This window comes from Chiroxiphia lanceolata, chromosome Z, assembly GCF_009829145.1.
Source record: "Chiroxiphia lanceolata isolate bChiLan1 chromosome Z, bChiLan1.pri, whole genome shotgun sequence".
NCBI classification, from domain to species: domain Eukaryota; kingdom Metazoa; phylum Chordata; class Aves; order Passeriformes; family Pipridae; genus Chiroxiphia; species Chiroxiphia lanceolata.
In genome coordinates this window covers 1,151,378-1,693,460 of record NC_045671.1, presented here as the reverse complement: position 1 = coordinate 1,693,460, position 542,083 = coordinate 1,151,378, and the positions used below count along the sequence as shown (strand labels likewise).

Genomic DNA, 542,083 nt, shown 5'->3' with positions numbered 1-542,083 from the left:
TCTTTTTGGTGGCAGAATATGTATTTTTCTCTAGCACTGCTCTTGGCATATCAAAGTCCTGGGATCACGTTCCTCCCGCAGCCTACTCTGCTACCAATTTCCACACAAATTCAGCTGTTTCTTTTCTTCCAGCAACTGGATTAACCCAAAGTTTCTTCATCAGCCTCTGAAACACTGCCCCACAACCTAACCCTGCATAAGTGCCCATCCCCAACTCACAGCCCTTGCTCTCCACGTTCTGTCTACTCCTCACCAAGACTCTCCTCACCTCCAAAGTCCCCAGTTGACCCTCAACCACACTCCTCATGATCCCAGTGTTAACTTGTCCAGAACTTTACCAGCACTACAATATAAAGTAGACAATTGGGTCAATTCCAGATGGAATTGCATGCTGATGGGCATTCGTTTCATCCCAAGAAGAGAGGAAGTTGCCACCACTTCACTTAGCTCTGTTGGGTGGAAAATGTCAGGGTAGACAGTGTTAAAATATCATTATGAATGGAGGAGCAGCAGTAAAAAGGGTTAGATTACACAAAGTAATTGGAATTCCATTTAGGAAAGGAAGGTGTGTAAAACTTAAATGTATGATCCCCACCCTTCAGTCACCTCTTCAGATCCTGTATATTAACCAAGCTATTTGGAGGTCTGCTGACAGTCACCAATCTGGATAGATCCAAGCCCTCAGGACCCTTCTGAGTGTTCAACAGTGGTTTTGCTTGCTTCTGCTTTTTTTATTTTTTGACTGGGCTGGAGAGTACCTCAATCAAAACACACACGGTGCCCTTTAGTGCACATTAAAACCGAAAGCTATGGGAGACAAATGTCAAGATTTTAAGAATTAGACCTCGTCTGGTCAAAACCGGCACGCTGCCACCCTCCCTGTGTCCCCTCTGCCCAGACAGGGATCATGGCTGCCAGCAGGCTGCCAGACCCTGTGCCAGCTGTCCCAGCAGCGGGAATTTGGGGGATGCTGCCAGGTGGAACGGCGGCGGTAAATCAAAATACAGCGAGACAGTGTGTCATCCCAAGAGGCCGTTTCAGCCTCAGACACCCGCCAGCACTAGATACCAGGAGGCTCTTTATCTTGTCACCGGTGACTAAGAGCATCCACAGCATGATGGTACCACGAAAACACAGGTGACGGGAAATGGCCCTTTTCCAAGGAGGACGGATCTTTTATTACGTTCTGTTTATCTCCCGTGTTGCCAAAGAGAAAGCCATGAAGCATGCGATCCTTTCAGGTTCTCTGAATCCACTTAGATTTTATCTCTGGAGCTGGAGCTTTCCAGGAATGAAATAGCTGCAAGACACAGCGTGGATGAAACGAAATCAAATAGAGAGCCTCCAACATGAAAGGCAAACTAAAAGGATGACAGCACTAGTTATACGGAAGGAGAAATGAGGAGGAAAGGAAATTAAAAGCAATTAAAGGGAATTAATTAGAAGGTATGATGGAACTATGAAAGAGGAAAAACAGCTATGCAGAGTTCACTAAATACCCCCAAACTTTTAATTGTTGCACTTGGAACTGCAAGCCCTGGAGGTTCAAAACCCCTCTGGCAGTTTCCAAATAAAAAAAAAAAAAATATTCCCATGGCTTAAACAAATCACTTCTTTGCCTCTAAGTCTGAATGGCGGACAAGATTCTGAGCTTCTCCTCCAAACCATGAAGGTAGAAGTGCATCCTGCTCTCCCCTTCAGTCCACCAACCAAAGTGGACAACCCACACCAGCACGTGATACCAGGAGCTTCAAGCAGAGTTGATGCTGTTGTCCCAAGCATTGGGCTGCATTATTTCCATCAAACCAATGTTCCTGGTAGTTTTCACAGGGCCCTGGGTGTCTGTGCTTGAAGTCACCAGGATGAGACAAAGCTGCTGGGTTAGTCCTGGGGAGGGATGGCTGTCAGCTGGAGCATCTCACCTTTATTGAAATGCACTGCCTGCATTTCCCACTAAAATCTAACAGTCCTTTTTATAGCATCCCAGAATGCTTTGAATTGGAAGGGATCTTAAAGCTCATCTCGTTCCACACCCCTGCCATGGGCAGGGACACCTTCCACTAGACCAGGCTGCTCCAAGCCCCGTCCAACCTGGCCTTGGACACTTCTAGGGATGGGGCAGCCACAGCATCTCTAAGCAACCTGTGCCAGGGCCTCCCCACCCTCACAGACAAGAATTTCTTCCCAATCTCTAATCTGAATTTCCCACCCATCAGTTTAAAACCCACTCCACTCATCTTCCCCAGTTCTGAACCCAAATGAGGCTCTAAATCAAAACATTGCCATGAAAAGGGCTGCAGAAAGCAGGAGCCTCTGGTCTTTCCAGACCTGCCCTTTGCCAACTGCCTTTGTTTTAACCCTGACAAGTAAAAAAGTTTCCCCTGGAGATCAAAAAGTCCTTTATTAAGGGAATAGTGTTGATAGCTGGGAGGAACGACAAGAGGTCATAAAAAAAGCAGGCAGACACTGTTTGTCTTGGCCTCCTGGATATGTATTATTTTCCTGGGATGCAAGCTCCAGCTCCACGCTGAAAGCAAGGATGCATGAAACAGAGACAGGGCTGCCTTGCCAACGTGGAGTTTGTTTCGGAAGAAACTCACCCGGCATTTCCGTGCAGGAAGGAGACAGCGGGGCTGCAAAACCAGAGCTGCTGGATGGTGCTTGGAAAGCACCAGCCAAACCCTTCAAGCTTGGGGTGCGTGCACAGGGTCCATGCAGCACCCCAAAAAATCCAGATGGGGAGATGGGCAAAGTCTAAAGCTCCCTATGGTCTTCCCGTGTTCTCCATCCATCCATCCATGCTCAACTCCATCAGCTGCAAGGTAGGTCGTGTATAGGGATACAGGGACTGTGCAAAAGGCTCTGCCTTCATCCCCTGCACCAGCTGTGCCGCCCCCTCTCCACTCTGCTGTCTTCAGAAACCCACAAAGTCCTGATTGTGCTTATTTAAGTGACCTCACGCTGATTTACACAACAATAACTGTGTTTCCAAACATGCCAGCTTCAGGCAGCTTGCTCCAGTGACAAAACCACACTGCTCCTATGAAAGGGAGAACTTCATTATCAGTTACCCAAAATAACTCAGAATTAAAAAGATATCTTCTCTATATTAAAGGTACAGTTAATGTGATGCAACAATCCATCCATTTTCAACCCCAGTCCAGGGACGAATTTTTTTTTTTTTTGCTTGCAAGACGGACTGTTTCATGCTTTGAAGTTAATTGTAACTATTTTGCTTTATACATCACTTACCCAGGAAGTTACGGGCCTCCCAGATCTCCCCGGTTTATTTGGGACCGAGGTTTGAAAGTCACAGCTGTCTCAGGCCCAGCTTCCATTAGGGAGATTAATCTTCCCCGAGATGTGTCTGTGGGAAGGTCTGAATCACAGGGCTGGATCCTGCTGTCGGTTACGCGGCGTTAAAGGAATTGCGAGAAGGGGAGGAAAAGCAAAGCTGGGCAGGACTGATGAGCATCGAACCTCCTGCTGCAGGACCAGACAGGGACATTTGGGACATTTGAGCAGAGTATTTATGCCCCATGCCCTGCTCCAGTGCTGGATCCGCCAGGCACCAGGGTAAGTCAATAAAATTAATAGCAGTAATCAAACTGTGTTTGGAAAAGTCAAAAGGGGCATCAACCAGCGGCCATGCCTATGTGATGGGATGGGAAGGCTTCAGCTGCTGGTCCCTGGTGATGCTCACGGAGACCCACTGCTGCTCTGGGGTGTGACGTGGCATCTGTGCCAGCCTCCACCCCTAAATTAGAGGAACCTCTCATTCCTCAGTGCTAAAACAACTCAAATAACAAAGCAATGAGGGAACAGCCCATCCCATGGCAAACACCAGGCACTGCTGGGACAAGCAGCTTGTGAACAAACCTCTGCAAATAGCCAGCACCTCCTTTCCCCACCAGCCCTCCCAACTTGCCATCCACCCACAGGAGCAAAATAATTTAGCTTTGGGCTTTTAGTTAAAAGAGAAGAGCACTGAATCAGGTCTTGCCATCCTTCCCAAGCAGCACATTGAGAACACAGGTGGCACCTACACGGGATCACAGGCCAATTCAAAGCAAACCTTGAAGAGTCACCAGGTAGTTCTTAGATACTCCTACACACACAGACACCAAAGGGACAGAAGGAACTGCCTGGCAGGGGAGGAACTGGAACAGCTCCAAGGCTGTACTTGTGAAGGGGAGGTGGTACTAAGTGAAGGGCTGCACTTGTGGGGGAGTTGGTACTAAGAGGTACCAGAATAAAAAAGCCTTCTGCCTGGCTCTGCTACCTGCAACATACAGATAAATACAAACCAACAGCAGGTTTTGTGCTGCTGCAGAATCTGATGAACAGCTTTTTTAGGTGCACCTCCAAAGGTAGAGGACTTTTCAGCAATGGCCAACCTGAAAATTGAGGGGAGAATCATGTGTGGTGAGGTTCTGCTGCAGGTAAGTGCAAGGAGAGCATCACCACTGCAACACCTTGTCAGGAACCAGGTGTGGAATGGGCTGGTGCTCTTCAATCAGCTGCAAGCCACAGCAACAAGGCTCTGGGGGCTGTAACACTCATTTTGGTTTGGGCTTTCTGCCTGCCAAGTCAGGGTGCTTTGTGAATTAGCCCATCTCCCACAGGGGCCCAGGCCAGGAATTCAAGGGATACAACTCAACTGCACCTGCAGCAAACACTGTTGCAGTCAGAATTTCAGGGAACCTGCAATGGACCAACATTACCTTTTCCTTATAAAAGCAGCAGAAATCAGCTTACAAATTAAAAGGCTGCAGCCAATAAGTGATTAGCATACACTTCCCACTGCATGAGACTATCATGGCCAAAATAACTATAAACCTCGTTTTTAAAAGCACAGTCTCCACAGAATTACTCTGCCTCAGGCTCCATTGAGTTTGCAGCACCTTGTATTTGTTCCCCAGCTGAGACAGTTGCAAGTTAAGCGTTCGATGGTGTTGTTGCTGCTACAGGGGTTGTGCAGTTAAATAATTCAGTAACCAATTACTGTTTAACAATATCCCTCCCCACCATTCCAGCGTTGATCCATCATCCCAGGCCAAGAGACTCCAGCAGAAAGGAGTCATCAAGAAGCCTCCACGTGATCTAAAGACATTGACTTGTGCACTTTTGTGTAATATACAACTTATTGATCAAAAGACAAGGCCTACGACGCATTTTATTGCATGCTAAATGAGGGCTGTAATGAATTGCTGCTTGCCTCTAGGTCATTTGTTTGATTGCCACCTAAGCAAACTGGGGAGGGCAAAAGGTCCTGCCTATGGGATGGGTCCTCGGTGAAATGAGCTGCTGATCAGCTCACGAAAAACAGAAAGCAGGACAGTCTGATGCTCATTCTGTGCCCAGACCAGGAAATGTGGATTTCTTCCCCATCCCCAAAATGCACAAGATGTAACTGTAGTTGATGCTTTCACCAACAGCATCAGGGCCACCACCCTCCAGCAAGCGCAACCAATGCTCTCTAGCTCAGATTCTCCTCTCCACTCAGGACCTCATCTTCCCAGTCTGTCACTGTGCCTGGATTGAGATTTAAAAATACAGCTGATTTCTCTTTTAAAGGCTCACAGACACACAGCACACATGACCAGCTGCCCTTTTGGCTACAAGGCAAGGGCTGAACCTGTTCTTCATGCAGGGCATCCCCAGAGCCCACTCAGTCCTCCATCGCAGTGGCTCTGCAGAAAAACACCCCTGGTTTTCAAAGATATCCCTCCTGCCTACTTGGTTCCTCCTTCGCACAGCTTTCTTCTGCACAGCTATAAAAGGGTGTGAGAAAACTTGGAAAGGAAACCCTGGGTGGTACAGACAACTGGAACAAGGAGCAATCTGTGCCCGGGGCAGGGGAGGGGGTGGCAGAGCCCACACGGTGCCAGGCTGAATGGCTGCTGGGGAGGAAATGACACACCACACTATCCTGCTTTTGTCCAGGGGTGAGACCAAAACGCTCCAGAGGGAAAAAAAAAAAGAAAAAGAAAAAGAAAAAGAAAAAAGGGATTATTCTGGCTCGTGCTTCTCCCTCCTCTGCCCTCCCCACCACCCCCATGCAGGCTACAGGTGACTGCCTCCGCGTCCTTGCTCCGTTGGACCGTGGGGCATCGTGATCCGAGCAGCATCTGGTTTGGTTTAGCATCAGGCTTAGACTTTTATGCTTCTCGGGTTTCTCCCTGCTTTTTAATCAGGAATCATGGCCACGAACCCGCCTGGCCCTGGGTTTGGCTGGCTGGCAGTGCCCAGGTGCAGGAACACCCCGCTCCGCTGCTCCCGCGGCGCGCTGCCAGGGAAAGGCTGTGGGCAGGGAGAGCAGGCAGTGTCCTCCAGCTCTGCCTGCACCCTAGCACACCAGCCCACGCTGGTGGCTCTCCCCAGACCCCATCTCCCAAAGGGCTGTGGCTCCAGCAGCATTCTGGCTGCGCTGCCCCAAAAAATACAGCCTTAAAAGCTTTTCACCCTCGTCGTTCCAAAGAAAAAGCTCGAAAACGTGGTGGTTTTCCAACCCCCCCACTCTTACCTCTGCTGTGCCCAACGTGCAGATGTGTTCCCTCCTGCTCCTCCATCACTGGTCTTTCCTTCACAACAGCCACATGCTGTACTGTTTCTCTAGAGTCCATCACTGGGATGATCCCTTTCTCAAGGGCTTGTCTCCTTCCTCCCTAGAGCTGAGACTCATTCTCAGGTCAGGTTTTTCACTTGCAGCTCATGAACCATCTCCCAAATGCCCCACCCCATAGTATCACACTTTTGTTTTCAGCCTCTCTCTGCTTCCTGTTGTTTTGGTGTCTCATCCATCGTAAAAGGATCAGAACTGACACTTGACTCCTCAGCCAAAACTCCCTCTGTATCTGGGCCACTCTTCACTTCAGGCATAATGAAAACAAGCAAGGCACAAATGGTATTCTCTTATAAATCAAAAAGCCCGGCCTGGAAGGAACCCAAAATCTCTATCATGTATACATATAGCAATGGTGTATCTCATTAAAAACAAAAACCTCAGAGGAATCCCAACTAAACAACTATCCACAGACACAAGTTCTCCTCCTACATCACACAGGCACTTCAAAAGATCAATACTAGGAGCAAATTCTTCCCTGTGAGGGTGGTGCCCAGGTTGCCCAGAGAAGCTGTGGCTGTCCCTGGATCCCTGGAATTGTTCAAGGCCAGGGTGGAGGGGACTTGGAGAAACCTGGGATACTGGAAGGTGTCTCTGCCCAGGGCAGGGGGTGGAAATGGATGAGCTTTAAGGTCCCTTCCAACCCAAACCATTCTGTGATTCTGTGACTCTATGAAAACATCTGTGGCAAGATTTAGAAAAGAAATGGATTGGACAGTGTGGGAGTCAGGGAAGGTAGACAGGAGAGCAACTCCAAATGATGTTCCACAGTACCAGTGGAGGAGTTAGAGGGACAGTGTGGTTAGCCTGAACAGGGTGAAAGGTTTTGTCTGAGAAAAGGGGGCTCCCTGGCTCTCTGACATCACACTGGAATCCAAAAGTCTCCTACTTTAGTTGCCAGCACATCCGAGGTTTGGTCGACCCTTAGTCCAGGGACTCATACCCTGTGGTGGAGAAGAGACTCCAGAGCACAGAAAGAGCTGCCCATAGACGTATGATTTTGCCTGGAAACAAAGGACATCCTCATCCAGAGTAATCTCCCCATGCATAGGACCTCCTGTGGCAGGGCAGGGCTCAGTCTGGATTGAGGAGATTTCCATTTTCCTTTTGCCCTCCCTGAAAGATTCATCTCGAGCATCTCCAGCTCCAACAAAGAGCAAAACCTGGCTGTTGTCACTCCAGAAAACAACAGCATGTGCCCTTCCCAAATCCAGCCATGTAGCAAAGGCAAATACCACAATCCACTTATCAGCACTCATCCCTCATCCAAGGAGAAAAGCTGCTCCATGCAGGTATATCACATCTTTACATTTTTAATTAATTACTGTAGATAACCTATAGGTGTAGCTGGCCAGCTGACCTGCCTGCCTGCAGCAGAGCCTCCTCTTGCTCAGCTGATGAAGGACCTGGCCTGGAGGGGGCTAGACAATGAGCTTGGGCTGTGGGAAGGGAGGAGAAAAGCCCACAGGAAGGTGGGAAAGGGATTACCTTGGCAATGGACTCTGAGGAAGACCCACAACACAAGGTCAAAGTGATGGAGACACCTGAGATGGGGGAGCAGGAGAGGACATCCCTGAGCATGGAGCGTAGCAAAGGGAAGGAAGATTTAGCCCTCTGGGTCATCTCAGTCACCTGGGTGTCCCCCGGGACATGAGTCACCAGAAACTCATCAGCCACCTCAGCCACCCAAGGCACCATGAGCCCCGGGGCCGGTGTGATGTGGGGAGCCCTGGGGAAGCACTGAAAGGCTGCACAGAGCCACCAGCCTCGGGGTGCACTGTCTGAACGTTTGCATATTTGAAACCACATAAAACCACTCCCTAATACCAACAAAAATAGCTTAAGAGCAAAAGAGAAGCGCAACTGCAAATATACTGGGGGTGCACAGCCCACACCGAACCCACCGCGGTGGCCAAAACCCACAGAGATGTTCCCATCCCCAGGAGCTCTGGGTGGAGCATGAGAAGAGGCAGAGGATGCAAGGGAAAAGGTGATCAGCAGCACCCGATGCAGCAGAAAAATGGTTTGTGGGTTGTTTTGGGTTTTTTATAAACCTGCACATCGTCCATCCATTCATCCCCCTCCAGACTCATCCACACACCAGTTGCAAGCTGCTTCCCAACAAGGACCAACTTTGTTAAGAAAAAGAACAGAGCCCAAGGCAAAATTAGCTTTTTGTCTCCCATACAGGCAATTATCTCTTGCAAAACTGTGCAAGTCTAAAATGCAGGAGAAGCAGTATTAAGCTTTACTAAAATGGTGTCTTTAAAGTACAAATCATTGCATCATGTGCAAATAATGTGGGGGTGTTGCAGTTGTGGAAAACTGGGAGTACTTTTTATTTTATAGTTTTCAGGCATACCAGACTCCAACCAAGATGACCCAAAAAAAATCACAACTACAGCTGTTACACACAGCACCATGTTTTTAGATTATTTTAGAGGAAGTAAAATGATCTGCTTCTCCGTTCCTCCTGAAGACCCACAGATACATTCCTTTCAGTATTTAGAGGGAGCCTATAAAAAAGATGGGAAGTGACTTTTTACATGGGCATGTAGTGATAGGACAAGCAAGAAGTGTTTTAAGCTAAGTGGGGAAACTCAGACTAGACGTTACAAAGAAATTCTTGGCTGTGAGGGTGGTGAGACCCTGGCACAGGTTGCTCAGAGAAGCTGTGGCTGCCCCTGGATCCCTGGAAGTGTCCAAGGCCAGGTTGGATGTGGCTTGGAGCAACCTGGGATACTGGAAGGTGTCCCTGCCCATGGCAAGGGGGTAGGATGAGATGATCTGTAAGGTCCTTTCCAACCCAAACCATTCTATAAAAGACATGAAAAATGGCCTCAAAAAAATAACACAAACTGTGCTGCAGGAGCCCACACGTACGTGTACAGATGAATGTGCTGAAATGGGATACCCAAGTTGCAACAAGATCACAAAAAATGAGGTTAACATTAACACCCTCTTTTTCAAATTTTGAGGAGGGACCCTGGAATTAGTTATTTCTAACCCGACAATTAATTTACTTGTTGATGTTTGTTTAGTGAAGTTATTATTCTGGGTCACTTTAAATTTAAAACCTGAGCCCAGTAAATTCATGTATCATCCTATTAATTACACGTTATCAAAGGATTAATTTGTAGCCTTGTCGTTTGAAACAGTGATTGGTAGAAGAAACCATGCTCCTTTTCTCCTGCCTCCAATTTAACATGGCAACTCTACACCTCTCAACAGGCTGACCAAGAAGTGTTTATCTTCTTGTACGGAAAACAAACAACTCTGAAATAGAATATCAGGGATCAATTTAATCAATTCAGGGCATCATCCGACACCTGCTCCACACCAATCATAGAATCAGAGAATCACAGAATATCCTTGGTTGGAAGGGACCCGGAAGGGTCACTGCAGTCCAGCTCCTGGTTCTGTCTGGTGCTATTGGATTGGAGAGAAGACCAAGGGCCCCAATATCAAAATCCAGCACCCAGAAGAAACTCCAAGGTGCAAACAGCAAAAAAAAAAAAGGGCAGTTTGTAAAGGCAAGGCTGACAAGTGAAGCACTTCCAGCAGACAGCGATGCAGCAACAGCACTGCCCGCAAATCTCCACTGAGCAACTTCAGTGACTATGAACAGTCATGCTTCTCTTCTCCCCTGTTCAACTGGCAATCAAGATGCTTTAGAGTGACAATGAATACCCCAAATATTTTATCTCACATCTTCCAGACTCTAACCTCAAGCTCATTGCCGAGCTAGCGGAGGTCACCATGCTCCTGCCCACCCTCCTCTTGGTTTTGCTTTGATCGTGTGTTCCACCACAGAGCAAGGCAACCTAAAAATAAATGCCCCAGAGGGATTTATATTTCAAAGTTGCCAATGGCTTCTTGCTCGTGTCCCTGTGCCAAGGTACAACATGCTCCACACAAGGGCTCATCTTCGTTGCAGTCATGGAGTTCAACGCCTGCCAATTAGCTCGAGGTCCATACATTTGCTAATGCTGATTTGGTTACTTCCATCAGATTTGATCAGCCATGCAAATCTCCAGGTCTTACGCTAGACAAAGCCTGGGGAAAGGAGAAGGCTGGAGCCAACAAATGCATAAAAATGAGATTTCTTTATTAAAATAAAAAAAAAAAAAAGAAGGCAAGAAGTAAACTTTTCTGCTCCCTCTCCAACTCCTCCTCTACTGTGTGTTCTCAAACGTGATGCTCTGAGAACACTGATGGTGTTTGAAAGGCTCCTGCCACAAGGAACAGAGACCAAGAGGTCCCACAGGGCAAAGGCCACTTTGCAGACTGGTAGATCTTGTGTGCACTAGACAGAAGATCTGCAAGGAGTAGCAACAACAGGTTGGGAGGCACCACTTTTCTCAGTCTGTAACCCATAAGGCTGCTTAGGACTTAAGAGTGACCAGCAGATCAAGAGAGGTGGTTTTCCCCCTCTTCTCTGCTCTGGTGAGACCCCCCTGCAGAGCTGCCTCCAGCCCTGGGGAACAACAGCACAGGGACGAGGAGCTGCTGGAGAGAGTCCAGAGGAGGCCATGGAGATGCTCTAAGGGCTGGAGCCCCTCTGCTCTGGAGCCAGGCTGGGAGAGCTGGGGGGGTTCAGCTGGAGAAGAGAAGGATCCAGGGAAACCTGAGAGCCCCTTGCAGGGCCTAAAGGGGCTCCAGGAGAGCTGGAGAGGGACGTGGGACAAAGGCCTGGAGGGACAACAGCCTGGAGGACAAGGGGGAATGGCTTAAAACTGACAGAGAGCTGGATTAGATGGGAAGGAATTGCTGTCTGTGAGGGTGGGGAGGCCCTGGCACAGGTTGCTCAGAGAAGCTGTGGCTGCCCCATCCCTAGAAGTGTCCAAGGCCAGGTTGGATAGAGCTTAGAGCAATCTGGTCTAGTGGAAGGTGTCCCTGTCCATGGCAGGGGGCTTGGAATGAGATGAGCTTTAAGGTCCCTTCCAACCCAAACCCTCCTTTGAGTTTCTAGAGCATCGTGCACCCCCACAACCCAAAAGGACCCATGACTCTCTTGAGGCTGCTTGGCTGGCAGAGGCAAAAACTTTCAGATAAGCCACAGAACTGATGGTTTTACCCACTGGAAGACATAAAATGTCCACATCGTGTTCATATGGGTGTCCTGTCAAGTTTCCAATAGAGTTCATCCTATTTGTGGACCCAAATTTTCCCTGCAGCTCCAAGTGGAAGTAGTAATTCTGCGTTTCAGATCCTGAACCATGGTGTAGCTCTGTTATTAAACAGCTGACAACTGCCTTGAAGCCTGGGAGCAGCATTTTATGTGCATGTGAGAGTTTACAGAACATTTGGGTGTCATTTCTGATGAATGGCCCTGCATAAATGTTAGAGCTCCAACCCGCCGCTCTTGCAAATACTATTTCTCTTTTTCTTATTTATTTGTATTGCAGTAATTCATTCAGGTGCCAGCCATGACTGAGGCCATGCCATCAATATGCAGCCTGACAGGAGCAGCAAGAGACAGCACCAGGTCTACAGACCACACAGGAGGACAGGAAGCATGATGGCTGGTGTTGGTGGGGAAGGGACGTAGAGCCAGATATGTCCCCAGATCCCATGGAAAACCCCAGCAAAACACATAGAAAGAGAGCTCTGATCGACAGAGCGCCCAACTAAGTGACAAACCAGAAGAGAGCCACAGAAGCCCCACCTTAGGCAGAATAAGGGGTCTCAGAGAGACCTTTCATATTGAGATGACCTGGACCATGACAAGAGCAGCTAAAGGTCAGCAGGTCAGGCCTCTGCAAAGCGAGTCCCAGATCACAGACCTACAGAAGAGTTTAGGCTGGAAAAGCCCTCCAAGATCATTGCAACCAGCACTTCCAAGGCCACCACTAACCCATCTCCCCAAGTGTCACATCCACACGGCTTTTAAATCACTCCAGGCACTGGTACTCCACCACTGCCCTGGGCAGCCTGTGCTAATATTAGACAACCTTTTCTGTGAAGAAATTTTCACTAATATCCAACCTAAACCTCTCCTCATGCAACTTGAGGCTGTTTCCTCTTGTCCTGGCTGTGACAGCCTCTCTACCTGCCCTGGAGACCTGCTTCCCTGCAGGAGCAAGAAGCACATGCTCCAGTGCTAGGCCAGCAGGATGAGATGTCATCCCATATCTCTCCTTTGCTCCATAAGTTCCCCAAGGCAGCATGCCAGCCCTGCTGCTGCTGTGCAGTGCAGAAGCAGTGGCTAGATTGCAACATCCTAGCTCTGTTTCTGGCAAGGTGTGGACCTGCACCTTCCTTGGTGAAGACAGCACCACGTCCAGAGGCAGGTGGACGTGGTCCACCGGCCCCTCTGGGGATGTGGAATAACTCCACAGCTGTGGCTAGGCACTGTGTCACCTCCTCTACCTGTGCCAGATGTTCATCCCACTGCACGAAGGACAACCACCATGGCCATGGGTGACAGCTGATGAAGTGTCACCAGGATGGGCTGGACCTCCAAGCCACGAAGGTCTGTCAATATCCTCGTCCTGCTCCCTGGGAATTGCACCCCAACCTGCAGCAGCAGCAGGTTGTCCTTGCCTCGTCCGTGCCACCCGGACAGACAGTGTCATCCCACCCTTTGAAGTCTTTCCTCTGAGCCCTGCTCTTGGAGCAACTCCTTCTGCTACTGGAGAACCCCTGGAGAGGGAAACCAGCAGCCTGACAAGCCCCACTGCTCCCCACCCGCCTGCTCCTTCCTCCTTCCAAAAAAAAACCCCATGAAAACCCTTTCAGACCAACCAGCTTAGCTAAATAAGGTAAATAAGCCAAGGCATCTCCTCCCAGTGACGAGAATGGAGAACTGAGATCTCATTAAATAAGTGAAATGGATTCATGAGAAGAGGGAGTGTCTTTTTCTTTGAGCTGGTCATGGTGAGATTAAAGGCAAAGCACGACCCGGATCCCTTTTCACAGGGTTGCTGTAAAACGAGTGGCACAGACCCAGCAGAGCTTAAAATACGTGGCAGGGCACACCCTTCCCTCCAAACACACCTGAGACTTCTTTTTCTCCCCCTCTTTTTCTCTCCCACATCCTCTCTAGAAAAGCCAAACTTCATTCATTACGGAACCAAACTATTTCCTTTTTTATTCTAATATTTCCTTTTTTTTTTTTTTTTACAGGCGACCATCTGGGAGTGGGGAGTGGAAAGGAAGCCCTGAAGCTTTTCAGACACAATAAATAAATTAAAAAAAAAAAAAAAGTATGATTAAAACCAAAAAGCATAAACAAACAAACCATGTAACCCAGAATAATGACTTCGGGGAAAAGCGCCAAAAAAATTGTATAAGCTTCTGGAGCGTGGCAAGAGAAGAGAACAGAGAGTCCTCACTGCTGAGGAGAGTGTGCAGCTGCAGTGGGACAGGGCATGGGATTGCAGGGATGCCCTGGGCAAGCCAGGAAGGAGGAGGGTTTCACTTGGATTTAGCTGCCTAAACATGTCTTCAGGTACCTCATTCTGGTACCTGCAAAGCCCTGGCCCAGGTGCACTCAGACCTTTTCAATAAGGCATAATTGCCCCTCTGCTCCACCCTGGTGAGACCCCTCCTGGAGTCCTGTGTCAAGTTCTTGGGTCTCCAACACAAGAAGGACGTGGAGCAAGTCCAGAGGAGGCCATGGAGATGCTCCAAGGGTTGGAGGCCCTCTGCTCTGGAGCCAGGCTGGGAGAGTTGGGGGTGTTCACTTGGAGAAGAGAAGGCTCCAGGGAGACCTGAGAGCCCCTTCCAGGGCCTAAAGGGGCTCCAGGAGAGCTGGAGGGGGACTGAGGATATGGGCCTGGAGGGAGAGGACCAGGGGAATGACTTCCCACTGCCACAGGGCAGGGTTCGATGGGATACTGGGAAGGAATTGCTGTCTGTGAGGGTGGGGAGGCCCTGGCACAGGCTGCCCAGAGAAGCTGTGGCTGCCCCTGGATCTCTGGAAGTGTCCAAGGCCAGGTTGGAAGAGACTTGGAGTAACATGGTATAGTGGAAGTTGTCCCTGCCCATGGCAGTGGGGTTGGACAGGATCCACCAGGATTGGTCCCAGGGGCTGCCCCAACCCATGTGCAGGACCTTGCACTTGGCCTTGCTGAAATTGGGCCCACTTTCAAGCTTGTCCAGGTCCCTCTGGATGGCATCCAACCCCTCAGGCACGTCAACTGTACTCAGCTCAGTGTCATCTGCAAACACAAACCCCTCTGAGCCATTCTTGTTCTACAGCTTCATCATTTTCGGCAGCAGCATGAAATATTCTGCAGGGGTGACAAACTGGGGGCACACGGGGTGGACAGCTATACCCAGAACCAAGCTGATGCTCCTCTGAAAAACAGGGAGCACAGAGGGATGCACCTCTTGCTCCCGTCCTGGGCGGGAAGCATTTTGGGGAGGCGTGTTTTGCACTTAAGGGTGTCCACCCTGAAGCAGCACCTTAAAAGTAAGAGTGCCACGTGAAAACTGTGGTGAGGAGGACAGGGAGAGTGTGCAGCGCTGAGACAGGGTAGCAGAAAATGGGGCAGCACAGGCAGCCACGCTCCTAAGACACTGACACTGCAGCAGAGAAGATAAATGACTGGCCCAAGGCCACACAGTGAGGCAGTGTCCCCTCTACGTGACTTTCAATCCCTGCTCCAGCACAGGATTGCTAAGGGATCCTTCAATAAAATGTTATACTGGCTTCTAAATCATGTGATTTATTTTTTTACACCCATACACACTCACATGCATAAATGTACTTTTTTTTGCCAGCTTCTTTCTTTCTCCTCCGCCCAGATACACTCAGAATCTCTCTTAAAAACCATAAGAAGTGAAAACTTCCTATTTTCCCCACTAAAGAAGAACTCATAGGGGTTAACTTGACTCCAGGAGCTGGGGCTTCCCATGGAGAAGGATGCTGCCAACAGTCCCACCTGGCGAATCATGCCTATATTTACAATTGCATGCTCTGAGACACTGCAGATATTTCCTAGAAGCTATAAACCCCATCCCAACAATTGCAAGGGGAGCGGGGATAAATTAGCTGAAGCCTGTCACTCAGTGAAGTCACGCTGGAGGAGATCCATCCAGGTAATCCATCTTTCTGCTGTGTTATACAATGACACAGTAATGGTCAGCCCAGAGGGATTTCTTTAGGAAAACTCAACTGTTACTAAAATGGTAAGTTAATACCGAGCAAGAACTCAGCCATCATTAGACCGAAGGGTAGGCACGACAGGGAATAAAATATTACAGTCCCCATTCAAATATTTTTATTTATCAGAGCAGGAATAAATAGACCTATCTGCAGGCTGCAAAGAGAGGGGGCTGGGATTAAAAGAAAAGAAAAAAAAAAAAAAAAAACCTGCACACATCGATTCCATCTTTGCCATTTCTCCTAATAAACAGCCCGGCGTGGCTGTGCTGTTGGGCAGCTGGGGTGGAGGAGGGCATGCTGCCCAGCTCTCACAGGGACACGGGACACAAATCCGAGCTCAGGCTCTGCCCTTTTGTGTTGATTTAAAAAAAAAAAAAAAAAAAAACCTCTAAGAAGAAAGGAAGAAAGCAAGAAAAGTTATGTGGCTAATAAAGGGCTCTATTGTGCCATCAATTTTTTAAGCTTTAATGATTTCGGGAGGAAGTTCAGCTCAGCAATCAATAGCGCAATATGGGCAGGAGGGCTCGGAGGAAATTCAGCGCCGGAGCTGCGGGAAGGGCTGGTGGAAGGAGGGGGGTTCAGAGGAGGGGGGTTCCCCTTGCTCAGGGCAGAGGGACCCCTGTCCTGCACAGATCCCCGTCCTATTCAGCCGGCACGGTGTGAGCTCCCCCTCCTGCTACACAGAGCGTGTGGCCAGGGGACAGCGGGGAAATTTGGGGATGCCAAGGCTGCTGCCACGGGGAGGGAGGTGGCAAAGCGCCCACGCCAGCTGGGCTGCTCGCCCCACGCTCCCCATAGCCGGGGTGAGCACATCCAGGGATGCTCACCCCACACCGGGTACATCCCAGGGATGTTTGCTGGCACGTCCCAGGATTGATCACCCCACGCTCCCCACACCCGGGGTGAGCACATCTCGGGGATGCTCTCCCCTGGCTGAGCACATCCCAGGGTTGTTTGCCTCATGCTCCCCACACTCCGGGGCTGAGTATATCCCAGGGATGCAGGCACCACACTAGGCACATCCCAGGGATGGTCACCCCACACTCCCCACACCCAGGATGAGCACATCCTGGGGATGCTCTCCCCTGACTAAGCACATCCCAGACATCCTCTCCCCCCCACGCTGTGCCCATCCCAAGGATGCTTGCCCCACAACCCCTACACCCGGGATGAGCACATCGCAGGGATGCTCCCCTCAACACTCCCCACGTTGGAGTTAATACCGTTCCAGGGATGCTCCCCCCACACTCCCCACACCCGGGCTGAGCCCATCCCAGGGATGCTTCCACCAAGCCCACAAGTCCCTGAGCACCGTACCCCCCACACCCCCCTCGCCCGGGAAGCCCCGCTCCCCCCGCAGCAGGACACGTACCGCATCGCCCAGGCTCGCAGCTGCCGCCGGGATGAGGGGTTATCCGCGGGATGATCCTGCGCCAGACGAACCTAAGGGACACGGTGACACAGCGTGCAGCTCCTTCAGCACCAGCGGGGACAACGCCTCGCCCGAGGTGCCACCCTAACCCTGGGCAGGAGCCACAACCGCCTCCGAGTTCGCAAGGGCTCGGGCAGCGGCCAGATAAAAATCGGGATAAAAACCCGCCACAGAGGGCTCTCCAGCACTGGGAGGACCCCGAGCCGTCGGGTCGCTGCCCCGCTGAGCGGTGCAGAGGAGGAGGGATGGGATGGGATGGGATGGGACGGGACGGGACGGGACGGGACGGGACGGGACGGGACGGGACGGGACGGGACGGGATGGGATGGGACGGGACGGGACGGGATCACCCCGCGCATCCCATCCCTTACTAAAAATAAAAGCCGATCCCGTAAGTGGATCCCGCACGGCAGTGAGCGCTCCGCGGGGTCGTATCGGCGGCACCGCGAGCGACCGCGGGCAGCGGGAACTCGGGCAAAAGTTTTGCCACAATCCAAGGGAATACGATAAAAATTACTAATAGCAACGAATCACCACAAAATAACAAAAACTAATAATAATTAATCAATTTAAAATAGTAATTATTATGGTTAATCGGCACGCAGAAAGAGGGGAATATCCGACCTGGAAGCCGGGAGCGGCGGTGACAGCGGTGCTGCCTCTGCGCGATGCTGCCGCAGCTCGGGGACCACCGGGAGAACCGGGCACAGCCCGCGGGCACCGGGAGGGACGGAGGGAGGGACGGGAGGGGACGGAGCGGGGGGGACACCCCCTTGGTCCACCCCCGTCGACGAAGGCAGCAGGCGGGGGACCCCGCGCCCCTCTCCCACCCGGGAATCCCGGCAGGGCCGAGCGGGAGGAAAACTGAGCATTTCTTAAAATACTAAATAAAGAGAGAAAAAAAAAAAAAAAAAAAACACAGAACTCACCGTCTAAAGCGAATCAGCAGCGAGGGAGCCGCGGGCGGCTCAGCGAGGGTAGCATCGCCCCTGCCGTGGGACGGGACGGGACGGGACGGGACAGGACGGGGCGGGGCAACTCCGCGCACCTCGGGGGGGCTGGCGGCGGACACGGCACGGCGAGGGGCACGGCGGCACCGCCCGCCCCGTCCGGCCGCGCTGACCCGCGGCTGCCGTGCCGGCGGCTCGGCGGCGGTGCCAGCCAAGGGCCCGGATGTCGCTGGCCCCGCTCCCTCCCCCGCCGGGGGTGACACGGACCGGGGGGCGTCCGGGGGGGTCCCGCCCGCCCCGTCGGGGCGCCGGGCGCTGCCACGTGGGACCGTGGGGGGGGGGGGGGGCGCTCTCTCTCCGCCTTTCCCCCTCCGCCGTCCCCCCCACCCCCCCCCGCCGGGTTTGACAGGTCCACGAGACCAAACAAACTGCGGCGGACGGGCGGGCGGCGCGACCAATGGGAGCGCGCGGGAAGGGGGGATCGGCCAATGGGAGCGCGGCGGGGGCGGGATCGCCTGAGGGGAGCGCGGCGGCGGCGCCGCCCCGGGGTCTCAGTGCCCCCCGTTGCACTCAGGGGTGCGGGCGTCGGGAGGGCGGGCGGGTGTTGTGTTGTGTCAGAGAACCACAGAATGGTTTGGGTTGGAAGGGACCTTAAAGATCATCTCGTTCCCACCCCTGCCATGGGCAGGGACACCTTCCACTATACCCCAGGTTGCTCCAAGCCCCGTCCAACCTGGCCTTCAACACTTCCACGGGTGGGGCAGCCACAGCTTCTCTGGGACAACCTGTACCAGGGCCTCAATACCTTCACAAACAGCAATGTCTTTCCAATTCCCATCTAACCCTGCCCTCTGTCAGTGGGAAGCCATTACCCCTTGTCCTCTCCATCCCTTGTCCCCAGTCCCTCTCCAGCTCTCCTGGAGCCCCTTTAGGCACTGGAAGGGGCTCTCAGGTCTCCCTGGAGCCTTCTCTTCTCCAGCTGAACCCCCCCAGCTCTCCCAGCCTGGCTCCAGAGCAGAGGGGCTCCAACCCTCGGAGCATCTCCGTGGCCTCCTCTGGACTGGCTCCAGCAGCTCCACGTCCCTGTGCTGTTGTTCCCCAGGGCTGGAGGCAGCTCTGCAGGGGGGTCTCACCTGAGGGGGCAGAGGGGCAGAATCCCCCCCTCCCCTGCTGCCCACGCTGTGGGATCAGCCCAGGGCATGGGGGTTTCTGGGCTGGTTCATGTCCAGCCTCTCCCTCACCAGCCCCCAGGACCTTCTCCCCAGGGCTGCTCCATCTGTTCATCCCTGGCCTGGATTGATCCAGGGGCTGCCCCGACCCAGGAGCAGCACCAGAACTTGGTTTTGTTAAACCTCAGAGGTTCCCATGGGCCCACTTCTCGTGTCCTGGCCTATTTGATAATTCCAGACAAATAAACCCTTAGGTGGGGACAAAAAACCCCAAAATATAGAGCGCAGTGCTACTCCACTGCGAGACCCCCAGATCCCCCTCACAGGCAAGGGCATGGTGGGGTGGGGCATGGCTGATGGGACTGCCATGGTCCTACAGGGATCCAACAGCTCTGAATCCTCTCTGCACCCCCTTCCTAATTTTGTCTCTCTGCCTGCGTTCTGCGGTGAGAAAAACAGCTTCCTGATAGGATTGGTTTCTGTGTTCATGTGGATTGCAGGCTTCGGATGCCACCTGCCCTGTGTATTGTTACACCGATATCATCCCTGAAGCCAGTGTGACAAAACCTGCAGATGATCCCATATCCCTACTCAGCCTCTTAAGGGTTGGGCTCTGAGGGAAAAAAATATGATTTGCAGAGAAAATAGGCAAAGAACACACTTAAATTCAGCTCACTCCATGAAATTTGGATAGCAAGAAGTCTCCTTTATAGGTTTAATCGTTCAAAGGACATCAGGGTTTTTTGTTGTTTTTGTTTTGTTTTGTTTTGTTTCTGTCAGGATGTTTGGGGCATTTGAGATTTCTTTTTTTTTTTTTTTTTTTTAAACTCAGACCAAGCCAACAATCACAATTTGTTTTTATTTCATCTGGTTTCCTACCCTGTCATCAGGCTTCCGTGCTTTCCCAGTGGGTCCCCGAGTGCAGTCAGCACGATGCTGAGTCATGGAAGAACATTGTCAGCTTCAATTCTGAGCAGTTGAGGCTTCACCCTCAATATCAGCTATTCAGGGAGAGCCTTCCTGTGTGCATTTAGAACTTCCCCAGCACATTTGCACTCTGTTTCCTAGGATTTTCATCAAATGTTTTCAATGAAACACCATTTCAAGATGTTCCTTTAGGGTTTGTTGTTTAGCAATCTGTTTCAGGTGGAAGGGCCTGGCACAGCGATCCTGCCTGGGATCTCTCATCTAATACCCAGGAAACCATTGCTAGCAGCTGACCCAGCCTGAGATCTGACTCTGAGTGCCTTAATTGGTCAAAAATCTCCAATTTTCATTAAAATCCTTCACTAGCAGCATATTTTTAGATTTAAGGGGAAGGTTTAAATTAGGAAGGGTAGGAGCAGCTACTGTGAGTTTGCTGATGGAGGAATGTGTGTTCCTAACAAAAAATCAGAGGCAGGATTTGGGATCTTTTTCATCCAGAGGAAGGATGCCATCCAGCTATGAAAGTTCTCCATAGGAGACAGAGGGGATTTTCTGCCCCCTCTCTGCCCACTATGAAACACCTCTAAGCTTTATCTTGTTCTCTAGATCCAGAGTCAGCACCTGATTATTTTTAAAACAACAAGCTTGTGTAAAACACACTGACAGGAACAACGTGATGCAACCTCCTGATCTTCCCTCTACAACTCCTGCCTTCAAAAACCCATCGACACGGATACAAGCACCCAAACCCACTGCAACCAGAAGCACCTTGTAGAGAGTGAGTGACACAAGACTGAAGGGTGTTAAGGATTCTCTGGTGCCTTCATCTGGTAAACACTCACCAGCACAGCAGGCAAGAGGCTGTGAGGGATGGGAGCTTTGGACAAGGGTGTCACGAGGCACAAAGTGATGCTTTGGATCTGCTTATGGTCGTTTTCTCACAGGCAAACTTGAGACAGGACAAAGCCAAGGAAGACCTTGGCTTGAGACTGGAAATTGGTAAAACAGGAATATAACTTTTCCTGCTCCACTTTGCATTTAGTTGTCTCAGGGTCCTGAGTACACTGATAGGTTTTAATTTCCCTGACCAGCCTCACCTCCACCCATGCGCTCTCCACTTGTAAGTCAAGAGGCTCCAATTAAGCTCTGGATGCCTCGCCTGAGCTGTGTTTTAGGACAGTTGTAGTCCTGCCTCGAGTCCTGTGTCTTGGATCAGCACCATACCTACATTGTAGCCTTGTTTCCAGTCCTGCTCTTGCTGCTTCCGAGTGGATCCTGGAACCACTTCATCCCCCCACCTTGGTGGGGATGCTTGGTAGTTCCTTTTTACCAGCAACTGGCCCTGCCAATCCTCTTCAGACCCAGTGGGACTACATCCCTGCCTGTGCTGTGGTCATCCTGGGATCCTGGCTCACTTTTCTGTGGCAGGAAGGATCACTGACCCTGAATGCACCACGACACCTGGGAACCATGTTGCAAGAGCACCCTGCTCCTAGACCACATTCCCTACTTAGCTCTCCAAGGCTACACCTGGTAGCTCTGGTGGCAGTTGGACTTGGTTTATAGGTTCAGGAAGATGTGAGCACCCTTGTTTTATTGCCATGTTTGTTCCACTGGTACATATGGAGGTCTTTAGTCAACTCAAGTACTCTCAGGCGTTTCCCAACAGGTTTCTAGTGTGCCAAGTTTGTTCGCTCCTGAGAGCAGGAACTAGGCTCTGTTAGAGATGGCTCTAGTTTGGCACCTACTTTGTAATGGGATTGAGTGTGGAAATTGGCAGGAGGGGTAGGGAGCTGCCTCATCTTCATGCGCATAATCAATAGCAAAGCATTACTTAAAAAGTAAAGTGGTTTGATGGTGTTTCTGTAGGGCAAGACATGCCCTGCATTTTCAGTCTTTGATTCATACTGCTTAACATGCCATGAGATGGAGCTCGGCGAGTGACTCACATTGTGAAAGCTCTCCAGTTAGCTCCTGGTGCTCCCTCTCAGCAAGTGTGTCATGGTTGTTTCAGCATGTCTACGTCTGTTCTCCATCTCAGATCCATAAACCTTCAAGGCTCTGTTAGGGAAATCCCTAAGCCCAGACATTGGAGGGGTGACACCAAAGCATGTGTGAGGCTCTTGCCAGGATCAAGGAGCTCTCACTCTGGATTAGGTCCAGCCTGCATGAGGCAGAGTGTGATACAGCTCAGTCCACCTGCAGACACCAGGCAGAAGCTTGGAGGGCTGAAGGAGCTGGGGGAGCTCAGCCTGGAGAAAAGGAGGCTCAGGGGGGACCTTCTCACTCTCGGAAATTCCCTGACAGAAGGGGAGAGCCAGGTGAGGGTTGGGCTTTGCTCCCAGGGAACAAGTGACAGGAAAAGAGGAGATGGCCTCAAGCTGTGCCAGGGGAGGTTTAGATTGGGTATTAGAGAAAATTTCATAATGGAAAGGTTTGTCAAGCCCTGGCACAGCTGCTCAGGTCTGCAGTGGATCCCCATCCCTGGAAGGATTTAAAAGCTGTGTGGCACTTGGGGACATGGGTTAGTGGTGGGCTTGGAAGTGCTGGAGAACGGTTGAACCTGATAATCTTGGAGGTCATTTCCAACCAAAATGACTTTATGATTGATTCTCTGACAGGAAACTCATGGCTTAGGGAGTACAAGCGGTGGCAAACCACTCCATCTTGCAGGAGAAAGGAACCTTGCTCTCAACTTCCACCATGACTATGTGAGGGTAAGGCCATTCCCATACAAAGGAGATGTCATACCAAAAGGTGCATTGTCTGAATTAACATCATCACATCCATTGCAGATGTATACACATCAGTGCTTCTCAAGCGTCAGCCTTTCTACACACGAGCTGCCCATCCATGTGCTCCTGTTCCAGTGTGGGATTCAGCCAAGGGCTCCAGTGGTCCTTCTTTTAGCCTTGCAAGGTTGTTTGCTGTTCTCCAATAACCTGGTCATTGATTTTGATCTGGAGCTGCCTCTTCAAAAAGTGACAAATCTTGATAGGATTCTTTGTTTATACACTGAGGATGTGGAGAATGTTCCCTTTCTGTTGCCTCCTGTTCTCGCCTTGCACTGTTAGAAATCTGACTCTACTCTTCTTCCCTGGAGATACACTGGGGTTTCTATCAGTTTGGGTGGGATGGGAGCAGTCCTTGGAGAAGAGGTAGGAGTTGGGAGGCCCTGGAATGAGGCTGCTTTAGCTGAGAGGAGGACAGCACAGAGGAAGAGGAGCAAGGGACTTGGAGCTCGGAAGATCTCCAGTCAGCAGTGGCCTAAACTAACAACTGAACTAACAACCTGTCTGGGTTAGAAGTGAGACAGAAGTGCTCACATGTTGGTGGTATCATAGAATCACAGAATGGTTTTGGCTGGAAGGGACCTTAAAGCTCATCTTGTTCCACCCCCTGCCACGGGCAAGGACACCTTTCACAATCCCAGGTTGCTCCAAGCCCCGTCCATCCTGGCCTTGAACACGTCCAGGGATGGAGCAGCCACAGCTTCTCTGGGCAACCTGTGCCGGTGCCTCCCCACCCTCACAGTCAGGAAATTCTTCCTAATATCTAATCTAAATCTCCCCTCTTTAAGGCCGTTAATACTCCTGAGGATGCTGCTCCTTTTCTCTGGACTCCTAAACCAAAAGCAGCGACAGAATTCCAGCTGAGCTCCAGAGGAGTATGAAGGGTTACGGACACTTGTGTGGTGACAGGCGGTCCTGGGCAAGGCTGAGCACGTCCTGTGGAGCCCAGCCAGCAGGGCTGACCTGATATAACTGGGAGCTGGCACTGGATGCTTAACTTCAAATGGCCCAGGGACTGAACAGATGGCTCCTCTTTATTTGCATGCTACTTGGATTTGTGAGTCAAGCAGAAGAATAACTTAATTTTTGACATTTGCTTCTCCTCAGAGCCCAGCACAATTTATGTTATACTGGCATTTGCGTGAAGGATGTTGCTTTAGGCATAAAACCCATCCCGGCTTTAACCCTAAAAGGAGACAAATAGGCAGGAACCATGTTCCTCCTCAGCTCTTTTGTAGGCTCTGCCAAGGGATATCACACTTACACAGTGACCAAAGAATCAGGAGAAAACAGTCATTTGGGGCTTGTGGAAGGAAGGGGCAGGGTTGGAGTTAAACTGGACTGGAAAAATATCTCATTTGTAGGCCTGAAATGAGAGACTGTTTGTGGATGAGGTTTACCTCCTATTAAAAATACCCTTCAAGGCCTGTGCAGTTACTCTTGAGCACGGGGGATAAATTTAGTAGAGTCTTGTTCCTGCTGACATAGACTTAAGTGAAAATAATATATATGGCCAGGGCACAACATCTGCAAGCCAATTAAAAACCTGGCTGATCACACTCCAGATGACAGTTGCCGTGACTAGTGTGTCTGCATGCCACCCCTTTGAGAGGGAACAAAACAGATCCTGCTTGGCTGTGTGGCATCTCTGTGCATCTTCCAGTGCCTGTAACAGCTAGTGGTGATTATTTGATAACTCGAGTCCCAGCAGTGAGTCCTCCTTGCCCTCACGGCTGTGCCTGCTGCCCCCAGTAGACTTGCGTGGTCACATATGTGATATTCAGGGGTTTGACTGCAGGTCAATAGTAAAAGTCACAGGATATGAGAATAAAGCTAATTTTCTGGCCTGATTGGAAGGTGTGAGAATTAGCCTGGGTAAGGCTGTGTGTGCTTTGACCAGTGAAAACACACATTTTTTTCAAAGGCTGTGTTCTAAATACTTAGTGCAAATACTTAGTCTTTGTTTTCCAGAGGGCAAAGTGCAGTTCTCCTTCACCTGTAGTTTTAAGCGAAATATCAGGTGCTGTTAGCAAAACTGTGAATGGGAGATAAAGCAGCCAGAGCAGGTAGATCCATGCCCCTGAATTCTGGGGCTACGATCTGTTTTCTAGACAGTTTTCAGCATCTCTTGCGTTCACTGTGATCCCCCTCTTGTGGTTGGTCCAGCACCTGCAAAATTTCCCTACCTGTGCCTGTCCAGCTCAATGACATCGTGTTCCCCAAACAATGCAACTAGAATATGGTGGCTCCATGGTTAGCTGCCCCTCAGCTGAGCTGCTGTGACCATCCTGGTGTGTACTAGAAGACAACCCGAACTGTGAGGTGAACTGCACCATCTCAAACCTCTCCTGTTGACTGTCGTCCCAGCAGCCTCAGTTACCAACCTGTCATGGAGCTGCTGGCCTTATGTGAGCTCTTCAGATGCTCTGGTTGGGAAGTAAAACATAGTTTAAACCATATACATGGCAAGTTCAGCTGATACAGTTTCCTTCGTCACATGGACAGGCCATGAGCATACACAGGAACGATTTAACAGCCCAGGTCAAGGGCCATAACTTGTTATATTACAATAACTTGGTCACATCTGATGGAGTGTTTCACATTTGGCCCGAGCCCTCAGTGAATGAAACATGCCCGGAGCACCCAGAGATTGAAGTGCTGCTTGAAGGCAAATAAGTCTTTTGTATAATCTCCTCTACATCCCATGTGAAGCATGAATATTGGGAAAAATTTCTTCATGGAAAAGGTGGTCAGGCATTGGCACAGGCTGCCCAGGGGCAGTGGTGGAGTCCCCATCTCTGCAGGGATTGGAAAGCCATGTGGATGTGGCACTTGACAGTGCTGGGGGAGTGGCTGGAGCAGACGAAAGGTCTTTTCCAACCTAAACGATTCTGTGATTTTGTGAAGAACTCCTTTTCAGTTCTGACCTCGTTGAATCGGTCACTTTGAAAACAAGACTGCGTCCAGTGTTCGTGTAGAGGTACTTGGGTTGGGAGCCATGGCATGGGGTTCCCATTCCCCTCAGCTGGCCCATCATCTCTCTTGTGTCTTAAGGGTGGCCAGGACCTTTGTGGATTGAATTCCTGTCTGTGAAGGCTTTTTAAGGTCATGGCCCACAATTCCCTATTCCTTCAGTGCTACAAGGAGCTGGGAGAGACACACTGAGCTCTGTGTCCTCTTTAGGACCCATCCACGTGTTCAGATCCAGTCACTGGAGATTGGAGAGAGATCCAGAAGTGAGACCTGTTTGACTCTCCTCTCAACTTTCCATCAACTGTTTTTTCATTCCAGAAGGAAAACGCCCCACATTGAAATAGGCTGGCAATTTGTGTGAGCCCTTTTTTGAGACGTGACACAAGTGCATGGTGAAGCTTCATCGTTTTCTCCATCCCTCTCCCTGCATGACTCTCCACAGCCCCGGGCCTGCACCAGACCCAGCTGAGGCACAGCTCGTAGCCAGAGGGCTTCTCTGATTAGGAGCAGCGGGGCTGTGCTGCGTGGAGAGAGTAAGGAATTGCACTCCCTCTCGTGGCTGTGCTATCCCCTACCTTTTCCTGGAGCAGAAGACCCTAAAACTTCACTTACACAGCACACCCATGGCCAGTGCAAGTCCCCAGCATATCCAGAGTCAGCAGTGCAGCACAGACCAGCACTTAAGGGACTGGTAATTAGGCTTAAAGTTTTGCCAAACTACTAATTGTTTGGGGAAAAAAAAAATTCCATACCAGATGTCTGCCTTAGGCTGAAGTTCTCCAGAAAGTTTCGGCCAAACTATTTTGTCCATTTCCAAGAATGAGGGGAAAGCACAGTATTTTGTCCAGATTTTGAAAAGGAATAATTCCATGAAATTGAAATAACAGAGAAAAGCCTCCATCTATTGAAGTAAGAGCATGCAATTTAGTCCCACTGTCAAAAAGTGCCCTTTGCTACTTCCAAGAAAGTTTGTTTAATTTTGAATTAGTTATAAGCTCTGCAAATCATGGTTTGCATGTGCTCAACAGACCCAGTCACAGATTAACAGCTCTGTTCTCCGAGGACTATCCAAAGCAGGCACGCTCTAGCTCAGGGCTGCAAAGGCTGGAGTATGGAATGGCTGCTTCCAGCACTCTAGAAATAAGAGCTGTGTGAGTGAGGAGAGCTGGGGAGAGCTGGAGGGTTCAGAGGTGGGTGCTGTGATGGGGTCAGAAGTGGGTAGATGCTGCTGGACATCTGTTTATGAGAGGGATAACACAAGCTGGCCTAGTAAAAAATAAGGATGAAGAAGATCCCATGAGAGGTAGAACAGGCACCCTCTCTCTGCTCCTCCAGAAGTGTTTTTCCTTGGGAAAGGAAGGACAGACTCCAAAATGACAAAGAAGGTGATTCTGCCACTCTGCCCCCTCAAGTGAGACTCCCCTGCAGAGCTGCCTCCAGCCCTGGGGAACAACAGCACAGGGACGTGGAGCTGCTGGAGCCAGTCCAGAGGAGGCCACGGAGATGCTCTGAGGGCTGGAGCCCCTCTGCTCTGGAGCCAGGCTGGGACAGCTGGGGGGGTTCAGCTGGAGAAGAGAAGGCTCCAGGGAGACCTGAGAGCCCCTTCCAGAGCCTAAAGGGGCTCCAGGAGAGCTGGAGAGGGACTGGGGACAAGGGATGGAGTGACAAGGGGCAGTGGCTTCCCAGTGTCAGAGAGCAGGGTTAGATGGGATATTGGACAGGAATTGTTGTCTGTGAGGGTGGTGAGGCCCTGGCCCAGGTTGTCCCAGAGAAGCTGTGGCTGCCCCATTCCTGGAAGTGTCGAAGGCCAGGTTGGATGGGGCTTATAGCAACCTGGGATAGTGGAAGGTGTCCCTGTCCATGGCAGGGGGTTTGGAATGAGATGGTCTTTAAGGTCCCTTGCAACGCAAATCATTGGATGATTCTATGATCCTATACCCCCGGTGCTGGGGGTAACCTCCTGCTCTGAGCAACCTTCCCATGCAGGGAGAGTTTCTTCTCAGAACTGCTACAGGGGTGGCACTAAGAGATTCAGATTTGGGCTGCCGCGCCGTCATCCCAGAGGCAATTTCTGAGGGAAAGCAGGAATGCCTCAGGAGCATGTCTAGGGGACTTTCAGCTGATATGGGATGGAGATGCAATGACTGATCCATGGTGTCCACGGGAGCATTTTCCACCCGGCAGCACAACGTTGCAGGGACTCGGGGCAGGCTGACTGGAGCTCTGGGCTGCTCCTCCCGGCACCTCTGACATCTAAAGCTTGCACTGGGTGTCTGGACACAGCCCCACAGCGTGCCCCGCAGACTCGAGTGCAGATAGCATCTGACTCTCTTGTCCTGGCAAGAAGATTGTCTTCCCTTATAATGCTGCCATCCACAAGCCAAAAATGCACTTTTGCCATCCAGTGGAGGGAAGGTTGTTAAGAATGGAGGCGTTGACACAACCTGCCTTTGGGGGAAATGGCACAGAGCAGCAGCATCCCTAGTTCAAGAGGCTGTCTGAGTTTAGCAATAGTCTCTTGTTCCCAGGCTCTGGGCCAGGGTAAATTGGCTGCAGTGTACTTTGGGAAGGAGGATTTTACCTCCAGGAGAAAAAGAGCTTAGCACAGCTCTGTCAGGAGTCCCTCTTAAGCTCATCCACACAAAGGGATGGGTGCCAGTTCCTCGGATGGGCTTGTTACTGGCCTTCCTTGGGTGTAGCAAAAGCTACCCGTTAGCAGGTACAGTGAAGAAATCCTGGTGTGGGGGCAGAAGGGAGGTAAGGAGGCAGGAGGGGCCCATGGATTTAATTTACTTTTCTGAATTAGCATGGGTGGATGGAATGGCCTCTCCCCGAAGGGAAGGAGAGGAAGGCAGAGACTAGGATGGCTGCTGTCTCCGTGCTCTGAGCTTTGCGAACGCGAGTGCGTGTTCCCCACCGTGCCAAGTATTTTAATGCATCACGCGGTATCTGGGAACAATCAGAGCACAAAGAGCCCCAGCCCTCCTCCCTGGCCAGCCCCTGCTGCCCTGGATGCATCCCTGCCCCTGGGTCTGGGTGGTGGATGAGGCAGGAGCCGGGTGAGGTCCTGCTCTGAGAGGTCCTGGAGGCTTCTCCGTTGTCTCCATCCAACTGCTTTGCCCAGAAGTCCTTCAGGTTTCAGGACTGTTTGCACTGCGAAGGAAAGGGTGAATTGGAACAGACACAACAACTGGAGTCTCATGGCTCCCATCCTTCGTGGAGAGGAGCGTGGCTGTGGCTCAGGTTTCTGTGTTGCCTAAACAAGGGTCTCTCTTATTAGCTGAGGTGTTTGAGGCTGTCTCTGGGCTTTCCTTCAGCCACCACTCCATGACATGTCTCCTGTGAGCCCACCAGGCTCCATCTCAGTACCTGGAGCATCCCAGTGGCATTGGAGGCCTACTTTTAGGTAGGTAACTGAAGCAAGCCCTTGACATTCATGCACCACAAAGGTTGTCCTGGGATGTGCCATTTCTGCTGCTCAGCTCAGCAGTAGCTTTCTCAGGTGCTCTGTTCAGCCAGGTCGTCTGGATGAATGGGAAGGTGGTGGGGTTGTTTAACCTCCCTCTGCAGGAGAGATGATGGTCCCAAAATTCATGTCAGGGAGCAGAACAAGCATCACTTCCCCCACCTGGGGGCTTCAACCTTCCCCACACATGGATCAGACATCCCCATTTCCTACTTGAGATGCAGTAAGGCAGCAGGATAGAGAACAAAGATGATCTCTTTTAATGGTTTTTACCTAGAGCAAGTTTTTGTTTCTAAATTATATACACCTTTAAAAATAAAGGATAACAGCTTCTTGAAAGTCCCACGCTTATTACACTCTATTAAATTTCCTTAATTACCGAATTTGCAAATGTTACCAGAGCAGTGGAGCAGTCAGAATCAAGGTAAAGCATATGAAGCCCTGGTTTCTTGAGGAACTAATACACCTTTTGACAGAAGCTGAGTTTTCCGCAGATTCAGGGAGACTATTTATTTCATTTCCATTTGCTTGCCTTGCTCAACTCAATGGCTTCTTCATCCAGGGCTCAGAAGAGAATTGGCAACTGAAATAAGCAACAAAGCGTGCTTTAAACAAGCAACAAAGTATGTATTAGTCCTCCAGGGATAAAAAAAATGGGGTGTGAAAATCCACTAGTTCTAAAAACCTTATTTATGGTCGCTACATAAATCTGTCAAGTTGGGTCATGGACAACGGGACTTTCTTCATATAAGTCAAACTGGTGTTTCCCTTTCTATTTATCCAACACATTTAGGCTTCATCCCTAAGAGCTCTGGTCGGGAGCTGTCTGTGCTGTTTGACTCCCTCATCCTTCAAAGAGGGTGGCTCTCTACAAGCTGCTCATGGGGTTTCAAGGGTCCATGAGAATAAATTTGAATAAACTCATTAATAACTCATTTGTCCACTGCATTACATTCCATTAAATTCTGTGATTTGGTACAAATGAGTAAATACATGTGGAACTTCCATTGTTCTATAATGCAAAACATCTACGTTTTAAAATCCTGAAAAATGGGTATTCATTTATATGGTGACCTAAATATGTGTTTCTGTCACAAAGCAGAGCTGGGAGGGACCTCAGCTGTTCAGCTCGTCCATTCCCTACACCCTAGACAAGGTTTGCTGTGACTTTTTGCCCAGTTCCATCTCATTTGTCATTACTGATCTTCAGTGATGGTTATTCCATGATCCCCGCTATGATCACGTATCCATCTACTAAACAAAATGTACCAACAATTTATAATTAGGTGGAAATCAGCATATTTTAATAGTTATTAGCAAATGTCCTATGGAAAAAAATTAATTCTCACAACAAAACAAGATTATAAATAATGTTTTCAAATATGACCACTTTTGAAAATCTTCATCATTTTCACCCCAGACCTGCCCCCTCCCCCCAAACCCCTTAACTCTGTATTTTTTGCCTGGATCAGCTCACTAATCTGCTTCAGGACAACTGAAAAGCATAGGGTGATGTAGTGAGCAGTCAGAGTGGGGAGAGCAGGAATTCTTTAAGCTGGTCTTGCTACAAGGGAGACAGTCCTTGCTTTGAACCGTCCTGCTGCCAGTTCAACGCGGCTGCTTTGCTCACCTTTCCCTTAACCCAGCAGGTTACCTGCCTTCACCAGCAAGTTAAAGCAGAGAAGAGCTGCCAGGAACGAGCTCAGGGTCTCCTGTTGTTGTAAAATCATAGCAAAGCATTTTGCTTTTCAAACGCCTGTCTAACCCAACGGGAATAATTTGTGAAGGAATCCTGACTCTACTTGTCGTTCAGTTCATTATCTTTATGATCCCGTCCCTAAAAACACTTAATGGTTAATAAACCTTGAGGAAATGCAATCTTACAGGCAAATCTTTTGGCTGAGCATCTGCTTCAATACTGGGAAGGGCTGGTCTTTTGTCTCTTTAATTACCTTTTTGACCTTTTCAGAATACAGACTTTTGCATTAGCCATAGGACAGATGTGCAGAATCGGTCACACTGAACCCCTGGCTACATGTCCCCCACAGATGCTCTTGCTCCACAGCTATTTTGATGCTAACCTTTCTGCAGGTTCTATTATTCATGCCAGAAAGGCTCTTTAAAAACCCCAAGGAAGAGTCCTGGCATTTCCAAAATGTCCATAGGGAGGCCCAGTGGCGGTTTGGAAGAAATCTCAGCTTTGTGATGCCAACTCTCCAGCCTGTGTCAAGATATGAGTGCTGGGCCTCATTTGCATAGATGCAAATGCTTTAGAGGAGAGATCAGCATTGCTGCTCCACGTCTGCAGGAGAACCCCAGTCCCGAGTGAGGTGGTCTGTGTGGTCAAGGCTGGACTATCCCACACAAGGAAGAGCTTCTGAGATCAGCCTAACACCGTCTTTGGCTGAGCTTGAGCACTGGCAGCAAAGACAGCGGGTAAATCTAATCCTGAGCACAGGTCTGGGTATGTGCTTGGCTGGTCACATCATCCTGGCCTGAGTGGCTGTGGTGTCTGGGAGGAGATGATGAGACCATGGGGATAATGAGTGCGTGGGGATGATGAGACCACGGGGAGCAAGGAAGAGCACTCACAGAATCACTGTTCTGCATCATCTCCTGCAGATTAATGCACAAGTTCATCCTTTCTTGCAAAGCAGTTCCATGGGGAAGCTGTGTCCCTTTTTTTACTCAATAACCCATGGGTTAGCACACCCATCTGGAAGTGCTTGAGGAGACCCCTTCCCAGCTTCCAGGAGATGAGCCACCTGGCAAGTTATTCTGCAGTGGGGCTTGTTCAGCTTCTTTTTCTGTTTTGTATAAAATAATTAACTGGCAGGGAGAGAGAGACAGGGAGAACATGTGAGTTTGCAGCTCATTGCATAGGCATTAATCTAGAAGGGGAAGACCCAGTCCCTGCTCCTAACTAAGACTGTTTAGGTGAAACAGAAAACTGCCACAACTTCACAGACTCTGCCCAAGGACTTTCTTTGTACACAAAGGAAGTCAGAAAGTTAAACCAAGACTAATGAGGAGAGATGACTGTGGAATTTCTGGATCAACAGTGGCCTCTTTCATGTTACTGCCCAGGGATCAGTGAAGCCTGAAGAACATCTCTCTCAGTTGTGGACCTCAGGCCCTTAAGTCTTTCCTGGACTGAATGTCATCAACATGGCCAAGCATTTCAGATGTACCTGCCACATCAACATTTAAACACAAATGATGAAGCTAAAAGGAAAATACTCGTTTCCCTTAGTAAATTCCCAGAATATTACCCCCACAAGACAGAGAAGCGAGGAAGCAGGGAGTTTCCTAGGGGAATACCTCCCCAACCACATGGATTCTGGCAGAAGGAGTCATCCCTGGTGGTGGCTGCCTTGCACTGTCTCTTGCAGTAAGTGGCTTAATATTGTCTCTGCCCCCTTGAACATCAGCCTCAGGTCCAGAGGTCCAGCTGGTGGTGATGAGGTGAAATGTAGGTGCAGCTCTGTCCTACAGGAGTTCAGGGGTTCCTGCTCTGTTTCTGAAAGGCAAAGGTGCTGTTCAGGAAGTAGAAGGTATGGCTGGAACACTTTTTTCTACCTAGTCACATCTGTTGATGGCAGATTGCTTCCTTGAGAATGGAGAGGAGATACTCTCATTCTTGCCCAGTTCCTGTGTTTTTTAGAGTGAAAGGCCCTGGAGGAAAGGTTTGCCCTTACTATAGACATGATATAGCTGGAGCTGCCTCCTGGCCTTCCATCAATGATATGTCACTGCAATGCGAGCCCTTAGATAGTGGTGTGTTTAGAGAGCCTTTGTTCTCGTGTTCAGTGAATTGATCTCCATCTGAGAAAGTATCACTCACTGTCAGAATTAAAAAACAGCCCGTGAAAAAGAAAAGGAGCAGCCTGACTTCAAAGGGCCGAGGTTCTTTTCTTGTGGCCTCTCCTAACCTGCGCGCAGCTGAAAAACTTGTTTGACTGAATTCATTTCAGGCCTGCTTCTTCCCCTCCAACAGACAAAGACGCACAAACAATAAGCTCATTCAGGTGCAGAAGAGGGAGGGAAGCCCAGAGACCCAGGCGAGGCTCCCGCTGCACACACCCTGTTCCCACAGATAAGCACAAAGCCGGAGGAGTGACAGGTTATCTCGGGCAGATCCAGCTACATGCGAGGTCTCCTTGAAGTCGCCCGTGTGTGTGTGTGTGTGTGTGTGTGTGTGTGTGTCGAGAGATGGTATCTTTTATTAGGCCAACTGGTAGAGTCAGAAAAACTAGATGAGCTCTCAGGGGCTCAAAGCCTTCTACAGGCCAGGGGAATATCTGGGCCACCCGAAGCCGGGAGGTGCGTGGAATGTCCTGGGGTGGAAGGTGGGTAAAGGTATGTACCAGGCTGCTAATGCCTGAGCTTAGTGTCTGGTGGGTTGGGTGGCACAAAGGGAGACCTTATAGTAACCTTCCAGTGTCTAAAGGGGCTCCAGGAGAGCTGGAGAGGGACTTGGGACAAGGGATGGAGGGACAAGGGGAATGGCCTCACTGAGAGACAGCAGGGATAGATCAGAGATTGGAGAGTAATTCTTCCCTGTGAGGGTGGTGAGGCCCTGGGCCAGGTTGCCCAGAGAAGCTGTGGCTGCACCTGGATCCCTGACATGTTGAAAGCCAGGTTAGACATGACTTGTAGCAACCTGGTCTGTGGAAGGTGTCCCTGTTTGTGGCAGGGGGCTGGAACTGGATAGAAGGTCTTTAAGGCACTTCCAACCCAAAACATTCAGTGATTCTGTGATGTTTAAGTGATTTTTCCTTTTTAGGACCAATTTTTCTTCTGACTCACTGCATGACATCTCATCTCTAACTGACTTATGGCCAAGGGTGGGAATGCAGCAGCAAACCCTCCCATCAGTTTAACTTCTATGAAAAGGTCTTTCAAGGTCACCACGAGGCATAAACAGGGTGCCTGGGCTGGCAGCTGTGACCTTGGAGGTCTCCAACACCTGATAACATGCTCAGGAGAGTTATCTCTGCAGCAGAGGTACCAAACCACTCCAAAGCAGGGCTGACTGCAGCAAGTAGCCCTTTCTTCCAGCAGGAACACAACCTCATACAGAGAAAATCCCTGGATATTTTTTTCTCCCTTTCTATTTTTAAGCACGCTCCAAGCTAAAATCCTCATTTTTCTCTTCAGTGATGCATGTGCCTGCATTTCCTCCAACTGATATTCATTCCTTCCTCCCTTGTCTTTTCCAAGAGGAATGTCTTAACATTTGCAAAAAGTAACAATTGTTTTTGCACTTCAGAAATGTGAACATGTCACTATAGCAATTATCTCTCAAACCTAACTAAAGAGGCCTAATTCTGCCTAATAGGAACTTTGTTACCTCTGAGCACTTTTCTCTTTATTAATGAGTCACTGTAAAGCAATTATGGCTGGTGTCACTGTCTCAGTCCTTCAGCTGGAGGTAGCTTATCCATAAGTAATCACGCCACCAGTGCCTACAGGTACAGTTCCTTACAGGGATCAGTGAAGCTCTGCAAGGAGACAGCACCCTGAGTGGTTTTGAGCTTGTGCATCAAGGCCAGGTTGGATGAGGCTTGGAGCAAGCTGGCCTAGTTGAAGATGTCACTGCTCATTGCAGGGGGTTGGACTAGATGGCCTTTAAAGGTCCCTTCCAACCCAAAACACTTAATAATTCAGTGATCTCTGATAATCATAAGGTTTGAACACTGAGATACATAAGTCACCATTCACCAGAAGAGCTGTGGTTTCCATGTCTGTGCTCCACACCTATCTCCCTCTGGTTAGTGACCACTAGTTAGTTGAAATACCTGGAGTTTCTTGTGGGCTTAGATCACACGTAAGGACTGCTACAGCTAATCAGCTGTGGTAGGGTCTCATTAAGCTTCCCTAGTTAGCTATGCTGGTGCTCTCAGCTGCCTTATTTTCATAGAGTCACACAACAGTTTGGGTTGGAAGGGACCTTTAAAGATCATCCAATCCAGTCCACCTGACATGAGCAGGGACACCTTCCACTAGACCAGGTTGCTCAGGGCATATCGGTCTATCCTTCCTATGTGTCCCTGTTGACGTGGTGATTGCACCAGAAAGGGCTGGAGAACTAGGTGACAGGAGCTATTCTCTGTCCTGATGGCATTTCCCTGGACAAGGGTTAGGAAGGTGATACACAGATTTATCTGTCCTGCCTAGGAGGTGCTGACAGTCCTTGTGTCTGTCACCTGAAGGTTTCCCTTGAGCCCCGATAATCTGAAGTGTTATAACTCATAACTATTATCAGGCACTTCCAGAATAGCTGGAGTGGGAGGACCTCCCCCAGCAAGCTCCCTGCTTGCTGCTCCCAGCTCTCACACTCCTGGGGGAGAAATAATCTCCTGCCAAGATATTTCACTCTCGTAGAAAAAAGATTTGGGAAGTGCACACGAGAGGCTAATCCTGGCATTCATCTCCAAGGGGCTTCAAAACCCTGAGCATCATGTACAGCTCTGAAAGGTGTCTTTGAGCCGTTCCCACCAGTGGAGTGCATTAGACTCCCTCAAACCCAGCACACACATCCCTGGGACAGGCAGTTTATTATTTGTTCCTTAGTGAGGCTTTACCCAAGGTCCAGATGATGACTCTTGGAATCCTCACACCCAGACCAATCCCACGCCTGCTGCTCTACTGTAGCCCCGCGATTCCTAACCTATCTATCACGGCACATTTATTCTGACACCCTGCGAGTGTGCAGGTTAGTGCTGCTCTACGAGGCTCAGCACAGGCTTCTAAATATATTAGTGGAGGGGAAAGATCTGGGATGGCTTCCAATTTTAACCAAGGTCACATTGGTGAGTGCTGGTGTGCAGCACGAGGATATTATCCACAGCATCCTTCGCCCAGCTGTATTCCAGCTGCATGCAGCATTCCTGTGCTGCAACAGAATGGGAAAGGGTGGCAGTAACAAGAAGCCTGGGAGATATCTAAAATTATTCTGTGGGTGTGTTGTGCACCTCAGGATCTTCGTACCTCTGGTTATTTTTCTACCAAAAAACCCCAAACGCAAACCGTGTTGCTTTACCTGCCTTGAATGGTAGACTCAGGCATAATGCTTTTCAAAGAGCTCGGAGCTTTAGGCCGTTGGATTCATCCTAGCAGACTATTTTCCCATTAGAAGACAGCCAAATGCTCCAGGGAAACATGCATTGCTGGAAACGGCACCTGCATTCCAGATTTGCCCAAGTCTCTTGATGATGCATCCTAAGAAGAGCTCTCCTCCTAGCCACAAGAAAGGGCTGGGAAAGTTTAGGCAAGGCCAAGGACTGGAGGTGAGACACATCACAGAAGAAGGTTTGAAATCCCCCCTCTGGCAGCAGTGACTCTGCGACTCTCTCCATGGGAAACGGAACAGACCTGGACTTTTAATTGCAGCCCAGGACTGGAGGAGGAGACCCAGGAGGAGCAGAAAGAGTGAGGAATAAAGAAGAGGTGCATAATTTGAGAGAGTGAGGAAAGAGACAGGAGGTTCTGGCTGAGGATACGGCTCAGCAGAGGCCGGTTTATGAGCCTGGCAAAAAAGCAGGAGGGGGGTTTACTCTTTTTGGCATTCAGTGGGGTTCAGGAGCCCCTTAAGGCTGGGACAGCTTCCCTGTTTCTGCAGCAGGGCAGTGCTCCAGGGAGCAAAGTCTACGGGAAGAAGGAGCAATTTGCCTTAAATTACCTCTCCATCTTTCTGGGCTCAGTGAACAAGAGCTGTGCTGGGGTCTCACTTAACCCTGATAAATGTGGCACTGGGAAGGGTGCTGGGAGTGTTCTGGTGTTTTCCTGTGGTTATTCATTCATGGTGAGGTGGAAAGTGGGGTGGGGGTTAAATTTGTCTTCTTAAGGAAACTCCATCTTCTGCCTGACTCTCCCTCTAAAGCTATTAGATACATTTCAAGCTGGCAAAGGTTTAGGAGTTCCAGAGATACCTTTATGCCTTGGGTGCAAATAAGGCACTAAGTAGAAAAGAAAGACCTTTTCATTGCCCTAGAGAGGGGAAGGCTGTCAGGGGATGTTCCTGAATCATGGATAAGGCAGAGTAGCGTTATGGAATCCCTCGTCCGCAGGACGAGCATTGGGCAGGCTGTGGAGAATCCAGCTGTGCCACGCTGATCTGGTTCTCTGAGGCCACCCTGAGTTACTAATGTGGTTTGTCAGTAGAGTGGGCGGTGATTTGTCTCCTTGCCTTTATTTTTAGCTGCCTTGGGTCAGCAAGACAACTCAGACAGCAGCCCTGGGGGACCTGTGTCTCCAGATCTAATCAACTGGCTCTGAGCCAAGCCCTGTGATCAGTAATTCCTCCCTTCTTCCCAGCTCATCCTGCTGCCACTGACCAGTGCCTCCACCTCCTCCTGATGGCCCCAGCTTGTGGCTGTGGTACACTGCCCCAGCCTGACAGTGTGGAGGTCTCCAGACCTGGTGCTCAAGGTCTGCTCTTGGCTTAACCCTAGCCTTGTTACGAGGTTTTGCACATGAGTTTAGTGCCTGAGCGTTGGGATAGAGTGCACACCCCTGATGGGGCATCTGCATTCTGCTCCTGCCCTCCTGCACTGCCTGCACAAGGAGAACCAGGAACAGGAGTACACCTGCTCTGCGAAACCCATGGACTTCTCTCCATCAGTTGAAGAAGTGAATTGTTATTAACATGTCACAAGTACTGGGAGAGAACAGAAGATCTCTGTGGATTTGTCCCTAAGTAGGACTGTACCTGAAATGACCACATGGCCTTTGGAGCACCTGGCAGTTCAAGATCAGTGCCAAAATTGTGCTCCAGTCCTGCTCTGGGCTTCCAGTGCTGCCTGGAGGACAAGGGATGTTGACCTGCAATTATCTTTCCACTCCGTCCCTGAAAGGAGATTGAAAAATCAATGTCACAAGGCACAGTTGGATCAGGGCTCCTTGGACTCTCTGAACTGAAGCATAGTTTTGGTCTAGAAATCATCTAACAGTGTCTTACAAAACTTCCAGGATTTCTCGAGCTGGACTGGAACAGAAATGCCACAGGCAGCGCTGCCAACCCCAAGCATTCAAATACCATGAGTCAGCCCTTGTCCTCCTTGACTCTTCCAAGTCTCCTTTCCTTTTTTTTTTTTTTTTGAACTATGAGGTTAAACTTGGTTCCTATTTTCCAGGTTTATCTGCTCCTCTTCTCCCCCACCTTTTGTGGAGGCCAGAAACTTAACTGTTTTAGGGGCAAGGGGGGGGGGGTGTTCTAAAAGGAAGAGGAGATGTGATGCTCTAAAACCCCTGGAGCAGGGCCCTAAGTAACATTGTTATGTGGCTTCATGATAAATTTGGGAGATTTGGCAGCGCTTCAGTCTGGCTCCTTGTTTAATTGCCTGCAGATCCTGCCTTGTCATTAACACAAGAGGTCAAGGTACTGGCAGGAGTTCTGTGATTTGTGAAGGCATACTTAGCTTATAAAAACACCTCTGTCTTTGCCTCCCAGCGAGCCCTCCTTGTTCATCCAGCTGTTACTGCTGTTCTCCTTATCCTGAGCTCCTTCAGCAGGCTCTTCCTTGCCTTTGTGAGGTGCCTTACGCAATGCCTCTGCTCAAACATGCTTTTGGCCAGCTACACACTCACTGCAGCAGCACCTGAGTGTCCAAAATGCTCATTAAAATTAGTATATTTTAATAATTGTTGTCCACAAAATGTTTTCTTTCTCCAGGGAAAGGAAGCAGAAAGGAAGACAAACGAGCAGAGTCCGAGAAGCATCCAGCAACATCATTGAATAAATAAAGATCATCTGCCAGGATGCAGCACACATGCAACAAGCAGAACACATGAGTCTACCGAATCATAGAAACAATTTAGGTTGGAAAAGACCCCTAAAAGCCTTGAGTCCAACCATTCCCGCAGCACTGCCAAGGCCACCACTAACCTATGTCCCCAAGGGCCACATCTACACATGCCTGGTCTTTCTCAGGTCTCCCTGAAGATCAGGGTTTGGGGCTGAGGATTTCCTCAAAACCTAGAGTTGCTCGTGACTTGCTCCAAGCCCTGTATCACACCTTTTACCTGCAAATACTTACTACCTTCTGACAAGAAGATGATGCTCCAAAGAGGCAGAACTTGGGTAGACAGCATCCAGGGTTATTCTTTTCTTATTCCTAGATTATTGAAGGGCTGACTTGTGTGAGCTGTTGTAGGGAATCCTAGTACTTAAAGGGATGTTATAAAAAATATGGAGAGAGATTTTTACGTGGGCAGACAGCGATAGGACAAGGGAGAAAGTTTTTAAACTGAAATATGGATTATGTAGATTAGATATTAGGAAGAAATTCCTCCCAGTGAGGGTGGTGAGGCCCTGGCTCAGGTTGCCCAGAGAAGATGTGGCTGCCCCATCCATAGAAGAGTCCAAGGACAGGTTGGACGGGGTTTGGAGCAACCTGGTCTAGTGGAAGGTGTCCCTACCCATGGCAGAGGGTGGAACTGGGAGAGCTTTATGGTTTCTTCCCACCCAAACCATTCTGGGATTCTATGATAACACCTGTCCTGCTCTGCACTGAAGGCAGTTGCTGAGCCTCACAGCAGCCCATCACTCTCATGTTTCAAGAAGCATTGCATTCCTGGCTCTCACAGCTTGCTGGATCTGAAGGGTGTGCAGAGTCCAGGGTGCTGGACCACATTCCCAAAAGGACAGTTTTTTGGGCTGCAGCAGCAGGAGAGCACGGGCTGTGAGGGGTTTGGTGCCTGGCAGAGGGAGGGATGGATGCTGTAAACAGTCTCTGGCACCCCTGTGTGGCGACCTGCACAACCACAGCCCGGGCAAGGACCTCAGCTTTCCCCGGGCAGCAGCTCCCTGGCAAGGAGTAGCCCGGGAAGCATTTCTGAAAGGCCTGGAAGAGGTGCTAAATCCTTATCTGTTGAGGCAGCAAGTCCCTGCGCAGGATGGGAGCCCTCTCGTCCTCTATGAAGGGCCAGGAGGTCCTTACAGATCTGGGCACCTGGAGCCAAGAGAATCCTGTAATTACAGAATCTCAGAATTATAGAATCACAGAATGGTTTGGGTTAAAAGGGACCTTTAATGCCCATCCAGTTCCACCCCCTGTCATGGGCAGGGACACCTTTCACTATCCCAGGTTGCTTCAAGCCCCGTCCAGCCTGGCCTTGGACACTTCCAGGGATCCAGAGGCAGCCACAGCTTCTCTGGGCAACCTGTGCCAGGGCCTCCCCACCCTCACAGCCAACAATTTCTCCCTAAAGAAGAAGAGCTAAGGAAGAGACTGGGCTTTATAGTTTCAGCTCAGCCCTGGCTGCTGTGTCTCTACTGCTGGGGCAGGGAGCAAGAAAATTATGGTTATTTTACTTTGATTGACCGCCATCAGTGGAGATATAAACTCCATCTACCCAGAGAGTTTAAAGTGATGGCTGTAGCCAGACTCAAATAGCAGAAATCTGGTGCACTAAGGCTGTGGATGGTGCAGCGCTGATGCTGTTACCTGGGTTTAACCCTCTTGTCCATCCTCCCAAATTACTTCTTTGGTGAAACAGCTGAGAAATCAAAAATAACCAAAAATACAACTTCCACAGCCAGGCCAGCACCGGTGAGCACATCCAGGGCTAAGACCCCCACTCCTGTCCAAGATCAGGGGATCCCTGAGGCCTTCCAGTCCATTTCCAGTCCTCCCCATCACTGGATACCAGCTCCCGTGGTGCCTGGTTGGGAGGAAGTACATTCCAGCCCAGTGCTCCAGGAAGGTGCCCTGAGAAATGGGAAGCTCTTTCTCACCTCATTCACCTGGCCTCCAGCTTATCCTGCTGTTTAACAGAGTCCTCTTGCTATGTGTGCTCCACAAGCCACTCCCTAACAAAATTTCCATTCCTAGGGAACTCAGGAAAGGTGGATTTTCCCCGATCTGATTTCCTACCCCTCTTTTGTGCCTCCTGGGAGAGGCAGGGAAACCCTCAGGAGGGCTGCAAAGGTGTCAGAGTTGGAAGCAGGACACAGATTTCTTGCCTCTGCACTTTTCCCAGTGCAAATGGTGTTCAGGGAAGTGGAACAGGTCCTGAGCTATGCATACAGAAGATACAGCCACATATGATACATAATCAGAGAAGACAGAACCACATATGGGTGCAAGATGAACTCTGGAGAACAAAATACTCACAGCTTCCAGGGGAAGAACAAGACAGCATCCACAGGAGGTTAAGGAGCAAGTTAAACGAACTTTAAACTACTTTCTTGCAAAGATGCAGCCAAGGGACTCACTGCTACAGGCTGTCTCTGCCTTCTCACCTCCAGCCCTGGCTTTGGGGAGGCCCTGAGCTGTTTTCCTGGAGGAGGGGGTGGTTAGAAGGTACTGAGATGGGAGCTGCATTGAATGCACACCCTTAACTCATGGCAGCCAGAAGCTCAGTCACTTCTTACCATGATTTTACTGGAAGCATTTTCCCAAGCAGTCCCCATCCCTAGAAGATTAAGAGAGGATACCTGTCCCCATGGCAGGAGCAGAGCTTGTTGCACCACCCTGAGCTCTGCAGCCTGGCTGACACCTGGTCTGGAATGGGAATGACCACAATTACCCTTGGAGTGACCTCATAAGGATGTCTTCAGCCTCAGGATGCCTTGGGCAGGGGAAACCATCCCTAAACTGCTCTAGGTGGGATGGATCAGCTCAAGACTCAGCCCAGGCACTGAAATCTCAGTGATGAACATCTCTGCAGTGACGGGAGCACCCTCAGCACCTGGTATGTCCAGATAAATCCAACCTACCATGTCTGACAGCTGGGAGGGGAGCAGGTACCGTGGGCTCTTCTGGTGATCTCCATCACCAGCCAGTGCATTTTCCAGGTTGACCATTTCATTTCCCAAATTTTCCCCAAAGTAGCACTAGGTGTTAAAGCTCCACTCAAGAAATCTTCCCATGCAAGAAATCTTCAAACCTTTCTCTGATAGTGTATGAACCCTGCCAGGATGGTCTGGCACCAAGGAGGCAAAGGAACCTCCACTTGCCACAGTCCTGGGTCACTGGGGGAAAAGAACATCCTCAGGGATGTGTGGGAACACACTATCCCTCCTCCCTGTCTCCAAGGCCCAAGGGAAAAACTTCATCTTGTGCAAGACTGTGGGCAGGGAGGGATGGGTGACCTGAAGAAAGCGCTGCAAGAGCAGAGGACTTCATGCATCTGGTCTGAGCCCAAGGGGCTGAAGGCAGCCAGGGAACGTGGTGGATAACAAGAGGCAGTGACACAGCCTGTCCAAGAAGGTCCCTCATGGCAGCTCTCAGGGCAGTCACTGGCCTTCCCGTGGCCAGCACAGCTGGGGTTGGAAGCACAGCGTGATCCTCCCATTCCCCTCCTGGGATCCGGCTGTTTGGGCTCCCTCGGTGCCCAGCTCCCAGTTGGGTGGGAGTGTGGATGTGCTGGAGGGCAGGAAGGCTCTGCAGAGGGAGCTGGGCAGGCTGGATCCATGGGCCAAGGCTGACAGGGTGAAGGACAACAAGGCCTCGTGCTGGGTCCTGCCCTTGGGTCACAGCAACCCCCTGCAGCTCCAGGCTGGGACAGAGGCATTGGAAAACTGGGAAAGGCCCTGTGGGTGCTGGTGGCAGCGGCTGGACACGAGCCCAGGTGTGCCCAGGGGGGCAAGAGGCCAATGGCCCCGGGACTGTCCCAGCCGTGGTGTGGCAGCAGGGCCAGGGCAGTGCCCTGCCTGTGCTGGCACTGCTGAGGCCCCTCCAGTGCTGGGGCAGTTCTGGGCCCTCAGACAAGAGAGACACTGAGGGGCTGGAGCGTGTGCAGGGAAGGGAACAGAGCTGGGGAAGGGTCTGGAGCAGCAGGAGCGTCTGAGGGAGCTGGGGGGGCTCATCCTGGAGAAAAGGAGGCTCAGGGGGGACCTTCTGGCTCTGCAACTCCCTGACAGGAGGGGGGAGCCAGAGGGGGATCGGGCTCTGCCGCCAGGGAACAAGGGACAGGAAAAGAGGAAACGGCCTCAAACTACATCAGGGGAGGTTCAGATTGGAAATTGGGAAAATTTCTTGACTGAAAGGTTTGTCCATCCCTGGCACAGCTGCCCAGGGCAGTGTTGGAGTCCCCATCCCTGGAGGGATTTAGAAGCTGTGTGGAGGTGGCACTTGGGTACTTGGGTGGCCTTGGCAGTGCTGGGGAATGGTTGGACTCGATGGTCTTGGAGGGCTTTTCCAGTGTAAATGATTCTGTGAATCATGATTCATTCCACGGGATGCTCTGTAAGACTGGCAGGCCACCCCCGTCGTGCTGAAAGGAAGGTCTGGGAGATGCCCTCCGTGGGCTGAGGTGGGAGGACTCCCCCTGTATCATCTGTCTGGAATCGGTGTGCAGGAGGGGTGGTGGGAAAACGCCCCCTGGACCCCACAAGTCCTGAGCAAGGACTGGCAGGGAGGGGATGCTCATGGTGGGGGCCGGGGCGGGATTTCAGCAGGGCTGCATCCTTGATGGGAGGACAGGGGATCAGGGGGTGCAGGCAGGGGATTGGGTGAGGGAAGGCAGGAGTTCAGAGAGTGGAGGCAGAGGTTCAGATGAGGGCAAGGGCTCAGGATGGGGCAGGCAGGGCTTCACGGGGCAGGCAGGGGATTCAGGGGCTGTAGGAAGGGGTTTGGGGGGTGCAGGCGGAGGGATTCAAGGGGGTGAAGGCAAGGATTTATGATGGGTGCAGGCAGGGGTTTGGGGGTGCAGGCAGGGATTCAGGAGGTGTAGGCAGGGGTTCACGGGGTGTAGGCAGGGGGCTTTGGTGAGTGCAGGCAGGGGCTCGGGGGTGCAGGGGAGCAGGCAGGGGTTCATGGGGGGTGCAGGCAGAGGGATTCGGTGAGTGCAGGCAGGGGTTCGGGGGTGCAGGCAGGGGTTCGAGGGTGTGGGCAGGGGTTCAGTGGTGCAGGCAGGGGTTCGGGGGTGCAGGCAGGGGTTCGGGGGTGCGGGCAGAGGCGCTGCCCGCAGTGTGCGCCCGCCGCCACCAGAGGACGGCAGAACGCCACCTCCCGCCACTGCCGGGAAAGAGGGAACCGGGATGGGCGCACAGGAATGGGAATACTGGAATGGGGACACCGGGATGGGAATATTGGAATGGGGGTACTGGGATGGAGGTACCGAAACGGAGAGACTGGTATGGGAGCACGGGGGTGGGTGTGCCGAGGTGGAATCACTGGGATGGGGAACAGTGGTGGGGTAACAGGGATGAGGGCACTGGGATGAGAGTATTGGGATGGCGGTACTGGAATTGGGGCATGGGTATGGGGGTATTGGAGCAGGGGTACTGGGATGGGAGTACCTGGGTAGGTTCGCTGGGAATGGGGTCTAGGCTGGATTTGCCCAGGAGAGCCTGGAGCATGAAGGTCATCCTGGATGGGGTATTTCTAAAGGGGATTAATCTTACCGAGATTAAAGATAAATTGCATTTTTAGGGAGCAATAGTCTGGTTTGGCCCCGTGCAAGGGGTTACTGTGCAGCAGGCCCACGGGGAGCAAGTTGTTTCCTTCCAGCTATGTTGTTTAATACATAATATCCTCCATCAGAGGCTGAGCCACTGTTAGAGTAGGAATTCACAGAATCACAGAATGGTTTGGGTTGGAAGGGACCTTAAAGATCATCTCATTCCCACCCCCTGCCATGGGCAGGGACACCTTCCACTAGACCAGGTTGCTCCAAGCCCCATCCAACCTGGCCTTGGACACTTCAGGGATCCAGAGGCAGACACAGCTTCTCTGGGAAACCTGTGCCAGGGCCTCACCGCCCTGCCAGCCAACAATTCCTGCCAATATCCCATCTAAACCTGCTCTCTGGCAGTGGCAGGCCATTCCTCCTAGTCCTGACCCTCCATCCCTTGTCCCAAGTCCCTCTCCAGCTCTCCTGGAGCCCCCTTAGGCCCTGGAAGGGGCTCTCAGGTCTCCCTGGAGCCTTCTCTTCTCCAGCTCTCCCAGCCTGGCTCCAGAGCAGAGGGGCTCCAGTCTCAAAACAGAGCAAGAGATCTGTCTGTTCCAAATTCCTGAAGGACATACTCATTCCAGATCATCCAAATATCATTCAGTTCAGTGTTGTAGTTAGTGGTAACCTCTCCTGATGGCATTGGTTTGATTGTGGGTCTTTTGTTCTTATTCCTAGTGTGTGCATTAAATATGATCCCATCTGTAGATATACCAATATTTCATTTTTCATCCCATCTTCTGGTCAAGGACAGACTCATGGAGAAGTAGGACTTTTGCTTAAAATAAAACACACTTTTTTCCCGCTCTTTTCACTAATCAGCGTGAAGAACCTAGGTATTGAAGCTTGGCTTGGTGTCTTTTTTTTTTTTTTTTAATTTCCCCCTTTCCCAATTTTCTATCTCCATAACTCACAGGTAGGGCAAAATTTGAAGCTTGGTCTTTGGGCTTGATGTGACTGTAAAGCCTTTGGAACAAACCATGCAACAGTGTTGTTGATAACACAGCCAGGAGGTCCAGGCATTTGGGGGGTGAAAGGATGCAGCTGACTTACTGTGTCTCAAATCCTAAAGCTTGACGAGGTCAGAGGGGCAGGGAGCTTCCTACCAGGCAAAAACAGAGGAGGTTCGTGGGCGTCTAATCACCTCTTGGGTCTCCACAGGGAGGGGCTCCTTCCTGCCCAAGGAGGAGCCTGCTCCTCCCCACTGACCCCGGCAGGGACACAGGATACTCAAATTAGAGGTTTGGCAGCTCCTGAGGAGGGTTTCTTGCCCTGCCCAAGGCTGTGTTGTGCAAGTTGGAGTTGGGACCCACAGGAGAGATCTCTTTTCTCTTTCTTGCCTCCTTTCTGCCACACACAGGAAGGCCAAGTGGTGGAGGTGGGAGGAAGACCAGGGGGGTGAGAGACAGGTGAGGGTGGAGAGGGAAAACTCACACCTCGGTGTGGATTGAATGTGAACTTTACAATGTTTTCTCAGTTTATGGTGTGCCCAGACACCTGTTTTGGTCTTGTAGAGTAAGATTTTGAGATATTTTAGAACAGGTTCAGCTGCAAGGACACAGGGATCCAGCTCCTGGGATGCTCTGAGATCTGCCCACTGGTGTGTAGTGGAGGTGCTGTGTCGCCCCTGCAGATGCTTTAGGGTGTCTCAGATGGCACAAAACACCAATGTTTGGGCAATTAAACAGAACCATTTCTATTTTTGAAGCTGGTGCCATTTGGGATGCAAAAGAGCATCCCCGGGACTCACACTGGAACAGCAAATGCCATTCTGCAGCACAGGAATATTTGGGTTTGTGCTAAACCAAAGAGCCATTCAATAAAGGGGGATTCTGCCAGACTTACTCTGAGTAGAACGAAAAGGTTTAAATAAAAAACACACACCCCACCTTTTTTTTTTTTTCCAAATGAGATTTCTTTCTCTGCTCAACCAGATCCACAAGAAAAATATCCTGATGTCACTGTTGCCAGAGGGTGGTTATGGGAGCAGTGGGAACCTGTATGGGAAAAGGGGTCCAGGCAAGGATGTGGTACCACAGTTACTGCACAACTGGAGATGCTGAGGGTGATGGTCTCTAAGAATCACAGAATCCCAGACTGGTTTGGGCTAGAAAGCCCATGTCATTCCAACCCCCTGCCATAGGCAGGGACACCTTCCACTAAACCAGGTTGGTCCAGGCCCCGTCCAACCCGGCCTTGGAGAGATGTGGTCAAATACATTGTGTGTTTCAGTAGCATTCCTGGAGAAATGTGGCTCCAGGTTAGTTTTCTGAGCACCCAGGTGAACACATCAGCAGCTGTGTTTCTGCTGAGTGTCCTCGGGCCAGAGGGTGAACGGGAATAACCCGTGTCAGCAAACACCTCTAGCTCACAAGCTGCAAACATCCAAGGCTGGAACAAGCTGTGTGCTAAAACTGCAGAGGAACAAGACCAGCTCCTCTCAGTGCTTGTTCAGGGCCTGACTCAGGTGGCTCTGGGGCTTGGCTGCTGCCAGCAAAGGCTCAGATGTGGGGAAAAGGGCTGGGAAGAGGAGGCTACAGGTGTATCAGGGTCACAGTAGTGAGAACCTTTTCTCACCGTGGCCACAAGCATTGCTGTTAAATTGTTCTCCGTGTGACAAACTACAGCATGAAACCTACAGAAAGCCAAGAAAACAGCAGCTGCTGCAGCTGAGGGCTCAGAGGCAGGAACCCAGCTCTGTTTGACTATGCTTTGTGTAAACTTGGCTGGCACGTTTCACCTGCCGTGAACTGCAGCAGGAGCCCAGGGCGGCGGTTCCAAAGGCTGATCCCTGCTTTGTTCAGAGCTGGAGCTGCCCTTGGATGTGGTGTGGGATGTGGGGTTGCTGGGGCAGGAGAGGCAGCTGGTTCCCTGCTCTTCTCTCAGACAGGTTGGGATGTTATGAGGAGGAAGGGGATAGGGAAGGATGGGGCTGTGGGTCTGCAGGGCATGTGCTTGACATGGAGTTAGTGAGTCCAGTGGAAGCAGGGAGGAGCTCCTCACTCTTGCCCTTGTTTTTGTGCCCCCAGTGACAAAAAGGGCCTCTGCTGCTCTGAGGAATTATATATTCTCATTATTATGGGGAGTAATATAATAGTATCAGGACTTAGAGAATCCCAGAATGGTTTGGGTTGGAAAGGACATTAAACCTCAAGTTGTTCCACCCCCCTGCCATGGGCAGGGACATCTTCCACTATCCCAAGTTGCTCCAAGCCCCATCCAACCTGGCCTTGGACACTTCCAGGGATCCAGGGGCAGCCACAGCTTCTCTGGGCAACCTGTGCCAGGGACTCACCACCCTCACAGCCAAGAATTTCTACCTGTACATATTCCCATATATTATGTGGATCCTTCCAATATTTCTTCCTGATATTTTATCTTATAAATACACCACATTATTTGTGTGGACGTGGTGTATTAACTCCTCTGCCAAACCGTTTGACCCCACAGGAGTCAGGTAGCAGGAGGCAAAGACACTGACAAGCTACAATTTAATGCTGAAAACGGGAATCAGAAACCTGCTTGTATATGTTGGAAGTATCTTGGCTACTTGGGGCCATTGTACATGTTATCTGGTCTTTGGGCTTGCAGCACTGTCAGGGACCATAGAATCACGGAATCACAGTTGGGAAGGGACTCAAGGATCATCTGGCCCAACCTTTCTTGGCGAAAGAGCCCATTTTGTTCATACACACTCAAATCTCTTTGCAACCAAAGCTCTTTCTTTCCAGACAGTGTTCCATGGAAGTGTTCGAGGCAAGGTTGGTCTGGGCTTGGAGCAACCTGCTCTAGTGAAAGGTGTCCCTGCCCATGGCAGGGGGATTGGACTGGATGATCCTTAAGGTCCTTTCTAATCCAAACCATCCTGTGACTCTGTGATTTTAACTCATCTGTTTTCCCCTCAGTACCCTCTCAGGGTGGCCACAGCCCTGTCACAGCCAGGGATGCCACGAGCTTTGACGTTTCCCTTTGCATCCCAGCACACCCAAATATAATTTATCCGGGATTTCCAAGGTGATGTTTGCATGTGGATCTTTCCGGAGGTGAGCAGGAACAGACTTGCTGAGCCAGGGCCAGGAGGGACGGTCTCCTCTGATTCCTCCTCTTATGCAGCCCAAAGGGCCCCACCCCGTGATCCCCACACAATACCCACTGTTTCATTTAAGCCCCAGCACACTGTTTTAGAAGCCTCTATTAAATGCACCCAAAAAAAGAAACAACATGATTAAAGACTCCATATGATGAGGAATCCACCACAGCCCCTGGTCCCACACCCTTAATTCTCTTTGCTCTTAAATGCTTGCAGCTAAATTTGTCCATCTTTCATGTCCTGCCATGCATCCCTGTATTTCTTGATAATTTCTTGTTCAATTGCAAATGCTGTGTCTTGGAGAGAACAAATAGAAGAAGAATTTTTCAGGGCTATTTTTGTAGCAAAGTTCATCCCTTTCTGAAGTCAAATCCCCTTCAGGAGAATGCCTTGCTTGGGAAAAGAGACCAGGCTTCTTTGTTTTTTAAGACTGTAGAAAATTATTTCCCATCACCGTGCTCTGGCAGTGACGCTGGCGTGACTCTGACAATATTTGCTGCCCTTCCTTACAGCTTAACAGAATCCAAAACTGAATCAAATTTAGCATTAAGAAAGGATTTTCCCCGATGGGATTGCTAAGTGCTCCATAAATGCTCAGAACCTGGACAGATGGCTGTTGGAGGTCCCTTCCAACTTCACTAATCTATTCTAGAATCACAGAACCCCAGAATGGTTTGGGTGGGAAGGACCTTAAATCACATCTCATTCCACCCCCTGCCATGGGCAGGGACACCTTCCACTAGCCCAAGTTGCTCCAAGCCCCGTCCAACCTGGCCTTGGACATTTCCAGGGATCCAGGGGCAGCCACAGCTTCTGTGGGCAACCTGTGCCAGGGCCTCACCACCCTCACAGCCAGGAATTCCTTCCCAATATCCCATCTAACCCTGCCCTCCAGCAATGGGAAGCCATTCCCCCTTGTCCTGTCACTACAATCCCTTGTAGAATCCAAAATCTCATGGTTTTCTGCAAGATGCTGAGGATTTTGAGGTGCCTGGCTTAGCAATACCCTGCTTCTCCAAATGGTTGGAAGGGCCTTGCAAATATCATCAGTTTCTAATCAATAGGGATTTTCTCAGATCCAGGACCCAAATGATAGAATGATGGTTTGAGTCTACTGTTCCCCTAACAGCCTGCACTTCAGCCCCTCTGAACAAAGCCCAGCCAGAAAACATGGGGTTGTTATGTATAGAAATTAAACATTATCTGCTGGAAGCTGTGTTATCTGGAATCCAAAAGCAGGTCTTTCATGATTATTTTCCCTTGAAGAAAGCAGTTTCTCTCTGCAGAGTGCACTTAATTGTGTTGCTAGTTCTTTTTAATTAGGATAATTTAGAAATTAAGTTAAATTAGACATTTTATTTCGGAAGTAGAAGAAGGGACACTGGAATATCTGCTGACTGAAGCAGGCTGTGCCTGTTCATCCTTGGTCTAGCTACAAAGACCTGCTAATAATTATTCATAGGAGCAAAGCTAAGCAAAGATGAACTCAGCATCTTCCCAGATTTTGCTGTCACTTCTGAAACAAAGGAAATTTCCTCACTCAATAGAGGAAGGAAACCTAGGAAAACATCTCCCTCTGTCCTATCCCTGGGGAAAACAGTCAAGTCCTGGTACCTAGGAAAGCCAGGGTGGTGTGGAACCATCCCTGCCTGGGGGTCTCCAGCTGGGGTACAGCACCGTCATACTCCAGGGATGTATTAGAAAAGCAAGTTTATTTTACAGAGAAAGCTCTGAAAAAGCTTACTGCTTTTTTTATGGCATTTGGAGGATTTTTATAGGAAAAATCATGAGAAATCTGAGAGCCATTAGCAAACCAGGATGCAGTGTTGGGGACAAACTTTTCACCAGAGCCTGTTGCAATAGGACGAGGGGTGATCATTTTAAACTAAAAGCGGGTGGATTTAGATTAGATATAAGGCAGAAGTTTTTTACAACGAGGGTGATGAGGCACTGGCACAGGTTGCCCAGAGAGGTGGCGGATGCCCCATCCCTGGAAACATTCAAGGTCAGGCTCCCCCAGCCCCTCTGGTCCTTCCCTGAGCCACAGGGACAGGCTCCAGCTTGGAGGGGTGAAAAGTGTCAGCCCGAGCAAGGTGAAAAGATCTTTTGCTATTCCTGTCATTTCTGACTTCATGCACTGTGGAACTGGGGGCAGATAAATAGAAGTTTTGCTCTCAAACAGTCAAATCTTTAAGCAGTGTCTATCCTAGGGAGGACAGTATGACAGGAAGCTTCAAATCTCCGTCTCATGTGTCTGCTGTCCTGTGTGGAGGTATGAGGATATCTACAGCGTGTCTATATTCTGTCCCAGCGTGGTTAATATAAACCTACCCTGCTCTGATTCCCAAAGGCCAGAGCATGATAAAATACCTGCCATATGCCTGGCTTGCCTGTGGTTTGATATTGTTATCTCTTTTTTCTCCTATCAAAAGCAAGAACGTGTCAAACCCTTTTTTTTTTTTTTCTAACTACTTTTGCAGCAAGCAGGGAATGAAAATGTTTCCCTTTCCTTCCCAGTCACCTTACTGGGAAGGCAGTGGGGCTGAAACTGGGGTAGCTGGCAGTTCCTGAGGAAGGGAGGTGAGTACCTCAGCAGGGTGTATTTTTACCAAAACCATGTGATAAGAAGCTTCTGAAGATAAGCTTGTTTGTTTTACTAACAGACAAAGGACAAATCCTGGGCTCTTGCCGTTGCTCAGCCTGACCTGCTGGCATGTGGAAACCACAAGTTTGTGTGGTTAAGGACTATCATTTCACAGTGTGGAGATGCCCAGTGGGAAAAAGAGGATGAAAGACTCAGGTGCTCTGAGGCATTTCCCTGGTGGAAGGAGGGGTGTAAGTTCTTCTCCTTGGGGGAACAGGGTCTGAGAGACCCTGATGGTTTCTCCTTTGCACATAATATATAAACAGTACTTACTTGACAAAAACACACCTTTTCCAGGCTCTCCCATGTTTGATGGGTGCTGGAGAGCTGTTTGCTGCCAATCCTCCTTCTTTTTTGGGGTGGCTCTGCTGGTAGGTAGAATAGAGAGAGGATTTGGGGGGAGAGGGAGTATCTCCATATCAGAAGGTGAGTCAGGGCCAGGAAAGGCATCATTAGAAGATGAGTGAGAGATAACACAGGGTGAAGGAAGGTGAGTGCAGAGGATGTGGGCTCCCAGGAGCAGGAGAAGCAAGAACCTGGACTGCTGGCGTCAGTAAGTGTTTGGTGAAAGCCTCCTGGACAGGCTCTTCCCCACCAGATCCTGGATTAACCCAAGACCAGGCAAGGAAGCTGCCACCAGCCTGAAGGAGATGAGCCACAGGACTGCAGCACCCTTAAACTTCTCATTTTTCCAAAGATGGAGATTTTCTCCTAGGACTTGTCCTAAGGACCAGAGACAGATGTTCAAAGAGTCTCTCTCAGTCCTGGCTCACCCGGGGCTGCTGGCATCCCTACAAACACAGGGGTGATTTACACCTGGTGAAAGCTGACTCACAAAGTGCTTTACCAACAGAGTTGGCAGACTGTGCCTGTTTCACAGGTGTAAAGCTGAAGCTGAGAACTGAAGGCTTTCATCTATCCTCACCAGCAACCCAGCTCACCCAAAACCAAGCCCACTGAGTCATACTGCCTTCTACCCCTCTGCAGCCAAGGGTTGGGCTACCAGCCCCACATCTGTCCTAGCCCTGGCTCTGGCAGAGCCAGCTCATATGGTGCAGCTATCACAGCTCAGTGTGGTGCCCAGCCTCCTCTACACAGTTTTGTTTCAGATTAAAAGTGTACCCAGGACCAGAGCACTGGTGCTCAACCTTGCCTAAAGCTTGGCTTTCCTCCAAAGCCTCTCAGTTTTAGTCTCCTTGCTACTACATCATTCCAGGCAGACTTTTGGGGCTGCAGATTGCTTAAAAATTAATGTTGTCACTAAGATTGCCTGCACAGAATATACCAAGTGATGAAATGGCAGTCATACACTCACAGAATGGTTTGGGTGGGAAGGGACCTTAAATCACATCTCATTCCACCCCCTGCCATGGGCAGGGACACCTTCCACTAGCCCAGGTTGCTCCAAGCCCCATCCAACCTGGCCTTGGACAGGGATCCAGGGGCAGCCACAGCTTCTCTGGGCAACCTGTGCCAGGGACTCACCACCCTCACTGTAAAAATCTTCTTATATCTAATCTAAATCCACTCTCTTTCAGTTTAAAAACATTCCCCCATATCCCATCACTTCAGCACCTACTAAAAAGTCTGCTGTCACCTTTCTTCTAAGCCCCCTTTTAAGTATTGAAAGGCCACAATAAGGTGTCCCTGGAGATGAAAATTAGAAGAGCCTTTTGCTCTTGTTCTCCATCCAGTGCCCTAGATTTCCCACATCCCTCACCCAGTGAAATTCCCCTACTTCTTCTCCCACCCCAACAATTAGCAGTTCCTTCTCTCTGCACCCGTGTAAGCAGCATTGCAATCCTCTGATGGAATTAATATCCACAATAAGGGATTATGGAAAAAAATCCTATTTGCAGCCAGAGGAAGAGAGACGTATTTCTGGGTTACTGGAATATTCCCTGGCCAGCCATGCCTCTGCAAAACACACTTGTCAATTAATTTGAACTCCCTTCTCCGGCAAACCTGGAGTTGTTGATGTCCCTGTGAGAGATGTTTTCTGTCACCCTATGGAGGCATCTGACAGGATCCTATCCTTGCCCAGCATGGAAGGACATCCTTCATCACCCATCCCAAATCCTTGCACTTCCTCTTCCAGCTCTTGGCTCAGCTTCCTCAGCAGCCTGACCTTTGCAAATCCTTGTGGTTGGAATCATGGTGATCCTTTAAATTGGTAATTTGTTCTTACCTGGATAATCATGCTTTGTATTTCTAAGGCCTCTTTAATCCAAAGATGTGAATTAAATCGGGGGAGGAAGGTAATGAGCTATGTCCAGGTAGTCTCATTATTCAACTGAATTATGTGAAATACAGGAAATTAAGGTTATTATTTTAAGCTATGTGGGAGGTCAAGGAGAATATCCAAATGTTCTGAGCTGCATCTTCTCACCTGTAGTATGGAAACCAGCATCAGAGCAGGATTTCAACCCATCTGCAGCAAAGCAGACCCCACAAACCCAGCTCTCCAGGAGCCTGGGCCATCCCTGTTTCAGGCCTTCCCCAAATAGCAGTGAATTTAGCCTTGACTTGCAAACAGCCTTGGCACACTGATTACTGTGCTGGATACAAATGCCTTTCTAAAAATAACTGAGAAGTGGGGGAAGGAGCTTGTCCCCACACTCAGCATTTCAAAACCACCTTCTCCTCGCATTGCTTCACCCATGGGTACCATGCTCTGATATTTGATTTTTATTTTATATATATATATATATGTATATATATGCATATGTATATGCATATATATATATATGCATACATATATATATATATGTATGTATATGAGAGAATATTGACAGTTTGGTGCTGTCTCTTCTGCCACGAACATCCTGGCTGGCCACATTCACACCCCATCACCTCAATTCCTCTCTAGGTTTTCTTCCAGGCTGTCCCACTCCATAAGATTTGGATGGAGGAGGGACTTCTGGAACCCCACATCCACCACCACTGTACTCCCAGGCACAGACAGAGATCTCCACACTCAGGAAGGAGGACAGAGCCACTCACTCAGACTCTGTCAGGATGGGAATAAAGACCTTGTCTGTCTCCAGTCCTTCTCTCCTACAGTAGGTCTATTATTTGTGTTTTTAAAGGAGGTCTATTTGCTTTCAATTCAACTGCAGCCCGACCAAAATAATGATCACTCTGATTCTGGCAGGAAGATTGTTGATCCAACTATTTTAAGAGCTTATTTTCCTGTAGAAATCTCTGAGGGAGCATCTAAGCACTTAATGGCCACGGTCACTTCTTAGAAACCCACTGAGGGCACCGCTGTGTCTCCATCCTGGCAGACATCCCCGTCATCCCACCTATGCCAGAAGGACTTGGGGAAGAAGAAAAGAATTCTCACCTTCTTGAGTTTATTTTTACAGCACCTACCTGTATGTATAGCTGAGCTTTCCATGCAGGGGATGTATAATTTGAGCAGAACACAGTACGCTGGATTTTGCCTTCAGCTACACTCTCGGAAGCCAAGATTTGCTCCAAGCTAGAGAGGGAGTGCCAAGCTACCAGCACACCACAGCTATGAGCAAGGTACTTTGTAAATACTCTCTGTAAATATTCTGTATTTCCCCTCCGAATCAGCAGATTCCCATCATTGCTAAGGCATTTTGAAGGGTATTGCCATGGCAAGGCCAGACTTTGGCACAGCATGTTTTGGGTTGCAGTTTGTGCTCTCAAATAACTTTGTGTCCCTGGCTGCTCTTTCCGCCTCTTGCTATTTTCCTGGGACAGAAATCTTGAGGTTGGAGCATTTCCCACTGGCAGAGATCCACCAGTTTCCACTGAATTACGTAGGGGAGAGCTTAGGAAAAGCTCCTAAGATCTTCCCAAAGATGCTCAGTGCTTCCCCGGGAGCAGCTCTGGGAGGATGCTGAGGCAGGATACGTGTCCCAGCACCCTGTGGACTCCATGCTTAGCAGCATAAGGAGCCAGACAGCCTGCCTGAATTCCCTCTGCTAAGGCGATGCAGGAACTCCCCTGGCACCTCACTACCTCCCTAAATACAGGCTTTTAATAAAGAGCCAATTTAATTTCCCAAACACTGAGTCATCTTGTGTTATTACCTGGCATATGGTACCCAGAACAGCAGCCACAGCATCTTTTCCTTGAAAGAAGGATGTTTCTGTTCCCTCCTCCATCCCTGGCTCTTACGACTCATCTCTTTTTTTTCCTCTCTTTTTTTTTTTTCTATTTTAAGCAGAAATCCTCTCCTATCCCAACTTCCCTCCTTTCTGAGCTGTGACGGGATTAAGCCAGAAGCAGGGATGACAGGAAGAGGCTGGGATGTGCAGGTTGGAGGGGCTGAGGGACCAAGCAGAGGGGAGCAGGGTTGCACCTGCCTGGGAATGGGACCAGCAGCTCTGCTTTGCTCTTTGGACCTGGAGCTGTGCCAGCTCCTGGAGAAAAATCCCCAGGTACCGGAAAGCTGCCCTTTCTTCCTGTTGGGACACGTTAATGATGAACACCAAGAGCAGCATGGCCGTGGAGCTTCAAACCCACACGGAGGGTGGGAGCACTGGGTGAGGTGACAGAGATGGCACCTTTTCCTTGGAATGATGCTGCCCAGCACCCATCTCTGGGCTTACCTTTAGTCACCCTAGTGTTATCCCTGTCCAAATTCCCCACACACACACTAGAGGAATGAATCCGACTCCCTCCCACACTCCCACAGACGCCGTGCTCTGAGGGACGGGTCGTTTCCCAAAAATCTCAGGCTGGAAGCTGTGTGCCTGGATCCATCTGGGTGAACCACACCCCCCATCCTGCCACCCTCCTGCTTCCAGCAAGGATGCAGGTGAGCGCCTGGTGGAATCCTGTGATGTCTCCAGGCCAAGGATGCCTTGAGCAGGTTGGGGCAGGAGGGAAATGCACAGAGAGGTCCCACCATGCGGGGCCAGGATTTGCTGTGCCCACCCAGGAGCTGGATGCACACGTGTCATCCTGTTCACACGATTAATATTAGGAGCTGGTGTTCTCCAAAGAGGGTGAGTTGCTCTAAATAACCATCTGAGATGAATTTTTATCAGGTTAAAGTTGATGATTCCAGACGCACTGGAATTCCAAAAAAATTATCATTAACATGAGAGCAGATCTAACCCTTTTTTTCCCCCCCAGTCCCACCTCCATGCACCAGGAGCATCCCTGTGAAAGCCTGGGCCTGGGGGCTCTCGGATTGGGGGCTTGGGGGCTGGAGGAGATGTGGGGAAGCTGTGTGAGGAGATGAGCGGAGAAAAAGGGATGTGGGCAGAGCTGTTGTCTGCCCCCATGAGCTCTGCACAGCAGCTCAACCGTCACTGGAGTGGTGCTATTGGCACTCAGATTAATAATTAAACCATAGCATGTTCATAGATAAAAATATGAAAAGCCAGGCAGTTCCCCTTTGCTTAAAATACAACAAAAATAATAATAAAAAAAAAAAATTCTGGAGCTAAATTAACAATGTGCTCTCCCAATTACAGCCACCCTCCAGTGAATATCAGGTTGCCATGACAACCTGCCCAGCAAAACGATACGGCCCAAAATAAAGCACAGCAGGGAGAGAGATCTTTGGAATCCGATTTTGCTGTCAAAGTAGAATTAAGGTTTCTTCAGAGGCCAACGATTCTGGTGAATTTATGGCTGCGGTCCTTCCGTTGATGTTCATTAACGTGATCCATTTATCTGGACGAGTGTGACGGCACAGCTAGGCAGGGAGCAACAAAGAATCCACGGCTCGAAATTGAGTTAACCTCTTGAATACAACCCATGCAACAAGAAAAGGGGCATGATTGCCGGGTGGGTGTTTTTGGGAACCTGATGTGGGAAGGAGAATGTGGTTTCAGTTGCCTGTATGAACATCTCTTGGTGGTTTTGGGCAGGTCTGAAGGGGCTGAAGGGATCTGGCTGGCTAGAGGGGTGTTTAAAATGTGTTTAAATTCTGGGGTTTACATGTCTTGTCTCAGAATTTTCTGTGTTTATATAGAAAAACTTGGTTTATCTGCCATCCACAGGGACCCTGAGAAACCTGAGAGGTGGACCCGTGCAAACCTCATGAAATTGAACAAGGCCAAAAGCGATGTCCTGCACGTTGGTCATAGTAACTCCAAGCACAAATACAGACTGAGTGGAGAATGGATTGAGAGCAGCCCTGGGGAGAAGGACTTGGGGATGTTGGTGGGTGAGAAGCTCCACATGCCCCAGACGTGTGTGCTGGTATCCAGAACCCCCCATGCCCTGGGCTGATCCCACAGCGTGGGCAGCAGGGGAGGGGAGGATTCTGCCCCTCTGCCCCCTCAGGTGAGACCCCCACCTGCAGAGCTGCCTCCAGCCCTGGGGAACAACAGCACAGGGACTTGGAGCTGCTGGAGCCAGTCCAGAGGAGGCCACGGAGATGCTCTGAGGGCTGGAGCCCCTCTGCTCTGGAGCCAGGCTGGGAGAGCTGGGGGGGTTCACCTGGAAAAAAGAAGGCTCCAGGGAGACCTGAGAGCCCCTTCCAGTGCCTAAAGGGGCTCCAGGAGAGCTGGACGGACAAGTGCCTGGAGGACAATGGGGAATGGCTTAAAACTGGCAGAGAGCAGGATTAGAGGGAGGTGGATCAGACTGATCTTTAAGGTCCCTTCCAACCCAACCATTCAGTGATTCAATGAAACACTTGCAGTTTCTTTCCTTTAAGCCCAGTTTAGAGCCCCCTCCTTAAAGCCCAGCTGGATGCTGCTTGGCTGTGAGGAGGTAGGATGGGAGAGGGTGCGGCTCTGAGCTGAATCCCAAACGATATGGGCAGAGACATGAGAATCCCAGTGTTGTCCCTGGGTGCTGTGTATCGGATGGGTTAGTCCCACCCCAAACGCTGCTCTGAGCTCTGGCTGGTCTCTCACCCGCACTGACGGGTTGGGGGCTCGGTGACTGGGGGTGCCGGGGTGTGGGGACCTGGGGTGTCTCTGTCAGATCCTCAGGGTGTGGGATCCGGGGGGTCCTTCTCAGAGCCCCGGGGTGCAGGATGTGGGGGGGTTCCCCTCTCTGATCCCCAGAGCGCGGCATCTGGAGGGGGTCCGTCAGACCTGCATGGGTGCGGGATCTGGGGGGCGTCCCTCTCTGATGCCCAGGGTGCGGGACGCGGGGGGCTCCCTGCCGGAGCCGTGGGATGCGGGGATGTGGGGAGTCCCTCTCAGACCCCCGCGCGTGCAGGGACGCGGTGTCTCCCTCTCAGCGCCCGGAGGTGCGGGACGCGGGGCGCCCCTCTCAGATCCCCGGGGGGTGTGGGATCCGGGAGGGGGGGGTGTCCTTGTCAGAGCCCGGAGGGTGGGATGCGGGGGTGCAGGATGTGGGGGGGGGGTCCCCTCAGACCCCCGTGCGTGCAGAGATGCGGCGTACCCCGGCCGGAGCCCCGCGGGGCGGCCAGGCCGGGCCGGTCCCGCACTACATCTCCCGGCAGGGCCGGCGGCGGGCGGGGCTCGGCGCGTCACTCCCCGCCGCCCCGGCCCGTCCCTCCGCCGAGCCCGGAGCCGGAGCTGGTGCGTCCTGCCGGGCGGTGCCCCCGCCGTCCCCCCGCCGTCCCCCCGCACCCGGCGCGGCGCCCATGACCGCCCCGTCGGGGCACTGACCGCGCCCGGCCCCGCACGGTAAGCCCGGCCCGGGGGGGACGTGACACAGCAGCGCCGAGGGGGGGAGTAAGGTTCGGGAGGAGGGGGGGGGGGGGGCGCATCCCGGCTTTTGTCTCCCGTGGAAACACCCGAACCCCGCGGGGAGGAGGGTCGCGCTGCGGATGGAGCCGGTTTCGGGGCAGGTCTCGGTGGTGGCGGTGCCCGGGCGGCCTCGTCCCCGGGGGGGTCCCCCCCTGCTCGGTGACAGCCCGTGCGCGGACGTGGAGCCCCCCCCCGACATGTGCCCCTTCCAGCGGGAGCGGTCGCGGAGAGCTCCGGGGCTGCGCTCGGCTGTGCTCCCGGCCTCTGGAAGCTTCCCGGCCGCTCCGTTAGGCTGGCGAAGGGCAGGACTGGCCTCCCCCCTCCCGCCGCGGCGAGCCCCCCGTGGACAAAAACAGAGGGACCCCATCGCGTCCCCATCGCAGTGAAGCGTCGCCCATCGCGGTCCCCGCCGCGGCAGAGCCGGCGGCGGATCCCGCACAGCAGCATCCGCAGGCACAAAGGTGCCAACTGAGCACCTTGGAGGGGGGGGGGACATTCCCGGTAGGATGCCCGCTGCGGGGGGGTCCGGGGCTGGGAGCAGTCTCCCACCTCCCAGGAGGTGCTTTGCCCATCCTTGGCGTCGGGCTGAGTTTGGGTGCAGTGAGCGAGGGCTCCCTGGGGACCCTGTTTTGTTGTTATTTTATGGTTATCGTTTTCCTGCAGAGTCACTCTGGCTGCACGTGGTCTCGGGGGCCGTGGGTGACAGTAGGGGACAACAGATGCTGTGGCAGCGGGGCAGCCGGCAGTCCTGGGATGCTTTTTGCTGCAGCTGCCCCCAGCAATGCTGAAGGGCTGGAGGCACAGTTGCTGTGTGTCACAGGAGTCCCAGTGCCTCAAATCTCAGTCCTTGGAGTTGTTTTTCTGTAGAATGAGGCTGAGGTTCTCATCTCCTGGGGCTGTTCCTTGTGTCAGGCTCCTCTGGAAGGGGTGAGACCCCCACCAGTGAGACCCCCACGTGGTATGAGGCAGTAATGCCATCAGTTTGGAAAGTGGCAGGTGCTGTTTCCCAGCATGATGAGGAGGGCTGCAGTGCCACGGGACCTGGTTGCTCCTTTCAAATAGGCCATTTCCACATGTCCATATGTGCCACCTTCATTCCTGCTCCAGTAGTCCACGCTGCTCTCTCTCCACCACTCAGGCGGGTTATGGGATGAAGCTTGAAATCACGGCCTTGTTAACAAAAATGAAAGAGGTGGAAGGAAGCAGAGGATATACTGAGCTTGCAGGTTGTTTCTTTCAATGCAAAGATGCCAAAATAAGACCAGGTGATTTAACACTCCCTCCTCTCCAAAATCTAGGAAGGCTTTTTGATGATGGAGCATCCTCTGAGCATCCAGATGCTGACAGGAGGGTGCTGCATGGGATGGAGAGGGAAACATTCTGCTCTGCTTATGGCTTATGTGACACTGGCAAGCAAATATTCACACTTTGTCTGCAGTGAGTGGGAAAATCCATTTTATTTTGTCCATCCACATTATTTTTCCCCATGAGGACCATAAAGGCTTTGCTCTGCCATTGCTGAACCCGAGATCCAAAAGCAAAACCTTGTGCTGCATCTTATTCCCCGAAGCCTTGGGTAAGATTTGCAGGCTGTGGTTTCCCTGTGTTAAGTGTGTTAACTTTGGCAGAGAGACAAGCAGTGTCTGTTTTGGGAAGCTCAGGCTGTGCATTTCTTTTTATCATTTATAAGATCTCATGTTGCTTTCAAGGCAGAGGAGCAGCAGTTGGATGCTGCAGGTGAAGGTGATGTGAGGAAGAGACTTGTCTCAGGTGAGCTGGAGGGTAAAACCCAACACCCAGGAGCTCTCCAGCTGATGGGAGACTGTAGAAACTGCTTGTGGAGATGAACTGCCCTTGCCATGGGATTTGGGAGAGGAGTGAGCTACCTGAGTGGCTTGGCTGGGTTTGGCACATTCATTGCCATAGCTGAGTCGACCTCATCCACAAATGGGATGGGAGTGGTCTATGAAGGGTTCCTGAGAGCCATGAAAAATAGTATGCAAAGTGTGAAAACATACTTGATAGCTGTTAGTCCTCGATCCAAAATGTGGAAGGGAGGATGACGAGGTGCTGAGCTTTATCTCCAGAAGTCTCTCCTTCATCACTTGATCTTTCATGAGAATAATACCATTTTTTCTCTCTCGGAGTGCCCTCACTGTGGGGTGAACTGCTGCGTTGAGTTCGCTCTATTGTGGTCTCCTGGTGAGGACAAATTTTGCTGTGCTGACTCTCCTTTCCTTTATCATTTTGTGTGTCTCTCTCCTGTTTCTCCTTGCAGCCATCCTTGCTGCTGCTTGGAAGCAACGGAGTGAAATTGTGGTAGTTATCACTGGTTGAATTTTTTGCCTGCAGGTCTGTACAAAGCAGCAAGAAAACCCTCCTGGACTGTATTTAATTTCATGTTCTTGCTGCTCAAGTGAGTCTTTGGGGTCCTGTGTATTTGTGAGAAGCTATAGCTAAAAGTATAGCAAGACCCTGTGGTTTCTATGGAAGCTGGGGCAGCAGATGAGCTTTTTCGGGAGCTGTTTGGGACACATTTAACTTTCTACCTGTCTATTTTGATAGAGCCATTAAATATTGTTAGTGATATCATTGTTCTTCAGTTTGGCAGAAGCGTTAAGACATTTATGTTACACTGTTGTTAAGTTTCAGAGTTAACAGTTTGATGCCCTGTTTGGGGTAGCTCTTGGTCTCCATCATGCTGGGGAAAGAACAACTAAAATCTTGGAAGTGTTGAGGCTTCTGGACAAATAATCTCCATAAATGCCTTGGGATGTTGTTGTGAAACTCCTGAGAGAAGGGGCAGTTCTGCTACCTGAGTATAATTACCAGATTACTGAGTCATATGAAATGAAGAGCTACTGTAGCTAGCCAATCATTTTATGTTTGTTTGAGACCCTGGCTATTTTATTTCATTTATTTATATACATATGTGTGCATGTATTTATATACATATTCATTTACAACACAGATTTCTTGCTGGTGATCCTAAGAGAAATAAGTCTCCTGCTCAGTTCAGACTGAAATGGAAACAACAATGCATGTTCTTAAAACTTTTGTGCATTAAAACATCAACTTTGGTGCTGAAAAGAGAGGATTTGTTTCTTTCACATCTTCCTTGGGGTATGCCAAGGTTGCTCTGCTTGCTGGATTCTGCATTGTCATTGTCTTCTGCAATGTAGAGGTACCTCAACAGTGGCCAGAAATTGGAATGGTGTCTCTAGCATGGATGGATTAAGGAAAATTTATTATGGAAAATAGTGGATTTGAGATCTTTGCTGTTTTGGGTTAGCTTTTGGAGACTCCTTTGAGGCAGTCCATGGACCTCTGAGGCTTTAGGCACCACAGGTTGGCTGTGAGTAGTCTTGTGCTTACTTCAGGTAGGCGACTGCTCCCACCTCCTCTCCTACAGAGACAACCCTTGGCCTCCCCGTCCCCTGGGCAGGTAGCAGTTGTGGTCCAGGAGGAGAAGAACCTGGTTTCTTAGGTGGTAGGAGGACCTACCCTGGTGGCACAACTAAACTTCTGCCTCAGCTATCTCTGCAGGACCAAATCCTGCCACACCTGTCAGCCAGGAAGCTACTATGGGTGTATTTCATAACGTGCAGACGCTTATTGAGGGCGTCTCCTCCGTGGCAGACCAGCACTGGCTCAGCTTCATCTTCTTCCCTGGAATGGCTGCGTCCATTTGGGGTGGTGGAAGCCATCTGCATTTCCAGCAGGATGGAAAGGGTTAGGGGTGGGGTAATATGACCATGGTGGGATGGGGATCAGGGGTGAGTGGCTGTGTGTGGTGTGCCCCATCTCCTGGTGTCACATCGTGCCTCGGTGACACGAGGATGCACGGAGGTGCCCACAAGCTTCTTATTTCTCACCAGTGCTTTTAATTGATGGGTTGGGTTTGCGTGGCCAGGTTTTGGTAGCAGTGGGGCTACAGGGGTGGCTTCTGTGAGAAGCTATCAGAAACTTCCCCTATGTCCAACAGAATCAATTCCAGTGGGCTCCAGGACGGACCAGCCGCTGGCCAAAGCTGAGCCCATCAGAGGTGGCAGTGATGCCTTGGGGATAATGTGTTGAAGGAGGAAAAAAATTGTAGTGCAGGTGTAAGTCTGGCCAGAGAAGAGCAGAGTGAGAATATGGGAGAGACACAGCTCTGCAGATGCCCAGGGCAGTGCAGAAGGAGAGGCAGGGGGTGCTCCAGGCGCTGGAGCTGAGGTTCCCCTGCAGCCCGTGGTGCAGCCCGTGGTGAGGCAGCTGTGCCCCTGCAGCACATGGAGGGCCACTGGAGTGCAGAGTTCCACCTGGAGGAGTCCACACTGGAGCAGGGGGCTGCCTGAGAAGAGGCTGTGACTGTGGGAAACCCGTGCTGGCAGGGTCCTGGCAGGACGTGTGATGGAGAGAGGAGCCGGTTTCCTGGAAGGACCTGTGACCCAGTGGGGGACTCAGGCTGGAGCTGTGCTTGAAGGATTGACCCCATGGAAGAGTTGCCCACATTGTAACAGTTCATGGATAACTGTTGCCTGTGGGAAGGACTCACGTCAGAGAAGTTCATAGTGAACCTCTCCCGTGGGAAGGACCCCGGGCTGGAGCGGGGGAAGGAGTCCAACTCCTCTCCCTGAGCAGTGTCAGGAACAACGTGTGATGAACTGACTGTATCCCCCAGTCCCATCTCCCTGTGCCGCTATGGGGGAGGAGACAGAGCTTGGGAAGGAGGGAGGGGTGTGGGGAAAGTGTTTTTAAGATTTATTTTACTCCTCATTATCCTGCTCTGATTTTGTTGTTGATAAACTCAGTTGATATCCCCAAATTCAGCCTATTTAGCCCGTGGCAGTGATTGATGAGTGATCTCTCCCTCTCCTTATATCAACCCATGAACCTTTTGCTATGTTTTCTCTCTGCTGTCCAGTTGCAGGGGGCAGTGACAAGAGCAGCTGTGGTGGGCACCTGGCATCCAACAAGGATGAACCCACTACAATTGGCCCTAATGCAAAAAAAACCCTAAAAAAATCCCCAACCTTCTCCTGCCTCTGGAGCAAGCTTGGCTCGCTGGGACTGGTTTGTACAGCCTATGCCACCCTGGGAAGGCTTCTCCACCACTGGAGCCTGCCCTGCACCAGAGCAGAAGCTACCGGGAGACACGCGGCTGCCACCGGCTTCCCCAGGCACCAGCGATGGGGAACCATTAGCAGGGTTCGTAATTAATTCTGAGAAATGCTTTTGAACTCTCATGAAATCCTGGAGGAGCTGTATTGATTGGCTGTCATTCCCAGGGACCATGGGAGAAGCCTGGGAGGAGCTGGTGTTCACAACTGAGGTGCCGCCGATTGTGTTGGGTGGGATCTGGCCCAGGACACGAGTGGCTGGGCTGGCGTGGGAAGGGTGGCTTGGGAGGCTGTGGCACGGGAGCGTGGCACAGTGCAGCAGGACAGTGTGTCCCTGTGATCAGCTGTGTCAGGGATGGCAGCCAGTCCACCCCAAACCAGCGCTGGGAGGGTCTGCTGCAAGGGCGAGCAGGGATGGGACAAGGGGTAATGGATTTAAGCTGAAAGATGGTAGATTTAGGTTGGATATGAGGAAGAAGTTCTTGGCTGCAAGGGTGGTGAGGCCCTGGCATGGGTTGCTCAAAGTAGCTGTGGCTGCCCCTGGATCCCTGGAAGTGTTGAAGGCCAGGTTAGATGGGGCTTGGAACGACCTGGGATAGTGGAAGGTGTCCCTGCCCATGGGGGGGGGATTGGAATTGGACAATCTTAAGGTCCCTTCCAATCCAAACGATTCTGTGTTTCTGTGAAATAATCAGGTGTGATCCCAAGTGTTTTGTTCATTTGATTAAATCTCACAGGTCTGTCTTTGCTGGCACAGCGCTTTCAAGCTAGAACAGAAGAGTCTGACACCCACCTTCCTACAACCTCCTGTCACAGGGAGTTGTAGAGACCGAGAAGGTCCCCCTTGAGCCTCCTTTTCTCCAGGTTAAAGTGCTGGTTTGGTTTTGGGTGTTGCACCTCTCTACATCACCCATCCAGAAACAAAACCCCCTAGACTGGAGGACTCCTGGGCGCCCTGTCCAACTGCAGTGAAGCCAGAGGGGATTTTAATAACCTGTCATCAAAAAACACCGTGTTGGATGTCTGGGCAAGAGAAGAAAAGAAAGCAGGAAAGGTTGTGGTTGTGCTGTGATTGTCAGCTGGAGGTTAATAACAGCGTTGTGTGTTTGAGGTGGTGTTTGCTTTGCATGGTGAGAGGAGAGAGGGGTGTATTCCCTTAAATCAGGGCATATTGTTGATCCAAGGAATGTCTTTTCCCAGACAGACGATGGTCTTGGAGGCATCTTTGATTACATTTTTCTCTGGCTTGGGAAGCCAGGCTGGTGACACTAAAACTTGCAGCAATAATTTTTGCAGCTGGAGGTTTTGCAGTAGGACGTGGATGCTCAGGGGGTGCTTTGGGAAGTTATTTCCTTTATTTTTCTTGCTGTGTGCACATTTCATCGTTGCAAGCGAGTAGATGAATTAGGTGGGGCTTTCAGGGTCCTTGGGGGTCTCAGCACGGTGGCTGCAGAGACCTCTAAAGGAGGAGGAGGACACAGATGTGGATGAAGAGCTGCAGGGGACCAGCTATGATGGGGTGATGGATGGCTTTCTCTGGCAGCTTTTCCCCCTTCTTTTGAGATCAGCAGTTTCTCTCATCCTGACGGCAGCTCTGCAATGAAACACACACACTTCTGGAAAGCTCTTCTGGTGAATGCTGAGTTTTCCATCCCTCCCTGCATCCCGGCTCTGTCCATCCCCATGTTGGCCTGGCGCAGGGAGAGGAGCGTTTTTTCCTGTCTTTGCAGATGCTTGGAGCAGCATCAGTGGTGAGCAGGACATCACAGCCCTCTGGAGTGCTTGGTTCTCAGCAGAGCTGCAGCATCCCTCCCTGCCAGGATGCTTTCAGTGCCAAGATTCGCCCCAGGGTGCTGGTCCCTCCTCCCTCCCTCCTGGATTTCGGAGCATCCGCAGAGCACACATTGTTTTTTCTCGGAATTGATTCCGAGAAAGAACATTTGCCTGGCTTTTTTTTTTTTTTTTAATATATATTTTCATTACATGGGGTGAGAGATTTATTTATCGACTGCAAACAGCCTCTTTGAAGCTTCTCCCCTGTTCCTGTCCTTGCTCCTTTTTTTTTTTTAATTAACAGCAATGAGGCTTATGCACTCAGACTGGCTGTCACTCGCTATTCCTCCAGAAGCTTTCTTAACCCAGGGACTAATTTCAGCCAAGTTTGACAGAGGAGGGCACATCTTAGAGAAAAGAACTTGCAGGCTGTAAGAAAAAGGGTGGAAAAGGGAAATGCAAATTTCTTCTTGTCTCGAAGGAGAGGCTGCATCAATCGTGAGCTTAAATATTATCTGTCTGGGTGCAAGTGGGTCGGTTAACTCATAGCTACCTTTAGCAATTCACTACATTTTCTTTAAGGAAATGAGCCAAATCATCTTGAGCATAGGGAAGGAGCAGCTGGCTGTAGGGATGCTGCCAGGGAGGGCACGTTGGGATGATGCTAGATGACTTTTAAAGGCCCCTTCCTACCCAAACTGTTCTATTCTATGCTGCCATTCTGCTGTCCCCAGGTTTTGTGCTTGTGCGTGACCACTGAGCTTGCAGTGAAAAGCTGGTGGCTGATTTCTCTCCAGAGGCTCCTGCCTGTACAGGTATCCTGCAGTTCAAAAGGTTTTTTTCAGCCTTTTTCTTATTCTCGCCCTGTACCTGCTGAGATGGATAATCAGCTTTACACTGTTACTGCTCCTGATGCAGATGTTTCACGTGTAACCACCGAGAAGCTCACGCAGGGCGTTTTCACACTGAGGAGTGGGTAAAATCTGCCCCCGGAAGCTTGCCCAAGCTCTTCCCAGTCTTGCTGCAGTTTCCCATTAAGACTGAGGTCATGGCTGGCACCATCACCTGGAGAAGATGAGGCAGCAGTGGTGGCTTTTCGGCATCATTCATGGTCCATGAACTTGCCTTGGAGCTGCAGCTGCTGTTAAAAGTGATTAGTGAGCCTCCAGTTCCCAAAGGAGCTCTGCCTCTCTCTGCTCCTGTCCCAGTTGCAATTGCAGCTGCAGCACGAGGCTGCCTTTTCTGTCCCTTCCCCTGCTGTTGTCACTACATGCACTTTGATTTTGATTTTTTTTTTTAAACCGGGGATTCTCTTCCTTTTTTGTCAGCTCAGAGAATGATTTTCCTTACGCTCTTCGCTATTTGGAGCTGTGGGGGAGGGAGTGACTCAGCCTTTCCCTTGCTCTGATTTGCACAGTCATCCCTTGCTGGCTTTGCCGAGGTTTTCCTTGAGCACCTCCAGTTACGCTCGCTCCATTCAGCAGGAGCTGTCTCCCTCCCTGCCGCATGTTTTGGGAGGGAAGGGCACGGTGGGGAAGGATGAGCCGCCAGCAGGAGCTTTCCCCGTGCCAGGAGGAGAGTAAAGCAGCGAGGAGAACATGCTGCCAGACCCGTGGCAGCTCCAGGTCTCCTGTCTGCCCCTCCTCCGTGTGGACATCTGTGGGGGAAGGTCCAGCCAAGTGAAAATTTGAGGGCTAGCCCGGTCATAATATGAAGAAATGATGGCATTTGATGTCATGGGCTCTCCCTGGGGAGGGGGTGACCCTGGCCATGCTACTGGCACTGCTGAAGGATGCCCAGGCACTGCTGGGAGAGGTGGGTGTGGGTGATGGATGGAGGGTGACGCCGGCTCTGTGCAGGACTGCTGCCAGCTCGCCTTTCACGGCAGAGCTGAACCGGCTGCTAAATACCAGGGAGGACACATTGCTTGCTCTCCACAGGGCTTTCAGACACTGCTGCTCAGCCAGGGAGTCACTAAATCATCTGCCACTCTTGATACCAGGCATTTGGTGTGCTGTGTTCTGTAGAAAAAAACAAGTGCATTAGTTTTCGGGTTAATTATTCTCCTACCCTGGAAGCCAGCACAGCTGCCTGCAAGCTCTGCTTCTCCCTAAAGGGGAGAAGGGAAAATAAAAAGAAGATGAAACCGTCAAGCACCCCAGAGTCTTCCATCTCCCCTCCAAAATCCAGATACCCAAGCCCTGAAAGCAATTTTGATCTGCTTGGGGAATTCCAGCATGTGCCACTTACCCCTTCGTTTTGCAAAGTTGTTGGAGTAGGAATTATCTTTACCTCAAATTATTCTTGTCTCAAATTTTACTTTCTCTCAATTATCACTTTCAAGAGTAGAAATTTGTATGTGTTGAGATCCCTGGTGGAAATGGATAGGATCCAATAGCACTGAGGATTGGTGCTATGGATATGAACCTTCATCATGACCCTGTTGTGCCACAGAAGAAGAGCTGGAAAATAGGGCCTTTTGGCATTTTGGGTGGTGGTCTCATGTCACGGAATCAGTGCCAGCACAGGCTGGGTTAGGTTGCTAGGGCTAGACCAAACTTGTGCTTGGCTGAAGCATCTCTAAGGTACCTTTCAAATGCGTAAGGGCTACCTGGGAGTCCTCATATTGAGCAGCCTGATGCTGGTAGCAAAGGTACCATGTTGAGTGCTCCAAAACAGGGCCTTGACTAGCCCAAAATCTTGGGGCAAGGAGCACAGAGCCCAGGACCCAGTTCTGTCTGATCTTTTTTAGGATCCCTGTTGAATCAGCCCTGTCTGCTTCAGCCAGATGCTTCTGAGAAGGTTTAGTAGTCTTACAGGAGGCAGGTTTCACCTGCCTCTCTCATTAGGTACTGTCTCAAGGAGCTGTTTGCCATGGAAAGTGCACGGAGGAGGCTTTTTCCTGGTAGTGAGAGCTATAAATACACAACAAAAAAGGCTAGTTGGAAGGATGAGGGAGGCACTTTGGAAGGAAGCCATTTCTTTGGTCTGGTATCCAGCAGATACTGTGGTGCACTTATGGGTATGCTGGGGTTTGAACTGTCTCTGGTGAGTAAATATAAACTGAGAATTTCCAGGTATTTTTACAAGAAAACCCAGAAAACTTAGACAATTGTTTCTTGTAATGCCCATGTCACATCACACTTCTCCTTTCTTGAGTCCCTTGGTCCTTGCCCTGGGCCAGCCCATTGCAGCAGGTGGAGTGTAGGTGCCTGGGAACATCACTTTGTTTTTTCTGTCCAGTTCTGGCTGTTATGAGATGATACAGGCATTAAAATCAAATTTTATGCTTTAAGCTTCGGTAGTGACTGATGTGAAAAAAACCTTGTAATTGAGGAGTTGTGGAAGTTGAGCAGCCAAGATGAATATTTGCGTGGAGGTGTAGGATCAAGCTGGGAAAAATGAAGTTGGTCATCACCTGGAAATACTTCAGTAACCCAACTTGGGTTTGATTTGCTTGTATTCATCTTTTTTTTCCCTCTTTTAAGAAATCTAACCACGTCACGAACCCTTTGAGGCCTTTAGTTAAGCATTGTGGTGGTTGTAAAGCATCCAGTGGTGTGACTCTTGTAGCTGTCTTAACTGGATGTCAAGAGGTGGGTCTGTTGGCAAGTTCTTCCCTCCATTCCTTAGTGCTTTTGACGTTTTCCATGTGCCTGCAAGTGTTACACTGAGACTGGCTGGGAGTGTCAGCCAGCAAAGCCTTCCTCTGCTTCTCTCCATAGGCTAACAAGCCTCAGGCTGTATTTTGCCACTTATTTCCCTAATTCTGTCTGTTTATCCAGCAGACACATCCGCTGTGTGCTTCCAGGTTCTCTCTCCTCAGGTTTCTTCCACGTCATCCAGTGATATGACTGAAAACCCATAGCCTTGTCCCTACAGCACCTACGCTCAGCTCAGGCTGTATTAGCTCTCCTCTGAGCACCACTGTCTATTGATTAAAGCATTAGGAGGAACGTCAGCTTGGAAGCAATGGGTTTGATTAGCCAATTATTTTAACAAAAAAGCAGTGAACTTTGATTAAAAGTACATGGGGAGCTGTAGCCTCTGTTTTTTGATGTGCTGGAGGCGGGTCAGAGTGCATCACCAAATGAGGGCATCGGTCGGGAAGCTAATGAGGGGATTTTGGAGGCTGAGTGTGCACATCGTGCATGAGATGTTCTGTGTGACCTAGGAGGCTGGAAAAATATCTGTATATTTAAGTGAGGCTCATGGTTTTTGGCTAGTGAACTGTACTGAGTGCGGGAACTTCACGGCTGCATGAAGGATGTAGAAGACAGTTGAGTTTGTAGGATGCTCTTCTTGAGTCTGTAGGATGCTCTTCTTGAGTGAAAATTGGGTTTAACTTGGATCAATCAGTCAGTAAAGTTCTTATGTCCTGAAAGACTTCAGGTATTCGTAGAATCCTGGAACGGTTTGAATTGGAAGGGACCTTGAAGACTACCTAGTTCCAATGCCCCTACCATGGGCAGGGACACCTTCCACTATCCCAGGTTGCTCCAACCCCATCCAGCCTGGCCTTTAACACTTCCAGAGATGGGGCAGCCATGGTTTCTCTGGGCAGCTAGGGAATCACCACCCCCAGAGCCAAGAATTCCTTCTCAATATCCCATCTAACTCTCTGGCAGTGGGAAGCCATTGCCCCTTGTCTTGTCCCTCCATTCCTTGTCCCAAGTCCCTCTCCAGCTCTCCTGGGGCCCCTTTAGGCACTGGAAGGGGCTCTCAGGTCTCCCTGGATCCTTCTCTTCTCCAGGTGAACACCCCCAGGTCTCCCATTCTGGCTCCAGAGCACAGGGGCTCCAGCCCTCAGAGCATCTCCTCTGGACTCACTCCAGCAGCTCCATGTCTCTCTTATACTGGAGACTCCAGAGCTGGAGGCAGCTCTGCAGGTGGGGTCTCACCAGAGCAGGGCAGAGGCTGGAATACTCAGCAGCTGACTGGTGGGAAAAGCTTACTGCTATCAACACAGCTGTGTGGGCTGGAAGCACTGAGGCTTCAACACGAGCATCTCATGCTGTTTGTTGTTGTTTGGATTGCTCTGAGGATCTGTTGTGGGTTGCAGGGCAGGTGGGAGTGTTGGTGTGGTGTTCAGAAAGAAGCAGCTTAAAAAAAAAATGTGGAGACTCCAGAGAAGGAGTGTCTGCCTCCTCTGTTAGGAAAAGCAAGTGTCTTTTGGAAGGTGGGGGTTTGATTCAAGTCAGTGCCTGCAGAGAGACCCTAAAACCCAAGCAATAGGTGACTGCTTTCTATGTTTTGGGATGGAGGTTGGGCCCCAGTATTTGATGGCCAAATCAGACAGGCAGATGATGGTACAGAGGTGGGGAGGAAGAGCGAGGAGGGGGTCAGGGCAGTGAGTGCATCCTCCTCTTTGGTCTGCCTTTCCTGTTTGCTAATTTTGATGTCAAACATCTGGATGTGAGCTCAGTTTGACCCCTCCTCTGGGGCTGTAGTTGAGGCTCTTTCATGTCCTTCAGCCCTGAGGCTGCCAGGAGGGGCAGAACTGATGGCAAACCATCCAGAAAGGAAGTGATGTGTAATAAAAAAGCTTCTGGCTCCCCTTACATGGGGAAAAGTGCATCCATACCCTGTCAGCACTCCCTGTATTGGGACCATCCTCTTTGCCTCCTAGAGCAGAAGGCTTTGCCCACTGTGATTGTTGTGTACTTGGGCTCACAGCAACCTATTTCCTCTCCTAAAGGTCAGGCTGGACTTCCAGGCCACTTGCTGCTGTGAAGTTTCTTTTGCTTTTGATTAAGCTGGACATAAGACTTTGTAGCTTTGTCCTGTAAGTCTGGGCCAAAGAAAGGTCTCCCTAGGTGAGACCTTGGAATTACTCCAGATTGAAGCTCCCTAGAGGTCCTCTCATCCAGCCCTCTGCTCAACATAGAGCCGTCTTCTACACAGACTCTTGGGAATGGTCCTGTGCAGGGCCGGGAATGTGAGTCTGTGATCTTTGTTGGTCCCTTCCAACTCAACATATTCTGTGACTCTCTGAAACCTGCCTGCTCGGGGCCTCATCCAGCTGAGTCTTGATGCTGTTTCCAAGGATGGAGACCGCACAACCCTTTGGGTCACTTGCTGGGTGCTGAACCATGGCTCAAAGTGCAGGAATTTTCACGTGTTCCATCGAAGTTGCCCAAGGTCCACCCTCAGAGCCGGAGCTGAGCGGGTGCCGCGGTTTGGGGCAGGGAGAGGTCTTTTCCTGCTCCCGCTCTTTTCCATGCCCCTGCCGTTTTCCTATGGGGTTCCTCAGCTCCTCGGGGCCATCACCACTTTCTAGCAAGGCAGCAGAGTGTGTGTGTGCCTGTGTGTGCTGAGAAGGCTTATCGCCAGCTGACCTAATTATTGTAATCTCGCGCTTCCCTAGATAGTGCAGGTTTCCCTGGCTCTCCGGAGGCTTCCCGGGTTTTTCCAAGCTGCTGTTTGATTTATTGTCTGTCTCTTAATAATATAATTCATTCACTCAAGGGTGGGTAAAGCCTGGGAATGAGTTTTGTAGCCAGGCAGGGTGTAATACTTGTGAACTGCCCATCCTGCTCCGATGGCCATCCCGCCGGGTTTGGTGGTCCCAGCCTGCCAGACTTCCCAGGCAGGCTCCCCTGCACAGCTTTCCTTCATCACAACTCCCTGCTCTTCCCTCTGCCCTGACCATACACATGCATCCTCTTTACTGCAGAAATCCTCTGGCTGCCAAAGTTAATGGATGAAAGTTGTGCAGTGACACTTTATGCCCCTGCTCACGGATGCGGAGTTGTTGCCTAGCCTGGTGGTTTTTTATTGTCTATCCCATTTCTTTCATTGCCATTGTTGTTGTTGCCATTTTATTGTTGTTGTTCCTCATCCTATTTTTGATGTTGTTCCCTATCCCATTTTTTGTCTCCCTATCCTATCTTTTTTTTTGGTTCCCTATCATGGTTTTTTATTCCCTATCCCATTTTTTTTTCCTTCTGCCCTCCCTGCTGTAGATTCCCCCTTCCCTACCTGCCCCCTCTTCCTGTTCAAAATGGGTTTATTTTGCTACAGATATAGGGCAGGTGCCTTTCAGAGGTACCACATTCTCTTTTTTCAGCAAGACAGGGATTTGCAGAATGTTAACAAGATTTAACAGGTCCTTCAACATGAAAAAAATAAAGCCTAGGAGAGTGAAAAAGCCTGAAATCCAACACAACAACAAAACATTGCAACTTGGGGTGAGTTCCCTCCATTCATACACTTAATTTTCTTCCTGAAAATTGTAGTTGGGATTTATCCCTGTGCTGTCTGAAAGCCTCCGTGGTCCCTGTTGGGCAGAGAATAACCTGATGTAACGTGGTGTTTCCTTGCAGGAACAGGGCTTACTGCTAAGCTTCCCAGTTAAACCACCTGATGGGATCAGCAGAGGTTATCAGCACCACGGGGGCTCGGTGGCAGAGGGTTTGGAAAACAACCAGTCAGCAGCATTACCCTGAAAACCTGTTTTGTTACGGGGTTTTTTTATCCCCTTGTCCTGTGCAAGTTCCAGTTTGACCTGAAAGGGGGTGGGAAGCATCACTGGAGGAGCAGCTTTGTCCGAGTTGGGGCTTCTGCAGCCCTGGGTGTTACCTTGTGCAGGGCCTGATAGTCTCTGGAATGTAAATATTTTCTCCTGGGGCAGAGCAGCCCATGGAGGAGTTGGGAACAAGCCAAAGCAGAGGCATTGCTGGGAGGATAAGGCCTGAAAGGGCTGGCACTGGGGTTATACCTCATGCAGAACTGAGGCTGCAGCAGTACCCCTTCTGTCTGGGGGAATGTGGATCCCATTTTCCTTATTCCCCTCTTTTTTTTTTGTTTTTTAAATTACATATATATACTTTCCTGAGGTTCCTATGACTTTCCAACGTGTAAGTGAATTACAGTAAGACTTTAAATTAAATTTTTTTCCTGAAGCACTGCTACATCCTTTGAGTGGGTACCCCAAGTTATCCTTAGATATTCTGAATACTCCTCAACATCCTGCTGTAAACCATGAACCAAATAATTAATGCTAAGTAGTTTTGTTTTGGTTTGGGGTTTTTTTTTTGCTTAATTAGCCCCTAGAAAAATCATGGTATTATGGATAGTTGTGGAGGATAAGAGGGCTTTTAAATGAGTTCAATGAGAACAGATATTTTATTCTATTAAAACAGGACACAAAATAATGTAAAGTCCCATTTGAATCCAAAATGAAATCTGTCTTTAATTATTTTACACCATAATGAAGAGCTGTGGAAATGTAGTGTACGTCACCATGACATAAAAGTAAAAATCCTTTGTTTAAAAATACCAAACCCCCCAGAAAAAGAAGAAAGATTTTTTTCAGTGTTTTCTTCCCAGTGTTTTGGCTGCAGTGACTTGACCAAAACAATTTAAAATTCAGCGAGCCAAAGCTGGGCTGCTGGCAAACAAGTGATTTTAAAACATATTATTGTTATTATGTGAATGGGTTCAGCCTTTTGCTTCTTCAGGGCTGAATTCTATTCCTCTGGTGACTGTGACAGAGGAGAAATATGTCCCTCACCCCACACTGGAGGAGGGGACATGTGGGGCTTGAGTGCCAGGTGTCACCTCTGGTTCCGGGTGCTGGAAGACCTTGAGCTGCCTCTGTATGTCATGGTCATGTGGGAATGCTCAGCAGCAGCAGAGTGTCCCCATGGACTGGGAATCCTGAGCAAACACAAAAGTAAGACACTAGCACAGGTTGCCCAGAGAAGCTGTGGCTGCCCCTGGATCCCTGGAAGTGTCCAAGGCCAGGTTGGACGTGACTTGGAGCAACCTGGGCTAGTGGAAGGTGTCCCTGCCCATGGCAGGGGGTGGAACTGGATGATCTTTAAAGGTCCCATCCAACCGAAACCATTCCATTGTTCTATGAAAGCTCCATCAGGAGTGGAGAAAACCTGCTGAAGCCCCAGAATTCTGTGTTTATCTTGCCATTCTTTGCGTTTTCCTCTGAAGTCTCCAAGTCCTGCACTAACTCAGCACTAGACACGAGATTTTGTTTTCTTTATCCTTCATATTGTGTAATATATTGCAAAACTGCCTTTTCCAGCCCCTTTTTAATCTCTACTCCTGAACTGATGGATCATAAATACCCCTCAGATGGGCACCCCTGCACTGTGCAGATATCCAAGAGCTGGGAATGATGGGCTTCCACCTGCAAGGCCCTTGATGTGAGATACCAGCTGAGTATGTAGCGTTATACAGACTTTTGATTAATCAAATCCTCCCCAACCTCTTTTCTTTCCTCTTTTTTTTTTTTTTTAACAAAACTGTGTAGTTTGTGCTCTCTACTGGCATCTCTGAGTTCAAAGGTACATGAGTAGCAGGCATCTTGCTATGATGTTTCTGCTGAAGCTGCTGATGCTGCAATTACAGCCCTCCCCCCATACCCTCGTTATGATTAACTTGGGGGCTCTTAACCCCTTGGGTGTGAGCAGAGGTTGGCCAGTGCAGGGAGGGGGCTTTCTGAGATGCTGATGTGGCCTTTGGTCCCTGCAGCCACGTTTGGTGGGGTTGCAGCATGGTGGAGGTCACCATGGGAAGACCTTCATGGTGAACATGAAGGACCCTTTAACAAAAGAACAAAAAGTGGTGTAAAACTCATTTGTGACTGTGTTTCTGTGTTGCCCCCTGTTGCCTACAGGTCACCCAGTCGCTGCAGGGGGATCAGTCCTAGGTGTCCCTGCCTATGCCAGGGGGTTGGAACAAAATGATCTTTAAGGTCCCTTCCCACCCAAACCATTCTGTGATTCTGTGATCCAAGACCTGAGGTTGACAGAAGGGGCTGGTGTCAAGGACATGGACAGCAGGATGTGTTAGGACATAGGGTTGATGAGTCCCAAGGCTTTCTTGATCAAGGCCAGTTGTCTCTACTGTCATTGCTTCTGGTGGAGGTAAATAGACACTCCCAAACCTCATGTTCATCTCCAAAACATACTACTTGTCATGTCCTGGAAGTACCTGCCTTTCTGTTTGCTTTGTGTTAAGGAACACCTCCCTGTCCTGCTCCTGCCTGCTGGGGCTCAGCTGAGTCAGGCTACTTCATTTACCTCTTTTTGAACAGACCCAGAGATCCCCTGGGTGATAAACGGAGCTGTGCAAGTGCCTGCAGCCTCTTTACACCCTGGGGTTTGTCAGGCTGCGCTTGCCATCCCCACTGCTGGCTCCTTGTCACCCCTGCCTCACTGTGATTTAGTGGGGAATAACCCAAGGGGGAATGGGGCTGGCAGGGAATGGCTTTCTGGGAGATGTGTGGCAACACTGCTGGTGCAGAGCACCCAACAGAGTGATAGTCTGGATGTGATTGCGAAAAAATGCACTTCAAGCCTCAAAAAGGAGGCTGGTGGCTGGCCAGTAACTCTGAAAATTCCTGTCTGGGGAGGTGCTTTCCCTGCTGTTTTTGGGCTGGTTCCCTAAGACAGGCGTTTTCCTGGTGAGTTGGTTCAAGCTGTCCCATCAGCTGCTGGAAGGAGCTAAAAGCTGGAGTTGGATTTGAGAGGAGGGTTAAGCTTGTGGCCTTAGTTCATGATGGTTGGGCAAATCAAAGCTTGGGGAGGGTCTGATCCCCACTTGTGCAGGGCTGGGCATTCCTGCTGCTGGGACTTTGGTCAGTGTGGTGGGTTCACAGGGAGCTGGAGCCCACCCCTGACACACAGAAACATCCTGGGGCTCGTGGGACCCCGATGGGTGCTGTGGTGCCTGTGCTGTGTCATGTCCCTTCCTGGGACAGCTGTTGGGAGCCCAGTGCAGAACCTGGGTCCATCTGGGTATCACGTTTGCTTTCCTAATTGCAGTGGGAAGCTATGTGGGAGACTGTGGCAGGAGATCCCTGTAGACGGGAAAATGGATTTAGGTTCTGCGAGGGCATCCAAGAAGAAATTCTTTTATGAGGAAATCCTTCCCTGTGAGGGTGGTGAGGCCCTGGCACAGGCTGCCCAGAGAAGCTGTGGTTGCCCCATCCCTGGGAGTGTTCAAGGCCAGGTTGGATGGGGCTTGGAGCAACCTGGGCTAGTGGAAGGTGTCCTTGCCCATGGCAAGGGGGTAGAATGAGATGATCTACAAGGTTCCCTTCCAACCCAAACCATTCTATGATTCTGTGATCTTCCTGAGCTGTGAGAGCTGTCTTTGCTGTGGGCAAAGAGCATCATCTGTCTCAGGGAACTGGCTTCAGTTTGGGTGGTCACTCTGGTTGAAGTTACAGTGATTTTTCCATAATACAGTCACTTTGCTGAATCAAAATTGACTGTCTGGACCACATCCAGTCCATGTCACCAGGAGAAGGAGCTAAGGAGGACACTGTCCAGCCCCAGGTGAGGGGAAAACTTTGATGACTGGCACAGTCTAGGGTCAAAAGTATGAGGGAGTCAGATGTCCTGTTGGGTGTATGTTGGGCTCTGTCCTTTCCCAGCCAGAAGGTTTAAACAAGTAGGTAGGACATGGGGGATGCTGCTTGTGGCTTTTTTCCCTGCCTTTGCAAGCAGCTGTAGCTCTTATATTAAAATGTGGAGGAAGCCAGAAGCAGGGACAGCAGTCCTGGAAAGTTCAGCTCTCGTGACACTGATGTCCCTTTCCTTTGCCACCTCTGTCACAGGGGACCTGCTCATGTGGTGTTGGACACTGACCCCCCACAGAATTCCCTGTCCCCCAGGTGCTTCCCCAGGCCTTTGTTTGGTTCTCTGCCTCTTAATTTATTATTATTAGACTAGGAATTTTATGAGGAAACATCTGCTTTTCCTTCTGCATGTACAGAATTAGCGATTTCCCCAATTCTTGTTCTTTTTCACTAGAATATTCAGAGGATCTCGTCTCATGGCTGCTGTGAGTATGGGAACTGATAAAGTCTGGGACTGATGGTCCCAGGGTGACCAGGATGTAAAAGCCAATGTGCAGCTTCTTTTATAACTTAAACATTTGGATGCAGTGGAGTAGTGGGGGTCTGGGATCCAGAGGCAGGTTCGGGAAATCTTATTTGTGGGTGTTGTTGAGTGGGACTTTTTAGGGTGGTTTGTTGGGGTTTTTTTTAGAACTGAAGATAATTAAAGATTCAGAAAATCTCTGAATATACTCATCTGTGCATGGAATCTTTCAGATGAGTTTAACTATCTCAGAGAGGGCATGGTAAGTTGTTTTCCACTTCCCTTTGCAACATGGCAGAGGTTTACTGGATGATTTTTCTTTGCAGTTCTAGTTGAGCAGCTCATGTTGGGCAGAGGTACCTCGTGAGTGAGCCAGCCTTTGGGCATAGGGGATTGTATCTCCTTCAAATCTCCTCCTTGCTTTGCTCATGTAACCCCATCCCAAACATCTCCAGACCGGAGGCCAGGAAGGACTTTTTTCTTTGGTTGGAGCAGCAGGAACCCAGGGAACATTTGCTTTTATCCATTGCCGATGGTGCAGAAGGTGGCTGATGCTGCAAAAACCAACTTGCTGCCACATTTCCATTTCCTCTTTCAAAAATCTTGAATTTGGGACTCACCTGAGGCTTTCCTACCCATGGTTGTGTTGCACAGAAAAGTTTATTCTCCTAAAAGAGGAAAGCCATGATGAATGGGAGCAATTAACGGGTAGGGAGGCAAGATTCCATGAGGATATGAACCTCATGAGGGTCAACAAAGCCAAGTGCAAGGTGCTGCTCCTGGGTCAGGGCAGCCCCTGGATCAATCCAGGCCAGGGATGAACAGATGGAGCAGCCCTGGGGAGAAGGTCCTGGGGGCTGGTGAGGGAGAGGCTGGACATGAACCAGCCCAGAAACCCCCATGCCCTGGGCTGATCCCACAGCGTGGGCAGCAGGGGAGGGGGGGATTCTGCCCCTCTGCCCCCTCAGGTGAGACCCCCCTGCAGAGCTGCCTCCAGCCCTGGGGAACAACAGCACAGGGACGTGGAGCTGCTGGAACAATTCCAGAGGAGGCCATGGAGATGCTGCAAGGGCTGGAGCCCCTCTGCTCTGGAGCCAGGCTGGGAGAGCTGGGGGGGTTCAGCTGGAGAAGCGAAGGATCCAGGGAGACCTTATTGTGGCCTTTGAATATTTCAATGGAGCTTTTGAGAAAGATGGGAATAGACTTTTGAATAGGCCCTGCACCAGTAGGTGAAGGGGTGCTGGTTTCAAACTAAAAGAGTGGAGATTCAGTCTAGATACAATGAGAACGTTTTTTTGCAATGAGGGTGGTGAGGCCCTGGTACAGGTTGCCCAGAGAAGCTGCGGCTGCCATATCCCTAGAATTGTCCAAGGCCAGGTTGGACGAGACTTGGAACAACCTGGTCTAGTGGAAGGTGTCCCTGCCCTTGGCAGGGGGTTGGACTAGATGGCCTTTAAAGGTTTGTTCCAACCCAAACTATTTTGTGATCGTATGAGTCCCAGGAGGAGAGGACCAGCTGGCTCCTCCTAGCATAAAATCCCACCACCCCCCTCCAATCCATCCCGAGTGGCAGCTCCAGCATTTTGGCTGGTGGCCAAGATATGTCCTCTGAATTGCTGCTGCACGCTAGTGTATGGGCACAAAAATGCTTTTTGCCAGTGAACTGCGGGCATGATTAAATAGGGATTAAGCAGCCTCCACGCCTGCCCTGCTGCTGACCAGGCTGTGCTGCTCCTGCCCTGTTCCCTCCCTGCCGGCAGCCACCAGCAGGATGGATTACTTCAGCAGGTTGACATCTCAACTTGGGAGTTGGATGTGTCTTTTAGGATTACGGAGCTTTTCACAGCCCAAGTGCCCATTATATTGCCTGGGTGCCTGGGAAGAAAAGATCTCCTTCCTGGTAATGTTTTCCCTTCAGTTATTTACAAAGGACGGTGCGCGGCGCCTGGAGGAACGAGCGCTCCCAAAGCGTGTGGATCAGCCCATTATGGTGATGCTTTTATTTAGGATGTGGGCTGTGCTCTCTGCCTGCACAGTGCTGCCTGCACGGGGAGTTCTGCGCCGTTGCTGCTGCTCCCATGGGATCAGGGCTCATCCCCTGGGATTCTGGAGTAGCTGAGCATAAGTGAGGTGTTGGTTGCCCGAGGATTGCTGCCTGCCATGCGCATTGTAGGGGTGCACTCACACCTGCATGGTGTACGTGTGCAAGCTCATCTGGCAGGAGAACATCCTTGTTTCACGTCTCCCAGCGCAGTCCCTGCAGCCATCACATCCTACCCAGCCTGCACTCTGGCTCTCCGAGGAGAGACAGTGCAGCTCCGAAGAGCAGACCATGGAGCGTGTGTGAAATCCACATTTTTATTCTCTTTTTTGCTCTTTCTTGAAATATTAATAATAATTGTTCGGTACTTTTGTCTGGCAACATTTTCTTTGTAAAGGTGAAGGATGGCAAGGATGAGATGTCGTGTGGGCTCTTATTCCATTAGCTTTTAGTAGAAGCAGGGGAATGTGGAAATGGATTATGTCTGACTTAAGTCACAGTTTGTAGCATCAGCCAGTGTCAACTAGGTTATAAAACTCAGGCTGTTAAAACCCCTGTGTTTCAGGGGTTGGTGGTTGGAGGCTTTTTATGACCTGCTTCAGATTTTATATCTAGAAAGGCTGATGTATTTGCATGTATTGAATTTGTATAAAGATCTGAGAACAAGACCATGCCTTGCCGTTGTGCTGCAGTCAGAGTGATGCTCCAGCAGTCTCCTTGCCCTGATATCCCGTGCGGTGGAGCATCCCACCACAGGGTGAGCCCACAAACCCACCTCCACTCACCTCCTGCAGTTCAGACAGTGGTTTTCATAGTTTTATGCTGTGTTTTCTTTCCTTTTTCTTATTAATATCCATCACAAGCCAAAGGTAACGTCTTCCCCCCCAGGCAAGAAAGTCCATCTGATGGAAAACCACTCCAAACTCACGCACAGTTTTGACACACTAAAAGACTTTATGTTTCTAAAGGTGATGTGGCTTTGGTTTTGTTTAAAAAGAAGAAAGAAAAAGATCCACTTCCCAACCACAAAGAATTGCTTATTGCAGGGAAGCAAGCTACATAAAAAATTGTTGTCTGGGTGAGAATGAGGGATTTCTGGCTTTCTGGTTATTCCTCTCCCTTCCTTGCTGGATCACTGTGTCACAGGGGCTGTTTTGGGTTGGATTCTGCAGCACTTGTGTTGTCTCCTGGCTCTCTCTGTTTTGTCTTTCCCCCATTTATTTCTGTGTTTGTTTTGATGGCTCTGTTTCAATGCACTGTGGCGTTTGCCTGCTGTGTTCCATGCCAGGCTCATGAGTGGCACTGCAACGTGGCAGCTGTTGGGCTCTTGTCCTGTCACTTGGGCTTTTCTGCATCACCAGGTAGCTGAAATCAGACCTGAGACTGGAGGGATGATGAAATATATCAAATGCTCAGCCAGCCATGGATGAATGAGTATCTGAAAAGCCCCAGCAGCAGACGCTGGATGTGGATTTCAAAGGTGTTTACATTTTAATTAGAAAAAGGTCAGATCCAGGATATAATAATTTACATTTCAGCGCTTTATGTTTTATCTGCGTCTGGAAAGGTACCGGTTTTGCAGCAGCAAATCCAAACCAGGCACGTGATGCTTCGTGGAGATGCAGCAATACCTGGACGCAGGGAGTCATGGTTCATCTCCATTGCTTTTATTTTCCATAGTAACTGTTCCTGCGGGTTGCTGGATACGAGAGCTGGCTGCCAGCAGCGAAGATGAAACGGCTCGCCTCGTTCTCCGAGATGCTCTTGCCGCTTCAGAAAGACACATTGCTAATTACTTGTTGTTGGAAATGGGCTGGATTAGGAGGGAGAAAATATTGCTGCGGGAGGAGCTCATTAAAAGGAGATACTGGGACGGGAGCAGGCTGTGGCTGTGCTGGTAGCCAGGAGTTCAACCCCCCAACACAAATGGTCAAAGGTCCTCCTGCCTGTACTGCTGCCAGAGTGTGAGCTGGTGGATATTTCAGGATTTCACCTGACCTGAAGGTGCTGATAAGAGGCAGATAAGAAGTAGGAAGGGTTGTCCTGCCCCAGCTGCTCACCCCTGGTCCGTGTGGTCAAAGCATCCTTCACCTTCCAGATCTGAAGGGGCTGAAGGGACCTCCTTTCCCCTGCATAGTGTGCACTTCAGCAGTGGCTTTGGGAAGCCTGGCTTGGAGTCTTAGTGGGCAGGCAGTGTGAGGGAGGTGGTGATGGAGGGTTTGACCATGTGCTGTTCCTGTCAGAGAGGCACCGAGCAGAAGAGGGTGTCATCTCACCCTGGATGTCCATCACTACCTGGACAAGGTGATGTCCAACATCACTGTAGGGAGCAGAGAACAATGGGGTGGGTTTTGGAGCCTGGACAAGAGATGTGGCAGTTGGTGTTGGTTGCTCACGAGGCAGGATGTGGTGTCTGGTACTGGGCTGGAGCCTTTCTGTGTCTCACTGCCTCACTGTGTCTCTTCAGTTTGGTTTTACCATTACCCCATGCAGACGAGTAAATCTGGGCTGCTGAGGTACTTCTTGGTTCATGTCCCACGTGTCTCAGAGCAGAAGTCACAGCAATATTTAAAATTTATTTGTTATAAACTCCCGAGGGGGAACAAACACAAGAGAGATGATGGAAGTCCTGTCGCAAAACACTTTGGAAGGTGGCTGCGTTGGTACGTGAAGAATTTGCACCACAGCCGCCTTTTTTAGGAAGCATCTCTTGTTCCTAGAAAAACCTGGGATGGTAAATCGCATGTGGCAAGACAAAGGCTTTCAGGGATCTGTCAGGACAGCTCTGTAGCTCCTCACAGCCTGTCTTTCCAGCAGCTGGCCTGTGATGGCATATCTGAGGGATAAATCTTCTACAGAGAAAAGCTGCTCTGCATTCCTCCTGCCTTGCTTTGGAGTCATGGAGGAATAGAGGATTGGCCTGGGATCTTTTCAGTGTTTAACTGGAGGATAAGTAAGGAAGAGACATGGGTTTTCCAATTAAATGCCTTAAGGGAGTAATTTAAGCTCATATCTAAACAGCTGAGCCCAGGTTGTTGGAAAGATGAGCCATCACTTACCCTGCACTGGAATTTGGTGGTGGTTAGAACTTTTGAAAATTGAAATAATAGTGTAGTATTAATTGTGAAAAACCCTGATGCATGAGGTAGTTCTGTCTGAACCATTATTTTAGTATTCTTTCCCAGTCACCTTGTGTGTTAGCATGAAGTGTTAGCTCCTGGCAGTATAGCTGTGAGGTAAACCTGTTTCCAGCATTCACTGTTTGGGGGTGTGTGTGAGTGTGGAGTTCCTTTTTTTCATCTTTGAAGGCCACAACCTTCAAAGAAAATTGTCATAGGTGCAAAAGCATTTTAGGCTTTCAGCATCCATCCAAGGGAAGAAAAGAACTGGCAAAAGCAATCCCTTTCTTTAGTTTCCTTTGCTGATGATCAACCATGTTGGACCCTGGGCAGGAGCAAGGTTTGCAGTTGTTGTCCAGGTAGCAGGTCCTAATGTTGGTTTGTCTTGCTGAATTGGAGCAAGAGCTGTCTTGTACTTGGGTCACACTAACTCCCTGCAGCTCCAGGCTGGGACAGAGGGGTTGGAAAAATGAGAAAGGCCCTGTGGGTGCTGGTGGCAGCGGCTGGACACGAGCCCAGCTGTGCCCATGGGGGCAAGAGGCCAATGGCCCTGGGGCTGTCCCAGCCGTGGTGTGGCAGCAGGGCCAGGGCAGTGCCCTCCCTGTGCTGGCACTGCTGAGGCCCCTCCAGTGCTGGGGCAGTTCTGGGCCCTCAGACAAGAGAGACATTGAGGGGCTGGAGCGTGTGCAGGGAAGGGAACGGAGCTGGGGAAGGGTCTGGAGCAGCAGGAGCGGCTGAGGGAGCTGGGGGGGCTCATCCTGGAGAAAAGGAGGCTCAAGGGGGACCTTCTGGCTCTGCAACTCCCTGACAGGAGTGGGGAGCCGGGGGTCAGTCGGGCTCTGCTGCCATGGAACAAGGGACAGGACGAGAGGAAACAGCCTCAAGCTGTGCCAGGGCAGGTTTAGATGGGATATTAGGGAAAGTTTCTTGACCAACGGTGTGGTCAGGCATTGGAAGGGGCTGCCCAGGGCAGTGTTGGAGTCCCCTTCCCTGGAGGGATTTAAAAGCCATGTGGATGTGGCACTTGGAAACACGGGTCGGTGGTGGCCTTGGCAGTGCTGGGAAATGTTTGGACTCGATGGTCTTGGAGGGCTTTTCCAGACTAAACGTTTCTGTGATTCTATGAGAATGCCCCAAATGGGTTACTTCTCCATTGCTGCTCTTCACGTATCAGACTCACCACTTGGTTCCTCAAGTCCACAAGCCCAGAGCAACCTTTGGGAGAAAGGGGATGGACCTAAAATATCATAAAAAAATGCTTGTTCTTATTATTTGCTGATTAAGGGTAAAGCTGTATAGTTGCCATAAAAGCTGTACAATCCTGCTAGAGCAAGAACCCCATTTAGATCACTCTTAATAACAGCTATTAATAATAATTATGCATTACAGTAATGCTGATAATTACTAAGTTATAATAAGCAGTTTGCACATCTATTGACTTTTTCTGCTGATGATTCCTCCTTTAATGGTCACAATAATGAGCACAGCATGGGCCCCGTAGAATCATGGGATCCTAGAATGGTCTGAGTTGGAAAGGACCTTCAAGGTCATCTAGTTCTAACCCTCTGCCATGGGCAGGGACACCACTCCATGAAGAGCTCTCAAGAACGTTTCTTTGCTCGATGTGGGAAGATACCAACTGCCTTGGTGCTCAAATGTGGGTTTGGGTTTTTCTTTCAAAAGCTCTTTTTTTTGTACATGTTCTGAGGGTGAGGCAAGATGGGAAAGCTGCTTTTGGGCACAGAGGTTTGTTTCCTGGCTCATGGTACCAGAAGAACAGGAGACCATACAGCTCTCATGTCAGGAAACTGGGGTGGAGAGGGTTGATCTTTTAAATGGGAGAGAAGGTTTAGTGTTAATGGGGAGAGTAAACCTTTACAGGTGGACTTGAATTGGTCTGGATCTTGGTGGATGCTTCCCTTCCCAAGGTACCTCCTGCCAAAGAGGAAGGGCTTCCAAAGGTGTTCCTTTGAAAGGGCCAGGCGACTTCAAAGAGGAATCATCCTGTAGGACCCAGAAAATGGGCCTCTGTAAATCTTTGATCGCCTTGGTTGGGTTCTCTCAAATGGGTTTTACAGACACGCATCTCACACTTGGTAGATTTAGGCAGAGCCCAGAATTCAGTGGGTAACACCTGAAAAAGCTTCCAGAGGATGGTGGCCAAAACAGGGCTCGTCTGAGCTCTGGGACATCCCTGGGCAGGCTGGTGGCATTGGAGAGGGCAGCTACAGGCAAACTGGTGAAAATCTAAATGTCTGAAATGGGTGAGAAATGGGTTGGGTGACAGTGCATATTGGCAGCGGCACCAGCACATCGGGATGTCGATCTCTGCGTCATTACAGGATTCACAACAACTTGGTGCAGACTAAACACGTAAAAATGATTACAGACTGTGGCTGTGTTTTTTCTTATTATAAAGGTTAGATGACAACCACCTCACTGTCCATGCCTGGACACCTGCACCAAGGGATCTTTGTGTACAGTGATGATCCTGTCTCAGGTGTAGGTGATAACTCATGACCCTTAGACATAGGGGAGTTTTCTTCCTGATAAGTGATGGTTTTCTTTAGAGAGATGTGATGGTATTGCAAGATTACTTGGTCTCAGAGTTTCCTACTAGAGATCCATAAATATCTCAAATATGTGGTTTGTGCTGTTTTGTTGTACCTGGTGACTTCTGACAAACCCACTCCCTTTCAGTTCACCATCTCTGCTGTTGCTAATCACAAAATGTTGGTTGGACACAGCAGTGAGCACCCCAAAGGTGGAGGCATGCGTTAGCCCTTGCTCTACTTTGTGCTTTATCATGGGTGTTCAAGGGGAAGCATCCCCAGGGCTGGATTTCCTTCAGTGCCACCTTCAAAAAAAAATTAAAATAGGCAAAACAACTTCAGGCTTTGTAATGTGTGGCCCCAGGGGATGCAGGGATAACCTTTGACCCTGCTTGCATCATCCCAAGTGATGCCATGATGCCACCTGTCCTCTACCTCATATGGTCATTTCTCATGCCATCACTCATGGGAGCCTCCTATTCTCCCAACTCTTTCTTTAGCACTTTCTATTTCATAATTTGTTCCTTCCATTTGGTAATTGGCACTAATTAGCAAAAAGGGTAGAAGCATGACCTTCTCCAGGGCTCCACACTCTCTGGGGCTCCTCCTTTTTTATTTCTTGACTTATTTCTTTTTTCTGTCTCCTTCTTAATGCGCCACATGATTTTTGTTCAGGAGCTGATGTGTGATATTGATCTACATAATGAACCTTTTTGACAGTCTGGGCACATTTGGGAATAATTCCTTGAGAAGAAGAAATCCTTAGGCCAGAACTGCTCGTTCTTGGCAGTTTCCAAATGAAGCCACAATTGTTCAGAAGTGACAGATTAGAAAATAGTTCAGGAGCTGGAAATTACATGAGCTGGGAGCAGATTTACTTTTTTTCCCCCTTCCCTTCCGGATGGCACGTGGCTCACCCTGAATTTGCTTAGTAATATTATACTTGTCTCAAAGCAGACTGTAAATACCAGCTCCTGGTGAAGAAGAGGGTGAGGGATGAAGTCACTGTGTCCTGGGGAGCTCTATGTCTTCTCCCTCCCCACTGCAGGGAAGGAGGTATATGAGTCTTACCACAAGACATTCATCCAAAGCTTAGTTCTTTCCAGACGTAGAATCACAGAACATCCTGAGTTGGAAAGGACCCACAGGGATCATCCAGTCCAACTCTTGGCCCTGCACAGGACACCCCACCAATCCCACCCTGTGTCTGAGAGCATTGTCCAAACACTCCTTGGGGTCTGGCAGCCTTGGTGCTGTGCCCACTGCCCTGGGGAGCCTGTTCAGTGCCCAACCACCCTCTGGGGGAAGAACCTTCTCCTGAGATCCAACCTAACCCTGCTCTGACACAACTGCAGGTCATTCCCTTGAGTCCTGTCACTGGTTGCAGAGAGCAGAGATAAGCAACATGCCCGGCACAGGTCCAGGAGCTGGTGGTTTCTTTTCTTTCCTACGTGATTGGCACTGAGCCCTGGAGAAATAGGGAGAGGACAAGAGCATCATAAAGGCCCTATGTCTTCTGTAGAGCCACTCTCCTGCAGTGAGAGGTTTTAAAAATAAATTCTGTTGTGCTCTCTGTTTCACCTCCCTGCTGGACCATTTACAGTCACACCACCGAGTCAGCATAATTTACTGCCACAGTCCTAGAGAAGCTTTTCGGTTATCATCTTCTTCCTACCCCTCGTCCATCATTCCGGGCTTCTCGCCCTTATCCAGGATATTAAATGTGGACTTATTAAATTAAGCATTTTAGCTTTGGTTTTCTTTCGTGCACGTGTCTGGAGGTTTTCAGCAGTGTGTTTTTTTAAGGAGAAGGGCAGGAAATACATTAGCTGTCCTCAAATGTAGGAATATTACGGAAACGGAACTTTTTTTTTTTCACACGCCTGGAAACTCTAAATGCGACCACCTAGGATTATGATAAATGCAGATGTACAGCAAAAAGAAAAATATCCTTTCCTGTGGTAACCGACGGGCTTTGGCTGCTGGTTTTGTTTTTTGTGGGTTTTTTTTTAACTTTTCTTGTAATTACTGGGAAATATTCTCCTTACCCTCATTTTTATTTCGCTTTTTCCAGGCCCGCTCCGTTCTTGGCGTGTCCCCTGAAGGGATGGAGAACTCGTCGGTGGCGTCGGCCTCCTCGGAGGCAGGGAGCAGCCGCTCCCAGGAGATCGAGGAGCTGGAGCGCTTCATCGACAGCTACGTCCTGGAGTACCAGGTCCAGGGGCTGCTGACGGACAAAACGGAGGGGGATGGCGAGAGCGAGAAGACACAGTCCCACGTCTCACAGGTGGGAGCGGGGCTGTGGGGCTTGTGGCTTGGCGTGGGGATGTGTGTCGAGGCTGAAGGAGCTTTTCCGGGTTTTGTACGTGAAGGAGAATGGGATGGAACGCCGGATTCGGGGCAGCTTGCTTGTCTGGTGGTATTTATGGAGATATATAGATACAGATGCAAATATAGATATAGATATAGATGTGTATATAGATAGATACATACATATAGATATATGTATATATATACACATTTATATACACACATATGTGTGTGTATATATATAAAAATACACGTATGTGTGTGTGTGTCTGTATGTCTGTATATGTATAGTTACTTACATATATGTATGTATGTATATATACACATTTATATACACATTTATATACACATATATATACACATTTATATACACATTTATATACACATATATATACACATTTATATACACACATATGTGCGTGTTTATATATAAAAATACACATATGTGTGTGTGTGTGTCTGTATGTCTGTATATGTATAGTTACTTACATATATGTATATATGGGGTCTCCATCCAGTTGGTAGCGGTCTCCTGATGCTGGGTTTTGGGTTTTCAAGATCTTAGTGGTCTCCTGATACTGGGTTTTGGGTTTTCTGGATCTCAAGGATGTGTCCCTGGAAGTGTCCAAGGCGGGCTTGGAGCAACCTGGTCTAGTGGAAGGTGTCCCTGCCCAAGGCAGAGGGGGTGGAATGATGGCCTTTAGTGTCCCTTCCAACCCAAACCATTCCATGATTCCGTATGAAGGATCCCATCTTTGTCTGATATCAACAGCATTTCTCTGATTTATCTGGGCTGTGCTCAGCTGGAGCTGAGGCTCTGACCCACAGCTCTGGACCTGGTTTGTATTATCTCAGTGTAAAGAGACTGCCAATCAAAGGAACCTTTTCAAGAATAGATTTTGCTGAAGAGGTCTTTTACAACTTGAGGATTGAAGCTGCTGAAAGTGTGAGAAAATAAATTTAAGAATCTAGTGATCCGAAGTACTTCATAGTGCATTTTTTTTAACCGAAGGCTGGAAAATGTCTGTGTTTGAAGTGACACTTTGGAGGGGCTTCATGTCCAACAGGCAAGTGCTGCTTATTAGCATGTCAAGATTGGAAAAAGTTGTAAATTAGAACTAATTTAACAGACAAAGTTTTACAACCTCTTCCAGCCTGTCCACAGCTCTGCCAATAAGCCTGGGCTCCCTCTGCGTCTTGAGGACAAGAATTGCTAATTCTTGTGGCAGCCTGTGTACAATTTTTGCATTAAGATCCTTGATTGCAACAATCAAATCCATCTTCCATTTGTGGAAATGGGATTTTAGCTTTCCTTCCTGGCCTGCACTGAAGAAAAAAGGAGGTGCTGGGCTTCTGATGTCATTTCTGAGAGTGTTCCCTTTCAAGATGGCTACGTTTTACTTTAAAAGAAAAATTCATAATAATGAAAGATCTGAACATGAAACCTCTTAATTAAAGCACTTTTAGAGGCACCTCAAATGAAGCAGCTAAATGTGGTTGTACCCCAGACCATTGCTGTAGAAGTTTAATTAAGATTTATATGTGAAGCATCATCAAAATGTGATATTTCGTATTTTTGGGGCTGTATATCAGACAGAAAGTGAGGATGGGCTTTTACATAAGTGACCTTCATTTATCAAACCATATCTCAATGGATGCATTAAGGAATTATCTCTTGTCTCTCAAAGATTTTTATTTTTACCACCTTGTATCTCAAATTTGTATAGGAAATAATCAGGAATTTTTGTTCCCGATTTTCTCTTCCTGATCACTACTTAGCAAAGCAAGGAATAAACACACACATATCCTGCAGCTGGCTGGAGTAATCCTAGTGGAAGCTATCCTGATAGAAGGTGGCATGTTCCCTCTTAATGAGAGCTAGAGGAAGAAGGATGGGTTTAGGGGAAAGGCACTGGACTGAGACCAAGAAATTTGGTTTTAACTGCAAGGATCTGCCAGCAACTAAATCTTTAATGTTGGGCAAGTTACTTAATCTCTCTGTCGTTTGTTTCCTTATGGCTGCAATAATGTTTTCCTGCCTGAGAGAGGATAAATCCACTCACCCGTGTGTGTGAGCTGCTCGGATGGTGCCACATCCGTGGGCAACTGCTCTCTGTGCTGGGGGAGGGAAGGGGAGGCACACTGTGCAGTGCTTCATCCTTCACACCACTCCCAGGGGAGCTGAACCCATCACCAGTTTAGAGAATCACAAAGTGTGGATGTCTTCAATCTCGCTCCCACTAGGGAAAAGAGGAGAGTCAGAGAGAAAATGCAGTTTTATTTTGGTTGTGGACATAATAATGAGTGAGGTGTACCTCGAGAGAGGCGTGTGGTGGCACTCAAAATTATTAAAGGAGATAGGCACAGGTCTAGCAGGACGCTCTCAAGAGTGATGGCATCATGAGCCTCTCCAGTTGGGTCATCAGAGGTGTCAGGAGACTGATGGGCATCTCTTTAACGAGGGGAGACTGAGGTCCCTCCATCTGTGATCTAGAACAGGCTCTCTGATAAGGGCAGGAATCATGGGCAGTTCTAGTGGTGACTTTTTTTGTGGCCTCATCCATACCTGTCAAGGAGCTCTCAGGTAGTTGCTGTTCCTGTGGAATTGACTTCCATTTTCTTGGAACATTGCCCTTGGTGATGGTGCCAAGTGCTGAGTGTCTTATGGAGCAGGCACGTGGTTCCAAGAAGGACCTCAGAAATGGGTCTGGTCAGTCTCAGTTTTGTTGGGGTAGTGACAAAATATCTTTAGGATTAAGCAGCATCTCTCATGTTTGTCCAGTGAAAGTTTCTCTCTTTTTTAATTTTTTTCCCCCACTATTATGCTGCCCTTCATTTCTTTTGAGGGGAAAAAAGAAACCAAAACCTAACAAATGATCCCAAATTCAATTATTCTGTTGGATGCACCTTACTGTCAAACCTTGGGGGAAGCTTGGCCTAAGCAGCTTGTGATCCTCTATGGCCACATATGGCAATGGCCAAACCTACAGCTTCGAGCCTCATCTTCTGTTTTGTTTAAAATAAAAACACAGGGTTTTGACAGCTCAGGGCTCATGTCTGTCCCTGAAACAAACAGAGTTAGGAAAAGCAGAAATTTCCTAACTTCCCATGGAAAAGAGCGATTAAGTCAAGCCTCCCTGGTGTGTACCACCTGAGATTCCAAACACTGTCAGAGTCTGCAAGGAAGCGTCTGGGATGGGTTTTATTGCAAAGCATCATTTCAGGTGCTTCCCTACGATTTTTCCTGTATCTTCCCTCTATTTGCTGGTGCCGGGTGGAGCGTTTCCAAGCCAAAGCCTTTGGGATCATCCTCAAAAAGGAGGGGGTGCCACGGGCGTGCAGCGATGCCTGCGGCTGCACGATGTTTTCTGTGCACTCTGGACTGACACAGCAGTTTTCCCCAGCCTGGCTATTATTTTACACAATCCCCTTTTTTATCCCTTTTGCAGTGGACGGCGGATTGTAGCGAGCAGCTCGATGGCAGCTGTTCCCCATCCCGAGGGAAGGGCTCGTCGTCTCACGAACACAACCAGGTAGGGCTTGTGTTTAGTTCTTTCCTCCCCAGACCTTTGCTTTTATCCCTGCACTGCCTCGTCGTGCAGCACAGAGCCTGCCTGTGCTGCCAGCTTTCCCTTTCCCATGGAAGGGGAGACGTGTCCCTCTGCTTGGCATCCGAAAGCTCATTCCTGCCAAAACCATGGGAGGTGGGCGACGTCCTGATGTGTGGATGGATGCTTTGACCAGGAGCTTATTGCTCTGCAGTAAAGAGGAAAAAATAGAGAGTCTCCCATTTACTCCTGAAGAGCTTCTTGTTGCCACCTGTGTGAGGGATGGATTTGGAGCATCGGAGCTGACTTGGAATTATGAGATGTAGCTGGAAGGAGGGTTCTCTGTGTAGCTGGGTGTCTTGGTTATGTGCTGCAGCACAAGGATGGTGTTACAGGGAAGAGGATTAAATAGCTGAGAGGATGAACTGGGAGAAGCAGAACTGCATGTGCTGAGAGGCTGTGTTGGGTGTGCAGTAACAGAAGCCAGGCATGAGTCGGTTTTTGGTGGTTGTATGTGGTGTAAACACCAGTGAAGAGTATTTACCAGGCACTGCTGGAGGTGACTGTCCCTCCTCTATGTGAAGCACCCACGTGGGAAAGGGTTGGGAGGGGTAGAGACGTGGGTTTGACCACTGTCACCTGGCTGAGGAGCTGCAGTGTCACCATGAGACCATCAGCTCTGTGAGAGCAGCGTTTGCCTGAGGAGATATGAGACCCAGGTATCTCAGGAAGGGCAGAACAGCATTTCCAGTTGCCCTGGTTGATGGATGTCCCACCTGGAGAAGGGGCTTCAAGCTGGTGGGTTTTGTGTTCTTGCTCTACTTGGTGTCCTCCAGGTTCATCCCCATAGGTGGGATCCATGAGAAGGAACCTGGGAGCCCCTTGCAGGGTGTACAGGAGGCTGTGCCTGTCTGAGCAGTGTGTGTCACAACTCTCATTTTGGGCACAGTTTCTTCACACATTGAGCCATGCTGGAACTCCTTGGATTTGGGATGGGGGCTCATGCATTCCCTCCATGCCACAGGCCTGGATGCAGGGATGCTGGGAGCATCTATACCAACACCTGCACCCAACAAAGACAGGATCTTGTGTAGGAAGGTTGTACTGAATGGAGACACTGCTTCAGGTGAGCTTCTGAAGGTGCTAGATGGAACTGTAGATTTAATTTGCTATAGCTTTGATCTGCTCCGAAATATTCAGCAGCAAAACCTCATCCAGGCTCCCTCCCAGCGTTGCAGGCAGATGCTTGATACTCAGCTGGGAGGTTGGCCTTGTCCATCGAGCCTCCTTGGGTGGCTTGGGGTGTTGGCAGGACCACGTGCTTTCCCTGGGGAAGTATCCAATCCTGGTTCTTCACCCATGGGTTCTGTTGGTGTGGGTACCACAGGAGGATGCAGGAGTTGTGCACGAGTGATACTTCTCTGGCATCTTCCATCTACCTGGTGCTATGGGCTCTTTTATTTCAACTTACGTGGTTTTGGGGGAGTTTTCTTGCTGGATTTTTTTTTTTTTTCCCTGGGAATTAAACCTATTTGATCTGCGCCAACATGGAGCTTCTTTTCCACACACAAATACCATTTGCTGATGCCGAAGCTGTTTACCCAGTGTTTGGGCTGTCTCCCAACCTGCAGCAGAGCTAGTAATTATCTCTCTCCATGTTTGGCTTCCTTTAACTGTGAGTAACAAATTTTCCTTGGCACCAAAGAGGAGCTGGAAGCTATTGTTCTTCTGTCCAGCATTTCTCTTGCTGCTACTGATATACGAGTGAAATGCTGCTGGTGAGGACCAGGTGCAGTTTATTACCATTTCTGGCTGTTGAGTTTTTGCTAGTAGCTTTCAACATTAAAAAAAAAAATCAATCATTAATAAGGTATTTGTCTTGAATGAAAATTATCAGTCACTCTTCAAACCTCCTAAGGAAGAAGCTGACTAATTATTTCCCAATGGATGTAGGGGGTGGGGTTTTTTTGTTACAGTTTTTTATGGATTTCGAGGGGTTTGGACAGAAAATTGAATTCCTAATTTTCCTATTGTGTTTCCCGCTGATATTTCTGCATTGCTGGTCTTAGTTGAAAAATACTTGGATGTGAGATTTCTGCTGGCTTCAGCTACTGTGGAAATGTGGGTTATGTGTCGGTGACCGTGATATGCCTCACGTGGTTCTAACCTGGCCATCAGAAAGGGCATTTGTATGGAAATCTAGGTTAGTCCTGGAAATATATTCAGCATCTGGTTCATTTTCTGTGAAGGCAGAGTAGTCCAGGGCTGCATTTTTAAAAGTAATTGGCTTCCTAAAGGTTATAGGGGAGCCTAGAGAGAAGCAGAGCCTGAAAATCCCCCTATACATCCCTGAGTACCCGATACTTTTGAAATTCTCATCTGTACAATCCAGCAAGGTTAAGACAAATAAAAGGAAGATTTTTTTTTTTTTTTTTAGTGTCTATAGTTATGTTCTGCATTTGTATAGATATTTATATTTAGAATGTCTGTATATAAACATCTACTGGTTGTTGTATAAATGTGGGGCTGAGAGTGATTTCTGAATAATAGGGATTAAAATTAGGTATCTTGGTGCAGCTTGAGGTCCAGGATATTCCTAAATTGCTGGTTTTCTGATGTCGTTGGGTATCTCTGGGAAAGAGCATCCCAGATTTGTCCTGCTCTTGCACTACTTGGTGAGACATCTGTTAGCAGCTGTGGGAGACTATATGGATGCCAGTTCCAGTAGTCTGGCAACTAAACAGTGGCTTAAAAATGGAGAAAATCCCCCCTGGAAAACCTTTTACTCTGGTCTTTCCAGTCCTCTGGGCGGGTGGCTGTGAGAAGATGGTCTGCTCATGGGGGAATGTCCTGAGATTTATTTTGTGGACTCCTGGTGTGCTGAGAACATCCTGGTCTCACAATTACGTTCAGCTCATCTGTAACCCCCGCTGTGTTTGAGTGATACTCCCCACCAGCTCTGCTGGGTCTCACTCTGTGTGAGCCTCTAGGGTGGAGACCACTCCCATCAAGCTACTTCAGATGTTATCTGAGCACCTTATTCCCTCTACAAATGAGGAAAGTTTAGGTAATGGAACCATTTTAAATCCTTTTATGTTTGGATTTTTTTTTTTCCCCCCAGAAAGACCCAGTGGGAAGATTTTATATAATACTTTATTTGCATTCCCCTTGTGAGGCTGTGGCAAGTAGGAAGCTCTTTGATATATTTCTGAGAGCAATTCATTAAGTAAAAGACTTCTGGTATGGTACATATTTCAGGAGCCAGCAGAGCTCTTGGTACATGAAAGGTCTGGCAGCAGCTCCATCCCAGGCTCCCCCTGTGTAAAGGTCATTAAGAAAAAACAGGGCAACTCTGCAGGTTTGTCCCATTTCTCCAGGCGGTGGGAGAGGGAGAGCTGCAAATCCTCCTTCCTGGCCAAGTCCATCCCTTCCATGTCCCACCAAGGGCAGTGGGGACTCAGTGCATGATTTGGGACCTCAGAGGCTTCTCCAGTTGGTGGTCATGTTACCAGTCCACTGTGGAGCAGAGGAGCAGGCAGGGTGTGGATCACATCTGGATTATCCTACACCTTGCTCGTAACACACTTCTTCTGTCCTCTCTGAGGAACTGGTGGTGGAGGAGATGACTTGGTTTGCCATTTAATAGGAATATTGAACCAGTAGAAACAGAAGCACTCTGGTGGCAGGATGAGGTTGTGGGTTTCCAATCTTGGGCCTTGATTGAAGGTGATTAGCTGGCTGGAATCATGAGCATCCCAAGGGCTGCTCTATCATAAGATTTCTGACAAGAGCCTGGTGTAACAGGATGAGGGGGTTTGGCTTCACACTGAGAGAGGGAGGAGTTAGGCTGGATATTAGGAAGAAATTCTTGGCTGTGAGGGTGGTGAGGCCCTGGCACAGGTTGCCCAGAGAAGCTGTGGTTGCTCCATCCCTGGAAGTGTCCAAGGCCAGGTTGGACGAGGCTTGGAGCAACCTGGGACAGTGGGAGGTGTCCCTGCCCGTGGAAGGGATTGCAATGAGATATCTTGAAGGTCCTGTCTCTCCATGCCCTAGGCATGTAGTCATGGCTACATGAAAAAGCTGCTATGTTGCCAAAGCAAAGGCAATAGTAGGTGTGGGGGGGATGTGTGAAGATTGTCTCTTGGGAAACAGCAGTTTTCAAGGCACAGTGGAACTTAGTTTTATGGAGAGTGGAAAAACCAAATTATCCGTGCAGATTTCTCTTGCAATTCCAGAGAATTTTTATTTTTTTTTTAGCAGGCATTAGTGCTGCTTGACTTCCTGGATTCAAACACCAGGAAATCCTCCCTGATGGATGCTGCAGAGGCAGGTGGCAAGGAATCGTGGTCTTGGATAGGCGCCACCTCACTAGGTCCAGAGTTGGACTGAGGCTCCTGTGACGAGATCTGCTGTCACATGAACTTCTGAAGTCAGCAGGGAAGTTGTCTTGCTGGCTTAAATCCACTGACATCAGCAGGCAGCGTGTAATGCCCCAAATCCTTAGCTAACCAGACCAGCTCTGGAAAGTGAGTGGGCTGGCAGGACCTCTGTGAACAAAGATGTATTTCATTTCCCCCTGCTGGTAGACAGCCTGTGTCTGACTTGAGTTACCCATCCTTGGGTCTAGATCTCAAACGAAAATCAAGAGGGATGATCCCGGGGGCAGTTTGGGGTTTTCCATCTCGTTGACATGCTCGTATCATAGCCCAGAGCCAGTCTGTACAATGAATTTGCTTGAGGTTGGCTGCCACACTGAAGGCCTGTTGGGACAGGTGGGTGTTGGCAGATGCCAGCTCAACAGCAACGTTGAGTTGTTTCCAAAAAGAAAAAGGGAAAGCAAAAGACATACACTGGCTTTGTCAGACAATACATGTTGGTGTACACCTGCCTGATGGAGGAAGAAATTAAAGCCCTGAGTGGGGTGACCTGCTCATGATCAAAGAGCAGCTCTGAGAAAAAACCAGTTGCTTAATGGTTTTCTACCTGTAATTGCCGGGTGATGTTCCCTCCCTGTACTGAACAGAGCCCTGCTCAATTACAGTTGAAGAGGACTCCTGAGAAAGAAATCAAGTCCTTTAGCTAATGTGTAGGTTTGACTTTCTCTGGGACTTTTGTTTGGGATGCACCTCATGAAGCAGCACCACCCCACAGGCAACTGACACATGGTTGGGTGTATGAAGGTCTGGGAAAGAAAAGCATCACTGCTTTGCTGCCTGATTTAGCAGAAGTGTTGCTGCTTTCCAGGGATGGAGGAATGTGTCTTCTAGGCCTGGTGTCACTAGTAACTCACTTGGGAGGACATGTCATTTTCCACTTGTGTAGGATGGACAGGGTGATACCTGTCTGCCTGCTGAAGGGAGAGCTTCCCACACACTGCTTTTGTGAAACTTACAGTAGCTGATTTGCCTTTGAGACCTCCACCCTTCCAGATCTGGATGAATAGGTCAGTACGTGCTGAAGCTCTTGGCAGGGAAGGGGTGACGTGAGCCATTTCCATTCACCCATCCTGGGGCAGATGGGTTTCCATAGCACATCTGGAGTTCTCAGTGCCATTCTAAGTGCCTCAGTGTTCCTCATCTTTGCCCTGGTGTGTAAATGAGCTATCTAGCCCATCCTTGGCTAGCACATCTCTGATGTTGTCTGAAAGAGCACAACCACACTTGGCTTGGCACTTCCCTGGGTAGCCCAGAAAGACCTTGTAGGCTTAACCTCCAACTTCCAAACCCATCCGGTCCTTTGGTCCTGTATTGTGGCACAGTTATAGATAAAACCTTATTTCAGTAAAAAGAAGAGCTCCAAGTGATGTTTGCTGTCCCTTCTGATGTGTCTTTGACAAAGCAGTGATCAGAAACTGTACCAGACTGGAGAGAGCTGGAGAAGGTGGACATGGGCCTGGGGAGGGAAGGAGCAGAACCAAAAAGGTTGTGTTTTCTGCATGATATTTTTGTAAGAGTAAGCTTTCTAATGTTCTTATAGCTTTGTGCAATGCACTGAGAAGAAAGAAGATGGAAACTTTTGCCTGCTAAAATGTTTAAAGTAACCTTAGTGGGGTTTTTCCTAAAAGATGCATTTTAAGTTATTAAAATAATTAAATCATTGATTTCCTGTAGAAAAGTTAAAGTGGTTGTTCTTGAGTAAGTCCAGAAGAGCAGGGGGGTGCTTGAAGTCTGGTGTAAAAATTTTGCATAACTGGAAGATTTGGCAGGAGCACAAAGTGGGTGTATGAAAACCTCTGCTGCAGAAAAGCCCCAGAAAGAACCTTTTACATGATAGCTGTCTTCTATTCTGACCAGGATTCAGACCAAAGTTTTAAGAGTCATTTGAAGGACACCGCACAGCTTGTTCTGGGGAGATCCTTGTAGGTGCAGTGATGGGACTGTTGTTAGGCTGGGGAATATCTCAGAGGCTTTTGGGTCCTGCAAAGTCCGTTAGCTTTCTGTTGTTTTTTTCTCTTTCCCACCTTAAGCTGTGAATGCTGTACATTGAATATTGAATTTTTTACGTGTGATTGAACATGAATCCCATCCAGAATCCACTGATATCTTTGGGACACTTAAAGCTTGTGATATTGCCAGGATTGGTCTACATCTCTACCAGCACAGCCCACTTCACCCAAGCTTATCATCACTGAGAGCAACCACGTAGGTGATCACTGTGTTTCCATTTATTTCTTGAGCATTGGGGAAAGTTATCTTTTTTCTGCAAATAGGATTTTCAGACTTTCACTGAAGCAGTAGCAAGTATTAACTCTTGAGCTGGCAAAGGCAGCGGGATTAATTAGTTCATGCCTCAAAGAGCTCGGTGCGAAGGTGAAAATTGCAGTGTAAGTGAAACATATGATTATTGCTAATTAAAATGCAAATGTGAGGTTTGACAGCTAGTTTCCAAAGGAGGGTGGCTGGCAGTGTTTATGTGCACGAGCCTCGCTGTTCCCAAGAAGGTGCAGAGCTTGGCCAGAAGGATTGGCATGGATGAGAGTAGCTGCTGGGAATCCATCTCTGGAGAGGGTGATGTTTTCCCTCCAAGGGTGGCTCAGAGGTCCCATCTCCTGATAGTGAGGGTAGAACACAAATGGCAGGTGGAGGAGCACGAATAAAAGCTGAGAGCACAGAGTTCAAGGGTTGTTTGGGGTCTTGGAAGAGACTGGGAGAGTCTTGGTCTTCTGAGGGCAGGGAAGAGAGTAAAAGGGCCAGGGGATGGGGGATTGGGTTGGCAAAAGGCAAGGGATGGAGAGCTTCGTGGTATCACAGCTGTATCTTCAGCTTCTGTCAGCTCTGGCCAGCAATCCTGTTCCTGCAACATGCTGAATTTATTTAGCAAGAGCACTGTGTGGGAGACACATCCCGCGCTTTGGGATGGAGGAAGAGCAGTGCCACGTCTCACCATTGCCGAGCCCCGGCTTTCTGCTGAAGTCCAGCTGCCTGTATGGGTTTGGGAATGGGTTTTTATGGTGAAGGGGTTTTTGCTGCTTGGTTGTTTTTTGAGTACTCTCACCCAGTCCTTGAGCATCACCCGTGAGGCTGGTGCGAGCTTCCCTGATCCTGCAGAAAGGAGGTCTCCAGAGAGGGCCCATTTTAGTGTGAAATGGCTTTATTAAAGGACACAAAGCCACCAGAAATGTCTGGCAGAGTTTCTGGTGGACTTTTTTTTTTTTTTTTTCTGGAGTTTTGAATCCCTGTCAGCAAGGTACCAGTGAAAAGTTGTTCACCTATAGCAGTTACTCAGAAATTTAGGGGAAATATTGAGTGCAGCTGTGCTGGTGAGTTCGAACGTGAGTATGTCTAGGCCATACTCATGTGGACTGTTTCAGATTGAACAGAAATTTCAACAATTTTTAGTTTAAAAATTTTTATTTTACAAATCATTTTTCAACATAGATATTACTAGTGCATGATATAGATAAGGAGCATGAACAGGAAAAAAGCCCCAGGCCATGAGTTAGAGCCAGGAGACAAACTGATTTAGTAAAAGAGTACCTGTGATTGTGATCTAACTGGTTTGTGCTGTATCCACTGGCTTTCTTGGTGGATGTTGATACATGGTGGTACCAATCTCCCTGTTTCTCACACGGGTTTTATCACAATAATATGCCAGCTGCATTTCTGGAATTTGCAAAACCTCAGGCTGTCTGCAGAAAGCCACAGCTGAAAGTCGGATCAACTGAACATAACCTGTGTGTTTATTTTCAGTGTGACCTGGTCCCACCATAGCGTTTGGCACCGAAATTTTGTATGTGTGGATGAGCAAGGTGTTCAGAGTGTAGGATACACACTGGTGGTAACTAGTCCTTCAAACATCTAGGCAGTGAAGGTGCCTTTCTCCCAACCACCTTTTCAGTTGGTGCACCTCTTTCCCTCATCAGATGAGATATTTCTCACTTCTCAGGATATCTGCAGGCTTGGCTCTTCCCCAGGGCTTCCCAAAGTGGCCACCTGCCCGTGTCCCACAAGTGACATGGGTCCAGTGTTTTTTCCCTCCGTGCCAATTTAACAACTCTCTCAACTTTGTGCCATTTGGTATTTCTCAGCCATTGGGAGGTTCGGGTCAGGGTGTGCTCAGAAGGGAAGAAGGTGCTTTAGCTGTTGTAACATCTGGTGGGAATAACCACAACCTTTCAGATTTCATTTATACTCAACCTGAAAACCAGTTGGTCTCCTCTTTTGAAGTCAGTACTGAATTTAGGCTGTAGCAACCACAATGTATTTGAGTGTGCTTGAAACTTATTAGGTTTGAGTATGGAGAATGAGCAGCTGGAACAAAGCAGAAACCAGCACTGGTGTGTTTTGCTCCCAGTCCCTCATGTTGGGTAAATACTTACATGTTTCCTGTGCATTAAGGTCCATGCTGGACCATCGGGTAGCATCACCTTGGGTAGTTTAGGGTCTGTTATGCAGCTGTCTCCTTATCCATGCAACCCAAGTGGCACTGCTGGAGCTGGGACCTGATCTGTGCCTTTAAATTAGTGGCCTGGACTTGGCTGTTGTGTTCAACAGGAGTTTGAGTGGTGAGTCCTTTTGGCTTTTGAAGGCCAAGGTGGCCCTGCCCCTGCCTTAGCCCATGGCAGTGTCTGCAGGACCTCATGTAGCCCCACGAGGATGTCCGAGACATGAGAAACCCTCTTTTAAGTGTCAGCTCTCACACCAGTCCTAAAACATAGGCTTCCCTTTGTGCTTCCCAGATTTTCAGAGAACTTGAAAGAGTTTGATATTCTGCACTCTGTGATTTCATGGGTTTCTGATCATTTTAGGTCACTTCAAAAGTCTTTCCCAAGCCTCTTGCTTTTGGAGCAATTAGCCTGACAATATCCACCTTTCTCCCCAAGCGCCTTGTGGGATGTTTGTATAGGACTGATCAGGTGAGTTGTTCTGGTTTTCAGATGAGTCATTATGCCCACAGGGCTGAACAAGAAACCTGCAGGTTGCTTGACAGCCCAGCAAGTAAGAGAATAAAGGAGAACACTAGGCACAGCTCCTTAATGGGCAAAAATAGTTGTTTTTGTAATGTGTCTTCTGGTGAACTACAAGTGTTTTCAGGTGTGTGAGTAACTAGATTCCAATACTGGGCTAAGCAGTGGGAAAAACTTACTGAATTGTTGATTTAGGCCTGGGAGGGGAATTAAGGAAGTAGAATAGAATAGAATTAATAGAATAGAATAGAATAGAATAGAATAGAATAGAATAGAATAGAATAGAATAGAATAGAATAGAATAGAATAGAATAATTTTAGTTGGGAAGGACCTACAACAATCCACTTCAACTGCCTGTTCAATTTAGGGCTGACCCAAAGTTAAGGCCTGTTGTTAGGGAATTGTCCAAATGCCCTTAAGCAGTTTCAGAGGATGTGAGGTTGCTGAATAAGTATAATTAATTCTCATGAAGATAGAGAAGGTAAGTATTATTTTTCTCCAGGCGTGCACTAGAGCCAAGTCTTATCTTCATGGAAGCCTCCCACAATGTCATCCCTTTGCAATGTGTAAATAGAACATGCTAAAGGATTCATGAGAAAGCCCCAAAATGAGGGTGTTGGGCATGGGGCAAAGTTTTGTAGGTGCTGGCAGGTGTGGTCTGGGAGCTGGAGCTCTCCTGTCTGGCCAGGTCAGTGGTTTTTGAGTGTGCAGGACAGAGCTACCCCTGACTAAAGCAACCTGTTTGTTGTTTCCAGGAAGAGTGGGATCACAGCAGCAGTGGGAGCACAGGATCCCAGCCGGGGTCGGGCTCCAGGCAGGGGTCTGGATCCAGGTCTGGCAGCCACAGGAGAAGCAGCCAGTTCAGGCAATCGACCAAGGTATATCTGGTAGTGCTGTGCTGAAGTTGTGTCCCTTGCTTGCTGCTTATTGGAGGCATCCTCCCCACGGCATGTTTGTTGTGTGTGTCACACATAGGTGTGGGTGCGTGTCAGTTTTGAAGAGCACTTCAAAGACCTAATTAATTCAGTCATAATGTGCGACCTGTTGAGGTGTGCTGAGTGCCTTAGTATTCGGAAAGAAGTTCCTTAGTCAACTGGTTTAGTGCAAAGCAAGTCAGGGGTTTTTTAATTTATTTGAAGTCTTGGAGTATTTAAATTTTGGGATATTAAGAGATGTCTGTAATTATTTGCTGACAAGTCTTCATTAGAAGTTGATAGATGAGTGGATACCAATAGATGGTGTTGAATGGTAACCTTGAGTGCAACTGCTTTCTGTGTGAGCTGTCTATAGGGCTAGATGGGGAGTCACCTTCCTACTTACCTTGCAAAAGACTGTAAGAATTCACTTTCATCATTTTAGGCTCATCCTTGAACTCAGACCCTGACCATCCCTGTTTGTTTCAATCAACCTCTGTCCTTTTTTCTCTCGGAGTTTCTCTACTTATGTGCACGGGAGCACTGGTTGTGCCAGAAGTGAAGGGCAGACTCTGAGAGGTTTAAAACCAGTGGTCAAAGTCCTGGTCTGTTCATCCATTTCATCCTTCTGGAGAGCTTAAGGAAACCAGCCTGTCCTCCTGATGCTGTGGTGGGAGAGGACCCACAGGACCAGACTGCTGCTGGGAAGTGGTGGTCCTTTCTGGTGGGAAGGAGTGAGACTCAGCATATCCTTCCTTCTTTGAGCAGGAATAATACTGTCTTCCTCAAAATGTCTATATTTTTATCTGTATTTTTCTTACGAGAGCTTGAAGTTTTCAACAAAGAAACCTTTCATTGGAGCCTTTTCAAGACAGTTCAGTATCTATCCATCCTTTTTGTTCCCTACCAAAGTGCATCCAAGGGGTTGTGGGCAGCAGAAGAGCAGGAAGGGTGGGGGAAGCTCCTCAAACTTAGAACTGAAAAACGCTTAAGAAGTAACACCTGGCACAGGATAATCCCTGGTTTATACCACGGACTCAGGCAACCACCTGGTGTTGTTCTGCAGCAATGAGCTAACACAGCCATGCAGCAAAGGGCATGACTTTGTGTTTGCTTTCTGGAGGACGGTGATGAGGAGCGGCGAGAGGTGGGACGCTGAGCTGGACTTTGGGAAGCTGCTGCGTGCATGCAAATGCTGACTTTGTGGGGAATTTGCTGAAGCTGCATGCATGGTAAACAGGCCAGAGTCCACGTGGGGCCGTCCCTGTTTGTGCTGGCAGCTGGGCAGCGGTGGACGGAGGTGACGTGAGCTCGCAGGGGCTGGAGGACAGAGGTTGTGGACGTGTGTTTAAACCTCACTGCCTGTAGGGTCTGCTTCACCGGATCTCTCATCTCTCTGAGTAGCATTGGTGTTATTCTTGTCAGCATGTCTCTCGTTCATCGTTCCTGGTTAATTAATTTTCAGTGGCACTGACTCTTTCGCGGTGAAAATGATTATCTAAAGCTGAGGGTTGGGTCGTGGGGAGCTTCATGTTAAAACAGCTGAGGGTTGTAATTGCAGTCCTGGGGGTACTGACAGCAAATCAGTTCTTTTCATAAATACATGCAGGTTTTTTTCTCTTTTTTGTACCTGGGCTTGAGAATCAGCTTTTTGAAGTCTTATTATTAAGTCTTGGCACTGCTGTGAGCATTTTAGTAAACGACCTGCAGCACAGGGCAGCAAGGATGCTGCCTGTCCTGTGAGTCGAGACAGAAACTGGTTCTAGAGACAGGTAGTCGAAGACCTAAGGGGTGTCTCAAAATGGCCATAGTGACTCAGGACTTAATGACAAGGTGTGTTATTGGGGCCCTGGCGCCATCTGTATGGAGTCTGGCTAATGCTTAGAGTGCCTCTGAGAGGTTATGGGGACATCTTCTCAGAGGAAGTTTTGGGTGAGAGCACCAACTGCTGCCTAGAAGCTTGGACCTGTCTGACCTCCTTATCACTTGAGATGGATTTGTCTGCAAGAAGAGGTATCTCTTCTTTGTGTGACAGCTAGGAAGGCCTGCACATGTGTGTTCTCATTATACTGCGTTTGGATGCTTGTAAGGATTTAGGAAACTAATTTCTCTCTATGGTGGGAGAAAATCATGCTTACATTTGCCTAAAATAAAAAGCTCAGCTTCCGTAACTGATCACGAGAGTTTGATGTATTTCTGGCGGTTTGTTTCTGAGCAGAGACATGTCAACTTGCAGATCCACAGAGGTTAAAATCGTAATCCATAAACCCCTTGGAGGAGACTGAAAAGGGAGCAATTTGGCTGTGTTTGGAGTATGTGATGTCTAAATTGGCTGTTGTGCTGGGAATGGCTGCAAAGTGTGACCATCTGTAGTGTTCCCCGGGGATGTGTGTCCTGACACTGGTTGGGGAAATGTTGCTCATTTTGTGGGTAGATTGAGGTCTGGGACTTTATTAAGAAATTATCAAATTTTTATGAGTGTTTAGTGTCTTGGTTATTACTAATAATGTTTGAAAATGACAGAAATTATACAATGGGGAATATATGGAATCCATCTTCTCTAGCATGTGGGGTTTTTTACCAGAGCGGGACCATTTGGGCTGAAATGCTTAAATAATCTAAAAATGTACCTGTTCTTAGAGCAAAGAGAACCATGTCGCCACAACTCCTTGAAGAAGAAGGGTACCTTTCCCCATCCTTATTGGTGACAGCAAGCTCTGGTAGAGCTGCTGATGACGAGCATCTCCATCCTTGGAGATATTCAGAAGCCATCTGGATGTGATCTTGGGCACCTGATTGAACCAGAAGACCTTTAAAGGTCCCTTCCAACCTGAACTATTCTGAGATATTAGGTGGGCCTGCTTGAGCAAGAGGGTTGGACCAGATGAGCTTCAGAGGTCCCTTCCCACCTCAGAAGGTCTGTGACTGTGAAGCTGAGAGACTTCATGGCTGAGATTTTACGAGGATTTATGATTTGTGATTTTTTTATGAAGTTCAACAAGGCAAAGTGCCAGGTCCTACCCTTGGGTCACACTAACTCCCTGCAGCTCCAGGCTGGGACAGAGGGGTTGGGAAACTGGGAAAGGCCCTGTGGGTGCTGGTGGCAGCGGCTGGACACGAGCCCAGGTGTGCCCAGGGTGGCAAGAGGCCAATGGCCCTGGGGCTGTCCCAGCCGTGGTGTGGCAGCAGGGCCAGGGCAGTGCCCTCCCTGTACTGGCACTGCTGAGGCCCCTCCAGTGCTGGGGCAGTTCTGGGCCCTCAGACAAGAGAGACATTGAGGGGCTGGAGCGTGTGCAGGGAAGGGAACGGAGCTGGGGAAGGGTCTGGAGCAGCAGGAGCGTCTGAGGGAGCTGGGGGGGCTCATCCTGGAGAAAAGGAGGCTCAGGGGGGACCTTCTGGCTCTGCAACTCCCTGACAGGAGGGGGGAGCTGGGAGGGAGCAAGGGACAGGACAAGGGGAAACAGCCTCAAGCTGTGCCAGAGGAGGGTCAGGTTGGACATAAGGAAGAATTTCTTCTTGGAAAGGGTGGTCAGACATTGGAATGGGCTGCCCAGGGAGGTGGTGGAGTCCCCACCCCTGGAGGTATCCAAGGAACTCCTGGACATGTCACTCAGTGCTCTGGGCTGGGGACAAGGTGGGGGTCGGGCACTGGTTGGACTCAGTGATTTTGGAGGTCTTTTACAACCTAATTGATTCTGTGATTCTGTGGATCTCAACCTGCCCAGGGGAGCTTGGTGAGTCATGGTGGTCGTGGACAGTGGGGCAGGAGGACAGGACTGGAGTCAGAGCTGAGCCTACGTGTTGTCTGCTCTGTCTTGTCCACAGCTTTGTGTTCCCAAGGCTGAAACTGTTTCACTCCTTGCCTTCAGGGTGCACTTTCGCAGCGTGTGAGGGATCTCTGTGTTGAAGTGAGTGTGGATTCACCCAGAAGCATAGGAGCCCCTGTGCAGAGCCAGGACACCTCTGTGGCTGGTGTTGGGAGAGGCTGTGCTGGGCTATGCCATGGTCCAGATAGCTCCACATACCTTCCAGTGAGTAACCACCTTTCCCTCTCTCCTAGAATGGCAACAAGGAGAGCAACCTTGACATGCTGGGCACAGACATCTGGGCTGCCAACACCTTTGACTCCTTCAGGTAAGCTGATGTTAAAATGCTTTAAGAGAGAGAGGGACTCTTAGATGGACTGTGCCTTCTCTTAGCCTTTGCCCACAGGCCCCTCCTGCTGGTACCCGGGCAGCACTGTTAGTACTCACATCGCTGCTCCTCCTCCCCATCCCCAATTTAGCCCGTGGCACTAAGCACAGCTGATCTACATAAATCATCCTCTGTGCTTTGGAGAGGCCACTGGATGGGTTTGCAGTCCAAACACCTGAAACCGGTACCGATGCAATTACTTGTAATCATCTGAGAGCTGCACAGGCAAGACTTGAGTCAGCTCTGAGCTACTGCTCCAGGAGTTTACTTTTCCATTAGTTGGAGGTGTTGGCTTCTTAGCTGCTGGGAAGAGCTCTTTACCTTGTGCTTGAGCATGGGGAAAGCGGTGAAAGATGAAGAATCTACAAGGGTTGAGTTATCACCTGCTTGGTCTGGGCCATTGGAACAGATAGGCTGTGCAGGGCCAGAGAGAACATCGCCATTGCATGGACCAGACCACTACCTGTTGTGATATCCACTTGACAGTAGAGCAAGTATAGCTTTCAAGGTGTGTGCTGTATCAAAATTAGGGGTTCAGATCAAGCAACAGGAGCCCAGCATATCCAAAAAACGAGAAAAAATGAAAAGAAAGGAGGTGCAGCAGTGTGGAGGTTGCAGGCCCACATCCATGTGCTCTGCAGCAGGGAGTGGTGCTTCCAGAAGTACCAGCTTTCCTCGTCTGCAGGCTCCAGTGTGCCTTCTGCTCTTCAGCTCGGTGGTGTTTAATCAGTACTGGACTTTCTTTCTTTGTTTTTTCCTGTTTTTCTCACCTAGTGGTGCGACGTGGGACTTGCAGCCTGAAAAACTAGATTTCACCCAATTTCACAGGAAGCTGAGAAACACCTCCAAACACCCGTTGCCTCACATAGACAGAGAAGGGTGAGTGCCCTGTGTGCAATACTGTGCTCTCCAGGAAGATCTCTTAACTTCTCCCTTACTGTAGGAACGCTGGCTTGGTGGCAGACCTCATGTGGAGGACATGGGAAAAAGGTGCTGGAAAGACATACGGGGTTTGAGGATGACACAATCAGTCTGGCTGGCTCCTCTGTCATCCAGTGCTGGGCTGGAGCAGAGTTGTTCTCTATATTTTTGCACTGTTTGGTAGATTCCAGTCTTTAAATAACTAGGGGTCTGAGTTTTCTAGATGCAGGTCTCCTAGATTTAAACATCTCTGGGTACTGGGAGAAAGATCCTGTTTTAGCACTGATCCTGGTTACAGTTACTGTTCTCTCCAACAAGATTTCAGTGAAGAAATGAGCATCGATGTGATTCATGTAGATCCAAGTGCTCATCCCCCATCTGCTAGGCATGAAACTGTGAGAACATTCAACAGCTCCTTTTGCTGGTGGCAACCTCCATGGACTTCCGTGGTATTGCTGGATTCCTCGTCAGCTGTTGGTTGGTCAAGCCAAATAAATGTGTACTGGCACCAGGTGGATCACCAGTGTTGCTTAAATGGGTATCACTTTTTCTCTGGGGATTCTCTGCAGGTGGAGAAACAATCACTACCTGAAAGGAGGCTGTAGCCAGCTGGGGGTCAGTCTCTTCTCCCATGTAACAAGTGACAGGACAAGAGGAAAAGGCCTCAAGTTGTACCAGGGGAGGTTTAGATTGGAAATTAGGAACAATTTCTTCACAGAAAGGTTTGTCCAGCCCTGGAACAGCTGCCTGGGGCAGTGGTGGAGTCCCCATCCCCAGAGGGATTTAAAAGCTTTGCCATGTCATATGTAGGGATGGAAATCCTCTCTTGGACAAGTTTTTCTGTTGATAAGTTGGTTTTGCCAAAGTACTGGCCAATGCTATGTGCCTGATCTGCACATCTTGTTTATAAGACGCAATTAGAATTATTATTAGAATAGTTGGTTAGAAACAATTAGAAACATCTTGGTGTTTCTAACCAGGCCAGCAATCCCCCCCCAGCACAGGCTCAGCATCTGCAGGAGGCCCTTGTACTGCAGAGCCACAGGAAGAGTCACACAACTCAATTGTTTTCTGCAGTGTAAGTAAGGTATAATGCAGGTATATAAAGAGCAATTTTCAGAACATTTGGAACAATGAAACGCTAAATTTCTAAGTCACCAAGTGCCTTAGTCATGTTTACTCCCATTTCTTCTGACGGGTTTGAAAAACGAGATGAAGGGGCCCTCGGTAAAATAAGATCTAATATGCCCAATGGATGATGGCACTTGCCAGATGATGATGTCAGTGACATCTGCTACATACAGGGAGGATGCAGCAGGGTCTGTGTTGTGATTTTCCTCCATTCCTGGTGTAATGCAAATGCCCAGGATACAAATGGGTAGAGAAGGCAGTGTGGAGGTGAGATATTTAATCACTCCTAAGTATTACAGCCATAAAACTTGGACAAGAATTAGTGTATCTGCAGAAAAGTTAAACAGATGCTGTCAGCACAAGCAGTGCATCTCCCAGAAATGCGGGTCTTCTAAGTAACTTGGCTAAAATAGAGTAAGCACAGACAAAATTGGTTTTATTTTTTAGCTCTTAGTTGGCCATGTTGTGCATTCATCAGCGCTCTGTGCCAAATCTGTGCTGAGTGTGATTCAGCTTGCTGAACCTCCAAGAATCTCCACCTGCTAGCTAGGCATTTTCTCTCTGGCTTGAATGGGAAGCTTTTTTAACAATGTATCTGTGCAATGAAAAAAATAATAGGGGAAATAAAAAAAGGCTTATGCTGTTCAGCTGTGTTTTGAACACTTTAAGTACAATTTTATTGTAAGGAAAATTTTATTCCTTAGTCTGATCTCTTCCCCAAGGCTGGCCATATAGTTGCATCCAGTTATTTGACCTCAAGGGACTTTTGCTTGGATGAAGTGTTTTCCTCCAGAAAGACATGGATTTTATTGGAAGATGCAGTTTGGTAGTCTGCTGAATAATCAAAGTGGAGTGGTTAAGCAAAGCTGAGGAACTGTACTGACCTGACTCGTTTCTGACCTGAAATTGTCTGGCTTTAATTTCCAGTGTTATCTCTTGCTCTGCTTTTACTCTTCCAGATCAAACAACCTTTTGTAGCTGATATTTCCTCTTCATTCCAGGTATCTCTCAAGCCTTTAGTTTTTCTGGTAGTCTGAGAAATTCCTCTACCACCTCTGTGAAACGTGACTGCCAGCGCTTCCTGTGGTCCTGTAGATCAGGGTCAGCCGTTCTGTCTCTAGAGGAAAGCTGCCTTCAACCCCCTAAGCCCTGCCTCCTCCTCATCCCCTGCCTTTATGCCACAGTTTAGCATCAGAAATTCAGCCTGGAACAGTCACTATCCTTTTCAGATAACCTTTTCCTACGATACACTTGCCCATTCTATACCAGCAACTGGTATTATTTGTCCCCAAATGTTTGACATTTTTCTCTTATGTATAAATGTATATATATCTCAATGCTTATATGTATGTATTTGTATTTGTGTATGTAGACACACTATATTTTTCCCTTTGTAATTCAAAGTCAGGATTTCATCTATGGTGGAAAGTCAATTGTTGAACACCTCTGATTTGCTATAACTATAGAATCATGGAATGGTTTGGGTTGGAAGGGACCTTCAAGATCACCTGGTCCAACCCCTCTGCCATAGGTAGGAACACCTTTGATTAGACCAAGTTGCTCCAATCAGCCAAGGTTAATTAAATTGTTTGCCTTCACCTTTCTTGAGCCTGGCACTTCAGCACATGCTTATTTTTTTAAATTTTTTTCTCCATTTGCTCCAAGTCCACCAAAATCTGTTTTTCTCTGACTTCTAAGCACTGATTACCTGCATGTGCTGTACCAAAGTTCCTAATGTATCTTATTCAACGATGCCTCATCACTAATTGACAAAAAAATACATTATCATTCTTGCATAATAAAAAAGATCATCTCAGTTGTTTATAAATGTAGAAGGATAATATTTACTGACCATTTTTTCTTCTTCTATGTCATCACAAACTCTCTACATCCAACTAGTAGTTACCTTTGGATTGTTTTTTTTCCTTTCTTGATACAAGAAAGTCCTTCAACTGCCAGCTCTGTGTTTGGTGTGTGAGTGCTTGGCTTCTCACCCCAATTTTTTTGTCTCCCAAATTGTCTGTTTATGTTTATATCGCTTGCTGTTTGCTGTCTGAGATGTATGTTTGTGCTTGCTCGCTGACACCTTTCTCAGCAGGGGAACTGGAGCTCCTGTGGAGACCAACAAATGAGCAGTGCTTCATTACTTTTTTGTGTCCTCACTTTTCTTCTGTCCAGGTGGGCTGCGCTTTCAGTTTTACTTGGTCTGGGAATCGAGTAACCCAACGCCACTGCTCAGGACTGCCTTTGGTTTTCTCACTGCTGCCACTACCAAGAGTGTTTGAGCGCTGTGGCAGATGGTGCAGGTGGAGAGGACTGGGAAAAGCATTTAATTTTGTATTAACAGCTTTGCGCCCGCGTGGGAGTGTTTCGGAGGCACAGCATACTCGCCTCAGAGAGCCTCTTTGTTTTCACAAGGGTCCCTTGCAGTAAGAACTGATCTTCCCCATGTGCCGTTATAGACAATTAGCTGTGTCTCCAGCGAGTTTTCACGTGGTTTTGTTTGTTTTCCTCTTGCCACAGGCTTGGAAAAGGGAAATACGAGGATGGTGACAGCATCAACTTGAACGACATAGAGAAAGTCCTCCCAGTGTGGCAGGTAGGTGACAAGGACATCTGCCCATGCTACGGTGGAGACCAGCACTGCCTTTCCTGCCTTGTGTTTCCTTAGGAAACCCCCCTCAGGAGTGGGAAAGCTGCTGAGCACTGGTCCTTTGGGGGCTGGGATGGAGATTGGTGCCTGTGATTTCGGGTGTTAGTGCTGGGCAAAGGCAGTTGCCACTTAGACTTTGCTGGGAGGTGATATATTGAGGCCAGGATATGTATATATACATATACATATGTACATGTACACAGGACTCGTGTGCTTTAGAAAGGGAGATTCTGAAAAGCATCAATCCTCCCGACAGCTCCAAAATAAATTGCTGCCAGGAAGCCAGCAGTGCTGGTGTGCTGACCCAGGTGTTTCCCTTTTGGAGTGTGCCTGTGTTTACATGCCGTGATAATCCATGTGTGTGCTTTCTCCAGCCTATTCCTTCTCCAGATCTCTCTTTACGGCCCAGTCTGACGCTTGGATGTTGGGGAATGGCAGGGTGAGACCCTCAGTTAAAAAGTCAGATTGAATAAGTCCATTTGTCAGCATCGTATAATTTTTCGTTTTACAGAGCCCTAGTCCTCCAAGAGTGTCCTGGGCTGGGCAAGTTCTGAGGATATTTGGTGTGCTTTTGCTGAAATCTCTGCCTCCAGAGGGAAAGACAGAGACATCTCACGTGCTGTGGTAGCATTACCCTTTTCAGTGCTGAGCCAAGAGCTCGCCAGGCTTCTTGCTCATGCATCATGTGAGGAATAGCTTTGCTCATCCTGCAAACCATGTGATGATCTGCCTTACTGTTTCTTTTGGGTGAGTTATTTGGCACTAAATACACAAAGTAGTGGAAGGAGTGGAGAAGTGCTGCTGACTTTGGCAGGGAGGAGCATTCCCTGCAGCTGCTTCCTGCTCCGTCTCTTCCATGTTTGGTGTGTCTGGACTTTAGGTCACAGGGAGAAAACATCAGGTTCAGCTGGTACAAACCCCAGTAATTCTGCAACATAAGGTTAGTTTTCCCTAGGGAATAATTGGGAAATGAGGAATCGAACCATCTTTGGTGCGAGGAGCTGATTTTCTTCAAGAGGGTTTTAATGAACAGCTATGAAATAAGCCGAATCCTCCTGGTGTGCTTATCATCTCATCGTGCCCTAACACCAGGTTGAGTCCATCGACTCCAATGAATTAATTGCAATATATACCTTAATATTTAGCTTAACTGTTAGTGTGACATTTCTAAGCTGGAAGACCTAGTGGGAATGCTGGATCTGGTGTTTTGTTTGTGCCCCTGGGCAGACCCGTGCAATGCCGCGTTATTTTGGAGACGTGCTTACCTTGGCATGTGTGTCTGTGGGAATTAGGAGCCAGGTAGTTCTGGGTGAGGATTTGTCTTTTTTAATGCCGACAAGTGAAATACTTGCAGACAGCTGGTCTAATCCTCACATGTCATTGTTAACTGGATTTGAATGCAACCGTGCAACGCTGACGGAGATTTTTCTGGTCTTTATCCCTTGTTTGAAATGGCTCTGTGGAGCAGTGTGTGGGTGCATAAGGGAAAGTATTTGTGTGAGACTATGGAAGGAAAATCATTAACCTTCCATGGGGTTGTCCCATGATGTGGCTTTGTTTGTTAGGTGTCATGAAGAAGAGGCTTTTTCAGGTTGGAGATACATAAGCTCTTATTGTGTCTGTGTTTAAGAGCTCCTGGCTTGCTTACAGCAGCCATGCACAGGCAGGGGGGTCAGTCTGAGCATCCTCCAGTGCCACTGGGGTGGTCTGAGAACCCTCCAGTGCGACTGAACCAGTCCAAGCATCCTCCATCACAACTGGGGTGGTCCAAGCATCCCCTAGCACAACTCAGATGCAAATGTTTTGCTGCTGAGTGTACTTCAGCAGCTGTAGAAGGGTTAAAAGCAGCATATTTGAGAGAGGTAGCAGGTCTTACTTGCAGGCTCCTTGGAGATTTCGGTGCCTTTGATATTAAGGTATGATAGACAAAGAACATGAATCTTGAACTAATCTCAGGTATACATCCAGACGTGTATGTGTATCTCTACAGAGAGATGCAGTGACATCCCTAACAGGTTAAACAGAATATTCTGGGTATCTGGGGGCTAAGCAGGCTGTTCTGGATATCTGGATGTTAATACGGTCTATACATGAGTTTTGGTGCTCTAATCTATCAATAGTATTTTAGAAAATATTGCAAGGAAAGCCTCTGACTGTTTGGCAGTTAAAGGGTGAAAAAATAAACAAAAAACCCCCCGAAACAGCGTCTCCGAAATCCTCTTCTTTTGTTTGGAAATCAGAGAATGCTCCCCGGGGTTGCTCTCACAGGACAGCCCACTCTGCCATCTCGTGGACATGCACAGGCAGGTGAATCCGGCTCCGCAATTCCTTCACCACAGCTGATATTTTGAAGCTTTCTTCTGCTTTTCTTCCATCTTTTCAAAACTCATCTGACATGCTGATTTTTACTGGTAAGTAGGTTTTATTTTTGAAAGCTTCATCACTAGGAGCTCATGAGGTCATTGCTTTGGCTCAGCTCATGAGCCGTAACCTCTTCAGCTCTCCTTACTCATAAAAGTCTATAGTTGGATTTGGGCACTAATTCACCAAAGTGCTGCCAAAAGGCTACTCTTTTGAAGATAAATATTCCCCATTCATAAGAACTGCTCTTTATTACACACCAGAGAGGATCAATTTGCTGCATTACAGAGGCGCAGCTCAGGTGCAGAGCTGCTCGTCATCATCTTCTCCATTTGCACCTCAGCTGGTTTGTTGAAGGAGACCACATAACCACCTTGACGTCATGAAGACGTCACAGGGAGGGCTGAGTCAGTGCCTTTTGCTCTTGCTCCCTTTGGCAAATGCTTGGGAAGGCTTTCAGTCTTGGATGTGTCATAGCCGAGTGCTCCAGTCTTTACGCACAGGCTTCAGACTGAAAGCCCTGGGCACACTCTATACTTACCAGAAAAAACAGCATAAGGGGTCATGTCCTGCAAGATCACAGAATCATGGAGTGGCTTGGGTTGAAAGGGACCTTAAAGCTCATTTCATTCCACCTGCTACCATGGGCAGGGACACCTTTCACTAGACCAGGTTGCTCCAAGCCCCATCCAACCCGGCCTTGGACACTTCCAGGGATGGGGCAGCCACAGCTTCTCTGGGCAAGATCCAACTCCCTCCTTCCTGTAAAACTCATGAAGGATACGGGAGGCTGCATGTCACAGGGATGTGCTGTGAATGCTGCTAGACACGAGCAGAGAGTTTTAGGACATATCCCAAGTGGTTTCTGGACTGGCAGTGTTTGGCTTTCAGTTTGCTGGACTCCTGCCTTCAGGATGGGCTTGCCCTCCTCAGAACTCTGGGGATGTGCCTTCGCTGCCCGGCTGTGTGGCACTTTTGAAAGGCATGTTGGGCTTTGCTGTTGTAATGGGATAAACTTGGAAGGCAGCATTGATATCATTTGGTTTGGCACCTTACTGCCTTGCAGCTCATCTCCTTCCATTTCCTTACTGATGTTTGACCCTTTTTGTCATATGCTTGCAGTTACAATAAACTGCTTGTTTCTCTTCTGGCTGCAGTCGTCATCCAGCTTCCTTGCTGGATGAGAACCAAGGGAGCAGCTCCTTAGGAGAAAGGCAGACTCTGTAAGTTGTTCGTGTTCCTCTTAGCACCACTGTATTCCTGATTTTGTCCAAACAGGCTTAGAAACACCACGATTCCCAATCATGCTGGGATCCCACCTGAATTTAGGCACCTACAGGCATCTCTACTTACTTTCCTTGGGACCCCTCCTCACTGACAAGTATTTTCAAGTCAGACCCTAAAATTCTGGGAGGGCTGAGATCCTGTGAGTAAAGGTGGGACCTGTGCATGGATTGCTTGCTTGAGGTTCCTGCCCTAGTTGAGGCATGGACACATTGGGATGTGATTTGTGGCACCTCAGTGCAGAGATCCAGGAAAGTCTGGATGATTCCCATCTGAGGGTATCCATGTCCTTTCCCTGTCAGCTCTGCAGGGTGCCTAGATGGACCAGCTCACACATGGACAGATATGGATATCTCTCCCTGAGAGAGATGAAGCCAAGCCAGGTGTCCAGGGAGAGAAGGGTTGGATCCCCTCTGCTGTCACTCTGCATGCGAGAAGGTGGGATCAGTGTCCAGCACTGATGTGAAGGGCTTCCTCCTGGAGCCTGCAGATCACTGGCCCTCCCAGGGTGGTGGTGGCAGGGCACCAGGTCTCTCTGGAGCTCAGGGATATCTCTTTGGTGGGGTGGTGTTATTTACTGTCACCATATGGAGTCATCCTCTCCATATTGTCCCTTGTCTGCTCTTTCTGCGCTACAAGGTCGGGCAGTTCTCATTTTACCCAGCATGTTGGGCAGCTCAGATCCTTCCTCTCCCAGTAGGCTGTTCCACACTGGTGGAGCCGGGTTGGGCTCATCCCTCTGGCATCCCCTCCCACTGGGAATGACCTGGTCGATGTGGTGTGGGCCCCTTGTGCTCTATGTCTCTGCTGTCACTCATCAGGTCTAACCCTGATGTCCTTTATGTGTACATCAAACCTTATGAAGAAGTTGGGGTTCCTCCCCGGGAGCCCCGAAACAGGGATTTCTTCTCCCCACCCCTGGTTCTTGCTGGACTCTGTCCAGAACATGTAGACATGGCATTGCTTTCAGAGAAGGTTTCTTGTCTGAAAAGCCCATATCCCAAGGGTCTTTCCAATACTGTAACGGCTAAAACCACTGTGGAAAGTCCCTGTCAAAGAGCCAGGGTTTACTTGAGTATAGGTCACAACATATTGGGAGTCAGAGTTCTACTGCTGAGTAAAAAACTTTTGGTTTGCCATGGCTTCCAGTAAGTCACAGTCTTTCTGTGGGCTGTTTTTTGTTGTTTTTAACCCAACTGACAGTGACCATCGCCTTGGCTTTCAGTTTGGAGAGGGAAAACTGCCGTGGTCACCTGTAACCCCTTCAACATCACTCCCAAGTCAGAGTTAAGGACACCACTATCCAAGCAAGGCAGGTGAGGCCATTGGCATCCCCAAAGCACTGGAGAGGAGAGGTCTGGACCAAGGCTGGCTTATCTCCCACGCAGTTCATCACCTCACAGGTTCTAGCAACATCCAAGCCTGGGCTGTGGCAGAACAGCACAGTCACTGTGAGCCCTGAACCAGGTTATAAACCCCGTGGTTTTTATTGGACGTGCAGGAAAGGGAAGATCTTCCAGTGGCTCTATCACATTATGATCATCTTCCATATCACAGATTCGTTGAAAGATTTAGGTTCAAAAAGACCCTTAAGACCATCCAGTCCAGCCATTCCCCAGCACTGCCAAGGCCACCACTAACCCAGGTCCCCACGTGCCACATCCACATGGCTTTTAAATCCCTCCAGGAATGGGGACGCTACCACTGCCCTGGGCAGCCTGTGCTGGGGATGAAGACATTCTTCCTAATATCCAATTTCCTGATATCATACAATAGCCTTATTCAGTGCACAAAGGAAACACGAGAAAAATGGCCAAGAGCTTTGATGTTTCCATCACCATTATAATTATTATAACTACTACTACTACTATTATGGTTCAGAGGTGGTTCATGATTTTAAGAAATGAAATGGGTTCTCCCTTCTCAGGACTGGTGTTATTTTTCTGGCTGTCATTTAAGTCAGGCAGACTTAGCAATACTGACTCATAATTCCTGGGATTGTCATCCCAGCCTGGTGGGCACAGAGATGCCTGTTTTATAGGTTCCTGGAGCTGGTACTGGTCAGCTAGGCAGGGTTAGGGCCAGGCTGCCATGCCTGCAGGACAGGAGGCATTGGGATGCTATCTCCACCTGGTTGGATCAGCTGGTGAGGGACATGGGTTTGGAATAAGCAAGGGGGGGACGGTGGAAGGGGCAAGGGTGGCTTATGCTGCAGCTCTGATGGTTGGCTGGGTGTTTGGTGGCCGAGGGGACAGGACTGGTGGCAGAGGGGAGCCCTTGCAGCACTAGAGGGCACTGCGGCCTCGCTGCATAGCCCCGAAACACGGCTCTGTGCAGAGGAAACCAGGCTTTTTCCAAAGGCTTTTTCCAAGCAGAAACCTCACTTTGCAGTGACTGTGCCTCTCACCCTCCGGTACCAGGTCGTGCTGCTCTCCATCCTGTGCTGTGCCCACCTGGGGCCCAAGGTGCATGTCCAGCCTGGGGGAACCTGGGGCTTACGGAGGGGAAGGGTGTTTCTCTGTACCTGGGGCTGAATTTGGATAGTACTGTGCATTCTCCTGAGCCTCATGGCATCCCTGAGCAGAGCAGGGTTAAAACTGAAGGCTTCCATGAACCTCCCGGAGTATCACAGCCCTGAGGGGAGCTGATATCTGGGCATCAGATGTACCCCACAGCCCAGGTTGCCCTTGCTGGCATCGTGACACCTCCCCAGTTTCTCTTGGAAATCCCACTTTTGCAAGCATAATCCTGAACTCTGTGTATTTCCTATGGGATGCTCCAGCAGGGCTCAGTCTGAAGCCATGCCTCTCACACCAAGGCGTGCTGAGGGGTCCTCCCTTCCTCTGGAAGTGCTGCTGCCCCATCAAGTGTAGGATGTTCCCCTGAACACCCACATTCCCATTTGTCCACCTGTCCCTGTCCCCCATCTACTCTGGATTGTACCTAACCCCACTTGGAAGGACATGCCAGCCTCAGGAGGAGGGAGCCATCTCTGCTGGGCCGTCTCTGTTCCTTGGATCCCAGTTTGCCAGGCACTGGTTTCTGCTACAAACTAAGATTAATAATGGGATTTTGGCTGCCTTGCAGCTTTTCCTTGGGCCAGGCTGATGGAAGGGTAGACACGAAGAGATGGCAGGATTAGGCTGGGCTTACCAATAGGGGCTGGTAGGTTTTGGGTTCATGACCAGGCACCACAAGGAGGCAGGAAGATGGGAGAGCTGGGTGGGTAAGTCTGTTCTTGGGAGGATGATGAAGAAAGATCCTCTGTTTTGCTTTTAGGGAGTTCACAAGCAGTTTTAGACCCGTGAACCGCAGTTTTCTGGGGAATTAGCTGGTTTGGGTAAGATAAATTTTGCAGAGGTATAAATAGCAACTCGATAGGCATTTAAGGCTCAGAAGTGGCACCACATTATGCTCTGTCTTAAACGCAGCAGAGAGCAACACGGATTTTTCCCAGCCCTACAGATGACTTCCCTTTCAGAAAGGTTTGCTTTTATGCAGCTATATAATATCGAAAGCAAGCCTGAAAGGTTTTGTTTTGGTTTTTCCCAGTCCTTTTTATAGACTCCAAAACACACCCCTCAGCAAATCCTGCCTGAATTTTAACTTCTCAGTAATGTTACATCTTTTTCTCCCTTGTTTTCCCAGAGGATTCATTAGAAATCTGAGAGGTTTTTGCTGCGCTCCCTTGAATTTGCTGAATATTTTCCTGAAATGTGGAAGTAATATGGAGTAATGATTAAGTTAAAGAAAAAGGTTATTAAAAGTAGCAGAAAAAAAAAAATCCAGATTTCTAAGGATCTCAAATGAAAACTCAATGTCTCTTTGGTCAAGCAGCTATTTCTGCTGGCTTGGCTATTTCCACATCCTAATCCCCTTCCCTGCTCTCCGTGAAAGACCTGAATTTTTAATAAAATAAAGGAAAGGAAGGAATTTTCTCTCTAAAAAAAAAGCAGGCATACCACAGGACCAGAGAAGAGAGACGTGCACACATCCCCGTTGCTGGAGGGACCTGCAGAGCCTAGAAACACATCGCTCTCTAAAAATCCTGCTAATGGGGGTTGTCCTTGTCCCTTGTCCGACAAAATAGGAGGTTAATGTTTCCTGTCGCATTTATAAATTTCTTCTTAACCAGAAGATGCTCTCCCACCCTTTTCTGCTGCCTTTCCTCTGATGTTGTGGGAATAGAAACCAATACAATAAATGAGACCAGAAGTTCTTAAAATGTGAACTTCCTGCCCGGAGGCAGCAGGTAAGTGAATCCCATCCAGCCTGGGGAGATGTATATATAGCTATGGGTGTAAATATATGTATTTAGTGGCTGGATAAGTGTTTATTGCAATCCAAGGTGGTTTGGTCAAAGATTGTCATTTAAGTGGGAAATTTATTGCTGCACATGACGCCTGGATGTCTCTTCCATGGGGAAAATAAAGACTGTTTGTGAAGGGATTAAATGATGTCCTAGATGTTGTAGCAGACCAAACTCTGTAACTCAGAGGTCCTTTCTAGTCTTATGTTCATATTGTCCCTCATTTTATGCTTTTAAAAATACTTTTGGGGGTTGGGTTTTTTGCAGATCACAGAATCATGAAGTGTTTTGGGCTGGAAGGGACCTTAAAGATTATCTTGTTCCAAATCCTCTGCCATGGGCAGGGACACCTCCCACTAGACTAGATTGCTCAGAGCCCCATCCAGCCTGGCCTTGAACACTTCCAGGGATACTCCATGAACTTCTCTGCTGGCTCCAGACATGGCTCCAATGTGTACTGGCATGGTCAGTGAAAGAAAACTCTATGGCATCTCCCCAAAATGCCTTTGCTGGATGGTGGGTTTGAGGGATTTCATTGGGGCTAATAGGAATAGTGAGTGGAGTGTGGTCTGCACACCTTTGATCAAACAGTGCTGCTCCAGTGCCCATGTCTCCAAGGGTTATTCCTCTTTGCCCTTCACCTGCTTGTACTACTGTGGAGAAACTCCTCATTGTTGGCTTACTTTCTTTTTAATTCTTTTTCTTTTATAATTCCTGTAATGTATGAGCAGAGAAACCACTGGAGGATGATAAAGCTTCATTTCTTCCTGCTTTTGTGACCCGCTTCATTATTTTGTTTCTCATTGTATATTCTTTTGGGGCATCCAAACGGAAAGAAAATATGTGTGCTTGTAGGAGCTGTTTGTTTCCCTTTGGCTGGGAAAAATAGGACCCCTTGGCTGGGCAAAATAAGCAGGTATCACAGAAGATATGGATTGCTTTTGCTTGTTAGTTCTAGGGAGGGAACTGCTGACATTTGCTCCACCACGCATCTGTGAGCAGCATTATTCCTTCAAGTTGGTGGGCTGTGTACACCTTCATTTGGCCAGGCTTCCTCTAAGGGCTATGCACAAATACAATGGAAAAATATATATTCCTTACGTTTAGGTTGCTGCATGTTTTCTGGATAAGAATGAGAAGATTTGGGGTTGGTAGTTGCCTGGACATGCTCTGAAGGAGCAGCAGAAATTTTTCATTGCTGTTCCACAACAATAATCCAGACCAAAGCCAGTTTTTAACACTGAAACGTGAAGCACAGATTTGCCTTTGTTGTAATTTAAAAGAAAACCACGAGTTCAGGATGGTGTCCAGGTACCATCCCACCGCTGCTGCTGGACTCTCTCAGCACACACAGAATGATGGCCGTGGCTGGTCTGCTGCAACCACTGGGCCTGTGGTCAGTGAAAGCTTGGATTTCCAAAAGCAGATGGCTAGGGTGGGCTTTTTTAAAGTTTTCTTCTTGTTGAAGGTTTATTCCTATCCCTGTTGTCCATGGAGTTTGTTCAGCCCTGGAGCTGGGATCTTACACCTGCCTGACAGGAGGGTGTAGCCATAATGAGTTGGTCTGTTCTGCCAGCTAACAGACAACAAGACAAGAGGAAATGGCCTCAAGTTCCACCAAGGGAAGTTTAGATTGGATATTAGGGAACAATTTCTTCATGGAAAGTGTTGTCAAATGTGGGAATGGTGGAGTCCCCATCCCTGGAGAGATTTAAAAACCATGTGGATGTGGCACTTTGAGACATGGGTTAGTGATGGGCTTGGCAGTGCTGGGGAATAGTTGGACTCAATGATCCTAGAGGGCTTTTCAACCTAAATGATTCTGTGATTGTATGATTCTGTCTTTGGTTTAGACAGCACTGGGAGACACAAAGGATGAAGGAGCTTCAAAATAGCCTGTGACTGTACAAACAACTCAACCTAAAGGCTATGGATAACCTGGGGACTAGGCAGGTGACTGTGGATCATGGCTGGACTTGTAGGTGCGACCAGCGTGCTGAAAAATCATCTCCTTGTGTGCAAATTTTGATCTGGAAACACAGCAATGGGTTTTGATACCTGGGTTGTTGCAGTAGAGTTTCCACTCGTGGTTGGTTTTGCTGTGAGTGCAAAGCCAGCCCTGTGTGTCCTAAGGCTTCAGGAGCTGGTGCAGTCCCCGTGTTCCCTGTGGCATCGCTGCCCAGCACCAGCAGTGTCCCCTCAAAACAGGTCACCACCCCTACAAGCAGAGAGGCAAGGAGTCGGACTCACACTGAAATGGTATTTCAGCCAGAAGGAGCAAAAGCAGTAAAAAAAATACCCTGACCATTAATATATGAGCGTCCACCTTGTCGTGCAATCACAATATCGGTTTTCTGTTGTATTTTTTTTTTTATGGTTGGCTTAACAATTCAAAGGCTACACTGCGCTTTGGTTTTTCCAGTCTGCTGCATCGTGTGACCCCGGTGACTCCGAGCTAAGCCTCATTATATAATGGCGGGGTGTTTTTTTGGAAAACCTCCATTTAATCCTTTCGGAGCAGAATTTGCTGGTTTTTGTTTTCTTTCATATCGTCGTCTTGTTTCCCCCCTCCGCCTACCCCTTCCCCGGCGGGCGCGCGCTGGAGGCGTCAGTCTGGGAGCAGGGTCCTTTCTTCCCTTCTTTTTTTTTTTTTTTTTTCAAATCTGCAGAGAAAGGAAAAAAAAAATGGTTTATTTTCGTTTGCTTGGGTTACAGCGCCTTTCCCCACCGTCGGGGGGGAAGGACTACGTGATGTGCAGCAGGTATTTTGTGAATGGAGCACAACCCTGTGACTCCCTGTCGCTTGACCGAAGGGGGAGGCAGGGGAAGGAGAAAGAAAAAAAAAAATAATAAAAACCACCACCCAGTGACTCCATCTGACTCGTTTTGGCTGGAAAACTTTTTCAGCGCCGTGGTTCTTAAGCCAGGAGGAAGCTTTCTTCTGGCCCAAGAACAATAAAGGGGTCAGCAGCCTGATCCTCCCTCCTACACCCTCTTCCTTCCATTGTGAGGGGTCTGTGCAAATATCCCAGGCTGCTTCTGCTGGGGCCTGAGGGACCTGAGCCACACATGTGACATTAAAGAGAGAGTCCGTGAACTTAGGAATCCTGCAAAAAGAAAAAAAAAAAAAAAAAGAAGAAAGAGAGAACAAAATGAAGTCTCTGAGGGGCTCTATTTCTGGTGTACTGTTACACTTGGAGAAGGTACCAATGGGTGTTTCTCATGGTGGGGGGAAATCCGTCCCCTTGCCATGTCTAGGTGCTCCTTCATGATGCCACGTCAGCATCTTCCCCTCCGTCTGCTCAACAAGTGGCCAGATCCCTGCCGAGGGAGGTGAACCTTTGTCTGTCACCAGCCCTTGAGCTCCTCCATTTCTCTGCTTGTCCAAGGTGGGGAGTTTCTGCTGCTCCCATAGTGCTAGTAGAAAGCCTGTGTGCTGCAGGTGTAAGGTCTCCAGCAAGGCAGGAGAAGGAGGCACAGCTGCCTGACATGCTGTGCTCATTCCAGAGATTCACCACCACCTGGGGGCACCCGGTTTTTCAAACCAGCACCTTTAATGACATGCCTGCTACTCCTCAGATTCATATCACAGACCAGGAAGGTCTCAGCCAGCAATCCCTGGAGTAGAAGGTCTTTGAGGAGTGCTGTGGGGCCACAGCAATGTGCCCGCCAGTCCTGTCTGTCGTTAAGGTAAACTACATCTCTCTGGGGAGGAGATGTGCACGGGTCAGAGGGCTGCTGTGCATTCTGTGGTATTTCTGGTGAATCCAGAGCAGTCCCAGTGGTGATACTCTTTCCAGGCAGCATCTACCAGGCTAGATGCCACCTGCCCTCCCAGAGGAGAAGGTGGGGCCTGTGGCCTTCTAAGAGAAGCCGAGTTCAGCACAATAATCCGTATATCACGCGCTGGAGACCTGATGCATTTCCCAGAGGGAGAGCGTATGATGCTCATCAAGTTGCAGGAACCCACCTTTTTCTTTTCCCGGCGCAATAACCCGCTAATAGCATGTGTGACCTCCTGTCGCCGTGTCCCAGCTCGCTGGACTTTGGCACCAGGCAGTCGCATGAATCATGGTGGTGATTTTGCCGCAAGGCGGTTCCTGTCGTTATTATCTCCTTGCTGTGTCGATAACGCTCTGGTGGTGATGGTCAGGATTTCCTCGCACTACAGAGCTTTCCTGAAGATCAGCCCTGAGAGCAGTGGAGGAAGTAGCCGTTACAAGATTGCTCCAGGCTGCTGAGAACTGGGTGGCCAACTTCAAACGTACGTGCGACCCGACATGATCCAAAGAGCGCGGCGGCAGCTCCTCTTTCCCCTCGTCTGCATCGTCAGTGTGGGTGGGTGGAAACTCCTCTTCTCCTGCAAGTGCTCCAAAAGTTGAAGCGAGACTGGACACAGTTATGACAAACTGTCAGACAGAGCAGAAGCCCTGGAAATGGAGATGAGGGAGAGCTGTCCCATGTCCTGCCTGAAATCCTAAGGGAACGGTGTGGTTATGTCAGGGGAAGTTTAGGCTGGATATTAGAAACAGGTTCTTCCCCCAGAGGGTGGTTGGGCACTGAACAGGCTCCCCAGGGCAGTGGGCACAGCACCAAGGCTGCCAGAGCTCAAGGAGCATTTGGATGATCCTGTGGGGCACAGGAGTAGTGAATCCTACTCTTGGGAGTAGGCCTGTGCAGGGCTGAGGGTTGGACTCGATGGTTCCTGTGGGTCCCTTCCAGCTCAACATATCCTGTGATTCTGTCATGGCCAGGGAGGAATTCAGGGTCTCATCCCCACCCCTCTTGCAGTGCCACAGTTTTGGGACTACACACACTACGATGTCTTTTAGTTGAAAGGAAGGCTACTTGTAGTTCGATTTATAAATGCTTAGGCAAACAGATTTTTTACTGAAACTCTTTTTTTCCTTTACAAGTACCCATGTTTGAAGGTAAAAGCTAGTGAGCTGCAGGTTCTTCTTTCAGCCTTGGTATTATGCTACTTTTCTCCTGGCGCTCTCTGATCCCTGCACACAATGTCTTGCTTCAGGGTTTTGATGGTGCTTCCAAGTAGAGTAATAAATGATTATTACATGGGCTATGTTGACCTTGGTGGAGGGCAGGTGAAGTATGACAGATTTCCAATATACAGCTCCTTTGCTGCCGCTCCAAAGAACTAGAGCCCAGCTGCCAGTGGCCAGTAAGGCCATGAAAACAGAGTGCAAGTAGCTCCAAGTGTTGCAAGTGCACCTGGGGCTGGGAACCTGCTGCATCAGAGTGGAGCTCTGTGACTGCTTGACCATCCTGACATTCCTGTCTGAAGGAGAAGAAAACTGCTTTGTTTGGCTTCTGCTTGCTGTGTCTTTTCATGGTGCAGTTAGCATACAAGGCAGGACTTGAATTTATTCTGCCAGTCCTCAACTTCTGAGAGTTGTTGAATTGGGAAGGGCAAGGCTGCAGAGCAGCAGCTGGTGGCTGTGCTCTTCTGGGAGGTCTAAGGTAGCTTCCCTGAGATGAGGCTGGGTCAAAAGGAAGGTGTTGTGGCAATGCAGAAGTCTTTCTGCACGTGTTGCAGTGAAAATTGATCATTTAGTGGTCACCTAGAGTGGTTTGCAGTTTGGATGGAGTGATCCAGACATCTTTCACAGGTGCTTTGCCAAAGGTGCTTGGTTATTTGCTATTTATCACAGGTGAGTCAGTCATTAATGCCCTGGTGGAAAGGACTGAGTGTTCAGGAGCAGAGGGTAAATGGAGCAGAGGATGGTTAGAATTGAATTGGATGGGGACAGGTAAGGAATGGGAGTGGGACTTTGTGATGTTTCATTAGCTCACTGTCAAGTCTAGGCAAGTTGCTGCTCCTTGATGAGAGGAGTCCTGTATCTGAAGAAATCAACAAAAGATCTCCATCTTTATGTCCAGGTTTCTAACCTTCTGCTTGTTTGTTTTGTCCATGTCTTCCAAGACTTGCCTGTTGATGCCTGCTTGGAGGGGTTGCCTCTATGCCAAGAGGGCTTTCACTCTGCCAGACCTGCCCACATACCCACAGCCACCAAGGAACTAGCATGGGTAGATGCGATTGAAATAAAGTTTAAAAGTCCATGTGAAAGGGCATGGAAGGGGAAAAAACAAACAAACAAAAACCAACCAACGAAACAAAACAAAACCCAACCAACCAACAAACAAAAAAAAAAACCAAACAAAAAAACCCACTAGTCCTGCAGGTTTCCTTCTTCTTCCACCAGAAGTGTCCACCAAATGGCTTTTCAGATCTTAACACGTGCAGAGAGACACATCCAGGGGACAGGTCCTAGGGGGCTCCTGCTCTGGGAGGTGAGGGCTGGGGGAGCTGTGAGTTTCTGCTGGAGCTGTAAGGAGTGTCTCCGGGCTGGGGGAGCTGTGAGTTTCTGCTGGAGCTGTAAGGAGTGTCTCCGGGCTGGGAGTTGTGTACAGTAGGAGCAGTCATCAGCCTCGTCTTACGTGCGCCTTGTCTCACTGGTTCGGATCGCTTCCCCCGTGGAAACCATCAAGAATTTCCGTTATTTCCTTTCCTGAGGCTTTGTTTGGGTGGGGATTTCTGGAAGGTATTTCACAGGCAGGTATAATTAAAGAAAGACATGCTCTGCCTGGAGGCTTGACAAGGCTTCTTTAAAGTCAGGCCTTCAGCGTGGTGGCAAAACAGAAACCGTTTGTTGCCCGGCCCGATGAAGGGGAGGTCGGGGAAAAGGGGGAGCTAATCAGCTGGGAATCATCCCAGTTAAACGCTGCTCACCAGGGTTAAGGCCCTTATGCAGCAAATCCTTGAAATATGTGCTTAATTTTAAGTCCCCCTGACTTCAATCTGTTTACTCTTGTGCTTAACTTTAAGCATGTGCCTAAGTGCTTGGCTGGCTGTGGGCCAAGGCAAATAGTAGACTTAGGAGCAGATTCCCATAAAGTAAATGCTTTACTGGACTGAAGTTCCATGGGACAGCGTGGTGTCATAGCAGGTCTGGGGTGGAGGACGGGGACAGTGCTGCGTATTCCAGCTTGGTCAAGTTATTCAGCATTGGGTACCACAGACCTGGGGCTGTGCATCCAAACAGTGTAGTCTCTAAACAGGCACCTGAATTTCAGTATCTGTATTGCTCCACTCTGAAGACATCAGCCTCACCTGTAGCCTTCTGTACACCACAAACAGACTCTTGGAAAAATACATTTATTTTTTTTCCTCCTAATTGAGAGAAAGGAACATGTTAGTGGAGGAAAATAATCTTGATTTTATCATCAGAAAAGGAAGGAGAACAGATTTTATGACCTGACTAATAAATCTTCATAGGAATTTGTGTGGCTGCATTAACACAACAAAAAGGACTCCTGTATTAGCCCAAGCTTTTATAATGGCTTTATCTTCTTCTTTCCTGTTCCAAGCTAATTCCTGAAAGCCTTCTTTTAATCCCCCGTTTTGCTCATCCAGCCTGGACTTCTTAGAATGGCAGTGGGCTTTTTTTCTTTATATTTAATCTACAAATGACAGCGCTTAGAGCTAATAACTGCAGACGTGGCACGCACGAAAATGAAAAGCCATCATCAGAAAAGAAGATCTGTGTTTTTTGAAAACACCAGTACCAGGGGTTAAGGGAAATCTGCAGCTGGAACAAATACAGCACTCGTCTAACTTCCTCAATAACTCTGCCGGGGGAGCGGGCAGTTGCCAGACGAAGGAAGCGTGGTTAGCCATCGAGTCTTTGAATGCAGCTCCATTTCCCCCTCAAACCCATGGAATTTATATTAACCTCCAGCTTTTCTTAGCTGGTGGGAATTTTTTTTTTCTTCTCTTTTTTTTTTTTTTTTTTTTTTGCTTGAGGAAGAGCCTTGCTTTTGTTGCTTTGGTTTGCAGGAGGAGCGGAGGAGACGGTTCTGCTCCTCGTGCCGTGCTCCTGCTGGCAGAAGGCCATGGATGTTAAGTGAATAATTTCTGGCAGTGATAAGGAGAGAAAGGCTGAGGCTGCCAAGCACAGAGTCACAGACATCTGATGACTTGTTTTTGGGAAAGGCAGGCTTGAGAGATCCCGGCCTGCTGGATTGTCTCTGATACCAGCAGAGATGCACAGAGGAGGAAGGACCCCGTGTGCCTTTAGCATCTCGTGCATGGGTGTATATGAAGTGGGCAAAGAGCAATATAGGATTGAAGAATGGTTTGGATTGGAAGGGACCTTAAAGTTCATCTTTTTTCACCCCCCTGCCATGGACAGGGGTACCTTCCACTAGCCCAAGTTGCTCCAAGCCCCATCCAACCTGGCCTTGGACATTTCCAGGGATCCAGGGGCAGCCACAGCTTCTCTGGGAAACCTGTGCCAGGGCCTCACCACCCTCACAGGGAAAAATTTCTTTCTAATCTAATCTAATGTTAATCTACCCTCCTTCATCTATATGAGAATGCCAGTGAGGTTGTCTAAAACCACTTCCAGTGAGATACTTGTCTACCTAATTTAAGGCCACAGGAGAGCTTTCCAGGTGAGTGTGGAGTATCTTTTGCATCCTGGGTCTGCTGTAGGGTTCCTGTGTGACTTCAGAGCCACTGTGAAGGCATAGCACCTGTGGGATGCTTATGGATGTGGTGCTGATGGTGATGGGCTGGAGTCCTGGGCAGAGAAGGAAGCCAGCTGAATGGACACAGGAGATGTGCTGGTTGCCAAAATTACCATCTCTCTGCTAACAAGCAGTTTGATGTCCACTTCCAAGTTACTCATCACACAGGGCATCTCCAGTTTTCCTGTTGTGCCCCATTCTGCTCATTACCCATACTGGTCTTGGTGGCCACTATCTCAGACCCTCTCCAGCTTCTGTAGCTAAGCCTGTCATACAAGCCCAATCCTGCCATCTAGGAGGGCATCAAGGAGATTAGAAAGCAGTTGAAAAAGCTGTGATGAGGAGAGGCAACATGACACAAGACATCCCAGTAAGCAAGGTCTTTAGTATTGGTCACTTAACACATGAAAATATATCCAGGAGCTGTGTTGGTTTGTTGAGTTTTGATGCTGATTCTTATGGAACTGTAGAATTGTTTGGGTTGGAAAAGACTTCTAAGATCATCTCAGATCTTACTGTGAACCCATGTTTGCCAAGCCCACCACTTAACTGTGTCCCCAGGTGCCACATCTACAGGTCTTTTAAATCTCTCCAGGGATGGTGACTCCACCACTGCCCTGGGAGCCCGTGCCAGGGCTTGAAAACCTTTCCTGTGAAGAACTTTTTCCTAATATCCAATCTCGATCTAATCTTTTTTGTCCATGCTTGGTTCTGATGAAAGACCTGAAGGTGTGTCCTTGTGACCAACATGAAAGTAATGGAAGAGGCTTCACCCAACACCTGGCAGTCAGTACAAAAGTAGCTGTAACTTATGCTTTCTCTGGCAGGAAGGCTGATGTTTGAGTGATACTGTCTTTGGAATTGTCATGGTTGAGGTTCAACCTTTGCAAGATACAGGAGAACGGTCACGACCATCTTGCTGCTTGTCCCGTAGCAACTTTGGATAGGAAAGAGTTTTTCAGGACTTTTTTTTTTTTTTTTTTTTTTGGTAGTGATGCCAGATCCATTCCCAGGTGCCACGTTTGGACACTGCTGTAAAGCAGCTACAAACATGCTTTTCTTACTCGTCCTCGTTTTACCATTTCAGAGTAGCCTGTGGCTCTCAGAAGTCTGCAAAACATCAGTGAAAAATCACCAGCGTAATTAATATATGATGTGATATGATTGATAGTCTGTGGCAAGTGCATCATGTTTCCTGTGCTTTTGCCTGCGTTAAAACCCATTGCAGCAGGAGGGATCTTAGATCCTGGAAGCATAAAAGGAAAATACAGGGAGGGATCAGGTGGATGCTCAAGAAGCAGTTTCTTCTACCCGGGTACAGACTGGCAAGGAGAAAGTCAAACCCTTGTATTGCACAGCCCACAGTCCCATGAAGGAATGGGACTTTTCAGAGGGAAGAAGAAGGCTTTTATAGGATTTGCACATTGGGGTATTTTCCAAGCTGGGGTGGCTGAGACATGGGATCCTTGCTTGCTCTCTCCGGGCTGAACTAGACTAAGCAGCAACTTCAGAGAGGGGAAAAGACATCTCTTTGTGGTGTAATTCTGGGAAAAGTGCATTGGCTCTGTCTTCAGCCAACTGTGAGCAGGAATATCTGTTCTGGGAAAATGTTTCCAGCACAATACAAGGGACTTGGAGAAGGAAAGGACCATGCTTCAGCCACGGAGGTCTATGAGAATGGTCCAATAGTGGACCAAGACAGGCTGCCACCCTCATGACCCTATTCAAGTTGATGCCAAAATTCCCCTTTGCTTTGGTAGCACAGTGTATGGATCACAGTGTTATGGATATGGCAAAAAATGCTCATTTAGTTATTAACTATTGCCTGCGATCTTAGGGTGTTGAAAAAAGTTCACGCACTTGGAAGGCGTCCAACGGGGAGTGCCAAGGGCTGAGCAGTGAGACAGTTCTCCTTGTGCCTCTGGATCTACCAGATGTTGAAAGAAAAGGCAAGCCGCCTCTTGTGTGTAAAGCTGTGAAGTTGTCACTCTGTAAATAAAGGGTTTTTGTTGCCGTTGCACTGTCCCAAATCCTGGGAGCTTGCATGATCTGAAGTTCCTTCAGGCTGAAACCCCAGTCCACCCAAGAGCAGATTTTTGAAGGCCTGGTTCTGGGGCGTTGCACAGATGGACATGGAAAACACAGTATTTTGTTAACAAATAAGGGTGAAATGAAAATATATTCGGATACAGCCCTTACCACCTGCCAGGAGCGATGCTGAGGTTGGAGCACAGCTGGCCAGAGGAGGCTGTGCCAACCCTGGGGTTTACACAGAGATTCAGCAGCTTAGAGGTGACATGGGCTCTGGTCCCAAACTCCCTGAGGTCCTGTGGGGTCTGTTTGTAAGATCACCTTAAAAATTATTCGAGGAGGCCCCTGTTCTGCCTGCAGGTCTCTTCCTTGTGACACCATCCACCACGATGGAACAGTGGGGAGGTGCTGAGGGCGGATGGGGATTGAAGGAACCTCCTGCCATCTCAGCTGCCTGCTTCATCTCTACTGGAGAGCCATGGTCAAACAGCACAGCAAGCTGCACAAATGAGGGCTTGAAGGGGACAAGGTACCAGGAAAAACCAGACTGGGGAGCATGAAAAATATAGAGGAAAAGCGTATTTTAGAGAAATGTGAGGTCCCAGAGGGACCAAAATAGCTCTAGTTACAAATATTCCCATAGCAACCTCATAACACTTTTAATTCCCCGGTACAGCAGTTCCTCCCTCACCCCCAAACTAGTGCAAGCCAAGGAAAATGTAGGAAATGCTTTTCAGAGCAGAGCAGCCCTTTTTCAGGATGAACTTGGGCTACCTGGACAGACTGCAAACCAAACAGCCTGTCTTGGTCTCAAGTGATGGAGGCAGTATTTATTCCCAATAGTAGCTGAAAAAGGCTCCCTTTTCCAGGGAAAAGCAAGCCCAGGTCATCAACGCAATTTATTTTAGTGATTCTTTAAATATTCTGCATTTAAGGACTCCAAGCAATGGTGTGATTATATCTATACTTACTGGATAAATGTATTTATTTATGGATGGGATGCTTTACTGCTGACAGTACAGTTTGTTTTTAGGCCTGACCAGGGTAGAGGAAATACATACAAATAAACAATAAACCTAAACAACACTAAAATAACATCAGTTAAAACAATTAGAGTTACTTCCACTCGCAAAGTATTGTTCCCATTTTGCTATAACATGGGAAAAACTCCATTTCCTAAGTCAGCTCGTAACTGATTTGGGATTTGCGGATTCTGGTAACAAAAGGGGATTTCTTTTGTCTGTTATTTATACTCTTCCTATGGCACCATGTGTCTGCGTTGGAGTGTCTGGAGCACCCTGTCTCAATGCAGCAGTGTCTCCAGCCTGTCCCCATCTCCGTGGCTTAGCTGGGCCTTGGTGGCACTGGCTGGGCTTTTCTTTCTGCCCATCCCGGTTGTGCTGATGTGTGTACCTGTGTGCTTGCAGAGGTCGTTCCTCCTAGGAGACTTTGTCCTGGTTTTTAAAGTTTTATTATCTCTGAGTTATGTATAATTCAGGAGCTTAGGGGCCGAGAGTTAAAAATAGACCCCGGAAAACTCGCTGTGAGTAATCAGCAGAAGGCATTGAGGAAGGTTCAGGTTATGTTTCACTTGGGATGCTTTGCCTAATTATTCTAATGCTTTAATTGCATTTGCATCCTTCACCCCGCACAGGGAGTTTCATGCTGGGTTGTTCTGCCATTCTCTGAGTCTTTTGTGTCATCCCAGAGCTGGATGCAGAGGGATGAGGTGGGACAGCTTAGCTGCTACCAAGTGTTTAGTGGCATTTTCAATGCTGTCTTCCCTCTAACTGTGTGTCTGTTCTCTGCCAGGAGCCAGTAACAAACACCAAGGAGAGGTGATAGGAAAACAAGGATCTAAATTATACTTTTTTGGGTCTGGGACTGCTTGTGTAGAGTCTGTATTCATGAAAACACCATTCTGTGAGAGGGACTGTGTACACCAGCATTAACACTCAGCATTAACACTCAGCAAGTGGGAATCCAGGAGGTTGTGTCCTTGGGGTTCGGTGGGAGGGGAGAACCCTCTAGGAAATAGTGCTTGTGTTTTTAATGATAACTAAAGACTGATATTTAGCTGTGACAGTCCTGATCGCAGCCACAGCTGTCTCCTCTCTGTGCTCCCACTGCTTTTTCTGGGGTGGGGGAGAGTCTCTTTCAATGTGCTCATCACTGAGGCAGGTGTGCTGCAGCTACATGCTCAGCTTTTGCTGGCAGTCTGTGATTTATGGTGTACCCCCCAAAGATGCAGTTAATCAGGAAATCCTCCAAACCAGGACATCTCCCATGGAATGACTTAGAATCATGGAATGTCCTGAGTTGGAAGGGACCCAGAATGATCATTGAGTCCAACTCCTGGCCCTGCACAGGACGCCCCAGCAATCCCACCCTGTCCCTGAAAGCATTATCCAAATGCTCCCTTGAACTCCTCCTTGAGGAATGTTGCATGATTCGTCAGGCAAGCACATCCTACTGTCGAGGTCCCTTCTCTACCACAGGACTTGTTGGATCAGTGGTGGCAAAGCTGGGAGAGTTTTACTCATTTTCCCACTCCTGGGTGGCTGGAAGCTAATTCCTCTTTGTAACCCCTATAGTTTAATTTAACCCTGGCTCCAATGACTGAGAAGAAGGTGTCCTCAAAGGTTGAGGGACCCATGTGTGCTGTGTTGTGGGTGAGGAAGGATGGGAGAGCCACAACCATCAAGTGTTGTAAGGATTTACCTGCCCTTTATCTTGTGTGAGAAGTATTTTGTAAAATTATTTTTTCTATTCCATGGATGTTGAGCACCAACTGCTTCCTTATTCAAAAGCAACTCTTATTGTAAGCACCTTCCAGGAAAAAATGAATAGCTTGCAATTTGAAGGAACAGATTTATCACTTACATTTTAGCAGAGAGGAAATAATTTCCATGTGGCTTCCTGACACTGTTTGGTGTCCTTCCATGGCCTTCAGACCAGGTCAAGGCTTTGGTTTGTGCCTCAGCTCTCTCCTTTCAAGAGGTAAAAAATTCCCCTTGTGTGAGAGAGGAGAGTCCCCTCATGTGACAGACTAGAGCCGTGGGAATTCCTGGAAGGGGAAGAGGCAGGTGGCCTCTGAGGAGATAGCTCTGCTGGAATTGTCCACAGGACTTACAGATGTTGATATATCATTGAATCACAGAATTACAGAAAGGTTTGGTTTGGAAGGGACCTTAAAGCTCATCACTTTCCAATGCCCCTGCCACGGGCAGGGACATCTTCCACTAGAATCACCTCCACTAGAAATGCTGTTCTTGGATGGGTAGAGGTGATGGGGATGCTGCTGGTGTGGAGGTGTTATTCATGTGCAAGGGCATACCTGGGATGGTTGTACTGAATATGGGCACATTCAACCCCATAGGCACCAGGATTGTGGGACTGGCACACATATTTAACTTTGATGAAAGCTAAATGTGTCTGGAGCTCTGTGCTATCTCAGACTTTCCTGCTGTGGATAATCCATCCTATAAGCAGATGAAAGCCTTATCATGGGGTGTTGCATTTCACTGGGTTGGTTTCTGCTGATCATGTCTGGAATTACAATATATTTATCTTTTTATGCTCCCTCCAACCTTGGTATTTCTGTTGTTGCCTTTGCACAGGCAGATGGGGTGTCTTCGGGGCTGCCGTGATCCCGGCCCCACCTCACCCTTCCCACTCCCCCGGAAAATAAATCCCACCCTGAACTTTGTGTGCCATAAAACCCAGCGAAACTCCCAGCTCCTACCTCAGGCCTAATAACCTGTTTGTTCAGTTCAGGCCTTCTGCAACCATTTGTTTAAGATAAGCAAGGGCGGATGTTTCTTGAGGGCACAAAAGGCTCTTCAGATAAACCTCCTGCGGACTGATCCTGAGGAGTGGTCAGATCATTTCTCTTCCTTCTCTCATCAGCAGAATTTTTTCCCATCAGTCCAGATGTTTTTCTCAGCATTTCGTTCACACTCAGAGTTTCAGTGTTGCTCTTTCCAATTCAGGCATCTTCACCTGCTTGACCATCACAGGCTAGGAGTGTTTATGGAAGGGACTGAATAAGTTGGTGTGAGATGATGAAGACAGTTGTTTTCTGGGGTGTTTCACATCTGAAAGTCAGGATGTGTTAGACATGAAGACCATGGGGATGAAGCAATGAACCTGAACATCTGGTGGCCTCTCGAGTCTTTGTGAAACACCCACAGGTTCAGCTACCTCAGGCAACTGTTGCACTTCAGAAGTGGAGAAGGAGGGAGGGTGCAGACTGGTCCCAGATAGGACCTTCCCTTTTGTAAGGCAGTTGTTGTCAGACCCCAAAGGAGTTACTGTCATTCGCTGCCTCAGGGTGGTCACAGAAGAACCAGGGACAGAAAACCCCACACACCTCATTCCTGATTATCTCCCTGTGGCTTGGGAGCGTTCATGGATGAGAGGCTGGATGTGCCCCAGCCATGTGTGCTGGCACTGAGACCCCTGTGCCCTGGGCTGATCCCACAGCGTGGGCAGCAGAGGAGGGGGGGATTCTACTCCTCTGCCCCATAGGTGAGACCTCACCTGCAGACCTCACCTGCTGTCCAACAGCAGAAGGACGTGGAGCTGCTGGAGCAGGTCCAGAGGAGGCCACGGAGGTGCTCCAAGGGCTGGAGCCCCTCTGCTCTGGAAACAGGCTGGGAGAGCTGGGGGTGTTCAGCTGGAGAAGAGAAGGATCCAGGGAGACCTGAGAGCCCCTTCCAGTGCCTAAAGGGGCTCCAGGAGAGCTGGAGAGGGACCTGGGACAAGGGATGGAGGGACAGGGCAAGAGGAATGGCTTCCCACTGCCAGAGGGCAGGGTTAGATGGGATATTGGGAAGAAATTCCTGGCTGTGAGGGTGGTGAGGCCCTGACACATGCCGTCCAGAGAAGCTGTCGCTGCCTCATCCCTGGCAGGGATGGTGGAACTAAGTGGTCTTTAAGGTCTCTTCCAACCCAAATCATTCTAAGATTCTACCAATTTGCCATCACCAGTAAAAGAGGCAAAGCTGGTGCCTTCCTCCAACTTCTCCAGATGATGCTGCTGCAAAGGAGGCATGAGAAAAATGATAGCAATGCTCTTTCTTTTAGCAGGGTAGCACTAAAGCCAGCCATTTCCCTCCTTTGTTCCTGCCCCTCTTCCTCCTGCCACTCCCAAGCCAGTATCCTGCAGGTTGCTGGGCTGAGATATGGGGTGGGATCAGGAGAGAGATGTTGCTGGGGAGGGGCAGGTATCCATGGGGGAAGAGGTGAAGGTTCTTGGGTTGCTGCAGATTGCCAACAACATTTTGAAAGCTTTATATTTGTTCTTTCATTAAAATTTGATGTAAGTGGGGTCTGGGGCAGCAGAGAGGCAGCTGCCAGCTGCCAGCTTTCTGGATTCCCACAGGCAGGTAGATGGGGATGGAGGAAGGTAAAGCACAAAAACAGTGCACATGGGCTTCAGACCTGCTCCCTCTGTCCTCTGTTTGCAGCAATTCCAGTAGGTGACAGAGTTCCCTTGGTGTGTGCTAGCTGGCCATGTGACAGTCACCTAAGCTTGCCAAGTATCACCTTATCCAAGAGTTACTTTCCCCAGAAAATCTAACAATGTGTATGCACGTCACAACATAGCTATCTCTTGAGAACAGGCCCAGGGAGCAGAGCATTCCTGAACAACCCTTCTTTTCCAGAGCTTTTGGCCTTTCTTGCTAGAGCATGTATGTTTATGATTTAAATTGGAACGTACGTGCATTGGAAGTCTCATGGGCATCTCAGGTTCTGCTCCAAGCTTCCCACCATGTAAACCACAGAGTGTTTAGCTCCAAAGTTGAAAATTACCCATTAACAATCCTTCCTGTGACCATGGGCTGCTTGTGCTTTGCTTTTCCCACACCCCTCACTTCCAGAACAAGCAGCTCTGAAATATTGGTTTGTTACCTTCTCCAGCCACCTGCAAATAAATACCAAAACAAAACCCTTGTGGGAAAGAGACCAAGTGCGATTTTGCTGCCCACTGAGGAGTTGCAAACCTGCCTCTGAAAACCATGAGCACCTGAGTTTGATGGTGCCTGTTGCCCAGACAGGAGCAAAAACCATCCCTCTTGTGTGGGTCTTCTCATAGACCCATTGCAGAGCAGAGGGTGGTTTTCTCCCTTGTGAGACGTTTTGGAAATGTTCAGAGATTTTGGCTTCATAAGGAGTATGTCTGCTGACATATGCATTTCATGTGCATTTCAGATCCACATTGTCCTCAGTGAGCTGATTCTACTGAAGGCACTTCCACTGCTGTCCTGCACAACCCATGGTGGGGAACAGCCTCGAAACAAGAGCCAAAGCTCTCACTGTTCCTTTGAGATTCAGGCCTGTCCCCACCCACCCATCACCTTTGGTCTTCTCTGGCCACTCTGCCCTCCTTACAAGTTGCTGATATTTCCTTTTACATCAGCTCGCTGCACAAAAAAAGTCAACTTTTCTGCCTTCCAAATTTAGCTCTGTTTAGGCACCAAAATAGACAAGAGTAGGGATCGGTGACTGTTTTTTTCCAAAACATTGTCTCATGACTAGGACTGAGGAAGGGAACTGCTCAGCAGGAGAAGGGAGACGTTTGGTTTTCCTAACGGGGACACGAAGTTCTCCCGTGTTCAGGCACGGGCAGTGTCCAGGAGCACTCCTTGGATTAGGAGCTTATTCCCGTGTAATTAATTTGTCTTTCATCCCATTGGCGTCAGCTGCTGATGGGTTGAGGTCTGAGGAAGCACAAGGATTCTCTGCAAAGAGGACATGTGGGAACGTACCACTGTACATACGGTTTCTAGTTGGAAAGAGCAGAGACTTTAATGAGGGCTTCGGAAATTGGTCCTTGTGTTATGCGGAGATAGTTTCATTTTTTCAAGGTAATTGTATTTGCACGTGTGTCTGCAATGAAGCTTAAATTCTTAAAAACGCCCCAAGCTTTAGCCTCCTGTGGTAATACAGCATTAGAAACAGCCTCACTGATTATTGCACTATTTTTAGCCTCATTTCCTAAGCTATGTGACTGATGTGTTTGGGCTGTGTGTGTCTCCTCCTTCCCTTCCTTTTCTTGTTGAGTTTGGTATCCATTGGCCAATGCCAAGTAATTTTTCACAGGAACAGAGGTCTCGGTGATATTAAGCCCCTCCTGTGCATTCAGTGAAAATGAATGATTGGGAAAATAAGTGGTGAGGAAGACTCAAACCACAGCCCTCAGTAATAAAGGTTCAATATGAGCAGCCTGGTCTTGTGGAAGTTCTCCTTGCCCCTGGCAGGGGGGTTGGGACTGCATGATCTTTAACGTTCCTTCCAACCCAAACCATTCTAGGGTTCTGCGATTCTAAGCTATTATAGAATCCTAGAATATCCTGACTTGGAAGGGACCCACAAGCATCATCAGGTCCAGCTCCTGGCCCTGTACAGGGCAGTCCCAACCATCCCACCATGTGCTTCACTGCTAGACCCTTCACCATTGTCATAGCCCTCCTTTGGACGTTTTCTAATAGCTTTGTATTTTGGCTTGGTGAGTTCTGTATTGGCTTGAAGTCTTGAGGAGCAAAGGCATCCAAAGGGGAAGGCTCCAGCTGCCATGGGAGCTGTAGGGTTGCTGCAATGGCAGTTTCTCTTGGCTTTTTGCAGATGGTCAGGATGGATGGTCACAGTAAACCCTGATGGTCTTTGGCTCAGTGGTGCCTCTCAGGCCTGCATGCCTGAATTCATTGTCATCCCCAGCAACCTTTCTCCTCCAGTTACGTCTTCCACCAGAGAAACTCAAAATATTATTATCTCAGTAACCACTACAAAAATGAAACTGTAATTTTTAAAGGCTCTTCGTGCGAAGAGAGAGGGACTTTTTTTTGAAGTCGGTGTGTTATGTTGTCATGCCAATGTCACAAAGCCGCTGCTCAATGAGACACATCCCCACCCAGCCCTTGCCCTTGCCCAGGCTGCTCCCTCATGGCCCCTCATGTGTGGTGATTCACCAGCAGCGGCTGGAGGTCCAGGCCAAGATAGATTGCGATGGAAATAAAAGGAGCGACTTTTACAGGGCTTTTATTGCCAGCTGGGGAAGTACAATACTGCATAAATAAAATTCATTATGGTTATGACAGCTCTGTGGTCCCTGGAAAATAAATAACACTTTGCACTTATGCAGGGCCTTTCATCCAGGAACCTGGGAGCTCTTTGCGAGCATTAACAAAGCCTTGTCATGCCCATAGTAGGTTGGCAAATACAGCATCCCACTTATCAGATGAACATACCACGTCAGAGTCGGCACCTTCAGTGGAAAGAGGACACTGGAAAGACAGCAGCTGGAGTTACACACAGCTCTTCCACTGCCTTGTCTTAGAATCAGAATCCTAGAATGGCTTGTATTGGAAGGGACCTTAAAGATCATCTCGTTTCAACCCCCCTACCATGGGCAGGGACACCTTCCACTAGACCAGATTATTCAGAGGCCCCTCTAGTCTTACCTTGAACACTTCCAGGGACAGGGAGTCCACAGCCTCTCTGGGCAACCTGTGCCAGTGCCTCACCACCCTTATAGTAAAGAATTTCTTCCTATTATCTAATCTAAATCTATCTTCCTTCAGCTTGGTCTTGGGCACATCATTTAACACATCCTTGTCATCTCAGTTTTTTCCAGTAAGATGTATGCCACCTGTCCTTTCCACGGAGTTAACTTGTTCACGGTGGGCAGGCTCAGCAAGGTGCTCGTGTTGTGGTTGTTCCCTTCCTAACAGCACGAGAGCGCAGACCTGCCAGCTGTGTCCTCAAAAGGGTACTGAGACACACATTTTTACAGCTGGGTTTTGGATAAATATACAAAGGAAACAGCCTGGGGAAAGTGGGTGGCTTGGGTGGACCAGAGTTGTGTGTAAAGTAGGTGAATTCCCTGTCGATGGTGTATACTTGGATTTGTACAGACATGATCCAGTTATTTGCCCCGTGTGGTTTCTCCCACGCAGAAACTGCAGGTAACTTCATTCCCTGCTCTTTGAGGGCCCTGAGAGGGTACAACAAGTCTGGGTTTTCCAGACCCGCTTTTGTATGGGCTGGGATGTTGTAAGGGTGTTTGGATGGGAACCGTTCCTTTTACCACGCTCACATGTGGGTGCACAGCTCTGCCCCACTCTGACCCCTTCCGTGCCGATGCCTCCTGTCTCTTGGGGCTGATTGCTGCTTTTCCCTCTGTTTTGCAGGGTTACCATCCGTTGCCTCATGAAGCTGAAATCGCACACACCAAAAAGCTGTTCAGAAGGAGGAGAAACGACCGGAGGTAGGTGAAACCTCTTTCATGTTTTTTTTAATCTTTTCTTCCTCGCGCACCTTCCTCCACTGTCTCATGGACTGTCTTGAGACAGGGCTGCTGTTGAGCGCTGGATTAATGTATAAACCCTTATTTGAGCACTGATATCCTGAAAATACAGTCTGTCCATCCCTCTGGTTTGTGTTTTAAATCTGGAATATGTCCTATATTGCTCCAGGAGTATCTTGAGGGCCTTCTCTTCCCCTTGTAATTACTCCAACATAGGCAGATTTCCTCACTTGTAAGAGGCATCTGGCAAGTTATTATCTGTTAAAGCTTGAGTCCTGGGGCTTTGCTTTCTCTTTTTTCTATTGAAAAGCAAAATTTGTTGACTTTCAGGGTCACCTGAAAAGTGGGGGTATGGTTTGGTTAAGAGGGGATTGCAGTGAGCCTCACGTGTCTGTCTGTGGGAAGGAGGGGATGTACTAAACAGGCAGCTGAATTCCTTTGGCACTGGTGATTTCAATCCATTGAGTTAACTTAATAGGGTCCATTGGATATTTAATTGTGTAAAATGCATATTTAATTATTTGAGGGCATCTAGAGTCCTTGATATGCATCGTGACTATGGTTAAATGTGAAAATAAGCAAGGAATGAGGGAGGTAGTTACTACATGTAGCTTTATTTCTGCTGACTTTTTCTGCCATGGCTGAGACAACACATCCAGGGTAATAAAGCATTTCTAAAACCAGGAGTTTGTTTGCAAGGTGATTCAACAGGAGGAAAAGTGGCCAACGTTTTCTCTGAGGATGAAATCTGTACCTGAGCTGTCACAAGGGAGGATTTTCGGTGATGTCCTACAGATACCTAATAGCAGTTGGAGTGTGTCCTCAGATCACCCCATGGCTTCTCGGAGCAGCCATGGTGCAGTTAACCCTATGCATGGTTTGTTTTTTCCAAATTTTACCAAGTGACCAATAAAAACAGCTGAATAGAGTTTTCTTAGGCATACTAGAAACATTCCTCTGTGGGGCAGGGAGGTTCACAAGCAGCAAACTGTTTTTCCTCTTCTCTTTGGGGCCCCTTCCTTTCTTCTTGTACGCAATTTAAAAGACAGTTTAGTCTTGTGATTTAGGGGGGGAGTGGGAAAGGTCTCATTTCATCTGGGTGGCAGCCCTGTGATCACCAAAACGTGGTTAAAATCAAGCTGAAGTCTGCTGTGTTGCGAGAGTGGGTTTACTTGAAGCACTAGGCTGAGCTCCCTGAAAATCACAGTGGAGGTTGGAGCATCCTGATCCCATCTCACCTCACTAGGTGGGTCTTCCTCTGCCATCCAAAGAGTGCATGATGCTTTGGGAGAGGAGACCTTCAGAGCCACGTGGTCTGCTGCCTGAAGTCCCATGACCAAAGCTGCAAGGAACATGGAACTGCGTGTTGGTTCTTCCCTCCCATCTAAAAAAACCAGCCACTTGGAGGGATCACTCCAGGTGTGCACTTTTTCTTTCTGGTCCCTTCAGATAAACCATCAGCAGACAAAAGCATTCAGCCCCTCAGGGCCTCCCTGCCTCTTACACAGATGGCAATGAGGGATAGCAAAAGAAACTGCCTTTGGCTGGGGTTGGAAGATCATGGGGTGAGATACAACCCAGACCGGGTAGCACTGGGATAATATCCCGGGATGAGAGGAAAAAAGCCTTAAAACCCGACTAATCCAGCATCATTCTGGAGGAGACCTGGGGTCATTTCAGCCCTAAGCAGTCACAAATGAAATGAAATGGAAAGAACATGCAGTCCTGCAGGAGTAGTCAGTGCTTAGACAGAAAAACATATTTATTTTAATTCCAAAATGGTAAGAAGCCTGTGTAGAGGAAGCCATAGTGAAAAAGCAGTCTTTTAAATAATTATTTGAAAGGATAAGGTATGATCCCTTCCCCTAGACTTCAGCTTGGAACCTCAGCAGTCTCATTCTCACCATGACACGTGGTTTGATGCTGGGGGTTTTCAGGGTCCCCTTGTCTCTGAGGTGCATTTGGGACTAGGAGTCCTTCTAGTGTCACTTGAGTTGCCTCAGAGAGGACTTGCTCCTTAAAATTGATTTCTAGAAGTAGGTTAGGTCTCAGAATGGTCATTTTATGTGAAAAACAGAATAGAAATAGGGGATGGTAAAGACTAGGAATAGAGGGACAGAAAAAAAGGGAATAGGAAAAAAACCAGACTGTATTGGAGCACAAACAGACTACAAAGCTGTTCACACTTCATTGCAATGCTATTATCTTAATGTCTGAGGTGTCATTCTCAGTAGGGGGCAAGGAGCAGGAGGAAAAGCTTAATTTCTGATCTGCTGGAGCCATACAGGTGGCATAAAAATCCCTCAGGGTGAGATGTTATGGCAGGAAAAACAGCCAGGAGACACAGGCTTTCTGTTTTAAATCTTACCTGGATATGGAGGCACTCAAAATTGCAAGATTGTGGGTTGGGCGTCAGAGGCAGTGAGGCTTGGGAGAGGCTGAGCAGGGCCATTTGGTGGTGGATGGGTTGGGAGGGGGTTTAGGAAGCAGCTTGGGATGCCTGGACCTAAGGGAAGAAAATCTGGTTTCTTAGGAAGGAGGAGAAGGTACCTTAGAAGGCACCTTCTTAGAAATGAGAGCAGCCAAGGGCAGGAGTGGGGTTGACTTGCAATGGATTTGCAAGAAGAGGTTGTCCTGCTAAATTGATGAAAAGCAAGTGTGGCCTCACTCAAAGTCCTGGCCACACCTGGGGCTGGTTTTCATCAGGCAGCTTTTCCCCTTCTCCTGAATGTGGTGAGCACCCCAGACCCCACCAGCAATGCCTTTATGTGATGCAAGGGCTCTCCCTGCCCAGGACTTGTGTCATCCAAGGCTGACAAATCCCAAGTGATGGATGCCATGGTTGGGCTCCTTCTATGAGCAGGAGTCACACTTACAAGTGTCCATCCAGCTTCGGGTTGAGGTGTCAACCCCCAGTTTGACCTCTGCTCAGCACACAGGTCCAGCTGGCCTTGCCTGGTTGTAGCTGACTTTCGAGTTGCCTGGATCTTTACATAAAACAGCTATTATAAAAAAAGCTGATAAAGCACATTAGTACCCAGAAATCTGTCTGGTTTTTTCCAACTGGTCTTATAAATGACACCAATTCCCTCCCAGAGCATGTGTGGGCTTCTCACTCCTCTGGCAGTGACATTCAGAAGGGGACATGTCTTGGACCAGTGAAACACCTTTTGTTCCTCATGCTGATGTCCGGCCCTGCTATAAATAACCCCTGTCCCTGCTTCCTTCACGTCACCTTTCCTCGGGAAATGCTGTCACTGCGTTGTGGAGGAGCACAGCTCACTTACCCTGAGGTCTCTATCATGCACCTTTCCCTCCCCTAGGGAGAAGCAACCCTATGGACATGCAGCCATAGCTCACTCCTTGCATATGTGCTGTTTTTACCTTCCACAAGTCATTTTTTCCCAGAGAAGCTGTGGATGCTGCATCCCTGGAAGTGTTCCAGGCCAGGTTGGATAGAGCCCTTGAGTAACCTGGTCTGGTCAAGGTGTCCCTGCTTATGGCAGGGGATGGAACTGGATGGTCTTAAAGGTCCCTTCCAACCCAAACCAAACCAATCTGGGATTCTGTGATTTTTCCCTGGATGCATACCTCATTTGTTGCATAAGACAGGGATGAAGAGGGAATTAGGTGTTATTTAAAAAACCTGGATGCATTTTCCATGACAGCAATCGACATCAGAGCCCCATCTGACAGAGGGTTTGGTTGCACAGGGCGTTGTAAAAGCTTACAGGAGGTGGTGAGGTCCTTGCTGCAAAGAGCTTATAATCAGGGCAGGAAACGAGGGAGAGGTGCTGCCCTCCCCACCTCTCCTGGCAGAAATCCCACACCTGGTGTGTTCTCTGTTGGCTTAGAGTCACGAGGTGTGACTGCCATCTCCTGATGAGGGTGATGGAGGGCATCACCACTTGCTGGGATCATGGAAGGAGAGCAGCAGGGGGAAGTTTTTTCATACATGTCCAAAGGCAGCAAAGGCCACTTGGTTTGACCTCCCATAGTGACCACCTCTAGGGAAGGAGGGAGTTTTCCTGAGTGGTGGTAGGATGTCTCCTGCAAGAAAAAAGTAAGCTGGGATATGGGGCACAACAGACCCATTTCTCAGGTCCTCTCCTCTGACCTTTCCCAGCCCAACGCCTCCCTGCTATCAGAGCACACAAGATGTGCTGGGATGTGGTCTCCTTGGGCCACTTAGGGCTTAGTTTGGCTCCTTATTGTTCAAAAAGTTCCCAAAGCCACCATTTCTTAAGCATCCGTTGAAGCATTGCAAGTCAACTTTGTGTTGTACAGGGCTCCTTCAGTTCCCATGACGTCCTGGTATGATGTGTTTTGGGATGGAGGGTCCAACTGGGTGAATCCTTTGGCCTGGAAATGCGCAAACAGAGGCTTGCACCAGCCTTATAGGAATGATAAAAAACATTGCTCAACTTAGATAGGATTTGCAGGGAATACATGGAGTTGCAACAGGTTAAGACAGGTGAGTTTGTACCTACATCTTGGTCTTCTGATTGAAGGTAGTGAAATGGTTCTGTGTCACCTGTGAAAGGGAGACAGTTTTTCTGAGGACCAGGAAAAGGTTGCTAGGGAAGTCCTAAAGAGTTTGTGCCGTCATAATCACATCTTGTGGGACTCAAAAGTCAAATCAGGCTGAATACCTTACAAAGAGGAGATCCTTGGGTGTGCCTACATACTGGCTGCTACCTCACAGGGCTCTTGGTGGTTGATGTCTATGGACAAGGACAGGAAAGGTTGGCAGAGGGAAGCACAGGATCTGTGAAAGGATGGAGTAAAAGCCTAAGAGTTAATCAATTCCCTCTCTGCAAAAGGCATCTGAATTCCTCTTTTCAGTAAAAAAAGTGGGAGTCCCTTGTGCTTCTTCTGTGTAGCTGGTGTGTCTGCAGGCTTTGGGGTGATTAGAGCCAATGAGGGGCTGCTCTGCCTATCCCAGCCAGACAGGTCATGCTGGGGACTGTGACCACCTCAGGTAAAGGACTGTGACTTCGTCACCCTTAACTGTGACTGAGTTTCGTGTCATCTCCTCCTTCTCCTGTTGGATGGGATTTTAAGAGGAGTGTTTCTTCACCTGGGAAATCCATCCTTCATAAAGCGCTTGCCTGGGGAGCTGGAGCAGAAGTCTGTGTGGGTTCTCCTGGCTGATGTATGGGGAGAGGGGTTGGGAGCAAAGAGGCTTATGAGCTCTCCCCATCTCCCTTCAGTGTGTGCCAAATACTTATAGCTTTCGACCACAGGATTACAGAAATGTCCCCAGGTTTCCTCTTGCATTGACTGAATTTATTTACTTCCTACCGTCAACTTGGCTTTACACTTAAACGATCAGGAAAAAACAGTCTGTATTACTGTTTTTTGTGTGTGTGTTACTTTCTGGACTTAATTAGATTCAGAGCTGGGGGAGGCAGAAATATCCTCCTTCCCCGGAGAGCCCCGGGTGGCAGCCAGGGACGGTTTCCTCTTCCTGAAGCAGGAGGGTTGTGTAAGCACCGCTGACCCTCCTGCTCACGCCCACGCCGAAAACTGGGTTATCTGGGGTGAGCACATGGGGTGGGCATCCCTGTCCTGACTGCCCAGTCAGAGTCTGAGCTGCTGAGAAACCTCCTGGGGCTCATCCCAGCCAAGCCATGTGGCCCTGGCCTGGGTCTTACACGGAGGTGAGTGTGGTCCTGCACAGGGACAGCCCAAAGGACGGTCGTGGCAGGCTCGGGGCCAGGCAGGGAACGTCCCATATCCGTTGGCGGCTCCACTGAGGAGTGTAGGCAAGCTGTGATATATTTCTTTTCCCATTATATTTAATTTTACAGACCCTCAGGGACACTCAACCACCTACAGTGATTAGTTCGACTGATTAAGCTGCTTTTCCTCTTGTGGCAAACTCCTTTTGTGAAGGGTTTTCAATAGCCATGCTGCTCGGGACATTGTTCCTGTACAATTTCCTTTCAAAACACCATAAAGGGCATTCTACCACTTCACCCTGTTGTAAAACATCACAGGAATCAGCTTGGCCCAGCTTGCTCCTTCGAGGGCAAGATCCCTCATTCAGGGAGAAGATACAGGGTCAGGTGGGAGCTGCAGCACCACATAACGCTGGAGGGAGGTGGAGCCATGAGCAAGGGGGATTTAAGATGAAATGAGATAGAAAGCAAAAGTTCGCTGCATTTTTTCTTTTTTTTACTTTATGTTTGTTAGTATGAGGATCCAGAGTCACCCAGGGAAGTGAAGGATAAATAAACTTGAAGGCTCAGAGAAGGAAATGCTGCTGAGGCTGAGGATACTCTCAAGGTACCCAAGGGGTGAAAGGTGCAGGGGGAGAAGGGCTGTTTCTGTTGAAGAAACATGCTGCTGTGAGCATCAAGCAGATAAAACAGGCCATTTAATTGAGACTGGAAGTCAGAGGAAGATCTACCTTGATTGCCACCAAGGGAGAAACAGAGGTAGGGAATTGAAGGGAGTTGCAGTGACACGAAGTCCTTCCTCCCTGTGTTTGTAGTTACTCACATACCCTCTCATGAGGCTATTGCGTAGGTCTGTATGAAGACCTGGTGTCATTTGGATCTGATTAGTCCATCAGCTGCTCTTTGGTTAAGGTGATGATGGAGCAGGGCAGAGATGGCATCAGGAGGGGTCAAGCAGGAGCCTTTCCGACCCGCAGAGCCGCGCTGGCCAGACGTGCTGGCATCGCCCTGCCCTGCTGCCCTTCCTTCCAGGCGTCGAGGAGAAGGCTCTGCCAGGGGTCACAGCACTGGGACTGCACTCCTGGGAGGCGGTTGTTCAGAACAAAGCCTGCACCAGGCTCCCCATTGAAGGAGCAGTCCTCAAATAATAAAAAGCCACCTCCTGACACCCCGTGGGCATGTGGCTGGAGTGACTCAGCCACAGGTGGAGCTGCTGGGTAGCACTGCAGCTTCTCGACAAGAGGGACCTCTTGGAGGTGAGGTCTGGAGGTTCTTTGGCTCCGTCAGCACCTTCTGCTGCCTTTGCACTGTGGCTCAGTAAACAGGACACAGCATGGCAAGGGATAATGACTTTAAACTGACAGAGGGCAGGTTTAAATTAGGCATTATGAAGAAATTCCTGGCTGTGAGGGTGATGAGGCCCTTGCACAGGTTGCCCAGAGAAGCTGTGGCCGCCCCATCCCTGGAAGTGTTGAAGGCTAGGTTGGACGGGGCTTGGAGCAACCTGGTCTAGTGGAAGGTGTTCCTTCCCATGGCAGGAGGGTTGGAACAGGCAGTCCAAGGGAAGCACCAGTAGCAGTGAGGTGGAGCAGTTGGTATTTATCATTCATTGGGGAGCTTGTTTTGCCTGTCACCCGTGTCTCAAGCTGTGGTGGGGTGAATAGAGGTTTTCCACCCAGCTGCTCTTGTTTCTGCCAGTGTGCAGAAAGCACTAAGCCCTTACAGACTTGAGGGTGTCAGTGAAAATATGCCCAGCCATGAGTCACCCCCAAAGGCAGATGGTTGCAGCTCCAATCCCGCTGGCAAAACACACCATGGAAGGCGATGACGTGTTTACAGCTCCTTTCTTGATGCTAGCAACAGCTAAAAGGATTTTACATTTCATGTCATGCAGGGAAAAGGTACTTCTGTAAACATCAGAGACCTCTGTGGCTCAACGCTAATGTAAAGAGAGAGAGATAAACTTTTGTGAGTTCAACAGGACATGCTCCACATGAGCAGGACTTGAGGACATGCATGTCTATTACCATTCTCCATATATGCTCGGTCTTCCTTGTGTGCCCAGCTAAAGACATGGTGCAGAAGGGTTAAAACATACTCATCTAAGCAAATTTAATCCTTTCCTTTCATTGTTCCTTTCTTTTTAATGCCAGGAGGCAGTGGCAGGAGCAAGCTGGGTGCGTTTCCCAGCTGCAGGGTTGCCACCTCTCTATTGAGAGTGGCTTTGTCATTACATAAAAACTCTGCAACACAAGACTTTTTATTCCCTATTTTTTCACAATCTTGGTGACCTCAGTGACCCCTGTCCTGCAGACTAAATTTAACCTGAATTGCCAAGCTGCCAGTAGACTTTATGGCATCAGGAGGCTTTTGCAGGTTGTTTTTCTCCATCTCTGCAGCTGATTGAAAGACTTTATGTACCACCGGCAAAACATGTTACTGTTATGAAACCTCAATAGAAACGTAATGGCCTGCTGGATAATCCCAGGGTCTTATGATGTTGCTTCACAAAAAGCAAAATAATTGGTCCAGCAAAAAAATCCAGGAGAACTTCAGTGTTCCCTTGTGGAGGGATACCTGATTTTGTCAGAACTCTGTATTTTTAGGTAACTTGTTCCTGTGTGGCACCGGGGGCTGATCTGGAGGTCAGTGAGTTGTTGTCATCAACGTCTCCTCACAAGTGTCCAAGGCCAGGTTGGACGGGTCTCGGAGCAACCAGGCCTAGTGGAAGGTGTCCCTGCCCGTGGCAGGGGGTTTGCAACAAGATGATCTTGAAGGTCCCTTCCAACCCAAAACATCATAGAATTCTGTGATTTTTGTGAGCATTAGGGAATGGGGAACAGGAGCTCATATTGCCTGACAACTAGAGGAGGTTAGGAGAGCAACCTACTCTTAAGTCACAGGCTTTGGGGGGGAACATGGGAGACCTCATTTCAGCTCTCACCTTTATCAAGGACTGCTGGGCTTCACCTCCATGATCACAGTTGCTATATCAGGTGCCCTAGCACATCTTGAAATCCATGTAAGGAGCTGGCAAACACCAGACCTCTTGAAACCAGCACCAGAATGGGCCAGAAGCCAAACGAGATGCTATAAAGTATCTTCAGTGTCACTACCATCTCGATCCTACCACGTGTCCATAGCTATGTTGACCATATATGGACTGGAGGCCAAAGTTCCTGTTATGCTCAGAGGGGATGTGTTCAGTGAAGTTTGGAGGATGCTTCACCCCCACATTAGTCTGACCATCTTATAGAGAACAGATTTCCTTGCTTTATTTTGCCTTCCCATGTTGACCAGAACCAAGGAAGTCTGAAAAACAAAGAGCTGTGGGAGGAGTTGAGCCAAACCACCTCACACTGGAGGAAACGCCGGGACAGGGATTTCTTTCTGGGCTCTCTTCAGCAGGAGCAAAAACTTCAGACTGGGGATTCTGATCTCAACTGATATTGAGACCTTCATTACAAGGGCATGTAGTGACAGGACAAGGGGGAATGGCTTCACACTGACAGAGGGCAGGGTTAGATTAGATATTAGAAATTCTTGGCTGTGAGGGTGGGAGGCCCTGGCACAGGTTGCCCAGAGAGGTTGTGGACTCCCCAACTCTGGAATTGTTCAAGGCCTGGTTGAACGGGGCTTGGAGCAACCTGGTCTAGTGGAAGGTGTTCCTGCCTGTGGTAGGAGATAGAAACAAGTGATATTTAAAGATGCCTTCCAACACAAACCGTTCAATCATTCTACAATTCCATGATCCCATTCTCTCCTGTCTCTTGAAGGGGAAAACCCTTCTCAGCCAAGGAAAGCAAGGGTATCTACCTAGACATTTTCATGCTCACAGAGAGTACTGTCTTGGTACTTCTTGAGAAGCTTTAGGGCAGCAGTCTCCACTTCAGACATTGCCATGCCATTCTGGTGCCTGTAGAAAATGTGCTTGTGTTTGTACCTGGGAGACACCCGTGGCTGATGAGATCCCTCACCCCTGCTTAGCTGAACCCCTTTCTGAGGCTGCCAGAACAAGCCCCTCTTACCTATCCCCTGGGGAGGCTGACCCCAACAAGGTCTAACAGCCAAGCTGGCTGGGTGCTGCTGATGAACAGGAGTTAGCACCAGTCACTGGTGTTTCAGCAGCCTGGTTGAGGTGTGTAGTAGCCTCTTTTTGCCCTTGTTTTTTCATAAACAGCTGTCAACAGAAGTGTTGTCATCACAAGTGGAAGGGTTTAGCCCTGAGCCCCTTAAAGTCTACTAATATTTTCATTCCAGTTAACAATTTGCACCTTCTAGAAGGTTTCTTCCAGAAGAGAGCTGGTGGGTGGATGTCCAGTTGATGCATCTGATACATCCTAAGGCAGGAACTGGCTGAACTGGAGGGGTCTGAGGAGATGATGGTATCAGGAGGTGCGTGATTGCAATGCTTTTGGCCCTTCCATTCAGAGAGAACATGAACTGACCCAAACCCTTGGGATTTAGTGGGATTTTGGCAATGTGGTTGATGAGCTGTACTCAGCCGTGCCTAAGCTGTATTGTGGATGTATATGTGCATAAATATTTATGCCTTGATGTGTTGTTGGCACATGGAGGATCATGGGAGGATCAAGACTGGACCCTAAAGTACTGTGGCTTGTAGTCCTATGAATTTTATTCTAGCTTATTCTAGTGTATTTAAAGGACACTATTACTTTAGTTTATCTGAAAATCTTCTCATCTGCATTCACTATTATCTAATTCTGAGTTCTCAGGCATAATCTTCTTGTCCACTGTTTCATGTCTTATCAAAAAAAAATGGTTTTACCTCTTGTTTACCTTCCTTAATCTTTGACTGTATGCTTAAAGATGCAGATATACACACATGTGATACCAGGATATACACACATATAACCAATCTGTCCTGACATCTTGTCTCAAAAAACGTTTTCTCAAGGGGACTTCACGAAAGGAAATCTCCACACGTCTTCCCACAAACATCCCATTGGCAAGTCAAGAGGCTGGGGTCACCTTCACGTGCATCCTCTTCAAGCCAGGTAGTTTTTGTGCTGGAAAGATTGTTAAGGGAATCCCAGCTCCATCACTCAGGAGCACACCATGCAAGGCATTTATTTGAAAGGTCTCTACAAGAAGCTGACAGCCCTCATTCACGCAATTTTCATGCTGTCTTGGAGGGGTTGCACTGTTTCCAGAGCCACTCCCTTGCCAATCTATTCATGGTCAGCACTAGGGCTACTTTCACAAATAAAAATAGTCACAGGGACGGCCCTCACCCTGGACTCAAGGATTGCAAGTTATTTTGGGTGAAGGCAAAGGTGAACGTGTTTTACGGCTGGCATGAGCGTGTCGGTTTTAAGGCTGTGAAATTTTGGAAGAGCCTTAGAAACCCATTCTCAGAGGTCAACAGGACAAAGCTCTCCTGCTGAGAGAGTGAATAGCAATGAGTTCATAATTACAGAGTATAGTAGCAACACGTTTGCTTTTTCACCGTTTTAATTGAGGTTTTTCAGAAAGGAAGAGAACTTAAAACAATACAGAAATGTCTTTTGTTCTTTCAGGGCCATTTACTGAGGGCTTTGCAGTGAGAGGAGAGGATGTTTATTAAAGAAAGCAACAATATTAAGACATTATTTTAGGGCCAAAGGGCCATTTCTAACTGGAACAAAACGAAATGTTTGACATAGACTGGATACTACTGACAATTAGCATTTAGCTAAATGGTTTGCAGTGTATTTACTGAACTTCTGTTGGAACAGAGGAAAGAGAGAGGAAGAGAAGGAGTTGAAGAAGTTGAAACACCCCTTTCCTTCTCAGTAGGATTTCCAAATCAAATTAATTAGATTTAACAGCACATGGTTCTGAACCCTTGAAACAGCATCTGGAAGTCAGGGGTTTATCCTCTTCCTTATGCTCCTGTCTTGTCCATGCCCTCCTGGGAGCTGATGGGGTTTACTGGAGCCACCACAGGGACTGTCTTTATGGGTGCAGAGGGAACATCCCAAACTCAGTGGGGATGTCACAACCACCCATGCTGAGCAGGTTGCAGAGGAGTTGAGCCAGCTTAGTGGTTGCTATGAAAATCTGCCTCTTCTCTTGAGCAGACTCAGGACCAGTAATTTTTTTCTTTTTAAGGACAGAAGTAAGTCTGGTGGTGTACTTGCCTGCAATGCTGAACAGCGATACTAGCATCTGGATAAATCGTAGTGTTTAGAGTGTAATGATCCAAAAAACTCTTCTAGGCAGCTGAAAGCACCTAAGCAAAGATGGTAAAATAATAGTTGCAGTTCTGCTTAAGATTCTGAAACTTTGCACTGGTAATGAAGGACAGGTCATGTTTTCAGGAACAACTGCACTAAAGGTGCATCTCAGAAAGAAATCATAGAATAGTTTGGGTTGGAAGGGACCTTGACAATCATCTCATTCCAAATCCCTGCCGTGAGAAGGGACACCTCCCACTAGACCAGGTTGCTCCAAGCCCCATCCAACCTGGCCTTGGATACTTCCAGGGATGGAGCAACCACAGCTTCTCTAGGCAACCCATGCCAGGGCCTCACCATCCTCACAGCCAAGAATTTCTCCCTAATATCTAATCTAAACCTGTGCTCCCGTAGTTTAGAACCATTCCCCTTTGTCCCAATCATAGAACACCTCCAAGTAGAAGGATCCCATAAGGATCAAGTCCAGCTCCCTGCTCCTCACAGGACTGCCTAAAACTAAACCATATGGCTAAGAAAGCTGTCCCAGCTGGAGCTGAGCATCCTCAAGAGCGAGGTGAAGATCTCCTTATTGGAATGCTGGTCCTTTACGATGAGTCTCCTCATGGGTTAAGCTTTCATAGCCATGACAGTCCCAGCAGCTGGTACTTGCTGCGCCTGCCTGAGCAGAGCCGGCGGCCTCAGGGCCCAGCCGAGGGGTTTGTTACCGGCAGACAGTTGAGAGACAGATCATCGTTTCGGTTTGATTGTCTCCAACATCACTGGGAGTTATTACACTAAATTAATTCTCCGGGCTGCAGGTCCCCAGGGGAAAATATCGTCTTGGCGGTTTGCTCCTAGAAGGGCTCAGCTGGGTGATTGTGTTACTGCGGCCTAATGAATTACGGCACGCGGGTAATTGCCCACGTGTGTGCGCTGCCGGCCGTGCACACAGCCCCTCCGCCCAGCCAGGAGATAACCCGCCTTACCTGGTGGTTGCCATGCTACCCTCCATCAGCAGAGGGGCAGGAGTTTTTAATTTGCACGCTAGGCGTGCTGGGGCTGGCTCGGGAGGTCCGTGAGAGAAAGAGGAGAGATGTGACGCCTTACGCGAGACCAGGTGACCCCAGGAGAAGTGTGAGAAGAAGAGGGTAGGCACGCAGTGCTGCTTCCCAGAAGTGCTCTCCTCTTCTTAATGGTTTAACTCAATGATCCTAACGTTTCTTTCCCCTTTAAGTGCTGAAACGCTGCAATAAGGTCTCTGCAGAGCCTTCCCCAGGCTGAAGAACCCCAGGTCTCTCAGCCTTTCCTCACAGGAGAGGTGCTTCAGCTCTCTGAGCAATTTTTTTTTTTGGCCCTCCACCCAGGTTTGCCATCTTTATAAAATCTGACCTTCATAAAATTTGACCTTTGTAATCTTTATAAAATCACAGAATTACAGAATGGTTTGTGTTGATAGGGACCCTAATGCTCATCTCATTTCAACCCTGTGCCACGGGGAGGGACACCTTCCACTAGACCAGGTTGCTCCGAGACCTTTCCAACCAGGCTTTGGACACTCCCAGGGATGGGGCAGCCACAGCTTCTCTGGGCAACCTGTACCAGGGCCTCACCACCCCCACAGGATGAATTTCTTGCTGACATTTAATCTAAATCTCTCCTCTTTAAATTTAGAACCATTTCCCCTTGTCCTATGACTATCTGCCTGTGTAAAAAGTCACTTTCTCTTTTTTTAGTAAGCCCTCTCTGGAAGGGAAAACTGAAAGGCTGCAGTAGGGTATCTCTGGGTCAGTTAGGTGTAGGGTGGGCCACAGGGAAGCAGTGCAAGAGCTGTCCCCAGGGCAGACAGCCAGAGATGAACAGTAGAACACCAGAGCAGTGTTTTATCCACCTCGAAACGTTTTTTGGCAGAGGACTGCTCTCAGCATCTCCCCTTTGCCTGCGAGGAAACCGAGGCGGAAGGGAGGAAAGGGGCTGTGTTTGGATCTTCCCCCGCTGCGGACCTTGTGTTGAACCTTGTGGCCACCAGATATGTGTGAACCCCAGCACCCATGAGACTGCCCCTCAGGGCTGCTCTCTCAGCGTCACACGGTGCAAAACACAAGTGACTACGTGATGCTATTTCAGCCGGCCAGAATTGAGGGAAGGAAATATAGCGGCAGGTTCCTCTGCACTAGGAAACCGATCTGTTATTGAAATGGCTTTCTCTTTGGTGGAGTGTTTCCGGCACGGCTCCTCGGCGCTGGAAATGGGTTTATCCATCTACACCTTGTTTTCCAGCACGGGTCCGTGGAGCTGTTGTCAGAAGTTGATTGCTGGAGTGAATATGAAGTGAAATAATCTTTTTCTTTCTCGCGCTTTCGGTCCTCAGATGTAAATGTGTTGTTGCTGGTGATGCCTTGGAATGAGCACTCAGGGCTTCCCACTGCCAAATTGCTCCCCGAAGTACATGGCAACTGAACTCAGAGATAAGGGCAAGCACATGTTGATGCTTTAGATGGATATAAGAAAAAGGCTTTATGGTATCCCCTGTGTCACATGATGTCTTTCCATGAGACCCGGCCCAGCTGAAGAAACCCAGTAGCACTTCAGTGGTGTGGTTGCACCGTTTGGGTGGTGATTTCCAGTTTTTGGCCATGACAAGTAGCCAGCCTCTCAGCAAAAGACCAGTTACCACCCACTCCTTCTCTCTCCAAGTCCAACTGGGGGACGTTGGCCCCGGAGACCTGGGAGGGAACAACGTGCTGAAGCTCTGCAGGGCCTCCTGGCATGGTCAGTGTGTGAAGAAGTTGCCAGCTCAAGTTGTTTGGGCTCTTGTTGCAGAAACAATTTTTCTGTCTGACCCCAGTTAGCAACTGATGTTTGCAAAATAAAGAAGTCAAGGCACTGGAAATACTTTCCATTCCGGCTCTTGTCTCAGCCCAAAATATTAGTATTAAAAATATTGCATCTATTATATGCAGCTAATGTCTTTGCTGGCACATAAATCACCCAGGGATTTTTCATCTCCATATTAAAAAAAAAAAAAAAAAAGCTAACTATGCTCTATTTTTGGATATTTGTTAACTGTTTTGTTTCCATTTATCCTGCTAAAGCCACAGCAGTCTGTCTCCAAGGGACCATCTGTGGGAAAGAGAGTCCCTAGATTGATTTGGAAGGTGTCAGGGTCATTGACAGGCATGAAGGCGCTGAGTCTCTGCTCTTTCTCTGATAATGTCTTTATTTAGCGTGACAGCCTCCGGGGCACGAGTGGACAACAGGCTTCTTTCTTTCGTTTAAACTAACATTGCTCCAGCCATTCCCAGCATTGTGCAGATGCTATGGATCATCCTAATTTCCTGATTAAAGCTGGGGGTGCTGGTCCCCAGGCAGCAAGGACCAACAGCTACGTGACACTGGAGCTGCAGAAGGTGACCCAGCTCTGTGCCTCGCCCCCAAGCAGTGTGTTCCCATGAAAACTGATGAGTGGAAGCTTATCCAAGAGAAAGTAAATTCTGTGAGTGAATCAGACCCTGACAGAGCTCAGCAAACCCATGAGAGCGTTAGGGATAGCATAAGGAAGGAGGCAGGATTTGGGTCAAGAGTAGACAACTCCTCCTGTTGAATATGACTCTGCTCATTGCCAGGAGCTAAAAGACCTGTAAAAGTCCCTTCCAACTCAAATCATCTAGGATTCTATGAACTCTTCTTCTGACAGTGGGACAGAGCATTTGGGAAACAGCTTAGGATTGTCACTGGGTTGCAGTAAATCGATTTCCAGATTAATCCTGGCTCCCAAAACTCCACACTAGATGTTATAGCCTGCCACATCATTTTTAAAGAATTTTATTCAATGTGTTTGACAAAGGCTTCTGACACACCTAAGTCCAAAGCATCTCTGCAGCTTGGGTTGGTGTTTTACTGGACCCCTGCGTCGGAAGTAATTGCTTGCCATTGACTTTGGGTCATCTCTGGACAGCTGTCAGGAGATCCTGTCAAATCTTGCCCTAGCTCCTACGGGAAAGACATTTATTTCTTCACTAGAAAGCACTGGTATAAATAGGATATGGAAAAAAAAAAAAAACAACTAGGATGTCTCCTTGCTGCAGGTCAAAGAGTCACAGAGGTCTGAAGGAGGACAGCTGAACACAAAAGGCAGCAGGTGGGGTCTCATGGTACTATTTAGGATGTGTCTTGAGGGTTAGGACCGTGGAGGGATGGTGGTGGGCTTTGTCTGTGCCTGGGTTTAAAGTTTATGTGCATCTTGTCTGTGCATCTTGGCATGGGTTTAAAGTTTATATCTCTTGGAGGATTATCAGATCTCAGGATAACTGATCAGCCTGGGTGTATTTTTAAAGGAGGCAGCCTGGAGTCTGAAGTATAAGCTCTTTTATTGCAAAGTAGTAAAAGATTAATCTATATTCATTCAAGTCACATTCTTACCAGTAGTCCAGGGTCCATTCGTGTTTGGGAAATGTTATATGCTGTGGTTGTGTCTTAATTTAAACTATTTCATCTAAACTGGATTCAGGTCTTTGTCACCGTCTTTTCCAATGGTTTTCATGTAGTTTTTGCAATCATGTTTACAGTACACTAAGAATGCAACAACATAATTCCAAGTAATGTAGTTTATGAAGAGAACCATTTCCAAACAACTTCTATGTGAAATCATTGCAGTGATTTCTACACCAGTCTGGGCATTCAGCCTTGAAGTCCAGGGGGTGCCTTCCTAGCTGGTTGCCCGCTCTATGCAACAAGGGCTTCCATCTGGACATCCCTAATGATTTGTGGGAGATCCAGCAAAGCATTAAAGAGCTGGTTTGGAGCTATCTCACATGCCATCTGTACTTGGGATGTCTTTCCCAAGCTGGTGTTGCGAAACAGCACTTAAATTCCTCCTGAAGATTCATTTCCATGAAGCTTAGAAGAAAATAGCTGACTCAGGCAGCCTGTGCAGCCAAGCATTTCAGCGTGTGAGGGCTTTCCATTGGACTTCAGCAGTAGACACAAGTTTGCTCTTCAACGCTTTTGAGTCTGTTCTGAGGGATGTTGTGCCATGTCCTTCAGCCCAGCAGTGCTGTCTCTGCTCCTGCAGCACAGCCTGGACTGGGTGTTCGTGTGCTGGTCCTGTGAATGTCTCACCCATCGCTGTGGTGGGAGAAGTTCTTCATTTATCCATTTGCTTGAGAGTCAATGGGGATTTTGGATGTACAAGACATAGAATAGTTTGGATTTGGAAAGACCTTTAAAGGTCATCTAATCCAATCCCCTTCCATGGGCAGGGTCACCTTCCACTAGACCAGGGTTGCTCAGAGCCCTGTCTAACCTGACGTTGAATGTTTCCAGGGATGGGGCACCCACCACCTCTCTGAGCTACTTGTGCCAGTGTTTTACAACCCTCATTGTAAAAATCAGTGCTCTTGGTTTATAGTGAGTCTAATTATGATGTAAAGGCCAAACAAAATCATCTTTAACAAACAAAGGTAGATGTGATGTCCAGGCACAAGGGAGAGCTGTCACCACCAAGAGACAAGAGAAGTTGTGCCCATGTAGGCAGCTCACATGAAGGTTTTGTAATGCTTTTCCCAGCAGCCAGAGGCTGTGAGCCTCATCAAAAACATCTCTACCCCCATAACGTTGTTTTTGTTGGCTGTGCTTGTCTTCTGGAGTTCACTGTATGTTTTCAAAGATGCACACATGTAAGACTTAAAGCATGCTCTTCATCTCAGCTGTTCAAAGGTGGTTCTAAATCTTGATCACCACCATTTTGGCAGGTGGATTTTCTACACTTCCAAAATGCTGTGTCTGTCCAGACAGCGTGGGCTTAGTCTAGCATTTGGGGTGGCCTTTAACCCTAGTGACAGAAAGGCATGAAAGAAGTGTGAATAATTTCATTTTTGTTCTCAGGAGTGGACATGACATCTTGTTCCCTTCTCATCTGGGAAAAATGCAAACAAAAATGAAAACTGGAGCCAAGTGAAACCAGTTTGAGAGAGAAAGCCGAAGGGAGAACACACACAAATCCTGTGTTCTTCATCCTTGGAGCTGTTGGTTGTTGCTTTCTGTGGGGTTTTGAGGTTTTTGATTAAATTGTGTGGAACTGTCAAGCTTATTTGAGTGTTTCCCACTCTCAGACACAGCAAGGATAGAAAATGGCCAGAGCTGGGCTGTGATGCACTAAAGCAACTAATAACAACTGAGTTATTATTATACATGCACGTGAAACATCAGAGCACCTTTGATGGAGGTAGGTTTGGTGAAGAATACCTTTGGGGGAAGTCAGGCCTTTTTCCTTGTTATATTAACAACAATATTCCCCAGACCTCCAGGACCAGTTTTAGATGTTATGAAATTTCACCAGCTCCTCACTGAGATCCTTTAGGCCATCCAGTTTGGACCACAACATCCCTTAGGTGCCCAAAGCCAGTGATGATGAGTGTTTTTGACCACAGCAGTACTGCCATGCCCAAACCTCTCCAGCAGCACCTGCCTGGGGGTGCCAGTGCAGTTATTTATGGAACTGCATCACACAGAGTGAAGCAGCTGGTCTGGCTGGAATATACTTAGTTCAGAAAGGCTGGGCCTGGACAAATTGGTTTATTCAGGGAATGTTTCAGAGGACTTTGCTTCTTCCTGCCCTTTCCCTGCTGAGGATGAGTATCCTGGGCAGCTAGCTATTACAGCTGGGAAGAAACCACTTGCTAAATTGTGAATTTGACTCAGTGGTGACTCTAAGGGGTTTCGTTTCTTTAATTTCCCTCCCTGAATGGAAAGTTGTGGTGGGATTTTCAGAAGGGAGGTAGAGAGCGGTGGCCTGTCATCCCACAGATCCAACCCCATCAGTTCTCCATTTTCAGATACAGCTGCTGAGTTCCTTGGGGATGCTCTGAAACCCCAGCTTTGAGGGGTATCATGAATAAGTGGGATCTGGTGCCCTCATGAGAGTGGAAGATCCCACACTGTCCATTTCTGCAGCAGATCCTGGAAGTGTTCAAGGCTGGGTTGGATGGGGTTTGAAGCAACCTGGTCTAGGGGAATGGAACTGAATGATCTTTAAGGTCCCTTCCAAATCTAACTAATCTATGATTCTGTGATCTTAATCTGTCCCTTATAACAGCAATTGCTGCTTAGTGTTAGGCAAGTGAATAGCAAAGCTGATCATGAGATACTTCCAACACTTAGCATTATATTCCTGTGCATCCTGGCACAGAGATGAGACCCTGTCTGGGCAGAGGAAAGGGTGGAGAGAAACTTATGATCTGCCAAATGCAGTGAGGAATGTTTTCTTTCAAGCTTCAGAGGGATGAAGGGGATAGAGAAGGTTTGACCTTGACCACATCACTGCTCTTCATTCTCAGCCTCTTGCCTAAGTGGCTGCAAGTCCACATTAGTTCGTAATTGTTGGATGGCCCTGGCCATGCCCAGCAAGTATCAAGCTTTGCACAAAAGCAGGACTAAATTAGAATTTCTCCTCTGCAAGGAGCTTATAGTGTCCTTGAAAGTTTGTCCCATGGGAGAGTTGCCTGGGATTGGGGGCAAGCATGGTGTTCAGACAGGTTCTTCAAAGGCAGGAACCAGCATGTCGAGAGCACCCAGTCCATAAGTCAAGGAACAGGATCTCAGTCTGTCTGGCCATACAAGGTGCTCTACATCATGGGGGAAGTGTCTCGAGCGCCACTGGAAATGTACAGAATCACAGAATTGTTGAGGTGGGAAAAGACCTCCAAGACCATGGAGTCCAACCATTCCCCCAGCACTGCCAAGGCCACCACTAACCCATGTCCCCAGGTGCTACATCTCCAAGGCTTTTGCATCCCTCCAGGGATGGGGACTCCACCATTGCCCTGGGCACCCTATGCCAGGGCTGCAGAACCTTTTCAGTGGAGAAATTTTCCCAGTATCCAAGATGAACCTTCCCTGGTGCAACTTGATGCCATTTCCCTTCATTGTGCCACTTGTTCTCTGGGAGCAGAGCCCAACTCCCCCCCCCCCCCCAGCTCCCCCCTCTTGTCAGGGAGTTGCAGAGCCAGAAGGTCCCCCCTGAGCCTCCTTTTCTCCAGGATGAGCCCCCCCAGCTCCCTCAGGCACTCCTCATCAGACCAGTGCTCTAATGTAACTCCTTACCTAGTGTTTGTAAGAATTGCCAAACCAAATGTCCATGCAACCACCAGGAGAATGTAACCCCGTGTTGTCCTCCAGCTCTCCACATGCCAGACAAATGGCTGGGGCTCTTGGAGGACTTGACTTGCTTGGAGGGGGGATACAGGCAGGGCTGACAGGACAGAGCAACTGTGTTTTAGACCACAGCTGTCCACGTGTCTGGAGTTATTTTCCCCAGCCTTGTGCCTTCCAGCTCCTTTCCTTGGGAGCAAACGATGTAGTAAAAACTTGCAGGAATCCTGTATTTCTGAGCATGTAGGCTGGTAATCACTGAGACAGCTGAAGCCTTAGATTTGTTCACATAGGCTTCTCCAACAGAGCAGACATTTGTCAGATCTAAATTCTGTTGAAAGGTATCTTGTTTAGTTAATTAAATAAAAAAATGGGTGGAGAAACAATAGCAGAAGCAATACCATCCTATTTCCAGCTTGGCAAACCTGTCTCCCCTTGGTTTTGACTACTTTTCCAATTTCTTTGTGTGTCTCAGTTTCTATGATGACTGATGGCCAAATCCTCAGTCCCACTGAAGTCGGGGGAGTTTTGAAATGAATTGGAATTTGGCCTTTGAAGTGAAAATAGCTATTTAGTGTTAAATGGAGTCAAGAGATAAGAGGCCTAGATTGTGCTGTGTAGATATTCTTTCTCATAGCTGAAGTAGGGCCCCCTGCAAGGCATGCACAGCTAAGGAGCAGAGAAGGGCAGGGGAAGGATTTCCCAGTAACTGCGGCATTTTTCTGGGGTGAATTCTTGCTTTTCTTGGAGATGTTGCTGTGTGATTCAGTCTTCAGCAGTTCCTCCCTTCAGCATCTCAGACCTAAAAGCCTGGGTTGGGAAGTGCCTTTGTGTTCCTACCTGGTCTGGTTCCCTTGACATATCACTCCAAGGCACCATCTTGGGACAACACCTCAAGCTGCCATCTGTGCACCTACATTCCTGCCCTTGGACAAGCACAAGGTTGTTTCCATCAACAACCCACAGTGGGTGCATGGTGGAGTGCCCAGGTCCCCCTCTTGCCCCTTCCTGGAGCCCTGTGTGTCCACAGCTCCTTGGTCACACCTGAGAGCAAGGACAGGTCATCCCAACCTCCCAGGCTTTGAGGTGCTGTGCAGTCAAAAAAACTTTTAAGGTCTGGGCCCCGTTCTCCCTGCTTTGGCTCTTCTTCCCCACAGATCCTATTTCTTCTTGGCTTTTCTTCTTCACTGGGGTGTTGGGAAGATAAAAGCACAGAACTAGTCTTTGCCTGAATGCTGGATGATCATCTACAGCCCTGCCTGCTGCCAAGTCACGGACATTGCTCCTTGTTTGCCATTCTCCTTCCTTTTATTTCTTGCATTTTTTTTTCCCCAGGCTTGTTTAACTCTGATATTTTCCATCCTGTGGTCAGTGACTGCAGAGCTTTGGTCTGTTTGCTCTGCCCCTTGCCATGGGGGTATCACCTCTTATCTGTCCTGTACAGGGATGGAGCTATCTGTCCTCCCCTGTCCTATTGCAGCAGCCCCAAACTGAACAATCTTGCACATTCCACATTGACTTAACTGGTTTGGGGTTTTTTTTTTTAATCTTAAACCTTTTTTTTCGTTCACGGCCCTTAAACACAAAGGGTTTGGCTTATAATATCGCTATGTCTTTAGGAAAAAAACTGTCCCTGCATGCATTTCTTGCAGGAATTTGCAGCAGCATTTTAGTTCCCAGCTCATTTTCCATGCATTTTACCTTACTTCTGCTGAAATTGAAGCCATGTCTGAGTGCAACTTTTATAATTTCTGTGCAATATTTACAAATTAAATACAGTAGCAGACTGTCTGGCTTATAACCCAAGACTTGAAGTGCAACCAAACAGTTAAACCTCAGATGTTTTGAGAGAAGAGCAAAACCGCAGAAAACAAAACTCTTGCACACTTAAGCTTGTGAGGGCTTAGTAACAGATAAGGGTTTTAACTAACTTTTATTTTGACATTCCCTTTTAATAAGCGTTGCTCTTTACAGAGTGGTTTATGTGATTGCATTACTGAGAGGAAACAAAGAAATGCCAGGAAAACTTGATGTGGAGGATCTGTACTCATAAAATGCTTGTAAGCTCCAGAAAACAGGAAAGCTTTTCCCATCTAATTTTCTTTTTTTGTTGGGGTTTTTATTTATTTATTTATTTGTTTGTTTGGGTTTTTTAATGCTCTGACATTCAGCTTGGAAAAAAAAAAAATCCAAAAAACCCACACACTGAATATCTCAGAAAACCGGATCTGGTGGTCTGAGACTAAACACAAATTCCTTCCACTGCCACGAACAAGCCTCCTCGTCCCATGTTTGCCAAACATGAGCCCTCATTCTTTATGGTTAAAAGCCAGTTGGCCTCAGAAAATAGGTTTTAACTCCTGGGGATGCCAAGGAATACAGATTCCTTGGGAGATGGCTTTGGCAGGCAGGGTTGGAGGCTGTTGAACCGCTGACCATTGAAATGTATTTGTGAATGGCTGCTTCCTTCATCCAAGCGCCCTGAGCCGAGCTGTGCCAGTGATGAAAATAAAGTTAATTGCTGTGGGATGGGTTTAAAATAAAAGCTGCTATTTATCTGAATGGAGGTGAGGGTTTGGGGTAAGGGATGAAGCTGAGCAGGGGTTTTATGGCTACAAAACCAGTACAGATGCAGACTGCTGTGGTCACCGCAGCACTCACAGTTGTTTCCCTGTTCCTGGGGATGATCCTGGGGACATGTCCTGTGCCACCCTCAAGCACTGCTACCAGCAGCCTTGTGAAGAGCCAGGCATTAAAACATCCCACGTGCTCCGAGAGCCAAGACTGAGTGTTAAAAAGGCCGCAAGCAGTCAGGGAGCTGCAGGTGTGCATAGGGTAACCCTGCATCGTCTCGGGGGAAGGCAGCCACTGCCAGGACCATCTCCATCTTAGCTGCATCCTTGATGATGGCATTTCAGCTCTGCCTTCTTCACTGGGGACAGCCACGCTGCAGCCTGTTTGGAAATCTGAGATGTCTGAGGCTGCCAAAGCATTTCTTCCATTTGACTGTTGTTTTTTTGGAGACCTGCCATCTCGGCTACTGGTTACAGCCAGCACATAGGGGCTTGCTCACTCCTTCTGAAACATTGCAGTCTCTCGAGTAAACCATTTTTTGGGCAGTTCCTCCTCTTTGTGGTTGTTGAATTTCCATGTTATCCATTTGGAGCTCTGTGCATGCAGCCCTCCATCTGGAGGTTGTGGTCCTGCCTCCCCGTGCTGCCAGAGCCAAACATGGCCCTCATCTTCTTCAGCCACGCATGTGTCCTGTCCCATTGTAGCAATGATGAAGGACAGGCATAAAGTAAGGCCAAACAAAACCATTTGGTGTGGGCAAATTACCAGTTTACTTTATAATTTGCTTTTTAGTTTATTTTTTCCCACCCAGAAATTTCAGATACACTTAAAATGTTTCCCTGCAAACCCATGCAGCAGTGTGCCGTGTTGGCAGGCAAGAGGAGCAGGTGACACTGGTGTATCCAGGTGTATCAGGAGCTCCTTAAGAATTCAGAAAAAAATAACTCCTGGTATTTCTAGCCTACCTGACTTCCTGCTGCTCAGCTGGGCTAACCAGTTTTTCCCTGGTTAGTGTGGAAGGAACACAGAAACCTGGGGAAGTTTTTCCTGGGAACCAAAGTCGTGTTATCTAACTCAAGAAAAACTTCCAGCTGAAATACGACTGTTGACTGAAAGAGGTTTAGAAGCATGAGTTGGTGGTAGATTGTCAGATGCCAAGAAATTGGCTCCCTCTTTGTGGTCCCCTGCCAAGGGCCGGGCTGTCTGGTGGGACAGATGTGATGACCAAGCAGAACCATGGAGGAATAGATGAACTAAAGACTTTCTTTGACTTTCCAGGCGACAGCAGAGACTTCCCAGCGGGAACAAGTCTCAGCAGCACGCGGATCATCAGCAAGGTGGCACCAAACATAACAGGGACCACCAGAAAGTCTACCAAGGAGGCCAGGCCCCCCACTCCTCAGGTAGGACGGGCCACCACGGCTACAGCCAGAACCGGAGATGGCACCACAACCAGAAGCACTCGCCCAACGACAAAGAAACGCACAGAAACGCCAAAGAGACTGAGAATCTGAAAATCGAGGACACCTCCGCCTGCACGGTGCACATCCCCACGGAGGCACCCCGAGGCCCAGAGGCTGTGGAGAAGCAGCCTCAGCAGTACACCCCGGAGTCGGAGACCAAGCGGAAGGACAGTATTCACGAGCGCATCGGGGAAAGACCCAAGATCAATCTGCTCCAGTCTTCCAAAGACAGGCTGCGGAGGAGACTAAAAGAAAAGGTATTATTTCTTAGGGGAACCTCGAGTTTCTGGTTTTTTTTGAGAGTCTGGCTGTTGGCCATTCTCCACACAAAGGGTGGGGTGGGCTCGAGGGACCGTCCCATCAATGCACCTGACTTGCCTTGATCTCCGGGTGTCAGCGCTTCTCATGAGGTGTCTTTGTGCTTCTTCAGGAGGCTTTTTATTGACACAATTAAGGCTCTGTGCTTGACTTCTTGGTTGAGGTTGCTGCCAGCTTGAGTTCTCCAAGGACTGGGAACTCTGCTCCTATCCATGAGGGAAGGCTTCCCCCTACCCTTGGGGAAGGGTGCACACACAAGTTCCCTCTTGGTCTGCAGAGCTCATCCACTTTGCAAAAAAACATCTAAAAAAGGCAATTTGTCTGTCTGCAAGTACAGAGCTAAATCCCAAGCTTTGCCTTTTGAGTGCTGAATAGTTAGTTGGGCTCCGGTACTTTAAAGTTGATATCCATTTATCTCTGCAATGAATTGAAATGCCCTTATCTTTTCCCCCTTCCTTCCAACAACCCAACAATAACAAAACTATTGCATGCAAGTGACGGAGGAGAAATCCTTTTTGGAAACAATATTCAACCACAGATTTCTGAGGAATTTGGAGATGATATCTCCATTTGCCCCCTGTGAAACTCAAATTCTTGAGATTCTTTTGCAAGGCTGGAAAATGCATCTGAGAGGGTATCTCTAATGAGATTTCCAAAATGCAGAGCAGAAATAACATGAACACATAGGATTCCATGGGAGTGCATGCTGGAAATTTATACCTTTGATGCATGAGGATTTACTATTTTTGTATGTGGCATGGGGAGGAGGAAGAGATTTTGTTAGTTATTTTTATGTTCTTTAAAGCAATGGGAGTATGGCAGAGACCTTCAGTGTATTCATATTAATGCTTTTCTTGGGAATTTAGAGTCTCATAAGAAACACACACATAAGCACCCACTCTTGGGTGGGTGTCATCAACACAACCAGCCTCCTGATGGGAGGTTTGGACAACTCCAACTGGTTGGTGTTGGTGTTGGTGTTGGTGTTGTCCAGAAAACTGCTACAAGTTTGTATTGCATAGCACATTGTAAGACTGAGGCGGAGGTGCAGAAGGGAGCAGGCCAGAACAAGTGGGATGCAATGCCTTACACTGGGGAGAAGGAGCAATGCATGATAAAATGTTGAAAAGAAGCAGTAATTTCTATGGTAATGATGTGAAGTGAAACGTGTAACAGCCAAGAGATGGAAAAGCTGAGAGTCTTTCGAATGCTGATGTGACATCTTTGATCTCAATTTACATTCTTAAATATATATTAAAAAGCAGGTATTTTTGCAGGATTGTTGTCTGAGAATTTTGCAAACATCAGTGCACTTTCTAAGTAGAGACACAAAAAATGTCCATTATCATGATGTCGTAGACACCAGAAGCTGGTCCAAGATGCCAAAGCCACTCAGGGCATGCTGGCTCAGGACCTTCAAGGACATCTTCTCCCTGAGGCAAGGGGGAGGACTTTGGGATGGAGTGCTGTGGGAAATGAAGAAAGAGAACATTTCTGGGGCAGGATTCATGCGCTTGTAGCTTTCAATGCTGAGATTATACCATCGTGCTGCTATAAGATGCTTTGTCTTTTCTCTTTTCTCTGTCTGTTTATATGTCTCCCCTATCCCCTTCCCCCTTTGCTGCTTGTGCAAGGACAAGGGCTGATATGTCTGTTTTTTCCTTGTGTAACAGACGCCTTGTCTTTCCCTTTTCACGGACCAGGACGAAGTTACGGTGGAAACCACCGACCCTGAAAAGAATAAAATGGACAAACTAATTGAAATTCTCAACAGCATGAGGAACAACAGCAGTGATGTTGACTCCAAGCTCACCACATTCATGGAGGAGGCCCAGAACTCCACCAACTCTGAGGAGATGCTGGGCGAGATAGTCAAGACCATCTACCAGAAAGCGGTGACGGACCGCAGCTTTGCTTCCACAGCAGCCAAGCTCTGTGACAAAATGGCCCTTTTCATGGTGGAAGGAACCAAGTTCCGGAGTCTGCTCCTCAATATGTTGCAGGTAATGAGAAAAAATTAGTTGGTTAGATGCCTGCAGCATCACCTCACCTGGTCTTAACCATCTGTTTGGAGCTGAGCTGTTTCCAAATTCCCTTTGAACCCAACTGATGAGAGGATGGAAGCGTACCTGCCATTTTGTCTGTGGTTACCATAGAAAATGTGGCACTGAGGGCATTGTGGAGTTGCTCTTTGTTCCTATTTCGTGAACTCTACGTGGAATTACAGAATCTCACGACAGGGCCCATCTGTGAAATGAGTCAGTTGCTTGAGGCAGCATCCCCATGGCATGAAGAGAAGTGAACTGGGAGGGTCTTACAATGTGGGCTGTTAGAGTGGAGGGTCCATCTCAGCACCAGCAATACCAAGTTAAGTCATGGTCCCTGAGTGGGCCATTGGTTGCATCACCTGGCTGAAGGGCTCGCTCTTGGTTTCTGGTTGCAAACAAAACTGGAGTAATTTGTGTCTTCACTCATTATTCTGTGTGGCTTGTTTACTGATGTCTGCAGAGCTGGTTGGTTGTTCTGCTCCTAAACCATCAGTGACAGCAAAGTTGCAAGGGGGCAGAAAAAAAGCAGTGGCTCTGATAGCTGGTCCATGAGGTTAATGGTTGGACCTGATGTTCTTGGAGGTCTTTTTCCAACCTAGATGATTCTCTGATAGTGGTGGATGATGGGGGAAAAAGGCTGTCTTCAACTGCCCCATGGTCTGCTGAGAAGAGCATTTTTTACTGTAGTACCACCATCAAAGTGGGGGTTGTTTTCTGGGAACCTCCAACTTTCTGCCTCTGGAGATAGAGTTGAAACCATGAATTTCCATCCTTAATTTAATGTGCATTTCCATTGGCCATTCCCCCATACACACACATCTCATCTGGGGGACATACAGAGCTCCAGTTTTTTGACTCATATTTCTTGCTGCTGTTGTTGGAGATCCTGTCTTGGATGCTGTACCTGGCTTTCTGTACACTGAGTTGGCCTTTGGGCATCACAGCAAGCAGGAAAATAAGGAACAAATTAAAATTATGAAAATCAATATTTAATGAAACCTAAGATAATTCTACAAAGTTTCTGCTCCAGTTTTGCTTCTGTCATTGCTCTGGGTGTGTATCACTCCCTATGCCCACTCCTTCTCTTCTCTGCCTTGCAAAGCCCTTGGGCAGCACACAAACCTGCCCATTGCCTGTACCAGGTGGTGATTTTCTCTAGATCACTTTATTTCCAAAGCTATTATAAATCAGAATGAGACAAATTGCAGTCAGAATCAGTCCCAGATTTAGCAGCAAAGAGGCTGGAGGGAGCTCTAAACCCTCTGTACATCCCACTCTTCCCATATCAGGTCGTTCCTGTGTCTCTTCCTGTTTGGTTGAGCGACCTAAGAAATCCAAAATAAAGTCCGAGAATGACGGCCAGGGGCAGCAGGGTGTTGGCAAAATATTGAGGCTGATGAGAGTCCTGGGTTAGGGAGGACTCTTCCAATTTGCTTTATTCTCTTGTCCCAGCATTTCCACCCATGCCAAAAGACTCAGTAAACTGATTTGTACTGCAGCATCATGGGCAAGAATGAGTGCATTCACATTCAACTCTTCACAGGATGAATGCAGGAGAATAAATAATATATCTCCTATCTCCAGAGAGTCCCAAAGTGCTTCTCGGGAACATGTAGCCAGTCACAGTGTGATTTGGAGCATGGTGTCTACTGGGGAGAGATGGGGAGAAATGGAGTGCAAAGAGTGAGCAGGGTGTGCGGGTGATCAAGTTCATGTGCTAAAGTAAGGAGAGAGATGCAAAAGGGATTTGTTCAGCCCCAAACTGCACATCTTTTATAAATGTCTTCATGGGGCAAAAGGTGACAGATCACTACAGGTCAAAAACAAAGTGCTATGTGAAATTAAATAATTTAACATTTCCTTTCTGATAGTAAAGGATTTTGACTTTCTCCAAGCACAGTTTCTCTTTCCAACCAAAACAATTGGATGCACTGACACAGATTCATTAAATACTTTGGTTAAGCCCTAAACCAGGAATTGTTTTATGTATTCAAGCTTGATAGCTCTGGCTGGAGACAGACTCAGGTATGAGGCACAAAAGTAGTTCCAAAGTTCCTACCTTGGTATAAAATAAGGGGGTTGATTATCAATATCAATATGGTATATTGGAATTGATATATTATGTATTATCAATATCAGTAAAGTATGAGGCACAAAAGTAGTTCCAAGTTCCTGCCTTGGTATAAAATAAGGGGGTTGATTATCAATATCAATATGGTATATTGGAATTGATATATTATGTATTATCAATATCAGTAAGGCATATTGGATATTATACCATATTATGGAGTAATGTGGATATCCTATTGATATAATAATACATTGATATCAATTATTATATACCCATATTTTATTTATTAATATATAAAAATAAATATTGATTTTTATATGTATTTATATAGATATAGATATAGATATATTATGATAGGTAGATAGATAGATAGATGAATGATGATTTAACATTACCCAGCTTCAGTCCTGACCCCACCAGCACATCAGATATTTTCCATCAGCCATTTCTAGATAATTTACCATTAATTGGAAAAAAAACCCAAAAACAAAAACACCAAAATAAAAACCCAACCCCAAAAAAACACTCCTTTAATAAAACGCCTGCTCCAGAGCAGGATTTGTGTCTCTCTAGCACCTTTCAGACTAATCTGATCCCCGGACGTAAGGAGCTCGGCTCGCTGGGCACTGGCGAGCTGGGGAATTACTCTGCTGGGGTGTGATAAATCGGGATCAACGTGATCCCCTCCCCGTGCTGCTGGCGCCTGGGGCTGGAGCGCTCACCCCCCCATCTGCTCCTGGCAGATGCTCCTGTTTTGTAGGGGCTTGTTTGTCCCTTTCTCTCAGGACTGTGAAGGCAACAGCTCTGCCCCACCAGAGGATCTCAGAAATTAATGCGTTAACCTGCTGAGATGCCCTACAGAATCCTGGTACCTATAGAGAGCGTCCTTGTACCTATGGACACTGTCCCTGTGCCCCACTGGACCTTAACACAAGCAACAAGGCCTTCTGCTGCAGAACAGGCAGGAAACTCTCCTTTTAACCTGGATCCTCTTATATTTTCACCTGTTGACAAGGCACTCATGCTCAAGGGTTGCACATGTTCACAGCTTATCTCAGGGGACTTGTTTTGATCCCAAAAGAGATGCCAGTGCTGCAGCACTGGAATGTTGTCACATCATCCCCCTTCCTGCCAGCAGCTCCTCTAAAAGCTTCCTCCCAGCCAGTGTTGGTACATTTCGTGCTCTAAGGGGATCTGTCAGGAAAACTCTGGGTTGAATTTATCCCTCAGTTTGTGTTTTGGTCCAAAATCTTGACTGAGTCTTGAGTTTGGGTGCTGTGAACCTTTCAGGAAAAGTGATGTGGAAAGGGGAGTTGTGGAGTAGAGAGGTGGTAAGCTTGGGGAGATGCTGCCGTGAGGGAGCTGGGCACTGCAGGGGTCATTTGGCATCTGGGTTGTCCAGCCTTGGCACTCCACAGTGGTGGAGGCACCATTCCTAGAAGGATTTAAAAAGCATGTGGATGTGACATCTGGGGATGTGGGTCAGTGGTGGACTTGGCAGTGCTGGAGGAATGGTTGGATTTGATGATCTTGGAGGGCTTTTCCAGCCTAAACAATTCAGTGATTCTGTGATTTGGGTTTGATTTTCTCCTCGTTGAGTTTGGTTTAGGGTTTTGGTAGCAGGAGTGATTTTGAGCTGTGTGAGCCCCTGGGACAGGCCTGAGTGACTTGGGCCTGGGGAGCTTGAATGGCTGGGGACATGCAAGAACATCTTAGTGGACACATATACAGTTTCTTCACGCCTCTAGAAATACCTTCTTAATTAATACATTAAAAGTAAGTCTCCTGTGAGAGGTTTTTGGTTGTCAGTTTCACTCACTGGCATGTCCAGGCTCTTTTTTTTTTTTTTTTCCGGTTGGGGGGTGTTAAGCAATGTGCCACAAACCCTTCACATGTAACATAAGTTGGAGTACTCCTCTGCTGGAACAACCGTGCTCTTTATAGCAGAGCTGTGTCTGCATCTGAGCTATGCAGAGCCAAGTGTATTATTAGAGTGGACATCACTGGGGCTGTAATTGTACACTGCTCCCCTTAGCAACCACGGCCAACAGCACATCAAACAGAAGGCTGATACCTTCTTTTAATAATAATAAAAAAAAAAAAAAGACAACCACCCATCATGAAATGAACATCCCAACACAGAGCAGCAGCAGAGCCCACTGCAGAGAGCCAGTGCCTGGTGGAAGTGCCTTGGTGCCAGTGGAGAGGGGCTGGTTCCGTTGCATACCCTGTGGCACATCCTGCTGCATGCCCTGTTGGGTAGGTACCCTGTGGCATACCCTAGGGCACACCCAAAATTCACACCCTAATGCATACTCAGTGGTGCACCCTAGTGCATATCCTGTTGGATACCCTATGGCATATCCTAATGCACTCCCTATGATATATCCCAATGCGTTCCCTATGAAGTACCCTGTGGTATACCCTAATACATACCCTAATGCATACCCTATTACATACCCTAATACACGTCCTATTGCACACCCTAATGCCTAGCCTATTGCACACCCAAATGCACACCCTATGGCTCACCTTATTGCCTACCCTACTGCATATCCTGTTGGATACCCTATGGCACACCCTAATGCTTTCCCTATGGTATATCCTAATTCTTTCCTATTGCATACTCTATTACATACCCTAATGCCTACCCTATGGTATATCCTAATGCATACCCTATTATATACCCTAATACACATCCTATTGCACATCCTAATGCCTCCCCTGTTGCACATCCAAGTGCAAACCCTATGGCTTGCCTTACTGCCTACCCTACTGCACCCCTGTCGCACACACTGCTGCACATCCTGCTACATTACCTGTGGCATACCCTGTTGCACACCCACACAGGGCTTCTTCACTGTCTTACTTTAACCTCTTGGTGACCCAGGAATGGCCCTTCCTTGGTCACTGCTGTGCTTGGTTCTGGTTGTAGAAACTTCATAGAAACATCGAATATCCCGAGTTGGAAGGGACCTTCAAGGATTATCAAGTCCAACTCCTGGCCCTGTACAGACACCCCAGCAATCCCACCCTGTCCCTGAGAGTGTTGTCCAAATTCTCCTTCAGCTCTGTCAGCTTTGGGGCCGTGACCACTGCCCTGGGGAGCCTGGTCAGTGCCCAACCACCATCTGGAGGAAGAACCTTTCCCTGATATCCAGACTGTACATTCCCTGACACAGCTCCATGCTCTCCTGTCAGGTCTTGTTGCTGGTCACCAGAGAGAAGAGATCAGTGTCTCACCCTCCACCCCTCATGAGGAAGCTGCAGACCCTGATAAGATCTGACCTCAGTCTCCTCTTCTCCATGCTGAACAGGCCAAGTGACCTCAGCTGCTTCTTGTGTGGCTTCCCCTCTAGACCCATGAGATGAACTTAAGACAAATCCTGTGGGGTTTGGCAGAGGTTGCACTTGGGTTTCAGTGAACTCACCTGGATTTGAGATGGTCAATGTGAGCATTTCTGGAGAGGCTCCACCAGGAAGGTGGTCAAAAGTCCATTGCTGTCATCCCAGGTGGAGGACGGAAGAGGAGCATTTAGGATGAATCATTTCTTGGGATGTAGACATTGTGGCACGAGGTACTGGAGAATTTATGGATTCCCTTTAGTAAATGAGTGTGCAAAGTGAAGTGTTTACCATGCTAAGCATGAGGATTTGGGAGGAATGAGCTGAAATACTTCCTGTCCTGTAGGGTTCCTCTTCTTCTTTGAGCAAACAACCTCAAGTGATAGCATCTCTTTCTGCATCAAAGGGGTTCTAAGTTGTAACAATAGGCACTGGGGGAATTGGGACATGGAAGTCCCATTGGTTGGACTCAATGATCTTAGAAATCTTTTCCAACCTTAATGATTCTACGATATTCTATGTTATTTTAAGTAATACGCTAAGGGTTAATGCTGAAAGGCAGATTTTTTTTTCCCCCCCTTCAACATAATTAAGGTTTTGGTGAGGAACGGTTTGTGGTTTGGCAGAGCTGGAGGCAGAAGGATCCAAGCGCAGCTGGCGACCATCTGACCTGTACACCATGTCCAGCACTGACTGCAAAAACCCATCAGCCCTCTTTCCCGGGGTGTTTTTAATGCAATTTAATTACAGATGGTCCAGTTTATGCACACAAAACAGAGCGGTACTCCTTGTCTCTGGAAAGATATTGCCGAGCAGATGCCAGAGAGTTTATTTTGTTGAAAGACAGGGAGGAAAAAAGGTCCCAAGGTCCGTTTAGGGGACCCTTTAGGAGCAAATCCTGAAGATATAAAGGTGTGTTTCTCATGTGCCACAGGGTCCACTCACCCAGCTCCATGGAGCAGCACCACATCCATCTCTTCAAATAGTGTGTAAGCCCAATGTTGCAGCCTTTGGTTACTCTTCCAGAAGAGTTTGATGGGCTTTTCCCATGGTGAAGTGACGATTCAATGGGGAAAGCCTCCACAGCTCGATCTGCTCCCCACAGCTCTTCAAGGGCAGTGAGGAACATCTCGGTGGTGAACCTCAGGGTTGATGTGTGGGGGGGCTCTGCCAGCCCCCCAGGAGCCCAGCACAAGCAGAGAAATAGCAAATGATGCTGCCCTTGTGTAAACACCTTCATTTGAGGGTTTGCAGAAGCTTGTAGAGCTTGGAAACCTTTTTGCCTCACATGTCTGATACAGACAGCACTGTCCTGCTTGTGTAAGCCACTGTGAGACTCTGCCTGCTAAGTGCAGCTTTGCAGAGATTTATTTTCTATATGCTCAGGGAATTCAAAGGCAATTCTACATTCATGCACACACATATTTACGTAGTGCTTGGAGGGGGACTGGGGTTGATGGGAAGCCCCTGTGGGTGGCTCTGAGGAGCATCCCAGGCTGCTGCATCCTCCTACTCTCAAGCACAGAGAAAAAGAGTGGGAAGGAGAGAACATCCCCTGTTGTTTGCCCACACTTGTGTCTCTGCAGGTGTTCTGTAATTCTGTAATGGGGTATTTATTATTTTACTTATAGAATTGTAGAATAGAAACCTGAGCTGGAAAAGACCCACAGGGGATCATCCAGTCCAACTCCTCACCCTGCACAGGACACCCCAGCAATCCACCCTGTCCCTGAGAGCGTTGTCCAAACATTCCTTGAGCTCTGGAGGCTTTGGTCCATGACCACTGCCCTGGGGAGCCTGTTTGGTGCCCGACCACCCTCTGGGGGAAGAACCTTTTCTTCAACCTAAACCTGCCCTGACATACCTTAATAAAGAGCCCCTTATTGAACTTCCAAATAATTTAAGAGTAAACTCGTAAAAATGCCAGAGTACTTCTGAGTTCTTTTGAAGCCAATCTGGACCTCTCACTTTGTGGCATGACCTCCATGCATGAAATTCTACCAGCTTTATGAAAATACACCTTGCTTGCATCAAGCTTAGACAGTTACATTTTGATATCAGCAATCTCTCCCCTTCACTGATTACCTTCCTCTCTAAAAACTATTCTTGGTACTTCATTTTAAATATTATTTATTATTTTTATATTCGATCATTCCTTATTTCCCTTATGTGTTAGTATATATTCACTTATTACATATATTAACATCTATAACTTATAAGGTTAATTTTTTTTTTTTAATTCTTTTCTTTTTTCCTTTTTTTTTTTTTTTTTCCTTTTTGGTCTTCTTTTGCGTCGTCATCCGGGACTGAACCCGTGCAAGTGTCGGCATCAGGCAGGAGAGGGAGCCAGGGGAGCGGGCTTGGCTGCCTGCCCGCGCCGGCAGGTGAAGGGCAGAGCTGGGCATCACTCAGAGCTGTCCCTGCCGTCACCCCTGGGTCCGGCCAAGCTTCTGCTGTGTCTGCCCGTAGTAACAACGCCGGGCTTTGCCGTGGAGGTTACGGGAGCCGCTGGCAGACGGGTCCCGTGCGGGTCCGGGAGTTACTGGAGAGCCCTGGATTAAATATCGAGCTGCCTGCTTTAAACTCGCCGCTTTTCCCGGGCGGAACGGCGGCTGCAGGAGCCATTTGTAGCCTTTCCATGACGCAGGAAAGTGGTGGTGCCGGGCAGCACCTCCTCGGAGGCTGCTGGTGAGATGAGGGGGGTTAGCGGAGCACAGAAAGGGATATAGCCTGAGATCTAGGGGTTTAATGAAGGGGGGGGAAGGCAATTTCCCACTGGTAGGACAGAGGGAATGCAGACAGGAGCTGTGCCCACAAGCATTAGGAGGTCTCTGAGCTGGGAGTAGTTGAGCCAGACCCCAAATTAAACGAGCAGTGGGATTGCACTGCGTGTCAGCCCGAGCCCAGGGATGACTTTTGGGGATCACAGCCCTTTTGAGAAGAAGAGTTGCAGCTGGAGGTGACCACAGAGCCAGTGATGTAGCAGCGAGTGTGACAGGGGATGCCAAGGGGCTTGTCCCCACAGCCCTGCAGGTCACTGGGGTCAGGAGTCCATCTGATGCAGCTACAGTCATGGCTCTGCACGGAAAAGGTGTTTAGTTCGGGGTAGCAGTGCATCATGAAGTTGAGAGATTGATGGGAAGCAGGTCTAAGATTATAAAAAAAAATCTTTAGAATGTAAAGATTGGCATATTTGACTTTAATTCAGTGTCCTGGTAAGGTTTTTTATTGCAGTGCTCAGGTGTGTTGTGTGAAATAGCCATTAGCTGTACTCTGTAAATAAGCAATGTGTGGTTTCTCATGGATCCTTTACACCTTGGAGGGGCCAAGATTTCAAGGCCATTGTGGGGTCCAGCCCCTGCTCCAGCACGTAGTGTGACCTCAGGGATGGTACCTGGTGTCTGTCATCTCTGCTGGGCAGTGGATGCCCTATATGAGCATCTTCCAGTGGTGGTGGGACTCAGCAGAGGCTTCTTTTGGTCCTCTAGGCTGCTGGTGAGGAATGTCAGGAGCATCCCTGGCTGAGCTGCTGCTGCCTGCTAAAAGCACAGCCAAGTTCAGATCTGGGGGCTTAAGGTGGTGGGGCCTGTGCACACTTGTGTGTGGGGCTGCAGTGCAGAGCAGAGGCTCTGCTGGGCTCTAGGTGGAGACTGTAGACTGCTCAGCCTGCCTGCATCCTGCCTGAGTCCTGCCTGCAGTGCTGGGACAAAGCCAGGCAGCAGTCTGCCAGTGGGATGGGCTCCTAGCTGCCCCCAGCCATTGATGGTAGGTGAGGATGCTGGGGGTCCTGCTAGGAGAGGCAGGGATAAAAAAAAAAATGAACCTCAAAATTCATTTATGTATTGACTGAGAGGTGAGGAAAGGGAGGGGGACACTTCAGTGTTGGGACTCCTCCAGCTCAGGCTGAACTGGCATCAGCTCCTACTCTCTGTTTGGTCCTGAAAGGCTCAAATCCAAGCCCGGGCTGTGGGAGTATGTTCCTGCCAGCCCAGGGACTCAGCTGGCCTAAGGCACCCTCCTGACAGACCATCTGCTCCTGCCTGCACCGACATAAATCCGGCTCAGGCTGCTGCAGGCACCCCAAGGTGGGGATTTCAGGATGCTGCAGGGTTGGAAGACCCCTGCTGCCCATACCCACGGCCCCCTTGGGATTCCCAGCCCTAGTCTCAGGTGGTTCCCTTCTTCACCTCACCTGGGGAGAGGATTTTTGGAGGCTCACTGGGGACCCTGTGATGCATCACCCTGATTGGGACCCCTCCTGAAAACCCCCACATCCCCCAGTCACTTTGACAGTAAATGAAGCATCATCCTTCTGACACAGAAGGACACTGGAAAAGCACATGCCAGGGACATCACCTCCTGAGCCAAGGCCAGAGCAGACACACATGCCAGCATCAGCCCAGAGATGGAGTTTGGGTAGGAGGATACTGGAGAGGGCAGTGCTCTCTTTTTTTCCTGGGAAAGAGGGAAAATGAGATAACTTGTGCTTTGCCCATTCCCTGGCATCACTTGGACACAGGCCCATGACGTGCAGGGGATGCTCTTGTGCTCACCAGGAGGAAATCTCTTGGTTTAAGGTTTTCTAGCTGAATCACAGGAATTTGTACAAGATTCAGTTTCCAACCAGATGGACTTTATTACTGTGGTGGCAGCCAAAGGGATGGTCCTGTGCGACCTGCAGCATGAACACCCTCATCATCCCCCAGCCAGGCTTAGGCTCAGGGGGTTTTTCGCTGGTGGATATTTTTGTGTGTTGCTCTCTGTCAAAATCTGAGTTTGGAGGATCAATGCTTCCATGAAGTCCACATCCCTTTTACCTCCCCTGAGGGGGATCATTTTGCACAGCCTCATCTTTTCCTGCTGCTGACGTTTGAACAAGCAAATTGCAAAATGATGGTGGAAAGGGGCTTCAGCAGGATAAGTCCCAGGAGCAGAGGAGCCAGAAGATACTTGGGGTGTGAGGAATGAGACATCAGAATTATTTCAAGTCCCTGTCTTCCAGCTTGCCAGGCCTGATACTGATGCAAAACACAGCATCTAATTCTTGGGGACAGGAGCAAAGAATGTGAGGCTGGATGATGCTGCCCCATCTTGATACATTCTCTGGTCTCATCAGCTGTGCTGCCACCCATGGGGTCCCCCCATGCTCTCTGCCCTCACTGAGTATCCAAAAACAGAGCTTTCTTTTCCCCTCCCAGTGATGAATTCCTTCACTTTTCTTTCCTCTTTTTCTTTTTTAATAGCTATTGCTCTACGTATTAATTTTTTATTAAAGAGGGCCTAAGAGGCAGGGCTGGGAGTCCAAACCCAGCGATAAGGTTGGACTGGTCTTTGAGCAACCTGATCTAGTGGAAGGTGTCCTTCCTATCCAGGGGGGTTGGAACAGGATGATCTTTAAGGTCCCTTCCAACCCAAACTATTCTGTGATTCTGTGATAACACTTCCAGTCCAGGAGCAGCAGGAACTGAAAGTGAAGACGATGGGAGTGAAGTGCCCACCAGCTAAGGAAATAGTGTCAGGCTGGAAAAACAAAACCTTTCAATTTCTGCCCGGTTAATAAGAGTAAGGTGGGTTTCTTTGCATCTCTTTAATATTCCATCCCGTACCATACATTGATGCTCGAAGTCTGCTGATATGCTGCAAAATGAGTCATGGTAATCATGAGCATCCCTTTGGAGATACAAGGCATGGAGGGATCAAAGAGATGCAAAGTATGGAGGGATCGAAGGCTTTTGCTGGTTGATGTTGTTTTCTACAAGTCTTTTCTGTAATCTCAGCTTTCCCAGCATGGACAGGCAACTTCAGGGGCATCGTAGGGTGTTCCATACCTGCATGCTTCAAGGGATGAACAGAAAAGATTAATGCATCTTTTACCTCCCTTAAAAAAAAAAAAAAAAAGAAAGAAAGAAAACAACAACATTTCTTAAAGCAAAAGCTCCCTTGCTGCGTAGAATTTGTAAATATTAGCCCCCGAGGAAGATTTTTCTGAACTCCTTTGCGTAAATAACATTTTTTAGCAGACTGGTGCTTCACCTTCAGGTCTTGATTTTCAGTGGTCTCTTGCCCCCCATCCCAGACCTGTGTTTTCCAGCAAGGGGATCCAGCACTGGTACCCGATGGCCATCGGATGCCTGGCCATGGTGGTGGGAGGGACACGATGAAAAGCAGACGGAGGAGATAAGAGGGTTTTCAGCCTTTTTACTTTCCAGCGTGTTTGCTCAGCGACGTTGAGTGCTGGGCCAGAGCCACCACCTCCCTGCAGACTAAACAGTTGCAGTGTTTTCTCCCATGACCGAAAGAATTTAGTAAAGGGTCCCGGTATGAAACTTTACACGAACTCTGGGTGCCACAAATATCTCTGGCTGGGAGTCTGTTAACTCCTCCAGTTCCTTGATCATCCATGTGGTTCATTCTCTGGGCAGATGAAAGGAAAGCCCATCCCACAACAAATCTGGACAGCTGCCTGCCGGACCCCCGTGCTCTCCCACCCACTGAGTTTTTGTGCATCCATCTTTCTGGGTTTTTTGCTTTTTTGTAAAGGAGGGAGCCAAGAATTCTGGCCGTAATGGGGCACTGGAGTCCTCAGTTCAGGAAAGACCTGTTAGAATGGGTCCAGAGGAGGATACTCCAAGGACTGGAGCACTTCTGCTCTGGAAACGGGTTGGGAGAGCTGGAGGTGTTCAGCATGGAGAAGAGAAGGCTTCAGAGAGACCTGAGAGCCCCTTGCAGTGCCTAAAGGGGCTCCAGGAGAGCTGGAGAGGGACCTGGGACAAGGGATGGAGGGACAGGACACAGGGAATGGCTTCCCACTGTCAGAGGGCAGGGTTAGATGGGATATTGGGAAGGAATTGCTGCCTGTGAGAGTGGTGAGGCCCTGGCACAGGTTGCCCAGAGAAGCTGTGGCTGCCTCATCCCTGGAAGTGTCCAAGGCTGGGTTAGACAGGGCTTGGAGCAACCTGTTCTAGTGGAAGGTGTCCCTGCCCATGGCAGGGAGTTGGAATGAGATGGTCTTTAAAAGTCTTTTCCAACCCTGATTCTATAATGCCTCATACCTCTTGGACCTGTTTGTAGCCACCTCTGTGCACTGACATACATCCAAAAGTTGTCAGCTTTCCTGCATCGCAGAGTTTGAGGGCTTCCACTTCAGGGGCAGGATTTGGGGATGGGGAAAACCTGGGGGGTTTCATTCATCCATTGGTCCTGGCTTGAGGAGAAGCAGAGGCCAAGCCTCAGTGCCTTGCACTCCACAGCCAGCTCAGCAGATTGATGGTTCCAGTACCATCTCATGGTGAACACCACCAAGCATGTACTTCCTGGGAAGGTGTCAGCATCCCGCAGGAGAACATTCTGCTGCCAGCTGCCAGGCACCCAGGAAAATCCCTCCTCGGACTGAGCCAGTGTAAGCCAGGAGCGCCTGTGCGGAAAAGCTCCTGATGGCAAACAGGATTAGCTGCCTGCTTTTCCCCAGCTGGTTTCATTCATCCACAGACAGGCTGGCCTTTCAATGGACACAGCTTCAGTTCGAGTGCAGGAGGAATTCCTCCAGCCCTGGTGCCTGGACCAAGCAGCACCTGCTTCCACAGCCACTTTTCCTCCTCTTACATCCCTCTTTCCTGTCTTGGCCTGTCCCCATAGATCCCTTGTCACCTCCACCTTATAAAGAGGATGCATTGCTTGTGCAGAGCTTAGAATAAGAATGCATCCTGCTGGCAAAATCCAGCTGGTCCCTCCTGCATCCTCCCAGGCTGCAAGGCTGGGCACACATCTCAAGATGTGGCGTTTGCAAGCAGGATCCATCTGTCAGCCACAGCTGGTGTTCCCAGTCATCACCCCAAGTTGGTGTTGGGAGTGGGAAGGGCATTTTTTAGGCACAAAAGTGACCTCTGAACAGATGTGGGGATGGTGTTGAGACTCAGACCCTGCCCTAATGTGGGGAAGGGTTTGCTAACTGCCCACCAAACCATCCCCACCCATATAAAGTAGCCTCCAAATATTTTTTTCTGGGCTTTCTTCATACCATTATGGTTTTACACTTAGCTCCTGCCCGTGGGCTGAGAGATTTATATTAATATGTTTTTCCATGGAGCTGGGGTGTCAGTGCTGCTGCAGATTGATGGGATGAGTAGGGATCCACTGGGCTTGATCCCCTCTCTTCCTACCACCTCCATGGTAGTGGGGGAGGGAATTACTGGCTTAGGGTTGGGATGCTCTAAGGGACATGGATGCTTTGTCCCCATCGCAGGGGGGAGGACTCTTGTTGCCTCCCAACATCTGAAGGTAGCCCAGGGTTTCCCACACACACTCGTAAAGGCAAAGGGCACATCACTGCCTCGAGGTTCCCACAGTAGCAAGACTTACATGAGTAAAATGAATATAACAAGGATCTTCTGAAATGCTGCAGAGGAGCAAGGCTACTGAGTGACAGCTGCCTCCTCTGGGCATTACAGCCATGGGGTGTCTGCCGGCTGGGTCAAACGGTTGCCCCAGCTGCTCTGGTGACAACCCAACAAGGAAATTAATTTGCATTTCTTTGTGGTCTCTTGTCTCCTCTCCAGTCCCTCTTCACAGGACTGAGAGATTGGCTTCTGGTTCCCAAACACATCATTAGTTCCCTATCTGTGTGTCCTGCAGATTGCAGATCTGTCTGTGTCCCTCTGCTCACTGTAAGATCCAGCTGAGGCTGGTAATGATGTTTTGCTGTGTCTGGGTTCGTGGGATAACATGCCTTTAAAGTGGTGATAAACTGCTGTTATCCAGCTGAGCTGACACCCTGGCACGTGTTTGGGAATCCAGAAAGGTGTGAGATAGGAAGGGTGGCAATAAAAATTAAGTGACGAGGAAGACAACTCCGTCACCTGGGTAACGCTGGAGGAGGCGCTGGCAAACACCCAGGGCAAAGTGGTGTTTGCTGTTGGTAGTGCACAGACCATGCTGCTGAATTCACCCTCCTGGTCCGCTCAGAGCTTCCACCCAGACAGTCCTCCAGGATCTCTAGCAACTGCGAGGTTAACAGCAACATTTTTATTTGCACATCCGTCATTATGTCCCCACCAGGGTGATTTAAACCTGAGATAAATCAATAATTAACTGTTTGCACCCCCAAAGCCCCCAAGGACCTCACAGACATCACTAGCTCAAGCCATGAGACGCCCACGTTTGGTGGGTAATTGCTGCTGATCTCAGATTGGGAGCCAAATATAGAGAGGTCACGGTGAGACCAGGGGGCAGGAGGTTCAAGTGACCACTCGCTTGGTCACCTCAGGGTGTTTGTAGACACAGGAAGTGCCCACAGCTCCTGTTGGCTCTGATCATCAGCTGCCTCAGTTACCCAGACCTGGGAATTTAAAAATCATTGTGTTCCTAATCCTGGGAGTTTGCCTATCCTTTAGAAGAACCAGGAGTTTTCTGACCTTACTTTCCCCTTCCTGCCCGGATTCTTCTGAGAGAAATAAGCAGTTTGTGTCTGCCTGGTGGCTGAAGGATCTTTGGTGAGTTGTTCTTGTAGAATTGGAAGAATTCCACATCAATGGAAGTGTTGAAGGCCAGGTTGGACAGGGCTCGGAGCAACCTGGTCTAGTGGAAGGTGTCCCTGCCCATGGCAGGAGACTGGGACAAGATGAACCTTAAGGTCCCTTCCAACCCAAACGTTCTATGATTCTGTGATTCTATGAATTGGTCAGTGACATCTAATGGAAGTTACAAGTCATCTGGTGGTTAGCTGATGTGTGGTAGGTGTCCATGGGGTGGTGGTCACAGCCCTGGTAACCTGGACCTTCACTGTGCAAGGCATTTTGGAGACCTCTCAGATTAAAATCATTCACAGACCTGTGGCCGTTATGAAATCAGGTCCACGCCAAAGGCCACCAATGGGATTTCCTGCTCTTCCTAAAAGGGCCAAAACACCCCGAGAAGGAGCTGGTGCACGTTCATGGGGTGCAGATCCAGCCTGGAGGAAACGACGTGATGAAAGTCTGTGGGAGTGAAATGCCTCATAGCTGGGTGAAGCCAGGGCCTTTGCAAGGCTGGGCACAGGGTGTCATCTGTAATTTAAAAGCTTTATCTGCTTTAAATGTCAATAGCTCCTTTCTTGGAGTCATAATAATTGCCATGATTTGCATGTCTCAGTCACACGCCCCAGAGCGCTTTGCAGAGGGAGATGAGTAAATCATTCCCCTTTGCCGGATGGGAAATCAGAGTACAGAGGTGATGGGAGCCCACACAGGGCTGGAAATGAACCTCAGTCTCCTGTGCTGCTCTTTTCCAGGTCCTGCATGGAAGCTGTTGGCTCAAAGCAGGTTTTCTGTCATCATCTTCCTCTGCTTTGTCTTGTTGTCCCTGTACTGGCAGTGTGGTCAGAAATGGTGTGGTGGGATCTCGGTGTGGTTCTGTCCTTGAGTCAGACAGAGAGTCCTGGAGTGTTGCTGTGGGAGGCTGAAGGGAGAGCAGAGCCCATGGAAGAGCTGATGGTCCTGCCATGTCCCACCATCTCCAGCAAAGGAGTTTGTGTAGTGGTGTCCATGGAGTGAAATATTCCCAGTGAAGCTGTGAGTGGCACAGAGGAGCTCATTGATACCCTGACCATCCGTGGGCAGAGCTGTTTGATCACTCCCTGTACTGTCACAGGTTCTTCCAGCACCTCCTGAGCTTCTTCTGAATGCCAGTGCTACAAACTACTCATCTCACTGGGTTATACTCGTCAGAAAGCAAAGCTAAACTCCAGAACCTCCTCCTAACCAGGACCTAAATACAAGTAGAATTTAAATTGTAAGCAAGGAGCAATGCAGTGATGTTAACTGTGCAAAATATCATTTATGGAGTCTAGGAAGGTCTGGGGAGGGAGCGGGTGGAGGGTGTGCTTCTCCAGGACAGCAGCAAAGGACGGAGGCTGTCTCAACCTCTACCCACCAGCTCCCTCCTCCAACCCACTTGATTTATCTCAGGCCCCTTCCAAAGAGCCATTTAGGGCTCCAACCTTTTGCAGCACATTGCCAGGAAGATCAACTATTTAGCACAGCCTCTCTCAACTTTTTATATAGCTCCTAGCACGGATATCTAAGCATTATATATTTCTTTTTGTGCAGTATTTCTGACTCAGTATTTCCTGCCTCCTTGACAATGACTGAGTAAACAGCAGAGCTGCCAGAGGAAGAGCCCTGTGTTTACAGAGCAACAAGCCCAAATGTGTCTTTTTTTTTTTCCATCAGAAGGTGGCGATGCTTAAATTAACCCTCATTTTTATCCCACACTAAACTTTTGCCCTCGGTTGCTGCTGACAGAGTCAGCCATGAGTCGGTGGGCCGAGATCTGGGGAAAAGTTATTTGGAACTCGTCTTAAAAAAAGTGTGGCAAACTCCCAAGGGATGAATTTTCAGCTGCAGCTGTCTAGGCTGGCTTAGATCCGATGGCAAAATGCTGCTTCTCATCCCACTTGACTCTGCTGCCCACCAAAAATGTTAGAGGATGGGTCTGCGTCCTCTCCCATGGAGTGGCCATTCCTCTTGGCTCTTCTAGCTTGGTCCTAGGCTTGGAGAGGTCTCAGGATAGTGTTGCATGCCCTGCACCTACACTGGGATGAGCAGTGGGCTTTCACTTGGGTGCAGGAGTGGAGATGTCCAAGATAAAGGTGTTTTGAATTTCCATTGCTGGCAGGAACTTCAGCCAAGCTTACAAAGAGTCCAGCAGGGGATGTCAGAAGATGGGCTGAGCCATGGGCCATCTCTATAATGTGTGAATACAGGCCACCCTGACCTACTGATCACATATGTTGAGGCCCAACATGATGAACATGCTCAGCCTTCAGGTTTATGCCCCAAACTTGTCCTGTATGAGACCTCTTTAGAGGTCCCCTTGGCATCCTCCCACTTGCCACGTGGTTTCCCGATGAATTCTTCTCCCAAACCAGGCAGAGAAGGGTGGTCAACCCTGCTACCTGGTATAAATACATTTTATTTTAAACTATAGGCACTGAATGAAGGTCATCCCGTAAACACACCCAGATTATCTACAGGCCAGAGCACCCCCAAATTAGTAATACAATTCGTGTTTAAAAATACAGCCAAACTGATGAAAGATAATTTGCTTGCTGCCCTGACATCACCACCTAGGCACGGGGCAAGCCAATCCACAGGTTATTTTTATATAACTCCATGAGGCATTTCCAGAGCAAATAAAGTTCACTGGGCAGGGCAGTGACCCGGCAGTCTGGTTTCAGAGCTTTTCAGCCCCCTCAAGGCTTGTCACTGGTGTATGGAGGTCTGCAGGTCAGGGCATGGCTTCATCAGAAGTGCCCCGGGCATGCAGGACATGGGGGTTGTTCCCTGCTGAGCCGCTCTTCCCTGCTGGCCAACTCCTCAACTTTCCCCTGTGGTTGCTCTGCCTCATCCCTTTTGGTTGCACACCTTTTGATCGCCATGATCTCCAAGGGTCTCAGGTCCTGCTGGGAGCATGGCTGACCTGCAGCCTGGTGAATTGCCTGTGTAAATCCACAGATCAAACAACCTGGATGGTCTCCTCAGACATGGACACCCCAGGGGAGGTGAGACACCTCTGCATGGGTGGCATGCAGGTCGGCTTGCCCATCTGTACACTCTGTGGTACTGGTCAAACCTGCTGTCTGGAACCCAAATTTAAGGACAGAGCTCCCTGGACCACCTTCCTTGTGCACCCCTCATGCCAGATCTGAAGCAGATGGGTCTGTCAGGATGCTTCAGGATAGCCCTGACACTGCAAGTCCAGCTGCCATGGAGGTTCATGCCAGGGCCAGCTCTGGCCTGTAGGCGGGTGTGGCCTAGAAAGCCTCTAAGAAGGTTCTTTTCCTACTTTGTCAGAGGAATCCATATCACACCCTCCTTTTGCAGAGTGCATGCAAATCATCTCCTTTTTCAAAATTTGGCCCAAACTGAGTCTGCACATGGAGCAAAATTATTTCCACTGTGGCATCACATTCTGGGTGAAAGTGATCACACTGACTTGTGCATCCATCCCACATTCCATGCCCCTCTCCCATCCTTCATGGTGGTCCATCAAAGTCTGCACAAGCTTTTTTGTGACCCAAGTCCCTTTTCTTTTACAAGGGTCTTCTTCAGCTGCAAAGTTGGGGTCAGTGTTCATTCATGTCTCTGCTGAGTGGCATCACCCACAGGCTGCCACAGGATAATAAAAAGGGAGTGATGAGTGGTGACTTCCCTTCTTGCCCAGCTCCCATCCCAGGCCTGATGAGTTTGGTTTGTTTTGCTGGTTGTTTTATGGAATTTTTAGGGGGTTGTTTGGTTTGATTGTTTGGGGTTTTTTACAGAAAATATTTTTTTAAGAGAAAATGTTGAAGTCTCAGTTTTCTCTGTTGCAAGGTTGCAGAGCAGGGCACTGTGTTTGAAGCAGAAACAGGAGGGGGGAGAGTTTCCTGCAGTGGTTTTTATTCTTTCCCAGTAATCCAGGACCACAGAGCCCATGCAGTTATCCCAAGCTGCTAGGAATTTCCCAACGTGCCCCAAGGATCCCAAAATACAGTGCAGCTCCCCAGGTACATCAGTGTGGACTTTCCCAGGCAGGACAGGGAGTGTTGGGGGCAGGATGGGTTGGGGGCTGGAGCTGGGTGGAATGCTGCATGAGATGCAGGAAACAGTGCCAGGAGATGGAGAGGTCTCAGAGTATCAAGGACATGCTCCGGGGTTCAAAGGGAGCTTTTATCCTCCACTTTATTGGTGGACAAGGCAGATGAGGGGCATGGAATGCTCTCGCTTGGTTTTTTAATTTCGCAGTAATTCAGGGCATCATTTCTCTTTGACTTCTTTTTTGCATTAAAATTCAAGTGAAAACTCCAAAACGAGTAATTTGGTAGCTCTGGGATGATAACTTGAGCTGGCAAATAACTCCTCCGTCACTGCCCAGGGACTGGCTGGATAATGAAAGGATGAACTCTGCAAACTCCCCCAGAGAGTCTGGGAAGACCCAACAGGATTTGGCTGCAGGTTGACGCTGGAGTCGCAGACACAGTTGGGCAACTCACTTATGGAAATGGGTGTAGAGAGGAATTAGTCATCACTGTTTGGTTAATAAGTGCCTTCGTTATTTTACAAGTCTTTTTCCCTGCATATGCAAATACATATTTTATTTTTCCTTTTGTAATGAAATATATAAATAGCTCCTGCCTTGGATTTTCTGTTCATGAGGTTGTGTCATGAAAATAATCATTGTGCTTTTGCCTGGCTTTCTTTAGTAACTGCTTCACTTACCTTTGTTCTAAATGAAAGATCTCCTGTGTCTTGTCCAGGGCACGAGGGTGAACTTTGGTGTGGCGGCTTTTATATCTCCCCTGGCTTTGCAGAGAGCAGCAGCAAGGCCCTCTGTCTCAGGCAGGAGGAACAAACTCAGATGAAAAAGACAGAGGATGACTTATTTAGTTGCTGGATTTCAAATGTTGTGAAACCCACCCTGGGAACACACGGTGTGGAGAACAAACTTGTCCTCCGCTTTAATATTCCCCTGCTTAGTGTCTACTAATTTTTAGTACCAGGGAAAGGTCACTATGGAGACAGGCAAGCAAAGTCACGTGGGATGTCATGCAAGAAGCTCTGCGGCATCACTTAGAGCCAGGGAAACCTTCTTGACTCTGAGCACGATGCACTCCCTTGTGCCATCCTCAAGAAAGGTTTTTATTTGCTTTTCTGTGTTGTCCCGTGCTCTTTGCCACACATTCCCAACACAAACATCCCTTTTCACATCCTGCCTTTGGACAAACCCCTGTTTTCTCCCCAGCTGGAGGACTGATGGGTAGGCATCTATCTCCCTGCATGCTTCCTCCTGATGTTGATCCATAAATCACGTCACTGGGATAATCCTTAGTCATAGCAACCATCAGCTCAGGAGCAGGGTGACCTTTTAATGCCAAGCCCAGGCTGCCCTGATCTTCTGGTTGGGCAGGGAGCCAGTCTCTGCCATTATTTTGTGAGACACCAGCGAGCAGCCAGACCATTAGGATGTTCCTGGCCAGACACTGAGACTGCTGAAGATATTGGAATGAATGGGCTGGGTAGGTCCACCTGGATCACCAAGCCCAGCATGGCCACCAGTTTTTCCCCTGCATTTTATTTAAGGTCTTGGTTGTGCATATGGAAAAAAGTCCATGTATCTGTCCTAGAGGGACAGCAGGGCACAGGGGACACCGTCTCTAGTGCAAACCATGGCAGCTATTGCAGGAGCTGGTGGTATTTCTACAGTACCTGCCTTCTGGAGGCTTTACTGTGTTGAAACCCCGGCCACTCCACGTGCATTGAGTAATCTCCCCACTGTTACCAAAGAGTCAGTCTGTCTGTCTTCCTCCCCCCACCCTGAGTTTCAATTTCCTCCTGATTCTCTTTAGACAGCCGTTGCCTCTCCGTGGCGATGTGGTTTTGCTGATGCAGCCTCCTGTCTCTGTCCCTCTTGCAGAAGGATTTCACCATGCGGGAGGAGCTGCAGCAGCGGGACGTGGAGCGCTGGCTGGGCTTCATCACCTTCCTCTGTGAAGTCTTCGGGACCATGAGGAGCAGCACTGGAGAGCCCTTTCGAGTCCTGGTCTGCCCCATCTATACCTGCCTCAGGGAGGTAAATGCCTTCAGAGTTTGTCCTACTCCACCAAGCTGTTGCACTGCAGTTTGGAGATGCCCACAGTTCGTAGATGACAGTGGAAAGATTGTGGCTGCCCCATCCCTGGAAGTGTTCAAGGCCAGGTTGGACTGAGCAACCTGGTCTAGTGGGAGAAGTCCCCGCCCATGGCAGGGGGTTGGATCAAGATGATCCTTAAAATCACTTTCAACCCAAGCCATTCTAGGATCCCGTGTTTGCTTTATGATTCCTAGAGATTTGCCTCGCCAGCATCAACGCTTCTCACCTCAAAGGTACCTACATCTGCAGGGATGCTTGGCTCTTCCTGCATGTTGTGTTTCTGATCATTAAAGCACAATAATTAAAGCACGTGCTCCTTTTGTCCGAGGGTTTGCAAAGACCAACAGTTGGGATGGCAAACCCAGTGTTTGAGTTTGCAAATTTGTTTGCAAATCCCGAAGTTGTGAAAATCCCCACCTCCCCACCTAAGTGGCTTAAAAAGCTTCTTAAGGCAGGTGAAGCCACCTGAATGGATGAGGCAGACTGAGAGGTGAAAAGAGGGAGAGAAATTTCTTCTTCGCATGGCGAAGAAGAAACCCAGCCCTGTCAGCAGCATTGAGGGCATTTCAGACCCTGAGCTCCTGATGAGCTCAAGTCAGACCCTGAGCTTCCCCACAGCTCAGGGTGGTGGCAGAAACCTCAGTGAGTATGTTCAGAAGAGACAGCTTAAGTGTTAATGTTCAGTAGAGGAGGAGAGGGCTTCCCCCCATCCTGTTTTAAAGATGGTTTTGCCTCCTGCTGCTGCCTGTAGAAGGCTTTCTCAGAAAAACCCATCTCGTTCCCCAGGATTGGAGCTGTGAATCTCAAATTGTCAGTGGTGCTTCTGTCAGGCCATAAATAACTTGCTGTAAAATAAGTTCTCCGCTAGACCTCGGGCAAGGGGGTGATAAAGAAAGTGCTGGTGATGACTTTTTTACGTGCATGGGAAGTTTTCTCTGAATGCAAACACACCATAAACGTTTTGTCTTGTTGGTAATATTGTGGGTAGGGTTCACAGATGGTGACTGTAGCTGTGAGAAGGAACGCAGGCATCATGATGAGGCACACATATCCAGAGGAGGAGGTGGGACAGGAACACTAAGAATAGCCAAACTTCCCCAAAATCTCTGCCCACAGAGGTATGTGTCACCTTACAGGGAATATCTTGACGTCTAGCAAAGTCCCCGTTTCCCTCTGCTTCCCATCATAAAGGTGACACAACCCAGCCCTGATTCTGCCAGGATTTTTCCCTGCCCGCTCCTGTCTGCCCTTGCTATGCCGTCACAGTCCCTTTTGTCACCTTTCTGGCATGTGGGGACATGGTGGTGATCTAGAGGTGAGCAGAGGGATATGAATTTCATGTATCAGGGATATTTTTTGCTACAGGGCAGCTCCATAATAAGACTTTACTAATTATATCAAGATGTCATGCATAAATTTGCACTTAAAAATACATCTCTGTTCCTTAGCAGGACAGATCTGTCCCTGTGGTGTTGTTTTGTCATAGAAGATGACTTTCCTAGATGACCTTTAATAATAAGATCTTTAAGGTCCTTTCCAACCCAAGCCATTCTGTGATTCTAAGAAGACTCTCAGCTTAGCTGACATGGGTGAGCCTGACTCTCCCAGCACTCCTGCCCCAAAATGGTTGATCTGTGACTGCTCACTCTGCAGTGCTTTGACCTTGACTCATGCTATTCCTCTTCCATGGCTCTTGCCACTGTTTTTTGATGCTGTCAGCTAATCCTGGTGCACAAGGCCAGCCCAGGGGAACAGGATCACCTATTTATCAGCAGTGATAGGTGCCAGGCTCCAAGATGGTTGCCAGAACCAAAGCCAGGCTGTAGGCCCAGCTGAGGAGGTGGTGGGCTCTTCCAGCTGCACCCAGGAGAGGACAGGGGCATCTGCACAGGCTGGCCCTGCTGGGTGCTCCTTGAGGATGTGGAAAGTCCCTAATTGTGCAGAGTGGTCATCTCTTGGTGAGCTCCATGAACCACATGGCCGTTGTGCCAAGGGAGGAGAGGGTGTCACCATGGCCTGTAAGATATGGACCTCCACATACCTTGAGACAGATTCACAAGGTGCAGTAGCATGCACCATGGGTATTTTCTCCTTCTGCTGATCAACATATATGTCCCCATGTACAGTCTCAGCCCCTCATCCCTGACTCCTTCACTCTTGGGCATCCCCCAGCAAACCCCTTCTCTGTGCTGCCCACAATCCTGCACAGCTCCCTCTGCCTTCATCCACCCATCCTTTGACCAGAAATCATTAGCAGAGGCAAGATAACATCACTCCCTCTGCCTGTCCTTTCAGCTCCTCTTGCTTTTTAGTTTCTCTTTTTTTTTTTTTTTCCTTTTTCCCTTTTCCTTTATAGCTCTGGCAGACTCAGCCAAAGGTCAGTGAGGGAGTGAGCAAGAGGAAGGGGAAAGTTGCCTGATGACTGAGGCAGGAATGTCTCTTTCCTTCTCCCTGCAAAGCTTCCTCTCTCCAGCTCCTTTCCTCTCCCCCCGAATAAAAGTTCATTAACAGCATCATTAACTGAGAGGGAGGGAGTGAGGATGGCAGTGAGGACATCCTTGCTGGGTGAGGAGGAGCTGGGGACATGGCTGGGGCGTTGGGTGACAACACCAGTGCTATTTATTGAGTGATGTGGATCGGTTGGTTTTGTGAGTTGAAAAAGACCCCAAAAAATCAAAAGAGAAGTTCATTTGGAGTGAGGCTGGAGTGGTAAATGCTGGGGTTTGCTGGTTAATGGAACCAATGCTCGTCGCTGTACTCAGGGAAACAGGCAGACAACTGTGTTGGATGTCAGACACAGGAATGGGTCTCTGATGACAGCAAAAGAAATTTGACTAGAACTGCCACCTCACCCAGGCTGTGTTTCTCGAGCCAAGGGAGTGGCTGTGTCCCTTGATACCAGTATGGTCCACACCAAGCCCCCGTCCTGGAGGGCTCTGCCACATCCTCCTCTGGGCCCGAGAATCACTGGAGCCAACTGCTGGAAAACAGGGTAGGAGGAGAAGGAAGAGTCTGCCACGTCCAACACAGTGACTGCATCTCCTGAGAGCTCAATCCCCAAAGAAACAATAAGTTTAATTTTCAGAACTATTCTGAGGGTTGAGGGTGAGGTCTGTACAGGTGGAGAGTGTCTTCACAACAACGCCTGATGAGGTCAGCATTGGGATTTTAGGCAAAGAGATGGTTTACCAAGGGAAGTAAAAGGTGGGTCCATCCAAATGGTTTGATGGAGCACAGTGAATTTGAATGATGGTTTGGATCAAAACACGATTTTATTCTTGGAACAGTGTGTATTTTAGGTTGGAGAAGGGAAATGAATCCCCAAGGTGAACCCAAAGATCAGAACTGGAGACAATTGGGGAAAGCAGGAGGGCCCTTTGCAGATGAGAACAGGAGGACTATTGCAGCCATCAAATCTGGGAAGCCTGTGAAAAGAATAACAAAGCAGAGATGTTAAAAAGAAATAAAAGAGCTTTCCTCCTATTCTTCCCTCAGAGCTTCGGGGAATCGAGGGTGAGCTGGAAAAGGGCATTGTTCCTGGGATAAAGGCTTTCCCTGGGAATGGTGGTGCTGCAGTCAGGGCACTGTGGGCCTGGCCCTTGCCTGCCTCCCAACCTGGCTCTTCTTATTTGGGAGCAGTGGTGGCATCTTCCAGGATGATATTCCTTCATGGATCTTTTATCTGTCTGAAGGAAAACAGATTTAGCAGTTCTAGGAACTTGTCCTGGCTCCTGTGCATGATGGTCTCAGCAAGAGGGAGTTCTACTGTCTCCTCCCAGCTCTCCTATAGCCCTCTTTACTCAGGCCTCACTTTACTTCACAAAACCACTCTCAGTTTGTCCCTGTACATCTCATTCTGCCCTTCCAGGATGGGGAGGAGTGAACATGCTGACATCCTTGCCGCCCCAAAGCCTCTGCCCCATGTCCAAACCCTGAGGACCACATTCAGCCCTGCTCCAACACTGCTTCACATTGCATGTCCCCCAAAACCAACTAAAACCAGGAGAACAACCAAGGGACTTTGGTTCTTGCAGCCTGGTCATATTTCTTCTTTACCACGGCCTTTGGCAGTGTCAGCAAAATGTAGAAAAGGGGTTAACACAAGGGAGCAGCAAATGTCAGCTGAACCATCAGAGCCCTGTGCGTGGTGCAAGAAGTGCCCTGTGGCTACTGAAGATGTAGAGATAATAAATAATATTACTTGCCATCTATTGTTCACTGATTGTCACCACTTTTGCCTTCCCTAGCTCTTTACTAAGCAGAGTTGGAGCTGGCTGTTCTTCATCCAACTCTGTGCTGCTGTGGCTGCGTGTGTGTCAGTGGGGAGGGCATGGGCCACCCCAGCTCAGTGACCTCCCTGATTCATCCCTCACTGCTGCTGGGGAGGAGGAGAGTTAGCACTGGATCCTGAGAGACCCAGCCCAGTTCTTGGTGATTGCTGAAGTCTGCAGGGAAGGAGGGCTGGCAGCCAGCATGGAGCCACGGCCGCGCTCTGTAGGAGCCGGGACAAATGAGTGGTGTTGGGAGGTTTGGCTCCTCTTGTGTCTCAGTCTCATCCTCAGTGGATGCTGATGGGACTGACTCAGGAGGTGCCTCTGGGGCTGGGAGCTGCCACCTTCCTGCCAGCCCCCTGCCAGGGGCAGCCACTTCCAGCCAAGGTGGTTGGTGCTGAGTGCTGCTTTGGATGTATTTGTTTATTTTTATGACGCCATGTAGCAGCCACACCTGCCTTTACAACCAGGTAACCTGAGCAGTTGCCTATGGCAACAGAGCGAGGAGGTGGAAAAACTGGCTTGGGGGACTTAAGCTCAAGAAGATGCCAGGTGGCAATGCCACTATTGTCCCCTCAAGGCACCTCTCTGGCTGGTGTCCCACGGGCCGGCAACACAGGGTGGGCTCTGCCTGCTCTCACCTCCCATAATAATCCTATCCCACCCCTTTCCCATGTCCCTGTGCTCTTGTCCTGCACTGGCCTAATTTATTGTTGAATGTTTAAGTTTTGTCTTGACACTTTCCTCCACCCCACTGAGGTCCCTCTGGATGGCAGCTCCTTGAGCGCATTCAGGACATCCCCAAATCTCGAAATTCCCAACCCCTAAATCTCCAAACTTCACAAGATTGTACTCTTCTCCTCCTCCCTCCCACGGATAAGGATGCTAAATAGGGCAGGTCCCGGAATCACGCCTCAGTACTGCTCATCCCTGGCCCTCAGACAGAGTTGGGTTATAATCCAGTAGCTACAACCCTCTGAGCCCAACCATCCGGCCCAAATTTTTTCCCATCCTGTTGTCCACCCGTGCTGTCCTTGCTTGGATATAAGGGGATTGGATATCAGGGGTGACAGGAAGCAGCCCTGCTGTGGCACCATCCCACTCTCAGCCCCCCCAGGTGCATTGGACAGGGCTGTTGGGGCAGGTTCAGAGCAAACCCCAGGAAGCAGCTCATCAGAGAAAGACTAAGGAAGCTGCAGAACTCCTTCTTGCGGGAGGCTGTGGCGGCAGGATCAATTCACAGAGATCCCTCCAGCTTGAAGGGGTTATTGCTGCTGGGGCTACGTGGGTATGCAGGGGATATCCCCAAAAGATATCTTGGGTCAGTGACCTGACCCAAGACAGGCGCTTTTAAGGTCTTACTACCAACCCTGGGGACTGAGGGCAGCTCCCAGGAGCCGTGAAGCAGCAGGGATCAGAGCCGGCAGGCTGGCAGCAGGCAGGACAGTTGCTTCTCTGCAGGAGTTGTCTCCTACCTCCAGTCTGGTTGGCAGAGACAGTCCCATTTCAGCATCGTTTAAAATCTTGGCACACTCCCATCGCTTCCCTGGCTGGGTACATGCTGCTAACTGAAAGCCTCGGGGTGGTGGTGCAGGGAGGATAAATACTCCCAGTCTAATTGCCTTCCCCCCACGTCTGAGTCTGCGGTGCAGCATGTAGACGGGTATCCACTCCCCTCCCTTCTCTTAGTGCCTGTTATCTCCCGAGGCCATGCTGTGTAATTTAGCAAAGTATTCTAACACAGTAATTAACGTCTGAACTTCAAGAGGGCACTGCCTTTTCACTGTCTCCTTCAGAGGAAGAGAAAGGAAAACCTTCCTGGCTGCAGTCATGAGCGAGGAGGGTGGTGCTGTTTGGAAAAGAAAATTGTATCTTTTAACGTGGGTTGTGTTGGATTTTTTTAATCACTCTCACTTTTTAAAAAGTATCAGCCCTTTGAGTCGAAAAAAGGGTCTTTGATAGTATAATGAGATGCTAGGATTTTTAACATTGATTTCCTAGTCAGAGAATGAAGCAGAATTTTTGCTTTATCAAATGAGCAAAGACACCAAGGGGGCTGGATCTTGACCCCAGACTGTCATCCACCCAGGTAGCTCCATGAGGCCAGATCTGAAGAGAAAATAAGTCATTTATGGAGAAGGGGACTTATTTTCTCATAGAAGTGCCCTTCTGGTACCCCCTCAGTCTGGTTCTGCAAAAATCAGCTGTTCAGTCTCCAGTCCAGTGGGACTGGGACAAACTGGGAAGTGGTTTGTATGGGGAAAGAATGGAGGAGAGGGGATGTGGGGATGGGAGGGAAGGGATTTCATGGAGGAACAGAAAAAAAAGGAGACTAGGGGTCAGGGACACATGAAGGAAGAGGAGAGGAGAGCAGAGGAGAGCAACAAGTGGGGAAATATCTTGGGAATCCAGAAGATGAGGGTTGAAGACGTGGAAGAGCTTGGAGAAAAGTCTGGGATTTGGAGCAAGTGTAGCATGCTAATCTGTGGGTTAATGTGGACCTTCACAGCCATGACAGGAGGTAGAGTGCAGGAGCAGGGGTCTGCAAAGAGCAGAGATGGGTGACTCTCTGTAGGGCCATGCTCCAGGGTGGGCTGGATGTCCCTGAACCTCTGCACCTGCCTTGCCATAAGTACATAAGTAAATAACCATGCTAAAAGCTCCCACAGCCATAGACCCCCCATAGCTGTGCTGGCAAAAACACTCCTGTGAATGCAGCTTATTTGGGGAAGCACCAAATTTCCTTTAATCCTGGTCATTATGGTCAAAGGGCAGGGTTAAGGAGATTGGGTGTTATTTGGGAGCAGATGAGGGCAGGCCAAACCAAGGAGGGCTGCCCAAGGCCTTCGAGCCCAGCTGCCCTGTTGAGTATTTTATGTGCAGGAACATATTCTTGGAAGGCCACAGGACTTCTCTAGTCCCAGCATTAAAACCATGGTGGCGTATTTCAAATAGGGGAGGGGAAATGCCACCCTTTTCTCTCTGGGACCCACGGAGAAGGCAGCGGAAGCAATTTGGGCAGATAAAGAAACGAAGCTAGATACCATCTCACAGGATGGTCCCTCCTCCTCGCGTGGCTTTGTTTTTCTCCCTCACCCTCCATACCAGGCATTGTTAGTTCCCAAAAACCCTTTCAATGGGATGTAAACACAACTATTTGCGTCTGCCGCCATGCGCTCTCTCCCTCTGCAGAGCCAGGAAAGCGGAGAGCCTCCGGCCAGCCAGGGTGGAGCCCGCTGCAATCAAGCATGATGGTCTCGCCACTGTTTCTTTCCATGTTTTGTGTTTCCCCGGGACCCTTGGGATGAGATCACATCCTCCTCTCCCAGGGTTATTATGTCTTCGGCCAGGCAGGATGAAGCCGGTCGTCTGGGTGGCTCGAACTCCCCGTGCACCCAGACTGGGTGGCTCTGCTCGTCTGCCTCACTCACCTTCAGGTCCTGAAGGTCCACCTCCAGCCAGGGGATGTGTAACCACCAGGCTACTGTTGGATTGCAGTGTCTGGGTTGATGAGTGACCAGATTTTCTTCATCATTGTCTCCACTAATTGCCTCTTAATGGTTTCCATCTTCGCTGGAATCCCTTCTGCTGTTCCAGATCCCCAGATCCGGGGAGAGGGAGTCGTGTTTCATGGTTTCCCTTGTCTACAGTGGAAAGGAGTAGGAGGAGTTTCCCACGACTGGGTACAGGATTTTGTTCCTCTGGCCTTAATTCAATTTGCTGTTAAGTATCTCTGAGTTCCTCAGGAGCCTGACAAGGAGGATAACCAACATTTTGGTTTACTCGATGCGATAAACAAACTAATCTCTTCTTACCCTCCACCCAGGGAGTCCTGGTTGTGTAACAGGAGAACAGAAGTCTCCTCCTCAGCTGAGAGGAGCACATCACTGTAAAAGGAGTTGGTGCCACCAAAACTGCTTTAAGTTGTCCAAAATTTGTTAGGGAAAGTGCCTGTTATGGACACAGCTCTGAGGCAGCCATGCAGGCACAAGCAGCTCCAGTCCTTCCCCCCTGTGCCACCTCATTTGGGCAGCTGCTTAGGGGATCAGCAGTGACCTCTTCCTAACGGAGCAGCAAGAGTTGCTATCAGTGTGTTCTCACCCAGGCTGAGACCACAACACCTCAATCAGGCAGCTGGGAAGAAGGATCCCACCATGAGATGCATAGGCTGGTGGCACCTTGTGCATCATCCATAGGCTTGAAGACTTCTCAGATCCCCAGAGAGGCATGAGCAGAAGGGTGCATGGAGAGAAACACCATTGCTGGTGGAAGCAGCTGGACACAGACTGCCTCTCCCAGCTCAGCTGTGTTTTCAAATCCCAGCAAGTCACGTTTTGGAGCACAGCAGAGCCTGTACCTCATACAGGGACCAGCACAGACAGCTTCATAATGGAAAGATTTTATCCAAAACGTTGTATTAGGGCAACCTTAGCATCAAATGGATGAGCAGAGAAGATGTGACTTATGCCTGTGGACTTCCAAAGGTGCTCACTTGTTTCTTCTCTAGAAAAAGGTTCCATCTGGCTTCTCTTTCTCCTGGAGAGGGACTCGGTACCCCTTTCAAGAGGGTGGCACTGGCACAGCTTTTTGATGGGCACAGGATCAGCTCAGCTGACCTTCTGATGTCGTGGGTCAAGGAGCTGATATTCTGATGGGAGCAAATTGTAGAAATCCTGAAACTGACCTGTTGGTGGAGTGTTTTGTAACTGCTCATCCCCCACACCCATGTTTGCACTCTGTGTTTTCCTCAGTCTCCTGGCTGTTTTCACCACCCCCTGCCTTGTGACAGTAAGAAAAGCGGAGTTGTAGCATTGCCTGTAGCTCGGAGAAGTGCGTGACTCTCCCCATGCAGAGCCATTTAGTCCCGTGGATCTTATCTCAGGCATCTTCCTTAAAGACTTGCGACAGTAGGTCGATAAGGGGCCACTGGAAAAGCAGTAAATTGCTATTGATGTCTGTCTGCAGAGAACCCGTCAAGCACAGCAGAACTGGCTTGTGCTCCCAGGAGGACCCACCCAGCAGACTGTGGGGATTCCAGGAGGTTTTGGGGGCAGGAGTTCCCCAGCTGTGGTCCATTAGAGCACTAAGAGCGCCTGCAGAGCCGTGTTAGCAGCACAGCACACCCTACACCTTAACCACGCTGCTGGGGATAATCATAGAACCGTAGAACTGTTTGGGCTGGAAGGAACTTTTAAAGCCCATTTCATTCCAAACCCCTGCAACGGGCAGGGACACTTTCTACTAGACCAGGTTGCTCCAAGCCCCATCCAGCCTGGACTCACACACTTCCAGGGATGGGGCAGCCACAGCTTCTTTGGGCAGCCTGTGCCAGGCTCACCCTCATTGTAATTTCTTCTGTCTATCTAGTCCGAATCTCCCCTCTTTTGGTTTAAAACCATCACCCCTTGTCCTTTCATTATAGGCTGCACTAAAAGCTCTCTCCCCATCTTTCTTATAAGCCCTCTTAAAAGGGGGTCTCCACGATGATCCCAAACACAGAGCTGGAACAAATTCATCCTATTGAGGACAAAGTCCATCACTGCCCTTAACCAAGGGCACTTCTGTTTAAAAGCAGGACTGGGAAGCACCGTCTCTCCTGCACTTCCAATACAGTATGTCCGCTCTGCCTAACCTCCAAGTGGCACAAATAGCTGAATTTTTTTTTTCCTTCCCAGCCAAAACGTGTCTCCATTTTCACCCGTTTCCTCGTTTCGCATCTGTGAGCTGGTTACTACCCCCGAGTGATGCCTTCACAGCGCGCTGGTTGGTTCCCCTGTGGCCGTGGTCCACACTCCCAGGGGGAATACTGGCGGGCACCTCCTTGTGACCTGGGTGCAGATGAAAAGCATTCCTGTGGGCAGGGACCGTGGAGCGGTTGGGAGGCCGGAGCTCCTTGCCTGGGGCTGTCTGGGTGTCCGTGCGTGTTGCCACCTGGACGGATGAACCCGGGATGCCCGTCGGGGAGCCGGGGTGAGCAGCACATGGGCTGTGGTCAGTCCGGCGTTCCCCGAGTCTCTCCCCGGCCTCTCCATGGCTCTCAGTGGGTATTTCCAAGGTTTCCATGCTCTCACACTGTAGTCATCGCCGAAGCATCAGAAAACACGGCATTCTGAGGGGTAGTTAGTGGCAGGCATCACTTATGTGTCATTTTGCAAGCGATATCATACGCAGTAATTAGTGCTGTGCTGTGCGGGAGAAGTATCATTGCAGCTGGAAAGGGTAATGTATGCGTTGGGCTGCTCCCACCCCATCTCCTGGGGGGGAATTGCTGAAGAACACAGTTGAACCTGCGTGGTTTGCTGATAAGGGGCGGTGGGGCAGGTTCTCCTGTCCTCCTTGTGGTGTGGGCACCCCTGAGAACACCAGGTAAGCACTTCAGCTTCTCTGCAGCCCAGGTGATCTCAGAAAGCAGATAATAAACCCAAATATTTGGGGTGAGTCCCATCAGCTCAGCTCTCTGGTTTGCTCCTGGTAGTCTGCACCTCTTGCATATGCATCCATTGCTGTTCAGGAGGACCAAGCTGGTTCTGTCTGTGATGAGGCACAGCTGCAGTTTTGGGATTTCTTTGGTCCTTCAACTACCACTGCGCGCCCACCCCATGTGGCTTATGGTGCTTACCTCTGCAAAGATGTAAAGAGCAGGTTTTGAGTCCATGGAGGCCAGGGAAGGGGGGTCCCAGTAGCACGTCATGGAAACCAGTTACACTCAAGAGCCACCCTGCAAGGCACTGCAACTCCCCACCACACATAGCACTTCTAGGAGAAATTTATTTATGGGTTGCTTATGCAAATATTTAGTATCTTAAGCCCACTGCACTAACCCTGCAGAAGACCTTGCCCGATGCTCATCTCTCAGCATGACCCAGAAATTCAGAAGGGAAGGCACCCGATATCTTCCACCAGTCTGCAGAGCAGCCAGTCCAGCACCAGAAACAAAAGTGAGAAGCCTTTCGCAATCAAGGCTGGGTATTATATGACTGGCCAGGCAGATTCTGGCATGCAGCCTCTTCTCTTAGGAAATCAAGCAGACTCTTTGTCTGCTTTCCAGCAGGAACTGCTGCTTTCATTGCCCGGCTTTGCCCCGTAAGGGGGAAACCGGCTGGAGAGCAAAGGGAAGTTTTTCTCTCAGACAGCCCCAGCCCCCAGGGGATGATTACAGGTTAAACCGAGAAGCATGAGAGTCTCAGCTCACCTGTCCTGTTGTCTGCCTCATGCTCCTTTTTCAAATCCCTCATCCACGTTCAGTGACCGGTTTGAACCACGTGGGAGTCTGGTGGAGAGGGAAGGGATGGTGCCCATGGTGGGAGTTGGGCTGTGGCATGCAGCAGGGAGGAGCAGCTATAAATGGTTAAATAAATAATAATTCCAATGTGGGAGTGCTAATTTAATGGGTATAGCGTGTTTACCTTAAAATATTGTAAGTAAATATGAATTAGGTTGCGAACGATGGATGCAGTTGGCTGGGTGGTCACACAAGTGCCGGTACTTCAGGGCTGTGATTTCCCTGGACCTCTCAAACCATTTGCACCATTTTTTTCTTGCAGCCCCCATCAGGGCTGACTCAGGGGTCAGAGAGCTTTGGGAAATGCTGTGCTCCTGCTGAAGCAAGCTCCCAGGTGCTTTGGGGTGGCCTGATGCTCACATGGGGCACCGTGGGTGGGGATGGAACACCCTTTGAGAAATACATGCAAGTCATCATAGATGAGTGAAGAGGTTGATGGTGGCAACCCCAGGCAGCATGGTCCTTCCAGTCAGCAAGCTTCATTGCCTGTGCCAGGCTTCCTCCTGCCCCATCATGCAGGGGTCAGCAGCAGATAGTTAATGCCTGCACCCCAGCATGCTAGAAACATGATCAGGAACATGCAGAGAAACAGGGACACCTTTCTGATCCCCCACTCTTCGGTCCGTTGCACTGACAACTGTCAGCAGGTGGCTGACAACCATCTGTGGCCATGGATTTGGACTCTTGTTCCCCAGAGCACTACTAGATCTGAGTGGTGGGCCCTGCTCTGCTGCACTGGGCTTGGTGGGCAGGTTGTGGGCTGCCCCAGCCTACATGTCACAGGCAGGCTCACCTGTGGCGCTTGGGACTGGTATCTCTTGGTACCTGGGTGGAGCAGTGAAGCACATGGTGCCTTGGATGAATGAGGTGGGGCACATAATGCCTGAATGGAGCAATGGAGCACGTGGTACCTGGATGGGGCAGTGGAGGACATCCTGGATGGACAAGGTGGTGTACATGGTGTCTCCATGGACAAGGTAGAGTAAGTGGTGCCCTGACGGACGAGATGGAGCACGTGCATTCTCCCTGTTCAGCCGAGTCACATCAGGTGAGGTCCAGGAGGGCAAGGACGAAGTTAGAGGGTGCCTGCCCAGGGCTGGGGTTAGGATATATTCTGTTTCATCATAGGTAGGTAAGACTGTTATTCCCTAGCCAAATATCTGAATGCTTGACAGTGACATGTTCATCCTCACAAACACCTTTTGAGGTAGGGAAGTGTGTCTCAATCCTGCAGGTGGGAAGGTGGGGCAAGGAAAGCCCAAGTGAAGTTGCAGCTTTTCCACTGAGAGCAGGATCATTGCGGAGACCACAGCAGAGGATGGGCTGGAGCTGGACCTTCTTAATCAACCCTAACTCCATTTTCATGCTTGAATTTTCATGTTATGTTCTTTACTAAAGAACAGCAAAAATAAGAAAGGTGAATATGTATTTTATTTGTGGCCCTACTTCATCCCACGCTCATGAGCTAAATACCCCAGGAGGGAATTTATGGACTATTCCTGTTTATATTTTTCCCTAATTTGTTTTTCTTTTTTTTTTTTAACTTGATAGTGTTAGGTTTAAAATAATCTCATGGGTGGTTTTTTGTGAAGAATCTGTGAACTGTTTTTGAGAACTTATCTCAGAGCATGTGTCTTGGGCTTAACTAACAGTTTCCAACCAACTCAGCAGAAAGATAAACTGGGGTGGGGGGGAAGGAGGGGAGAAAACACTGTTGCACGACTCGAAAACCCTGGCTGAACCTTTGGCTAATGTGAGATAAAACCAGTGGACAACGTGCTCATGGAGATGCTGTAAACATCATCTTCAAAGTGAATGAACTGCTGTCTGCCAAGTACAGAAGAGGCTGAAGACAAAACTCTTGAGAGCAATGATAATTCCTTGCATTACCTCTTTTTTCCCGAGCTATTTTCCAACCGTTGTGGAACTGGTAAACAAACAGGCGTTTATTTGTAAAGGAAAGGAAACAAGGAAAAACAAGAGTGGGAAGGAGAGATGATAAGGCTGAGAATCACAATTCTGATTTTAGCTAAAGGATGTGACTTTGGAGGACATTCTGTTACGCTGAGCAACTTTTATAAGGGCAGTTTTAATCAGTTCAACTCCTTTTCCAAAGTTTGCCTTGCCCTAATGAATTTCATAAACTAATAAAGCCAGTTTTCCCATTTTTTTCTCCTTTTTTCTCAGTGGTTAGTGCATGCACTCAGCTCCCCACTGCATGCAGGGATTAGCTTGGGGCCATCAGGCGTTGTTCATCCCAAAGTGATGGGATGGAAGTGGCCATGGCCTTGAGCGTTGCCAGTACTTGTCATAAAGATGAAAACAAAGAAAAATGTGTATTTTTGGTCCCATTTCAAGAGTCCTTGCTCATGGTTTCAAGGTTTGTGGGGTGAGACATACTGAGGTCCCACACTTTGCTGCTGTCAGGTAGAGACATTGACCCTCACTGCATGACCTGAGTCAGAACCAAGTAGGATGAACATCTTCCTGCACCATCCCATACCATGCCCAGCAACATTTTGGGTCTTTCTTGAAAGTTGCTCCTGCTTGCAAGCTCATGTTTGTGACACAGAATTCACGGAGAGCAGGGTTGGAGTTGGTGCACCTGAGACTCCCTAGTTTCATTGGCACCCATTGCACCTGCACCACTGTATAATCAGCCTAGAAGGAACCGTATTAATTAGGGTTTATTGGATGTAAAACTTTCCCATCAGGTAATTTTTAGGCTCTCCAAAGTGTCCCTGTGGGGATGGGGAGGTTTGGTGGTGGGTGGCTGCCTCTTGGGCAGAGCCCTTCCCTCCCAAAGAGCTGCTCCCAGGTCTGTGCTGCTCCAGTGTTGTTGACTGATGGTTGCATTTAGTCACTGTGCGTGTGAAATGAGTGTGCTTTCTCGTTGCCTGCCGTGGGGTAAAACAAAGCATTGTTACCTGAACAAAATTTATTATGAAAGTTGTTAATCTAAATTTTACCTTGTATTTTGTTGCTATTTAGTTGAAAATTTTGCATGGACAATCTCTTTTCTTCCCTCTTTTTGATTTCCTATCCTTTCCTCCTGGAAGTGTCAAAAGCCAAGCTGCATGAAGAGAGATACAAGGAAGGTCATAAGGGAGGAGGAGGAAGAGGATGATGAGGTCATGGATTTCTCACTGCTTCTCTCTTCTCTCTTTTGCAGTTGTTGCAATCTCAGGATGTGAAGGAAGACGCCGTGCTCTGCTGCTCCATGGAGGTAGGGAGGCACCTGCACATCTGCCCTAATCCTCATTGCTTTGCCCCTTCTGTCCTTGGCCATGCATGTGTGACGTTTACAGACCCAAACAGCTGTGTTGCTTCTTTGAATTATGGAATGACAGAGTGGTTTGGAAGATATCTTTAAAGGTCATTTGGTCCAACACCCCTCTGCAAAGAGCAGGGACAACTTACTCTAGCAGGTCCATGTCCGTCCTGTGCTGAGGACTCCAGAGCTGGATTCAGGACTCTAACTGGGGTGTCACAAAAACAGAGTAGGTAGAAGACATCATGGTGAGATAAGAGGTGGCCCTTGAGACTCTGTCACTGGACTCCTGGTACTTGTAAATGGACTCAAGAAGTTTGGTAGCTGGGGTCCCACCACAAAATTATATCATCCTCCTTCCTTCAAATCTCTCCCTCCATTAATTTTTTAAGCACAGAAACACCTGTATTGGAGCAAAAGTTGTCCTGTGGCTCATATGAGAGGTTTGCACTGCTCAGCAGCAATTTCTCAGAGAAATGCTGGTACAAATATAGCTGAGTTTCATTAGTTACTTTTTTGGGAAGTGATTGGCCCATGGGGATAAATGCTTTCCTTGTAGAGAGCAGTTGAAATTGCAGCCTGAATGGTTAAAATTCAGCTAAGCAACAGGCAGCCTAGGAGAAGGGTTTGACTTTTTAAGGTGAAGACCTTGGGGAGCTCTGCTTTGGGGAACCTTCCATGCGGGGGGATTCACCACTGTCCACCCCAAGGTTGGACCTTCTCTGTGGAACCACCTAGGGCTTATGCTGCTCCATGGAGGCTCTTCAAGTAGTAATTGTTTCAGAAAAAGCCCTTGGCTGTGCTCAGCAAAGCTGCACAACAGGTATAAATGCAGATCTTGGCAGAGCAGGATTTGTTATGCACACAGGAGTGTTCTGCTTATTCCAGCTAATGACTGGGAGTCACTGGGAGCTGTGAATCAGCGAGTAAATGAAGGGCCAGGTAGAAGGCAGGAATACCACATCACAGCCTGCACTTTGTTTTAACAATAGCGTGATTTTTAGGTGGGATTTTTTTTCTTCTTCTTTTTTTTTTTTTTTTTCAAAAGAGATCCAGCGTTGCCGCCTTTGAAGTCAGTGGGAGCTGAACCATACGCTCCTCCAGCAGCCCAGCGCTGATGCTTTTGAAAACCTCGCCCTTCATGCTCAGCTCTTGGAGCCTGCTGCTGCTGCTGGGTGGTTTTGGTTTTCAGAAGCCACGACGCCTTTAACCTTGCCGGCACCACGCAGGGGAGAACTGGAGGGACGGGAGGTGTCTGTAAAAGGCAGTGGGGTGTTTTAATATTGATAGAGGGATAGAATCACAGACTGTCTCAAGTTGGAAGGGACTCGCAGGGATCAATAATCCACGACTGACCCCTTCTTCTCCCAACAGCTGCAGAGCACTGGCCGGCTGCTGGAGGAGCAGCTGCCCGAGATGATGACGGAGCTGTTGGCGATTGCACGCGACAAGATGCTGTGCCCCTCCGAGTCCATGCTGACGAGGTCCCTGCTGCTGGAGGTCATCGAGCTGCATGCCAACAACTGGAACCCCCTGACACCCACCATCACACAGTACTACAACAAGACCATCCAAAAACTGACGGCTTGAGGGGCAGGGCGAGGTGGGGTGGGAAGGGACGAGGAGAAGACACGCGCCTCGATGGGATCCGGCAAGAGCTTTTCTGATTTAAACCCCCCCAGCAGACCAAACCCCAGCATGCTCGAGAATACGTTCATGGGGTGGGGAGGGAGAAGCATGTTTCTTTTTCAGCCGCGCCGCCAAGTGCCACCCCTCCTCCCCGCCGTGGTTTTGTTTTAGGGGTTTCTTTTCTGAACTCATTGCTCAAGCGGCAGCAGCGCATCCCGCCGGGTTATTGTTTGGCTTTCGAAAGAAGACACAGAATTTGGAAAAGAAAAAAAAAAAAATATAATCCAAGTGGGGGCTAGCATTGTTTTCACGCCGTCCTCCTGCCTTGCCCTGGCCAACTGGCAGGAGACAGCAAGCAGCAGATGTCTCGGGAGGACAAAGCCAGACACACACTACACCAGACGCTCATAATTGATGGCTTTTGTCGAGCGGGGCTTGCGTTAGGTTCCCCCCCTCCTTCTCTTGTTTTCGACTTTCTGTGTGTCACCCCACCTACCCACCACCCCTTTGAGAGCAGATCGGAGAGCGGGACGACTTTCTTATTTGCACTGGCTTTTCTTTTTCTCGAGCATTTGTAATTTCTTCTTATTTTATTGTATCGTCGAACGGACAATTGCGAGCAGCTCGGAGGCGCGTCGAGCAATGCCTTCCCACAAGCTGGCTAATGGTTTATGTGAAGATGCTGAAGCAGAAGGAGTGTTTTAAATGAGTCCAAAAGCCACTGCAGAAGTTACATAGCCACTGTCATCTTGCCAGTAACCTCTTCGGTGGATTGAGAAACGTGTTCTCTGAGCTGGGGGCTCTAAAAAAAGGGGATTCTGCGGCTCTTGCTGTTCAAGTTGCCGTTATTCCTCAGCCACTATAACCCTTTTTTTTTTTTGTAATACTTTTTTTTTTCCATTGAAGGAGTGCTTTATTGTAATTACTGTCACGGTTGTAATTATGCATTTAAATCCAGGCCTGTTATAGTTGGGCCTAATGATGTACAGGATGAGGGAGAAATGAAGGTTTGATGTTCTTCTTTGGAGACTGGTCAAAGAGAAGACAAACAATGTATGGCAAAACAAAAGAGTGAAAAAAGAAGACGAAAAAAATAGATAAAGCCAAAAATAGAAGGTTTGAACCTGGCTTCTAACTAGCTGAATATGCTATCCAGTGTTTCTAGGTGTGCAGTGTGCAGGAGAAGCTGTGTCCCGTGGTCGGTGTAAGTGGCACCATGTCATTGAGGGATGGGTGACTGATTTTCAGAGAGGCAGAGTTTTCTCGGGGATCCCCAGGTTGCTCCAGGATCCTCTCGTTGCTCCGTGCTGGAGCATCCCAAGGGAGAGGGTGGCTGCAGGGGACGATGTTGAGATGCCACCTGGGTGAGGAAATGCCCAGAGGATGAGGAGGCTGGTCCGGAGGAACACCACGCCGTTGCATCGCTCCCCAAATTGTGAAGAAGATTTGATCATCTCCTTATTTATTCATCTGTCAACACTTTGACTTACTAAATCCCTCCAGGTGCTTATTTTAGTGAAGCCTAATGAGGGTGCAAGCTGCCCCGTCCCATCTGCACAGCAGATGAGGAGCCAAGGAAGGCACGATGCCGGGCAGCCCATCCTGTTTTTTCCCATTATTCAATTTACTTTCCTTTACTGTGATAAGAGAATTCATGCTGCGATGACGGCGCACTTGGACCCCGGACCAGGCAGGCTGGGTCTGAACACAGCAGCTTAAACCCATTTTTCCGAGGAAGATGTTGAATTTCTGGTGGCTTGTAGAGAAGAGAGATTTCACCCCGACCTCTTTGGATGTGCAGTATGTTCTTGGGTGCCTTATGAATGTGTTGGTCTGTACGTGATGGGGAGGAAGCTTTTGCTGCAAAATTTAAAGGGCAGAAGTTTTCAGCAGAAAATGCATTGCAAGAGGCAGGAGTCATGATGCTGGAGTTCAAAATTATTTGGATTCTCATCTGATTGTCTGCTGATCCAGTTTTTATTCCGCACACGGAGCAAGAGGAGCAAGCTGAAAACGGGAGCTTCAGTTTTCCTGTCTGCTCAGAAAGCAGCAAAATGATTTCTGAGTGCACCGGAAGTGTCTGGAAAAATGAATTTTTACTTCATGGATTTGAGCCCAGGAACTTTGCGTGGTGACAACGCCTTGCGTTGGGTCAGCTTCATTAGTAGCAATGGGGTTTGAGAGTATTAATGAGCAGATGAACTTCATTAAGGCAGCAAAGCCCATCAGTATTACAAGGCTCAGGGTTGTGCCCATTGCTCTTTGTTTTTTCCTGCTCCCTGAGTTCTCAGGGAGTGGAGTAGAAGGGGATATAACACCCATCGCAGTGCGCTCAGGCACAGCATCAGTCTTCTGGGAGAAGACCTGAAAACCAGTTTTGTCTTCATTTTTCTTTTTATTTTTTACGGAGCAGAAAAGTCCTATAACAGGGACGCAGCCTGATGGGTCGGGGTGCCAGGGATCCTGCCAGCAGCGATCCAGGCCACCACTCCGGCCCCTGCAGCTTCTCACATCCCCCAGAATTTTTTCTTGGGATGTAGCGAAAGAAAAAAAAAAAAAAAAAAATCCAGAAACTTGGGGATTTTGTTTCTAAAAACTTGAATTTTCATCAGTGCATCAGGAGGCATTCAGAGTCAAAGTGTAAGCCACAAGGCAGTCTTTCTGCTAAAGCGTTTCCCTAACCCTGCCTGCTGTGAGGGTTTATTCAATTTTCCCATTGCAGGGCAATCCTGCAACCCCCACTGGCCAGGCTTGGCCCATGACTTTCCCTTCCAACACTGGGATTTTTCCCAACGAAGAACTTTTATGTGGAGTCTGTTTGGTTTTGGTGTCTTGCCATTTATCTCTGCTATTAACATGGGTTCGTCCAGCCATTAACTGCTTTGGTACATCAGTCACTCTGTTGGATATCCGAGAATAAAAGTGTTGACCAAAAATGTTTTTTTTTTCCCCAAAATTACATGCTGCCAATAGTATCTTTCTGAAGGCCATCTGTAGGAAGCCGGCAGGCACGTGGCATCATGCACCAGGGTACCGTGTTGGGAGAAGAGGCACCACAAGGACATTTGATGAGGAGCAACGCTGGGGAATTTTTTTGGGATGCCTGGTGAGCACCTGGGGATCCTAGAGTGTTTTCTTCTCTTTTTTTTTTCCTTCTTTGTCTTTGTGTAGAAACGGTCGCCAAAGAGCGTAATTCTCTCCAATGTGTATTTTTAGGTGCAAAGCCACCAGCTACGTCTCCCCAGATTAGCCAGATTCCATCTTTGCTGCTCAGTAAAAATCATCTGTGTGGGGTTTTGCTACGTTGTCCCCATGTGGCTACATCAGCAAAGGGGGAAAATAACCTCCTCAGGCCAAATATGTGTGGGGCCAAACCTCGGGCTGGTGCAAGAGCGAGGGGCTGAAGCCTCTGCGAGGAGTGATGCTCCATACCATGGCCATGCCCCTTTCCCTCAGATGCAGGGCAGGTTTTCTGACTCCCTGCCAGATTCCCCAGCATCTAATTCACCTCATTCCTGGTGAAATTCTTTCCCAAACTGATGGTTTTTGCTACCCACAAAGTGACTTGCTTGGTTTCCCCATGAGGGATTTCACCCTTGTCTGGAGAAGTCTCATGTATAGGAAGGTGAAACAGAAGTGGGGGAAAAGAAAGGAAAAGTAAGTGATTTGCTTGGTTCCCCCCTTCCCTTGAAGGAGATTAATTAGTATCTATTCTTAGCATGATTGATGGCTTTGAAAGAAAACTTGTCAGAATAACTTATGATTTATTTTCATGCTTATTTTTATAACATCCCTCACTTGGAAATCACTCAAAATCTTAAATATGATTTTTTTTTTTTTTTTTTTTATTTCCCTGCTGGGTATTTTATGGCTTTACACTAATTTTACTCTTCTTGGCGTTAGCTATTAGACAGTCACGGTGATATTTTCAGTATTCTTTCAGGAGAAATTATACTAAGGGTTGCAAAGTCCACTGTCAATAGCCAGGGGAGCTGTGGTGTCCTGCAGAACACAGAGTTAACGCTAGCAATTTTTTTTTTTTAATGTATTTATTTGCATTTGAAAAAGCAACATTTTTAATTTAATCATATTTGTTAAACTAAGCGCTTTAAGGAAAAAAATTTTAAAAAAAAATTTAAAAAAAAGCAAAAAGGTTTTGGGGAGAATAAAGACTAGATATTCATACTAGAGAAATCACAAACTCATCGTTGTCAGCATTTCAGAGACTGTTAAAACAAGGGAGCTAATAACTCTTTGTGGCAATTCAGTCTTTGTTTATAGAACATCCAGACCCACTGTATGCTATAAAATGCATCATCTGAGTAATAAATGTTTTAAGCTTGACATTTCCCCATCTCTTTGTGGGTACACGCTATCGCTTCTGCTGGTCTGGGAGGGAACGTCCTTTTGTTCAGGATGGAGGAAAAGGAATATGGAGGGGGGAGGGGAGAGAAGATTATCCCTCATGGTGTCTGCTTGGAAATACAGCTTGGAAGTACTCTGTGGGGATGGCTCATCCTGTGCTCCTGATGCTGGGTCACATCCTGCTGCACATCTGGGTGGAGCTGGTCCCTCTTGCTCCCCATCACTTCTCACGGGGTTGAGGATGAAGCCCATGGGAGCAGTGCAAAGGGCTCAGAGGTCCATGGGTGATGGATTGGGCCACTCTCCTGTCTCTGCCTCCACAGCTGCCTGCTCCCATCTGTTTGTGCCCTACCTCAGCTGAGCCTGCAGGTCTGTTAGAGGACCCCCTCAATTTATGACATCGGTTTTACCCAACACTGGCAGTGAGGGCTTGCAAGCCACTGCTGCCTGTTAGAAAACAATCTTTTAAAAAGTTTTTATTCAGAGGTCTCCCCTGGAAAACCCTTCTCTAGCCCATGCCAGTTAATTATTGGCTAACTGAAGTATATGTATTGGCCTGAAACTTGTCCTGACCTGAGGATGGGAGAAAGAGGGGGAAAAGTGGTGGAAGGTGAAACAAGGAGTAACAACAACACCAGGATCCTGCAGGGAAATTCATGTTCCTCCCCAGCACTCTAATCCCCATGTTCTCTCTTCATTTCCCTAATGCCAGAGCATCTTCTCATTCAAATAATGGGCTCACAGGACACAACTAAGCATCTCAGATGTCCAAACTCCCCTGGGGGCCAGCCCCTCCTAGATCCAATATGTTTGCTCCAGAGAGCAGGGCTTTGGGGGAAATTCCTATCATTAGCCAACGTGTCTTGACTTCAGCATGGTACCCATTCACTGGAAACCTCACCTACTCCCACCTCTTTAAGGAATAGTGGGCTTGAAACTGAGCCTCAGAAAGTTGAATTTGGGACCATTCAGGATTTAAATGGGACATTGGGAAGAACCTCTTGGCTGTGAGTGTGGTGAGGCCCTGGCACAGGTTGCTCAGAGAAGCTGTGGTTGCCCCATCCCTGGAAGTGTTGAAGGCCAGGTTGGACGGGGCTTGGAGCAACCTGGGCTGGTGGAAGGTGTCCCTGCCCATGGCAGGGGGTGGAACTGGGTGAGTTTTGAGGTCCCTTCCAACCCCAACCATTCTATGACTCTATGACCTACCATAAATGACCATGTGCCACCCTTTCCAAGGAGCCATCCCTAAACATCCCTATCATGAGCCCCCACCTACAGCTCCAGGTTTTGCTGGAGCTGGAGTTTGACCTGTTCCACAAAATCAGGGTTTCAAGCATCTGGACCAGGTTTGGGAAGACTTTATCAGCAATGGAGTTGGGCTAAGAGCAGTGAAGCCAAGAGCAGAGATGATCCCTGGGCCCCTGGGACCACCAAGACACATTAAATGAGAAAATAACCTGCAGTAACAGAAAATTTGGAGCAGATGGATGGGCATCGGTACAGAGCTGAAGCTTTCAAGATGCAGGAATATTTCTGTGAATTCCTCATGACTGCCAAAATCCCAGACAGCAGCAAATAAAGAAACCCTATGGATCACAGTAAGTTTCTTTGGCTTTCCTAAAACATGGCAAACCTGCAAATAGCTGGGATGCAGGATGTTCTCTTCTTCCAGCAGCTCCTGTCCTGTACTGGATATTAAGGGGAGCTTTTAAATGCTTGTGCTGGTGGCAAAATGGGTAACAAAGATAAGTAAGCTTAGTGTAACAGCACTGCTGCTGTGCTTGCCAGCTGAACTGTAGCTTCAATGGTTATTGCTTGGGATCCAAGAAAAACACTGATAGTAAAACAATAAAGCACACTACAAGAATATATGGCCTCTTCCTTTTGGGTCCAGTGTTGTGATCCTTAGCTATGAAACTGGAGACTTGTGTGGCTGCATAAATATGACTACTGAGCTTAGCTTGATGTCTGTTCTACTCCTCAGGACTTCTCTGAATTCCTAGGGACAGATTTCTGCAAAAAATATCTCGTACTTAGATATTTGGGCTATATTTTATTGATTTTAACACTTACAGGATGCCTACACTGCCTATACCTCTTGGAGAGTCCTGTGGTTATCCTTTCTGTCACAGATTAGCATGAGGTCTTGAGGACAGAGGGTCCCAGAAATGGAGCCTTTATAGGGAGGTGGTTTGGCTTTCCCCCCTGTGCCAAGGCACTGCTCCCTTTGGAACTGCAGCCTCTGAGGGGAGTAAAGTGGTATTGCAAAGGACAAAGCCTTGGTGGATGGGATGCTCAGCTGATGCCTCATTCCATGCCAGATCAAAGCCATTTCCCACCAGTCATGGCCGTGCCACAGAGTTAATGGGAAAAAATACTAACTCCCTCTCAAGAGAAATACTGAGATTTCAGAATTCCATTCTGTCCTAAATCATCCCAGTTTTTTCACCAAACAAAGCGCTTTGTTTCGATGTATGTTATGTTGCTGTAGCAATAACATTTAAACAAATTGTTTGGATTTTATTAGCTCAGACCTTCTCAATAACTTCCCGTAGAGCTTTCCCGTCAGAAGTTTCCACTTTGGGGAAAGTGATGCCAGGAGATGGCAAAGGTCTGATGGGAGAAATCACCTCTACCATGTGCTGCATGGTCCTGGCCTGGCTTCAGCCTCTGCTCCTCTTCCTCCAGCCCTGCCAGAGGGAAAAGCATCAGCATTTCTGGCCCCACACATGTCATTCTTGATGTCCAAATACATGACATGTGGCCTCCTGTGAAGCCAAGACTTCAAGTTGAACATCAGGAGGAATTTCTCCCTGGGAAGGGTGGTCAGGCATTGGAAGGAGCTGCCCAGGGAGGTGATGGATCCCCATCCCTGGAAGTGTCCAAGGAACGACTGGACATGGCACTCAGCGCTCTGGGCTGGGGAACAAGGTGGGGATCGGACACAGGTTGGACTTCATGGTCTTGGGGGGCTTTTCCAACTTAAATGATTCTGTGATTCTGTGAAGCTGTGGGATGGGGCAGACAGACCCTGCTGACGGTACTGGTGACCCCACATCAGTCATCGGTGACAGAGCTGTGAGAAGAAACCAGGTCTTGGGGCACATCCCTGCCTTTGCAACTGGTGGAGGTGTGGTGGATACAGTTGCCCAAGGAACTGGGCTGCCATGAGGGTCTGCATGAGTGTGAGAGGTTATAGAATCATGGAATCCCAGAATGGGATTTGGGTTGGAGGGGACCTTAAAGATCATCTACTTCCATCTGCCTGCCATGGGCAGGTCAAGAAAATGGTCCATGAGGTTCCGTGGCATCAAGGGCCAGTGCAAAGTCCAAATGGGTGGTTATGGAGACCATTTCCACACTTCTACCAGCAGCACCAAGCCTGGGTTTTAATTGGGGGGTGCCTGAAGATATAGGTGGATGCCCCAGGTTCACCAATCCAAGGGACAAATCCTGTCTGCTCTTGCTTCATGCACGCACCAAGGAGAATTTCCTTCTGGCTGTTGTCCTGAGGGTGGAGGTGGGGAACAAGCTGTGCCCTCTTACCTTTAAAAATAATAATCATGAGCTCTGGAGGAGCCTTGGCTTTTTTGGCACAGTCCTATGCTCTGGCATCAGATGTGCAGGAGCTGGAGCCAAGCTGCCATGCACAGGTGAGTTGAGAGCAGCATCAACCTGGTGTGCCATGGTCAGGTATCAGCTGAGCTGGGGGTTCCCCAGGTCCCTTCTGTCAACCGCAGCCAAATTATCTGTCACTGGCACTTTCTTTTTCCATGTGGTAAAACCCAAAATAAATCCTGAGGAGCATTTACTACCCCCTGCCTTGATCATAAAATCATAGAATACTGGAATGGTTTAAGTTTGAAGGGACCTTAAAGTTCATCATATTCCACGCCCCTGCCATGGGCAGGGACACCTCCACTAGACCAGGTTGCTCCAAGCCCTGTCCAACCTGACCTTGAACAATTCCAAGGATTAGCACACTTCGAGCTCAGAAAACAATTTTAAACTGGCATTTTTTTCGATAATTTAAAATGTTGAGGTCCAGAAGAGGTCAAATTCAGCTTTCAAAGCAAGTCTGGAAGAGGCCAGATTGGGTAGGTTAGCAGCTGTGCAACATGAGGGTGGGAGGAAAAACTGCACATGGGGATGGGTTATCCAAAACCCGTCTGGTGGTAATTACACATGTCGGCTGATGAAAAACTGGTTTGAGGGCAAACACTGTAAAAATATTGCTGTGGGGAGAGAAAGACGACAGAGATTGTGAAATCCAGTCGGTGGATTGTTTTACGGCGAAGGTAACTTCTATCCCCGGGGCTGGATTTTACAACTCGTGGAAGAAACCAACCCCCTGTTAGCAGGACTGCTCTGCTCTTCTTTTCAAGCAGAAAAAAAATGCAGTGTCTTTGTTAGAAAACATGCTTTTGTGCTGATTTCCTGAAGATAAATGCAGTCCTGTTTTTTGGGGGGGCGATGAAGCGTTTGGGGGAGGAATAGAGTTGTATGTAGTGACTACAATTGGTTTTACAATTATATCCTCCTATATGTATTTTTATAAAAATCACATTTCTGCTGCTGCTTTTCTGAGCACTTAAAGGTGGTGCTGTGGGGGATCACTGCTCTCACAGGGGTTCTAAACCCAAATAACACAGTGCTGCTGCTTGGGTTCTGTTTTTCAGCCCATTTCACTCATTTTTTTTCCCCCATTTGCTCTCTGTCCTGTAATTTATATTTCCCTTTGCTCCTTCGTGTTTGCAGGGAGGGCTCCTTCCCCTCTCCAGCCCTATGCTGTCACGTTTGGGCACCTCAACTCCCTTTCCACAGCTGAGGATGTTGGGGATGAGTTGTCCTTGTGTCAGTCCTCACCTGCACTCGCCTTTTTAGGGACAGAGTCCTTGGTCCCTGCAGTTCACATGTAGGTTCCCAGAACCTTGCACAAGGGTGTTCTCCCTTTGTTAACACCTTCTGCAACACTTTAGATTTGTAAAATCATAGAATCAGAGAATGGTTTGGGATGGAAGGGACCTTAAAGCTCATCCAGTTCCACACCTCTGCCATGGGCAGGGACACCTTCCACTAGACCAGGTTGCTCCAAGCCCTGTCCAATCCAGCCTTGGACAGTTTCAGGAATGGGGAGTCCACAACCTCCACTTTTCCAGAGCTGTGTTGTACTTGCATCCCAAAATCTCCCCAGGAATCACCACCACCCACGTACCAATGTAAATGCTGCAAGGATGTTGCAGGGAGCCTCATCTCCCCTGTTCATCTCACCCCTCTGTCCACAACCCTTTGCCTCCCAGTTCCTCCCCTCGTTACCCTCTCCCCCACTTCTAATTGCTCCCGTGGTGCTGGATCAAAGTGGCACTGGATAAAAGTGACACTCCTAAGGGAAGCAATGGGGAAAAAAAACCAAAACAGGTCCAACAGGCAGTTGTCCCTTGGAGACCTGTCTCAGCTGGGGGTGGTCCTGGCTGGACACAGCCTGGGGACAGGCTGGACACAGCCTGGTCCTGGGGACAACCAGCCCCATGGGATGGTGATGCACCCTCAGCAAAAGGTCCCATGGGGTGTCTGGGAGATGTGGCCTTGTGCTCATTGTCCCGTGGGATGTGGGCAGGAGGTTTTGGGGACACCCAGGGGGGCTGGAGGAGGGGTAGGAGTCAGGGCTGGATTACCCCCAGGGCGCCGTGCCGGAGCCTATTTTCTGGTGGGAACTGTCAGGATAAAATTAGAAGTAGGTTGAACTTTATCTACAACTTGAACTGAGGCTGAACTCAGCCCTGTTTTGTTTTGGTTTTTCCAAGTTCAGTGGAGTTCGTAGGGAGGGAGGCAAGTGGGGGGGGCACTGGATTATTTTATTTTAACTTGCTCTTTCTGTGATTCCACTGGCGTTTGAGTGCCTCATCAGCTTGGAAAACCTCTTCTTGTGGTAGTATTCCCAGTTCAAGATGGTGATGTGGTGGTTCAAATACTGCCACGGGCATTTTTAACATGTCAGATATTCGGGTAGTGCAGGGCTGACCAAGCCTTCCCCTAGCTCAGCCCTGGGTCTGCCCCAGCCCAGCCCAGGGTGGGAAGACAAAGGGGAAAACTGGGAGTGAGTTTGGAAGGTGGCACTGTGCAGAAGGAACGCAGTAGTCTGAAATGGAAATTCTTCAAGGGATTTTTGGCACAGTTCTGTCCCATGTCAACCTTCCAGCATTGCCAGAACTACTCCTGATCCTCAGTTTTGTTGTGGCCACCCCATAGTGATGAATTTGCTTGCCTGGACACGCACCAAGGGACCTGGGAGCCAGAGCCATGCTCCACGTCCCTGACCCCCTGGGTTTTGCAAGCTTCTGGCATCCGTGCAGAGGTGTGTGGGTGGTGCAGAGAGCACGTATGGCACCGTGCACCTCTCTCTGGGGATGTGACAGTCCCCTCTGGGCCACAGGAGCTGGTGCAAGTAGCAGCACAAGGAGACGGTTGTGGGGATTTCACACAGAACTCATAGCAGAGCTGCAAAGGGACAAGTGGCACTGCATCACTCCAGGGCCAGTTGTGCTTCCCAGTGAGCCAACCATCTCTTCCCAGAATAGATAGGAGGCTTTTACCACATGATTATTTCACCTCCTAGATTACTCAAGAATGTGTAGAAAATTTACCGAAATTTTAATAGAGATGCCTCCTAGATCACTGACAAATTTAGGGAATGCACAGGGCAGACTCATTTCCTGGAATAAGACCTACTGGAGGAAAAGTCCCTCCAGGCTGGCTCCTAACTATGACACATTTGATAGCCATTCAAGGACTACTGGGAAACATGTGTCATTTGTCTCCACAAGGCTTCAGACAGTTTCATCATCACTTCTGACTGCTCTGTGAAATAAAACCAGCTAACATCTACTAGCAGCCATACAACCTCTGGGGCTTATGTAGTATGTGTCACAAGAATGTTTGGGGTTTTTTTTTTATCCCTCACGGTTTTACACCCGGTTGCAAAGTGGCTTTGTCCCTATTGCACCTTGTTTTCCTTCCTGCTGTCTGGGTGACCGGCGCTGTCCCATGGAGGGTGGCACAGGCTGTGGGTGTGCCCGAGCTGCCACCACTGTCAATGAACTTTGGCACCTTAAACCATGGAAAACCCGACGTGCAGGAGGGAGGGATAGGTGCCCGGCGTCCCGGAGATCGGATTGCCCCGGGGGATTTGCTGGGAGTCCCATGACGGGCCTGGAAGGGAGCCCAGACCGCCGGGCACCGCCGTGCTTTCCACCCAGGGCGCTCAGCCGGGGTCTCCAGAGGACAGCTGGTGGCCTTTGTCCCTTACTGTCACCCCAGTGCGTGCAAACCCCGATCTGGCACCAGCCCAAAGTCTTGCCAGGGGGTGAGTTGAACCCACCACATGGGGCCACCTCTGCATGGGATGGTGGCACACAGCAGAGGGGCAGCCCTGATGTGATTCCCTCCCGTGCCTGCATCGCTGGTCCCAAGGGGCCACACCCCTGCCTGCCTATGAGAGATATTTACCAGGGCTCACCCCATGGGCAGCTGCCTGAATTTGCACCTCAGGGTGTTTTTTAGGACAAGTCTGTATCTCCAGCCATGACCCACTTCCCTGTGCTGCTTCAGGTGCACGGGATGCTCCATTCAATCCCAGTTCATGGGAGCTGTAGCTTGGCTACCAGCATCGTCCATCCTCATCAGCCTTGTGGGGTCATCCCACGTCGTCAGGGGCTCTCACCACTCTGTTTCACCTCCAAGGTGTCCCATAGGATTTCAGCACCAGCTGTTTTGCAGGCAGATGAGGAACTCAGCACTGCAGAGGGGTTTTTTAATGTCACCCACCTCAGCCTCACCGTCCCTGGGAGCTGTTCCTAGGAGTTCTTGTCCAAGAGCTCAGCCTCCAGGAAATGCTGTTGTCAGCTGCCTCCATCGGCTGCTCCACTTGGAGCTCCCAGGGCGCCCGATCCCAATCCAATTTCTACTGGAAGGAGATAAGACAGAGAGAGGAGATAAGGGCCAGCCAGCAGCCTGGTCACCCTGACTCATAAGGGACAGATGTCAGCACAGGGGAGACATTGTCCCTTTAGGGCAGCTTGGTGGCACTGGGACTGAACCTCTTGGGGTAGATTTGTGGGATGAATTAACCCTCCTTCTGGGGTGTGCACAACCAAAACTGGGCATTCCCGATCATATATGGGGAGAGTGTTCAGGTTCAGGCAGAACTAAGGGGTCAGGACTAATGCTCAGTTCTCATCCCTGTGCACACTGCAGGGTGAGAGTTTTCCACCCTTTCCTCCCCAAAAGCTCCAGCACAGTCTCACACCTCTTTTCCTAAGCACTTCCTTTGCACCCATCTCATCCCCTTCCCTGCAATACCGAAAATGGCCAGATTAGTGGTAAACATAGGTCAACATGATGGTTAGGGACCACCTGTTTATCCTCCCAGCTGGTCAGTGACAGCTCACAGCAGTGAATGCCTTTAATTAAAACTAAATGGTTAATAGGAAGCTGAGCAAAGGTCTCCCTCCTGGCTCCTGGCACAGGTGCCAATGGAAATCGTGCCGGGGGCTGAAGTGCTCAGTGTTGTAACAACCAGCCTCCACCTTGTCTCTTTGCCAGGGCACTAACGTCACCACAAAATCCTACTCCCAAATGTTGCTGCCCTGGTGCAGATTAATCTGTGCCTCTCATGGGGGACAACCCCACAGGCATCCCTCTATCCACGGGCTCCTTCCCAAAAGGGTCTCTTGTCTCTGACTGGCAGTATGGTAGGAAATTTTTTTTTTTAAGCCCGGGGCAAGTTGTATTTTGACTGTTGCCCGTTTGAGGGGAGGGTATTAAAAAAAAAAAAGAGGAATTACCCAATACAGAGCAGTTTCCCAAGGTTGAGAAGCAGGAGGATGGAAGTAATAATTAATCGGCAGCGGCTGGTGGGGGCTTTGCTCACCTCAAACAACCCGGTTTAAGGGTCACTTCACACAGGTACCTGCAATACATAAAAGAAAAGATCTTGTCCTGGCCTGAGGATGGGAGAAAGAGGCGGAAAAAAGAGGTAGAAAGTGAAACAGTAAGTGACAACAACAGCAGGATCCTGCAGGGAAATTCATGTTCATCCCCAGCACTCTGCTCCCCATGTTCCCTCTCCATTTCCCCATCTTCTCCCTCTCAAGTAATGACCTAAAGGACTAAGCATCTCAGATGTCCAAACTCCCCTGGGGGCCAGCCCCTCCCAGATCCAATATGTTTGCTCCAGAGAGCAGGGCTTTGAAAGAATTCACTACCCTGCCCATCATTAGCCAACATGTCTTGACTCCAGCATGGTGCCCATTCCCTGGGCACCTCACCTTCTCCCACCTCTTTAAGGAATAGTGGGCTTGAAATTGAGCCTCAGAAAGTTGGTTTCAGGATCATTTAGAACTTAGATTAGATATTAAGAAGAACTTCTTGGCTGTGAGTGTGGTGAGGCCCTGGCACAGGTTGTCCAGAGAAGCTGTGGTTGCTCCATCCCTGGAAGTGCTGAAGGTCAGGTTGGATGGAGCTTAGAGCAACCTGGTCTAGTGGTCTAGTATCCCTACCCATGGCAAGGGGTGAAACTGGATGGTCTTTAAGGTCCCTTCCAACCCAAACCACTCTGTGTTTCTATGACCATCATCCTTGATAGAGCAGACATCATTAAACAGTCATAAAGACGAAGTTAGGCGTATTTTAATGTACATTTTATTCTCTAGTGGCTTGAATCAAAATATGCAGAAGAGTAAATGGAGCTCTCTGACCCAAACCTCTGCAACATGTGCAGACTTTTCAAGCAGAAAATAAGTGCACTGAGTCGTTCTTGCATTTAAAATACCCTTAGCAGACATGCAGTTCATGCACAGCAGTTCACTGCTTTGCTGTACGGATCCCAGTCTTCAACTGGAAAAAATATTCCTGTGTGTACTTGTGTAGGACTGTTGGGTTTTACTCTAGCTGGGGGTCTGATGTCCTCTGTCTGAAATGGAAACCCACTATGCACTGGCGATCCTGTTCCTGCAATTCCAAGGTCCTCCTTATCCTTCAGCAGAGTCAGCTGTATCCCCAGCGCTAATTGCAATAAATAACACAAAATACTTTTCCTTATCAAAATGTTTTCGTGCAGGAAAATATAATTTCAGAATGGATAGAAATGTGGTGATCTTGACCCATTTTCATTTAACACCGGGCTGGGCTGCTCCCTGCCCAGCAGAAATCCAGAGTCTTCACCCTGAATTTCCTTGGGATCCTGCGAGCTGCAGCAGTCCAGGGGTTCCCAAAATTATGTAGACCTCAGAGGACCCCCAAATTTCTGATGGGTGTTTCACACCTCTGTGAGAACAGGATCCCCGAACACATCTGAGTGATGGTTGGGAAGTTTGCAACCACTGAGCTGGTCCTTATTAAATCCCTCCAAGCTCTCCTATGGTCCTGTTGCAGTTTGGTGCTGAAAATAACTGCTCTTACACACCCATCCCTCACCTCTGCAAAGCTATAAAGAGCTGGCAGATGGCTGGATGACAGCTATTACAGTCCATAATAACGAGAACAAGGATATTGTAATAAATAACATTTACCCAAATAAGTGATGTCTACTGAATCCTGGGTAATTATTTAGTAATAAAGGTGGTAAACTAGTAACAGAGGGAGTCTGGAGGATGGTGTGTAAAGTTCTTAGAAAATTAAAAGATATCCCAAAAAAGGAAGGACCTGGAAGGACCTGGGGCTGTTTAGTCTAGAGAAGAAAAAAAAAGATAAGAGTGTATTGTAAATCACAAAATATGGCTGTTGAGAGAAAGGAAATAAACTCTTCATTATCACAAAAGGAGGGCTGAGAAGTCATGGGCTTAACCTGCAGGAAGGAAGATGCAGTCTGGGTGACAGAGGCCTGGAAAAAGTTGCCTGGAAAAAGTTGCCTGAAAAAACATTGTAGGGCCACACTAGAGATTTTTAAGAACATGTTGGAAAGTGGCTTAAGGATGTCGGGATTGTCCTTGGGATTAGCAGGAGGTTAGCTGATTTTCAGTGCTCTCTTCCAGCACCATTTTCTGTTATTCAGTTTATTTTCCTTCCTTGCATGGGTTGTGCTTTAAGGTTTAAAGAAATATCTCACTTTAGCATTTCTGCCACTATCTGCCGACCAGTCTTCCAGAGGGAAGATATCTTCTCCTCCAACAAGGACAACAAATCTCTAAAGGGGGCCAAAAAAACTGCAGCAGGGATTACTAATAGCAAACTCCAGGGATACAGTAAACATTACTCCAGATATTAAAGGTCCAATGCTGAACAGATGGGAGCTCAGTTTCTAAAATATCATCTTCCAGAGAGATATACCAACCTGGAGAAGATCTGTTTCCATGAGATGTTGTGTATCTGTTGATAGCATTCCTGGCAAAAACACCAGCATTAACATGATAAATCCTTTTGATGTTCCTCAAGCTTAAAGTCCAAGGACAGACAAAATGATAGGAAGATGGAGATGAAGAAAAAGCAGACAGGGCTTTACATCTCAGAGCTTATTTGCAGAGGAGGGATGTGGCATGGAGAAACACTCCAAATAAAGCTGGGTCTGGAGAGCCTCTGTTTGGGAAGGTCCCAAAAATGAATGAGGTTTTAAGGAGGGGTTACAAGAGGAGGCCGAACAGGGAGCGGTTAGGAGGAATTTTAATTAACATCAGCAATTGCGATGTTATTTAATAGGGTCCAAAAAAACATCTGAGAGCAATGAAAGCTGAAACCAGCATTTTCGGAGCAAACAGAGGCAAGTGTGGGGCTGAGGGAGCTGGAGGGCTGGCTTCCTGGGGGATGAGGGGCACCTGAGGAGGTGGAAGCTTCTGGGGTGAGAAAAGTTGGGTGATGGGTGTTCGGGGGAGTTGCTGGGTCAAACACCCCTGGTGGAGGAAGGACTGAGCATCCCTGGGATAGGAGATGCCCTGGCTCCTAGGGCTGTGCATGGTACAAGGGAAGCACCAGCCATCTGAGATGGTATTTAGGGAGGTAGGGAACCAGCAGCATCAGAAGCTGGGGCCCTTTTGGCACCCAGAGGCCCTCCAGGGTGCATTGAGGGGCTGCTGTCCGGGTTAAGCACCCTGAAGAGGCAGCTGAGTCCTGCATTCCCAAAGGGATGCCCATTCAGGCAAGAAATGAAAGAATCTGGCCTTGGTGAAGGCAGGGTGAAGGCACTGAAGATGGGCACCCAGATTCGTGCCACGAGGGTGGGGGCAACCACAGAACTGCAGCAGCAGGGACAGCGGCCACAGTGACCACACAGATCCATCACAGGCGGCTTTGCTCTCCTGGGAGCCTGGCACACATTTTGTCCCTGCTGGAGAGGGCACCACGGCCCACAGTGGGGTTTGCCAGCCCGGATAACCCCACGGTGAGTGCGGGAGAGGCGGCCAGGCTGGGCTGAGCACGGCACACCAGCCTCGGCAGCTCAGGCTCGTCCCGTGCCCGAACTTGTCGATGGGGCTGTTCAGAGCGATGACATAATTACAGTTTCAATCGCAGATTAATAAGAAGTGGGGTTTTTTTAGCAAACTGTGAGGCATGCCTGAACTGGAAGGGCATTTCAGCTCCCCGCTGCCTGGGAGCTGAGGGTGCCATGCCCTCTTTGATGTCTCCTGGCTCTTACAAACACCGGCAGCAGCACTCATGTCCCAGCTGCAAACACCCTTTCCGTGGTGTGTTCTCTGTCGGGAAGGATCACAGCTTTCATCTCCAGCACTCTGTTGGGCAACAGGTCTATAAATAGACTGGGGAGAAGCCATCTCCAGCCTCTAAAATAAACAAATTCTGCCGGTGGAGGAAAGTCATCCTAGATGCCACCCAATGCACAGGGTCTGATAACTGAGAGGGAGGGGAAAGTAAGGCAGAAGTACTTTGCCCGAGGTCACTCAGAGTGTTTCTGTGATGTGACAAGCTCAGGGATGCATCTGGAAGGCTGCAGCAGCAGGAGAAACTGGCAGAGTGAGGCCAGCATGGACTATGAACCACTGTGTAACTGTGAGATGCAGAAGAGAGATCACACCCATGGGCCAGATACCAAAAGCCAAGCTTAAAGTCCAGGTTTTAGGGTTCTGGGTCAGACTCTGAGACACAACCACTCAAAACAAAGCCACAGAGGAGCAGAAATTTGCTTCAGGGAATGATAGATATGGAAGGATATATCCATTTCCATCATGACTTCTTTTCTCTGTGCAAGGTCTGCCTTTTCCCTCTTCCCCCATCCTTCAATCCAGCACAGCTTTCTTGGAGCAGGTTTGGAGGTTTCAGTGCCTGATGGAGGAGCATTTGCACACCCCTGGGCATGACAAGCCTGAGACTGTCCTCAGCTGTTCCCAGTGAGAGTCCCAGAGCCCAGCCAAGCCCTGCCAATCCAACTATTAAAAAAAAATAAAAATAATTGCTCCCATCCTCAGGCTGATTTAAAACTCAGGATAGCCATTTTTTCCCTCCTCCCCCTCTGAATCTTCATCCTGCACTTCTAAAATTTCTTCTACATTTGGAGGACTGGAGAGTTGTGCTTTCCACTTTTTCGTGCCTACGTGGCTCCTGGAGCTCACAGATGCTTGTCAGCCTTTTGCAGCCACTCAGAAGACACCAAGCAGAGTCCACAAGTGGGAACCTTGCATGGAGCTTCAAAAAGCAGTTAAGACTTTGGCACAAAAATGTATAACCAAGATCTGCTGCACCTTATGCTTTCCTGCTCTTCATGTCGACCATCTCCACTTTCAGGTCCAGAATATTCATCATATTCTGCTTTATTATTATCTTGTGCACTTTATTGCTTCAGCTGAGGTAGTTCACTGGACCATGCATCTCTACTGGAAGGAGATGGGTGTATTAGAAGCTGCTGAGCTCTGAACATCAAAATCACCCTGGCTCCATCTTCCTGGAGCTTCCCAAGTTACAAGCAGGTCTGTATCTGGAGATCGGTTTCCTCTAGCAAAGCAGGTCCCTATCTAGGGATCTGTTTTCCTGCAACAAAAATATGCCCCAGGTGAGAAATTTGCCTCCTGAACTCAGCGTGACCTCCAAGAGCTGAAAGGCTTTGGATTAGGAACATCGGGGTTGACTGTGCTGAAAATCAATCCAACCCTGGAGCCACGCTGCTGCCAAGTGTGGTGATGCATCCCTGCAAAAAAAAAGTCCCAAGAAATGTTGTTTTGATAGTATGCACACTAAAACATCAGTGTTGGCCTGGTCCAGCAGTCCCTCTCAGGGGATAATCCCAGTTGTGGGTTCAGGTGCCACTGTCCTTCTCTCCAAGGGCAGCAGACGGAGCTGGCAGCACCTCCAACTCGGAAAGCTGCTGCATGGGCTTAATGCTTCAACTGCAGCCTTTTGTCCCAAAACAAAATCCCTTAAAAAAAGAAAAAAAAGGACCCTGAAGGGTTAAAGTAACAATGAAAGTTTTTACGAGTCCAGTCTGCAGATGTTGTAGGCGGGGAGATGAAAGCAAACCTCTCCGCCTGGTTGTGGAGGCTCTAAAGCCCTGAACAGTCCATCCGATGGAGGCGATTCCCTCCATTCCTGCTCCACTCTGTCTCCTGGCTGGAAGTGGTTCTGCCGGTGAGCCCATAAGCAGCACATCCCTGCACGAGGCCTTTCCATCCCCACTGCTCGCCCTTGATCAATTATTAAAAACAGAAAATTCTCCAACCATGAAATTCATCCCAGCTTCTCCACAGCATGCTGGGCTGGAAGAACCAAACCACAGGGCCAGAGCTCCCAGGGAAGGAGTAAATACCACTTCCAGCAGGGCCTTTTGGGGTGCTGGGGCATCTCCAGGGGTTTGGTTTTGTTTGCACCAGTGTTGCCCCTTGACTCCTGCAGCCAACTCAGGTGAGCACACTGCCCACCCACTGCTCTGCGGGATCCCACCACCCAGCTCCCATCAAGATCAGGAAGGTCGCTTTCCCTCCTGTCACCTCCATCAGGTCTGTTCCCGTTATCTTTCACTGGACCCCTTTTACATTCTCTTTATTTTCTAGTTTCTGCCTTTTGCAAGCTCTCAGCCTTGGCTTACCTTGCTGATGAGAGGCAAAACTAGTTTCCTGACCCGTTTTCCATTGGAGATTGGCTCTAAATTGAGCTGACAAGCTTTGGTAGGTGTGATACTGGTGCTGAAGGTTGGGACCCCAAGCTGTCCTACTCCTTCCTTTGCAGGGTGCTTTGTGCAAAACAGATACTTTTGGGGTTAGAATGTGATTTTTCCTATTTTAAGCATATTCAGATTGACATTCTCATCTGGGCAGCTGTAGGGAATAACAGGAGACCCCCTTAACTCTCACACAGCAACTCCCTGGAGGTCTCTGGTGGTCCAGCTCCAGACTTGGGTATGCACATGCTTGAGAATAACTTGCATATTTTCTACAGGGCAGGGGATATAAATACATCCATGGTAATGCCAGCCCTCTGTATCGCCACAACAGCAAAATTAGTAGTTAGTGCTTTGCAATATGTGGGATTTTTTTTCCCTTTTTCCCATGCGTGTTGTAACCCTGGTAACCGACAGCACCCGCACCGCCGTCTGACTCGCGCTGCTTTGTTCCCGTCTGGTACAAAAAAAGCCTGAAAACACTTCACCACACTGAAAGCTAATGAAACCACCCAGATTTGTCTCTCAGAGCTGATCCAACAACCCAGTGGGTCTTAGCCTCCCTCCCTTTAGCCCTAACCTTGCTCAAATGCAAGGGATGGAGCCACCATCTCTGAGCACCTGCCCACAGCATCAGGATCAGCTTTGCTCAGAGGGGCTCAATACCTCTTGGCTGAAGGAATTTAGAACACCCCCAAACTCTCCATGGTGCCTACAGACTGAGCTGTGTGTGGAGGGTACACAGCCTCCCTTAATCTCTTGTTTCAGCCCAAATGGGCTGAAGTAAATATGTCAGATGGTGTGAGGCACACGCCAGGGCTGGGGACAGGGACACCAACATTCCTTTGCACAGGGTGTCTTAGCCACTGAAGTAGAGTTGTGCTCCTGATCAGCACTTCTTTTCCTTGCTCCAATGAGCATCCCAAAAGCCCAGACCATCACTCCAGCCCAGACGGTGAAGCAGACCCTTGTTCCCACCACAGGGTCCCTCCAGGAGGATGAGTCACAGCATAGCTCAAGCTGCTTTGAGCACAGCTGCTGATTCAGGTCTTCTCCCTCCACACAACCTTTGTCATTCCTGGAAGCAGGAGATGAATTCACCCTCAGATTTCCATCGCTTTCAGACTTCATGAAGCTTGTCACAAGGTTCAGGAGTTATTCAGAATCACAGAATCATAAAATCATCAAGGTTGGAAAAGACCTCCAAGATCATCAAGTCCAACCATGTGTGCAGCTGACAGCCAGATGGATGTGTGAACATCAGAGCCTCTTGGCTTTCAGAAATCAGTGTGTCTAAAAAAACCCAAGAGGATGGTCAGATTCATCAGCAGGAGCAATTTGGCAGTTTATAAGGGTGATCCAGTAGCATGACGAAGAGGAAACATCCTGGGCTTTTCCACCAGAGTTGATGACAGGGACCTTGGCTGGTAAACATTACACAGCAGTAACTTCCCCGTTAACCACAAGAACCACCCAAGCCTCTCAAGTGTTTCGTTTTTTGTTTCATTTCATCTTTAAGCCACACAAAAATTTGTACAGTGACTTGCTGGAGAGTCTGGGGATGTTCCTCTGGCTCATCTGTACAAGGCTGAGAAGGCACTCCTCCTGCCAAAGTCTGGTCACACAGTGGGATCACAGGGGATGGACCTCTCCAACCAGTGTTGGGTGTTCAACCATGGGTGTTCAGGTCCAATCCTGGCCTTGCTGTCACCCCCACCACCTCACTTCTCACTGCTGCTTGTGCATAGATTGCTTTGGGCAAGGTCTTTGTAATGCCTGGCCCAAAAAAGCCCAGAACTCACCATGTGAGTCCATGATACCGTATGGTATGGGAGAAGCTCCATCCGTCACTTCTTGCTGTGAATATTTTTCCCAATTAGCTGTCCCAGCCCATTTTCATCTCCTCCCTTAAACCACCAGAAATTTGTCCCCACCTTGATATGTCTCCACTGTGTGCCCAGCAAACCAGGACGAATTTTAAAATGCACGTAGACAGCGCAAAGAAAATGCTGTTTCCATGTGTGGGGGGGTTTTACTAATTCCTCCTAAGCCAATTTTTCACCATTTTGCCTCCAGAAGGCCTTTCAGACCAGGGACATGGGCAGAAGGACCCATTCACCTCATGGGCTGGAAGACAACCTGCAAGACAAGAGCCCACAGATACCTTGGAGAGTCGGGGGAGTGAGTCAGATGCTGAGCATTACCTGAGATTGGGATCATGGCTCTGCACCACTTGCAAATGGTTTTCCTATGTGAAAAACCATGATCTCAAGAGGGTGGAATTTTACCACCTTCCCTTGCAGTACATCAGCAGCTGACATTTTGACAATATTTTATGTGTGATTTAGCACAATAACTGCATCGTTTGACCCCTCTTTATTGCACTCCTCAGTTACTGCTTGGCAACATTGGGGGGAAAAAAGCCCAGTCGTGCTGTAATTTACTTTGTTGCAGTATGTCATTAGAAGATTTAGCGCTGATGATCCTGGAGCCGTGGTCCAAAGCAAGAGCACAGTTAACAGGGACAGACTGATGTCAGACATCCCAAATTTCCGGAGAAATCCCTTTCTGAGGAAGAGAGGAGGGAGACATGTCCTGCCGTCTGCTGGAAAATCTGGACTTCAGACTGTCTCAACCACCTGATGTCTGAGCCTCTTAAGTGGATGAGATTTCCCTAAGGTGATTTCCAAGGAGGGAAGAGTGGAATCCACAGCTAAGCTGTACAGAGTACAAGGATAGGTGAGGTCCCAGGGCCTCCATTGTTCTGCTAGAAGATGTTCATGGAGTTGGAGAGTACCTGAATTTAGGTGCTGAGGGCATGAAGCAAGAAGGACATCATGTTGCTGTCCAGGGGCAACCCGTCAGCTGATGCATTTTCATTTGGGAAGGACCTGGCTCTGCTCTTGCCCGCAGATCCTCCACCCAAGGGCAGGTCGGGGCTGTGGTTCTGTTCACACCAGGTTTACTCCAGGTCAGCACTTTGCTTCCTGTAGCTGCAGTTTTTCTGAGGCCTAAAGATGGATTTACAGCATTGGCAAACCCCAGGCAAGGGGAAATTCTTCCTTGCTTAACCTCCAATCTCTATTTTAACCTTCAGACTACCTCCCACTCACCCCAAATCTACCAGTTCTAGGGCTGAGTGAGCTCTGGGTGAATTGGGACACATATGAACTGGTGTTCAGCATCCTTTTGTCACGTTCTTTTTTTTTTTTCGCTTTTTTTTTTGTTGCATTGAATGAGGGTTAAAATTAGCTCAGCAGGAGGTGAAGGCTGGAACATTTCAGCTAAAGCTGTCATAGCACTGGAAAGCCATAGTTTTGCTGATTATTTCTCAGCTTTCTTACTGCGAACAGCATCGCCGGGCTGTTTATTTTGACAGATGAATGCAAGCAAAGATCCCATAAAATAAAGTGATCCATGAGGCTTTTCAGGTCATTCTCCAGATGATTTAACATTTGACCTGGAAAGGCATGTCCAGCTGAAGGTCTGGACAGTCCAACGTGTCATAGCCATGGCCAGGAGTAGTCAGGTAAGGGGTGTGGAGGATGTCCCAGACCCTTCACTGCACCCTGCAAAAACAGACCCCTGGCACTGCACCCATCGTGGGAGCACCTCCATGGCCAAACTCTGGGCTTAGCTGGATCGTTTTTCCTCTTTGCACTGTCACAGAACAATAGAACAGTTTAAAGATCATCTCGTTCCACCCCCCCGCCATGTGCAGGAACACCTTCTACTATGCCAGGTTGCTCCAAGCCTCATCCAACCTGCCCTTGGACACTTCCAGGGACCCAGGGGCAACCACAGCTTCTCTGGGCAACCTGTGCCAGGGCCTCACCACCCTCACAGCCAGGAATTTCTTTCTAATAGTTTGAAGCCATTCCCCCTTGTCCTGTCCCTCCAGGCTCTTTTCCAAAGTCCCTCTTCGGCTCTCTTGCAGCCCCTTTAGGCACTGGAAGGAGTTCTAAGGTCTCCCTGGAATCTTCTCCAGGCTGACCACTCCCAGCTCTCCCAGCCATGTCACCTCTGTCTCCATGACAGAGCAGCTTCAGCCTCTGAGCATTATTGTGACCCTATATATTTGGGAAAGCTGTTGTGAAGAGTTCATTTAGGGGTACAGTATTTTTATCCTCTGCTTTCAGGATGAGCAATTTCGTGTAGTCTCTGTACCTCACAAGAGGAAATCCTGAAAGATAGGAAGGTTAAATTATTTGGTCACATCTCATGGGCTGATGAGTGAGAACAAGAACCAGATCTCAGTTCATGGGACCAACCTAGCTACGCTACAATTTGACTTCAGGGCTTTTACCACCAGGATACAGTACATACCTCATGGAACCAGGTGAAAACATCTGCAAAACATCTCTGCAATGCAGAGTTCTCTGGTGTGTCCATGTGGCTCAATGCTACTTCGGTGCCACACATCAGAGACAAAACTATCATCTCATCTCTTCTGACTTAAGGCCCACAGGCAGCTTTCAGAAGCACAGTTTGGAGGTGGGAGAAGTACAAGTTAACAAATATTCCCCATCTTTTGGTTAATCTAAGGCAAAAGCCATCCAGCTGTGGCAGCTCCATCCCTGGAAGTGTCCAAGGCAAGGTTGGATGGGGCTTGGAGCAACCTGGTCTAGCGGAAGGTGTCCCTGCCCATGGTAGAGAAGTGGTAGAGATGACCTCTAAAGCTCCTTCCAACCCAAACCATTCTGGGATTTTTCAGATTTCTGTGCTTCTCAGACAGCTGACTGTAACCCCAGAGTGGTCACTGATGTGGTGGCTCCCAGGTTTGGAATGATCTAACCCCAGGTCACTACTGCCCACACAGACCTGCTCACACAGATCAATGCTGCAAAAACTCACACGTAAGGAGTCAGCAACTGGCTTTGCAATGAAGTTGTCTGTTTCATCCTTCACCTGCAGAACCTTTGATAGTGTTCCTTGAGCTCCTGACACGTCATCACTGCCAGCTTGGCTGCTGGAGCACACAGGTGTCATGTGATTATTGGATATTTCAAGTTTGCTGGCCAAAGCCAAATTGTAGTGCAGATGGCATTGTTTCAAGATTTGTTCTTACAGCTGCATCTCAGTACACATCATGCAAGACAGAATGGCTGCATTCATCGTGCCCTCAGCTTTCCATGCTGATTCCCACCTGAAGGACAAGGTGAGAGCCTGGAAACTCCCACACAGACCTTGCACACAATGAAAAGCCATTTTGAAGCTGGTTCATGGGTTCAGTAACATGAATCCAGCTGAAGGCACAGTCCATTCAGAGACAACCAAATGCTGTATCTCAGTAAATCCCTGTGGGATGGGCACCTTTCCATTGAACAGAAGGCACAACACAGAGTCTGATCTGCTGCTACGTCCATCCACCACCCGAAGGACAGCAGAGGCTGAAGTCACACTCCACACTCCTGAGGTCCAGTCATTTTGGTGGGGTGGAATACAAACCTTTTACTTCTCCACATCCTCCAGTCTCCAGGACTCTGGCAGTTCCACTCAAGGTCCCTCTCCCCAAAAGGCAAGAACCAGCTATAGGGACCTTCTCCCTGGCAGAGCACGTGTGCAAGGGGGATGTGGGGCAGTGAATGCCCAAAGGAAGGGTGAAGAGGGGCAAAAGGAATAAAAACTTTTACTTCCAGAGGGGTGGGAGATAAAAGGGGTGGGAAATAATTGGGGAAACCCACGGAGGCTTCCTCCTCTTCTCAAATTTTCCTCCTCACTTGGTGGCACAGACACCTGTGTCCCAGCACAGAGCAGAAGTTTGACCTTCCCAGGTATTTCAGGGACAGGGACAGCATCTAATGTGAGCTTTGTCCTTAGCACTGGGGTTCTTCCAAGCTGAAATTATGAAAAACAGGAACAATAACCCAGCAGATTTTGGGCAGCCAGTCCCTCCACTCTTGGGGCTGACGGGGTGCACTCAAGCTGGGGAGCCCAAAGTCACGTGTACCAAATTGGCCCAACAGAGCCCAGATCTCAGGGTGATCCCACCCCGGTGCCACCCACGCCAGAGAAGCCCCACACAGGGCTGGAGTGGGTGCTTCCACCGCTGACCCCATGCAGAACCCACTTAGAGCAGCATCTCTCCTGCCTGCCTCCCCCCCACCACTAAAAAAGCCACTTGGTACAGCCTGGGATCAAGTGTACATTTTTATTTTTTAACAGAACATAAACTCCTTTAGAAAAAAAAAAACAACATTCAGCTGGATGATAACACCCATAGAAAAAACACCAATCTCGTGTTCTTTTTTTTTTTTTTTTTAATTTGGCATTTGTTATTTGCATTTATATTAAAGCAAAGTGCATCTTTCTTATTTTTTCTCGTTTATACACATTGCACAATACATAAATAATGATGCTTATAAAAGTCTTTATATTTACAAGTAATAATATATTTATATATAACATAAAATACATTTTTTTTCTTTAATAAATCTCAGGGTTTTTTAAGGAGTCTTTTTTTTTGTGTGTGTGTGTGTATTTCGAAAGCACTACAATGCTAAAGATCCAATGAGAATGCTCTCTTGTTCAATTAAACCTTTATATTTAGAAAAATAGCTTATGTTAAGGTCTAAACATGCTCATTGAGCTAAGAACAGTGTAAAAGTATCATACTCGTGTATGAATTCAAGAAGAAATGAAAGCACAACTGCATTTCCAGATAAGGTGGTACCTGGATAACCTGATCTAAGCAGGTTACAACAGACCAACTATGGTGAACACTTCGTCTTTTTGTTTTCCCCATTTGTTTTTTTCTTTTGTTTAGTTTTATGGTTGTTGTTTTTTTTTTTAGGCTTAGGCTTCTGTCGCTTCACATCTCAGCTGAAATTACCAAGCACGGGCCATGGGCGAAGCTCCTCCGCTGTTGTTTTCTCCCCTTGCATCAAATCCATGGCCGTAAAACACACGGAAAAAGCAGTGGAAGGATGAACACAGTGACAAGACACGAACCCAGCAACAAGAAAAATACAATAAAAATTCAAAAGGGTCGGTAAAAGACCCGGTTGGGAAAGTTTTGCACCATCCTCCGGCGGCAACGCAGGGTTAGCACCGCTGGGGAAGGGATCTCGGTGTCACCGTCACCAGGGTTGGGAAGGTGGTGCGTAAAAAATACAGGTATCTTGTTGATTTGTCCAAGAGAAGGAGCTGTAACATAGAGCAAGTGGCTTTCAAATCCGTCGATCCCCTTCAAAGGTGTGAAATAATTATCTTATGTGATTCTAGATATCCCCCTTGCACCCTTCTCTCACCCTTCTGAGTCATTGGTCATTCACACTTCTAAAAAATAGATATATTTATCAAAATACCCCCAAGGCAAGAAAAAAAAAAATATCTTTCCATAAGCTATTTCTCAAAACGAAGAGAGGGGTAACAAACAAAAACAAAACAAAACCAAAAAGTTTGCATGAAAAGCAAGCACTCAGAAGGAAATAGTAGCAGCAAAGTAGTATAAATGTCATGAGTCCACACTGTCTCGAGTCATCGGTTATTAAAAATAACCTCCAACCAGCACGGGCAACTGCTGATGAACTGTCTCGTGTAGCACTGGCCCCAGCCTTTCACAAAGCTGATCTGAACGGTAAATCCGGTCCACGGCTGCTGCATGAACTCGTGGTCGTTGGGTCTCTGCAGGCTGTACGCCTTCTCGTAGTCAAAAGCCTTGATGGAAAAACCCGGAAACACTTTGTGAACCAGCAACGTCCTGGAGTCGGGGTTGTCCAGTGTGGCCGACTTGATGAAGATGGGGTAACTGCTGCGGTTGTACACCCACACGCCGTCCACTTCCTTGGTGAGCTGGATGCCGTAGCCGATCTTGCTGCGGACCTTCTGCACCAGTTGGCTTTTGTTGTCTGAGTTGAGCTGTCCGAGGCAGAAACCATTCCCCTGAGGTAGATCATAGAAGATATCCAGGGAGGGCTCTTGGACAGAGTACAGCCGACCCACGCGCGTCTTCTCTTCCCAGTATGCCACCACACACCAGTGTGACCTATCCCCTGGCTCCTGAAGAACTTGAGAATCTACAGAACAACAGAAAATAAGAAAATAAAAAAAAAAAAAAAAGGAGAAATTTAGCACCAGTGGAGTTTATACGAACCAAAAGCGACGCAGAAACGGCAGGACATTGCCTTGCCCATGTCTTCATGATGTTCTCCATGCACAAACCAACATCCACAGCACACCCTCTGTTTCTGAAAGTCATGTTATCAAGAACATTTCCAGGTTTGGGGGACTCCTGTGCTGTTCCAGTGCCTAGTTCTAGCTGGATTTATGGGTCCTAAATCACCAGGTCCATCTCTAAAGGTGGCTTCAGACACACCAGCAGCCCCTGAGGCACAGTCACTCTCACCCACACCAACACCAGGACCATCTTCAGTGCCAAAAGGAGGGGAGATGCTCCAGCTAGCAGCATCCATCAAGAACAAACACACTATGGCTCCTTAATTTTACCCAACAAATGGTGGATTAATTTCCATAAATAATGATCCACCGTGCACAGGCACAGAAAAAACATGAGATGCTGCTAAGAAAACCACATTGATGTTCACTCCATGGGACCAGAGGGGATGGGAACTTGCCCCCAGTTCATGGGGCTTTTTCCTACCCATATATAGAGCCTGGGTGATGGAGAGGATGGACATGTCAGACAAAACCCTAACTCATAGGAAGCACCAAGAGATAGATGGAACCAAAAATCTCACATTTATTAACAAAAATGGCTTAAAAAACCTCAAAAAACCCCCCAGAACTAAATTCCCTTAGCCCTTCTTTCAACTTCCTTCCCGATAGCTACCCTGTGTGTGCAGCAAGGGGGGATGTAGGAAGAAAAAGCAAGGGAGGAGGAGGGAAAAAATGTGAGAAAGCAAGCCCCTTTTCCTTATGGAGGATCCCTAGCAGGCTGGCACTGCTCAGTGGGTAATTCCTTCCAGCCTCAGTAGGCATGTTAAGACCTGGGAACTATTCATCTCTATAATTGTATTTAAAAAAAAAAAAAAAAAACAACTAGCTGGGAATGCAAGTTAGTGAGCACTACCAAAATAACCCCCTGCACCATGGGAGATGGGATGGTGGGTGACCCAGCAACCCAAAGCCCTCCCTGCGGCTCCTCAATTCTCCCCCTCCCCATGGTAACATGCTGTTTTCTCAATTTTTTGCTATTAATAACCCATTTCCTCAGCGCAGGCGTTTTTCTCCCGTCTCAGAGTTGTGTTTGAAGCCCTGCACTGTGCTTTTAAGAAAGAAAGAAAGAAAAAAAAAAAACAAACAACCACACACTTTTAATTTCCTCATTTCTATGCCAGCAAGGAAAACATTTCTCCAGTCGCTAGAGGCAGCTACTAAAAATGGGCCTGGCCATGTATTGCCTCAAAATAGGGACCCTCACTCCCAGGTTAAACCAGGGTGAGGGTTCCAGTCATGGTGGGGCAGCCCCTGGGATAGCATCTGTCAAGGTGCATCTTGGTTTGTCCTCCCACCTCCCTTTTTTGGTGCCTCACAAGACTTTGTTGTAGATAACTTTATATCCTGCTGGAACCAGGGACAGAGGAGGAGGAGGGACAGGGTGGGCAGTTTGGGTTTCCTCCCCACTAACCCAAACAGGGTGCCCCCCACCCAAAGCTGCACTCAGAGGGGCAGGAAATACCCCCAAAGGTGGAGTTTCCACTACCTGCCTGGGAGATGGAGAAACTGGGGTGCGGGATGCCTGGGAGACAGAGGAATTTGGGGAGGACAATGCTGGATCCAGGGGAAGGATGCTTCTAGATCCATGAGGAGGATGGTCCTGCATCCAGGGGGATCTCCACTGACCACTCACCACCCTTCTCCCCACTGACTGCCTGCCAGTGATGTTCAGAGCCTCCTGGGTTTTGTTTTACAGCAGCTGAGGGAATTCTGGAGCAACAGCCATTGAATCCCTGCTGAAATTCCTACAGGTTTTTATCTATTTGAATATAAAAGCATCCCTTTCAGGAGGGAGCAGGGGGTGAAAAAAGGACTTTTTCACCTGTTGTTTGTGCTTGCATTGGTGAAGACCACTTAACAACCAGCCCGTTGCCACTTACAAAGAGTTAGTTAATTGCCAGAGCATTTAAGAAAAGAAAAAAAAAAAAGGAAAAAAAAAAAAAAAAAGAGGCAAACTGCCTTGGCGATGAATGAACAGGTCTTTATGGAGGGCTGGAAGTTCATGAATGAATCCCACTAGGTTTTTCAATGACATGGGGTAACCAGACCTCAAGGACGAATCTTAGGTAGTCTGGGATATTTTTTTTTTTTTTAAGGAGCTGATGCCAGCACACAGTATAAATATGCCAGAGCCTCTTCCATTTGCAGGCTTCGGCTGTTGACTGGATGTCTAGTCAAAAAGCCATGAGAATATAAGGGCTGAGCTCGGATAAACAGGCTCAGGCCTCCTTGCCAGCCGCCACCAAAGCTGCTTTTCACAGTTGTTGGGACCCCATCAGAGCCTCCTCACTCCCACCCACCTCCCCAGCTCTGGCATCCGCCAGGAAAAGGGGTGGGAAAAGCCAGTGGCATCACTCAGGCAGGAGAGAAGGAAAAAATGACTCAGAGATGCTTCCTACAGTGACAGACTTTTCTTTTTTTTCCCCCTAAAAGGCTTTTTTTGGTGGCAATGATGTGTGTAAATGAAGCAAATAGAAGGATTTTGCCCCAAAATGCAGTTCATCCCGTGGAACCTGGGGTCATGGCAGGGACCCACCATCCAACTCCCATCTCTGCTTTCTGCCAACTCACACAAAAACCCAGATCCCAGGAAATTCACAGCCGCATCATCCTCAAGACACCCTCGTGTGCGACAGCCCACAAACGGCTGCAAACGCTTTGGGATCCCTGTTTTGAGTTAAAAGCATGGTTTTTACAAGCAACTCGGAGCAAACACGTCCCTTTCTAAATGCCTGGAAAACTCCCAGCAAACTGGGAGCGTTCCCATATCCCAGCAAACAATGATAATGTTTAATGCTATAAACATCCGCGCTATTATTTCGTTATTAAGCACCCCTCCATTTGCTGCTATCAACCGGGTTTATTAGGATTTTCCATGGTTCCCACTGCAGCCTGTCTCGGGGCTCCGCCAGGCTCCCCCCACCCCACCCCGGCGCGTTGTGCAAGCTTATTGTGCAAAAATAATAGTATAGAAATAAATGAAAATGAAGTGAGTCCACCCTTGGGAATTTAGGGAATTAGTTTTATTGATCAACTCATAGTCAGGTCGACGGAGAACAACCACCCGCAACAGTACCTCGCAGGGGGGGGGACGTCAAGGCAGTAACTTGATACCCCAAAGTCCTTAGGGTGACACTTTTTGTAATTTTGACGCAGACAGTTCATCACCAGTGATGCGCCAGCACAGCCACATTATGCAGTATTTCAATCCCACTGGAAAACTCTTTTTTTTCCCGTATTTTTCACACCTCCCTGAATTTTCCTGAGGGGCTGCCCTGACTTTGCCAACGCAACCCTTGTCCTCCATAAAAGCATCATCCCAGCTACTTCCCAACAGGCCAATCAGCACAAGAGGCTGTGAGGTTCCCCACCGCTTGCCTTGACCCTCAGGGACACCAAATCCTACCCAAAATTGCTCAATAAAAGACCACAGTCAGGATGTCTCTACACTGGGGGTGTGCACATGCCACCTGTGGGCTCAGGGTATCATCCTACTCCAGGCAGGGATGCTGCTGAAAACGCTTCATCCGTACAGAAATCCTGGAGGACTGGATACCAAAGCAATAACTCCAAAAAATTAACAGCTGCTGAAACCAATGGGGTCCAAAGGACGGTGAGTATGGGAGATTCACACCATGGAAACACCTGAGTTTAAGAGAAAGGCCCCACACTTGATTCTTCCAAGCCGTGGCAGGAGGACTCACATCTCCCATCACTTGGAAGTGGTAGGAAATTTCTGGTGTGGCTTTTCTCCCCATCACATGAACACTTTTAAGATGATGAAACCATGTCATCCGCAGTTTTTCTTTCCAAGCTCCAGCAGTTTTATTAGGCATTTGGGAAGAAAAAGTGTTTTGTTGTTTTGGGTTTTTTTTAATTCACAAAGAACCAAAGCATTTTAGCAAAACTGAATTTAAAAAATAATAGTAATAAACTAAAACAATATAGCTCCTGTCCACCTTTTGGATCTCAGCCTTGTGCCAGGGCCAAGTTCATGGACACAGAGGGGAGGTGGGCTGGGGATTTTTTGTTTGTGTTTTGTTTTGTTTTGTTTTGTTTTTACATAGGTAAAAGTTTTCCTGTAATCAACTGACTTTGGAAGAAAACAGCAAGTTTAGCACACACTAAGCTATCTCACCCACCAAGACTGCCCCCAGCAGATCACGTCAAGAGCTGTCAAAATCATCACCAGTATCTGCAATAATAACAACTCACTGCTGAAAATGGGAATAAAATGGTGTTCCTGATGAGGTTTTTAAATGCCTGTAACTGGAACTTTCATCAATGATATTAGGATTAGAGGCCAATAAAATTATCCAACTGTAGAGTTGTTTCAAACTACGTATGAATGCTTTTTATAATACATATATATACTTACATATTTATTTTTTGAAAGGGCAGTTTTGATCCTGAGCATCTTCTCATGCTCTTCCTAAGCTACTCATCATCTCACCCCCTCCTCTCCCTCATTCCTCTGTGATCCCTGGGTCTGGCTTCCCCATCAAACATCAACCCTAACACAACACTCACCATGGTAGCATCTACCCTGAACTGCTAACAAAAGCCTTCTCATTTCCACAGAATCACAGAATGGTTTGGGTTGAAAAGGACTTTTAAAGACCATCTCATTCCAGCTCCCTGACATGGGCAGGGACACCTTCCACTAGACATGGTTGCTCCAAACCACGTCCAGCCTGGCCTTGGACACTTCCAGGGATGGGGCAGCCACAGCTTCTCTGGGACAACCTGTGCCAGGGCCTCACCACCCTCACAGACAACAATTCCTTCCCAATATCCCATCTAACCCTGCCCTCCGCCAGCGGGTCCCCCTTGTCCTGTCCCTCCATCCCTTGTCCCCAGTCCCTCTCCAGCTCTCCTGGAGCCCCTTTAGGCCCTGCAAGGGGCTCTCAGGTTTCCCTGGAGCCTTCTCTTCTGCAGGTGAACACCCCCAGTTCTCCCAGCCTGGCTCCAGAGGGGCTCCAGCCCTCGGAGCTTCTCCATGGCCTCCTCTGGACTCATTCCAGTAGCTCCATGTCCTTATCATGTTGAGGACCCCAGAGATCCAGAGAGATCCCTGTCAGGCTTTCCAAGAGACAGCTTTCTGCTGGAAAACAAGTGCTGTGGGTACCTGCTGAGGAGCAGATGAACACATTACAGTCCTTCCCCCTTTATCCACCTGCACATACGGAGGGCGATCTGTGCTTAAAAAAAAAAAACGGGCTGGACTGGTGTCAGCACAACGTGTCGTCTGGCTGGGCCAGGGCTGAGACCAAGCTCAGCACGTCTCGCACCCGGTAATCTCTCTTGGCTGACCTTAAGTGGCATCTGTGTGCCCGGGGCAGAGACGTGATCACTGTCTTCTCCTACTCTTTGAGATGGAGACACAAAACCTGGAATTTTTTATGGGTTTTGTTTTTGTCATGCTCTTCCAGAGGGTCTTCAGGACAGCTCGGGCACTCTGGTTGCCGCTTTGCCCCTCCTGTTACTGGAAAGTGCTGATTTTGTAGGATCTCAGGAAAAACACCCCCCCCCCCAGCCCTAACTCAAGAAGCGAAGTGGCACAACATCAAGGTGAGGAGAACGCAGAGCATGACATGCTCATCAAAAAACAAAATAATGGTCACCCAAAAGTTAAATCTCAGGTTATTTACAGGGTGAACGGACAACACAAAACAAAACAAAAAAAAAATGAAACCTCAAGAAAAATACTTAAAGCCAGATTTCCAAGTATGTTTCGCAAAAGCAAAGGGAAAAAAAAAATAAATACAAATTAAAGGATATAGCCTGCTGCAGAAAAGGGTCTTTGTGCCTTTAACGGAGTTTGTGGGCACTCTGGAGACACCACCCATGGCAATGTTTGCCCCAAACCTTTTATATCTCCCAGCACACAAGGGCTAGACAGCTTCACCTTCCTCACCACCCCCTGATTTTGATGGCTGGGATGGTTTCTGAAAGCCTAATTTAGGGGATGGTTATGTGTTAAGCTCCTGTTGTTTGCAGAGAAAATAAACCCTTACCTACTGCAGGGATGCCACCGCCCAAGGTGGTCTGTGGGGTCCATCCACCTCACTAGCACAAGAGCCCCCAAAGAGCTGAGACAGTCAGTCACGTACACACGTACTTAGGGAGCCTTTAATCTGTGGATTATTGACACGATAGACCATAACATCTCTTTAGGAGCCATTACAGCCCATCGTGTCAGTAGGTACTTATGCAGTCCTTAATCCACGGATTGACAGGTTAGACCATAAATTTGTGTCTATGCCTAATTAGGCAGCTCTTATTACTCAGCATATACAGTAGTCAGGCAGGCTAAAGAGCCTTAAGATTATTTCTTTAATTTATTAACAAGTTGTCCACCCAATCACTCAAATGTCTCCTTGCTCCTCGCAAAATCAGTCAACCTTGCATGAAAATAAACATCCACCTGAGTTTCCCCACAAGACTTCAGTTTGCTGATGTTGTCTAAGGGCGAGTTCAATGAGGACAAAGAGGATAAAACATGGCAGAAGCCACCAGGGGAAGGAGTCTCTTATTTCCCAATATTTCTGGGGCTTTGGCTCAGATTTGACTCAGTGGCCACCTACAAGTTTGGGAGTGCTCCACTCAGTCCCCAGGTGACCCAACCAAGAACTTCCATGACCTTCACTACAGCTGGGAAACCCCCTTGTGAAATCAGGACGAAAATGAGGTCAGGTGAGATGGTGGGTAGAGATGACTCACCCCTGAGGACATCCCCTCAGGCTCCCACCCCAGCTTGGTGGCATCTTGAGCCAACTTTCTCCCAGTCTGGAACCCAGCCCTGACCTTTTGAGGGTTAATTCAGGGATGGGACAATAAAATCAAGAAAGTAAAGTGAGAAAGGAGCCCTCTAAGAATGTTGCTGCAGGCCTACAGACTCCAGAGCACACACCAGTAAGGCAGACACCAAGGCTGAATCAAGAGAGGTGTTCAAGTTTGAAAAATATGGGGTGAACAATGTCTCCTGCATTGCAGAACAGCAAAGAAAGAACCCAAGTGAAACTGCTGAGTTCATGGAGTCCACCAAACCAGAAATTTGATTCATAAACATCCCATTAGTCACTGCTCCTGTCTAATTACGGTGATTAATTAATTACCACGGCTAAAAATGACTCCAGAAGAGAAGAACCCTTTTTTTGTGACCATTCTCTTTAAAAGCCAAGCAAGACTGGAGCTACAAGGAGGTGGGGCGGGGGGGTGGAAACACACAGGCACACACCAAAAATGCCTGTCTGCCTGTCTCCAGTGGTTAGAGGAGCCAGCTGATTCCAGTTTCCTCCGTACCAGGCTTCAGGCCTCATCAGCCATGCAAATTATAGAGTATCGTGCTGTCTGAAGGCCGAATTTCGACTCAGCTCAGAGAAAAGCCTTAGAGGAAGGGTGGGGATGAAGAAGCCAGCCAAATCCATTCATAATATTTACAGTAAATGGGCCTCTTTGCTGTTGTTTAGTATACAGTCAGCCTAATTATTTTTGAAGTTTTAATTTAAAGAACCGTCTTTATCTGCCTCTCCTTCTGCACCCCTCAAAGGTGTGGGAAAACTTTTCCCTTGTTTCAAAAAAGCAGTAGGACGGGAATCCCTTCCCCAAGCTCCAGCCCAACAGTTGGGTAGGACACAGGGATTCTTCAAGAGGGGAGACCCTTCCAGAGTGGTCCTGCCAACATCCATGGGGTTTTTAAGAAACCTAGACCATCCAAATAGCCACAAGGGCATGGAGATCCTTGTGGAAAACCCCCAGAAATGCTGCTTTTGCTGCATGTGTCCCTGTTGCTGTTCTCCCGTGCTGGTGGGAGGGCTTGCTGGCTCGGGAGGTGCTGCACGGTGCTTCACTGCCCTGTGCACCCTCCAACCTCCTCCCCTTCCTTGAGAGCAACCTGGAATAATCACACTTTCATAACAAATCAGACAAGAGGCTCCCCTGGAAAATACAGGAAGCCTGAGCCAGTGCTCATGAGATGATGCCATGGGAGCCCCAAGTGACTCAAGGATGGCACCAGCCCCAGCTCACAGAAAGGAGCAGCCACCTCCATGCTTCAGCCTCAGTAGCTACCAAAGACACACCTCTTCTCCACCCATACCCAACCCAGATCTCAACCAGAAAACTTCTGAGAAAGAGAAACCAGCACACAAAGGGATCCTGACTTACAGCGATGCAAAGCAGACGCGAGGTGAGCTTGCCAGAATCTCTTTCCCGGCTTGGGTTGTGCTGGAGGCTCCTGTGGCAGCATCCTGCCCATCACCTTTCCTGGATAAATCACTCCACAGACACTGAAGCCATCAGAGGCCACCAGTCCACGCCAGCCATGGCATCACTGACCCCCTCAAAGCAGCCACCAAGCTCGAGTTTAGAGGATGGCCTTAAAAAGCTTTGGCAATTTAAAAATAAAGCTCCACTGTTGCAAATAGGGTCACTTAGTATCTGGTGATGCCCTGGGGAGGGTAGGGATACAGTCACACCAAAGCCACAACCCTCCACTGACAACATGTAGCTATGTGGGTTACACGTTAAAAACCTTGTAAAGCCCTTAATAAAAACTGAAGTAGGGCAGTCTAGGATTTCCAAATGGGATACCTAATACACAGATGTGTGTTAGGATTCTTTTCTTTCCCCCCCCCAACTGCATTCCATACAGACACAGACACAGCATCGCTGCCATTCTCATTTCAGTATTGAAAAAAAAGCCCCTCCCTGCAGCACACCAACCCAGAATTCTCACCAAAGACTGAAAACAGACGTAAATATATGTTTCTCAGCCCGGCAGAAAAAAAAAAAAAAAGCCCACCTCCCCCAGCTCCTTTTCCCAGAGTAGCATCTCCCTCAGAGGGATGTAAACGCATGGAAAAAGCAGGGTAGGAACAAAAGTCCTTTTCACGCTTGTCGTGCCCTGCTCCATAACAATTATGAAAACTGTTTAGCTGGGCTGGCATTTGGAGCATTTACTGCATTCCTGCCAATAAATTCCAGTCCCGGATCCGATGGAAAAGGCTCCCTCCCTCCCCTTTCCCCTCCCTCACTTGCCTTCATTCCTCCTGGCTTTCTTTACAACCTAATACCCTGTCGACGCGGGGCCAGGGCCTACTTAGGGGGAAAAAAAAACACCCAGCGCCAGACTGGAGACAGCAGGCAGACTGAAAAAGTTAATCATTACTTCTGTCTGCCTTCATAATCTAATCACGCCTATTCCTAAGAGCAGGGGAAAAGCACGCTGGAGTACAGGCAGGGTCACCACCCAGGGACGGACAGACGGACAGCACCAGCCCCGACCCGCACAGGGGGCAAGCGCGGGATGGACGTGTGGGATGGACAGACGGGACGGACGGCGTTGGGACGGAGTTCACAAGCCTGGCCACGCACACACCCCTCCCCTCGCCTCTCACTTTGCTCTGGATTAATAACGCGTAGCAATTATAGAGAATATTATATTCATTAAGTAATTAACCCTCCCGGTGCTCTGGCAGAGCTGGCACCCCCTTCTTGCAGACGGAGGCCGGCAGAGGTTTGCTCCAGGCCATAAAATGGGGCAGGTTGGCAGCACCCAGATTAAAAAAAAAAAAAAATAAAAAACACCAAAAAGCTCCTTGTGGCTCATCTCACCCCAGTTTTGGTGGCAATAGCAGAGTAGGGTCCTAGGAGGGGACCATGTCGTCATCGGGGTGCCACCACCCAGAACCATCCTCCCATGGGGACAAAGCTCAGAGGATTTGGGCTGTCACCAGCACCCAGCAGCATCCACCCATGGGGACAAAGCCCAGGGAAGTTGGGCATCACCAACAACCAGCAGCATCCACCCATGGGGACAAAGCTCAGGGGATTTGGTGTGTCACCAGCATTCTCCCATGGGGACAAAACCCAAGGGATTTAGACATCACAGAGACCCAGGAAGCATCCTCCCATGGGGACAAAACCCAAGGGATTCAGGCATCACTGAGACCCAGCAGCACCTTCCCACAGGGATAAAGCTCAGGGGATCTGGGGCTTGGCAGACCCAGCACCACACCAGCTTCCCCAGAAAGCAACTGCAGTGCAACATCTCAGGTGAGCCAAGGCTTCTTGCTCTTGACACCCAGGATACATTTTTGATGCTTGGCTGTGACAAAGAACAGGAAAACTACAGGCCTCTGCCTATGATTTATGGGTTTGTTCCTTATCGTGAGCTAAGAAGTCTCAGCCTGGCTTCCAAAGCAAATGAATTCATCACTTCAAACGCAGTGATGTAACTTCAGGCTCCCAGCTCCTTTTCCAAATAAAACTCCTGTTATTTGATTCCTGCTCGAAGAATGACTTTATGGAGTTATTTACTCCGTCCGCTCTGCCTGGGAAGGTGCTGTCGGAACCCAGCCACAGGGTCACTGACAGCCATCCCACGTGGGCGAGCAGGACCTCATCTCTGGATTTAGTTTCTCGACTATTTTGCCATTTTCCCTGCTTTTCCACTCAAAACCCCACCTTGCACACCAGCGTGTGAACAGACACATAACACCTCTGGTATTATTTTGCATCACCCGCCATGGAGGGACCTACTCCTCACCAGTGATGCCTGGTAATTTTTATCATCCCTAAATTCAACCCATAGGTTTCCATCAGCAAAGATTATTGGATCCAGAGCCAACTTCACCACTTTCAAAAGCCACAGATGTTTGAGCTTCCACCACCTTCCCAACCGCCCCGTTTCTCCAACACAAAATCAGCACTTATTGATGCAGGTCTGGTTCTAACAAACAAAATCTATTTAACCTATATATGTATAATATAGAATTCTACACAAATATGGAATCTGTCCAACATACAATGAATATATTGAATATATTCATTATATACTGAATATATCCTGTATAATTATACATATAGTATATTGACTATATTATCTCCATATATGTTAACCTATACAAACAGGCTGAATAGATTTTGCTGAATATTTAACCATCTACAGTCTCTCTTACGATGTATATCTATAGCTACATATTTGCAAAAAGGGTTAAAAGCCCCTAGCTGTTCTGAATTATTCGTGATGGCAAAATTTGCCTTTCCACCTGCCCAGGTATTCAAGGAAAAGCCAGGAAAGCCCACGGGAGCCAGGACTTCACCCCAAAGGTGGCTTGCCAAACCTCAGCACCCCACCAGGGATCTCACTTCATCCCTGAGGGAGGATGAGGAAGGACCACAGAGCCAGGTAGCAGCCATCACACACAGAGAAGCATCACAAGAGCATCACCAGGACCTCCTGCAACCATCCCACGGTGCTTCAGCACTGCCAGTACAATCCAGCCAGGGAGGCTGAAGCCAGTATGGTTTTTTTATTCAGTGAGGTTAAAAGGGTAGAGAAGGGCTGAGCCAGCTCTTACAGGGTGGTTTTTTTATTTTTTTCTTTTCCCCTTGCAAGTTAAAACCAAGATAATGACACTGGGTGGGGACCAATTTGAAGGGCTGAGCAGCCAAACCAAAATTAGTCTCCCAGCCAAGAGCTTCCTAGGCCTCACAGTTTGGGGAAGGAAGCTGAGAAAAAGTATGAAAATAAAAAAAAAAAGATTCCTCGGGAAGCCAGAGTGTCGCACTCAAGCAAAGGTGACCCTTCTAGTCAAATATTTTTCAATATAATAAAAATAAAATCAAGTGCTGGAGCAGCTTCCCTTGGAAAAGCAGAGCCCATGGGATGGTGTTTTTTCCTCACTTTTTTTCTCCTTCTTTCTCCTCCTCCCCTGGCACTTTCTTTCCTTTCACTAATAACTATGTTTTCTTGCTTTTTTTTTTTTCTTGGCTCTTTCCTCATAAAAGACTGATGTAATTTCCTGTCTTGTCCCAATGTTTCCTGTTAATTAACAGGGTGAAAGTTATCATCACGCATTTGAATGGTAACCCAAAAGAGGGGAGAGGAAAAAAACCAAGAGAAAAATTAATAAAAAAGAAAAGCAAAAAGAAAGAAGAGAGTAGGGCCGTCTGCTAGCAAACACCACATCACATCCCCAACAGCACAAAACCCCCTGGAAAAAGCTTTTTGGAACCGATGACTTGAGACCATGGGCAAAGATCCCCCCCAAGGGTGGCTCTCACAGCAGGTTTGTGCACAGGGGATCCAAGCCCTCATCCTTCCCTGGATGGGGATGGAAAATCCCTGCAATGCCTGCCCAGAAAAGTTTTTTTTTCCTGCATTACAAAGGAATAAAAAGAAGGAAAACGAGAATAAGAGGAAAAACAGGAAGAAGGAGGAAAACAAGTATAAGAAGAAAAAGAAGAAGGAAGAAGGAGGAAAGAAAAAAAGTAGGAGAAAATGAAGGAGAAAAAGAAGGAGAAAAAGAAGAAGAAAAAGAAGGAAAACAGAAGGAAAAAGAAGAAAAAAGAAATAGAAGTAGAAACAAAAAGCAACAAAATAATAAAAGAGAACAGACGTAGAATAAAATAACTTTCAGAGGAAGAAGCAGATGGCAACACCCAAGACGTTGCCTTTATTAAAAGAAGAAGTTGATAAATAAAAAAAAAAAAAAAAAAAGAGAGAGAGGGAGAGAGAGAGAGAAAACCCAGGGGCTAATCCAAAGACAGCAGGCGGAAATCCTGCGAGCCGCCGAGAGCTCCTTCCCTCGCCCGACCTCAGCCCCGAGCAGGATCAGGCCTCCCGCTCCTCCGTGCCCTCTGTTCCTCAACAGCAGCCGTGACGCAGCCGGTACCCCGGCGGCACCGGGGCCGCGCCGGCACCCCGAGGCGGGGGGTGAAAACAAAGCGATTCAGGCAAAAAGCAAGGGCGGCTAGAGCAGAGACCATGCCTCGGCGGTTAATAATATCTCGGCGCTGAAAATAAACTGGAAAGGAAGCTCCTTTGTGACAGTAGGCAGGCGGCCAGGCTGCGGCGTGGGTCATTCACGCCGGCGGGGGACGGCGGTGGGGCTGGCACCCACCCACCTGCCCAGCCTGTGGCCCTGCCGGAGCACAGCTAGGGCTGGGGAGCGGGTCCTTGCACACAGTGTTCTTCCTGTGCGCCCTAAAATGGGGTGTACCCCCTTTTCAGCCAGCATGGAGGTTTACGGTCTTGGCCGCCGCGGTTCGAAACAGGCATCCCCCCATGCCGGTGGCGGGGAAATGCATGTGGATAATGTTACTGGTTCCTCTAGTGTAAGTGATACCCACTGGCAGACAGCAGGGATGGAAACGATGCAGCCCGAATCCCTGCCAGCCCGGGGCTGCTCCTCTACGAGTGTTTTTGTCCCATCGAGTTTTAAATGTCCCCAATGATCAAGTTGCCGGCGCTCATCAGGGCGGCCACTGCGAGCAGGGCACGGTTTGGATTGACACCTAACTTCCAAAATTCTCCTTTGCACCCTCGTTACTCCCTAAAAAGTGCCACGTACAGGGATTAAAATGCGACTGTTCCCCTCACAGTCCCCATCATTGGTCCACACCACCATCCCCCACCATGGTGGATTCTGGTTGCGGGGTCTTCTTCTGCATTTTATCATCAGCTGTTCCAAAGGTTGGGAAAATCAATCGGCATCTGGAAAAATGGATTTAATGGAGCTGTACAGGTATGGACTGAAATAACCAGTACCTAATGGGGGGAGCACCTCTGCCACCATGTTTTTATAAAACACATCATAGAAGAGTATCTAGGAAAGGCTCAAGAGGCTCTGGAGCACTTAAAAGTAATTATTAAATGGATTCTATTTGCTTCGGAAGGATTTTGTCCAGCGAAACGCCCGGAGCTGCGAGGAGGGTGCCCCCTGCATCCCCATGGCAGCACAGGGACTATCCTGGCCGTGTCCCAGGGGGGTCCCCACAGGGTGAGAACCCCCTTTAAAAAAAAAAAAAAAAAAAAAAGAGCCCTCACGGGGCTCAAGGAACCAGAGCGGGTGGCCAAGCCAAGAGCCCGGGGCCGATGCCAAGCGCCGGCTCCCTCCTCCCAGTCGGCCACGGTCAGATGATGTGCGAGGCGAGCCGGGAGGCTCCTAGTCTGGCAGGCAGCCTGCTCTGCTCCAGAGGCTCCAGTGCTGTCATCCTGGCGTTAACCCCTGATAACCTTGTCCTTTCCAGGACAGGACGGTGGTTTTTAGGTAGGCAAGGGGGTGTGGGGGAGGGGGGAGCCGTGTCTCCAACGAGGCTGGGAAGGAAAGGGTGCAACGCCCCAAGAAGCTCAAAGCAAATAAAAAAAAAAAATATATTAAAAGGACACAAGCTCAAAAATAAACCAAAAATAAGTGACTTAAAGAAAAAAAAATTCCCAAGCAATTGTTTATCCCTGGGACAAATATACAATCCTAGTTCCACAGGAAGAAGTCTCAATTTCAGATTATAATAGGATGCCAATTTGTAAATAAAGGCATTTCACAGGAGGTTATAAACTCTGTAGGAGAGGGAGGTGGAAGTAGGGGGAACGGGAAAACACAGGCAGGACTCTGGCAGAGGAACAGCTCAGGATCCTGTTTACATGGGCGGGGGGAAAGCAGTGGGGAGCCGCTTCGGGGGGCAAATAGCTCCGGATTTGGACAAGGTGCTTCTTCCCTGGTGAGCAGATACCAGCAGGGATCAGAGGCATAGTGAAACATTCCCGGCCTGTCCGCAATTTTGGAATGAAATGTCAATCAGCCAAGAGGTCCCTTAAACCAGACAAGGTCCCACAGCAGGGAGCGATGCTGATGCTTTTCCAACCTATGGAGGTCTTTTCCCCATCTTTTTGGTGTGGAGTTGGGAGGGAGAAACTGAGTCTGTGCCTGCTGCAGAAGCACCCTGCAGGTCTCCCAGCCCCAAGCCTTGCAGAGCCTTGATCCAGCGTTCACCAAGCATCATCACTCACATATACTGGCTCTTGGAAACCCTGGGGCAGTTCCAGAGTCTGGGCAAGTGAACAGGATTGGGCCAAAATCTGGGTAAACTCTCGGGTTTGGTATTTTAGGAACAACCTCTATAAATAAAAGAGCAGTGGAGGCGGTGAGGACACAAGCCAGCTCATCTTGCTTTCCCTCTCTGATGACAAGCTCTGAGCTTCTTGGAGAGCTTTGCTTTGCCAGCAGATCCAGCACTATTCACCTGTCCTGCTGGAGAGTCACCCTCTCGCCCACCATGGACACCACAACCTCCCATCACCCAAGAGCCACTAGTCCCACACCACACAGGGGTCAAGACAGACATGTCCAGGGCTGGGGGATCACACTTCACGGAGACCCAGCACCAACACCATCAAACACTATCTGCTCACTTCTACCCTTAGAGCAGAGCTTCTCCATGGGTCCCACAGGAATTTTGCTCCCACAAATCCAATGCCACTGGACCACAGGCCAGCCACCTCCAGGCTCTCCAAGCATGGCTTTGCTTGTTTGAAAGAAGTCATAACCAAACACATCTGCTGAGAACAAGTCAGCTCAAAATACAGGAAAACCACCCTCTGTCTCACATTTACAGGAATTATTTTTATCTCAAATAGGATATTTTCGCTCTTTAACCACACTGAGGACAGAAAGGATCTGGCTGGTAATACCTGAGCACAGCCATGTCAGTGGGAGATAACGTGAGCGAGGAGTCCTGCCCTACCCACAGACTGACCACCGACAAAAATAAAGATGATATAAGAAAATAAATAAAGGCAAGAACAGATAAGTGAGATTCAGTGCCTCAGGGAAAGCGCGGGGTCCATCAGCTGGAGAAGGGGATGGCTGGGGAAGAGAGAGCAGAGGTGGGATGAGAAGAAGACACCAAGCACGGTGTGAAGGACTGCCCAATATTGAATTCCTGGGTCAGGAAGGAGAACAGAGAGAAGAAGGAGGGAGGAAAGGAGCAGCTCAGATCAGTTATCACAAAGGGGAAACACTCCCCGTACATCTCCCCGGCCACGCCGCTCCCCTTCCCCCCCCACATCCTCCAGCGCCTCTGGTATCCATCAACAAAACTGCCTTCAGCCTCCAGAAAGAGACAGACCCTGGTGGGGGCTGGATCTGAGGCTCCTCATCATCAAAGGATCCTCATAGAGAGCTGCAAGGGGCACTTGCTTTTAGCCCCTTTAATGCTCCCCTTGCCACCACTCCCTCAACCACCTCCTGTGGTTTCCCTGCCAGAGGGGCTGCAAACCCCTGGCTGTCCCCATTTCTAAATTCTCAGGGCTGAGAGCAGTCTTCCTTGCTATATCCTGCTCTTCCAACTTCAAGACATCAGAGCAGGTCTACTGACCTTGATCTCCACTGCTACAGCAGCATCCACAGCCCACCACTGATGGCCAAGGCCTGCAGTGCTACAGGAACCCACCACCACCCACCATGATGTCTTTCTCCTCAGCCACCCAGTCCAGCTTCCAAACTACCAACATGTTTGGGGTTTTTTTTTTCTTTTCTTAAGCCATCCTTTCATCAAAGAGCTGCAAATCCAACCTGTGCAGGTCTGGAGGGGATGAGGGATGCTGAACTCTCCACCCAGCGTCACCCATCCCCATCTGCCCAAACATAGGTAAGACCAAGTCGAAGAGCGGGCCGTGTACCCTGCCAATAACTCATTAAAGCCCCCTTCAAACACGCTCTCCTGCTAACTAAAATATGCAGGAGGGGGTAGGAAAAAAAAAGGAGGAGAAAGTGAGCTTTGGAGGATTGTTGCAAAGTGCGTTTATTTTCCTTTCTTGACTCGGTCCCTCCAGTTGGGAATTTTCAGCGCTGCACTTCTGCACGCGGAAGGGAGATGCCAGTAAATCAGAGCAAATTCAAAACAAATGCTCTTTCATGTGGAGGCATTCGGCTTTGTTTCAGGGCTTGGGTAGCTAACCGAATCCCTTCATGAGCCAACTCTCCTATCAGCTCCTCATTAAACTAAATGGCTACAATTACATTTGGGGAGGAAAAAAGAGCGGTTAATGATCGTAAAAGGTTCTGTTTCCAGGCTTGGGGAGAGGGGGGAACGTTTGATAAGAGAGACAAAAAAAAAAAAAAAAAGAAAATCCAGTGAAATAATAACAATATAATAAAGTAAGTAAAAAATGTATTTTCAGGTGGAAATGTGCTTTCACTGGGGGAAGAAGCTCAATTAAGGAGCTAGAGGTCCCCTTCCATGGCCCTTTAGGAGGCACCAGGAACGAGCCATGTTATTTCCTGCAGTCCAAGCCCCCACCTCCCGCCTTCCCTTCGGGAGCAGAGCAGCCAGACGAGATGTTATCAAAAGGCTGAACCTTACAGAAAGCCCCCTTTTAAAAGCGAGTACTTCCTCTGCTTATTTCATGTGGTATCCTGTGGAACTGAACTCTCTCCTCCCCTCTGCAATGGGTGTATTTCAGGAGGAAAAAGGAAAAAAAAAAGATCTAACAACATCCTTATTTATTGTGTTGTTTTGCTTCTTGTCTTTTCTTTCCATGGTCTCTTTTTTTTTTAATTCCCTGAAGCTATAGGGTCCAATAGCAAAAAAATAAAAACCCCAAAGTCTTCTGAATTTAAAAAAAAAACCAAAACAAAACAGCAACAAGCTTCTCTGTTCCCTCTCCCCCTTCGTTTGATTAATTCTCATTAGGGCCTTTGAACAAACAATATGCTCCCCTCTCAAATAACAGACAGGGTATATATTACACCCAAAGAAAAACAAACAAGGCTCACTTAAAGACATCCACACCAAACGCAATTCCTGGAGAGAGGCAGGGGCAGATGCACGCGCGCGTGCGGCCGCCGCCGACCTACTTCTGAATTCCAGTTTCAGGGCGATGAATAAATCATAAATCAAGGAGACATCACCACAAAAGGAAGCACCTTCAAACATCAGCAAGTACTTGCAGGTACAGGGTTTCAGACACTTTAATGCTGGTAGAGACAGAGCCCAGCCACGAAGCTGTCCAGTCCGGAATGGGACATGCAGCACTGGAGATATCACACCTTGGAAAAGCGGTTGGGAGTTGGACTAGATGACCTTTATAAGGTCCTTTCCAACCCAAACCATTCTGTATTTCTATGAAAAGCCCAAGAAGAGCGAGGAAAGAGGGGTGCCTTCCAGCCCTGCACTGTGTAACAGCACCTGCAGGCTGAAGGAGATGGCAAATGGGTGATCATAGAATATATCAAGTTGGAAGGGATCCATAAGGATCACCGACTCCCTCTGCAATAATCTCTGCATGAAACAGGACCACCTTTTCTCCCCGGGCACTATGACTCTTGTGCATCAGATGCAAGGTGCTAGTGGCCTTACCTGGAGCAAAGTCCAAGCATGGCTCTCATCCCAGAGACAAGAGATGTCACCACCACCAAGTCAAGGAGCCCCTGACATTGAATCCTTCCTAAAAGTACAAGTACATCTACTCCCATAATCCACATATCCAAATGAACATTCAGTCAACATCACTTAGCCTTCCCCAGCACACCTCCTCCTGCCTCAGTCCGAAAATGAATGGAGCCATAAGGCTGGAATTCAAAGGAGAACCTCACCTGGAATTTCAACACATCCTCTGCACAAGATGTACACAGCTGCCACCAAAGCGAAACCCAGCTTCCCCTTCGAGCACACGTTTCTCAGTGACACGCATTCCCAAACCCCCCCAGCATCATTTCGCCTTCCCTCGGGACCCCCGGTCAACGCAACCCACAGCCAAGATCAAGGACAAGAGATGTCTTACCTGAAAGCCCCCCAGGGGCTAGACAATTAGTTCCCCCTGTTTCAGTGGAGGAAGGCACAGAGTCTGGACAATCTGCTGGAGCAAAGGAAAAGGAAAAAAAAAAAGAAAAGAATAATCAGTATATAGGTGGTTCTTTGAAGGCTCCCAGCATCGCCGCAAGCAGAACACACATTCCAAAGGGCTTAGCAGGAAGCGATTACTAATTGTCCGCGCAGAGACAGTAGTTCACCAAGAAGCATCCACCCTAACTCGTTGTCTCAGTTAAGGCTGCGCTTCATCGCCAGCCAACGCTGATTATAGACCGGCAGAAATTACAGGCTGGCTGCCACCTCTCCAGCCCCGTCACCGGGTAAGGAGATCAGGGTTGTCACCGTCCTGATGTAAGCGAGCTTCCAAAAATGCTTAAATCATGGCTTTATGCACCCGATTTAGTCGACACCTGTAACTCACCAAAACGGGAACCGAAAGGGAAACGTCTCATCGCCGCCTTTTTGCGGCAAACGGGCTAAGTTTGCGTTCCCATGCTCACTTTGTCACCACCAGCTCTGACAGATCTTGCTGTCAACTCCTGGGACAGGTGGGCAACTGGACCTACTCCACTCACAGTCAGAGGGCAGGGTAAGATTGGCTGCTCCTTTAGAGGTTTCTCTTGATGTGTGGAGCTGTTGGAGCTCAAGGTCTGGACCTTTCCATCCCAAGCCTGCTCCGCCAGGTGACAAGTCAGAAGACAACACTGATCTCCTGGTCTTACATGCAAATTCCAGCTTCTTGGTCACTACCATGCAGAACTACAAGTTCAAGCCTGAGAAGACATGTAAAGTTCATGCAACTTTCTGGTCCTCAGGGGCTTTAGGTTTCATCAAATTTGGGCTCCCTAATGACATCATTTCGCTCACATCTGTATCTCAAAGCGAGGGCCACCACCAGGAGAGCAGAGATGATTTTCTCCCTACTGATAAAGCAATTCTTCCAGATCCCATCCCTGAAATCCCAATGAATAAGAAATTCCTGTCTGCATAACCTCATTTTATCAGAGTGAAGTAGAAGCCCTAACAGGAATATACAGTTTAACAGGATATACTTAATCAAACCGAAAACAATAGGGGAGACAGGAAATAGACTTACTTGTGAAACACTGTATACCATACGCTCTCTAAATGCCTTGGCTCCCTAAATGCCTTGTCCTGCTTTCTATGCTTTAAAGAAACAAGTTTTCCACTTCTTTTAACCCTTTCTAGTCTAGATAGAAGATTCCCCCCACCATTACTTTGGGATAGCTTCAACCTGCTTGGACTAAAGATGCTTTCTTAAATGCAGGCTGGACCACCCTGCCTTGCCCTGGGCTCCCTCTGCTCCCAGCTACAGCTCCCCGAGGAGTTCCTGCAGATAAGGAACATAATTGGCCCTTTGCACATTCTCTTGCTGTAGGGATCAGACACGACCAGGTCCTCTGTTAGCACATCAGACAGGACTTGCAGGACAGAATCCTATCCCAGCTTAAAACGCACAACACTAGCAATAGGGGCATGTGCTTTCATGACTTCATCAGCTCCCTTCCTGTGTCCCACCATCCAACAGGCAGTTTCCCTCATCCATGAACCACCCTCTGAAGTCTCTTTACAAAACACAGAGCTAGTGCACCTTAACTCTAGACCAACCATGACAGTCAGGTATGGGATAAGTCCAAAGGCAGGACTCTCATGGCTGAATTCATCCTGGCACTCTTCCCATCACCTTCAGAGCTGCCCAGAGCTCTTGTTAGTAAGGGGTACTAGGGCTCATTTTATCCCATACAGGTCATAGGATCAGAGGTTTATCCAAGCCTGCTGCACATCAATCTCCTCCCAATGCTGCCTTCCCAGAGTATGAAACCATTGCAGAGACGTACAATTATTCCTGGTGGCCACCAGCCCAACCTTGTAAGGTCTCAAATAGCTCCTGGAAGCTGCCAAACCTCCAGCTCCCCTGAAAGTTGATGCCACAGGAGGGCATTTGGCTCTGCAAAGACGTCTCAGCGAGTCTCCTGCACTCTCATACTCCAGCACCACCATGACCAGTCACGCAGGGGCACAATGGAACCACTTGCAGCCCCTTGTCTCACTTAATGATGAATCAAAAATCTGCCTGAATTATTTGAGGGCACTACTGTCCATCTTGCTTTCAACACAGCTGCAAGTGGCAGCTCCTGTAGGGACATCAGGAATGCTGAGCAGCCCCACACCTCCAGAGCAAGCCATCATCATCCATCCCTGCAAACATCCTCTCAAGGAAGAGGAAAAGTCCTCTCCTTGATGAAAGCCCTCCCCGATCCCCAGCAAGTTCAAGGCCAGGCTGGACGGGGCTTGGAGCAACCTGGTGTAGTGGAAGTTGTCCACATGTGGAAGAAGGTGAGCTTTAAGGTCCCTTCCAACCCAAACCATTCTGGGACTCTATGGCCAAGCCTGACCTTCAGCCTTCTCACAGGTAACCCAACCATCAAGGGCAGATCTTTCCAGTCTACAAGGACACAAACACTAAGTCTATCCTACCAGCACACAATCTGACGTGGCATTTCATTGCCTGCAACAGACTCCAAGCTCCCTGTCCATCCCTGCTTTCCTCCAGCCTGTGACACAGCCTGTCTCAGCCCCCAGCACCCAAAAAACCCCCAATTTAATCCCCATCATAAGGATTTTTAACTAAAAGAGGAGATATTTAGAGGAGACAGAAGGAAGAAACTGTTTATCACGAGGGTGGTGAGGCACTGGCACAGGTTGCCCACAAAGGTGGGAGACCCCCTATCCCTGGTAACCTTCAAGGTCAGGCTGGATAGGACTGTGAGCAACCTGTTCTAGTCGAAGATGTCCCTGATCACTGCAGGAGGGCTGGACCAGATGGCTTTTAGGGTCTCTCCCAACACAAACTACTATTTGATTCTATGATCACTAGTTCAGGTGTTACATGCCTGTCTGCCCATATGAATCACTTACAAGGCTTAGCACTAAACATTTAAAAACTTTTATCACCACTACCACGCTTGATGGAAAAGCAGAAGTTTCCTCCTGGATGAACATCCCCAGCCCCGCTGCCAGAGTCTAAATGTAGGGCTGTTCCCACACAAGATCTCCGTGGAGAAGACAGCTGATGTGCATCGGCCAGGCAAAAATCCTCACACCTTCCCACGGTCACCTACTGTTCCCCATCCCATCCAACCAGCCCATGACGAGCAATCCTCAACAGCAGCTGGGGAACCGTCGCAGGAGACGGCACCAATGCTGGGACGGGAAACCCTCCGCAGAGGAAACACTGAGAAACCCTGAGCTTGCAAAACCCACCTGCCACAACAGACTTCCAGGCTCCGCTTGCGCCTGTCGCAGCCCCGTTAGTCAGACCTCAGCTGCCAAAGGGATTTTTCTTTCAAAAAGGGGGAAAAAAAGGACTTTTTGGTGAGTAACCCAGTTGTTTCTGTGCTTCCGATGGGCAGCGTTAATCACTTCCTATTGGCCGATAGGAATAACTTTTCCTTTCGAAATGGCACATTCATGTTCTGCGGCTTTTCTGTTTACACACATTTTGCTACCTTATGTCAACACTTGCTAATGAATAAATATATCATTCGGCTAACTGAAAATAAGATCCTGGCAGAGGCAGATTGGATGTTTAAATGCTGCTAATAGATTTATCCTAACATCTTCACCGGGAAACCAAAACCAAGCTTTAACCCTTCACTCCTGCAGCTCCAAACCCCTTTGCACCCCATGCCAGGATCATCAATGGGTGAAAAGAAAGGCCATGAAGGCAGAAATAAGGAAATTTTGGGGGAGCACTGCAGGGATGCAGTCAAAATGATGCCAACTCCCACAAAACTTTGTGACCCAGCAGACCCTCAGAGTCTCTTACAGAACAACCCTTCTGCACCCCGGCACATGCTCGGCACATGCTCGGAGTGCTGAACCTACTCCCAGTATCCCTCTTCCATTCATAAGCTTTTATCTCCTGTTTTTTCCCTCTTCCATTCATAAGCTTTTATCTCCTGTTTTTTACACCAAGGCAAAATATCTCATGCCTTGTAACCCGATTGTTTGTTAAACAGCTCTGCTTATTTCCAGGAGGCACAGCAACACTTATCTAACACTTAACTTACAACTAACACAGTAACTTACTTAAGTAACACTTAAGAACACTTATCTGTGTTCTTAAGGAGTTTGCAGAGGGGGAAAAAGAACAGTACAGCCTCCAAGGGAGCAGTGGGCAGGACGGGACCCCACAAAGGTAGCAAAGCAGCTTCAAGGTTGGGGTTTCTTTTAGTCGCAAGAAACTGAAGAGAGGTAATTTTATAAAAGCCGTTTCTTTGGCCCAAAAAACCCCAAAACAAATAACCTGATATTGGTCTTCACAAATACCTCTACCTTTGCCTCCCTGCACCGCCGTGCCTCTCCTGTCTGCCATGACCACAGAGACCACCGTGCTCCAGCCAGCACTCCAGATCCACTAATCCTCAGGGAGCCAGGAGCTGCTCCTCCCGAGCTCCCCCCCCTCCCCCCCTCCCCCCGTTTCCGATTCTCCCCACCTCTCCTCCTTCCAGCCTGATTTATCTCACACTCGGTGAGCTCCCTGCCAACCAAGAGTTTATGCAGACAACCGCAAAAGAGCTGGTGCCAGCCTCAAATGGGCTTCTCCCCTGGCACCCTGACATTCAATTACAAGCAACAGGCATGCAGAGTGGTGCTAAAAATTAAAAAAAAAAAAAAAAAAACAAAAAAAAACCCAAAACTTTTCAACCTCTTTTCCTGGGTTTCTTTTTTTTTAACCTGATGAGGCAGGATTAAGCTTCTATAAAACTCAAGAAAGATTTCTAACAAGTCTGTCAAGGTTCATTGAGATTCCCAGGCATCAGGGAGATGCTGTGCTGGATCCCAACCTAAATCCCTAAAAATTCGCCCAGGGGTGCGGGAGCATTGCCATTTTCAACTGGAGCCCACGGTTTTCCTGGCTGACTCAAGCAGCACAGGCCTGTGCTGCATTGCAATCCCTCTTGGAGTTTCCTGCCAGAGTTTTAAAATCCTACTTTGTGCACAGGGTGGCTTAGATAAATTATATGTTAATTCTTCCAGGGGTAGCAAGAGGCACAGAAGCACTAAAGCGGCCAAAAACGAAATGCATGACAAAGTCAGGACACTGTTTTCCCTGAGAAAGGGTCTGTTTTCCCTTTTTTTATCTCTTTTTTATCTGTATTGAAAAAAAGTCCACTTACCAGTTGGTTTGAGAAAATCCATTGGATATCTGGAGTAGGGTGGAGGGGGAGACTCTGGAATTAGAAAAGTACAGAGAAAATAAAGGCAGAGCCATGAGAAAGAAAAAAAAAAAGGAAAAAAGATAGGAACTTATGATAACAGTGGCATTCTTTTAGCAAAACTGTTTGTCTTAGCTCTGGGGGTTGGAGGCAGGGCAGCGAGGCGGTGATTGCCTTGATATTTAGCTGTCAGATAAACAAAAGGGTCCGTCTGGCGCCAGTCTCCCTGCTATCTGCCGCTCGGGCTGTCTGATCGGGGCCTCCTTGGCTCGGCGGAGCCGCGGCAGCGCCGGGGCCGCCCGGCCCCTAATCCCCCGGCACCGCGCGGGGACGGCGGGGAGGCAGCGCCGGGGCCCCCGGGAGGGGAGGGGGGCGCCGATGGGGAAGGGGGGGGGGTCACCCCCTCCCCTAAATACAGAAGAAACACATAAGCCACGGCAGTGGAAAGGTTTTGTGCTTGTGCGATGGGCTTTGTCGTTTGTTGTGGGTTGTTTTGGGGTTTTTGATTGGTTTTTGTTTGTTTGTTCGTTTGTTTTTCCAGAAGGAAAAAAAAAATGTTTAGTGGGCTGGGAGGTGAGTGGGGCTGCACCCATGCGTTCCTGTATCCCCTTCACACATGCATCCCCTGCAACCCCTCCATCTCCTGCACAGCTCTAGTCCCTGCACCCCTGTATGCCCTCCATCCCCTGTATCCCTGCATCCCGTCCCTCCCCTGAAACCCTGTACCCCTAAATCCCTGAATCCCCTCCATCCCCTGCACCCCTATAGCTCTGCATCACCTCCATCCCCTGCAACCCTGTATTCCCTATATCCCTGCATTCCATGCATCCCTGTATCCCCTGTATTCCCGCAATCCCTCCATCACCTGCACACCTCTAGCCCCCGCACCCCTGCATTCTCTCCATCCCCTGCACCTTTATGCTCTCCATCCCTTGCACCCCCCTATATTCCTGCATACCCTTACACCCCTAGCACCTCTGCAGCCCCTCCATCCCCCCCCTGCATCCCTCCCCGCCTCCCGTACCTAGCTCGCAGAGCCGGCTGAGGTGGTGCGGGTTGCAGCAGACGAGCTCGGGGTGAGCCTTGCCGTAGGATTCACAGCAACATAACCGCTTCACTTCTGAGCAGTGGCGGAGGTCGGGCCAGCGGAACACCTTGCAGAGCAGCACCGGCAGCGGGTACCAGTGCTGCCCCAGCCGCGAGTCGGCCTTGGCGGGCAGCAGCAGGCAGGGGGTCCGCGCCCCGCCGCGGGACTCCACGGCGTGCAGCAGCCCCTCCAGCTGCCGCTCCTTCAGCCGCTTCAGCACGGCGTGGGTCAGCGCCTTCAGTTCCGCCTCCGCGCCCGCCGCCGCCCGCCCGCCGCGGGCCGCCTTGCCCGGGCAGCACCCGCGACCCCCGCCCAGGTGCGCCCGGGGCTCGGCCCCCGCCGCCGCCGCGCCGGGCTCGCCCGCCGCCGCCTCCTCCTCCTCCTCGCCGCCGGGCGCGCGGCTCCGCCAGAGCCGCCGGACGAGCACCGAGCGTTTGGTCCTGAACATGCGGGACGAGAGGAGGGGCCCCCGGCTACAAAACGGGCATGTCGTCCGCCGAGCATGAAGGGGCCGGCAGCCGGGGTGCGGCGGCGGCGGGGGGCAGCGGCGAGGGGCAGCGGGGCCGAGGCGGGTCGTGGCATGCGCCAGTCTCCGCGCTGGGGCCGCGGGTCCCGCCGCCTCCCGCGGGGGGATGCGCCGGCCGCGCCTCCGCCCGCTGCGAGAAAATTAAAATTAAAAAAATTGCACCCCCCAAAAAAAAATTAAAAATTAAAGGACGGGGAGGGGGGGAAGAAAAAAATAAAGGGAGGAGGTGCCGGGGGGGGGAAGGAGGGAGGGAGGGTAAGAGCCGCCGCTCGCTCCGGCTTTGCCCAAAAAAGCGAAGAAAAAATAAAATTTAAAAAAAAAAAAAAAAAATCCCCGTCTAGAGCCCGCGGCGCCCGGCGCGGGGGGAGGCGGGCGGGGGCTGCCGGCGCCGCGCCGCCCTGCGCGGGTGCGGAGCGCGGCCCGAGACGCGGGGGAGCCTCGGGCGCCCGGGGGCCGCGGCGCCCATCAACCCGCCACGCCGGGAAAGGGGCGCGGGGGCAGGGATGCGGCGCACGGCAGAATCGGGAGGCGAAACTGAAAAACGCGAGCCAAACCGGCGTCTTATTTATTAAAAAAAAAAAAAAAAATTATTAAAAAAATTAATAAAATTTAAAAACCAACCCTAAGGTCTGGACGTCGGTTTAAGCATCTGTCACAAAAGAGGCGGACGAGCGCAACCAGAGTGTTGTATCCCTTTTTTAAAGCCCAGGTCGTCCTGATGCGGGGTTTCGGGGCGGGTTTTTTTTGGTTTTTGGTTGGTTTTGGTTTGGTTTTTTTTTTCCTCCTTCTTCCCAATGGTTTTAATCCACACGGAGTCTTGATCCGGCTGCTACGAAGAGAAAGAAAGGAAATAAAAAAAAAAAAAAAAAAAAAAGAGAAGAAGAAGAAGAAGGCGAAAAGTGGGGCTGCGTCCCTCTTCTTCCTGCCTGCCTTGCCCAGCAGCCGCGCCGGGCCGAGCCGGGCCCGCCGCTCCCGGCGGTGCTTACATGGGTGCGGGGGTGCCCGCCGGCCGCCGACCCTTCTCCGCGCTGCCGGCGCCTCTGCCGCGGTGCCTTTTTTTCCCCTCCTCTCTCCTCCTTCCTGCCTTCCCCTCCTCCTCCTCCTCCTCCTTTCTCCTCCTCCTCCACCTCCTCCTCCTTTCTCGGCTTGGCCGCTTTTTTTTTTTTTTTTCCCCTCCTCCTCCCCCCTTTTTCTTTTTCTTTTTTTTTTTTTGTTCCCCCTTTCCCCCCTCCCCTCTCTCCTCAGCCTCCCTCCCTCCCTCCCTCGCTCGCTCGCTCGCTGCCCGCACCTCGGTGTGTGCCGTGCTGCGGGCGCGGGGCGCGGCGGGAGCGGAGCCGGCGCGGTGCCTGCGCCCTCCCCCGGTCCCCCCCGCCCCGGCGGCGGCTTCGCAGTGCGCAGCGGCCCGGCCCGGCCCGGCCCCGGCCCCGTCACGTGGGCGTCTAGACACCGTGTCGCTCCGGGGAGAAAAAAAAAAAAATAAATATATCTATATATTATATTTATCTCCAACCGCCCTTTTGCGCAAGAGGCGGCTTCGGGTTGCGGGGAGGTTGTGGGTCCGTGACACCCCCCCCCCACCCCCACCCCTGTCCACCTTCATCCCTGCTCCTGGATGGGGGTGCGGAGATGTTGGAGGGGGTGTATGTGTGTTCCCCCCACCACACCCCAACCCCGCACCCAGTGGGGAGCCCCCGGGGCTGAAGGGGTGCCCGTGCTCAGTCTTTAGGTATTGCAATATTAAAGCAAATCAACCTTAAAAAAAAAAAAATTAAAAATATTTATATGGTTCTGCGTGTCGAACAAGGGCACGGCACAAAAAGTAGTAGTAATAATAATAATAACAGTAATAGTAATTTGTATTTTCGCAGCACCTGTCACCAAAGGACGGGAAAATATCCCGTGGGGGCTCGTTACACCCCGGTTCTCACCGAACGCAAAGCAAAACTGATGAGCACGCGGCGCTCTGATATTCTACTACTAGTGGTAACAATCCCTGGCACCCTGAGCGCTCCACAGATCCCCCATTCCAATTCTGGACCTGCAGAGGGCTGGGAAACTGAGCCACCAAGAGGCTGCGCTCTTGGGCCAGCCCCGCGGCGCTCTGTGGCCGAGCTGGGAAGTCCGGCCAGACTTCCTAGCGCCAGGCTTGGCAGGGCAGGAGAACTCCCCAGGGGTCCCCATCCCGCACGCACTCCCACGGAGGAGTAGCTCCTTTTTCACAGAATAACTGCAGGCGGATAAGTTGCTTTAAGGTCACTAAGTCAGTTATCGTGTCGGAAGGAAGAGCCAAGGCTCTTAAATCACTGCTGCTACAAGCAAATACAGTTCAAATCCAAACCTGAAACGAATGGACCCAACTAAGCACCACACCAGCCATAAACCACATAAAACCTGTGCCGTGCAGGCAGGGCATCCCCGGGGGTGCCTGTCCTGGACCCCTGCCTTTGGTGTAGGCAGGAGGGCAGGGATAATTTTAGTGCTCAGTTGTGCAAATATTCACGTGAGTTGGTTAGGGATGCTCCAAACAGGCCTGGTATTTGCAGAATCTGGATCTAAATTAGCTAGAAAGGGGCTAGTTTCGGAAGCAGCCCGGTTAAATCTTAATGAGACTAAACCCACCCGGGCACAAATCTGCTCAATATCTTGATAAATAGTAGGGGAAAAATTGACGAGGGGAAGAACATTATTTCCTTGCATCAGAAAGGACAATTTAGGAAGGCTTGCTATACAGTTGGAGTCTGAGGAAGGGGATGGACTCCTCACTGCACCTCCAAATAATTAAAGGCAAAAGTAAAAAATGCTCATTAAGCAGCTCCTTGAATTCTGCAGTGGCTGATGCTGTAGCCAAGGTGGAGTAAGAGCAGGAGTGAGCTGTGGGGAGTCCAGGGCACAGCCCTCAGGCCTCAGGGTGACAGCAGGGACCAAATCAGAACAGCATCAGTGTCTGGGTCTGCTGCATGTGCAAAAAAAAAAAAATCCCATTGCATGTAAAATGGTCACTTCTGCAGCCTGAAAAGTGGAATTTGGGTAATGTTTTCAGTTCAATGTCTTGTTCAGCAGCCTCTGAAGTGACCTCGTGTACACCAAGGCTGATTTCCTCACTTCCTCAGAGAACCTCAATCCCTTTTTTCTGTGATGCATATGGTGAATTGAGAGGACGAAAAAAAAAGACCTCATTCTCATGTTTGCTGGTGAAAGACCATTAATGGACACGTCCATTAATCCATGCATTATGCTTCTTAATTTTTTAAAACTTCCCAGACTGTCATAAAAGAGATCAAAATTTTCTTTCTTTTTTCCCCCCTTGTGGTTCCTCTTGCTTCACCACTGAGGACTACAATTACTTTCTTGTCATCAAGGAAGTGAAAAAAGTATAACATGGCATATACTGCAAAGAGATAGAGAACAAGAATGGAGTCCAGAAGTTAATATAATTTTTTGGCCCTGCTATAGGTTCTCCAGGTGACCTTGGGTACATCCCTTTCCCTGTGAGTAGGGACCTGGGTTTTGGCACCTCTGGTTGCCCATTGATGCACCTGGGCCATCAGCGCTTGCCTAGTTTTGTGATCTCTGCAAGTGAAAATTACCCCAGAAGTGCTAAATATTAAATAAGTGATAAAGAACTGCTTTCTAATTAACCCTGCAAGCTTGTTTAAATAGACCATATGTATGTGCCCATATGGAAAATACAGAAATAAGCATAATGAAGCTGATAAGTATGGGCATGGCTTGGGGGGATGCTCAGAAAGGAGGTTATACCCACAGCCTGAACTGCTCTGGATGTGTTGCTCAAATGTCAACCTGTGCCAGAAACCTGTTCCAAAATGTACAAGGGACACTATTAATCCCTGAGAAGGAAAAAAATCTGAGTCATAGAATCCCAGAATCCTTTGGACTGGAAGGGATCTATCTTACAAGCTCATCTCGTTCCAACCCCCTTACCAGAGCAGGAACACCTTCCACTAGACCAGTTTGCTCTGGTCCCATACAACCTGGCCTTGGACACTTCCAAGGATGAGGCAGCCACAGCTTCTCTGGGCAACGTGTGCCAGGGCCCCACAGATGAGAATTTCTCCTTTCTGTGTAGCCTGAATGTTCCCTCTTTTAGTTTAGAACCATCACCCCTAGTCCTGTCACTCCAAACCCGACTAAAAAGTCTGTCCCCATCTGTCTTCTAAGCCCCTCTCAAGTACTGAAAGGATTTATATGAGTTACTGCATTTTTGGGATATGTTTTTACAACGTACTGCATCCCTCTTGCCAAACACATTAGGTCCTGGATGTAAAATCCCACGGAGCCCACCCTCCCCAGCCCTAAACCTTCATTCTCACGGGGGTTTCTGGGGACCTTTCTTGAACCCAGCTGGCTTTGAAGAGCTAAAGCCGAGTTAATTTGCATTGCAATTCAGCCTTTGACAGACAGTTGGAGCCAAGGCACTGTTAACCTAATTGTTTTGCTAACAGCACCAGGGTGTGAGACTCACCAAAGGCACTTCCAACAAAGGGGATAAAACCAGACTTGGGGAAAAAAAAAAACCCTTTTCCTGACATCATTACCGGGTACAAACAAACAGAGCTGATCCCTGTTCATACACTTTCCAGGCGAGGGTCAATAACAAACACACTTTGCTCTTTTGGGGGTATGTCTCTCCTTTTCACAGCAGTGAAAAGCCATTCAGGGGAGGTAGGAGAGAACAAGCCAGGCTGAAGGCAGGGCAGAGGCAGGGCAGGCTGGCTCCTGGCACTCTCCCATCCTTTTGTGCACATTACGAATAGCTAAGCCTGTGGCCCTGCTTCTATTTTTATGAATTATTTTGAGAGCAGAGCTCTCAAGCAATGTTCAAAGTCTAGGTTATGATGCCATTTTGACTGTAGCCAAAGTCTCCTTCCACTTCAGCAGCTCGTGTCGAGACAGCAAATTCAAGCTACAAGAGTTCAGGTCTGCAAAGAAAAGTATTCTCCAGGCAACCTTCCTCTGTGCTGAGTGGCAGATCACAGGGAGACAGGGACCTCATGCTCTTGTCACGCAGCACTGCAGGCTGAAATCATTTCAGTGTGGGTGCTCCTGGGTGTAAGCAGCCATTCCAACACTGGCATTTTGGAAATAGATTCAGTGCAAGTGTGAGCAAGGGGAGATTCACTGCTTCCAACTCTGGGGTCTCCAGCGTAAGAAGGACATGGAGCTGTTGGATCAAGTCCAGAGGAGGTCACAGAGATGCTCCAAGGGCTGAAGCCCCTCTGCTCTGGAGCCAGGCTGGGAGAGCTGGAGGGGTTCACCTGCAGAAGAGAAGGATCCAGGGAGACCTGAGAGCCCCTTCCAGTACCTAAAGGGGCTCCAGGAGAGCTGGAGAGGGACCTGGGACAAGGGACAGGACAAGGGGGAATGGCTTCCCACTGCCAGAGGGCAGGGTTAGATGGGATATTGAGAAGGAATTCCTGTCTGTGAGGGTGGTGAGGCCCTCGCACAAGTTTCCCAGAGAAGCTGTGTCTGCCCTCGGATCCCTGGAAGTGTTGAAGTCCACGTTGGACATGGCTTGGAGCAACTTGATCTAGTGGAAGGTGTCCCTGCCCATGGCTGGAACGTGGAGGAAGGTGAGCTTTAATGTCCCTTCCAAGCCAAACCATTCCGTGAGTCTAAAAATAAGAAGAAAAGGCCTGGTGAGACAGAACCTTGCCTGTGCTTAACAGGCATGTGGAAAACCACTCCTTTCTCAAGCCTTGGTCCTTGATCCATCCAAATCCAGCACCCAGCAGTAGCTATGGCAGGCACCAGTGCTGGCTCTGGGGGGCTCATGTGGACGTGGTAATACTTTGACTCATCAGAGCACTCACACATGCCTGACCTTGGGTATGTGCTTTGTTAGCTGAAATTTTGTTAGCTTTACAGTTCAGCTGCACGAATGTTGTATTGCTTAGAGGAGTTAAACACAAGGCACTCTCCTTACCAGAACTCCCTTATGGCAACGTAAAGGAAATTATAAATATAAATATGTATTAAATCTATAGAATGTCTCCCTAATGCTAGTGGAAGAACTTGCTGTTTGGAATGTAAGGTGCCAGTATAACGATGCCCATCAAAGTGGAACGTTCATGGTTTAGGGATCAGGCTGGAGGGAAAGAAAGAACTGACTTGGTCTGGTGTCGGAGGGTGAGTGCTGCTGCTGCCAGGGAGGATCTGGTGTCCCACAGCCACGACACAAACCAAGCTGGACAGCAGGAGCAGTGCCTGCCCTTCGTGGCCTCTCTGGTGGCCACTCACAGCCACACAGTGTCCACTGAGCTGTGTCACACCCCTGTCCCTCAAATGACTCGTGGCAGCAGTGCTGTGTCTCCAGTGGGGCCGAGGTTCAGCCCAGCTCCTGGCGAGTGTCACCAGTGGGATTTATGACCAGGAGGTGAGAGGGATTTAGGTCAGACAGTCTGGGAGGGGATGATGCTGGAGCTGGGCACTGCAGCACACGAGAACACGATGTCATTTGGGAGCCAGCAGCCAGGCAGAGGAGACACAGGGCTGTTGAAGGGGAGGTATAAAGGGAAGGATTGGAGACAGGTGGAATATTTTACTTTAGGGATACGGGAAAACCTTCAAAAACCTTTGGCAGGGACATATTATGCTGAGAAAGAGGGTGGCTTCTTCCTCCAGCAGTCCAACCTGGAGATCCTAATGCCTTGGAGCTCCTTAGGATCTAGCAAGGTGGGAATCCCAATATTAGTATAAAAATACAGCCTTAATGCACCACCTTATGTGTTACTCTTCATCTGTACTTCTGTGTTTCAGACACCTGAAATAGTAAACACATTTGTTCAGGTTTGTTTTGGTGTCTAAGCTCTCAAAAAGGGATTTTTTTTTTTTAATAAGGAAATAGCAAAGTGGCTCTGCTGGAGCATTTTGAAGGTAAGCACATGTGGAGAGTATAGCTGACACGCTCCTTTCAACATTTCAATTTCAGTGATGGAAATCAAAATCCTCTTTATTTCAATTAAGTACATTTTCCAGGTGCATGAACTGCCTGTATGTTTTATTTGTAGTTACCTATAGTTACCCATGGCAAGCTCTGGACCAGATAGGGGGATGTATGGAAAGAGCTGGGACTGACATGAGAACTAGGAGTGTTTGTAACCCTATAATTCCTTTTCCTGACACCTCCAGGGCTCAGAGGAGATGGAGACTTTATGGTTTCAATTAGGTTTGCCAGTAGACCTACCCATGGCAGGGGGGTTGAAACTAGATGATCTCTAGGGTCCTTTCCAACCCAAACCACACTGTGTTTCCATGATTCTAGGACACCAGGGTACATCCCATGTGAGGATGCACTACCACCTAGACTCTGAATACATGGCACACAACATTGCAACACCCATGCCCAGGAGCACTGGGAAAGGGTGGGGTGTCCATCACTTAAAAGCAGCATTTTAGTCTTAACCTTATCAAGCCAATCCCTTAATTCTGGCTTTAGGGAGATTTATCAGATTGTGAAAGATGGGCTTCTTGGATGCAGCCACAAGGCAGGGCTGTGCCCTCCTTCTTACCCAGAACAGAGGACTGAGGTGCCACTGCTCAGTAGATCAGTTTACCAGCGGGAGGAGCCCACAATCCCCTTCTTAAATATAAACAAAAACATGCCAAACCCTTTTTGTCAGAAGGCAATAGCTGTAAAAGGGATGGCAGAGTAGCAGGCAAAGCAAGAGGAAAAACTCCAGCTTCTGTATTTCCTATTGCTGGCAGGTAGGGGTGTAATTTTGGAGTTCCTTCCTTTTTAATGAGATAGGTCATAACCTTACCATCATTTGTGTGTCTTTCTGTGTTTATTGCAGTGGCCTGGCCAGATGCACTGTGGAGCTGATTCCTCTCCCTCAGACATTAGTCATGTCCTCACGGATGGCAATATACCAGCCTATGCTTTCTACTGACATTTCCAAGGAAAATTCCCACTGATGCTAGCAGGACTTTTGTCCAGTCAGAGCTGGACAATCAGCCTGGTTGCAAAAAGAGAATTCTCATGTTTATGGAGGGTTGTTTGGGATCAGTGTGCCTCACCCTGACCTACAGCTTGACAAAAAAAAAAATAATCCAGTGTTCAGACATCCGCGATCAAGGACTTTATAAAGCGCTGACCTTTTCCCTGTGGAGTATTGCAGTTACACTGTGCAAATCTGCTTCAAGGAACAGGGTTTGGATTTCTCATCCTCAAATCCAACACAAATTCTTGCTTAAAATAACAAGTTGTTGGATGCTCCTCTATCTTCTGGCTCTCTGGGAGCATTTTAGCTCTAGATGACAATATTTTAGACTTAAGTATGGTACACGTCTGTGATGCACATGAGAGAGAGTGGAGAAGTGCATGCAAATAGTTATGAGATGCCCCAAAATCCTAACAACTGAGACAAATTGTGTCTTTTAACTACGATGACTTAGTCGAGAAATACCTGCATCGGTGGAAAAAACAAAACAAAACAAAACAAAACAAATGTTTTGATAACAGTGCATTGAGTCTCTCAAAGACTGAGGACAACCAAAACCAAGATGCTCTGCTAGGAGGATACAAGTGAGAAGTGAAGCATCGTTTTTCAATGGTAATGATCCAGGTGGAGCAAACCACTGTTTGTGGTGGATGCTTCGTCAATAGTAATTGTGAAGTGAGGTTTTGGTGGTATTCAGGCGATGAGCTCCAGCTGGTTCAAACCTGCACGGGTGCAGGGAGCCTTTCTGCCCCGAGTTACTCAGGTGGGTCGTCTAGACAGCAGGCATAACCCTTCGTACCGGATAATTTATGAATTAGTAGAGACAGTGTATTAAAACAGATAATTGAAAAGTCCTCATTTGTCTAAATGTAGGGCTGGGATTCTTTAATAGCTTTTTACAGATATTAAACCCAACTGAAATGCTTTCATGACAGTCTTGCACATGGCTCGGTTCCAGGAAAAGCAACCTGCTGGGAATTGATTTTTTTTTTTTTCCTCTAAAATATCCAAGCGATGGAAATTGCTTGAGAACTGGAGAGTGGCACTGAAATAAAACTGGAACTCTACCTGATAGTCACTACCACCAGGATGAGAAAATTCCTTTCAACCTGAAATAAGGGAGTTTCAGGTAAACAAGAAATATAGGATTGGACGGGACCTGACTATCCTGATTTCACAATCCAAATTGCATAAACTGAAGAAAAAAGAAGTATTAGTAGTGAAGTGTAATTTAAAGATTGGATTTTCAAAAGCACATTACCCAAACCTGCACATTCATTTCATCTGGAGGGAGGAAGGCACGCCATCTGATACCAATGATTAATCCAAAGGAGGCCCAGACATGTTCTCCTCATTTAAGAGGAAAAATTACATATTCTGTGAGAAGGTAAAAGCAGCTGTACTGGCTGAGATACCTGTGGGTCCTCTAGAGACTGCAGAACACAGCCCACCTTTTCCCACATGTATTAATACTTGGGTTTTTTTCAAAGACATAAAAGTACGTTTGGGTCTGAAACATCCAAAGTATATTAGAGGCACTCTTTTTTTTTTTTTGACCCTCCATTTTATGTTTTTGTGAGCATTTGCTGCCATAATTTAATGGCACAAAGTTGAACCACCCAACACCATATATGGAACAGAGTAGAAAACTGAATTAAAGCAAAGAGAGAAAGTGCACTCTAATGGATCCTATGCTAACTGTACCTTCAAGTTCTGAGAAAGACCATAGATGTTAAAGTGTATCACTACAATCAGCAAAATTAAAAAGGTGGGGTTTTTTGTTTGCTAGCCCTAGTGATGATATTTAGCTGTAACCTCCCCCCACTGCCTTCTAGTATTCACCCCCTCAAATCACAGAGATGGTGAAGAGCACTTCACAAAGAATTAAAGCATGAGTTTATAACCATTGTTTAAAAACATAATTAAGACGGTGTTTCAAGCAAAAGTGAGACAATTACCACCTCCTAAAGCCCTTAAGAAATCTGAGCAGCAGACCTCCTGCCAGACTGCTGATATCACCGGCACCATAAACAGAGCTGTGCAAGAACCATCCCATTCACAGCCCCAACAGATACTGTCCTTACGTGCTAAGTATTATTGTTATTACTATTACTCTCTCTGTTTATGGTGATGTGCTAGGACGTCTGCAACTCAGGTTTCTCAAGATCACACTGACTCCTACTGGGAGCAGCCTCACCTCCAAAGGGTGTCAATTGGAGTTCAGGGCTCTCAGGACTTTTCCAGCACCACTTGGTCCCTTGGGAAGGTCACAGAACCCGGGAGTGGTTTGGGTTGGAAGTGACCTTAAAGACCACCTCATTCTAACCCCCTGCCATGGGGATGGTTGCTCCAAGCCCTGTCTGACCTGGCCTTAAATGCTTCCTACGGTAGAAAGAAGGGAGAGCAAAGTTTCATCTTCTCAGGTCAGAGCTAGAAACACTATGACACACTGTCCTGATACCTCTGGTGAGTCCTAAGGTGAGTCTAAGTGCATCATCTTCCTCCATCTCACCTCTGTTTGCAGAACATCAGGTAACCTAAACTGGCACTGCTCTGAAGGTTCATTTCCTTTGGACTAGCAACATATTCATTACTTTGCAACATATTCATTACAGAAAAATGTGATAAATTAGATTAAGTAAAGCCAGAAAGCCCTCTTAATTTGCTCTGAACAGAGAACTACACAATCTCAGAAGCAAGGATGCGTTTCCATACACCTGAGCTGTTTTAAGCACTACCTCCCTGACTGCAGAGTCCTGTCCCCACCAAGGCTCTCACATAGCACCAGCTGGGATGCAGCCCTGGGATAAAGGATGTAAGACAGCTTCTGAGTACCTTTCAGTTGAATGAATGGGAGATATTTGGTGACAGTAAAATATTAAAATTATTTTTAGAAACACAGAATTGTTTAGATTGGAAAAGCCCCCCAATTGTTCCTCCAGCACTGCCAAGGCCACCACTAACCCATGTCCCCAAGTGCCACATCCACACAGCTCTTAAATCCCTCCAGGGATGAGGAGCTGTGCCAGGGCTGGACAACCCCTTCTGTGATGAAATTTTCCCTAATATCCAACCTAAACCTCTCATGGTGCCACTTGAGGCCATTTCTTCTCATCCTGTCCCTTGTTCCCTGGCAGTAGAGCCCTATCTTCCCTCGGCTCCCCCCTCCTGTCAGGGAGTTGCAGAGCCAGAAGGTCCCCCCTGAGCCTCCTTTTCTCCAGGATGAGCCCCCCCAGCTCCCTCAGCCCCTCCTGCTGCTCCAGACCCTTCCCCAGCTCCATTCCCTTCCCTGCACACGCTCCAGCCCCTCAATGTCTCTCTTGTCTGAGGGCCCAGAACTGCCCCAGCACTGGAGGGGCCTCAGCAGTGACAGCTCAGGAACATTACACAACACACAATTACACCTCAGCCCATGGAGCTGCCCTGCTCAGCCCCCACCAGTCTCCCTGGGGCTGGGGATTCCCTGCCACCTTCTCCTCTTTCTTATTCTCTTCTTCTTCTTCCTCCTCCTCCCACCGCCCTTCACCCTCAGCAGCCCCACCCGATGCCACCACTCCACTTTGCCAGATCCTGTGCCCACCCTGTTCCATGACACCCTTTTTCACCAGGGCCACCCCCCTGCCTCAGTCTACCCAGCATGACTGTTACTAACAGGTTACTCACTGAGTAATTACTCCAAGGCAAATCAACTACTCACAGTCAGAAGGCACACAGTTACTCCCCTCCCAGACTCCAAAGGGTGAAGTTCTGCTTTGCAGAACTTATTTTACTATTTTTTTTTAATTCACAGTGAACACGTATTCCATGGTCTGTCTGGAAACTAAACCAAGAAGTAGCAGAGGGAAAAAAAGCCATAAAACAAACCTAATTCTCTATCCCTTCCCCCCCCAAAAAAAGAGAAGAAAGTCTGTCATTAGATGACATGGTGTTAAAGGAATGCTGTAACGTACAGAAATCCCATGCCATTATATGCACCCCTGAGGGCAGTGTGGATTTCTTTTCCAGCATCTGCCAAGGCACTTCATCTCTGTTCACTAGACTGGATAGGAAAAACTCAATTAGCTCATACATCATTTGACATTGATTGAAATAATTAATGTCACTATTGGTACTTACCTGGCTGGGCCATTTATAAGACAGTGTTCATCTTGCGTAAATTCAGAGAGAAGAAAGTTAAATTTCTGGTGTAATGTTGTTTAGGATCTCCTCAGGATCTTTGAGAGAGACAAATCCCTACAGATTGCAATTCCTCTCCCTTCTCCTCAACACCCATCACAGTGTGGCTGTGACACCCTTGGTGTTTGCTCCCAGAAGATGCCCAGGGAGCTGTGTGGTCCCAGTGACACACAGGGTAAGGCACAGGTGAGTGATGTGCTGCAGCCCAGGCAGGTTTGATCTGGGGGCTGCTGCCTTGTGTCTCAACAAATGATTGCTTCCCAAGAAGTCTGCATCAGTTCTGGGGGGAGATGGTGCCACTGCCCAGCTGGGAGCAGCTGGTCTCATAGAATCATAGAATGGTTTGGGTTGGAAGGGACATTAAAGTTCACCTCATTTCAATGCCTCTTCCATGGGCAGGGACACCTTCCACTAGAACAGATTGCTCCAAGCCACGTCCAACCTGGACTTCAACACTTCCAGGGATCCAGGGGCAGACACAGCTTCTCTGGGAAACTTGTGCCAGGACCTCACCACCCTCACAGACAACAATTCCTTCCCAATATCCCATCTAACCCTGCCCTCTGACAGTGGGAAGCCATTGCCCCTTGTCCTGTCCCTCCGTCCCTTATCCCAGGTCCCTCTCCAGCTCTCCTGGAGCCCCTTTAGGCACTGGAAGGGGCTCTCAGGTCTCCCTGGATCCTTCTCTTCTGCAGGTGAACCCCTCCAGCTCTCCCAGCCTGGCTCCAGAGCAGAGGAGCTCCTCCTCTGGACTTGATCCAATATGTCCATGTCCTTCTGATGTTGGTGTCCCAGCAGTGTGAAGGCAGCATTGCAGGTGGGGTCTCACCTCAGTGAAGCAGAGGGGCAGAATCCCCTCCTCACCTGCTGCCCACAGTCTGGGCTGTACCCAGCCCACACTCCTGGCCACAGCTGCCACTGAGTGTCTGCAGGCAGTCAGAAAACAGCAATTTCCTTAAAATAGTGAGGGCATGACCTTGTCTGATAGAAAGCAAGCAATGATGTGGCATTTCACCATGTAATCCTGCTGAACTCAGGGCCCCTGAGTGCTGGAGAAGTAGGGTTGCCCCCTTGCAAAAGCATGTGTGTCCTGTTGCCGTCTCCCTCTGTGTGGGTGCAAGCCCCAGGAATCCTGACTCCTGGCCTCGCTGCCAACTTATTTTCATGCAATGGCAGAGGTATTGCAAAAAGTCTGTGTTTTTCCTGCTTTCTGGTTCAAGAGTTTTATCAATAGGAATAAGGGAGGCAGTGAGTGGGGGAGGCTGAAAGGACTGATCCGCTGAGGGGAGGCAAAGAAGAAGGGTAGAAACAAAATGACAGGTAATACTCAAACACCAAAAGCTCCGAGAGAACTGTTCCCTTCTTTCTCCAGATTTGGATGCCCAAGTTTCCTGCCTGTGAGCGATTCCCCGTGCTCCACTCTCTTTCACATCTGTCTGCTCCCTCGATACCACCATCTCCATTACTTGTCTGGAGATAAATCTTTCAGTCGCACTCAGGTGTCTGGGTGAGCCATGGTGGTGTCATGCTGGCAGGTGTCAGAGGGAGTCACCAGCCTCGTGTCTGATCTGCAGACAATTACAAAGGCATTTGAAACCATTTTTGCTTCCCCGTTGCTTCCTCTTCCCTATTTCTACTTCCCTCTTCCTGCAGTTAATTGAGTTTTGCTCACCGAGAGCTGAACTTTGCGAACCAACCCATCCTTAATATTTAAGTGACTGCGTTGCAGGTAGCAGGCAGCTCCAGATGGCACCAAGAGGCATCCACCTCTCGACCCACGGCACAGCCTGACACTGCAGGTGGAGAGGTGAGGCTGAAGAGACACAGTGTCCCAGAGACACGGAGGGAGGATTGTCCTTGAGAGCAAAACAACTTGTGTCAGCCAGGACGCCCGGTGCTTTGGGCTCAGTGATACGGGGTCATTAAAAAACAGGAGGGAGAGATAGGGTATAGAAGGATCATGCAGCTACGTTATAACCCTCCGTTGTATTGCACAAACTTTTATGTGAAATAGTCCCCCGACAGCCTCCTTGAGAAATAGTGTTGCCTGCTAATATGAAAACACTAAAGAAAAAGGTCATTTTTGTGAATGAAGTCTTTGGAAATAGAAAAGTACTCTTCCCTCTTGAGTATGGTACATCGAAGAACGCACGCATGTGACTATAAAAGCCAAAATAAATTCCTTTGGTGCATACTTGATAACAGTGTAGGGTCACGTTTGCACTTCTGTATGTACATACTTAAGTGAGGTGTCCCTTCTTTGTAATTCCCCAACATCTCTTCTTGAGCCAACGTTTGTAAAATGATATTTCTATATTTACTTAAGCATCTATTTAAAGAGGAACCCCTTACAATTACTCACCACACAGATAGATGACACTGTTTGGCTGTGTTTATTTAGTTTCTATTAGTGATTGGCAAAAAGTCTATTGTGGCTTCAAAGCAGATATAGATGAGTGACCCACTGATCATAAAATAAAGTATGATGATGCCTTCAAGGCGTTGTGGGAAATGGCATGTAGAGAGACACGTATCACTATCTCATCCTGCCACTTTGTGATATAATATTAAACCCAGTCATTCTGGTAGGGTTGGCTCAAGATAAGATGTCCGTAAAGTAATGGCAGTCTGTGGTATGGAATAACGAGAGGAATTCAAGGGAAGCTGTTAACTTCAAAACATGAGTTCGTTTGTCACTGCAGGCGAGACATCTGTCTCCAAGTCCTCTGTCAGCGATGATGGACAAAATATGAGCCACCAGAATGTTAATCCCACATTGCTGGCTTACTGTTACCTGCTGGTACATGGTTCATCCTCAGGAACCCAAGCACAGGCCGTCCTTCACTGTTTCACTCATCCAGAGCTTGGTCATGGAGTGATGTGGATGACACAGGCAGAACAGCATCTGGACCGGGATCAAAGGACTTACAAAAATTTACTGCTTGTCATCATGTATTTCACTGCTCTGGGTAGCTCTGCTCATGGAGAACTTGCAGAGTGCCTAGTCTGCCCTTTATTTGGCTTGGTCATTGGTGCAAACACTTACCAACTCTGGCTCCAGGTGAATAGTTCTTAATTAATACCTTTTCAGCAGACTTAGCCTTCCAGGTGAGGTTGGTTAGGACAGGAACTGGTCTTGTCTGTGCTCAGAGGAGTTAGCAGCAGAATTGTACCATTGCACCCAGATACTTCTCGCTCAGGAAATACATCTCATACCAACTTCTAAACCCTTCCTGTAAGGTGTTGCTTAAAGTCCTCCCCCAAATAGCATGAGCTGGAAGAGCAGAAGGACCTGTCTGTGTTGATCATCAAAGTCTACACTTCTGGGAGGATATTTTTGCTGATACTCATTGGTCCTGCCAGTCAAACCTCAAGTCTGGCCATTTTCTTTCTTTTCATTTTCAGGGTGTAGGTTCGTGTCCCTCTGTTAACCTGTCCACTCGCTTGGATGCTGAGCCATTTATGGAGCAGGAACTGCTCCCTCTCAAGAAAAAAGAAATCCTCCAGGATTGTGAGGGTGCTGGCACTGAGAGATAATAAATAACACAAATTATGGTTTTCTTGTAAATTTTCAAATATTACAGGTGAGATGAAGATAGAAGCAAAGGACTGAGTTATTCAGTCCTCATGCTGTAGTCCCATGTCTTGTGGAATGCTGGGCAAACATAGTCAATGCAAACAAGTCAATGCAAGAGTCCAGTGGGGTTTATTTCGAATGAGACACCAAAATAACCTAAAGAAATTTTAGTATGCCTGGAAACAAAATTTGCTCCCATGGAAGGTAGAGCATCCTCAATTATTACTGATACCAGGGAGAGCTTGAAAGTGTTTACAACTTTTGCTGGGGGTAAAATACTTTTAAAGGTAGAGGTGTCTGTGTCTGGGAAGCTGGGTTTGGTCAACACAGAAGCACCTTATTTTCCTGATGTTGACCTTACTGGCAGATGGGTAATGAGTGAAATGAGCAACAGAGGTGAGAGATCCAATGAAGAAGGTCCTAGGAAAAAAGAGAGATGTGTCTACAGCCCAGTGTCTGTCCCAGTGCATACCTCATGCATAGCACTTGGAGTTATGGACTTTAATAAAAGACTAACTTATCAAAAATCTTTTCAGGTGGTTGCATGTGATTGTAGGATGTGCACAACAAACAAACCCTTTCTGAGGGGTGAGCTTGTCTCTCCTGGACAAAGTGAACCCGGAGTTTTTTGGCCTGAGAGTCCCAGTTTAGACTGTAGGATATTTTTATTTTAAATTTGGGAATAGGCTTCTGTATCATCCTGACACCTTTTGTTAATTTTACCCCAGGTCTGTGATTTCATTCTCCTGAAGTGTTGTATGTTATTTCAGATTTATATATATATATACATACATATATATATATATGTATATACACATAAATATATTTTTATATATACTAATACTGTCAATCTAATATCTACCAATCTTTCCTTATACTCACTAAGACAGCACCTTGTAGACCTGGCTTTGCTGAAGGCAATTCATCTCCAGCTGGAACTTATTGACTTTAAACAGTTAGATATTGGATGAATTTCATCGTTTATCCTTGCCTTTTGATGATGCTGCTGTCTGAAGGTTATCTACTACGGTGGTTTCATAATCCTTTTGGGTCTCTTTCATATCTTCAAAAGGCAGGAAATATTTTTTTTAGCTGTTCAAGAGCCACTTGTCTGCAGGTAAAGAATTTAACAGCTTGTGGGAGTGCTACTTACTGCCAGCAATAATGTGATTGATCTTTCCTGGAACTGAAAAAATGTTTCTTAGAAGTGACATTGTGAGAGGCAAAAATTGAGATATTTTCTTTCACTTGTCTACTAGGAACACTTAATACAAGAAAGTAAATACCTAGTATTAAAAGGGGACATATCTGCTTGGACTTCCGTGGCAAAATTCAGTTGTTAACTTTTTTTTGGGAGGGGGGAGATTGTCGCTTTTATTTGTTTTAAGATTTGGAATAAAAAACGAACAGTTTGCTCAAGGATTTTCCAATTAAGATATTTGTGGTAGAACAACTGTGTCCCCCCCCCCAACAATGTGTTCATAGTTAACTTCATTTTCTTTTTTTGGTACAGGAGGATTAAGAAGAAAAAACCTAAATTGCATAAGCTATTGTATGACATATGTATCCAGCTGGTTACGCTGTGTTATCTTTATTCTGGGATTTGTATGTACTGAGCCCCAGTAGATCATTTTGGCGTGTATCTCACTGTTTCTTCGTTCAGATTTACCTGACGAACTCTTCCTTGTGTAAGCAGTGACAGTTGTTTCTCTCGTGCTTCAGGAGCTGTACTGTTTTATCTCAAGGCCACGGTGCTGCCTTCCCATCCCAGGCACAAAAAAGTAGGCAGAAACACGGGGCCAAAATGTTCCAAAATATTCAGATGAAAGAACAGACACAGTCTTCACTGAGCAGAATCATGGCTTTGAGCAACCTGGTCTAGTGAAAAGTGTCCCTGCCCATGGCAGTGTGTCAGAACTAGGTGATATTTAAGGTCCCTTTCAACCCAAACCATTCTGGAATTCTAATTATCACATAAGAACACTTGAATAAGTTGCTTAACTGGCTTTCGGTCTCCCACTGTAGAAGGTTTTGCATTCTGGAGTTGATTTTGTCTGGCAAATGACTACTTACTTAATGTCCCATCTTCCCACACCACAGAAAAATAAATAAATGCCTTCTGTAAGTCAGGAGCCTTTTTATGGCTAAACATGTCTACTTACCATACATGGAATACGGACTTTCCCTCAAGAGGAAATACAAAGGGGTGGGAGCACACTGGGATGGGGTTTTTATGCCAGGGCTAGCTTATGAAGAGTTTTCTACCACACTCTCCCTGATGGAAAAGGTTCCTTCAGGATTCATGTGCGCTGTGGGTAACCCTCTCGTGGAGCTGGGTGACAGATTAGCCGACTTCATGAGCTTCTTTCCAAGCCTCATGTCTCAGTTAGTTTCCTAAGAGGAAATGACACTCCCGTTATCTTGGTCTGATGCTCTCATCGGCATGAAAATTATGATGTGAAAATATTTACTAAAGTTTTTCTTTTACTTAAAACAAACAACAGAAGAAATTACATAGAGTCACAGAGTGGTTTGGTTTGGACCTTAAAGCTCATCAGGTTCCAAGCCCCCCACTGCCATGGGCAGGGACACCTTCCACTAGACCAGGTTGCTCCAAGCCTCATCCAACACAGCCTTCAACACTTCCAGGGATCTGGAGGCAGACACAGCTTCTTTGGGCAACCTGGGCCAGGGCCTCACCACCCTCACAGACAAAAATTTCTTCCCAATATTTAACCTAACCCTGCTCTCTGTGATTTTGAAGTTATTCCCCTTGTCTTGTGCCTCCATTCCTTGTCCCAAGTCCCTCTCCAGCTCTCCTGGAGCCCCTTTAGGCACTGGAAGGGACTCTGAGGTGTCCCTGGATCCTTCTCTTCTCCAGTTGAACACCCCCAGTTCTCCCAGCCTGGCTCCAGAGCAGAGGGGCTCCAGCCCATGGAGCATCTTCATGGCTCTTTTTTTCTGTTGTTGTTGTTGTATTTTGTTTGTTCTGGGACATGTGGCCTGGATTTCCTTCCACTTGCCGATGTGTCCCAACTCCTGTCGGTAATTTGGACAGGATTCCAGAAAAGAGCCTTTGACAGGCCAGTTGCAGGTACCCACTTACTGGCACGGCTTTTCCTAACAGTTATCCACTACCCATTGGTTTATACATCAAAGCTTGGGGTTATCTGTGCATATAAACATTTATTTTAGCAAGTATATCTGGGTGGTATTTTGAGTAGACATAATAGTAAGTAGTATTTTCATACTAAAGCCTGCGGTTCATCAGACTTTTCTGCCACGTATCTTATCTCTGCAATATAACCGTCTGCGAGGGATATTGTGTACAATGTAGCCTTCCTTGTGCACCACTTAATCTACACATGATTTATTTGCTTTAGAAAATAGAGGAAGCAAATAACCCCCTGGTGTCTCGCTTCAAAGAACTCCACTTAATGCAGTGTGACAGTATCACTCTGTTTAGGATGCTTTTTATCCTTCAAAAAAACCTCCAAAGCATACAAAACCCCCGAACAGAAGTAAAAACGCATAGCCCCAGGCAGTGTATTAAATGAGGCTCTCTGGCCTGACCTATCCAGGTAGCTGGCATGGTAGAGGGCAGTTAGAAAGCTCTTCAGCAACCAAAGAGAAAATGCCAAAGTCCTTACTAAAACATCCTCTTCCAAACCACTAGCACCACTTGCTTTACACAGTGAAGCTGGAGAGATGTCCCCCACTTCAGTGTTTATTTTTGCTGGCGTAATTAGCTGATTTTTTAACTAGTAATAGTGCTTGGAAGTGGCTTCCTTTTAAAAATTGTTTTAAGCTGTGCAGATCTTCTTGGCTCTGTGTGCGTACAATGCCTCGAACTGGTAGGACCTCAGTGTACTAAGGCAGTGCTGCTAATTAATTCTTGGCTGCAGAAGTCCTGATAAGAGTAAACAAAGAGTGAAATTAGCTCAGGAGAAGACACAGGAATTTGCAGGCAAACCCACATCCTTCCATGATATCATTGGGAATCCACCCATACTCCACCCATACATTCAGCTGAGCCCTGGCTGAAGGCAAAAGAGCTGATTTTTGGGAGGGTGAGTCTGTAGATCCTAGAGAGACTCAGTGTAATTTACAGCCTGTAAGGATTTTATTCCCATTAGCTTGGAGAGCAAGATAATTTACATTTACTTTCAAAGGGTGAAGCCAAAAGCCTGAGCCCCCACACCCACACTGGTCATCACTGCACCACCCAGCAAAGCCCCTTGAAGCCCTTGGTCGTGTGAGATGGCTGCAAAGGTACACAAAAGGTTGGTCCTGTGCTCTTGCAGAGGCTGCTCTACTGAAAAGCCCCGTGCATGCCTGGGGGAGGATTCTAACAGCAGACAGGGAGGTGCTGTTGAACGCCTGCCGATGGTAATCCTGGGCTGGGCAGAGGCAGCTGCCTGAAGGATGCTCAAAATGGGGCTGGTGGAGATGCTCCCCCAAATCCAGCAGACATGGTAGCACGGGTGATGCATCCCCAGGAAACCTCAGTGCTAAACTGCTGCCAAAAAGATGTTTTCCCCCGCCCCCCCCCCCCCCCCCAAGGGAGGACTGCAATGAGGAGACGCGTGGAGCCTCACAGTGCTGCCATGTGTTGCCATGACATTGAAGTAATTGCTGTTACTTTCTCTCAGTCTTTCAGAATCAAGTGACCAATTTTGCCCACACTCATCTGCGGGAGGAAAGGAATTTTCTGTAATTCAGTAAATAGATACATTATACCTACGCTTTCACAACAGCAGTGAAGTGTTTTTACTGTTTCTACTGTTTGCTAACACGTTGCAGGTTGTGTGAGCACAGTTCTGAGCTGATGGTAGAACACAACGAAATGCAACCTCAGGATTTTCCCCAAGGGGCAATAAGAGAAGAGAGGAATAAGGGGAGAATATGAAGGTGGAAGGTGGTAAAATTATGTCTAGACCAGCTACCTTGAAAAACAAATCCAGTTCCCTCCGGATGGCTGCCTCTGTGTTTTGAGTTGCAGCTCCTTTACGTGGTGGACGCTGTGGATGCTCAGATTTACCATTTTTTTACAACTTTCTTGACCACACTCTTGGCAGGGCCACCTAAGTACCAAACTACTTGACCCCAGGCTCCATCTCTCGTGCTTTTCTTCTCAGCAAGAGCTGTTACATAAAAACTTTGTTGTAGGTAATCCAAGGTGAAAAACAATTAACTAAAAACCAGACTGGATCAGGAAAGGCTATACTCTAATAAAGAGATGGAGTGAGCCCTGGCTTAGTGAGCACTGGGAAACTTGATCAGGTCTAATAAGCATCCTGAAGTCTGGCTGCCCCTTGCAGGTCATGGTGTTCCTGTTGTAAAGCCTGGGTATCCAAGGTGGGATGAGATGTTTTCAGATAGTTCCTGACAGTCCCCTTTCTATAGGCAGCAGATTATCAGTCTGCTGATGGAAGGAAAGCTTCTGCCCCACTTCTCCAGTTTGGAAGGAATCCCATTCAGGGTCTGGCAATTTTTGTCCGTCTCCTCTCATGGATCCCCACTATCTTAGAAAAATCTCTGTGATAAGTAAGGCTAAAAGGACTCCTCACCCAAGAAGCTTTGGCCTTTGCCATGTAACAAATAGCAGCAACAACTCAGACTTCTCCAGCACTTGTTAATTGTTTTACATTTATTTTGGATTTTGACATTTATTAAAGGGGGTAAGGGAACATATGATTTTCCTTCCCATCTTGCAGATAGAGAAACTGAGGTTAAAGAGATTTAACCCACAGCAAGACCACCCAGCCAGCCCTCGAGGGAACTGGCAGATGAACAAAGACCTCTTGATTTATTAGGAAGCATTCATCCTAGAATATATTTCTCTTTCCTCCCAATGGACTCAGCACTGTCCTTGCAGTGTTCCTCTGCCTCCAGCACTTCCCAGTGCCGACGCACTCGGAGCCTTCCCGTGTGAAACAGGGAGTCATTTTGCTGAGGCATGTTTTAAAACCAGGTCTGGATGTGACCAAATGAGCACCTCGAATGTTTCCTTGAAACCCCTTCACATCCGAGTCATCAGGATGACTTTGGAAAGCAACCAGAGCAAACAATTCCCATTCTCTCAGAGAAATGGCAGTCCTGGCTCCCTGCTGGGTGGCATCAGCTTGTCGTGCCTCCACCCTGTTTCCGGACAGAAGCCCTTGTCCATTTGCCAAATCCAGAAGTGGGTTGTTATTTCCGCTGCTGCGTCTCCAGGTTTCACTCATTTTCCTTGAAGCCTGTCCTATATGTGCAAGACTCTTGAGCGTCTTTGGATGATGGCAGGATCTCTGTGAAGCACAGCTGGAAGTTGCACCCGTTGTACTTCAGTGAGAAAATCCCCCGAAAAAAAGATCTTTGCATTAGGGCTGGAGCCCCTCTGCTCTGGAGCCAGGCTGGGACAGCTGGGGGTGTTCACCTGGAGAAGAGAAGGATCCAGGGAGACCTGAGAGCCCCTTCCAGTGCCTAAAGGGGCTCCAGGAGAGCTGGAGAGGGGCCTGAGACAAGGGATGGAGGGACGGGACTCAGGGAATGGCTTCCCACTGTCAGAGGGCAGGGTTGGATGGGATACTGGGAAGGAATTGTTGTCTGTGAGGCTGGTGAGGCCCTGTCAAGGTTGGCCAGAGCAGCTGTGTTTGCCCCTGGATCCCTGGAAGTGTTGAAGTTCAGGTTGGACGTGGCTTGGAGCAACCTGGTCTAGTAGAAGGTGTCCCTGCCCGTGGCAGGGGGTGAAAGTGGATGAGCTCTAAAATCCCTTCTGACCCACAGCAGTCTGATTCCATGATTCTGTGATATACCCAGGTGCTTATATTCCCCCTTCCTGAGAGAAAAGCTGTGTGGCTTCTCATCCTCTCACAAAACCCCAAAATAAGTGTGGTGGCTGCTCAGTGAACCACAGATAAGGAGAAAATGGGGACTGGTGCCCTGAGGATAAGGTCATCTCTGCTGCTCAGAGTGGCCTGACCAGTACATGTGTCTGCTTTACTGAATGGTGAATTGTAAAGGCTCTTTCCAGCTTTTATTAAAATACAAACATCAATGCGTGAGAACAGCAGACTGAGTACTAAAATGGATCTCACAATTAGACAGTAAAATATTATATACAGCTTCTCCTTTTCTGAGAATGGCTGACAAATAAGATCAGGCCAATAATCAGTGTGTGTTACCGAAACAGGCACAACCTTTTCAAAGTGTAACAACTGTGACTTAAGAGCAAGAGGAGGATCTTGATATTTGGTCCATACTAGGTAACCCATAAAATAATGGGTTAGAATTGCAATTGAATTACAATTCTAACTATTGTCAGAAATTATTTGCACTAAATACCCTTTGAATTATCTTCTCAGTCAAGTCACCAGGCAAAGAAGCAAAAAGAATCTATGTGTGACTATATGCAACTGGAGAAACCACCCTGTGTTAAAAACACTGGGACCATTCCTTTGGGGTTACATTTTGAGTACCCATGGCTGTTTGTGAAGTGAAATTATTTTGCTTTGCACAGTGAAAAATCCCTGACCTTCCCTAACATCACAGAATTTGCTATTCTCATTCAAAAACGAAATAGGAAATAGGTCTTAAATTAAACGTCAGGGAACAAGGCACATGCTAGGGCTTGTTTTTAAGGGGAAATTGACTGGCACAGCCTGTACAGTCATTTTTATTATTATGGCATAACTCCTCCATCTTCCAGCATGTGAGTGATTTTATTGTGCCTCCAAAGAATACAAAAATGTCGCTGTTGTCTGCGTGTGGCTGGTTGAGGTTAAGCAATGAAGACATAGACACTTTGACCCACAAAAATTCAAACCACTGGCCCCAGTCCATGCACCATGTACTTCACTTGGCTTTTGGAAACATCAATACCCATCTCTGCCATTGGCTTGTATCATTTCAAAGTATAGCAAAATCAATTTTTAAAGAGCTTGTCAGTGTGTTGAAGGTGTCCTTACTCATTGCAGGAGGGTTGGAGTGGATGCCCTTTAAAAGACCCTTCCAACCCAAACCATTCCATGATTCTGTGATTCTAATGTGTCCATGTGTTCTTGCTTTCTCCTTAACTAGTTGGATTTGCAAAGGTAAGTAAAACCAGCACATGAAGAATAAAGTTATCTGTGGTAACTCATAAGTAGAACAGCAAAATCCTCCTCTTTGTTGTCTGCAGAACCCACTTTTCACCTTCTCCTCCCTCTATCAGTATCCACCAAATGCTGTCCAAAGTCTGACACAGCCATCAAGTGACCAGAGGTGGTGGTTTTCCATGGGACTTGGCATGGGAGGGATGACGAAGGCAGGCTGAGCCTGAGCCCCTGGACATCACAGTGGCATGTGTGTGCTTCTCCCCTGCCTCCAGGCACCGTCTCCTGGCACGAACTTTGCGTGAGACACATTGTTAATTCCACCTGGTGGTGCATACTGGGAGTGGCCCTCATGTTGTAGGCCAGCCCTGGGTGTCCTGCTGAGCCGCAGACCAGAGTATGAATTATGCTTAATTAGCATTTACTCATCAGTGCCTCAGCTACTCCTTTGGCCTCAAACCCTGCTGTGGCCAGCAAGAGCTGCAGCACCCCTTGAAGAGCCCAGTTGCCCTTAGATCTGTATACAGAGGGGGAACTCGTACAAGGGGACACGAGCCGTGGCAGGCAGCACCATCCCAGTACTGCTGAGGACCTGGCATGGAAATGCAGGCTCTGACTGGAGACGAGCTGATCCATTCTATGAGAGGAGCAGTGATGGAAGGATGATGAGGATGCTGCCTGCTCCATTCCCCAACAAAACATGAACACCCCGTCATCTGATGATGATGATTTTAATGTTCTTCTCACAGAAGAACAACCCCTCTGATGTCGGAGCACACTTGGATACCTTCCAAATACAGGATCACTCGACCCCACCAATTATTATGTATCATAGAATCAGAGACAGTTTCAGTTGCAAGGGACTTTCAAGGTCATCTCATTCTGCCCCCTGCCATGTGCAGGGACACCTTCCACTAGACCAGGTTGCTCCAAGTCCCATCCAACCTGGTCTTCAACACTTCCAAGTATTCAGGGGCAGCCATAGCTTCCCTGGACAGCCTGTGCCCGGGGCTCATCACCCTCACAGCCAGGAATTTCTTCCCATCTAACCCTGCCCTGTGGCAGTTTCAAGCCATTCCCACTTATCCTGTTGCTCCAGACCCTTGTAAACAGTCTTCATCTTTTTTGTCAACTCCCCTCAAGTACTGAAAGGTTGCAGTTAGCCTTCTTCTTCTCCAGGCTGAACAATCCCAAGTCTCTCAGCCTTTCCTCTTACCAGAGTTGCTCCATTCCTCTGATCATCTTGGTGCCTCTTCTGGACTTGCTTCAGCAGCTCCATGTCCTTCCTGTGCTGGGCCCCCAGGGCTGGAGGCAGCTCTGCAGGTGGGGTCTCACCTGAGCAGGGCAGAGGGGCAGAATCACTCAGAGAACCTGGACAGGTGAATGGGGCCAGACAAGTCCCTTCCCTGGGAGGTTTCAAGTTTAAAGGCAACACAGGTTCAACAGCCCCGGTGCCCTGACCAACTGGTTTGAATAAGTTATGGGCTGAAAACCTGGAACATTTGTTCTTGTGAATATGAACGGTGATCCCTGGGTGCTGATGTTTATCTGACGAGGCCATCTGAATCATTGGAAAGTACATGCATGAGTTCAAAGCCGTCAGCTAAGCTGCCTTGCCTCCGTCTGTCCTTAGTGTCAAGCGAGGCAATCTCCGTCAGCCTGATGTTTTGTGTTTGGGTGGCTTCAAAGACCCCTGTGAATGGATGCAAGGTGCTGTGCTCAGAAACGTCCCTGCCCACAGAAACGAGAGGGAAATAATTGTATAAAGCTGTTTTCTTTTGTTTGTTTTGTTGGTTGGTTTTTTTAAAAAAAAAAAAAAGAAAAGAATTGCCATTTCCTTAACGAGCGCTGGTGGGCCCCAGGCAAATCCTTCCTTCATTCCCTGCAGCCATGTGGCTGCTGCAACGGTACTGATAATTTAAACACTTCACACTTCAGACAGGCCCCTGATGGCAAAAAAAAAAATAATATTTTAATTAAAGTGCTTCAGACAGTCTCTCTCACTTGCTCCTTAGATGCCGGTTTTACAAAGGACATTTGTTTATAAGGCTCAGCTGGATTTTCCTTAAGAAGTTCCCTAAGCATTCCAGCTGCCATCTGTGCACCTTTGTTGTTCGAGTGCATTAGCAGAACTTCCCCAGTTCCATCTAAATTGATAAATTCATCCAGTCTCCATTTGATATCACCACAGAGCAGCTGCTTGTGGAGTTGCTTAATCTCCACTAGGACACTGGCTAAAATCCGAGCTCGCATCCATATGAACGTGTGACACAAGCAGGACACTCTGCCTCTGCAGGGCTTTCCAGGCCAGAGGTGTCTGAGGCCGTTCAGAGCTGAATATTTAACAGTTCCCTGAAAACCAGGCTGGCTGCAGGTCTCCCTGGAGACCTTTTGCTGCCTAAGCAGAAGATCCTCTTACCTTGGTGCGTTTTGCACCCCACAGTTTGGGTTTTTTCCCCACCCAAAATTCATTTCGGGAGATGCTGGGATCACTGTGGTGGGGTATCTGGGGCCAAAGCTGGGAAGAAGACTGCTGTTTATTCAAGGAAATATGTTCTGTGAAAGCCTTTCTCTTAATCACCTCTTAATCATCTGAAGGGATCAATGTTACACTGTGTTTTGTCTGCAGGCAATGAGATGTGGATGGTTAGGCTCTCTTTAAATTACATCTGATAGAGAAACAGAATCTACATTATTTTTAAGTCTCCTTATTTTCCTTCTACATCTCCTCATGCATCTTTCTCAGCTGACAGCTGGGGTGAAATGTCTGCCACAGAAGTTTCTCCCCAAGGTTTATTACAGGGAAGAGAAATTATTTTCTCTAACATTTACATAGTAGAGAAAATAAGAACCACTTTTCCCGTTTGTGCCCTGATAATTTTTCATCAAACAAATAAACTAGACATGAAGTATCAAGCTTCCTCGGTATTAGTGTCTCAGTTCTCTCTCTGAGTGCACTACTGTTGGGATCACAGCCAGAAATCACTCTTCTAAGTGACCTGCTGCTTTAGTAGAACTATTTCTCCCTGCAGCACAGCTGGGTTTGTCTTTCTGCTCTGGTCCCACTGAAGACAACTGCAGTTTTATCATCGATCTTGAAGGATTCAAGCCTCAAGCTCCTGTATTTCCATCATGCCAGGGTTTGTTCCCAACAGCTCTTAAATTTAAAGAACTCAGTTTTAACCACCAACTAGAATTGTCCCACCTTGAGAAAGTCCGTCCTTATCGAGCAATGTGCCTCATGCAGAAAGGGCAAGGAAGCAGCTCATGGCTTCAGGATGTTGTCATGCAGCCAAGGACAAAGCCAGCACAACCTTGGGCATCCACATCCAGGACCATACCCTCAGCCAACATCACATTCCTCTCCACATCCCTGCCACGGGTGCAGGGAGCCCCCGCACAGCCCAGCACGCACCACTGGGGCAGAGGTGGCTGTGCTCTCCTGCCTCCTCCACCTCCTCTGCAGTGACCAGTCAACATTAAAACCCTTTGATGAGCAAAGGGGATCAACTCAGAATAGTTTGGACCATGCTGCAAAACATCAGCATCCCTCCTGCCACCCTGCCTAGGAGCAGGTTCTGTGCCTGGGCATCACCATCAGCACCAGCATATTTGTCCTCATTTCACTGAGCAGCTCCTCTGTGTGCCCAGAACCTCCTATCCTGATTGAGGCACTTGATGTTTGAAGGACAGAATGGTTTGGGCTTAAAGGTCATCTCATTCTGCCCCCCTGGCATGGGCAGGGACACCTTCCACTAGACAAAGTTGCTCCAAGCCCCCTCCAATCTGGCCTTCCACACTTCCAGGGATCCAGGGGCAGACACAGCTGCTCTGGGCAATCTGGGCCAGGGCCTCACCAGCCTCACAGACAGCAATTCCTTCCCAATATCCCATCTAACTCTGCCCTCTGGCAGTGGGAAGCCATTTCTCTTGTCCTGTCCCTCCATCCCTTGTCCCAAGTCCCTCTCCAGCTCTCCTGGAGCCCCTTTAGGCACTGGAAGGGGCTCTTAGGTCTCCCTGGATCCTTCTCTTCTGCAGCTGAACACCCTCAGCTGTCCCAGCCTGGCTCCAGAGAGAGGGGCTCCAGCTCTTGGAGCATCTCTGTGGCCTCCTCTGGACCTGCTCCAGCACGTCCATGTCTTTCCCATGCTGAGTTATTTCTCATGTAAACTCTCCATAATTATTTGGTACCCAGCGCTGTTATGGCCCATCCTTGCTCAAACCCCACAGCACCCCAGCAGCTGCACTGAGGGACGACGGGAAGGACCTTCCTCTGCTGCCTCCTTTAAGGTTTTGTTGATTTCTCTTCCCCCACAGCTGACTTCCTGAGTGCATTACCCACATTAAGAGGCTCCCCCCCTCAAACCGCACACTGCAGCGCCCGGCCCTGCGTCACAGTGCGCCCTGAGAAAGAGCAGGAGCCTGGAGCAAGTGGGAAGCCATCCATATGATCCCACAGGCTGGCCTCCAAGCATTAATGTTATCAAATTACAGCCAACGGGAGCAGATTAATGCACAGCGTGCCCCACGCTGCTGGAGGAATTACCGCGCTGATCAATGCGGTGCTGAGAGGGCAGCCCCGGCTCCCCCAGACAGTGCAGGCTGGGGCTGTTAGAGGAGAAAAGCATGGACACAGCTATGGGATCAGCTGTTATGATCTCAGGGATGTAACAAAAAAGTTGTGGAGCGTGGTGTCTTCCACCCCCCTCCCCGCCCCCCACAAATGGGCAAAATGAAATGGAAACACAACCCCAAAAAATATTTGTTGTCCCAGCGGTGGGTTTTCAGCAAAAATTCAGCATCACACTTGCCGACACACTTCATGAAGGGTGAAACACAGGAAAATGGAGCAGCTCAGACCAGCTTTCCCTGTCCAAGATGTTGATGGGGGAGTCCCATCTGCTGGTTTTCTACAGGGCCATTGAAGACTGATCCTCGCACGGCAGCAGCTGTGTGGTGTCCCACCCCTGAGGGGAAGGGAGCACCCGGGGTTTGTAGATGCTCATGATCAAAAGGAACAATCTGAGGGTCTGCAAAAACTCACAAAGCTTTTTTAGTAAGTTAGACACCTGGCCTGTAAACTGGTGTGTTAGTGCCTGACCTCCCAATGTAAGTACACATCAGTGGGGTTTGGATATAGGGGTGGGGTGAAAGGGAAAAGAGAGAGGGATGAATTAAAGAGGGGGAAAGAGGAAGAAAGGAAGGAAGGGAGAAGGAGAGATCACCAGTCCTGGTGCTAGAGTTGGTCCAGCTGATGGGATGTCCAGGATCCTTGAAGTGGCACGTGGGCTTCGTGGGGGTACCTTTATAGGTAAGTTTTCACCACCCTGGAGAGAAGTTTCTCACTTTCTATGGAAATTAGTTTTCATGCATAGTCCTTTCTTCCAGACCTTTCTGGAGGCTTCAGAAGTCTCAGGTGGTCTCAATCCCCCTCTACAGCCACAGAATCACAGAATCCTTTAATCCGAGTCCAACCTGTGCCCAGCCCCCACCTTGTCCCCCAGCCCAGAGCACTGGGGGATGGGCTGTGTGCGATGTCCAGTCCTTCCTTGGACACCTCCAGGGATGGGGATCCACCACCTCCCTGAGCAGCCTGTTCCAACCTTTTCCATGAAGAAATTCCTCCTGATGTCCAACCTGAACATCTCCTGCTGCCATTGAGGCCGTTTCCTCTCCTGTTGTCCCTTGTTCCCCGGCAGTAAAACCCGATCCCCCTCTGGCTCCCCCATCCTGTCAGGGAGTTGCAGAGCCAGAAGGTCCCCCCTGAGCCTCCTTTTCTCCAGGATGAGCCCCCCCAGCTCCCTCAGACGCTCCTGCTGCTCCAGCCCCTTCCCCAGCTCCGTTCCCTTCCCTGCACACGCTCCAGCCCCTCAATGTCTCTCTTGTCTGAGGGCCCAGAACTGCCCCAGCACTGGAGGGGCCTCAGCAGGGCCAGCACAGGGAACTTTCCAGTTCCGCTGTCCCAGCCTGGAGCTGCAGGAGGTTGGTGTGACCCAAGGGCAGGACACGGTACTTGCCCTTGCTGACTCTCACACCTTTGGCCTCAGCCCATGAATCCAGCCTGTCCAGATCCCTCTGCAGAGCCTTCTGTCCTCCAGCACACCAACACTCCCACCCAACTGGATGTTATCCACAAACTTACTGAGGGTGCCCTTGATCTGCTCATCCAGATCATTGATAAGGACATTAAACAGGACTGGCCCCCATCCTGAGCCCTGGGCAAAACCAGCCGGGATTGAACTGGGTGTAGTACCATTTCCCACCACTCTCTGGGCCCAGCCATCAGCCAGTTCTTAACCCAGCAAAGAGAGCACCTGTCCGAGCCGTGGGCTGCAGCTTCTCCAAGAGAATGCCATGAGAGAGAGTATCAAAGGGTTTCCTGGCCCCCATGCGTGCTTCCTGACCTCCTGTGCTGGTTTGTCCCCAGAAAAGTGCTGCTTTACCCCTGCATGGCCCCTTCTCCAGCCACATCCTGGTCTTTCTCATGCGTGATATCACCAACAAGGTTTGTCTGTTATTCACAAAAATCCTTGGTTGGCCCCACAGCCACCCAGCTATTGGTGTTGGAGACACACACACCAGCCCCTTATCTTCTGGGACTCCACGAGCTACTGCAGGCAGGGGGTCAGCAACGGGCAGAAATCCAAGCTTTGCAATGAGAAATTATGGGGAGACTCAAAAACTGGGGCTGTGCCCAGCTAGCCAGGCACCATCGTGGGCGCTCTGTACGTCAGGGCAGGAGACGGGATTGTTCAAATGTAATGAGAGGATGTTTGCTTCGCTTGCAGTGAGCATTTGTCAGGCTTAAGGGCATTGCTCAAGGGGAGTGTTGACAACAAAAATATGACTATTCAGCATTTCTGTGTCATTTTACATTTTCAAGATGCCTTTCACTAAAGACATTAAACATGAGCTAATCTTTTGTTATAGATCCTCCGCAGCCGTTGAGATGGGATTAGGGTTCAAATTGGGTGGGTATTGAAAAAAAAAAAAAAGGAAATAAATTAAAAATATTTGTGTTTGTTTAATGAATTTAAAAGGGTTCATACCATGGTCCATTTGTTATGGACAATAATGAGCACCCACACATCTCATATCAGGCCTGTAAAGAACATCTTGGGCAATGCTGAGCCAGTGCAGTTCCAAACTAGACAAAACGGTGACAAAAATCACAGAATCCCAGAATGGTTTGGGTTGAAAGGGAAATCAAAGCTCATCTCATTCCAAACTCCTGAGATCTTGGTTCACCATCTGCAGTGTGTGGATGAAAGGACTTCCACAGCACCCAGAGATGCTGGAAAACATCCAGATTCGACAACGAGGATTATATACAAGGCCCTAGCTAAGGAGTGATGAGGTTAATTGCCACTGCCTTGGTTGAAGATTGGGTTTTTGTGGTGCCCTTAGTGGGTTCCTGTGTAAATGGCACTGGGCAGCTGGGTGGCCTCGCCCGTGGGTGATCCTGGAGGGGACAGCTGCAGGGTGGCCACTCTACAGGGTAGCTTTCCCATGAGATAATTCCCACTGTTCCAGGGTATCAGCCAGTTTCAGTGTCTCTCTGGAGCACGTGCCAGCCTGGATGCTCCCCAAGCATCTCTAACAGGAAGGGGAAGGTTGCCCCCAACTCGAGCAGCCCTGGGAAGGTTCTCAGCAGCTTTGGGAAGCTGTTGTTTCTTCGATGACTAATGGTTCAAGGAACTTCACTTTTAGGTTCAGTGTTTTCAAACCAGGAGAAGTCAAAGGCCTTGAGTAACTTCCCCCAAACCAGAGTACAACCCTGTGCTGCCACACAGTTGACCACAGAAGGGCTTTAAAAGGTTGGAGCCAGAGACACTGAGGGTGAGGCAACTTGCCCGAGGTGACATGGACATTGGTGACACACTGGGAGCTGACTCAGGAGATCTGGGCACAGAGTCCAATCCCTGAACCACAACCCTCTCTGTCCTCTGACTCCTTCCACAGTGCAGCTGCAAGGGAAGCTCTGGGCAGATGCTCTGGGAAGCAGAGTAGCTCTGGGGTGCTCTTGGTGACCGTAACCACAGAAATGATGGTCACCACTGACTCCAAGAACAGCATGGGACGGGGTTCCTCAGCACCACGGGGCTGCTCAGTGTCCTCAGACCCACAGCAGACCTCATCAGGGGTTGGGGCATCACTTCCACGGGGGTTCCACTGACCAGCATGGTCCTTCACACACATTACAGGCACCCCAGCACACACATCTCTCCATGGCCCTGCTTGGCTGGAAGATGCTGGTCCCCCCGGTGCTGGTGATGAAGTGGATGGAGGGGAGAGCTGCACACTCAATAATTCCCAGCCAGAAGACTGCCAAGAGGAAATGCATTTCCCGTAAAGCAGGCGCTGTTACCGACTTGTTTGCTGGAACTGCTTGAGTGGTAATTACGCTCCCTTAATATTGACATATTTAAATAGTTTCCAAGCACAATAAAAGTCCTACCCCGGTCCTGCCGCCTCTTTTTCCAAATTTCTGTGGCGAGCTCTCACTTTGAACAACGGATTATCTGGAGGGGCGTGACTTGCCCACGTCTTGTTTATCGAGCAGCAGTCCAGATGTTCTGCTCTCATTTGGATGCGCCGAGTGCCTGGTGGTGCCCTGCCCCGTGAAGGAGTCACGGACGTCCCCCACGGTGAAAAATGTGTCTCTGTCCCCAGCGTGCTGCCCTGTGTGTGTGAGTGTGCTGGTCACGACCCCCGGCGCACGCCGGGGTCCCGGCAGGGTAACACACGGCGGCGTCAGCAGGGAAACACCCTGCATTGGTGTTTCATTCATTACTTGTCACCAGTTCAGAGACATTCTGTCCTGAGCACAACAACAAAAAAAAAAGACCATCCCCTCTTACGTCGTTGTTCCGTGCGTGGGCCACTCTCATGAATGCTGCGAAAGAAGGTTCAATTTTCCCAGAAAGAAAAAAAAACCAACCCATCTCACGCTAAAAACGTGGTGGGAATCTGGGTTACTCAATGCCCCGAGTGGTCCCTTGGGTTCCTCTGTCTGCAGGACACCCCATGCACAAATCTGTCTTGGGCAGACCCCCAAATTTGGTACCTTTCCCCTGAAAAAATAAGTTCCCTTTTCTCCTCGACTGCATTGCTGCGGTTGTTGGTCCCTCTGAGCATCCACACAGAAAAACGTCCAGGCACGGCTTAGACAGACTCCTGCTCCTCCCAGTCCTAGGCAGCCTCTGGGTGGTCTGGTCTTGGCAAACACCTCCTTGTGTTTTCCTCTCCACCCCAATATGGGATTTTTCACAGAATCAGAAAAATCCCAGAATGGTTTGGGTGGGAAGAGACCTTAAAGATCATCTTGTTCCATCCCCCTGCCACGGGCAGGGACACCCTCCACTAGACCAAGTTGCTCCAAGCCCTATCCAACCTGTTCTTGGGCTCTTCCAAGAATGAGGAGTCCTCAATCTCTCTGGGAAACAATTTTTTTATTGTCACTGAGTTGGTCAATTTACTACATTGCCTTGAGGCTAAAGGAAGGAAGACATTCTCACCCTTGTGTGGTGAAAGTCAAACCAGGAAAAACTCTCATGGAGGCCACGAACCACCATGGAAATTGCTCAGAATCACTCAAAAGTGAGAAATTTCCCTGGGAATCTCTGTAAAGGATGGAGGGGAGACTGCTCGTCCTTCCAGGGCACTGGTTGGGTGTCAGCTGCTTGCACAGAAGGCAGTGTGTGTGTATTTTAAGTACGCCAGAGGGATGAGAAAGAAAAGGAAAAGCCAGTAAAGAGCCAGGGAGGTTCCAAAGAGGGAGCTGGGGAAGTGCAACGCGAGGAGGGGGAGCAGGGAGGCACACGGGGTGTGCAGGAGTGGCTCCAGGCAGGCTCGGGCTTGGGCCCAGGGCTGTTGCAGCCTCCTCGGTCCCGTGGTGTTCGGGGAAATGGGACTCCACGTACTTTCCTGATTAATACACAGAGTTGCAGCAAAGAAATACCTGGCTGTCATCATCAGTGTATCCTCCCAGAGAAAACGATGTTGGCAGGACCTCGAGCAGGCCCAGCGTCGCAGGCCTGGAGCCAACAGTGTGTTCAGTACAAGTTTCTGCATCTCCCTGTCTTTCATCATCTCCCACACGCACCCCTACCAACCCACCATCCCAAGGGTTACTGTCGAGGTAGGAGAAAGCTGCTAAGTGAAGACACTCTTAAAACTTGAAGGGGTAGTACTGCAAAGGCATCAATACAAATCTCAGCTCCTATCCATCTGCCCTGAGCCTAGTCCCTCTCCCTCTGCCCTTAAACTGGGAGTGCAGGGTGCCAAATCCTCTTCTACATCTCTTAAATCAAGAGGATTCAATGGACAGCTTCTGGTCCATCACAGGGCTGGGGGCACTGCCTGGGAAGAAGGTGTAACAGGCCACTATTCCCAACCTCACGAGCCCCAGATCTGAGCTCCAGACTTAAAGAAAAAGCCCTGGGTCCATCAGCCAGGTCTGAGGAAAAAGCCCTGGGTCCATCAGCCAGGTCTGAGGAAAAAGCCCTGGGTCCATCAGCCAGGTCTCTGCAGGCTGTGATTTGAAATGTTTCAGAGATGCTCTTCATACTACTCTATCTTTTTTGAGGGATAAGGGAGGATAAGGGTCTGCCATGGCAGGAACAGCTGCTGCCCTTGCCAATATCTCCTGGGGGTGCACATCAGAGATGTGAATCAAAGGCTTTCCAGGACCAGGTCCTAAATTGTTTTGACCTGAAGATGGCTGTCAGTCCTTGAAGCTTATCAGAGACAGATGTGATGCTGAAACTCATCGGCACAAACAGGGGTTTGGCTTTCTGTTGACTACAGATCAGCCCAAGGCCATGAGCTAGACATGAGATTTCAGGTGTAGGCTGGAGGGAAGGCCTTGGGACTTGATACTGACGGTTAGGGGATAAGCTGCCCTGCCAGCCTGGGCATGAGATACCGGGGAAGGAGGGGATTTCTTCCCCGCTCTTGATTTCATCAGGAGCAGAGGGTTATACAACAGCGAGGCAGATGGAAATGTCACAACAGCGAGCTTGGCAGCTGCACAAACACAACTAATCTGCCCTCGCTTAATGCTCGTAGCCACAACATAAACACACGTGGGGATGAGGTGAATCCATCAACGGCAGCCTTGGTGCACGGGGCGCGCTGCCCTGCGCCCTCCCAGAGCCCTCCCAGAGCCCCAGCTCCCCAGGGAGGGCTGGAACCAGCCTGGGAAAAGCCTGGTGTCTCCTGAAGTCCTGCCCCAAGTGCAGCTGAGATGTCACCTGTAGTCACTGCACTCATCCATCGCCTCTTGGGGGACGAGGAGTTCTGCAGGGCACCCTCCTAAACCCGACCAGTGCTGTGCTTCCTCTCGTGGCCCTTCGCCAGACAGGGTGGTGCTGAGAAAAGGAGTCACTTTATGGGTAATGACAATATTATAATTAATAATGATGTGCCTTTTTGACACACATATACATATGTGAATGCCATATATATATACACATACCATAGATACACACATGCACACTATACACATACATCCAAGCTACCTATCTGGGCTCAGTAACTTCCCAATCAGTTTACTTTCTTGCTAATTACTCACTCTTTGGGTCAGCACAATGGCTTCTGGCTTGTTCTCTAGCACTGCTCATCTGGATACTCGATGGACTTTCATTTGGCTCCACAGTCACTAACAACAAGCATGAAGGTATCGACTGAAAATGGCTGTTTCTTCCCCAAAATAATCGAGAATGGCCTCTGCCATCTGCCTCCAGTACACACCAGTGGGGAAGCTGGAAGGAGGGAAGGAAGGGAGGGGAGAAAGGAAGGAAGGAGGGAAAGAAGGAGAGAAGGAGGGAAGGAAGGAAGGAGAGAAGGAAGGAGGGAAGGAAGGAAGACAGAAAGGAAGAAAAGAAGGAAGGAAGGAAGAAAGGAAGGAAGGAAGGAAGGATGGAAGGAAGGAAGGAGGGAAGGATGGAAGGAAGGAAGGAAGGAAGGAAGGAAGGAAGGGAGGAAGGAAGGAAGGAAGGATGGATGGATGGATTCCTCTGGTCCTGCTGTGGATGTGCGATTTTATGAGCTCTCTCCATCTCACCTTCATCAGGAGCTCCCACTTCCCTGGCCCAAACGTGCTCTATCAGGAAGGAGGAGAAGCCAAGCAAGGAGACAAAGGGAGCCCGAAGTTTATGGCTATTGTTTAGGTCAATAATGTATCGATTACAATTTCGTGTGCTAAAAGCTTGACCTTTTAAAGGGCAATTGGCGCCTGTGAGATTTGATTTAGGAGAAAGAAAAGAATTTAAATTTAATTTTCACTTCGTATTTCAGTTGGGAGAAACTTGCAAGACAGGAGACGCCACAGCTGGGTTTTTTTGGGGCAAGGAAGAGGGTGAGGGTTTTTTTCTGGAGCCATCATAAAGAGCTGCATTCCAGGGTGAAAGTGGCTCTGTTGCTTCTCTACTCCACAGCTCAGCACTGCAGGGACACAGACAAGACACAAGGCACTAAGCAGAACATTTAAACTGAAGCCCAGACAAGTAAATACTGGATACTGAATATCCCACATCCAGGGATGACAGTGGGCTTTCCCCCTGTAGGAAGCAGCAGGAGCAACAAAACTACACACAAGGCTGTTTTGGGAAAAAACCTCACAATTTTGGGTCCTCAAGCACCTGTTTTGGGAGAGGTTTTGAATTTCCAGGTACAGGTTTGCCCCTGTATGGTTTATCCCCATTACACCCTAGTTGATACAGTCCTTAAATAGTGACAGACAGCTCTGGTGGGGCTGAGCACCCCAGGTCTGCTGTGCCTCAAGCACCCACACCCAGCAGGATTCATGGAAGGTGGGGGCACTGCAGGCTGGGACACAGGAGCTGTGCTGGGAGAAGGGATGGACCCTGACAACGGCTTCAGGGACAAAAATAGAAGCAGCAGGGCGAGGACAGCTGTTCCTAGTTTAAATTGCCAGTTTTTAATAAGCTGTTTTGCTCTTTGAAAAGCATTTGTTTCATCATTTCATAAACAGGAGGAGGGGCCGGGGCAGCATCATCGAGGACGTCACCTACTTTGTCACTGTTCCTCTCCAGATCCTCAAAGGCCTCCAATTTTCTCCCAGTGCCATCAGATTCAAAGCCATCAGGGCTTTCAGCAGCACAAAGTGACTATAAGGAAGACTGAAGTCTGCCATTCAGTTTGCCAAGACATCTGGCAAAAGCATTATGTACAGCTGAACATTTCATCACGTCTGCCAAGACACAGTCATTTTGGATTAATTTTAAGACAGTTTTTAAAGTGATGATGAAGGATTGTGCCGTGTGTTTCAGCAGCATTTAAAAAAAAAATAAAATTAAAAAAACCCCCACCAACCTCTCTCTTCTTTAAACCTCTCATTCAAATTGTCCCAGTTTGGCAGCTCTGGGGTGCATTTGATTCGTGATTTGGAGGGATTCACCGATAGTGACACTTCCATTTATCTGAGCTCATGTAAGTGCTGGCACAGCCCATGGGTGGTAGCAGTGCCTTCAATATCAAACATGGCCACTTGGAGCAATTCATTTACAAACAGGCAGCATAGCCTGTAACATCCTAAATGCATCCACCCAGCAATAACCAGCATCTATGATTAAATGCTTACAAGCTGTAATCTCAGCTGGAGCCCTGCAGTTTGGGGTTAACTACCCTCCAAGAGCAAAAGCATTTACAGCGCTGTCACTCCAGAGCAGTCCCCGGTATTCCCACTGAAGGGGTGCCAAAATCTGTAGTCAGTGACATGCAAAGGAGAGATGTAGCTCATGGGTTGCTGCTTGTGAGATCCCAGCTCATGCAAGCCTGCAGCCATTTCCATGGCCCCATCAACTTCCCTGGGCAACCTGTGCCAGGACCTTACCACCCTCACAGACAGCAATTCCTTCCCAATATCCCATCTAACCCTTCCCACTGGCAGTGGGAAGCCATTCCCCCTTGTTCTGTCCCTCCAGCCCTTGTCCCAGGTCCCTCTCCAGCTCTCCTGGAGCCCCTTTAGGCCCTGGAAGGGGCTCCAAGTTCTCCCTGGATCCTTCTCCAGGCTGAACACCCCCAGCTGTCCCAGCCTGGCTCCAGAGCAGAGGGGCTCCAGCCCTCAGATCCTTAAGGTCCCTTCCAACCCAAACCATTCTATGATTACCTTAAATCCTCATGTCCACAGCCCACAGCACCTCCCTGCCCTGCTCCCGATGAGTCGCTGTTCCCAAAGTCACAGCAGGAAGTGCAGCTCTGCTGTCCAGGTCAGTGGAGGTTGTAACAGTTGCCCTTTTGTCTTTGAAACACCATTATCTCCCTTTAGCAGAACTGTTATCAGCGCCATGGGCGATGCTGGTGACGTGTGTTGGTGTCTCATGCAGAAGAAGGATGGCCCCAGAGCACTTGTCTGGTGATGTCACAGCCCGGGGATGTCCTGCCAACAGGATCCTTTCCTGAAAGGGAAAAAACCAGGCAAACTCCCTGTATGCATGACCCTTTCCCTGAGCCCTTCACACACATCTGGATGTCATGAATGACCCGTGAATGACCATGAATGAATAATTCTCAGAGTTTAGGTTCTGCCTTCTAACCAAGCCCCAACTAATATCCAGCCACCTCCATCCTAGCCCAGACAACCAACTTTGTGACACCCAGGACATCATTCCCCACAGAAGTCAGTCTCAAGGGAATATCTGCACCATACTGAGAGCCCACAGCCACCAAAGCTGCTTCCAGAAGGTGTCCAGGAGCTGATGCTTCATCCTCCAGGTGCTCAGGATGAGGTTGCTGTTGTCATCAGACGTGCAGCTGTTACCTTAAACTGCTAGTTGTGAGTCAGTAGAGTCTGTTATAATAACAGATAATAAATATTATAATAACTCCCCCGAAAATCCCCAAATTCAGAGTAAACCAAACATGAAAGCAGCTGCGACCCTGAATTTTATGGCATTACTGGTACCAATGGTACCTATTTTTAGGTGAGGTGGCCAAAGCCTCGCTAATGGGAAGAAATGGGAAAGGATTTACAGGGGTCAGGTGATTCTAGAAGTGCAGTTGTATAGAAAACTCCTGCTCTTCCAGGATTTACACACACTGAGATTTACACACACTGAGCCCAATCCATCAGGAGAGACCTCGGGGTTGACTAAACGTAAGATGGCATTTGACCTTTAGTTGGCTGAATTAGACAACGTACACGAGAATGAAACCGGTAGAAAAGGTTGTACAAAAAGCTTTAGAGTTTCCAAAGAAGGGAGGGGGGTTGTTTGCTTCTTCCTTTCCTGTTTAACTGGTAGATCAACAATCTAGAGGGACACAGGGAACTGTTTGGGGAATTTTTTTCCCGTAACTTGCCTAATACTCTTCGGTTTTAGGTTAGTAGGGTCAAGAAAAGCCAGGACACCTGGCAAAGGCAGCCCAAAAACCTTCCAGAGTGAGTGATTCCCAGCTCATTCATAGCTTTCCACCCACCACCTCAGTTTCAGAGTGAGATCAGAGTTTCACTCTGAGGAAGGAGAATTTCTCCCTCGACAGGGATATGTGCATCAGGCTCCACAGGCACAACCCACAACAGACAGCAACTGGGTTTCCTGCCTGTTATCCTCAAAGCTTGGTCTTCTGGAAGGGATGGTCTTCTCAGAACTGACCTCTCTTCTCCTCCCCACCCCTGAAGTGATGGATTTCCCTCTCCAGAGGTACTCAAGGAGCCCAAGCAGGTGGTGTCACAGGTGACCAGCACTCAGCAAGAACAGAATAGAATCTCAGAACGGTTTGGGTTGGAAAGGACCTTAAAGACCATCTTGTTCCACCTTCTGCTGTGGGCAGGGACACCTTCCACTAGACCAAGTTGCTCCAAACCCCATCCAACCTGACCTTGGACACTTCCAGGGATCCAAGGGCAGCCACAGCTTCTCTGGCCTCCCCACCCTCCCAGCCAGGAATTCCTTCCCAAGATCCCATCTAACCCTGCCATCTGGCAGTTTGAAGCCATTTCCCCTTGTCCTGTCATTCCAGGCCTCCCCAAATCCCCTCTCCATCTTTCTTGTTGGCTCTCTTCAGGCACTGCAAGGCCACAGTTAGATCACCCCAAATGAGTGTGGTCAGGTGAAGGACCCTGTGACACACTCATCCTGTCTCCCCAAAAAACAGAGACACAACATTGGCTTACATGGCGTGGCCAGAACAACAGGAAAGAGAAGCTGAGGGTGCAGCAACACATCACATCTGGTCTGGTGTGGACAATCCAGTCCCTCCTCTGTTTCCCCCACGACCGTCGAGGTTGAGTTGTCAGGAGGTGGGATTCCATATGACACTTCCCTTCTTTCACCAAGCACTGATTTAAACAATTATTTACTTTACACAATAAATAAAATAACATCCTTCTTACTGCACATCCTGGAGGATGTTATAAAGCCTTGTGCACGTTAGGCCTGATGACCACCCCAAGACTCGTCCCATGGCAGCTATCACAGAAAACAGAACAACACCCTGTATGTACTGTTTTATTTTTTTTTTTTTATTATGCATAATAAATCTTTCACACAAAGTAATGAAAAGGATCCCTAAGGTGAAGGAAAACAAGAGTATTTGTGACCGTACCAGAGTGCAGACATCAGGGCACTGCCAGACCCACATCACGCTCCAACTCTTGGAAGAGCCAATGGATTTTAGTGTAAATCTTGGTCTGGCTCTGCTGTTCCAGCTTTAGGTGGTAACCCCAGCTGTTCCAAACCAGGTGGGATCTGGGAGCACAGCATATTATTAAACATACAAGGAAATTATGCCATTGGAACAAATCTGTTCCTTCTGTACTTCAGTGTCCCCACAACAAGAGGACAGTGAGAGATAATTTGCTGTGGGACTCTCACGCTGGTTCAGCAGCTGGTTTGACCTATTCTGTCAGACTGCTGCTTTATGTACCCTTCTCTTTGTAAAAAGCCCTGTCACAGAAGAAATCAGGCTCTCTGCAGTCTGGCACCTGGCTGAGTTGTCTGCTCTGGTGAGGCCTCTCTCGCCCCGGGGTGGAGGGTGCTCCCCTTGGGCAGGTTCAAGTTCTGCTTAAAACAGATGAACACTGAGCCATCCCAGTAGCTTCAGAATCCCCAGTTTAAAAGTGCATCTTCAGACTGACCTCTCCAAAGCTGGGCAGCCCTGCTGACTCACAAACACTCTTAGTCTTTTAATAAAGACAAAATTACGAATCACTACAGTAAGTAAGAAAAGTCATCCCCTTTTGACGTTTGCTCAAAGAACAAAACAAAACAGAATAAGTTCAAAAACACAGCATCAACTTATGTGCAGCTCAGTCATGGTTCATTCATTTCTCCTATTTGCCTAAGAAAACACTGCATCCCCAGTCTTAACATTGCCTTTTCTCAAAAGCTTCTGCCATTTTAAAGTCCTAAATGCTCCAGGGCTGTAGATATATATATATATCCCTTTGTAGCTATATTTTAATAAATCTGGAAAGCTTTTTTTTTTTTTTTAAGCCAGCAACTCCATTTGTGTAGGACTCAAATGGACTTCCACCTCTAAACAAGCAGATAAAAGGAAAGTACAATCTTAACACATCCTTTAGGGGGACCAAACAGTGCAAGAAATTCTATTTAAAGCCACTTGAAGGACTGTTTGAAAACAAATGCACCTGATTCCTCAGGTCAACAAACAGAACATGCTGGAGCAGGCAGTGAATACAGAGGGTTGCCACATATGTTTAGGAACTGATTCCTTGAAATTGGAAGTTTTGGCATGCAATGCACTGGTGACAGTCCCCCCACACAGCAGCACGTGGGATGGGGAGAGTGTGCACACGTGTGTGCAACGGGCATCGTTGGGAGTCTCTCCCAAAAAAATATCCCCACTTTGATACATGAGATGTTCTTTCAAAATCACACCACATTTCTTCTGCTTTTCCCACTGCTGAAACAGGTGTATCAGGAAAGGGCACTTGAAAACAACAACAGAAAGAAAAAGAAGTACTCTACATTCAGATAAATTTATACTTCTGCCATAAAACCTTCAATACCAAAAAGAGGGGTTTCAACACAGAGCTTTGTCAAGGATCCCCAGGACACACTGTCACCATTACGCACATTACAGGACACTGGTCTACTTTACAATCTTATAATTATTTTCTTTGGACTTTTTCCAACTCCCCCCTTCCCTACACCTTCAATTTCCAGGAACAACTTTTGTACAGGAGCACAGAAAAACAAGTCTGTAAGGGACTTGACCCCGAAAGCTGGTGTTTCTAGCCCTATGTAGAGTATTTGCCAGTCAAAAAAACAACAACAACAAAACCAGACTTGCTATTGAAAATCCTCCCACAAACATCTAAATCAAGTGTTTTGAATCTGCCTGGGAGCTAATCTGATTAAGATGCTGCTTGCTTAGTTCCCTTGGATGACAGTGTAGACACCAATTTCAGGACTGCAGCCCTGACAGTGCCACGGAAACGGAGGGCTGTGAGTGAAAACATGGGATTAGGTAACAATCAACCCACGGCAGAATCCAACAGACCATAAAAAGCTTGACCCAACGAAGCTGCCTCGCCTGAAAGAAACAAAAACACAAACACTGCTTCCAAACCAAAGCCTCTTTCCTCATTTACCCCGTTAAGTTAAAAGAAAAATCAGGTTTGTGGTTGGTAGTAACATCACCCCCCATGTGTAAGGCCTCATTTTCATCAAACAAGCTCTAGGTTATGGGTATAAATACAAGGTTGCCTACAAGTCCCTCACACCACAGCCTGTCACCAGCGTGTCGGTGGCAATCTGCTTCCAAAAATGGGCTGTACAGTGGTGGCAACTTCATTCTCTGTAAGCTTTGGGGTCAGAGGGTGCACGTTGGAAGGGGTCACGTATCAACACGCGGTGCAGAGGTTCGTTTTCTGTAAGAAGACAGAGTTGGGTTGGGTTGGGTTGGGTGTCCTTCAGCCAGAGTCCATGGTGAAGAGCTGGATGTCGTGGGGGTTCCAGTACAGGGCCACGGCAGAGTTGTAGACCAAGGACCACACGTAGGGGATGAAGAACTCCTCAGGCTGCTCCTCCTCCACATACTTGAACTTCAGCTCGGGGAACTTCTGCAACAAGAAACCAAAGTCCAGTGAGGGGAGGTTTGCATGTCTGTTTGCAAACACACAGCCCACGTAAACACTGAAGAAACAGGTCTGGTCAACAAAATAATGGGAGGAACTAAACCATTAGACCCAAAGGAAAATATTTACAGGATAAAGAGATCATTTATAATTTCTTCTTTGAATGAGTGCTACATTAGCATATTGTATTCAACCTCTTTACTGTTGGTCACAATCCATTTGCATGTTAACAGACTGAACACGTGAATCCTTCACAAAACACAAAGGTCCTAAGGAAAACTGTCATTTTCAACAGCTTCACAAAGGCCTTCTTGCTTTTGCACATACAGACCTGTTTATTGCAGTTTTCCCTAGAAAGCATTTTGCTGTTAATTTTACTTGGCTCTTTAGCAGGAGAATCCTTTGGAAAGGCTGTAAGAATAAACACAGCCTGTGATATCACAGAATATCCTGAGCTGGAACAGACCCATGGGATCATCAAGTCCAACCCCTGGCCCTGCACAGGACACCTCAACAATCCCACCCTGGCCCTGAGAGCATTGTCCAAACGCTCCTTGAGCTCTGTCAGGCTTCTTGCTGTGCCCACTGCCCTGGGGAGCCTGGTCAGTGCCCAACCACCCTCTGGGGGAAGAACTTTTTCCTGAGATCCAACCCAATCCCCCCCTGACACAGCTCTGGCCATTTCTTCGGGTCCTGTCTCTCACCAGAGAGCAGAGACAGACATACTGCGACCTTAGTTTCCTAATCCTCTCATTCTCCTCCCTCCCAAAGCAACACACACTGAAAACCCACTGTGTTCACTCTCAGTGTGTTTTTGGAAGGGCTGAGTCTACTTTTGTACTCTGGTCTTCACTTTATCCACTTCTAAATGTTGCCTGTGCCTGATCTTGGCAGAGTCTCAGACAAAAGCCGCATTGCAATGATCACTGGGGTAAGATAAAACACGATGCATTTTATTATTTATAAGGCTGTGGCTAAGACTAAGAATAAACTCAACGGTGTGACATGATCAGAACAAGCACAGCAGTGGCTAAGGAGCCTCTTTGCCCATTAATAATGAAGGGATTCCCTATCCTATTTCTTGAGCTCACAGTGTCCTGTTTCCTTGCCTTAGGGTACAGGACTTCTGGCTTGATCAGTCTCCTTTAAAGGAGCCTTTCTTGGCTGAAAACCTCTTGGTTTTCAGGGTTATGTATTTAACTTCTGTGCACTCAGGTTATTTGTATTCTTGGGGCCAGAAAACATGAAAATCTGCAGAAGAGTTGTAGAAAACATGTAGATGTGGCACCTGGGGACGTGGGTTAGTGGTGGGCTTGCCAGTGCTGGGGTAACATTTGGACTCGATGATCTTGGAGGGTTTTTCCACCTCAAGGATTCTGTGACTCTATGTTTCTACTCCTTCCTTGTGCTGCTGCTGCTGCCACTGGAGCAGTTTGGTGCAAGTGCTGAGCACACAATTACACCGAGACACAAAGGTGCCACCTGTGCTGTGCTTTACAAGGAGGATGTCTCCATGGACAGCTTCTTCCAACCCTCCCAGGTGACAATGTGCCACCTCCTACATGTCTCCATGGACAGCTTGTCCAGCTTGGCTCAACCACAGCCTTGGGTTACAACGTGACATCTCCTCCATCACTGAGGATGTCACTGCCACCTTCCAAGTGCTCTCACATTCTGGAGCTGCCATGGTTTGTCTCATTTTGGGGTCAGGCCCTCGACCACAGCTCTACTTAGCTGGCTGACAATGTGGAGCCTGGGAGGAACCATTTTGACTGTCATTATTGTACTTCATGACTTTGGAAGGAGTGGGGAGCTCAGCCTCAGAGCAATGAGGGAGGGAAGGAGGACACCACTATCTCTGTTCAAGGAAATAAGGCACATAAAAGACCAGGTTGTTAAAGGCACTTCTGCACTTAACTCCTGTTGAGTTCAAAGCTCAGAACCTCAAAGGTACATCAGCAAGTTTAATTTCCTGTGTCAGACATGCAGTTTGTGGTAGAGAAGCTCTACGACAGCTTTTTCGCGCACTCATCCCACTTTCTACCACCTCTCTTCCCCAGGTCTGTTTTGATGAGCCTGTTTAATGTTCTGCATCACTTTATTTTCTCACTCTCGGGCACCTTGCACCCATACTCACCCCCATCTCTCATTTCCTGCCTCCTATCCTACTCCCACCCCAACTCCCTTCCACTGCATCCTTATCCTCTCTCTTTAATGTATCTTTCTATTTTGAACTTGCCCAAGCAAGTTTTCTTTTTTCTCATCAGCCTCAAGAGATCCTCCTTTTCATTAATATCCTCTATCCCTTCCCACCACATCTCCAAGTTTTCAAACTGTCCCTGCCTTCCTCTTCTGCCACCCTACCCCTCCTCTCAGGACACTGTAATTCTTTTGGAAGGTTAAACCTCACTCCAATCAAGTCCTCATGTATATTTTCATTACTATTTATTTTTTTTAAAAAAACCCTGATATTCTACTCTGCTTATCCTCAGCGCAGTCTTCCCCACTTCCCTCCAAAACATCCTGACTTGTGGTCAGTGTTGACAGCAGCACATTCCCTTCAGCACTGCATCAGCAGAATGAATGGTTAAACCTCATGGTTACACCATGGAAACGTTTCAAGGCAGAGAAAAGCCTTAAACAGCTGCCACTCTTCACCCCAGGGGCGGCTGCACGCCAGGACTACAGCCTGGAGTAGTCCTTCTGGGAGTGAAGGGGGGAAAAAAGATACTAATTTCAGTTGAATTAAACACAGATAACTTTTTTTTCCCCCCACGTTCAGGGTCACAGATACAGCTACTGATTTTGCAAACACTTGTGGCAGTAAGCTGGGAGCATTCTGGGCTCTTGTGAAGCCTAACAAACATCTCCAGCCTTAAAGCTGTAGGTAAAATTGTATTAGAAGTTCCAATAGCTCCATCTGAGATGTTCAGGTCTTACTATCCCATTATCTCTCAGCTGGAAGAGCAGCATAAAATAAATCAGATAGCATTCATATTTTCAGGCAATAAGCCATGCATTGATTTTATTATTAAGCTTTTCTTCAGGATGATCAATATTGCCATCGATTGCAATCGTACTGCAGCAATTTAATAATCAATTTCAGATTAAAGGCTATAACTCACTGCAGTCAGTCTGCACTCTCTCACACTCAACACATGCCTTGAACAGTCTGCACTGTATCTTGGAAATGTAGAAAAGGAAAATGAGACTTTTAAGCAGAGGGATCATACAAGTCACCATTACATACACACAATTTCGAATGCATTTGTATAAAAATAATGTAGGTAATGGCAGGAGTGACGGATTTGTGACGGTCCACCTGAACAGTGGGCCCAGGACAGCTCAATGCACTGTTAATGACTCACAGAGAATCTGAATTGCAGGTCAGCAATTCAAACCCACCTTCTTTAGATGGCTGCAGTGATGCCTGGCTGTGTGCTGGCCACAGTTTCTCATTCATTAAAAATGAGAAATCCTAGAGGCCCAGCATGGAGAGAACTGCACCAGCATCTTTGGGATGTGGATGTGGCACTTGGGAATATGGTTTAGTGGTGAACACAGTGGTGCTGGGTTAATGGTTGAACTTGATCTTAGAGGGTTTTTCTAACCTCAATGATTTTGTGATCTACCTTGCAAGATTAACCATGGCAGTCATCCACTGCTAAGATGAAAAACTACCCATACTGTCTCACTATAAGGGTGTTCACTGAAAACAGAATTTATTAACAAACAAAACCACCAAATTTAAGCCACCTCAAAAAGTTTCTTTCTTATCAGACTGACTTTAAAACTATTTGTAACAGCCAGAATTAGAAAACACATAAGAAGCCTTACTGAGGCCAAAAAGCCGTAAGATTTTCAATGGGTTCAAGGAATGGTTCAATTCAGATCTGTGCCATTTGCCTCCTGCATGTACTGCTTCCAAATGAGTGATCAGGAGCCTTAGCCATGTGTTGCAGACAGGAGGTGACACTGAATGAGTGTTTCTGCAGAGTTGTAAAACAACCAGGCCACAGGAGTCTCAGGGCACTCCCAGCAATGTCCCAGTCAGCTGGGACTGTTGAGTTAGATAGAAACTGTTGAGTTTCTATCATGGTTAACAAAATTCCCAAAGTGGCACATCAAACCAGCAGTGCACAAAACCATTTTCTTCTGCTTTGCTGCTGTTGTGTCCAACTTACTCCTGGAAAGACATTTGCTCCCCAGCTGGTGACACTCCAATGAACCTCTTTTGAAAAGAGGGACCGTCCTAAGGCATCTTAAACAGTAGTCTTAATAACAGAGGACAAGCCCTGGCACGGGATTAATCATCCCTTTTCCTCCTTCACAGTCCTGTTTGTGACGGTGTCGAAAGATGGAGCCCCTCTGCTCTGGGGCCAGGCTGGGAGAGCTGGGGGTGTTCAGCCTGGAGAAGAGAAGACCCTGGGAAGACCTGAGAGCCCCTTCCAGTGCCTAAAGGGGCTCCAGGAGAGCTGGAGAGGGACTTGGGAAGGCCTGGAGTGACAAAACAAGGGTTTCCCGCTGCCAGAAGGTAGAGTTAGATGGGATACTGGGAAGGAATTGCTGTCTGTGAGGGTGGTGAGGCCCTGGTACAGGTTGCCCAGAGAAGCTGTAGCTGTCCCTGGATTCCTGCAAGTGTCCAAGGTCAGGATGGGCATGGCTTGGAGCAACCTGGGCTAGTGGAGGTGTCCCTGCCCATGGCAGGGGTTGGAACTGGATAATCTTTAAGGTCCCTCCCAACACAAAACCCTCTGTGATCCTATATACTATGCTGTTCACTATTTAAGTTTTTGAACACAAATGGGTCCACTGGAGCCATTATTTGCATTTCTCTCCAGCCCTTATAGAGGATGAACAACCCCAGATAGTTTAAAACAAACCAACCTGAGACAGTCCCTGAAAACCCGAGAGCCGGAGGTAACGCTACGGTTTGAGCGGCACAAGTTAAGCAGAGACATCACTTATCAGCTCCGGTGAATCACTCCACCACTGCACCCTATCTTGTTTTCTTCTGCCAGACAAAGCAGAAGTCAGATTTAGTGGTTGGGACGAGGGTACAAACGAGACAGACTGAGAACTTCGCAGACTGTCTGCGTTGTCAATCATATGATTCGATGAAAAACCACAAGAAGTCCGATGAACAGATGAAGAACTGAACTGCAATAACTCCCCCACCGCAGAAGTTCAACAACATCGGGGTGTTTTGGTTTCTTTTTGGTCTTTTTTTTCTCTTTTTTCAGTTAACGTTGAGGAAGAGAACACCACGGCCAGCCAGCAGCACCTGGTCCCGCTCCAGGCAACGCAGTGGCATCTGCACTGCAAGGCTTGAGCTGTATGTTAAATAAAATAGCCTTTCCCTTCAAATCAACCCTTGGAGCTGCTCCTAGGCTACTGTGTTATGTCAGTGGATGATCTCCACGAAGATAATATAAGCAAGGGCATATGGAGATGCTTTAAGAGCGATGTCTTTGCTTTATTCCCTGATCTAGATGTTTTACTGGATGAAAAGCAGCACTCGCCAAAGAAATGGGGCAGTCACTGTGGAAAATAAAGAAATTAAAGAACCGGATTAATAAAAATGTGGAGAATCCTCTTTTCCTCTAGTTGTGGTTAGAAACTCTGGTTTCTGAAACAGTAATCAAGTGCAGGTCACTGTTTTCAAAACCAGGTGACTCTTCGAGGAGGAAAGTACCATTTCCAAAAGAGCCTGAACACATTTGAGAGTCAAATTCATGGGGACTTTCCATCAATCCAAACCTTTAAAGTCTTTCTGAAAGTGGGATTTGTGTGTGTTTGAAAAGCTTACTCTGAGTCCTGTTTGGTAACCTAATGACATGCTGGCAAATTATGTGTTTCATATTGTTTCAGCTAAATATAGCAGTATTGCCTGTAGAGCGTCTGTAGGATTGGACTTTATTAGCAAAATACATCAAACGACAAAGAAAAAAAGAGACAGGGCTCAGATTCAGCATCGTACCAAGTCTCTATTATAGGGTCTATAATGAATATTTACTCTAGCCATGACTGCCCCTACAACCTGCCTTGCACCAAACACACCAACCTGTAAGGAGTTTGGGCAAAGGAAGTACACTTGTTATTGTCTGCAAAATCCACAATGCCACCTTGAAATCTGGTCCCCAAAACAGCAATCCTGGAAAAAAACCTCAACAGTCATGCCTGGTACACTGTGCACGGTATCGATACCCAGGTACATATGTAAGCATTGATATATTTGGTTTTTATATAAATACAAGCACTTGAGTTCTTTAATGGAGCACAATTCGTGGATGCAAACATCTCAGTGCTTGGTTTAAGACACTGATAGACTGAATTTTTGCAATTATTTAATTCTTTTGAGGTGATAAGGCCCTTTCATCTTCCTCTGGTTCTGTTCGTGTCTGCGGTGCTTCTCTTTGACTTCAGACAGAAAGCCGGTGTGGCTTTGGCGAAATATCTGTATGGGCTACACCACACCTGCCTGATACCATCTTTTTCTCCTTCTCAGGCCTGCAGCACAGACAACCCAGCAGAGGATGGTGGTGGGGAGATGAGGGAAGCAAACAGGAAACGTGCTAGACTAGGTGTGAGCCGCACGTCTTGTTCAGAGATCTGCGTGAGGAATAGGTGCAAACTGAAAGATGGTGAAGAAAACTGGGGCTCAGAACACGCCAGGAGGGTTGAGAAAGAAACAGAAAACTCAGGGTGACAAGAGGTTCAAAACCATCTATGCACAAGCTAAATATGTTAAATATAATAAATATAGCATTATGTGTAATAAAAGAAATGTAAAAGTTTAAGGAATTACACGAGCTGTAGTAGACGACAACATTTTACCCAGGGAGTAAAATTCCATAAGACAGGTAACCCATACTCTCCTATTGGGACACAGTCTTCCTGGTTCAGCAGGGCAGGTAAGTTAATCTATAGAGAGACAGCTGTTTAGAAAGTTAGGATCATTGATACGTGACTTCTGTCTTCAGGTTACTTTGAGTAAAGGTTTGTACAACCAAAGCAGCAGGAAAATAAATGCTCAGCAGTGAATTTTTCAGTGTTGGATGTGAACCATCACCAGAAAAGCAGACGTGCCTCTGGTCAGAGTTCAGCAATTACCATTTTATTTTAACAGAGTACTGAGAAGCCAGGTCATTTAGGGAAAAATTAGCCAAACAGCTCTGTCTAGATGTTTATTGGTAAAAACACAATGATTTAAATGAGTTAAATAGTTGTGGTAAACCTGCCAGGGCACAAAGCTTTGCAGGGTACCATAAGAAGAAGACTGCATTTCTTTCTGGGATAGAATGGCAAATACTGACAGCTTTAAAGCCCCAGAAATTCCGGGATGCAAATACATCCACACTTTTTTCTTTTCTACCCAGCTAAGTAATATTGCTGATAAAGGTCAGTAGTTCCAAACTGTGCCATAGAAATGATTTTTGTCTTCATACTGAGTTATTAATCTATACAGATTCCAAAAGCACTGTATCTGAACACAAGACGAGGCCAGATACCCAATTCAGGCTCTCCTGAGTCCACTTCAGAAACACCTGGACTCTGGGCTACTTCTAGACAGGACAGTAAATAAACTAAAACACTGGTCAGCAGCTGTAAGGACAGGCTGGGAGGGTTCACCTGGAGAAGAGAAGGATCCAGGGAGACCTGAAAGTCCCTTTCAATGCCTAAAAGGGCTCCAGGAGAGCTGGAGAGGGACTTGGGACAAGGGATGGAGGGACAGGACACAGGGAATGGCTTCCCACTGGCAGAGGGCAGGGTTAGATGGGATATTGGGAAGGAATTGCTGTCTGTGAGGGTGGGAAGGCCCTGGCACAGGTTTCCCAGAGCAGCTGTGTCTGCCCCTGGATCCCTGGAAATATCCAAGGCCAGGTTGGGCGGGGCTTGGAACAACCTGGTCTGGTCTAGTGGAAGGTGTCCCTACCCATGGCAGGGGGTGGAATGAGATGAGCCTTATGGTTCCTTCCAACACAAACTGTTCTGGGATTCTCTGAAAATCCCTTAGAGCACTTAGTTTGAGAAAAAATGGGGATCCCTGCTCAGCTTCAGAAATACTGTGTCTACATGGAGAAATTTTGGAACGGGAAGAAAAGATCAAGAAGATGAAAGGCCAAGGAAAAACTCACATATTATACACTCTAAGCATCATTAACCTCTAGAAAACATTGTACGTATTATACATACATAGTCCCAACTCAAGGATTTAGAGCTGTAATTACAGTTTGCTTGCCCTGTCAGGATTGTTCTCTATGCCATGTTCTCTAGACAGACACACATTTTTCCAGAACAATTCCAAGAAGACAGCTCAACACCTAGGAGTCAGACTGAGCTTTGACTTGCTGCCTGAACAGGGAAAGACAGGGAACTGCAACAGGAACACTATGAGGAATTTGCAACACTCCAGAATACACAGTATATGTTGGTTTTACCAAATAATAAGAAAAAAATGGACTAGAGATTGATATATGTAATTAAACTTTAAGTTCAAGGATGAAGGCGTGACGTGTAAACGAGGTACTATCAACAAAAAAGACTACTTTCATTCACTCCAGGGCTTAACCCAAAACAATAATTCTTTGAAAATACAGAGGCCTTTTAGAAGAAAGAATATAGATTTGAGCAAAAAGTAAAGAACCTCGAAATGACAACAGTTAAAAACAAAGAGTGTTTTTAAAATTGAAGTAAAACTAAAAAAGATTTAAACATGTGGAATGAAGAAAGCTACTGACTCGACTGACGAAAATGGTTCTAGGTCCTGACCCCGCTCAAGCACTCATGACCCACACATCAACTACTCAGATAAATAAATAAAATCCTTTGTGTGCTTCTGAATTTAGGGAATTAAAATCTGAAAACCAGAATAATCCCTGGACCCATTTCTCAGTGGCATTCAAGGGCAGCACAGCACAAACGGGGATGAGCCTGTCAACTCAGAAAACTTCTATTGATGTGAAGTGGAGGTATAAGCCCTTCCTACCATGGGATTTGCAGAAAATGTACATTTCATAACAGCAGTCCCTATTTTTACCAGTGCTAAGGAAGATGCAAATGAGTTTAAGCCCTGGCTTCCTGTGCTTCACCTCACAACCCATCTGCCTCTAGACTGATGTGCAGAACTTTATGTGGCCATGAAAAACAGCAGGTTTGCAGCAAACATCTCTGTTAAAACTGAAATGAGTTTAGAAATCACTCATTCACTGATACTTTTATACAGAAGACTTGTACAGCTGCTAACAAAAGGTCACAAGATTAGCAGCAGAATTCAGACGCTTCACTCTGCTACAACTCACAATTAAGACCATGATGCTTTAGCAGAACCCTCAAAGAAGGGCTTAGACATCCAGAAATTTTTTAAGTCTCAAAATTAAACCTTGCAACCTTATAAAGACTTTCCAAACACCAAAATACCATTTGCCCTTTTCAAGGGTGCAAAAGGTAAAGTTTAAGAAACTGGCTGTCATAACTCAGTTGGGAACATCTCACTTTCATGTATTGTGTAAATTGGTAGCAGGGGGAGGAACAACTCTTTGAAGGTCTCATATTGGGCATAAACTCAAGCTGTCCTAAATCCATACATGTACTGTTTGGATCACTCTGCCAAAGACAGAAAATATAAAGTTCAGCAAGCAAGTGAAGGCAGAGCAGGATCAGTTCTGCAGTCAACCAGCAGATCTGGAGCAAATCACCATCCCTGGAGGGACTTAAAAGCCATGTGGATGTGGCACTTGGGAATATGGGTTAGTGGTGGACTTGGCAGTGATGGGGGAATGGTTGGACTTGATAATCTCAGAGGGCTTTTCCAACCCAGACAATTCTGCAATTTTGTGACCTGTGCGAGACTGAGGTGCTTGATCAGTCCATAAAAAGCTCACGGTGCCTTCAAGGGCCTTCATCAGCTGGTCAGTGGGGAAACCCTTACATAAAACAAAAGGGGCTTTTTATGGTTCAGGACTCACCAAAGATAAGAATAATTTTTGCCATGCAATTTGATTACTTGCAACAGTGTGAAGGAACTCAAAGGAGGGTAAAGTAGGGGTGAAAAAAGCAAAGTCTCCTATTGGAGGTACTTGAAGGAGAAGGCAGCAAAGAAGAATTAACTGCATAACTGGCTACAAAGTCTGTTCTGACTTTTGGATAAAAATGAGAGATCTATATTGCCCTCATCAACTTTTTTTTAAAAACGAAGCCAATGCTATAAATGTCAAACAATATTCCAGTTCTCATGCCAGAGACAATCACCTCCTAATTATTTTCTGAAAATTGAGTTCCACACTTTTAGTCCAATAGATATAATTTATTAAACTTTCTTTTACCAGTAAAGAAAAACTCACTGGAAAAAGGCCTACGAAATGTATGAAAGACGGAAGCTTTGGAGAAAATAACCCTGCTGAATAATGAATGATATGTGTAGCTATATACTCAAAGACATGGCAAAACTACTCTTGACAAATCTTGGAGTCAACTATGTATTTTAAAAATTTTGAGCAGTGAGTGCTACTGTCTAAGTCAGAGCAGTTGTTTTGACTTTGATAGCAGACTACTCTAAAATACAAGGAATGTTGTTTATCATGGAAATGCTTTGTGCTCCAGATAACATCACGGATGACTGCCCCACCTAGGCTAAGGCACCATCCCATCATCCCAAAACAAACCCCAGATAAACCTCTCACTGCTGCCCGGCTCCTACTTCCACCAAAAACTCAGCTATTGTGCAAATAAAACTCTTGCCATGGTGTGTGCCATGCAGAGGGTGTTGGACACACATGTGACAACGAAGGAAACAACTGAACTTCAAGAACTTAACCCACATTTCTGTGTTTCAGTAAGACACCTGAGCAAACGCTGTGCCTTGCTGCCAGAGGGATGTACCTTAGGAACCTGTCTGGATTATGTACAAATTCTGGCCCAGTAATATGTAAACACTGCTCTTTTCTCTTTTTTTTTTTTTTTTCTTTAAATATGGATTGTAATGCCCAGGGTTAGATTCTTCTTCACCCACCCTGGAAAAGGAGATGGAGATTTTTGCCATCTGACTTGATCCCACCTTGTGCTTGGTGGTGGAGCTGGTGATCACCTATGGAGTGCTGACCTCCTTGCTCTTCAGGATCTGAGCTGGGAAGAGACTGAAGCATAACAACTGCATAAACCACACTAATTTCATAGTTTAAGGATTTTTCCTTTTGCAAACCACCTACATGACCCCTCTCTGCTCTAATACAGTTTTGGGATTATCCAGAAGAACTACAAAGCATCGAGAGGTCAAAAATGCTGTTGTCACCTGCCTGTTTCTTTCACCCCAAATCCAGAGTTACTGCAATGTCAGTTTTGTTTTCTCATTTAGTTGCATAGAATATATTCCCCCAACACAAAAGGTGGCAGGAGAAGAGCAGAGTGATTCAGTTTGCATATTTTTCCAGTGACGAGGTCCCAGACATGCTTTCACTGGATATTGGTGCAATGCTGCATCCAAAACATCCCACCAAGCCAAAAAGAACATTCCTTTGGACAACTGGGACCACGCTCCTCTCCATTATCACTGCACAGGGGTCCAAACCGCCGCCCAGACCTTGGCTTTGCACACCAACCAGAGAGATAAGACCCCTTCTCCCAGCTGAGCTTTGATTTGCCCCTGGGAGGCTGACATTTGCAGCACATTTCCTCGTGTGGAGGGCTCCTCACGGGTCGCTTTACGAGGTTAGACGTTTACTTAACAGCAGCCACAGAGACGAAGCCCAAGCCCGACATCCTCCTCCGGTCCCTCCCACCCAGCACGGCGGCGGGGCTGCACGCCAAGCCCAAACATCCTCTCCCCCCACCCCCACGGAGGAAGACCTCCTTTTGATTTTGTACTTTTTAATCTGAGAGAGCCAGGCCTGTAAATATTACAAAAAAATGATAACAATGACTTAAGAACAGAGACAGACTCGCTGTCACCAACTGTTAACTCTCAGATCAGGGCAGCCTAGGAAGTGGACCCTTATCTGCCTGAGGCTCAGGACACACTGACTAACACCCTATTGAGTCTGCAGACCTTTGGCTCCCTAATCTCCCCAAACTGGAAAACGTACACCCCAACGGACATACTCCCTTCTTAAGTATTTCAAGCCTCTGCAAAGAGACAACCAGTGCCGTGGGATGAGCAGCGCTGCCCCGCTGCATGCCAGGAAATCTCATTTATTTGTCTCAAGGAGCGAAAGGTGAAATGACAGTAAGGCCTCTCCAGCTACAGCACACGGTGCCAGACTGCAGCCTTATCTCTGCTGGGACTGCCAGACGAGGAATCAGTGCCAAATGTGGACGTTTACGCAGTTATTTTCCGGATGTGGACCTTCACAGCTTTTTTTAAAAAAAAAAAATTTGCCCTAACGTTAAGACTCCGGTGAAGACAAACCCAAGGTTTGCAAGGGGAGGGGTTAACCTGACCTCAAAAAATAACTAGGGTGCCTTTTCTAAAAACGGATTTTTAGATTGTTCATTCTATTCTGTATTTTATTCTATATTCTATTATATTCATGAAGGTTGTGATAAAAAGTTCAAATTAGGTACTGGAAACACGCCTTTATCAGTGATAGAGGAAAGTAGTGGGTAGAAGGGAGAAAGGGAGAGCTACTGCTGAGTATGACAAGGATTGTTTCAAGGTGGAGAGCATTTTTAGGAGTCTTCAGGCTGGGCAACTGTATCTCCTTGACTGCCTGAGCAGAGGGAGTCAGGAGCTGACTGTGTCCAAAAAGGATGTTTGCTTGGTGTCTTCCTGAAGCCACCAGTTTAAAAAGTAGCACACTCTTAGAGTGAAACTGCTTCTTCTTCTAATGCAAACAACCACCCTGATCTGAAGAAGGGCCCCAAGTGAGCTGCTTTTCCAATAACAAATGAAAATTACTTGTATTTTCTGTTTCACTATGCTATAGACACAGCATTTCCAGATTTGTTTGCCTTCAATGACCTCAACTGTATTAAGACTTATTCTGGTAAAGACTGTCCTCAGGACACGAATCAAACATTTCTAGAGAACTCCCCAGCTCAGGCCGGGGAATTTTCAAAGTCATTTATTCATAAATGCTATTATGTCCCTTCGTTATCAAACACAACTGCCCCCTTCCTCCCTGTGCATTCAGGCCAGGATTGTTTACCCTAGTGGCAACAATCAGGGTTTGCTGGTCTTAGCTCAGGAGGATGGAGCTTGGCAAAATCTGACGGGACAGATAAGCATGAGGAATTCAAATAAAGTTTTGCTGCCTGACTCTGAGCTCAGAGCTACAGGCACCACTAGAGTCTCACGGGTCCCACATTTGAGGACAACACCTAAGTTTAGGGTATGAGCTCTCCTCCCACTCTACTGCACAGGCACAGAATTTCCTGCTCTTATTTGGAGCTGCCAGTTGCTCATACCACCTAGGAGACCTTCCTTCAGTGAGATATCTGATAACAAGCCTCAGGTTTCCTATCTGTAAAAAACAATCCTTGCTGTGGACAGCTCACGTGCTGTGGTGAAGGAGGGGAAATCTTCCTCCTGGAGCTTCTGGATGCTGCTGCTGCAGCAGCAGCATCAGAGTGGGAAACTGTCACCCCACCCCACTGCTACACTGTCTGTCCTCGAGCTGAACTCAGCTCATGAGCCACAGCTCCCACTGCCAGAGGGTAGGGTTAGATGGGATGTTTGGAAGGAATTCCTGGCTAGGAGGGTGGGGAGGCCCTGGCACAGGTTGCCCAGAGATACTGTGGCTGCCCCATCCCTGGAAATGTCCAAGGCCAGGTTGGACGGGGCTTGGAGCAACCTGGGATAGTGGAAGGTGTCCCTGCCCATGGCAGGTGGTCGGAATGAGATGGTCTTTCAGGTCTTTAAACCATTCTGTGACTCTGGGATCTTTTGTGACAGAGAACTAGTACAAATCACCTAGCTGGCATGCAAGGAGTAAATGCAGGACTCTCTATCTCTTATGTCCTGTGCTCTAAAAGCCCACAGTGACTGAAGACACTTCACACCTGCCTGTCCCTGCTCCCAGGGAACAAGTGACAGGATGGGAGGAAACAGCCTCAAGTTGTGCCAGGGGAGGTTTGGGTTGGATATTAGGGAAAACTTCTTCATGGAAAGGATTGTCCAGCCCTGGCACAGCTGCCCAGGGCAGTGGTGGAGTCCCCATCCCTGAAGGGATTTAAAAGCCGTGTGGATGTGGCACTTGGGGACATGGGTTTGTGGTGACCTTGGAAGTGCTGGAGAACAGTTGGACTTGATGGTCTGGGAGGGCTTTTCCAACCTACAGGGCAAAGAGAAAAGCTGGGTAGAAGGGAGCATAGTAGGGTTTTTAGGGTACAGAGTCAGCATGAGAACATGGTCAAGGAAAATCAGTTTTTCTTTGCAGGTTCAACAGACTGTGGGTTGAGTGCCACAACCTCAGGAACCACAAATCCAGCCTAAATCCACACGGATTTAAGATTCAGTGCCATCATCTGATACTACTGAACAACCAGAGCTACAAGAAAGGCATGGTGACCTAAATCAGCTGCCCTCCAAATCCCAACAGCAGAGCCCTCAGCAGTGATGCTGGCAGACATGAGAAATCCCCTGCTTGGCCAGGAAAAAGCCATCTCCAACACTAATCATCCTCAGCAGGAACAAACAGCCCGTAAATCAACTAGAGAGAAGCTCTGCAACTTGCACCAAAGGTTGTGACAAAATTAAACTCAGTATGGCAATGCAGTGGAGGCAGCCATCAGTTGACAAAGTACATCTCTTCCTCATTCTCACTTCTTGTTGCAGTTGCTGTAAACATTCAAGATATTTCTCTGATTTATGCATTTAATTAGAAGATATCTATAACATTCCTGCTGTTTACATTTAACCCAACGCTGCAATGAAAGCTGTAATTTTGTCTAGGATTTATATTCTGTACTCAAAATTATTTTGATTCCTTGATTTAAACATACACACAGAAGTGAAAATGTGTCAAAATCATGAAAATGGAAGAGATTATACTCCATTATCTAGTTCATCTGTCATCCAGGGCAGCAATTTTCTGAGGACTGTTTTTCTCAATCTGCCACATGTTATGGAAACTTAATTCAAAAGACTAATTCAGAAAAGACAGCTAAACCTTAAAAGTGAAAGAGCAATTGGATCAGTATAATTGGAAGTTGGTTACATGATTTTTTTTCTCCCTCTATCTTGTATTCAGTTGTCACAATTCAACAAATCTTGCACCTTCTGCGATAAAGTTATTGGCCTCTGCCTCACTGATTTGTATTTTATTTAAAAAGTGGTTAATACTTTTTTTTTTGATGGAATCAGAAAAAATGTGGACTTTTATTAATCAAAGAAACTAATAAATTAATTTTAAATGCAACTTTTTTTTTTTTTACTTTTCAGCTACTCTGCCTATACCGAAGGTTTGCAGTAGGAAATGAACACAGGGGTTGGAAACAGTTTTCAATTGAGGAGGGGGGGGGAATAAAAGGTCAGAGCATTTCAGTGTAATTTTACTTTGCTTTGACCAAAGTCACAAGATATTTGGAAACAACACGTCATGCACATGCAGCGCACTTGGCACTGGACTCTTCATTGGACTCACAACATATGCAGCAGAGGGAGGGAAGAACTGCACAACACATGTGAGGCAGATTCAGTCACAGCAAAAAACGTAATGAAAGTATAGGGAGGCTTTCTAGGGAGGGGAACTTGGGGAATGTTATTTAGCTCGAGCAACTGCACAGCTCTGAAGTGAAGATGGGCTGGGCTCTGGCCAGGAGCCCTCCTGTAAGATGTGCTGGACAGGGAGTGATGGGCTGCTCATGAGCACTGGGCTCCTGCCAAGCTGCTGCGAAGCCAGAGCTCTGCAGCTCTGGGCAGGGAAGCTCCTCTGTGCTCCCTTTCAAAAAAAAGGATCATCCTTGAAGGTTAACAGAGTTCAAATGATGTGGCAGGCCAGCAGAATGGAAGTAGCTTTGAGAAACGTACACGTGCAGAATGTTGTTTACCAGGGTCAGAGCTCTGTTACCATGGGGAGCGACTTGGAAAGTCTCACTGCTTTCCCATCATCTCATTTCTCCAGTGCTTGCTTTCTGCCTTGTATTTGGTGTCTCTTTCTTGTAGTAGCTTCCTTAAACCAATGAAATCAACCAATTTAATGTATCTGGTGTCAAACAACAGATACACAGACTGTTTCATGTTAGAATCTGTGCAAAGTTTAAATTCTTCTGCTCAAAATCTCTACTTGTGTTCTTCCTTCTGATAAAGTAAGAGAATCATAGAATTCTAGAATGGTTTGGATTGGAAGGGACCTTAAAGATGATCTCATTCTACCCCCCTGTCATGGGCAGGGACACTTTCCACTAGACCAGGTTGCTCCAACGTGGCCTTGGACAGTTTCAGGGATCCAGGGGCAGCCAAGTTTCTCTGGGCAACCTGTGCCAGGGCGTCATGACCCTCACAGCCAAGAATTTTTTCTCAATACCTAATCTAAGCATCCTTCTTCCCATTTAAATGACCCTATCTTTCTAAATGCCACTGAAAAATTAAATTTAGGGACTATTTCTTTATTTTTAAATTGCACATTTAAGTCAAAGCAGACTCACAGACAATGCAGTGCCTCAAGAACTCACACGGAAAATCAGATCCTGTTGCTACACTCACTTCCAGTCTCCTTGAGTATTTCGCAGTACAACGGAAGGCCAAGACCAGGCTTCACTTGTGCATAAAGAAGTATTTGATTGATCTCTTTTGCCAACCCATGTTCCCTTTAGTGACTGGAGTTTGTGTGCCATGTCCTGACCCTTCCCCTCCACGAAGTTTGCAGAGTACCTAACGTCACCTAACACCAGCTCCCCCAGCTATTACCTCTGGCAATGCCCTGAGCTAGGATGTTCTGCCACAGGCAGAGCAGCTTGGAAAACATTCCTCATCACGGGTGACAGCAGGAAAATGCCACCAGTTACCCCATTTTTGTCCTCCAAGACATTACTCCTCACAGCAATGGCTGCTGCTCCTCGCTGCCCAACAGCATCCTCCTGGGTAAGAACCAGCAGGGGCACCTTTCACTGGACACGAGATGAAGATGCTGAGAGGTCCCTCTCATGCTGCCTCTGTTACCAGTAGAGCACAACCAGACTATTCTGATTCAAGGAAGGAGAAGATCTTTGCAGTGGACTTCTCTTGTGTTCCTTAGAGAAATATTTTTCTGCTCCCTACAGGTAGCATAAAGAATTACACATTTACAATTACACATTTATTTCATAGCATCATAGACTTATGGAATGGTTTGGGTTGGAAGGGACCTTTACAGATCATCCAGTTCCAACCCCCTGCCACAGTCAGGGATGCCTTCTGTTATCCCAGGTTGCTCCAAGCCCCATCCAACCTGGCCTTGAACAATTCCAGGGATGGAGCATTCAACACCTCCCTGGTCAACCTGTGCCAGTCTTTCACCACCCTCACCATAAAAAGTTTCTTCCTTATATCTAAGTCTGAATCTATCTTTTTTTAGTTTAAAACCTTTCCCCTTCGTCTTGAGTGAAAAAAAAGAAATAAAACCCCCTTTAATAACTGTTGTTACAGGACACTATTCCATCTTCTAAAGCCTCTGCATGTAACTGCATGAATTCTCATCTGAGAAGTAGATAATTACAACCCACAGGCTGCCACAGGCAAGGCTGAGACATTAATCAGCTTGGCTGGGTACAGGGCTGTGACTGCAGTTACAGCTCTGCAGAGCAGCAAAGGTGATGGCAAAGTGAAGACAACCACAGAAGATAAACAGCAAACTCCTGCACCGCTGATCACCCTGCTCCTAGAAGCGTTTTATTTTCCTTTTTTCCATTTTTATTGGTTCAGTCTCAGAATTAAGCCTCAGAACGACAACACATATTACTGTATTTATATAATATTACTATATTTGCATTTATACAGTTCAATTTTTTACTTTTACCTAGCGCATGTCTCCTGGCTGAGCAGGTAGGACCTTGTCATCTAAACTTCTCAGTTTATTCCCAAAACTAGTTTGGGATAGTGAAAACACTGTCCAGACCTCTGCAGAAGACTGACCTGCATAACAGTATTATACAATAGCTCTTCAGAAGCAGCTATGGTAACTCCAGAATAAGGTGATTTCATTCCACTGTAATTGTTGAGCTTTGTAAAGAAAGCAATGACTTGGGAATGAAGTGACTGAATCCAGAATGCAGCTTCCAGAAGGTAACTGGAATAGTTTTCAGGGGTGGAGGGGACAGACATTAAGCCTCCATGTAAATATTAGTCTCCATGTAGACAGCAGCTTGGGAATAGGAGTGTCCAGTGCAAGCCCACCCTTCATCCTCATCTTGGCCAATGCACCTCATTCCTGAACTGCAGAATCACTGTTACTCAAGTCACTCACCCAAGCACCACCCTCCCACAAGCTACCTTGGCTTCTTGTGCAATACCCAGCTCTGATGCACTCCGTCATCCTGGGATGAAATGTGCTTCCCTGGATTTCAGTACGATAAACAAAGCCCTCTTTATGAGCAGGATGCAAATCTTCTAGAGAACTATAACTGAACTACAAGTAGGACATGAAGGAGAAAATAAAAATACACAAGATACTGGATTTAAAAACTACTGTTGTCACTATAACCCTGAAGCCAATGAACCCCCCACCAGTGTGTCTGAGAATCCTACATGTAAGGTCTTCCTACGTGCATTTATACAATTCAGTTTTACTATCTAGCACCTTGAAATAGTCTATTTTCAGCCAGTCCTTTATCCTGCATGTATTAATGAAAATTAGGATCTTAAGAAAGTGTTGGAGAAAGGTGAGACCCTGGCACAGGTTGCCCAGAGAAGCTGTGGCTGCCCCATCCCTGGAAGTTTTCAAGGCCAGGTTGGACAGGGCTTGGAGCTACATGGGACAGTGGAAGGTGTCCTGCTTATGGCAGGGGGGTGGGAACAAGATGAGCTTTAAGGTCCCTTCCAACCCAAACTACTGGTATGGTTCTAAACCCAAACCATGGTTCTAAACTGTTTGGAGCTTCCCCGGATCACAATAAAGGTCTTTTTGGGACCATGACAAGTTCACTCATTTTTCAACATATTATAAAGCAAATGGATTTGAGTGTTAGTGCTACTTTGGCCTTGATCATCAACAACCTCTCACTGACAGACATGAGGGATCTCCAAGCATGCACAGCCCTCAGCCATCTTCTGGCTTCCCTGGCATATAATGGAAAGAACCAGCGTTCTGAGATTCTCAGGAACATACCTGATGGACTGTTTTAAAACGGAAAATCATGTTTATGTGAGGAATGCTACGTTTGTAGTATTTTTTAGTTAACTTGTGCTGCAGACACAGTTTTGAAAACATCTGATTTTTCCCAAGTCTCAGTTGTGCCAGCAACGAGGCCAAGTCACCCACTTACCCTCTCCTGCAGTGGCTCATCCTTGCAGGATGCAGGCTGTGAACAGGGTCCCTGTGGCTGGCACCAGCCACAAGGCTGATCCTGCAACTCCAACCATGTCCCAGTGAGTAGCAGATGAGACAAAGCACTTTCACAGGTTGTGGACAAGCTGTTTTGAGCCACTTTTTGTCTATAGACAAAAAATGTCACAACGCTAAATAAGCTATGAGAGCTCTAAATATTCTCATGTTTAAAAAACTCTGATGTACTAGACTGCAAAAATTCTGTTTACAGGATCTTGGTATAAGAAGCAGTGGAATTAAGTGAGGCTGTATTACTTGCTGCTGCTATCAATTGATGCAGCAAGCACTTCCAGACATAATAATTACCATATGCGTGCCGTGCTTTACCTCTGGGCTTATTAATTTCATACATGGGAGGTTACAACTATTGATTGCATTAAAACATACTGATGTGTTACAACAGAAATGCTCCTGCTGCAACACATCGTTGCACAAACTAGAATGATCCAAGTGATACAGGAGCAGCCACCTGCACCCACCAGTGGACAACTTGCAAATGGTCATTTGTACATCCCCTCCTAAACACACAAACACAGTATTGAAAGAGGAGAACGACAGCAGTGAGCTCAGATGCCCAGGGAGAAAATTAGGGGGTCTTAAGAGACAGGATCATCTGGAGAGATGAAAAATCCCTAGGAGAATGTCCTACCAACAAAAATAAATTAATAAAAATAAAGTGGCTCTTTTATTTCTCACTACAATCTGCCCCACTGAGAATTTGCTAACATTTAGGTTGGATATTAGGAAAATTTCTTCACCAAAAGGGCTGTCCAGCCCTGGCACAGCTGCCCAGGGTAGTGGTGGAGTCCCCATCCCTGGAGGGATTTAAAAGCTGTGTGGATGTGGCACCTTGGGATGTGAGTTAGTGCTGGGCTTAGGTGAACAGTTGGACTGGATGATCTCAGAGGGCTTTTCCAACCCAAATGATTCTACGATTGCCAACCAGCTCTGCCCTACAAACTTTGGAGCAACCTGAAGTTTGGTGAGTCTCAAAAAAAAAAAAGCACCTGGATTTCTAAAAGTGCATTTGTTTTTTGAAGTTTGCTGAAAACTTGATCTACAATGAAAGATGATGACATCCAAATAGCATCTAAAAAGAGTGGTGTCTACCTTGCCATTAGACGACTGGCTTTCTAACTACCTGCAAAACCAGCAATACACTCAGAAACAACTGCACTTGTTTTTTTTGTTGTCATCCTATCTGCATAATTAAAGACATATTTCTACTCAATTCTGGTTAAGCTTCTAAAAATTATATATAACCTGCTTTAAAGACTCCCTGTAAACAACAAGACAATGTTTACATTTTTAATAAATTTTAATTTACACTCCTCTACTTTAGAATCATATTTCAAACAAGAATACAATGAATTCAATAGGCAAATCTCATATTAGCATAATTTAACTGCCCTAAAATCATTCAATTGTCCTAAAATAATATTTATAAAGACAGTGGCAACTGTGATGCAAAGGAGCAAGTACAACAACAGGCAAAATTATCCTGCATTAGTAGCATATTCATACAGGGTGAAAGTGTGTCAGCAATTTCCAGAAACCTTTAAAAGTGGGAAGGAGCCTGGCTTTTTTTTTTTTTTTTTCCCCCTCAGCAAAAGCACTATAAACAAGGCACAAAGAGTTAATACATCCTTCCTACTTCTGAGAGCAGGAACGGGCCCGATTTCGTCAGTGAGGTTTGGCAACGTGTGAAATCCTGTAACCAATTCCATTTCCTGATAAATGAACGGTCCACAGGGGAAAGTCAGCCAGAGGCTTTGGGAACTGCCGAGTGCTCAGACATGACCGAGAGGCTCCTGGAAGGAGCCAGACTGTCTCTTTGCTTATCGCCGCCCAGCCGAGCGGCACCAGCGGAGCGCTGGCGCTGCCAGGCTCCATCCCGGGCCGGATGGAGGCACAGGGCGATGGCGCTTCATCGGCACGTGGGATCCCCCCCAAAAAACAAACCAGCACACCCCTCACATCAGACTTTAGGGACAGGGCTGGGAACACGTGGTTGTGCAAAACAGGCGTTGGGATGTGGCTTGTGACGGGTCCGTGTTGTTTATGTGTTTCGGAGTCAAACGCTAGGAGTGACTCGGTATTCTGGAGTTTAGAATCTTCCCCCCTGGCCCTTCCAACAGGAAAAAGCCAAATACAGGATGATAAATCATTCATTATTGGGTAGATTCTGGCATTAGTGAGGCTTTGAAGGAGGGGTTTTCAGTTGGAGCTGTAGGGTGTGTTGTGTTGAGAGCTGAACGTCACTCTCAAGTTTTAAAACCGCTCTTGGTTTTAAACTATAAATGGATTTTTTGCGAACTTATCCTCACAAATGTGACTGATAGACTTACTGAATGTTAACATCAAATATCAGCTCTAATTGCAAAATGACAAATGTGCCTCAACCCAAGCTCAGCCCTGAGTTTCTGAGCTATTTAAATAATTTTTCAGACAGAGTTAATCTGGATGTTTGTTCACTTTTATATTATTACAAATCAATTCACAACTCACAACACTTTTACAGGAAATTCGAGTAGCTTGACACAAACAGATTTGAACTTCCAAAAGTCTAAAATTTGAGCTTGTAAAAAAAGAATAAAACATTGCCAGTCTGATGACCCCTGAAGGGAAGTTAAAACAAAGAAAGAAAAAAAAAAAGCTCAAATAATAACTTCAGGCCCTACATTACCAAAATCCTGGGTAACTTTTCAAGTGGCTTGCAGGCTTATAATAGCAACAACGTCTGCAATTGATTAGCTCCCCCAGCACAACCAGATGTCTCGGGGACAGGGAGAAAGTACTGTGGGTTTGGAGTTTCCTGGGATGCAGAACATCTTATCACTGAAAGACAAAACATCTGAAATGGAAGGTGAGGAAGCTAAAGAAATATTATGTTTGTTCTCAAAGTGTCTGAATCCAGTTTTACTGCATTTCCTAGTTCTTTGGAAAGCCCAGGATAAATTCTTTCTTGCTCCCAAGGAAACTGCTACTCACTTGACTCAGTCTGCCCCCTTATCACACCCACCACCATCCATGGATCTGCTGGGATCTTGGGTGCTTTCTGCTCAAGGCTGTGACAAAAGCCAATAACATTAAAAAAAGACAGTTCTCTATATTCACTATCTACCCAGGTCTGCAAAAATGGTACCTGGTCTTGGAGGAACATCAAAGCAGGACTTGAGACATAATACTCACTTAGCAAACAAACTCCCCACTCCCACTTCTCCTTCCATGACTTAACTCATGTTAATTATTGCACCCTTTAGCCCTCAGATGAGAAAAGCAAAGGGAATAGCCGAAAGGGATACAAGAAGGATCTGGTCTTCTTTGGAGCATTTGGATATTCACAACTCTGGTGCCTTTAAAGGATCCTTGATCCTTTTTGAGCTACTGCTCTGCTTCAACCAAATACTGAGATAACTCCACATAGAACATTGCATAACAAGCAAGAAACACTACAGCAGGAAAACAAGTAGTATTCTTCCTCCTCTCTTCAGGCTGTGGCTTTAAACTGGGGGATAACACTGCAGGGTATGGAGTGCCATGGACTGGTTGACACAAGTAAAATGTAGCACTGCAACATTAGCATTTCTATCACAGAACGACCGAATGGTTTGGCTTAGAAGGGACCTTTAAGTTCAGTTTGTTCCAACTCCACAGGCAGGGACATCTATCACTATCCCAGGTTGCTCCAAGCCCCATCCCACCTGGCCTTGAACACTTCCAGGGATGAGGCAGCCACAGCTTCTCTGGTCAATCTATGCCAGAGCCTCATCACCCTCACAGCCAGGAATTTCTTCCCAATATCTAATTTAAACCTACAACAAGTAGCCAAAACACATCGAAGGGATTTAGGCATCAGTGTCTTATTTCAGTTATAACCTGTAAGATAAATTGCTCATCAAAAAGGATGGTTAAAATGTAAACTATTCAACATGGGAGCTTGCAACAGCTGAATGGGTTTGGTGTGGGCAACCAAGACCTGCTCCCAGCTCCTCCAAACCGCCCATTCACTGGTTAACGGGCCTCCATCGCCACTTCAGCCCGGGTGGTAAAGCTCAGGAGTTCACAGACTCAGTTTTCCTACTCTGTTCACACACAGCACAGGAAGAAACACAAGGACCTCATGCCATGAGACCCTGACCAGGCTGCTGACCATCGCAACAGCTCAACTTTCTGAGTTACCACGCAATCAATGCGACGTCTACAAAACAGCAGACAGGGAAATACAGGAGAGGGCAGGGAAAAGTGAAGCGCAGTCCTTCTTCCCTCCTAATTAATACCAGTCACTGTGAGCCACATGCTCCCCACCACGGGACACGCAGAAGTCTTGGGTCCTGCCTGGTGTCCTGCTCACATCATGCCTGGTGGCATCTCGTAAGCGTGAAGAGACAGCTTGACAAACTTAAGAATGTTGGAGCCAACAGCAAAACTATCCAGTGAAAGCAGGATTTTCCCCATGGAAATGAATGCTTCAGTGACTAGGAAGAAAACAAGGCTGAAGTTCTCAGTTTATTCTTAAATCTGAGAAGAAAAGCTTTATACAGCGCTCTAAGTCGAAAGCATGATTATTTTCTGTTTGAAGGGATTTTTGGCTGTTTTACAGTAAGAAACTGATATTACATGAGAAACAGTTTAAAGATCAGAGATTCAAGAGTTTGCTAATGCATATTTTCCTATGTTGATGCTGCAATGATGTTTATGTTACTCTTCAATAGGGAGGTGTCAGAAAAGCATTAATATGTTTTTAACTGTGTGCCAGGCAGACAAGCAAAATAAAATAGCTGGGTTTTTTTTTTTCTTGTTCTAGTCAACAATGCCAAAAGTTACTGTTTATTTTTCTCCGCCCCCATGGAAGAATTTATAACCACTGAAGTAAACTGAAGTTAAAAAGCTGTTTTTAATCCCAAAATTGAATGACAGCCGCTGTGTAAAAGCAAACCTATCTTGTCTGGGTTCTCAGGAACTTTCAGATTTGAAAAATTAAGTTTCCTGGATTCATTTGAGGGGTGGGGATTTTTTTTTTCTTTTTTGGGTCGCTTTTCTCCATAATGCTAGGGAAAAAAAAAATTAAAAACTGTGATACTGTATAATTTTCACATCTGTAAGAAAACTGGGGAAAGTTGGAGGGCACATCCCCTTTTCAAGCAGTCTTGAGAGTAACATGTAAATACGGTGTCGGTTCCAGCGTGAGTGAACTCTCTTTGGGAGTGCCAAAGAGAGGTTGTGAATGCCACAGTGCACACCACTGATGTTGGACCTGGCAGCACTCAAACAGATAAAATACTCAGCTGTAACCCAGACCTTGTGTGCAAAAGGACTCCTCTTACACCACACCAAAGAAACTCAAACCTTGACCTGCATGTCAGTCAAAATCCATGCAAACACTTACGGGAATAGGTATCCATATGAAGCGTTCAGGTTGGGGTTTTTTTTTCACACGAAAGCATTAAAGCAAACTTTAAAAAGTAAATAAATAAGCTTTCTAAGTGACTCACCAACACTATCAGCCTATGCCAACATTTCAAACATCTCGAGTCCAGCAATATGAAGCACCCTGGATTGTAAATTTCAAGGCAAACTACATTTCGAAGGACTGAAGCATAATTTATTTCTCCTTCCCAAAAGCATCTAAGTTAATTGATTTCTTCCATCTTACCTGAAGGATGCTTCTGAAAATGAAGTGTTGTTAGTATTCAACCCAACTCATCAGCTGTATTTGCATTACACGTAGCTACAAACAAGGCTCTCTAAAGACTGCTGAAACCCACTTCTAACCAAGGAACAACAGGATTCACCACATTTTAAAAGACTTTTGAACAAATAAGCGTTCAAAAGCCTTGTAGATGTGACACCTGGGGACATGGGTTAGTGGCGGCCTCTGTACTGCTGGGGGAACAGCTGGACTTGATTATTTTAGAGGGCTTTTCCAACCTAAGCGATTCTGTGATTCTATGACTTTAAACCCACAGATGTCAAAGCAAATTTACTTTGGCCCTCGGCATTTTCAGCGTTAAAGGAAAGCAATCAGGTATACAAGTAAGTTTTTTTGTTGCCATGCCACACGTTTTAAGTAGCTACTCAGGTCTACCTCCTACCAAAGACACATTTCCGTTGATTATCATACTAATGTTTAAAAGTGAGGGAGGTATTTATTTCTGAACTAAAAACCCAAAGCTTTCGTTCCCTTTTGGGATAACGCAACTATTTTTCTTTCTGTAAGTTTTTAAAACGCACAGTCAAGAGTTCCCATACTATGCATTATGTCAGCAAGTATCTAACTCCAAGCACTATAATAATCACAGTTTTTCCATAACATTTTTCACGTACTTTAGATCTTGCCTACACACAAGTTTGCACCATTTAATTAAATAGATTTAGATGATATAAACTCTTGCTTGGACGCACCTATTATAAAGTGGTGTCATTCAGTTTAGTTTCAGCTCATTCTCAACAATTTAAGTAGTCAGGCTTACATTAATAGAAAAGCACCTGCATGAGGGTTTTCCCTGGCTCAGACAGACAGACAGGTTTATAATCCCACTGTAAGATCAGGCAGAGTCAGCTGAGTGCAGACATGTCTTCGGCTGCTCACAGTTTCACGATGATAAGTTGTTTTCTGACCACAAAGCCCATCAAAACTTTCAAGATGATTTTTTTTTCCCCCTGGAATTTTGATTACCCAAAGTAATATTTCTCAAGGGACAAGGAGCATATTCTTTTCTACTCGAGATCTCTGAGAACAAATGCCTTCAAACGAAATGTGAGTTATTGTCCATCACTTACAGGTCAGCTCACGGAAGCAGGGAAGTCTGACATCTTAATTGAGGGTATAAACTGTCAGAAGGAAATATACAATCCATAAATATTCTTATTCTTAGCATATGGTTGGTGTTTTGGAAAGGCCCAAAAAGCACTCTGTTTAAAAGTTTCTTACACTTCTCTCACTAATCTGATCTTCTTCAGGTTAAGGGTTAACAGCAGCTGAGGGTCAGCAAGAGGAAGTCTGTGTTATAGGCGCCTGCCTAGCGTCAGACCTAAGGATGTATTAGACACAATCAGCTTCCACTATAATAAGATCTTTGACCTTTCAGTCAGATGGGAAAAAAAAAAAAAGATAAATATCAGGAAGAACTGTATGAATTTATTTTTAAAGGAAGTTTTCTGTCTCTCTTGCTTACTGCTGTGACCTGGAGATCTGTAAAGGAGTTGCTGGTCTCTGTAACTCCTCTGTCCCTACCTCTTTATGGTGTCACACAGAGTTAATTTTTGCACTATTTCACACAAACCCAGGCAGCAAGGAACTGTTACAGCAGTAAAACAAATACAAGAAAGCTGTATGCAGTTTTTAGAGCAATTACAGATCCGCCCCAAGGTTTAATTTAGATCATTAAAGACCATTGGTCTGCATCGTGAATCCATTACCTGGCCATGGACAAATAACAACCACTCAGGACTATGGACAGCAGGACTCCAGGAAAAAAATATCATCAGGAGCAATCCTAATAAAAGATGAGGCAATGGGTGGTCTCCTGGGATCAACAGGGTGCATATAAAGGAAACTTTAACCATTTCCTTTGCAATCTGTGATGCTGTGTGAGTGCTGCCCATGTCCTGCCCCTCTTCATGGTGTGATGGCACAACTGACTGTTGAACAGATGTCCGTTCTCCTCCCTGGGAGGAGCATCTGCAGAAGCAGGAAAACCATTCCAGAGACAGCTCAGTACCCAAACCAAGAAATTTCTTAGGCTCCTTCAGTAGCGGGGACTCCACATGTGCTTTCTTTTATGGCTACTCCTCTTTCCAGATTTTCCATGAGCACAAGTCTGAGGAGGAGTGGCTGAGTGAGCTGGGAGGGCTCAGCCTGGAGAAAAAGAGGCTCAGGGGAAACTTCTCCCTCTCTCCAATTCCCTGACAGGAGGGTGGAGCCAGGTGGGGGTCAGGATCTGCTCCCAGGGAACAAGGGACGTGACAAGGAGAAACAGCCTCAAGGTGTGGTAGGGGAGGCTTAGATTGGGTAATAGGGAAAATTTCTCCATGGAAAGGGCTGTTGTGCCCAGGGCAGCGGTGGAGTCTGCACCCCTGGAGAGATTGAAAAGCTGTGTGGATGTGGCACTTGGGGACATGGGTTAGTGGTGGCCTTGGCAGTGCTGTGGGATGGTTGGACTCAAAGGTCTTGGAGGCATTTTCCAACCTAAATGATATTCTATGAAAATACCTAAGCTTGAAATCCCCTATTGAATTCCCTGCCACCTCAGTCAACAGCCACATTATTTTTATGACACTTTTGGTAGCTGAACTTTTGGTGCTGGTGCTGCTTCCCAGGGTGATGCACTCGGGACACAAAGGTGCTCTGGTCCAGGTCCCAGGCAGTATCTGCTATAACTCTGATGACAATTTACTCTTGCCCTGTGCTCTGCTGCCTCAGTGATTAGGAGCTTTCTCCAGTGAAAGAGATGGAAGCTGATGGAGTTGGAAGTACACTGTTAATAGAAGGGGAAACATATGAGAAGTGCTTTTAACACCTAAAGCGAACCGTGTTCTGTCAAGAGACTGAAGGCTTTTACCTCTGCTCCTTTTACATATTATGTGAAATTTTAATGCCCATTGAACTCAAATGCACTTTAATAAATATTGAATTTTGTACCATACCAAAAAGGTGCAAGTTGATGGCATAATGGTACGTCTGCATAGCACATGAAGAACATCTGACAGAGCACACACTGATGACAAAATACTCATTGACATGGAGAGAAAAGGCATAGGAGAAAAACACAAGTAGCTCAGAAAATGCTCATGAAAATCAAATCTCTACCTTAAGTGGCTTAGCTAATGGGAACTTTTCTTTTATAAAGCATTAAACGTGGCCTCCCAAGTGTGATCATTCCATGAACCCAAATGTCAGCTTCCAGTCACTAGCTGGCATTTGAAACAAGTTTTCCCACTTATTGCAAAAGAGTGATTATCTGCTGGCTAACTCCCCTTGAAACCCTGAGATAACTCACAGGCTCCAGACATGGTCCCACTTCTCTCACGCTCCTAATCCAGAAAGTACAGATAGTTCACCAAAAGGGAAGAGAGGCAGCCTGAGAACTTAAAAAAAATAAATAAAAAAAAAAGGAACGAATGAGGCCAATTTTCACCTATCACTGTGATCTCTAAATTGCCTTTAATAAGCTTCTGCAATATACCAGGGAGCCTGGATTGTGGGCTGCTCGTCTGCGAAGGAGACAGCTCTATCTCCACGCCGTAGCTTCTGCCTCCATCCTGGGCATATTAACTTCATTTATCTCCTCCCACAGACTGAGGGAGAAATAACCAGCTCTTGATTTCAGCACCTGCCCTTTATCTCTCTGTTCGTGCAGAAGTCTTCTAAAAGGCTAATTACTCAGCTTGGACTTTCTCTGCCTTCCACAGTGCACGGCTAAAAGCATACACTTAAAATAATGTTAATTGTATTATTTGACTACAGTCAGACTGCTCCAGGACTGGAAGGAAAATCTGAGTTAGATTTCCCATTTCCCAACAATTATTTGCTAAGAAAATTCAAGATATCTTTCCTAACACAGACACACACACACACACATAATATATATTTATCCATGACCTACTCCTACCACACATGCTCACTTTGCACCCCGTGTTGCTTCCCACAGTGAAAAGGGAGCAGGAGCACCAGGGTGTGCTACAAAACTGATAAGCTCCATTATGCAGATCAGGATCGTGGCTCTAAGTGCTGTTATTTTTAGTTGACTGTTGATTCATGTTTGAACTATGGGCTAAGCAACAGACTCCAGACCCGAGTGCATGTAACACCTCTTGAATGCTCACTTCCTCGACAAAGGCCAAGACAAGCAACTTGAAAACATTCATTTGAAAACATCCGTGCATACATTAGGTACTTCACATAAGAAAAAACCCATCAGTGTCTGAGCTGCAAGGAAACGAGTGCTTTACTCCTCTTTTTTCCAAATCATACCCATGTTTCAAATGCCTCCCCCAAGTGCTTCAGCTGAAGATGGTTATTTCTAGGAGGTAGGAATAATGTCTCTGCAGGGTCTCTTGTACTTTAGAGCACTTCAGTATTGCTGTGGCAAAAGGCAAAGACGGTTTGAAAATTAATTAGCAATTAATTGCAAAGCTGATCCATAAATTCTCAGGGTTGAACTCCACAGCTTTGCACACTGTAATTACATGTTGGTTGTGTCAACACAGATGCAACAGATTTGTAATTCCTCCAGACATTGTCCAAGCTGGCTGGGCACAAGTCCTATCCTATATGCACCTTGAATCCCGGGGTCAGTTCTGGGCCCCTCACAAGAAGGACACTGAGGGGCTGGAGCATGTGCAGGGAAGGGAACGGAGCTGGGGAAGGGTCTGGAGCAGCAGGAACAGCTGAGGGAGCTGGGGGGGCTCATCCTGGAGAAAAGGAGGCTCAGGGGGGACCTTCTTGCTCTCTGCAACTCCCTGAAAGGTGTCATCAAAGAGAGTGTGGGTAGGGCTGCTCCCACCCATCCAGACTTGCCCAGAGAGTGTCATTAAAGACATGTGGATTAAAGCTTTCTCCTTTATTTAGCTGCTGAAAATTCCTCAGAGTTGCCAGAGTTATTGTGTAACTATATCTTCAGTCTGATCTTAATATGAGTTTGTCAAGCTTTAGAATAGCTTCCCCTGAAAACCTCAGAGACTGAAGTGGGAAGGCCAGAGGAACTGTGAGACTCTCCTGTGAGAGAGGTACAAGGACAGAGGCTACCCAGACTCACAAGGTCATTTCTACAGGAGGGAAACACATGCTGCTCATCATCACTGCCTGTGCAAAGGAAGGATGTTATTTGCATGTACAAATATATGCATGACTACATATATATATATATATATACACACACACATACACACACCCCCCAAGGTCAATGTCATCAACTTTTCTTCATGGAGGACTAACTTGCTCTGGCCAAACTGCTGCTCAGCAGAATTATTTAAAAAAAAAAAAAAGACAAAACCCCTTCAGTGTAAGTGGGCAGTATAGAAGAATTACGTGCCAGGCTGGCTGTGTTCACTTGGTAACTCTGTCCCCAAACTCAAGTCCTCCAGAGGAAAGGGAATTTCTCCAAGCCACACTAAGCATCCCTAAAACTGGAAGTACTCGACTGCTTGGTGAGGACTTTCAGAGCTTGGCACGTCACAAACTGTTGGTTTGTTGCTTTAAGTGGCAATATATAATTTTGAATACTGTATATCATTAACGCAGAAAATTTAAACTTGATGGGATTTCACTCCAGAAACAGCATTTCTGTAAATTGTGGCCTGACATGTGAGTCGATGTGGCACACTAAGGAACTGACAAAACCTTAATTTTTTTGTAAGCAGTGAATTTATTTGGTGATGGCTCTTTGTCAAGAAGGAATCACTGCAGCCTCAGCTTAAGAGCTTTTAATTATCTGCACATAAGTACAAGTTGTCATAGACAAAGCCAAAGTTCCAGTGTTCCTCTGTGTTCACAGCATCACAGTGTAGCAAGGACACAACCTGAAGGGCTGGGTTTGGATACACCAACTCCTCTGGTGTTACTTAGGCTATTCCTGTACTGCGGCTCAGGACTTGGACCATGGACCAACCTCTCCCAAAGTAATTCAGTCTGAGTGACTAAATACGTGCCATCTCAGGGACACAGGGAACTGCAGGAAAGACATTAGTGTACGCAGCCAGCTAGACAATTCCCACTGGGTGTTTTAAAATTACCAGGGTATAAATAAATTACCAGCCATCGCCAATGGCCGTGTGGACTCAGTGTGCCTTATCAGATGATATTTTCCTAAAGTTACCACGAAAGAAATGGGTCTTGAGAAGACACTCTCACTCTCTTATCACAAAGCAGGAACAAAAATAGTTCTGCCAAGAGCAGACCATATTTAAAATATACTTGGCATAACAGAGAGGCAAAATTCATTGTGTTTAAAAAACTCCCATTTACTTATTTACCTACTTACACAGATTTCCTTATTGTAGTATTCAAACATCACACAGCCATTAATGGATTTTAGCTTCACAAAACCTGTCAAGTTGGTAAATCCCTCAAGAGATCTGAGAGATTCTCAGAAGAGAATAGAGAGGGCTGCTCAGGATTATACAGAAAGCTCATCATCATGTTGACCAGTCTTACAGGTCCTGAACTGATTTTCACTAGGTTGGGTAAGTCTTAACCAGAGCCCCAGAAATTTATCTTTATAGCATTTGATATAGACCCAGAAGGAGGTGTAGAACACTAAAGAAAGAAGAATAAATTAACTGAAAAAAAAAAAGAATGATCAAAATTTGGTTACAACATAACTAAACAACAGATGGAGAGGTGAGGCTGCTTCTCCAAGATGCGAAGAAGAACACCTTAGCTTCAGCAGATTTTAATTCCTCCACATGCTTCAATTTAATAACTAATCATGAAAACTCACCCAAACATTTAGCAGAAATTAGGAATTTAAATATAAACATATACATACGGCAATCAACAGCGTAATCACTTTTCAGTCCCTATTGATAGGAGAAATGATGCTTTGACATTACGGATATAAAGGACAAATATGAGTAATTGATTGGAACAGTACACTTTAATTGATGAGGTCTTGAGCACTTACTCTTAGCCTGTCTTTGGGCAAAGCAACAGCTCCCTGCTTGATGATTTCCAGAACTCGCTCCACTGACAGCTCAGCTCCAGCTTGCTCTAATCGGGAGCTGAAAAAGCTGATCACCTGGAATGAAACATCAGAGCACATAAATAAATAGAAATGAAGAGACCTTCGTATCAATTTACACAAGAAGCTGTCATCTTCTTTCTCAGCATTGTGTATCTGTGCTTCTTCCTTGTTACTGCTTGTGCCACAGCCAGGGAGACTTTGTTAATGTCAAGTTAGTGCAATTCTCAGCATCCTCCCGCAGTCATTTTTAACAGACAGATGATTTTACAGTTTAACACACACAGTCGAATTAATAAATTTACATTTTCAAGTACTGTGCACTGACATATGCCTATATTTCTATCTGTCAGTTCTGCACGTCAGGATTTTTTAGGTCTTCCTTTCTATAATTTGAGCTAGAAATTTACTCTGACTGTCGAGCATCAAAGTAAAATCATTATAGTTTCAATGACTCCTGGACAACAGGCTTTATGACAAGTACAAAATATCTCAGTATGAAAGTCTACATGATTTCCTGGGGTTTTTTGTAGCATTCAAAGCCACAGCAAGTGGATGGGGAAAAAAAAGTCCACAAAGTTCCCCTTCTCCCCAGATTAATAATCTGAAGTGCCCCAGGTACCTTCCCCATTACAGACTCCAGGCCCAAGGACCTGCACGTTCTCTCTCAATGCTCACATCCCCCAGTCACCTCCTCGGTGAGGCTGAGCTGATTTTCCCCATATTTCCCTCCCCACCCCCTTTTCTGTGACCCAGCTGGTCCTTGTTAGCTAGAACTCAAACTCAGTTAGGTCAGGCTTTAACTTTTATCCCTCTCCAAGCTCAGTAGGTCACACCAGAAGCAGACATCCCACCGGCAGTTCTCCATGTGGGACATCAGAAAACCTCCATTTCTATTGCTCCTTTCATCCAAAAAGAACACACTTTGCAAACCCCATCCCTTATCCCAGAGGAACTCCGCAGTCACGCAGGGGATCCAGAACTCAAAACAACACAAAAAGAGTCCAGGGAAAAATTTCAACACCTACTTAAGAGTCCTCTGGAAGTACCACACGAGCCACTTGGTAGAACCTGTCTACGCTTGAGCACCTGGGCACCCTTGGGCTGGAGGCAAGCACAGCTTTCCCTCATGGCAATGCTGACGGTAGTTCCCCAAAATCCCATCAGCTTCAGACACACTCTCCATGGAGAAATACTCATGTCCACTTGTAACTGAATCACAGCCTCAGTCCATCGAGTAATCTTTGTTAATTCTCCCAAGTAGAAGGGGGGAAAAGTGTATTATACTACAAAATCTCTGCTGAGCTCTCTTTGTTCTGTAGTGAGACACAGCTGGAGCCAGAAACCATTACCCTAATTATGCCTCCCAGCTCAGCTGCTGTTCATAAAACAAAGACAGCTGATGGCTCGATTACTGTGAGATTCAAATTTGTTGTTCCTTTTTGCGACCCTCTGAGCTGGGAGACTTGCTGGGATCTCTAGAAACTTACACCGAGTGAGACAGAGGCAGGTTAAAGTTGCTGGAAGTTGCTTTTTGAGGTTGTTATGAGGTTTTGGTCTTTTTTTTTTTTTTTTCTGTTTTGTTTTAAACAACAGAAGTATGGAAATTAGTCAAGAGAAAATTCAGGTTTAACCTTGTGTGTTGTCCCTACTATTATCTCCATAGTTGAAGAGAAAGGGAGAATTTCACTGCCTCTGGCAGACGCTGCAGGTAGGTTTTTACATTCTTACAGATAAGGACCTGTTGGATCTCTGTGATCTCTGATCCTTGGAAAAAAAAAAAAAAACAGGAGTAGGAAGACATGCTGAGTTCATAAGCAAAGGAGCTGGAAGGAGGGACCAGAAATAACAGAGGAAAATGGCAAGAAAGAGCTTGTGCAAAGAGCGTGAGGACCTCGGAGCGAGGCTGACATGGTTTTGGCAAAGAGTCTGGGACAAATTGCTGGTGGAGGATACACAGCTCACAGAGGAATGAGCAAGTTGCCCGCAAACTTCGAAAGAAAAAAACATCTTCCTGCATTTCAACACTCCTCTATTGTCAGTAATCACTGGTGAAACCCATCCTCGCCCAGGGCAGGCTTCTGCAGGGAATCCATCCCACTGGCGCTGCCTTGTTAGCTCAAGTTGTGCTAAACCACAACAAAAGCAAAATTTAGTATTTAGCTTTTAATTAAAAGGATAAAATACTATCATAATGCAAACGTAAAAAACCTGAATGAAGCTCACAGATACTACCTGAATTCTGACGTTTCCTATTTTGGAAAGTCAAACCCTTCAATCTTAACGTGTTTTTAAAAGACTTACGTTTTTGTGGTAAAGGTACTAATCTTGGCCAGGTAATATTTCACAAAGAACAAAAGCAAGACAGGCTTCCAGTATTTTCAGGCTATGTCAGCATTTCACAAAACTTTGAATGGCTATTTTTGATACACAGCTGATGACTGAAATTAAAAATACCGACTTTACAATACACCTGTAGGTGTTATTTGTCTTACTACTTCACACAGTATAGAATTGGAGTAACTCTCTTTTGGACCTTGAGAGCACAATACCCCAAGGAGATACTCAGGTACCCAATGAGTACCCCAATCAAATAAGAAAAAAGAAAAATAAAAATTAAAAAGAAGAAGATGAGTTATACAGAGAAGATCCTAAAAGAGGCATTTGCTTATTACCACTGTATCAGGAATAAAACTAAAAAGCATCCAGCATCACAGCCCTACTGCCCAAGCTCCCTCTGTAGCAGAGGGTCTAACACTTTACCTACTGATCTGGCCAAATGTAAAAATATAAAAGCTTAAAATTTAAGGAAGAGCAGCCTTTTCCTTTGAAAGTGCTTTAATTATCTTCTACCATTAAGTAACAGCTGCATTTAAAATAATAATGAAAATTAACAGATTTCAACTCTTTATCCAATTAAAAAGAAAATGAACCAGAAAAAACAAACTGGGTGAATAATAATAAATGAGTTTCAGGTTTTAGCACATGTTTTAAAGCTCAATGCTGAGCATATGACTGTAATGCATAAAAAAACACCCCCAGATCTTAGGGCAAATAAACAAGGCTGAGAGAGGGTGTCTTTTTGATATTCTGAAAATTAGTTTTCTCATTATTGAGGCAACTGGGCTAAGAAAATAGAAAACAAAGAAAAGGAATAAGAAGAAACTCCAGAAGTTGCTGTGAATTACTTGTATCCAAGCCCTGCTGAGTGCTGAAAGGCCTCTCCATGCAAGGAACATTACCCGTTCTGAAGAGCTCTCCCTCCAGTCTGGCTTCCATATTAACAGAGATTAAAAGGCACGTCTAATCCTGGGTTAGACAACCCCTCATCAGGAATATCTGATCACTGTCCAGATAAAACAATGCACTGAAAGCGACTGGCACAGTGCAGGGTCTAATCCTGGCTGTGCAAGGTACCCAGACCTGTGGTGTGATGGGCACGAGGGACGTGGCCTGGTCACCACTGGCTTGGGAATCTCCAGGCTTTGTATTAAAATACTGCTAATGTTTAGAAACAAAAACTGGTTTCTATAGTGATTTCCAAAATTGGTTTGAACCACAGACTCATGGAATGGTTTGGGTTGGAAGCGACCTGGAAGACCTTCCAGTTCCAAGCCCCCTGCCATGGGCAGGGACACCTTCCACTAGCCCAAGTTGCTCCAAGCCCCATCCAGTCTGGCCTTGGACACTTCCAGGGATCCAGGGGCAGCCACAGCTGCTCTGGGCAACCTGTGCCAGGGCCTCACCACCCTCACAGGGAAGAATTCCTTCCTAGAGGTCAATGAGAAACTCATCTTTAGTCCTTTTGTTTTCTAAATAATAAACTCAAATGTATTGTTGGAGATTAAAAGCACTACAAGAAAAAGATTAGCATGATTTTGAGGCGTTTTTCGTTCAAAAGCAATATTTTATGTTTTGGAGATTTATTTTTTTTTTTAATTCTGAGGGAACAACCAAAGTGTCTATTAATTTCACTCAACTGTTGTTTTCAATTGGGCTGCAAGGCTGAAGAAAAGAAGTATTTCTCTTTCCTACAGCATGCACCAAAGCAGCAGAGGTATCAGGGGCAAGATGTTTTCTCCACCTGGATTCTGTCAGTGGATGGTGAAGTGCTGTGAGGCCCGTGGCAGCCCAGGCAGTGGCACTGCCTAACTAACACTACAGCTACTCTCTTTCTCCTCCAGCTAAAAATAACAGCACAAAGCGCTGCTGCCTCCTCTGCCTGCAACTGTAAAGGTCAGCTCTGAAAGAGAGAGGAAGAAAATCACTCAGCACAAAATGAAAACATTTTGAACCTGTTTTTGTCAATTTTTAATTTTTCCCCCCCCCTTCAGAAAGCAATTGAAAGAGAAAAACACGCATTTTGACACTGGGTATTTTTATTTCCAGCCATGCTCACCACTTCGGGAGTGATATGATGTACTGATGGCGCACTGAAAGGAGACGAAAAGAAGAAAACAAACCTCTTGTCATAAAGCACCACAGGATTAGCACTTCAGCTAAGTAGGAAAACATAAATCACAGCTACATTCAGTTGCCAACAGTCATACCTGGAGCAAAAGGGAGGCAAAGCCAACCCTCTCTGATCTAAGAAGGGATGAAACAGCTCCAGGTGATTCAACAGCAGGAGAAACACAAGAGGTTTATCAGCGAACTTGAAGTACTGAAGCTTTACAGGTTCATCTTGAAAAGAGGAGCATGTTCAAAGACATGTGAACTTTTCAAGATGCTCTGCTCTTCTCTCCTCACTATTAGCAAAGCAAGTGGGGAGGAGTGGGGAGGAAAAAAGCCAGACAAAAAAGACCTAAACGAAAAAAACCCCTTAGAATGTTTAACCAGGCTCTGGTAATCAGCAGGATCAAGATTTTCCGACAGACATTTTAAGGAAAACCATGAAAAGTTAGTTCTCAAGTCCTGCAGGTCTTGCAATAGGAGTTGCTATGCCAGAGCCAAACCAACCCAACTGAGTTTAAAATCTAGCAGGGAAATGCCTTCAGAGAATTAAATTCCTAGTAGGAAATTGCACCAATCGAGTTCTTTGCAACACTAAGCCATTGCCCCCGACCTCCTGATTCCTATCAGACTATTTTGCAAACAAAATTCCAGCAGCTCCTAGTCAAGCCTGTCCAACCACACGGTATCTGTCACTCGCTCATAGGAAATACGAGAGCAGTGAAAGCCAAGGAGTTCTCGTCGTGGCCATGAACCAAATGCATCCATAGGAATGACGAGCGAAGATTCCCCACCAAATTCCTGACACATCTGAGGTTGCTGACCAAGCTACAGACCACCGCTGAAGCAGAGGCATACAGACAGTTCCCAGCTGAAATATTTCTGCACAAGGCCAGAAGAGGAACCATAACATTCCTCTCTGGTCACCATCCAGAAGAAGAATATCCCATTTAGCTAAACAAGATGCACAATATCCTATTAAGATGGCTTTATAAAATGAAAAGTAAATTAATAGGAAACAGAAGGTATTTTGATTTCAGTTTCTTCTCTACAGTATTAATGGTTCCCATATGTCCCCAATCAGCTGGCAATGGTGATTTTTAGATCCTTTATAAAAATCCAGGGACAAATAAGTAGTTTTCAATAACTGATGACCCTTAGACTTTTACCCATTCTTGCCTCAGTGATGATGCACACAGCGGTTACGTGTTATCTCCAGAGTAAATGGAATGGCACAAATCCTGAGGTGCAATCCAGAGTTACTGTGGCTAGGTCTGTACCACAGGTAACCCTGGCAATTCCTGCTGTGGCCAGAGCTCTGGAGGAGCTGCAGGGCCCCTTCTATATCCATCTGTGCCTACAGATCTGTTCTGGTCTGTCCTCTGCCCCAGCGTCATCCTGTCAAATGTCTGCTATCCAGAGGTCTCCAATGCTGAAGTCCCTGGAAACCTACCACAGTGCTTCATTATTATTAACCTTGGAAAGTGTTTCCTTATGACCTGCAAACCCACAAGTATGTGAAAAAGATTATTCCACTTCCTTTCAGAGCAATATTTTATTTGAAAAATGTCACATCACTTTCACCTTCCTTTGGCAAATCAGCACCTTCAGAGGTCCTGTTTTCTACAGCTCTTATTTCTCCCTGAAAGAAAGACTTTGAGGTTCTGGAGCGTGTCCAGAGAAGAGAATGGAGCTGGGAAAGGGTCTGGAGCAGCAGGAGCAGCTGAGGGAGCTGGGGGGGCTCATCCTGGAGAAAAGGAGGCTCAGGGGGGACCTTCTGGCTCTGCAACTCCCTGACAGGAGGGGGGAGCCAGGTGGGGGTCAGGCTCTGCTCCCAGGAAACAAGAGACAGGGTGAGAGGAAACAGAATCAAGCTGTGCCAGGAGATGTTAAAGGCTGGATATTGGGAAAATTTCTTCCTGGAAAGGGCTGTCAGGCATTGGCACAGGCTGCCCAGGGCATTGGTGGAGTCCCCGTCCCCGGAGGGATTTAAAAGCCGTGTGGATGTGGCACTTGGGGACATGGGTCAGTGATGCCCTTGGCAGTGCTGGGGGAACAGCTGGACTCCACAGTCTTGGAGGGCTTTTCCAACCTATATGATTCTGTGATTCGAAACCCAGCTAAGATGTCACCAGCATGAGTAGGCTTAGAGGACACCTCCAGGCTGTTCTCCATTTCCATACCCACACAGAACAACAGCAGATGCCTCTTTCTATTTGCACCATCAAGTACTCATTACTACTTCCTCAGAATATTTTCCAGCTAATTCTCCATCAAATTTTTAGCCTTTTCACCTCTTCTGTGCTTCCTGTTGGTTGATGAGAACATTATGCGCAACAGAGTAAAAACAGTAAGTATTAAAGTCAATATATGTCATATCTATTTTATATATTCTTGACAAGGCAAGCTGGCAACTGTTCTGGTGTCCAAAACTCATTACAGACGTCACATATTCTGTATTTTGGTCATATTTCTTCAATATGGAACATTACCATACTGTCTGTTAGTTTTTCTGCATGAAATACAAATCTGGACTACAGTTTAGGATCAGAGAATCTCATACCAATTGGTGGGTGGAATTTGCTGGAGCAGAGGGATGTCAAAGTGACCAGAGTGTAACATGCACCTTCTGCTCAGGTGGATCTCTAGTGCCATCTGATGATGGGAATCACAGAATCCCAGAATGGCTGGGGTTGGAAGGGACCATAAAGATCATCTCATTCCACTCTCTGCCATGGGCAGGGACACCTTCCACTAGAACAGGTTGCTCCAAGCCCTGTCCAACCTGGACTTCAACACTTCCAGGGAGGGGGCAGCCACAGCTTCTCTGGGCAACCTGTGCCAGGGCCTCCCCACCCTCACAGCCAGGAATTCCTTCCCAATATCTCATCTAACCCTGCCCTCTGGCAGTGGGAAGCCATTCCCCCTTGTCCTGCCACTCCATGCCATTGTCAAAAACTACACTCATGGTTCCACCATAGCACAGGTGTGGATAATCCAAACCCCCTCTGCTGTTTAATGACCAGAGAAAGTACCAAGAGAGGGTTGTAGCACAGCCTCTGTAGACATACTTGGGGGCTTCAGAATGGTAATTTCTCTTCCCCAGTCTTTCATTACCAAAAGCTGCAACAGCTTCTATTTCCACCTACAATTTACACAATTTGTGCTACAAAATTCCATTGATCACAACAGCCTGAAACCCAACACAGCTCCCCAATACATGGGAAGTTGCTGGATCCATCCTCTTCTGAATAACCAGCCTTGGCCACACGAAAAGCCTGGTCAGCTCACTATTCTGTTTGAAAGCAGATGCTTGGGATGGATGCTTAAATGAGAGCAGGAGAAGAATACGGAGATCCTCCCCATGAATACATCCTCTCAGCCTCCAGCAACATACAGTTTAGAAATTTATTGAGCCAAATCTTAAAATTTTTCTTTTATGACTCCTTTTAGAGCACATCTACATTTCAGACATCCACAATGTCCCACACAGCCATGAGGGTGGCGTTCCCAGCTCTACCACTGCAGAGAAAAGCCTGACAAGTTCTCAGAGAGAGAAACTCATTTTTGTTTTTCTCAGACCCTGCCCACATGGTCCCAGGCAAGCTCCCTGCAGTGTGTACAGTAAAACTAACACGATTTGCCACTTTTTCAAGGGATAGTAAGACCAGTTAGAACGTTTTGGCTGTAGCACACAAGACAAAGATTGGTTCTGTAAAGGATGGTAGTGCTGCCAATACTGTGTATGAAGTGCAGGACGTGACAGGGTAGACGAAGAGTCAGCTGAATCTCATCTTTTATTCAGATCTACAAGCCTGACAGCTCTCACCACTTGCCAGCTGGTGACAGGTACATTTTAAAAAAAAACAATTTTAAAAAATCTTTTTTTTGACATCCTTGCTTCTCTAACAAAGGAGCTATTTTAAAATTCAACATGCTCCCTTGGAAAGCCTTAAACAGTTTCTGAATGCAACTGGCATTATGCTGTAAGCCAATATTAAATAGTTTTGGGGAGGAATTGTTTAAATTTTTGAGGAAAACCAACATGTAAGTGTTACAAAGGAAAGGACATCCTGCTATCTGTGGGAGGCACGGGGCTGCACGCAGAAGGATCTGGACACCACCAGTTACCCTGAATTTGGATGAGTAACCAGAGAAGGTCCCTATCTCAGTCGAGAATGAAGGCTACTGTTATCTTCACTGCACCATATCCTCTTTACACAAGCTGAAAACACCTTGTCCTAATCATCCAGGCAGTATCACGGCGGCTGTAGTCTGCAGCTGCTGAAAGTTTGGAGAGTTTTGAGCTTCAAATTCTCCTCTCTCCAAGCTCTTGCAAGACCAGAAAAATATGAAGTGGGAAGAGAAGAGGAGGGGATAGGTACAGAGCAGGATTTCAGTTCCACTTTTAAAATTACCCTCCTTTATGGACCAGCAGATTTTTAGCCACACTAAATGTGTTATTCATTGCAGCAAGAGATTTAGCACCCTGCTCAGCCCTCCCTTTCAGTATTTTGCATCTAGTGTGGCTTCATGCATTGCTCAGCTCTGCAAATACTGACTGGAAGAAATGGAAATGTTTTTTACACATAAAATTTTTCTAGTAGGAATCGTTTTTCAAGTTCTCAATATGAGCATTAAAGCCACTATCAGATGCAGCAATAATTAACAACTGATTCCCAAAGTCACACACCATAGAGAGCCACAGTGGTTGCAGTTTCTCATCCACAGCTATTTTCTTTTGGGTTTTTTTTCTAAAATGTTTCCTTATCCAATGGGAAGATTGTTGTTTGTAGGTGAAAACAACACACAGCCCAGAGAATATGGCAGCTGAAGCCTGCTCTTAGCTATTGAAAAATAATTCCCTGTGATCATTAATAAGTTGGTGATGGGAGTAAGAGAAAAGAAAAGGATTGTTTGATGATGAAAATCTGCTTTTGCTCTCCTGACAGACCCGTTTCTATCAAGCGGCAGTAAAGAGAAGCTGATGCTGTCCTCTCTTTGGAGGGGTGAAAGATGTGTCAAAGCTTGGGAATTCCTTACCAGAGGCAACTCAAAATCCCCCTGGCTCTGCTGAGTTAAAGATATGGGAAAAGGTTGTTAAAGAAATTAGAGGGTTGGAACTAGCTGGTCTTCAAGGACTCTTCCAACCCAAACCATTCTGTGTTTCCGTGTTGCCCCGAAGTTGTTACAGCGGAGAACCCAGAAAATAGGAAAGAGAAACTCAAACTCAACACGTTAAAACAAACTGACGAAAGTGATGAATATTTCCACCTCTCAAAGGAGATCAAATAACCACGTGCAAACCACCCCTGGTATCACATGCCACTCACCAGATCTATGTTTTGCATGATGTCCTGGAAGGAAGGGTGAGTCCGGAACTGCTCGAAGAGATCCCGCTTGTAGAGCAGCGCGTACACCAGGTTCGGGTTGTGATGGAGGGAATTTGTCAGGCAGGAGTTGATGATCTCCAGCATCATTCTGATCACCTCCTCGATCACGTTCAGGTCTTGCGCCTTTAAGAAAGGAATAAAAGGTTAGTGTGCCCTTTTCCGCTGTAAAATACACTGAGTAATAAAGGCACCGCACATGTAATTATTATTAATGGAGCTATTAGATGGTTAATGTCTCTGTGGTGAGCAAATCTGGCACCCCAGTATCTGAAAAGAGATATGTTTTCTCCTTTAATCACCAAAATTTTAATTGAAATGCATCACACACTATAGTATTCAGCCTCACAGCTTGATTCTCTCAACAGGAGCCATCTCCTCATGACATAAAGCATTATCTTATAGCAATCAGCCAAATTCACCAAGGGTTAAATGAACTTAGTCTTCTCAACCTTTCCTATGCTAAGTAAAAGTGCTTCAGTTTATATTTAATTTAACACATTTTCTGTCGAGCCCCTGCTTGGGGGAGGAGGGAGAGAGAGAAGAGAGAAAAAATATCAGAAAAATAAAAAATGGCTGGTGAAAGAGAAAAGCAAAGACAGCAGAAGTAAAACTGACTGGATCAAACCCCACTGCACCTTGAACATCCATCACTGTTACCAGACTTTGTCCTTCTGAGCTTTTTTTTTAAAACTGTTTTTCTGGCATTGAAGAATACTTGTAATAAATGAAAAAGAAGAAGTCTCCTTTTGTAGTGCACTAAGCTTTAACACTCAAGATAAACTTGTAGAGCTTTTCATCTTGTCAGTGCCTTTGACAAACCATTCCTGATGATTCTGAAACTCAAAACTTTCTAAGCTGAACAAGCCGGCATATGAACTCCTGCCAGCCTTCTGAATTTCTCTCCCTGAGCTTCACATCACGATATTTCCAATATGATCATTCAGACTGGAGAGCTGTCTGTCCTCCCTTGGAATAGAGTTAAAAAAGGCAATTCTACCTTGCTTGTACCGTTTGGTCTCTCCATCACATCAAACACAGGACTGGGAGACTTTACAGGTCTGGCAAGAATGTGAATCACATTAAACCAGCCTGAGTTTTTCTGCTGGGTACAAAACCACTGAAATCACCAATATTTCCCTTTACCAACTGCCCACAAAGCTCATTTTCTGAGTTACCACATGGTACTTAAATTCTTCATAATAAGGCAGTACTTGTAACAGCACTTTGTTGGACTGCCATTCAACCTGTACATAGTTACTTTCTACTATAACGTAGCACTGTAGGAATTGTTACTTGCCAGATGTACATTCTTACCAAGGCAGAAGACAACACAGGAAGTTTTCGCTGTCCTGTTTAGACTCACGAAGAGCAAAATTCTTTGCTACCACTCTGGCTGCTTTCAATGCAAAGCAAAGGTGCATTTCTTCCTGAAACTGTAGATCACAGAATCCCAGAACAGTTTGGGTTGGAAGGGACCTGAAAGACCATCTCTTTCTACCCCCTGCCATGGGCAGGGACTCCTTCCCCTATCCCAGGTTGCTCCAAGCCACATCCAACCTGGCCTTGGACACTTCCAGGGATCCAGGGGCAGACACAGCTTCTCTGGACAACCTCTGCCAGGGCCTCAGAACCCTCACAGCCAGGAATTCCTTCCCAATATCCCATCTAACCCTGCCCTCCGGCAGTGGGAATGAAATAACTCCTTCAGCTGCAATCTGAAGAAAAATCCACACCTAACTTATCTTGGTAGTGATGCTTGCCTATCAACTTGGATTTATTTCAGAATATACTGGATTATGGCGTGTTTTTAAAAGCTCTGAGCACTGGCATAATTCACTCCCCCATGCAGCAAGGTGAGCTGGTGACCAAGACACTATCCTAAAATACATATTACATGACTTTTACAGAACATTATGATTCAGAATCAAGTGAGATCTATCCAGTTACCAGAAAGGTAAGAAAATGCACAACTACTTTTCAAAAATTAAATGCTTTTTAATAAAATATGTTCACCTTAAACCCCAGACACACAGCTAGTTGAAGCATAAAGCATTGCTAACTATCTTCAGCTAGGTTGGAGACTGCTGGTGGTCAGCTTCAATCAATGAAAAGTTGCAGAACTTATTGCTCAGTAGTTAAATATAAAGTTTTTAGGAGCTGATGGACAGAACCAACCATCTGTTTTTCAGCTGCCATGTTCCAGGTGAAGAATCTGGGACTCTAGTGAAGGAAAACAGGAGATACATTGAAGATTTTTACCCACAACTGACTAGATCAAAAACGAATAAGTTATAAAAAGAATGACCTCCATGAAAGATAGAGAAGTGGGACTGAATCCTGGTATTGCATATACGTTATCAGAAGAACTGTACTCTCCTATAATTAGTGATAGAAGCATTTCTAAAGGCTTAGAAGTCTTCAAAACAAAGGAAAAAACAAGCCAAGAGCCAAGGGCAGCAAGCATCTGGACGAGATAATGGAGAAATGCTGTAGGAGCTGATAAAATGACACGTGATTTTTCTGCTCTGTATCACCAGTATCAGGGTACAGCCCCTCTGCACCCAGACATGGCATCAAGACAGGTATAAACAAGGCTACAAAAATGTTTTGCCGTTGAAGTTTATCACCCTGAGTATTATTTTCGGAGTAGCTGAACACATCTGAAACGCTGCATGTGCATGGCCAAGTCAAGGACTACCCCACCATCCTCAGCAGCAGTGTAAGACTGTGGTGTTTTTGACTGGATTAGCTGTTAAACGGAAAGAAAAGCCAGATACTGATTTGCAGGGGATGAAGAGACACGTTTCAATCTATTAAACAGTACGTTTAACTGAGAGGAGTTCAAAGTAACAGCATTTTCCTATGCTTCCAATTGACAAATTCAATGTGGTATTCACATTTAAAATTATTACAGTATTCCTTTACAAAACAGGGCTCAGAAAATGGCTCTGTTGACACTGATGTGTACCAAACCTCCCCCACCTTTTTTTTGCTTTTTCGTTTATACCCCTGGAAATAATTATACCAATAATTAAAAGAAAGGTGGCAACTAAAAGCTTGGTACTGACTCTGTGAGACTGAAATTAAAACAGCAAAAGGGATGGGAATGCAGTCACAGCATCAAAGGGTAATCCTAGGGAACCAGCTCATGTTCCTTCTCCAGAGAGGAATTAAATGTGGTGCTTTTCTTGCAAAGATTCTAATTTTTAAGGCAAAAAGCCAGATGCTTGGTCATGTTCTAGCTGCACAAGGAATAAACCAGACAGCGACAGCTACAAGAAGCCAGGTAGAGTTCTGGGTAGTCTGGGTCTCTTTTGTTAAAAGAAAAAGGAAAAAACAAGTGATCACGCCAGAGGAAAGAGAATGGAAATAATTTGAGAGGATGTAGGGGAAAATACAACAAATGAGAACGTTATCTGGAGAAAAACAATTTGAGTTTGATACACACTACGAAGGAAGACACAAAAGTGCAAAAGCAAGGCACATGATGGGCAGAGTTGGATGTTCTTGGATCTGACCAGGCTGGAATACTTTTGCTTTCCTTACTGCAATACAATTGCTAATTAGCATGTCATCCTCCTGGGCAAAGAGTTCCGGATTCAATACTTACACGCTGATGCGTAAAACCAGTTGAAAAGTATATGGCTTATAAAAAAATCAAAGAAGTCAAGCAGCCTAACAGCAAACCCCAGGCATGTGCTCCTAGTTTGGGTCCTTACAGACATATTTACCCACCAAACACTGTCAGTGGAGGCTGCAAAAATTCAGTGTCACCAAAAACCTGTTTAATTTAGGGTACCCATAGAACATTCTGAGTGTTCATCTTTCTAATTCAGTTTGACATCAAATTAATTTTAATTTTTGTAATAATAAAGAACTGGTAAATAAAGTTCTGTTATGAGTTAATGCAAATCTCCAGCCTCTAAATGTCAACAATTCTCAGGACATAAAGGGAGGCACGTCCTTGTATGATTCAGCTTAAGTTTTATATAAGCATACCTCATGGGGATGGCCTCACAACCTGAGCTGGGGTAACACTTCAACTGCCCGTTACCAGCAGTGACAGCACAGCTGTATCCAAGGAAATGTTGGGAGTCTTAATTTCAGGCTGAAATGATGAATGAAATAATTATTTTCTTTAGGTTAAAAATTTAGACTTTCAATATGTAAAGGGGGCTTATAAGAAAGATGGGGGCAGAGTTCTTTGTAGGGTCTGTAGCAGTAAGAAAAGGGGTGATGGTTTTAAACTGGAAGAGGGGAGATTCAGACCAGATGTAAGAAGAAATTGTTTGCAATGATAGAGGTAAAACACTGGAACAGCCTGCCCAGAGAAGCTGTGGCTGTCCCATGCCTGGAAGTGTCCCAGGCCAGGTTGGATGGGGCTTGGAACAACCTGGAATAGTGGAAGGTGTCCCTGCCCATGGCAGGGGGTGGGAATGAGATGATCTTTAAGATCCCTTCCAATCCAAACCATTCTGGGATTCTATTCCATGATTCTAAAAACTACTGGTGCACAAACTTAAGTCTCATATCATGTCCACATGACAACTACATATTTCAGATTATATATTATTTGTATATTATTATCTATTATTATGTATTTATTTATTGCAAACTAGAATTCACTTAAATGCAACAATTTTTTTCCCCCCTGTTTTACCTGGATGTATAGTAATCCCCAGTCCAAAGTAACAAATAATTTTAAGCCTAAACAGGTCTATTTTGCAACTTTTTTTACAACTCTGAGATCTAACAGAGCACCCTTTCCTTTGTGGCAAGATCCATATGAATGGTGTTATGCACCACACGACAACAGGTATATAGATCCAGGTTGCTGCTGCCTGCTAAAGAAGCTCCATTTTTCATTGTGCACCCATATTGCAGTCATTTTCCAGACAAATAATGCTTTCAGCTAAACAACTACTAAATGTACAATTAGCACAAAAAAGCAGGAAGAAGCTAATCTGCCTCAAAAAACAAAACCTGAGCAGGGATGGGTAAGGCAATACCCTACAACTCTAAAATGTAAACAGGGTAAAAAATCAACACAACAGGAAAGGCACATGGTACTGAAGTCTTAATCCAAAGAAACCTGATAAAGTAAAGTCAGTGTGTCACATGTAATAGCAAAAGAAACACGCGATGGAAATGCAGGCTGACAAAAAAAAACACGTCCAAACACAGTCCTGAAGTTATTGCTTATGACAATAAATGGCTTTCAGCAAGTGGGATCTTGCTGCCAGTAATAGGATGCTTTGACATATGAATTTTCAAAAGGGCAAGTTTCTTTATGTCACAGCTTGGTGGCTTTAGTTCACAACAACTGACACTGCAGGTCCCTCTCCAGCAGAGCAAGGAGTGCACATAGTATGAAAAAGCTGTGAAGAAGCTACTTAAAACAGCTGGAGATGCTGTAACAGTTCCCTTCCCAGGAACTCCACAATTCACATCAGCAAAACCACCTTGGACTCACAACTCACCCAGGTGGTTCTGAGTGATCCCTTAAAGGGCATCTTCTCCCTTTGCCTCTCTAAGTCAGAGAATCCCAGAATGGTTTGGGTTAGAAGGAAACTTAAAGCTCATCTCATTCCACCCCACTGCCATGGGCAGGGACACCTTCCAGTAGAACAGGCCCCATCCAACCTGGACTTCAACACTTCCAGGGATCCAGGGGTAGACACAGCTTCTCTGGGAAACCTGGGCCAGGATCTCACCATCCTCCCAGCCAGGAATTCCTTCCCAATAGCCCATCTAACCCTGCCCTCTGGCAAGGAGAAGCCATTGCCCCTTGTCCTGTCCCTCCATCCCTTGTCCCAAGTCCCTCTCCAGGCACTGGAAGGGGCTCTTAGGTCTCCCTGGATCCTTCTCTTCTCCAGGTGAAACCCCCCCCCAGCTCTCCCAGCCTGGCTCCAGAGCAGAGGGGCTCCAGCCCTTGGAGCATCTCTGTGGCCTCCTCTGGACTCGCTCCAACAGCTCCATGTCCTTCTGCTGTTGTGGACCCCAGAGCTGGAGGTAGCTCTGCAGGTGGGGTCAAGTCCTCCTCTCCCAGCCAGGTAGGATGCAGGAAGAGGAGTCAGAGGAAGGTGCAGCAAGCACCAGGTACAGCACTCCATATATCAGGGAGGGCTGCACCATGTCTGTGTTGCTGCACCCACAGTGGGACCCACTCATCATCCTCAGCTCCGGGGCTGAAAGCTTCCATATGGATGCAGGGTTAGAAGAAAGGTGAGGGTGGACGCTGCTCAGGCAGCATTAATTATGGCTTTTCTCCATTCTGAGCCCCTATTCACGATGACTCACTATAATTTTTCATCAGTGAGATTCCATAATTTGCAAACATAAATCATAAAAATTTCTAGTCATAAATGACTACTTCCTCCATGACGCAGACATGACTATAAAGGCAATTTTGTCAGCAATGGAAAACAAAAGGACACACATCCCGAATATTTAACAGATACCAAAAAGACTAAGAATGCCAAATTAACCCCAAACAGCTCCTGCCATTCCTTTTACCAGGGAGAAACAAGGAGGCAAAATTTGGTAAACTGTTCCAGATCCATAAGCTGCACCCACAAAATGTATAGCTGAATGAACAGTTCAGTTCATTTTCCGTCACACTTTTTTTTCATCTGGCTTTGTACATGCTAAGGAATACTTCAAATAATTATGGTTTTGGACATTCAGTAGTTAGTTCTTCCATGCCTGCCTGAAAGCCACCTATTACAGACTCAAGGGTGGTTTTCCACACTCTTCTGTGTGGAATAGACAAGTGGCACTTCAGGGAATTTCACCTTGATAACATAATTTAACAGCATCCACAATTATAAATTATGTAAACTTCCCCTTCCTTTTTAAAGAGGAATATCTACAGTTAAATAGTTTCAAATAATTTATTTTTAGTTGCTTTAAGAGAAGCATATGTATCTTGTTTGTATTAGCTTTGGGGAGATTCCAAGAGAGCTGTCTGAATTTCCTGCATTTTCAGCAGAAAATAAAACCTTCAACAAAATAAACTCGCTCTGCCAAAGGAGTGGAAGAGCAGAGGGGAAAGAAGGAAGCTCACAAGAAAGCTGTTCTTACCCTCACTGAGCAAAGGAACTTCAAAGCCAAGCCTTTGGTGACCGGAATCTTATCTTCATCTCTTTTACTGGCAATACACTTCAGCTGTTCTATGTCAAACCCAGACAACTTTTGGTCAAGGAGGTATTAAGTGAAAAAATGCAGGGCCTATGGTGATTATAGCCTCAAAAAGTAACTCTGGCATCTCTGCTCACTGCTTAGAAAAGAAAGCAGAGCTGTCACACCAGAGCAAAGTTTGTTGCCAGACACTTTACTAAACAAACTGTCCATCCTGACACTCCTTCATTGCCCTCCTGAATAACTGAGCAAGCTAAAAGGGCGGGTTTTCACCCATGTCCAGCCAGCCCATGTAGTAACACATTTCCAATGAGGAACACAGTGATTCCAGCCTGTACCACGATGCCAAAGCTCACCACAGCCCACAACAAGGCTACGCTGCAGGAGATGCCGTGGTGGTGTGTCCTGTCCCAGGGAAAAAGGCCCAGGAGCTGCTGCTCCAAGAGAAAACACACTAAACAACACCCGCCAAGGCAGCAAACCCAACTGCTTGGAAGAAACCCTGTCTGCCACAGGGTTGGGCTTCCATAGCCACTGGCCAAGGAAAGACAAAGCTGTTTCTGAGAGCACGTGTATATGTGAGTGAAGGTGTAGGTGCTTTATTGGTACTTCTTATGTGACTTCATTGTGTTTGTTTATCCAGCTGACCTGCAGCTAATGCACAGCTCATCTCCTGGCCACACCTTCACTTTCATCTCTTCTTCCATCCATGCCCTTGCTACCTTGGAAATTCCAATCCTAAAACACTTCACGTTGAAATAACTTAATTTAGCCTTTACCTCTCTCAAAGTCCAAAATCAATCAAAAATACTATAAAATGGCCCAAATTCCCTCAGTGCTTTACTGATTCTTGGTGTTGCTTCACCATCCTAGACCTCTGCCCATTTTACCTGTTTACTGAGGACTTTACAGTTCAAAGAATCTCAGAATGGTTTGGCTTGGAAGGGACCTTAAAGCTCATCTTGTTCCATTGGCAGGGACACCTTCCACTAGACCAGGGTGCTCAAAGCCCCCATGATCAATCAATCAATCAAATCAAATTATTTTCATCCCAACTACCTTAGAAAAAGTAAATTACTATGCTAGGCATCTCTTCAAGAGGCAAGTTTAAGTTCACTAAGAAGCTCAAGGGGGTCCACCCCAGTGCCCCAAAAACCTGACAGTCACCAGCTAGGGGCTCCAACATTGCACACGAAAGAAGACAGCATTTCCAAACCACATTCAACAATGACAACAAAATGTCTGGCTTAGTAGAACTAAACCCAATCATTGCCTAAGGTCCCACAAGACTGGGGAAGCAACTGCTGCTAGGAAAATGACAGCATTCCTGCTAAGAAAATTAAAGTTAAAACTGTGAATTTGTATTTTTGTCAAATCATACTCGAAATACTAATGAGGTTCTCTTGTTGTTGAAAGGAAATGGAGATTTCTCCACTTCTCCTTGAAACTAAGCGGTATTCCCTAGAGGTATGGGAAGATTTTGTTTGGTTTGACTGGTAGAACAGGAAAGGACAAGTTCCCTGTGCAACCCCAACTCCACCATACAAAGGTAAATAGATCATTATGATACAGGCTTTAATTAACAGAACCCATCTACCTTGAGAAGAGTTCAAGGACTTTAAAGACATTCCTCAAGTGAAAAATTTCTGATTCCAGTCCTACACACTCAGCTTAGCTGCAAAATGTCACCAACAAATTAGTTTGGAGGAGTCATTCAGCAATTATTGCTGTGGGAACTGAAATCGTGATACTCATCATGGAATTAAGAATGGTTTGGGTTGGAAAGGACCTTGAAGACCATCTCATTCCAATCCCAATTCCACTGGTAGGGACACCTTCCCCTATTCCAGGTTGCTCCAAGCCACATCCAACCCGGCCTTCAACACTTCCAGGGATCCGGGGGTAGACACAGCTTCTCTGGGAAACTTGTGCCGGGGCCTCAGAACCCTCCCAGTCAGCAATTCCTCCCCAGTATCCCATCTAATCCTGCCCTCTGGCAGTGGGAAGCCATTCCCCCTTGTCCTGCCACTCCGTGATCCAGTAAAAAGTCCCTCTCCATTTTCTTGTAGGTTCCCTTCAGGTACTTCCTAATTCAATTTTTTTCAATTGCATGGCAGGTGTTATACACCACAAAGTTTCCCATTTATGTGTTTGATGTATAATGGTACTTACTGAAATCTGTAGACTTACAAGTATATTTCTTAAAGACAATTTCTGAAGAACCTCTTTGAAGGAAGCAAGTGGTCTTCCAAGAAGGAACAAACGTAACAATTGCGTAGGTTGGTACAGTCACCACATACACACTCATTTTTGTGTTTCAGTATCTACCTAAGACCAGATTTAATCATCCTTGTCATATCCTTATTGCTGCTTCAGAATGGGTTCTTAACCTTTTCATCCTATGTGATGTTTTGAAGTAGAGGAAGCCTTATTTCTATCATGAAGAAGAATAAGATGGAAAAATACGACATCTTGCAAACAACCAGGAAAAAAGACCAATTAGCAATTTAAACCAAACAGTTTTCTTCACATTTTTCCTTCACACCTCCCAAACTTTCCTCTATACAGTACACCACATTTACAGGATTTATCCACTTGTTCTTTATAGCCCCAACATCATCTCTGGCTATATTATCAACTGTATTCTTCACCCTCGGTATTATGTTTAGCAGTAACAACTATGATACTCATTGCAAAAATTATATATACACATATATTAGCATATTTCCCATGAATCAACAGCTGTCATTCAAGAAAAACACTCAGTGCCACAGATTACTCAAATCTTGGGCTCAGTTCTGGGCTTCTTCATGACAAGAGAGACCTTGAGGGGCTGGAGCGTGTGCAGGGAAGGGAACGGAGCTGGGGAAGGGTCTGGAGCAGCAGGAGCAGCTGAGGGAGTTGGGGAGGTTCATCCTGGAGAAAAGGAGGCTCAGGGGGGACCTTCTGGCTCCTACAACTCCCTGATGGATCCGGGGAGGGGGGTAGCTGGGGTCTTCTCCCAAGGAACAAGGGAAGGGATGAAAGCAAACAGAATCAAGCTGTCCCAGGGGATGTTAAAGGTTGGATATAGGGAAAATTTCCTCATGGAAAGGGCTGTCAGGCATTAGCACAGGCTGCCCAGGGCAGTGGTGGAGTCCCCATCCCTGGAGGGATTTAAAAGCCGTGTGGATGCGGCATTTGGGGACGTGGGTTAGTGGTGGCCTTGGCAGTGCTGGGGGAAAACCTGGACTTGATTATTTTAGAAGGCTTCTCCAACATAAACCTGTGATTCCATGATTTTGCAGACCTACCTTTAGTGTCTAAGCAATTTTAATTGGGAAGATATCAAACCAACCTGAACATACAGCAATCCCTGACTAAAGCTGTGAATTGCACAGAAGGTGAATTCCTAAGTTCTCCTCTGGTTCCACACTGATTAGATGCTGTGGTTCAGCATCTCTGCTGTGAGATTTCAAAACCATTACTGACTTGGAACTATGACAGTTGTCTCCCACTGAAAGTACCACTCTGAATAATTTTGACTCTGTCTAAGGGAAGAAACATGACAAGCAAGACTGTGTAATCCAAGTTCTCAATAACAAACACAGCCTGTGTGGAGTTTCCATAATTTCCATACTATCCAAGCAGAAGATCTTCTGGTCCTGATGACACACAGGATGTCAGTGGGAAAAGTCAGTGCTGCTCTCTACCCAGCAGCTAACAGATTGTGTATTCCTGCCCTTGGGGTGAAAATTGCTATTGAAATTTCTGTGGGAGGCATAAAAAAGTCAAGAAGGCATTTGCAGAGCAGACATATCCATCATTACAACGTGGGGAATGCCAAGGAGGCAAGCGAAGGGGTGTTACTGCTGAGGCCACACTGCCCCTGCTTCCTCAGTGCAAGACTCCTGCTCTGCTCAGACACCAACAATCACTGCAAAGGTAAACCAAGGTGGGCAGCACATTGATAGAAAATCACAACAAAATGCAAAAAACCCCTGCTGACGGCCTCATGACAATATCAGGTAAAAAAGGTTGATTCAACATGTTGCTGTTCACGTAGACGGTGACTGTGTGCGCACAGAAAACTTCTTATGTTGGTTCAGTATGAAGCACCAGCAGTGCATGACAAAAAATGTCAGGTATCAGGTGAGAGACACTTGATAAGGGGATATGGTAGCAGATTCCCAAACTGCTGTGAGCAGTAATATGCTGCTTTACAGCCATCATCTTATACCAAAGTTGAAGATAAATCATGGAGAGGGCTTTTATTACTCATGATATATTAAGAGATAGCAGCATGGTTAGGAAAGTAATTCAGAAATACAACTCTTTATGAGACCACTTGGCATACATACATATTCATTCTTTCAGTGGTGGTAAATATTTTGAAAATTAAAGGGGATAGATTAACAAAGGTGTGAGAAATCAATCACATTAAAAGGAAAAATTGCATTACTGATCTTTGAAGTGGTGTGCAGTATAAAGGATCTATAGATAAGTCCTTTTAAAATATTACAAAGTATAAGAAAATGTTTTTATTTGTTTTCCTCTTACCTTACCAACTCTTCAAAACGAGTCACTGCCGGTAAAAGTATCATTTAATCAATTAAGATTGGCCCAAAAAACCTCCATGAATGAATTTCAGTACTCACTTTCTCCAGCTGAATAAACTGCAAATCATAAGGAGATAAGAAACAGCCCTTCCGAGGGCTGATAGCAGACAAACCAAATAAATGGGGTAACTTTCAGATTGAATGCTGGTTTTACTACATTCCATCTTACTTTTCAAGGACACTTGGACACAAGGACACTGTATCAGTTCTGAAAAACACAGGCAGATGACCACTGCTCTGCTTCCTGCTCAATGCTCTGGAAGCACAAAGCAGCTGTGGCCTGAAGGCCAAAAACCAATCCTTTAACTGAGATTTGGAAACCCCAAAACTCACATGAAATAATTGTGGAAGTCTGTGTACACAGGCACGTGTTCCCAAATGAACTACAAGCAACAGATGACATTTTGTCAAATGTTGAAGCAAAACGCTCTTGATAGAAATATGTAAAAACTGCATTATCCAGCTAAATAAAATTTCCTGGAATATTTATGAAGCCTCATCTATTTTGGGACCAAATTTAATTTTGTGCAGCCTGGTTCATCAAGTGCAGCAGTGACAGACAGGGACAAGATGAAAGATTACTGCTGAAAGGCAGAGAAGCACCTGGGTATGTTGTATATCCATCTGGAGTCAGTCGACTCTTCCTCAGCAAAATCTTGTACAGGATTATGATTGTTTACCTATAGTTTACACTAAGTTTTCTAATGAATTTTAAATAACATAGTCTACCACAAGGTCAGATGGCTAATTTTTTGCAGAAAAATGATTTTATATTTCAGAAAAAGTCCGTGAAGCCTTTTTCCATAGGAACGTAACATGACTCTTCCTATTGACTTGATATATCAAAATCTAAAAGATCAGTGTGGGAATGGGAAAACTTATCATTATTTGTTCTGGTAACTCTTTTGTGGCTGCACTGAGTAAACATCTAATTTTTCTGCAAGTGCCACAGATTAGTTGCTGGTGAATGGCCGAAAGACCCGCTTTTAGGAACTGCAACATCCATTTTCCCAGTTTATTTAGGGAGAAGAGATACACTTGAGATAATGATTCTGATTGCAGTGAACAAAACAAATTGAACCTGCAATGTTACAATAAATCCTCTTTTCTCTAGAACAGGACGGTTGTTTTTTGTTATTAGCAAACATTATCTTTGAGGTCAAGAGTTTGGGTTAGTACACACACAAATGATGGAGTGGAACAGGCTCTGTACACATTGTACCAGCTTGATGGCAACAAAAATGCATCAGAACACAGTGTATTTGATGAACATGTCATATATTCAGTAGCAGGACACAGCTCACTCAGCTTGGGCTCCAGCCTAAATAAGTACAAGAGCATCTGTAGAAGAGCTCCACTACATTCCAGAAACATATCTGAATGACAATTTTAAAAAGAAAAGGTATTTTAATTGTCCCAACTTTGTTTCAGACAAATGAAGGCAATCAGACATCTCCCAACAGTGCTGGGGACAAGAAGTACAGGAGTATTAAATAACAGAAATATATTAGAGACTTTTCTCTTCATGAATGTTTTAAAAGATACTTCCCTGACATGGCTTTATATTTGGTATTTCACTGGCAGAAAACAGATGTTGAGTATGACTATCAGCTTCTTGCTTTGGTTTTCTATTTTGTTTTGTTATGTTTTTCTGGTTTGAGTCTTTGTTTTGTGTTTTTAAAATGTCTTTTCCCCTTATTTTCCCCTAAAACATGAGAAAAATTTATGTTGGCATAAATTAGGAAAGAAAAAAAAAGAGTATTTTTCATATGTGTTATTCCAAACCTTCTCCTGCTGTTGCTGTAGTTAAACCCTAGGAAGCCAGACATCAGACTGAAAGCAGCACACCAGGTTGCTCCAAGCTCTGTCCAACCTGGCCTTCCAGGCATCCAGGGGCAGCCACAGCTTCTCTGGGAAACCTGGGCCAGGGCCTCACCATCCTCACAGATAACAATTCCTTCCCAATATCCCATCTAACCCTGCCCTCTGACAGTGGGAAGCCATTCCCCTTGGCCTGCCCCTCCATCCCTTGTCCCAAGTCCCTCTCCAGCTCTCCTGGAGCCCCTTTAGGCACTGGAAGGGGCTTTCAGGTCCCCCTGCAGCCTTCTCTTCTCCAGGTGAACACCCCCAGCTCTCTTTATCTAACTCAGACCTTGTTAAGAATTGCTGCTTTTTGTCCAAATTCTGTGTTATTGCTTCTGTAATTAACCAATTCTGTGGAATAACTCCAATTTATAAAAACTGATCCAACATATGAAATGTACAGTGTATTCCTCTAATTCACTTAGTTCCTGATCCACAAAAAATTGAAACATTTCAAAGAAATTGCTGGTTACATGTAAGAGAATTAAAAGTTTATCTTTCCAATTGCACCCGTGAAATACATTAGGGTGTCTCTGTACAATGCAATAAAGATGAATAAGAGAGATTCTTATAAATTTCTATTTCTTCTAAATACACTCTTCACATGTTTTGAGAGGTTTCCTGTGGGAGTTGAGGACCACAAAGAAGACCAGTATCAGAGATGGAAGAAAGCACTACAAGAATCCATGGAAGAGGAAGATGAAGTTTGAACATAATGGACTCTCAGCAAATACAATGGAATGAGTGGCTTTTGATGTTTGTTATATTTTCCTGCTTTGTACTCCCACATTTTTATGAAGAATCCCCTCACGTCGTTTATTCCTTTTATCCCCATGTTCTGATTGGTTGTGTAGCTGCCGCAACGCAGATGTTCCATACAAGGTTATGCCTCTCCCCTTTAACCCTTATAGAGATGTAACCCTTCCTTATTTTCCCTATTAAGGCAAGTTCCCTCCTTCTCTTTCCCTAAACGTCATGTTCACATCCCCAGTTCCAGAATGTTCCTTTCTTCCCCTATATAAAGGGGAAGCCATGTTAATAAAGGGCTTACTTACTTGCTCATCCACCTACATACCTACAACAAACCCTGAGTAAGCGTCCCTTATTTCCCCGCCGGGCCGTAACAAACGGCACCCAAGGCATGAGGCAGGTTTTGTAGGTCCTTCACATTGAAGGAACTCGCCTGCCCACCTAGGCACAAGTATCGCCGAAGAGAGAGGCGTACTCCGACGGCCTCTCCCAGCTGAACGGCGGATACGCGCTACGAGCGGGCTGATCCACGCACCCAAAAAGAAAGAGGTGAGCAGCTGCGGGTAACACATCTTTTCCTGTGATTTCCCCTACCCGTTCCAATCAAAAATTTAATCATGGGAGCTCAGCTATCAAGGAGCGAAAATGAAGTATATCGCAATTTAAAAATATTAATTGATCAACATGGCCATACTTACGATAAAAATTCGTTAAAGTCACTAGCCAAATGGATAGAAAAAAGAAAAGAACCAGTCTCTGAAATTCTAAACTATGAGGAATGGGACAAAATTGGAGAAAAATTGTGGAAAGCAAGCGATAGGGGAGACAAACTTGCAACTAAATCGCTAATAGCCTGGCGAATGATTTTACTCGTAGTAAAACAACAGAGAAAGACAAGACAAAAAAGTCCTTGGAGAGATTCAATGCCTCAAAATGGTAGCTCTCCTGTCTCCTCAAAGAAAGGTGGGAGCTTCACAGATGGCAAGCAAAGGGGTGGTGACCGAAATGGCGCAAAAAGTAATCCTCAAGATGGCGTTGCGGCAATGGGCTGGAAAACTAACCTACAAAATGGCGACATAACAACTAACACCTTAGCAACGCCAGAACATAACAACACACAAGACACGCCCATATCCTCTAACCCTGTAATGACATCATCACCCCGGAAATTAGAAGGTGAAGGGAGTCATCAAAATGGCGGCGCCCATGATACTTCCGGTGTAAACTTCCGGAAAGATGGTGCCATCCATGATACACTATCAGACACAGACCCAATAAACCTCAACAGTAGATGGGCCATTCCACGCAAACAAGTGGAGGAAGCAGGAGACCTAGAATTTATAAAAGCTTTTCCTGTTTACACGGAAGAGGGCCACCCACCAACATGGCAACCGCTTTCATACCCTGTTCTCAAAGATATAAAAAAGGCAATACATGAATATGGACTTAATGCTCCATTCACAATAGGATTATTAGAATCATTATTTTACGCGTATACGTTAACACCAAATGACATAAGAACATTAACAAAAGCAATCCTTACCACCATGCAGTATTACATGTTCGAGAACGAATGGAAAGCCTCGATAAGGAAATATGTTGATGAGACTTTTGCATATAGAAGAATACCTATTAATGACACCATTAATCGCCTTTACGGCGAAGGGCCATATGCCTCAAATAGCCAACAAGCGAGAATCAACATCGAAGAACTAGACCGCACAAAAAATTTTGCCTTAGTTGCAATTAAATCAGTAGCTGATGCCTCCACTCCTAGTCAATCATTCACCACCATTCACCAAGGAGTGAAAGAACCATTTTTTGAATTTGCTACCAGATTGAGAGAGGCAATCTCAAGACAAATTTCTCATAAGGAAGCCCAAGAAGCCCTATTTCAAAAATTAGCTGTTGAAAAAGCTAATGAAGATTGCCGAGAAATACTAAAACATTTAAAAAATCCTACGTTAATGGAAATGGTAGAGGCATGTCGTCATGTTGGCTCACTTAACTATAAAACAAAATTACTTGCAACAGCAATGAAAGAGCCACAAAAATGTTTTAATTGCAGAGAAAGCGGTCACTTAAAAAAGGCTTGTCCAAAAATTAAAACTCTGCCTCCTCCTCTTCCACCTTATCCATGCAAGAATTGCGGGAAGGGCAGACATTGGACTCACACTTGTAGATCTAAATACGACATTTCAGGAAGACCTTTACCACCTAAAACACCACCACAAAACAGGAAAGGGCCAGTACAGGGAAACGGGGTGAAGAGCGCCAGAGGGAGCGCGCAGACACAAAAGACCCTCCCGTACTGTTAACACTGCCAAACACTACCCTCAGCACCAGAAGACACAGAAATGTAAACCTACAGTGGATAGATTTATCTCCTATTATACCATCAACAATTTAAAATAGTGATTTTCATATAATTCCTGTAGCAGCATCAAAAGAAGTTTTCGTTGAAGACACACACCTTTTGACAAACTCTGCTTCAGCAGCCAAAAAAGGCATCGTAATTGTACCACAAGTAGTAAAGAATTTAAAGACTAATTCCTTCAACCTTAAAGTAAATGTCGCTTTTTCACCAGTGACAGTTTCAGATGAATCACCAATAGCGTGTTTACTGTCTTTGTCTCAACTATCCACATTTTCAACTGAAGAACCCTTAGAAGTGAACTGGGCACAATCAATTAGTAGTGAAAGATCAATAATAACTTGTTCTGTCTATTCTCCCATAGTAGGTCAAACAGTTTCCACCGTTGGATTAACAGACACAGGAGCTGATATTACAATTATAGCAGAAGAAGACTGGTCTCGACACTGGACGCTGATTTCATCATTCATTCACATCAATGGGGTAGGTGGTTCCCAATCACCCAATCAGAGCGCAAACATCTTGACAATTATCGGACTGGAAGAGAGGACAGCAACTGTCCAACCTTTTGTTTTGCAGTTACGTCTGACCCTTTGAGGAAGGGATGTTTTATTTCAGTGGGGAGTCTTAAGTTCATCAAATTTATAATAGCGGCCACTGGCGCATAGCAGCTACCCCATCCACAGGGGAAATCAGAAAAACCAATATAAACCAGTGACTATTAAAAGGGGAAAAGCTGTGCATCCTTTATCAATTAGTAGAAGAACACTTAAAACAAAAATCATATTGAACCTTCCGCTAGTGCTTGGAACTCACCAGTTTTTGTTATAAAAAAGTCTTCAGGACAGTGGAGACTTTTACAAGACCTTAGGAAGATCAACGAGGTCATAGAGCTGATGGGAGCACTGAAACCAGGCATGCCATCGCCTGCAATGTTGCCAGAAAAATGGCCCTCAGTTATAATCGACATTAGAGATTGCTTTTTTCATATCTTACTTAACCCTAAAGATTGTTTTAAGTTTGCTTTTTCAGTTCGCTCATCGAATGTTGCTGAACCACACCAGAGGTACCAGTGGAGAGTTCTCCCACAAGGAATGAGAAATTCACCAACGCTGTGTCAGCAGTACATTGCAGATATTTTGTCTTCAATCAAAAAAAGGTACCCTCAAACCATTTTGTTCCATTATATGGATGATATTTTGTGATCAAAATTACTCTGTGGTGCAGTAAGTTTTACAAACAACAGTTAACACCCTAAAACCACCTGATTTGCAAATTTCAGAAGACAAAACACAGTGAGAATCTCCCTGGAAATACGTGGGATGGAAATCACAGAATCCTCCATCATCCCACAACAAGTAACTATTAACACAAAGATTTCTACTCTAAATGACTTGCAAAAGCTTTTAGGTCAGATCAACTGGGTCTGTCCCGTGTTAGGTATAACCACAGATGAATTACATCCTCTTTTCTCTCTTCCAAAAAGAAATCCAAATCTTACCTCTACCAGAACTCTCACCCCATAAGCCACACAAGCCGTGAGAACAGTAGAACAGAAGTTAGATAATCAACAAGGACACAGAAAGAGAGAAAGTGAACCTCCTGTATTAATAATCTTAAAAGGTCAAATGCAACCATTTGGGTTGCTGGGACAGTTGTACCATCAAGGAATTGAATTTTGTCTATGGGAATGGTTGTTGGGAATGGTTGTTTCTATCTCATCAATTTTCTAAAACACTAGTAACCTTTCCAGAAATGTTGAGTCAATTATGTTTCAAAGGCAGGACAAGGTGCTGGGAGCTCTCAGGCACAGATCCACAAACAGTGTATCTGCCCCTGACCTCCGAGTAGCTTGAACAGCTGCAGACAACGAGCCACAACTTTCAAATTGCCATGTCAAATTTTACGAGCCACAACTTTCAAATTGCCATGTCAAAATTCACCTTCCTGCTTGCAACTTTGTTCAGAGATTAAACCAAATTCCACTTCAACTGAATCAAATTTATCAAAAACTCCAATAAAAGGTGTGAAAACAGTATTTACAGATGGATCAGGGAGAGTTAGAAATGCGGTAATGATTTGGAAAGAAAAGGATAATTGGCATCAAGATAACCATAAACTGAAAGGTCCTCCTCAAATAATTGAGTTGTCTGCAGTTGTTCGTGCCCTGACCTTGTTTTCATCCCGAAGTATAAACACAGTCTCCAACTCCCAATATGTTGCTGGGATTGTACGAAGGGCTGAAAATTCTTACTTATGTGATATAAACAATCAAACCTTATTTAACTTATTTAAACAATTGTTATTTCTTATTCAGAATCCCAACTTCCCATTTTTCATAATGCACCTCTAATTGTACACCTTCTTGCCTGGTCCTGTAGTGGAAGGGAATTGCCTCACAGACCAACCAGCAGGTTTGACAGTAGTCCCACAGCGCTTGGAGCAAGCCAAACTGTCACATGAATTTTTTCACCAGAATGCAAAATCGTTGCAAAAACAATTCGGTGTAACCCAAAATCAAGCAAAAATAATAATACAAACATGTCCAGATTGTCAATTAGTGTCTCCACTAAAACCAGAAGGAATTAATCCCTGAGGGTTGGAACCCCTCCAAATTTGGCAAAGTGATATAACTCATGTTTCTTCATTTGGTAAATTAAAGCATGTACATGTTTTGATTGATACGTTTTCAAAATACATTGTGGTAACCACACATTCTAGTGAAAAGAGTAAAGACGTGAAAAAACACCTTAAGACAGCATTTACGCACACGGGAGTGTAAAACAGATAATGACCCCACATACATCTGAAAAACAACACAAGAATTCCTAGCACTGTGTGGCATCGAACACAAGACAGGCATTCCTCATAACCCTACAGGACAGGCAGTCGTAGAACGTGCACACCAAACAATTAAAAACATGCTAATAAAACAAAAAAGGGGGAGTATGGGACTAACTCCCCAAGAACAACTCCAGAAAGTCATGTGTGTTTTAAATTTTTTAAATCAAATAGAAAATGAAATCACTCCAGTACAGAAACACTTTCTCTCTTGAGACAGTCCCCAAACATCAAAAGCAAAAATTATCTATAAAGATCTAATTACAGGTGAATGGGTGGGTCCTTTCCCTCTAATTACATGGGGGAGAGGACACACCTGTGTCTTAACAGATAAAGGTCCCACGTGGATTCCATCAAGATGGACCAAGCCATATCACCATTTTTATCACCTCCATCCTCATCATTACCTACGGATTCGTGATCTGCCATCGAGTACAGGCAACTACCCTTCTTTCCTGGACCCACTAAACAGAAGAAAACGTTTGGGTGAAGTTGGCAAATGCAACCGGGTCAGATACTTCATGTTTATCTATTTCAAATTTGAAAAAGCTGTTTAAAAGTTGTTTAGTGGGTATGCTCTCAGAACAAGAGTTTAACGAATTTCTATGTAGTCATTCGTTCACTGATACTGAACCTCAAGAGATAAACCTCTTAGGTTCAATAAAGACTAACCATTGCCTTGTGTTTGAAAAAATCACCACTACATGAAAAATTACAGAAAATGTAACACCTAGAAAAAACATATATACCAATACTTCTATTTGGTGCAATGGAAAAAAAAATAAAAAGATTGCTACAGAAACAATTGCTAAACCAATGGCTTTTCCACAAGGCAATTTTCTGATCTGTGGAGAAAGAGCCTGGGCAGGAGTTCCCACCTGGTAGGAGAGTCTTGTTCAGTTGGGAAATTGGCATTATTCAATCCAGGGAAAACCTTTCTCCCAAGTCAGAAACCATCTACTTTAATTCGGCCACCAAAAATTAAAAGATCATTTATTGCATATAAGGTGCTGCCCACCACTAAAGCTCCACAAAAACTTGATTGGAGATTCCCAAAAGGAACTCCATTTCCTACCTCTATTTCAAAAGTACTAAGAAAAAAACAAACCACAATAAGCCCGACCACTCTTCCCCCAGGCTATACACTGCCCAATCCGGGTCTCTTTCCATTTACAGAAAACCTACCATTTACAGAAGACTGTGACCCTAATATCTATATTTGGTAAGAATTAAAAATTTCTGGAGTAGCTTTATTTTACCAGGGATCGGAACTGCACATGCTTTGTCACTTCTGACACATATAGGGTGTTGGTTGGCCAAGGAGGCCAACACCACCAGCATAGCCATTGAAGGCCTCTTAGCCGACACCCAAAAATTAAAAGAAGTTACCTTACAAAACAGAGCAGCCATAGACTTTCTACTACTTGGTCATGGTCATGGCTGCCAAGAATTCAAAGGAATGCATGCTCTCAATTTTTCTGATCATTCTCAATCGATTAGTAGTAGCTTCTCCAAGTTAAGAAACTTAATAAAAGAGATACATGGATCTCCCAAGTATAGCTCCAACGATCTTTTTGATTGGTTTCAACTTCCAAATGCCCCCAATTGGTTCAAACAAATAATTATAATTTGTTTTTCAATTCTGTTTTCTCTAGTTAAAACTTTATTAATCCTACCTTGCCTTTTTGCTTATCTCAAAAGATTTATTATCAAGAATGTTTCCTCAGCGTTCTTTTTAGAAAACAAAACAGATGTGGGAGTTGGACCATGAAGAAGAACAGTATCAGAGATGGAAGAAAGCATTACAAAAATCCATAGAAGAGGAAGATGAAGTTTGAACATAATGGACTTTCAGCAAATACAATGGACTATTGCATGAATGCACGGGTTTTGATGTTTGTTATATTTTCCTGCTTTGTACTCCCACATTTTTATGGAAAATCCCCTCACGTCGTTTATTCCTTTTATCCCCATGTTCTGATTGGTTGTGTAGCTGCCGCAGTGCAGATGTTCCACACAAGGTTATGCCTCTCCCCTTTATCCCTTATAGAGATGTAACCCCTCCTTATTCTCCCTATTAAGGCAAGTTCCCTCCTTCTCTTTCCCTAAATGTCATGTTCACATCCCCAGTTCCAGAATGTTCCTTTCTTCCCCTACATAAAGGGGAAGCCATGTTAATAAAGGGCTTACTTACTTGCTCATCCACCTACATACCTACAACAAACCCTGAGTAAGCATCCCTTATTTCCCTGCTGGGTCATAACAGTTTCCCACATGAAATTTTACAGAGAACAAGCAACTACTACTGTCAGTAGGGATAAACAAAATGAAAATACTCCCTTATACATTTCTTTAATGCTGCTTTTAAGGCCAGGTGATGAGGAAATCAGTTTTCAGCAAGTGGCTTATTTTGCTGCATGTGATACTTCATATGAGCAGCACAGAGGAACCAACACTTTTTCAAAACCCACTTTTGGTTTTGAATTTCTGCCTATATTAATAATTATTCTTCTCCAAACCTCTCTCTTATTCACTTCATACCAAGACTGTCTTTCAATCTTGCTTGACTCATACCCTTTAAAATATTCCCCTTTCCTTCATCCCATCATTTCAGTCTCCTGGCCACCCACACTGCCAATTAGCAGCAGCTGCATAACATTATAGGTAATATTAACAATAGGCATTAGTGGGAGAATTGCCCTCAGCGAGACAGTGGGAAATGCTGTTCAGGGGGATAATACCTCTCCAAAAGATAAACTGTGAGTTGATGTCTCTTATCATGTCTCTCAAAATCACTGAGTCTTGATTTACCTTCATTTCTACTATATTCTCTCTCTTTCTTTCCAATTCCAAATCACAGATAACTGCAATGAAAGAATCTAAAGAACTTTGTTATGTTTCCTTTTAAAATAACTCCTTACTACTCTTTGATAGAAATGGATTGCTCTTTATAAACAACCAGAACTGTTTAAAAAACTCATTGGTTTGTCCGTAAGTGTCCCTGTAAAGTATGAAGAGAAAAAGTTGGAAATGGAAGGTACAGCATGTTCCACCGCTGCCTCACAAAGCAGTGCAAAAATAAAAATTCCAATTCCAATTAGGTATTTAGTACCAAATAGCCTAAAAGGTTCTGTACAGACTTCCTTCCACATCCATTTCCATTAGTCTACATGGCTGCATGTTTAAAAAAGCAATTACTGAGATGTTCATAACATATGGTCACATATTTATGGTTTTGAAGCACTGCATTTTTCAATCAAAACCTTGCTTTAGGAACACTAGAAATTGTTTTCCTGCATTGTTGAAATACATTGCCGTTACAGAAATAAATCCTGCTCTTTGGAGAGCTGCTGCATTAGGCTGTTCTGTTTGTCTGGTGGAGCTATGACGAAGATGAACCATCCAGAACAATCGATTTCCGAGAAGCCCTGAACAACCCACTCCCGTGCGGGAGGCAGCACAAACAGTATCTAAAGGCCAAACCTAGTAAGAAGGACGCCTTGGAGATCAGTACTGTCCCTTTTTTTCACCCAGGCACTTCAAAATTTGTCATTTGTCTGAACTGAGCTTCACGGCACTTGGCTTCATGACAGTAATAAACTGTGTTTATAGACAGGCTTGTGAGTACTTTCTCTTATCAATGTATCACATTTTCTACATACAGCTATGCCTCAGACCCTTCTAGAATCCTAGTATTCCATCAGGCTTCCAGTTCCCTCCAATGCAGCTCAATTAGCTGTGCAGGAGAAAAATTAGCGTACAAAATTCCACTGCTCAATATATGGAGATGTGAAGGAACCCCAAGATCTCATGCATTTCTAACACAAGCTCTCACAACTTCTTTAGCTTAATCATCTTCTAAGGACACTCATTTGAGCAGTCTTATCAAAAGCACGTCCTTTGAGTTCAAAAATGCAAACAAATGCCATAATTTATACCCTCTCCTGCAAAACAATGACAATGCCCTAAACCTCTAGAACTATTAAAGGAGGAAAAGCAATTTTCCTCCTTTAATAAATAAAAAATTACAAAGTTCATGTTTGGCTTGCTTCAAATGTGTCTAACATGCACAACAGCAGGTTTTTAAAATTAGTTCAGCTTGTGTTTGTATTGCTACTGTCTGTAGTTCTACTTCTTCCAATTTGTTCTCGTCTCATAGATCTGAAGAACTAAAGATTTTCAATCAGATGGTCATGAGATGCTACTGCCACAGAAAATGTTCTTTAAAAAAAAAAGTAGTTTTCATCCTTATTTTGCAAAATATTGAGAATTTTCAAGTGAAACAAGGTTTAACAACACCTATATAACACAAATACCAGACACCAATGACACTTCTGTGGAACTCCTGAGTGATGAAAGAACATCGCCTTTTTGAAGAACATCATCTTCATGTTCTTCAGTATATTTGCTCAAAAATTCTTCAACCACAACCAGTGTATCATTAAAGACACAATAATGCAAAGACCAACTGTAAATAACTATAAGAACTTCATAGTAATATGGAGAAGTTTAAAGAGACTGAAATCCATCAACATCTCAAGGACATTAGGATAGTTCTTCTGCTTAAGGATAATTTATGCAGCACTTTCACAAGAAAGTTTCCAATTCATTTGAAGGAAAGTACTGATTAAGAATTCAGACAGAACTGCAGAATTCAGTTATTACTCAATACAAAAGCTCACTTTAGATTTGGGTTAGGTTGGTTATTTCAGTCTATTCTGAAATAGCTATTTTTTAGCGATACAAAAATAGGGGGATTAGGTAGGAGTAATAGTCTTTAAAATATAATTCATCTGAAGGAGGGTATGACTAATATTTAGAAAATGTATTTATAGGCCTCCTGCTCTAAACTGGAGACAGGCAAACCCAAGAATAACCTGACATTGAAAATGTTACTTCATGAGCCATCAACTCAGAGTAATCAAAAAGAAGGTAAAATAGTGTAAAACAAGGTCCCATTAAATGCAACTTAAATTGCTAGAATCCACCTACCATATAAAACCCACTAAAACATTATATTGGTTTGCCATATCCTGCTTTCAGTAAACAACACACTAGTAAAAATGTTCTTGTATAATCATATTTTAAGTTTATTCCACTAGACAACAAAAGGATCTAAAAATTGACACACAAAACCGAAGGTTTTTTAGGCCATTAACAATGCCTGGCCAATGCAATCAAAAAAACCTACAGAGTTACTTGGCGACATATAAAATTGGAATAAAATAGAGGCAAAAAGGATATTGAAGAGACCTGGGCAGTGCTTTGGGTGAAAAGTAGGGGTTTACTGAATTTTAAAGAAAGATTATGACAAAAAAAACTACCTTAGCTTTTTTTCCTCGCCCCCGTATTCGACAAATATGGACATATCTCAATTAGGAGTCTTGATTTAATTTGTAAAAGTTTCCCGTTCTGCCAACAGTGTATTCAATTTTACATATTTTGTGTGTTCTCAGCAGTTACCACTAAGCAGTATTTTTACAGACTACCAGCTAAACAACGTTAATTGCATCACACTAACTCTATTATGCTTGACCAGTTTATTTGGAAGTGGGTTTAATTTCATTTCTGCATCATTACTGGAGTCATCAGATGATCGCAGGGAAGACTTTCTACTTCTTCACGACAGCACATGTTTATAGGAAAACACCTCTGTGTGATGGCAGAGTTCTACACTGAACTGTTCTTAAGATAATAAAAAAACCCCAAATAAATAGAGCTGCAGGATATCTAATGCAGTATTACATATGCAAGCACAGAAGATATTATAGGACCTAACAACCTTAGAGGTCTTTTCCACTCCAAATGATTCTATGACTCATAGAATTCATAGAATCCCAGGGTGGTTTGGGTTGGAAGGGACCTTAAATATCATCTCGTTCCAACTCCCAAAACATCACAACGCTTATGTAAAGGTCAAATATTGTTCACATCAATAGTGAATGAATTAATTGTTTGCTAAAGGCTGGATAAGCTAAAAATAATTAACTTCTTTGCACGTAACCGAATCTAGAACATTTATGGATTTTAGATCTGTTTCATTATGTTTAAGAGGCAGCAAATACTGCAGTTCATAGAACTGATTTCACCTACTCTTTAGCAATACCAAATTTCCAAGATAAATAGGGTGCCCTTAATTATAAAAGACAATTTCTTCCCGGGGAGTAAATGAAACAGGGAACCTTTTAACATCCATTGACGTGCAGAGGGGAGATTATGTTGGTTCTCTGTTGTAGAAATAAAATGAAGGACTATTTATGAAGTACTTGGAGCTTCGAATATAATCAACTGTAATAACAAGATACAAGTTTACCCCCAAAAATATTCCTTTTTTGTTGAAACCACTTTTGTAATACTGCTTTTTAATAACCCTCATAATGGCCGAATTAGAGGGACCCCAACTGAAGTCATTCATCCCACATAAAACAAACATTGCTTTTTCTTCTTAGCTTTGTTTTACAAGCTACATTACTTCCAGATGACGCTCGAGGGGCCTAGGAGTTTCAAGAGTTAGATGGTTAAACAGACAGCTGCTTTCTATTTACCATATAAATCAGGGAAAAATCAAAGAAGAATCTAAATATTGAAATTCATTTGGCCCATTATGGAGCACAAACTGAGAGGGAAAAGAAAAAAAAACGTAGAAATCGCATCACCCAAATGCAAAGCTTAATTCTGGTTATCAAGATGAGAGAGAAACTCATCGGCATTTGCAGAATTCCAGGCCTCCATGTAACACCAGCTGTGCACAGCAGGTAAATTTAAGGAGTCAGGAAAAGTCAGCTCTGATTGGGAACTCCCCTGGTATAACCAGGCTTTGCTACTGTAGACTTCATATACATAAATAGATATTAAAATATATATTTTTATATATACACACACACACAGATCACTACATTCAGATTTTCATATTTTTCCCTTCGGATTGCCAACATGCATTTATTTCTATGCTAGCTAACCCAAAAAAAACCAACAGATTTTGGACAAGGGATTAAAAGATGGCTCTTCATATATTGACAGGAGTACATCTATAAATATGAAAATCTAACATTACATACATTGCTTCTACCCTCGACGAATTTCATCCACCATCGAAGTGCTGCTTAAATGATAGTCCTATATATGAAATAATGGAAGATATTGGCACTAAGTGAGATTATTTTTAGAATTTTTCCTAACACATTTAAGCTTCATCTGGGTAGAACGATGTATCTTTTTTTTAAACCAAAATTTAGAAGGAAGGACTCAAGTGACGATGCGTGCCAAACTATTTGAATCTAAAACTATTCCTGTATTTGATTTTTATTTTACTCAATTTTTTGTATTAAGCAAATTCTTTTCTTTTTTTTTTAATATCAGCAAGAAAATTCTGAACCCCTGACAAAAGCTTGCCAAAATTCAAAACTTACTCCCTCCTTCTCCATCCCCTCTCTCCCCAGAAAGAGTTAAGGAGAATCTCTCGTTACCAGCTGTAGTATAACAAGCACTGAAGGGCTCAAAAATCATAAGCAACGCCATGAAATCCTTAAAAAGCAATTACTTGGGTAGATGGTAGCTCCAACAACACGTCTGACGTGCTACTTCCCAAGGGAAGTTAGCGTGTCTCCAGTTGTGCTGTTAAGTACCTCTGATTTAATAAATTACATTAGGCTGTAATCAAATTACCAAGAAAATCATTGATATGTTTACTTAAGTAATTTGTCTTGATTTGAACTGAAAGAAGCAAAAATCCTCAATTATTTTATTACCAGTTTTCTTCTTTGCTGAGAATTTTAGAAAATGTGCTTTCATTGAATGCGAGAAAGCAATAAAGATAAACTTCACCGGATTTTTCCCATTTCTTCAAGCCTGGAGACAAGGACAAGGGGATCAAAGTGTGGTATTTCAAAACAGGTCAGTGCTACTATGAAAATGATGAAAAATAAACTTACGAAATAATCAGTAAACAAAGCAGCATGAGAATTAGTCTGACCAAGGATCCTGTCTTTGAGGTAATGGTTTAATGACAGGGGGTGGTTCTCTCTTCCCTGCTGGCTTCTTCATCCTGCTCCCGAATCCCATCACACTGACAGGAGTTTATCAGCAAAGGATGAGGAAACTGGTCCAGTCTTAATAAATGAAACAACTTGTTCTTTTTTTTTTTTAAAGACCAGAAAAACCTCAACAAGAACAATGTGGAAAAGACCTTAAAGCTCATCTCATTCCATTCCCTGCCACGGACAGGGACAACTTCCACTACAACAGGTTGCTCCAAACCCTGTCCAACCTGGTCTTGGACACTTCCAGGGATTCAGGGGCAGACACAGCTTCTCTGGGAAATCTGTGCCAGGGCCTCACCACCCTCACAGCCAGGAATTTCTTCCCAACCCTGCTCTCTGTGAGTTTGAAGCCATTCCCCCTTTCCTGTCCCTCCATCCCTTGTCCAAAGTTCCTTTCCAGCTCTCTTGGAGTGAGTCCCTTTAGGCCCTGGAAGGGGCTTTCAGGTCTCCCCAGACTTCTCCTCTCCCGAAACCTGTGCAGAGCAGGTAATGTGGGAATCATCCCTTTCTTTATCAGAAACACAGAGGTACAACAGGTTTCAGAACTTCAGACATTTCAGCTACCTCAGCTCCTACAATCTTCCTCATTCTTACAGACAACATAAACATGAACTTTCAGAAGCAGAATACGCTGAAGTGATGAAACCTGGTCCAAACTTTTATTTAGTCAACTGACTATGGCTCAGATTAAGTAGGAACACAAGCAATTGGAGAGGGGAAAAAAAAAAGACCAGAAAGCCATCCACCACAGTTTACCTTATCCTTTCAAAACACAGGTCATGAACTTATTTCACTCTCTCCTGCACCAATCTTTCCAACTGCTCTTTCTTTCCTCTACCCCTACGTCATACCAACCATAGGAGACAAGAAATTCAGTGAAGTGTCTAAACCTCCTGGCTGTACTCCAGAGTATAAAAACTACAAAATATTTTTCAGCACCAAATTCTTACACAGCCCCAAAATATATGTACATATATATATATATATCTTCACACACCTAAGTGTGCATGAACATACATATATATATACATATATTTATGTATATGTGCTCTTATACAAACACATGTATGTATCATGCTGTTTGCTTTTCTCTGAACAGTGGGGATGGTATTTTAGGAAGAAAATGTAAGGATCTTTCTTCATAAAATCAGTATCTTCCTGACAAGAGGCTCCTATTCCTCAGAAGCAAACCCATGGAAAAAAGACAGGAAAAGGCCAAGGGGTCTAAAGTCTTGGAGGTTTTCAGTTGTTCATGCCCATGCAGATGAAAGAGCTTTATCCAGCCTGTGTATCACCTCACAAGGCAAACAGGAGTGGGACCTCCTGCTCTTCAACCACAGACTAATTTGAGGGTGTTCTTGCTGAAATGTTTCAAGTTCCGAAAATTAAAGGTCTGAGAGCAATTTCTGGGAGGGAAATCAGAGGGTCTAAACCACGGGTGCTGTTAGGAGTTTCACGTGACTTAGGGCATGGTAAGGCGGCAGAAATATACAGGAAAACCCTGCAAGTGATTAATTTGCTTTACAAACCCACATGTCTCTGAATAAAAAAGTGCCTCTAGTTTGTAGGGTACATGTCAGAGATAACTAAAAGACGCAGGTTAAGAAACCTGGTTAGTTGTATGAGACTTAAGTCATCAAACTATTATATCAAATTATTTCTTCAGGTATTTTTATACTTAATGTTAGAGTAATATGATATGTAAAGTCTCAAGCAGGCATGTCCCGGACCTTGTATTAACCCTGAAAATAAAACAGTTGTTACATTTTCATCCTCAAAAATCCAAAACAACTGATAAATCAAGTATTTTTTTTTTTTTCTTCACACAGTATTGCAGCAAGAGTTCAAATGAGTACAAACCAAAGATACTTCAGCAGCACAAAGATATTATTCAAGTCCTTGCAAGACGTCTCCTTCTTGTACTGAAACTAGAGATTTTCCAACAAGCCGTGCAATTAAATTACAAAATTGTTGCCTATTTGTGGGCATTGGCTCAGGAAACTGAAGAGAAATGTAAGTATCCATGTGCTCATAACATACCAATTTGCCCCATGACTACAGTAGTCCCCCAAAGGCTCACTGGGAATTGTTTCCAATCATTTTTTAGGTATTTTAACATAATGTGGATGCCAAAGCCCCGTTCTTAAAAATAACATTTTCTACTGTGTCATTTAAATATCCTGAATTACAAATGGCTCGAAAATCATGAGTTGACAGTAAGTTTCTTCACTCTGAATCACTGTGGGTTTGCTCTGCCATTTTTAAGTGTAATTCTTGCGTTTTTTAAAGACATCTCAGACATGACATCATTCATACAGGTTCCTGTATTTTGATGTCGGTGATTGCTCAGCTGTCACACTTCGAGAATTCTTTGCAGATTTAGGAATGTGCCACTTGTTTTTGAATCACCCACTGTGACATTCAGTTTGATACTCACATAATCAGGACATGGAGAGTCGCTTGAACCCAGGGAACCTCTTAAGGACTGTGTGGCTTGTTCCAGCACTTTGTTGTGCTTTTTAGACAACAGAGAAAATAAACTGGAAAAAAAAAAAGGATAAAAAAAAAATCAAAATAATTTCACAATAATGTCCTGAAATAGTTATTAGACCATTCAGTCAGAAGAAATGTTTTATTATATACGTAAGATCTTTAGAATGCAATGCACGATAGTTATATAATTTATTTATTTATTTCACACCTTGGTAAGTAACAGCAGTTTGAATCAGAAATATTCTATACAATAAATGACGGGAAGAACATTTTATGTTCATGATTAAATTCTTAAAAGTCAAAATGTAACAGAAGGAACGGTATACATGCATTTTTAGTTCATAACTAGTTTGTGTTCACTAAAACGCAAATTTTAAGTGCAGCACCTCATGCAATACACTGCAATATATCCTTAAGCATCTCGTGTATTATTCATTGCAATAACCTAATTCCTTAGACAGGAGAAATCCAAGTACATGACAAAAGCTTTGGGTGTTTGGACACTGAGTTACTGCATTTACTAGCATATACTATTTTCAAATTTATTTTAGCTTAAGTTAAGGAAAAAAGGATTATCTTAGTGCTTATAAGTAATGTGTGAAATCAGAGGTCCACACACATATGGAAAAATAAACCTATTTTCCTTTTGTTTTGAAAAAAAGTACAGCAGTGGCACTCATAGAGGGTGGTATAACCTGATATATGAGGAGAATGGTGGAAGCAGCAGCAGCGGGCAAAGGCCACCAGACAGTGCCCAGCAGCTCCAAGGAGTCAGATACTTCTCTAAAGCCCTGTCTACCTCAAACACAGCTTTCAACTCACAGATAACCCCATCCCAATCTTAGAGCTGTTTTGATTGCAGAAGAGCTTCTAAGATCATCAAGTCCAGCCATTCCCCCAGCACTGCCAAGGCCACCACTAACCCATGTTCCCAAGTGCCACATCCACATGGCTTTTAAATCCCTCCAGGGATGGGGACTCCACCCTGGGCAGCCTGTGAAAGTCAACCCTTCCCACAGAGAAATTTTCCCAAATATCTAATCTGAACTTCCCCTGGTGCAACTTGGGGCCATTTAATCTTGTTATAGCTCAGATGTTTTAAGACTTTCTGTCTTTAAAAACATTACTTGGGCTTCTTTTTGGACCATTAGAGGACTCCTATCAGGCTTTCCTAGGATGACTATGTGTGTCCTTAGAGGGTGGAAAGGCTGCCACGACCAATAAGCATGAATAAGGGTGATGGTGGTGAGGCCCTGGCACAGGTTGCCCAGAGAAGCTGTGGCTGCCCCATCCCTGGGAGTTTCCAAGGCAAGGTTGGATGGGGCTTGGAGCAACCTGGGGCAGTGGAAGGAGTCCCTGCCCGTGGCAGGGGGTAGAATGAGATGAGCTTTGAGGTCTCTTCCAACCCAAACCAGTCTGGGGCTCTACGAACAAAATTCACTTATAAGTGGCAAAAAACTCCCTCATTGTTCTGCTCTGGATAACCTCTACTTCTTGGAACTGCAGGACAGTTTCGCTGCTTGGAGGCATGTAATTGGAAAGCTTTTCTGCCTCAGGAAATGATGCTCAGCACTTTGAAGTAGTTCTCTGAATTTTTCAAATTTAGAATGTATCATTTTTTGATGAGATCTTCACAAGGCGTACATTTCTCAGAGTATTGGTGCTCGTCCCCACGTTGCTAGTCAAGAGCCTCAGGAGAAGGCTCTTCCAAACAACTCTCACTGCCATGACAAATTAGTTATGCTTCTCAAGTTCAAATCTCAGCTCTTGAGAGCAAACTCAGTAAATTCCACCACCAGACACAGCTGTGGTTTTCCACCTTTTTCGCCTCCCATAGTCCATGATTGCATTCACAGTCTGAAGTGTTTTTTTCCCAATTCAGTATATTTGGATGTGCAAACTTGTTGTCCTTGGTTGGAAACAGCAGCACTACTTTTCCAATTTTTGAAGGCTTGGATTTCAGAGATACTGTCATCAGCACCATCTAGTGCTGTGGAGACAGAATAATCAGCTAAAACCAGTCTGGTGATGCTTATGGGAGGGTGCAGCAAGAACAGGTTAAATCTGGTGTCTGAATGCTTCTGAAGATACAGACTATTTCACAAAGAGGAAGAATTTGGAATAAAAAGGATTTCCAACTCGTAGATTCTTCTCCAAAATACATAAAGCATTTCTGGCTCAAAAGGAAATTTAAATATAAACAAAGCAGAGGGATCAAGATTTTGGAAACTGCATTTATTCAATATATGTGAAGAGGAAAATGCACATACACTGGTATGCCACATGGAATTGGAATAGCAAAAAGCAAATTTATTTTCTCTGGCAGAAACGTAAAGAACTGAGAAAAAGAAGGGTAAAGGAAAAGTACAGAGGATTATTTCTTCAGATCCTATTTTTGCTTCCTTAAATACTTTTTTTTTTTAATTTAAGTGTACTACAACTAAACTAGAGTTTATGGCATAAGCAAGCCCTTGGTGGCTGATCTCTAGTTCCAAAGGAGCAGTGAGGGGCTGTTATACATTGTCTTTGGCACAGGGGCTTCCCCTCGCAAAATTCTGCATTCCTGCCACAAGCTCATGTCCCTCACACCATGCTGAGACAATTCTTTGTGGGACCACTGCCCAGGACACAGATATTCAGGTTAAAAAAAAACACCTCAACACAAATTCTTTTCTTCGTAAATCCACTATCCTTCTCAAAGGACCACCCCTTAGAAGAGCAGAAGGGCAGGGACACATAGGCAGGAATTTTTGATACTAAATTTTTCATAATAAAAATACATAGAACTGCAAACTTAACTGGAACACTACAGCTAAACAGAAAAAAAAAATAAGACCAGATATGTGATTTACGGATGAAACTGGAGCTCCCACAGAAGTACTGTTGCCTCCTGAAATGGTGCAAAAATTAGACACCAAGTCATGCACTTATTATCACACCTCTGACTCCAACTCTGAAAAACACCTTGATAAATATCAGATTAATTTTTAAAATCTCAGTACAGACTTAGCTGCAATCATTGAAAGGCATTTGTATGAACTTTAGCTCATAAATATCTTTCACCATCAAACAAATTCTGCCTTCTACAGGAGGTGCTTGATTTTGCAGAAGTCACATCTGCAGTGTCTGTAAAACACTGGGCTTGATTTTGACTTTTAAGGCACAAATAATGCAACTTAAAAAAGGCAAAAATGCTTTACTACAAGCCTATTCTCCTCCCCACAACAAGGTAAAAGTGCCAATTCATGGACAAGTGGAAATTAAGACTGTTTCCCAAGTTTGCCTCACGTGTCCTAGTCACACTTCTATTTTTGCCCCAGTAAAAGTCAAGTTGAAATTGAACAGAAAAATACATATACTGTGTGGTCACCGAGGGCAGCCTGCACAGGCTGACAAGAATATGGATTTTTCTACCAGAATAATTCCCCTCTTTCATCCCTTCTTCTCCATCGGCTGTCAGACAGGCTGTGGAGCTCTACAGCCCTTTCACCTTCCCCATCATGGACATTTTATAATAATAACAAAAAATCATGTTCAGAGCAGTGAAAACGTCTTGGTACCTCAACCCATCCCTCACTCACAGAAGTACTTACAGGCCAATGCTTAGCAAACAAAATAAAATGCTGGAATAATAGCAAGATGAGATAACAGCTGGCATCTGTTATGAAGATTATGAACTATCATCTTGGCATCACTGGGAAGAAATTCTTGGCTGTGAGGGTGGTGAGGCCCTGGCACAGGTTGCCCAGAGAAGCTGTGGCTGCCCCATCCCTGGAAGTGCACAAGACCAGGTAGGATGGGGCTTGGAGCAACCTGGGATAGAGGAAGGTGTCCCTGCCCGTGGCAGAGGGTGGGAACAAGATGATCCTCAAGGTCCTTTCCAATGCAAACCATTCCAGGATAATATGATCTGTTACAGATCACACCATCGATGAGCTCAGCCAACAAGGAACAACAATCTCAAGGTCTCATGTTTCTGATTTTAAGGAATTAAAAACAACATTGGTTTCTTGTCTCCCCCTATGGAGAAGTTGTTTTTAATTTATCACAACGCTGAACTTCGATAAGTAAAAAAAAAATATTACAGACTAAAGAGCAATGGTTGCTTAAACACCAGTGATTTGATTAAGTGCTACTTGCACATACAATAAAATTCAAACCTATAATATATGAACTTAACACTTTCAAAAAGTCAACTCCACAAAGACTGCAGATCCAAAAAAAAAAAGAAAAAAAGGAGCCAATAGGGAGACTCATTTAACAAGTTCCTCAGAAAGTCTGATTTACATCAGCTCAAAACAGCTCATAAAGTACACTTCTCACATCAGAAAATAAATGTATAAAATGGAAGTTTTATAACAAAAAAATTGGAAAAAAAAAGATATGGGAATTAAAATTAAAAGTTGAAAGGAAATCCAAAGTTAGATTTCGCCAAAAACCGGAGCTTTCTGAAAGTTTTGCACAACTTTGCACAGGAAAGGTACCAGTGTGCTTTATTTTAAGAAAATAAATAGGATGCCCCAAGGAAATTACATGTCAGTTTATCCCGAGCATAATAATGGAACTGTGATTGCAAGACTCATTCCAAGGAGGATATCACTGGCATTGAAAAATACACGTTGTCAATTTTTTTCAATGAGACTAGCAATCAAATAAAGCACAATAGCACCCCTGTTGCAACAGGCTTGTACATGTCATTCATATGACTTTGTACCACATGGGATTTTTTTTTTTTTTATTAAGACAGTTGAATGATAAAAAGCAACACAGGATGCGTTCTATGAACTGAAAATCTCAACACCCTGAAAAATCTTCACATTTGAATTCAAATAAATTTTCTCAATAGGGCCAAAAAGGAATATATTCTTGGTCCGTCTAAACACCTAAAGCTACTAAACACTTGCTAAAGCTAAAAAAATACTTTCAACATACAGGATATATAAGGTGACAGATATCATTGATACACATCAACGATAAAGAAATGCCAGTGGCTGGAGCTGTGCCAGGAGAGGCTTGGGTTGGATCTCGGGAGAAGGCTCTTCCCCCAGAGGGTGGTTGGGCACTGAACAGGCTCCCCAGGGCAGTGGGCACAGCACCAAGGCTGCCAGAGCTCCAGGAGGGTTTGGACAACACACTCGGGGACAAGGTGGGATTGTTGGGGTGTCTTGTGCAGGGTCAGGGGTTGGACTGGATGATCCCTGTGGGTCCTTTCCAAATCAGGATGTTCTACGATTCTATAAAACGTTATGTGCAAATGGCAGAGTTGTTACAGGAGTGGCACATAAAGAGAAAAGGCATTTTGATTAGATTTTTCTTTACCTTTCAAAAAATTGGACGCAAGATCAACTTGCAGAGATGTAATCCAGCCAAACTTGAAAGGCACAAATGGAGCAGCAAAGAATCCAATCTGCTCCCTAAGTGTGAAGGATGTCACTCTGTGTGCTGACCAGCACACAGCAAACAGTTGCCCACAGTGCATCAAAGCTGCTGGAAGAGCAACTGACTTCGTTTCTAACTAAAATATTTCCCCTCACAACAGGAGAGACACTGAGGGGTTGGAGCATGTGCAGGGAAGGGAATGGAGCTGGGGAAGGGTCTGGAGCAGCAGGAGTGTCTGAGGGAGCTGGGGGTGCTCATCCTGGAGAAAAGGAGGCTCAGGGGGGACCTTCTGGCTCTGCAACTCCCTGAGAGCAGGGGGGAGCTGGGGAAGAGGGGGGTCGGGCTCTGTTGCCAGGGAACAAGGGACAGGACAAGGAAAAATGGCCTCAAGTTATACCAGGGGAGGCTTAGACTGGATATTAGGGAAAATTTCTCCATGGAAAGGGCTGTCCTGTCCAGGACAGTGTTGGAGCCCCCATCCCTGGAGGGATTGAAAAGCCCTGTGGATGTGGCACTTGGGGACATGGGTTAGTGGTGGCCTTGGCAGTGCTGGGGGAATGTTCAGACTCGGGTTTAGATGTCTTTTCCAGCCAAAAGATTTCAGAAGAAAAAAAAGTTACTGCAACAGAAAGTTAAGCACCATTACAGAATCACAGATCTCTTTTACAAAGGAGGGTGAAACCAGCCTAGAGGTGCAATAAATTCCTATTTACAGTGTCATAGCAATGGCAGAAAGAAGTAAAAAATCTTGGAGGAAACAGAATCTCAATACCAAGCATACGAGATAAGCTCAGACTGATGCCATGATACAGAGAAAGAGATGGAAGCCTTAAAAATAGGGTCATGGACAGAGAGTGGGAGACAGACTGAGGACATCAGCAGAGGAAGGTCAGATTGAGTTATACGACAGGAAAAAGGGATAAGACTTGGATTTCTCCCAATCCAAATCACTAACGAGCTCCTGAATTTTCATTTATCTGAATATTTAGAAATATTCTATATGCGCTGAATGGAGAGTTACTTGAGGACTAAAGTACTGTTCCACAGAATTTATTTGAAGCTTGGAATTCAGAAGTTCCGAATCTTTTCTCCTCACTCTCCCAGTTCAAAAGTGCTGCAAGCAAACTGCACAGCACACAGAAACACTAACCACTATCTGGTGACGGAAAAAAACCAGTTCCACGGATCAAAAAATTCTATGACGAATGTTCTCAAACAATTCAGCAACACTCCGAGCTGTTTATTCTCTCTGCTCCCATATACATGCCAAATGTACTATTGTTCTTCATTTTAAAAAATTAAATGTAAGCCCTAAAAACCAAAACCACGTTACGCAAATACTCCCTAAACAATAGGGTTTTACAATGCCACAATCACATCAGAAAAAAGCTCCTTTCTACAGCAAGCTCTAAAAATATCTCATTTTTGAAATCTGACATCTGAAAGTTAAAACCATACCTTGATTCCCATATATGTAAGGAACACTTCTTTGGTTTGACTTAATTTTTTTAATGAATTACAGGAAAAAAAGAGTGTGCTATGAACACAAGAACTCTGAACACAAGGGCTGAATAAAGTTTCATGGATGGTCACACACGACGTCATAACAAAACAAATGCCCTGTGCTGTTTCATTTCAAACACAATAAATGCATTGTCCTAAAGTCATGTACAGGGGACAGATTGTAAGCAAGTGCAGCCTTTCTGTGGGTGATGGAGAAGTGCCCTGTGAGCACTTAAGGATCCCAGCCCTGGGAGAAATCCACGTAGCACAAATAAATGCAGAAAAAAAATCACTAAGTCCCCAAAGCCCTATGTGTACTAAAGAGCCCCTGAGGCATTTTACATTTGAATTATCCAAGCTGTAATGGTATATAAATAGAAATATGGAGAGAATAGCCACGGAGAACTCCAGGGGCCTTGCAGGGCAGTTTATTCCATGGAGGGACACTGATCTTATTTATTTGAGCACAACTCTAATGCCTGGGAGATATTTAGGATCCCAGGAAAGGGAATTTAACCAATTAAGATATCAAATTGCTAACCAGAAAGTAAGAACACACTTTATACCTTTCTTCCTAATCTTGTAAAGTGAAGCATGACTAACTTCTCCTGAATAAAGTTTTGCCATACTTCCTATTAGGTCCACATGGCTTGTGGAGATGATATGAAACCAAGAGACTCACAGTGCCCAGACTCCACAAATGTCATGTACACAAATAACATCATTTGTATGGGCACCACTGATGGACAAAGGGGGGGATCAGGGGATTAAAAGATCTTCTCCCAGGGAGTAAAAAGTCCTCATGAAGCTGGAATTCCCGTGTCCTGACTTTGCTGGACAGTGATCTGACTTTTTTTGGCTTTTCTTGTCTAGTGCCTTCTCAAAAATATGTTTGCGTCGCCTTGGAAACAGGCTGTGTGCCTCAGCTGCTGGATATTACAGGGCAAATCCTGAAGCATAGAATCATAGAATCCTAGAATGGCTTAGGTTGGAAGGAACATTAAAGATCATCTTGTTCCACCCCTGCCACGGGCAGGGACTCCTTCCACTAGAACAGGTTGCTCCAAGCCATGTCCAATCTGGCCTTGGACACTTCCAGGGATTCAGGGGCAGCCACAGTTTCTCTGGGCAACCTGTGCCAGGGCCTCCCCACCCTCTGAGTAAAGAATTTCTTCCCAATATCCAATTTAAATCTCCCCTCTGCCAGTTTAAGACCGTTCCCCCTTGTCCTGTCACTACACGCCCATTTAGAGAATCGCTCTCCCAAGCCACCCTCACACATCACAGAGGATTTTAATGCAGCCTGGGTAAGCAAATGATTTCTGTCCCATCTGCCTGTTAAACAGCAAGCATTAAGGACCACTCTTTCAGTTCTCCAATCCTAAACTTCATCATAATAAATTATGTACTTTGAGATATCTTTATTCCTGACAAAAGCAACCCATTAATTTTAAAGAGTATCCTTTTATCTGCCACTGCTTACATATCAAGTCATGTGATATGTATGTTATCTAGAAGCCATGTGCTATAAAGCCATACCACATTCTGTCTCATAGAGGACAATATTATTAATTAGAATATTATTATAATAAGTAGAAAAAACATGCAGTCACCACACACTGGTATGTATACAAGCAAATTGAGAAACAACTTAGAACAATTAAGGGAGGCTTTTCATTAATGAACAGGATTTCCTGCTAAAATGGAGTTTAAAAGACAATGACAGCAGTAAAAGCAAGAAAGAAAGGAATTTGATGTGGCAAGACTAAAGTAAATATTTACAAAATAAGCCAAGAGTTTAATTTGCAGGGACCAGGAAATGTATTTTTCAACCCAAGGCATAAACTGTTCGGCAGCTCGTGGCCTCTTTCCAGCCAATGTTGGGAAACTGATGCTCCTATCGCTAGAGAAGCAAAAGGAACAGAAAGCAGTAAAATACTTCCCCTGTATCTTGGTACAGATCGTTTTATTCCCCTTTAGTCTGGCATGCCAAATAACATCCTTGAAATTCCACTCGAAGGGCAGGGTCAGGCGAGGATGAGGAGCACAGATTAGGAACACCATCTTCCCAACTCCCCGTTGTGTTAAAGCATAAACTGAACAACCAGACTGGGGTCTTCCATGGACTGAATTCCCCCAGGCAAATCCTACAGAACACGGTGATTTGGCAGGGCACTTTGCTGAGCACCCTCTCTCTCCTGTATTTTTCTGTAATCAAGAGAGTGGCAAGTTGGAAACTGAATTCTGGAAGGCTGAAAGCTAAGGGAGGAAAATGTGTGCAGTCCAGTACAAACAGAGTACATGTTTTCAAAGCTCAGATTAAATATAAAGTTTATTCTGAGCTTAATATCCCCAAACCTGTCTTAGGTGTCTCAAGGCATGAATGCAATTCCTTTCAATGATCCCTGTGTTTGCCCTGTTATTATTTTGTAAGAATATTGAACGGGCAGAGCCCACAATATCTCTATTTCATCTACTTGCTCTTCATTCAACAGGGTGTCTCATAGCTGCTGAGAGATGACATTTGCCTTGAATTAGGACAAAACTCTGTGGGTGAGAATAAGAGGAAATTGCTGGAGAAAGCAGCCTGAGCAAAACTCCCACCCAAAAACCCAAAGACAGACTCTGAACAAAGAAACAACAACATGCAAATTAAAAAGACACCAGTGCCATGTAACCTAAGGTCCAAGTCCCTGCCCTTTGAGCAGCTTTTATTTGACACAGCTTTGCTCAAACACACTGGGTGTGCATGCACACATGTATTTATATGTATTTGGGCCCTTGCTATACTTACAAAGAAAATTTCTGTGCCTCTCTGAACTCGCTCTGACGGGAAGGAATCTGGATCCACTTTAGGAATTAACAGACTTGTTTCATAGGCAGAAGGTCACAGGGTATGTGCATTGCTAACAGCCCTCTTTAGGATAAGACTTAAGCAGAATATGAGTCTGGATCCTGCTTCTGTAACTCAGAGTCCTCATGGACCCTGCCCTCTGGCAGTGGGAAGCCATCCCCCTTGTCCTGTCCCTCCATCCCTTGTCTCAAGTCCCTCTCCAGCTCTCCTGGAGCCCCTTTAGGCCCTGAAAGGGGTTCTAAGGTCTCCCTGGAGCCTTCTCTTCTCCAGGTTTTGACCTAACTTCATAAAATTTTCAATTTTCAATACTGAAGCAGTAGAACAAGAAACAAGCTGCTGTGAGGACACATCATCGTCCTGTAGACAGACAATATTATTTCTGTCTAATGCCTTAATTTCCTTTCCCCCTGCCTTTCTTCTGAAAGGTCTCTTCACCCTTCTTGCTCCACAGGAAGGAGTTTACTGTTTTCCTCATAGACTGACCTTCTCTTTGGTCAAAAAGAAATAAAGAAAATAAGTTAGACTGAACAGTATTGTACTTATATCAATTTTTAATCTTTTGTTTAAACGTATTTCATATATCAGTATTGCATTTATTTACAACAAAACCATTCCTAAGGACCCTATAGAAACGACCAAAAATTCAAACCTGATATAGGTCTCACTGCTAAGGTGTTCTCTGAAACATAATTTTGGATGCAAGGACTGTTTCTGGTATAACAGTGAGGCCATTTCTAAACTTCCAGAACCCCATAAGGGAAGAAATTGAAAGATAACACATTTATATCTGTGAATATCTTCCACAACTGTTCATGATCATTAGATTTTATTTTTTTTTTTGTTTTCTCAATTCCCTGTATTTTCACTGTGAGTATTTGTGAACCGCTGAAAAACTGTTATGAATACCACGGGCTCTAAAAAGATCAGTAATTAAGGAAATGAGTATTTTTTGTCTTCCGGATAAAGTTTAGATGGCATGTGTTCAGTGTGCCTGAGGCCACACGGGGAATAAAGACAATGTAAAAAAACCCAAAGCAGTGAATAATGCTACATTCAGAACAAAGTACAATGCACAATCACTTAATTAAACACTGTATTTTGCTTTTGAAACAAAGATAATGAATTAAAATTTCTCAAACAACCTTAATCTATTATTTCCTGAACTTTGAGTGAAATTTCAACGTTGATTAGGACAATTTTTAGGCAGCAAGTGCAAAAAACATAATACATTGAGTGTATTACCACCTCATTCAGCAGAGTAGCACCACCATACTGTGATTTTGGCTCAAACATCTAGTTTTACTGTATTTCCAGACATGAAAAAAAAAACCATATTTTGAGTGGCACTACTAAAAAGCCAAGGTCAGAGCAGAATTTTGTTCATTCCCCCTACAACTTCACCAGAAAGTTCTTCAGCAGGATGTTCCTTCTTGGTGCACAAACTGCAATTCCCAAGGCACGTGTTCTCAAACCAGCACATACAGAATTTCTAGGCAATTTTCAAATTTAGCTTATGCATTCTTTTCTGAATAAATCATGTCAGACATGAAATGCCTTGGAAGGAACAGAGAAGAGGACTTTATAACTTTATAACTCAAAATTCACAATACAATACGTGGTATGATATCGCCCAGACCAGCTCAAGAAAAGGGCCCATGGGAACCTCACGAGGTTCAACGAGATCGAGTGCTGGTGCTGCTCCTGGGCCAGGGCAGTCCCTGGATCAATCCAGGCCAGGGATGAACAGCTGGAGCAGCCCTGGGGAGAAGGTCCTGGGGGCTGGTGGGGGAGAGGCTGGACATGGCCCAGCCCAGAAACCCCCATGCCCTGGGCTGATCCCACAGCAGGGGCAACAGGGGAGGGGGGATTCTGCCCCTCTGCCCCTTCAGGTGAGACCCACCTGCAGAGCTGCCTCCAGCCCTGGGGAACAACAGCACAGGGACGTGGAGCTGCTGGAGAGAGTCCAGAGGAGGCCACAGAGATGCTGCAAGGGCTGGAACCCCTCTGCTCTGGAGCCAGGCTGGGAGAGCTGGGGGGGTTCAGCTGGAGAAGAGAAGGATCCAGGGAGAGCTGAGAGCATCTTCCAGTGCCTAAAGGGGCTCCAGGAGAGCTGGAGAGGGACCTGAGACAAGGAATGGAGGAACAAGGGGAATGGCTTCCCACTGTCAGAGGGCAGGATTAGATGGGATATTGGGAAGGAATTGCTGGCTGGGAGAGTTCTGAGGCCCTGGCAGAGGTTGCCCAGAGAAGCTGTGGTTGCTCCTGGATTCCTGGAAGTTTCCAAGGCCAGGTTGGATGGGGCTTGGAACAACCTGTTCTAGTGGAAGGTGTTCCTGGTCCATGGCAGGGGGTGGAACTGGATGACCCTGAAGGTCTCTTCCAACCCAAACCACTCTGTGATTCCATGATAAATGGATGCACCTACATACAGACACACACACTTTCCCCAGAGAGAGAGATTTGTTGGAAATATCACCTTCTCTGCAAATAGCACTGATCTGCAGAAGCACATACTTTGGAAGAGATGAAATGCTTAAAAATTTTCAGAGGCACATGGACGTACTAGTACTTGGAAAAAAAAGCAAAAGTGTAGGAAAAAGACAGGATAATGTTTTTCAATACCAAGACCAAGATTAACTTTAATTTCTATTAGTAAACCTATCCTGTAATATCATAACAACATGGTACCTGAAGAATAAGTACCACAAATAAAAATGGTCTACATCCTTCGTTGTAATGTCAACATCCATCTCCTTTGTTGCATTTCTGTGAATTTCTCTGCTTAGATATAAACCTGCAAAATGTAGCCTGTCATAAATAAACCTCTTTCCAAAGGACAATTCATGTCTAAATAGATGAGAAATAACAATAGGTGTTTTCATCCTGAAAAATATCTGCGTCATTGAAAGAAAACATTTATCAAGAATATTAAATTTTTTGCAAGGGATGTTAATATTCAGTCAAAATCTAACAGCAGTGAATGCTGAACAAAACAAGTGATAATGAAGCATTCCATATGGAAAAAGCTACAGTTAATGATCCACACAGAGGTTACATTGGCTTTAGGAAGCCCCAGCCTGCCTTTGCCCAGTTCAGTGTAAGTGCTGTGCCAACATCCTGGGAAGTCAGCCCACGGCATTTTCTTAATTCCTGTTATTTAACATTTTTGATTTATTTTCTTTATTTCTTTCTTCTTAGGAGCTACAGCCTCTCAGCAGCACCCATGCCCTTTCCTATGTATGTCTTAGAGATAACGCCAGGGCCTTTCATCTGCTTCATTTTCTGTGTATTTCTATTATGAACGGTAAAGCTGACCTTCCTAACATCACATCATAAATTCAGAGCTTTTGGTGATTTTCTCTCCCTTGTTCTACAGCTCATAAAAAAAAAAAAAAAGCATAAAAGGGGAAAAAACAACCTGTGAAACAACCCTCCATCCCTGAAGGGACTTAAAAGCTGTGTGGATGTGGCACTTGGGGACAGGGGTTAGTGGTGGCCCTGGCAGTGCTGGGGAATGGTTGGTCTTAAAAAGCTTTTCCAATCTAAACAATTCCTTGAAATGCAGAGCAAAGACCTGGGAAGGTTAAAAACACAACTCCTGGGTAGAGCATATACATATCAAGAACATACCACGCTCTTCACCATGCACAGAACCCTTCCAGAAGTACCCTACAGGGAGTTTGAAAGGCTCTAAACTGCTCATCGTTGCAGGAAGATGACAGTTTTGGAACAGATCATCTGGAAGGCTTTAAGGAAGTAAAAATGTTTGGAGCACTGAGTTCACCCAGCTTTTGTCTCCATCACCAGCGCTGCTCTCCCAAACGACAAACACGTGCGACCCAAATCACGGCGGCTCGCAGCAGGAAAAGGCTTGTCAGCATCCTGAAGGAGCCCGGGCTTGGACCTGCCCTTCATCTTTTATAAAAATACCTTCCTTATTTAGCAAAAGCCACATCTTACCCAAGTTTCATAATCCAGCCTTGACAGAGCTGAAATGTAACCACGTTTCCTCACTCTGGTCTGCCTGCCAGTGTTTTTAATTTTATTCTCCAGCGAAAAAGGTGTTACAGACATTACTGGTGAGATTTAGAAATGTTAAATGGGCATGAACAGCCCTTATGTAAGAGAAGGCAGGTTTTATTTTAGGTAACATTTTAAAGCTATTGTTCATTACTTTTCAGCAGGAAAAAGGTCATTATTTCCCACATAGACTGTCATCCAAAATTACCTTACCCACTACTGAACATGTCATTCTGAAGAGAGATTATTTTATTGCCTTCACACAATCACACTCAAGCCTCAGGATTGGTGGGAAAACTAATACAGATTTGATTTAATGATTCATTTCAGCATTCTTGCTGTTGTGCAATATTTTTCCATCTTAAAAACTAACATGATAGCTTTTAAGTCCCAGTCCCTCAAGCTGCACAGTAATTAAATTTACATTGTCTTCAATTTATTTGGAAATTAACCTCCTTCCCACAGAGAAAAGAGGTTGTGCTTTACCTCCCACTCAGTTTTATAATCTTATTCCCCTGTGTAATTCTTTCTGCCTCTATCAATCCAGAAATCCTCCTAAATTCCAAAACAATGCCCTCCCCAAAATGTACTTTTTAAAAGACACATTTCTGTGATGTTCCAGTTCATTCTGTCTTTTCCAAAGCAAAGACAACACTTCCAAGAACGGAATTCATGATGATAAAGCAAACACTAACGATTTTATATTCTATACTGTACAAGAAGCAAATACAACCCTCATGGGTTGGGATGTTAATTCCCCACCACCTTGGGAAACAAACACTCAACCACTGGACCAAATATAAACTGTATTTCAACAGAATATTCAGAAGAGGCTTAACAAGGCTTTCTAGACACATACAAATATATTTCTGAAATTCAATTTATCCAGTTGACTGAACCACAGAATCACAGACCATTTAGGCTGGAAAAGCCCTCCAAGGTCATCAAGTCCAACCTGTGCCCGGTGCCTCATCCCCACCTTGTCCCCCAGCCCAGAGCACTGAGTGCCACATCCAGTCCTTCCCTGGATACCTCCAGGGATGGGGATCCACCACCTCCCTGGGCAGCCCCTTCCAATGCCTGACCAGCCTTTCCAGGGAGAAATTCCTCCTGATGTCCAGCCTGACCCTCCCCTGGCACAGCTTGAGGCCGTTTCCTCTCCTCCTGTCCCTTGTTCCCTGGGAGCAGAGCCCAACTCCCACCTTGCTCCCCCCTCCTGTCACAGAGTTGCAGAGCCAGAAAGTCCCCCTTGAGCCTCCTTTTCTTCAGGCTGAGCCCCCCCAGCTCCCTCAGTTGCTCCTGCTGCTCCAGACCCTTCCCCAGCTCCATTCCCTTCCCTGCACACATTCCAGCCCCTCAATGTCTTTTCTTGTGAGGGGCCCAGAACTGAATACAGGACCTGGGGCACCTCAGCAGTGCCCAGCAGAGATCACAGTGATGACCAAACCCATGCATATGAGTTTTCCCAACCCTGATGGTGTAATCTGGATTAATGCAAGGCCAAAACTATCCTGGATAATAAAACAATTTGTAAATGTGAACAACTATACAAACATTACAAAGGATCTCAAAGACACAATCAAGATAATCGTGGTATTCTCAAATTAAGCCAAGTTGTGACAAACTGATGCAGTTGAGGCTAGATAAATGGACAGGGAGGTGGACAGAAACCTGGCTGAACACATGGGGTCAGAGAGCTAAGACAGCAGCACAAAGTCCAGCTGGAGCCCAACCATGCATCCCATGTACTGATTACAAAGGAGGCCACAGAGATGTGCCAAGGGCTGGAGCCCCTCTGCTCTAGAGACAGGTTAGGACAGCTGGGGTGTTCACTTGGAGAAGAGAAGGCTCCAGGGAGATCTGAAAGCTCATTCCAGGGCCTAAAGGGGCTCCAAGAGAGCTGGAGAGGGACTCGGGACAAGGGATGGAGAGACAGGATGAGGGGGAATGGCTTCCCACTGGCAGAGGGCAGGGTTAGATGGGATATTGGGAAGGAATTTCTAGCTGGGAGGGTGGGGAGGCCCTGGTACACGTTTCCCAGAGAAGCTGTGGCTGCCCTTGGATCTCTGGAAGTGTTGAAGTCAAGGTTGGATGTGGCTTGGAGCAACCTGGGATAGTGAAAAGTGTCCCTGCCCTCAGTTGGAACAAGACGGGCTTTAAAGATCACCTTCAACCATCCATCACTCTGAGACCAATGCTTTCTAACATCTCCACTGATGACCAGCTGGTGGGGCTGACTGCAGCTGTGGCAAGTTTGCAGGTGATAAAGAACTGGGAGGAGAAGGGATACAGCCGGGGGGACCAGGACAGGGTGGAGAGACACACCAAGAGAAACCTTGCTTAAATCAGATCCTGGATACTGAGGGTCGACCAGAAACAAAGCAGCTTTGCAGCAAGGTACCCAAGGCTCCCGGGGAACACGGAATCGAACACACTCCAGAAATGGATCCCTACAGTAAACACAGCCACAGGCACCACAGGCTGCATTAGGCAAAGCACTGCCAGCACATCAAAGGAGGGGATCCCTCCTCTCTGCTCAGCACTGGGAAGCTCCCCTGGAGCGCTGGGCTCTCCAGCAGCAGAGACATGTATGTAGTGCAGCAAGTCCAGCAAACTGCCACAAAGGTGGCAAAGAGAAAGCTGAGAGACCTGTGATTAGCCCGGGGAAGAAAAGGCTCGAGGGGATCTCAGTATGCACAAATATCTGATGGGAAGGTGTAGAGATGATGAAGCCAGACTCAGTGGTGCCAGAGAAAGGGCAAGAGGAAATGGGCCCAAATTGAAATATAGGAAATCGTATTTAATCATAAGAGAAGAACCACAAGTTACTCTGAGAGAATTGTAGTGTGACCATCCTTGGAGATATTAAAAATCACCTGGGGAAAATGGCTCTACATGACCCTGCCCTTGGATTTGACAGTCTCCATGGGTGCTTCCCAACCTCGGGCACTTTGGTGACCCACTGAAATCACCACGAGTATGGCTAAACACTGAGCTCAGATCAATAACCAACAAAGTGCAAGGACCATTGCCTGTTGGGAATCAACACCAAGTCAAAGCAGAGCTACAACTGCACTAAAAAGCACTCTAGGAAATATGGAAAATATCCTTTAGGGCAAAATTCTGCAGTAGCAAGAGGACGGTTTGCTGATTAATTACAAGGATGCAGCACCAGAAAGACCTGATTTTATTTATTAGGTTGGGGGTTTTTTATAATCACCAATTTTTAATTTCTGCTGGGTGAATGTCACACTAAAAGCAAGGACTTGAAACTTTTGGACTGTGGTAAAAAGGAAAACATCTCTGTTGAATTCTTGTAAAACTCTTCTGCAAAACTGAGGAGCAATCACTGAATTTTCACCAGCTGGAAGTCAAAAACCCTGCCATACTATTGCTGACAGATCGCTTCCCTTAGAGTTACCTTATTGTATCTCACCCATAAAACTAGACTTTTCTTGCTTATAAAATATTCTGATAAGTAAAATGGAACATAGGTGAGACGTGATGCTGCACCTCATGCACCCAAAAGCATTTGAAGTAACCAAGCGCGTGAGGCAGGAACATTAAGTGGAAACTTTAAAATCTTGTTTTATTAGTTACATGCATTGAACCAGTTTTCATCCAGGCTGACGCCCCAGAAAACTCTTCCAGCATTCAGAAGAAAAGCCAAACGCTAATCACTGTCCTGGAGGTTACACCGGGGCTGCAGCATTAGTCATCTTTGGAAACCAGTTGTGGTTGTTCTTATTTTCCTCTCCCACTGCTTTTTCTGATCTGTGGCTGGTGCAGTGGGAGCATTCTCATCAATGTTTTCTCATAAATTCAGCTTACAAACACGAAAGAACAAAACCACTTAAGAATAGCTCACAGCTCTCACCCCCTACATCCTGCTGTAGAGTGGGGATCCAAAAACTCCTTACACAACTTAAATCAATCCTTCGGAGGATTGGAATAAAAAGCTGACTAATTCCTCCCCCCGCTCCTTTTTTTTTTTTCCACGTCTGAATTTCTTGGTCAAATAGGCCAAAATGTGAGAAGACACGACAGTTCTTGTAGTTGGATGTTCTCAATAGAAGTTGCAAATGAAAAGAACAGAAGAAATCGTTCTTATAGTGTTATTAATTCTGCAAATCTGGAATGGTTTGGGTCATTTAGATCAGCGCGAATGGATCTGGATGCCCATTTTCCATTTTTTAGCAGTTACACCTTCAATAAGCAGGTCAGTAATATTCCCTGTTCCCTCCATTCAGCTCTTTTCCTCCCCGTCCTGTCCCAGCCACACAGGACCCAGAAGCTCGGGGGCTCTGCCTCCGTTGTAATGTGCTTGTGACACCTCCCTGGTGGCACCTGCCTCTTTGATGGAGAATCCCTGATTTAAACTGAGCAGCTGGACAGCTGAGCGACCACCCAGAACTACTCCAGAAGGAGAACCATGAGGACGACACCCCTAATCACTTGTATCGTTAATCAAATATTAAATAAAGAAGATTTTATTTTCCTGCTAAAAGAAACCCAAACAAACCAACTTTTCCATACTTGTGCTAACCAGAGCTGCAGTTAACAGGAGAAGGGAAACTCTCAGGTATTTCCACTGAGCAGTTCTGCCCTGTGACTCCTGTGCAGAATATCTCTGCAGCAGATATCACAACATCTGTTTTGAGACAGTCTGGGCTTACTGAGAAAAAAAACCCTTGGATTTTACTATATAAGGTTTATCTCCCAGACTCATCACTTTTAAACTAACATACCAGCCCCAAATCAGCAGACCACTCAGCCATACATCTTATGCACATCTCACTAATCAAATTACATTTCAAGTGAAAGCCACCTACAAAGCTACAAGTATGTTGTGAGGTTTTCTCTTTCATTTTCAACTGCACTCTTGATTCTTGGGTTTATTGACTAAAAATTACTGCTGCACTAAAATTCCATATATTTTATGAAGTGGGACATTTTGCATCCAACTGTAAAAGCCTAAAACCTTAAAACTCTTTTCTCTTACATTAACAAAACAAATTCCTTGCTGCTTCTGTTCTTCAGAGTCCTTTACCAAAATTTAAAAGTTCATTCATCATCACTGTTCATATGCATGATTTGAATCCCTTAATCACCTACATCCCTGTCTCCAAGAGACACCTGCAAAGGTTTTTGCTCCACTGTTCTTACAGTGTACTTGTGAATCATTTGTTAGTCAAGGTTTGCAAAGTTCTTCAAAATGTTTTAGTACTGAAAGCACTGCCCAGTGCCAGGTAGAACATCGACATCTCTCTCAAGAGATCCATGTATATGGATTAAACATTTAGTTCTCAATTGATATCAAGATGTAGATATCCCTCACCATTTAGAAGGAGTGAAAACGGCATATATTTTGATGCTTCAGGCATTCTGGTTGGAACATCTTAATCAAAATTACCAATTGTGATAATTCTAGCTGCAGTTAGTGCTTTCCACTAGTTCCATCCCAACAAAAGGAGCGCTGGAATCACAGCTACAGTCATGAGAGCTCATGATGAAGAGGGCTTCTGCATAAGCCAAAATGTAGCTTTGGTGAGAATCCATGCTCTAATTCGACAAATGGGAAGACGTTTTGAATCAGTAACATATGTCTGTTATTCTCTTAGGGAATAATTTTCTATATTTAGACAATAATTACACATTTCACGAAGTTGCCTTCCCTAGTCAAAGTTCGTGCAATGCTGTTTGGAAAACCAAAACAGACACCAGTGCATCACCTGGAGGGACAAAGCAAAGGACACCCGCAGGCACTCCATGCTGCCAGTGACAGTCATTTAAGGAAGCTGCTGGAGAGGTGACATCCTGCCCCTGAGGAAAGTCAGCAGATACAACAGAGGGGCTGCACCTCAGCCAGGCTATTTGGTCCCAGCAGAACACCGGCTTAGGTGAGCATAAATCACTTCTCCTTCCAGTTACAAACTATTACACTATGTTCAGTCTGATGTGCACTTTACTAGTGTTCTCCTGAACTCTTCAGGCAGGCTATAGAATTTTCCTCCTTTTAGTCCCAAAACAATAGCTTATTTACATACTTATAAAAGAATAAGGCACCCTCCCCAACGCTGATTAATTGCCAAACATTACGTAGGAACGCAAAACCCCCAGCCTCTGAACATTCTGCTACAATGGAAATGTGTGAAAGTAATTTTGTTCCAACTTGATCTCATGGGAATGTGGGCTCATAAGCATCCAATTAAAAATAATTCTGACCGACCAAGATGTGTTTTAGCTTCACATGCTCATGTGGTAGAACGCATCTAGCTCATGTCTGTGATGAATTTTTACCAGGGTGGGAGAAACAAAGGTTATCACATAGAAAGAATATTGCTCTTGCAGGTTTTCCCTTTAAATTTCGCTTTTTGTGCATGACAATGTAGGGTTTTGGCAATCTGTGCTGTTTTGTACTGTTCGGGTCAGATCACCTGGGGAACCTGAGAAGACAACACTTGCAATGGGAAAATTGCAAATCAAAACGCAGCCTGTTAAAGAAATCTGCAAGGCAAACAAACCAACAAAATCTTGCACGGCAATCTGCCCATAACTTCCATTTTTCATGCCAAAAGAAGCCACTTTGATCAGCTTGTCTGACACAAGCCATAGGAATTCCCTCAGCTACTTCCTCCTTCAAGTCCAATAGCTTTGGCTGGACCTGGACATATCTTTTAGGAAAACTTCCAATCTCATTTAAAAATTCCAATTTTGGGAAATCCAGAGCCTTTGTTAAACTATTCCAGTGACTCATTCACCATGTAAAAAAAAGATGGATCAATCTCAGCTGGGTTTGCTTCAATTTCCAGATACTGGAGTGCATTATATTTTGCAGAGAATCATAGAATGTCCTGAGTTGGAAAGGACCCACAGGGATCATCCAGTCCAGCTCCTGGCCATGCCCAAGATACCCCAACAATCCCACCCTGTCCCTGAGATCACTGTCCAAACACTCCTGGAGCTCTGTCAGCTCTGGTGCTGCACCCATTGCCCCTGGGGAGCCTGTTCAGTGCCCAACCACCCTCTGGGGGAAGAATCTCTTTCTAATATCCAACCTAAACCTCCCCTGATATATCTTAATAAAAAGAGCCCCTTGCTGAAGGATTTACCCTTAAACTTCCAAATAATTTAAGAGTAAACTCATAAAAATGCCACAGAGCACTTCTGAGTTCTTTTGAAGCCAGTCTGGACCTCTCACCTCGTGGCATGACCTACACACATGAAATTCTACCAGCTTTATGAAAATACACCTTGCTTGCATCAAGCTTGGACAGTTACATTTTGATATCAGCAATCTCTCCCCTTCACTGATCACCTTCCTCCCTAAGAACTATCCTTGATACTTTATTTTAAATAGGGCAGGAGTTAATGAACCAAAGCAGTGGGTTTCCACGAGACATGCACACACTTGATAAGCATCCAGTTAAACCGCATTTGAGACTTGCAAGCCAGACAATTCTTCACCCATTGAATACCCACAGCATTGATTTTATATCTCACTGGTTTCTTAATCATTATGCTGTGCAGTACGAAGATAAATAATCTGTAATAGAATTATTTATAAACAATTCAGCTCTGCCAAGTCACTCAATGTTGAGTGTAAAGTGATCCTTCCATAATAAACAACTCCAATCCTTCAATAAAATTATCAGCAGCTGACTAAAAATCACAATCTAAAAGCCATAAAATATTAAATTATGTTCATTCAACAGATCTCTGACCATTTTTTTTAATTCTCTTTATTTTCCCCCAAAGGAAAATCTTGTTCCACATCATCACAGCAGCCAAAGAAAAAGCCTCATCTCCTGACCTGTGCTCCCAGCTCAGGAACTCAGAAACTGAGTTTCCATAAAAATTTGCAGGCTGCTCTACAGAAATCTCAGCATATGGGTATTTACAAACCAGCCTGCATCCTTGAAGAAATACTAATGCAGCTTGATTGTCTCTTTTTTCTCCCCTTGTCAATTTTCACTTATTCTTACTTCCACTTACTTCTTAAGTGACCTAATTAAATTCTGTCAGCTGTTCTATGGTCTACCTAAGACTGAACTTTAAAATACACGTTCCATAACCACTGAAATCAATGACTATTACAACAACTCACAGCACTGGGTTGGCATTGAAAATAAAACGTAAAACTGTGAATATTAAACCCAGTCAGGAAGAGACCACCTTTGAGTCTTTAGGTTAAGCACCAGTAAGGGCAGCAGCCGGAATTTGTCGGTGGCACAGGTTATCCCAATAAGTCAAGTAAATCTGCTCATTGTCAAAAAACTGTACAATGTCCAACTCTGACATTAAAGGGTGCAGGAATGACGCCATATGTCTCAAAAACAAGAAAAATTTCACATATCACTCTGTGATAATGCAATGATACTGCAATCCCTGACTGGGTACCAATCCTCTTCCCATCAGCCTTCCGGCTTGGCAGGATGCTGAGCAGAGATCACTGAATACTGCTTGTGGGGTTAAAAACACCCACAGGTCATTTGTCAGACGTCAGTTTTGGAGGCAAAGTGCAGAATCTTACTAAAATACTCCGCAGAAAAAATGTTTTTAGTCAGCACAGTCAAAAAGAGAAACAAGTCTGTTTATTCCTTAAAAGCGTTGAAATCTACCAAGGTTTTTAGATCTTTTTATCAGAGAAATATTGGGGGGGGGGGAAATATTTTAAACTAAGTTGTCTGACATTCCAAAACTAGTTTTTTTAGTAATAGATGAAGTGAAGCCGTTTCTTGCCTGTGACAGATCCAGATTCTGCCATTTTCATTATTCTACTTCTTTTCCTGTGACGTAAGTGGAGCTATTCATAAAACTTCTGACAGGTTAAGCTCACAACGAAGTAAGGATCAGTATTTTTCCCATCCCTGGAAGTGTTCCAGACCAGGCTGGATCGGGCTTGGAGCAACCTGGTCTAGTGGAAGGTGTCCCTGCCCATGGCAGGGGGTGGAACTGGATGAGCTCTAAGGTCCTTTCCAATCCAAACAATTTGATGACTCTAAGCCAGGCTGATGTACTGACTATTTCACTTGCACTAACTCAGATTTTTATACTAACTGCCTAAAAACTGAATGTAAACAAACACTCAAGATGAGCTACAGAATCAGAGAAAAAGAATTCACTTTTGTCAAAACCCATTTGAAAGAATATTAATTGATGTACATCTCCATTTCCACTAATTCACACAAAAATCATTTAAGTTTCAATAATAAATGTATTTGCCTTACATTTTTCCCCACCTTTCCTTCACAGACTAAAGTCAAAGAAAACACGTCAGAATTGCAAATGTTTTATCTGTTTTTGAGGAGGATACCCTGACACCTCTCCTGTTTGTACTCAAGGACAGGCCAGTAACCCACACGAGGACAAAGGACTGGGATCCAGGCCCTCCCTATGCCCCAGCACAGCTCACACTCCAAGGAAAAAGGAGCTGGCAGCTGGAGAATGAGTTCAAGCTGGCTTTAAGCAGCACTTCAGCATCACTTTGCAGCACCAGAACCATTTCTAGCAATTAGCAGTATTTCTTAGAGCTAACCTCCAAGGCCCTGATCCCACAAAGGCTGCACATTCTTAAATTAGTGTAATTGCATAATTCTCTTGACTCTGATGGCATTGGAGGAGGATGGCTGCAAAGCTTATCCTCTGTACACTTGAGACAATATGCCAGAACATTTCTGAAAGGGAGTATTAAAATCTTATTAGATACATTTTGCTGTTTAAACAAACCTAGCATTAAGCAATAAAAGATATGCAAAATAGGTAAACTGTGTGCCAAGTTGACATTGTATTTGTTGGTCTTTTTTCTCTGGGGAAAAAAAAACCAACTTAATTCAAATTAGTCCATAATAATTTTTACCTCTACTACATTAAGAATATGTTTACTCAATTTACAAGGCTCAGCAAAACCATATTTCCTTTCACACACAATGTCAAGCTTGCTATGAAAATAAAACTGTCCTTAATTTGTTCAGCGTCCCAGAACTAATCATTTCTTGTCAGCTGCCTCTCTACTAGTACATGCACTAAGACAGTTCATCTTCAAAAGCAATTTTCCTGAGCTTGACTGCAAGCCAAAGAGTTTTAAAACAAAAAGGGAACACACACGAGCATTAAAACATCACACGATGAACATGCAATGCAAAGGGAAACCACAACGGTAAGAGGGGGAGAACATATTTCACATGACAAAGCACAGTTATTGCAGTAATCAATATATAGCACAGCCCCAGCAGAATTATTACCCTTTTGAAATGACAGATTACAATCCCAGGCTCACTATTTGTGCAACCTAATGCAGTGCATAATAAAACAGGTATTGTATCTCCTATGATTGCAGAATTTGGAAAAGAAATCGAAGCGACACTGGTACTAAATCCCAGTTAAAGTTGCCTGGAGAATTGGTGTTGTGGGCCTACTCCCCATGGGATAGCAAAACATGTACTATTTTCCTTTCCCTATCCCCCACTTTACCCATAGCTGTTCAGGAAGTGTGGGATGTGGTGTGCCTATGGCTGCGACACATCACCGCCACTATCTTACACACATCCACAGAAGCTTGAAAAACTTAGAATAACAGATTGGTTTAGGCTGGAAGGAGCCTTAAAGCTCATCCAGTTCCACACTCTGCCATGGGTAGGGACACCTTCCACTAGCCCAGGTTGCTCCAAGTCCCATCCAACCTGGACTTCAACACTTCCAGGGATCCAGAAGCAGACACAGCTTCTCTGGGAAACTGTGCCAGGGCCTCACCACCCTCACAGACAACAATTCCTGCCCAATATCCCATCTAACCCTCCCCTCTAGCAGCAAGAAGCCATTCCCCCTCATCCTGACCCTCCATCCCTTGTCCCAAGTCCCTTTCCAGCTCTCTTGGAGCCCCTTTAGGCACTGGAAGATGCTCTCAGCTCTCCCTGGATCCTTCTCTTCTCCAGCTGAACCCCCCCAGCTCTCCCAGCCTGGCTCCAGAGCAGAGGGGCTCCAGCCCTTGGAGCATCTCTGTGGCCTCCTCTGAACTCTCTCCAGCAGCTCCACGTCCCTGTGCTGTTGTTCCCCAGGGCTGGAGGCAGCTCTGCAGGTGGAGTCTCAGCAGAGGGGGCAGAGTCCTCCCCTTCCCTGCTGCCCACGTTGCTTTTGAATATGTTTCATTCAAAAATAAATATATTTGCACACAAAATGATTCAAAATAGTAATAAAAACCTTAATTCTATGGGATGTACAAAGACAGGCAACACCATCTGGGGGTATCAGTTAATTATCCTCTCCCTTTAGTAATTTATAAATTCCATCTCTTCTCTAACCAGGCTGTTCAGTATGTAATACAGAAGGGGTGCATGGATTCATACAAAAAACTTTTGGCAACTCAGTTATGCTGCTGCATTTGATGCTGCTTACAGACCCAGGCAGGTAGGTTTCCTGAGAATCCACTTTTCTAATCATACAGTACCAGAACAACAGAGATTTAGCCATTAAAAGCTGCTACCTCTATATTTCTCCAGCAGCAATTTCTATTCCAAATCCTCTATTCTCCTCCTGCCTCAGAAAAGGACACCCTGCAATGAAAACCTGTGATTTTACAATCTCCCAGACTGATGTATTCTAATGTACCTCAACTGATGCATAAGTCCCATTTCTGAAAGTGATATCAGTAAACTATTTCTCCATCAGTTTCAGTTCGGGGAATAACTAGATGAACTTTTCGCTCTAAAAAATTCACAAGCCTGTTACGTGAGAGAGCATGTAGTGCTATCAGTTCTTATTTTCACACATAAAACACCTGAAAGATGCAATATCCATGGAACAGCACTTAGTCTCCCAAGGACGATTCTGTCATCTTAACCTTGTAGTGTTGCCACTGTACAGAATTACCAAAATTTCACGGAAACAAGCTGGGAGAATTATGCTATTTCTTTTATGTTTTCAGGACATCATTCCTACATGTAAAACAGTACATCTTAAACGAGATTCTGCCGTGGAGTCCCCTCGTTATTAGTATTCATTTTTAAATAAGCCTTTGAAATCTTAGGCTTTTGACTACTTTAATACCATATTCCTGCTCCAAATTAATCCGGAGAATGCCCCTGGGACAGCTAGATTTTCATCTCCTGTTGAGATCCTTCAGTGTAACTCTCCATCATTATGTACTACTATAAAATTTTTTCTTCTGTACAAAAAAGAGCTATTTCAGCTTGCATGCTGTATTTTCTTCCCTTGACAATCAAGCTGGTTTTACTTATGTTTACTGTGTGGTCTCTTGCTATTGTACGCTGGCTTAGCTGGGAAGCTGCATTTCCACCCTGGATGCTTTCCATGTTCTGATCAATTTTGTCACGCAATTTTTTCCTTGTTTTCCTAAAGCTTCTAGGATCTTGGTTAACGTATTCAATTATCCGCAGCATCAACAGTGAAATGGTAAAACTTAAATTTTTACTTGGAGTAAACAGCTTAGAGAAATCTTTTGGTATTTCAAGCAGAACTTATTTTTAAACTCACCCCCTTTACAGTTTCTTTATAGTTTTTGTAGAACACCTATAATTCTACACCATGAACAAGGATTACATATTGTCATTTTCAGCTGATGGATTCTCATAATTCTTATTCCATACAATCAAAACTGATCAGCCATATCAAAAAAGACACATCTTTCTTAACTGTCAGTCTCTTCTCCCAAATAACTAGTGACAGAACAAGAAGAAATGGACTCAAGTTGTCCCAGGGGAGGTTTAGGTTCTATACCAGAAAAAATTTCTTCACTGTGTTGTCCATCCCTGGTACAGCTGCCCAGGGCAGTGGTGGAGTCCCTGTCCCTAGGGGGATTTAAAAGCTGTGTGGATGTGGCACTTGGGTAGTGCTGGGGAATGGTTGGACTTGATGATCTTGGAAGGCTTCTCCAACATAAATGATCCTATGATTAACTGTCATGAAAATTTACTGAACTTGAGGGAAAAGCTCAATGATTTCCATTCTTGAAAAGCAATTTATATAGACAATATTACCAAAACAGTGGGTGTCAAGGAAGTGTTAGACACTTACATGTAAGACAACTTATATCTCTGCACTAATTCCAAACACACTATGCAACTGTATGAAAGGTTTGTGAATTACAGCTCATGATTCTTATGTCATAGCTTTGGAAAAGGACTAAAATACTTCAACATAAAAAGCATTTAAAACTTCCAAAGGTCACAGAATTTGTATTCTGAAGTTAAAAAGACAAAACCAAACCATTACTAGACTCCCATTTCTACCACACTTTTTAGGATACACATCAAGGATGCCATCAAGACACAAACCATCCCCTTAGAAATTAAAATTATTCATCAGTTAACTGAAAACATGCACAGATCAGGCACAGAGCATGCAGCATGCAGTAAATGGAGAGCAGAGGTTAATAACCTGGAAGCATAGGATCTGAGAATGTGAGAACAAGTTAAAGACAAGAGTTCCTCTCCATTGTCACTGAGGGTCGAGAAGCAATGCTGCAGCGTAGAGCAGTGGGAGTGGGGGAAATACAGTTTGTCCAAGACATACACATATCTCCGCAAGTGGCGGCAGGTATAACTGAAAGACAAGGGCAGAGGGAGACAAAACAGAAAAAAGAGGTATTTTCCTTTAAGAAAGCTAAGTCATGGTTTAACATCCTTGGTTTTTGTGCCAAGAGTCAATGGAAGATGCCAAGAAAGCAATGGGGCGGTTTGACATAAAACAGTTTTGAGAGACGGAGGGATCCGTTCGCCTGCGCCCACACGCTGGTTCTGTCACTACTGCAAGGGGAACCTGCCAGGTCTCAGGCACTGGAGACACAAGAATTTGGGCCTTTTTTGGGTGTGTTCCCCTCTTTTTTTTTTTTTTTTTTTTTTTTTTTGGAGACGATACTATCTTAAGAAAAGTCTTATGCCTCTCTGCACCTGCCCTAAAATTGTAAGTGCAGAGGACTGGCCCTGGTTTACAAAGTTTACTTTTTTAAAAAATCTGAGAGTATTCACAATATTTAACTTATTTTCATGAAAACTGACACCTGACTCGAGGGAAAAAGTTCCCACAGAATTATGGATCACTGTGAACTGGCCTTGCAGCCTGGGATTCCAGTGGTAAACCACTCACTCCTGTATTTAATTCTAGTTCCTCAAACACGGTGCTTTATCATAATCGAGTTACACAATTAAGACCTGGTCAGCTTTTCCACGAAAAACTACAATCACTTCCATGAAGTAACTATAGAGCAAGCAACAGAACATTTAATATTCACATTAAGCAACTCTGAATGCTCTTGAATAATAGATATATAACCTATGCCTATGTACAGGATATCCTCCCACTCATAATGGAAAGGAAAATAAATTCATTAGAGCAGTTCACCTGCAACAAACTGCATCACTGGTAAACTCTGAAGCACATACAAAATAAAACCTCGACCATCTTCTGTTATAGGGTTTGCACAGAAAATGCTTCACTGCATAATGGTGCTCAGCCCAGAGCATGGCAAGTGTGATGATGTGACGTGATGATGTGACTCAGTGATCTTAAAGCTGGACCTGGTAATCCTGGAAGTCCTTTCCAACCTAAATGATTCCATGATTCTAAGTCCTCCAGCAAGCCTTAACTAGCCTAATGTATCGTGAGATAAAAAAGTCAGTTCATGATGGTTCTACCAAGCTATCCCCACTGGAACCTGGTATCTCTCCAGGAGAAACGTACCCCTGGAGTGCTAAACTGGAAAAGCTTCCAGTGAAGATTTACAAAATTAAATCTCCTTTGCTGACTTTGGCAAGAATCAACAGACACATGAACTCTAGGCTACAACACCCCCACCAAATCAAAAAACCTCATCATTTTATGGCTTCATAGGTGAAAACTTGGCCAGGGGGTTTCGTACCCAAACACTCGCGTTTGGTACCTCTCTACAATACCTGTTGGACAAAGTCAAGTGTGGCTAAAGCACTGTTTCTAGAGACAAAATTATTTGTGTACCTTGGGCAAAGAACAGGACAGAGAAGAGTGACACCAGCAGCTGACCCCTGGGTATAACCAGTGGGGCTCTAAGTCCAAGACTTTATCAAACCCAACAGCTCCCATTGCTTTGCTTTAAACAACATTTGCAACCCAGTTAAATCAGTCACCTACCTTTGCTCTGGAAGTTGAGAAACACACAGTCCCTTTCGGCACTTCATTTGCAGATATAATTTTCAGGAAGGGAAGTAGCTGCAAGGAGGCAATATCCTAAGCTTTCACGCCTTTTTTTTTTCCTGACCACAGCATGTTTTGAGCAACATGGGCTGTTCCCTTTGCTCCACAGGCCAGGAATGGAGAAGATAAAGAATTTACAGGATCCCATACTGAAGAAAACCCTCAACCCACAGGCCTGCCCTTCCAGATACGCACAGAGGCCACAGACCTTTTTTTCTAAACCAAATTAAAGAGTATATTTTAGAATGACAATGTTTAGAAGATCTAAATGCTTGTAAGTCCACTGTTCCCATTTAGTATATTTTACCAGTCTTGTTACCAGAACGCTGTACCTTATGTCAAGCCTCTATAGGTCTCACTCCGGCCATTCAATTTGGTTAGACTAGTCAAGAAATTGAAAGGACCTTCAGCTGTAGAATCACAGAATTGTTTGGGTTGGAAAGGATCTTCAAGACCATCTACTTCCACCCCACTGCGATGGGCAGGGACACCTTCCACTAGACATGGTTGCTTCAAGCCCCATCCAACTTGGCCTTGGACACTTCCAGGTGATCCAGGGGCAGCCAGGGACAGCTTCTCTGGGAAACCTGTGCCAGGGCCTCACCACCCTCACAGACACTGATTCCTTCCCAATATCCCATCTAACCCTGCCCTCTGACAGTGGGAAGCCATTCCCCCTTGTCCTGTCCCTCCATCCCTTGTCTCAAGACCCTCTCCAGCTCTCCTGGAGCCCCTTCAGGCACTGGAAGGGGCTCTCAGGTCTCCCTGGAGCCTTCTCTTCTCCAGGTGAACCCCCCCAGCTCTCCCAGCCTGGCTCCATAAGGGAAGTGATATCACTTTATCTTTGACTCCTGCCAACATTCTCCATGGACAGGAACAACAAGACACTCAGTCACAACCATCACATTTAGGCTTAACTGATCAACTGGATGAGACCATAGCATGTGGTAACGAAGAGAAGAAATTTATTAGGCTGTTCCCATTTTCAAAGCTGAACTTGTTTATTGAAAAGTCTGATTTTAAACCCATACCAAGAGCAATGCAATCCCACAAACCTGTGGTTTTTTAACAGTCTCTTTAGTCACCAGAGTTTGCATCACATTGAAGATTAAGCTTCTCCATCATTAAATCCTCCAAGGTAAACCTGAATAAAATCAAGGCTTAGTTCCTTTAAGAGCATGTACATTAAGAAAAGTTGACACTGAATTTTCACTGACTAATCATGTGTTTGAAACCAGCTTACTTGATCCACCAGAAATCAGATGTCCAGCTACAGCTACAGTTACATGTTACTGACATTTTTGTTTTCTTTATGTTCCATGGGGCACATTTCTTCTACTTTGTAGCAAAAGGCAATCTTCAACTACAATATAGTACTGAGACAATTTGAAAAAGCACTACTGCAGAAAATAAAGGCCATCATATTTGATTTATGGTGTTTGTGTGTATGTGTATTATTCACGTATTCTGTTTACTTTGAGGGCAAAACTGTAGCTTACACTGTACTAAAATCCCACTCCAAATGATTGTAATCCCCTCTTATAAAGAGCCATCTGATCGATATTTTGAATTCTGATAACACAGTAGGACAGTGCCAACTTCTAATAGCTAAAAAGTAAAGTGTCCTATAACATAACTATATGTTTATGAATATGTATATGAACATGTTTCCTTTCCTGATCCTGGCACTGTCTAATCTTGCCCAGTAGCTGGTGTAAGTTGAGTAGGCAGGGAAGAAGCTGCATTATTGGCTGGCAAATAAGATCCAAAAAAAAAAAAACCCCTCAAAAATCCCGATAGGAAAAAAAGAAAGGAGAAAACCTCCCAAACTAACCACAACAGTCAGCTATATCGACCTTCCAGAAAAATGAAAAAAAAAAAAAAAAAAAAAAGGTGAATTTGTTCAAGTGGATAATTGCTCCTGCTTGTAACTCTCTCCAGCTTCTGGAGCTGTCCTTCCCTCTTCTACCCTGCAAGGACAGCCTGTTCTCATCAATATTCTGAGAGGTGAACACCTTCGTCTGACTGCTGTGAGAATACTCTCACCTGCTTATCCCAATCTCCTCCAATCTTGGAGGCTCTGGTCCTCCTTGAGAGCTTTTTAGATTTGTCTGAACCAGCAGCAGTTAAAATGAAGGCTTGAGACCCTCCCTGCACACACTCTTCACTGCCTGACACCCAGGCACATGTAGGGGAAACGTGATTTTTATATACATATAAAAATTAACCCAATACATCTATATTTATTTGTAATTTCATGCAGGTTTGATGAAAAGTTTTCTTTCCACAGAGTTTGGCCAACCCCAATCAATAACGATATTCTGATGACAGCAGTTAAACAAGGACATCAAAGACACACTTCAAAATCAATGGGAGTGTCATGTGGACAGCTAGAGGGAAGGTGGAGGTTCCCATGTGAATAGAAGAGAGTATTTCCAGTAGGAAGGGACTTATAATGACTATCTAGTCCAACTGCCTGACCAATTCAGGGCTGACCAAGTTAAAGCATGTTACAGCAGTGGCACACGTTTCCCGGAGAAGCTGTGGCTGCCCCTGGATCCCTGGAAGTGTTGAAAGCCAGGCTGGATGGGGCTTGGAGCAGCCTGGTCTGGTGGAAGGTGTCCCTGCCCATGGCAGGGGGTGGAATGAGATGGGCTTTAAGATCTCTTCGAAACCAAGCCATTCTATGGTTCTGTGACTGATGACCTCTCTAAGAAGTCTGTTCCAGGGTTTGACCACTCTCCTGGTAAAGAAATGCCTCCTAATGTCCAGCCTGAACCACCCCTGTTCAGTTTTGAACCATTCTCACACATCCTGTAAGTAGATCCTGAGGAAGCTGCAGGGAGTAAGTCATCCCTCAGCCTCTTCCACTCCAAATTAGAGAAGCTTAGGCTCCTCAGCCCCTCCTCACAGGACATGCCTCCCAGCCTTTCCTCCAGTTTTGTTGCCGCCCTCTGGATGCACCCAAGGGCCTTCACATCCTTCTCAAATGGTGTGTCCAGAACCGCACACGGTGCCCGAGGTGAGACAGCACCAACGCTGAATAAACTGGGACAATCCCCTCCCTTGGCCCATTGGTTTTGCTGTGTTTGGTATGCCCCAGGATGTGGTTTTCCCCCTGGGCTGTCTTGGGTTCCCGCAGCTTTACTGAGCCTCCCTGATCATCTGAATGCCCTCCAAGGATCATGTGTGAAACACACAGATTATCAAAATCAGCAAACAAATGGGACTTTCCTGAAGACTCTTCCAAACCTGCTGTTTCTCTGAAAAAAACTCAACATCCTAAATGGCCACTGCAATTGTTTTGGTTTAGGTGATCATATCACTTCCAATTTTTAACTCAAACTCAAAATTAATTCAAGAAGTGTACACAAGACTACAGCCACAGACTAAACACCTAGCAAAAACAAGAGTTTGAAAATAAGAAGTGCTGAAATTCATGATATGTTTACATTTATTTTTTCATCCAAAATTTAAGACTTGAACAAGACAACAGCACTAAGCAAAACATTCAAAGCCATTTACATCCTTATTTGTTTAAACTAGAGATCTGATATTTTCTCTAGTGAAGTCAACTGCAATTTTAAAATAAATACATCAAAGGCAAAAATGTCAACAGCACCAAGCCAACATCTTAACAACACAGAAATGAAGCAAATTGGGCAGGGTATAGAAAAATGGTATAAAACCAGTATTCACTAACCCCTCTATAAATACAACCTAGGCTGAAACATCATATACAGAATTCAAAAGAAAAATTCCCAGTGCTAATGTTTAAGTAATTGTAATTCATAATCTTCCCCTTGGCGCATGCCAGATTTTATGAGGGCTATAAATCTTTAACGTTATTGAGAAAAAGAAAGGTCCTGAAGACATACATGCCATGTGTATTAGCTCAGAGAAACTAGATTAATCTGCAGCAATAAAAAAAAAAAAAAAAAAAAAAAGCCAATTCTGCTAAGCCTGATTAAATATTTAGGTCATATTGTTTCTGCGGCAGCATTTGAAAAATGCACAGCAAATAACATCTTCGGCAGAGTCTGAAGACTCAATCACTGTATTTTCAAAAGGTAGCTATGTTACAACATGACTCTATGGGAAAGCCAATATGAAAGTCTTTAAAAGAAAAATAAATGAAAGTATAAGCTAATTAAACTAGTATGCTCTAGTCCCCACACCGAACTATCTCTGTACACGTGGGCAGAATGTCATGACGCGCGATGAACATTCCGCTATTGTTCATGTTTGATAACCTGTGCTCTAGGAAGTCCTATTAGTCACTGCTCTTCTGTTCCCAAAGACAAAGCCAACTGAAACACATTCTGTACTAAAATACTACGCAGATGATAACAACAACTTATTAGATCATCCACTCCATGAGAACTGCTGATTTATTTGCTGCCTAAAATATCACCTATTGATGTTATTTCATATGGTATAAACAGCTGAAAGGCAAACCATCTACCTGCCTATCTCTAAGGCCAGTCTGGGTGGGGTTTGGAGCAACCAGGTCTCGTGGAAGGTGTCCCTGCCCATGGTAGGGGGCTGGAACAAGATGATTTTTAAGATCCCTTCCAACCCAAACCATTCCAGGATTCTGTGATTCTTGCTAACAGCAAAATACATCATAGACATCACGTAAAATTAGAATTTTGGATTACACTTTTCATATTTGTTTATTATACTGCCACTGAGGATGTGATGAACTGTGGTACTGATGAACCACAGCAGAAATACTACTGTGTATTTGGTTTTCAGTGCCAAGACTGCTATTAAAGATTGACGTGCTGTGTTCACAGAAAGGTGGTTTGGGTTTCTTTGGGATGAGTTTCTGCCACTGTGGTGTTAGAATAGTTAAGCTTCTTAAAAAATTCCTCATTTTTCATTCAGTTTTCTTAAAAATTATTATTCTTATCTTAGAGTCATAATTACAACGAAAGAGACCTTAGGAGGTTTGTAGCCCAACCTCCTGCTCAAAGCAGGGTTAAAACTGAATCCACACCTGAGCAGGGGTTTATCCAGTGGGGCAGACTCTACAACTTCTCTGTGCTATTGTGCCAATACTTTCTTGACCATGAAAAATTGCCTTCTTCCCCCAGCCTGGAACCTCCTGACCATTCTCTCTCATCTTTCTGTCACAGACTTCCATATAAAGAAGCTGGCACCCTCTCCTCAGTAACCTTCTCCTAGACTTGGGAATGCTGCTCACTCCTTCTCCGACCCTCCTTGCCCTCAAGCCTTTTCTCCTGCAGGCTAAACAAGGCTGGTTCTCTCAGACCACTTTCCTACACCAGCACCCAACCACCACAGAGCCCTCCACTGAACTTGCTCCAGGCTGGGCAACCCCTCTCCTGTGTCTAGGGGCCCAAAACCTGGGTGGAAGATGTGGTTTTCCCGACATCTTCCAGTGCTCTTGCATTGTCATGAGTCAGCTTCCATGGGGCTCCCAGGTGCTTTTCACCAGGTCCCATGGATATGGATGTGTCAGTTCTCCAGTAATCCCTGATTTGATCCTTTTCCACTGCTGGCACTTTCCTTCTGCCTCGACCCCCACCTAACTTCCTCATCTAAGCAACATTCTCATAGCTTTCTAAAAATACTTCATCCCTGCAGGCCTTCTTTTCAGATACAAGCATCCCTCAATTTATATCTTATAGCATAGAGTGATGACAGGATTGTAAATTACATTATTGCAAAACAGCAGTTTGGGGGTGAGGGGTCATTATAGGGTTAAAGGTGCCATAACAACACAGAAAAGGATGAAAATTATTTAAATACTTAAGAAGCGATTATTTGTGATAATGTGTCACAGACATAAGTTCCCATGCCCTGAAGCAGCACTCTGTCACAGTACTGGCCAAATGCACAAAACAGGCTTATAAGGGGAGAATTATCTCTATGTATGAAAGTATTTATAGGAGGGCAAGGAAATGAAAACCAAACAAGTTCTGGAGATGTCTGATAGACTGAAAACAAAAGGAGAAATATATGAGATTCTTCTATAGAAAGGCCAAATTACTTCTGTACAGATGAAGTTCCATCAAAAAGAACAAAAGGATTTGTATATTAAAAGCAGACACAAGCAACTGATGACCCGTAAGCAAAAAAAGATATGAAAGAGCTTGGAGGAAATGTCTATTCAGTTCTGATGTTTCAGACAAAGGGCGAAGGCTTTAATCACCCAGATGCACTGGTTACTTGGAAGGCACATATCCCTGGCAGCTTAAGAGATGCTACTATGGGAATGTTGTTTTGGAAACCTCCTGCGCTTTTATCCCTTGGCTAGACACTTGTGATAATTCACAGGCTCTGCACGGGATTACAGGGATGCTACGACACCCTCATTAAAGGGGACATTTGCATCTCCCTCATTAAAGGGGACATTTGCATCTCCGTCTGCCTGGGCCTGGAAAATCCTCCCTCGGGAGTCGGGAGCACTGCAAGAGAGGGCACCACGTCAGCCTCTGCCCTGCTCCCCAGCAGGGTTCACCCACCTCAGCCCCTGCAAACTGGGGTTCTTGGAGAAACACCCACTTGCAGACCGAGCACACAAATAATGAGTTACAGAAGCATGTCTCTACACAACTTCACAGCAAATTTATCTATTCACTGCAGAACTAAGTGTATTTACTTTCCCTAAAAGCCTGTTCTTTCCTTAACTTGCTGAAGGCCATTTCCATTAAAAAGGTTGAGTCATTCAATGGTTATAAAGTTGTTAAATCCTGATTCTCCTGTACCTATAGTTTCACCCTCCATTTACACGTGTCAGATGATTCAAAGTGCAATATTCTCCTTGCAAACTACAGTGAGAGTACAATGTGGTGGTAAATACCTTGGTTTGAGTACTTAAGAGCCTTAGAAATTTCATAAACTGTTATTTTGTATTCCTAAAATCCATTAGAAAGCCTGTTTGAAAATCCTCACTGAAGTGTGAGGTCTGAACTAACCGAAAATTTCCACGTGTGGTGGAAAGTTTTCAGGAGCAATTTGGAGGGCACAGACACAGGTTAGTTGAATGTTAAACTGATCTGCTCCTCTCCCTGCAGGCACTCTTACCTATTCTGGCTTCACACACTAGACATTTATAATGACATCAGTTAAAATGTGAAATAAGCAGCAGCCAGACAAGGAAAAGGAAAGAAAATATTTATAATCAATCCTATATTTTTTGCTATATTTTTGTTTCATTCTGATGTTTACTTAGAGCCATAACACTATTTCAGTTTGTCAGATAAATCTCTGTAAGTTCATTAGTCACTTATTTCTTTAGATTCCCAGTGAACTGTTTTTTCCAAAGAGAAAATTTCTAAAAAGGAAAGAGTACATGCTGTATCTGAATAAACCATTAATGAGCCAAATACCCTGCAACTGAGGATAAACGACAGGTTCAAGCAAGTCATTATCCTGAATCACCTCTACTTCTGTTAAGGAACACTGTCCCATAAATATGCACCATTCAAAACAAACTAAGACAAGACTGCAGTTTCTAGGATTCTAGACAAGACTGCAGTTTCTAGGATTCTACGGGAATGGCAAATAATAGTTTCTAAAAGACTAATAGAAATCCCTTGGTTTTTTAAATCTCAGAAAAATCTTCTGCAGGATTCATTACTAGTAATTCGAACAGACATTTTATAATACAAAAGCTGTAAGTATCACATCCAGATGATCTTTAAGGTCTCTTCCAACCCAAAGCACTCTACGATCCTCGCTGTACACTGGACACGCAAAACCCAAATAATATAGCTGGGTACAACCCAGTAAACATTTTAGTGGCTTTAACCCTTTTTCCAGGGCATCTAAAAGAAATCAAAATTGTACTAGCAGGACTGGAATAATGTTCCCGGCTTCTCATTTTTGCTTCCTTGAGCTGTTAAAAGTGCAGGAAACTTAAGTGATGCAACTCAGAACAACCTCAGTCTCTGCAAATTCATCTGTAAAACAACACTGGAAGTGTATCAGAAAAATAGTAATTTCTCTCAGTAATTTCCTCAGATATTTCTTCCTCTTCCTCAGAAGAGATTCACAAGATCAACAGTTTTAAGGTTCCACCGAAGAAGAAAAGTTTAATTCCCCAATTTGAAGACTACTATCAAATCATAGTGTTTCCAAAGAGCTTATGTGGCACAGTAACTATGAATGGGCCGTTCACAATAATTAAAGATGGCACTATGGGGGCCTTTTCCCTCAGAACTCCAGCTCTCTGTGACATGTGTGATGGTCTAGATCCTGTGAAATAGGGATCAAGATTCAACAAACCTCAGTTCCACGCTGATTTGCAACACGTTCATGTAATCTCACATCCTGCCAAGCAATGGCTTGCAGTTTGTAAGACACTGAAGTGCCATGTGATTTTCTGGATGGCAGAAGACAAATGAGTTGTATCAGTGCCTTGCCCCCCCCCAAAAAAAATGACAAAATTAGAAAATTATCCCACTGGATGTGGCCCACAAGTCAGCAGAGACACAAAAAGTGGTTGAGGGAAGAGCAGACTACCTTGTCCAAAGGTGAGCTCTCAGACTGGTGCATATTTAGGTACTAAATTCCTTTTTAAGCCAGGTCAGCAATCAACAAAGTCCTTTTTAAGGAGTCCTGTGCCATTACCTGCAGAGCAGAAAACAGTTCAGCCACTCTGCTCCACGTGAGGAGACCCTGAGACAGAGAAAAGCAACCTTTCCCCAAGACCCCTTTGTGGTTCACCCTGATCCAATCTATCCGTAAATAAAGCTGGGAGTCTGTCCATCTGGGAAGTCTCCATGACCTGTGAGCTGGGGGGGTTCTGGGCTGCAAAAACACTTCCAATGGCACGCAGGGCACTCGGCTGCCCACAACAGATGGGGGACCAGGGTATTACTGTCCCATCAGGCGCCCACTCAGAATCCCCAGCAGGTTCAACCAGGCTTAAACTGAGTTCAATGATATTTCCATGTTGGAAACAGCTGATATCAGCCTAAAACCTCGCCTCCATATGTTACACAAAGGCACAAACAGGCGAGCCCACATGGAGTACTCCTCTTGTTGTTGACACAGCAAAAGCAGCGTTTTAGTACATCTGACCACAACTACACTCAATTCTAAGTAACAAAGGATGCTTCTTTCCTTTTAAAAACTAACTTCATTCTATTTGCATCGCTAAGTCATACCAGCAACAGCACATTTGCTACCAATATTCTCTTTTCCCTTGTCTGAACAATTGTTGTCTTCCCTTTTGTCACAGCCTTTCCTACTAATTGCAATGACACCTCCCAATTTTGGAAGGGCTGATCAGCTTATAAGCTTCCCCACAGCTAATCTAAGTCAACAAGCTACTAATAAGGCCAGCATATGTTTCTTTTATTTAACGCTATTGAGATCTTCATAAATCACTTCTGTCTCCCAACAAAAGCCACTCCATAGATTCGACAACCTCTGTATGTTTAAGCAGTAACAGTAACAGAACAGAACAAACAGTGTAAGAACCTGTACACAGAGCACTGTGTCCGTGAACAGCTCAATGAAGAGCAAGGCAAAGCTGCCCAAGGTTGACCAGGTGACTCAAAAGCTCTCTCCAGGTACCCTGCTGTGCACTCAACTGACAGTCCACAGGTGAAAAGCAAAGTTCAGGCCCAGTGGCTCGAAGCTGCTTGATTTTCCACTTCCACAATGTCCTCGTTCAAACACAGCCTGAGCATGGGAATATCATGAAGGCCCTTTTTCTGAGAAGACATCAGTTTCCAAATGGGATTATCATTTCGCAACACACCACACTGCATGGGGGTTAAAAAAAATCTCATTATAAAGCAGTTTATTATAAATAGAATATCACTTTATCATAGAGACATGGAATGTTTTGGGTTGGAAGGGACTTCAAAGACCATCTGCCAAGGGCAGGGACACCTTCCACTAGACCACGTTGCTCCAAGCCCTGTCCAACCTGGTCTTGGGCAGTTCCAGGCACCCAGGGGCAGCCACAGCTTCTCTGGGCAACCTGTGCCAGGGCCTCACAGACAGGAATTCCTTCCCAGTACCACCCCTCCATCTCTGTGAAGCCATTTTATAACCCGGCTAGACAATAAATGCTTTCTCCTCTAAACTAAAATCCTGCAAAACTATTTCAAAGTTAAGAAGCACTAAATTGGTCTTTGAGGATTTTAATTCTCACTTTTGAGGCAACACCAACCAGTCAGTTCTGTATCCCTCCATACTGAGGAGAATTTATTGCTAAAATCTCTGCCTTACAGCACATGGAAAATGCCACCAAAGTGAAGGACACAGTGGGAAAAAAAATCAACACAAATTTTGCAAAGCAACAAATTTACCAGGCAGAGTATTGTATGGCAATTTAAGTTTGCTGGGATAAACAGGTCATCTGCTTTAAAGCAAACACAGAAGACCAAACAACTGCCTGAGCTGCAGATAAATAACCCGAAGCTGTATCCACAGAACGATTGTCTCTGCCTGTTTATCTCAGTGGCATGATGTCTGCATGAGAATATTTGGGGACAGAAATTAACAAAAGCCACTGTTGGTATGAACAGGTCCCCCCAAAGCACGAAACTGGAGAGCAGGGCTGCAGGGTATCCTGCACCATCACTGAAAACCAACCTAACCCTAAGGTTAAAAACCTCTTTTAGGAAATTTAGAAAACAGTCATACTGTTGCCATAACCTTCACAGAGGTAATTTCTTCCTAGCACAGCTACTGTGTGATGTAAAAGAGAAGGAAAAGTTACCCGTTACTCTTGAACAGCTCAGGCTGCCGATATTTACATTTCACTATCAGAAACAAGGGATTTATGACTATTCCCCCCCGATATACATAGAGGCAGATTTCACTGCTTCAGTGAAACTGTTCATTACCCTCAATTCCTCCTTCTCTTCTTTTTTTTTTCGTTATAAAAAAGGAATTGGAAAGCTGATGCTCAGAGGGTTCAGTATTTAACAGCTCTGGCCACAGAGCATTAATTCCAAGAAGCCCTTTCCGAGTTTGATCTTTTATTATGGTATAGTTCAACCTGTGAAGCCTCTCAATCTCTGCTGCTGTGGGAGCAGAGTCTCTTTTCTCTAGGGTTTGCCATTACAAACGCTTCTCTATTATAATCAGTAAACTGAGATCTAATTTAATGGCCCAATTAAGAGACGAAGGTTTGAACCCAGAACACGAAGACCTTGTCTATTGATCATTCCTACAGTGTCATCACAGCCCAGGCCCCCTGCGTGTGTGGTGTGACACAAACCTGTGTGTTTCAAAGATTCCCAGAGCTGTGCAGCTCTAGGCAGCACAAATCCCTTGTTCCAACAGTACCAACTGTTGCAGAAGGAAAAAAGGAGGGAGGAACTAATGCTCATGTTATCTGTTCATAAAGATAGAGGTCGGTGATTGTGCTGTAAATCCATCACTGACATCTTACTCATGTTATCTTGCTTTTTGATTACTGAAAACTGACACTGCTGAAATTAGACTTTTTCAAAATTATTTTTCCTGGGGTCAACAGGTTCCAACTCACAAATCTAGAACAATTTCAGGAGGTTTTCTATCTGAAAAATGGCTCTAATTTGACACCATTCACTCCCCTGCTCAAAGAAAAAAGCCAGAATGATGAGTTTAACAGAACTGCTGAATACCTTATTCACCTGATTTGATTTGCTCAATTTAGACATCTCCATTAGAGTCTGAAATGACTAACTAGCTCGAATCTTACAATTTACAAATCACGACTCCTGTATGAGAAGAAACACTTATGTTCCATACCCAGGTTTCCAAACAAGAATTAAATCAGAAAGCAAACAACTTTGAAGCATTCATGCAGCAACCTGGCTTTTTCTTCCAAGTTTTTCTTCTTAAGAAGCATCTTTGAATTGGGTAACTCCATCTCACTAGTTCTCTGCTCCAGCTATCCCATCACTATTCTCCAGTGAAAGAGGAAGCTCTGTGTTAAAGAGCTTCCTGAAAACATTGTTGACATCAAAGAAAAAAAGGCAGGAAAACCAGAATGCTCACAGAGTTTAAAGCTGTGTGGGAGAGAAATTTGTTTATCTTCCTCTGTGAGCAGCCTAGTGAGTTTTGAGCCAGCAATTACATCTCATTATTGGCACTGCTAAAAACTATTATTAAGCAATTTGTAATTTCTGATTTCATCACATTCACACACTTAACAATTTCAGATTTTTGAGTTCAGTGTGGCCCCCAAAATGCAGGTCAGATCACATATGTCCTGTTGCTCCACAAGCATTTTTCTTCTTTGCTGAACACACAGGGATTCACACACATTTCTCTGGGCAGAGAGCAGCCCTGAGGAGAAGGGGGTGTTGGTGAACAAGAAATTTATTTACAGTAAGGAAAATATTCAAGGATAGGTTGCACAGGGCTTGGAGCAACTTGGTCCAGTGGAATGTGTCCTATCCCATGGTAGGAGGTGGCACTGGATGGGCTTTAAGGTCCCTTCCAATCCAAACCATTCTGAGATTCTATGAAATATACTGCAATCACAATACAATTTTTCTACAGAAACTCACACACTACAAGCTAAAGACAATTTTTAGTCCAACATAAGCCAAGCTAAAAAAGCGCAGCTTAAAGTAACATCAGGTACTCATTCCTAAACAACTGCCAAACACAATTTCACCCAAGAAAATCCCATCAGACTCATATAGGAGAAAACCACACCAGAGAAGTTAAATTACTAATGCAGCAAACCACAAACCAAATGTTTTTGGGGGGCAGCTGAAAATTCTCAAATACAGCAGCACATATCAGAATGGACAGCAATTTTTCACAGTAGCTTATGAATCACAATTGACTCCACAAAATGATGAAGACTTTGTTGAAGAGTGAAAAGGGAATGCAGGGCTTCATCCTTCTCTCAGGTGAGAGACTTGATGAACCCCAGCAATGCAGTCAGACTTCACAAGCATGGATACTTAAGCACTTACAACTGTATTTAAAAGAAACCTACACCAACTTTTACAGCCTCAGGCTTTGCTCTCACAGCAGGCACAGCAGGGCTGTGATGACACTCGGGTACAACCCACTGCATCCCATAGCACACACAAGCTAAAGTCTCTGATCTGTATCCTTTTTAAGCACACCTTCTCTAATTCCACCTGACTCCTACAAGCATCGGGAACATTGTCACAAACCTCTTTCCTCTTCCCTGAATCTCACTGAGCCCTCTATGACAGCCAAAGAAACCAACAAAATATGACACTGATACAATTACAGGCCACCTTTTGATATTTAAGTTCTTTAAGTCATCCAACAGGGAGAAGTGCAGCCAATAAAGTGCTCTTAGGGGCTCACACAGCCCTGTACATGAACAGCTGTGGTGATAATACAGAAAAAAAGGAAAACTGGGTGGTGTTTCCAGCACTATAAAGTCACTTAACGTTAAAAGTGCACATCTAATTAGTGAGGTGTATGGCAACCTCTAGTGGCATATGCCTGCTTAGAAAACAGCAAACATTCCAACATATGAAGCCATACAAAAAGTATTTGCCTTAAGTGATCAGCTGTCTTCTTGTCACTGACTTTATCCAAATGACATGGTGATGAGATGACAGAACACACCGGATCCGAGGAAGACCCTTCAAGTGTTCAATATCCTAGGGCAGGCAGGCCAAGTTGCAGGAAAGCCAAGTATCGTGGAATTTGCTTCCAAATACATTAAAGAAATTAATGCCAGATGACAAACTGAATACCTGCACCACTATGTAGGTATATTTAAATATAACTTAAAGATATTACAAATACCAGCACTCCACAGAGCAGTGCAGTGTCACTATGCTGATAAAACAGCTCTGTGTAATTAAACACAAATCTCTGATAACAGCAGATAGAGAAGAGAAGGATCTCAAAGTCAGGGCAATCTGCAACAGAGAACATCCAGCCTAAAGTAATATTGCCCTGGATTTTACTACGAAACATCTCTTACTTCTATTTTTACTTCCAGCAGCTGCTTGTGCAAAATTTATACTTGTGATAGATTTATACAAATCTGACAATTTTCATGCTTGCTGGAACGTGGTACAAATTACCCAGCATTATGAAGCCATATTTTACTGAGGTCTTAAGTGCAGTACACTGAATATTCCCAGCTCATTCTTTCATAGAAAATAGTCTTCAGAATTTAAAACAATTGGCTGTCTCTGCTCAGAATGGGATTAGGAAAAAGCCTGCGTGGAAACGGAATTACTTCTCACATTAAGGAAGGAGTCATTAGAGCATCTGGTAAGGCTTAAATTATGACTGCCTATTCAGTTGTATTGCTAAGCAGTTTTTAAGTTAAGTGTTTCACAGCTACTTAATTTAGAAACCTATACCCTGAAGTACTTCATGTAATATAAAGTACTATTTTCTTTTCAGGTTTTTCCTTCACACAAAACACCTTCTCTTTATGGATACTGTGCTTTCTGCTCTCAGAGATGCTTGTACTCTGATGGCAGAAGCAGAACAGGAGTATAAATATAAATATTCTGCTTTGGCATCATGGAACATCACTGCTAGTTAAATTTAATAACTGTGGGTAACAGACTTCCTAAGGTAGAAGAAGGAAGGAGCATATATGACTCAAACATCAATCTCTTAAGAAATACGTGTATTTCTTATTACTTTTCTTGATAACCGAAACTTTATAACAAATCTGTGTATTTTGAGAGGGAATCAGGTTAAAATACCTTCTTTATGGTGCTTAAACCCAACAAGGAACCCAAGGCTGTAAGCTCCAGAGAAGAAAACACAGTGAAGTCCTACAGGCAACAGGCTGCCCCCAGAACCAGCTCTTCCTTCCAGCCTGCCCATGTCCTGGTCCCACTGGACATTTTAGAACGGATTTTAATACATTTTTATACTGGGATCCTTTTATTTATAAGCAACCATGATCACAGTGACAAATTAAATCCCAGTCTTGGTGGTCACAGTGACAAATCAAATCCCAGTCTTGGTGATCATTTTTGTTTATTGTCCAGGTGTACAGTTTTATAACTCCAGAATATAACTCCAGTCTTCTCTCCCTAATACTCTTTTGTTTATTTAAAGTCACCCCCTTCATTACAATTTCCACTATATAATAATATGGAGCATCTGGCTATGAAAGGCAGAAGCTTAAAAGTAACAACATGGAATATTTATGAATTACGTAAGAATATCATATTATATAATATAGATTCCATTGCCATTTTGTTTTGTTTCTTCAGCTGATGAGTATGACCATTTTCTCTATCAATCCTTACATTATTTCCAAACGGAAAAATAAACTCCAACCCTCATGGCACCCAATGGTTGGGATAACCAACATCCTTCTCAAACCGCTATCCTATGAGACTAAAACCTCTACAACCCTCCAAACACACTGAGGTCTCAGACTAATTTATAGAATCAAAGAACAGAACTGTAGAATTGTTCAGGTTGGAAAAGCCCTCCAGGGTCATGGAGTCCAACCACTCCCCAGCACTGCCAAGGCCACCACTAACCCATGTCCCCAAGTGCCACATCCACAGGGCTTTTAAATCCGTCCAGGGACAGGGACTCCAACAGTAGAACTCAACAATCTTTCACTGTGACAGAATTTCCTTTCCCTGTTTTCTGCCATCCACCCCACTGCCTTCTTTCCACATGCACCACTGTCAAGCACCAGTGGAAGTCTGTCTGCCTTCGGTGAGAATGTCAGCACAGTCATTTTGCATGTAAAATCAAGAAAGTCATATTGTAACTGGGCATGTCAAGAGATACGGGGAATAAGGATCCCAAACGTCAGAGCATCCTACTGAAACACACAAGGAATGCAAGAGAAATTCTTGGGTCTTGAGACTAGCAAGATAACCTCTCCCTCTCCCACCTCTTACTCTGGGCTGCAGAAACAGTATTAGAATAAAATGGAACAAAATCAGAACCCGGGATCATGGGAAGAAGTTCAGAAGTGGCAAACGAAGCATCACAGTAAAAACCAGGCCAAGTTTTTGGGAACCAAGGAAGTGTATCTCACACCATGCCAGCATCTGTGATTTCAGGATGTTGCAAATGCTTGGAAAACTCGGTTCCATGTCTATGAGTTTTGAGAAATGAAGACAGGAGGCATTTAAGACAACGCCTGCAATAAGAAAGGGGAAAGTAGCTCCTGTTCAAACTCTGAACCCTCATCACCACTGCCAAGGGTATGAAAAGAGCGTGAGTATCAAGCAGGGAAAAGGCAACAACAGAATGCATTCATCCTGGTTACCTGTCTACACTTTTACAAACAACCACTTCCAAAAGAGAAGTGGCTTGGAGAGAATTAAATCCTTAACAACAAGCTGTTATCTCATGTTAACCCAGTCCTCCACAAAGTGCACAGGCACGCAGTCATAATTTCCGTATTTTTGGCACACTGTCTGTACCTGACAAGCACCATAACAGCTTATTCCAGATCACATTAACAAGGACCTTCCCAGTTTCCCTTGGAGCGTGGAGCAGGGCTGGCTGCCAAGATGAGAAGGATGCCTGATGCAGGATTATCTGCCCTTACAAAGTGCTCTGCAGCACGGAAACAAAATAGGAATGACCCACTTCAATATCTACTTCTTTAAAGTTATGGCCCTGTTTTAGAACCACAGCAGATATTGACTATTTATTACATTTGTTACTATTTCCTATACAGGAAAATAAGCTTTATCCATTGAAAAGCACGGATTTAGGTTTTATTGCCCATATTTGCAGGGTGCTGTCACAAAATGACCATTCCGTTACGTCTGATTTAACAGAGACCTTTAGCCAAATATGCAGGAAGAAGTAAGTTGCAAATCCATCCTGCATAGTAGTTGAGAACCACCATTCAGTGCATTTTCATAATAACATGATACATGACCGAAAAAAACCGTAATTCACAAAAATCCCTGAAAACCTTGTGGTTTGAAAGCAGCTACTGAGCTGTTCTGTTAAGAGAACCAAAAGGCAGAAGTTTCTCAGACAGACAAGACAGTGGGGTTTTTGTCCATTCAGAGCAGATTCAAGTATAAAGCAAGTTAAGATTTATTCTGGGATTATTTACTCAGTTATCATTTCTGCTGCTTAGTTCATTGGTATCAATTAAGTCACATGAAATCCAAGTTTCTCCACTCCTGAGTTTCAGCAAAGATGACTTTCAGAGAAGTCTGCATATTTACCTGATGATCCTCTGAGCAGCATACTGATGAAGGGAGCGGAACTGGGCTGACATGTTTGCTAAGGCTGCCAGACAATTTGTATGAAGGTATTTGTCCTGTCAGAAAGAAGAGGAAAGACAAAAAAACCAACACATCAAACTGTTCTTTTGATAGACACTGACACCTCCTGTAGGAGTCACTCAAAAGGCTGAGTAATGTATGTTGTTTTAAAGGACAGGGTCAAAAGCACAGAGTGATTCCATACAGATTTCAGAGTGTATATATCTATATGTACAGACTTGCACGTGTATGTCTTCGTACCTTTAGCAATGTTGACTTACAATGGCATCACAGATGTAAAAAATACACAGAGTCATCTTCCTCTTCTCTCCCTTCCTCTCTCCCTTCTATAGTCTTATCCTGAAACTTTCTACTTCATAACTCATCTCCTTATTAACTCTTTCACAGCATTCCACATATCCCAGAACTATAACCACACTACACTTCATGATCCTCATTTCAGCATCCCTGAAACCACTTGACCAGATAAGCAACTAACTGATTGCTCTGCCAAAGTCAAGGGTTTTTCACAGAAAAAAACCTGCCCACTTATCCAATCCAAAAGGGATTAGTTTCCCTATTCAAGTCTAAAATATTCATTTGCATAACATAACAGATTCTAAACACGACAAATATATGCCAAAATTGTCCTCCTTCCTTTCAATTCTTTTGATCATAAGAGCAAAATCTTTAATTCTTCCAATTTAAAACACAATTAATTTTTTTGGCTACTTTTTAATGCAAAAAATTCTGTGCTTTTAACTGCTGAAAATATTCAGAAGTGCATGATACTACGCTTATATGTTTGAAAAAAAGTATAAAACCAAATTCTTGAAAAATGCACAAAACCCACCTGATATGAGCCTATAAAGGTGAAGAAGTAAAATTGCTAACAATAAGTAGAGCTGAAATTCCCTCTTTTAAGTCATTTAAGAGGGGCAAACAATCTACAATGATTTATTTCTTGTCTTGAATCTAAGGAACTCTTTCTTCTTGTTTGAAGATGGTTTTGGTGCCTGACTTAAGGTCTTTAGAGAATCCTACTCGACGAACTGGAGGACAATACAGAAATCGCGTTACAAGTTCAGAAACACCAAACAGTTAATGTACCTGATTTGTCCATTTTCTGCTGCAAATCCAGATGCCACCTGGCTGCAACAGAATGAATAAAATTCCACACCCTGTTTGAAGTTGGGAGCGCGTAACTCACCCTTGTCCGTGTCATGTTGTACTGGATGGTTCTTATCACCACCAGTATCAGGAGACTCCCAAGTGAGATCTCTGTTAGGACACGCTCAGCATACCAAGTGATGTTTTTCAGTATCTGTGAGGGGGAAAAAAAAAAAAAAAGAACAAGGTTCTTCAGCACCAATGTTTGAATAAAGAACGTAGGAAGCTGTCTGGAATCTCATGCTCCTTAAGACTAATTCCTTAAATTACCTTCCAGACTCAAATGTGATTTAATTTTTGTATTCCAAAGCATGAGCAATAAAATTAAAAAAAAAAAAAAAAAAGTCAGACCTTTGCAGCATTATCACCTAGGAGATCTCACCAACTTTAAGACCTGTGGAAACACACCAGCTGCAGAAAGGTCACTACATTTAGCAATTCCCTATTTTCTATGCCCTGTGCCACCACACTCCTATATTCTTTTTGATTTTAACCCTTTTCACCTTATAAAGACTCCATTTCCACCCTAGACACGTGAATACTGCTGCCAACTCCTTCCCATTTTCCCTCACCACAGGCTGGGCAAGAGGCAGCATGCAGGAGGAGCTCTGACTGATGGGCAAGAGCTCACACGCTGAGGGTCACGGGGCAGATCCACAGGCCAAGTGTTGACTCCACACTGACGCCTTTCTCTTGCCAGACACAAGGCCTCTTCCCTTAACACTTAAACAAAGTCCTCAGCTAGGTTAAGGCTTTCGTATCTTTCAGTGCTCTCCACTATCAGGGTGGATGAAGTTTACCACCATTTCCAAACTTACTGCAGGAGGAGAATCACTCCATTCTTTCCTTGTACTCCGCCAACCAACACGGAGGAAACATGTGCACAAAACACCATGACTTAAAAGACTGGTAAAAATGAGTCAACAGGAACTGTCCTAAAAACATGGAAAAGATCCTCTATAAATTCAGGGTTATTCTGGGTCAAAACTTAAATATGTTTAACAAGGACTATTGCACACAAAGCTGCTGCTCTGTATAACTTCATCTTGGAGATACTTAAGTGTGTTTTACTGAAACTTCAGATACAATGAAAATAATACGGATGTCTTAAAAATTCCAAACCCCATCAAATCTCAACTATCAACCTCTATTTAACCTCTTCTCTACAGAAGTTATATGCAAACATTTCTGACTATATCAAGTGCCTCAACACAAGAAGGACGTGAACCTGTTGGAGCAGGTCCAGAGGAGGCCATGGAGACGCTCCAAGGGCTGGAGTTCCTCTGCTGTGGAGCCAGGTTGGGAGAGCTGGGGGGGTTCAGCTGGAGAAGAGAAGGATCCAGGGAGACCTGAGAGCCCTTCTAGTGTCAGAAGGGGCTCCAGGAGACCTGGAGAGGGACTTGGGACAAGAACATGGAGGGACAGGACAAGGGGCAATGGCTTCCCACTGGCAGAGGGCAGGGTTAGATGGGATATGGGGAAGGAATTCCTGGCTGGGAGGGTGGTGAGGCCCTGGTACAGGTTGCCCAGAGAAGCTGTGGCTGCCCCTGGATCCCTGGAAGTGTCCAAGGCCAGGTTGGATGGGGCTTGGAGCAACCATGTCTAGTGGAAGGTGTCCCTGCCCATGGCAGGGGGTGGAACTGGATGAACTTGAATGTCTCTCCAAACCCAAGACATTCTGGCATTCCATGATTCTCTGTCTCTTGAAGCTCTTTCACAGTACAAGAGTCAGTTGAAATAGTATTTTGGTTATGACTCCTATTAGTTGGTAAGCTGATGCAGTTTGAGATACAGAAGTCCTTTCTTTACTACATATGAAGAGACAAAAGTTCAGAACATTGAAATAAAATCAATTTTAAAAAGGTATGTCCATTATCACACACTGCACGGTACCTCACTCTTTGTCAGCACCTTCCTATTTCCCACATGGAAGCTAAAATGAAGCCAATGACTGCAACCCATAGATGGGAAAACCACTAATTAATGGCGAAGGTGATAAACAACCCCAGCTGCAGGCTCAGGTGTGGTGGGCTCTGGTACCTTTTGCTAAAAGGATCACAAAATCAGAATAGGGGGGAGAGGGGAAGACTTGAGAGGTATTTAAGGGAAGAATGGTCAAGGCTGAGGAACAGATAGGAAACATGAAATCACTACAAGAAAGGCTTCCACAAATAGCAGGTGATGAGTGGATGCGGAAGCCAGTATAATTTCTGGTTATAACAAGTCACTAATACTATTTTAAGACAAGGTGGTGATGGTATAAATGAAAGCAAGTCATCCAAGGAGTTTCAGTAAACAAGGACAACTAGTTGGTATGAACAACACAGATGATTAACGGGAAACGCCTGAAAGACAAAGCAAAATCCACACCTATTTTAACCAAAAAAAGGCAACCGAAAAGTTAAAAAGCTGTTAGTTGGATAATTAAAGGATTACACATATATGAACTTCACTGCTAGAGGAAAACTTGATCATCCCAACGCTGCTAAGCATAAACCTATGATCAGATATAGCAAGTTCTTGGGTTACTTCCCAGCTGCAAAATCATAAAATAAGTGTAGACAGTCATTCTGGTTGCCATTAATTGTGATTTTTTTAATAATAGCTTATTTATGACTATGTGAATATACCTGTTTTCAAGAGAGGATTTTATATATGAAAATTAATTAACTACTTTGACAAAAAAAATATCTCAAGCTCAGCATTGGAACCTTCCAGAACAAAAGTATACTGTTATTTGAAGAATATATTATATGATCATTAAGTAATGGTTACACTCTGTAACACATAAATATAAGAGGGCTAAGCTGTGGTTCCACATTTCATTTCCTGACTTTTAAAACCTTATTGAAAATCTAACCTACTCCTTGTAAAACACAATATAGCTATGAAAATGGGAGGTAGAAAATATTATTTGTTTTGACATGACGCACAATGCAAATCCAAACACATTTCCAGAAGATTATTGAAAAGACATAATTGCACTTGATTTGCTCTAAAATAATACCCAAGGGCTGGGTTGTTTTTTTTTTTTCTCTCTGAGACAAAATACACTTAGTCCAACACAAAAATATCAACTTGAATCACTAAATCTCTAATAAAGTATTTCTTGTAGTCTCTCATTTCTGAGTGAAATAGCACAGCAACCTCCTCCCACAAACAAAATCAGTCCATGTTTCCTCCCACTCCCTTTAGTGCTATTTTGTGGGGCACATCCCTGTACTTTATGAAGCGAAGTGGAAGCTCCTGATTCACACTAAGCTGGGACTCAGAAGCAGGTCCCATCAAATCCTCTCTCCAAAAAGGTGCCCCAGTGGGACAAGAGGAATAGGACTGGGACAAGTTAGGTAACCTCAAGCAGGACCTTGAGCCCTCCATCCACATCTTTCTCATCCACCCATGGCTCCCTGTCCTATATACAAGCCATCGTCCTTCCAGTTTTCCCTCCCTGTAATTCATTCCCAACTCTTTGCCCCCACAGACCCCATTCCTTCTCAGTTCTTTTTTTTATCAGCTTCCATTCCCCCATGCACACCTTATCATCATGGCATCACAGAATGGTTTGGGCCCAAAGGGACCTGAAAGCTCACTCAGTCCCACCCCTGTGCCATGGGCAGGGACATCTTCCACTAGACCACGTGGCTCCAAGCCACATCCAACCTGGCCTTGGACACTTGCAGGGATCCAGGAGCAGCCACAGCTTCTCTGGGAAACCAGTGCCAAGGCCAGGGCCTTCCCAATATCCCACCTAGCCCTGCCCTCTGGCAGTGGGAAGCCATTCCTCCTTGTCCTACCTTGCCCATTCCAATCTCTCATCAAAAAGAAGGCTGCCTCCATCTTCCTCAGCATTTTGTCACTCTGTTCCTGTCCTGCCTCTTTACTCATTTCTTTGTTCAGCAGTCCCAAATCTTACTTGTTTCTTGTTTAATTCTTATCTCTCTCCCCCACTACACCATCCCATGTTCCTTGTACAGCCAGCCACAGCCTGTTTCCAATTCCTCCTTTCACATCAGGGCTCCTGTTCCTACACACTTTCAACATGTGGATGTGGTACTTGGGGACACAGGTTAGGTGGTGGCCTTGGTAGTGCTGGGAGAACTGCTGGACTTGACGGTCTTAAAGGACTTTTCCCAACCTAAACGATTCTGTGTGGTTTCAACCACTGCCAAGCAGCAACAGAACCACCACTGGGAGCAGAGTGCCATCCCAGAGGAGCTGGAAGCAGCACTTACATAAGCTTCGGCTTGTCCCTATGGATTTCACCTGACAACATGACCCCTGTGCAGGGGAGGATGCAAACAGCCCAGCTGGCTCTGGGAACAGCAAAATGAGAATATTCAGTCACCACGGACGTCAGGGCACCTCCGGTTACATACGTGCTGCGCAGATGGAAACAGACTCCCCGTGCCCCCGGGACTGGTAATTTGGTCACAATTAGTCACATTATCAGCAACAGAGCCCTGGCACAAAGGCCACCTGACAAAGTTTCAAATGCCTAATGCAAAACATGAAGTTACCAGAGATTGTTAAAAAAACATGCTGACAGCTGTAAGCACAGACAAAGATGTGTTCGTGCCCCGGTCTCGCTCCAGAAATGGCAAATGGTTCTCCCTGAAACTCTAAAAACATCAACCTGGGAAAAGGCCAGTCACTGAGACAACTATTCCTTGAAATAATATACTTACTCCTAAAAAAATAAATAAATTCAAGGTTAAAAAGTTACCTCTGAGAACCTGTTACCTCTCCTCTCCTCCACAATGAAGAAAGCAACCACAGCTGGTAGGCAATGAAACAACTATTTGAAAAACAACAACAGCAACCACCACCATCCCTCACACAGCTTCAGGTTTCAGAAGCATGAACCATGAAAATATTCTAAATTTCAAAATCATGTACCTGAAAACAGTGCCATAATTGACCAATCTCACTGATTTGCAGGTAACATTAAAAAGCAGAAGGAAAAAGGAAAAGGCTCAGTCCTGGGGTGGTCTTGCAAGAATAATTAAAGAAAAAAAAAATTAAATGTTTTGATGAGTTACTCTTTTTAACACCAGGCTCCTGGACACCTACAACTCAGGGAGCACAAACTGCAGATGCAAAGAGCAGGAGCTCAGATCTACATATATACCAAGCAGCAAGATTCTCAGTTTCCCATAACTTTCCTCATGAGATATTTTTTAACACACTAAAAATAAACAGTTAAGTCGTGATTTACAGTCTATCACCATTTACTACAGCATGCAGTGCTGTAGTAGTACTAAGAGGTTACTGCTACATAACATTTTGTATTATGTTATTTTGACATCTGGTGTAATTTTATTTACAGTTTCATAAATCAGAGACCAAAAATCACCAATATATGTCTCCTTTGGGGAATTCCTGTATTTATTCACTTACTCTGGTAGCAGTAGTAGTAGTAGTAGTAGTGGTAGTAGTAGTAGTAGTGAAAGCAGTTGAGCTCTATGTGGTTACAGTGACCCAGCTGCATTCAACCAATTGCAGGAACAGGACCTATGCTTTTGATCATATTTTCCAGGCAGTTAAGACCACATTCATTTTAAATAAAAAAATCCTTCAGCATCCTACAGCAGTCAAAAAGAGTTTTTGTGGTTTCCTGAGCTCTTTACCAGCTGGTATAATCACCAGATTTATAAAACTTTGCTTACTAAAATTAATCTTAAAAATCAATAAATAAATGTGGGTAAAATGCCACAAAGGAAAATAGCCCATAAATGGACTGTACAGTCATGCTTCTTATAAGAACAGTACACAGGATATAGAGCAGCAGAGAGAAAAACAGGTTGATTTAAAATACATCTTTATTTCTTCACAGTGACGGAGGAAAAAAATAGTCCTGCCATAACGGCTAAAATCTGGTAGGTATTTGTGGTGAATTAAGGTTTTGTGAAACTGATGCTAAATGCTCACATTTTACAGAAAGACCCACACAGATTTTCTGAGCCCCCCAATTTCGCAGCCCTATAATATCCTCTCAGCCTTTAGGAGACAGGGAGTTAATATTTAAGAAACTATGAGACAAATTTCTTACTTTTTGTTGTAGTTTTTGAACCGTAACTTGCTCATTCATACCTGAAAACATCCACTTAAACAACCCAAAAAGATGGGTGAGGGGAAGTGATTTATCAGTATGATTTTGAAACCTTTTTCCCCCTTCACTTACTCCCCATCGTAGGACCTGTAGGAATCCACTACCCATACCTGTATCCACCACCCAGAGTTCACAAGAGAAGACGTGATGTTCACATTTGTACTTTCACATCCACATTCCTCAGTAAATGGAGTGGCACAGAAGATGTAGATCACGAAGATAACTTTATAAGTAAGGAATCCTTTCTGTAAGGAACACCTAAGGGTTGGTATCACAGTTACCAACTCGTCTATGTCACAGTTCATTCAGGTGGCTTTCAGAGCACACAGTTTAAAGTTTGAACAAGGACAGACCTCCACTTTCTCCTTCACTGCATCCAATCCATCCATGTGACACTCAGATTAAGAGAAGGGGGCAAGAAAAAGCCTTTAAGTTCAATAAAAAAGGCACTGCAAAGCTGCTTTGCCTCCAAATTTGCTCTCTCCTTTGGCATCAAACATGCCCCATCCAGCTGAGAATGGAGAAAAGGGTAAAAGAAAGAATAGTAAGGAACAGAGGACGACAGGAGGAGGAATTAAGACTATTCCACACCTGTTCTCTGCAGTGCCTTAGCACTGCTTTGGCTTTTGAGGGCAAAAGTTTGCATTTTCACAGCTTTTTCTGCAGTGTGGCTGTCAGGAGAAGCTCACACAGACAGCGTTGCAGGCTCAGGTATCTCACAGCCACCTCTCGTTATCCACCTAAGAGGCAAATCCAGCAAAACTCTGGCCACACTCTGTTAATGAACAGATGCTTCTCACCAGGCACAGAGGGGAGGAAAGAAGCAATTAGTGAAAATCTGAAGTAAAATCAAAGATTAAATTCAGAAGAAAATGGAAGAAGCAAAGGCATGACTGAAAAAAAAGAAATCAGTGCAGGGTAGAAGGAACAAGGTGGGGGTTGTGTTTTTATTAAGATGGAAGTAGTAAACCAATCCACACTGCACAGCAAACACTACAACTCTGCTGGCAGGGTGAGCTGAAAGGCAAGAATAAACCGGACAAGAAAACTTGATCTATGTTTTCATTTCACAGCTGGATCCTCATTAAGAAATTTTAGGGAAATCTTCCACTTTTACTCATCCAGTAAGGAATTTATTAAAAGACTGCGTGTAAAGCCTTCAAACTGAATGAAGAATGATGGGGGAAGAGACTGAGGCAGGAATGAAGCCTTGTCTGCTGTGCTCTGACCCTCAAGAAGCTCAGTTTATGGGAGAGGTTAAATGACTTAGTGACACAGAACCCAAAAATACACATCACACACGTACACCTCTGGTGCACATTTACAGGTTCAAGGCACACGAAGTTGGAGGCAGGAGAAAAAAAGCTTCAGGAAAATATTTCAGTCATCTTCATGGTTACTGTAGGTGCTCCTACTAAAAGCTGCTTCCTAAAAGGTATTGCCAGGAAATTGCATATAAATCATCTCTTCTTGCTTTCTACTCTCAGAGTTACAGTAAATAATCTGAAATTTCAGAAAATAAATGCTGTAACCAAAAAAAAATTGCCTCTCCTTCCAAAACAGGCTGGAAATTTACCTGGGAAGAGTTCTGTTTAGAAACTTTGAAACTAGCTTCCAGCTTTTTTGCCATTTCAATAATTTCACATAAACCCAAGAGAGTTTCTGTGTCCCAGTCTAAAAATGAAATTAAAACAGTGCAGATATCTCATGCATTATCACAGCTTTAGAAGCTGGGAAACTACAACATAGTTGTCCAAGGTATTGTCCAGCACAGATGGTCAAGGTCCACCAAAGGTAGCCAAAATTTGGATTCTATTATATGGACAACATAAAATAGAAACAAATCTAGCAGAATGACACAAAAAGAAATGCCAAGTAAGGAAGCAACAGTCAGTCTGGAAAATAAAACACCAGCTAAAAGCTAAAAGCTGCATCAAACCAGTTAAGCAAAGATTTTAATTAGAAATAAAAAAAGGCTTCCTGTTTTTTTCCCCTCTCCTCTAGGCCCTCCACTTCCACAGCAAACATTCAGCATCTTTGAGGCAGCCTGCCTGGCTATTACCACGTTACTTTGTAACAGGAACACCAAAAAAAGACAAAAAAAAGAGGTACATGCAGCGCTTCTTCTACAAGAGGGAGAGGAAAAGTTTTGAAATTGCTCTTCAGGTTACCCATCCTTACAAAAGAAATATGTATCTGTCATCAAATTTGGATGAGCCCATTCAGCCTCCTCTGAGGAAACATATCTGCCAATGTATCTTCATACAAGTAAATACTGAAATAATGAAGGATTATTTACCAAAACAGCAACTCACCACTTCGTGAATGGATCGGTTGAAGCCATCGTCCTCTGTGAGGATCAGCAAAATGATAAGAGCCATGTAAACATGGTGTGAGTTCCTTTCCTCAACGTGGTACAGAATTTCAAGAATTGGTAGAACCTTTAGAGAAGGAAAAACGTGCCTATTAGTTTATTCTTCAAATACTTCAGACAATAAACAGAGGAGGTTCTAAAGCTCCCATGTCCTTCTCAATATCATACCAGTTCCTCCCTCTTGAAATAACCACCCCTAAGCAGTGATTTTGTCTCTGCAAGAGAGTCTAAAAAAATGCTTTTGTGTGGTCAGACATGGAATTTCAATCCCTAATAAATGAGATTCCCAGCCATGCCTACCATAGGCCCCTCACACTGAATTCAGTTCTCCTCTCTACACTACAGGGAAAATCAAATTGCTAAACAAGATTCTCACCAGTTCAAGCAGGAAAACAGTTGTTTCTAACCATCTGTGCTACCACATGCCTGGTGTGAAAGAACTTTCCTCATCAAATCTAGCCATGCAAATTGGAGCTGAGGTGAACAGAGGCATTTTGAGTCAAATCCCATTTTGGTGTGCGAGGATGATCCCAGAAAGGAACCAGTTTTGGTTGGGTTAAGACTAGAAAAGGCCTGTTTTTCCAATTTTAGATAATATGCAGCCAAAGAGAACTGACATTATGACGAGAGTTCAGCCCAAGTTCTTGCAACATTTCCACCAGGATGAACAGTTTAAGCCAAAGTCTTGCAATAATAATGAAAATGAGATTTCATTGCAACAGCAAGTATACCTGAATGCTAGTCTAAAGTTAATCCAGATGCAAACGCTGTCCCTCTACCAACTGAAAATTAGCTTTCCACTGGCTCAGTACGACGTGGCTTCCCCAGGCTGCAGAAATAGGCCTAAATCACAAAATACCCTGGAAAAAGGAACTAGAGAAAACTCTCAGTTCCAAGAAGCTTCTAAACACCTAAAGGTTTGCTGTTTTTCAAAACAGGCCAAGTGCAGCAGGATGAATCATGTGAAACCTATTCTGGTGAGCAGCCAGGACACCGAGTGCTTCACAAGCCTCTGAAGTTACCAAAATGTTCTCTTACAGTCAACCGTCCTCAAAACAGCTGGAACGTACTAAAACAGTTTCTATTAAAATGAAATGAGACTGATCTAAATGCTGCAGGCCACAAAACCTTTTGACAGATGCTTTTGGTCAGGGTCAAGACAAGACCGCAACAGAAGCTGAGGGACAATATATTTACAATAATATTTTTATTACTATTAAATAAATATGAAAATAAAAAACATTCCATAAAAATATTTATACATTGCAATCATGCTTCCTTTGCCATTTTAAAGGATCCTTCACAAACTTCTCTCTCCAGTAGAAACTTGAGTCAACATCTTTGTGTTTTCTGAATATCGGTCTTGACTAAAGACCAGGTTTTCCCTAGAACATGTAACTGATGTATGGCCAAAAAACATTAGCCCTTTTCCTTGGGTGGGGGAAAAGGGAGACAAACATTTAGTCCACTGTTTAAATTATTTTAACTTTAGTCTACTGTTCAAATTATTTCTACCTCCAACACTTGCATGCAGCTTTGACTGCACAAGCTCTAAGTCCTTTTCCAGTCCAAGAGTTAGGATAATAAGCTGCATAGAGCTGGAAGTAACATAAAACCAACCAAGAATTGCATTTACAACTGGACTTTGCAGGGAGAACAACAAAAGCCTTGCTGAAGACAACCAGTGGAACAACTTCTTGGTTTTCTAGGCAGATCCCAAGTAGAATCATTGAATGGTTTGGCTTGGAAGAGTCCTTTAAAGGTAACTGAGATCCAGTGTGGTTAGTGTTAAATAATTCCACACAAAGCACTCTGGCAAAGCAAACAGCTTTGCTTTCCAGCTTTCTTCCAAACAGCTCAGAATATCTTCTTTTTCTATGTACATTAATATTAGTTCAAATTGTAGCTGAAAAAGTTCATCCATGCTCCTCAAGTGCTCCGAGTCCTACCAGTGTGTGGCTACCAACTACATTTAAAAAGTATGCCTTGATATTAGGACATCAGAGACATTTCCCTATGAGCCAATATGTCAAAGTCCTACTAAAATTTCATACTAGCTACTGAACAGTGGACTGGCTTTCCAAATTACTGCAATCAATTCTCCTGCCCCAAACAAACCTCTGTTCTTTAAAAACCTCTTCCCACCTCCACTGCCCTGGCCACGATTCCCTTTCCACTCCTCTTTTAGGCTTCTCTCCATCTACACACCAGATGAAGCTCAGGGAGGCAAATGGCAACTCTTACCTGCCATTTCCATATGAAAACAGAAACAATTCACACACTTTCTATAACTCTTCCTCCTTCCAACACTTTTTCCTTTATAGTGATTGCAAGGTGCACACACCTTTAGGACAAGCATTACTGTGCTCAGAACAAAAGCTGTTTGACAAGCCACAACTTAAATAAAAAAGTTAGGATGTAAGATTCAATTAAAATTGTAATTATATTAAAACAGAAAAGTGAAAAGACTTTGAGAGATGCCAGTTGGAATCTGGAGGAGACAGTTTTCTCCAAAAGAGGAAAATCATCTCAGGGAGCTTCCTTCTTGTGCGATGGCTTTGTCCACCCATGCACTGACAAGACAACAACCACCTATTTTTGTATTACTGGACCTTACAGTCAGTAAACCACCACTACTGCTGACACTCCCCCATCAGGAGCAGCTTTTAACTGGTAAGACACAGCTACCATTAAAAAGTTACTTTTAATCCCCAAAACAAGTGGCAGGTAAAAACAGACACTGAAAATTGCAGGTGCTATATTCAGTCCCAGGCTGGTTTCCCTAATAAAGAGTTTTAAAATAGCTTGTCTTTAGACATCAACAAAACACAAGCAGTAACCTGCTTAAGCCAAATTTATAGCACAGGCAAAAATATTGCTGTACCATCAACTGATATAAATACATCATTATATACATTATTTCAGTCCAGTCATGTCGAGCAGCAACAAAAGCTCAACTCAGCAGCCAAAGCAAACACATTGAATAGCTCATTTCTTATAAGCAGAAATCTCACTGGCATTTTTAGTTGCAATATTGGTGTTAATTGCGCTTTCAAACAGGAAAAGGCTTAACATTCTCTCATCCACAGACCACGATGCTATGCCTATCAAATATTTGTTAACTGCATCCCATTTCAACTGTCCCTCCACTTTCTGGAAGTTCCTCGCCAAATCCCAGATGTGAACATCCCAAACAGCATCAGATATTTAATCCATATTATAATTCTACAAAATTATACAAAGTGATGTAAGTTTTGAAAGACACACAAAGATCCTATTCATTCCTGCCAAACAGATTCATTGTAAGAGCAAAAAAGTTGATTTACTAACAATAAAACACGAATCTCAACAGAAGGTGAAGGTATTTACCTATAACCTATTTACCTATATACCAGTTATAGATAAATGAATCATATACAAATGAATCACCACCCCTCTCTGCAAGCAGGGAGTCCTCTCTGTTCAAGGATTCCCCCTTATGGGCACATACACGTCCTGATGCTTCTCAAGCTCTTTTCTGACATATCATGTAAGATTCCTAAGCCTCTCACAGTTTTATTGGTAATTTTAAGGCAAACAAAAATTAAAATTCTCTACACTGTCTCCATTTTTCAACAGCTTGTAACTACTTTATGAAGTATGGTAGTACACCACCAGAAGACTACACAGGAAGGAATAACCAGCTCCAATATTCAAGGCCCTTCATCTCATTTACAAGCCCAAGACTGAATTAGCTTTTTTTTCACTGCAGGGTTGTAATTAGGAGATAATGATTTCTTTCTCCAGTAATCCTCCTACTCCCCCAGTTCTTTTTGGGTCTGTGTTACTGAGCAATTACAATTGCTCTTCTCAGTTGGTTGCTGCTCATTCTTACCTACTGGCCCCATAAAAACAAGAGGATTGGACAAAGATGTCAGTAACTTGTCAGTACAGATCACAAAAAAGCAGCAGTATGCAGGAAGAGCAAAATAAGAGCAGGCAGTTTCAAATGTTGGTATCCAAAAAAAACCAAACCACCCCCCAAAAACATACTGTTGACTTGTCAATGATGCTTGTCTGAATTCTCTCAGATTTTCCCACATGGTGTTAAATGCTGATGATGATTTCTGGGATTTCCTGATCTTTTTATTTTTCTTTTTAGGTGATAATATATGAAAATATCCCACATTGCAGAGCATCTGAGTACCTGCATCTGGAGTTGTTTTGACACATGCACCTCATGGTTTTTCTGGAAGTTTTACAGTATATCAGACAACATGATTCTAAAACAAAGCACACACCTAACCTTTTCTTCTCCAAAGCAACCTGGTCTAGTGGAAGGTGTCCCTGCCCATGGTAGAGGGTTGGAACAAGATGAGCTCTAAGGTCCCTTCCAATCTAAACCATTCTGGGATTCTATCTGATAACTCTACAGATACAGCAAATTGTTAAGGTTAGCAGCTGTTAAACTTCTCATATCACACACTAACTGCCCCAAAAATTATACTTTGCCATTTGTTCACAGAACTCATGCAAAATGACTCAGCCCCTGCCCAGATAATCCGCAGCAGATGACACAGGAGTTCAGTCTTGAATCAGTTCAATACCAACCATCTCACCCCCGTTTGCCAACAGTGGCGTCTATCAACTCTGATTTTAGCAATGCATCTGCTGGAACTTGGACTGAAACCAAACTCACTCCATATCTGCCATCAAACAGGCAAGGGATCTAATTACCTGGCAAGATTTCAAATATTAAAATGGAAAGGGTTCTCTATTCCGTTACCAATCCCCCTAGACAGCCATTATCTTATTAAAGGAATGCTTTTTAATAAGTAAGATTTGCTAAAGTGGTTTGTGACATGACTAAAGTGGGGAGCATAAGCTAATTTATAACCTACAAAAACCATACCAGGTGTCTGTTATATTGCCCATTAACCACAATCCCATTTAAGTGGCTAAAAACTCACTACAGCTGTATTTCTATAAAACCTGTGAGCTGCTCCATGAGGAGTTTCAGTCTCAGGTCAACCCTGTAAGACATTTGGCATGTTAGTCAAGTTACAGCTCATTATGTTAACTATTATTCCTGAATGTACACAGTAAGCTCGTGCAACTTTTTAGCCCAAATATCTAAAAGAGATAAATAAAATAATGAATAGAATATTTGCCACCAGTTTCTTTACACTATGATCACAGAAGTGAGCAGGTTTGACCTGGATCATAACAGTGGCACAGAGAAAGAGGGAAAGAGACAGCCTTGTAGCTTTACCAGTACTACCCTTTACTGCAGTGACATGTTCTGCATCACACTCCTGAGATGACGTAACAAAAATGAATAAGTGAGCTAGAACTGGTGAAAAAGTGAGACAGGACCTACTGCTCCCACTGCAGAACAGGGACCACTGGCAGCTGGTGACACTCAGGTCCAGCCCCTTGTGAGGAAAATCAGGCAGGCAGAGAAAGACTTACCAGATTTTCTATGTCTGTCCGTGCCAACACGTACGTCCGCACGTTGCTGTTCTGGTGCAGAAGCATGTACAGAAGGAGAGTGGCCTGATCAGACTTCTGCTGCTCACACAAAGCTGTGTATAAGCTGTTAAAGTTAATCTGGAAAGCGTGTGGATTTGACGATGAAAAAGCAGTGTTATCTGAAATAAAGAAATAAGAGTAAATCTTGAACAAATACACATCATTCAGATAAAAATCTCTTGGTGAAATATTTTATACAGCCACCACAGTGAGGAGGAAATAAAAATCATCCATAACTCCTATCACCAATGGTCATAGGTTGTCCTCCCATGTGAGTTCCAGTTAGACTCCTCTACCTGCACAAAACACTCTTCTTTTTTCATAAAGCTATTCTTTTTGTCCAAATGGCTTTCACTGCTAAGAAGGAATGTGGTCCCAGGAGCTGCTGCAAGTAGAACAGCTACAATATCTTCTCAGGAATGAATATGCTGACAATTCATGTGTTTCCAAACCCTGCACCCCACACTTCCAGGTTTAGTTCCCTGGCATCAATATGGAGTATCTTGGCATGAAGGGGATATGTGCATAGGTCAAGACTATTGTGGTATCTCAGTGAAACACAGATACTGTCAGGACCTTAGATGTGTGTGGTGGGGAATTTCATGGGTTAAGTGGTGTAAAACACGACATCACATCGTCTGACATCCCTCAAAGTAACAGCAGTTTGTTGATATTCACAATACACTCTGTGCCAGAGCTGGAAGTGAAAATAGAACAGATTTCTGTTCACAGAACCTTTACCAGTTTCAACAAAAACTGGTAAACATCTGCACAGATCTCTGTGGTCTAGGAATTCCCAGTGGAAACAGAAAAGGCTAGAACTCAAAGGGGGCTTTTAAAAAAGATGGAGAGTGACTTTTTACATGGGTAAATAGTGACAGGACAAGGGGGAGTGGTTTTAAACCGAAAGAGGAGACATTTAGATAACAGATTACGAAGAAATTCTTTACACTGAAGGTGGTGAGGCCCTGGCACAAGTCGCCCAGAGAAGCGTGGCTGCCCCATCCCTGGGAGTGTCCAAGGCCAGGTTGGATGTGGCTTGGAGCAACCTGGGGCAGTGGAAGGAGTACCTGCCCATGGCAGGGGGTGGATGGAACTGAGCAATCTTGAGGGTCCCTTCCAACCCAAGCTACACTGTGGTTCTCTGATTTGTAGCCCGTATTCTTGGCAAAGTTCCTAAACAGCTTTCAGCACAGAAGAATGCGATGGTCGTCACTTATTTTGAACAACACTTCCACCCCTTGGGCAGGAGAAAGTGCTTGGAGGCCCTGTGGGAGCCCCCCAGGAGCCCTGGCTCCCCTCAGTTTTCTGGGGGCCGGGCGGAGACAACATGCTGGGGAGCCGCCGCTTCCCTTGGCCTGGGTGAGGGGTGGCAGCTCCAGCCATTCAGCTGGAGTCAGCAGGAGCCCTGGAGCAAACCCTCCTCCTGCCTGCGGGAGCCGGGAAGCGCTGCCACGCACATGGAGGCGAGACACAGCCCCACTGCCTGTCCCAAACCAACTACCCACAGGCACCACAGAGACCCAAACCTGCCCTTTCTGAACTACTGACCACGCTTGTGGACCAACTGGCGTAAAACCTCCTGCTTTGGGTGAAAATTCCTCTCCACAACAGGAGGTTTGGACGTAGACAGCAAAATCAGAGCAATTCCATCCTTGATGCCACAGTTCATTAGCTGAGAAGTGTCCATTGACTTTCCAGCTTCACCTCGGTGGATGTTTAAACTGTGCCACTTGGATTTATAGCCTTTCACTATCAGCAGTAAAAATCTAAATAGTATTAAAGAAACTTACAGCAACAGCAGCACAATCCTGTATTATTCTGTAGAACATTAGGCTGATCAACAGAAAAACTAAACTATTCTAGACCATGTAGAATAAAGAAAACTACCCTGAATTCTACTAATGTTGTCACAATTAAATTATATAAATTACTTAAAAAAAAAAAACAAACAAAAAAACCAAAAAAACCAGTTTTCTTTTTATAGTCACATGCTATAGATCATTGTGACAGCAACCAGCTTTCTTTTTTCATCTCACTTTCCTCATACTAAGCCCTCAGAATGTTTACAAGAATCAAATTTAAGCTCGATTATGAGTATCACAAGTGGAAACAAGTTTCTGGGAAATCATAAGTCATTCTATAACCATACACATCTACAGAAAATACAGCTTCTTATGCTACTTTTGACATAGAAGAAGTTCTTTTAAAATTTTATAATGATAAGTGTATAACACTTCTCAACAAAATTTACTGGCTACTAGTGAATTTAATCAAAGTCAACCAAAATAAAACATTAATGGAAGTTTGCAGTTTAAAAACTAGAGCAAAACAAAAACTTTATCAACAATTTGATCTCAACCACCTGTAAATGGCATACAGTAAATCCAAGGAGTATGTTAGGATTCAGAATTCTTCTAATGAGAACAAATCTGCATCCTCATGATCTAACAAAATTTCCTAGGTAAAGGTAAATAATTTAGAGCTCAACCTGCTAAATACTTAATGGTTAAAGGAATACAAAAACTGTCTGAAAGTGAGTAACTCAGAGAGATTGTTGTGGCTTCATAGGTTGTCACATTCCTCCTGAACTCTGTGCATGCTGTCAACCTGCACAAAGCCAATGAAAGGCAAAACCCTATGGCTCAAACTTAGAGATTTAAGTCCATAAAACATATATGGGAAGTGTTGGGAGTCCCCATCTCTGCAGGGATTTAAAAGCCCTGTGGATGTGGCACTTGGGGACATGGGTTGGTGGTGGACTTGGCAGTGTGGGGGAATTGTTGGACTCAATGACCTTAGAGGGCTTTTCCAACCCAAACAATGCTGTGATTCTATGAAAAGCAGCACAGCTGCTCATTGAGCTGCCCAGACAGTCCAGGCTGTGTCAAGGAATCACTGTGTCCCAAACAAGACCCTCTGAGAGTCAGTGCAGCACAGCACCTGCGGTTACCGGATACAGAGACTGGAACCAGCCTTCTCAAAAACCAGACAAGCACTGAAACAACTCTGAAGCCTTCCACACACGCAAAACTCATGAAAGTGCTTATACTAACCTTATTAAAATTATTAAAATTAATCTTATTAAAATTATTTTTTTTCCTCACACGTGCAACAGAAGAATATAGTCAGCAAATCCATCCAGGTAGTAATTCAATTGGTTATCTTCACTCTAAGGAACATGACTCCAGCTAAACAGGATTCCTCTGTAAAGTTTTAGGTGACTCCAGCAGACTCTTGGACGGCCTACCTACTTATAGGTCAGTTTTATCTATATTTTATGAAATTATGGAGTCACAGAACCATCAAGGTTGGAAGAACCCTTCAAGATCACCTTGTCCAACTGTAAACAGGACTAGAATCACAAAGTTTTCTAATCTTTCTCAAGTCTGAAGGACAAAGTATCCTCCATCTGTCCCTACCATTAAGTTCCAGCAGCTGAGGAACGTCACCTCAAAACTCCCAGAAGAAAAGGTACAATTACTGCTCTTCCACGGGCTTGCTGGAAGAACAACAATTTTTGGAAAGAGAACCTCTAAGAAATCACAGCAACTTAAAATTCACTTTCAACAGCTCGTGCTTACAGGTAAGAACAGATACGAACCTTGTGTGTTCTTGAAGGACATAATAGCTTGCCTGTAGGGGTTGGGCATGTCTGGGGCATCAGTCAGGTTGGCCAAGACCAGCAGCAGCAGCAGGCTCTGGCTGGCGAGCGGGGAGCACTGCTCCAGCTGCGGCGACGCTTTGCTGCCCACCCCGCCGAGTGTGAACACTGTCCACAGGCCAGCTGCAGAGGAAAGCACAAAACAGTATGTTAATGTTTCAATAAACAAAACTCCTTTAGAGGCCAGAGTTAGACTAGTTGTGAGGGAGAAATTCTTCTCTGTGAGGGTGGTTAGGCCCTGGCACAGGTTGCCCAGAGAAGCTGTGGCTGCCCCAGCCCTGGGAGTGTCCAAGGCCAGGTTGGACGGGGCTTGGAGCAACCTGGGCTAGTGGAAGGTGTCCCTGCCTATGGCAGGAGGGAATGAAGTGAGCTTTAAGGTCCCTTGCAACCCAAACCATTGTGTGATTCTACATGGTGCATGTACCGGTCCAGTATTAAAGGCATAATGTACAAAGTCAAAACAATGTCCCCAAATGCTGCTCTACAAAACTCAGTATCACAGAGCTTAAAGTTTGATGTTTGAGCCTGAAACACAGAGTCATTTTCATACTTACAGCACTAAAAAAAAAAAAATAAACTCCAACACTAACTGCATTTGAAATTCCTATTCCTAATTACAGCAGCCTTGGTGAACCAACCTGACCAGCGACGTGCCTAAGTACCAATCAGAGGAGAAGGAGCATCAGAGGACTCTCCTTATCCCTCTCCAGAAACTCCATTAGTCCTTATTTCCTTACCACTGCTCATGGCACTCTCTTACACCACTGAAAAAAAAAGAAGGAAAGCAGTAAAACTGAAAGAGAGATGCTGTAAACTCAGTATTACTGGGGGACAAAACCAAGAAGAAGGACAAACCCCCTGTGTTTATCACATCTGAGCCCCTGATACATTCCCAGGGGAATAAGAAGCAGCCTCTCTCAATCACAGTGTATTGCATTCCTCCCCAGATGCCTGCCTAGCAGCTCATTTTTTTGAGTGTATCTTCAAATTTTATGGCACAGACTGAGCATTTCATCAAATTATTCATTTAATAGGTCAAAGTCCTGAATTATACAGAAAAAAAAAAAAAGCTCAACTAAAAAAAAAAAATAGAAAATTCTTATTTCCTCTTTTAATTAATGCCTAAACTGAAAATTAATTACAATTTTCCCCACTTCTTAAAGAAGACAGAAAAAATTAAGGAAGTTTAGTTTTCAATCTTCTAGTCTGAGAGATTCAAGGTGCAAATGATAAAATCCTGTAAGCCATGTGAACACAAAGCATTAAGTGTAGTGTAACCAACTGAAAAGAATTTCAAGTACTCTTAGCCCTACAAAATTTCAAGTCATTCCAAAGAGCTTTTTTTCTTCAAATGTAATTATACAGTCAGATTATGTAATAAACCAGTGCTCCCTCATCAGCACAATTGCAGGGCAATTACTGCCATGTCAAGGGCAAGGGAACTAATGCCACTCAGTGTTAAGCAGCTTGAGGGAGTTCTTATAATAAAAAGCACTATAATTACAGCCTTCTTAGCAAAAATCTAATGTTCCATTAATAAACCTTTATCACCATGGTTTCAATCCACTGTCCTTTAAATTGGAATGAATGATGCTGACCATGAAGTTAGTTTTTGAACTCTCATGAGTTATCCAGAGGGGTAATGTGCAGAGAAAGTACTGTAAGAAAACTGAAACAACCATACATTTATCATACATTAAATAAATTTAAATTCGGCACATTGTCTTTCTTAAACTTCAGCTTAGTTCTCATTTTTTATTTTCCACCACCCCACCCTTCTGTGGCTGGCATCTGCCACTGCTACACCTTTCCTCAACAGTCAGGAAAGGAGGGATGTGGCCAAAATGCTGTCGATTAATCTGAATCTTCCACCAGGGAGAACAAGGTCATCATGTGCGAGAGAAATCTGCACATTTATATATGACCCAAGTAACCTCCTGAAGTCCTGGTTGTTGCACCCAGTGTACTCAAGAGACATCTCTAAGGAAAATCATAAACGGAAGATTGAAGTGCTAACAGATAAACAGCTTGGGAGGACAGAGAGATAGGGTTTCTACTTCTATGTAATACATTCCCAATATTTGAAATATCACTTTGCTAAACCTAGTTTTATATTTATGCATATTTCGAAGTTACAAGGCTATATAATATATATGTAATTCTGCTACATGGAAAACAAAGCAACTTATGCTGCAAACCCTTAGGAGCTCTGCTCACTATGTTCTTCTAAGGTCTGAAGTTAACAGAAAACATAGGAACAATATATACACTGATACAGCATGGCCAGAATCATATTTCAGATTCTGCTTCTTCAGAACATCACAGAAACAAAAACAAAACAAAGCAACAACAACAACAACAACAACAACAAAACAACAACAATGAAAAAAACACAAATAAAAACCAAAACAAACCAAAACAAACAAAAAACCAAACACCAAAAAAAAAACACACCACCAAAAAAATCCCACAGAATAAAAGGAAGATAATGCCATATTTAAAAGGGATGAAGGCCAGGTTGGATGGGGCTTGGAGCAACCTGATCTAGTGGAATGTGTCCCTGCCCACGGCAGGGAGGTGGAATGAGATGAGCTTTGAGGTCCCTTCCAACCCAAACCATTCTGGGATTCCACAATTCTATGAAAATTCCTATATAAGCCAATAGGATAGCCATAGGTGGCTGTAACAGTACTAGTTTTGCCTGGCACCACTACAAGCACGGAGAGAAATTTGGCCTAGACATCAACATACACTTCAACATACAGAGCTTGGATTTCTTTCATGTTGAATTTTCACTTTAAATTTAATTTACTCCTATTCTCTTGTCATTTTTGCATATATCCCAAGGGAAATGCAAATTCACAAAGTTTTCTTACAGCTTTCTAGATCTCTGGGAGGCGGCCAAGTCAGGATAGGGTTCTCAAAACTAAACCACTGAACTGTGAAACGGAAGGAGGAGTAGATTACCTGAAATAGCATTGTGAGCCAAAGTGCTTCTGAAGATTTATAAACTCTTGAAAAGCCTCTACATTACCAAATACTACCTCTCTGGTCCTAATTATAAGCCTGATGAAGTTAATAATCCATAACCCTAAAACAGCCTCTTCAATGTTGTTGTGGTTTAACACCACACAGCCAATCATTCGCTCCTCCCTGGTGGGATGGAGGAGAGAACTGGAAAAAAAGAACTGGAAAACTCATGGGCTGAGAGTTTTTCTGTTCATTAGGACAGAAAAGGATGGGAAAATGATGATGATGATGGTGATGATAATAATAGCAATAATAATAGTAATAACAGAATATACGGAAGAGTCTTCCTCTCTGGGGATATTCCAGAACCATCTGGATACAATTCTGTGCCACGTGCTCTGGGACAGGTGGGACCAGATGACCCACTGTGGTCCCTTCCAGCCTGAACCACTCTGGAATTCTCTAATATAACTTTATTTCTTGACTCAGTTCCACATGGAACCACATTGCTAGAATGTTTGTCAATTTGAGAAATATAAAATCCTGCCAGCTATTTCTGTCAAATACCCAGATACTTTGATACGGGTACTGTCTGCTTTCACCTTTAAAACTAAATTATAGATATATTTTTGTCCTTCTCTTCCACCAAACTACCCATCACAGATTTTTTTCCCCCACTCAAACAATGTAAGGCAGAGCAAGAAATGCAGATCTTAAGAGCAAGGTATGTTTTTTTGCAACAGAGAACCTGAGGCCTTCTGTAAGATGGCTGGAAACACAGTTCACAGCCATGAAAACAAACCCAGGACCTTAATGTAGTTTGACAGTCTGTGAAACAACACTTAATGGCAAAATGAAGTTATGACACATTCATCAAAATAGAACTTTCTTTCACCTGACTGTTATTTAACACAAACACAATTCTGCAGAAATCTCACCCCAACGCCTGGTCTCTGTTACACAACGAGATACAAATAAGGTTCATGTTTGTACCTCCTCAGAGAAAAGTTTAAACCCACTTATTTATAGTTTCATGTGACTAAGCAAATTTTAAGAGTTTGAATCTGAATACATTTTAAAACCAACAGACAGGTAGGAATGCAGAGGGTATTTTAAAAACTCATTATACTCATATAAAGCATTGCAGTTTATAGTCAACAACTTCTAGCAGTGTCTACCATTATTTTAAGTCAGTATATCAACTGACTGTGAGGTATAATTGATTTGTGAGCTCTCTTGGGGTAGTTATTGAACTACTTGCAATCCTTCCACAAAATGTGTTATTTACCTTCCAATCTTCAGTATAAAGGCTTCAGTACAAATTCTCTGAGCTTTCCCCTGGACAGAGTATTAAACTAATGCTGAGGAAATTGGTATTACTTATTTCCAAGCATCTTTCTACGAAATGAAGATTTAAAATTTTTTTAAAATATAACAGCAGCTGCAAAATGCAATCACAGTAATAACTGAACTTCAAGCTTTCCTTTGAACAGCCTATTCTTCATTAAGTTTAAATATAGGCATTAAATTTGAATTCATACAGGCAAAGCCTTTTTGAGTATGCTCGTGCCTCTCCTCAGTGGAGCTTGGTAACAAAGCAGATCCTTGCCTCTTCTCTCATCTCACAGCCCAAGTCCCCTCATACATCATCAGCATTTTCCCAATGAGTTTTATTGCTTTTGAAATTATTTTTCTGAGGGCACAAGGTTGAGGTGCAGCCTCAGGCTGCTTTCAAGACTGAAAAGGATGAAACGAGTTTTAGTAGATATGAATATCTTCAAAAGAGATCTTCATCTTGATCCCTCCCTGTCATTTTAACATTTCCAGAACAACAATCCGGCTCCCCCGTTGCAAAAATGGAAAGAACACAAAGAGATGAGGCTATAGAAGTTGGTAAAAAAACTGCCAAACACCAGGAAGAAAACCCAACCACAAAGAAAAAAAAACGAAACAGTTCTAACTTATGTTTAGCAATCTGTCCAAATCAAGTCCTAGCTCCACACTCTGATTTCCTATTTCTGAAACTTTCAGCATCCAAAAGATTGTCCAGTGCTGCAATAAAATCTAAGGCATCAGTAAATACAGATGATGAACTAAAGCAAAAGTGATTTTCGTTGCATCTAATTGATACCATCCTGTACTTCCTCCACTAAAACCAGTGAATAACGTATTATTAAAAAACATTACAGTTACTATTTAATTCTTATTACATTCAAGCAGCAGCTTTGGGAACTTGAGGGGTTGGGGTTTTTTTTGCTTAATGCTTATTATGTGTGTCACATTTCTTAAGTCAATTCAATGGTTCTCACACTGTGGTCTGGTGAACACTTTCTGGTGGCCCGTGGAGAGCTGGCAGATCACGTTGTGCTGGCTCTTGTCCTCATTTCCAGCTGCTACATTGTGTTAGAAGAAAGCTAAAAATACATAAATACTTTCCTACGGTTACTTTTCCATGTAAGCAATTTCTCAAGTTGCCACAGGGATGTTATGTGATAATGAATGGGAGAGGAAAAAGTGGTCCATGGAATGATGAACAGGGATCAGTGAGGCAGCTGTTGTATCAAAGGCATTTTACACTCTATGAGCACATCCTCAACATCTCAGATCTTTAGTTAGGCAACTTAAAACTGCAGATTGTGAGGAATACTTGCTTAAAAGACCACAAAAACAGCAGCTACGTTCATTTTAGGAAAGTCCCATTGCAGGTTCAGGAAGATTCATTACAGTAAGAAATGAGCAAAGCTGAAGTATAGGAAATACGGAGTAATTTTTCTGTGTTTTATGAACCTGCATGTTAAATATTCCATCCTCAGGCAAGATTAAGCTCATCTGTAGCATAAACACACAAAACTACGACCACTGACTGAAAAAGTGCATCTGATCAGAGCATAAATATTTTAGGTAGGGAAATTACAAAACTCAGAAGCACAAAAATGGCTGTCCTAAATACTGCAGTAACTTTTTGTTTGCAGTTACTCCTTAATTGCAGTAACTTTTTCAGTTTACAAAAGATCTCATAAATTATACATTTTTGCAACATTATACCTGGGCATAGTAATAGAAATGACAGAAGTAAAAGTTTTTTAATTTTCAGCAGTATTTTTCATGCTCTCCACTGCCTGACATTGGAGTAACAGAATTAACCCAAGCAAGTTTGAGACACAGAAGGAAAAAAGTTTTACAAACAGCTATAAATGAATAGTTTCTGGGTGACACACAGTCTAGCAAAATGAATTCACATTTTATATACTGGTAGGCTAGCTGCTCTCTAAGTCATTAGCAGGCTGCAGCAAGACTTCACACGTGGGAGATACTGAATTTAAAAGCATTTTGACACAACAGCTGTGTACCAGCCCATCTTGACTCTACCTTTCTGGAATACAGGAAAGGCACATGATGAGTACCAGAATCAATTTGTGATCACTTGTAAACTGCATATCCAGGCTTAAAATCCTATCAAACTACCACTTAGTCCTTAGTGTGAGGTCAAAGTCACACATTTCAACCATCTACACAGTGGACTGCCATGGGCTTTATATCACATGCTTCATTATATTTCAGGTGCTTTGTTATATTTCAGGTGCTTTCCTCTATTTCAGGTGCTTTATTATAATACTTTATTTTCAGTATTTAGTTCCTAAATACTACAGAAAAGTGACTGAAATGCTATAGAAAGATTAAGAGCATGTTTCAGATTACTTCTTTAAATGTTAAAGAAAAAAAAAGTATAGAACAAATGTTTTAAAAACCAAGTTACTTTCTTCTTGTCAAATCAGTGAGACAGAACGACTGTTCTGTATTTCATATATTTCAACTGGCTCATTGAAATATATGACTGAGTATGACTTAATTGTTTGAGGTTTTTCACACTTAATAACACTATTGTAAAGGCGACCAGTATTTCATCCCACTTGCCAAGAACAGCAGAAGGTAGTTATTTCTGTGAAGCCAAGCTCTGCAACACCAATTCCCTGCCTGCTCCACTCCTGGTCACTGGGAACAGCCCAGTTCATGTCTGTGTAGCCACATTTTTGAAGCACACCCCAGGCATTGTTCCCAATGCTGCAGCAGGACAGGGAAGCCGCAGGGAATGGCCGGGATGCAGGAGCCGCTGGGGAAAAGGTAGCCCAGGAAATCTCCACATAAGCCCTCCAAAGCTGGAGGAGTTCCGACGGGCCTGAGGCTGCCGGGGCCGTGATGTCATTAACACATTCTGGAAGCAGCTTTTCAGGAAATGAATCATGGAAGCAAGCGAAATGCAAAGATGTATTAGGTAACTGTGTCCATCCCCTACCCATGCAACAGTGTTCCCTCCAGTTTGTTATTCTATCCAGTCTAATTTTAAGGAACTAGTAATGGAGCTTGAACCACATCCTTTGGGAAGAGTGTTCCATAATCTAATAAACCTCAGTGCTGAGATTTTTTTCCTAATATTCAGCCTAAGCATTACTTTGTTCAGCTTCATCTCCTTATTCCTGTAAGTGGTTCTACGAAATGCCATAAAACATTTCTTCCCCAGTTCAGTGTTTACAGCCTTTAAATAAAAGGCACAGTCAGGTCTCCTTTGTTGCCCAGCCAAATTACATACACAGATTTTTCTTTCCTTTCTTTGAAAGTCTTTTCCATTTTGCTTCCTGTGATTAATCGCAGCTCCAATACTTTGCACAACCTTTCAAATGTCATGGAACTGAAAAGCATTACAAACACTAAACTTTGTAGATTTACTATAATAAACAAGCATGTTCCTCATTTCACTGTGAAAACAGTGTTTCTTTCATTTTAAAATTTTCATATTATTTTTTATCTCTAGATTTCAGGAGATGTTCACTGTAACATACAAAATGCGACAGACTCTCCTCAGGGGCAGGAACCCCATCTATTCCACCATAACTCTTCTTCTGGTTTTGAACTTCAAAATAAAGAGACAACCCCCTTCTCCCACGACCATGAAGCTCGGTTGTGGACTTGCAAACCCATCAAAGCTTTTGACACCGCAGCTCCATCAGTAATGTATAAAGACACCCCCAAGAAAGTATTTCATCCGAAAAACTACAGAAACATTTAAAAGCAAAGTCAACACCTGCAAACTCACTGAAATTATACTGCATATAATTATATGTATTATTTACGGTTGGAATCGGTAACCTTAGAGGTCTTTTCCAACCTTAATGATTCCATGAGTCTATGATAAATTTAACATTTGCAGATGGGGTCTGCTTCTCTTAGTTGTACAGAGATGCTGAAGCATGGAATGGTTTTGTTAGCTGGAAACCCCTGATGACATCTTTATTATCTGTAATTGGAATATGAGTAGCAGACATACCCAGACACGTTGAAGAATTAAGTAAAGCAAGTTACACATCACGTTCCTGAATCAAAAGGCTACCAAGTCTTCAGTAAGGCTGGAAATAACTTTAATAAACCACTAATTCACTTCTAGAAATATATTAAAAGAACTATAGGAAGGGAACATCCTAAATCAAGAATCTTCACATTTTTATTAGCTCCAGTCCTGGCCTGTTGCTGGCAACACCTATTTCAACTCCTTTGGACACAAGTGATAAAATTTTTGAGACGGAATGAAATTCCTGCTGCACATTTGAAGACTCTCCAGTAGAACTGAAGCTGCAAATGTGACCACAATATCAAGAAAAAATAAATAAAGGTTTTATGGTATTATACAAGAGCACAATATCACAGTATTATGACTACTTGAAACCTGGGAAACTAAGTGCAAGCTCGAAGAGGGTGAGAGAGAGGAAAACGAATGAGAAATGTGGGAAAAACTGCAAATCCACCCAGTGTTGGATTGAATTTTAGAGGAACTGTCTGACTCAATCATCCTTCAGCCTTGGAACAGCAAACCTCACGACAACAGCAAGTTCACATAGTGAGACATTAAAAGGGACTTGTTGGATGGTGGGGTTTTGGGGCTTTTTTTGGTTTGGGTCGTTTTGGTAGGATTTTGGGGAGGAGCAGTTAAGTTTTCGGGAGTTTTTTTGTTTGGTTTTATTGGTTGGGGGTTTTTTTAAACTTTTTTATTTATTTTATTTTATTTTTTTTATTTTTTTTACTTTATTTTATTTATTTATTTTTGTCTTTAATAGAAGACTCCTCTGGCTTTTGCCCAGGGCATCATCCCTGTACTTTATTGTTGTGGTCAGAATGGGAGGGAACACAGTGAACATTTATAATCCAACCAATACAGGGATTTTCAGTAACATTTTTTTGTCGACTCAATCAGACAAAATGCGAGAGAGAAACAAATGTGGAAATGCTTAAAAAAATCAAACCCTGGCAGTATTATTTTTAAATAGTGTTAATCAGGGCATCGATATTAACTAATGCTCTTGACACAAGACCCTCAGAAGAACTTTATCCCCACACAGAAGGGGAAGGGGGAAGAAGAAATCCAGACATCCATTGACAGAAGTGACCTGTAATGTTGCTAGACAGATCAAGGCATCCAACAAATGACTTTTCCAGAGCAGTTAGCATTTTATATCAGTTAGTCAGTTTAGCACACTGCTCCTGTTGGCTTGTTGTGATGCCAGGCACTTAATTCAAAATGAACCTGTTTCTTCAGACATGAGAACATGAGGAACATGAACAAGTGGCTTCTGGGAAAGTCTCCCTCTAAAGAATTCTGCTTAACAGCCTAAAAAAAAAAACAACAAAGTATAATAAAAATGCAAAGAGGCAAGGGAGATCTAATGTTTTTCTGAACTCAACTGCCTAAACCACAAGATAATTTTCACCCTTCTATTCCCTTTACTTGTTAAATGTATGCAGCTCAATTTCCATGGCAAATATCATGACAAGGCTTATCCCAGTTCCATGAGAAGATACATCCCTTGGCGGACTTCAGAGATCATTCCTGCCATCAGTCATGGGGTCAAATCCAGACTCAGTTCAAGTCTCTTGCAGAGCCACTCTGGGAGAGCTGGGGGTGTTCAGTCTGTTCAGCCTGGAGAAAACAAGGCTCTGGGGAGACCTGAGAGCCCCTTCCAGTGCCTAAAGGGGCTCCAGGAGAGCTGGAGAGAGACTTGAGACAAGGGATGGAGGGACAGGACACAGGGAATGGCTTCCCACTGGCAGAGGGCAGGGTTAGATGGGATATGGGGAAGGAATTCCTGGTTGGGAGGGTGGTGAGGCCCTGGCACAGGTTGCCCAGAGAAGCAGTGGCTGCCCCTGGATCCCTGGAAGTGTCCAAGGCCAGGTTGGATGGGGCTTGGAGCAACCATGTCTAGTGGAAGGTGTCCCTGCCCATGGCAGGGGGTGGGACTGGGGGAGCTTTGAAGTCCCTTCCAACCCAAACCATTCTGTGATTCTACGAACTTCAGTATTCAGGAAAGAACAAAGATCAGCTTTACCATGGCAAAAAACTGAGCTCCTCTCTGTGTTTAATCAGGCAAGAATTAAGCAGCTCCAATAGAGTAGGATGAGATAAGGGGGTAAATTCACTGCCTAAATTCTAAAAGGACTGATCAGCAGAACTGCTGGACTCAGCTCTGCCAGGATGAATCTCTCCTCCTGGTCACAGTTTTCATTATTCCCTCCAACCCACCACTGAATTCTGTCTCAATAGCTATAACTTGGCACCTTCCCAACCTCATCATGACCTTCCTTCCACTGAAACAGATTGTTTTGGAACGAACTGCCCGGGGAGTCCCCATCCCTGGAGGTGCTCAAGGAATGACTGGATGTGGCTCTCAGTGTTCTAGGCTGACCAGGTGGGGATCGGGCACAGGTTGGACTCAATGATCTTGGAGGGCTTTTCCAACTTAAAGGATTCTGAGATTCTGTCAAATAAATCCCTGCTTGCTCCTTTCTCCAGTCTACTGCCCATAAGCCAGAAAAAGATCCCATACAAAACTAAGAAGCAACAGCCAGGACAGCAAAGTCAGCACAGACCTCCTGATTTCCTCCTAGGCCTCACTTTCCCTCCTCCAAACTTGTGAAGCACCTGAGCACTGGTACCTGCAGCAATTCCAACTGGTTTCTCTTAACAGAGCCTTCAGGAGAGCATTTAAAAACAACTAAATTAAAATTCCTAATGTAACTAGGGCTGGAAAACTCAGAGTTACACAGTTTGGGAGTGACTTGCTCACACTCCTTGGAGCCTGTCTCCCCAGTGCAATGGGTATGTTGTTGTTTAATGCACCCTATCCCATCCCATCCCACCCCTATTTTCCCTCTAAATGGTAACATTCTGTCAAATAGTGAGATAACTTCTTCCTCTACTCTACCTGCTGCACCAAGGAAGAGGAAATCCCCGAGTGTTAACTCTCTTGCTTGAAACCTGGTCCACCAACAACTGGAAGAAGCAACTGCAGGGAAAGTCCCCCCTGGATGCTGGAACGGGCTCACAGACTTCACAAGGGGTGCTGTGTCCCAAGCCCCACTGGCACGACGCTCTGTGGAACACACTTCACGAAAGCTCAACGTTCAGACAGTTTTGCTGCCAGTTTTTCAGCAAGTTTCTGCTCCATGTATGCAAACGGCAAGTTTTGGGACCTTGTAAATTGGCCAGATTTAGTAAACTTTAAGAGGGACTGTAAATGGCACATCTCTATCCCCAGCTTCACTCCCCTAAGCCCCCCTCCCCAAATCTCAAGAGCCTGTTCCAAGGCATGAAGGCTCTAAAACTCCTCAATAAAACAGATGTAAGAATTCAGCATTGGTTAAGTAACATTTTTCCCTAACCTCATTCTCAGGAACAGAAGAACTGTTTTCAATTAAAGCAGTGCCAAAAAAAAAAAAAAAAAAAAAAAACCTTAAAAAAAAAAAAAGAGCCTAAGGAAGACGCTCAGCATGAAAAGTTTCATCACAAACAACTGAAGTTTGGGAAAAAAAAAATTATGAGCCATTGAAAATTGGATTTCACTACAGAAAGTGCTATATAAGCTTATCTTGAGGCATCAATACCAGCTCCAGCCATATGCACATTATTAAAATGGCAGTTTTAACAATGAAGCGCTGAGGAAAACGGCAGTGCTGAAGAATGAAGTCCTATCTCCAGAACAAGCGTGCCACAGGCAACATTTTTCATTATCTTGACTAGCAGAAAATGCCTCCTCAGCTGAAAGAACCCTGCGTCCCTGCTCACCACTAAGGGCAGGACGTGAGTTACTGCCAAGGCTGATGAGCTGTTTTATGTCAGCACCTGCCCTTTGGCTCCGCTCTCTGAACTGACATCAACTCCAGAGGCATCAGACAGGAACACATTTCTGTCACCAGACACCACGGCTGGATCCAGACCAACAAAACAGAGCTGCAGCACACGAGATCCTGTTTGAAGTCTTCCTATGGATCTAATACCGATTAAATTCCAGTGTCTTTCGGGTAGATGGCCAGCGTGGAGGGAATCGTGTTGGGAAGGGTTTTGGTGTATCAAATTTGCTGACTATAAAAACACAACACTATGGGGGGACAAAAAGGCTGACTAAGTATTACTGACTCTGCCTCTATATTTTTTCCCAGCAAAAAATTGATAGTTAACATTGAAATTATATAGAAACATGTGCTAACACTCCCCAACTTTACTATTAAAGACTAAAATTACATATAATGTATTGAGAAAGTTTTGGTTCCAAAAACTGATTCACCAGTTTATGGAATGAATTACATAAAGATTTGCATTTATATGAAAAATTATATTTAGAGGCAGTTTATTTTGTCTCTAGCATGCATGTTCAGTTCCAAAATGTTTTATCTTCAGTACCCAAAATTTTTACCACAGGGTGAGGGATTCCTCTGGGCTTTTCCTGTTCCTAAGGATTTTGCAATAATGCCAAGCCATGAAGGGGAAAGAGTATGCTCTCTGGGGGGCACAGTTAGGAAATACTGTGGACAACCCATGACTGTCTCTCTGCCATCACCCACAACAGGGCTATGCCCAGGCCTGAGAAGGAGAAGCTCACATAACTTTTTAATATAACATTCGACACAATTCTCATTGTGCATGAGATCAATCTGGAAGTCAAAAAGCCGATCTGGGAAGATGACTGCCCTCGAGGGCGACACATGATATCAATGCCTCCAGATTTCCACGCAGATCTCACTCCTATGGAAGCCACTTGGCCATCCCAATGTACCCCAGGCAAGCCCTACCTTGTGGTCAAACTTTGTAGGCCTTTAGCATCAGCAGCTGTCCCTTGTGTAGAGTCACCTTTTCAGGTTTTTTAGCTTTTGAGCAGATAATTTGAATATTGTTATATTTGAATATTGTAACATTTCTGCTATCCCAAATGTTCACAGAACTGCAGAATGGTTTAGGTTGGAAGGAATCTTAAAGCTCATCCGGTTCCATCCCCTGCCATGGACAGGGACACCTTCCACTATCCTAGGCTGCTCCAAGCCCTGTCCAACCTGGCCTTTAACACTTGCAGGGATCCAGGGGCAGACACAGCTGTTCTGGGCAACCTGTGCCAGGGCCTCACCACCCTCCCAGCTAGGAATTCCTTTCCCATATCCCATCTAACCCTGCCCTCTGCCAGTGAGAAGCCATTGCCCCTTGTCCTGTCCCTCCATCCCTTGTCCAAAGTCGCTTTCCAGCTCTCCTGGAGCCCCTTTAGGCACTGGAAGGGGCTCTCAGGTCTCCTCAGACACTTCTCAGGATGGAACTCACCCCACATTCTCACACCCATTATCAGATAACTTTGTGCAAAGTCACAAATGCTGCCAACCTGTCTGGTAGGAAGTGACAGCAGGGCCTCGTGACCAGGCCCTTCTCAAAACCATTACAACTGTCTGTACAAGAACAGACAATGAGAAACCCCTACATGCTGTGCATACACCTTGCAAAATCACCTGACATTGTTTGGTAAGAGGGACTCCTACACACGTTATCACAACCAAACAGCATGTTTCATTAACCTTGAAGCGAGGCCCAGCAGTTAAAACATGAGGATAAAGATCAGGACGCTGGAATTTTATTCCTATCTGCAATGTCAAATGATTACATAATTTTAGCCAAGCTTCAAGGATGTTATTTCCTCTATTTCCCCTATCTGTAAAAATGAGAATTTTATACTTAAAATGGGCATTTAACCCCTGGTTCCCTTGGCCTGAGTGTGAGCTGTTCCAGAGCTAATGCCCCAATCTTCTAAAGATCTCTGAGCCACCAAAGAGAGTCAGAGCAGATTATATGTACACTGGAATAGATTATACACACAATGTGTATATACATGCACATATATATATATATACATACAGCTATCTAATTATATAGAATAGATCTAATTACACAGATATAGTTATTCAGATATACAGAAAGGCAGATCTTGACAGACATCCTGACAATGACAACTGCTGAGAGAATTAATTCCATAAATATAACATATAGAGGCTCAACTCAGAAGCCAGTAGTGAGTTAGATGGATAAACCTGAAGCCAAACTTGAAATTATGCAAGCCATAAAATTTTTCCTGTCATTATTTTCATATTCTGTATTATCTACGTTTCATATATATATTTAATATATTTACATATGTTATATTTATGTGCTGATATACATCTTACAAAACCACCTGAAACTGTTTAAGTGGGAATCTTACACACTGTCACATGCAAACAGCATGACTGCTAAATATATGTTATATTCATATAATGTATTCTATATTTATGCAACAACTCATTCCTGTATACAATTTATGCATGGTTTATTTTTATATTTCTATGTATTTTGATAATTGAATAGTATATTTTTGTATATACATACTAAATATATAGATATAGTATACTGGGTCATATATATTTATATTATTTAATGTATTTATGCTTATATATTTTCTGTATAGTCACTATATTTTATTTGTATTATACAGTTTTTATATTATAAACACACACATGCACACACAGAACTAGTGAGTACCAAACAACTGTCAACTGCTGTGGTGCCCAAAAACATCTCCCATTCTTGGTGGAATTAATTTGATCCAGATTTTCCTTCCAGCTGAGAGTAAATTCTGCTGAAACCTCCCACATATCTACTTTTCCTTCTTTTGCAGATAAGGAAAAAAATTTTTGCTCAAGGACATGATGTAGCTGCCCCATTCCTAGAAGTGTCCAAGGCCAAGTTGGACGGGGCTTGGAGCAACCTGGTCTGGTGGAAGGTGTCCCTGCCCATGGCAGGGCCGTGGAACTGGATGATCCTTAAGGCCCCTTCCAGCCCAAACCATTCCAGGATCCCATGATCTGATTTTTTTTCCTAAAAACCAAAACTCCCACTAGTGTCTCATACAGGTATGTCCATAATTCGTAAGTCAAGTCCATTAACTACAAAACGTTCAGAAAGATTAAGAAATAGGTAAGAAAACAGGCTCAGTTTATGAATTGCTGGATGGCAATAAAACAACTTAAAGTCACTACATGAGGGCTCAGAGAGGATGTGGATCAGGTATTAGAGACCCCAAACAGAAAAAAAAAAAGGGCCATGACACAACTGCAGAGAAAGGAGACTATTAAATTTAAAAAGATTAAGTCTTTTCCAAATCAGGAAAGAAAAAGGTACATAAGCTTTGGCAAGTTCAGTGCTAAACCAGATTGAGTCAAGCCAAAAATAACCTGGGAACAGCTTGCTAAAGGTACGAAATCAACAGTAAGAGCTTTTTTGAAGAATCTGAAGTAGACAGGTCCTCAGAGAAGCCAAGAAGCCATGGAGGTGTTAAGGGAGCACCTCGAGAAGGTCAGGCTCTGGCTAATTAACTACGCTGGATCGACACTGGAAACAGGACTGGTGATCTCTCCTTCTTCCTTTCTTTCTCCCTCTCTTTAATCTCTCTCTCTTTTTCTCTTCCCTTTCACCCTACCCCTCTCATCAAACCCCACTGCTGTGTGCTCATATAGTAGGTCAGGGACTAACACACTGACTTCCAGGCCAAGTGTGTAATTTACTAATAAAACCTCATAAACTTTTGTGGACCCTCTGACTTTTGCCATTCCTTTTGATCACGAGCATCCACGAGCCCTGGGTGCTCCCTTACCTTTAAGGGTGGGAGATCACAGGCTCAAGGGGAGGCTGCCTTTGGAGTACCAGCCTTCAAATGAAGGGTCAGCAGAAGATTTAGAGGAAATTCTGGACTTTTTAAGAAACGCAGCATTTTCAGATTGCCTCACAAGACTCAATACCCACATCAGAGCTTCAGCTGTGTCCCTGAAGTGATGCATGCCTTTACTTTTTACTGTTTACATTAATTTCACCACCTAGGAATCCTCACTGCAGACACAATTACAGCTACGCCAAGCTCCTCTTGCTTGGGTTTAAGTAATTAAAAAAAGCACAGCAGTTATGGAAACACCTGCCTCCACAATAAGGAATGTCCCGATGTAGTTACGGCAGTAAAAGCTTCAGTTCTAACTCAAATACCTAAAATCAGTATGAATTTGAGTAAACATGCCTTACAAACTCAAGCAGAGGCCATGGACCTTGTTAGCTAGTTATTAATCACTATTTGAAACAAGCCCAAAAGAAAAAAAAAAAAAACAAAAACCACAAAACAAAAGAAGATGCTGCTTAATTAATATACTTTTAAGCGAACACAGCATTAATTTGTTTGAGGAAGGCGTGAATTAAAGGACTCCAAAATACATTCAGAACAAAATTGGAAAAACAAAATGTACAACATAATCCACTATTACATCCCAAGCTTTTATTTCCTCCCACACCTCTCATGCAGACATAAGAGTTTAATGATAAGACACCCACACCCACACATGATTATAATTTATGGATCATGGACCACTTTTAATTCTAGTTAAAAGCATCTGGCATTCCAGCAGATTATAAAATCCCTTCCTACGCTTGGGAAAGCACACAATGACGATCCCATAACGGACACCACACTCCATAAGGAATGCTGTCTAGCACAACACCCACACTAACCAGACAGAACTGTACATTTTAATTTATACAGTCATTACTCCTTTTCAAAGCTTGCCTCCTAAGGAGGATACAGGGACAGGGAAAGAGTCAGTTCTACACAACAAAGGGATTTATTTGTATGTAAGGTGCAACAATTATTTAGTATTTATTTTCCATCTTTAGGAGTTGCATTGTGCTTGTTTCAAGTATGTGCCAAACCACAGTGAAAATCTAATTTAAAATTAATTAACTGGGGAGCTCTAAATATGTGTCGAAGCAAACTTTTACACAGTTTATATGCTTTACAAATTGACTTCTGCAATTTGCAAATATGCCAGTTCTTGACATACCAATGAGATGCTGAAATGACTTAAAAAACGACTCCAAATATCTGAGCATGCCATGAGTTTGAGTAGACTGGTGGTGTCTGTGGCGGGGAGAGAGAGTGCAAAACACAGAGGGGAAAAAAAGATGCTATTAAAAAGACAGGAAGAGAAACACTGTAAGAGTGATTGAGAACACATTATTTTCCAATACACAAACAGCAAAAGCTCACAAGGTTATTTTTTCTTCTTCCAGTGAAAATACTAGGAAGCCAAATGGCAAAGACAAACATTTTCTATTTAGCAAGGGCAAAAATTCCACAAGTAGCCACACATTGAGGGACAAATCATTAACCTGACTAGACAAGCTACATAGGATTACGTTTAAAACACTTTAGTTGAGTACTCTAGAAAATACTACATTTTATTCTCTCTATACTGTTCAAAGTAAGTTGCCTTCAGTTCTGAAAGGCTTTTACAAGCTGACAGAGTGCACCAAGGAAACAGGAAAACCATGGAGGAAGAGACAAGAGTAACAGTCTACTACTTGTTTTCTTCATATCACTTGATGCACTGGTTTCGTAAATTTCCACAGCCCCAGGAGAGCCCATATTAAACATAACACATTTTCTACTCATAAAGCAGCACCAGCACAAATGGTAAACACACCCAGACCAGCCACACAATAGTTTTCTCTGCGTTTGTTCATTTTAATGCTGCAATTAAATCACTCGGCTGCACCAAGTGCTGTCACCAGGGCTTTGTTTTGTGACTGCTACAGCAGTTCAAAATTGTTTGCTTGGGAAACAGTACAACTTCTGCAAAGCTTCAGAGTGTTTTAGAAATTGGGATAGGGAAAGTAAATATATCTCAGAAAGGGAAAAATTTACATAAATCTTCATTAATAAGCAATTTGAATCAATACAGTAATTATAACAAAAAAAAATGCAGTGACAGCAGCCACAGCAAGTTAAAAGGTTACAGAAAAATTAAACAGAACATTGGGCAAGAATAGGAACGTGTCTAATGAGCACATTTTCCATCTAGGCTAAGACTATTTCAGGACAACCTTCTTAATTGCAAAAATGTAAAATGTTGCACTTCCAATTGCATAAAGCCTTTACATAACAAGCAGTTCTCTAACCTAGATTACATGTGATTCCTGTCCAAGAACAACTGTGACAAAAATCAGAGCCTCTATAGCTTCTGTCCATCTCCTGGGCTGCTTGGACCTAGAAACAACAAACACCACCTCGAGGATGATGTTGTGTGGCAAATCCCTAATTTAACATTTAAAAGAAAAGACAGCACACAATATCCCCGAACTGAACAACAGGAGAGGAACTCACGAAGTACAAAGAAGCCTGAAACCAGTAAAGATTTATCCATAATAAAGTGGATTTTATGTTTAAGCATGCTGACAAACTCCACTCAATGATCACTAAACTACTCCTGAGATTAGCTGAAACAGCAGACCTGCCACTAGACGTTGCTATGTGCAAATCTTAGATTTAATTTTGGGAGAAGATGCTCCAGGTGCTGTTTGAGAGAGACCTTGGAAGACCAACACTGCTTCCAAAAATGCCAATGGAAGAACACTTTGCTTCCTCTACCCTCTTGGTCAGAGGCAAGACAATTTGAAGAGGCTGAATAAAAGTCATCCCAAAAGCTTTCTCATTGCAGTCATCTGATTCATTCCACCAAATGTTTGGCAACAGGAAAACCCATGGAGAACCACAAGTAAGGTCAGACTTGGTAGCAACGAAATCCCCTACCTATTCAAGAAAGGGAGGCGTAGTCCCAGGCTCACCATTATTCTGTTAAAGATTCTGCTTGATTGGGTAGGTTTTTTTAATTCCAAAAAACTACTTCAGGTTTCACAGAGCCACAGAACCGTTACGGTTGGAAAGACCTCCAAGATCATCAAGTCCAACCATAAATTTGTTGCTGTTCATTTGTTTTCTTGAGACTAAACAACTAGATCACTGAGGAAACTTAGAGATAACATATTTTACAGAATGCAGATACAGAAAGAATTCCAGAGTGGTGTGGGCTGGAAGGGACCTTAAAGACTGCCTCATCCCACCCCCTGCCATGGGCAGGGACCTTTCCACTGGACCAGGTTGCTCCAAGCCCCGTCCAACCCAGCCTTGGACACTTCCAGGGTTTCTAAAGGTTAAATTTCTCTAATGTAAAACCAGTGCTTACACACTGACAACACACTCTGAGTGGCAGAGCAAAGCAAATTTGGTTACTTCAGATGGAGCAGGTGAGGGTGCTGACAGTCCCCCAGGAAATGCAAGACTGAAGTTTCCTACTCCCTAATTCTCCAAAAGAAGAGAAAGAAGGGGAAAAAAACAAAACCACAAAGAAAATGAAAAGCAAACTCCTGTGCAAGGTATGGCTGCTGTGCCCTTCCTAAAACCCTTCAGCCACAACACCAGCTGTGAGCATCCACCAGGACATCTCACCTGTGCAGACTGCCTGTGATGGACAGAAGTGACACAGGACAGTGATTACAGTCTCAGGGTGGAAAGACACTGGGTCTGATGCAGAACAGCCCTGTGCATCCCATTATAACCACTGTGTGTTCTAGGAATGGGGTTACTGATGAATTCTGCACGTTTTAGGTGTACCCTCCTCAGGATCTGAAGTGCAAAGTAAATCCAGGAAGCCAACCTCAGATACCTGATTGAAGCCTGATCAGAAAATGCCAGCTGAAGCCAATCTGAGAAAGTCTACTGATAAAGTCTTTCACCTTTCAGCACCCTGAAGACTTGCACATTGCTCCAGATGCCTATTAAAACCCAAAGTCCTGTAACAGCTATTTAAAACAGAACCCACGTATGTGCATGGCAGAAATAAATGGACTTATGCTGGCTGTGGATGTTACCTGCAGAATAAAATCAACTCAGTGTGAGGGGTTTGTGTGAACTAAGACCAAAAGGAAAGTAAAAATTCTCAGTTCAGACTAAAACTACAGGTCTGTGTATTTATCAGCTATAGTATCTCATAATGCCGAGCAAAAATCCAAAATATTAACAGGAATGCTAAGAAATTCAGTCTTTTAACAAATAAGGAATTATTCCAGAGTTAGACTCATTCTAAAATTTTTCATTTAGACAGAAAACCTTGTCCAAACCTTGTCCTGTTCCTGACCACAATTCTCTTATGAAACTTATTTTTAAATTTATTACCTACCCAATTCAGCAGAAGAGTGACAAGGTCTCAACTCTGTCATTTTTAATATCCACAAAAGGAAGACAAGGTTTGGATCTCAGCCAAGAAAAATTTGTCCATTGAACTGCAGTATTTCCAGCAACAACAATCTAATTCAAACCTCACAAAATGCTCCAAAAGGAGTGGGAAAGAAGGCAATGCTTGGCACAAGGGAAGAAATACTGTCTAGAGACCAATCTGGAAAGGCCAAACATGAAAGCATTTGCTTAACATGCTAAATAAAAATAATGTGCAGGAGCCTGTCAGACCAACATGCTCTCCCCTCTGGCACGAGCAAGGCCCTAGTGATACTCCAATGAAGGAAGTTTTTTTACCATTACCCTCTGGATATACACTCACATCAGGAATGGGTTTACATCCACAGCTGTAAATTAGGCAGGAGACTTCATGTCAGGCAGCCAAATCATACCTGGGTTAGAGATATCATCCTCCTCCTTACATCTACTCTGCCTTCCCAGCTCCATGACATCCCCATTCTTTCTGCTTGACAAGAGCAGAAGACAATATGGGAAACTCATGCAATAAGGGATTTCCTTCTGTGCCTTCCTCTCCAGCCTGTCACCTCTCTAGTCCTTCCCCTTACTTTAAATGGCAAAAGAGATTCAGCTCTCAAGTTTGCAATGCTTTGTTTTATTAAACTGAAATATTTGTTGAAAAAAGATTAAATGAATAAAGCTGTATTCCAGGTATGGTGCTAGTAATAGAATTTGTGGTCTAGGATCCCACTGCTGTTCCGGTAAAATGGTTAGAGAAAGCTTCCTGTGGGTGCCTAATTCCAAGTCTTTAAGCTCTCTCTTAAGATTAAATCCTTGGATGGTTTGGGTAGCACGTGGAAGGTGCCACACTGCATACACATCCTTGTGTTATTCCTTGTGTATTAACTGCACTAACTGGTATAATGCAAAATTATAAAAAACCCTCATCATCACTATAACACCACTACAACTTTACAGCTACTCCTGTGAGACTCAGAGACCACCTCTTTTGGGCACCTCCAGGAATGGCACCATATAACACTGTCATCAGCAGAGCATCCTTAGCACAGCAGAATCCAGCAAAATGCCATTTCTCCCCACTTGCTGCAGCCCCTGCCCCTGAGTCAGCAGCTGAGTATGCCCAAAGCAGCACCTCACTTGAGTCTGAGACACGTCCCCTCACCTGTGACAGTCACCATCAACCAGACACCAAGTGACAGGGCTTGGCAGCAGCTCTGGGCTTGGTGTACATTCAAAATACGAGTAAAAATCAAATTACTGAGAAGCAAGCAAAAACTCACACTTTCCTCTAAGGATAATAATTGAATTTCCATGTAATGCAGAAATTTATTTTTCAATAATGGAAATCCATTCTTTTCAACTAGGATGTCTATTCCTAGGTGCCACATTCTTTTCCTGTTAATAGTATTTTTCTTTCCCCAAAGTGACTCACTCTGGAAAATGCCACTCTCTTGAAAGAGAAAAATTGACAAACAAACCCAAGTGTCACAAAAATGAATGTTCATGCTCGATGCCACAACTACCACATACTGATGATAACTTAAAACCTCAATCACAAAAGTTCCAAATTACTCAACAATAGTAACTGGCTTCAGGACAAGGAAATAAAACTTAAATCTGCAACTGTGAAAATAGTTTCTACTAATACACTGCTAAGCACATGATCTGCTTGGCTTTGCTCTGCTTTGGCTGGGAAGTCTTTCGCAGAAAGACGGAAAAAGTTTTTGATGGCTTAATCAAAAGGAAAAATAGCCATTTATCAGGTTATGTAAAAATCTCATACTTGTGTTGGAAACTACAAATTGGCAGAACACATTTAATTACCACTGGCTCTTCTAGAACATTAGGTAAAAAATAACGATGGTATAATCGCATTAAGGGTTTGTCTTTGTTGGTTTAAGACAAAGATTTTAGTCAAAGGCCTCATTAAATCTTAGATCATTCTGTGCAGAGCTTAGCTCCTCCGTGGGTCTACAAAAACAAGGAAGTACAACTATAATCCCAAGAAATAAAAGAAAGATGGAGACACTTCCAAATTTTTTAGGCTTAAACATAGAGGAACATTTTCCCCTCTTGAACAAAAATTGTTCATTAGAAACTATTGCTCTTGAAATTAAATTATTTCTGAAATCAACCCTCAAAATCAGGACTTCAGTCCATACAGGCAATACTGTAAATATGTGCTCATAAGCACATTCTCAACGAGGCTCAAGAGAAAACATACTCTGAGCCACAAACAGATAGAGTGTGGCTCCATCAAGGTTGCAGTACCTCAAAATTACAAAATTAATTATAGCCAAGACTTTCGTGGTATGTCCACTTATCACAGAATGGTTTGGATTGGAAGGGACCTTAAAGCCCATCTCATTCCAACATCCTGCCACGGTCAGGGACACTTTCCACTATACCAGGTTGCTCCAAGCCCCATCCAACCTGGCCTTGAACACTTCCAGGGATCATGGTGCTTCTCTTATCCTCCAAAATATTTTTGTCTCTCACTCTGCAAATTCAACACACTCCTTGCATTCCGACCACTATTAGAAAAATGCACACAACTGAATTAAAAACAATGCTGCATAGGAAAATAAAAACTATGATACGGGTCAAGGACGAAAGTTTCTGTACAAATCTGCAAGACCACGATTTAGAACTGCAAACGTCCTAATGCATACAAATATTTTCATTACAGATTAATCAGATTCAAGTGTTCCTCTGATTCTGAGTTTTGGTGCCAGTGGAAGTTTTGCTTTCGTAACACATTTATGTTTTCCTTCATATCCCTTAGAGACACAGCAAAAACCTACCACAGCCATCATCTCCTGAAAGCACAGCATTCCTTTGCACCATGTACATTAAACAGCCAGTTATACATCTTTCTACTCGTGTTAACAACTTGGTTATCAAGGTGGTTAATTATCCACCAACTTCTGGACAGGTACTTCACATTGGCAAGACAGGTACCATTTCCTGCAAGGAGAATTCTTGTCTCACAAGTACAGTGTTAAATAAGAGTTCATCTCCAAGCTCCTTATACAAACTATTCTTTATATCTAAGCATTGCAGTTGAGTAAACTGACATCACAGATCAAGGCTAGATTTGCACACTAGATCTGAGCTGTTACGCAAATTAAAATATCTACTGATAATTGGAAAACCGTAAGCTCTGCTGCAGGTGCAACGAGTATATTTGGGAAGTTCTCATGCGTCAATTTAAGGATTTAAGGATTTAATGCAATTAACAGGTAAGCAAACTCACTGCTCCTCTTGTCCACTGAAGTGGTAGACGTTGCCTCCCTCTCCCAACCACAACGGATTGTATCCCCAACTGTGGAAAGGTACTCTTCAGTTTTGCATTTTCAAAGGCTGCTTCAATTTATTTGAAGCTTTGAAGTAATTACTCTTCCTCCCTGATAAAATCATTGAAAGGAGAATAAAACTGTTTCAGAACTTGACCTAATTTGATCATGACACAAAACTTCCACGACTGAAAGGTGCTGCTCCCATCAGTAGTTCTTTCTGTGCCCAACATAATAGATGTCATACAAATAAACTTCTCTTTCACTTTGTACGTGTCAAAAGATCTACCAGACTTCAGGAGTTAATTGAGGAATGGGTGAAAATACAGATTTTCCTTGCAGATGCACTAAAAAAAAAATCCATCATCATTTATTTTGGGAAAGGAGCAGAAAGCTAAAAGTAAAAGAGAACAGGGAACAGAAAGCACACAGACACACTTTGATCTACCCCCCTTTCACCTATAATATATAAACAGTAAAAATAAAATCATAAAGAAAAAATGCAAAATAATAGGCCACCTTCACAGAACTGGTACTCCAGCAGCCTACTGGAGGAAAACAAAACAAAACACCTAGAAAATGTAGATAGCTAATCAATATTTCCAGACAGGCAGTGCACAGCATTGCCTTTTCATTTCTTTAGTCTTTACACACAACAACCAATAGACAAAACCACAAAATTTAACTATTAAAAGGTGTCTCACACACCAGGCAAAGCAGCTCCCCTGCCCTGCTGAACATGGGCGATGGTTAATCTGAATGATCTGATGTCTGAACACTCCCACCCCAAAAAAGATGGCACAGACATCTGGCAGGACAATGAAGGGAAAACAGTTAATGTGTAATTTAATAACATGTAATTTATTAACAAATGCAGCTTTGGATGGATTTAACCCATTAGCAAACCTTAAAAACACACTGTAACAAAGAACAGAAAGAATAGAATTTGTTGTGCTTTATCAGTGTTCCTCACCACAGCCTGAAATGCAGCTCAGTTTCTCTTGTCCCTTCACTTTCCAGGCCATCCAGGGGACCTGCCAGTAACCAGACATCAAGTGTAAACCATTCATAATGTGGCATCAGTGCATCTGGAACCCGACAGATCATCCTTTTTCCTGAACTACTGAACCATTTTCATGAGAAGATATGTAGCAGAACACCCCAGCCTGAGCAGCTCACCGCAGATACTTTTAAAATTATGAAGAATAAATCCCTTACAGAGTTGTAACTCATAAGTGTTACTTTAATATCCCATATTACTGAAAAAAAACCTCATCCTTTGACTCCTGTATTAACTCTACATACTCTGTATGTGCCATTCAGAAGGATGGCCACCAAAAACTCTAGCCTTAGTCATTGCAAGACACCAAGTTTTAAAATTTTATTTAATACATCAGCTTGCTTCTAAGTTTCCTTTAACAAGCAATTTCCCCTGAAGAATTAAAGAAAAATCATCTTTGAGCCAATAGGCTTTCTTTTTTTTCTTTTATAATGGGTTATTTGAAGCCGTTCAGGTTTTGGAATATCAGGATAAATGTCAGGGAGATAAATCACCAACACACCTCGTGAAACTTGCTGCAGCACTCCCAGTAAACAAGCTGGAGCATATGGTTACAATTAGGATTTGTATGACCACAGAAATCAGAAGCTCTAGTCATGAACCACAGCCTCACTGTGCTGTGTACTGACGGTCCCTACTCCAAGCAGCTGACAGGAGACATACAGCAAAAGCAGAGCTCCCAACACTCCACAAGCCTGGGCAGTGTGGGGTAGACATCACAGAAAAGAGGCTTTACTGACTTTAAAAACACATAAGACTTGAGAATGTTTAGTATGAAATATTCAGACACTGTCATAAGGGTGGAGTGGTGGCAGCCAAGGGTCCCCAGCAGCATCAGCCTCTCCAAAGAAAAAAACCCCTACGGATTCACAGAATCCCAGAGTGGTTCAGGCTGGAAGGGACCACAGTGGGTCACCTGGTCCCATCTCACTGCTTGAGCAGGGCCATCCCAGAGCATGTGGCACAGGATTGTGCTCAGAAGGTTCTGGAATATCCCCACTGAGGGAGACTCCACATCCTCTTTGGGCAACCTGTTCAGTGTTTGGTCACTGCACAGCAAAGCAGTTCTTCCTCATGTTCAGATAGAACTTCCTGGGCATCAGTTCCTGCCCATTCCTCTTGTTCCATTGCTGAGCATCCCAGAGCAGAGCCTGGTCCATCCTCTGACCCCTCTATTCAGGTACCTACAAGTTCACTGGAGACAATGGAAGACTTCCATGACCTGTCAAGCCCAGGAACATACAGTATAAACTGCTCTTCTGAGAAAGAATGCTTTGTTATCACTGTCACCAATGCCTATGAAAAGAGCAGAGTTCACAGAGGAAAAAGTCTCTGCTACCTGTTCAGCTGGTTCTAATTAATGGTGGCTTACTATCAAAAACATGCTGGTGGAGCTTGCAACACTGATCAACCATTTTATGTAATCCCAGAATGGTTTGGGTTGGAAGCGACTTTAAAGCTCATCCAGTTCCACCCTCTGCCATGGGCAGGACACCTTACACTATCCCAGGTTACTCCAAGCCACATTCAGCCTGGACTTCAACACTTCCAGGGATTCAGGGGCAGACACAGCTGCTCTGGAAAACCTGTGCCAGGGCCTCGTCACCCTCACAGACACCAATTCCTGCCCAACATCACATCCAACCCTGCCCTCTGGCAGTGGGAAGCCATTCCCTCTTGTCCTGTTGTTCCAGGCCCTTGTCCCAAGTCCCTCTCCAGCTCTTCTGGAGCCCCTTTGGGCCCTGGAAGGGGCTCTCAGGTCTCCCTGGATCCTTCTCTTCTCCAGGTGAACCTCCTTAGCTCTCCCAGCCTGGCTCCAGAGCTCTGGAGGGCTCCAACCCTCAGAACATCATTATTTCTTATATAATTATACTACAACTCTTCTGGTTTCAGATCTTTGCAGTTGAAAAGCCCCAAGAGGTTGATGGAGCTGGAGCCAAGTGCTACCCAAACTGCTGTTGCTGTATAACCATTCTATTTCCTCACATCATTCATAAACACAAAGACACATTAGATTTCAAAAAATCCAAAAAACACAATAGAGTGTACATCAAAGGAAGTATCTAAGTGCTTCATAGTGAACACATCTACGGCCTGGAGGGATTTATACCAGAGGCAAGGTTTTTCTGTACTACTGTGGTTAAAGCAGAAGATGAGTTTTTCTCATGAAAACATGAATACTCTCCAAGGGGACACTGAGGCACTGCTCTGGAAGCAGTTCAACCCAACTCCAAACCAGTTGATGTGGCACTCATAGCACCCAAGGCACAGATTCTGGTCAGGATGGAGCTGTTCTGGTACTCAATTTGCTGGGCAGCTTTTTCAGACCAACCCTGACACAGCTACACAACTATTAACACTCAACCACTTATCCTCAAAGAACGTGTGCTTGAACCGACGCCACTTGTTTTGTTCTGGGTCAGGCACATCTTCAGAGAACTAAGAGAAAGGTTAAAGGTCTGGAAACTATCTAAATCCTCCCATCCAGGGAGGCAGAAATATCACAGGTACAGTGTCAAGAGGATGACGCTGTTAGAGACTGTGAGAACAAGCAAGGATGAAGATGAACAGACAGAAGTGGGACAGAAAGCTCAGATCCACGTTTCCATTGTGGTGAGCATGAACAGACAATTAAACACTGACTAAGCACCAGAGACAGACAGGGCTGTAGCTATGGAGCAGATCATACACCCGATCTGTGGCACATCATGAAAAGGCTCTGGAAGGTACAAACAACCAGCCTGAAGTATCTGTTAGCAGAAAAAAAGGTTGGTGGAATCACAAGAAATAACAGACACGTTGCTAGTAGCTTTTTGTGTCTCTCTACTTTGATGTATTTTAATCTAGATACTACAAATTAGGCTACATAAAATTGAAGGGGAAAAAAAAGAACATAAAACACTAAATATTAATAAATAGTTTTCTTGTAAAGTTAATCTGCAAGTGCTCCTATTAACCAGAAAGTAGCACCAACAAAAACAGGAATAAGCTACAGTATATTTAAATCACAGATGTACAACACAGGTCAGATGGCTTCAAGTAGCCTAATGCTGAATAGCATAATGTAGAATAAAGCATATCCTTGCATGATATAAAGCCATTAATGGCCAGGAATGTTTGTCTGGTTTCAACCAAAGACTACAGACATGAGAAAACAAGTCATTATTGATCACTACACACTGAATTCTGCAATTTACATTAATGCTACAACAGTATATTTGTGTGCAGGTTAGTTATGATGAAGACTTAGGTGATTAATGAAGATGAATCTGGTTACTGCGTCTTCTTTAGTTCCTTACAGATTTAACATTGTGCCCATTACATCTATAAAAACCCAAACAGCACAAACCAAGTCAATTAGATCTTACTGTTGCAGTAACTCCTTAATCCTGCAAGACGAATTGAAGTGTTTGGGGTATTTTTAATAGCAAAGTATAAACTGGATCAACTATTTAAAAGGAAACCATTTAAATTGACTTCTTTTCCAATAGTCTTGGGCAGCATTAACATTTCCCTGTCTTAGCACATCATCTGTTTGGCAGTTCCTTGCTGTAACAAGGATTTTATTTTGCAAGCAATAAAATGACTAATTAAAAAAAATTTGCTTGTCCACAAAAAGTCAAGTTGGTTGACTGCAGACCATGAACTGGCATATGCTAATATTATTCAAGAAAGAAAAAAGAGGGCACTTAAAGCCAACAAAAATACTTTTTTCGACAGTAAGTTGGTTCAATGTATGTTGTGAACCACAAAACGTGAATTTCTGGTTTCCAATAAATGAGTTTCTAATATCTAACCTCACTAGCATTCATGTTGATGTCATTTATGCCTTCACTATACTGTACCACATCTAGTACTTTACAATTATTTTCACACCCAGAGAAAGACTGCAAAGACAAAACAAAGCTGACTCAGTATAGAAGAATGTCCTCCAAGAAGTTACAAAAATTATATTCATTATTTTCCCCCTCCTTCTAAGCCCACAACTGTTCCTTTAACCACTGGAGGGCCATGGAACTGGCAACACGATTCTAACCCAGGTATTTTATACCCAGGACGGAGAAAGGTGCTTGCACACAGATAACCTGGACACAGTCAGTGGCCAAACCCAGGAGTAACTGGTGTGAGGATGTTGCTGTGTGGTTTCAGACTGAAGGAGGCTCATGAGAGGAAAAAAAACAAGCTACAAAGGATGAGAAGCAGGAGAAGGTTAACTGTGGGAAAGGATAAACTTCTGCTCATATTGTGCATAATTATCACTCCTGCTGAATCACAAGGAAGGAAAAGGGGGGTGGATTTAAAATACAGTGCTTATAAGTTTGTTGATCTCCTGCTGCTGTGTAAGCGACTACAAAACAGTCATAACTTAATACATGGTCACGCAGATGACTCTAGTATCAAGTTAAACAATGTAAAAGTACAATAATTATTTTAGGCCTCAAATTTCCATATGAAAAATGAATGTTTTTTAAAACCAGTCTCCCAGCTTCTTTCATCCTAAGTAGATTTCAGTTAGGCTACTTCAGCAAACTTATTTTAAGCATTATGTGGTATTTAAAAAGCACTGAGCAACATAAAAGTGAATTTTCAATTCTTCCCTTCTTCTTTCAATCCTTATTCTGTAAAGACTACAAAACACACAAAAGTAACACAATACAGAAATTACACTGAAGTTTTCCACAGCTGTTCATTGCTCAAAACTTGCCTCTGTTCCATAGCAGACTACAAATTTGCTCTATTCTGATTTGTACAGCACTCTATCCACGTAGCTCCATCCTACATTATCCAGAGGATTGACTTGATATCATTCAGGGATTAGACGGGCAAATATGCCATTTACTCTACCAACTCTGCTGTGTTGAAGTTTCACCTATAGTCCAACTTCATATACAGGCAAATAATATTTAAAAAAAATAAAAAATAATCAACTGACTGTTTGGGCACAGATAGAAAAAAAAAAAAAAAACAACTCTATTTTCTAACAGGATGTGGTACTTATTTTTTCCCCTTTCCCAGGCAGGAAATTAGAAAGCTTTTCATAAAAGGCTGCTCCTCTCAAAGCTTTAAATGACTATACTTAATTTACTGGGAGATGAGATGGCACTTCAGGTACTGCTGAAAGAAGCAAGAAAACAAGTGTAGGCGTACGCTGAGGGAGTTGTTAAGGGAATGGTTCAGGAGTGAAGGGGCTGGAAGTGTAGGAAGAGACAAGAACAGACGTAGGCTGAAACCTTAAGAGTGTGCATTAAGAAATGGAAACTTGAAATACAGCAAGTAAAAAGTTATGGGTGATATGAAACCAGAGGTGTCACAGAGGGAGGCTGGAGTCTGGCAGTATGGATGGACTTTACAAATCAATCAAGTAACCAGAAGAGGGGAAGGAAGCTGTTCCGCCTGTGGCAGCACTAAGGCAGAAAGACACTCAAGAGATCAGAATAATAACGACATGATCAGGTAGTAAGTAACAGGCATCAAAACACAGAGCAAGAACTGCAAAACTACAAACCAGACACTGAGAACTGCTGCAGAAAAACAAGTTCAGTGCCATTTTCTCTTGCAATTGAAACGAAGGAAAAGAATGTACCTGACGGAATGTACCTGGAATGAAACACTGTAAGGAACAACTTAATTAATTTCGTTGTCGATTAAGCACACTGCAAACCACGCCACCGCTTTCTGACGCGTTTATGTTACAAAGGCAACCCAAACACGCAGTGGTCTGCCCTGGAGACCAGGATATGGTGCTCCAGCAGCACCGGGAGCTGCGTGTGACAGACGTGCTCTTTTACTGCCTCCGTGAGGAGAGCCCCGAGCACTGCCACGGACGGGGAAGCATTTTCTGGCAGACCACTTGCGGCCTGAACTTTAATATTCCCTCGGGACACTGCCAGTGAATGGATTTCACAAAAGAGCAAAATAAATAGTATCGTTTTTAACAGCAGCTGACTTGCAAAGCGTTATTTAGTTTATCGGGGAGAAGGAAAATAACGTCTACCTTTACTGTTAGCACTGTATTATGTTTTATTCTTACTAGGTGGAAACAAAAAACCTTCAGGAATAATTTTTATGTGTAATGCACACACCAGTAAAACACATCTGGTGTGGGGAAGAGAGCAACCACCAACCAAACACGAGAAACTTTTTTCTGAACAAAGAATGGCATCCAGTCTCTCCTATTTTTCAGGTAGTATTTCTCTACAGCAAACAGTCCACACGTGAAAGGTCAGAACTAATCAGTAGTCATACTAATCAGGAAAAAATATTAGTCAACTTACTGGGAAAGGAATTCACTAAAACGTGTTACAAAAATTCCTATCTGGGTCACTCCCTTACATCACAGGACCCCTCTTGGAGGGACTCCTTGAGACCACCTAGTCCAAGCAGAGCCACAGAGCAGGTCACCTCGTCCACTGAGTAATTATAAAAAACAAAGCAAGCACATAAAACTATTTCTTCCAACATTTTAATTAATTATAATCATGTGATTTATCAAATAGGGCACTACTCTGTTGGTTGAGGCTTTTCTAATATGTCAGTAAAAAAAACAAACAGGGACTAAGTGATCCTTTCACCGTCTGCTGTCCTGCAGGTATAATTGCTTCAGATTCTAACACATCCTGAGATGGCCCATGAAGGATTACAATCCAAGCAGGCCTGTGGACAGCTTTTCTACACTGGCACCACTTGCTGAAAAAGAAATGGGCTACAGGTGTGTTTGCAAGAGAGGTCACATAGAAGGCAATACTTCATATGGTCTGAAGCACAATTTATAGAAAATCAGACTCACTTGCCACCCCAGATGCAATTCCATAAAGCAATCCTCCTCCATCTGTTTGCTGCTGAAAGACGTGGGTCCCTGGAGGAGGGCTTCTCTCTTGTCTAATGAAATTATACAGCAAAGTTTTCACAAGTCTGCTGGTGTATGGGAGACTGGAAAGAGAAGGAAAAATAGCTTTAGTTGACTCACAACTGACAAAGCTCAGGCAGGGTGCAAAGGCTGGAGTTTTGGTATTAAAGACAGTCAGTAACTCTCCCCCTGCACTGACCAGACTGGAAAGGAAAGAACACCAAGGTTTTGCCCATGCAAAGCTGCCCAGACTCCAGCAGGGTCATGGAAACCACCTTTTGTTTTCTTTTTTCAATACTACTTTAAAATAAACCATTTAGTTTGTTGAATCATTGTATTCACTTACCTCAAAACACAACCGGAAAAATATTTATGCAAGGGAAAGAAACATTGTATTTGTTCAGTTTTCACTCCATACTTTGGTTGCACAGAACAGGTAACAACAGCATTTCTCCATGCCCACAATATTTCTGTCTCTGTGTGCAACTTGGACCAGTTTTAAAGATCTTCTCCAATCTAAAGGATTCTACAATTCTATGAATTTGCAAAGACCAATGAAACAACCGACTTCATATCAGTGAATTTGACAAATGCACGTAAAATTTGTTGGGTTTAAGTAAAAGTTCATAATATTTCCTAACAGAGGAGGATTTCCACAGAAGCAAACAGATGGTGTGATTTAGAGGTGAAAAGATAAGAGCTGTGTTAGGATGAACCCTCTAAACATCTGCAGAAGCCCAGAAGATAAGGGGTTAATGTGTATGTCCCAGACACCAATAGCTGGCTGTTGAACCAACCACGGCTTTCTGGGAATCCCAGCCAAGGATTGTTGGTAACAACCCTCGTGAGAAAGACCAGGATGTGGCTGGAGAAGGGGCCCTGTGGAGGGAGGGCAGCACACATGTCCCTGTCCTGGCTCCTGGAGATCAGCACAACACAGGGGCAGGAATGAGGTTGAGAAACGGGCACGGACTGTAGGGGGGGATCAAGACCACCCAAAGCCTCCAGCCCATTCCCAGAAAGGTCTGGAAGAACAGACTGCACATGAGAATTAATTTGCATGGAAAGCGAGAAACTTCCCTCTAGGGAAGGTAAAACTTAAAAGGTGCCACCAGGAAGTCCGGGTGGTGCCCCAGGACCTGGACATGTCATCAGCTGAATAGACACTGGAGCCAGGACTGGTGAACTCTCTTTCTCCCTTCCTTTCTCTCTCCCCCTCTTTGATCCATCTCCCTCTCTGTCTCTCTCTGCCTCTCTGTCTCTCTTCCCTCTCACCCCATCCCTTTATCCAAACCCACTGCCATGTGTTCATACCAGGAGACCAGGGACTAAGCTTTGTGAGTTTCTGCAGACCCTCTGACTTTTGCTGTTCCTTTTGCCTATGAGCATCTACAAACCCTGGGTGCTCCCGTCTCCTCAGGGGTGGGACACCACACCAGTACCCCTCCAACTTTTCACATTGCTCTGGGCTCCCAGGAACTGAATTCCCACTTCCTAGGGGCCAGGTACCTGCTAATCCCAAACCAGATCTCTCACGCCACACACTAACTCTTCTCCCAAACATTCCCCATTTCCCCCCAAACCCTCAATTCCTTCAGTCCAGAGACTTAAGTATCACCAGACCCCACACATCCTGAGGCTCTGCCTCTACCCTGCTGATGTTTCATGTTTGTCTGCCCTGTGCTCCAAGCTGAGCCCCCTTCCTTTCATGACACCCCAGAGCAGTATCTCCCTTTTACGTGTAGTAGTGACTTCAGAAAATAAGATTAACAAATATATTCATCAAAAATCTGCCCACATGGAACTTAAAGTTGAAAGAGGATGAATGGGAGCCTAAAACGCATATAAGTCACTGTGACAAAGCATTTAAACACAACCACCAACTTGCCAGAATAAGTGGTATTACTCACATAACTGAGTTTACCACCTGCTAAGTATTTCCTTCAGCTTAGCATAGCACATATTCGCATCTTTCCAAGGACTGTCTTTTTATTTGTATGGCAAGAAGGCTCTAGCACTTCTGAGGTATGTGGGTTCTTCTAGGCTGCAGTGTTACGGGAAAAGCCCCAGAGCTGAATCAAAAAAAAGAACCATCCTGAAAAGGAAATGCTGTTTTAAGTTAATGAAATTACCCTCAAAAATAGAAATTATTTCCAAAATAGTTTTACTGAAGTCTGGGCTGCGAGATTTAAACCTGAAACCCTCCAACAGCCTTTACAAGTGTTTGCTTTCGTGTTCTCTTTCTTTTGAGCAGAACAAGTCTTCTATCAAAATGTACTTTTGCTGCCTTTTGTTTCCAGGTACAAACAACCTAAACAAGTGATTAGAAGCATTTGCTCTGCCATCAGGCACCACACCAGAGCAGGACATACCATCGACCACGCATCAGGTATCTGTGGATGATGCTCTCTCGCAGAATCTCTTTGTGGAATAACTGGCAGGAGAGGAACACGATGAGAGTTGTCACAGCTTCCAAAGAAATACTGTATGTAATATCTCTGCAGGAAAAAGGGAAAATTTGCAGAGATTAGCCTGTTGGGTTTGTTTACAAGCTGACTTCCAAGAACACTTGGTAGCTTCACCTGAAGTTATAGACTGTGTAGCACAGAGAGTGTCAATTGGGAACACGTAAACAACAAATTCAAGAAACCCAGAACAGCTTCATACCAAAACAGGGTTGTTTTTCTCAGATATAAGTATTTTTTTTTTATACACCAAAAGAAAAAACAACGTAAAAACACTGAGGTATTGCCCAGAACACTAGAGTTGCAATTTTCAGAGTACGTTTCTTCCTAAAAATAATAAATATCTCTCAAGAGTGCATCCTTTGTCCTGTTAAATAAAATTGTCACAAAACCATTATGCAAAGTCAGGGAATGTCCATCTAGCCAAACAGAGCTCCATCTCCCAGGAAAAGTGGACTCTTATAAAAGGAATATAATACACAAATGCTAGTTCAAGTGTACAAAAAGCTCAGGGTATCACATACATTGTTCAGTTTTAAATTATATTTTCGAGGTAATAGTGAAGTAGAAAGTCTCAAGATATTACACACAATCCCAAAGAATGTGCTGCAATGGTTAAATACTGACAGCAGACAGTTCAGCAAAGCTCATTAAGGTTGATTAGGAAAGGCTGTGCAGCAAAATTCAGGAGAGACCCACTATTTAGGATATCTTGTGCTTTCTGTTCCCACCTCTGCCTATAATGACTTTGCTAGAGGTCTTATTTTTAAAAGGGATAGGAAAATGGCATTTGCTACTGCAATCAATAACAAACTGCAGGCTGCAAAAAACCTTTTAAAACACAATGAAGTAAAGGACTTGAAGTGAAGGACTTGAATCAGTATCATCCTTGCACCAAACACCAAACAACAAATCAGCATCCATGTGTGTTTAATCAGTGATGAAGTTTTTCTTTGTTACGTCTCCTTCCAAAAATTTTATTCTCAGCAGTTAAAACAGGTATAAACATAAAACCAAGTGCCCTTCCAAACGATGATGACTTAAAAACTACAGTGCAACCTCCTCAACCAAAATAAATTAAATGCAGACAAGTCTAGATTTTCATTAGTCTCAGGATGGGAACTGGTGTGGTCCCTATCAGAACAAAAAGGGTTTCATTTAGAAGAAATCAATCTGATTTTTAACACATTCAAATATTTTAATATTCTCTAGTGTGCTGCCAGATGCACTGTAAATACCATGCATTACTGTGAAGTGTAAAAAGAAGTTTCTGGGTGCCAGAGAGTGCAGTTATTTACTCAAAGTCAACGGCAAACTGGAATCACAATTTCCAAGATCACTATCCATAGAACTGCAGCACCTCTTGATACAAAAATGTTTTTGAAAGTGAGGGTTATGCAAACTCACTGTTTTTATTTCCTCTCACCTGATTTGAGTATTTGAACCCCTAACATCTCAAATTATAGGTCAGGAAGAGACATACTGCTCGAGTAACACGCTCCTTGAAAATCATGAAGTCCATTCTAATTACATTTTGTTTCTGTGAGTTACCTGACTTTTTACCCACTCCTGAGGAAGTCTGCCAGTGTAAATGATGATAATTAGATCAGGCCAGAGGTTACACTCTGATCTGATTCCACTGCAAATTCACCTCAGCCAGAAGCAAGGCTGTGCCGGGAGCGGCGCCCGCTCCCTCTCCAAACCAGGGATGCTGTGAAATCCACCACCCATGCTCACCCCAAGCAAAGAAAGGAAGACATACATATACATAAAAAAAATTATCAGAGCTTTAGCCACCAGCAAAAAAAAAAAAAAAAAAAAAAAAAAAAAAAGAAATGTTTTTCTATCAAAGTAAAAAGAACGGCTTGGAAAAATACTTTTTAGTTATTAAAAAAAAAATAAAATTCAGAAGCTCATCATTATTTACCAAGGCTGAGAATACAAGAACGATGTCTCCCACCCCAAGCTGATGAATGAAAAGGGTAATTTCATGACACACTCACACTACAATATGTACTGGGGGACACTGCAGAGAGGAAACAAACTTTGGAGTCTATCATACTTTTTCTCCATTTCAGTCATTCATTCCTTTATTTTTCTGATAAGTCATACAAGTGTAATAGCAAATCTGAGGAAATGTTATAAAATTATTTTCTGTTTTGATAAGAATCAGCATTAAAAAAATAAGCAAAGAGATTACTGTAATGCACTAAGTAAATTTTTTGGGGGAAAAAAATCTGCTTTCAATATCCTTACAGAACTCTGAAAGAAAAAACAAACAGAAAGCTGAATTCATGCAGCCAGAGTTAGTGAGTTATTCTAATTTTCTCCCCATTCAAAACTCAGACAGGGCACATCTAACTGCAGAAAAATTCCACTCAACCTGTAGAATCTGTTCAAATTAAATCTGCTCTGACATAAACACAACCAGGGCCCTGATATCTGGGGTAACCCCTCAGCTACAGTCACCCTTAATTTATCAGCACAAGGATAAAGCTTCAGAGCAAACTTATTTTCTCCACTAAGGGTCAGATGTATGGTTTTCTGAAACTCAAGCATTTCTAAAGGGTCACAAGAACCACCAGGAACCTCTTTTAACTTCAAAGAAAATATACTGTTTATTTATATTTAGAGACTATAGAATAGGGGGTCCTGTTCTTGATTTTATTTTTTTTTTTGTTCAAAGCTATCGGTCATACAGAATGCCTTTACATGGAATTTATGCTGATCTTCAACTTCCTCTTAAAACTGATTGCAGATAAGAAGGAAACTAGAAAAAATGAACTCATGTATCAATTACATGTCAAAATTATTTAGCTATTTATTTCAGAAAACCAGAACAACTGCATGTTGTTTTGAGCTTCTGAGGTTTGGTTTTTTTTTTCCTCCCCTTCTCAAGTGTCATATAAAACAAACTCAGATAAAGCTCATGTTCTGGGTAAATGGACTTCATAGAGCAGTGCACCAAAGCATACACAGGTTTTTTCTTCTGCTGCTTCTAGATTTTCTCTTTCAGAGATTCAACAGTTATCCTCAATTTTTTCCTCTTTCTCACCTTTCCACTGGAGGATATATTTGCATATGAGGTGGGAAAGCTATCAGATATTATTCTTTTGTCCCTCAAGATGTTCATCTCTCACGAGGAAAGAATCTGGTACAGACTGAACTCTAGAAATGGTGGCAATCATTTCTCTCTTTGGGTTCTCTCCTTATTGCAGGTAGCTGTCCTTCTACTGCATATTTTACTCAGTGACACAAAGCAAGTGCCTGTTCCTTGAACCAGATGGAACAGGTCCAGGTTCTTGCACATGACACCCACGTTAAAACTGATTTCTGGCAACAAACCTTACGTATAAACATTTACTCTCTAAAGAGAAGACATGTCATATATATATCTGAGATTATCTTAAATTATGGATTCTTCACAGAATGCCAACTTGAGCTCCAAGACACAATATTCCCCCGTACTGACACAATAAACTTGTGCATGTATTTAACACGTGTTCAGTATCTACATTTCGGTGAGAAACTGATACATCAATGAACTCCTTCCAAAAGCAAATGATGCCAGATCAGTTCAACGAACACTTTTAAATTAAACAACCACATACAGTTTGAATTGTAGCAATCTTTAGATAATAACTCATTAAATCAAAAGACAAAAATTAGAATAATAGAATCACAGAGTGGTTTGGGTTGGAAGGGACCTTAAAGCTCATTCAGGTCCACCCCCTGCCTTGGGCAGGGACACCTTCCACTAGTCCAGGTTGCTCCAAGCCCCATCCAACCTTAGCCTAACTTCTGCTTCCAAATAGAACAGAACAAGAACTATGGTCCTGTTAAAACCTCAGCTCCCCAGTACCCGTGGCATCTGCTTTTTCCATTCAAAACCATGTGGATGACCTTCTATCAGCATCACCTACCAAGAACCTCAACAATCTCCCTATGTGTCACCATCCTGCTGCTGCTGGCTTCTCTCCAAGGCCAAGCACAGCTCACAAGTGCTTTCTGTGCTCCCAATCATTCAAGCTTTGTTCCCTGCCTGCGAGAGAGAGGTCTGTGACAGAGGAACCAAGGTGAAGCACAGAGGCACCATAGAGGAAAATCTCAGCTAGGAACTCCAATTAACACTCTGAAGGCACATGCTGCTGTAAACACTTTAATTACTCAGTGAAATGCAGCTCTTTCTATATCAGCACAGAGAGGCTGAGACCTCGTAAATGATTTCACACCTACAGAGCAAACAGCCAGAACAGTCAGAAACCCAACTCCGAATTTCAACTCCCACCCCTAGACCAAGCCCCCTCCCTGTTCAAATATTTTGCTGAACTTTCACCCAGCCAGAGCTGTCTACTCCGAGTATTAAAAGGTTAAAAGGTAACCCATTTTCTAATTTAGGAGAGTTGCCAAAAGGGCTGATTCATACAAAAACTCTCAAATCATACAGGAACCAGGTTTCATTTCCCTGCTTCCTGAGGGCCCATCAGAAAGGTGAAAGAGGAGTCACCACAGAGAATAGGATCAGTTTTGAAAACTGAAAAGCAAGTCGAGTATCTGGTTATCAGTCTCAGGATACAAGTACAACAACTCAAAGAGAACATAATCTTTCCTCTTGGAGTCACTCCTAATTTTACACTCACTGATGGCACATAGGCACCGTGGCAGCTGATAATGCACTACACTCATTACAGCTGACTCCAAACATTTGGGAGCTGTCCCAAAGGGGCACTCAACAAACACTGACTGGAAGCAGAAAGTACCTCTGACACTTCCTACTGCATCTCCCCACACTGGGTGTTCTCAACTGGGAGAAGAATGAGAGTGAGGAAACAAAACCTCCCAGAATGGTTTGGGTTTGAAGGGACCTTAAATATCATCGGGTTCCACCCCCTGCCATGGGCAGGGACACCTTCCCTTAGAACAGGTTACTCCAAATCCCATCCAACCTGGACTTCAACACTTCCAGGGATCCAGGGGCAGACACAGCTGCTCTGGACAACCTGTGCCAGGGCCTCACCACCCTCACAGGCAACAATTCCTGCCCAATATCCCATCTAACCCTGCCCTCTGCCAAGGGGAAGCCATTCCCCCTTGTCCTGTCCCTCCATCTCCTGTTCCAAGTCCCTCTCCAGCTCTCCTGGAGCCCCTTTAGGCACTGGAAGGGGCTCTCAGGTCTCCCTGGATCCTTCTCTTCTGCAGGTGAATACCCCCAGCTGTCCCAGCCTGGCTCCAGAGCAGAGGGGCTCCAGCTCTCTGATCATCAAAAGTATGGAAACACTCTCAAGGCAGTACCTAAAGGATTAATATAACAGTTGGATTCAAGAGCCTTTATTCCCAGACCTGTTCCTAAACCACCTGAGACTACGTGACTTTGTCCATTTTCACCTCATCAGCATTCAGTTCTTCCCTCTACAGACTAAAAATACTAAAAAAAGTTTTGGACTCTTAAACATTGCACAGAGAATCCATATTCTTCTGTATTTACTTTTCATATCAATAAGTCTTGTTAGCTATATCCACTAAATCTAATCAAAAGAAATTACTTTCCAAACACCAGAACACAGAAGAGCAGTCCAAATTCCCATAAAAATGGACAGCTGCAGTGACTCCCAGGTGTGGCTTCCAACCCACAGGGAAGAGGCAGCCACAGAGAAGAAGATGACACAGGTGATCAAAAAGCTACAGGCTTCTGGACAGAGCCAGACCACAGGAATCATGTCCTGCATTCCACCCAGGCAGCCTAAGTGAAAGGCAGACCTGCTCCACAGTCTCTCCTTGCCTTTGCTGCTGAGACCCAAATACCTGCAGCCGGGGTTTTTCAAGATCACCTTTTACAAAAAAAGCGCTGAAAACCATAGCAGAAAGCAGATTATTAGGAATTTGAATACACAGCACAACGTATGATGAACTGTACAGACCCCTGATAGTATGCTCGGCGGTTAGAAAGTTTGTTGCAAGTTGAACTTTGGTTAAAACTTCTGTAGTGAAAAGACTGATCATGGAGAAACAGCGATCGAACTCTATAATAAAAACTAAATTAGAACAGAACAAAGAATATGTGATACAGATAAAGGTTTTCCTATTCAGGACCTTTAGACACTTAAGACACCACACATCTGCCATCAGAAATAAGGATACGAGTGAGTAAGAAAATCTTCCAAATACATAAATATGTTCTATTTGCTCCACCCCAAGGTGCAGCAGCAAATGAAACTCCCTTTGTATGAATCAGACTCCTCCTAAACAGAGCACAACAGTCTCAAACTTTGAGGCTCTTCAAAGTGAAGCAACACAAATCTCTCTGAGTTTCAGTATTTTCGGTACCTTCCACCTCAGTTTCAGCAGATGGAAGTTTGCCTTTGGTGATTAGACAAAGTCACCAAAAATGCAAAAGGCAAATAGCTTTTCAAACAATGGAGCCCCCACAATCTTGGTAAAAGTTCCCTGAAGAGACCTTCTTTAAAAAGCAGCATTCTGACCTATTCTTTCAAAAATAACAAAAAAGGCATTAAAATATGACGCTCCTGAAGTAGGACAAAAACAGTTCTTATCCTTTTCTCTGCTCACAACTAGCAAGGAAAAAGGGCTGAACATTTCCCTGTTTCTGCAAGCAGCACCGTTTCTATGCTGCAGCGATTCTGTAGAGCTTTTTAATCAATTATATTGCCCTTCTTCCCTCCTACGTTCGACTTTCAAGTTCCCACGAAACACAGCAAGCATCCTTAAATGAGTCAAAACATTAACATTTAAACTTGCAAACAACTAAGACCGCCACCTAAAACAGCTGTAACTACAGAAAATACTGGAATGTAATAGGAATACAACTAACTTGTACTGGCACCACAGGGTGCTACTAAGGAGTGATGTAACTAGATCACAGTATTTCATTTTTCCCCCATATGCATTTATAGTTTTTAATGAAGTGAAAATGCACTGATAACAACCAGATGTTCAGCTATGGATACCAGCTCTTAACAAGCTGCTGAAAGAAGCCTTTATAATTCAAAGCTTTGGGAGCTCTATCCTGCAACAAAACGTTAGCAACAGTTTCTACATAAAAGTCATACAATTAAATTAAATACTAATGTTGCATCTTTTTGCCAACTATGCAGTTTTAATCATTAGTGTACACTCTTGAGTGCTAAGATTAACAAAACCAAAGAAAAAGCAGAGTATCCATAACATTCCCAAGGGAATCATAAATCAAACATCGACACACGGTAACACAAATGTTACAAGGGACTGTATAAGTCTAATTCTTGAAAAGCAATAATGCTGTATTTTCTATAAAATTAAACCTGAAACCTTGTTCCCTGGCATTCTGTACAAAGCAGTACAGCCTGTTTTTCAAAAAGGTAATTCAAGATCTTTTTAATACCTCTCAGACACAGCACTAAAATGTTGCACAGTCCCAGAGTCCCTTCTGCAACCTATTTCTGCCTTAAAGCATATTTGCCTTTTCCAGTACAAGCTAACTTTGAGAAATACTTCAATTCATTGTAGAAAACTGAGACACTCCTAAATGTGCTCTGCTGTACATCTCTGCAGCCTTTCCCAACAAAAACCAATTACGTTTCATAATAAGGGATACAGAGAGGTGGGTTACACATTTGCCATTTATCTAGTTCCCCATCCCCCACCTTCCTTATCAGCTCTGAGCTAGGCTGCCCACCTGCAATTTCCAAGTATGTCCGTAGGTTGTTTTGTACTCAGAAATGAGCTTATTCTGCCAGGGTTGCTACTAGAGCAAGCTGAGAGGTGAGCAAGCTCTGCCCATGCTTGGGAAGGACTTGAGCCTTCATGAATTCAGTGTCCCTGCCAAGGCCAAACTCTTACACTTAGAATCCTGGAATGGTTTGAGTTGGGGGGAAACTTAAAGCAGGGACATCTTCCATTAGAACAGGTTACTCCAAATCCCACCCAACCTGGCCTTGGTCACTTCCAGGGATACAGGGGCAGACACAGTTTCTCTGGGAAACCTGTGCCAGGGCCTCCCCACCCTCACAGACAACAATTCCTGCCCAGTATCCCATCTAATCCTGCCCTCAGGCAGTGGGAAGCCATTCCCCTTGTCCTTGTCCCTCCATCCCTTGTCCCCAGTCCCTCTCCAGCTCTCCTGGAGCCCCTTTAGGCCCTGCAAGGGGCTCTCAGGTCTCCCTGGATCCTTCTCTTCTCCAGCTGAACCCCCCCAGCTCTCCCAGCCTGGCTCCAGAGCAGAGGGGCTCCAGCCCTCAGAGCATCTCTGTGGCCTCCTCTGGACTCTCTCCAGCAGCTCCACGTCCCTGTGCTGTTGTTCCCCAGGGCTGGAGGCAGCTCTGCAGGGAGGTCTCACCTGAGGGGGCAGAGGGGCAGAATCCCCCCTCCCCTGTTGCCCCTGCTGTGGGATCAGCCCAGGGCATGGGGGTTTCTGGGCTGGGCCATGTCCAGCCTCTCCCTCACCAGCCCCCAGGACCTTCTCCCCAGGGCTGCCCTCCCTGGAAAATACCACACACGGGTATCCCAAGCACCTGATGTGACACTCAGAACCAGTCCAAAAGCAAGGAGTGCTGTTGCACAGGTACCTCTCCTCCTGCATTCTGGGCACGGAGATGGGTCTTCCCCGCTTTAGAAATAATGTTAAAGTTTCGATGAAGGACAAAAACAGAAGCTTAAACTGGGGTGCAGAGAAGCAATATAATAAGACAGCAGCTGCCAGCTGTATCCACTCCTTCACCAAACTGGATCTACAGAGCCCAAGGGACACACTAATTGTGACAATCCTGTTAAGGCTATTGAATGGTCCTAACAAAATCTTTGCTATTCTGAACGACACTTCAAAGACAGGCTCAGCACAGAGATTTTAATGGTCTGCCACAACAAAAATTCATCTTTAATAGCAGCTTTACAGACACACGCTCTTTTACAGTGCCACTGTAAGCTCCCAAAGCTGCCTGTCCTCTAGCAGGTGATCCTAAGTCTGACACAGAAATTATTACAAGTTTGAATATTTCATGTATTCCACTCAGTCTATTCCTTCCCCAAATTCACATACTAGGCTTGTAATTCTCTTGATTTATTCCAGCTAAAGACAGAAATTATCTATCCCCTTGACACAAAGTTGGAAAAGAATCTACAGTGATTCAGGGAGAGCGAGGTAAGGAAAAGGTAAACTCACTACTAAAACGATCCTGACCATTTTCCTGAAAAAAATCAGTATTGCAGTAATATCTTAAAACATCTTTATGAAAAAAAAATTTGGATTGTCTATTAGAGAAACAAAGGTTTTTCCATATCTCCTTTCCCCTACCCTACCTCCCCTTTGATGATATAGGAATAAAATTTTTAGTTAAGGCCATATCACATTGTTAAACATATTCTAATGGTAAACAAGGCAATAATATATGCTTTTTAAACTGTTAGTATCTTATTAATAATTCAGCAGCATGCTACTTCGGGAAAAAATTAGCTAAGAAAACAAAACAAAACAAAAATCTTCCACATCTGTCTTTTATGAAAAGTTTTTGATATAGATGAATATTAAAGATTATGGACAGGCTTTATAACTTTTCTTTCTTTAATAAGCCATTATTATCACTAGATTATACAGCAAACCAAGTGCTTTCAACAGCTGCTTCCACTCCCAGCAACTTCATTAACACAGGAACAGAGATGCTGGCAGGTTCAGCTGCTGAAAGGGGTGAAGAACAATCACGCCAGTAAATCTTCTTCTGTCAGAAAAGGCAGAATAAATGATATTGGGCTCCACGCACACATTGGTACTTCCAAGAAAGACAAATAAAACCCTGAAGGATTTATGAACTTGCCCGTGTATCACAGTCCTTTCAGCCCTTTGTACTTCCTCTAATCTGCTCCGAACAAAGAGTGTATCTGTTCCAGGAAGTCCTGACAAGCTCTGCGGAACGACACTGAATCATACCACTAACTCATTACACACTACCTACACAAAACCCTCCTGTGATGTTGACAGAGCCGTATTTAATGAGAGGAATGCTTCAAAAAGCATTGCATCTTTGTCAGTTCTCCAGCCAAAAGAACAATTCCAAGTACAAAACCAGCAGAGATTGTAACACACAATCTGAAACTCTTTCAGAGCTGAGAATCTTCAACTGGGGCACTGCATTTTAGGCACAGACTATATTGCAATTTAACACTAAAGACACTGCTAACACTATCTTTAGTAAAGTCTATCCTGGGGAAAAAGGAGGTGAAAACTCATCAGAACAGGTATGGAAGAACACTTATTTTCGAAGAACAAAGTAAGCTCCCCTGCATATAACACTCAAGTATGGTTTATGTCACATATCCCAGAGAGATGTGGAATCAACATCTCTCAAATACAGCAGATGCCTGAAAAAAAGAGCCATGTAAACAAATCTGCAGATCTACAGAAACATTCCACTTACTCATTTCTCTTCCTCAGACATCAATTCACTGGTATTTCAGAAATCAGTACCAAATAAGTGGCATGATTTATTTTTGCCATTTAAAACCTCACTCAACTGCAGAAGAACTTTAGTTTTCACCTCTCTGCATCCCCCAGAGATGAAGTGACACCTCCAATGTACCATCAGCACAACCCCTTCCACCAGTAGCTGGCTGTGTCCTGACAGAGGTACCCGAAACAAATGTCAAAACTCCTGCAAAACTATATGGAATAACTTCTGTTGATGGTGTGAAGTGTGTGTGAGATGCTCACCGTGTACTTCTGCCAACAGAACATTCAGGGCTGGCACTGCCAGCAGGGTATCATTATCAGTACTGCACCATCATGTGGAACATTCACATGCAAGTATTTAAACACTATGAACCCATCACTACAAGTTTCATATTGTCTCAAATGATCAGTTTATACAAGAAGGCTGAAAAAAAATTAAAGAAGCCAACTTACAAGAGTGGAATTTCAACAATAAGCTGGATGAGGCAACACAGCAACTCTTCTATGAGGTCTTCACACTCTGCTCCTGAAAACAATCACATCAAAAGATTTCTTGATTTTCAAATACCAAAAGAAAACAAAGCTTTAAAAACGCAGATTCACATAGTCAATATTTAAATTAAGGAACAAACACTAGAAGAGAAGTTCTACCTGTTAAAGGAGATGGGATTTTTATCCTGAAATAGAAGGCACTTGGGATTATCACCAGAGAAAATGGTGATGTCTTCACTTTTTTACATAAAACAAACAACCAATAACACGTGCATGAATTAAATGAGATGTTGGTATTGCAGGAGTATGCTAATATTTAGCACATCAAGCCTTACTTTACTACTTGCATAAGGTCATATTAAACAGTATTATTACTAACAGTTTTATAATCACTACTGACTTCTCACTGGTCCACAGTCAAATCTCTCAAAGTTCCCATCACTTCACACATTTTCCTCCCCCCTTGTGCTAAATCAAGTGGAGAATAATCAGAGACAGATAGAAAACACTTTCATTTTTCTAACACACACTGAATATTCTAAATTGTGACTTGTCAAAAGAATGCAGCTACAGAGCACATCACTGCTGCTCTTGAGTAATGTACATACAGGTTTTTTCATGAATATATCTTTATTTATTGAAGAGGTTTTACACATATCAATGACAAGTAAGTGCATTTTAAGGGAACAGAAATTATTCTCTAGTCATACACAATGCGGCAAAATGCATGAAATGATTCAAAATTATTTTAAAACATTCAGCTGTTCTAAGCAATAAAACTGGTGGTATTTTACATCAGCACTGCAATTTTTAAAAGCAACAGCAAAAAAAGGACTTGTAGGACTCACTGAGGAAAAAGCTTATTAAACCATCTGAAGTTTTCACATAATACTAAAAAAAACCCAGAAGATAAATCTCTTGGCTCATCAGGATTTTTTTCTGCTTTCAAAAATAAAATTATGAAGAGAAACTCACAGCACCATAAAGAAGTGGAGGGGTTTATGGTGGCAAATGGCTTAAGAGCAGGCATAGTTTATCCCCTGCATTACAGCACTGCAGCAAAATAATTACCCAAATGCCTGTTTATTTTGTATTTTCCAATAAATAAGTCTTGCCATAAACACAACATTATAGTCAGGTTACAACAGTTCTACTCTGTTTAACCCAAGTTTGTTCTTGAGCCCGGGACTCAATTTTAAGAAGCACACCGGGGGGAATATTCACAACAAAGCAAAATTATTTCTTTCCACAACTGATTTATTAAAAACACATTAAAAATTGTCACCCAGTGAACTGCACATTCTAAAGGAAATCAGTTTTTTATCACGGAAACGTGGTTTCCTTTATATAGAATCCCTCATGAGTAACACAATGCAGCTCCTGTTAGTAAAAACCGAGAACTGCTCGGAGTATTTAACCTTGGACAGAAACCACAGCCAAGAATGGAGCCCAGATAATGTATTCTAAAGTAACTTGAATGTGACATTTTCCTGAGGCTTTCTGAATCTAGAAAATGCTTATAAAGCAAAACTTCTGCTAGTTCCCAGCAGGTACCTAATTTTTTTCTCTTGACAACAGAGTAAAGGGAATTGAGAAAAAAGGATGAAAAAAGCAAAGTGAATGAGTTTTTAAGATATTGTTTCTTCCATCATACTACACACACAACTCATCTGAAGAGAGAATAATGTTATTTGAATACGAAAAAAGGCTTTTCTCCCAAGACTATATTCAAAATGAAGGAAGAAAATACTGGGTTAGCACAGTCACACAGAATAGACGATGTCTGGTTTGTTTTTTTTAAAAAAAGCTTAATTGCTGTAATCAATGTCATTCAGCTACAATAATTAATGTGTCCTTTTCCCCATTGGGGCACAGCATTCTTGTTTAATTTTCATCTTGCCAAGACAATGAGGAGGATACAAGCCAAATCTATAACGTGAGAGAGAGCCATAAACATGGAACACTCTGTGTTTTGACAAACAATGCCTCTTTCAATAGCAGGATAAAGACAATACACACAAGACTCATTCACATTAATAGATCACATACTTGGATCAAAGACACATGTAAAAGCCTTGGGGGAAATAAGTAAAGGGTGAACCTGTCCAGATAAGATTAGAGCAGACTCACAGAGGGAGGAATCATAGGTGCATCTTCCAAACTCCACTGCAGAACTGCAAACACACACGGGTTTTAAAATGTTCAGTTATGCTAAAGTACCATTTTTACATCAGCTATGTTTAAGTCCTCAAACACATGGATTATTTAAATTCGCAGGTAATTTGCTAGATTTTTACTTTTTCGTGGGGTTTGTTTGGTTTGGTTTATATATTTTATATATATATACATATAATATGTTATATATTTATATATAATTAATTATATATTATATATCTAATTATAAAAATATATAATATATATTTTATATAAATATATATATTTTTATATATATATATAATTTTTTTTATACACACACACACACACTTTTCCAAAGGTACACACCTTTCAGACACTGGATTAGCACACAGTGCACAGGCAAAACGGCTTATCCAGAAGAAACTATACATGCCAGGAGGTTCCACTTCTAGCAAAACCAGCTCCATCCTTGGCCATGACACAGACTCCAACATCATAACAGTCTTTCTTCTCAAGTACCAAACCACTACATTGCCAAGACCTGATCTGAGCTGCTGTAGCAGCTGGATGTGCCTAATATTAGTAAGATATTCAGGCATAGCAAGGTATATCCTCACCTTAGATGCCATTTGTTTTCTGCCCTGTTGCTCATACAGATAGTACAGAACTTGGACACAACTAATGAGATAAATCATTTGTTGCAGAACAGAATTAAGGCTTCCTTGGGTTTTGTGGGTTGATCTTCAGCTCTGAGGACTCTCAGGAACTCCCAACTTCCATTTAAGAGTCCTAATAATAAGTACATAAATTAATTCCCATCCCTCATTTCCTTTATGTGACAGCTGAACACTTGCAAAATCATTTAAGGGTTGCAGTAAATGTGTTGTTATTTATTCCCTCCTCTAAGTCCTCTTACTTGCTTTAATACACCAGGAACAGCCCACAGCAGCCTTGTGATTAAAAAACTTCTTCACAGAGAGTGGATAAAGCTTCCTACTACAGCTCAGGGAATAGGTTAAATGAATTGGTGGTCTGATTCAGAATACAATACCCAGCATGTGCTCTCTTACACCTCTGAATCACAACACAGCTAAAGACTGTGCAGCAATAATGGGATGCAGACAGTGGAAAGATGAATGATTTGCGTTGGTGAGACTAACTCCAGCTTCAGATCAATAGATGCCAAGTCCAGTTTGGGATTTATTATTATCGGGATTTTTTAGCTGAATCTTAAAAGAATATAGTTTAAGTCTCAGTAAGAATTTTCATGCAATCAAAATTATGCAATATCCTCCAAAATTATAAGCAAATTCCCAATTATGGATGAAGAGGCAAAGGCTGTACTTCCCGGGATAAAGAATCGTGTGAAAACTGTCAAAAGGAAGAAATTTCTACTCATGGTATGACTCTTCTGAAGTAAATTAAAAAACAGTGCTGCTAATGGGGACTCAATGCTGTGCAATTTCTTCACTACAACTTTATAATGGTCAGCTACAACACATCCATGCGCTCAAACATCAAAAAAACCCACATTTTATAACACAAAACACAATTGCACAGCTTTCTTCTGAGTTTAAAACACAGTCTAGCAGGGAAGAGCACAAACAGGACATTCAGAAACAGGCAAAGCATATGAACTGCAAAATCTGGGAGGAGATCAAATATCCCAAGCAGGTGCTGATGCTCTGACTGCAGCGTGAGCATCCCAACGTGCTCTGAGCAACCAGGTGCTGTATTTAAACTCAGGGAACACGGCACTGAATATATTATCCAACTAGGAGGATAAAAATGTGATGCTCACAGTTTAAGCAGGCAAACAAACACCATCACAGTGTGACTTCCGAAGGAGTTTTGATGATCCTGAGAAGAACAGTTACCTTTTCTCAGAAAGCTGAGAGACTGAACAAAACATGAAAACGGATCACAGGAATAGAGGTTGTTTGTGTTGTTGGGTGGTTGTGCTGTTCTTTTCAGTACCTACTCACCAGGCACTAAGGAAATAAGGAAATTTCAAAATTCAGACACTGTATTAAAGCTTTTATCTATATGGGCATTTTATTTACATTATCTAGTAGATATAATAACGTCTTTTATAAGGCTTGTTTTAGCATGCTTGCAATCAAAGAATTATAAATAACGTCAAGCTCCAGTGAACAAAAAACCAGCAAGGATGACTAAGAATGTAATTTTTAAAAAGCATGTTTGCCAAATACGGTAAAACCTCAGTAAAACTACTTGTGAATCTACATCAACTTTGCAATAACAGGTATGGTCTAAGCTTCCAAAAAGTAAAAAAATAAAACTTAAAAAAAGCTACACTTGACTTCATTATAGGAAGGTAGTCACCTTATTCCCTATCAAAATATCTACAGATATTTTGAAAAACCTGTGTGAAAATTTTTAGGAGCCAAACCCAGTGGCTGCGTAAACTCATCCCATTAGGAACCTCAATACCCTGAGGAAGGACAAGAGAACCATCCCCAGCTGGAAACACGAGGAGGAGCCGAGGAGCGGCTCATTTCCTGCCTCCCCAGCAGACCACACACAATTACCTTCCTAATCAACAACATCCCATGAACAATCTGCTCGGAGATAATTGCTAAGTACATTTGCCACCAATATGCACAAAATTATCGCTAATAAATGTCACTGTGAATTACAGTCAAGTGCTACTAGACACAGTATAAACACGGATCTACCCCAGTGACAAGAATCACTTTCCATACCACGCTGCGAGGAACTCCCAGGGCAAGGAATAAAGATCACAGGGGTTCAAGCTAACAAAAGTATCAGCTTTTCCACCCATCCCACTGGGTTATGCTGTACACTGCAGCAAGAAGTGGGCCATTTTTCCAGTCCAGGAACTAACCCACAGCAGTCTGCGGGAACAGCTTATTACAAGCAGGTTTTCCTTTCTAATGCATCAGCGAGCTGACTTCATTCCTGGAGATCACTCATCACAATTTAAATACATTAAACCATTTCAACATGCAGCACTTAATCTTTTGGCACCAGAATTCTGATTTCCCCAGAGCAGTGGCGGGTGCCAAGGAGTTAAACAGACTTCAACGAGTAGTTTTCACTGCTCAGTGAGCAAGCAGCCATTCGGGGTCCTCAACGTGCATCCCCCTTGCAGGAAATCCACAGTGAGATCCTTCTGGTTGTCCTCCCACAATCCACTCACACTGTATCAGCACTCTGAGATGTTCTTGCCTTTATGGGGTAAACAGCATGCATTTGCAAACTGAACAGTGCCTGGACTCGGCCCTGGCAGTGCTGGGTTAGCGGCTGGACTCGATGACCGTAGAGGGCTTTTCCAACCTGCATGATTCCAGGACTCACAAAAAAGAGATGGAAACCGAGGCTCCTGTGCCAGCGTTATCCATCCTGTGCTTTGCAACTCTGTAAGAGCATCCTGATACAGTGCTACACAAAGGTTTGTGGCAGGCAGTGTTAACACTGTCTTTTTGCTGTAATCTGATTTTGAATGCATTCGTATTATACTTATTCAAAAAGAAAGAACAGGAAAAAAACAGCTGGATTACTCGAGCATCTTCCCTGCCATCTTCCATCTTGTGTAATACATGCTCCATTTCCTGGAGATGCACCCATTTTTTAACATTCTGCCTAAATTCTTTGGCTTTTCTTGTACTCTTGTATAAACTCTTGCCCAGCAGCTGCCTTTTCAATGGATCAAGTCTAATCACAGTACTGTCACCTTCCCTCACGAGATTTCTAAAAATTGCATTAACTCCACTCCATGGTCGCTGTTGGTTTATGAAAAATATGTGAAAAGAAGCATTAAATTTCAGTATTGCTGTTCCAACATTAGTATACAGTCAGCTTCACCCCAGTTCTGTTCTGTTCCTCTGAAGAGGACCATTAACATCTTTCAAACTGTGTGAAAATGACAAGTAGGTCTACAGCATCATTTCTGAACAACTGTTTAAAAATTGCCAAATTAATCCAAACCTCTAGCACTTAATTCCTAGTTTTAAAGCAAAGTTTGGGATTCTTAGTCCAAACAAAACACAGAATCACAGAATTAATTAGACCCCAAAGGGTCAAAGGCAAAAGACCCTTAAAGTAGTCCAACCATTAACGTGATTCTACCAAGTCCAGCACTAAACCATTTCCCTAAGTGCCACATCTACAAACATGAGAACATTTTATTTTCTCATGGGATGTTTGTTTCACTAGCAAACTGTTTGCTACACTAGTGTGTACCTACCATATGAGCCTGGTCCTGCTTTCTCTTCATAAGTAAGGTGAAGCTGGAGCTCCTCTTCTGACATTCGACTGATGAATACCTTCAGCAGACAGCAAATAATGAACAGTGCATTGTGAGCCTGCCAGATAAAGAGGTGGCTAGAAAAGAAGCAGAAACAAACAAGAATCAGTAATGCTTCACCAGCAAGCATACATCAAAAACCACAAGAAAATAAGTGCCAGAGTAGACAAAGCCCCTGGAGCTGAAGCAAGGAAAATCCAAACTGCTCAAGCAAGGAGTTCAATTGAAAACTGGAAACACAATGGAAATGTATTTAAAAGTAGTACAGAAAATATAACCTTGTTTCCAACAACATTTATAGTTACAAACACCAGAGCTGACAGAAGTATTAGTCTTTGATGGTTCAGCAAACATCTGAAGGTTTCTAGACACTATGGACTCAAGGCACCCAGACACTGGAAAAGTTCCAACAGATTTGAGACCTGAAAGCTTCTCTGGCTCCATGAACCTTATCCCTTCTCCCAGTCAAATAACCTTCAGGTAACCAAAGGCATTTATGGACTTCATAAGCACCATACAGCTTTCCTATGCAACTCACACAAATATCTGCCAGGTTTTGTGCCTGAAAGGGGAATATAGCTTCATTACATTTTCTTGAGTCCCAATAAGTAACTGCTTGGAAGCCCATGCAACAGCACAGAGCCAACTACCACTTTTGAGGTATCTTTGGATTAAAGCAGCAAAAGCTCTCCAGGCAGGAGTAACTTCTTTCTCCAGATACAAGCAAAAAAACTGATGGCAGTCCTGGGAGCATGGGGGCACCAAAAAGGAAGTTTTGTTTTTGCAGCCTCAGATCTGATGAGAGTGGGACATTTATCTATGGGTGTCGGGGAGCAACTACGGAAAGACTCCTGCAAAAGCCCCACAGTGCTGCACAGGTACCCTCCTGGAGTTCTTTCCTACTGCTGAAAGGGGCAAGCAAAACCAGTGGCAGCTGCACAACATGACATGAAAGCAATATCTCAATACATATTAATACATATATTTATAAATATGTATTTTATATATTTATACGTGCTTTAATTATTTATATATTTTAAACATTTCCAAGATAAAATACTGGCTTATTCATTAAGCTTGAGCTAAAAAGTTCAGGTGATTTTTAAACAGCTCTAAACCAGTAGTAATCCTAACTTACACCATTTTGTACACAAATATGTTCATCTAAAACACAAATATGTCTTTTTCATCAGCAACCTATCTACTATTGTACTTGATCTTCTGTGTTTGGAAAAGTACTAGACACTTGTTCTGCTTCAAACCACAATAGAAGAGAATTCCAAGGTCTGGTCTGTGAGCATGTTAATTAGTAAAGGAAAAAATTCAAGGGCTAGCAACAAAAGGAACATTTAAAAAATTATGGCACACAAGCTTTTTCTCCAGAGACTTACTTCTGACATTCTGCTGAAATTTTTAATTCTTTGGTTCTAGAAAGAAAGACTTTAATCAATGACCCAAGGTTTCCTGTCCGAGGATTCTTCTCAACTAGATAAGGAAAAATAAGATACAATTACATAGCATGTCTAAGTTGACACTATTTCATTCAAACAACATATAGAAAAACCCACAAATTTCAATGTCTTAAATATTTCTACATAAAGCACAGTATGCCTTGGTTGGCTGTACAGGTGTTGTTATTTTAAGATTCTCCAGCACATGATTTACCACTAAATAATTGTTCTCTAAATACTATTCACCCTAGATTTAAAATAGCCCCAAGGTGGGATACTCATACTGCTTCCTTTCCAAGACTTGTCTACACCACAGCAGTCTCCTGTCAGAAAACTGGGCAGGTTTTCACAACTACCTTTTACCTTCCTGAAACACCACTGATCACATTTATATTATTCCTTCCTTTCGTCCTCTGATCCCTTCCCCTTACTGATCAGCTTAGAGGGCAGAGGGAAGAAGAGGCAGTAGGGGTGGAATTGTTTGTTTTAAACCCTTCAGTCGTATCATTCTGTAAAACAGCTAATGGCAGAAGTTTCTAAAGGTTTGGGATATACATAAACACAATCTTTACACTGCTTTAATCTCACTAGTGGAACACGTACAAGTAGAATACTGAAGACATGAATGTGCACAGGGATGCTGGTCCTTAATTTTTCTGGAAAAGCACGTGGAAAAAAAAACATGTCACAATTTCTCACCTAAAGACTTGCAGACTGAGATTGTGGCTTCTTCCAAGAGCTTTAAGTCAGCGCTACGGAAGAAAGAAAAGAAAAATGGTTACACAAGCAGTTGGGTTCCTGCACTGGAAGTGAAAATTCATTACAAAACAGCCATAAAATACTTCTACGAAGCACTTAATTTCAGCAATCCATTAGCTGGCAGAGGTCAGCTTGTCCAACCTCCCTGCTAAAGCAGGGTTCCCTAGAGCCAGCTGCCCAGGACCGTGTCTGGGTGGCTTTGGAGTATCTCCACAAGCTCTCTGGGCAACCCATTCCAGTGCTTGGTCATCCTAATACCAGGCACTGCAACATGTATTTGAAGTACAGCAACTATAAAGCAGCAAACTAACACTCAAAAGTGAACTCTCGAAGTGAAATGTCTCTTCTTCCAAGTAACAAGTGGCAGGACAAGAGTAAATGGCCTCAAGTTGTGCCAGGGGAGGTTCACGTTGGATATTCAAGGAAAATTTCTTCATGGAAAGGGTTGTCCAGCCCTGGCACAGCTGCCCAGGGCAGTGGTGGAGTCCCCATCCCTGGAGGGACTTAAAAGCCCTGTGGATGTGGCACCTGGGGACATGGGTTAGTGGTGGCCTTGGCAGTGCTGGGGGAATGGCTGGACTAGATGACCATAGAGCCCCTTTCCAATCTAAGGAATTCTGTGTTACCACTACCTTTGTGGCCCTAGTGCTGTCACGCTTAGTTTGGCACCACTGAAAATACACGTAGAACAGCAGCCTACAGAGTGAACTTGATTTTTTTTACAAGAAATTTCATTTGAAATTATATATTTTTAAAGCACGAATTAAAGAAACCTTAACCCAATATTTAACCTCAAGCTAAGCGTTTCCCTGAACTAATGTTATTATACTAATGCGACAATCACATCAGAAACACCAATTTTTTTGTAACTTCATTAATTGCCCGTTGATACGCCTCAGAAAACCATCATCCGAGAAGAACAATAAAGCAGTAAAGCAAAACCAGCCAACAACCACTGAAAGTAAACACCATCTGCGTCAAACACATACTTGCAACACTACAAATCTACCAGTGCAGGACAAGTGATACTCAAAAACATCCTCAACAGATGGGAAAACAAGATGAATAACCAGATATTGTCTCCAGTGCCGCACTGAGCCATATGAAGGTGTCTCAATATTAATAACTAAAGGGCACCCTGTTCCATCACCCTCGTCATTAAAATTTCTCACTTCTGTCTAGTCTGAATCTTCCCTCTCCTAGCTATTGTGAATCTACCCTCTCCTAGTTTAAAACCATCACCCCTTGTCCTATCACCGCAGGTCCTACTGCTCAGGGCTTTGGAGGACACTCTACAGCCCCCACACAGACTGAATTAACTGTGTGTAACACAGGCTGAACAATTTCAGAGCTCATGCAGCCACATCCTTGTAATGAAAGGTATGACAACCACCATCCTCAGAATAAACAGGAGAGTAGCAATGTAATGACACCTGAACAGTGCTAAGCCTATAAAGGTTGGTGGTACAGCCTCTGTTGCAGCACCACTCTCACACAAAAATATAGCAAAACTGAATACTGCAATAATTAGATTGCCAAAGTCGCTGTTCCTTCCTAAGCATTAAGTTTTCTGAAGAGTAATCTGATTTATACAAAACTATCAGAGCCTAACTCTGTCCCACCAGCTCAACCCCATCTCAGCAACCACCTACAGCTCTGCCAGCAACCTAAAAGACAGTGGTGGGAGAAAACAGCCCTCCTTCTTTCTGTTTTTAAATTTAGATTGGTAATACAATCAACCTGAGATTATCAGTGGTGCTGTGTGGGAAGCACCTAAACCCGCTCCACTGCCAAAAACCCTGTGGAGATGTGCTCTTGGAAGCTGTGGAGTTTGAGCTGTGACCAAACTCCTGAGGACTAGAAGACATTGGCAGGAACAGCAGCGAAAAGAATTATTTCAAAACCCTTCAATAGGAAATTATTCAAGATAAAGACATCAAACATATTAAGTTTTAAGATGGCTGCAAATTTCCCTGTATACCAGAGCAATTTACTGTGCAGTGAGCTGACAGCTGAGACAGCTCTTCACCTACAGCTGAATATCCTAAGACGACTTCATGCAGATTGGCTTGTCCTGATATCAAATATCAGCATTCGTTCCTCTCTTATGCTTTGAAACATAAGATTCAGAAAGAACAAACTTACACTTTGATATATACTTTAAAAACAATGGACTTGGTCTCGAAGGTGGTCTCTTGTTTCAGCACTAAAAACATGAGGAGTAATTAAAAACAAATGGTATTGAGTAAGAGCATGCCACCAGCAACTACATACAACAGGTTCATGACAACACAGTTTTCTAGGTCTGTGTGACCTTGCACTTTAAAAAAAAAAAATAAACAAACTTCTAAATTTGCCCAGCTGGCTGCTTGTCATCAGGATTTATTCCTTCCTAAGAGCAGGGAGGGTGAATATTGCAAAGGACACCAACTCAGTAGAGAATTCTTAGGTACTGAATAATCATCATCTAACACAACGTGACCCACCTCCCACTATTCAAAGATCCTGGGAACACAGTCTGAGTGGTTATTATAATTGCTTCAGGATTTAAACCATAAATGCAGACATGCAGCTTTGAATTATGGTTCATTTTCCCCTCATTTCTAAGCAGTTAGAGTTCAAAGTATAGTGTTCTTACAGATTTTTTTTCTTCCCATTGAGTTACTAAAATCCACACAAAATCCTCAAACAAATTCCACAGAGTTGCCTAATTTCTGCAAGTTGCCAGGATCAAAACCAGTGAAAAACCAAGCAAGGCCTTCAGGTCTTCAGCAAAGCTTTTAACACTCGAGTCATTCTTTTTCCTACCAAAATGAAGTGCAATGCTTAAAAACTACCTACAGCCCACTCGCTCTTACTCATACAACAAGAACACAAAATTGAATTTTGCCACACACAAGACTAGGCAACACCACCTGCGAAATTTCAGTTCACTCAACAGAAACACCTGGTGAGGAGGAATTTCAGCAACCACCCCAACACACACACATACCAGTGAAATGGTGTTCTTGTACTGAACAGAAGTATTAATACTGCTATATCCCCGTGGATAGATTCGTGGAGAGAGTATGGGGGGGTACAAAATTAGCAGCTCATTCCCAGGTACTTGGGGGCAAGCTTAGCAGGAAAGCTTGGGCAGGAAAGTGGAGTGAGAGACACGGAGGAGTGAGAGACTAGGTATTTTTTTGTGCAGGGAAGAGACAGAAGGTAAATTACAGTAACACTTAGCTAGAAAATGGCAAAGCTAAGAGTCATAAGGTGGCACAAAAGAAATGCTGCAAGCAACTGTGGTACTGACTTTGTTCTACAGTCCCTGTGGAGATGACATCTGGCTAATGAATTAATGTAAGAATGGAAACCCGACACTAAAACATTTGTCTTTTCCTTAACCCACAGAGCAGCACTGGTACTAAATATTCAAACTGTATTTCAGCACAAACAAGAGCCAGCACAGAGCGAAGCTCCTTCACTTCACTGATCAAAAATAAAAGCTCCAATTTGCTCTAAAAACCCTCACCTGAGGAATATGGACTGCCTTGTTGTCAAACATGTTTTGTGTCCAGAGCAGGGAACGGAGCTGGGGAAGGGTCTGGAGCAGCAGGAGCAGCTGAGGGAGCTGGGGGGGCTCATCCTGGAGAAAAGGAGGCTCAGGGGGGACCTTCTGGCTCTGCAACCCCCTGACAGGAGTGGGGAGCCGGGGGGGAGATCAGGCTCTGCTGCCAGGGAACAAGGGACAGGATGAGAGGAAACAGCCTCAAGCTGTGCCAGGGGAGGCTTAGGCTGGATATTGGGAAAATTTCTTCATGGAAAGGGCTGTCAGGCACTGGAAGGGGCTGCCCAGGGTAATGGTGGAGTCCCCATCCCTGGAGGGATTTAAAAGTCATGTGGATGTGGCACTTGGGGTCATGGGTTAGTGGTGGCCTTGGCAGTGCTGGGGAACTGCTGCTGGACTTGATGCCCTTGGAGGGTTTTTCCAACCTAAACAATTCCATGATTTTAGGCAAATATCTGGGAATAACATGGCAATTTGGGACTAAGTTTAAAATGCATTTACATCGTTCCCCTTCGACACAATATATTTAATTGTAATAAAGTATCTATGGGAGAATCAAGGAAACCACAATCTTTCAGCAAAGCACATGAAAAACCCCACACGTTTTCCAACCTAAGCCATCCTGGGATTCTATGACATGAAACACCAGTTTCAAGCCACAGATCTTTAACAGCATGATCACAATGACCTGGGTGAGTTTGTTCTTGTAATTATGTATCTAAACTGGCACTACCTGAACTAAGCTACCTTGTTTTGGGAAAGCTGTACGTACATATTTACATATTTATCAGTTCTACAATTTTCCAAGGAATGAGCAAAAAGTACCACCTGGTGTAGGGATTCAAACAGGCTGTGAGCAAAGGGAGGAAACACTGAGGATTTAAAGCAAAATATTCTTAACCACAGTGGCTTGGCTGGCCCACTTAGATCCAAGCAAGTGTGTGAGGTGCAGAGTTGCTTCCCACACACTTTAGGAAAAAATTCCAGGCTTCACAGGAGTTCCTGCCTCATCCTGTGATCTGATGGTCAGCATTTTCAAAGTACTTCATAAAAGAAAGAAATTATTTTATTTGCTTTTTTTTATGTAGAGGGTTAAGTCCACAGACTTCAGCAAGACTAAAATTAACAACAGCAAAATTTGCTCCCTTGACAGCACAGACCTCTTTAAAGAAAATGGTTTTATCTTGTTTAATTTTAAAGGTATAAAATCAGGAGAGGTTTAACAGTGGCAGTGATTATTGCCTGTAACATCCCAACACCAAGCAGTAAGAGTATTTTGCACACCAATTGCCACTACAAACCCACCCATACACAGGCAAAATCTATGTGACTCCCCAGCTACCACCCATCTGTGGTGGAAGCAAAGAGTAACCAAGGATAATCATTAATTTGTTGGGATTTAATCACTTTGTAGTTGCTGATCAGAGTACAAGGAGTTTTTTCATCAGGGAGTGAGTTTTCTGTAAGAAATATCTCCTCAGTGGAGGTGGGAAAGAATGGTAAATCGAGCAGTCTGCCAGTCAAAAAAATTTCATTGTTTTCACTGACTGTAGACTTTTATTTCTGGCTTCAAACTACCAGACAGCTGGATTCTGTGGTCAGCTATTATGGCATATACTGTAAAAAAACATTACTTCCAAAGAGAAGAGGGGAAAAAAAACAAACCAGAAGGAAAAAAACCCAGTAGCATTACGAAAAGGATTATTTTAGAGCAGTTGAATTCAGTTGCCTTACTATAAATTTATTATCAATCAGTCCCACAGACTTGAACAAAACCACAATTACTAGAAGGCAGTGAAAGTTGCTTCCTGACAGCAGTGAACTTTGAAGAACGTGGTCTTATCCCCTTTTATTTTAACAGCATCACCATACAAGAGGTTTCAAAGTGGCAGTGACTTTATGTTAAAGTGTCTCAACATGGCAAGAGGAAACATTCTGCATACAAACTGTAATTACAAACATACCAGGACATCTGCCCTTGGTATGGTAAGAAAAAGACCCAAACCAAAGCAGACAACCACCCCCCCTAAAAAAGGAGGCAGAAAAAACCCCAAAGGAGCAGCTTTCCTGACTATTTTTCCTCATAGTCAGGCCTTTTTTCTTTGCCATTGAACACAAAACAGGAGAACCAGCCCATTTAGTCAATTCATACTGAGGGAATGCTGATTTTAATGGACTAGTTGGAGGAAAGACATCAAAGAACATAAGGCTGCATATGATTTATTGTACCACTTTAAAAATGTACCACGTTAAGGCAACATAAAAGCTGCTCATTTTTATGTCTTTCCACTAAAGGCCCATGCACACTGTTCCTGAACCAGCAACTCATTAATAACTCCAGGGAAGAACAAAGCTGAACAGTAAATATTAAGCACATGATTTTCAGCAAGTTCTGCTTTAGTTAACTTGCAAGTTTTCCATCAGAAAATAATTGTAACTAATACCACTGCTAAGGAGGAGCTTGCATTCTTGGTAGCAACTCGTAGGAGAGCCAGACAAACACAAGGTCTGCCTAGACTGAGAGCTGAGGCTCCAAAGTAAACTTCACAGCTCTTCATCATAACAATAACTAAAAAAGTCATCCAGAAAAGCTGTATTGAGTTTTTCCAATATCCAAACATTATTCAGATTGATAAGTCAGCCACTTGAAAGGTAGAAGTGGAAGATTTAAAGAGGTTTTATACAATTTTAATTCAGCTCCCAGGAGTCCATTCTGTGCAACAAATAAAGACCCATGAAGGGGGAAAAGAAAATAAGAACATGTAGGAGTGTGAAACTGGAGCACCAAGTACTTCCAAATGGCTGAAACCAGAAATTTCTCAGCAGAAACTTCTGTCAGATGATATCACAATAAACCTTTTATGGCAGAAAGCATGAGGCAACCTAAAACTAAACTGCTGGTAACTTTCCCTTTTACTATCACTTATGTATATACCACTTATCTCCTACCACTCCTAGACTGTGAAAGGCCCCAGTGGACTCCCTTACCTGCCAAATAGCTGAGACTGGCTCTGGCTGTTACTATCACTCCTGGCAGTGGAGTCACAGGGATTCACCATCAGCTCATTGCTGATCACTGACAGCTGATTCAGAATCAGGGTTTGTAAATACACAGACCAGAATTAGTTACACATAATATTTCCTCTTAATACTTGCCTAATTATTAAGAAAATCAACATTACGTGAGGAAGAACAAACAGCCCAGAAAAGCAGAATGTTACACTCCTAGCAGCCAGCTCTGCTTTGACCACAGGCTTTCCCATTCATTTCTGGATGGTTAAAACAGCAGTTTTAAGCAATCCCACCTTTTAGCCCAACAGTCTGCTGTGCCCCCCCCCCCCAAAAATCAATCCCTCACTATGCCAGAATTGTTTTGTGGTGCCAAGGTATGAAGCACTCTGGGGAATTAACTCGGCTGAAAAAACAAACACTTTTTTATGGCCGTGTTATTTTTCAGACAGATTAGTTCCTGATTAAACCCACAACAGAACCAGATAAACACTGGAAGAGATAGTGAAAGGGCAAGAGCATCTTGCATCAGTGTTGCTGACACAGACACAGTGACTTTGCAGTCAGCAGCGCTGGTATTTGGCAAACTTTTATTTAGAGAAAACTACCTCGTGTTCTTCACAGAAACAGATCAAGAAGTTAACAGGACTGAAAAAATAAACCCAGTAAAGAAGGCATGGCTGAGGAAATGAGCAATGCTAAAGAACTATATGTGAAATCACAAAAAGAGAGATTAAGACACATAGGGTTAGGGAGAGAAACCAAAGGAGAGAACCAGGAAGATGAGAAATGGATGAACAGAGGAAGAACACAACCAAACTGAAAGGGAAAAGAGGGAAAAGCAGAATAAGGACACAGAAGAGAGTACAGAAGTGCCAAGACAAGCAAAGCAAAACAAAAATGAAGACAGACAGCAGAGCACAGAGAGCGGTGCCATTATAATACACGATACAGTATCATGTCCTTGTGTTTCTCAGAGCAGAAAGACAGTAATTCCCCATCTCTTAAGACAAGCCCCAGGCTTCTGATTTCGAAGATTAAAAGACTATTGTTCCTCAGAAGATCCAGCTCAGTTTGGCACCTGGGACCAGCAGCACCTGGACTAACCTGTAACAGCTCCTGTAAAGCAAAGCACTAGTCACACGTCCCTCCCCAGAGAAAGCAAGCATGGAAAAGTGTTAGAAACCCTACAAACTTCACTTACACCGATTCAGATTCCCCTTAGATGTCTCCCTTGCAGATACTGGTTCCTTGCTATGGCCAAGGTTTCCTGAACAAGGTGAACGTGCCAGGCACCTGCTGCTGAAAGGAGGAAATCTACCCCAGCCCCACTCCAGCAACTTCCCCACATTGCTGGTTTTTCTTTGGATATTTTGGTTTTGGTTGATTGCTTTTCCTACTAACATGCATTTTCCCACTGCCTTCTCTTCTCATGTATTTCTCCCCCTCTCTCCCTGTGGTACTGCTCTATGTGGAACAGAATTATGTCCAAAGCAGCATCCAGAAAAGACAACCCTCTTCTCCCTGGGGATCATATTAGTCCCATCTTTGCAAAAACTCTAGAGTATCACCATTTACCTCCACAAAAACAACCCACAACACTTATATGGCTCCCAATAACACTTGAAAACAGTCACTAATTTTGCAACAGAAAAAGTAAATTTAAAAAGAGAAGAAAACTTTAAAACTCCATCCCATTCAACTGACTCCCTTCCACAAGTCACAAACCAGCATCTTGCTCCTGACAAAGGTATGACCTACACTCAGGCCTCACTAAAAACAGAGTTAACTTGACAAATTACAAGCTTCTAGTCTCAGAGATGAATATTGACCTCTATTGTTCTGTTCCTGCAGGCAAGGTTATCTGATACAGACAATGGCTGAGGGTGCCAACATCATCCAAAAATCACTTGTCAAATGGTTCTCTCAGACAGATGTGCAAGTTAATGGGAAATTTCTGTTTCCCTCCAATTATTAAACTGCAGAAAAAGATGCCTCTAAAAATATTTCTCCTCCAGCTGCCAGGCAAGAGCACCATCTGGTGTTCAGCTAATTGAAGCTTTCAACCTGAGTTTGGATCATTTTTGTTGTTGTTGTTTGCTTTGGTTTTTAATTATATTTACTGCCTGGGGTTTTGGGGGTTTTTTTGTTTAGTTAGGTTTTTGCTTTGTTGAGTTGGGTGGGGTTTATTTTTAGAAAATTTACTCTGCGCTGGATCTGATTCTGTGAATAGCAAAGCAAACTATGAAAAACTCTTTAACTTCCACAGAGGAAGGAAAAAGAGTAGAACCACTCAAAGAAACTGCTGGGGTTTTATATACAACTATTTTCCCCTAAAAAAACCCAAACAATAGAGTATTATATAACTTGGAATATTGTACATCTTCTTAGTCATGGGTAGGCCGTAAATAATTCTTGTCTCTTCAGGGATCTTAGAGGAAAAACAATTGTTCCCTCACACACTCTCAATTACAAAACACCCTTCACAAGCTTTACAGCCCTCCACAGCACTGCACTTTCTTCCTAACCTCTGGCTATTCTCTCCAGGCAGAAGCCAAAACACTTCTTCCTCCTCAGTCTTCACAAAAATAGCACCTAGTAAATGCCTCACAGTTATTTACCTTAACCCATTTTCCACTCCAGCTGTCTGAACTTTCACTTATTCACAGAAAAGCATCAGGTCACTGTTGTAAAAGGTAAAAGCAGTTTAAGTAACACTTAAAGGTGTTAAGTAATATCAGATTGTTCTTGTAAGAGTGATTATCAACACAGAGGCCAAGGAATTTAGCAATGGAGTTGGGTTAACAGAAGTCACAAGGACTTATATTCTCTGTTCTCTGGAGGTGTGTTGTGGATCTTCTCGAAAATACTAATTCTATTTATATCCACACCACTTGCTGGAATGAAAAGACGTTCAAAGCTTGAATTTTAGATATTTAGAAAATATCTGTACGAACACAACATGCCAAACTTCTTTTTAAAATGCAAAAGAAGGTGAAAAAAAAGCCATATAGACTAAAAAACTAAACAGCTAACCTATAATTAAGTCATGGAAGACATAAATTCACCGTAAGTTGAGAGGAAACATCAAGAGTTGGAATATTCAGTAAGTCCAGTCACCCCAGAGGCTACACCAAAGAAAAAGAAAGCTTCCTAAAACAACAAGGAAAAGAAAAAATTTTCCCCACAGCACTACAGACCCTATTTCAGATCTTTCCCAGGAGAATGAATAGCAATTACAGCCATCATGAAGAAGAAAGAAACCCACATGAATGGAAAAGTTGGTGGAAAACATTTCCAAACTTAGGAGCAACAGCCTATTCTACACAGGCATTTATTCCTATGCCACTTAAAACAGGAACAATTAACATAACCACTCATTTGCTTCTGGACTTGTCACTTCTATAAATATATTATCTAAGTTTAGTTCTTCAGCACCCTCTTACCTGTTTGTTGGAGTGGTGAAGCTAAAAGACAGCAGCTGATTCCAGAACGGGTCATTCTCAGAGATGGGCTCTGCTCCTGACAATTTTTTTAAGTACTCGTTTTCTGGAAGCTCACTGATGCTGCTGCTATTTGCTCCCATCTTCTTTGTTTGGCAAATCTCTTTCTAAACGTTCATTTCTTTAAGGAAATAAAAAAGAAGAAGAGAGAAACGTTAAGTCTTTTGTACAAATAAGGAATATATGGATCCTAAATTAGACAGCACTAAAGCTTAGTTCATTCCCTTGAAAAATCACTGAGACGTAGAAATCAGGTGCAGAGGAAGATGTTAGAAGACTTTCTTTCAAAAACTTAGGTGAATAACATCTTCATCCAAGGAACTTAGAAGTTTCTGTGGTATATATTTCAGTCATCATCTCACCTGGATTTTAATAAATCACACTCAGCACAGTTTTATCGGTACCAGGGCTGCTACCAGTGGGGGAATCTGCAAAGAATTCACAGTTTTAACAGGGGTGACAGGTTGACAAGCAATTCAGGAATACATTTTCAAACTGAATACGCACAGACAGAACACGGCTGCTTCTGTAAAGATGCAGTGTGCCACCAATGACTGACACCCTGAAAGCTCCTGCCTTGACAGAGAAAGCACAACTCTTGTCGTGCTGTTATCCAGCAAGGAAATGTACTACTGACCATCTCTGTAAAATAATGTGGTTGTTCCTGGGCAACTAATTCAAAGGGGAAAAGATAAAAAATAAACCCATCAGAAACACAACTGCTTTTTGAAGGAACAGTGCAGAGTTGGCACTCCAAATCCTCTTTTCATTACTAGCTGTGTTGTACTTGATCTGTGTAAAGAACGAGGTTTCAGTTCTTCATGCTGCTTATCACTGCTTCTCATCTTTATAAACAACTTAATTAAAGGAAAAAAAAAAAAAACCACCACGATGCTATCAACTATGTGCCAGGGATGATTCCAAGTATCTTACATCTTTCCAGGATATCAGATTCAATAATCTTCCACCTTTTGGGAAGAAATAACTGTGACTGATAGCTTTAAGAGTTTATATGAAAAAAAAAAAAAAGCATTCCCAAGATAAAAGTGCTGTGCAACATATTACTGTGCAAGCCAAACACTCACTCCTGAGCTGACATAAGACACAAGAACAGGGACAGCTACCTTAGGAGATTCAAGCAACTCTTCCCTTGACAAAGATACAGGATCTGTTTAATGAATCACTCCAGTACTGATTCTCTCAACTTTGCAGCAGCAATTACTGCCAAAAAAGACAATTCTAGCAGAAGTTAATATTAATAAAGAACAGTATAAATATGAGGAAAGCTTACTAAGAACAAACAAAGATACTCAAGGAAAAGCTGCAATGTTTGCAGCCATCACGGAGGTCCCTGAAGAACTTCTCTCTCATATTTAGAGCAAATGTACAGTACCTAAATATTTCAGAAACAACAAAATGCCAGTACAGAGAGTAGAATATAAGATATATTAAGCAGTAGAAGGTGAAATGCTACAAGAATGAGGACATTGTTTATTATTTTCTAAATTTTATTTGTAGGGGACTCTACTGACTGGAAATACACCACTCCACACTCCTTCCCTCCATTCCAGCACTGTCACTATCAGCTGCTCTAGAGGACAGGATACTAAAAGATGAAACCTTTACAATGACTCACTATCTCTTCTCCTTCAACAACTCCACCACCATAACTCTGCCAAAATGCACCCAGGGAACTCTTTGTTTTTATGGGACAGTTGGGTTTTCACCACCTCCCTTTAGATTTGACCCAATGGGAGATGCAATAACCTTACAACCTTATATACACCTCCCTTAGCAAAAAGCTCTGAAGACACTGTCTACAGAGCTTGAAAAAGCTGGTTTTGTCACAGGGGCTACCTGCAGGAAGAGAAATTTAAAGTAGCCTAGGAGTGAAAATGGGACTTCGTGCCAGGGAATTCTGTGGAAAAGCATTAAAGGACTATAAAATGTAATTAGTCTAAGAGGATTTCCAGAACTTTGGTTGAATGCTTACTCACAGGACCGAATGAGTGCGTCTTAACCTGAACACAAATTTTGCCACCTCAAAGAAAAAATCCCCAGAATCAGTGTATTCTGCCTTCAAAACAATGCCAATGAATACTAAAGCTATAGAATAAAGTAGGAGAGAAACCAATTTGTGTAATACCTGAGAATACTGGATGATCACTTTGTAAAAGAATCGAGGTTGAGCTGGTACACGGACATCTCAGCTCTGCATCCCCTCGTTTCACAGAATCACAGGATGGTTTGGGTTGGAGGGGACGTTAAAGCTCATCTTGCTCCACCCCCTGCCATGGGCAGGAACACCTTCCACTACCCCAGGTTGCTCCAAGCCTTGTCCAACCTGAACACATTTCCAACTTGTTCAACTACCGCAGAAGCCAACAACAACACTGTTGGCCCTGGACCCATATTTTGACTCAGGTCCCTTCCCTGCACCTTTAAATGACTTAGAGGCCCTACATTTAAACCATTACTTCTTGGAGAAAAGACAAGTCTAGTCTGTGTCTGCTTCATGTTCCCATTGTCTGTTCATGTTTTCCAGTTCACTTGCTCCAAGTGGAACACCTAAGGGAGAAGAGAACCAAGAGGCAGCTGGAGCCTTGCCTTCAAATCCCCCCACCTGAGCCTGGAACTCTTGAGTTCCCCATGTCAGAGCACTGACAGTGTCCAAAATCCTTAGCCTGTTCTCCTAAGATGAGTAACCATATTCTTTGTTTCCCAAACTATTCTTACAGCTTGCTGCAGCTCCCCAGAGCCCCCCATTTAACCCACTTTCCCAGATATATGAGAGCAATGGGAACAGGTTGCAAGCTAATTCTTGAAAAAGAGTCTGCATGCTTTCCAGATTTCCAACAGTATCCCAGCAGGTTAAATTCCATTAACACAAATCCAAAACAAATAGTGCTTTAACTGCAAGTCTTAGCAAAATACTTGCCATGGTTTTTTTCAGAGTCAGTGTCAAATTGCAGTGCCCAAAAACACGCCCAGTTCCTTGCCACAGCCACACTCTCGAGCAACAGGACGAGCTGCTGGCTGGAATTCCTCGTGAGCTCCCCAGCCCTAATGCCCAGCTGGCTCCTTCCAAACTGCAGAGAACATGTTTGACTCCACAGCCCTGCCCTGAAGTGACAGGAAAACAAGGCACTGGATGACTATTTTCTCCTCTAGATGAAATAAACACCAAGCCATTGAGACCTGTCAAAAGAATGTGATTGCTAGTTTGAGCTCCAGATAGTAGTTTGTAGATAAGTGGACTTGGCAAGCTTTGCCTTCCACTCATTTGGGAGCCAACAAATCTTGGAGCAATCAAACATGCGGCTTTTTCTCTCTTTGTTATATCCCAGGAGGTTTTTTTCCCTCTTGTAAGAACATTATACTCACTATACTCCTCCAAAGTAAAAATCCCAGCAAGTTCTAGATGACCACACTTACAAACAACTCAAAACAGGTGTAACAGAGTGGACTCCTTCCTAACTCCTTCTACCAGGACCTTGTGTTATCTCAGAGCTTGCTGAAGTGCTCTGCAAGGACTTTTTGATGCAGCCTGAGCACCTTCAGCTCCTACAACTTGAGCAGCCACAGGCCCTGCTTTAAATAAGCAAGACATTGCTGAGGAACCCCAGCCACCAGGTGACTCAGGAAACAAGTCCCTCCTTAAGAGTTCATGAATATCCTACAGCAAAAATGTCCAAAAATAATTACAATTAGAATGAACATTATCAACATTTCATTTCCAGGCATTTTAACAACAGTAACAGGTTAACCCCAATGCTTTAACTTAGCTGGTTACATTCTGGCCATGATCTCGAATACATTTCCAAGACAGATGTTTCTACACAATATTAAATTAAATGCTAGTCACCACCTTAAATCATTTTCAAACATGCTATTAAATGTTTCTTTTAGTAACAGCTGCCTTTGGCTGAAAAGACCACTCAAACGTAACACAGTGCCACTTAAATGTGGACGTTCCTCTTGACTAAGAGGTGCTGTTGCTGTGCCTGAATGCTGGTTAAGGCAGTAGAGGTTCAACTGCCCTATGAAGTCTTTATACAACATAAAAGGTTGGTCAGTATTTGGAACACAATTACAACAGTATGTTTTAGACAGTATTTAAAATTTATTTATCCATGATTTTTCCTTCTTTGAGTTGACTTTCATAACAGCCCCTGCTGCATAGAAGGGCTGCTCCAGGGGATTCCAAAGTCACTGCAAAAAACAAGGTTGAGCAGCTTCTGCTTCCTCACATGCTGAAGTGTAACACATCCAAGAAACACTAAATCATGGCAAATCCTCTTTCACTCCAGAAAAGTCAGTCCTTACCCCAGCAGTAAATTACCAATGAAATCTAATTTTTCTAACTTGAAATACACTAAATAAATGCATAGTTCATTAAAATTAAAAAAAAAAAAAAAAGTTAAAGCTCCTCTAGAAAATCAAATCTAATTATTTGCTCAAAAAAAAAAAAAAAGAAAAGGGAATAAAAGGAAAATAAAAGAAATTCAGACACAACTTATTAGCAACTCACTTAGTTTAACTCGGTGTTATTACACCCCCCCAGAATCACAGCCTGGTCTGCAAGTGTCATGCTCTATTATACCCAACATATGTTCAGTCCCAGAACTTGGCTCCACAATGCAGCAGCAGATGCTCCACAGCAACACAAGGGAGTTTGTTTTGCACATCAGGACTCATTCCAACCTCAAATTGCTAAGGGCAGATATAAATCCCGAATTTACTGTTTCTCCGAAAAGATTTTAGTATTAATTATTAACAATGTTTACAAGAACATATTTTTTCCTCTGAAAGTCAAAAGCAATCCAGCAGTAGATTACCTGCTGGGTCTGTGCTCATAAGTGTAACTGAAGGCACAGATGTGCACTACTGAACTTGGGAAAAAACCTGTCATGCTCTCTAAACTTTCTATTTAAATAATTTTAGACAAGTAATTATAGTTCCTTTCAGGACTAAATCTTTTACTGGTCTCACAACCTAACTGCCAATGTTGACATTTTGTTAATCTGTCCAGCACAGCCAGCTCCCCCTTCCAAAACTATCTTTGCCATGACTGTGTGGTTGAGTTTGCAGACAACATGAATAATATAGATGATATATATTTTTTCCTAACATAAAACTTTCCACAGAGTTATGAGACTACTGCATTATATATATATGATTCTCCATGCAACAGAAGACACAGAAGTTATATTAACAGTATGCATTATTCAGCCCCAATATGTGAATTTTACTGTCCACACAGCATATTTGAATTCTTGACTACTCATTCATATTACAATAATATTTCACTGTCACAGACTGGTTTGACTGGGAAGGGACCTTAAAGCTCTCCTCATTCCACCCCCTGCCATGGGCAGGGACACCTTCCACTAGCCCAGGTTGCTCCAAGCCCCATCCAACCTGGTCTTGGACACTTCCAGGGATTCAGGAGCAGCCACAGCTTCTCTGGGCAACCTGTGCCAGGGCCTCCCCACCCTCACAGGGAAAGATATTTAGACCCAAGGATCCAATGCTTTATGGACTAAATATCATACACAATTTGCCAACAGTGTATCCACAGATAAAGAACAGTCTAAAAAACCCAAAGTTACACCTTATAGATCTATATTCCTGTGCAGGACCAGAGTGAATTGTCTGAAGCAGCTGCACAGCCTGGAAGTCTCTTTCTCTTTGATGTGTTTCAACTTGCTTTACTAGAGCAGGGAAAGCTGCAGTAAACTAGAAGCCCTGCTTATTTTGCCATCTTTATGAAGATACTCACCTTCCTGCTCCCAGCAAACCAGCTTTTGCAACTCACTAACCTACTTCTGTCACAGCCTCAATATTCTGTCCTAGCTTATTCCCTAATACAGGATTTTATTCCTATTAAAATATCCCTATTTTCCACCCAACACACGAAATATCTCAAAACTTCTCTAGGACCTCTGAAAGGCAGGTAGGGAGGTAGTCAAACCAAAGACAGATCGAGTTAAGTGCCAGCTGATCTGGGTAAGATCTTGCATGTACTGCTTTAATACTCACCCCTCTGCACCTCGGCCTCACTAAACCTGTCCCATGTTTCATCACATCCCAATGACTGCAAAATCTTCATGACCTAAGAGATCTTATTTCTGCCCATCAGTAAACAACCACAGAGCACTCCAGGGCCCAAAAAAAACATAACAAATAAAACAATATGCATAAAGAGACAACATCACCTGGTCCTCCACTGTACCTTAGGATCAGAATCTTTGTATGGATTAACTGCTGACAGGAATACCAACAGGCTCCATACAGAGCAATTTTCCCAGAGAAACTGGAACTGTGTACCACACCTACCCAAAGGAACCAGAATAGGGGTCACAGATATTAACTGCTATGACAGGACAAGGGGGAATGGCTTCCCACTGCCAGAGGGCAGGGTTAGATGGGAAGGAATTCCTCTCTGTGAGGGTGGGGAGGCCCTGGCACAGGTTGCCCAGAGAAGCTGTGGCTGCCTCTGGATCCCTGGAAGTGTCCAAGGCCAGACTGGACAGGGCTTGGAGCAACCTGGGCTAGTGGAAGGTGTCCCTGCCCATGGCAGGGGGTGGAATGAGATGAGCTTTAAGGTCCCTTTGAACCCAAATCATTCTGGGATTGTATGGAATGAGCACAGACACTGTAAAACCAAAGAGATTTGATTTCAGGAGCTGACCTACAGTTTCTCTTACCTGCATAATGCCTGTAGTTGCCTTCTGCTCTGTTCCAGGAAAGAAGGCAACAGTAAGCAGACCTTGCAATTCAAATCACAGCTATGTTAGCTCTCCAAATCTCCTAATCACTATCTGAAAAACAGGGTGACAAAGCTCCCTCAATAAGGACAGCTTTGCAGCTTCCCAGGCATATTAAATGTTTATGCACCTGCACTGCCTGGGCAACTGTTTTGAAGAAGTTTTGGTGCTGCTACCAAGGCTCAAAAAAATAAAAAAGAAAAAAACCCAAGAAATGAAATTTTATCTTTCTGCCAAGATAAAAGGCAGTTATGCAAATATTTCATTAATACCAAGGAATCATTCACTAGTTTTCACACAAAAAGAGGCAAGAAAGTTTAAGAACTTTGTTTTTACCAATTAAATCGGTAACATTTTGCTAAACAAAACTAATGATGCAGAAATACACAGCAATAGCAACTCATGAGTGTAAAAGGAATCTTTAGGAGAAAAAAAAAATCTTTACGATCCTCAGACTTCAGGATTTTTTGCCATTTTAAATAAGAGAAGAGCACTGAAATAATCTTTGTTTTTAAAGCATGTTAAAGAGTCAAAATATTTCAGCTATAACTCAATGCCTGGCAATCATCAAATAGAGCCAAACCACTGTTAAGAATTCACCTTCTCTGACACCCCAGTCACTTACAACCAAACTACCTGGGAGATTTCAGAATGAAATAAATGTGTTCTTCATGACCAATTAGAAAAGTTTCCTACTGTTTTTAAGTAAATGACCGACGCAGAAAAGACTGTTTCTGCTCACTTTACTTTTCACTGATGTGCAATTTTCCTCCCCTTTTCTGCAGCATATTTGGCGACAGCTCCTTTCTCCAATTCCCTTTATCCACCCCCTTCGCTTTTTCACACTGCAACTGTTGAGACACATACAAGCACCCCAAGAAAAACCCTAAAACCAAACAAAAAGAAAAAAAAAAAGGTTTTATGAGAAGTAGCAGACTTTTGTGAAAAATACAACACGACCATGATGGGGTCTATCCTTGCAACTTGGGGGCCAACACCATCTTTCTTGGCTTTCCAGATAATTCTCCATTTCTCCTCTACCCAGAACTTTTCACGCACTCCCAAGTTTGACGGTTACTGCCTGGGGTTGTGAAAGTCTGTACCTACAGCCCTTCAACTTAACCTTTGCAGCAGCACAGCACACTAACCATTCGCCAGGTATCAAAGTACCTTCCCTGAAAGCTCAACACCTTAGGACAGAAGCACTTTTGGACAGCAGTAAGAAATGCCACAGGATTACAAAGTGGTCCCCATAAACCTTAAGTACAAGGAAAATAAAAACGTCCATCTTCAGGTCTTAAGGCAGCTCCCAACATAAATTATCTGACTTGTCCACTGTTTATTCTGCTGGATGAACAAGCACAGCATCCCTTTCGGTCCTCCTGGACTATTCTACTGCCTTCCTCTTCCGCAGCAAGAGCCTGAATAAAGCAGCACTGCAGTGACAGCAGCGTGGTCCTTCTGGCTTCCACTGAAGCCTGAGGAGTCCTGCACGTAGCAGAAGTGATTTATCTTGATAGATTTACTGCAGGCAGAGAAGGCCCCTCACAGGGAGGGCACACAGCTGAAAAAACGAGTGACGATGCTGCGTTTTCTGCTCCAGTTCCTTTTCCACAGCATTTTCGTGGGAGTCAGTCGTCAATAAAAGCCTAATTCTGAAGAGCACAATCTGCTTCCTTCACATCCCACCTACGGGACAGTTGTTCTGCTCACAAACGAAGAAGGGATTTTTTCAAGACCTTCACAGTGAGGCAGAGTATTTCAAGCAGAAGGAATCGGATGTGAGCGAGCCCGGATGTTGTGGTGGTTGCCCAGACTGCTCCACAAGAGATGCTATAAATCACCTCTGCCTTTGACAGTTCACCCTACACGGTTTGTCATGTTGCAACGAAGTGTTCTGAAAGGAGGTGACAGAAAAATGAAAACCTGAATTCTATACACGAGACTGACATGTACAGCTGGTCTACTTTCTCAGTGCCATCACGGAAACTTTACACATTTTAATTCATTCTTTACAGTAACATGCAATCAGTAACCACCAGGTTACTGGTGATCCAAACAGCTTATGTTTGATCATCAAATCTACTAATTTTGATAAGGAGATGCCCGTTTAATAATCTAAAAAAAGCTTATTTCAAATGAACTACTAGTCACCCTCACTAGTCACCTTCACAGCCTCACCCTGAAATGGAACTACTGACTCACAGGCAAAAAAAACCAAAAAAAAAAACAGCCTTGCTAAAATTCCTTTTCTCTAAAGTTATACAAGATCCAAAGAAGCCTGACACAAAAATACCATTCCAACCTTTTGCCTCATAACAAAAACTTGTGATACTGCTCTAAAACATATGAAAATGTTACGTGATGGCACCGAACACCAATAAAGCAAATGTATGCTTGTGACAAACAATAATCCTGTTTTGAAGACCTGAAACCCCCAAATTGTTGTATTTCCACCCACTAAGTATTGGCCTCTCCATCAGCACACAATCATCAGGTGACACAACTAATTAATGTTAAGCTTTTTGTCCTCTCTGCCCTCAGTCACCATGTTTTGTCAGGGGCAGGACAGCGGGTACATGTTCAATCTCTGGAAGGAGCTTTTTTGAATCCCATAAACACCTTTCTGTTAAGAAGTTCAGAGAGTTGCCACTTAACTTTTACAAGTAAATAAACATTTATAGCATCTAAGGACTTCTTTGTCCAATTCCCACACACGCAACAAAACATATCTCTAGTTCATGGACACAAAAATCCTCAAGATCTGTTAGGGACTCCTCAATTTTGTCCATTTTTAATGCTGGCAGTTACACGCCCACACCAAAACACCATACTTGTGGCCAAATCTCCCTGAAGACACAAAAGCCTCTAAAATTTATCAGGAGCTAACAAAATTTAAAGCTACAAAACCGATAATTTTTCTGACGTAACTCCTGCATAACATTTCATGAAATAATTACTGCACCAACCTGACGAATTTGAGAGCAGAATGACAGAATCAGTTTTAGAAAAACGTCCTATGACAGAGGGGGAGGAGAGGTGGCGTGGGGGCAATTATAAAAAAAAAGTTACCTCTACCCTTATTCAGACATTCCTACACACCAAGGAAAGGTCAGCACTCAAACACAGCCAGTGTTTTCTGGAGTATATGCAGAAGTAATTTCTTTAATCCAATTAGTAAGCACAGTTAGAAGGGAGGAAGGCTGGGTCAAGCACACCTTACAATTTCTGTGTAAAAGGCTCAGCTTTCTGCACCCGTTACGAAACTGCTACAGGTAAATAACACACTTTGCAAAAGTTTCAAGAAAGGAAAATTAAAATACTATCTCTGCTCTTTGCAGTGGGCAGGTATTTCTGTAAATCTGGTGTTTGCCCTCACCAGTGAGACTCCTGCTGCCTGCAGGACGGCTGTGCTGGAACTACGAAACAAGACCAACAAACTGAACTTTTAAACAAGAGTGTCAAAGGGATATGGAGCTAAAAAAAAAAAAAAAAAAAAGACTAATCAAGAATATGCATAAAGAGACCTGACTCGGCATGACTGCACATCAGTACCAGTGTTGCTGGTTTTATCTTCTTCCAGTGGCCAAAAAGAGACTTCTAACACCACAAATACAGCAATGGTCTTCAAAAACACAGTGTTACACCAATACCCTGACAACCTATGATGGATTGCAGTGTCGGAAATTTTGTTCAATATGAGAATGTTTTGTTGAATCTGTCCCTCTTTTTCTTTTTTTTTTTTTGTTTGTTTTAATATTCAGTACACACATACCTAAACACCAATTTATAGTAATCCGTTCAGTTTTCACCACAATTAAAACAGGCAGCTGGGTTGGATAGGACACAAGTCAGGAAAAACCCAGCATGGTTTAATAAACTATGTAGCTTCTTTATGTAAGGAGCATTAAGATTATTGTTACACACAAAGAATTTCTCCCAGACATAAATAAAACCTGCCTAATGGCCAAAGTAATGTTTCAAAAAGATTATTCAACCACCTTTAAAGCTTCAAACAGGTGCTCTGATGTTCATTAGAAAGTCTGCATTTGTTTCAGTATTGGTATATGTTTCTGTATTTCAAAGGTTATACAATTATTTTGGCATCTGTACTCTTCTTGAATTGGGAATTATGCGTATTTTTACAACAGGGTTGTTCGTCTCTGCTTTAGAAGTTTCTCACAGCTAGAAATCTATCCACAGCATAAAAAAGCATGTTGTGCAGAAGGACAAATCTCTTTTTTATGTGTAATAATTTTTTATTATATTACACATCATGATTTACATCACCTATCTCCAGGATCTACTGCAAATGAAATTACACTTGCCAGAGTGTGAGATTACTACAAGGTAAAAGAGGCTTCCCACTCTACAGAATACACTTTGAAGAAATATATAATATTTAATCTCCCACTCTGACATCAGCTCATCAGCCACCAAACAGGATTTCTTGCTTTTAGTAACTTTTGTCAGCCATCAGCACGTTAAAAACACCTCAACAATGTCAAAAACAAAGTATGTTAAAAACTGCCAGAGGGCAGGGTTAGATGGGATATTGGGAAGGAATTCCTGGCCGTGAGGGTGGGGAGGCCCTGGCACAGGTTGCCCAGAGAAGCTGTGGCTGCCCCTGGATCCCTGGAAGTGTCCAAGGCCAGGTTGGACGGAGCTTGGAGCAACCTGGGAGGTGTCCCTGCCCATGGCAGGGGTGGAATGAGATGTTCCTTGAGGTCTCTTCCCTTCCAAACCATTCTGGGATTCTGTGATCTTGGGATCTTCCTATTAATCTGATAAAAGCACTGGAAGGAAGCACCAGAGCCACCTGAGCTTAGCAATAATTTGCTGTAAATACTTTTCTGCTGAATTTAGCAGGAAATATCAGGGATTCGAGGCTGTGCCAGTAAAACACCAGCACAGGGCTGGAAGAGGAGGATCTAACAGATGCTCCAGGTAGGTGAGAGTGCTGAGCTGGGTCCATCATTCCCTGGGCCATCCATGGGCTTCTGCTGATACAGCAGCAACGTGGAAAGGCAACATAGCCTATAGAAAGGACAGCACAAGGCCTTCCCAAGCTCCTGGCAACCCAAGGAGCAAGGATAGTTTTGAAGCCACCCCAACTGGAGCAACTTCAATGGTTTTCATCTGGGAATTGACACAACGTGGGGTTACACAACCCTGCGTTGGGAAACTGGGCCCAACCACCCGGGAGCCTCTTTCCACTCCCCTGCACTCCCAAAAGTGATCCTTGCAGGGAACATCAACAGCCTGGTTACTCCTGCAAATGCCTCCAATGATTAGAGGAGCAGCCCAAGCAAGTTATCCCTCAGCACAGCCAAGGGGAGAAATCAGATTACGGCCCCGCAAACTCCCTACGCTCAGCACAGAAGATTAAAAAGAATAAATAAGTTTAAAAAACAAACAAACAGTGCTTGGCATGAAGGTATAGGAGGTAATACAAAGCCTGGTAAGAGACAAATTCTGTTTTAAAGTCAAATATGCCTCACTTTCAACAAATATTGTCTTTTAGAAGCATGAAAACAAGTGGCAGGAGAGAATAGGAGGTGGAGTGAGCCCCAGCAGACCTGAGATGGTGCAGAGCACCAGAAAACCCTCTGGTTCTCAGGAAGAGGATGGAAAATACACCAATTTATCACCTATGAACAAATAATAAATGTCATTATGAGCACAAAATAAGAAATACGGGTGTGAATCTCTGGCATTCCAGTAATACAGGTGTGAACCTCTGGCATTCCAGTACTGAGGGCACATAAAGGGGCACAGGGGCATCCTGGGCACCCTGAGGGATCCCTGGATCCCTGTCAAGGGAGCACCTTTGGGCTGGATAAAGGGACACAGGCACATCCCAGAGATTCTGTGAGGGATCCTGGGATCCCTAACGGACACAGGCACATCCCGGGGACCCTGTGAGGAATCCCCTGGATCCCTAAGGGAAACAGGCACACTCCGGGGACGCTGAGAGGGATCACTGGATCCCTAAGATACACAGGCATATCCTGTGGACCTGCGAGGGATCCCTGGATCCTTGTCAGGGAGCACCCGGGGGGTGGATAAAGCGACACCGGCACATCCTGGGGACTCTGCGAGACATCCCTGGATCTCCCCTAAGGGATCCCTGGAGATGCCTCAGCCCGGTCGGGGACACGGCGGTGCTGATGTTACTCTCCGCAGCGCCGGTGCCGACTTACACGAGCGCATCCCTCCCTCTGTCGCGACACGGGCCCGCGCCACGAGGGGACGGTGGCGTTGGGAGAACCGGGGGGAAGCTCGGAGGCCCCTCTCGGAGCCGGCGCCAGCCGAGTCCACCCGCGGAGGCCGCGCTTACCGTCGGAGCCGGGTCAGTGCCGGGTCAGAGCCGGGTCGGTGCGGGGTCAGTCCCGGGCCCCTGGGCCGCCGCCGCCGCTCCCGGTCCCCTCACGGCCCCTCTCGGTCCCCGCCCGCCTCCACGTCGCCGGTGCGGCCCCGCTGCGCGTGCGCGGAGCGCGCCCGGGGGCTCCCGCGGGGCACGACGGGAGTTGTAGTGCGGGAGGGGGCGGGCGCGGAATCCCCGAACCGGGAGCGGGGCGTGACCCCAAAGCGTGAGGGGGGAGCTGAGACCCTCTGACCCCTCGGGTGAGACCCCCCTGCAGAGCTGCCTCCTGTTCCCTGGGGAACAACAGCACATGGACGTGGAGCTTCTGGAGCCAGTCCAGAGGAGGCCACGGAGATGCTCCGAGGGCTGGAGCCCCTCTGCTCTGGAGCCAGGCTGGGAGAGCTGGGGGGGTTCAGCTGCAGAAGAGAAGGATCCAGGGAGAGCTGAGAGCCCCTTCCAGTGCCTAAAGGGGCTCCAGGAGAGCTGGAGAGGGACTTGGAACAGGAGATGGAGGGACAGGACAAGGGGGAATGGCTTCCCCTTGGCAGAGGGCAGGGTTAGATGGGATATTGGGCAGGAATTGCTGTCTGTGAGGGTGGTGAGGCCCTGGCACAGGTTTCCCAGAGGAACTGTGTCTGCCCCTGGATCCCTGGAAGTGTTGAAGTGCAGGTTGGACAGGGCTTGGACACCTTCCACCTGTTCTAGTGGAAGGTGTCCCTGCCCATGGCAGAGGGCGGAACAAGACGGGCTTTAAGGTCCCTTCTGACCTAAACCATTCTGGGATTCTATTCTGTGACTCTATTCTGTGATTCTATGACATGCTCTGCAGACCAAGGCTGGTATTCTCTGAGCAGAGCACGATGCAGGTGTGAGCAGAGACCTGCTGGGCAGGTAGGACAGGGGAGCAGCAGCAGCAGCAGACCTGCCTGGCCTGGGATTTGGGTGCAGGACTTGTCCCACTAACCACCTCCCCTCGTGGAAAGGTCCTTCCCTGCATTACAGTCCAATTCCATAGCCTCTGCCTCCCCTTCCATGCCCGTGCAGGCTCCTGAGTGAGTCACAGGGTGGCCCATGGCAGGGGGGGTGGAATGAGATGGTCTTTAAGGTTCCTTCCAACCCAAGCCAGTCTGGGATTCATTCTGTGATTCTCTGCTCTGCATCTCACCTTTTTAGTCAGAGGGACACAAGGTAGCTCTGGAAAGTGGGACTAAGAGCTGGTGGGACAGATGGAAGGTTGAATTACCGGGCACAGCCTTGCCCTCACACTGCTTTAGGTCATTGCTTCTGCCTCTGGTAACCTCCGTCTCTGAGGTGCTTTTTGTGCCACCAGTGGCTGGTTCCAAAGGTACCTGTTCATTCCCTAGAAATGAAGCCCTTCCCAATGTAGCCCTGAGCAGAGTCCCACATTCCACATGGTGTGTGATTCCCAATATCCATCCGGGCTCTTACACGTACCCGTAACCGGGCTGTGCATGCAAACAGCACAGGTGGGGTGTGACCACTGTGCAAACATTGCCACCTTACCGCAAGAATCCTGGCGTGGGGTTGGCCCTCATGTCCACACAGTGCTTGATCAGAATGAAGGTGGTGCAATAAGGGTTGTGCAGGATCAACAGAGCAGCTGTAAAGCGCTGTGTGCACAGAAAAGGAGCTGTGAAACAATCCCCACGCCAAGAAGGAGAATCGCTGCATCTGCCTGTGTATGAACACATCTATTCACGATGTTTCAGATAGTTTATGTTTCAGTGCCCCACCTCTGGAAGTGCCCAAGGCCAGGCTGGATGGGTCTTGGAGCAATCTGGTCTAGTGGAAGGTGTCCCTGTCCATGGCAAGGGAACTGGACCACACGATAATTAAGGTCCCTTCCAACCCAATCTAGTCCATGATTCTAAAACAACAGTGAAAGAAGAATGCAGTGCTGTCACCTAAAAGCATTCCTAAAGCAAGAGAGTCACTGTGGCAAACATGGCCTTCCAGACCATTTCAATTAAATTACTGCAGTCAGGTTCACTGAAACACAAAAATAATGGCAATCTGCTAAAACCAAAATATGATTTGGTTCAGTGAGCATGTTCTAGCAATCAGAAAACTTCACAAGGAAGATAATCCCTTCTTTTATGTCCTGGGAAGTTTAATGAAACAGAATTAGTTCTTACTAAAGGAGATTTAGTTAACCTAAGTGTAAATTAAATTTCTCTTCATTTCCTTCACCTGCAGCCTCTGAAAGGACTGTTCTTTCAACAATAATGTTCTGCATTGTACAGAGATCAAGAAGGAATGACTCTGAGGATTGAACTTCAGCAGCAAGTCCAACAGCTCCCCAGAATCCCAGATGGGCCATGATTGCTACATCTGGGTAATAACAGCATATTACGTTAATATCATTACATCAGAATTTAACTGTGTTCTGTGAACACATCTCAATAAAGATCACTTTGCAGTGAATTTATTATCAGTTTAGACATCCTTAGCAGCTGTTCATGTTACACTTAACCTGCCAGAATTTTCTTTCCTTTCAGAATCAGGCCCATCAAAATAACCTGCAACATCAAATTTTATTTAAGAATTTTTTTGCATACACTTGCAGGTTTTTTTTAAACATGAATTTCAGTTGACTTCTTGGCATCCAGCTACCTGTGCACCACAGGAAGGCACCACATCACATTTAAGCCTTCCCATTAAAAAAAAAAACCCTTGAAATTAGTTGATTTGAATTATGGTTTTTCAAATATTTATTTATTTATTGATCCTTCCTCAACAGTATTTAAATAAAGCCAGGTGGTTTTAATTATGAGAGTCTTAGGACTGGATTTACAGAAGTACTTTGGTCCCTAAAGATGCCAACTCTGCAATTTTCTAAAAGTCTGCAGCGTAAATTAAGCTGCTGCTTGGTCTAGAAAATGCTGGCAGATGTCCACTGCCATCGTCAGATACCTAAACCTTTTTAAATCTTGTTTTCAGTGAGTAACAAAAATATGGGAATTTTCTCACTTAAATTCACTTGCTATATATTATTCTCATGTGAGGATTTCCTTAATTTCTGTCTACTTGTTTTCCTTAAACAAGGCTTTGTGAACTTCTTTGCATCCCAGATGATATCCTCCACTCCTGCCCAGTCTCAGGCAGTTCCTTTGCTTTCACATGATTTCTTTTTTTTTTTACTATTCACAACACAACAGGATTATTGACCTATTCTTGGAAAAGAATAGGAACAGAAGAGTTATAACACAAATCTCCTGCCAGAGCTTCCAGTGGAGTGCCTCACTGAGGTAAGTTTTGTGATGTGGATCACTCATTTCAGGGTTTACCTGCAGCTAGTAGAAGTACTGGAACAGGATTCCAGAAAGCATAAACACGTAGTTTCACTTGCATTATCTGCCTCTTTTGGTTTTTGCATTTTTTTTTCAGTAGGCCTGGTGTTTAAATACAGTGCTGACACAAAGCTGGAAGCCCAGTGCAGCCTGCAGTCTAATTTACTATGCCCTTTATTTTCCATGTTATTGTTTGATGCACTTCCTTGTGTAATAATATCCTAAATAATTCAAAATAATTAATTACGTACACTTTATAAATTGACTGCCTAGATTTACAGATTAAAGGAGCCCCAGTACAGCTCTTGCTCTGCTTTTCGTTGTGCTCACATCTACTAGAGGTGGACACACTCTAAACTTCTGGCCTGTTTGTGAGGTGCCCAACACAGTAAAACAGCGGCTGGGGTTACCTGGGACAGGAAGCACAAGGGAAGGGACAACCTTTTCAGCAATGCTCAGGATACCAGGACACATGTGCCTGTTCAGCTGCTCAGCTGTAGCTTGGACTCTGCACTGCTGAGGCCCCTCCAGTGCTGGGGCAGTTCTGGGACCCTCAGACAAGAGAGACCTGAAAGGGCTGGAGCGTGTGCAGGGAAGGGAACGGAGCTGGGGAAGGGTCTGGAGCAGCAGGAGCGTCTGAGGGAGCTGGGGGGGCTCATCCTGGAGAAAAGGAGGCTCAGGGGGGACCTTCTGGCTCTGCAACCCCCTGACAGGAGAGGGGAGCCAGAGGGGGATCGGGCTCTGCTGCCAGGGAACAAGGGACAGGGTGAGAGGAAACGGCCTCAAGCTGTGCCAGGGGAGGGTCAGGTTGGACATCAGGAGGAATTTATTTATGGAAAGGGTGGTCAGGCATGGGAAGGCGCTGCCCAGGGAGGTGGTGGATCCCCATCCCTGGAGGTGTCCAAGGAACGACTGGATGTGGCGCTCAGAGCTCTGGGCTGGACGACAAGCTGGGGGTCAGGCACAAGACTCGATGGTCTTGGAGGGCTTTTTTAATCATGATTCCATGATTCAGTGATTCACTGATCTAGGAGGAAGCTGTATCTGCGACACACTGATCCTGTGGGGGATTATGTTCCAAGGATGAGGCAAGAGCTGATTAAACAGCAATTCCAAATTCACTTTTGAACAGACTCGCTCATTAAGGGAGAGCAAACAGCACTAAGCAACATCTTACAAGGAGTTTTCTGTGACTCAGCTCATTACAGAAGCAATGGCTGTAGCTACCAGGGCCTGATATCCATCAGTGGATGCTGCAGATGGATTCACACAAGGCCTGACCAAATCGGGCAGTGGTAGGAAATGATGCACCTCACCAGAGGCATTGGGTGGGCATAATTAATTATCTGGTAGGAGAAATCACAGTCACAAGCACAACACTGGACCACAGTGACACAGACTGCCTGTATAAAAAGGTGTACCTTTTTAGGCATGTCTTGGGTAGGATTTTAGGGAAATTAAACCATAAATAGCAATCCGAAACTGCTGGAGTGGTTTTGGTTTCGAATCTTTCAAAGAGTGCTCTGGTTTGGCAGAGAGGGGAAAGCAGGAATTATCAGTTTTATTCTTTACTAAGCAGAGGGACACTCAAAACACTTCATAGTTGGGACTCAAGTCAGCAGCAGAATCCATCTTTCCAGGAGGAGGCAAAGCTGGACTTGCCCAGTTCACTTTATCATGAAGTCATGGAGTTTTAAGACCTCCTTCTGCCTGGGGCCTGTCTACAGGTTTTCAAAGATTTTAGATGTTTATCACCCAGATGCCCAAGAACAATTGTATGAAGCGACTTATATTTAAAGAAAATCCTCGTTTATTATAGTTAAAATTCCACAAACATGTTAAAGAGGTTTTAGTTGTTTCGTTTTTTTAAAGCCGGAACTGCACCATTTTAAATCACCACAACAGAAGATAAAGCAATAATTTCTTCTGCATCATGCCTCTGCTGCTCCTCTTCAGGAAACAAACAAACAAAAAGACATAGTATTTAAAGGACAATAATTAATAGAAGTATCACATCAAGAGTTTCTGTTTTAGTGAGCTAAGCAAATTTTGCATATAGCACAACTCCTCTACCTCATCCACAGATTTGGCATGAAAAATATAAATCCCCTATAGTTTAAACAAGAGCTTCTGTTGCCACAATGCAATCCACAGTCCTTTAGTGAGGTCAAGAACAGACACAGCTTTTAAGGTGAAAGCCTCAAGTATTCCACTAGCACTTAGTGAAATTAAGATGCTAAGATAAATTTACCTTCCATAGATAAGGTTTATTCATAAGTTATTTAACCTAAACTCTAACCACACTAAATAGATGGTAGATGAAAAGTAGTTCCAGCGAGAAAAATACAATAACTTCAGCTTTCAAATATTTTAAACTAATAACAAACTAGATGCCATTTTAGTGGCAAAACAGACTCTCTCCTGCAAGCAATAAAGGTTTTTATTCAGCTAAATTGTGCAAAGAAAAAGGTCTCAGACAGCGAGAAATATCAGCAGTTCATATTGGACACAGGGGAATAAAATCCTTAGGAATTAACTCCTCTAATCCGTTTTCTTGTCATAAGCTCCTGTGGATCTCTTTGCAGCAATTCCATTTGCAATGCTGTTGCTTTCAAACTGCAAATAAAAGACAGTGCCATTAGTGAATGTCAAAAAGAGGACTTCACACCCAAACAGCTGGAGACGAAAATGGGTTTTGGGGGCAAGGCCAGTGAAGATCTATGAAGAAATCTGCAGCAAGAACCAAAAGTGGTGGTGTCTGTGCAGATTTGCAAATAATAATTCCTTCAGAGGGAAGAGGGGAAATGAGAGCAGAGACAATATTCACAAGTCTTTTAATTTTAACAGAAGAAATAAATAATAAATGCACAATTTACATGCAATAAACATCTTTCCCCATTATGAGTGGCAGAGCTGGCTGAAGAAAGGGTTTTAGTTTTTTTTAATTCTGCTCCATCTGGTGCGATTTACCAAATATTTGACTTTTTCCCTTCTCTGAAAGAATAGCCAGTCCTCAAAAAAGCATAAATTAATTGAGCTGTTTCAGGAAACAAGAGCAATTCCTATCTCTCCAAGACCAGGAGCTGTCTTGAAGCCACTATTTCTAGCTGGCTCAGTACTGGCAAGTCCTGTCCATAAGAAAATCTCCCCAAAAAGGTCTGTAAAAACACTCAAATATTTACCCTTCTGTGGTGCCCACCCTGAACTACCCCTGAGTTTCCCTGGTTAGCTAAGTGAATTAATCTTACTTTATAGCTTCCAGATTCATACTCCAGGCCTCTTTTCGCGGCTGAAGGCGCTGGAGGATCCCCAGAGCTGCCTCCTTGTCCTTGTTTTGTGCCTGTGGGATCTTCCACAGCTTTCTTGGGCCACACACGTTTGATGAAGGGGGCGATCACGGGGTAGATGTACGGCTCCAGGAATTTCTTGTAGACCCAGAGGAGGACAGGAATGACAATGCAGGGAATGCACACCATGGCTGCCCTTTGCCCTGTGACAAAGGTGGTGAGGGGGAAAAAACCAGCTGAGAATGAGAATGTTGTATGTCATGATCCAAGAAAACATATTAAATAAAGGCTGTAGTTGATATGAGGACATAGAGTCTTCTTTAATTATAAATTAGCTGTGAAAGTTTCAGAAATGCTGTGTGTTTCAACAGTACAAAATCCTCAAGAAGGGGAACATTCTTCACATTTTAACAAAAAACCCCAGTAATTTGTTACTAATTCATCAATCCTACAGCTGCAACTCAGAAAGACTAATTCAGAAAATGAGAGTTTTTGCTAAAACCACGCAAAAACAGTTTAAGCAGCAAGATATTAGCCCAGTTCTTGCTGTAGGAAAGAGTCCAAAGGGTTTGTTTTTCTTAATCTTTTTTTAATTAAAGGGAAATTAAACAGCAGCACTCCAATTCATCCAATGGTCTGCTACCACTGAAGGGCTACCACTGCTACCACACTGGGAGAAGGAAGAAAATCCCAGGGAGGATTCGAGAGAAACAGAATATGGGTTATTTCCTTCCTCCTGCCCCAGAGGAATCCCTTGATCCCACACCAATCCCATACAATTAACTATTAGAAAATGAACCATCCCCTCTCTCTGTAACCCACAGAGAAGTCCTCAAAATTGGCAGCCTGGAGTCTGTGCTAAAAAAAAAAAAAAGGCAGAAAACCAAAGCAGAGGGGCAGAGAGGTACGACTGGGAGAGGAAGCAGTTAAGTGGGATTAGAGCTGTCCCTGCCAGTGCTGACGAGCAATACATTAGACACACTCTGCTGCTACAGAGCTTTGCCCTTCACATTCCTCCTTTCTAGGCTGCTGACATCTCACTCCTCGCATTAAGAAGCAAAACAAAAGCTTTCCAAGATGGAGAATGAACAGGCAGATGTGGATGCTTCGCTGGACGAAAGTTTTAAGCTATCCTAAAGATTTTAAGCCCCGTGAAAAAAAAGAATATCGATTTCCAGTTGACTACTTCCAAGTTCTGTTCTGGCTGCTTCAAATATAGTTTAAATCTGCTCTCTGAAGTCTAGGAGGAATCTTAAGTTGAGACAACATGACTCAGGTACTCTCTTCACCAGAACTTCCTAGACACTAAATTTCCAGCAAGATGTTGAGGATTCATCCAGCTGCTGAATAAAGTGGCTGGAGGGAACACGCCAGGATACAGAATTATCACAGGACCATAGAATACTTCAGGTTGGAAGGGATTTTAAGGATCATCTCGTTCCACCCCCTGCCATGGGCAGGGACACCTTCCACTAGACCAGGTTATTCCAACCTGCCCTTGGACACTTCCAGGGATCCAGGGGCAGCCACAGCTTCCCTGGGCAGCCTGTGCCAGGGTCTCACCACGCTCACAGCCAGGTATCCTTTCCCAGTATCCCATCTAACCCTGCTTGCTGGCAGTGTGGGAAGCCATTCCCCCTTTTCCTGTCACTCCCATGCCCTGTCCCGAGGAAACAGCATGTGTTGTGTTTTGTCTCTGCAGCTGCTTCGTGCCAAGATTCCAGGCCAAACAACCACCCTTACCTGTGCCAGGGTCACGAGTGACCCTCTGGAGCCACCGGTCCCAACAGGGGGGATCACCGTCCTGATGGATTCCTGCTGTCACTTGGTGATGCCCTGTCACCTGGTGAGCAAGAAAAATACGTTAAAATAAAAAAAAAAATAAAAAAAAAATAAAGGAAAAAAGGAAAGTAGGGAGGAAAAAAAAAAAAAGAAAAAAGAAAAGGTCAGCTTTTAACAGGTTATTTCTCTGCGACAGGAGGTTTCGCTCCTCAGTGTGAGCCCCCGCACGCCGCGGGCACAGGGAACGCCGTGACAGGGAAACCTCAGGGCGGTGGGGCCTTGCTCCCAGCGGATGCGGAGGCTGGAAAGGGCCACGCGGACAAAAAGCCCGTTTTCCCCCGTTTTCTCATAAAGGACGAGCCCGCCTGGAACGGCGAGTTATGCCAGGAGGCGTTCCCGTTCCGCCCTGCGGAGGACGTTCGGGCCGGTACACCCCGCGCGCTCGGGCACGGCCGGCCGTGCTGGAAGGGCGGGGGTGAGGTGGGATGCCGGGTTATCGGGATATATCAGGATATGTCGGGATACCGGGATCGCCTCCCGCGCCCCGCACTCACCGCGCCCGCACCGGAACGGCCCCGCGCTTCCGGGGCGCCGCTTCCGCCAATGGGAGGCGGCAGCGCGCGTCACGTGACCTTCAGCCCCGCCCCACCGGCTGCGTTAGAACCCCCCCCAGAATTCCAGGGGCAGGAACAGTGTCCCAAATTATCGCGGTGTGAGGGGGGAGTAACGGCGGTGCGGCATCGGCACCCACGCGGGAACAGGCGGACCGCCTTTAGATGGGATACTGGGAAGGAATTCCTCTCTGTGAGGGTGGTGAGGCCCTGGCACTGGTTGCCCAAGGCAACCCTGAATCCCTGGAATGTTCAAGGCCAGGCTGGATGGGCCTTGGAGCAACCTGGGCTAGTGGAAGGTGTCCCTGCCCATGGCAGGGGGTGGAACTGGATGAGCTTGAAGGTCCCTCCCAACCCAAACCATTCTGGGATTCTATGATTAGTGGCAATCCTCACAATTTGCTCTCTTTTGACAAAGAAGTGCTTGGAGCAACCTGGTCTACTGGAAGGTGTCCCTGCCCACAGCAGAGGGTTGGACTGCATAATATTAAGGTCCCTTCCAACCCAAACCAGTCTGTGATCCCATAATTCTCCCTGCATGTCCCACCGATCAGAACCCAGAGCACAGAAACACACACACAGAGTAATATCTTAAGCCTTCTTGTTTTATTTATGTACATCTGCCTGCGCAGATTTACTCCCGGGCCATGAGCTTCTGCTTCTTCAGCTTCTTCTGGGAGATCTGAAAAACAGACATGAAAACAGGAAAATGGTGAAATGAGAAAATGGTGAAATGTGAAAACCGTGAAATGAGAAAACGTCTTCCCAAAACACCCCACAAGTTAATTTGCAAGATCTTCTGGAAGCACTGAGAGCTGTTAGAAACTCCCTTAGTGATGATCCACTGATCACACCTGCATGCACACAGGAATCCCTATGCTGCTCACACTCTCTGAACTCAAATTTAATTTAAGTTTAATTGCACACACCCCACCTTCACCCAAGCAGTCAGGGAATACTGTGGTTATGAGAGGGAAGAACAAACCCCCTGCACAACTGAGAAAAAAAAAAAAGGTTCTTAGGGTTTTTAAGTGCTTAACGTTGTGTTAAAATCAAAAATGGGGCTGCTCAGAAACAACTGATTTTTTTTCATGGGAATTCCAAAGGTGTCCTAAGATAGTCATCACAGCAACCCCTCTGCTGAATGCTTGGCTCTCATGACGTGACGGACGAAAAGGCACACAGGGCCCTCCATACCTTTTTCTTCTGGGCCACTTCCTCCTCTGGCTTGGGCACGATCTGCTCCTTCTCGGTGAGGATCATCTCGATGTGGCACGGGGAGCTCATGTAGGGGTTGATCCTGCCGTGTGCCCGGTACGTGCGCCGGCGCATCTTGGGAGCCTTGTTCACCTGGATGTGCTCGATCACCAGGGAATCCACATCAAGGCCCTGCAGAGAAGTAAAACCTGTCACTCATTTTCATCTGCAAATCAACCGTCTCCGCAGCAAGAATGTGTTACTGTCCCAGTCACCACTGCTGGTGAATGAAGCTTGGCTGCAACAGGGAGCTGAGGGTTTTCCAAGGATCACTAAAGAAACACCCAAGCTTGTCAGTGTCATAGAGCTGAGGGTCTTCCAAGGATGCACCAACAAAACAGCCAAGCTTGGCTGTGTCACAGACCTGAGGATTTACCAATGGAACAGATGAGCGCAGTGGTGCATGGATCTGGGTATTTACCAAGGATTTGCCAACAGAACAGCCAAGCTCAGCAGTGTCCCAGAGCTGAAGATTTATGAAGGATTTACCAATGGAACACCCGAGCATGGCAGTGCCATGGATCTCAGGATTTACAAAGGACTGACCAATGGAACAGCCAAGCTTAGCAGCGCCCCAGAGCCAAAGATTTACAAAGGATTTAGCAACAGAACACCCGAGCATGGCAGTGCCACGGACCTGAGGATTTACAAAGTATTCACCAGTGAAACAGCCAAGCTTAGCAGTGTCAGGGAGCTGTGGATCCACCAAGGACTGACCAAGGAAACAGCCGGGCCTGGTGGTGCCATGGAGTTCCCTGTCCCTCCACAGGTCAGGGTTGCTGACAGGCAGCACAACAGGGACGCTCTGTGCTCAGTAACACCCACCTTGAGCTCAGCGTTGCTCTCTGCGTTCTTGAGCATGTGCAGCAGGAACTCCGCGCTCTTCTTAGGCCAGCGGCCCTGTGTCCAGCCCCACTGCTTGGCCTGGAATGAGAGGGCAACAGTGAACTTCTGCTTTTATCCCAGTACAATACAGTTCACCCATCAGGCACCACGAACTTGCCATAATCCTAGAATGGCTTGGGTTGGAAGGAACCTTAAAGACATCTCATCCCACCCCCTGCCATGGGCAAGGACACCTTCCACTAGACCAGGATGCTCCAAGCCACATCCAACCTGGCCTTCGACACTTCCAAAGATCCAGGGGCAGCCACAGCTTCTCTGGCCAACTTGTGCCAATGTGAAACTGGTCCCCTTATCCTGTTACTCCACACCTTATCCAAAGTCTCTCTCCAGCTCTCTTGGAACCCCCTTGAGGCACTGGAAGGGGCTCTAAGGTCTCCCCAGATCTCATCTGGGCACACCTCCCCCGTTTCCCTAGCATCTCACCTGGGCACACTCCCCCATTTCCCTGGGATCTCATCTAGGCCCACCCCCCCATTTCCCCAGGGATCTCACCAGGGCACAGTCCCCCGTTTCCCCAGGGAGCTCATTTGGGCACGATCCCCCGTTTCCCCAGGGATCTCACCTGGGCACAGTCCCCCGTTTCCCCAGGGATCTCACCTGGGCACAGTTCCCCGTCTCCCCCAGGGTCTCACCTGGGCACAGTCCCCCGTCTCCCCCAGGGTCTCACCTGGGCACAGTCCCCTGTTTCCCCAGGGATCTCACCTGGGCACAGTCCCCCATCTCCCCCAGGGTCTCATCTGGGCACAGTCCCCCATCTCCCCCAGGGTCTCACCTGGGCACAGTCCCCTGTTTCCCCAGGGTCTCACCTGGGCACAGTCCCCCGTCTCCCCCAGGGTCTCACCTGGGCACAGTCCCCCGTTTCCCCAGGGTCTCACCTGGGCACACCTACCGACGCCCCCGTTGTAGCGCCGGAAGGGGACACACTGCTTCTTCAGGGTGACATCCTTCAGGTACTTGGTGGCCTTGCGGATGTGCATTCCCTTGATGGCCTGTGCAGTTTCCCGGGTGTTCTACAACACAGAGCACACAAAGTTCCTCTTAACACATCTTTCCAGTGTAATCATGGATCCCAGACCCTTGTCCTTTGGCTACAAAGGAAGTACTCACAAAAAAAACCTCCTCAAACAATGAAGAATAATTAATAACACTTTTTTTTCTTTGCTATCTGCTTTTCTAACCCTTGGTGTAACTACCACTGCTGATTTTGTGGCTCCAGCACACTTTTACTGTTTTTTACCTAATGGCTAAATCCAACCAATGAAATTTCAACTTTTGTTAACAATGTAATTCCAGGCAATGCAATTTTCCTGTGAAGGAACTGCTAAGGGGACAGAAGAAAAGGCTTAGAACAAAAACTTAAGGATAACACCTCAGTGTTAAGATAGAACTTACTAACTGCAGAAGTCAGAGAGTAACTATAATCCTGATGGTAATACAAAGGCAAACCAAAGTGAAAACTTGGGATATTGGGAAGGAATTCTTGCCTATGAGGGTGGTGAGGCCCTAGCACAGGTTGCCCAGAGCAGCTGTGGCTGCCCCTGGATCCCTGGAAGTGTCCAAGGCCAGGTTGGATGGGGCTTGGAGCAACCTGGGACAGTAGAACGTGTCCCTGCCCATACCAGGGCATTGAAGAGAGATGACCCTTAAAATCCCAGTCCGGGGTTCTTTTAAAAAATAATATAAAAACTAACAAAACCAACATAAATTACAACTGAATTTGCACTTCCTGCTCACCACACACTCCTTACCTTGAAGTGCACCCGCAGGTTGGATCCCCGTGACTTGCACGCTGTGGGAGAGAAAAAAGACCAACTTTTGAAATCAAAACCTCAGCGGCTTCCCTGTGGTCCTACACGAACTCTCCCAAAACATCAACTCACATTTGGTGGGGTTCTCCGGGTCCAGGGAGTAGCGCACCATCTTGGGAGCTCAGCTGGAAAACACCGATTAAAACAAATTCACATTAAACCCGCAGCACACCGGCAAGAAGGGCGCGGACCGCTCGCTCTACCGGCGCGGCCGCTCAGGAATTTCGCTTTCTTTTCACGGTTACATCCAAAGGTGTCCTAAGAGAGTCATCACCGCAGCCATGGAGTCTCACAGGGAGTGCTGCTCCTCCCGCGCCCCCACAACCCCACCGGCCCCCTGCCTGCCCTCCCCCGCGCCATCCCCGGGAATACCGCGGGCGCGGGGCGCGTGGGACCGCTCCCGATGTGCGGGAGGGCGCTGGCGGGCGGGACGGGGAGGGATGGGCGAGGATGGCGGCAGATGGCAGCAGGCCCGGCCCGGCCATGGCTCCTCACCTCGGGATGGCGGCGACGGAGAGGGAGAGGTGGGGGCGGGGCGCGCCCGCAGCGCGTGCGCGATCTCGCGAGATTTCCGCCATGGCGGCGGGGCCGCGCCCTGAGGGGGAGGGAGGCGGGGCCCTTCTGTGGCGCGCGTTGTGAACAAAACCTGAGGCCGTTCTGGTTTATGGGCGTCCAGAGGAGGGCGACGGAGACGGGGAAGGGCCGTGAGGGGAAGTCGTGTGAGGAGCGGCTGAGGGCACTTGGGGTGTTCAGCTGGAGAAGAGGAGACTGAGGGGAGACGTCACTGCAGTTCCAACTTCCTGGGGAGGGGCAGAGGAGGGGCAGGGACTGAGCTCTGCTGTGTGGGGACCAGGGACAGGACCCAGGGAACGGCCTGGAGCTGTGTAAGGGCAGGCTTACGTTGGATCTCAGGAAAAGGTTCTTTCCCCAGAGGGTGGCTGGGCACTGACCAGGCTCCCCAGGGCAGTGGGCACAGCACCAAGGCTGACAGAGCTCAAGCAGCGTTTGGATGATCCTCCTGGGTCCTGTGCAGGGCTGTGCAGGGCTGAGGGTTGGACTCGATGATCCCTGTGGGCCCCTTCCAACTCAGCCTATTCTAGGATTCACACTCGGCTCACAGAACAGGTGCTTTTAGTGAGGGAATCACACAATCCCAGAATCACTGAGATCGGAAAAGCCCTCCCAGACCATCGAGTCCAACTTGTGCTCGATCCCCACCTTGTCCCCCAGCCCAGAGCACTGAGTGCCACATCCAGGCGTTCCTTGGACACCTCTGGGAATGGGGACTCCACCACCTCCCTGGGCAGCCCTTTCCAAGGCCTGACCACCCTTTCAAGGAGGAAATTCCTCCTCATGTCCAACCTGAACCTCCCCTGGCACAGCTTGAGACTCTTGTCGTCTTATCCTGTCCCTTGTTCCCTGTGAAAAGAGTCCAGCCTCCACCTGAGATCATATAATCGCAAAATTGTTAAGTTTGGAACAGACCTTTAAGATGATCGAGTCCAACCTTCATCCCAGCAGCCTTACCATGTTCACCATTAGGTGGCAGCTTAGGATGGGAATAGAGCAGCACATCACTCACTGACGTGACCAGGAAACCAGAGCAAAGAGACTTGTGTTTATAAATCACAGCTGCTGTTTATTGCACCGTTATAAAATAATCACAGACTGACTCGTTAAGATGAAAGATATTTCTTTTTTCCATTTTAGGCAGCGTTTGTGACTAGAACTGTTTGGGAAATCTGACAAAGCAGCTCAGTAAAAGCAAGACATTTTCTGAAAGCGGTAAGTGGCTGCAGCAAAAGGCTCATTGAGACAAGTTTGATAGAATGGGAAAAAAAAGAGGCACATCTTCCTGAGAGGGCAGTAATCTGATGTGCAGGCAGCTCCCCAGCATGAGACAGTCTGAGTTTAACTCTGAGTTTAGATAAGCAGAGCAAGAACTTGCTGCCTATCTAAATGCAATAACCAGGATGTTATTTTTGTCTCTCTTGTTTAGAGTTAAAAACCCCCAAAGCTTTGCTGCTAGGATTTCACCCAGGTGAGAAGAGGAAAATATTCAAGCTATCACAAATATTTACATGTCTGGAAAGTGTAAGAGCTCTAATTGTGACTGCAGCTCTTCATTTACCTACCTTAAAATGTGCCTTTTACTTTGGTTTCGGCAGGGGGGAAGCTTTCTGCAAAGTCTCCAAACAACTTCCGAGCACTGATCTCCAAGGAGGGAAACCTGGGACACGGCTAAATATTATTTCTTATTTTTAACATAGAACCACAGAATGGTTTGGGTTGGAAGAGACCTTAAAGCTCATCCAGTTCCACCCCCTGCCATGGGCAGGGACACCTTCCACTAGCCCAGGTTGCTCCGAGGCCCATCCAACCTGGCCTTCGACACTTCCAGGGATGCAGGGGCAGCCACAGCTTCTCTGGGCAACACTTTGTAACATTGAGTTTCCAGATACAATAAAACTGGCTAAAGCTAAAGTCCTCAACACTTGCAAAGCCTTGCCCACCATACTGCGGGAATCCCCTCTCACAACACACCTGAATGCAACTCTCCTCCTCTGTCCTTACTGCCCTGTCCCTGCACCTGTCTCCGTGTTCTTCCAGGGCAGGAGCACGGCCTTTCCATGGGAAGCACCTCTACACACAGCTGCTTCTTGATAGCAGAGCACAGGAGCAACACTGCAGTCAGGGAGAGCTGGAGGAGAGGTGTGAAACACAAGTGGTTGACACATGGTGGGGATTATCACCTATGCTCATCAATCAAACCCAAAACAAACAGGGTGTGTTTTTTGTTACTTACATTTTCTGTTTCTCCACAGGTGGAACTGTTTTGCTCAGCTGCTGAGGGCTTGCAGTAGTGGGAGGCTATCACAGAACATCCTGACTTGGAAGGGACCCACAAGGATTATCCAGTCCAACTCCTGGTCCTGCACAGGACACCCCAACAATCCCATTGTGTACCTGAGAGCATTGTCCAAATGCTCCTTGAGCTCTGGAAGACCTGAGGCCATGATCACTGCCCTGAGATGCATGTTCAGCTTTACTGGGAGGTTGACAACTGCTCTCAGGGGCAGCGTAGCGCATATCTGGTGCTGGCACCAGGGATAAGGCAGCTGAGCATGTGGTCTTGTTGGGTTTTAACCAGGTTATTCCCCTGGTGCACCACCTGCCTTGGATATTTGGTTTGTATGAGCTGACTCAAAAAGAGCTTTGGGTTCCTAAGCAGAAAATTCAGGCATGTAAGTCCAAAATCATACTCCTGAAAACTCCTGTGTAGGAGGCAGCTGCCTCCTAATTCTCAGTTCCATAAGACTTCACCTTAAACTCCACTGGTGCCATCCCTCTCAGCTCCCTTGTCCCTGGTGCCTGTGCTGTGCAAGCCCAGAGAGATCTCCCTTCCCAACAGGCACTGGCAGCAAACATCCAGCTGTGCTCAGACCTGAACTCTGTGCTCTGGGAGCCCCTGCTGGTAACATCCTCCCCTGAAGGGCTGCTGATAATGGCAGCAAAGGCTTCTGCCATCCCTTCTGCTCTGGAGCCAGACTGGGAGAGCTGGGGAGGTTCACCTGGAGAAGGCTCCAGAGAGACCTGAGAGCCCCTTCCAGTGCCTAAAGGGGCTCCAAGAGAGCTGGAGAGGGAGCTGGGAAAAGGGATGGAGGGACAGGACGAGGGGCAATGGCTTCCCACTGCTAGAGGGCAGGGTTAGATGGGATATGGGGAAGGAATTCCTGACTGTGAGAGTGGTGAGGCCCTGGCACAGGTTGCCCAGAGAAGCTGTGTCTGCCCCTGGATCCCTGGAAGTGTTTGAGGCCAGGTTGGATGGGGCTTGGAGCAACCTGGGGTAGTGGAAGGCGTCCCTGCCCATGGCAGGGGACAGGGACTGGATGAGTTTAAAGATCCCTTCCAACCCAGAGCACTCTCTCATCCCATGATTCTCTCCTCTGAATGTGTCCCCGGGACTGGAAAGGGACTGCACCCCTTAACCTGCCCTGGAATTGCCCAGCAGGCAGCAGGGAGTGAACAGGCACAGGAGTATTTTCTCACGTAAATTCCTTTGTGGCTTTGGCTGTGAGTGAACAAGCTTATCAGTGCTACTGGAACTGCCAAGCCAAATGTCACACTAAGTGACAATCAGCCAATGCCCCTGACAGCCACCGTTCCTCCTGGCTGGTGGACAGGTGGAGGGATAGGTGATCTCTGAGACTGGCTGGGGTTTTGTTTTCATGGCAGGTCTGAAACCACAAAGAGTTCACTTCCAGCCAGGGGACCTTCCTGCTCACCTTCCAGCCTGACACTCAGCTCAGACTTAGGGCAGTCCCTTCTACTAGAGGGGCACGTGGAGTCACAGGAGGATCTGTGCTAAAACCCCTTTAACACGTGGATCCACTGGGATGATTGGTCAAGCTTAACTCCAGCTCAGTAAAACACACCACATATCCTCCATGCTGCAGGAGGGGGCTCGACCTGTTCTTTGCACAGGAATGGAAACCAATTCCTCAAACCTCTTTGTAGATTTCTTGGCATTTCTCTGACAGATCCAGCTTTTGGAGTCTGAGGATTATGTGGGGATATTAAACTGTCGTTCACAGAAATTACACACAAATGGGTTCCTTGTCCTAATGCTTAAGCAGGAAATCTTCAAGACAAAGACATTTTAAATTGAAACCAGATTGAATGCTGCAAACGCTGGAGCTTTCCAGCCTTCAAACAGCTGCCTGCACCTTCTTTCCCTGAAATCTTCTCTCCTGACCAGCCTACAGACTCTTGCTCTCCTTCTCCCACATTCCTGGCTCCTCCAGAGGCACAGCTGACCCCCATTGTTTGCCTTTTCCTCCCATGGACAGCAAAACAGCAGCGTTTGCACACATGGTAGATGAGTTCTCCAGTTAAGCTGCTGTCCACAAGCATGTCTTAAAATCTACTGGCAGTGAGTCCCAGCAGCAAGATCATAGAGTCTTAGAATCCCGGAATGGGTTGGGTTGGAAAGGACCTTAAAGATCATCTCATTGCACCCCACTGCCATGGACAGGGACACCTTCCACCATCTCAGGTTGCTCCAAGCTCCATCCAGCCTGGCCTTCAACACTTCCAGGGATGGGGCAGCCACAGCTTCTCTGGGAAACCTGTGCCAGGGCCTCACCACCCTCCCAGCCAACAATTCCTTCCCAATATCCCATCTAACCCTCTCCTCTAGCAGTGGGAAGCCATTCCCTGTGTCCTGTCACTCCATGGAAAAGGGTGAAATGCGTCTCCAGAAGATGGACTGACCTGCATCAGAGATTTGCTCTGCATCTGTGATTCTGTCTGGGTCACCTGCAGAGCTCAGTTATATGTTCCTCTCTGTGATTCTTAAGAAGAGATGCTTCCACAGGGGCCACAAGTTCCTTACTGAAGCAGATGAAATTAGTTACATACATATATTTATGTGTTTATATTGGTATATATGTGTACATATATAACTCATCGTAAGTGTACCACCTAAAACATGCAAACAACTGAAATGCTTTTGATACCCTGTGAGTCCTCCTAGAATGCAGGCAACTCTTTGCAACAGGAGATTAGTTACACATTCTACTTAAATAATTTCTGTCCTGTGTGTGCCGTACACAGAACAGAGGTGAGGAAATAGCCAAGGATCTGCTCTCCCCGTCACTGCTGCTGGAGTGTGACGCAGCAGGCACAGCACCTGCCCCTCTCTGCTGGGGACCCGCCTGCCAGGACTGCAGTCAAAACAAAAAAACCCCGCAGCAATTTGTGATGCTGTCTTAATACTCAATATTTTTGGAATGCTGTCCGAGTGCTGCGGGTTCATCAACCCCCTGCACGCCCAGCTAGGAGGGAGTCACTGGTAAAACAAACCTCCTGTGTGATTAAATAACCTTGTAGCTGAAGTTTGTGTTTATTCAGGACAGTTTTTGCCAGCAAACCGTTTACGCAGGTTGTGCAGGTCTGTGACTGCTCGTTCCTGGCTTGAATGGCCAGAAATGGACCATCCAGTGGTCATGATGAGTAAATAAAGGCATCATGTAAGTGCCCGATCATAAAGCCTTTTTGGGATAAATTAAATCCTGTGTTTACATTTGCTCTAGCCTCTGTTGCTCATAACCACGAAGTACTGCTTTAAATGTGCTTTTGATTAATGAAACCAAAAATATCCCTGGAATCAGGGATATTGCCCACAATTTAGGCACAAATTAAACTATGGGGCATTCTGTTTAAGCAGAAGAGAATGGTTGTACCCTGGAACAGGTGGGCCAGAGACAATATCCTGGGCAACCAGCTCTGGCTGACCCTGCTTTGAGCTGTAGGGAGGGTGCTCTAGATGGTCTCCACTGGCCCTTTCCAACCTCAACTTTTCTTTATCTCTGAATCCTTTATCTCTGAATCCATTTCTAAAGCTGAATGTGCCCTGTACTGTAAAACACAGCCTCAAATTCCCTTCCTTCCACTGTACCTTCCAAATGGATCAAAGAATCCTTCTCCTCTCCTCTGTTATAATCATGATTATTAACGTGGCAGTGATGGGTTGGCAGTTGGACTTGATGACATTAGAGGTATTTTCCAGTCTTAAATGATTCTATAATTCTATCTGCTCTTTTTTTCTGCTCCCTTGCTCAAGAGCTCCCCTGGATCAGCTGATAAACCACAACCAACGCTGATTTTCCCTTCCAGGGGCTTCTCCACCTCCTTGCTGGCAGACAAAGCACACAGGGACCCAGGACAGGAACAGTCCTTGCAGGAAGGACCTGGCTGTGCAGAGATCTGCTCAGAGCCTGAGAAACAAGGTTGGATGATGCCTGTTAGCACAACCTGTGCCAAAGTTTCAGCCAGCAGGCAACTTTCTGTTCATGGCTTGGCAAGAAGCTGCAGCTCTGAATATCTCTTCCAAAATTCATGCCCACAGCAACCCTCCCAGCACCTTCATGTTTCATCCCAGTGCATGGCTTCTGTGTTCATTTCTTACTAGTTTTATTGTCAGAGATCTTCTCCAAGTTTCTGCTCTCTCCTGCTCTGATGACTACAGTGTCTTCCTCTCCACCAGACTCAGACTTCCCTGCTTTGACCCCAGATGTCACCTCTGAGGTCATCCCTCCCTCCCAACTCGCCCCATGCCTCCCTCTCCCAGTCATCCCGCTACCTCCCCCTTTGCTATTGCAACAACTCTGACACAAGCCCCCTCTTTCAAAGCTTTCCGTATCTGTTCGGCTTACTAATCCTCTCTGGCAGAACTGCCCTCCCCCCCTGCAACCTCTCTGCTCTGCTCTGCCGGGTCTTTTCCAGCATGGTCCAGTCACATGCCGGTGCTCAGGAAGGTCATATGATGGGTAGGGACTGCCGGGCAAGGCTGTGGCAGGCGGCTGCTGAACGGGGTCCCTGATAGGTACCACACCTCCAGCTCCCACCCCCCTGCCATGGGCCACCCTGTGACTCACTCAGGAGCTGGACCTGCAGCCTGCACAGGAAGCAGAGGCTGTGGAACTGGACTGTAATGCAGGGAAGGACCTTTCCACGAGGGGAGGTGGTTAGTGGGACAAGTCCTGCACCCAAATCCCAGGCCAGGCAGGTCTGCTGCTGCTGCTGCTCCCCTGTCCTACCTGCCCAGCAGGTCTCTGCTCACACCTGCATCGTGCTCTGCTCAGAGAATACCAGCCTTGGTCTGCAGAGCATGTCATAGAATCACAGAATAGAGTCACAGAATAGAATCCCAGAATGGTTTAGGTCAGAAGGGACCTTAATGCCCATCTTGTTTCACCCTCTGCCATGGGCAGGGACACCTTCCACTAGACATGGTTGCTCCAAGCCACGTCCAACCTGATCTTCAACACTTCCAGGGATCCAGGGGCCACAACTGCTCTGGGCAACCTGTGCCAGGGCCTCCCCACCCTCACAGACAGCAATTCCTTCTCAATATCCCATCTAACCCTGCCCTCTGCCAGTGGGAAGCCATTCCCTCTTGTCCTGTCCCTCCATCCTTTGTCCCAACTCCCCCTCCAGCTCTCTTGGAGCCCCTTTAGGCACTGGGAGGGGCTCTCAGGTTTCTCTGGAGCTTCTCTTCTCCAGGTGAACCCCCCCAGCTGTCCCAGCCTGGCTCCAGAGCAGAGGGGCTCCAGCCCTTGGAGCATCTCTGTGGCCTCCTCTGGACTCACTCCAGCAGCTCCACATCCTTTGCTGTTGAGTCCCAGGGCTAGAGGCAGCTCTGCAGGTGGGGTCTCACCTGAGCAGGGCAGAAGGGAAGAATCCTCCCCTTGACCTGCCTGTCACACTGCTGGGGATCAGCCCAGGGTATAACTGACCTGTACAGAGAAGCCCTTTTGTTCTCCCTCTGCCCTGACCTCAGTGTTTCTGCCTGTCTGACTTTGGACTGGGAATTCCTGGGATGAATATCGGCATCGTCTGTACATTGCAGGCAGGAATATGAGTACAAAGCACTAAGAAATGTCCCAAGCTTTTCTTAATTAATTACAGAGCCATTGAATCTTCCTAATAAGATCCACACACTCAATAAACACAATAAATGGGAGAAATTAGGCAATTAGGAATAAATGGCCAGAAGTTGAAACAGTGCCTGGTGGGGACCAGCATCCTCAGGGACATCTCATTCTTGCCCATTTTCCCATTGCACACACTGCAAGTGGATGTGGCAGATGTCCTTTTCATTGAGGCACCAAGGAATGGGACTGGTTTCAGGGATGGGACAACTGATGAATTCTCAAAGTAAAATGTGCAGGCTGGTGAAGAACTAAATGAGTAATATTGTTGTTGTGAGTAAAGCCAACATCTGAGAAAAGCAGGAAGCTCCCCATATCTCTAAAGATGACTCAAGGCTTTCTCGTCTCAGGCAGATCCCAGCACTACACCTGCGTGGATTTGTGAAGGCAAAAAGTTCAAAGGAGAGGGTTAATTAAAAACAGGGTGCTGGAGAACAAATGATGCTGACCTTGATGATAGACAGCATCATCTTGTGCTGCTTATTTCTATCCCCAAACTGTTTGTCACCCTCTTTATGAAAAACAAAAGATAGTGCATAAAGGCTTTGTTCATGGTTTTAAAATAGGATTACTCTTCAGTGTGAAACACAATGAAATACTGCCACAGGGTCTCCTAAACACCAGCTGAATCAGCAATCAGGACCAGAAATAGATGAAGAACTTGTGTGAGCTGACACAACAACCGCCCAGGAAGAAACAGTTACCTGAGATTTGCAACTGTAAAGCTTGGGTACAAATTAGCAGTTAACGGTGAGAACTAACTTCATATGTTTTTATAGGGCTTTGCTAAAGTAAGTAACAAATTAATTGGTTTTAATAAAAAGTAATTTTCTTTTCCGCAGGCACTGGAAGCTGAGTGGCATGCTCAGTTTCCTGGTTTTGGTGTCCATCCAGATTTACAGGATCGGTTTTGAAAGCCTGAGTGCCACTGAGAACAATTTAAAGTGGATGTAGGAGTGCTGAACATTAGTCACGGAATGGCTTTGGATTGGAAGGGACCCTAAAGATCGTCTGTTTCCCCCCCCCTGCCATGGTCAGGGACACCTCCCACTAGACAAGGTTGCTCCAAACCCCATCCAATCTGGCTCCAGACGACTGGTTTGGGATTTAGTCTGGGGACTTTTCAGATAAGAAGGAGGTGTCAGCTTACTAATTACTCTGCCAAAATGCCAACTTGCAAGATCTTATACCTGTCAATGACCAGAAATTAGCCCAAAATGACCCCACTCCAGAGCTGTGCCAGGTCTGACAGACCTATTTCAGTGTGCAGGAGGGCCACTGCCTGCGCTGCCAGTCCTTACAGTGTCCTCTTGAGCTGCAGCCCAGCTGAGGCTGAGTACATCTCACTGGCGGTGCTACCACATCCGTGCCAGCCTCGGGCCAAATGTTGCTGCACATTTGAAGAAAAAGTGAGTGGATAAGAGTATATACACTCTAAAGCAATCCCTAAACCAAACGACTGTCCCCAGACTCCTCTTGGGACACTCTAGCAGCTCCAGGCTCTACTTCAAATAAAGGCAGAGGAACAGTCTTAGTAATTTATTACTTTTTTCGTATTTTCCCTTTGTTGGGTGCAGGAGAGTTAAAGTGCAAGCTCTGCTGGGGACTCACCATCCACCACCTGAAGGGTCAAGTGATCACAAATTTCTGAGACGTTTCTCCAATTCCCCACCAAAATAGGACCTCAGAAAGAAGCAGAAGCAAATATCCCCCTAGCCACCCACGACACCTCTGCACTGCCAAAGGGCTTGGCTCCAAGTCCATGCTCAAGCCCAGACATGCTCAGCATTCATCCAGCTTGGATGGAAAAGAGTGAGTTTTGGGTAAAGACATAAGAAGAGAGAAAATGCATATCATTCCTCAGCACAGGCCTAAAGACATCCCTGTCTGCAGAGTGGATGGAGCAGGCCCACCACACAACACCAGATCTCCTGTGTGACACAAAGCAGCCAAGTAGTCTGGATCCATCTCACGTACCCCGGGACGTGCTGGGAATGACAAGCTGAGTTTCACTTGTCCACTTGGGCACGGGGAACAGGCATCAGGACACACTGAGCTCTCACTGGCTTTCAGCCTGTGCTGCTGCACAGCTCTGCTGTGGCTGGAGGAGGCCAAAATCACCTGAGGGTCTCTGCAAGAGCAACATGCTCAATAAGAGCAACTGGGGACTAATGCAAGGCGTGGAAAAGGGAGAAAAGAGATAAAAAAAATCATAAAAATCACTTTGTGTCACTCAGGCATGTCTGGAAAAATGGTAGAAGTCATCTGAAGACGTGAGAAGAATTTTGTCCTCGGTGAAGGGTGGTCCAGCAGCAGGACCAGGGTCCTGCTATGGTGAGGGGGTGGCCGGCAGGGATCAAAGCCTCAGGGAAACCTCCCAGTGGATGGTGATGCCTGGAGGCAGGTACACACTGTAACCATCCTCCCTGTGTGACAACGGTTCACAAGAATTAGCATTTCCCAGGAATGTGGGGATTTATTCTTCAAGGCCCACCGTATCTGCCAGCGCTGCAGCCCAAACACTGCACCAACAGAGCATGTGCTTGATAAGAACCCAGGAACAGATGCCAGCGGATTTAATGTGGGACAGGAGGCCCATTGCAGGTTTGCAGACTGCTGGCAGGGTCAGCTGTAAATATTCCCTCACAATCAAAGGCATTCATCTAAGGATTACATGCTGGGGGCTTTGTGGTAAAGTAAATTTGCAACTAACAGGACCATTAATAGTCAGACAGTTTAGTGGCCTCACTGGCTGCCATTTATTTTCCTCCCAGTCATTTTTAATACATCTAAATACCATGGGGATGTGGGACTTAAATGAGGTGGCTTAAGAAATCAGCTTAGGAGGAGTAGGAGAAGGGGTTACCTCTGACAAAGAGAGCTCAACAGGGATCGAACGGGGATATCAATAGTGAGTAAGGCCACTGAAGCATGTGAGCTGATTTCATAACCTGAGATGGAGATTAGCCTCTTCTGTAAGCAAACAAACCTATCCAGGGGTATGAAGTATATTGGTCCTATAAAGCACTTTCACGGAGGAGCTGTGTTTGAAAGGCTGAGGAGGGGAGACGAGACTTTGTGGGGTAAAGGACGGCTGTGAAACAAAGGCACCACGGCCTGTTTTCACCCCAGTTTGGTACTCTCAGAACAAAAGCACCCAGAGCAGAAACTGTGCCACATAAATAATATCTCCCCCCTCTGCAGCAAGCACTGAGTATAAAATAATTGTGGTGTGATGGGATGAGGACAAACCAGGAGGTCCTGGGCTGGGTCCTGGGTCCTGAGCAGGCAAGGATTAATCCGGGATGATATTTCACTGCAGAGCTGCCTCTGCAGGAATGCAGACCCCTTGTGGGGTGCAGTCAGCTCTGCACAGCTGTCTGATATGGGGGTCCTTCCCAGGCTTTCGTCCCAGCTCAGTGCACTCTGAGGTTGCTGCCATCCAAGAAGCCCTCCCTTCTCTTGGTTTCTTCTCTACCTCTCCCCCCCCATCATCTCAGAGATGAAGCAGGCAGAAGGAGTCAAGAGGGGAAACTAGCACTAATTCCATCGAATTCTACTGCCTGAGCTATGTTTTATAACAGAAAAGAAAAGCTGTTTTATAACCAAAAAAAAAAAAAAGAGAATGATCCCTTCCTTTTTCTCCCCTCCTCCTCCTATCCTGTAAATCCTACTCCTTCTGCCTTTGGAGAAATAGAATGAGAACAGAGAAGAAGCAGGTAGGAAGAATGGAGGGCGGGTAAAACACTCTCAGGTTTCTAAACGCTGAATTAGAAGTTTTCAGGACAGCGATAATCACTCCCTGACACTGAATGTCTGACCTAAAGCCTTGACACCAATCTCTAGATTGTGTGTCTTTGACTCTGGTTGCTGTTCCATTGCTTTCAGTAACAAGCACCTCATAAAGCCAAGAGCCACACACTCCCCCCAGCAGGAGTGGTCAGGTGTTCCACTTGTGCTTTCCTAGAATGCAACGTGACGCAATCTTAGCCATAGGAATACTGTGCACATCCCTCCTGCAGCCTCTCGTGGGGGTGGTGGTACCCAGTCCTGGGCAACAAAATATGCTCTCTGCTGCTCTTTCCACGGCAGGTCACCCGTGGGAGGATGAGGGATGTAATGTTGGCGGCACTGTTCATGCAAAAGGCTGCTGCTAATTTTCCTTGTGATCTCCTGAACGGCTCACATCAGAATTGCTCTACCTCTACAGGTCTTTTGAGAGGTGGTGTGAAGCTGAAGGGTTTCCCCTTTTCCTTTAATGCTCAGCTCTTTAATGGTGCAGCCATTTCTCCAAGGAAAGGAGATGTCAGCATGCTAATTTTAAAGAGAGGGAAACAGAAGCATTAAAGACAAAATATTTTACAAAGGTCTCCCGGTTTCAGTCTCCTTGAGCAGGACTGGGACAGCCTGTTTCTCTCAGAGATTGAGCTCCTGCAGAAGACACTGACCATCACCTAGGTCTGAGGTGCTCTGCTCATATGGAAACAGCATTGAAAGTGCCTCCTTGATGGATGCATGGATGTGTAAACCTCTCAAATTAAATGGTGCTGCTGCTGCAAAACCTGCCTAATCCTTCCTCAAGAGCACCAGGAGACTCCCGATATTTAAATATTTTGGAATCTTAATTTACATATCGCACTAATTTTAGCTTTGTGCTACTAAGGAAAAAGCTTAACTCCTCTCATGTCCCTTCTACCTCCACATCTTATGACTCTGCTCTGACTCACCACATCTGGTGCTGAAGAAGAAACCAGACTCAATTCACCCAGCACCCACCTGCAAAGAGCTTGTGACTACGAATGAGTGAGACATTTTTGTATTTCCTATAAAAATGTTCATGATTTCAGAAACATTCCTCTTCTGCTTTTGGACTGAACTGAGACCTGTAGGAAATCACAGTGGGAATGGAACCAGAGTGAGAAGACAAGAGCCAGAAAGATGCCTTCAAGAACAGCCACTATCTCCCTGAGCATTGCTGGGACACCAGCTGCCTCCAACATCCCTACAAGTGCTGTAATTCTCAAGCCTCCATCTCTTTTAAAGTGGATTACTATCCACTTTGTCCTGGTTTATTATTTATTACTTATTACAATATCCAGAAATTCCATCTGGGAGCCATGAAAAAACTTTCCCAGTGAAAAACTAATCAAAACTAGGAGTTTTTCCTCAAAATTATTTGGCTTAACGAACTGTTATTTTCCAAGCAGCTCTGGGTGGGAGCCTCCTTCCCCCCAGGCCATTAGGGTTACAGAGAGGTCAATGCAGAGCCACAGTCTGTGCATTGATACCATGCCCATCACAACAGTTCCAGAGCAACTCCCCAGATGATCATCACCTTTTGGCCAAAGCAGCCAGGAATTATTCTGATGCACTTCTTCCTTGCCGTTGCTAAGATATTCTCACTGCTACTGTCATTCTTGGAAGCCAGAGGCAAACACCAGGACCCCCCTCCCCAGAGCCTGGAGTTGCACAGAGAAAAGGAGGAGCTTTACAACTGAAAGAGACAACAGAAGGAGAATGAGAAGACATGATGGTTAAACCACAATAATGTCACGGTGGTCAACAGTCTGGCAGGGTTTTGTTGGCACCAGGAGTTTTTAAAAATGATGAAGCGTTGGGTGATGAGGCTTAGCTGACTAATTTCCTGCGGGACTAAGTCGTGAGCCAGGAGCTGAGGAGCCTCTGTCCATTCTGTGTTAGGTCAGTGCTGTCAGGATGCTGCTCCTCGAGAGGGACCACGCAGCTGCAGGAGACACTGCATCCTCAGTACACTCTGCTCCACCACATGCTCCCTGAGGAGCAGCGTGAGCGTCACCTCCAGCCTCCTGAAACAGAACATGCTCCAGGAGCAACCAGAAGATGTATTCAACCTGCAGAGTCAGGAACTAAGAGGTTCTAGGAATGATCCCCAAAGAGGAGAAGAGCAGCAGTCCCCAGCCACAACGTGTCCCATATACGAGAGCTGTGAGAAAACCTTACAGAATAAATAGAGTAGAATTAATAGAATAGAATAGAATAGAATAGAATAGAATAGAATAGAATAGAATAGAATAGAATAGAATATTTCATTTGAAAGTGACCTACAATGATCGTGTAGTCCAACTGCCAATCCACAGAGGGTCAGGAGGTGGCTGGGCTGGAGGAATGCACTGCTGGAAAGTCAAATTAATACTCTCCATAGGTATCTACTGGTGAGGGCTAAAGCAAGTCCTATATCTGATTTTCATTAATTTCCCTCCCTCCCTCTATCTCTTCCTTCCTCTGTTCCTCCCTCCCTTCCTTCCTTCCTTCCCTCCTTCATTCCCTCCTTCCTCCTCTCCCTCCTTCCCTCCTTCCTTCTCTCCATCTCTCTCTCTCTCTTTCCTTTCACCACAGCCCTTACTCAAATTCCACTGCTGTGTGTTTACACTAAAAAAATCAGAGACTAACACACCAATTTCCAGGCCAAGTCTGTAATTTATTAATAAAACTTTGTACATTTTGCAGACCCTCTGACCTTCATAATTTCTTTCGACTGTGATCATCTACGAATTTTGGGTGCTCCCTTCCCCTTAGGGGTGAGACACCACAGTACTAATCTTTAACCATCATTTACCTGCACCTTTTTTCCTTTACCCATCACGGACCCTGGTGCCTTCTCCTTGCTTTCTGCTGTGAGTTTGAAGGGAAAGAAGAGCCAGAGGGCTGAGGAAGGGGAAGAAAAAGAGAGCAGGAAAGTCATGTGTCCCTGAACGTGACCTCTTATGGTGTGGTGAGACACCAGTGCTATGAAATGAAATAACTTGTCATGGATCAGTAACTGGTAAACATAAAATAGGTAACAAAAAAGTAGGAATAGATGGTTAACTGTTGAGTACAAAAGCATTTATGGTATTGATAATGTGACTGCAGAAGGTAGTGGGCTGCAAGTCAGGCAATGCCCTTCAGGAAGCATCTTGTGCCCAGTAGGTCCAGAGGGCCCCAGGTGGCAAAGAACTGGGGGTTTCCCACAGATGGAGCTGGAATTCCTAAACCTCTACTAAGCACCCGAGTCGGGGGGCACAGCATGAGGGGGTCAGCACCCATGAGCCCCCCCAAGCCCTGCGAGTTCCCCACTTGTCTCCTCTTACCTCCACGGTGAGAATGCTGGAGACTCTCTCATGACTCCCCCTAAACCCTTCATGTCCCCTCTGCCCCTCAAGGTGAGAGTTCTGGGGATCCCTCGTGAACCCCCCAAACCTTGCATGTCCCAAAAATCCCCTCGGCTTGTCAGTGCTGGGGACCCCCGTTAAACCCCCCAAACCCCTGCATGTCCCCTCCGCCCCTCGGGGTGAGAGCTGTGACACTCCCCAAATCCCCCCACATATCCCAAAAATCCCTTGGGGCACCAGCGCTGGGTGCCCCCGTGATCCCCCAGACCCCCCTCATGTCCCCAGAATCCCTCGGGGTTCAGCCCTGAGACCCCCGTGACCCCTCAAACCCTGGCATGTCCCCGAAGTCCCTCGGGGCACCAGAGCTGGATCCCCCCGTGACCGCGCAAACCCCCCGTATGTCCCTTCTACCCCTCGGGGTGAGAGCACTGGGGGCCCCCCGTGTCCCCCCAAACCCCCTCATGTCCCCAAAATCCGCCGGGATACCAACGCTGGGGTCCCCCCGTGACCTCCCAAGCCCCCCGCGGGTTCCCCACGGGGGGCGTGGCCTCCCATTCATGCCTCCCGTGACGTCAGAGAAGGCGTGACCAATGGGAGCGGCGCTGGGGCCCGGCCCCGCCCCATCGTGCCACGAGCGCCGCCCCGCGCGGCCCCTTAAAGCGCCGCCGCCGCCGCCGCGCGTCCGTCCGTCCGTCCGTGCCTCCCTCCGCCCTCCCACCCCTCCGTCCGTCCGTCTGTCCGTCCTTCCGTCCGTCCTCCCGAGCCATGAGGAGGCTCGTCCTCCTGCTGTGCACCGGCGTGACCTGTTGCATCGCGGCGCGGGGCGCGGAGGCGGGAGGTGGGTGAGCGCGGTCCCACGCGGGACCGGGGGAGCGGCGGAGCGGGCTCTGCCCCGCCGGGGCGGGCGGGTTCGGGGGCGCTTTGCTGACCCTTCTGTCCCCGCTGGGCTCGCAGATGGCAGCGCGGAGCGTGTGCCGGCGCCGAAGCCGCGGGTGAGGTTCGGGGTGCGCTCGTCGCCGGACGCCGATGAGGATGGGTGCGCGATCGCCGTCGGCCAGCACCAGTGGCTGGAGGACTGCAAGTTCAACATGACAGCCAAAACCTTCTTCATCATTCACGGCTGGACAGTAAGTACGGAGGACCCCGGGCAATGCTTAGTCTGTCTGCTCAGAGGGAGCAAACTGC

General features: G+C 45.8%; 6 protein-coding genes, 1 long non-coding RNA gene and 2 other non-coding genes across 16 annotated transcripts in view; 2 read left to right on the top strand and 7 right to left on the bottom strand.

Annotated features, from left to right (window-relative positions):
* Positions 1-59,114: 59,114 nt before the first annotated feature.
* CTIF (cap binding complex dependent translation initiation factor) lies at positions 59,115-206,871 on the top strand. Of its 3 annotated transcripts, none has more exons than XM_032676104.1 (13): positions 59,115-59,183; positions 87,757-87,969; positions 91,442-91,525; positions 101,703-101,825; positions 105,922-105,995; positions 106,830-106,934; positions 110,631-110,706; positions 138,487-138,563; positions 162,466-162,907; positions 164,672-164,971; positions 185,859-186,014; positions 200,800-200,853; positions 202,273-206,871. In XM_032676104.1, exons 2-13 carry the CDS (start codon positions 87,790-87,792, stop codon positions 202,486-202,488), a joined length of 1,887 nt encoding a protein of 628 aa, XP_032531995.1. In that variant the 5' UTR covers positions 59,115-59,183; positions 87,757-87,789; the 3' UTR covers positions 202,489-206,871. The 3 variants fall into 3 exon arrangements, with proteins under 3 accessions (XP_032531995.1, XP_032531994.1, XP_032531996.1); XM_032676103.1 differs by having other exon boundaries at positions 164,642-164,971; XM_032676105.1 differs by lacking the exon at positions 101,703-101,825 and having other exon boundaries at positions 164,642-164,971.
* Positions 206,872-228,231: 21,360 nt separating this feature from the next.
* Positions 228,232-255,810, bottom strand: SMAD7 (SMAD family member 7). 2 transcript variants are annotated; one of them, XM_032676504.1, is made up of 4 exons: positions 255,035-255,810; positions 253,972-254,025; positions 248,739-248,813; positions 228,232-230,004 (listed from the first exon to the last, which is right to left on the bottom strand). In XM_032676504.1, the coding sequence occupies exons 1-4, from the start codon at positions 255,543-255,545 to the stop codon at positions 229,466-229,468; spliced, it is 1,179 nt and encodes a 392-aa protein (XP_032532395.1). In that variant the 5' UTR covers positions 255,546-255,810; the 3' UTR covers positions 228,232-229,465. The 2 variants fall into 2 exon arrangements, with proteins under 2 accessions (XP_032532395.1, XP_032532396.1); XM_032676505.1 differs by having other exon boundaries at positions 248,739-248,810; positions 255,035-255,807.
* Positions 255,811-256,361: 551 nt separating this feature from the next.
* LOC116780866 lies at positions 256,362-256,719 on the bottom strand. Its single transcript, XR_004354678.1, has 2 exons — positions 256,610-256,719; positions 256,362-256,452 (listed from the first exon to the last, which is right to left on the bottom strand). It is a non-coding gene; the product is annotated as an uncharacterized LOC116780866 (long non-coding RNA).
* Positions 256,720-295,901: 39,182 nt separating this feature from the next.
* On the bottom strand, positions 295,902-512,401 carry DYM (dymeclin). 4 transcript variants are annotated; one of them, XM_032675766.1, is made up of 18 exons: positions 512,285-512,401; positions 499,118-499,295; positions 489,050-489,102; positions 488,291-488,384; positions 486,840-486,976; positions 480,434-480,506; positions 469,453-469,578; positions 467,021-467,163; positions 435,425-435,607; positions 431,761-431,939; positions 426,251-426,376; positions 417,867-417,980; positions 416,618-416,712; positions 397,713-397,877; positions 370,506-370,608; positions 340,404-340,586; positions 330,562-330,675; positions 295,902-298,463 (listed from the first exon to the last, which is right to left on the bottom strand). In XM_032675766.1, the coding sequence occupies exons 2-18, from the start codon at positions 499,255-499,257 to the stop codon at positions 298,314-298,316; spliced, it is 2,178 nt and encodes a 725-aa protein (XP_032531657.1). In that variant the 5' UTR covers positions 499,258-499,295; positions 512,285-512,401; the 3' UTR covers positions 295,902-298,313. The 4 variants fall into 4 exon arrangements, with proteins under 4 accessions (XP_032531657.1, XP_032531659.1, XP_032531658.1 ...); XM_032675767.1 differs by lacking the exon at positions 295,902-298,463 and adding an exon at positions 326,938-327,025; XM_032675768.1 differs by lacking the exon at positions 397,713-397,877.
* A 5,008-nt stretch (positions 512,402-517,409) lies between these two features.
* CZH18orf32 (chromosome Z C18orf32 homolog) lies at positions 517,410-521,353 on the bottom strand. Of its 2 annotated transcripts, none has more exons than XM_032676576.1 (4): positions 521,246-521,353; positions 520,653-520,752; positions 518,871-519,112; positions 517,410-518,238 (listed from the first exon to the last, which is right to left on the bottom strand). In XM_032676576.1, the coding sequence occupies exons 3-4, from the start codon at positions 519,096-519,098 to the stop codon at positions 518,164-518,166; spliced, it is 303 nt and encodes a 100-aa protein (XP_032532467.1). In that variant the 5' UTR covers positions 519,099-519,112; positions 520,653-520,752; positions 521,246-521,353; the 3' UTR covers positions 517,410-518,163. The 2 variants fall into 2 exon arrangements, with proteins under 2 accessions (XP_032532467.1, XP_032532469.1); XM_032676578.1 differs by having other exon boundaries at positions 520,653-520,756; positions 521,203-521,278.
* Positions 521,354-521,886: 533 nt separating this feature from the next.
* Positions 521,887-525,851, bottom strand: LOC116780959 (60S ribosomal protein L17). The gene is made up of 7 exons (XM_032676387.1): positions 525,769-525,851; positions 525,346-525,398; positions 525,214-525,254; positions 524,341-524,475; positions 523,385-523,483; positions 522,500-522,691; positions 521,887-521,984 (listed from the first exon to the last, which is right to left on the bottom strand). Exons 2-7 carry the CDS (start codon positions 525,383-525,385, stop codon positions 521,937-521,939), a joined length of 555 nt encoding a protein of 184 aa, XP_032532278.1. The 5' UTR covers positions 525,386-525,398; positions 525,769-525,851; the 3' UTR covers positions 521,887-521,936.
* On the bottom strand, positions 522,366-522,434 carry LOC116781278. The gene has a single exon (XR_004354845.1). It is a non-coding gene; the product is annotated as a small nucleolar RNA SNORD58 (small nucleolar RNA).
* LOC116781279 lies at positions 525,484-525,552 on the bottom strand. Its single transcript, XR_004354846.1, has one exon. It is a non-coding gene; the product is annotated as a small nucleolar RNA SNORD58 (small nucleolar RNA).
* A 15,745-nt stretch (positions 525,852-541,596) lies between the features above and the next one.
* The window catches only part of LIPG (lipase G, endothelial type), a 10,159-nt gene continuing 9,672 nt past the window's right edge, over positions 541,597-542,083 (top strand). The window contains exons 1-2 of the mRNA XM_032676331.1: positions 541,597-541,736; positions 541,853-542,025. Coding sequence (XP_032532222.1) covers positions 541,664-541,736; positions 541,853-542,025 — 246 coding nt within the window. The 5' untranslated portion in view covers positions 541,597-541,663. The remainder of the gene's footprint in view (positions 541,737-541,852; positions 542,026-542,083) is intronic.

What these genes read in the sequence shown, in the direction of transcription:
- CTIF (XM_032676103.1), top strand. Translation starts at nt 87,790, where the DNA reads ATGGAGAACTCGTCGGTGGCGTCGGCCTCCTCGGAGGCAGGGAGCAGC. An exon ending in CCTCACATAGACAGAGAAGG is followed by an intron (nt 106,935 to 110,630) that starts GTGAGTGCCCTG and finishes CTCTTGCCACAG; the next exon opens with GCTTGGAAAAGGGAAATACG. An exon ending in TGCTCTGCTGCTCCATGGAG is followed by an intron (nt 200,854 to 202,272) that starts GTAGGGAGGCAC and finishes TTCTCCCAACAG; the next exon opens with CTGCAGAGCACTGGCCGGCT.
- SMAD7 (XM_032676504.1), bottom strand. Translation starts at nt 255,545, where the DNA reads ATGTTCAGGACCAAACGCTCGGTGCTCGTCCGGCGGCTCTGGCGGAGC. An exon ending in CAGCCGGCTCTGCGAGCTAG is followed by an intron (nt 254,026 to 255,034) that starts GTACGGGAGGCG and finishes TTCTAATTCCAG; the next exon opens with AGTCTCCCCCTCCACCCTAC. An exon ending in AGCCCCTGGGGGGCTTTCAG is followed by an intron (nt 230,005 to 248,738) that starts GTAAGACATCTC and finishes GTTGTTCTGTAG; the next exon opens with ATTCTCAAGTTCTTCAGGAG.
- DYM (XM_032675766.1), bottom strand. Translation starts at nt 499,257, where the DNA reads ATGGGAGCAAATAGCAGCAGCATCAGTGAGCTTCCAGAAAACGAGTAC. An exon ending in GGACAGACATAGAAAATCTG is followed by an intron (nt 426,377 to 431,760) that starts GTAAGTCTTTCT and finishes CCTTCTCTAAAG; the next exon opens with GTTCTACCAATTCTTGAAAT. An exon ending in GCTGCTCAGAGGATCATCAG is followed by an intron (nt 397,878 to 416,617) that starts GTAAATATGCAG and finishes CTTGTCTTTCAG; the next exon opens with TTATACCTGCCGCCACTTGC.
- CZH18orf32 (XM_032676576.1), bottom strand. Translation starts at nt 519,098, where the DNA reads ATGGTGTGCATTCCCTGCATTGTCATTCCTGTCCTCCTCTGGGTCTAC. An exon ending in ATGAATCTGGAAGCTATAAA is followed by an intron (nt 518,239 to 518,870) that starts GTAAGATTAATT and finishes TTTTATTTGCAG; the next exon opens with TTTGAAAGCAACAGCATTGC.
- LOC116780959 (XM_032676387.1), bottom strand. Translation starts at nt 525,385, where the DNA reads ATGGTGCGCTACTCCCTGGACCCGGAGAACCCCACCAAAT. An exon ending in CCCGGAGAACCCCACCAAAT is followed by an intron (nt 525,255 to 525,345) that starts GTGAGTTGATGT and finishes TCTCTCCCACAG; the next exon opens with CGTGCAAGTCACGGGGATCC. An exon ending in AAGTGGCCCAGAAGAAAAAG is followed by an intron (nt 521,985 to 522,499) that starts GTATGGAGGGCC and finishes TCTGTTTTTCAG; the next exon opens with ATCTCCCAGAAGAAGCTGAA.